This window comes from Lepisma saccharinum, chromosome 19 (genome assembly GCF_977018435.1).
Source record: "Lepisma saccharinum chromosome 19, izLepSacc3.1, whole genome shotgun sequence".
Taxonomy (NCBI): Eukaryota; Metazoa; Arthropoda; class Insecta; order Zygentoma; family Lepismatidae; genus Lepisma; species Lepisma saccharinum.
The window spans coordinates 30,650,163-31,226,878 of NC_139247.1; the positions used below are offsets into that span (position 1 = coordinate 30,650,163).

The 576,716-nt window shown below is 37.6% G+C and overlaps 1 protein-coding gene across 1 annotated transcript; it reads left to right on the forward strand.

Moving 5' to 3' along the window:
• The first annotated feature begins 26,381 nt into the window (after positions 1-26,381).
• On the forward strand, positions 26,382-320,945 carry sNPF-R (short neuropeptide F receptor). The gene is made up of 3 exons (XM_083140780.1): positions 26,382-28,142; positions 206,697-206,781; positions 320,203-320,945. Exon 1 carries the CDS (start codon positions 26,823-26,825, stop codon positions 28,116-28,118), a length of 1,296 nt encoding a protein of 431 aa, XP_082996906.1. The 5' UTR covers positions 26,382-26,822; the 3' UTR covers positions 28,119-28,142; positions 206,697-206,781; positions 320,203-320,945.
• Positions 320,946-576,716: the final 255,771 nt, after the last annotated feature.

Below are 576,716 nucleotides of genomic sequence, written 5' to 3' on the forward strand. Positions count from 1 at the left end.
CTTCTCCAACATCTGATTCGCTCATGTTTAACAAAGAGATAGTTGCAGAAATGTCTTCAACGTCGAATTCAACAAATGGGAATGACATAAAAAGCAGAAGTGGCCCTAGGTGATGAATAACTTGAAAACGTCTCTCCACTTCTTGACAAAGATTTTCCATTTCAGTACAAAATACATCGTATGTGGTGTTGTTGATGTTACCGTTTTCTGCAGCTTCCTGTAAACAAGGGAAGTTCATCAAATTTTGCTTTATATGTTGCAATTTTAGACGTTGTAGTTTTGATCTGAAAGCATTTTAGAGCTAATTAATTCAGTGATGCTTTTGTTTTTCCCCTGAAGTTCAAGGTCGAATGTATTGCAGTGATATGTTAAATCTATCAAAAAGGCTAACTTTGTTCACCATCATTTATCTTGCAGTTGAGGATAGTTTTCACCAAGTGACTCCAAGAACTGTATTATTTCAGGCAACAGAGAATGAAATCTTTCTAAGAATTGCCCACGACTGAGCCATCTGATATCAGTATACAACAGATCTTCGTACTCAGACTTATTTTCCTCAAGTTCAGTACGGAAATTCGTCTTGGTGAACTCCTTGTACGAACTGAGTTAAAAGCAATGTCCATAACCTCTTTCAGGTTTAAAACTTTGCACGTAGCGCATTCTGATGTATAACATAGTGAATGGTTGAAAAATCAGGAAAATCATCACTTTTTTTGCAAAGTGCGAGAAACCCATTATTCTTACCAACCATGGCTGGCGCCCAGTCAGTAGCCACGCACACGAGTTTCCAAAGAGGGAGGCCTGTTTTCCTAGCAAAACAAACAAAATGCTCGTAAATATCTTCACTTTTAGTAGATCCTTTCATGGTGATTATTGTAAAAAAACTCTTCTTTGCAACTCACATCGGTGAATGCCATCCTTACGAACATGATTAATTGGGAAGTGTCCACCATGGAAGTTGATTCATAGACCTGCAAGGAAAAATAAGGACAATTGTCGAAGTCCACTTTTAATTTGTGCTGCAGATCACCACCGATTACTTCCACGCGTCTAGTCACTGATTAACGCAAGAGGGGGATGTCTGTAATAGCTTGAATGATTTCAGCTTTATTCTTAAATGAATTGAATAAAAAAATCCCAGCTTCTACAAAGCTAGTAGAATCCATTGAAGTTGACGTCATATTTCATCGATTTTCTGTCATTTTTAAATATGATTAATGGGTTTTTATGTTAATTAATCAAGAGGAGAGTGTAAGGGGAGGGGAGGAAGATGAGTCATGGATGACTCATGCGCAATTGTGAGCTGGGATTTATTGATTTTCAATTAGTGTACAATAGATACTATTATGGAACCCGGTTTCACCCTAATCTAACCTAATTGTTGTACTTTATATATGCGTTACAGCCGGATATGAGACATGGATGATTTATGTCGTCGAGGGAGCTTGGGATTAATGGTTTTCCATTAATGTACAATATATACTATTATGGAGTCCGTATTCAGCCTTTTCTAACCCAATTGTTGTACTTTACATACGCGTTTTAGCCGAATATGATTCATGGATGATTAAGGCCGTCGAGGGAGCTTGGAATTAATGGGTTTTCATTAGTGTACAATATATACCATTATGGAACCCAGTTCCGGCGTATTCTAAGGCAGTTTATGCTTTTCCTATACGCGAGGATGAGTTACGGATGATTCAGGTAGTTGTGAGGACACGTGAGGACACGTTTCTGGCTCTTCTAGACCAATTTTTTGGCGTCATCCGTGGTTTGCAGTCGCAGATGACGTCATGAGCTGGTATTTTGGCGTCGGTGGAGAGTCATATTTGGTATAATTGAGGAGCTGGAATGGGCCGGGGATAGAGGCTCTTATTTATAAAGGTGAAGAAATTGAAAGATGTTACCTATATGAAAACGAAGTATACGAGCAGACGCCGTAAGATATTTGGCTTTACAAGTTGCATTCCAAGGTTCTTCATAAAGAGGAGGCGTTTCTCAGCATTTTCTGATTTTACAGAATAATTGAGAATGTAACTGTTCACTCCAGGAATGTCGAGGATGGCGTAGAAGAGGGCCATTGACCATCTTCGTGTACGTCGACTTACAGAATAATTTGCACATTTCAGATCTAAGCTATCAACTGCTCCTTTCGTGCAGTTGTAGAACTGTATTTTCTCTGGCTTATCAGTGTCTTGGTCTATTTTGGCAGTATGGTGCATACTGGAAAGCAAAAGTACACATTTGTTCTTTTTTGTAACGTCAGATAACAAAGTTAGCTCTTTAGTGTATCCGTACATTGAGAAATCAACAGGGCGTGTTTTACTTGCTTGAACTTGTTGACGAATTTATCTTTTGTTTTTCCTCAGTGTGCCTACGTAAGTGAGACCTTTGGTTTTCATAGCCTGAACCAACTCAACCGAAGTAAACCAGTTGTCTCCAGTAACATTGTGATTAGAGCGAAAAATGGATTAGCTAGTCGCAATACTGCCTGTGTTGGTTTAGAATTTCGCTGAATTTCAGCCGGAAGCCCTATTCCATCAGATTCTTTGCCAAGATAAACGTAGCTATTGTAAAAGTAGCCTGTTTTTGCATCTGCCAAAATCAGTACTTTTATCCAATGTTTGTTTGGTTTATTGGCCATGTATACACGGAATCGACAGTTTCCTCGAAAACCAACCAACCAACATTTCGTGAATAAAAAATTTGATATTTTTGAGGAATTCATGGGCTTTTATTAGAGGTGTGCGGGACGGGATCGGGACTGGAAAATTTTCAATTTCCCGACTAAGTCGGGAAATTTTCGGGACGGGAAATGTTCGAAATTTCCCGAAGCTCTGAAAATCTCGAATTCTACATGTCATTTTCACTTTATGTGATTTCTGTATTAAAAACTAACAATTTACGATACGTTCCAGATATTGACAACGCAGAAAACGTCGAGAAATAACGACATTTTGAAATTAGCATTCGGTATTTCCTGACTGCTCGGGATCCCGAAAAGTCCGGAAATCATTTCCCGAAGTCGGGACTGGGACGGGAAATTTTTCCCGATCCCAGTCTATACTTTTCGGGATCCCACACACCCCTAGCTTTTATGAGATTCCGAACACTAAGGCCAAAACTTAAAAAAGGGAGAGAGTGAGTCATTCATTAATTTATTTCAGTGATCAGAGCCTCCCCAATAATTTTGACAAGTCGGTGCCCCTGCTATCAGCAGATGAAGAAAGCGAACGCAAAGAGCCGGGCAGGTCTCTAGCGTACTCATAAAGTTCGAACGAATCAGCATGCGACACATCAGAAAATACAGGCAGTGATGAAGAAGAAGAAATTCCTAATACCATGTTTGAAACATAACTAGTACTGTGCGCGATTTCAGTGAATAATATTCTAGAAGAGTGCGCCCTACTCCCCGAGCCATGAAGCTACTTTACAAGATAAAGCACACAATGCACTACAAAGGTAAAAACGTGAATCTCTCCGCTTTAAATTACAAAGTACCATCAAGGTGGGAGGTAGATCTCTACACATCTCAATCTCGGCCATTGAGGAGGTGATAAAAAAAAGTCGCCTTTACCCATCTCCCCTTAGGGTTGTCACCACCCACCAGGTACCCAAAGATTAGAGGCTGGTTGAGCCCCAGAGGCACTTTATGCAGGGACATTTCGGAAAATTTCGCAGTGAATCCAACTCAGGATTCTCACATGGCAGATACTAGACTTTCACGGTGCACTGAGCTGCCAAGAATGAATGCACATTTCTTGCAATCTCTTTGCCAATGAAGTAAATTTCAATGACTTGCTCACGTATTATTGAGCCACGTGTTCTACAGTCCATCACTGGTACTTCTGTATAAATATCCATTGTCTTCCTGCATAAGGCTACAGCGGATTGCGCTACTTCTTCTTCAAGACAATCTACCTTTACAGATATAGAACTAAATTGAATTGAGGCCATCTTTGTCAAAGTGAAACGTGAATCGGTAATTGCAACTTTATTAGGATAAGGTTCCCCCTTTTCATTCTGTTTCTGAACTCTATTGTACTCATTTTCTAGCGATGAAGCGAATGGCTCCTCTGTACAATTCATTCTACCCAAATTCGACTCCATTGGATTGGCTTTCTGATAACTTGCCTAGGTATTGCCGAGAAAGCCAAATAAGTCCAAACCTTCTCCATGGAAACAACATACATTATGCAAAGCAGTGCACAATTCATGAGCCATTGGCGCCAGCTGTAAAATTAACTCCTTCATGGTTACATATACGTGCATACTCTTCAGGAAAAAGCATTATCACTGAATTTATAAATAATTTTTAATATTTGAAATATAAAGTACTATGTTCTTGACTTTCAATAAATAACTTAATCTAACTAGAAATAATACATTTTAATTTTTATTCGTCACACACCTCAAGGAAGCAAGAAAGAAGTAGTCTAACTCAGAACAGAAACATTTAAGAAATGAAGATAATCAAAAACTAATTATCGGCGTATGGGACGCACCCTATTTTTCAGGACTACTTTTACAAGGAAAAGGCGCGTCTTATACGCTGTCAAACCATGGTAATTACCATTATTAATATTTATTCTCTTGGTTGATTGATTCATTGATTGCTTTACGTTACTTCGCCTTTTGTGCCACTTTTGGCTAATTTGCAAAGATGGAGATGAGTTAAATGATGAAATTGATGAATGGACACTCACAAACATCCATTTCCAAGCCAGGATTCGAACCAGGGACCCCTGGCGTCGTAGTGCGATGTGATAACCACTCCGGGGTCGGCTTATATCTTGGAAATCAGAAATTCGGGGTTTCAATATCAGCTCATAATCCAATTTGAATTATTTAATTTTGACATAATAATCAATATAAGATATTGAATATTATGTATTGCTCAGTATAGCCTTAATCACCTGTAATTTAAACTAGGTATATAAAAAAATTGCTAAGGTTAGCTCTCATCTCACAACATTTAAGCATTATTTTTACGTTTACATACGAAATCACTCTCATTCATGAGAATGAAACACTTCAACGTTTTAAAAATACTGTATTAACAACATCCGTATAAGCTCTCTTTAAAAGAGATATGACATGGTTTCACTCTCGGATGTTGTTCACTTTACACCAGGGTTTCGGAGCGGAGCGGATCAACGCTCCGACTGTTGCCAACGCTCCGGAGCGAGGAGCGAGATTCTAAGAAATGGTTCGCTCCGCTCCGGAGCGGAGCGATGTCTTATCCCGCTCCGCTCCGGAGCGGAGCAGCGGGAATCGAAAAATGTCTCGCTCCGCTCCGGAGCGAGGAGCGAAATTTTAGAAAATGGTTCACTCCGCTCCGGAGCGGAGCGCTACCTTGACACGCTCCGCTCCGGATCGGAGCAGAGGAAGTTGGAAAATTTCTCGCTCCGCTCCGGAGCGAGGAGCGAAATTTTAGGAAAAGGTTCACTCCGCTCCGGAGCGGAGCGATACCTTGTGACGCTCCGCTCCGGAGCGAGGAGCGATATTCTAAGAACTTGCCCACTCCGCTCCGGAGCGACTCCGGAGCGCTCCGAGGTTGGATAATACGAGTGTATACAGAAAACTAACGATCAAAGGTTCCGAGTACGTTAGTAAATTTGTTTGTGGAATTTGTACAGCATTTGAAAATCGCCCGTTATTGTTGTTATAAAACTGATTATTACTAAAGCTAACGCCACGGAAACAGTCCGGAAAAGATTACGTCACTCACCTACAGTGTTGCCAATAAGCAAGGAATAATCCTTACACAATACACCAGGGAAGGCACAATCAACCGCATACGTACTGTCCGTGACTGTACAAGGCGCAATGTGTCAACTGTGAAGCGTAGAAGAAGTGTGACAAACCTGGAGGGCCAGGGGTGTGGAGGAGGCAAGGGGAAGCTTCGATCTTCACTGGACTGTTTTCGTGAAGAGAGCGATATTATTATTATTATTATTACATTTTCATTATCACTTTTACTACTCTACTACTACTTCTGGGGACAATATATTTCAATAGCAGGTGTGCCACCTGTGGTTTTATAAGTTGAGAGAATGGAACCACTCTCTCATTTCCTGCCACCAGGGATCGCGACTGAAACTCATTTCGGTTCAACTTCTGGTTCGGGCTAAGCACTTCGGCATATCGGCCCAACATTACAGTCCACGCCGCGGGAGAAGTGAGTTATTCCGGAATATTGGTTCGAGTAACACTGGCGAAATTACTGCAGAGAATCCATTCGACCTTCTAAAAGGCCAGAGGAAAGGCGAAGCAACTTGTACGGAGGAAGATAAAGGCAGACGGGTGTTCATACAAAACACTCGCTGGTGCATGATTGTCATATCTAACTTTCTTTTACGCTGGTTATGTATGATACTTTGAATGTAGCGAAAGGAAAAAGTTTAAAGTAATTGGAAATTCAGGTTGCTAATTTTAACTTTTCGATTTTTGAATGTATGAAGTTGAAAATCGGAATCATGCTTATTAATGTTACCGTCGGCCAATAAGGAAACGTTTTAATTTGAAATACAGAGTTTTCATATCTTTTTAAAAATTCTGACACTACAAAGTTGAAAACCGGCTTAACCAAAAATGTAAGTTGCCACATTTGATTTACTTTTATGAAGGTATAAAGTCGAAAATCGGAATGCTGTTTGTATACAGCCGAACAGGGGAATTTAAATAGTATGAAATACAGGGTTGTCATATCGATTATTTTTCCCAATTTTAAAGGCAGGAAGTTGAAATAGGTATTTAATGGTTACATACGTATACTACTGCAAATATTACAAAATGTCTGGTTGCCATATCTAACATTTCAAGTTTGTAAGCAGTAACCTGGAAATAGGCATGGTGGTTATAAGAAAATTGAAATTTTTTGGGATAAGACGACGAATGGAATGTTGCTATATTTAACTTTCTGAGTCTAGAAAGCTAGAAAACGTATACGTATAAAATTAATATTTTTTGTATTGAGTACGTTGTACACAGCAAACTGAAAGCAAGTTTTCAGTAATGAACAATGTGTAGTCAGCAGATAAGTCGAAACAAGATGTATAAACCTTAATAACCGTGATAAACACAAAATGTAATATTATCTACTTGGATAGGGTCATGTCCTGAATTTTATGGTTTCATTTTGAAAAACAGGGCTGCGAGCAATACGTGCCTTCCTCACTGATGGCATTTGATTTGATTTTTGTAACTTAGCTTTGAATTTTAGCTAATCGCGACGATGATAATGAGAGAATTGATAAATGTGTACTGAAAAAAAAAGTAGCGCCCTGTACCCCGATAACATAGTGGTAACAACGTCTCCTTGTAATGAAGGGGCACTGGGATCGATACCCGGTGGAGGGACATAGTGGCTCGAATCCCACTTTAGGTAGGATTTAAACTGTAGGTCTATTCTCGGTATCGTATTGTTGAGTCTTAAATCCACCAAAAGTCCATAACAAAAGGCATTGTTTCAACGTATGTTGAATGTATAATTGCAATGTATAGCCTATTGTGATAAATTAATCCTTAAGCAAATATACATTTGTAATTCTGTTTAACAATAAGAGATGTCACTTTCCTTTAAATCTATTCACAAAATCATAAAAATACAACTCGGAAATTCATTTCCAAATGAACAACCTCTTATGCATATCTTTTACGTATGTGTGTGTGTGTGTGTGTGTGTGTGTGTTTTCTGAAATCTGGCAAAGTTCTAATAATGTATTCACTTCATAAATGTCTATTACATAACAGAAAGCATCATTGGGTATCAATATCAGACGAATAATGAATTCCATGGGAATATTTCAGCGAGTTCCTGGATTTGAGTTCAGCTCTCAACGACAAATGGTGTTGGTTTGACCCGCGTTAATGTCATTGGTGTTTCCTTTGTGTTTGTTTCTCTATCACAGTATAATTCTTTTCCATAGTTTCGGGGTCCTATTTTTTTACCGACTTATCTAGGATTTGTTTAAAATTACGGATCATGAGAAATATACGATTAAAGGCAAGGCAAAGGTAATAGTCGGGAAAAGACAAATTGAAACTTACACTTAGTTGACAGGACAATTTGTCATTGTTGATTACAATTATAGAAATAACTTTATCGAAATACTTGGTTTTCTTTTACATACATATTTGTAATTCTTTTTGTGCACCAGTCCATTCCTACTTGAATATGTAGACTATAAATAAAAACTCGGCATGGTTTCCTTCAATTCATTATTACAGTATAGATCTTCCATGATTCTCTTGGCTTATGATGCATAGAATTAACAATTACGGATTTTTTTCGTTCTTTTATGTTGATTTAACAAATCTAGTCACCTTATTATTCTATTAAACGATACTGGTTGGAATGATTTCTCCATTCGCATGGACGTCCGGAAATGGAGGGGGCCACGCCACCCGGAAATTAAAGGTAATCAAGAAGTACATATTTCACGCATATAATTTCATTTCAGTCACAGTAATATATGTTAATTATTGCAAGGGCGTTGCAGGAACATGATAACTTCAAACTGTAGAATATTTTTAATGGGAGTAATACTATTTTGGGGAAATTCTGCCTCATTCTGCCCCCTCCCTTGGACAAATATCTTGCTTGTCCCTTCCTGGAAAAAATCCTGAAGACGTCCATGTATCAGCGGCGTTAACAATTTCATTAAATGTCCATACATCACCGTTGACAAGTACACATAATATCCATGTAATGATACAAGAGAACACAGCCTTTAAAGGCTTCTTTTTATGACAGTGAAGAGAAGAATAACACGCGCAAGTAATACTTTTAAAAGAGAACAATCTAGCCAGAATTGGTGTAGCATAATTCTAATACAACTGGCAACACTTGATCTGTCTGGCAAAGGCGATGTCTCTACCATGTACGGATAAGTCGAACGCAACGTACAGCGCAGCGAACGAAGTTCTCAACCCCGAAAGCACACACAAACAAGCTATGTACCAGTTTCACCCTCCTCCCCTCTTGAAACGGGCACAAGACCAATGAGCTAGCCGATTGCACCGAGTCACCTGCAAGGAACACGGAATACGGCACAAAACGAAGCTGTCTGTTGTATGGGGGAGGTGGGTCGGAAAAATCCGTAAAGCAGAAAAAAATGATTGCTCTAAATTATTCGTAACCCATTCAACACAACATTCAAACTTTTATATCTAAGAGTCACAATACAAAATTTGAAATACCCCACGGATCCCTGACGTCATAGGGTGCTGTGATGTAGAGCGACCACAAACAAAAAAGCTTCGGTCAAAAGTCCCCGCGCACCTCCTCCTTCACCCGTTCGACTAGGGCCATAAGGAAGCATGATTCACTCTGTCCCTTCCCTCCAAGCGGGGGCGATCATACAGACAAACAACTAGAGTACGTGGAAACAGGACTGCAGGCTCTTTTCCATGTGGTCCCATTATAACCACTCCGTCACGGAAGTCAGCTTTAACGCGCCCATTCCATTATTCATAGTTGCATTACAGCATTCGTGTAAAAAAAACTCCTAAACGGATCGGAGCGTGCTGTCAAAAGCACCACGCTCCGGAGCGGAGTGCTGTTGCCTCACGCTCCGCTCCGGATCGGAGCGTGCGTCTAAAAAATCCGAACCACTCCGCTCCGGAGCGGAGTACTGCTGTATCACGCTCCGCTCCGGATCGGAGCGTACGTCTCAAAAAGCTGAACCACTCCGCTCCGGAGCGGAGTGCTGTTGTATCACGCTCCGCTCCGGATCGGAGCGTGCGACTCAAAAAGTCGAACCACTCCGCTCCGGAGCGGAGCGTGTCTCACAAAAAGCTGAACCACTCCGCTCCGGAGCGGAGTGCTGTTGTATCACGCTCCGCTCCGGATCGGAGCGTGCGATTCAAAAAGTCGAACCACTCCGCTCCGGAGCGGAGCGTGTCTCTCAAGAAGTCGAACCACTCCGCTCCGGATCGGAGTGCTGTCGTACCACGCTCCGCTCCGGAGCGAGGAGCGGAGTAGAAATGACGCTTCGAAGTCGCTCCGGAGCGCTCCTTTAGTACGCTCCGCACTCCGCTCCGAAACCCTGCTTTACACTCGATAACTTCACCATTTCTCTAGTTCTATGTCTCGACGAAAGGAGAACATCAGCAATTAAATTATTTCTCGCAGTCAGCTGCGCTTGGGAAAGAAAACTTAGTTTTAAAATAGAGCATGAGGTGTATAGGCTCCAAACAGACCATACTCATCAAGATTCCATTCCTAGTGGATCATATGTTTAACTGTAGGATTTGTCAATCATTTTTAAACAACCTAAATATCTATACGTATACATAAAGAAAAATATTTGCACTTGTAAAGATATCACAAGGGCGTTTCAATATGCGGTCATAGATGCCGTTAGTGTTGTCCACGAGACGAGACTTTGGCCTGTCTCGTCTCGTGGAAATGCTGTGAAATGCTGTCTCGTCTCGAAAATATTAGTTTGTCTCGGGACACATGATCAATCTCGTCTCGTCTCGAATTTTTAAAAGCCTGTCCCGTCTCGTCCCGTGGGCAAAACTAGATGCCGTATTTAGGAAAGGAAAAGCACTTGAAGTGCCACAGAATTTCTCAATAGGGACAAAAATAGAGAAAACATATAATGCATATTTTGTTAATCTTTACCTCCCCTTGCAAATTTATTTAAAATCATCGCTACGACCATCTGTGGCAGTACGGAAACAATGTTTCCATTGTGCATGTTTATATTCTTGTTTCGCCATCGTACATAAAAATGCCCTTTTCCACATTTATATTTATTCTACATTTCACATTGAGTATTGTGTCGTTTGTTCCTGTACTTTATTGCAGAGCGCCCGACCCTGTGGCCGAGCGGTTAGCACATCGCGCTGCGACGCCAAGGGTCCCGGGTTCGAATCCTGGTCGGGCTTGGTTGTTTGTGAATGTCCATTCATCAATTTCATCCTTTCATCACTCATCCTCATCTTCGCAAATTAGCCAAGAGGCACAAAACGCGAAGTAAAATAAACTAAATCAATCAATCAATCAATTTATTGCAGAGCACTAGCAAATAACTAACTGATAATTGTGTAAATAAAATGTTTTTGCTCCATTTTTTAGTGGCACGGGATATTTTATAGATCTGAATAAGAGACCACTGTACAGTAGCGAAACTAACACGCTCTCCGCCTTCTCGCAACTTGCAGTTATGCGCCCCTACTCGGTTTTAAAAAAACTTTTCTTTCTAAAATATTAATTCACGCCTTCATGTATATTAAGTATATGCAAATATGCGAATGCATACATATAATTTGAATCAATGTAAAAACTGGTACGAAACATAAAGGCAAGAGACAAACTGGAAAAAAATATGTACGAAAATACACATACAATATTTATACGTAATTGATATTATTCAACAAACGCCGCTGCTAGTGGGCATGTAAGTTTAAAAAGGACAAGACATGTAAATCTGAAAATATGTGTAATAAAGGATGAAAAAGTGAAGGGCGGAATCGAATCAAGAGAGCTGAGTGGGACCCGGGCCTCCGAGATGCGTATACTTTGTGTATACCCCGGGCCGCAACCTGTGATGCTAAAAGGACTGATGAGGTCAAAATATTAGTCTTGAGTAAAGAAATACATGTATTTGAATGTGCGATTTGTACGATAAAGAGTTCCTGTAAATAAATTTATTTCAGAGTTATAGCAAATTAAACATAGTTGTATTCTGATCAGTTACAAGTAAATTTATGCGTTTGTATGTAGTAGAACATTTAATAAAGTTAGTAAGAAAGAAGGCTGTGTTCAACCAGTACGAAGTATACGACAATTAAGAATTTGTGAACATAGCTGAATGGTAATTATATGGATGCCGACCTTCTAACTATTATATTTCTTTATTTACCACGAAAAAATGTTGATTGTTATTTATATGTTCGTATTATTGCTCATATGTTGTCTGAAATTGTGCAGTTCAAAGTGCAAGATTCACGTCTTTAATACATTTACTTTCTATTCGCAGAGCATATTCACTTATTCTTCATGTTATGTTCCAGTTTACAAGAATTATGTGCTTAATGATATACATGACGTGAAACAAATAAATATAATGTACATCAATAGAATTTTACGACTTTGTTAAATTTTATTAGCATATACATTGTGGATAGTTCTGTGCCTTTGTACTCAGTAATGGATGTTATATTTTCCCTTTGTCGATTTTTTTCTGTCAAAAACAGGAAGACCTTATTGATTATTGCGATGTAGTTAGCGAACTAAATAAAAACGTGTACTTGTGTCACCAACATTTAAGGTATGTGGAAATGTAGAAAAGTTGTAGACAAGTTGCTAAAGTGAAAATTTACTATGGAAAGAATAACGATTAGTACTTCTGCATAGTCACTCATTGTGATTTTATGTAACACATTTGCTTTATTTACATTTATGCTCTGTGGAAAAGTAGGAGAGCGAGATATTAATTATCTCAACCTGTTATAAACATCACAAGTACAAGGGAAAAATATAATTTTAAAATTACATATTAGCGAAAATTGCATGACACGATTTCAGTACATGTCCATGTTCAGTTAGAAGTAAATTGTCGTTGTTAGGGATGAATGAAACACACACTGTAATATACAGGGTGGTCCATATGTCTTGTTACCCCCCCCCCCCCGAATCAATATCTTTTTATCTCTAATTCAGTGTTTCTTTTGCAGAGATGTCTGACACAAGCTCCTACAATGTAGAAGAGCGCCTTCTTCTTCTCCGATGAATGCGCAATATATCGAAGTGCACGTGCAAGGAATGTGTATTTCTGGTCCAAGGAAAATCCGCATTATTACGAAGAGCTGGAAAACAACCCCCTACATGTGATGCTCTGGGTCGCTATGTCCGCTAAACACTTGATAGGTCCCTATTTCTTCGATGGCTTAGTCAATCAACATTCCTATCTCGCCATGTTACGGGCATTTTTTGTTCCACAGCTCCAAAGAATGAATCTCATGGGACGTTCCTGGTTTCAACAGGATGGAGCACCGCCCACTATGCCATCGCTGTCAGGGAATATTTAAGTGAAGTGTTTCCCAATAGGTGGATAGGACGCGGATCGGTACATCATCCTGCGCCTCTGGATTGGCCTCTCATAAGCTTGAATTACTGTTAGATCACTTAAGATTGGTGTTCTTAGCATCTAGGTATTTCGAATAGGTTGGTCTACGTTTATTGCATTAGTACTTGTACGCATTCTCTCTTTGCTTGCCTGTATGATTTTAATGCGAAAAATTGGTTTAAAAAAATGTAACCTACAACCAAACCACGGAAACTTGTGCATCCAAATATTAACCAGATTTCTAGAAAATTAAACATTTGTTCAAATTAGACACGGGAATTTAGTTTCAAAAGTTTGAAAGCTTATTTACTACGAAATTCCAATCTTACAATATCTTTCCTCAACCTTCTGTACGTAAAAGTTTACAAAATTATTTGCATCGGACCGTAAGTTTTTATTCCACAGCAATTTAATAGCAATTATATACTAACGATGATAATTCTTTACGAACTTACAGTAAGTTCCAAGTATGATGAAATTTTAACTATATCGCCTTTTTTCCATTGGTAATTTGAAAAATAAAGGTACATTATGCAGGACTGTAAAGATTGAATTTTACTTTTATAGATATTATTTACGTATTTTCTAATGTGGACTGCTTAAAGTTACAGTGGTGTAAGTCACTTTGTAAAAACAGAGACTTAGACACAGAAACCAGATCGAGATAAGTCAATCTTTTAACAGAAAACGGGAAGTAAGTCATAGATATCGTAGATGCATTCAACTAGCAACAGATGACAGTTGAAGTTCTTGTAAACAGCTGTTGTGTTCATCAGCAAAGTGCTGTGAGTCATACTCTTTTCTTTTTTTTTTTAAAAAAAAAAAGTGACTTACACCACTGTAACTTTAACCCTTCCATGTCATCAAGGCCGGATTAAGACGAAATTGGGCCTGATGCTTGAAATCTTCGGTGAACAATGAACACAATGACGTTATAGTTACGTCACAGCGCAAATAATAATAGTATAGTATAATAATTGTATAAATAACGCTGTGTCTAGGTGTCTGAAATTGGGGCTCCGAATTTCATTCTAAGATTTGTTTTCAGGTTAATATAGCAAAAGAAAACTGTTCAGCTTTCGGAACATTCTCGTCTGTACTCATCTGGGTCTATTTCAGGAATGGACCTCATGCTGCAGCTTCAAAAGCACCCACCTTAATCCGTCACTGAATGTCATAAAACATTTGAAATGTTCTTCAGGTGAAAGCAACGTTCTGAACGAGTAAGAGAGAATATTCACTCAGAAAACTAAATATTATACTCTTACAATGCACTTCGTTAAATGTCTTAAATGGGCTATATTTGACTAATCCTGTGTTGTCACAGAAGCTGATGTAAGACCCGTATATATCAACCTGGAGAGTTGAGATATCACTTTTCATTAAAACTATACAGTAAACCTAAGAGACGTATGCCTTTTTTGTGCTACTTGTATTGTTTCTCAAATGAGAACTTATGGTTGAAAGTAATGTCTAACACTCTGTGAGAGAATATTACTTTGATGTTGTTACTCTAAATGGGGTAATAAAACTTTAACAGATTCTTCTTGAAAGAGATGGAATGTTGAGACTATCTTCTACACTCACAATTAACACGTGCATATTTGTTTTCTATTATACATATGTTTAATAATTAACAAGGACCACCTGAGTTCAAGAACGTTGTATCAATACGTTTAAATAGTTGTTGCTTCAGATTCGTTTTAGTTTGTTAGGAACATTGGTTTTCAAGTATTATCTTGTGTTTAAAAAATGAAACTGAGTTTGTAAAGGATTGTTCAAAGTGAAATAATACCTTAAGAAATAAAAACTTTGTCTTATTTTTAATTCTTGCAACGTGACTTATACAGGGTGTTTCCTAGCTGATGATACAAACTTTCAGGGATGATGATGGAGAAGGGCACATGTATCAATTTGAGATAAGGAACCCTGCTCCGGAAACGACTTACTCAAAAGTTATAAGCGAAAATCGGTGTATGAAAATGAAATACTTTTATTACCTGCACAAGTTTCACAAGCTGCTACATCCACAACAGTTGTTCAAAGTGCCGTCCCCTAGCTTCGCTGCAGGCATGACATCGTCGCACAAAGTTCTGACGTACCCGTTGGAACAACACCGGGGTCGATCAAACAATGTCACAGGCAGCGAGAATTCTTGCCAGGAGATCCTCTTCAGTGTACTACAGGTGTCTCGTACACAAGACTTTTCACATGACCCCACAAGAAGAAATCAAGTTAGGGCAGATCAGGTGACCGAGCTGGCCACGGAACAGCTTGTGAAACTTGTGCAGGTAATAAAAGTATAATATCTTCATACACCGATTTTCGCTTATAACTTTCGACTAAGTCGTTTCCGGACCAGGGTTCCATATCTCAAATTGATACATGTGCCCTTCTCCATCGTCCCTGAAAGTTTTTTTTGACAATCAGCCCGGAAATATCCAGTATAATACTAGCTGATTGCCTGGTGTTGCCCGGGTATTGATTTATCTCAATCTTCTATTAGACAGGAAAATAATTAATTCTAACTATAAACGAACTTGGAGTTGAAAGGCATGGGGAGTGTCACTATTCATCTTAGCGACCCCGAAAACTATGGATTCTACACTAATATCGGTCATTTTACATGTCACCCTCTTCCCACCCGCACCCCTAGGTTTGCCAGGGGTGTCTTAAAGTTGAGCGGCCTTGGGAGTACCACAATTCATCTTAACGACCCGGAAAACTATGGATTCCACACTAATATCGGTAATTTTACATGTCACCGCAATTTCACCCCCACCCGTAGGGGTGCCGGGGGTGTCTTGGAGTTCTATAGCATTTTGAGTGTCACTATTCAGTTTAGCGACTCCGAAAACTACGGATTCCACACTAATATCGGTCGTTTTTTATTATTTTTACATGTCACCCCTTTCCCCCCTCCTAGGTGTGCCAGGGGTGTCTTACCCCCACAGTATTTATTTTTAGATAGTAAGTGATATGTGTACCAAGTTTGGTTATCGTGAATGTCACCAATTAGCTTAGCGACTCCAAAAAGTATGGATTCGACACTAATCTAGGTCATTTTTGACATTTTAATTTTCATCCCCTCTCACACCCCATCCCGATAGGTGATGAACTTGGAGTTGAACGGCATTGGGAGTGTCACTCTTGATCTCAGCGACCCGGAAAACTATGGATTCCACACTAATATCGGACATTTTCTATTATTTTGCTTGTTAGCCCCTTCCCACCCCCACCCCTTGGGGTGACAAGGGTGTCTTTCCCTCATGGTATTTCTTTCAAGATTACAAGTGATATGTGTACCAAGTTTGGTTGAAATCGCTCCAGGTGTTCCAGCGTTGTGCCGGAAGAAACATACACAAACACACACACACACATACATCCATTTTTATATATTAGAAAGATTATGGGAAACCCAGTTCGCATATCGTATAAACTATACACTCAGTTGCTGTGTTTAACGTTTTAGTAAATAGATATACATTTCTGGAAGAGATGAGTATCACTGGAAGTGGAGATTTCTCTAAAAGTTTACGAAAACAAGGTAATTACTAGAGGGAGTTTTGGGTTGGTCTCGCAAGTTCACCTACAAATAATATAAATAGGAGAGATCCTATAACACTATCAAGTTCTACACAAGTTCGGTACGTTGTTGGTGATCGCTAAGGTAATCTATGAGGAAGGTTAAACATTTGCATTTGATGTTGAATCTATTTGTGAAACGGGACGGCTAATTACAGTCTCGAAAGCTTTGGCCAGGTCAAAGTATATCCAAGTATATCAGGTTTAATTGTGCATTTGAGAGCATGTGAAAGAATGAGAGGTAGGTTAGTAATTTATGATTTACCATGATAAAGAATTAAAGCACATTTCACTGGAAATTCATAAAAGTCTATACCTTCATGTACAGAATTTTAATAGAATAAATAATGATTTTATTCGACTATACAAACTATACAAATATCAGTAATGAACTAACAGAAATAAGTTCTCAAATAAAATCATACGAGTAGCTGTAAATGTGCGAGCTATTGGATCGTTTCAATCACCCTTTTGACTTTTACGAGCGTAAATTAAATCCAAGAGGGGAGAGTTTTAACAAGTTAAATATCTGAGTCTTGGTTTAGTTTACTGTCCTGTAACGTTTAATACAGAAATCTCCAACGTGAAGGCCGATAGTAGGGGAAGAAAGCGAGCAGCAAAATGTTTATCAACAAATGCATTCAGGCATTTATGGTTAAATGGGCAGCAAATTGGCTACAAATTAAATGGTTTCACTTCTGTTAAGGTGTCAGAACTTCGTTCTCTTACGCGTACCAGTTCGTTCATTAACATGTTTGTACCCATTAAAGGTTTTCGAAGGAAACCAATTATATATGTAGCCAGCAACACGATGTAGGATCGAATTTGAAAATATTCAAGTCGTGTTCTCAACCGGACTGCCATTCCTTCCAAACACATGCACACATTGATATTTGCACGTAATGAAACTTGAACCCAAAAGTTTAATTTGAATGAACATTTGCGTGGGGTGGTCAATTCTGTTAGCTGTAAACTGACATAAACTTTCCTCTAAGCCAAGAGATCATGAATGCCGGAGAAAAGTCCGTTAGTTTATATGTCGATAGTCTTAATTAATAAATGTTACTGGAGATATATGAAGCGAAAAAATAAAACTTGTGCAAGGAGAATATTCACATAAATAATAGAATCACGTGAGGGGGTAACAACAAAAGCTGAAGACAAGATGAATAGGATAATGACGTGAAGAATCAGATTTCTAAAGCATGAGTCACAAGTAATGAACATATCCTCAAGCAGTAATAGAATTCATCACCGAATAGCCATATATTAGAAGGTAATATTTTCTGTGTATACCAGCAAACAAAGTTTAAGTTCACCTTGTGGACATTTCTGCTGAATGATACTGGACATGCACTTTTAAAGTGGGATCCCCTACAAATATGTGCCTCTACCGGTGATCGAATCTCGAACTCCTTGATCACAACGACCCGCAATTATCATTACGGAATCGTGTAGGTAATCTACATATATTAGTAATGCCACGAAATGTGTAAGGAGTCCTTAAATTCTCATGCAATATTCTAATATCAGAGAAATCATTGATTAAGGTTAATGAGAGTCAGTGGCGTAGCAAGGGTAGGACGAAATGGGCGACCGTCCGGGGCATCGCGCCTGAATGGGGCTTGCGACTCATGGGGTTGATACAAAAAATGTATTAAATAGAAGTGAGGGGAAAAAAGATGGAAAAGACTAATTTTTGTAGGCAATAAAATTAAAACATTCTGTATTGTCTGGTTTTAAATTCTAGTTAAACGTTATAACACTTCAAATCAGGGGCATAACATACTGGCTCTAAGTCTAAGGAGACCAGGAAAAAGTAAAAACTCATATTTCTCAGGTGACACACTTACGCTAAAATTCACGGTAATTTGCGTGCACACATTTACACGTTTATTATTTTCTCGAATAAAAACAATTTGTCTTCTCTTTCCTTCTTTCTCTCGACCTAGCACTCCCGATTTTAATATGTTAACAATAAAGTACCTCCAACTGTCACGAATCAAGTGCGAGGCATTTAATGCTTGCGTTGTTTTCAACTCAAGAAGGCAATGAATAATATAAGCAGTTCTTACTTTTAAATATGATAATTTGCTGACGTATCCCTGAAGATTTTGTATCGAATCACATTGAGATTTCAATTTTAAAAACAGATGAAGGCCTCGCATTCTAATCTCACCCAGGCCCTCGCGATATGTTGTTAAGCCACTGATGAGAGTGCTTACGTAAAGTTACATTAAGTTACTTAGTTCAGGATGTCTAATCGCGTAAAATTCAGTAAAGTATTCAAGTAAGAAATGAAGTAAAATAGATGTATGGTAATGACAAGAAACGGGATGTTACATTCATTTCATATTGTTTAAGACTAACAAAAGATGCAAATAAAATAGTACTAGCATTAAATTGTTTTCCTTAAAAATGGCAAGATAGAATTACCACACAAAATTAATGGCATCAAAGGGAAGATATCTTTTTTCACTTCGCAAGCTTGTTTTAAATCCAATTTCTGCTTAGATAACTTAATCAGGACTGTCCCTACAGTGCAAAGTGCAATGTTAACCACGGTGCAATGTGTCTCCAATGAAAATCGAGCCTAGAATTATTTGATTAGAAGCTTGGGTAAGTCCAAGAATTATTTTATGTGTGTCTATGCTGTCTCGTTTTCTATTTAAACTAATTTAATTTTTGTCATGGTCTTTGAACATGCTGAAAAATCGCTTTCTCTAAGGGAATGTTTTGAAGAAAAATGTGTTTTTTTTCTTTTAAATTACAATGCTCAAACCGTAGCACTCGTTCCTCTTAATTTCCTAGAGTAGTGACTCGTAATAAGGGATACACAACACTTATGTCTCTAAATCATCATGTAAATATATTTGTACATTCATGCAATACTAATATATTTATTATTGGCTTTTTTAAATAAAATTGAAATAGTTAATATTATTATTATAATTATTATGTGTAATATAAATCTATGAGGTGGAGCTAGCACTGTCACAACTAAAAGTATCACCGCTTTTATCAAAGAAACTAATGGAAACACAACTAATAAACGCTACTGACGTTGGTAATATTATTTCTGTTAAAGCAGGCTTTACTGTTTCTTAGAAAATATAGTTTTAATGTGTCTCCCTTCGAGGAATATTATTAATAACCGTGCATGTCATTGACTTACAAATATAAACGTCCAGTTTGTGTAAGAAAATCGAATGTTGTATTCATTGCAATTATTTTTTCACTATGTCCTGATAATGAAGAAAATTTAATTCCAGTACGAATTTGTGTAAGGTATACAATGACTACAATAAGCTATAAATGTACAAGTAGCCTATATTTCTAATTACTAATATGATATGAAAACTCAATATGCTGATCAAGGCAGAAATTTATATTATTATAAAAAATATAAACTAAACGTTATATAAAATAAAATATAAACGTTTCAACCTTCTAGCAAGGTCTTCATCAGACTATGTACCAAGTACAAATGTAACAAGGTACAAGAACAGGACGATATATATACACAGAAATACTCCCCTCTAGACTATTAAGTTGTTCTGGAACATTCTAGCAGGTGGCTTTCCCTAGTCAAAATAGTCTGGAGGGGAGTATTTTTGTGTATATATATCGTCCTGTTCTTGTACCTTGTCACATTTGTACTTGGTACATAGTCTGATGAAGACCTTGCTAGAAGGTTGAATCCTTACGTTTAGTTTATATTTTTTATAGTAAAAAAAAATTCTGCCTTGGTCAGCATATTGAGTTTTTTCATATCATGGAAACAAGGCTTAATGGTGCTATACTAATATATTGCATAAAAAATTCCCTAATATTAATCATTGTTGATTTGCAGTACATTCATAGTTGCTTATAAGATCATAAAATTGTAGTGTACAACAAGAGTGTACGCAACTTCCAGTGTGCAAATTATTGACCGGAATATGTCTATATGTAATTATAATTTCGGTAATAATTTCCTGAGTCAACCAAAGTAGCGAAACAGCCTTTATGGGTCTGTGTGTATGTGGCGGGGGAAGGGGTTGTTTGCATAGGGGAAAGTGGGATAAGACCGGGTAGCTAACACTCGAAGGCTTGCTGGAGCTAAATTGACTTAGAGTTTGTCAGATTTAAGTAAAATATGCATTGTTTAATTGAGTACAGTATATATCATTCCTGGAAAGTCATACTTGCACTACTTTTTTACCAATGATTGTTTTCTGAAAAAAGTCAAATCACCCGGTCTTACTCCGCTAGTGGGGTAAGACCGGGTGCATATGTTAACAATTTAGGGGAAAACAGAAAAACAAGATTATTAGTGAATTATTATATTATACCTATGACAAGTTGGTTCATGCCTTAGCTGAACAATTCAAGAATATTAGTTACAGAAATCACAAGTAAAGTAGTTGTCTTCTTCCTCCGCTCCACTGCAGCTTTCGTGAGCCCAGCCAAGACACGTTCTACATTGGATCCACTTCTATCCTTGTTCTGAGTTAGAAAAAACAACATTACAAAAAAATGTAATTTAGTCTTAAATGATGGGGCAATGATAGTTAGTGCCCTGTCTTGCCCCGCTCGGCGTATCCGGTCTTAAGTAGTTTTCGTGTTCATACCATATGTTCTTGCTAAGATCATGATAAATATGGATTTGAAGGAAAATTCAAGCATGGGAAAACATAAAATTATAAAAAAGTACATGAATTATTACTTTTAGGTACAGGAAAGTGTAAAACGTACAGATCGTATATAAAAGTAAACATATATTTAGGGATGGTATCGAAACGAGACAACACGAGACTTATCTTTGTCGAATTGCAAAGATCTATCTCATGTTTGCGTCATTCTCGAATGGCAAATCGGTCTTTTCTCGCGTCTCAAGTCTCGAATGATATGTACGAGTAGTACTGTACAATATATATATATATATATATATATATATATATATATATATATATATATATATATATATATATACAGGGTGACTGGTAATTAGATGTATTCCCTGAAAGGGGTTAAAGTAGAGACAATTTGCAATACATTTGACCATATGATACCCCGTCCGAAAAATAGTAGTTTTCGAGATAATCGAATTTAAATTGTTTTCTTAAAAAATGACAATTTTCCACATAAAAAGATGAATGGAGAAAAAACTGCTCATTGTATGGAACTTATTTCAGCGTTTTCTGATAGCTAACAAATCTGTGTGCGTTGAAAAAAAAGTTTTTCCCAAATAACAATGACATGTAAGTAACGGGTGGGTCTAAACTTACAAGTGATGATAAAAGAATGCACTCTTAGTTTACTTGGCAACGTATTAATAAGAAGAATGGTATGACACGAAGCGTACAAATTACGTAATACTTCCTTGTGACATCTGCTATCCAACAAGATACAAATGTTGCTAACATTCACATATGTGTACAAGAAATAATACTTTGTTCATCTTCATGTGAATGGAATCAATGAACAATACAATTAAAGAACATTACACGTCTTGCTGAAAGTGGGCACCTCCGTTACGAATGCAGGCACGCAGGTTTTTACGGACATTTGGTCTCATAACTCGTGATGTGATGGTGTCCTTGATATGCTGACCAGCTGATAAGATCCTCTCCCTGAGCTCTTCTTGCGAGTTTACCGGTGTCTTGTCATGTGGCTCCAAATGTAAAAGTCGCAAGCCGTCAAATTGATCGGGGTATCGAGCCGGCCATGGAATCGGGCCGCCTCAACCAATCCATTTCTTTGGGTAATTTTCATCCAGACACTGTCGCACGCCCAGGCAGAAGTATGGATAGGCGTAATGAACAATTATTTGATTGAGCCATTTTTCCTGCCCCAAATCTTAAATGGCATCACTTATGAACATTTTTTGAGGAACGGGATGTCAATGTTGTTGAAGGATGTGCCTCTAGCTACAAGACGTGACATGATTTATCAGCATGATGACTGCCAAAGACCCACTCGATATGGCGCCTTGCAACTTCTACATTTGGAGCCACATGAAAGAATTAGTTTACAAGACACCGGTAAACTCGCAAGGAGAACTCAGGAGAGGATCTTAACAGCTGGTCAACACATCAAGGACACCATCACATAACGAGTTACGAGACTAAATGTCCGTAAAAACCTGCGTGCCTGCATGCGTAACGGAGGTGCCCACTTTGAGCAAGACGTGTAATGTTCTTTAATTGTATTGTTTATTGATTCCATTCACATGAAGATGAATTAATTATTATTTCTTGTACACAAATGTGAATGTTAGCAACATTTGTACCTTGTTGGATAGCAGATGACACAAGGAAGTAATTAAAGTAATTTGTACGCTTCGTGCCATACCAATTTTTGTTATTAATACGTTGCCAAGTAAACTAAGAGTGCATTTCTTTATCATCACTTGTAAGTTTAGACCCACCCGGTACTTACATGTGATTGTTATTTGGGAAAAACTTTTCTTTCGACGAACCACTTATTTGTTAGCTATCAGAAAATGCTGAAATAAGTTCCATACATTGAGCAGTTTTTTCTCCATTCATCTTTTTATGTGGAAAATTGTCATTTTTTAAAGAACCAAAAGATATTCGATTATCTCGAAAACTACTAATTTTCGGATGGGGTCAAATTTATTGCAAATTTTCTCTACTTTAACCCCTTGCTTGGAATACATCTAATTACCAGTCACCCTGTATATATATATATATATATATATAGAGAGAGAGAGAGAGAGAAAGAGAGAGAGAGAGACAGAGAGAGAGAGAGAGAGAAAGAGAGAGAGACGTCCTTAGAGCGAACAACATTTTATAATATAGTTTTTCTGCTTGACTTCTTTGCATCTATTTGAACGCTACGAACCCTCGGTGTGCAAGGGGTGATTCTTTCTCCAGACACCAAATATAAACCCGCCCTTCACGTAGTACATCCTCGACTGCATTTTGTAGACTAGTGAGGTTCTAGTGTCTTTACCCATGGCCAGCATAATCATCTATAGAACCTGTGTTGTGTGCTGTCTATATGTGTGATTGTGCCCTCATCCATTTCACGTCATCATCACCCATCTTCATCTTCTCAATTAGCCAAAAGTGGCACAAGCCATTCACTCATTCGCTACGAACACTAAATAGAAATGAATGTTTTCCCGAGTATGCGAGGCGCGCATAAGTAGCTGACAGTGTGAAATAATGGATTAACTTCAAATTACTACAAACAAAATACGTTCATGAATTATTAGGTAATTACGCTTCTTATCTCTCAACAAGGCGCAGAGTTAAGTGTTGGTTGAAGTATCATGTAATTTCAAATACCATATCCAAGTCTCGAAGTAGATCAAGTTATTCGGTAGTAAGGAAGATTTCAGACACAAACGACACCCGAAAGCTGTCAAGCGACACGTATTTCTCTGCAACTGACCCTAAGAAATAAATTCAACCTTTCGAACCAAAGCTACTTGTGTCACCTGTCGCTTGCGTGTCGCTCGGACAATGCAGTTTTCTCAATCCCGTGCATTGTTTCGCCTCCGTCTGTTGTTCGCACATGCGCGGTGAATGTTTTGGTTTATACTGAAGGGGCTAGTTTCGCTTGTCGCTTGTCGCTTGTCGCTTGTCGCTTGTCCATTTGGTCAGTCGAATGTCGATTTTACTAAAGTCTATCTCGTTCTAGATTTTCTTCTCGATACGTCGCCTCTCGTTCTCGGCCTAGCAATTCTACAGCAGCATCATTTCCTTCCGCGATCCTCTTTGCAAACATATCTATTCTAATTTCTTAAAAAATAAACTGTACTAATTGACGCAACATACCTCTAAGAGCCAGATCCCGCCAGTGCTGCTTTTTCATTGGGTGACGCGTGGTCATCACATCGAGTTCCATCGCCGCTGTTTTCTGGATTTCGAGACCGTAAGCCGCTACTTATCCTTTTCAAGTAGCTCCCAAATTCTCCTCACGACGCTGACTCAACATCTAATTCTTGGAGGCTCCCATCGGGAATCGAACCCGGGACAGCTCGCACCAAAGGTGAGAGCGCTAACCATTTTTTAAAAGGAAACCTTCTAAGCTGCAATTGTCCCCACTTCAACATCATATCAAATTAAGTCAGTTCTTTACACTTTCAGTCAGGACAGACAAACACACACATCCATATCTTATCCGTAATTCGAACCCGTGACCTATGGCGTCGTAGCACTCTGTGCGCAACCGAGGTCGACACCATTTGTCTACCCAGGAGCCCCACTTATTGTAATGTTAGTGTTTAATAATGACAGTACTTAAAAAATTATTCTTCATACTTTTTTGTTTCAATCGGAATTTTTTATTTAAAACGATTTTGTTTTATTTTTCCAAAAAAAACACGCTTAGAATTGCTTGTATGGTTGGTTTCGGGCACCATTCATATAGATATGTGTTGTTGTTTTTTAAAAAAAAAATAGAAAAGATGTTCTGGTAAACGGCTCTTTAAATATTTGAACAGTGTGATTCAAGCAAATAAAAAAATATCTGTAAATATCCATTTTACTGTTTCTGATAGTGTATATATGAACCTACTATGGAAATGTTTATTGCGTGTGTTAATAAAAATATAATAATTTCAGTAACTTTTCCTCCAGTGAAAATAAAACAATTTTGATGTGCTACATAATTGTAACTTAAAAAATTTGTTATAGTTTTTGCAGTAGAATTTTTGCAATTCTTTAAATGATAGTTTGCAAAATATCAGCTGCCATGTTTATTTATAGTTTAATGATAATGACACTATGTATGGTTTAACATGATTAGTATTTTGCATATTATTCTACACAAAAGTTTCCTATTTTTACCTACAAAATTATTTAATTTTAAATCAAGAAAATTTAAGTGTGTTTACAGGTTACATATTACATTTTATTTTTATGAGTTCACCCCATCAGTACATATATTTTGTTTCCTTTCTTAGCCTATTAAAGGTCATTCAATTATTATGAGATTATTATACTTTCACGAAAAGTGATTCTAATATCTACAAAATTCTTATGTACATTATTCTGTAAATTATTTGTTTAAAGTTATTAAAATCAGTGATTTTTTTCTTTAGATCTGATTATCCACCTTCATTCCGATAATTTCTTGCCGAAAGTATGTTTTCTCACATGAAACTCAAAATTTATTCACAAACATCTGAGAAAGAAGAACTCATTTGCGAGCAGCTTAAGTGGGGTCCTATGTTGGAATTCCATGCGAATCATTGATTTATTAATACGCCTGCAATTACGTCATCATGTAATCTCACCTTGCAATTTATCTTTATGAGATACTTGTAGAATATCAGCATCAAACAATCAAAATATGTAAACCCCAATGAACTATCAATTGACTTATACTTTTCCTTCACTGTTGGTTAAATCATATACACAAGAGTATAATGAAATTCTCCGCTCCTGGTTAAAATGGTAGACAATGAATCAACAGTTCGGAATAAATCATTTTCTCGCATCTGCCACTGCTGATTCAAACAGCTCTTATAGGAAAAGCGAAATCAAAGAACGAAAATAAACGAGTGCTTCGTTTTCATAAACAAAAGGTTTTTGTAATGTCTGATAAACGTTATCGTCCCTTTGAAATAGTTGCCGTATCGTCAAGGATAATATCACTCTCCACGCACATAACTTTTCCCTCGATCTTCTCGGCGCGTTACGTAAATTTCCTCGCCGAAAACTCATTGGTCGATATTCCGGCGCAGCGTCCAATGGGAGCGTGTCTCTCCGCGCCCTCGCAGATCATCCTCCGCTTCTCTCGTCTTTCGGTCTTTTTGTTAAAACTGTCCACGGAAGCGGCGCCCGCCAGACAGGCTGAAGTTAGTTTTGCGGCAACATCATAGCGCGGCCGTCGGAAAGCCTCGGGTACGTCGACGAGAAAACGCGGTTCGAATCCTCGCTCGACGAATTTCCGCTCGGGTAACCGACGATGCAACCGGACTGGAACGGGCCGAATCGACAGTGTCGGTGGCGACTTAGTGACTTCTGAGAACTTCCGTGCAACAAGTGTCATCCGTCACCCGTATGTCCTCTCGTAACCCTTTATTGACCGTTCCTCGTTCACCCTCTCCGTGACAGTGCTGTGTGTCCGTTGAAGCGATGGAAGTGTTGACAAGCCCATTGTAGTGCCTTATTGTTGTCGTACGAACCAGCAACAATGGGGACTGAATACCCGAACATGACGGATTCGAATATGACAAACATAAGTTTTTCATTTGGTAGAAATAACGGTATGGAGTACAATCTTACCGACGAGCCATTCTGCAGAGATGAGTACATCATCGGACACAAAGCCGTTCAGGCTCTTTTCTACATATTGTACTTGACAATATTCCTGCTCGGGATCTTCGGAAATGTCCTCGTGTGTTACGTGGTGGGTAACAACAAATCCATGCAAACCGTTACGAACTTCTTCATAACCAATCTTGCCCTTTCGGACATCTTACTGTGTGTGCTCGCAGTTCCTTTCACGCCTCTATATTCCTTCCTTTGCGAGTGGGTCTTTGGGAAAATGCTGTGCCATATGGTCTCCTACGCACAGGGTACCAGCGTGTACATTTCGACCTTGACTCTCACCTCAATCGCCATCGATCGCTTCTTCGTCATCATCTACCCTTTCAAACCGAGAATGAAGTTGAGGACATGCGTCTTGATCATTGTTAGCATCTGGGTGTTCTCTGTGTGTGCCACTCTGCCTTACGGGGTCTTTGTGAAGCATACCAAGCACTATACGAACGATAATGTCGCGGTCTATTTCTGCGAGGAAGCGTGGCCTAACGAAAGCATTCGTCAAATCTTTGGAGCCGTGACAGCCTCGTTGCAGTTCATCCTACCGTTCATAATCATGACGGTGTGCTACGTCAAAGTTTCCCTAAAACTTAACGACAGGGCCAGGGCAAAACCTGGCTCCAAGAATTCTAGAAAAGAGGAAGCCGATCGGGAGAGAAAAAGACGTACCAACAGGATGCTGATCGCCATGGTGACAATCTTCGGGATGTCGTGGCTGCCGCTCAACCTCGTCAATCTTCTCAACGACGTCTACATCACCATATCGGCCTGGAAGTATTATAACTTCTGCTTCTTCATGGCTCACGCCGTGGCCATGAGTTCCACCTGCTACAACCCTTTCCTGTACGCTTGGCTCAACGAGAACTTTAGGAAGGAGTTCAAACAGGTCCTGCCTTGCTTCGAGCCGTCACCCACCAACAACCGGTTTGGCAACTGGCGATCCGAAAGGACTTGCAACGGAAACGAGACCATGCAGGATTCGCTCCTCACCACCCACAGCTCCTTGCGAACCACCATCACCCACACTGCGACCTCCCCCACAGAGGAGAGGGTGCCGACCGCCACTTACTCTGCTAACCAAGATGCCGTGCAGCTGCACCTGGCGGATGGAAAGGTCAAGAAGGAGATGCCCGAAATTCCCGAAGTTCCCGGGGAATTAGTGTAGGATTCTTCTCCATGTGCTCTACTGGTAAGTGTATCCAAGTTGACTTCTTTTTTCACTAATGTTTTCCCGCTCTCGAATTACCGAAGTTTAACAATCTGCAACAATCCATAAAATAACAACTTTACTTAACTGTAAATGTTCTATGGTGGGATTTACACACTCACCAAACACTTTAGAAGTGTTAATACCGTATTTCACCGCATAACCATCGCACGCTGTTTTCTCAGTCCAAAAAATGGTTTACAGCCTCGCATCGAGCGTCAGATAACGAAACCAACGATAGCGGAGCAGGATCTTAAAAGAAGATTAAATTTTATAAGTCTGTAATTTTCAACACCGTACTAAATTTTCTCAAGTATAAGCTTTCAACTATAGTGCACAAATCAATAACAACTAATGTGTTAACTATTTTTCAGTCTGGAAAATATGTCACCAAGATATGATGTGCGTCGATTTGGTCTAACAAGTTTTAACGCACATCGTGCATCGTAATCTTTCACCAAAATCAAATTAGTGGTATATGTACCGATAATACAGACACAATTTTCTATTTTTTTAAAGGCTTCACACCCCACTTTTTGCAAATAAATTAGGCATAAATTCTTCAACAATTATGCCGTGAAATAAGGTATTTCACAAAGTTCACTTTGCTGAAGTATTTGAGGTCGCGTGGACTAAATACTCGTCATTGGTCATGCATCTGATCTATCGAACATTATTGTATTTTCCCATTATTTGCCAATGTTTATCTAGTTTTATAGCGAGAATATCCTCTTGTTAATATTCTGCTTCACTAAATAAAGATTTATAGACTCGTCACTCAATATATTACCTAGTTAATTACATTTCAATGTAATGAAACCAAACAAATAGACGTAGGGTATCTTAGAATCTTACTTATGTTATTCTCTTCCAAAAAAGAGATTCAAGATTCACAAACAGGTTTCTTGTGGTCTAGGTTCACCACACCTACCTCATACATTTATTGCAGATTTTAGAAGCATGTACAGTCACTGACAAAAAAATGGGACTCCTAGATCCTGAAATACTCGTTTCTCTGCAAGACATTATGTCTGTTGCCGAACACTACTGCCACCTCCCGTGGCAGAGTGGTTAGCACGTCGCGCTACGACGACAGGGCTCCTGGGCATCGATGTTTGTGAGCGTCAATTTAATCATATCATCACTCATCCCCATCTTCGCAAATTAGCCAAAAGTGGAACAAAAAGCGAAGTAAAATAAAGCAAATCAATCAATCAATCAATCAATCAATCAATCAATCCTAACTCTACTGCGGATATAGAAGTTGCCATTGAAAATTTGCTATTAATATCCACTTAGAATCGCTGTAGAATTAGGCAACACACATAACGCCTTATAGAAAAGAGAGTATTTGAGGATCTAGGTGTCCCATTTTTATCGCTGGTGGCTGTACTTGTGTAGACATGAAAATACCATGTGTCGCAAAATGTTCCCGTCAATGGTCGTGCGGATCACTATTGAGCTCCACTGGAATGTTGGTTGGTTGGTTGATCTAGTGTTTTAAGTCCACGTTATGCACAGTAAGGCTAATCGGGACTGGACCTACAGTTTAAAGTGGAATCCGAACCACTATGTGCCTCCACCGGGTATCGAATCCGGTACACCCTGTTTACGACCACTGCGCCATCGGGGAGGTCCCCTGAAATGTGAGCTCTGCAAGAAGTCAACAATGGATCTCTTACAAATAAATGCTGAACGATTTGATGATGACGTTTTAAGGCCACTTTGTACACAGATAGGTTAATCGGGACTGGAGCTAAAGTATAAATTTGATATCCGAACCACTGTGCAATGTGCCTCCAAAATGTATCGACCCCGGGTCCCCTTGATTACAAGGCGACGACTTTACCACTACGCCATCATTGAAGCCCTCTAAAAATGTTGAACGAAGATAGTTCCTCGACTGTTCCAGGAAGGCACACTGGGAGCAAAGGTCAACAGTGTTGCCAAACGCCAGTAGCATGGAAATATAAACGAGTGGATCACTATGGTGATCCCGCGAGTACCGCAGTGTAAAATATGGCGTTAACGAAAAATTCGTTGCATGTTTCGGAGCTTAGAATAGAGAAATAGATTCCACAGCTGTGGATAGCAGGAAACGTCAAATTTAATTACGTAACATTGATTTGCTCTGTTGAATTAATATATTCCGCAAGCATAAAAATCCTCATGTTAAGTGCTTATATTTAGGTCATTCATAAAAACGCGCTAAAAGATCACACAGGTAGGGATCCAAGGATATCAATTGTCGTCCTTGAGAGACATAGCGATATTAAAGTTTTGAACGTGTAGTAGGTACACTATTTACAATAAACGCACACCTTGTTCTGGCATTCCCGTGATTAGGAATTAGGGTGAGACAATATCATTAACACACGGAATATAATAGTGATGGTACCGAGATGAGGCGATGCGAGATTTCATATTGTCTCGTCTCACCTTGTGAATGAAGAAGTTTTCTTCCTTCTCGATCTACCCTCGGATTTAGAGATAATAGTGTAAATATTTAAAAAAAGCGTTTATTTAAACAAACCAAAAATATATAACTTTCCAGCATTAACCAACACAATTAATTCATTCATAAACAATCAGAAGTCACCTTTTGATTTAGCATCGAACGATAAACGAACCTCGGACATGGAGTCTCCGTAACATGTCGATTTGCATGTCTCTGTATCGTCTCCTGGTATTTCGAAGAATCTCCCCATCCCCATTCGGATTTTAAAACAAGTCTCGAATCTTGATACGAGAGAAGAGACCTGCGGGGTTCGTTAGACGAAAGTCGTCTGTCGAGTTTCTTAAAATTATTTTTCCGGCAAAGGTTTAACGTATTTTTCTCGATCAATAGTTCTTTACGAGAGCAACAAGTTTAAGCACGTATTCCGAATCACACGTTTTCCTCACTATTAAATAATTATTAGATGAGTGGGTTTATTTCTTTCACTGTCATCATTTCACTCAAATGGAACATTGAGACCTGGTCAATAAAAAACTAAAATGTATTATTATTATTATTATTGAAAATGAACCTTGTCGGGCACACCACTTATTTCGGCACGTTGAGCTATACTCGCCTATTCCAAAACTTACGTTAAGAAATTATGAAATCAAAACGAAACAGTTGTACAGTCTCGGACAATAATAATGGGACTGCTAGATCCTGTAATATTCGCTTGTCTGCAAGGCGTTATGTGTGTTGCTTAACTCCACGGCAGGGGTAGAAGTTGAACATCTGCTATTGAAATCCACTTGTTGCCTTAGAGTTAGGCAACGCACACAACGCCTTGCAGGGAAACGACTATTTCAGGATCTAGGTGTACCATTTTTATTGCGGGTGACCGTACCTTGCCAATGGTGTGAATGATTTTCAGTTTGTGATTACTGAAACTTTTTTAAAGTTTCTCAAATTAACTTATCAAATTGCGACCATTGTTAGAAATTATGCCCATATCAAAATTTTCATTTTGAATTGATATTCTCTCCCATGCTTGGAAAGGGAGAAGAAGTAGTGTAGTGGCGGTTGCTAATGTGTTTACGACAGGTTAGAAAATTTCAGGTCAAAATGTTCTTAATTTCTTTTTAAGTGAATATCCAGAGGAAGATGGATTTATTTTAGAGTGCGTTGACTGAAATTAGGCCTAGAAAAATATTTCCTTAATTTATATCTTTTCTTCTGATTAAACACGTTAAGGTCAAAGTTCCTCAAACATCTTAATGATCTCATAGTTGTGCCCAGGTTCTTCGTTTGGGATAATATACTAATAGTAAAGAAGGGCGCCCGCGGGCTACTTGCGCCCCTGAGATTTCTGGAAAGAGTAAATGTAATTCGAATGGTCAAATTGTAGTGATATTTTATAACAAAGAAAAGTTGTTTTCGGTGACTTACAGGCCGTACGTTAGAGCAACTATTATTATTATTATTATCGTTATTATTATTATTATTATTATAGAGTACCCTCCGGCATGTAAACACATGGAGAAGAGGTACCATGAAGGAGATTAGATTAAGTGGTCTGTGACTCTGATTGATATCTGTGCATTGTGAAATAGTACAACAAGAAAAATTACTCTTCGTTCATCAACGAAGTGATAGGGTAGGTAGATGCTTATTAAAAGGAAGGAAGGTGAATCCTGTTTCTATGTTAATAGTAGGCTTGAGTCTGAACTTGTATACAACGCCAAAGTATATTCAATCCAATTTGAATTTTATGATGTGTAAAGTGGTAGTAGTAGTAGTAACTAATAATAATAATAATAACAATGACTGACTGCCATGCGAGAGACCCGAGTTCGATTCCCGCCGGAGTAGAGCCGGATTTTTTTTCCACCCGTTCAAGCGGCTCCGGCGCCCACCCAGCATTGTATAAAGTGGGTACCTGGAGGAAACTCTGTGGGGTAAAGGCGGCCAGGAGTGTGGTGGTGATCACATCACCTCCACCTTCGGCTGTGATCAAGAAAGTGTGGGGCCATAACCCCACACCCGCTATACGCCTTCATGGCGTAGTGCATAGCACAGGGGAGCACGTTACATTTTTACAATAATAACAAAAATACAATAGCAACAACAATAATTAAAACAACAACAATAATAATAATATTAATAATAATAAACGTTTCTATGACTCTGCCCCCGCCTGAGAAAAAATCTGCGCGGTCTCTTGATACTAAGGAAAACAGTAGACGGACAGGCATTGGTCAATTTGGTGATAAAATTATGGCACGACCCTCACAATCAGCAACTGGCTCATTCTTTCAGACAAACATCTGGTGTAAGATATTGCAAAAATATGGCGTTTTTCATGCGACGACACAAATAAAAAAATAGCTATAAAAGTAACTCTTAATTTCGTTATTAGTTACTTGAATAATAGTAATTGAGGTACATTTACTAATATTAAAAAGTTACTAATTTTACAAGTAACTCGTTCCTTCCATAAATTTACAACAGCTAATAAAACTACAGTTCGTTTAAGAAAGTAGACATGTATACATCTTTATGTAATATGGGGGTTTACTATGGTTTTTTTGTACCTCTATAGTTTGTTTTTATATTAAAATATAATTTAATGAAAATTAATGTTATTTTTTTGCTTAGTAGTGACAAGAAAACCAGCTTTGCTGGTATGATGCATGTCATGGAAGTTATATCAATAACTGTAAAATTATCGGGAAGTTCAACTGAATTACGTTTCCAAATATTTTTTTTAAAAAAAATCATAATTGCGAGTGTAGCTGAATTACTTTCGCGAAGAAGAAAGTGTTACACAGTTACTTTTAATAAGCCCTGCTGAGCTTGCTATTCCCTCAAACCATTTCTCGATCTCCTTCTAACTTTGCCGAATAATATGGCGGAGTATTTTACACAGCGCACTACGACGCCAGCGGCACAGGGGGTGGAATCCCGATCTGGGCAACGGTGTTCTTTGTGAGCGTCCCTTCATCGATTTCGTCATCATCAGTCATCGCACATCGTCATCTTTGCAAGTAGACAGAAGTGACAGGAAAGCCATAAAATAAACCGAACCAATCAGTCAATATCCTCCGTACTTCAGAATTATTATTATTGTTGCATTGACTATTGCATGGGTATGTCACTTTGGCTAATCGCGACGAAAAGAATGATTGATGAAATGGTTAAATTGCTGAAGCGAGACTCGCAAAGAACACCCATGTTCAGGCCAGGATTCAAACCCGTGAACTCTGTCGTCGTAGCGCGTTGTGTTAACCCCTCAGCCACGTTGCTTGGCTCTGAAAACACCGGAACTAAGCGATTTGGATGTAATGTTTATGAGGAAAAGTTGTCTTCATGCCATCTACCACCCAAAGTTCATTCATTATCTTCATAATAAATAATAATAATAATAAATTTTCTTTATTCAGCGGGCGAGGTTCAGCCAAGGGCTGCTCTGCCACCTAACCCTTGTCAATATGAGAATACATATGTGATGATTATAAACTTATGGAGCAGTAAGCTAAACGTAAAATAATAATAATAATAATAAAAATAAAAAATGAAGAAAGAAAAAAAATACATAGGAATTAGTTGCAAAAAAAAAGTGTAACTAGAAATAAAAAAAGACAATAGTAATAATAATACAATAATACAATTTCTTATAGTGAGTGACTTGATACCTTCAGTATGTGCCCCGACTCTGCCATTGTTCCATTAACAGCAGATCTTTTATTTTACCTTTAAAATATAATGGGTTTTTTACACTAGCGATATTTGCAGGCAATGCATTCCATGCTTTGGGAGCCGAAAAGGAGAAAGAGGATTTGTAGGCCGTGGTAGAGTGATGGGGTAAATCGAAGTTGTTCCGCTTACGGGTAACATACTGATGGATTTCCCTACGGGAATGCATCTTCTCAAACAGGTACTGCGGTTTACCTTCTGTCAGTATGCGGCGTATAAAACAGAGATAGTGCAACTTCCTTCTGTTTGCCATGGTAAGAACCTGATTATTATTTAAGAATGGAAGAATATGATCGGATCTTTTTGCTTGAAAAATGTATCGGAAGCAGGCATTTTGCACCATTTGTATTTTTTTACTGAGCTTTTGCGAGAGTTGAGGACCGTAAACATTATCACAATAGTCGAACAATGGGTAGATTAATGCTTGGATGAGTCTTAGCTTGCATTCCGCAGGGAGGAAGTCACGGAAACGATTCAGATTCCTAAGTGTTCCATAAGCTTTCCTACATTGCGTCTTTACATGTTCTGTCCAATCAAAAATTTCGTCAAAAATCAGACCAAGATTTTTAGCAGTGTTATTCCTGGCAATGGGCAAGTTGTTTATTTTGAGCTCGAACTTAATATTTTTAATTAACGACCTTGAATAATTAGAACCAATGATTATGAAAGAGATTTTTCTGGATTTATTTTAAGACCGTTAGATACACACCAGTTACTGACCCTGTTCAAGTCAGAATTTAGTGACTGAAGCTTATGTTCCAACGAAGCGTAGTGATCTGAGAAATATAACTGGGTATCGTCTGCGTAAAAATGTGGAGTGAAGAATTTTATAACTTGCTGCAAATCTGCAGTGTAAAGGGTGAAGAGGAGGGGGCCTAATATCGATCCTTGCGGCACGCCTGCTTTCAGCGTTATAGGTTGAGACACGTGAGATGGTGAATTATGTAATACGACCTTTTGACGTCTGTTAAATAGATATGTTTGAAACCAGTTTAATGTTGAAGGAGAAAACTTGTAGTATTTAAGTTTGGCTAATAATAAGTCATGCTGCACAGTGTCAAAAGCCTTACTGAGATCCAGAAGTACTAAAATAGTGACTTGCTGTTTATCAATGGCATAGAGAATATCATCCACAACTTTAGCAAGAGCAGTGGCTGTGCTGTGTTTCTCACGGAATCCGGATTGCAGCGGGGGCAGTAAATTATTCGTGTTAACGTAGTTTAACGTCTGCGAGTGCACTATTTTCTCGAGTACTTTAGATAGCACAGGCAAAAGACTGATAGGCCTAAAGTCATTGTAAGAAGTGGCGATCTGCTTTTTCTGAAGTGGCAGGATTCGTGCTTCTTTCCACATTTCAGGAAAGACGCCACTGGAAAGAGATGAGTTAATGACGTGCGTTAGCGGAGATAAAACATAAGGCAAAGAAAGTTTGAGCATTTTAGTGCTGATACCATCTACTCCAAAACTATTTGAGCGTATGCTATAAATAGTTCTATGTACATCTTTTTCAGTTACCTCAGTAAAGTTAAAATACTGTTCAGCGGTGGAACAGGTTTTGTTCTCGAAATGCTTTATTTGCTGAGCCTTAAGTGGAGGAGGAATTTCAGATTCATTGCAAATTTTACCAAAATGGTCATTAACAGCATCTAAATCTTCAGTGGTACTTATGAGAGAGAATGTATTATCGTGAGACTTTTTATTGTTAACAATACCCAATTGTTTCAACTCATTCCATGTTTCTCTCCGGTTTAAATTTTTCCCGCCAAATTTGAAGGTAAGATAACATTTCTTTTCTTGTCTTATGACAGTTGTTGTAAAGTTCCGGAGTTCTTTATATTGTTGCCAGTCGCTTGGATTGTTCGAACGTTTGAACTTTCGTAGCGCGTTATCTCTGATTCTCATCAACAATTTAACATTACTGGTGATCCACGGTGCATTTTTCTTATTGTGCTTTACGATTTTTAGAGGTGCGTGCGTGTCAAACACATTTTGTATATTTGAGGTCAAAAACTCCACTTTATTATTAACATCATCAAGTGAGTAAAGCTTTGACCAATCTACATCAGTTATATCTTTTGCAAAAATTTCTTCGTTGAAGGTATTAAAATTTCTACAATAAACGTAACTCGCTTGAGGTTCCGGTTTCTGCAACAAGAAATCAGCGTACGCAACGCAGTGATCTGATTTACCGATTGGGACAGTAACGTCAGTTTTAAACAGTAATTCTGTATTGTCAACGGCTATGATGTCAAGGAGCGTTTTACTTTTTTCGGTGATGCGGGTTGGTTTATTAACTATTTGCGTTAGACCAAATGAATCAAAAATCGATCTTAAAAACCGTGTTTCTGGTTTATTCGGGGTGAGATAATCGCAGTTTACATCTCCTAACAGGAAGAGATTATCAACTAGTGGATAGATTTCGGACATTAATTCTTCGAACAATGTAAGTTTTGTGTACGGGACATTGGGCGGTCTGTATATGGAACATACGCCAAACTGTTTATTCATGTACTTCAGAATCAAAGTTAATGTTTCGATGCCTTCAGTATTTACTTTCGTCTCTATTGTTCGGACAGTTAAGTTAGATTTATGAAAAACTACAATTCCGCCACAGTTTTTCTTGGTTCTATTTTTTGTTAGCGTTTCATAACCCTGTATACTAATTAGAGATAGTGGTGTTCCGTCCTTTATCCAGCTTTCTGTAATGACAATCAAATCGAAGTCTCCCTCTTTTACAACAAGCCGCAGTTCGTCCATTTTCGGAACTAGCGATCTGACATTCGCGAGAGCGACACGGAAAAATGAGTCATTGCTTGGCCCTCCCCTTCCCCTTCCCAGCAGCTGGTCATTACCTCGGGGGTTAACGGGAACCGTCCTCACATTTGAGCCCTTGCAAGGAATGCAGTGAAAATCTTTGGATGTTTTCAGGCTTACCAACTATTGAATACTTGCTATTAAAGAGTAAAGGCTTACCTTGTCTCGTGGAACAAATGACAGGTCGGGCATCTCCACACTGTGTGAATATGTGGTGTGATTTTGCATGTGTGTGCACAAGATGTCACCGTGAACACTGACAAACACTCTCACGTCAGTTTGTAGAGAACATCAAAATTAACTTTTCTTTTCTTAGTAACGCTTGGTCTTTTCGACCCTACAAGACCTCGAAAAACTCCATTTTCGATCCTGTATGTATTCAGCCATTAGACACAAATTCAAGGTTGCCACTGTCATTTACATTTTCGAATAATATGCTAAAACACAACATCATTCCAGGAGAGAGACTGACAGGGTGAAATTGCTGTGATTAATTTTTCGGCAATTTAATTATACATGTATCACCTTTCAATCATTACGTTACCAATTTCATTTTAAACTTTTGCATTAGAAAAGGGTCTCGTATATGTTTGTAGACGTTTTCACACTCCATTGGCCATACATTCTGCCAGAAGTTTTTTATGTTATTCTGTCGTTTTCCGACAGGAAAAATACAAGTCAGTGGCAACCATTAATCTGTGATTATGCTGCACACATACAGATTACACAATATCGTTGTACGAGCGTTCGTAGCGTCGAATCGAAGTCTTAAGGAGCAAAACTTCTACACACTGTGAAAGTTTGCCATTGTTGTACGGTGACACCATGTATGAGGATCATTCGGAAAGTAAAGAACGTTTCGCCATACAAGGATATTTATTGATAATATTGCAAAAACGGAATGGAAATCAAGAGACAACCGAGTGGAGAATTCAGTGTTTCCTCTTCTCCACCACTCAGTCTCATGGTCTCAGTTAAACAAAGCGTAGAAATTTGTCCCTGAAAGTAAGGAAGATACTTTCATTGATCCGTCAATGCGATTAAACATGCAATATGGCTGCTTGACTTAATCAGTTCTAGATTCAAATCCCGGTAAGAATCTTCTGCAAGGTGCCAATTGCTACATGACTTAGGGGGCATACAAGAAAGGCGTCAGAGCTCAACTTTAGAAAGAACACCTTAAAGATACCTTACCACGCATTTCATGAATCCTAAGAGAGAAGGGAGAACAGAGAGGTGTCAGTCTAGATCAATGCATATTTTTAATTAGACACTGATTGGGAAGAGAGAGTTAGTAACTTCTCATCTAGTGCTTCTCCACACTGTTATCAGATGATTTTTTTAAAATTTCCTTGACATTTGAATGAGCGCAATGATAAAGCCAGAAAGCTTTAAAAATATTTGCCTCTCGGTGGCAGTTCGTATTGAACGCTGCCACTCAAAAACGACATGCCCTTCGGTTGTAACGGTGAGAGTGATCCCATCCACACTATCTGGAAGAATTTAAAGTTCAACCTGAGGTTAATGTAACCTTCAGTGTACTGCCTGACGCTAAAATAGAGTAACATTAAATTCCAAGTCATATTTATATATTATTAGAATTCATAAATGCCCTGTAAAGTATCGACTACTTCAAAGGACTTTTGGGTGCACACGATAGACATACCTTAAATATTTGTTTTTCATATGAAATATATTGACAAGCAAAAAAAAATAAAGAAAAGAGTCTTCTCCTCTTGAAATGCAAGTTCTCTTTGTCTAATTTTTATTTCATTTTGATTATTTTCGCCCAACATTTCTTCTTTTTCTTCTACTTCTTTTTCTTCAAGTTCTTCCATTTTATCTACTCTTTTCTTCCATCTGTGCATTTGTGGAAGTCATCTCAATAAATAAAGTCTGAAACATTTCCGGAAATTGCCTGAATTCTCATTCCAGTCATGTTGAATTTGACTCACCCTATTCGTCCAGGAACGATTTAAGAAAACATGATAAAATTCTATTTTGATATATTTTACATCATGTTCCTTTAGATGTGGAAAGCTTTGCAGTGGAACCATACATAATAATAAGTCTAATCATTAATTTGCAACCATAATTTATATTTAAGTAGGAGAAGATTAATGGAATAAGAGGTGGTTTAATTTCATGAAACCGAGCCTTGCTCGAGTGTAATGGGATCAAGCAAGGGTCAGTGATTCTTAATGAGACCAGCCTCTGTATTATTCGGGTAAATCTTAATTTTCCATCTGTGGCAGTTACTTAAAAATGTCCAAAAAATTAGACGAGAAACACACCAATACATTTGCAAATAATACTATATTTCTGAATCAATCTTGTTTAGCATTTGGCTTCACTTTATTTTCATTCTTCGACTCCCACTAATGTTTACTGTTAGCGAGGTTGTAACTTTTCGTAGTATAGCATATTCATTTTTATTTTATTTATGCTAGACTGGTGCACTCCTATCTTATTCAATAACGATTTGCGTTTCTTGTGTTTCATGTTCTCTTGGCGCCATCTGTTGCCATTATTGGTACTATTTTATTATTTTGTTAGTGCGTAACGTGGAAATTTATTTTTCTTTACTTGGGCAAAAACGAACGTTTTTCAACTTAATAATATATCTGGTAGTAAGTATTGCATTGTCTCAATCCCCTATACACAATAGTAGAATTTTCAAGCTGTCCACGATAATCAAGGCCAACCGTAGGATTTTGTTTTCTCAGAAGGTGCAAAAGTGCTCAAAATGAAGGGAACATGGGGATGTTATCCCGCAGATAGTCAATTTCTCATAGAGCAATCCTCACTAGGAAAATTTACATATGCACCCTGCATTTGCTCAATGTTGATACATGCAAGCATCTCCCACGTTCCTCCAATCATGACAAAGCACCCCCACGAAGTAGGAATTCACTACGATTACATTAGTTATAAAATTTGATATTTTACTTTTTATTATTATTATTATTATTATTATACAAATCAAAACATTGAAATTGAATTGAATATAGCTTGCCGTTGTTTACAAGTTCAGGTTTGAGTCCACATTTCAAATAGAAACTGCCAATGCATAAGCAAATTATACACACCTATCACTTCGTTGATGCAATTTTTTTGAGGATGAACAGAGACCACTTTCTCTGCTGCTATCTTCCCGTTCCATCGCTTCTCGAAAAGTGGGCGTGATTTGTACCGATCCATCGTTCCGGAAAACATTTTTTTTCCGGGTCAGTTATTCCCGATCCATCGTCCCAGAAACGTCACTTGTATACAGGCTTATGCAACGGGATAAGCTTATTGCTTCAGCAAGGATACAGGTTCAATATTAAGAAAACCAGGAAAAATGGTTCTGGCTATTGGCAATGTGCACCAGCTTGCCGTCTCTATCAGGCTTGAAGTCGAGCATATATAGAGTTCGTGCAACATCCCTAGGAGTTCCGTTGACAATGAATGCAGTGAGAGACATGAAGTTTCCTGGAAACATCTTGAAGACATCAGATGGAGAACAGTTTCTTCAGTTTGAAAGAAATGCCAAAATTATTGGGTTAGGTTAGGTTAGGTTAGGTTAGGTTAGCAAAAATAGCAAAAACATTTTTTACATTTATTGTGTACCTACTGTTCATTTCTTTATTTACTTGCTTATAATTTGCTTACTATCTGTTTATTATTTTCATTTATTATTGCGAAATGCTCAGTTGCTTATTTACTTCATTTCACATATGTATGTGTGCAACAACATTTGTTAGTTTTGTTTGTGCGTGTGATACAGATGTTTATATACATTCTGTGAGTGTTCCTTTCCTTATTTTCGGAAGCGATGGATCGGGAACACCTGACCCGGAAAAAAACACTTTCGTTATCAGGAGCGATTTATCGGGACAAACCACGCCCACTTTTCGAGAAGCGATGGATCGTGAAGCGATGGAATGGGAGTAAATCATTCTGCTGTCCTTCATGGCGCCCCTCATCCATGTTTTCATTCTACAATTTTACCATTTGAATTATGGTAAGGACGGGCCAAACGGACACTCTAAGCACAATTTTCAAAATAACTGTCAAACATTTTATTGAAGAATGAAAATAACTATTGGCATAAAAGGTGTGAACCTTCAGTTAACACATGATAGCACATAGTATGCAAGCAAATGAACATCTGTCTCAAAATAGTCTGATCAATCCCCGGATGCGGCGGCAGCGTCCGTTTACCCCGCACGTTCGGGGCAGATAGACACGTGATGATTTATGAACTATCATCACTCTCACAATAACAACACACATAATAAGGGTCATTTCCCTTTGCAACACAATTTACATGGAACGAGAGAGAACACTCTAAGCACTGCACCCAATTTTGACCGTGGTTGTACACATCTTTGCATTTACGGCACTCATCACTTGTCGTGAGTTTAAACTTCTTCGATTTTTTGCTTCAGCTTTCAGTTTTTTGTACTTGAGTCAAGCGATGAAGGAAGGATCCCTCAATACATGTGACTTTACATTCCGAAAAAGTCCACCAGATGACAACACAATGTGTATACATAAAGGAAATAGCCTACTGCCTTCACCACACTTCAAATCACAACTTCGGCGGGACCATAGTAACATATGCAATCCTTGTGTTCGCAACACATTTTTTTAGTATTCAAGGTTTTGCACGTACATTTTCTGCTTACCTGGTCAGGTTTTTTTGCTGGATTCGCGTTTCTTCTTTACGATTTCTTCCGATGCTCAACACAACTGCTCGCAAACGTTCAGGTTCGTACACAACTCCAACTGCTGCACTGTTGCTAACTTCAAACCGAAAATATTCGTACTTTTCTTAGGGGATGTCCGTTTGCCCCAGTGTCCGTTTGCCCCGTTCTTAACCTATACGAAGTTTCTCCTGATATCTAAGAAGGCAAGTACTCTCTCGCACTCCTCTCTCTCATACCTATCGTAACAATTCATTACTGCAACAACGAATTGATGTGTATAATAAACAAAATAATGTCCAAGATATGATATTATTGGAATCGGTTTTATGCATTGATCAGTGCTGAAATATTTACATACATGATAATAATATATCATTTTTAATTTTTTTATGTTATTTAAGTTGCTGTAGTATGTAGTATTTTGTCCCGGAGGTGTCGGTCTTCCGGAACACGTTTACCTGATCCAGGACGCGCCTGTAATCTATATACATAGTCTCTATACTGTTCTTGCATATCACTAAGATATACTGATGTGGAAAACATACCTAAAATGAAGGTGTACAACTTGTAGGTTTATGCTTTATGTCAACTCAATACATTGAGTTGCTCCGTACACTGAATATACAGTAAAACTTCTCAATAACGGACAGGCCTGGTGAAAATAAAAGTCCGTAATTAAGAAGTGTCCGCTATTCAGAAAAAGAATGTAGGATGTTACGCAATAGGATAAGCATATTACAGTACGTACTTTGCGACATTGTAGCAGAAGTGACACACATTTCTCAAAATAATTACAAAGAATACTGTCTATTGTCTGCAATTTTAAAAAGAAATACGTTCGATGTAACATAAAACAATGCGCGCTAGTTCGAAATACTAGCCATTGTTGTGCCGAATTCCAGGAATTGCGACCGTTTTCTTTCAAGCAGTCCTAGGGTGACCAGATATTTGTTGACCAAAAAGAGGTTGAAGGTGGGCAATCACAAATCAAAAAGAAAACGAAAATAAGGGTGGCTATTTGTTATTGCTTCCATTATAGCCCCTATAAAATACGCCTACACTCTACAGATTCAAATTACTTATGGGTCTAATGTGATTAAATTATGATTAAATCGTCCTCTATTGCCAGTCCAAACTCTTCACAGGTCATGTCCACACTGAATTTCACTTTCATTACTTGTTCCAGTGTTGACACCAGGAGTGTACTTTTTTCCTCTCGCCAATAAGTTTTAATAACACTGAAGAGTCTTTCACAATCAACATTTATAACAGACAGAGTAAACAAGATTTTTATAAGAGGCACAATCACTTTTAAATTTGACCCAGCCTGTAAAATAATGAATGAATTTAATAGCAAGGAAAAGAGTATATTTGGGGATTTTTGCAAATTGAAAAGAGTATAGAGTATATGAACTTCTAAAAGAGTATAATACTCTTAAAAAGAGTATGTCTGGTCACCCTAAGCAGTCCGTTATTAAGAAGTTTTATTTGCGTTGGGGAGGTAGTTTGCATGGTCCGAGTCCGTTATTAAGAATGTCCGTTATTAAGAAGTAATATTGCCATTAAACCACATGTATTTCTGCCGGTGAATTTAAAAATGTCCGTAATTTAGAGGCGTCCGCTATTAGGAGAAGTTTTAGTACTTTAGTTACAAACCCACTCTATTCTATGCAACATAGCACAGCCCAGCAACATGGAGATCAATGAACTGATGTCGTTTACCTTGACATACATTGTGTTGTACATGACATGGGATTTTCTGCCCTCTTCGTTTTTAATATTCATGACCTGATTGGTATCTGGGAGGATTTACCAGATGTATGTCGTTAATCACGTTGTTATCACTGACGTTGCATCTGCTGGTATAAATATAGATGTCTCAACAAATGCCAAAATTAGTTACTTTTAAAATTATGTTTGAATTTGTAAACAACAGTCCCTTTGTATTTGAATTTATGCTTTGGTTATTTAATATCACATTTCTGCCACTTTTGGCTATTTCAACGATTAGCATGATTGATGGAAAATTAATGAAAGGACACTCAGAAAGAACACCCATACAACGGTCCGTGATTTGAACCTGGAGCTTAGAAGGAAAGATCGAGAGACGACCAAGAGATAAAAAAGGTAAAGTGCTCCCCTGTGCTTAGCACTACGGCATGAAGGCGTATAGGGGGTGTGGGGGTAACACGACCACTATCTATTATCCAATTTGCAACGTCTGTCACCGTTCTGCGCTCGCCACAACGTCGTTAGCCGAGTAGAGAGTTTGCATCAGTGCAAAGCTTTCAGCACACTTGGATCCTCCCCAATGGCGTAGTGGTAACGTCATTGTCTTGAAATGAAGAAGTCCCGGGTTCGATACCCGGGGGAGGCACAAGTGGTTCGGCTCCTTTAAACTGTAGATCCGGTCCCGATTAGCCTTACTGTGCATCAAGTGGACTTAAAACCCAAAGTCAAACTTTAACCACACTTCACTCAGAAGCACTGTGAATCCAGAAAAATCTCAGGGATTGCTGAATATAAATGTATTAACAGAAAAGAAAGTTTGTTTAATAATAATCACTTATTTCACTTGATAATGTTAGTAAGATTATCTCAACCTGATACCTATAAGTTAACGACACACGGTTCTTCGACTCCTCACGCCGTCCCGTTCACTTTTATGATATCAATAATCCTTCTGATTACTTTGCATTGGGTTTTGTCAACACTCTCCTCTCGCTCTGTCTAGAAGACAGGAGGGCAGCGACCATTCATTAGTTCCTCGCAAATAGGTGCCTGCGGGATAAGGCGTGTGATTATTCAAATGGTGCTAAGGCCGTGAGGTTGGTACCCAGAAACTAACTTCGGTTCCCTGTTGCTGCTGATTAGACAACAAATCTATTTATACCTAGGTAGAATAACTACTATATCTCTCGTTTAGTCTTTCGGCGGGCGACCTTCATGCTGGCAAGGGGAGTTAGGAGCGTGGAATACGCAGCAGACCAGCCAGACAACAGCGGTGGCGCCGAGAGTTACGATGTCGCGGGAGGAGGTGCTGCGCGCACCTCGTTCTACAGGCTAATGCATCCTATCGTGCTGAATTGGTCGCTTCCCCACTCCCCACTTCCCTTGTCAGCATGTAGTCTGCTCGCCGTAAGACTGGAAAATATCTATAACAGAAAAAAATGAATTCAATCACTAAACAAATTATGAATTGGCGGCTTTTACTTTGTGAAATAGTTTTCTAATGTTGCTGTGACTTGCTTAATTGAAAGCCTCTTGAAAAGCTACTCTTAAGTGCGGTAACTCTATTAATGACTATGGTGTATAGTAAGGTAAGGTGTAATTTGAAAATGAATAATACCCCTCTGAATTTGATGTTTATAATAATAATCCGTCGCGCAACAGCCCATGAAGAGCCTAGGCGTACCTACCGACTGCCGGTCTCCCTCCCACGCTTTCCTTCGTCACCTCTAAGCGTGGAGATCTTCAACCAGTATTGGAATAGTCGGGGGGTCAGCCCGACGTATCCCCAGCCGTTATAGTAGGTTTCCGTGACCGGATTACGCTTACTCATTCGAAGCTCCCCAATTTCCTCACGATGGTGGGTTGCCACCGGCCCTATACGTAGACCGAATGAATTCCGACCAGAGCCGGATTCGAACCTACGCCGTCCCGCAGCGAACGATCTCAAGACGAGTGAACGCCTTAACCCGCTCGGCTACGGAGGAGGACGAATTTGATGTTTAGGGTTTCTCTTTTTCTTACATAGTCTTTGACAACAACTACAAAGTGGTATGTTTCTTTATGCAGTGTATGAAATAAGAAAAAAGGAAACAGAGCCTTCCCGGTGGCGGTTATAGTAACGCCTTTAATTTAATCATGTGGTCCCGGGTTCGAATTCCGGGTAATACTTATATGTTTGTGTTTGTCCTAAAGTCCTGTACGAATGAGTTGAAAAATTGAGTAAATTGATCTGATGTTGAGGTGGGAAAGCTGCCACTTAGGATTGATTGATTGATTGATTGATTTAGTTTATTTTACTTCGCGTTTTGTACCTCTTGGCTAATTTGCGAAGATGGGGATGAGTGATGAAACGATGAAATTGATGAGTAGACATTCACAAATAACCAAGTCCGAGCGGGATTCGAACTCTGGACTCTTGGCGTCGCAGCGCGATGTGCTAACCACTCGGTCCCTTAGGAGTTTTCCTTTTCTTTAAAAAAAAATGAAAGTTCACAGTGGTTAGGATCCCAGTAGTCCAGATTAGCCTTTCTACACAAAGTGTACTCAAAGAATCAAGCTAACTAAATAACTCTCTAGCCTTCTTAAACCCGAAGGTTTACGGCTGTAGCAAAACAAGCCTTCCGTCTGTTCCTATCCTAGGCAAGATCAATCCAATCTTTCCCGATAAAGAATCAACCTAAAAAAACAAATACTCAAAAGTGAAAGAAATGTGCTGATTTTTGGATCAGGAAGTGCAAGACAAATCATATTTTTCGCAAATTGCTGGCACGTTTCTGAAAAAGTCTCATGATTTTCTGGGCAAGAAGAGTTGCAACGAGGACCAGGAAAATATCGAATTTTGCCAGAGGCCCCTGGCGACCAGAGGCGATAATTATACTGAACGCTTGTTGCTCAAACCATACTGCAAAATATGTCAGCTGCTTTAATGGAATCGGAGATTCAAATTGGCTTGTTCCCTCTGTAAACAACACGAAACAAATCTGGAGCAATTGCAACTTAAAAATTTCAGTTTGGTAACAGCAAAGAACCAATGTTCATGGTCGACATCTTACGCGATACATGTATCTGACCATATGAAATAATACAATTTGCATAATATTTTTTTTTAAATTATATTATTTTCAGCTTTGTGTGGCAAAGCGCAGATGCATTTTCCAATATTATGTACACATATCATGCTTGTCTCAGGTTCTGTATATGTATGTATTTGATTGTTTTCGTTGAGAGAACATTTGCTTCCAATATGGATACCTCAGAAGCAAGCAAAATTTCATTTCTCTTCGCACTTACAATACTACTAAACATCAAATCGGCACCGTATCCATGTTCATCTCTTTTATCATAAAATTTTGCCTCTCCGATGGTGCAGTGTAAGCCTCGTTGTAAACAAGGGGTTCCAGGTTCAGTTCCCGGTGGAGGCACATAGTAGTTCGGATACCACTTGAAACTGTAGAGTCAGTCCCGATTAGCCTTACTGTGCATAAAGTGGACTTAAAATATCAAATCAAATTATCATACCACACTTCCTCCTTGTGGCACATAATCCTTATATAGGTCTGATAACAGTTGGGCTGAAAAGTTCGTAGGCTGACTCATAGATGGCGTTACTAGAATTAAATCCATGTGATTTTTACTTAGTACTAACCTTCAAAAGATACGTGTATAAATTTCACAGCTGCCGGATAATTAGTTCGTGAGATATAGCATTGTGAGTGAAGCAGCTTTTGTTATTGTAAAAAACTGGATAAAAAAGAATTTCGTGTGTTAATAAAGCATTGCTTTTTGGCGAAAAAAAATACTGTTGAAGCCAAGGCTTGGCTTGATAAACATTATTCGGACTCTGTACCAGGAAAATCAACCGTTGAGAAGTGGTTTGCTAAATTTAAACGAGGCGAAATGAGCATCTAAGACGATGCACGCAGTGGACGCCCCAAAGAGGCTGTTACCGACGAAAACATAAAAAAAGTCCACAAAATAATTTTAAATGATCGTAAAGTGAAGTTGATCGAGATAGCTGAGATTATTACATAGCGTTGTTGGAGCGTTTAAAGGAAGAAATCACGAAAAAACGGCCCCATTTGAAGAAGAAAAAAGTGCTGTTTCATCAAGACAATGCACCGTGTCACAAATCACTGAAAACGATGGCAAAATTATATGAATTAGACTACGAATTGCTTCCCCATCCACCATATTCTCCAGATCTGGCCCCCAGTGACTTTTTCCTGTTTGCAGACCTTAAAAGAATGCTCGCTGGAAAGAAATTTAGCACTGATGAAGAGGTAATCGCCGAAACTGAGGCCTATTTTGAGGCTAAAGAGAAATCGTACTATAAAAATGGCATCGAAAAATTGTATGACCGCTATAATCGTTGTATCGCCCTCAAAGGCAAATATATTGAATAATAAAATCGAATTTTGTCAAAAAAATATTTTTTACTATGTTAGCCTACGAACTCTTCAGCCCAACTGTTAGATAGATACGGACATTAAAAAATATTTGACATTGTCAAGGAATGGGAATAAAACTTCATCAAATATAGTTTCCAAGATATGAAACTGTCACGACAGCCGCATGTGACCTTCAAATTAAAGTGTTAGTTAAAAGCACAATGAATGTATAATTTTAGGTATATTTTCCAGAAAAGAACATGCTATGATTAAAACAGGAATTTAGACAAAAGTAATACAATTTTTGGAAAAAAATAACATAAAAAAATCAACCTTTGAATAGGTGTAACAAAGTTACCTTGCTTCATATTTGTAATAATGAATGCGACACCGAAACATGACAAAAGGTGGAAATAACTGGGATTACTAAAATCCATGATATCGTTTCATGTACACATAAAAAACAATTATGGTGTAAATCCCCAAGCCAAATCTTGCACACAGGCAGATGGTTTCAATTGATGAAAGGGCCCGAAGTCCAGATGGCAATGAGTATCAATCGCATACGGCCGAGTAAACAGTGCTTGCTTTCCGATAAAGGAAAACAGGCGACAGAAATTATTAACGCCCGAAGCAGCCTTCTGGAAAGGGATGCGTTGAAGTCGATATGAGTAAATTGGAACTCCCGTGCTGTGTTTGAGCAAACAAGGCAGTCGGGCTAAGTGCTTTTAGAATCGACAATTATTTATAAGCTATGGCGGATATTCATAAGTGGGATGTTGTGTAATCACACATAAACTTGGTATGGAACATGAATTTAACATTTGCTAAAATAAGCACTTATAATCTCTAATATGTATATATATATCATATGTTATAGTAGATAATATCATTTAATTACATACTGATTCGGCCCGCGTAGGAGTGATAGGGCTGAAACGTTGCTTTTTGGTGAAATCCCGTGCTCTATAATCTTGGCTTGCTATTTTTAGCCAGAAGTCGCTAGATATGAAGTATAGTAGCTAATACCAGATGGTGTGGAGTATTTGCATAATATCTCTCTAGATTTTTAATATATTAATTTGACCCGTCTAAGTCACACGTGGACCTGTTGAAGTTTATGAATACATTGCAGATTTGTTATAATCATGGTGACATCTTTCACACGAAGATGTATTTAACAATTAAAGCAATGCTATTCAAACATTGCACACTCTCTGGGTTAACACCAAACCTTTGTAGGGAAGCCGCCAGAACGTTCGAAAAAAATTTAATTTTTAGGAAAGTTTAAAATATATTAACAAAAATATCAATATCTTATTCTGTATTATTGGAATTAACGTTGGTTGTCCATCATCAATGTGGTCTCCCGTCTTCTTGAACCAAGACAGAAACTGCACTCGTACCTTGTGGAAGAAATTTATGCCAATTCTGAAAACCAAATTGATAGTGCCTTTCTCCAAAAGTTGAAATGCTTTTTGATATTTCACACACATTAAATTCTCTGAATGTATTGATTTCCTATTTACTTTAATAAACTGCGAAATTTCTTTTGAATGTCTCCCCAGTAGACAATGAAACATGGAGTACCTTAGCATTCAGATAACATCTTAAATTTTTGACTGTTTCATGACTTTTTCTTGACATTTTTTTTGTTTCTTTTAACCTTTATTTGTACGACCCCTACTTTGGTAAACTACAAACCGAAAACTATTAATAATAAAGGGTGGTGCAAAAGTCATCATCCCATTTGAACTGACCTTTATTTTGACATCTTGTTATTTATATCAGTGGTGTTTTGTCAGTTAAATAGAAGATACTCACAAATTTTATTGTGTGCGAAAATGAATAAGTATACACCACAAGAACGTAGCAAAATTGTGACAATTTTGCGTGACACTTTTCCAGGCAGAGTGATATCCCGTTTTGGTTATTTGCTATGGCCGGCCAGGTCCCCCGATTTAACCTCTCCAATTTTTTTTCCTTTGGGGATATTTAAAGTTATTGGTTTATGTGAATAAGCCAGAGACGTTACAGCAACTAAAGGACAATATTTAGCATGAAATTGAAAACATTTCCCCGCAGATTTCCAACACCATGGAAAACGCAACAAAAAGAGCCCAAATTTGCATCAATTCGAATGGCGGTCATTTAGAGGATGTTATCTTTAAAAATTGAGGACATAAAACTTACAAGTATCAATAAAAGTTTAACACAAAACCTACTTTGTTTAATTTAAAACCTGAGCTGTAGGCTAGGAAGATCAGGTGTTGACTTTTGCGCCACCTTGTATATAAGTATAGACTAGGTTAAACAACTTATTTCATACAATATATTTTGATAAAGGTACATATTTAATATAACATTCCAATAATGTTTTTGCAGAGAGGTGTATTAAGAAAATACAATTGATGCCTTAATATGCATAAAATATAATAATGCAGAAAGGTGCATCAAGAAATAGATACTTGTGATAAACGTGTCCTTTAACAGAGACACTTGTGGTATTTTAATAATTAGACCATTATTATTCCTCTTTCAAACCGTAAATATATTGAGGAGACCAGCGTGCAAAGTTATGGGATGGCAGGGTAGAAATAAGCTCGTCCGGGTGAACATTTTTATTATGAGCCACCTCTGAATAAGATAACCAAAAACATTCAAAATTGTTCACAAATGATGTATTTTCTAGCATCATATGATACACTTTCGTTTATTTTATACTTGGTTTTCCTTCACTTTTGGCTAATCGTGAAGATGAAAGAACAATCAGAGCGACACGAGCCTCACAGAGGATAAATGTTGGCTGTGTACTACGCCACAAGCCCCGGTGAAAACACATTTCACATTGGTTCGGATTCCCTGTCTAGGGAAACACCAAACCATCCATGCATCAAGAAGATCTATGACAAATTTTGACAAACTTTAGCATTTACATTGTTTCTATTATATGTAGAAGATATATTGTCCTGCTAATAGAACCCGAAATGAAATTTCTGAAAAATAGCATAAATCATCCAATTAGATTAAATTGATTACATAAATAAATCTAATGAAATACCACGATATACATAAAATCTGTAACAACTAAATTCCAATAGGGGAGACCTATAATTTCCCTTAATTTAATTGCATTCACCGCAAATTCGTGAATCTAAATGGTCAAATATTTTAATCAAAAACAGTTAAATATGTACTATTTGTTTCATCATACAATGAAATCATGAAGATAAAATATTTTCTTATATGAAACAATGTAAATTCATTCTAGCGTCAAAATTATAATAGAAGTAAACCCAAGTGAATAATGATAGATATGATTTAAAATTTGCTACTTTAATACGTAATATACTAGTATGATATAGAACACACCCAGTTTTGTAATCAAATATGATGCACGTCGTGTAAGTGATACAACGGAAATGTCGAGACACTAATTTAGAACCTTTAATTAGCCTCCCAGAATTTTTTACTTTTAACCTTCTGTTTGTTGATATTAGGTAAATATACGAAATCTATGAATGATTTGTTTATTAATTGAAATAATGTTTAAATTGTAATAATGCAGGATAACTGGGGAACTTCAGACAACGAAAATAATCTATTTTTTTTCAGATCTGTGAAAAGGTTTGGTTACAGGCCTCGCGTATATAGTATGCCCAATGCCCTTCACCCATGAAATGCTGCGAAGGCAAGACTGTACGTAGCATGTACATGCGGATTGATTCTAGTTAAAAAAAGCCAAATTGACGCTTCTTGTTACGTTTCTTGATAGGTTCGGATCGATAGAAATCGAACTGAAAAGATATGTTCTCACTGAAATGAAGCTTTCTATTTTGATAATTGGATTATTGCTAATCCAAGGCTTCCATTTCAAGCAAAAGTATTGTTCTCTGCATAATTACTGGGAGCGTCACTTGGATATCCGATCAGTTGAAGAACTTTCGACGTCGAAGAGATGGTGACAAATTTTCTGCGCTTCTTCTAAAGAAGGGTTTCTTCACGGGTCCTAATATCCAACCATTGAAGAACTGCTTAAGGGAGATTATGAAAATTCCAATAATCGATTGAAGCAAAATAACAACGTGGAAGGAAAGGAATTTGAAATTCCATTAGGGGCTGGAAAATTTCTGATATATCGATTTCGTACTCAGAGTGCAAAGTATATGCGTAGTTCTAACGTTGAAAGGCGAAAGTTTGGGACATGCATCAGCATCGAGATGATTTTCACAAAAATGATAATTTTTCGTCCTTCTTTTATTCCCTTACACATAAATTCTTTGCCGAGTGGTAGCATATCGCGCTACAATACCAGGCACCGGGTTCGAATTCTTTGTGAGACATCGGACTATGTTTGTCTCATCATGTTATGTTTCATCTTCGTTCATTAGCATAGAGAGTTACCGATACCTTCTAACTATCCGAAGACCAATTAAAGGTATAAAAATAACGATTTGTGAAATAGAGAGAAAGTTAGTAACTAATATAAACTATTCCAATTCCTCTCTCTGTTTTTCTCTAGGAATGTCAAGGGAAAGTGGATTGATAGATTGATTGATTGATTGATTCAGTTTATTTTACTTCGCGTTTTGTGCCTCTTGGCTAATTTGCGAAGATGGGTATGAGTGATGAAATGATGAAATTGATGAATGGACATTCACAAACAACCAAGCCCGACCGGGATTCGAACCCGGGACCCTTGGCGTCGCAGCGCGATGTGCTAACCACTCGGCCACAGGGTCGGGCGGAAAGTGGATAGAGAATTATATTATATGGATATTATAATTCCGATTATAACTGAAAGAAATTGACAATAATGGTAAACATTGGATTTATATTGCAACGAATAAGGCACATTGAAAGCGTGTATTGAAGCAACGATAATGATCCGGGTTTAGAACCGATGGTTAATTTTAAGTGAAAATAAGCACGTAATCTCTTGTAGCACAAAAACTCTATGCTAACTAATATGCTACCCATTCTCACTCAAATTTTAGGGGATGAAAGATAAAAACATAATTATAAAAGTATAAACTTTGCCATGGTCATTTGCTGCAAAGGTTGGAACCTCAAATTTGTCTTGTCTGTAATTTTATTTAAAGTGTTCGGCATATTCTCATCCATTGTGCAGAATTCTCTTCCCTGAGATAAACTTGAAATCTTCCCAACTGTTTTTCATTCATGTTTGGAGATTATGACAGAAAAGTTTTTACCTATTTTTGAGAAGAGCGGGCATCTCACACTGTTTATAGTGCCTTCTTATGTTTTAATGTAGTATTGCGTATGTCTTGTGCAAGCCCCATTAGAGCCTTGCACTCTTTACCCCCGTTTATAAACTTTAAGATAAGGTTTTTATGCTCCGTTCCGGGAATCTCTGGAGCAAGGCTGCGCATAATGTTAATCGGAGCGAAGCAGTACACTCTGCTGCAAAGGCTGGTAGCTGCAGTCGCTTTTCCCCTCCACGCAATCCCGCCCCCTCGCACTTGTTCATTGGTCTAGCACTTTCCAGTCACTACTTGCGTAGAGACATGGAGGATGAAGAATGGCTATATGTGCCTACGCACACAACATGTTTGACTCATTCATTCCTTCCATTCATGATAAACAGACATAACACCATACGCAGAATTTCTCCAATACGGCATTCTTTATATTGTTAGTGTCTGACGCTGGGCTAATCCTTGTTCTTCTCTAATCCTGAGACATATTCTTGCTGTAACCTTTCTAACAATATATTTCCGATACTTTTTGTAGGTGAGGCATTTTCGTTGTTACCAAGCTGAGAATCCGTTGCAAAAGAAATCTTCCATCATTTTCGTCCACCTACATGTGTATTTGTGCATGTTTGTGAGTATGTAAAGGTTTCTTCTTTCATGCCACGACCTAAAGGCGTCAGAAGAAAGGTTTTCTTGGGAGAAATATGACGCTGGCAAACGCGATAATGAAGGTGCTGCGAAAAGAAGCTTATATCTGTAAATAGAACCAACTATTCAAATAAACTCGGAAGAGAGGAGTTCCCTAGAAGCTTTAACGAGACTGTGTGAATGGAGCCTGCATCCAGCTGTAGCCGTGGTGGATTCACCAGTAATTCTAAAGTTATACCGTTAGATCCTGCCTTCACAAAGGACACACATGTGACAAAAAAATTCTCGGAATGAATGCATGAAAATGTTAGTAAGCCTTATACAAAGGTTTCATATACTAACTCAGTTATTTTCCTTTGCACCCAGGTGTTTCAGGAAAGTTCACTCTTATCTTTAAAGTGTACGAGGCGATACTTCAGGGGATCAGGGTGTGAATACCATCCGCTCCTTCCTGTAAGAAACGGAGCGTAATGAGAACAGCCAAAGTTGTTGCCATATATACAGGGTGTCACATCAGAACATTTACAAAATTTCACAGCGCGAGCACATCAAGGCGAACAAAAGTTTTTGGGGTCTAATTCAGACTCTATACTCTGTCCCGGCTATCTCAGAAGGAAGGCCGCGAATAGCGGCAGAGAAGGGGGGTGGGGAGGAGCAGGAGTCGATTCGGCAGGGCAAAGCAGTATACGCTGGTGCGAAGGCTGTTAACAGCAGTCGCTTTTCCCCTCCACGCAATCTCGTCTCTTCTCAAGTATTCATTAATTGAGCTTTGCGCAGAAACTTGTGCAGAAACTTGTTTTCGTTCGCTTGATCCAGAGATAGACCGAACAGTAGAGTATAGAATTATTTTTCGGGGAGGGGCTTGGAACCAAGTGTCTAACATGTAATAATAATAATAATAATAATAATAATAATAATAATAATAATAATAAAGCAGTAATAATAACAACGTTTATACCCCATAGTTTAATAAGGCTAAATTAATGCAAATATTAAAATAGAAAAAATAATAATTATTATTATTGTTATTATTGTATGAACAGATAAAAAAACACGTATTCGTTATGTGACTTATGTGTATTTACCGTCACTCACATTTGTATTAAAACAGTCTGTCCTACCAAAGAAATTCATGTCCACCAGTTTTTAAATGGATTATTTATTGAAGAGCATTATTAGTGAGAAACAAAGTCTCAGATCATGATATTTACATGTAGCCTAGAATAATGATTAGTGTATTCATAAATATTCACAGGCACTGTTAATACAAATAAATAAACATCAAATTACATAACAGCAACGAGTATTTTACCTATTTAATTTTGCACTTAGTTAGATTTTTGGAAGAGTGTTCTCCTCCCCTAACCCCTCAACGAAACAGAGAGAAAATGCGAGCGAAATGAATTGGAATCAGTGAAATCTCAGTATTCATGCTTCTCTTCTATCATTTCCTCCACTCGATTGAACTATCTCAGAGTTATATACCGTAGGATCAAGTGACGTAATGTCTTAACTTGTTTGCATCCTGTGACAGTGAGTATCTGGAACAGCAAACCAGAACATCTTAACCTTTAACAGTGATATTGGTGTCATTATGTGAGTGGCTGTGTTTTTATTTATCTACCTTACCTCGTATACGTGCTAATATTTTCAAAATAGAACAAAACGCAGAAACGTTTGTGAAAACTCCATTTCAAGTCGAATGATGGTATTTTGAAATTAATGGTTCAGTTGATTGAGTTGTTTAAATCCACTTTATGCACAGATAGGCTAATGAAGACTGAATCTACAGTTCAAAATGGGATCCGAACCACTGTGCAATGTTCCTCCAATAGGTATCGAACCAGGGACCTTCATTGCAAGGCGACGGATGATGTTACCACTAGGCCATCAGGAAGGACCCTTAAAAACCATGGTAACACTCTCCTAAGTTGGTACGGGTGCTTGGGATTGACATGTTGTTAGGTAGTAACAAAACCTTTACATTAATCAGATTTTGCTATTTTGTACTCACGAGAAATGTGGAGTGAAATGAATTTTTATCTCACAGTTTTCCTTCCTCCTTTTATAAGTCATATTACGCCTGAGAACATTAGGAATAATTCGACATCTAAACTCTGTCGTGCATCTCTCGCCGTTTTATTTTCGTCTGTTCTTTTCTTTTCTCCTTGCGCCGTCCCATGAAATTTCAAATCTTGATTGTGTCCAACGCTTCCTTTATTTCCCTTCACATTTTATTCAAGATTGCTTGACAACACTGCGAAGGATTGCATATATTATTGACGTGTTTTAAAGTAGAAAATATCTCTTGTCACTAAAAAACAATGATTTTTTCCACTTGATTGATTGAGTTGGTGTTTCAATTCCACTCTATGCACAGGAAAGCCAATTTGGACTGGACCTACAGTTTAAAGTGAGATCCGTACCTTCGTCGGATATCGAACCCGGGACACCTTCAATACAAGGCGACAACGGTACCACTTTTTACATTTATTTTTTAAGGAATACCCCTATTCAGTGGTATCCCCCGTCATTCACACTATTTCTCAACATTCGTACATATCAGTTTTTCTCTTAATTGTGGTTCTCTCATTTACGGACAAGAGAAACATCCATGTTCTAGCCGGGAATCGAACCCGGAAAACCTGGCTTCGTAACGCGCTGTGCTAAACACTCCGCCACCAAAGCAGACACGACTGCGCCATCGAGCAGGCCCTCTCTAAGAGCTGAGAACTTTAGCTTAATAGCTATAAATTGGTGGGGGGTATGGTAGTTACAAAATTGATGTCTCAACTCTCATAGACCCCTTCTACTCTTCAATTTCACTTACTTACTGCTATTTCAATTACGTTAACCCACTGAGAAAACTTATTTGAAAAGGATCACAACATGGAAAAATTTATATCTGAAATGTGGTTTAAATATAAAGATATAACTGACCATCTGTCATAACGTGGCGCAATATTTTGATTGACTGATTGGTTTTGAAATTTTGGCTGCATCACGACTTAGGCTATTTTGCATCCATCATATTATAAGGGTCTAGCCCCTTACCATAACTAAAATATAACTAATCATCTATATTTATATATATAAAAATGGATGTATGTGTGTGGGGGTAATGTGTATGGGTGTGTATATTTGTTTGTTCCGGCATAACTCTGGAACGCCTGGAGCAATTTGAACCAAATTTGGTACACGTATCACTTGCAATCTGGAAATAAATACGATAAGACACATCTGGCACCCATAGGGGTGGGGTGGTGGGAAGAGGTGACATGTAAAAATAATAGAGACCTACCGATATTAAATTAAAACAGACATCCGTGACTTTATGCAATCCGCAGCGCGATAGTGTTTCTCGGGTTGTCTAACAATCAGGCTGTGTTGCGAATGGAATCCATAGTTTTCTTGACACTTCCAAAGCTGTTCAACTCCAAGTTCATCAATTATCAGCATGGGAGGGTCAGAGGGGGTGAAAAATAAAATGCCACAAATAACCTAGATTAGTGTCGAATAAATAATTTTCGGAGTCGCTAAGCTAATTGGTGATATTGACGATCACATTAAAAATTAGTTACATTTTACACTATAGTTAGAATTCATTATTTTCCTGTCTAATACAAGATTGGGATAAATAAATATCCGGGCAACGCCGGGCAATCAGCTAGTATAACATAACTGTAATGTCGAGGGTCTAAAATATTCTTATTTGGGTTAAAAACTGAGACTGTGAAGTGGCACTCGGCACACGTAAGGACAAAACACAGGAAAATACACACAGAGCCTGGTTAGTCTGCAAAATGTAGTCCAAGTGTGCTACATGGAAGTGAGGTTAACAATTGGGTGTACTACGTGGAAGTGTCACCCCTTACACACCAGGTGACATAATACTTATATTATAACTGACATTGTACGAAGTCTCACAATGTTCTTAATCCCGGGACTGAATACATACTTATATACTATTCATTTTTTTAATCTAGATAAAAAAAAGTATTTTTTTCTGGTTTATTTGCTCAACACTCTTCACATGAAGGAATACATATGAATGTTGATAAGCTTAGAATTAGAAATGTCATTTAAATTTACAAACAAACAGGAAAGCGGGATTTAATTTGAAGGACAAAAGCCCCTAGCAATTGCAGGGCTTGCAGAATAACATAATGCAAAGTGGAAACTTTGGCGTGGTTCCCATTGTTATCCGTCAGTTGGGAATTTTCTATGGGTTGAATCAGATATGGTCGCTGAGAGACTGTGCCAAACTATGAAATTGCTTTTCATTCAACAGTTACAATGGATAAGCTCTATGTTTCAAATCAAACATCTCTTTTCGTCTGCAAACTTCAAGTAGAAAATAATAAGCATGGAATATATTAAAAGTATATCTCTTTAAATAAGAGGGGGATTGAAATTACACTCCTCGTAATTTTGAAGTAGGACGTAAGCTCATACATATATAATATAAATGTAAATGTATGTCGAGAAGAGAGGCAGATTGACAAATATGTTGAAAAATTCATAATTTGCATTTAAAAATAACGAATACAATGATTTAAACCTTTCCAAAATATAATTAAATTAGCTGATAACCCGGTGTTGCCCGGGTATTTATTTATCCCAATCTTGTATTAGACAGGAAAAGAATGAATTCTAACTATAGTGTAAAATGTAACTAATTTTATTTAGAGTTATTTAAAAGTATAAGTACTGTACAAATTCACACTATAATATTAATTTAACTCAAAACTTGATTAACTTGATTATTAGTTTCAGCTCAAGAAGCAAGAGTAAAAAAATTGAACGCCATTGGGAGTGTCACTATTCATCTAGCGACCCCGAAAGCTATGGATTCCACAATAATATCGGTCGTTTTCGATTATTTTTACATGTCACTCCTTTCAACCACCACTCTTAGGGGTTCTAGGGGTCTCTTACCCCCACAGTATTTCTTTCCAGATTGTAAATAATACGTGTACCAAGTTTGGTTGAAATCGCTCCAGACGTTTGAGAGTTATGCCGGAACAAACATACATACATCCCTTTTTATATATATAGATAGATTATCACTTTTCCAAATGTTTCCTTCCTCTTCATTTACCCTTTCGCATTGCTTTTGTCTTAATTACAGAAATAGAAAATATATATTGGTGTTTAATTTCTCAACTGTTGACTTTCGTTTCACCTAATTTCTTCTATGTATGACTGTTCTTTTCTCTCGATATTCAATCATGTAATCCACTATGACGCCATAGGTTCCCGATTCAAATCCTGGCCTGAGCATGGGTGTTCTTTGTGAGTGTTCCTTCATCAATTTCATAATATCATCACTCATCCTCATCTTCGCGATTAGCCGAAAGTGGCACAAAAACAATGGGAAATAAATCAAATCAATCAATCAGTCACTCGATCAATCTATGAGGTAATCACAAATGTGCACAGATCGGATTGGTTACTAAAGTGCGAACTTTTATGGGCTTCGAATGTATTCAAAATATGTTTAGCTTGTTATTTTATCTAATTATAAGCAATTTTGGGCAACAATCAGCATTTTTCTGGGATATCGCGATATCGAAAAATAAGTTTGTCCAGGTAATTTCAATTCATTTTATGCATAAAATGGAACACTCGACAACATTTATCTCATTTTCGAATTCAGCTATCTAGAATATGCATTAATTCTAGAAAAATTCATTCTAGACAAGTTCCGCTTAACCCTAGAAAGCTAAGGCTTCGTCAAATTGACGATTCGCAAACACAAAAAGGTATCCTCCCTCTTTTTTACCACATGATGCGCTTCTAACCCTCAGAACCTTCAACTGGCATTGAACTGTGGAGGTAGTAGAGTTGAATTGCTGTCCAGTTGACAAAATACTCGTATTTGATATGATTTTTTCTGCGTAGTCGTTCTGACGAAGCCTTAGCTTTAACGTAAGCAAACTTGCCACATCTACGTTTTGTTTAGAAAAGGAAAAAAAATCAATTGCGTTATGCAAAACAAAAATTTAGAAAGTGTGGTTTTGTTGCTTTAGACAACTCATGGCAAAGCATCCATCTATCAAATTTCCGAATAACCCGTGATAACCATGAATGGAAAGGAAGACGACAAGAATGTTTTGCAGCCATTGTTCCAAAGCATTGTGTCGGGAAAACAAAAAAATGCTGTTTTAAATGTAACTATGAACTTTAAATCACGTCAAAATCTTTATTTGTTACTAATACTGTAAGAAACCAATTTATGTTATTAGCCAATTTTTATTGCCAAAAAAAACACTTCCTATAAGGCAAAAGAGTAAGGTCTTCAAAATGACTAAGCCTTATAATTTGAGTTCCTGGTTTTCCACGTTAGCTCTCTATTCTGTTTCCAGCTTTAAAACGAAGTAGGTGTGGCCAATAAGTTACCGAAATTTGTATTAATGCGCGCGGTGCCCAGTTTCTATTCGCCAGCACTTGCCCCTCCCTCCACGCACGTGTTAGTTTCAGTTTCAGTATTTTCCACAACGTTTCGAGACTAGAGTGACTTTTAAAAATGTGCAAATATTAGTTTTAAAATGAACACTGTTGTAAATACGAGAGATGAAGAAAATATAATAAAATAGAGGTAAAAACTTACCAACGATGTCAGTTCTCGTCAGTGGTAATATACCATGTAAGAAGAATTCACACAGCTGTCCGTTGTAGCGGAGTGGTTATCACTGTGCGCTACGACGCCAGGAGTCCCGAGTTTGAATCTTGGCCTGGGCATGGATGTTCTTTGTGAGTGTTATTTCATAAATTTCACCATATCATCACACATCCTCGCGATTAACCAAGTGTGGCAGAAATGCGAAGTAAAATAAACCAAATGAATCATGCAATAATTTAACCAGCGTAGACAAACTCATATCCATGAAACAAAAACATCCACTTTCCTGCTAACGGCAGCAAGTCCAAAATAGGCTAAAATGTGCAATCCGCGTTTTTGTTCGGCTGAATTTCCTTGCGGACCGCATAAATGCTTGTTTTTAAGACACCTGTTCAGAAGTTAACGATTCAACACAATACTCTGGATCCACCGCAATTTTGGTATCGCCACTTGTTCAAAGTTTCAAATGTAGATGTTTTGTAACACTTGCTGTTGATACATCAACATTCAATGATATTTACAACCTATAAACACTACGCAAAATCTCGAGAACCACCACAGGGCAAGGGAGAGGAGGGCAGGTTTTGCAGGGTCGAGGGGAGGAAAGCTATAAATAGCCGTGTGTTTAAGGGTAACAGTGATTCGGAAGATTCTTGACCACGAGAAGTAGTGTCTCCAACTATGTTATTTTTTCCCTTACGAATTAGATACAAGAAATGTGAAGATCTTATTACGTACACCCGTGTTGGAAGATTAATAAAACTTTGTAGTTGCGAAATTGGCTATATAGCAATTAGATACGATAACATCTTTGGAATATTACGGAATTGTAACGATGTTTCTATAAAGGTCGGGTAGCAACACTGAATGGCACAGTTTGCCCATCTGTAACGCCAAAAGCTTGTGTCCCCGCCCTCTACAAATTCCTTCTTGGAAGCAGTTGCTAGTGTATTATTCTTTGACAAGCTGGAGGAATTCAGGTTCCTGAAATTTGAGCATGTTTTATGTGGGAAGTAAAGGAAAGGAAGCGTAGGTGGATCATTTAATAAATGCTAAAGTAACATTCCGTACGATTTTAAGCATCACTGGTTATATTTGCACCAAGCACTTTGGCTTTTCTCAAAGGTTTCCCTACAATATTTTGCAGTGTGTTGATTTTACCATTCTAGATAAAACGCATGAAGTTGAAAGTAGTGTGTGCGTGTTTGTGGTATATACATCAACACGTGTGTAATCTAGAGATTCCCATGTCAGTCACTGTCAGTGTAAATCATGTTTTCTGATTCTGTCTAGTCCGGTGTTACAAGATTATAGACTTTACTTAATATTGTGAATTTGCAACACTGCACAACACAGAGTGACGGACAAGTAGCGGGAATTTCGTTAATTTGAATGGGTGAATGTCACCGTAGGCGCTTTACTAAAGAATGATTATGAATTCATAAGCAAGGATAAGGCTAGTAAATGCTTTGCACAGCATACAATGCTATATTACTCTAGTTTCAAGACGGCATTGAATGGACTATCTATCAGGGTGCAAAAGGTCTGCGGAGGGACTACTGCCAGAATCCAGCAATAGGGCTGCACTGGCTTTCTCTGGAACACGTGCTTTTGTTTACATCCACTTCGTAGTGGAAAAAAATGGACTTTAGGGTTAACAAAATTTAGCGAGGGGTACGAGCCCGATGTGCTCATACCTGGTTACGCGATTGCCTATAAACGAATAGTTACTTGTAATATGTCTGTTTTAAAGATATGCGATTAATGCAATTACAGTCTTACATGACTATAGCTCTTTTCAGTTCTTACGGCGGGCGCTCTAGAATCTGGCAGGGGTAGCGGGGAGCGGGGATTATGCAACAGACCAATCAGACAACAGCAGTGGCGCCGAGAGACACGACGCGGCCGGAAAAAGTACTACGTGAAATTCGTTCTACTGGCCGGTACGTTTCGTATCGTGCTGGATTGGTCTCTTCCCCGCTCCCCACTTCCTCTTCCAGCTTCTAGAGCTCCCGCCGTAAGAACTGAAAAGAGCTATAATACGTATAGCTTGTACACGAGTATTTATTTATTCTGAACATGTAACTCGGTCTTTTTCTCTATTGCACTTAAACAGAAGCACACAGTTTTGCTCGAATTATTTTGTCCAAGGCAAGAGCTAGAATTGAAATAGAAGCAGAAATTTACATTAGAATATACGGCATGTTCAATACGAACGTGAAATTAGCGTACCTCATTTGAACCATTATTTGCGGGCTCTGTGCTTGAGCAAATAGGCGCACGCAGACGTCACTTCCGCTGTTGTAATTTGAATTTCCGGTTCAGCTAATTAGACAAGAGCCTGCCCCAACTGCGTCGAGCAGATGAGCCGAGGCACGAAACCCATAGTTCACCTGTAGGTCGCCGAATATATTACGTCTTGTCAGCGCTGTAGGAGAGTTTCTGATATAGTGGCTACAGTCTTCATTTCGAGAAATTTTGGAAGTGATGAGTTATTTGACACGTTACAAGTGTCAGTTACTTTTTTATTGAGTTACTCTGACTATAACTTGGTTACATTTTTCAGGTGTCGAGTATTGAAATTAGGAGTTATTTCTACAATTACTTCTCTGTACGTTTTCACCTCAGAGAAATTTTCTACGTTCATACTTTTTCAGGGAAAAGGGTTTGTAGTATTTCTCCTCAACTAATCTTAAATTTTTAGTCTTCATACATTAGAATTAAATTAGAAATAGAATTTAATGAAAAATAACATTAAATTAAGATGGTCACCAGTAAAGAAAGTAAACATCTGCTTGCAGTCAACGCACGAAAACATATAGTCTAACACAAGTTATATGTTACCCCACACTGGTGAATGTCAACATTCTGCAAAGATCCTAATTCCTATGACAGGGACTAATCCCTAGGGACTATTAATGTCAATTTGAAAAGTCAGAGGAAAAAAACATGTAAATCGACTCGTCAAACTACAAAGAAATGACATTTTAATTGCAAATTCTTACTGGACATGTAATGAAAAGATACAAAAACATATGCTTTTATGAATGGAAGTGTCTAATGTATGAGACAAGAGAAAGCGTGTTGTAAAGATCAGCACAGCATCAACGTGGCAGGAAATTACACCACTACTTCGCTTACTACACAAACCTAACTTGCCTGTCTCCCGCCCCCCGACCCTTTCATTTGTAGAATATATTATCAATTTCCGTATGACAATTACTAGGCCTACATATAACACGTTACAGCAACGTGACTAGCGTGCATTAGTATTTACGTTATTTTAACCTCTATTTTCTCTTCTTTTAGGTTATGTGAAAATACTGATGAATAATGAGTATCTAATTAATATTCATGACAATAGTGAAGTGGAGATGCATTGCGTGTATCACATTCGTTATCGTTAAAGCAGTATGTTTTAATGAGTTCCTGATCTAATAACGAACATTGAGTAAATAAATCTAGCTTAAGTTTGTGGCAGTACAAACGGTGTCTGATAGCCTATATTTTACATACAGAATACAAACACTTAGGAAGTTACGTGTAAAAGTTCTAAAGAATTTTCAGATTTATTCTAATCCATTGACCTTCCGGTAGAACACTATTCTTCTGGATTTTGTGGTGTGGGGTTCTTCATTTTGGGAGGGTCTTAATGATAGGCGATATTCGTAATTGAATCTAAGATTAAGAGGATTAGGGAAAGTAAGAAGTAGCATTAACGCAGGATCTATAAACTTGCATACACTTTTTCACGAAGCAAAGAAAAGAGTTAAGAAGATACAAGAACCGACAGAGAAGAAAAAAGAAACATTCCACTCAAAATAGTAATTTATTCAAAATCAATATATATATATATATATATATATATATATATATATATATATATATATATATATATATATATATATATATATATATATATATATATATATATATAAGTAGAGCAAAAGTTACTACCAATGGATGAAGAACAATATAGGTTTGACATAGGCTAAATACTAAGAACTAAATACTTACAAAATTTATTTTTAAGCCCACGTTGTGCTCAGATAGGTTAATCGTGACTGGTCGTGCAGTTTCAAGTGGATTCCTAACTGTTATCTGCCTCAACAGGAGATCGATTACACGTGATGAATGACCTTTCTTGTCCCAGATGTATATTGTCATAGATTTTACTAAGCAATGCGAAGTCAGTCACCTGTATTCTCTTCCTGAGTTTCACCTCTTTACATGTTTACGGCGCTGGTGACACAGTAAAGCTTAGGTAATGTCTGACACCACATTCCTTATTGTCGACTTCCTGTATGGAAAATGATGGCCAGTGTCTAGGATTTTGAGCTGTTTTAATATAATGTATTTTTAATATTTGAGGATTATTATGACTGCGCCAACGGAGGTGGGAAAAAAAAATTACGATGTGAAGAATTCTGAGTTAGTAAATGCACTGTTTTAGACTCATGGAAAAATAAATGAACCCAAACAATTTTACTGTAATTGTATTCTAGAACTATCATTTCTGACGGTGATATATGTTTGCAGACATAGCATTAACATAAATATGTCACATGTCCTAAGTCAGGACATGAAAATGATGTAGAAACTTAGATCGATTTCAACATGGTCATATTATTTAATTCCAAACTTTTCTGCGTCATCTATATTTAAGACTGTGTACAATATTTGAAAAGCGGACTCTCCATTAATTAATAATTTTCCCTTCGTAAGCACTTATCCCTTCCCTAACCGAAAAATAAATTAATAAATATTTAAAACAGCCGATTAATATCTGACAACCATGATTTGCTCATATCCTTTCTCTTCCACAGGAAATTTTAAAATCTGCTTTTAAAAATGGAAAAAATGCAGTGTGGTATTCGGAGATAATATTGTCAACATTGTTGCCTGAGGCAAATTTCATTTACATTGAACAGGAAATTAAAACAAGCCATGAATTAACTGAAAGATTAATTTTCCAATAATGCAATATGTAGCACGAGCGTTGAAAGCTTCGTTTCAAAGCAGGGGAAGGAGAAAGAACAGCACTTTGCTTTTTCAAGGTATTAAGGTGTCCTTTTTTGCAATTAGCCATTATGGACGATAATTGAGTCTGCAACACTGGAATAATGTGTGTGATTTATTTATTATTTCGGATATTCAGAGGGAGACATGCACTATTTTCAACGAACTACGTTGGTTTTGTTTAAGTTTTATGCGTTATTTGATTTGGTAAAGTTGATTATGTTCCCCTTTCGTGACAATCGTCACTGGTCACTGTGTGCAAATCCGTCCTTTTTATATTACAACCTCAGTTTTACAACACGAAACATATGTCGCGATGTATATTCTTTCGATTCCTTCAACTGCATGTTCTTGCTACCAAGAATTGTTATGTGATCTTGTTATCTAATGAATTACACTCTTTAGAGAATTTGAAGACAGGATATTCGCATGCTATCAAAATGTACAGGCTGAGCCATTGAGACTTGTGCTCGGGCTATAATAAAATTGGCATAAATATCTAATGGTCGACCCCAGTGACAGAGTGGTTAGCACAGCGCGCTGCGACTCCAGGGATCCCGGTTTGAATCACTTCTTGGGCATGGGCTCTCTGAGTATATCTTCATCAATTTCATCATATCAATTCTTATCTTCGCAATTAGTCGAAAGTGACAGAAAAGCTAAGTAAAATCAATAAAAATAATCAATAAAGCTAAGTAAAATCAATAAAAATCAATCAACAAAAGCTAAGTAAAATCAATAAAAATCAATCAATAAAGCTAAGTAAAATCACTAAAAATCAATCAATAAAGCTAAGTAAAATCAATAAAACCAATCAATAAAGCTAAGTAAAATCAATAAGAATCAATCAATATATATATAATGAGTAATATTTCGCCTCCATGTACTTCTCCCTTCATTCTCCTATTAGTAATCTAATTGACCTCTACTGCTATTAATAAGCATCCCCATCACCTGCCGACTACCGTAACGAAGAGGTTAACTCAGCTCGCTACAACGAAAGGGTCCAGGGTTCGAATCCCAGCCTGCGCATGGGTGTTCTTTGTGATTGTGTCCATCAATTTTATCATGCCATCACTCATCCTGATTCATTCTAATTCATCGCCGCGATTAACCGAAAGTGACAGGAAAGCAACGCTAAGTAACATCACTTATTCCAAAATTGTGATCTGAATATCTACCTCAAAATTCACATTGCGTTCTCCACGTGCACTAAACCCCATTACCAGTTTGTTAAATCTCAAGACAGATTATTTATCATTATCACAGTAAGTTTAGATATACAGTAAAACCTAGTTAATACGGAATAATGAGGGAGGATAAGTTGACCGGTTTAACGAAAATCCGGATTAACTGAAATAACCCAAAAGAACAGTAGAAAATGCATTAGAACTCTGTTTATAGCATCGAAACACGTTTATTATGGTGTATTTAAAGGGCATAGGCCAAAATACACTATACAGTACAATAAAATGTAAAGCAATACTGTCCATTCAATGCAGTACGTACATTAGGGTGTATCGAAAAAAACTTTTTTTCGAAATGTTAAGGTGGCTAGTGCGGAAAAGTGGCCATTTGTGACCAAAACCACGTCTGATTTTTTTCAGATTTTTTTGGAGGTCGTTTAGGTGGCCCGCATCGACCTTGAAGTTTTGATAGTGATTTGGTTATGCAATACGCACAACAATTTCACAAAAATGTCATTATTTGGCTATTTCATGTCTTTTCTCTGCATTATGGTCATTTATTGTTTCGTTTATGGCAAATATGTTACATTCGTGCCTTAGGGGTGGTTTCCTATGCTGTTTACGTATGCTTTTGGTCAAAAATTGTCAATTTGAGGCTAAAAATTCCATTTTTTCTATTGACAGTTTCCAATTGGTTTCGACTTTAGTGTTTTATTCGAAAGTTTTCCGATATAAAAGACTAAATAAAATATTTTGGCTTTCTAATTGCTAACAGTTCCTCAATTACTGTCCAGCGCTTTGCTTATTTTCATAGCTTATTATGCTTTGAAAATAACCCAGAGCTCACCACGAGGAGGTGGCTGGACTGCGAGCTCCACCCACCCACCCACCCAAATTATGTTGGCAAACATAATTTTACTAAGGGGCAGGCCAAGATTTTCTTCTAGTTTTCTCCTTGAACTTTATAGTCACTTTTCGTTCGAAATGTCGGCATATGTTCTCTCGGATTCCAATTTCGATTTGATGTAGCCATCACGTGCGCTGGCGCCGAAAACGGAAGAAGCAGCCTCTGTGATAATTTTCACAAGTCGCTCCACTCCTTGTGTGTGGCAGGGGAAGTCTTGAATTTCCGCTTTTTTTTTTTTTGTTTTTAATGTAGTCATCTACTTCTTCATTTGTAATATTATTGGTCAACGGAGGCTGTGGAGGGAGCATGAAGCCCAATCAACCATGTCGTAGTATTGGTCTGCATTAAAATTGATGGTTGGTAAAACAAAAGTGCGAATTCTTTTGCCTTTTTTCAATCTTCTTGCTTTCTTAATTCTTTGCCAACCAAGACTTCTTATTTCTGGGTTTTGGTCGGTTATTAAAGCCAGCAGGAGATTTTCAGGATAGGCGAAGAATGCGTTTTGTTGAATGACCCTATTAATCAGATCTCTCAAGTGGTGTGGGAGAAATCGCAACAAATGGATCAAATTCCAGAGGTGTCGGGCTCCGTCAGTTATCGATGGTTCCTTCTTGATCCCAAACCACACCGGTGCGTACACCTTCATTATGTAGTATGTGTCCAGCCACCTCCTCGTGCTGAGCTCTGGGTTATTTTCAAAGCATAATAAGCTATGAAAATAAGCGAAACGCTGGACAGTAATTGAGGAACTGTTAGCAATTAGAAAGCCAAAATATTTTATTTAGTCTTTTATATCGGAAAACTTTCGAATAAAACACAAAGTCGAAACCAACTGGAAACTGTCAATAGAAAAAATGGAGTTTTTAGCCTCAAATTGACAATTTTTGACCAAAAGCATACGTAAACAGCATAGGAAACCACCCCTAAGGCACGAATGAAACATATTTGCCATAAACAAAACAATAAATGACCATAATGCAGAGAAAAGACATGAAATAGCCAAATAATGACATTTTTGTGAAATTGTTGTGCGTGTTGCATAACCAAATCACTATCAAAACTTCAAGGTCGATGCGCGCCACCTAAACGACCTCCAAAAAATCAGAAAAAAATGAGACGTGTTTTTGGTCACAAATGGCCACTTTTCCGCACTAGCCACCTTAACATTTCGAAAAAAAGTTTTTTTCGATACACCCTAACGTACATGTTGCTGAATGTAGTTCGACTTCAAAAATTTGTAGTGTTGGCTTAAAGCAAGGGAAGTCTGTTCTGAGAGTGTGGCAGGCGGAAGGCAAATTGTAAGACTGTTTGAATTGGCATCTTGTTATGGAAAATTGTCGCGTTTGTACGGCCACGTATTATAGTGACCAGAGTTTTACAAGAATATGCCGAGGGCATTCCTGTGTCAATGCGGCTTCTTCCCAAAAGTCTGCGGGAAACAGAATTTCATCAGTGGTTGACTGCCTTTTCTTTGGGAAGTTCTCGCATGGAGGTTGGATGTACGTAATCTTAGCCGTTAAGGAGCAATATTACGAATACGGTTGTACACTGCGAGCCACATTTAAAACCTTGTATTCTGCTTTTCTTCTTGTTTTTCTTCTTTTTCTCTTTTGCCTTTTGCGTGTCCGGAGCAAGCGAAGTCCGGCCTATCGGGTCCGCATTAACGAGGTTTTGCTGTATTCTTAGACTACACGATTTTGCAAGGGTCGTTTAACGCTGACCGAAGCAATTGAGTATAAAGAAGTTACGAAAAGCTGGATAACGACAAAACTGCTGGAGTATGTAACTTCTTCCTTTTGGAGTATTGTGCATACCCCCATGTAATTGTGTCAGCAAAAAATTTAAACGAGCGTCAGAGAAAAGGACAGCAAATAGTGTGTCTGTATCTGTGGGGCAGTGGTGTATAATCAGATTCCTTTGTGAAGGAGAAAGTTAACCAACTGAAATTTGGAGAAGATTGCAAGCACATTATGGAGATCAAACGCTGTCACGGACAAGAATGTACGAATCCTGTCGACAGTTTGGCGAGGAAAAGTAGTGAGTGGCCGACGAATTAACAGCATGGAAGTTTGTCAGATTGGGACATACTAGGTGCAATTCATGTATATGTTTTAGATAAATGGTCAGAATTAATGGTCCGTGTTACTACACATTGATGAAAGGTGTTATACCAATGCCAATTGCAAGAAAAGAGCAAGAATGTTGTCTGAAAATGGCATTCTTCTTCATGACAATACCCGGACCCACACGCTCAATCTGGAAGCAACAACGCTCACCGAAATGCACTGGGAGATTAAGTTCCATTTTCTACAACTCTGGGCTTAGCCCTCAGTGATTATCAGATTTTGTTGAGCATAGGGGATGGATTAAATTGAAGAAATATGAAACACTGGCCAAAAAAAAATCTGCAGTAGCTACCATAGCAGTTAACTTCCTTATACGCCAAAGGATTAAGGGAACGGGCACAATGATGACAGCTGTGTCTGGATACTCAGGGGGAATAGTTTGAAACACTGGCCTCCTTTGGTGCTTGTGGGACTTTCCATGCTTTCCCTATAAATAAAAGGCCCTGTCAACCTTGAACCTTCGGCTTTTATGTCTAATAGTTTGTTTGTAATATATTTGATAGTTATGTAGATATACGTACATATCACGTTAATAAATTTACAGTTCTTTAAAATCATTTGTTAGGTCTTTAATTTTCAAAAAAATCGAAACTTTCCTCTTGCTAGTTTCAAAGATATCGACAGACCACTTTAGATGGTTTGTTGTGTTTCAAGGCTAGATGGACACCAGTCCACTAAAATTTTTCTTTACAGATGTACTGGGTTATATTGCGTATATACGGCGATTTTAACCTCTCACCTTCCATATACACACCCATACATTTTAAATATTTGACCCTAGGTTCAAACATGTACAGTGCCTGAAGTTCTGTGGAATATAACAGTAATAATTGGCAATCGACAGGTGTTTCCTCAAATCATGACACAACGCCTATTTCCCTTAAGATATATGGATGTTAATTCATTGGATTTTTTTACAGAAGAAGATGTAAATCTTGACCATTAATCAGAAAATCCCCATCTCAGTGTACCCTGCCCCCCCCCCCCCCCAAGAGAGTTTGTGTACTTGTGTAGCCACTGACTTTAACGAGTGGAAAAATAGCCCTTGAGTACCAAAACAGGTATGGGTGTGTGTAACTGGCTACCCACAAGAATAAACTATTGAAATATTGTGAAGATATCTCGTGTGTGTATTAGAAGGAAGAAAGTTAAGAACCTCGTCGGTTAAGATAGTAAAAGAAAGTTCTCCCATACGCTGCCCTCAAAGATGAAGCGCAGTACTCCGCCGAACACTGAGGCCTACTTATAAAACATTTTCGAGCAGGCCTCATCTCCAGGAAGATATCAACTGGGGGCAAGCCCGGGCACCTATCGACCTGTTGGGTGAGATGAGTCAAGGCAAGGACTTATAAAACATTTTCCTGCTCCCCCAAAAATTCTCCGTTCCTGTCCTATTTTTAGTTTTCGCTAATGACCAAACCCGTTAGAGGAAACTTTCGCTGGTCAGCCAAGAATTCAAAATAAGTCATTACAGAAATACACAGACATGTAATTTATAACATAAAAATGATCAAGTAATGATTTCATCATTACATAGCTGATATTTGAAACTGAAAGAATTATGTATAAGGCACTTTCCAGTTTTGATGATTACTACAGTGTCTACCAAAATTATTACCCTGCTTTCAAATGCTTGACAATTTGTATTGAATATAAATACAAAAAAAGATTTTAAGAGCATACATGATCATGAAGGTTCTTTTCTTTAATGCAATCTAGTTGCAGTCATTACTCTGGAAACTCAGCTCCAGTGGCACGCAAAATGTCCAATCGATATTCAATCTCCCGCCAGTCATTGTTCAACAATTGGATAGTGATATTTTGAATGGTTTGTGTGATGTGTGCACGGAATGTGTGAAGATCTGGCACAGATGTCACATACACCTTGGCAATATTCCCAAATGAAAAATCGAATAGGTCAATGTCAGGCGATCGTGTAGGCCATGTTCTAAAGCATCCAACGCTGTTTCACATATTCCGCAGCGACAGCGCTCTTAGCGGCGGATTGGAAACTTGATCTGATAGACACCATAACTTGAAGACATCATCAACATACTTACTGAGGAGAATAAAAAATCAGCTGCAACTGTAGCAATGGAAATCTGAAATAAGGAAATATATTATTTTCCTCCATTATCATCATTGATATATTATGATATACGTAATTGCAACATTTGAAGCCAAGGAATGAAGGTTCAATTGAAACAGAAAGGACCGAATTTATTCCTTGCTTCGGGTGGCAAAAAATGTATATGCTGCCCACCTACGTAGATTTCCATAAAGCTTTTGAAGTGATCACAGATGAGAAGCAGTTTTAAAGTTGAGAATAAAGTTGATATTTAATAGAGCCTTTACGTCCATAGTACGCTCTTCCAGGGCGGAGAAAAAGTTCACCATTTGCCCTAAAGGAGTCAATAAAGCAAGACAGAAAATTTTCCAACTTTTCGTTTGTCTTCCAGGCAGTTCTCTCTCTCTCTCTCTTTCTCTCTCTGTCACACACACACACACACACACGGACAGACACCCCAGCACACATATATTTAGGAATGTCTTTCGTTTTGACTTCCTGAACTCTGGTTCCGTATCGATCTGTTCTCAAGCACCAGCGATAGACTAAGTTCCGTTCCGAAGGTTCGTATAAAAAAGGCGCCACACATCTGGTACTTCGTGTGAAGGCGGGGATAACCGAAAGAAATCCAGCGTGGAACAGATGGGCTGGTAACATCATCAAGACATCTGCTGTGAAGATTATGGAGAAAAATACTCCACTAACAGGCCTGGCAAACTTCTAGAAAAGTTGTCACAATTTTTCGATTTCCGCAGAAACAAATATCGTAGAATTAATTTATGCGATTCACCGCAGGAGTGTATATCAAGTGTCTTTCAAACACACCTGATATGCATAGTGTATTAAATAAAATGTTTGGAAATAAGAAATAAATTTATCCTTTATGTGTATCGATCGCAGACGTAGCCAGAATTTTTGGTAGAAGAGATTAGAACATTGATATAAAATCCTAGTACAAAAACAATGATGAAATAACAATTATTACTATAAATTATAAATAATAGACTATTCTTTCTATTAGCAATTTATAATAATAATAACAATAGTAATTATTATTATTATTATTATTATTATATCTTTGTGGAAATTCATTCCCTCGCTACACCAGAAGAATGAATGACAACAAAACTGATTTTCTATATTTTTTCACATTTGATACTATTAATTTAGTAAAATGTATCAATTTTGCGGGTGTCGTTAGAAAATATTTGAAAATTAATGGAAACGTTTAGTCGTGTATTTTAGTTTCACATAAAAATGTCATTAATACAATACTTTTTCTTGGAATTAAGTAGCAGAATATGAAAATATTAATTTGTGATTTGGTTCCTGCAATTTACACCTAATATTTTTAAGTAACTTACATTTCCATTAGTTATTCTGCTGTAACAGCTTAGCAACTTTAGTTTTGTAACTGCCTATGGAAATTTAAAATTTTGTTTATTTTCTAATTTTCAATTAATGTTGATCACCTCCCCTACCACACCCCTGCAAGAAATTATTTGTTGTTATTAGCCAAAAGTGACAGAAAAGTTACTAACATAGCAGAAATACAGTACAAATATAGCAGCAAAATAACCCTGCCTCCATTGGGAGTTTAGATCGTAAAAAAGTTGCAATGTCCTCGTCTTGAACCTTGGGTACGACATGAATCTATCATTGCATTTGTTCAATGCAATGCATAATGTCGTCGAATATAACCCATGAGGTAGACAAGCAACATACAATAACCAAAAATGAAATATATGGGGGGAAAACATAAATTAGATGCGACCATGTTACTGCAGTAAGAATATAATATATACATGTATAAAATATATTTATTTTCCGCACAATGTGCGTCTCCCATTATTAACCATTGTAAATGTTTTTTTTTTGTTTTTTTTCACATTTCCTTGATAAACTACGTTGCACATGTGGCCTCAAGCGGACAGTCCGAGTGGACATGGATGTAGAATTAGTCGATCTTCTGACTCTATGGTGCGTGGTATGTTTACGTAATTTAGAAGGGGACATGATTGTCGGTGTCCAATGAAGGGTACACGTTTCCAGAAGATACAGGAGGCCTACAGGTGTGCGAGAGCGCCGGTAGTGGCAGAATGAGGAAGAACATTCCAGCAGCAAATGTCTCTCCAGTCGTATCGACTCTGCTTTCTCTCTCATCCAATGGAGTCGAATCTGGATAATAGCGCAGGTTTACAGGAGAGGCAAAATAATCCAGCGAACGTCCGATGCAGTACCAGTGTGATCGCTGGGGTACGCAGGATATTTTTTTCAGGGAGAACTGGAATTGAAACGGTGGATGCTACATAGCTGCCTCCTAGGGGCCGGCATACACAATAAATATTCCCTATATTAAGAACTTTCCACTAACAAAAATATTTGTCTGGGGTATTTTAAGCGGGTTTCTGTCTCACCAAATAACATAGTGTTACAAAATCCAAAGCAAAAAGAAACTAGACAAAAACTAAGTGTATCGACAATATACAAGAACCGACATATCTGAGGCTGCCAAATTAGCCACCGACCAGGGCATGAATCAGGTCTGTACCCATCGAAGTGGGGGCATGCCCCCCCCTTGAGCCATGATATATTTTTGTGCAAACCTACAAAAATTACATGGATATTTTTTAAGATTTTCCTTGTATAAATGAATGGGTTGTCTCTGGAGAGAGAAAGACTCCAGAAGTCAGCAGTTCATTATTCAATCACATTCAGACATGTTTTTCATTATGAGGATAATTCCATAGCGTGGGTGGTTACATTCAGTGTACGAATTCCCATGGCGGATTTTGTTCTATTAAAATTTTTCTCCCATTAAAATTTTCCGAGGGTAAGAGATTGTGTTATAACAACAAAGATACGCAATTAGTTTGGACTTCAAACATACTTTACTAAGAATAACATCATATACACATACAAAGAAGGAATAACAATGAATGATATCTGCCTGTGTGTGTGAATGTTGCATACATCTTTTATTCTCTCTCTCTCTCTCTCTTTCTCTTTCTTTCTTTAGGTCTGGTAACAGCATGGGGTAAAAACGTACTTCTGCCGTTATAGATAAGATCTTAAAATTATATCAAATTGGACTAGTAAGAAATAGAGCCGTAGCTGCGGAGGTGGTTGTCATTTTCACCTTAGGTCCCTGGAACATAGAAATTAGACCGACCTGTCATGTCTTCTCCATTTTTCACCTCCTTTCGTCGGGAATAACACATAGCACTTATATGTTAATTTAATAGGAAACTAATGTCTTCTTCAAGTTTCTCATCTCTTGCCCCTCCACATTGTTATCTTTAATTTGCAATCGATTTTGCATATGGGAACAATAACACACACTGCTTCAATGAAGATGGTGTGGGATGCACAATCGATTGTCCTTTTCTTAGCCACATTTCTTGAATGCTAAGTTTTCTTTTCATCGGATTCAACGGAAAAGAGTAAGTACATAAAATTTCTACAATGTCTAAGTATGCCAGGTACATCTAGGTAAGGGAGTGCAAATTCAGTGCAGTGGGTGCGAAAATCATTCTCGTCCTGGGCGCTGAAATCTCTAGCTACAGCTCTGATAAGGAAATATTTCCTTTCGAGAGACCATTAATACATTTACACCGTATCCTCCCGTTTCGCCTTATTGCGTTTTCACCTCCCCCAATACAAGGCGTTTTCACCTCCCATTTCGCCTTACACAAAAAAAATTCACACCAGGAAATATTATCGACATGAAGGGTCATTATTATTAATGTAATAAAACACCATGCTACAATCATATATATATATATATATATATATATATATATATATATATATATATATATATATATATATACTTTTTATTATGTAAGCAGATCTATATTAACTATATTAGTAATTTTGGTACTATTTATCCTGACATTTGTAAGAACAAATTTTAGGTTAGGTTTGTGTGTAAGGAAACAGGATAAGCCGAAATGGGATGTCCCGTTTCGCCTTAGAAAGTTAGTGTCACATAAATCACGCGAAATTGTACTGGGGGGTCAAAACGCAATAAGGCAAAACGGGATAAGTAATTATTATTTTTTATGAAGGTAATAATTAAATAATATATAACACTTATTAAAAAACATTACATCTATTTATCTTCTAATTTCTTGACATTTTGAACCAGTCGTTAAAGGAATTAATTTGCTAGTTTATATACGTAGCAAATGAATTTGTTTATATATGTTTATAAATATCAATATATGTATATATAAATAAATTAATCCATTAATAATATTAATTAATTATTTAATAATTTACATATATTTCATGACAATTATATATATATATATATATATATATATAACCAAGATTTCGTATTTGGCCCCCTTCTCAAAGAAATCCTGGGTACGGGCCTGGCTTGAGTTTATATCCTGGCTTCCAATGGGCGTGGGTGAAATTTAGAAAAGTTCTTTTCAACAACAATCTGCATTGTCGTGATTAGCCAAAAGTGGAAGAAAAGCGACGCTCAATAACACAAATCATGTATATTGTTAGATTAAGGACAGGAGGAACAGGTTGTGTTCAGGCAGACGCGAGGATCCTAAACTGCTCCTCCACCACAAACCTTTTCCCGTTGTGAGCTGTGTGCCGGAGGAGGAGAAAACTTAGCAGTACGCTGATGAAAGTATTATTTTACTTGTTTTCTTGGAAATACCGAACTTCTGATATTGTAGAAAACCATATGAACGAAAGAGGACACGTTGAAGATCCTGTATTGTCGTAGAAAAAATCGAACATTTCCATTTGATTAGCCTTAACATGAAGTTGAAGTTGTTCCCTTTTTCCTTCATAAGAAATGCATAGGAATCTGAAAATTTCTAATGTATCATATTTTCCAAACAGCGTGTCCAGCTTAATTATTAACTTGAAAAATCACTTGCACAGGCAACATGGGGAGGAACTCATACTCTCTTGGATAATCCAATTTCTTTTTGGCAGCAGTGCCCATTCCGACGATATTGAAATAAATGTACAACAGGTGGGAAACTGTAATTCCTCACCTTAAATGACACTGCTTCAAAGGGATAATCTGTAAGGTTTTCTTGTCGTGATTTCGAATCCAGAAACTTGGGCATCGATTGTTAAAAAAGTCATGAATATCCTGATGTGTTGTGTATTAAATTAGGCACCTGGAATGTTCTGAGCCTTTACCAGCCTGGGGCATTTCAGTGTACAGTTAATGAGATAGTTAAGTATAAATTAGATGTAGTAGCTGTCCAGGAAGTTAGGTGGCCAGGAGAAGGGAATTGTAAAACTAAAAATTATACTTTTTTCTATGGTGGTACTGAAAATCATAATTTTGGAACAGGCTTTTTCATAAATAATAGAATTATATCGGCTCTTAAAACAGTAGAATTTATTAATGATAGGATATCATATGCAGTTTTAAAGGATAGGTGGTGTAAAATTATTTTAATAAACATACATGCACCAACGGAAGATAAAGATGATAATACTAAAGATGATTTTTATACAGAGTTAGAACAGGTCTTTGATAAATTTTCTCAGGATGATATGAAAATTCTGTTAGGTGACTGTAATGCACAGATTGACAAAGAAGACATATTTAAACCCACGATTGGTAAAGAAAGTCTTCATGAATTAAGTAATGATAAGGGTATAAGATTGACTACTTTTGCAACCTCAAAGAATTTAATTGTGAAAAGTACCACTTTTAAAAATAAAGATATCCATAAATATACCTGGTCTTCTCCAGATGGTAAAACTCATAATCAGATAGATCATATTCTCATTGATAAGAGAAGGCATACTAGTATAATTGATGTTCGTACGCATAGAGGTGCTGACTGTGCCAGTGACCATTATTTAGTAATTGCTAAATTAAGAGAAAGACTCGCAGTGATAAATCATAAGCAACAAAATCTAAAAGTTAAAAAATTTGATACAGGAAAGTTTACTGATGAAAGAATTAAGAAAGATTACCAAATTAAACTGTCAAATAGATTTGATGTTTTGCAGGATTTAAATGATGATGAAAATATAAATGAAACAGACGTAAATAAGAATTGGGAGCACATACGTAATGCAATAGAATCAGCAGCTAAAGAAAGTATAGGATACCATAAACCAAGAAAAAGTAAGCCATGGTTTGATAATGAATGTCATAATCTAATAGAAATAAGAAATCAGGCTAGACTTAGGTGGTTAAATAACTCTGATGATACAAATCTAAATAATTATAATAGAATAAAGCGAGAAGTTAACCGCACGTTTAGAAGTAAAAAAAGAGATTACTTGAAAAGCAAAATTAACGAAATTGAAACAAACAGCAAAAATAAAAATATCAGAGATTTATATAAAGGTGTAAATGAGTTTAGAAAGGTGTGGCAACCTAAAGTAAACTTGATAAAAGATAAAGACGGTGATTTTCTAGCTGACCCAAGCGATATTCTAAATAGATGGAAGAACTACTTTAATGACCTTTTAAATGTCCATGTAAGAGATAAATCAGAAGTAAATGAAGTCCACACAGCAGAACCTTTAGTTCCAGAACCTAACTTGACTGAAGTTAAAGATGCTATTAAAAGGCTAAAGAATAACAAAGCACCTGGCATTGATTTAATACCAGCTGAGTTAATTAAATATGGTGGAAATTCATTAATATGTCAAATTCATAAATTAATTTATTTAATATGGAATAAGGAAGAAATCCCTCAAAGTGGAAAGGATCCATAATTCTTCCTGTGTTTAAAAAAGGTGATAAATTGAACTGCAATAATTACCGTGGAATTTCTCTACTCTCAACAACATATAAAATATTATATAACATTCTTTTAAGAAGACTAACCCCATATGCTAATGAAATTATAGGTGATTATCAATGTGGATTTAAACGTAACAGATCAACTACAGATCAAATTTTTCACATCAGTAGAGCCAGGAAGTTTGGCAAAAATTTCTCTTTTTATCTACAACATATATTGATAAAATTTTTCCGGATATACGTTTCTTATGTTGTTTCGAATGTTTTGGAAGCCTTTTCATTTTGCCTATTTGGGACCCCACTGCCTATTTTTAATTATAATGCCTTTTTTTGCCTTTTTCAATGAAATTTGACATTTTTTTTAAAAAAATGTGCATATAAATTATTTTTCTCCCAAAAAACGTTGTTGGCATTTATTTTTCTTCCGTTTATTATGTGAATATTTTTCGCCTTATTTAAGTAATATTGAACTCACGCATGTTTCAACATTGCTGAAGGAGAAAAGTGTGAGAAAAAAGTATTTCATGCCTTTTTTTTTTCATGTATTTATTGCCTTTCAGTTAACATTTCTTGTGCATGTTTGACTGCTGAAGTGGACAGGTTGATTTCGAACACAAAGAAAATATTTCTGAAATCTGCCTCTCGAACCCGAAAATTTCAGGAAGTTGCGATTGAGCTTAGTTTACCTCAGCAACCAGTCTTGACGAGATAGGGAACCTAGATATCAGCAGCTATATATTATGCTAACAACCTTCAAAAAATCAGTGAGGTGATCGATGCTCTTTCAGAAAATGAAGCGGCTTCAATTCTTGAAGTGAAAAAAATCCTGTGCTATTCAAGTTTACTTTTGCACATTATGGTGCATTGCCAGAGACAATTACAATTATAGCATCCATGAAAATCTTCGAGGAATCTATGCAGCAGATGATGGAAGTGCCAGGAGAAAAGGATTCTGCTGTTGCGGAAAAGTGCTAACGGGTAGTGAGTGCAAATGAGGACTTGAAACAATTGAAAACAATTTGTGATATTCTAAAAGGTGAAAATGCTGTTACCAAAATGAGTCCAGCTACATTAGCTTGTTATATGTACATATGCTCCAATAACTTCTGTCGAAGTAGAAAGATCATTTTCTATTATGAAAAACATTCTCTCTGACAGACGACTATCAATGAATGTTGAGAACTTAAAAAGCACCTTGTAGTTATGTGCAATCAAGACGGAGAAAATTGAAATGCTCTTCCCAATTTAGATTTATACATTTTGCCAGAAATTATAGATAAAAGTAAGCGACTTCTAAATGTGCCTTTTTTCGGTTTATTTTGCCTTTTTTTTCATTTTTAGTGCCTATTTACCACATTATAAATGCCTTTTTGCCTGCCTATTTTAACGAAAATAAATGCCTGAACTTCCGGGCTCCACACATCAGACAGACACTTGAAAAAAAGTGGGAATATAATCAAAATGTCCATCAGCTATTCATTGATTTCAAAAATGCATATGATTCGGTCAAAAGAGATAAATTATATAATATATTAGTAGAGTTTGGAATACCTAAGAAGCTTGTTAGTATGATAAAAATATGCACCAGTGAAACAGAAAGTAAAATTCGTGTGGGTATTAATATGTCTGACAAATTTACAATTCATGATGGGTTAAAACAAGGACATGCATTATCTTCATTGCCCTTTAATTTTGCCTTAGAATATGCTGTAAGGAAGGTAAAAGAAACTAAAGAAAGACTAAAATTAAATGGTGTGACTCAGTTGTTAGCATATGCAGATGATGTAGACTTACTGGGGGATGATGTGAATACAATTAAGAGTAATGCTAAAATATTTTTCAAAACTGCTAAAGAGATAGGTTTGGAAGTTAACGAAGAGAAAACTAAATATATGCTTACAGGCCGAAACCAAGTGTTAGGTAATAATCAAAATCTAATTATTGATAACAACTCGTTTGAACCAGTTTCCAAATTCAAATACTTAGGAGTAATATTAACAAATGAAAATTATATTAAAAGGAAATAAAAAGTAGGCTTAATTCAGTAAATGCATGTTACTTCTCTCTTCATAAACTTTTGTCTTCTCGTTTAATATCTAAGAAACTAAAAGTAAAAATATACAAAACAGTAATTTTGCCTGTAGTATTATATGGATGTGAAACTTGGTCCCTTACATTGAAAGAGGAACATAATTTGAGAGTATTTGAAAATAAGATCCTTAGGAAAATCTTTGGACCTAAAAGGGATGAGGAGACAGGTGAGTGGAGAAGGTTACATAATTTAGAACTACATAATTTGTATTCATGTCCAGATATTATTAGAATAATTAAATCAAGAAGACTTAGGTGGGCAGGCCATGTGGCACGAATGGGAGAGGAAAGAGGAGTTTACAGAATTCTTGTTGGGAAACCTGATGGTAAGAGACCTGTAGGAAGGCCAAGACGAAGATGGAGGGATAACGTTGAGATGGACCTAAGGGAAATTGGTAGGGATGGAAAAGAGTATATAGAACTTGCTCAAGATAGGGAAAGATGGAAGGCATGTGTTGCTGCAGCCATGAACCTTAGGGTTTAAGAAGGCTATGGAGTTAGTTAGTTAGTTAGTTAGTTGTGTATTCGATTTACAAATAAATAAATATAAATATAATTGTTCATTTACTTAGTTGTGAATTATCTAAAAAGGAATAAAAACAATGTATGCAACTACAAAACGTTATCAATCTGTGTAAAGCCCTCAGGAATGAATATTAATAAAGGGAAATACAATACTACAAACAGTATAACACCATTAAGCCTTGTTTCCATGATAACCAAAATCGTAATATGCTGACCAAAGTAGAATTTATTTTATTTTTAAAACATAAACTAAACGTTACGTTTCAACCATCTAGCAAGGTCTTCTTCAGACTCTGTACCAAATACAAATGAAATAAAGTACAACATTTATATATATGCAGAAAAATCACTCCCCTCCAGACACAAGATTATTCGAAAGTTGTTTATGTGAACATTCCTTTCCAAGTGTTCTAGCAGGTGGCCTTTTCCTGTCAACTCTTGTTTCACCTAAGAGACCATTTAATAATCTTGTGTCTGGAAGGTAGTGATTATTCAGTGTGTGTATGTATATATATATATATATATATATATATATATATATATTCCTGTTTTATACCTTATTTCATTCGTATTTGGTACAGAGTCTGAAGAAGACCTTCCTAGAAGGTTGAAACGTAGCGTTACAAACAGTAATATTTGCAGTTTGCATAATACTTCAATCAATTCTTACAAATTATAACATGAAAATTTCACAGGAGAAAACAAAATCAATTTCAATAAATGGTAAAAGAATTTTCTGGAGTGAAAATGGTGATAAACGATAAAATAATTGAACAGGTAATATACTTTGTGTATTTGAGAATTCATGTTTAACAGTTCAAACTCCAAAAACATGTAAAAAAAATATTAAGAAAATATAATAAATTTAATAGAATTAAAATTATTAAGCTACAGGTGAAAAAGAAAAATTAATTTGGAAGTCCATTTCGCCGAGCAAGAGAAAGAAGAAGAAGGAAGATCTGTATAAGTGATTACAGCTATAGCTCTTGCCTACTCTTACGGCGGGCGGCCTACATGCTGGCAAGGGAAGTAGGGAGCGGAGAATACGCCGCAGACCAACCAGATAACCGCGGTGGAGCAGAGAGTTACGACGTGGCGGGATGAGTACTACGAGCATCTCGTTCTACAGGCTGCTGCGTTTTTTATCGCGCTGCATTGGGCGATTGCCGTAAGACTGGACAAAGACTATAGTAATAAAGTTTTGAATCCTGAATGACAAATCATGTCTTGTGAAGATTAATGATGATAAGTGTAACATGGTAGTGGTACAGTGGTGGCGATTAGGTTCCAAAACTGAGAGGGTGGGGGAAAGGACAGTTTACTATCTCTTGGTAGATAAGGATAGTGCGAGGCAAAAATGGCAAAAAGTGACCCCCCCACGCCCCCACCTAATTGCCGCCACTGTAGTGTTATAATGAATAAAATATGCTATGGCTGCATCGTCTGAAAATCTCCAACCGAACTTGCGCAAGGAGATATCTTGAAAACAGAACATTTTATGAGATAAATGCTTTGAGATCCTCTCGTGGAATGCGACGTGACGGAGAAAAGGAGGAATTGTGTTGCTTCGGAAGAAGACAAAAGGATAAAGCTACCCATGTAGGAAGGATCCGCTGATTCGTAAAAATCCTTTGTTTTTGTAGATGTGTTGGTGCGCGTGTGTTCGGTCCGAAGAACATCCCCCTCCAGGTTTATGACATATATTCTCTCGAAAGCGCTCTTCTCACATTCAAACGAATTTCTTTGGCGGTCTCTCATTCTCCCTCTTTCAGTTTACATTTTGCCTCCATGATTCGTTCGCTTTATTCTATTGCTGGAAAGTTCCTCTGAGGGAGAGGACATTCAAGTATGAAACGAGAATTTAATTTCCCGTAATGCAGGAAGTAGTGAATGTAAAAAGACCTGCTGTTGCATGTCAGGACATGTTCCAACTTGTCATAGATTGTCGGGGCACGCTGCGTTGCACCATACGATTATGAAGAAAAAAAAGAAGAAAGAAACTGTGGCTTTGCACAAAGTCCGTGATTTTCTAGGAGCATATTGTATGCCATAAATAGAGTATGCCCAATAAGTATTTTTACTTCCAAGATTATAGTACATAATAGGGTGACCAGACGTCCTGATTTTTGCAGGACAGTTCCTTTTTTGAGGCTCATTTCCTGCGGTCTGCGATGCTACTTCAAAAAACCAAATATGTCTGTCCTTTATTCTTCAACAGCGTCCTGTGAAATGTCCTGCAAAACATTGTTTACCTTGTTTACCTTTGTAACATTGTTAATGACTTTTAAATTAGTAGTATTGTTAGTTTGCAAAGAAATACTTTTAGATCTAAAAAAAACAATTCCGCTCGCTTCGCACGCGAATTTCGTCTTACTGTAAAGCTTATTATTTATTATTTATAAGCAGATATAGCATGCGCTCGTTCATGATATGATATGCAAGATACCGAGTGATGACTAACAGTACAAGTATTTGCAGGGGCGGTTTAAAAATAGAAAATAGCCCAATTCTGGCTATTTGCATGTTAAATGCATTGACGAGATGATTACTACAGCTGCCGCAAGAGAAAAATATATTGTCAGTATTGATTAATATTTTTATTATTATTTCACAATGTATATGGATGTTTTATAGTAAGAATACCCAAAAAACAGTAAGAACTGGAGAGATAGGAATGTTAAGCTATAAAATTTTAAAATTAAGTGGAGGAACGAAAAAGAGAGGAGTGAAAAAGCGAAATATAAAAAGGGAAGACCTCCGTGGTGGAGAAGTTGAACACTAGGACGCCAGGGATCCTGGGGTCGAATCCCTGCCAGGGTATGGATGTTCTTTGTGAGTGTCCATTCATGAATTTGATATTATCACTCATATTCATTGTCGCAATTAGCCGAAAGTGACAGAAAGGCGACGTTAAATAACAAAAAACAAATTAAAAAGAAAACAGATTAAAGAGAATTGTATAATATATCAGGAGACACGTAAGCAACATGACTTTCTCTTTGCCAAAGGGAAAGGGGGGGGTGCACTTGACCCTGTGCTCTTTTAGTTATATCTGCAGTACGCATCCATGGATGTTATGCTTTTCGTTTCAGAAAATATGGTCAATCTAAAATAGTATCACTGTGCGTATTAAACTTCTTGCTTTGGGAGGATGCTGATTTGGCGTATCTGTAATTGCATTTTCAGGGGGTAGTTTTCGGTCTACAAATTTGTATATGTTAACTGTTAGTAAACTAAAGTATTGCCCTGCGGTTCTAAGTACTTTAGAACAGTGGTTCTAACCTAGGACATTAAATATTATGATAACATTTACACACAATTTAGAAAACTCATACACAAAATAGAGCTATCGAACTCATAAAACCAAAAACTTGACAAAATTTCTATTGCAGGTTCACTCAGAGAAGTAAATGCACCAGAATGCATCTTTTTTGTTTATGCACTTAAATGTTTCGTCTGAGCTACATAAACTCTGTAGCTCAGACCGAACGTTTAAGTGCATCACCAAAAAAGATGCAGGAAGGTGCATCAACTGATGCATTGAAGTGCATCTCGACTGAAATAAATCCTCACTTGAATCAAATGATGCACATTGGTGTTTCTTTCACGACATACAAAAATGCAGCTAAATGCATCAAATGTGAATCTAATTCTTTGAAGAAACCATATAACACACCTTAGTGCATCAATCGATGCCCTCTGGTGCATCAATCGATATGATGCACTTAGTTTTCTGTGTGTTCAAACTCAATGCCCATCTAAATTACCTACAAGTTTCTTGTGAACACTTTAATACATGTAAAACATAAGCACTATGCAATGAAAACGTAAGTGGAAAATAGCCTGCTGTTGTCTCGGCTTTGTAAGGTTTGTCAGTTTCAGAAAAGTGTCCTTTAATTGGCAAGTCTGCATACTTTTCGGCAGGGAAATCTCAGATAACTGGTCCATTAATGGATACGAATGATTTTTTTAATTTCGTTAAATCTGGTGTACCATTTCTGAACTACCTAGGTATAGTTAAATAAATGGTATATAAGGATTCAATCTGATCTTTCTTGAGGGGGATAAAAACATCACTGGCAGGGATAAAAATAATTTTATTTTACGAGGCATAATTTTTTATGTGGTCCGTGGAAATTCTCTGCATTTTCCCCACATAAACCCTTAACTGATGTGGTACGGGTCAAAACGCTGTCGAGCGTGAATTTCCGTTTCTATAGTTTATGAGTTTCCCGGTAGAGGGCTCTGGTTCTCAGTATCTGTTTACAGTTGCAGTGTCTATGGACAGCAGTTGCCATCTGACATGTGCAGTTGATTGTTTTCGTATTAAAGCAAGTTCTGGTCAATCTGACCCACACCACATCGTTTACGTTATCATATTTTGTGGGGTGTGTGCTATGGCGCGAGACGTGAACAAAAATTTGGCCAACGATTGTGATGCTATACGTAGTTTGAATGAAAATGAAGAGTCAGTTGATAATGTGGAAATTGATAGTAATAATTCTCAGCTTGTAAGAAGTGCAAACGGCCTGTGTGTGGCATATGCACTGTAAGATTTTGCATATATTCGTGATGCAGAAAAACAATAACTTTTCAATTCATGAACAATGTATGAATGTCAGTGTTTTTATTCATGTTTGTTTTCTTCATTCCATATACTGAACAATTATTTTCAACATAATTTTCAAGAAAAGTATCAGTCTCTGTGAACAAGAAAAGAACGGTAAATCATAGTTGATAATTTTTCGAATATTTTAGTGTGAAGAATTTTAAACAAAAATATGTTTTGTGTACTTAATTAATATTATTGTAATCAATAAAAATTCAATTTTATAATTATTTGATCATATACTCTCAAAATAAAGAAAAGAAACACTGGGTCATTTTGACCCGCACCACACTACTAGCGCGACTAAAGTCCACCACACCAGTCAAGGGTTAATTCGCACAATGCATAGTTTAGATACGTAGCTATTTATTTACATTATAACATACTTGAAAGTTATATATTACGTTACAGTATGTCCCATGCGTTGTCGTTCATGCACCCAACCACACGTCACTAGTCTTTCTTCAGCACTGGAACTATGTCTGCTCACATCAACCATGGCGCAACAACAGACATCATACGATTTCGAGCGAGTGTTCCGTGTGACCTTCAGAGCAGTTATGTTAACCACGAAAACGAAATTCGTCGCAAGCAAGCGAATACCGGCCAAGTCTCAACACAGTCGCAACAGGATACATGCAAGTAGGGGTACGGGGACTTCTAGGCACACTGTAGAATATTTTCTGATCCATTAGATGGCGCTTCTCCATGTCACATCACGTCAACCATTTCCTTGATTTGGATACGAGGAGGGTAGATACCTGGCCGCCACGCTCGCCAGATCTTGCCTCTTGATTTTTATCCACTGGCCTATGAGAAGCAACACGTGCACTTTATGAAGATCAGAAATGCGGAGCTACTGAAACAATGGATCTCCGAATCTGTTCCTTCTGGAACACCGGACATCATTGGGTGTGTCAGATCATGACAATAGCTGCAGTATGGTCTCAATGTCTGCAAAGCAAAGAATGGAGTTCATTGAGCTCCACTGGACAGTTCCTCTTCCTGTAGCTGAAACTTTTATGTTGTTTCTTTCATGATGCACCGCCCTCCGTGGCGGAGTCGTTAGTACATCTCGCTATAACGCCAGGGGTCCCAGGATCGAATCCCAGCCTGGACATGAGTATTTGTGAGTGTCCATTCATCCATTTCATCTTATTATCACTCATCTTTATCTTCGCGATTAGCCAAAAGTGGCAGAAAAGCGATATAAAATCAATCAATCAATCTTTCATGATTTGCCTCAGGTGTAGCAGCATGTAACCGACACTAGCACTTGTTGACACGCTGCAAGGAGATAGTTAAGAACATGCAAATATGTAGTAAGAGAACGTAAAATAAGAAACATTCTTGCAAAGGGCACGATCAATAAACACGTTCGATGGTAAGGAATAGCTTGGAGGAGGAAAAGCGACTGAAGCAGCGTGAACTCATTTGCTTCGCCCATTTGCTTTCTCCCCTTATCTACCGTTATGCGCGGCCTTGCTCCAGAGATTACCAGGACAGAGTACAGAACACAAATAGTTTTACAAATTCTGCAGATTTCCGAATATCTAACACAGCAAATGACAGAAAGTTAATGTTATCCCCTGGCCATAGCACCACGCAATGAAGGCACTTATGACTCTCGGATCTCGGTTATGTGGTCCAACTAATTATCTCGTATTTGAGATGAGCAAATAAGCAACTTGTTAGCCGTCTGTGTAATTGAGTGGTCGATTTTCCATCTCGCCACGGAAGATCTTGCGTTGGAGCCCTTCCCTGGTTATGGATGTTGTTTGTGAATGTCACTTCATTAATGACATCTAATCAGAACCCAACCGTATTAGCCAAAAGTGGCAGAAAAGCGACATAAGACAAGAAATATAGAAATGTTTAATTTGATGAGATGCTTGTATGAAATAAATTTTTATGGAACACATTTTGTTAACCAAGTTACAGAAATTTAGAGTACCACTGCTGAAGTTCTTACAATAAAATTATAAAATATTCTTACCACAGAAATTCCAGTTTAAAATGCTAATAACATTATTAATACTGAAAGTATTATTTTCCTATCGAATTCTTTGTATTCAGCGTGTTTCTCATTCAATTTTTTTAAAATTTTCACCCTGGCGAGGTGCATTTTGGCGCCACCTAATTTCTATCATGCTGCCACTCAATCTTTCTACCCTGGTTTTCCCACTATTCCTCATTCCTCCAATAAATAGAATGGCCATGTCATACATTTACTGCTTTAATGACTAAAAATAATTGCTTTCTTTTTTAAATACTTTAGGTATTACTGTTAAATAACACGTTTATTGTACGTACGTAGATATTATTTAATGACTGCCTAATAATATAAAAAAACAGTAAGTTCTTTTAGCTTAAATTGCTAAATGATCTTGCAATATGCTTAGTATGTTACGTAGTAGTAACTTCAATTAATTTTTGCCAACAGTAAATTCAACTCTTTCTTGAAACAAATAGACACACACACCCGGTTGAATCATGTAATGGTTCGGATCCAACTTTAAGCTCTGGGTCAACTCCCAATTTGCCTTTCTGTGTATAAACTGTACTGAAAAATAAAGCAAACAAACAAATAGCCTCGCTTATGTAATAGGAAATAAGATTTTGGCGCTAATCAATTTAGACGCCCTGTTTGGCGCCCCTCTCGTGGACGCGCCTCGTAAAGTAGCCCGGCACACAAGAATTTTGATTGATTATAAGATGGAGTATGTTGAGTTATCGGAATTTTCTACATTAAAAACCTCCTAAGTTGAGACATTTTAAAAAACTTTGTTACGCTCCCACATAATTTACCAATTCAGTGATTAATGAATATAAAACGAAATGCTTGTGTTATTCTATGATGTCATAACTTGTTTGACTTAAATTTGTAGTCTGTTACAATAGTTATGAACTCACCTTGAGATATTTGAGTGTTGGTATAATTTATTGATTCTGGTGGCTGATGTAAGTTAATTTTAAAATGAATGTTTTAATTAGTGTACTCGAGCAATAATTTTAAGATTAATACAGTATTAGTTATAACAAGAAGTTTAATTGGTAAATTTCTTATCTCCGGAAAATGGCTGAAAATTGCCAGTTCATTTAATTTCAATATTCGTACTTATGTATCCTGCATTGAGAAACATTGTTGAAGGTGACATTTAGCTTATTTCACGGAAGTAACCTACCTCTATTTACGACATATCAAGTAAGTTTTCTTCGTTTCTTTTTGCCTTCGGTAACACGCAAAATGCGGTCACAGTTTCACTATCGTACTCGGCATGCAGTGTTTCCAGCCCACTCCACTCAAAAATACCTACGTAGCCCCACAAACTATTTCCTGTAAGGTTAGGTTACGTTGGGTTACGTTTAGGTTAGAATAGTTAAAAATTGTATTCGAAAAAATATGCGTAGCCCCACACACCATTCTCGCATAGCCCCACGAACCATTGACACGTAGCCCCACGAACCATTGGCACATAGCCCCACGAACCATTGACACATAGCCCCACAAACCATTTGCGGAAACGTACCTTCTTCAGTTACAAAAACACGTGTTTGGAAACACTGACCGGCATTGACCGTGATTACTTCATCATACACAGGCAACATCCAGCTGGAAGGAAATGGATGTAACAGCTTTCGTGCATCGGTCACACATTTATATCGAAAAATAGATGATTTACCAGCACAATTCAATGAACGATGCAAGAAAACACGGCTCGGGTACCCTTTTCTACACCCTCGATTTTTCGCACATTTCAAATATTCTCGTTACAAAAATTAGTTCTTCATAATAAACGATGTTTCTAAATAGCGCGGAAAGTAATTTTTTAGATCTACGTGCTACGAAACTTACGTTTTTTATGAAATTAAAATTCCTTGCGTAACGTCAAAAAGGTTTTTCACAACTTTATGATGGCGAATGATGCATTCATGTCACAGGCGCAAGTCTGAAGATTTCGGATCATCGATTTATGTCACAGGCGCACGTCTGATTTTTTTCTTTTTCTTCTTATGATTGACTTGTGCAATAGCAACATTTGCGATTGCGATATATTCTCTGTGTGATATATTGGCAGATTGGATATTTCAGACATTCGATTTCATTTATGCGACTTCAGAAATTGGAAATAATAATATTTTTTTGGCAACTGCATGCCGTAAAGGGGAGGGTTGTTTTTTCTAAATGACTTGTGGGATGGGATAATTTGCGACTTCTAATTTTTATGATGGGAAGGTAGTGGAGGTTGGTATTCTGTGGAAAAGGACAACAAGGACTTTCAACGTAGGAGTTACTTCATTTTTGGACTTACAAATTGAACTTCGACCCACAATTCAATACCTGGCCTTGGTAAAAAGAGGTAAGTTACCTTATTTGGTTTAATTTAACCTTCAATTTTTGTATCTTCATGTGTCGATGCGGAAAACAGTGAGAAATAGTGTTGGGGGGAGGTGACTTCGGCCAATTTCTAACATGCCCTTAAAAGGGACTCTATAGATACAGGCGGGGCCGCGGTAGCGGTAGGGGGCGGTAAGTCAATTACCCCAGGGGAGGAGCCGGGAACCGGTGGGAAATTTTGACTCAACAATTGCAAACGACAAAATCGCCACTTTAAACGGCTGTACAGTCGTAAATACTTCTTTCCGCGCTCCAATGTTTTTTTTATTCACAAATAGGATCACATAACCTTCATAATGAAAGAAAAAAAAAATTCAAAATTCGAGGGTGTAGAATAGGGTACCCGACCCGAAAACACTTCCCCGAACTTCCACAACTATAAAGAAACTGCATGCGCTAAGTAATTTCTCCTGTAAATTTGAAGAAATCCGTTTTCCAGAGATAAGAAATTTACCGTTTAATTTCGAGTGCACGTGTGTGATATTAAGATCAGCTGAAAGTTTAAGGTACTCTGACTGTGCGACATTGAAGAGATTTTACATAAAAATCCCCGTAAGTTGAAGAGGCCTCATAGTAGGTCTATAAGTCTTGTGTTCTCCGAAATGGATTAATTGAACCGAGAATGTAACAACTTTTGATAAACAGTTTGTTGCATTCATGAAATTATAGAAATTAAATAATGGAGCAAGTTAGAATAAAGCATTGCCGTTTCAGGTTTTGACAGTACACTTGCAGTTGTATCACTTCAGAATCAACCAAAAGCTTGCTACAGTGTGCAAATTAACGAGTTGGATGCCGAGGGTCCCCCCTCACAAAATGTCAACCACATACAAAAGATTAATATTATAATCCCTGCCAGCAAGGACGCCAGCAGACTTTTTGTCAGGAGGGCCAGAGTCACAGAAACTTATATTACAATTTTTATTATTAATATTATTATTATTGCTAGTATTACTGTTATTATTGTTTGCATTTTGCTGATGTTGTTATTATCATCAATACTTTACTATAACTACTACTACTACTTACGTTTTTTTTAAAAATTACATACATTTGTAATTTTCATATTCTGTATATCTATATACAATTTTCATAACTGTGTACTTAACTAAATCATGTAGGACAAAAAGCTGTTTTTAGAGTTACATATTCAGTGTAAAGTAGACTGTAAGCTTAAATGTAACCCCTATTTCAAATAATAATAATAATAATAATAATAATAATAGTTGCTGTAGCTTACGGCCTGTAAGTCACAGAAAGCAAAACTTTTTGTTATAAAATACATCTACAATTTCACCATTCGAATTACATTAACTCTTTCCATAAATCTTAGGGGGGCCAGTGCCTCCCCTGCCTCTCCTCCCTCTGGGGGCGCCCATGCCTGCCAGGGATGATATTATAACCCTCAAAGAAAATTGAATTGAAAGCATAAGCACAATTGGAAAATCATTGATGCTCATTCATGGTCCTGTCATCAAATATTTCCTTGACGAAAAGTTTGCAGACATATGGATTTAAAGACACCATTCTGCAACTGAACAACGCGTCGAGTCGAGACAACATCAGGCTGTTTTCCACTTAAGTTTGCAAGGCATAATGCTGATATTTGACATGTATAAAGTGTTCTCCCAAGAAACTTGTTGGTAGGTTTAATTAACATTATATTTGAACTTGGCAACATGAATTTGGTCAAATTATGGGTGCTAGTATAGTTCAATAGCTCATTTTATTTTGTGTATGGGTTTTCATAGAATGTAAATACAATGTCCGCCCATAAAGAAACCGAACTGTCAAAAAAAAAAAAGGTACCGCATTCTGGCAACACTGTACAAAGCTATATCTAAACTTCCCGTCAGTGCATCTTTCAACCTGTTACAGGCAGTCGGTATCGGGGCAAGCGTGCGTCAGATGCAGATCGTGTGCAGGCGGCGTACAAAATACGCATACTAAGATGGAACAATGTTACAGCATAAAGTTTTGTTACAAATTTGATAAATCGTTTACAGAAACGTTACAGATGATACGGGCAGTGTATGGTGATGCAGCATTATCAAGAACCCAGGTGTATGACTGATGATAAAAAGACAGAGTACGCAGTGGAAAGAACAGTTCTCGCCCGTATAGAAAAAAAGCACGGATGTCGAAATCGAAGACAAAGGTGCTGCTGATTTTGTGTTTCCCAAGGACTGATCCACCATGAATTTGTCCTTGAAAACCAAACAACCAATCAGTGGTATTACAAGGAAGTGCTTGGTCAACTCAGAAACAGGACGAAGCGGGTTATGTAGGACCTCTGTGATTTTGGCCAATGGTTTCTGTTACATACCGCATTGTCTGTACAACAATTCAGTGACAGTGATCAATCACCCTCCATATTTTCCGGACTTATCGCCTGCTGATTTTTTCCTTTTTCCAAGCTTAAGATGGTTGTGAAAGGGTGAAGATTTGTAGACGTCGCGGACAAATTAAATGTTAACGTCAATTACTATCAACAGTGTTTCCAAGACCTGTACAAACTCTGGTGAAAGTGTATTTCCTCCTCTGGTGATTATTTTGAAGGTAAAAAGGTAAAGGTAAAGTGTTCCCCTGTGCTTAGCACCACGCCATGAAGGCGTATAGGGGGTGTGGGGGTAACGCCCCACACTTTCTTGATCCGGTCATAAGTGGGGGTGATGTGATCAGCATCACGCCCCTGACCGCCTTTACCCCTCAGGGTTTCCCCCAGGTACCCATGTCATTCGACGCTGGGTGGGCGCCGGGGCCGCTTCCAACGTTAGAAAAGTTCCCGGATTTGAACCGGCCGGGGATCGAACCCGGGACCTTGAGCATGGTAGTCAGACGCGTTACCGACTGAGCCACCGCGGCCACATTATTTTGAAGGTGATAAAGTCATTTGAAGGTAGTTTTCTATCCTAAAAAAAGTTCGTTTTTTTATGGGCGAAACTTGTATACTGTTTCTGAATTACGTGTAAATGTTATCATAAGATTTAATAACCTAGATTAGAACTAATGTTTTATGGTGCTTAGAACCGCGAGGCAATTGTTTGGAGTAATAACTGGCAACATACACAAATTTTCATATCCAAACAAGAATCTACCTATAGAATTGAAATCACAAATACGCCACTGAGTTTGCCCCCCACCCCCCATCTTCAAAGCAAAAACCTTTATTCATACAGTGACTTACTATATCGAGTATGTTGATTAAACAACGCATGTTAGTTTTAGATACTAAGACTGATGCCCGGTTCGCTTAACCATCGTTAAAACGTTCTTAACTAGCTGATAGTTAATGCATCACTAAAATCTTAGCAGCCTGTTAAACTTTTAATGTTCGCTCAAGCGATTTTATAGGCCCGTTAACTAATGACATGTTAGAGGCGTTTCGCTTTGATTCCTTGCTATTCTCATACTTTGATACGAGAAATGCAACGGTTTGATTGGTTGCATCATGGACAGTAGACTGTGCGTAAGCGAGTTCTTCCGAAAGATTTGTTATGGGCTTTTTGGTATGAAACCCCAGGAACAACAATAAATAAAGTAACGTGTAACACATAAATATATGTTTAAGAAATGAATGTTAGGTATTTACGTCCGCACACCGAAAATCTTATGTATTAGGATTAACAGTTACATTGTAATTTCGTAAGTTAGATTTAAATGAGTGCCTACCAACTGCCAATACAAGATCATAAAATATAAATAAAAACTACTGTTCTAGGTTAGGGTAATCTGTTTGAAGTTTGATAAATTTAATGGCATTTCAAAAGAGGCCTAAAGGTGGAAATGAATGTGTGTTTGCTATAACAATTTTCCTCAACAAAAGAGAACATTTCACGAAATGTACACCATGCATAACTTAACTTGCTGTGCCATGGCAATTAAATAATATGTAAATATTGCAAGTCACTTCTTTTGGTATTGATGTGAATGTGACACTGCAAACAAGAAATCCACTGTTTCCAAATAATCACTGACGAAAAAGAAGGCACGTATAATGTTTACCAGTATGCTTACCGTTCATGCATATGTACAAGGGACGTTTCTAAATGGTTGTGTGTTTTGTTTCGTACTCATATTTTTTATAGAAAAAATATATATACAATACGATATTTTATATTTGATTTATGGTAAAAAGAAGGACAAGTACACTGTTAGACAGTATCCTTACCACTTGTACGAACGTACCGTACAATGAATAATTTCCGAATGGGTGGTAGTGTTTTTTACAAACAAATATGCATACTTTTACAATGTCCATGCACGAAACTACAATACCTGAAACTGCTTAGGATTAAGCTTTTTTCTTCATGATACATACATGTGTAGTACGGTACTTTACATTATGTTTTTTATCATTATGTGATGAAATGGTAGTCATTCAGAAAATGTACCTTGTACATGGAACGGTTGATTAATATGATACTTTACATTTGATTTATCATAACTGGTAAAAAAAACAAGTTAGACTGTACTGTTAGACAGTACCATTACCACTTGTACGTATGTACAAGGAATAATTTCCGAGTGGAAAGTAGTGTGTTTGACAAACAAATATGTACACTCTTACAATGTCCATGCACGAAACGACAACACCAGAAACTGAACAGGACCTGAAGCTTTCTTCCTTAATGAAACATACATGTGTAGTATGGTTCTTTACATTATGTTTGGTTATTCATTATGTGATGAAATGGTAGTCATGTACATTGTGCATGGAACAGATGATTAATATGATATCTTTATATTATATTTGATTCTGTATATAATTTATCATAACTGGTTAAAAAAGAAAGTGCACTCTTAGACAATATCATTACCACTTGCACGTATGTACAAGGAATAATTTCCGAATGGATGGTAGTGTTTTATGTCACTGCACAATGTCAAAATGTTACAATGTTCATGCACGAAACTACAGATATACCTGAAACTGCTTAGGACTTCAAGCTTTTTTCTTAATGAAACAACATATGTAATCTATATTACGTGATGAGATCGTAAAAGTACCTTGTACATGTGGATGGGTTAAAGTTACAGTGGTGTAAGTCACATTTTTTAAAAACAAAATAGACTTAGACACAGAAACCAGATCTATATAAGTCAATCTGTTAACAGAAAACGTGGAGTAAGTCAGAGATTCATTCAAATGTCAACAGATGACAGTTTAAGGTCTAGTGATAAAGGAAACAGCTGTTGTGTTGATCAGCAAAGTGCTCTGAGTCAGACTGTTTTTTTTTTCTTTTTATGAAAGTGACTTACACCACTGTAACTTTAACCCGTCCATGTAACGGTTGAATATGATTTAATTACCATTTGGACCGTTATAAGTCAGCCCACTTTCAGTATGCTGCATAATAATTGTTTTCATTTTGTGATTATATTAAGACTCACGTTATATTAAATAACATGTTTTAATGTATGTACTTACGTACAGCTACGAGCTAAATAAGTAAATATGTTAGGCAGGTGTTCTTTATTTCTGTACTTCGTTAGATTAGGCAGGTCAGATTTGGTGCTTTTAGCATTTATTTCCAGGTGGAGATAAATGCTGTCGCTAGCCTCTCGTGGTTGCACACACTATGATTCAGAATATAGAATGAAGAAAATTTGTGTCGAGCATTCTCTTCACTGCAAAATCATTTTCTGTTCATTATGTTAATTGGAGTAGGTGGAAAATAATTTGAAAAGTTCGAAAGAACAATTCCCTACTACTTTGAAAGATTGCAGGCTACATTGTGTAATGTCACAGATTTATTTTACATTAAATGAGAGTACAGGACGTGTATTGCCTATTTCTAGGACAGTTGCTTCATTTTAATTTTATCTCTTACGTTTTCTGACATTTTTGAGTTTAAAAAACAACATAAAATTGGAATGGTAGTTATAAGCGGACATAAGCATAAACACAAAAAAACACGACTTTCTAAAGTTTCTATGTGATCCACTGGAAAACGAAGTGGACGACGACACCGAATATTTTGGTGAAAAACTTTACCTTACACAAATTGAAATATGTAAAAGGACGTTAAAAAGTCATGCAATTTTTGTGTTTATGGTTACAGTGCATTGAAGGTGGAATCCCAATATGCATTTTAAAAAAATCAAGTTCGTATAATTAACTATAAGCATATATTTTTGGCTCGACAGGAAAAATTAATAACATTTGAATAATGTGTGATGATCACGATGCCATTATTGACGAATCTTTAAAAAGTACATTGATACAATATTTCTTATTTAACTCTACATGTGATTTATGAATTGCAGTACGAATTTATAATATGAAATACGAAATGGGAAAATTATTTTTGCTGTAGAAAGAAATCGAACTAGTGTGTACGTTTTGCGATTGTATGCAAATAATGTGTTCAAATCGGTTTGGGATAACGTTTCAACCCAACAGCTGGCATACGCAATTTCGCCATCTTATTTCCGACACAACACAACGCGCTGTTAAGCACTTTAATGAAGCAAAAGAGTGCCTTTAGATTTAACGACGACGACATTAGAGGTCTGTTAGCCTTAACGAAGGTTGGAGAAATTCCTCGATGTGCTAGTGTAGCGTTAACTTGATTTAACGCTTCTTTAAAATTTAACAAGCGTTGAACGAACCGGGCATGAGAGACCTTTGCAATTTGTCCATGCTCACATTCACATGACTTTTTTCTCAGTTCGTTTAATTGCTTACACCAGGGATTCCCAAACATTTTCGTTTCACGCCTTCCTTATACAGGGTGTTTCCGGGCTGATGATACAAACTTTTAGGGATGATGGAGAAGGGCACATGTATCAATTTGAGATAAGGAACCCTGGTCCAGTAACGACTTAGTCGAAAGTTATAAGCGATAATCGGTGGATGAAGATGTAATACTTTTATTACCTGCACAAGTTTCACAAGCTGCTACGTTCACAACAGTTGTTCAAAGTGGCGTCCTCCGGCTCGTCGCAAAAGTTCTGGCGTACCCGTTGGAACAACCCCGGGGTCGTTCGAACAATGTCACAGAAAGCGAGACTGCATAGGATCTCCTCGCAAGAATTCCCGCTTCCTGGGTAACTTTGTGCGACGATGTCATGCCTGCAACAAAGCCGGAGGACACCACTTCGAACAACTGTTGTGGATGTAGCAGCTTGTGAAACCTGTGCAGGTAATAAAAGTATTACATCTTCATCCACCGATTTTCGCTTATAACTTTCGACTAAGTCGTTTCCGGACCAGGGTTCCTTATCTCAAATTGATTCATGTGTCCTTCTCCATCATCCCTGAAAGTTTGTATCATCAGCCCGGAAACACCCTGTATTTCAAGACTTTTCCACGGCTCCCAAGTCAGAATGTAGGCTTATCTAAAACTTGCAACGCTCAGTTTGTGTGGTTAGGTTGCTTGCCTTAAGTTAAAAAATTAACACATATTTCAAATTCAGAAACATGTTATGCCTAAAAAGTACTAAATAAGCACATATTTGGAACAATCATATCATTGATTGAAGTTACAATTGTGATTACTGGGATACATTTCGCATTTCGTGGCGCCCCTGTAAGCCACCCACGGCGCCCCGGGGCGCCTCGGCGCACACTTTGGGAACCACTGCCTTACACGTATTCGTCAGCACGTATACAGACAGTACTGGAGGTCATTGTCTGCACACAGCATTTCATCCGTTTTTTATCTCCACGTTATAGTCTTTCATTGTACCATATGACAGAACTTCATTGAGAATAGAACTGTTCACTTCTGTCTGAATTTCATGCCTGTCATACATTTAACAAAGAAGCAGTTTGAAATGGATTTCTCTCTCCTATTGAAAGAAGGGGTAGCTATTGTTTTAGCATTTCTGCGTTATGGTATCTGACAGTGCTCTGTTTATGATGATGATATAATTTTAGCTATGGAAATATATACTAGGACTGTTCTTTTAACTCATACACATTTATTTCGAGGTCTGACATACCACTATAGATACACTCTAGGATATTTCAGACAGGACATATTTTTGTTATTTTAATAGCTTTTGAACAAAGTTTATTGTCATTAATGTTAGTGCTATTCTCCTTAAATCTTTTGCATGCATTCTAATTATTTACTGAAGAAAGTTACCAGTGACCGATAGAGCTTTATAATTACAAATCGAATTGGTAATACAATGTCTTCATCTAGCTATTGTGTAGCTTGAACACGGCCCATTTAGCGGTTGGATGTACGCGGCTTGCCGATGAAATCGTATATATGTATCTCTTCAACTCAAGCATTTAGTTTAAATTGAAATATTTCACAATTATATATAAAGTAATAACATAATCTTGTCATAGAAGATTTTAGAAATGTCCTTGTTTTGCCATACATTTTTCACATCTTTTGAGAAATTTTCCAGAAATATCACATGGTCGCACTCCTACACGAGTTTGGTTTTTTACATAAAAATCACACATACTTTTTTTGTTATGTTGCTGCATTGCAACAACAGTACCAACACTTATCAACGATGTTGTAGTAGTAACGTCATTGCCTTGTAATCAAGGTGTCCTGCATCCGATAACCAGTGGAGTCACATTGCACAGTGGTTCGGATCACACTTTAAACTGTAGGCCCCGTCTCGATTAGCCTATCTGTATATTAAGTGACTTAAAACAACAATTCTTTTGAAGCACTTATCAACAATCAACACTTATTATTTTACCACTAATCACATTAGCAATCTACACCAAAAGCGAATGTAAACTTTTCTTTAACACGGCACATCCGCCCACATGAAAGCATATACTGATATTCACCGAAACCAAGCAAACAGAGGTGCCACGTTCTGACGTCATGGATCTGTTCGCGATAACATGTTACCTCATTTGCAGTGTTCCCCAGTGTTCTTTTCGAAGAACTTGAGGAAACGTCGGTTTGAAAATATACCTAATACGCCATGCACTTGAGTTGAAGGGATATGTGCATCCTATTTCGCGGTCAAGTGACGTGATTCCAACCGCTACACGGGACGCAGTAAAGGGGCACAATAACCAATTGAAGACAATGCACATAGTGTACAAGAGTGTACACTAGCTTAATGTCGACGGCAAGGAAATACATACATATATTTCCTTCTAGCATTCAAAATAAAATTTGGGTAATACATGTGGAGTTAAAGATTGTAAGAATCATTCATCCCATGAGCTTCTCCACAGAGTTAGCGAAGATACATTCTACGCTACCTTGGAAGTAAAGGGTGGGGCAAAAGTCATCATCCTATTTTAACAGACCTTTATTTTCACATCTTGTTGTTTATATCAGTAGTGTTCAGTCAGTTAAATAGAAAATACTCACGAAATTTATTGTGTGCGAAAATGAATAAGTATACCCCACAAGAACGTGAAAAAATTGTGACAATCTTGCATGACACCTTTCCTGGCAGAGTAATATCCCGTTTTGGTGATTTGCCATGGTCGGCCATGTCCCCCGATTTAACCGCTCCAGATTTTTTTATTTTGGGATATTTGAAGTAATTGTTTTTTGTGAATAAGCCAGAGGCGTTACAGCAACTAAAGGACAATATCCAGCAAGAAATTGAAAATATTTTCAACACCATGGGCAACGAAACAAAAATAGTTCAACTTTGGATCAGTTCGAATGGTGGTCATTTATTGGATGTTATCTTTAAAAAAAGAGGACATAAAACGTATAAGTATCAATAAAAGTTTAACATAAGAAACCTACTTTGTTTAATTAAAACCCAAGCTACGTATAGGCTAAGAAAATCAGGTGATGACTTTTGCGCACCTTCGACCACAGTGGCCTAGGTATTGCAAAATGACAAACCATTATGTCCAAATGTAAAATCTCTATAACTGAAATATTTTTGAAATATGAAATCGATGTTATCTTAATACCTTGTATTGGTCGTTTCATGTACTACCTCTTCAAGTTAACAATGTACACACATAAAACTGTTTCTTTGGATTCACAAAAAAGTGGCACTGGCGAATAATTACTTTGTTTCAATAGGCATCAACAAAATAATTGTTCACCAGCAGGAAAAGCTTTGGTGAAGTTCTATTTGTTTGTTGTAAACATTTTTTTCGTTACTAATACCAAAATATTATTTTGGCAAATCTAACAAAATCTGGCCCATTTGTTTAGGAAAACTAAATAATTTAGTCAAAATTAGCAAATTTGTCTTCTTATCAAATGTCAAATGATTTGTTTAGAGCAGGGTGGATTATTTAAATCAGGTTGATTGAAATGGCGATATAATTCAGGACAAATTTACAGAATAATGTACAAAGGGTTTTTGTAGATATCAGAATCACTTTTGGTGAACGTACATAGGTACCGGGTGGCCAGAATAGTTACCCAACTCAGAGCCCTCTGTAGCCTGTTTGAGGCATCGTAGAACTCTGAAATTTGGTGAATCCACTATGCAGACCATGGTAAAGAGGGTGGCGATAAAAATGTTCAATTTTCCGCCACCAGGTTGAAATGTAACGCCGTAATAATGATTGATTGATTGATAGATTTAGTGTTTTATGTCCACTTTATGCACAGTAAAGCAAATCGGGACTGGACCTACAGTTTATAGTAGGGAGGCAGCTGCTGTAATAATGAATATTGAAAAACATAAGCCAGGTGTACAAATCTTTATTGTTGGTTTTTGCCAGTACAGCAGTATTCAATATGCGTGCCAGCAATATTACTACCGTTCTGATAAAACAACTTCACCAGCAATGCACGTTCGTTGTTATTTAATGGCATGGTAATCACTTCCGAACTTTTGTTCAGCACTCACGTTGTGATTTAGCTGAGTTATTAATTAGAAAGACATTTGTTATTACAAGGTAAAGGCAAATCCATAACCAATTGGAGCAGTTTACGTCATTATTACAACACATCATGGAAGTACAGCGCCATATTTCAACCTGGTGGCGGAAAATGGAACTATTTTTTATCGCCATCCTCTTCCACATGGTCTGCATAGTGGATTCATCAAATTTCAGAGTTCCACTGTGCCTCAAACAGGCTACAGAGGGCTCTGAGTTGGGTAACTTTAATTATGGCCACCCGGTACATTAATCTCGAAATCATTTAATGGTGATTATTAGGTTCTAAGATAGGAAAATCAATAAAATAAAATATATCTACTGTGAAGCTCATAGGAAGGAAATGTAAACACAAGATTTCTCTTGATTTAAAATTCAATCTTTTAAGGGCAAAAATAGCAAACATTTTTGTAGAAAAATATACAAACTACTAATCATGTTAAACCGTAAATAGTTTCAATATCATTAAACTGTAAATAAACATGGCAGCTGATATTTTTAGAACTATCATTAAAAAAAATCCAAAATTCAGGTACAAAGACTATAAAAATATTTAAGTTAATATTTGAAGTCACAGTTATGGAGTACATCCACAATGTTTTAGTTTCACCGGAAGAAAAGTTACTGAAAATTTTATTAGTTTCATTAACAAACTCAAAAAACATTTCCATACTGGTTACAGTATCAGAAACAGAAAAATGTATATTCCTTATTTGCTTTAATCAAACTGTTCAAATATTTTACGGGGCCATTTACTAGAAAAAGCCTTTCTATAAGAGAACATATATCTATATGCATGGTGCAAAAAATCATGTAAGCAATTTTAAGCATGTTTTCTTTAAAAAAATCAAAGAAAATCGATTTATATTTAAAAAATCAACAAGAAATATTTTTTAAATAAAAATCATGATTTTCATCCACCCTGGTTTAGACTAACAAAATAATTTATTCAAAAGTAGCAAATCTGGTTAATTTTATCTTTCATGTTGTTTATCATTACCAATTTGCTAGACGAACAAAACAAAACACTTCTACTAACACCACGTGGCAACGAAGGGACTACATGTAGAGAAAAAATATATAATTATTCACTTACCTCGGAGAATCTCGGCAAGTTATACCAAGCCCCAATTTTCTAATCGCGTTCTCATAACCTCATCTTTGTTAACTGGAAAAACAAATATTTCTTCTGTTTCAACTAACTCTTGTTGTTCATGTTGTCAGTTCGACGACCAAGACCAGGAAGTTATGGCATAGCCTAGACAAAGACTGTCTTTGCAGATTTAATCACTCGCACTCATGCGTTGTGTTTGCGCTCAGAACAAGCAGCTATCTTGCTGAAAAACGGACACAACATTCACTGCAATTAAACCGTGCGATCGTTCAGATACACAGCGGTTTGTATTTCGAACGTGCGTACGCCATGACAAGTATACTTCTAGCGTGTGCATAATTACCAGCAGTCAACTGTTATCTGGTTATGGTAAATTTAACCAAACGTTTTGTTCCTTTTTACTCATATATGTATCATTTTGTTTACGAGTACTATTTTTGTGGCGTTCTTAAACAAAATGCTTTAGTAAATACAAGCAACGTTTGGTTAGTGGAAACAAAAAGCACAAACATCTCAACCACACTTTTTTGGTAATTCCAAAGAGACCTGCTTTTCTGTGTAGCCATTTATAATTGTTAGAACGCGGGAAACCCATTTAACTACAGTGGACTTAACCATTCAAGAATGGGGAAGTTTGCAGGTGGGCCTAATGTCAGTACTCATGTGTGTTAGTTGGTATAATGATGATCATATTGTAGTGTGTATGGTTTTTCAATGGCTATCATAGAACCAACAAACAAACCAGTGACGTATTCTGACAATTTGACGTGGCTTATCATTATTGTGTATATTTATATAGCTATTACGTATTATATAGTAATTAAATATAATAGAAATGAAACACTAACGCAGGCATGAAAGTAAAACAAAAACAGAAGTCCGATATCTTAGAATATTCCGGCAAGTTCTACATACATGAAAAAAGTTGGTTTACAACCGTGCACACTTCCGCCCATCGAAGGTAGCGACGAATCCAGACAAACCGTACCTGTTGTTAGGGTATTTGGTAAACCATACAAATGTATAATAAATATTTTCTAAACTCAACAAGTACTAATTATTTACGACATAAATTGTTCAGTCTGTTAAAATAATCAGTATTAATTTAACGAGTTTTGAGTTTCCATACATCGTGATTACTCGGTAAAAGCAGCTATATTTCTTTATATTTTGAGTTTTAATTTCATTTATACAATTAAAAAAGCTTGTGGAACAAGTGTTTATTGTTTTGTCTTGTTACTACAAAATAATATTTATGTTTCAAATTAAACTGCCAATAAAAATAATATTTAAATATTTCTCTAAAAACGTCATTGTTGTGTCTGCAGATTCAGACATTATCACAACATAGAGGGTGCAGGGTGGGGGGGGGGGGTGAAGTGCTTCTTGTCTGTTGTAAATCCCGCATCCTCTTACGCACACCATCGGCACCATAGATCACAGATCCTGACGCCGTTCATACTGGGCAATTATAGAAATGAATGCCAACGAGTATACATAGGTAAATTGTATTGTTTTTAATTACTTATAGAACGTGAGAAAAATATTCAGACTGTAAGAATCCACACGAAACAGCACCAGCTACATAGACCACAGTATCCCTAGCTAAATGTTCCTCACTCACAAATTAACATCATTTGGAATTTTAATGGAATTAATGCAATTTCATACTCCATAGGGCGTCTAACTGTCACTCGAGAGACCCGGGTTCGATACCTGGATGGGCAATCTATTCTATATCCCCGGTATCTGTGGAGCAAGGCTCGTATATCGGCAGAGGAAAAGGGGGAAATTCCCGTTCTCTCACTTGTTCATTGGTGGAGTCGTCTCGCGTCACTACTTGTTTTCATTCGCTTGCTAAAAGGATACCTGGGACATAGTATAAGGTCGGAATTTTTCCGGCCTTGTCCCTACATAAAAAACGGCTATTGGCTTCACCCAGCCTCAAATAAATGGGTACGTTGGACAGCAGGGTGCTGATCGCATCATATCCCTCCATATCCCTCGTGTGCCTTCATGACACGGTCCAATGTGCACAGGGAACTTTACCCTTTTTGATGCAATTTCATGGAAGTATTGTAAATGTGCAAAATTTACCAGCAGAAAGAACTCAAATTAGTAGACACAAAACTTTGTTATGTGGCTACACTAGTGCGGTAACGTACGTGCAGTTTAATGTGGGACCCGAACACTTGTCCAATGTTCCAGTGCAAATAAAATCCGGTGACGTAATACCATTAGAATCTACACAGTATGGAATTTCATCTTATTAATACGGGAATTGTAACCAAGTCTTGAATGATATTTATTCTTACCCTCCATCCCCCAAATCCCCACCACCACTTCGCTTGCAGCTTTTCCGCTGGGCAATACAAATTAACGTGGGAATGCCACGGATTTCCCTCCCACAAAAAAAATATCCATGGAAAAAGAAAAATGTTTTTATCCCTGCCAGGGATATTTTTATCCCCCTTAAAGAAAACTAGTTTGAAACTATATGGCATAGTACTTCTTAAGTATGTAACAAACACAATAGAAAAATCATTCGTGTCCATTAATATTAGAGACATCAAAAAATTTCCCTGTCCGAAAAGTATGCAGCCTTGTGGATTAAAGGACACATTCTAAAACTGACCTGTCTTACCGAACCGAGACATGAGCAGTCTGCTTTCTGCTAAAGCTTTCATTGCATAATGCTAACATTTTACATGTATTAAAGTGTTCACAAGAAACTTGTAGGTAGGTTTGATGGACATTGAGTTTGAACTTGGTAAAATAAATTTAGTCAAATTTTCGGTGTTGCCACAGATTAGGGTGTATATAAGCAGATCTTCATCTAAGGCAGGAAAACCGGTGCACGGACCTTCCACTGGGAATCGCCATTCGCAAGAAGTTTTGTAATAATCCGCTAAGAGGCGCTGAGAGCACCACGCACACTTTTGCTTCCACTTCTTCTACCATACAGAATAAGAGATGGCGCTGCTGAATTTCACCGCTGTCTAGGTTACAAACTGACATCACCAAACTCCCCCCTCCCCGAAGCAAATGTTATAATGACCTAGGCTAGAACCACAAGGCAATAGTTTAGTTTACTAACTGGTAACAAATATAAGGCTTTATACCCCCAAAAAAATCCGCCTCCCGAAATGAGATCTCAAATACACCACTGAGTGGGCTTCCCCCCCCCCTCCCAAAGGGAAAAGATTAATTAGCACACTGTCGCTAAGCATACTTTTGAATGACAAGAAAATCGATTATGGTAGGTCATGAGAAAGTTGCGTATGTTATGTATTCTCTGCTCCAATGTAGGTCAGAACATTCTACAACTAACGTAGCTCTCCGGAACTGGAGAATTTGGAGATTGTGCATCGGAGAACAATTCTAATGTTGAACGAGAAACATTTTAATATTCATGAACCTGAACCGCGTCGATGCCCTTTATTAGAATTTCATTCACTGTAGCTAATGCTATTGGAGGAATGTCAGTAGCTACCTTCGTAATAGACAAATGACAGTTCCATGAGTTAATTACAAAAAATTGGACCATAACTTGACAATACACAGGAAGGGGTGTATTTTAATTAAATTTTTAATGTACGGCAGAGGTGATGTATGTGTTAAATGATGAACTCTCCAATTCTGTCTCTTTAATTGATATGTTTGTCATTTTCAATTAAATTCACACTTTCTACACATATCGAGTTCTTATTGGAACTAAAGTTTACCCCTTCTCCCACAATCTTAACAAGTACTTACATTAAATAATGAAAATATTCTTGTCTTGTAAATGCAGGGTTATTCATTTCCGCCGAACTTTACGTACACTACTGCTTATAATAATATGCATAAAATATTTATCACGAACTTCATATTTCGTAAATTGAACCTAACATACTTTCTTTCCATTCAGTAAATATTCGTTTTTACAATTTTGACATTAATTTCCTTAGTTGTTTTTATAATGTCTTACATAACGAATATTTTGTGTTAAACCTTCATTCTTACACTGTCTTTTCACCTATTCATATAATTAAAATAATAACAATTTTGTTTAATTTACATATTTTAACAAGTATTATTATAAACAGACTTATAAATTACGTTAACGTATTAGTCACAAACATTTATGTAATCTTATTTTCTGTCTCTTCCAGAAACATATTTATAGATTCGTGCTTGAAAAACATCAAATGGCATTTAATGCAGGAAATTACCAATCAACATGATTGCATGGTTGGATCAAATATCTTGTACGTCTTGGTGTTTTCATTGTTATTTTAAATCAGCCATTCTCATAGTTCCATACTCCCTACCATTTAGTACGATGGTTATTTAGCTTTTTCTTGACAAATTCAAACACAAACCATAGTGCTTTTTATATATATACACGAAGTACAAGTGCAAAAGTCAAGAGAAGTTAAACAGACGGAAATGGTTACATATTATGTTCTATTATGTTTCTATATAACCTTCCTTCAAAATCGCCTTCCTGGGTGACCTTCGCTATAATTCATGTGGATAATTTGAGCAAAAAGAAACACACGTGATAGTTCCAGATGACGTCTAAATATGGGGACATATATGTTCGTAAAAACATGTTTTTCCCAAGACTGAAAGATAAGCACTTTTATGAGCGTCTGATAGACATGGGAAGGAATACATAAACGACAGGGTTATGGAAAAAGAACGTTTTATAAACTGTGCCTTAAAACAATGTTTGTCAGCTTATAGTCCCATTCCTCACATAAAATTCCTGTGTAAAATAACGTTAACATAAACCATCTGCTTGAATTTTTCTTGGTTTAAGAAAATAAACTGTCCTCTGAGAATGAAAAGCATTTACTACGAGCACATTCGTGAAGAAATACACACAGCCACACAAAATCCATTTTACACACTTGCAATTTTCTTTCATAATGTACTACAATACCATGGGTTCTATTATGTATATACGATCATTATAAACGCTGTTTTTTTTATGGAAAATATTCATGATCATTGGAGGGAAATGTTTATGTAATACTTATACACGAATTCCAGGTGATTCAAAAGTTGCTTGACATTGTTCTTATATCGCTAATGAATGTTTTTTAGGATAAAATAGCCGGCATCCGTGGCGGAGTGGTTAGCACAGCGCGCCACAACGCCAGGGGGACCCGAATCCCGGTATGCGCATGTCTGTTTCTGAGTGTCTCCTCATCAATATCATCACTAATCCTAATCTTCGCGATTAGCCAAAAGTGGCAGAAAAGCGAAGTAAAATAAACTAAATCAATAAGCAATCAACAATCAGGATGGGATAAATGATACTGTTATTTACCAGCAAGATGATGCACTACCGCATTTCACAAGGTGGCCCATGGGTACCGGTTATAGTTACGTAGAAAATGTTGCTTGTACTCAAGAAATCATATTTTTTCATGTTTGTTCATTTTTTTATAATTAGAGAAATTGTTGTCTTAAACTTTTGATTGGTGGCATGAATTATGCCCACTAAACAGTTACTAATTGTCTTTGAAATAAATAAAAGAAACACTTCCGAAAAAAAATAACACTGAAGTATTTAACATATAAACCCAACCTACTACTAACATTTAGTGATTCGTGAAAGTGTGCAAATTTAACATTATTATGTAATATTTAATAATAAAACGTATTTTAATGTGAAAGAAAGTGTAAATTCCAGAGGCGAGTGTAACCTGTTCCGAAGATGGGTAGCCATTGGCCCATCTTAGAAACTCGCCTCTAGACTACGTTTTCCAACAAAAATAGGTATCGTCCCTTTGACACAAGAAACATTATTACAATGTAACTATGTGATCAAAAGGCTAATTAAACGAGCTTTCAAAATATGTTTATAATATTAACTTTCGTTAATTTCAAGGACGTACACACACACACACACATTTCTTACCTTAAAACGACAACGACAACTAATCTGCTCGATCCCTGACACAATAACTTACATAAAATGGCTTCTGGCAACCCGAGACCGTTAGTTTTCTGCATAGTGCACCATAGAGCGACTGCGTACATTGATGTAGTGCCATTTTTTAACTTTGTTAAATAGTAATACGATTTTCCTTATACACAGAATGCAAAATGTGTCAATCGATACAAATATGTGCATATATATATATATATATATATATATATATATATATATATATATATATATATATATATAAATACTAAATCCAGTAACGTATTAAAATCTATAAACTGTTAATTATGTACTTTTGGTGCAACGAAATGTACAGAGGAATGCTTCAAAGGGGACTTTTAACACTTGTTTTGTTCCATGTAATGCACTAAAATGGATCAAAAAGTACCATTTTAATGAACAAAGATCAGATAAACTTCCATTTATATGTGTAGGTCCACTCTCAAAGAGCCTAAATGAACACAAAGTGAACCTATCACCAAACACACAAAACCATGGGATCAAAGGATGACATTAATGTAAACGAGATGCAATGGGTTTCTCTGTAGACTGATAATTGAATGACTTGGTAATTCCTCTGAACTATGGTTTAATTCTTTGGTGCCATTCACAATGTCAGAAAATTATATTCGCAAACTGTACTCTCCTATTGTAAGGCAGCTCAAAAACTCGGCCAGCTGAATGATATGAAATTGGTCCGTAATAGAATTTCTTCAAGCATCATCCAATCAGTTTCTCCTATTCAGCATGAAGGTGTGAAGATGAATCTTCACAACTTCTGTAATTAAAATGTGGTTGGGTTTGTGGGCTGCCCTTAAAAGTTCAACTCAAGCGCGTGCTCAAGATTCAACTAATATTCTTACTCCAGTTGATGATAAGTTATGGTCTGCCCTTAGCGGCATACCGTTGCTTGATCCAGAAATTAAACAGAACGAGCTGAAACCGAGAATTCCCTCAGGGCAAGTCGTGTGTGTGCAATGCGTTTAGATTTCCCAGAGAGAGAGGGAGAGAGAGAGAGAGGATTGGAAGTGCGTTTCATACCATTCTGAAAGAGATTAATTCACGAACAGACCTTCCTGAGACAGAACGCATTAATTTCAGGTACATTATTTCTTGTCTCCCGAATTTGCATTTTTTGAAGATTACACTTACATATGTTTAATGCTATTGCTTTACTTAAACCTACTGTTAACGAAATTACGATATCATATGATAATTTCAGACAGATAAACTTATGCTGTGATTGATTGATAAATTGAATTGTTGATTTAAGTCTACCTTATGCACAATTAATGATAATTATTATATAATACGAAAATCGTGATTAAAATTACAAGAAATGCAATTTTTTTTCCAAATACACAGTAGTGCCTTGAGTGCAGATTGTATTAAGGTACAAACTTAATTGAATTGTGTCACGATTAGAATCATAAAGATTCATTTTTTTTATTTTACTCCTTTCTTCTGCAACTTTCGGCTAATCGCGAAGACGATGATGAATGATAATATGATGAAATTGATGAAGGGACACTCACAAGTTCATTCATACCCAGACCGGAATTCGAATCCCTAGCGTCGAATCCCAAGCTGTGCTACCCAATCCGCCACGGAGGGCGGCGGAATGAAAAAAATATATATAGAAAATAAAACATAAACATAATGAACATTTGCAGTACTCATATCAGGTGGAGGGCCACCTCTCGTCACCCGGGTATTGTTCGTGTTTCTTGTCTATACAACATTATATTCCGGCTCGTAAGAGGAGTGCTTCAACTTGGAAATATTACGTTTCAAAAATTAACTGGACTAAAAGTATTATTTCAAGATTACTTGCTATCTTTATTGAATTTGAATTACTTATTTTGAAAATATTATCCTCCTGATGTGATAAGATATTCCAACCTTCAATCAAGTTTTCAAAGAAACCAATGAAAGTTATTATTTTATGGACTACGACACCCAAAACAGCATTGGTCAGTTCACTGCTTGATCTATAATGGCGTCACGAAGCTCTTTTTTAACATGCGTCCTCAGTAGAATCAGTTGTAGTACTACGATAAAGACTATTTGCGAACCACATGATTATAAACAATTCAAATTTTGTCAAACAAAACCTAATTGTCACGCGCTGCTGTAGCTAAACATTCATGCTGTATACCACAAACGAATTGAACTGAATAGTTCCATAACAGCGGAGATAATCTCACAACAGTCATTGTTTTCCATTGAACTGTATTTATAACCCGAACGCTTCCTGCAACGCTGTTGACAAGAATAACGTCTCACGGACTTATCTCTTTATGTACAACATTTATTTACACTTCTACTCTTCGCCTTATATACATCTTTTCATTACAAATCCAATATCAACTTCTCCCGGTTGCCTTTTGCCCCATAACACAAAGAATTGCACTTCACAGGACTTCACTCTACGAGCGTACTATTTACCATAGCGCTAAACTGTCTTAATCCATTGAGGGACGGCCAATTTCTGCAATCTGAGAGCCTGAAAATCTGAGACCGTAACAAGTGGGAACCGGTATTTATACCTGCTACAAACGACCCGCCTCCAAACCGCCGGGGCAAGATCCTATTGTTACCTTTCAAACGGCGACGCCGCTGAGGGAAACCAACCGTTGACTTCCCATGCTACTGGGCAAAAAGCAACCTAGGCGAGAGCATTTACAAAGAAATAAATCCGTACATATATACTTTCCAATCTCCAGCAGTGTGCGTAAAAACCACACAGTAACACTGATCAGTATTTTATAGGTTTTTAACCTATATTTTCGTTTGCAGGTAAATCGGAAATAACAAGTTACGTCAGCAGTTAATTAAAAACTTCAACTATTGCTGAAGTTTTATAGTGCCTAAAATAACCTAATTTGCTTGTTAGAACCTATTTTACGAGTAGGTTTGTACGCCTAAATCAAACCTTTCCTAGGTTTTTATATATTTTTTAAGGTTTTAGAGGGGTTTTATGTCACACAGAGGTATTTTCTCTGTCGATTTCCCTACCTCCAAGTCTATTGTGTTTTTTCAAAGCTCTAAACAAAGCAAACTGTCTGGCGCCACTGTTGCCCCCATGGTCCAAAGTGCAAACTTCTGATCCATGTGGTCTTGCTCAGTTTTGTGCCAGTATGGTGTTTTGTGGCATTCACGCCTTGTGAAGTAACGTTTCCCGGAATTCAATGAATTCCCTGTGAGTAGTCATCCTGGTATTGTGCAGCAAATTATACATACGTAATTCGTTCCTCATATCAACAAGTACCTTTTACTAACAGCACAAGTATAGTATTAAAATAATTTATGGATACTGCTGAAAATTATGTATGCAAATGAAAATTAGGCTAGAAAATTAATATTTGGTTGTTATATGTACCAATTAAAATTACTTAAAGTTCTTTTAAAATTTTGATTTTAATGATTGTAGCTAATCAGTATATTTCAGAAATTTTAAATTATTTTAAGTTTTTTGGAACCTACTTTAGGATTTTTGTTGCATAATTGAAGATGTCTAGAACTTTTTTTATAATTTTTGGAACATATTTTAGGATTTTTAGAGCCTATTTTAGAATTTTTAGAGCCTATTTTAGGAAACTAAAAGCACACTTTTCAGAACCTGATAGTCCGAGGTCTACTGATGAGCCACGAAAAGTGAAGCCACTTTTGCTCCTGTACAAGGGAAGAATATGCGGTTCTCCTATAGCTACCATGTATTGCCTTCTTGCATCCCTATAAAGCACAATCAAATAGGATAGAGTGTATTCCATATTAAAATTAGATATTTTCTTAACTATTTGTTAGCCAAATCAATATATATGTGTTTGATTGTATGTGTGTTTATTACTTTAACTTGCTTTACCGATTTTTGATAAATTTTTGTCTCACGCTTAGACGTTGTAGCAGCACCACTCAATTTTCTACCCCATTTCACCTCCAATTCTGGCACTCGTTTCTTCACAACCAAACTTCTGGCGGAGTTATTAGCATAGAAAACTACCACGCTAGGGGGCCCGGGTTAGAATCTCGGCTTGGGAATGGGTGTTCTTTGTGAGTGTCGCTTCAATAGTTTCATCATATTATGACTCATTCTCATCTTCGCCATTAACCAAATCAAATAAAATATTTCCTTTAGTTTTGCTTCATTTTTTTGCACATTTTTAATTGAGCATTTCGTCATAAATTTCCACGTAGAAAAATACTGATACGGCCGCCATGAACGTTGGGACATCCTACACAGTGGCGGAGATTGGGTGCCAAAATTTGGGGGCGGGGCAAGTACAGTTTACTTTCTCTTGGTAGACAAGGCTTAGCATTAAGAGGTCAAAGAACGGGGGCAAAAAAAAGGGAGAGGCAACTGCTCCCCCACACACCCCCTAATCGCCGCCACTGATCATGTATTATACAAATCCTCAGAGGCCTCTTCATAACTGATCGACTCAGAATCCTCCAAGGATAAATATGAAACTCTAGGCTTCGAATCACAGCATAAAATATTGACATGGCTCATTTTTAGTTAAAGGTGTATGTTCCATGGTAGTTCGAGCTACCCTCTCTGTTTATTGCGGTGGAGAGACCGTCGTTCCCCCTGATTTGTGGTTGGATTTGCTCACCCTCGTCCCAAGCGGGTACTTGGGGCAAGCTGCAAGGCTCTATTGGGTACAGTATCGACCACATCGCCTCTCTACTATGTACGGTTCCTCGTAAAAGAGAGCAGGAATTTGGCGTTTCAATTCCATTCCAAAACAAATTCTTATCGGAGCATGATATTTCCTGAAGCAGTATGAGACGTGTTCAATTACAAACGTCGACTTTGCTGCAAGTTCTGCCCAGGTACCTCTGTCATTCTGCAATTCGTTGCTTCCCCAACAGATGCAAGGTTATGGCCCGGTGGAAGGAAGATAAAACATAAAATTCATATCCCCCCGTCACCCCAGGAGCTGGAATACTTTAGAAATCATACCTGGCACAGTCGATACAGAGAGATACTGCACAGAATATATTTCAATTCTTATTTTCTCGCTGTATTTCAAGAAAAACAAGCAAAATATTCTTCTGTATATAAATATTCTCATGCATATGTGCAGAATGGATGTGTGTGTGTGTGTGTGTTTGTTCCGGCATAATTCTCGAACGACTAAAGCAATTTCAACCAAACTTGGTACACATATCACTTGCAACCTCCGAAGAAATAATGTGGGGGTAAGACACCCCTGGCATCCCTAAAGGTGGGGGTGGAAAGGGGACATAAAGTAGTATTCTGTTGCGTGGCATTTTTCGTGAGTCAGATCCTGCAAGTTATTCTTCCCGCTACACAGCAGGGCAAATTTGGTTGCCTACACAGAAGGTGCGACATTGCAATGTTAATGCCGTTCAATTCCAAGTTCATCACCTATCGACATGTGGGTTGAGAGAGGGTGAAAAATGACCTACATTATTGTCGAATCCATAGTTTTCGGAGTCGCTAAGCTAATTTTTTAAATATAATTACTTAAATTAACTGCTACAAAAATCAACTTCAAATGTATTGTACATAAGTTTTAAATAAAAAAAATTGAAAGTATAATAATCATTTAGTTCCGAAACGAATTTTCGCTAACTTTAACGACTGACTCGTTTCACATTTACGAAAAATTCAAACCGTATGTTTAATACCTAAAACAATTTTACACCTAATTTTAAACATTTTAAATAACTTTATTAATTTATGACAATATCTTGAGAATTTTTAAATCATAAATTTCCTTGACGTTGTTAAATTCTGTTTATTTTTTTTTTTGTATTTTGCGTTGATTTTTATAACTCTTTGCTACTCGCGACGATGAGGAGTGATGATATGATGAAAGTGATGAACGAACACTCACAAAGAACATCCATGCAAAGGGCGGGATTCCAATCGGCAACCCCTGGCGTCGAGGCAAGCTGTGTTAACCACTCCTCCATGAAAGTCGCGGACTTTTTAGTAGAGTCTGACTATTTATGCACTAAAAGTTCCACTTTTATGTACTAAATTATTTGTCTATTTTATGTTATTTTCTCTTCCTTATTATACGTCGATTTTCTGTCCCTCTAAGGTAATCGCGACATAATTAATGAAGAGACACATACATTAAGCACCTTTTTTTCTTGAAACCGTGACTAGAATCCAGAACCCTCGTTTGAGAAAATGTAAGTTGACCACTGAAGACGCTTGACCAGCCACGTGACTTACATATTTAAGGGCATGCGAGACAGTCTCCGCTCGGCTTTTCCCTCCGAGTAAGTGTTGCCAACTTAGCTCTCTTTTAGCCAGATCGGGCCCCTTAGTGCACTCGTTTGCCTGTGAACTGGGGTGCCCGCCCCCGTGCCTCACTATGATAACTTCACTGGTTCAGGCCCACATAGACCAACGTTTGACATGATTATACATTTTGCACGTCACGTGATATTGTTATATTGACTGCGTCGGCCCTTCTCCTCTTATACCTCCAGCTACTTTTTTTTTTTATAGCGACGTGTTGTCGTTAAATTGGCATAATATTGTTATCAGGGAATCCTTTATTTTCGATTTCGTAGGACCATGAGATGGGTGATGCCGAAAACTAAGAATAAATTGTCATCAATTTAGAGTTAACGGTAATAGCAGCACCCCACCCCTTTGACAACTAACATTACCCTAGGAAGCACTTCGTAAATCTAGCTCCTTGAAGGTCAGTTTTAACTCCATTTTAGGTGAAATTTAGTTCATTTATGCGTACCAGATTTGGCAACACTGCCAGAAGGCAAGGAGGAATGCATTGGGCATATGGGAGCAGTTTTTGATTTGATATCTTGGGAATATCAAACTTCCGTTGGAATAGAAAATAATATCAACGGGAAGAGGGCAGTTTGAAGAAGTGATTGCCCAGCAGAAAAGTCGTAACTTGATGGGAAGTTCATTCCCCATAAGGAATACATGGCATTCCGAAAATTCTTATTCGTTATATTTTTTACAGGTTGTATCTAGCTTAATAATCAACTTTGAACCCCCAAGATTTTCTTCAGTAGCATTGCTCATTCCGACGATATTCAAATAAATGCACACATGGTGCGTAACTTTATCTCCTCGCCTTAAGCTTTATTTTTCAAGACATGGAACAGACAAAGACAGTAGACTTCACAGTACTAGGTACTGCGAGCCATTTGTTATAACGAATTCTAATGAATTGTAGGGTCTCCTCGATGGCTCAGTGTTATCGACCTCGCCTTGTAATCAAGGGGTCCTTGGTTTGATATCCGGTGGAGGCACATAGTGGTTGGGATCCCACTTTAAACTGAAGGTGCAGTCCCGATTAGCCTCTCTGTCCATAAAGTGGACTTAAAACAACAACTGAAGAAACTCCAATGAATGTGATTGTATGTTTAAGAAATAATGACCAATAGCGTTCATTTTTAAAAAGATAAGAAAAAACGCATTTTTATGTTAATGGTGCCACGTAACATCCCTCTTAAGATACAGCACTGACGGTTTGCGCACCACGAATTACGAACGACTGTACTAAAGGATAGTTTCTCACTGCTCCGCCAAAATACTCACCACTAGAGGATGGTGTCTTCTTTAACCTTCAGACCGCCGAGCGGGTTTTCGAAAGTAATCTCTCTCTGGCCGCCTCCTTTACGCGAGATTTTTAAATTTTACACTTATTTCAGAAAAACGTTATATCTCGGAGACTATTTGAGCAATCTACTTCGGGTAACTTTTGTTTTGCAGCTAGAATATCAGGGTATGTAACCGTGTAAGAATCAAAACGCCAAAGCTAATAAGAGGGGTTAAGTGGGCCGCGGCCCCCAACTTTCGATGAAAAAGTCATACAAATGGGTAGTTTTTTCACATATTTGATAATGTAATGCACCCAGGAACATGAAATGACTTTAACTCGGTTAAAAAGGTCCATTTTTTGAACATAAGGCTAAAGTTTACCTCTCCTTCCTAAAATAGCGGGGAAAGAGGGGCACACTCCCCATTTATATGATTTTTTCATTGAAAGTTTTGGGGCTGCGGCTCACCCAACCTCTCTTTTTGGCTTTGGCGTTTTGACTCCTGCACGGTTGCATGCCCTGATGTTTTAGCTGCAACACAAAGTTTTCCCGAAGTAGGTTGGTCAAATAGTCTACGAGTTATAACATTTGTTGTCAAATAAGTGTACAAATTTAAAATTCGCGCCAGCTTCCATACGTAACTCTGGAGTTGGGGTGGGGGAGGGGTCCTGGGTGGGTGGGTTTTCTTCCACATAACATTTCAAAGTTTTATCTGAACATCTGTCAGCGTTTACATCATATACAAGTATGAAGGTGCTAAAAGCACATGAACTTTATAATCAGCACGAAGGGTCACTAGTGACCCATCGGCCGACTACGCCTATATTTCCGACCCATTGGCCGAGTAAAGGTTAAGTGCAGAGAACATAATATAACATACAACTTCTCTTTTCCGGAGATGGAACACGCTGAAATATGGTGGCTTTAATAAGTTGATGTACTGCAGAAAGCTCTAATCAGATCTCGGCACAACAGAGCCAAGGAAGGGAGGTCTTTACTTAGGAGAAAGTAAGAGCATAGAGGGAGTTAAATCACACCACAGTCCGTTGTAAGCGGATAACCTTGTTTGCAGTTGACGATACACCCAAAGGGATTATCAACTTCTCGAGAACCGCAAGGTGTATATATAGAACGGTGTGTGCAACAGTGTTGACGACAGCTTGTTTACAACCCTTTTTCACCAACCAGGATTTCACTTTTTTCGATCTGAAGGAGAGTTATTTTTTCATATCGCAATTCCACTTCTGACGCAAGTAACATGAATATTGTAAGTTTTCTGATACCGATATACAGGGTGATTCTTATAGAAGTGGCCAGACAAAATGAGTTGTAATATAAAATATACCTTACAGATATTAACCATAACTTATATATGCCATACCTTGGATAGTGTTCCGTTCATTGTGATCAGAGTATGTTGATAAAAAAAATAAACGCATACAGTACTGTTTAGTGTTTCAGGAATTCGTGTGCGCCCGACCCTGTGGCCGAGTGGTTAGCACATCGCGCTGCGACGCCAAGGGTCCCGGGTTCGAATCCCGGTCGGGCTTGGTTGTTTGTGAATGTCCATTCATCTATTTCATCATTTCATCACTCATCCCCATCTTCGCAAATTAGCCAAGAGGCACAAAACGCGAAGTAAAATAAACTAAATCAAATCAAATCAAAGGAATTCGTGTGCGAAAATCCCAACTTTTGGATATCTCTTTGTTTAGTGATGTTTTAAGTTTTGAACCCATTTTTTCCTTTACAGGTATGTAAGAAATACTAAGATATGTCAGCGTTTCAAAAAAATAAGGCAAAACAACTGATGAAGTTATATAGTGCCTATAAAAACCTATTTTGCTTGTTAGAACAACCTATTTTAGGTTTATGCGCCTAAATCAAACCTTTTTTTTAGGTTTTTATATATTTTTAAAGGTTTTACATGATTTTTATGTCACACACAGCCATTTGCTTTGTTTCGTCACGAAGCAATGTACCTATTTCTTTTCTTTCGTTCAACGTGAGCAGTGTGTGTGCAGAGATCTGTAATAAGCACTCATTACAACTTGAGTGCATGCGAACTGTTTGCTCAAAATGGTGCTCACCAAGCAACGAAAGGGTGTTGTAGAATATGCGAAAATGACGACTGTGATCGCAGTTCAACACAGTTTTCAGCGTCATTTTGGGTTTGATCCGCCTGATAAGAACTCCACTTTGTGCACAGTATGACTGGAACTACAGTTTTAATTGTAAACCCGAACCACCGGGTATCGAACCCGGTATCCCTTGATTACAAGGCGACGACGCAAAGACTGCGCCATCGGAGAGAAGCAGTCGCATGAATTGTGTTCTAAAAACTAGCCGTGAGCTGAAAATGCTCCTCTACGGTATGGGATGTGCTTCATAAGAGTTTGCAACTGAAGGTTTGCAAGGTGCAACTTCTGCAGGCACTCACTGATGCAGACAATGCACTTCGGTCAATCTTCAGGGTGAACAAGCCACGATGATCGGCTGCTCATACTGCATGATTCTGCTGCAAACAAATGTTTTTTTTTTAAATGTACGATCTTTTCTGGACACCCTGTATAACTTTATGTTCACTCAATATAAACTTTTATGTGAATTACTTCGGGTTTCCTCTGATTTTCCAGCATCGTTTTTATGCATATCATAATCATTAGTAGGTTAATGCTGATCCTTCTATGCTGATGATTTGATTGATCAAATGAGGCAACATTTTATAAAAGAGCTCAGGAATCACATTAACAGACCTCTCTGCTCGGTTTGCGGGAAAGCAAGGAAAAATCCAACCATTTGGAGATTACTCGTACGGACATCGAGAGAGATTATGCCCCCTCTTTGTCCTGGTTTCCCTTTAATTATCATCGTGGCCTCCCGGATTAAATTAAGAACACGGCGACTCGTGCGTTTGCGGCAGGATCTAAGCCTGTTTCCCTGTTTTCCGTCTTTGTGGATTTGAGGGGAAGAGTTTGAAATCGATAATGTTTGGCTTAGAAAGGAAGATGCAGGAATAGTGACTTCACTTCTGGGAGTCACATTTCACTCGTGATACGCATCTAGTTTATGTTCTGACTCACACACACACATAGGGTATCTCTAGACATCGAGGTAGCGACCGCGACTTAAACATCGACCTCGACCGCGAGGCATCTTCGGCATGTCTTTACCCTAAAACGTTTCTGAATTTGAAATATGTGTTTCTCGTTTAAAGCAATCTACCTAACTTCTGCCTTGGCCGCCGCGGAAAAATCTTGAAACACTAAGGACGCCGTGAAACAAAAAGGTTTGGGAACCTCTGCTTTATGCAGTCACGCTACACAGATTTACCGTTTCCATTGCGCGTTATGTTTCCTGTCCGAAAACGACAATTGTGCTTGTATGCTACGGATAGGTTGTGTAAAAAAAGCATGGCTCTGGAGTGTAAATAGAATATAACAGAGTCGTCTTTATTCAGCGGGCATGCTTCTTTGGCCGCTATGGAGTCTCCCTTATCGCACAACTCTTCTGCAACCTTGTGTTCTGACGTCAGACAAGGAATTCCTACATGTTGGATTAGGTCTGTTATGTTTGGTTCTATTTGCATAAATACACTGCATATTTATTATTTATGCTAAGAGAACTAAACCTACCTAAACTAACCTAACAACTTGGGCATTTAGCCTGAAGATAAAATCAGTCTCTAGTGACGTCAGAACGCAAGGTTGCAGAAGTGATGTGCGATAACGGAGACCCGGCCACTATGCCTAAAGAAAGAATTTCCATACAGTGTTCCTATATTTATGGAAATCGTATATTTAGTCTTCTGACGAAGGAGTTAATTTGCTTTCCGTAGGGGACAATTTCTATACAGGACAATTTTGTCAACATAAATATTTACATTCGTTAGTAATAGTGTAGAGAAACGACAGTGTCAAAAATGTTATATTTTTAATGCTTAACCAATCCTTTAACTCCCTGGAAATATGTTCTCTTATTTTGACATTATACAACTGTTTTCAAGATTTTGTAATTTGTAATTTAGGGTAGGATTGACATTTGTAAATGTAAATATTTGTTAATATTGTTAATAATTTGTAAATATTGCATATTCAACGCAACTTTATGAATCCATCTCTAATGCAGACATATATAATAACATACAACATTATCATGGATGCTGCTACATGCATGATTTTATGAGGAAGGGTTAAGCCCAGGAGGAGTGAGTCTCTGTTGGCAATATATGTTACCATAGGATATTATTACTTTCGACATATTATCTAACGGAAAAATAAATCTACTAACAAACTTTTATATAGCATTAAAGCATAGGAAACAAATATTTTCAAGGGGTCATAGAATCGAAATGAGGCCACAACGACCAAAGTTTTATAAAGGGAAATTATTCGTATTAATGTTCTTTATATGCTGTGAAAATCTGTTCTTATTATATGTTGAATTTCTGTATGTGTGTTGTGCTTCTATTCGATATTGTCCCTTCCCTACAAGTATGATATTGTGGCAACCTGCATACAGTATTGCCTTACCTAGGTATATATTACGTCAACACCTTAAACAGACATTATCTAATTAAACAAGGTTATGAAAAAATAATGGTTCAGCTTTCACACTTGTAGGCTTTGATCTTCTAATTGTCATCAAATTATGAATTAAAATTTACAAGATTGAAAATATAAATCTCCATAATGAGAGGAAAACAGTGGTGGAAACCTCAAAATTTTTTACTGAAAAATGAATGAAAAAGGCTCAAAATAGAGTGAACGATATTGATAACCAGACTTTCAAAGGTTTTTTTTAATTGGCTGTCATCATTAATTGTAGTCTTAATTAATGCTTTCTTTCATGAAATGTCAAGTATTTTTAACAATTTCATAAAATCAGACGTTCTTATAAATTTAAGTTTTCATTGTAAGATATCTGTGAAGATATTTTGATTATGTTCTGCACCTTCTTGTAAAATAAAAGTAATACTCAAAGAAACAAGTACAAATAGCAGTTACGTTTAATTCAAAGAAATTAGTGACGATAATATGAAGGAAAATATGAGAAGATATGTTTAATTAATTGGAATGATTTTGATAGTGATGTTGATAGATGAATGGTTTACACGATCTTGGCTAAACCGTTACCCTACTTTTTCCAAACCCCGAACCGTCTCTCACCTCAAGGTTGCAAATTACTTCTCATTTTTAGTAAATTCTAAGGAAAGCTACTGGCATTTCCGTGATACGAACATATTTACTTGACCCATAACGAATTAATTGATTTATTGTATTTCTAGAAATGTTGATTTCCTACGTCACATGTTTTTATGTTATGTTCATACACACTCAGCACCCACTTACACACACGTAGATTCAACACATGTAATAAATTACAAAAACATTAAACGCACCAACATAAATTAGACGATTTGAGAAGTTCTGTTTTGAATTTACGTGGTGTACCTCGGAGGGTGAAAGAGGGGGGAGGGTGTGTGGACAATTCTAAATAGTTTAGAGGATTGAGTGAGATCTTGTTTCATAGATCTTTGAATGCAACTCAACTTTTGTAGTAGATGGCAAATTGTCCCACCAGTTACACAAAGAAAAACTATTTATTTATCCTTTAACTGTTATGCTTCCCCTTCAACTCCGTTAGGATATTCAAAGGTGAATTGCTCCCTATCGATTTCTTTAAAAAAAATAATTCATTTTGTACCATTTGAAAATCCACAGAAATTAAAATAATTGTAGCTCTAAATACGTATGGGATAGTATTTTAAGGGTAGTTATGTTTAATCAACATTGTTAGTTTCATAATTCATTGCACAGAATTTGTAAGAAAGTCGTTGCTTAACTGTTAGTACGCGTAGAATAGATACTTTAATGTCAAAAATATAGTCTGTGCGTTCCATCCGTGAAAATGGAATGCCCCTTCTCATTAACAGGGAACTTCAAACAGATTTCATGCACCTGAAGGTGAGCTGCGTTCTGTGCCTTCAAGGTTCGAGAAAAAGTGTTTACCCATAAAAATCCTCTACATCATATTTTCCCTTCAAAACAAATGCAACTACTATCATCAGTTATGAATGAAATCCCCAAATATTCCCCAGGAAAGGATCCCTCGGAAGAAGTCAGTTGGAACCATACTGAGAACCGATGTGAAATCGACATCCAATGTTTATTTTGAATTTCGCCAGAACAAACCTTTGGAGTAGGATCTGCGAGCAAGAAATATTTATGGTGTTATTTTATTGACGCCTCAGAGACCAAGGTGCCAGCCAGTCTATCTGCCATAACCCAACGATAGCCATGACCTTTGGAGATGTTTATGCTCCACAAACAGAGTGAGAGTAGGCAAAGACCGTTTCAAGCTATCGACGTCCTCCGCACTAAATGGTCTGTGTGTTTTACCAGCTTCGTGTCCTGCTTGCTTCCCTCCAACGTCATCTTGCCCACAAAATTGTGTTTACACGATTCGAGTTCCGTTGTAAAAAGAAATGTTCACCGTGTTGGACACAACCGGTGTCCATGCTTTACATCTCACTCGCTCTCGTCTTCGCCGAAGGTTGAAGCACCGAGTCAATTTAATTACGGAGACAGTTCCTTAAAGCGATTAAGGAATGCATTTGACAGTCCGCGGGTCTAATGCATCTGAAACAAGTGACGAGTTATGAAAACATCATTTGATATTTCAGGAACTACAGTATGGTCGGATATAAAGTATACAGAAATGCAAAATATGTACTTTCCTTTTTTTTAAAAAAAAATACAGTAAAACCTCGTTAATCCGGACTAATGGGACTAAGTTGACCGGTTTAACGGAAGTCCGGATTAACTGAAATATGGTAAGAGAACAGTAGAAAGTGCATTAAATATCCGTTTATAGAACAGAACACGTTTATTATGATGTATTTTAATGGCATAGGCCTAAATACACTATACAGTACAGTAAAAAGTCTGCGGGAAACCGAATTTCATCAGTGGTTGACTGCCTTTTCTTTAGTAAGTTCCCTTGTTGAATTCTAGCCACATTTAAAATCTTGCATTCTGCTTTTTCTTAATGTATTGCCTTTTGCCGGTCGGATTTAGCTTATCGGGGTCCGGATTAACTAGGTTTTACTGTGTGTGTGTGTGTATATATATATATATATTATTTAAGTATTTGCATTATAATGCTGAAAAACAGCACACATGTCTAATACAGCAGTTTAATATACGTAGTAACATATAATTCTTCCTCCTGAGGTACCTTCCCCTCCTCTGTGGGGACCGCCTTGACCCAGCGAGGAGCCTTAATAGAAATGTCTTTATCATCTTTTAATTTCATTCATTTTCATAACTCATGTTTTCATCAACCCACCATGCCAAACCATCCGGGGTGTAAGGGGTGATCTTTCCTTCCACGTAGTACACCCAAATGTGAAGTTCACTTCCACATAGTACACCCTGGACCCTGTATATAGTGACGAATGCTCAATAGCCTAAGTGCTGACGCACCCATCATTTTCAATTCAGTCAATAAATCAACTTATAAGCCAAAATTACACAAATACAATAATATTACTACATGCTAAAATATACTAAGGACACAAATTACATTGGAATAATGAAACCAGTTATTGAATAAATCCATTATTTCGTCGCCTTGTAATTAAGGGGTCCCGGGTTCGATACGCGGTGGAGGCAAGTAGTGGATCGGATCCCACTTTAATCTGTAGGCCTAGTCGCGATTAGTCTTACTGTGCATAAAGTGGACATAAAACATAAACCCAATCACACAGACAAACTCATGTCTAAATCCATTAAAAATTAAAATACTACATCAGTTATATTGAGTCTCCTATTAAGTTTATCAAATTACGCATGTTACATTAATAATAAAATATCATTACCCCTCAAGAGAATTAGGCCTTGAGCCAGGCAAGTTGTCGGTACCACTCGGGGGGATGGGTTCTAATATGATTTTTTGGTAAGGTTGGGATGCCTAGAGATGGAAATTATGTGATAGCATGTAGCATAACTCTTTGCCTTCTGTGTATTATCACTCCACTCCCTAGATACCTTGATGTAAATGGAGATAATTTTTAATATTTTGACTTTTACTATTAGGAATGGCAATTACAGTAATTCTTATCTAAATAAATAATTATGATGGTGATAATTAAGATTGTAATAAATACACTAATTAAAATAGGTGAATATTTTAATAATTTAATTGACAAGTTAGATGGGATTTAACGCCATTACTGGATTCAATTGGCTATTTGCCCATCATTAATGCCGATATATCTGAATTAACAACTGAAGTGCGCAGCTGTCAGAATAACAATAGCAGTCCAAGGACAGTGTAAGAGTTCATTGAGGAACGTAGGGAAGTGGTAAAATGCCTCTAAAATACAATTTTCCTAAATCATTGGCGTTTAGAGCCATAGGAAGGATGGAAGACGGACAGACAGCGAGAGATATCTGTAGCCCTTTGGAGTGTCTCAAAGTGCCATTTATCGCCTGTAGATTCGGGTCAAACATGACGAAGGCAAGGTCAAGACCGTCCGCGAGCAACAACACCAAGAGACAACGGATACCTCTTGGTAACAACCAATTGTAACAGATGACAGAATGCAACGAAACTACAACATGTCATTCTCACACCAATAGGGCGCAGACTTTCTGCAATTATCTCAAACTGTCTGCAATCACCTTCTTGAAGATGGTCTCTATGCATATAGACTCATGGTGTGTGTACCATCACTGTACAGTTTTTAGTCGGTAGAAACGTGGCTGAGGAACATCGCAATTGGGGCCACAACAAATGGGGTTGATTGATTGATTGAGTTGGTGTTTTAAGTCCACTTTATGCACAGTAAGGCTAATCGGGACTGGACCTACAGCTTAAAGTGGGATCCGAACCACTATACGCCTCCACCGAGATTCGATGAATAGGGTTGAGCGGTGTTCTCTGATGAGTCGCGGTTCAGCCTCCAGCCTTACAGTAGACGTATCTAATCTGGAGAATATGTGGAACACGCCATAACCCTGCTTTTGTGCAAGAAACATCCTAAAATGGAGGTGGTGGACTGATGGTGTGGAATGGAATCAAAATTGTGCGACGTACGGACCTCCACGTCATCCAAAATGACAGTTTGACGGGACAATAGATGAGGGGACGAGAACCTCCGACCTCTTGTCATGTCGTGCGCAGATGCAGTAGGTGATCGTTTTCTTTTCATCGGTGATAATGCTCGTCCTCCCAGAGTTCTGTCAGTGCACAAAGTGCCAGAGGACGAGGGAATCGATAGTATTATGGGAATGGCCAGCGTGAATGCTGGACTTAAATTCCATATAGAAAATGTCTGGGATGCGCTTGGCAGACGCATTGTAAGTAGGATGGTACCTTACTCAACTCTTCCAGATATGAAATTGCCCAAAGTGAAGACAACTCTCTTCAATCACATCATCGAGTCCATGCTAGGGATGGCCAGATTCCGATTCTGGCGGATCCGAAATCCGGATCCGGTTGGTTCCGGATCCTAAAATTTTTCGGATCCGGATCCGGACCCAGAACTTTCGGATCCGGATCCGGTGCTTTTGGATCCGGATCCGGAATTTTCGGATCCGGATCCGTTTTGCCATCCCACATGCGATTCTTTGGAAAGTAAGAATGTGCTTATAACATATTGTTACCTACTAATATACATATATATATATAATATACATACTCATACATATATACGCGATTTGTAATTAATTAATACACTTACAAGGGAGGTCTAAATCTGCCCCCCCATTTCCATGAAACTTGGCAGGTGTACAGAGCCCCCCACCCCCCCTCAAATGTCAAGATGAGGAGAAATTGAAGTGTGGATCTGACCCCGAAACCTTGTAAATATGGCATAGGAAGAAACAGGGGGCATAGGGTCTCTCTATATACCTGTCAAATTTCATGGGAATCGGAGGGGGACACAGGGGTCAGATCCCCACTTCAATTTGTCCTCATCTTGACATTTGAGGGGAGGTTGCCCCCTAGAACAAATTTTTAGCCTAAACAAAAAACACGTATTTCTTCATTTGGGCTCGTTTATACACACACATCTTGACAATTGAGTGGGTTTTGCCCTGTAAAAGCGTATTTTTAGCTGAAACAAAAAAAAAAAACACGTATTTCTTCCTTTGGGCCCCACTATACACCTGCCAAGTTTCACGGAAATCGGAGGGATACAGGAGTCAGTCAGATCCTAACTTCAATTTGTCCTCATATTGACATTTGAGGGGGTTTTGCCCCCTAAAATAGTTTTTTAGCCGAAACAAAAAAACACGTATTTCTTCATTCGTGCCCGTTTATACACACACCTGCCAAGTATCATGGAAATAGGAGGGGGACACAGGGGTCAGATCCTCACTTCAATTTGTCCTCATCTTGACATTTGAGGGGTTTTGCCCCCTAAAACCGTTTTTTAGGTGAAACAAAAAAACACGTATTTCTTCCTTTGGGCCCCACTATACGCCTGCCAAGTGTCATGGAAATCGGAGGGGGACACTTAGATATCCTCCCTTGTTAGTCTTACACTTTGTAATTATGTAACACTGCATATATTATAATGTTTTATTATAATTTGAAAAACTGTAACTGTAGAACAATTGTATAATTTTTGTATAACATTTCTATCTTGTTATATGTGTTAAAGGTTTCATCCTGGAATCGAATGTCTCTCATTTATGTGTGTTTTCATTTCCAGTACATTCGGATGAATACATATTTTCGTTTCAATGGCATTTACAAAATCACCTCTGACATTTTATGTTAAACAAATAAGATTATTTTTGTGCACGAGTGTGTTAGCCGATGCGTAGCAAAGTATTTTAGGAACAACACTTGAAAAAAATTCTTGTTTGACTAACTAATGAAAAATTTCTTTGTAATCGAAGATCATAATACCTTTTAAGATGTGGTAATATTATAATGGGATTGAGATACGAAACTCTTGGATCCGGATCCAGATCCGGAACTTTCTGATCCGGAACTCTCGGATCCGGATCCAGATCCGGAACTTTCGGATCCGGAATTTTTGGATCCGGATCCAGATCCGGAACTTTTGGATCCGGATCCGAATGGATCCGGATTTTTCGGATCCGGATCCGTTTGGCCATCCCTAGTCCATCCCACACAGATGTGTAGCGCTGTTGGCCGTTCGAGATCACACACCATAATAGGGGTGAGTTAATGCTGTGACCCTGCCCGATTCTGAGCTGTTCTACTGATACGCACATCATGTGAGCATTGGTTCAAGCGACTATAGGGTTTTTCTGTTATCTGTACTTATCCATATTCTAGTGTATCTGTTCTCTGAATGTTTTTTCACTTGCATAAACATGGTTTTTGTCTAGTTCTTTCTGATCCTCTCTTGATCCAAGAAGAAGGCAATGGATAGTAATGGCAGATCAATTATCAGATAGGCACTATTTGGTCGAATTATTGTGACAGCACAGAATCGAAATATTGAAATGGGTTTCTCTTAGAATCATTATCATGGGCTTTAGAGACATACTTCAAGAATAATGTTACAACCCTGAGAAAATATCTGGAAATTCATTCACGGCGATTGATTGTATGGCTCATATTCAGAGAGTAAAAGAAGAGGAGTCAAACTTTGGTGAGGTCTATCTGTCTTGTCCATTGCTATCCAGAAGGAAATACTAGTCCAAAAATCGATGTCTGTTTGATACGTACAATGAGACGTCTATAAAAACGCCGAAAGGATAATCACATGGGAAGAACTCGGGCATCATTCACAAAGCATCTCATCTTCCCAGATTGTCAGAAAGTGAAGGAAATTCCTAAGTCACGTCATGAATAAAACAACTCTAATTGCATTTCTTCTTAAAGAATGTAGGAAACCAGAGTACTTTGAAAATCGTTTGATTACAGCACTTCGCGAACTGTCTACATAAATGATGCCAACATCACATCTGAAGGGAGCCCCAAAGTGCTCAGTCTCAACAGGAAACATGAAGAAGAGATGGTAATTTGTTGGTGAATACTGCCGCTGCTAATGAGGGTTTTGAAGCGGTAATGAGAGGCTCAGATGACACAGATGTGTGTATTATGTGTTTGAGATTCCTCCATACGCATTTGCAGGAAAAGAAAAAGTAAGTGCATTGAAAATCCTTCTTGCCAACAGATATACACAGGGAATATTTTTGCATCCTCGGAGATGAATGGGGTCTCAATGAAAAAGTAATGGGAAAATTGCAGTTCTCTTGCTGACTGTATGCTTCAAAAACTTCCGTAAATTATGTGAATGACATGGCATGTCGTCTATTCTGTGCAAAGAAGGTTGAGATAGACATTTATCAACTTACACCTTGGAGGAACTGTCTGAAGAAACATGCTAAACGTGCGATTATCAAGCCGCTATAAGCAAGAGATGCCTTCTAAATGTTCCATGTACGCCTAGTCCAAGTGGGAGAAGGTGGACATTGAAAAAACACGATGCAGCAAAACAGCTGATAATGGACTGGATGGAGTGGCAGCAGCCAGCACCTCAAACTGTGTTAGATCTACTAGTTTGCAACTCCATTAGAAACTGCCTCCCGATGGCGCAGTGGTAGCGTCATCGCCTTGTAATCAAGGGGTCATGGGTTCGATAACAGGTAGAGGCACATGGTGGTTCGGATCCAACTATAACTGTATGTCCAGTCCCAATTAGCCTTATTGTACATAAAGTGTACTTAAAACACCAAATCAATCAACCAACCAATCCATTAGAAACTACAAACTGCGTCTTCTGTCTAAATAACAGCACTTGCACTGACAAGTGCAGACTACTCCCTTGTGAAAATCAATGAGTGATTACACCTATTCAGAAGTTCATGATGATGATGAATGTAAACAATATTTTTTTTACGTTAAATTATAACATACATGCGTATTTAAGATTTATCCACCATTATTATTGAAAATTGTAAGTAAAACTTATGCATCTAATGTCAGTATATAAGCAATAAATAAAGTTTTATTATTATATAAGGATTACATTAATATTATTACACTTAATAATTATAATTATTATAAAGTAATATTGAATTTAATAAGTCTATTAAAATTTAATTTATTTTTTTAAATATTGTGATGAATTTATATGCTATTTAAAAAAATATGAAAAATCATTATTTTTCGGCTATGGGTACTAATTCAATAATATTATATAAAAAGCAAAATGTTGTGAAATGCTATCACACATTTTCCAGTTTCAGGCATACACGCATTGCAAAAAAAACAAAAAACTATGAGATCCCGTCCCCCCCGAGTGGTTCCGATCGCCTAAATTTGAGGACCTGGCTCATGGATTAAATGTGTTACTATTGTGATAATGGATATTTCTAAAGTGAGAAATGTCAGAAATCGGAGAGCATTTGGTTCTAGGTGCATTGTGATGTGCCTTTACAGTGATTTTGGATAATAAGTGTGTAATATCAAGTTGTGCATTAACTAATTTGCAAATAAAGTTGTAATCATCAAAACTTCTTGTATCCAAGAGGCTCCCAATATTATACCGAGTTTTGAAGTTCAAATATTGCGATATAGAAGAAGTGAGCAAAGAAAGCCTATGTTTCACGTTTTAATTTAGTATTCACATAGGTCTACTATTATGCTAGTTGATACATTGTAGTGAGAGAAGAATGAACCCACAATTAGTAGGAAAGGTAAAGTTAAACATGTGAGAGCATAAAGAGAGGGGTTATGTGTGGGGGGGGGAGAAGAAGGAAAAAAAATCTTCATTAATGTATGGAAATATATGTACAAATTTAATGTATACAAACACCATTATCATCAAGTGCATGTGGCGTAGGACTAAATTACACTACTCGAACAGATGTTCTCCGGTTACTAGCCAGGTTAAATCGCCGTTTGCTTCGAACATTTCGACCGCATACATTGCTCTTATCTTCAGGGAATGATTGATTCCCTGACGTTGAGAGCAATGTATGCGCTCGAAATGTTCGAAGCTAACGCCGATTTTACCTGGCTGGTAACCGGAGAACATCTGTTCAAATCACGTCACCAGGAAAGATACAATTCATATTTTGGATTACACTAGTTAGTTAAATGTATCGTCACACAAAGAGTACAATGGCAGAGAAAGAGAGAAAGGAAGTAGAATTGGAATATACCAAGAACTCATTAAATATCTGCAAACAGAGGAATTCATTGTTTGTACACTGCTTTACATTAGTTAGGGTTTTGACAATGCATTGTTTGTCATTTGCTGTGATCATATCAGGTTATAAACTAATCGAAATAGCCAAGGTGCTCACATTACAGCACGGCTTGCAAATTGAACCAATCGGAGGCTCTTGCTTACACAAAGCGATGAAATCAATCCGCTTTCAAAAAGGGAATAGGCAAATTATCGAAAGTAGAACAGGTTACTCGTATTCGTAAATCATAAGATTTCCTTTCGCAACTTAATTTGCCCGTCACTTGTTATTTGTGTCAATGCACGCAGTTGTTTTCCGTGTTTACGTACTTGCATTGATGGTAATCTATCAGAGGGGGATTTTTAATTACATTACAAAACGTGGCCGATGGTTTACAGAAATTTATTAACATCGTTGCCAACTCAGGGCTTTTGAAGCCTAATCTAATTCTTCCAAGTTACATCAATTTATGTATTTTGTTAGCTTGTAATTTAATTTTTACTACATGTGTGGTAATATAGTTATTGGATGACAAAAAAACAGCATTGCTTGGACATATGATGATCTGTTGAGATGTCAGAAAATTATAAAAAGAAATAACAATTCATTTGCCATTGTTTCAAATGGAGAAATAATATTTTTTTTAAAAATCGAGACCACATTTTTGGAGACTCTTAGAAAGGAGATCGATATCTAGTAATCGATCTTATCTTGTTCGAGGCTTTGATATATAAATGCCTCTTCAGACGTACTAAGCTAGTATTTACCTGATTATATATCTCGTACATATATTTTCTTTACAGAAATTAAATGCCATCCACAAGTTGTAATTGTGAGCCTCTGCTGTGTGGTTTCATACATTCAGGATACAATATCACTTTTAGAAGATTGCAGCGTCGAAACGATGCTTCACTGATGGACACAAAGCGAGAGCATTGAAATATTTCCCATGTTTGTGGCATTTTCAACCGAGAAAATTAATTTTCAAGCTCTCTGTATTAATTATTGAAATACAAAATACATTACGTAGAACTACATCTATTTCATAAAAAAATACTAATTCTCTCATCTTGTGATAAAGCAGTCCTTGGTTTGATTTTTGGTGAAGATTCGGATTTCACCTTGAAGGTCCAGTCGCGGATAGTTAGCCTGACCACATATTTGACCTAAAAAAGAGCTCTTGTAATTATCTTGATGTGAATAGTATATGTATACAACGTACACACACACACCCCATACACCCATATATACATACATACATATATATGTATGTATATATATATATATATATATATATATATATATATATAATTCTATTACATAAGAGAGAGAGAGAGAGAGAGAGAGAGAGAGAGAGAGGCTGTTTTAATATGTCGAGAAATATGTACATCATATTTCCACTATTTCCAGTGTTAGGCCTACATCTTATCATACAGCAGCGGTGGCGATTGGGGGGGGGGGCGTCTGGAGCAGTTTTGCCCCATTTCCTTCCACTTTTGTCCCCGCACTATGCACAACCTTATCTACCAAGGGAAAGTAAACTGTCCTTGCCCCGTCCCCAGTTTTGGAAGCCATTCGCCGCCACTGACACACAACATATTGTGTATCCCTCCCGGAAAAAAAAAACACCTGACTTTGATTCATCTACAGGCAGGTTAAGAACTCAGTACCGGTCACAGCGTGACTGGTTCGATTTGAGTGCAGTATTTCTGATCCTACTTACAACATAGAAACACTATGGACGTGACTCTATGTACATAAATTGGACTCAAACTCAGACGAATGTTACGCACTGAATTGAAGCACAAAGGCAAATTTGTCCAGGTTAAATATTCTGCGTTTACGATCGAATGAAAGAAAGGTTCGGCTTGTCCCCTGCGCTTGTCATCGAACGCATAAAGACAGAAATCGAGGACTCTCAAAAGGGAGGCGACGATGTTCCATATGCATGAGGCAGGCAACGACTGATTGGCAGGCAATTTCACGATAGGAGCGATCGCTGGGGAAACGTTACGCGGCTTCTAGCACGGGAAAGGATCCGACGGTAAACACGGCTACATAACTAATTCATGAATGCAAGGTTTTGAGAGAAAAACTGATCACAAAGCTTTGTTAATTCCAGAGGCCACTTGGGTTCTGGCTGGGAAACGTATCGCACGACAATCAACATCCGCATATGTTTTTTCTTTGGTGCGAGGCGTGAATGCAACGACATACATATATGGTAGTAAAGTTTAGAGATATCGAACGTTAAACAAATATTTGGGTTATTGTAACTTTTAAATTGGTACTGGAATATTTGTCAAGTATTTATATCGCACCCAAAATCATGCCATGCGTCCCTTCCAAATCATATCATTTGCGTCCTCAAACCATACGCTATCGTAATCCTCATAAAGTATTTAATTACGACAACGTGTCTACCGAAAATAACTTTTTCTTAGCTTTACTGAACACTATACTTGATCTGCCCCTCCGCACATCACTCAAGACTGGCCCTGAAATCGTTCATCATAAACCCCCCAAAATGGTTTGATGAATACTTAAAAATTGTTTAATTGATGTCTATTTGAATAAAATACAATGTTAAACTCTCCATATTTTCTAAAAGTTCGATTTTCAAAAAAACTTAAAGCCAGCACATTGATTGGTTAAATGTAATAAATTTAATTATGTAAATATGTATATAAACAGTGTTTGTGAGTGGGTTTATAAAACTCACAATGTGAGTATTTAACATAAATTGTTACACAAGTTAAGATAAATATAGAAAATTCAACTTTGGCAAACCAAATAACATGCTCCAGCCGTATGACTGATTCAATTATTGTTTCACGAGACATTACAGAATCCTAGCTAGAAATTCTTAAGTCAAGGGCGATAATATAATACGGTTCCTTTTTCAAAGAATTCACCCCAGACCCGTCCGTTTGTTGGAGTAAATATAATTATTTTAGTAACCCATAACAAGATTACTTGGATTTTATCTTCAGTGCAAATTTAACTTGCTCAAGGAAAAATTTTCTGTGACAAGTTACAAATTGCGGACTTGTTATATTTTTGTTCCAAATGATGCACCTGCTTTAAATTAAGCAGTATACCTACACTACGATTGGATTGATTTGTTGTTTTAACTCCACTTTATGCACAGTAAGGCTAATCAGGACTGGACCTACAGTTTAAAGTGGGATCCGAACCACGATGTGCCTCCACCGGGAATCGAACCCGGGACCCCTTTATTCCCTACACTACGCATTATATATTTAAGAAGTGATGTTATTAATGAATATCGAGAATATCGCGTATGTCTTGTAATGTAACTATAGCATAAAACTTCACATTCACCTGAGAAAAGCACCAAACACACATTCTCGCAAAACATCATTGCTACCGAAGCGAGCAAGAAAATTTTTACATCCATTTCTTTCCAGGCTTGCAAGAATATTAATTTAATGAGGGAGTTAATAATTTCTTAGGATACCGCGATATATAGTCTTTTCCAGCTTCTGTGGCACGTTCGGGGTCGAAAACGTGTGCATACCATATCGCTAAATACAGTCTCCAAAATGGTATGTTCGAACTCTCTCCCCACTACAGCAATTACTTGACAATCTAACATTTAACACTTTATCAAGAGCTTTCGAATCCCCCTTTCCATTTAATACTCAATTCTACCACCACAATTTCCATGCTAATATTAGACTTACTGTTGATATTGAGGAGTGGATATTGCCTCCTCCAAAAAATTAATTCTCGTTCTCAACACCAGAATGTCCACAACAGTCTATGACAATAGCAATACACAACAATTGGATACCCCCTCACTTCAATTCTCAATCCCCTCTAACTAAAATTATCTAAGACGTGGAGTTGGATACTGTCCCCCCCACCATCGTTTAATTCAGAACTCCCCCAGAACCCACGTGTCAATTAAGGCCTAATTTGTAAGAGTTGGATATTTCTCTCCCCCCCTTCGATAATACCCTTAAACACTTTATTTTCTTCAACTAATGAATTAAATATGGTGCATTTAAGGTAAAATTTTTACATATATTTTGGAAAAATATATAACTTGAATTTTATATTATTTAAAGGAAAAATTCCATCCAAAAATCTCGATGGCGCAGCCTGCGCCATAATCCACCTGTAGGCACCGCTGTATGTACAGTCACAGAAAAGAAGTACTTCCCCTATGGAGCCTTAATACCAGTAGTCTATTAAGGGAAGTACTTCTTTCCACGACTGTACAGGCTGTCCGAGAAGTCAGTATTCAGTTACTCATTCTTTATTTGCTGCACTCTTGCATCTGTCGCCTCATTGAATACACGCACTTCCTCCATTGACACTTCGAGCAAGACCAGTTGAGTATGACAGGTGCAAATAGTGGCGTAGCAAGGGTTGGACGCAGTGAGCAACGGCCCGCGGCCTCGCGCATGAAGCGGCCTCGAGTCCCACGGGGTTGATACGAAAAATGTAATACATGGAAGTGAGATCAATAGATGGAAAAAGCGAATTTTTGCGGGCAATAAAATTAAAACATTCTGTTTTTATCTGCTTTTAAATTCTAGTTTAACGTTATAATTTGTATGAATGCGTCAAATCAGAAGCGTAACATACAGGCTGTCGGGGCCCTAAGCGTAAGGGGACCCGAAAAAAGTATAACTGATTGTCTTGTTTCTCATGTGAAACATTTATGCAAAACATTTTGTGTGCGTCCTTTGATAATTTCTTCTTACAATTGAGGACTAAAAGTGGTAAACGTTGTAAGTGCCAAAAGCGAAAGTGTTGGGAAATCGCATCGTTCAGCACATCAGCCCATAAGAACGTTCACACTAGTGACCTCTTCATACGCCCTTTGAACTACTTAGAGGGCAACCAGCCACATTTCAAGTTTACCACATTATAAAGCATGGCACATTTCACAGTTTAACGTGGAAAACGGTGTTTGAATTCTTGTGGCACTTACAGCGTTTACCAATTTTAGTCTTCATTTTTAAATGAGGAATCAATGAAAAACTCATTGGAAACAAGATAGGCTATAATAAATGATTCGTAGTATATTTAAGGATAGTACAGTTATGTCTTAGTGACTGAAGAACATCTTTAAAAACGTACTATTTTACAACTACTTTGGTTATAGAAAATTCCATTAGTGTTTTACAAGAATATACCTCTGCCAAGTGTAAATTTGTCTGTGAGATATTATTAATAAATATCATTCTCGTTAGTAATTTATTATTATTATTGATATTTAAATAAGTAGTTGTATTTGTGGTATTATAAACCCGAGAAAGTATGAACCCCCCTCAAGCAGATTTGCCTACACTTAAAACTAGCTCAACATGAGCATATGAGCTTTTTGCTCAAGTGTGGAACTCTGTCTAATCCAAGATTTTTGTAAAAATGCCCTCGAGAATTTCCTGTGAAAGTATGACCCCCCTCAGATTGATTTGCCTACACTTATAAAAGGCACTTCTGTGAGATTGTTGTCCATAAATTTGTTAAAAATATGCTCTTCTTGATATTGTATGATATCTTAAGTATAGTAACTGCTATAGTGCCCTAGCATGTATAGATTTCAAAATATTAACAATTTTGTTAATATTGCACTTTTCAGAAAATTCTATTTATAAAAATTAGGCATTTACAGCTTAAATATTGCATATATCAGGAAAATTATAGAGACAAAAAATGTAGAGAATCATGCCTAGAATATGTCTACAAAGTCTTTTAAGTCTGTTTTAAGTCTCCAGTGCTGATAGTTTTTGAAAAATCTTAAATTCAAAAAATTATCGATTTTTTAACAAAACTTCTAAACAGCCTCTAGATTTCAAATATGCAACCCCCATGCACCTATCTTGAAAAATAGGCAAGTTATTCAAGATCTAGAGAACAACAAGAGATTTTTGAAAAATTATAGAGATCAAAAAGTTGCATCTTGCCATGCCCAGGCCAAAGCAACAAACCCCATGTCTCTAGGATTCATGGTTCCAGAGATAATCAAAATCCAAAAAATTATCGATTTTTTCACAAAACTTCTAAACTTCAAATATGCAACCCCCATGCTCCTATCTTGAAAAATAGGCAAGTTATTCAAGATCTAGAGAACAACAAGAGATTTTTGAAAAATTATAGAGATCAAAAAGTTGCATCTTGCCATGCCCAGTCCAAAGCAACAAACCCCATGTCTCTAGGATTCATGGTTCCAGAGATAATCAAAATTCAAAAAATTATCGATTTTTTCAAAATTTGAGTATGTTGCTCTGGGGGCCATGCAGAGTCACCCCCAGGAATATAATTGGCCTAGGATCAAAACTAGTGAAAATTGCAAAAATAAAATAATCGATTTTTTCAAAATTTCAGTATGTTGCTCTGGGGGCCATGCAGAGTCCCCCCCTTAAATATAATTATTCTAGGATCAAAATTAGTGACAGAATGCAGAAACAAAAATTATAATAGGGCTTGGATATAGCTACCAGCCACTATATTTTTATTTTGAACACAGCACTTAAAACTAAGCCAAGATGCACCCCCACCCACCCCCACCCACACCCACCCCCACCCACCCACACCCACCCCCACCCACACCTACCCACACCCACCTACACCCATACATATTTACTTCCCGGTACACTTCTATTGCATAATATTATGCAATAAATTATTAGGCATGTGTTGTTTTCTGATTAATTGGTTATGACATAATGTGATGATGTGGTGTTTTCTGATTGGTTTAAATAAGCAGGGTTTCTATTGGCTCTATAAATCTATATAAGCCAGGGCACAGTGCAGATTCTTCACCATTGCTGGATCGGCAGTGGAACCCACATCGCGGGGGATAGAACCTGAACAGGCTCCACCAAAGTATAGGAGACTTGAAGCATATAATTTGGCGGAATAACCCAAGTAAGGTCATAGAAACAATATACACTGATACAATAAAAGCCAATTTTTGGCAGGGGGGTCAAAGTGGTTCCTAAATACAAAATAATTAATATCTCAAGAACTAATTGACATAGAGCTATGCAGTTTTTTTGTCTGGTGGAATAACCCAAGCAAGATCATAGGAACAATATACACTGGTGCAGTAAAAGCCAATTTTTGGCAGGGGGGTCAAAGTGGTTCCTAAATACAAAATAATTAATATCTCAAGAACTAATTGACATAGCGCTATGCATTTATTTTGTCTGCACTGAACACAACTGATATTTTTTATTAAGCATATAATTTTGATTTGAATCCCAAGAAATTTTATATAAATACCAAAGCCAAAAATATTAACACTCATACATACATACACACACTAAATATAGAAAGCACATTGCTGAACCCAATTGATATTTTTTATTAAGCATAGAATTCTGATTTGAATCCCAAGAAATTGTATATAATAAACAACAACAAAAATGCCGAATCAAAAATATTGTAATCAATGCAATAAGAATATATCCAGCCCCAATTGGACTAAGCACCAAAAGATTTGTAATCCAGACAAATGCAGAACACCCATAAAAATATGCCCTAAATGCCATAGAAAATATAGCATGGAATATTTCACATATAAACATAAAGATACTTGTTCTGCAATATCAATATTGCCCCCACAACCATCCACATCTGGTCTGAAAAGGAAGCATGAAGCACCTGTTAATGCTGGACCTGCAAAGCAGCCACGCTATGAACCCATCCATAGCAGTTTTAATAGCCAATTAAGAGATTACCGGTTTGTATCAGAGCCAAGATGTGGTATTAAGAATTTTTTGAACAGTATAAATCCTGATCTGCAGGCAATTCTAAATGCACAAAATGGCTCTTATAAGCTGTTCCTCAAATTGTTTACACAATATAAGAAACCAAACGGCACAAAATTTACACAGCCCCACATAACAGAAACTGTACCGGTATATTCAAATGCAAATTCAGACAAAATAATAAGCAGTTTGATAGATCAATTGAATATTAAACACTCTGAATTTGCTGGAAAAGAGTCTGGATGGAGCCTATGCGGATCTCCACACAAGTTATATGTTAATATTTCTGAATTCAGCCCATTACAAGGATCTACATATCTGCCATTACCTGCCAATATTAAAAACAAAAGAGCCGTGGTTAATATTGAAAATAATGATGATAAATGCTTTTTGTGGTGTATTTTAGCTGCTTTGTTTCCAGTTTCAAGGCATCCTGAAAGAATAAGTTATTATAAACAGCATGAACATATTTTTAATGAAGCAATGGAGGGTTTAGAAATCCAATGTCTGTTCAGAATATTGATAAATTTGAAAAAAAGGCCCGGGATATTAATGGTAAACAATTATCTATTAATGTATTTACTTGTTCTACTGGCCGTGGCAATTGCTTGATAGCACCTTTCAGAATCAGTACATTTGATGATGATTCTGCTGTTCCAATTGATTTGCTCTTAATTGAAGGGGATGGCAAATATCATTACACTCTGATACATAATCTTGAAGCTTTAGTGAGAACACAACTAGACAAATTCAATACAATATTTAAGTTGTGCAGAAGATGTTTAACTGTTTTTGATGGTAGAAAAATGGTGAATGGGGTTCGGGAAGAGAATGCAGAAATTGCTAAAAACAAGTTAATTGAACATTTAAAATACTGTAAAAATCATAAACCTGTTCATATGCTCATGCCCAATCCAAGTGAAAATGCAAGATTCAAAAAGTTTGAAGCCTTGTTGGAACACCCAGCATATATAGTCTGTGATTTTGAATCAAATCTCAAACCTCTTGCATTCTGTAGCCCAGACCCTGAGGAATCTTCAATTACAGCATATCAATTACATGAACCTTCCAGCTTTTATTATGTGATTGTACAGGATGGTGTAGTTAGTAAAAAAGATTCATACATGGGAACAGATGCCATCAAAAAATTTGCACATAGAATAGAAAATGAGTGCTATGACATAGCATCTAATATCTTATTAAAATCAAAACCTATGTTGCCTTTAACAGAGAAACAGATTGAAGATTTCAACAATGCAGAAAAATGCCCGGTATGTGATTCTGAATTTTCAGATACAAAAATCAAGGTGAAACACCATTCTCATACAGATGGTAAATTCAAAATGGCCCTGTGTAATAGCTGTAATATTAAGATCCAGAGACCAAAATTTATCCCTATATTTTGCCATGGAGCATCAAATTATGATTTTCATCATCTGATCAGATATGAGGGGTTTGACAAGCAGAATTTAAATATTTTAGCTGAAAATGATGAGAAATATATAGCTATTAGCAAAATAATTAAAGTTAATGGTGTTCCTATTCACATAAGATTTCTTGATTCTTACAGAATTTTATCGGCTAGCCTGGCTACACTGGCCACTCAATTATCTGATGATCAATTCAAAATCACATGTACCATGTTTCCAAATCAGGACCTGAAATTAATTAGGCGGAAGGGTGTATATCCATATGACTATGTTACAGATTTTTCTAAATTTGATGAGTGTTCTTTGCCACCACAAGAAGAGTTTTACAGCAAAATCAGAGGATCTGGAATCACTGATGATGATTATCACCATGCCCAATTGATGTGGAACAATTTAAAATGCCAGACATTTGGTGATTATCACATGGCATATTTAAAACTTGATGTGACCCTCTTAGCTGATATACTGCAGGCATTCAGAAAATCTTCTATGCAAAATTATAGACTGGATCCAATATATTTTTACAGTGCCCCGGGCCTAGCATGGTCTTCAATGTTTTTGAACACTAAAATGCATTTGGATCTGATCCAAGATCAAGATATGTATCTGTTTATGGAGCAATGTATAAGAGGGGGGATGGTGCAATGTTCTCAGAGATATGCCAGAGCAAATAACAAATATATTCCTGATTATGATCCTGCACGGCCATCAAATTATATACTGTATGTAGATGCAATCAGCCTGTATGGTTATTCCATGATGAAAAAATTGCCACATGCAGGGCTTGAATGGGTTGAAGATTTCAATATTGAAGATCTTCAGGACTTTGATGACAGTGACTATGGCCTCTTCTTAGAGGTTGATCTGACAATTCCTGATGATTTACATAACAAATTTTCTGATCTGCCCCCAATTCCTGAGGTTCAGTGCTCACCTGGCTCTAAACAGAAGAAGCTCATGATGACACTGGAGCCAAAACAGGGTTATGTCTTATATTACAAAAACCTCCAGTTCCTGATGCATCATGGTGTCCAAGTGACCAAACTTGGAAAAGTTTTGAGGTTCAGGCACTCAAAATGGTTGAAGCCATATATTGTTACAAACACAGAGCTTCGAACATCTGCAAAAAGCCAATTTGATAAATCTTTGTTTAAATTGATGGTCAATTCTGTGTATGGCAAAACTATTGAAAATGTCAGAAAACATACCGATGTTAAAATAATTACTGACCCCAGCCTGAGCAAAAAATTGGTTGAAAAGCCTAATTTCAATTACAGAAGAATTTATGATGAAAATATGGCACTTTTCAACATGAAAAAAACAAAGATTAAGTTTGATAAACCTATTTATGTAGGGGCTGTGATATTGGAATTGGCCAAATTACATATGTTAAAGCTCTATTATGATGTGTTGAAACCTTTTTATGGTAATTGTGTAAAATTGATGTACATGGACACGGATAGTTTTGTTCTTGATATTCAAACAGAAGATGTTTATCAAGATATAGCACAGCCTGCATTGCTTGAATATTTTGATACCAGTGAACATACAAAGATTCAACCCCACAACAAAAAAGTGCCTGGCAAGTTAAAAGATGAGACACTTGGTGATGTTATTGCGGCATTTGCTGGGTTAAGGGCCAAGATGTACAGTTTTGAGACATGTAGTGGTGCTGTTGCCAAAAAGGCCAAGGGCATTGGCAGAGTAACTGTTGAAAAAGAGCTTGAATTTGAAGATTATGAAAATTGCCTCAAATCATGTAGCACAATCAAAACATCAGAATCCAGAATTCAGAGTGTGGATCACTTATTGACTAGCAATATTGTAAGAAAAGTGACTCTGGACCCACATGATGATAAGAGATGTATTTTATCATGTGGCATACATACTTTACCATGGGGTCATTGTTATTTGAAAAATGGCAATCAATGCCCAATTACGGAGCATGATTTGAAATAAATAAACATGCCTATGAACTTATTTGGGTTCAAAAAACGGGCTGTTATGGAGCTGCCAACACCACAACCCTCTCCTGATATAATATCTAAAGTCAGTGGTTTCTTAATTATTCATCTGAACAGCATACTTACAGATGTTGATGATGAAACAGGTAAAATATTGTACATATTTAACAATAATTTAAATCATTACCAATTACCTGTAGGTGGGCAATTGCAATTTATTACAACCCCTGAGGGTGATGTTAAAATTTCAGTAGGGAGAAATATTTACAGAATTAAGCACTCAAACATGATTTCTGGCACTGTTTATACTGTTTCTGCTGGTGACTGCTTATATATTGAGGTCCCGGGATCATATGACAAGCTTATACCTTTTTTTATAGAATTAAGAATCAGATATTCAATAATAAATAACCACTAAACAAAATGCCTAATGATATTTTTGGCCATACAAGGCATGAAGATCACAGTGATGAGATTTTGATGCTTGATGTCAGAGTCAAGAAATTAAGAAGTGATTTACAAGCTTTACAAACCACACTCAATGCCAGTCTTCAATTAGAAATTACAAATTTACAATCACAATGCATGGGCCCTCTTCTTAAAATTGATTCTGAACTCAAATTGCTGCTTCAGAAATATACTGATTTGGCCACATTGGATAATTTTCAAAGTTTAGAAGAGGCTGTAGCAGCTCTTCAAGCCAAATTTAAGACCCAGGCTAAACACTCTGAGCAATTGAAACAACAATTAGAAGAACAGATAAATAATGTCCAGACACAACTCCAAACAATTGTCAAAAGCATAAAACCACAAGAAGATTTTGATCTTGTGATTTCCACTCTAAAGGAACAGATTCAGTCACTGGAGATACCAAATCTGGATCCTCTGAACAATGCCATAGCCGAGGTTAAAGAAAAAATTGAGACACTTGAAAATTTTATGAACAATTTGCCATCTTCTGATGCTTTGAATGCAATAACTCGGAGTGTAGCAAATATTAAGCTGCAACTTGAAACATATGAAGAATTTGGAAAAATTCAAAGTTCCATAACCCATCTTGAAGGTACCATAGCAGCAGTGCAAAGTGATTTGACAAATGTACTAGAATCCCGATTGCCTGGGATTGTAGATACCCTTGTTAGTGTCCAGCACCAAATCACAAAGCTTGAAAACCTCAATACTGAATCTGAACTATCTCATTTTCATCACTTGATCGATGATATCCAAACAAAACTTGATATTTTACAACAATCAACACCCTCTCAGGCAGATATAGCCCTGCTCCAAAATGCTATGCAAAATGTGGCTGATGCTTCTGAATTAAACAATGTGAAATTGGCACTTGAATTTTTGCAAAATACAGTATCAAATTTGCCTACATCACAGGAACTTAAAAATATTAAGAGGGCAGTGAATCGCATATTGAAATCAGAAGATATCAAGAATATCCAGGCAGAGATCAAACATCTCACTCAGACAGTGGCCACTCTTCCAACCAATCAACATATTAATGAACTGCATGCCCTGTTTGAGGATATCAGAAGACAGGTCCATGAACTTACAGCTCAAAATTCAAAATTGGCAGTTGTTGAAAATTTGCAACAAATTGTAGCTAATATCAAGCAACAGCTAGGGACCATGGAATCCAATCAAGCAAATGCTCTGTCTGTTTTTGCCACCCAGCTTCAAGAAATTGTGCAACAATACAAGAAACTTGTTGTGGACATAAAAATCAAGCCAGGCCATGATGATGTTGTTAGGACCATCAATGAGCATCTTGAATCTGTAACAAGCAGATTGCTCACAGCAGAAAAAGAAATAACAGGCATAATCGAGAATCCAAGACATTCAGTAATTCTTGAATTGTACAGCATCCCCAACAAAGAATATGATTCTCCATTTACACCAGGTGGCAAAATATATATGCTGTCCCCTGCACAATTTTATTACCAATTTTTTGTTGGGGGCACATTGAGACCAATCAAGATCAAATATTGGCTTCAACCACAGGCACACCACTACCCCACCTTATCAATAACAAATGCTGACAACAAAGTGAAAATCACCAGTGTAGAATTAGAGGATTTTACAGATCCCAATACATTAGAAACAGCCTATGTTGAAGATGATGGCTCTTTGGAATTTAAAATACAAATAGGGGACAAATTATATTTAGAAAATCCTGCAGTATCAGCTGCTGAACACCCCATAGTTGCAATATTCTTGTTTACATATTATGTCTAGAAAAATTATTGTTGATGAATTACACAGACAAGCCAGACATAATTTTAAGAGACTGCCAGTAGTCACAAAGGGCATAGATGATTTATGGCAGAGCGACTTGATTGAAATGGCAAGTGGACAGCTGAAAAACTTAGACAAAATCAACAAGGGCTACAAGTATCTACTTACTGTAATAGACACATTTTCAAAATTTGCCTGGGCTGTGCCACTCAAATCCAAGACTGGAACATGTGTTACAGAAGCCATCAGAACAATCATCAATCAGAGTGGAAGATCACCGCGCTATTTGCAAACAGATAATGGCAAATAATTTTATAATTCAGTGTTTCAACAATTTATTAAAAGACAGGCAATACAACATTATTCGAGTTACAGTGATCTCAAGGCCTCAATTGTAGAGAGATTCAACAGAACCCTAAAAAATCTTATGTATAAACAATTCACACTTCAAGGTAATTATAAATGGATTAATTTTCTTCCAGAACTTCTACATAAATATAACAACTCGGTCCATTCCACAATCAACATGAAACCCTCTGAAGTAACTTCATCTGATGAGCAAAAATTGATCAGGACTGTTTATTATCCTAGATACCAGCCAACAACAAGAAAGGCCAAATACAGGGTGGGTGATCAAGTAAGAATCAGCAAATATAAGCACCTATTCAAAAGAGGCTTTACCAGAAACTGGAGCACTGAATTATTTACAGTGGTTCAAGTTAAACCCGGGACCCTTAACACATATATAATAAAGGATCACCGAGGAGAAATTCTCAAAGGCAGGTTCTATGAACAAGAGCTCAGCAAAACTAAACAGCCTGACACATATCTCATAGAAAAAATCATCCGCAGAAAAGGCAACAAGTTATTTGTCAAATGGCTAGGACTTCCAGAACACAGCTGGATCGATGCAAACAAAATAATAATATGAGCACCTGGGATGTTATAAAAAGGCTGCCAGAACCTGAACAGCAGAATAAGAGAAATGGAAAATTGCTGCCTGATAATATTAGGTGTCTTATTGTTGGGCCATCTGCTTGTGGTAAAACTACACTAATGGTTGATAATTTTTTATTGGCACCCAACTGGTTAGACTGGAAAAACAGGCACTTGTATATCTTCTCTAAGAGCTTGGAACAATTAAAATATCAGCAGCTGATGAAGCTATATGATGGATAGGATATTGCCACTTTTGAACCAGATGTTAAGCCACTTCATGACTGTCTCGATAATTCTGTTGTTGTGTTTGATGACATTATACTGGATAATCAAAACAAGGTTAGAAATTTTTTTACACAGGGCCGGCACAAAAGCATTGATTGCTTCTACCTGGCACAGACTTTTTCAAAAATACCCAAGCAGCTGATCCGAGACAACAGCAATTTTATATGTGTGTTTCATCAAGACCATACCAACCTCAAACACATACATGATGAATATGTAGGTGGGGACTTGAGCTACAATGATTTTTCTAAGTTTTGCAGCAAGTGCTGGAACCAGGACAGTTATGGGTTTGTCACAATTGATATGACAAGAACACCTAATAGTGGCAAATACAGAAATAAAATCAACAATTTTCTTGACATTGAAACATATATAAATAAACATGAAAAGGCCAATTATTGATGATCTTAAATTAAGAGATTATCTTGTAAAAAGATTTAAGGGATGGAAATCAGAGAACCGAGGAATTTATGAAAAACACAAACAAACAGAACAGCCTATAATTGATGCTATTGGTGAATTAGGTAAGAATATCAAAACTGTTACAGAGCAAAATCAAAATTTGATCACAGAGCTTGTACCTGTAGCTGCAAGAAACATATTAGATTATCCATTCACCCCACTTTCCAGTATTCATACACCTAGTCCTATTGCTCCTAGAAGAATTGAAGCTACTCAGGATCCTATTGAATTGGGTCTTCTTGCTCAAAAATATTTAACCACACCTAAAGACAATAAAGATGAGGTCTTTGGCTTATATGCTGACACAGAGCGTGATGGTAGCATCATACATAGAATTGGCAATTTCAGAGTAACATTTATGGGGGATGATCTGATTGTTTATTCAGAATCTCGTCTTGGAGAAAAAGGTGCTTTTGTTAAGTACCCCGGCACACCTGGATTGTGGGAACTGATGGCTAGGAAAAGTCCTGGCAGCTATACAGATCAAGATTATGAATATTACAAAGAAATATTAATAAAATCAGATGCTCTATACCAGAACAATGATCCCACACAAAAAAAGAGTCAAGTCTAGCAGTGGGGCAAAATACAATAATTAATCAAGCCCATATGGTCACAAATTAAGACTGGCAGTGGAATCAAACAATACAACACCCTGCCCAAAGAATTTGTGTGGGTTGATGATGTCAGGAAACTTGTAGATAGGTTATTGGTGATATCTGGGGAGGAAAATGCTGGGAACCACAATTTTTACAATGAAAAAGTTGGAATTATGGACATGATAAGCACAAAATTGTCTAATTTTATAGTGAATGACACTAAGGGGATTGGATATCTCATAAAAATTATTAATACTCTACCACCTAAATTTTGGAATATTTCTGAGGGTCGCGGCTTGGTTAATGACATTATAAACAAGCTGCCATTTGAACTACACATTCCAGGCTATCAGTATTGTGGTCCAGGCACAAAATTGGACCATAGATTAAACAGAGGTGATCCTGGTGTTAATCCCCTAGATGCTGCTTGTAGAGACCATGACATAGCATACAACACACATTCTGATCTTGACAAGAGACATGTTGCAGACAAGAAATTAGAAGAGGCTGCATTTGGTAGATTTGTAAGCAAAGATGCTTCTTTGAGTGAAAAAATAGCAGCATTGGGGACCACCATAGCTATGAACACTAAACAAAAACTGGGGTGGGGGTTGTGAATATGTATATAATAAACCTACAATGAAGGCCAAGGGTGTTATGTATCAAATACCTTATGCAGGTCTTAAATCTCTTGGGCCTATTGATAACCTTTTGACCAAAAAGCAGCGCAAGAAAAAAAGCTCTTGTATTTCCAAAGGAACATGGTATGAAATTGTTGCTTAGTACCCCCCAATTAAAAAAAATACAGCAATCAAGAAAAAAATCACATGTGGGAGGATTCATATTTACCATCCCTGCCATCTTAGCTGCTCTCGGGGCTGTTGGGAGCTTGGCTGGGGGATCAGCCGCTATAGCAAAAACAGTAATAGATGCCAAGAAGAATAGGGCAGAATTAGATGAGCAGAGGCGCCATAACCTGGTCATGGAGAAACAAGGCAAAGGTGTTAAGAGAGCCATGAATAAGTTTAAAAAAAACAAGAGCCGCTTACAAACCAAGATATTGAAGCTTTAATCAAGCCACTGGACATCAAACATTTTAGAGGTGTGTACATGTCTGATTCTTTACCAGAACAACCACTGAACAAAGAGTGTGGCATTGTTAATTTGGATAAGTACAAAAATCAGGGCACTCACTGGATCTGTTATCTTAAATATTTAAAAGATGAGGCATTTGTGTTTGATTCATTTGGAGGTGTTCCACCTGAAAATTTAATAAAATATCTAAATTCAGCTAATCTTTATTACAATAATGACCGTGTTCAAAACTTCAAAGATGTTAATTGCGGACATTTGTGTTTATCTGTTCTTAGATATATGTCTCAAATAAATAAACCATCAATTGAAGATTTTCAAAAAGCCTTGTGGTATTTAAAACATCATGGGGGTATTCCATCTCACCAGCCAAAATTCAATATTGAAACTCAAATTGCATGATGACAAAGTGTATCCCAAAACAATAGCTCTCAGAGCATTTTATGGCATGTACTTGATCCCTAATATTACACACCACAACAACACAATTGCAGTAGTGGATGAAAAAATTGTCATCACTCCAGGGCAATATAATCTGTCCACTTTAAATGCTCAATTACCCAGAGGTGTAGTGTTAAGTCAAAATTCTGTCACTCACAGAGTAGAGATTGTATCTGCTACAGAAACAGTGGATCTGGGTACTATAGGAGAGCTGTTGGGCTTTGAGAACAACACAAAACTTGAAGCAGGCATCAAACACACTGCTATTAATATACCTAAATTCTTAGCCATAGAGACTCTGAATATTCACTGTAATGTGGCAGAGGGTATGATCACCAAATCAAATGGCATAGGCACTCACAAACAAACTGGCAATATTGCAACATTTAAACCTAATTCTGAATTCATGGAGCCCATCATCTACAATCCATCCCCAGCATTATATTTTCCTGTGTGCCATAATAGAATAGATTATATTGAATTGATGGTCACTAATGAAAAAGAAGAATTAGTTGATTTTGCTGGAGCCACAACAACTGCAATCATAGAGATTAACATTTAAATATAAATACATACAAGAAAAAAAATGGAAAATATTGAGAGTTTTGAGCTACAATCATTCCCCCCAAACAGGAGGACATTTGCAAATTTAAATCAACCCAACACAGAGGTTGAGGTTGATCTTGATGTAGGGGATGGATTTATACACCCCAACAGAGCGGATCTATACATCAAATTTGATGTTGTAAAGCTCGATGGTACAGATTATCCAGCAAATTCAAATATAAGACTTGTAGACAATTTTGTGCCGCATCTATTCTCTGAAATTGAGATCAGAAAGCATGGTGTTGTTATAAACAGAATAGATTATCCCGGCATTACCTCCACAGCTTTGGCCACACTAAAATTATCCAAAACCGAGGCTTCTTACTACAAAATAGGTGGATTTGAGGCTGGTGATAAAATATTATCTAAAAACCACACAGTGCTGTTCCCCATGTGCCTGTTGCCAGGATTCTTCTCAGATTACAAAGATATTATGTGGAAGGGTGGTTTAAGAATCACATTTAGAAGAGCTGAAAATGATAATAATGCTTTGATGAGGTACAGTACATTAAACTCCACTGGGGAAGCTCTGCCTAATACCCTACCTGATGAGGGCAAGTGCATTATTCAGACTATGGAGCTAAGAATTCCAGTAGTTGAATATGAAGCCAGTTATGCTCTTAAATACAAAGCAGACATCCTAAACAATCCACAGGTGCCTTTACAATTTTATACATATCAATGTGTGCAGAAGCCTGCCACTGGTAGCTATTATGAGTTTGATGCTACAAATTCATTCTCCAGTATACAATATGACATGCCAGATTTTGTGGTGGTACTGTTTCAGACTGGAAGACACAATAATCAGGAAAAAAATTCAAGTAAATTTGATAACTGCAACATCAAGAACATATATCTTAAAAATGGCAGAAATGAGGTGTTTCCTAGAGAAAATTATAATTTAGACATGTCCAAGAATGATTTCCTTAAATTATATGAGGCATTTACAGCATACAAAAGGGTCACTACTGGCAATACTGACATGTATTACACACCAGATGAATTCAAAGCACAGAGACCCATGTTTGTCATCAACACCTCAAAAAGGAAACACGTTGTGGTTAATGACAGGACAAACATTAAAATTATTTGTGAATTCCATGATGCACTCTCTGATGACACCATATGCAGTGTTATTCTTATAGGTGAAAAATCATATGTTTATGATGTAAGAAATGAGAGGGTCACAGAGCAATTCTAGAGGGGCTCTGCATATTACATTGTTTTAATATTAGATAAACAAATTGAACCTGGTATCCAATTGAACTTAAACCGGAAGTGGACCGGAAGTTAATATGTATGGGTGGGTGTAGGTGTGTATGTGGGTGTGGGTGTGTGTATCTTGGCCTAGTTTTAAGTGTGGCCAAAAAAAATATCAAGAAGAGCATATTTTTAACAAATTTATGGACAACAATCTCACAGAAGTGGCTTTTATAAGTGTAGGCAAATCAATCTGAGGGGGTCATACTTTCACAGGAAATTCTCGAGGGCATTTTTACAAAAATCTTGGATTAGACAGAGTTCCACACTTGAGCAAAAAGCTCATATGCTCATGTTGAGCTAGTTTTAAGTGTAGGCAAATCTGCTTGAGGGGGGTTCATACTTTCTCGGTTTTATAATACCACAAATACAACTACTTAAATATGATAATTTGCTGACGTATCCTTGAAGATTTTCTATCGATTAAAATTGAGATTTCAAATTTAAGGAACGGATGGAGGCCTCGCATTCTAATCTCGCCCAGGACCTCGCGATATGTTGCCACGCCACTGGGTGCAAATACTTAAACACTTGATGGGTCATAGGATTGGATGGGCTGTATGGAGCCGTGAGATGTCAGGCTGCAATTTGTGTAAATGAAGAGCGAAAAGTCGAAATCTCAAACTTGAAATAGTTCAGGTGCTAGCCCCATTTTCTCAGGAACCACTTTTTTTTTCATCAAATACGGCTAAGAAAGTCATGAATCTGGTTCAAATAAAGCTACACATTATGTAATGTGATCTTAAAATATTTAATTTATTTATTAATACAATACTGGATTAAATGTAATTAATTTTTCCTATACTCTATCCCCGGTATCTGCGGAGCAACGCCGCACATAGTGGCCGAGAAGGAAAGGGGTGGGGAACCTAGGGAGCAGAGCGAAGCAGTACACGCTGCTCCGAGAGCTCCACGCAATCCAGTTCCCTCTCACGTTTTCATTGGTGGAGCCATATTGCGTCACTACTTGCGCAGAGACTTGTTTTCGCTCGCTCAAGATATACCCGGGATATAGTGTAAAGAAGGCTCAACTGATAACAGCGTGAATAAGTAATCAATACATTCTATGGCTGACTCTACCATATCGCTGAAAGATTTTTAAATATGGCTAGCAACAGGGCAAAAATGTATAATGGCATGTTTATTATTTTGATTTACGTAAATAGACACGTGATACAAAAAGCACACAAATATTATTAAAAAACATAGGAAATGGAAATTTCCGTAAAGGAACTCGAAATATTAAAAATAGTCGAACTGAATTTCGAAATTATAATTTGCTATTTCAACAATAGTAAACAGAATCTCCTTGGTATTAATGCCAAAAGACATATTGGTATCATTTTGGTCTTCATGATCGTGCTCTATATTATTTTGTATTCAGTTAGGTGTGAGCGCTTTCGGTGTATGTTTGTAACAAAGGGATGGTGAATGAAACCTTTTAGAGACCGACACAAATCGAAACCAAAGCAGAATAGCAAATCAGAGTTGCAGACATGCAATTGGCTTATCCAAAGCTCGGTTTTCTGAACTCCAATTTCCCCTAGCAAATGTTTAATTACAGCGTTTTTCCCCAATTTCCTGTCCCTGCAAAATTTGTTCGCTCAGAAGCTCCTCAAAGCTGTTTCGGTTTGTCCGTTTTGTATCTTCCTCCTGGAACAGTATCATTGTTTTCAAACTTTAGGGGGTGGGGGAACGTGAGCGTATATCTTACAGGAATGTACTGCATTTGCGTAATTCGTTTCCTAGTTAGTCTATATTTATTATTTTTTTTAGATCCAGACACGAAGAAATGTGGTTATACGTTAGATATAGTTGAAGTCCTGTTTCGAACGCCAGTTCGGCGTCTTTGACATAGCTCGAGAGGAAGTCGACCGAACGCATATCTGGTTTGGAGCCAGCACCTGTTTTTCTGAGAAGCGCTATATCCACTTTTACCTGCAGTGTTTAGACATCCATACATTCACTGCGACGTTATACGAGTGTTGCTGGAAACGTTTCTGCAAACTACCACCAACAGTGGCGCTAGTGTTCCGCAATTATAAAAATCGGAAGAATAGAACATTTTTATGTTTAAATTATGTTTGATTGTTTGTTTAAGCCTATTCGTTTATTTTTCACAACAGTTTGAAGAAGTAGTTTCGTGTGAGAAATGGAAATTTCTCGTGAACACTTTCGGGCAATGATTTTTTATGATTTCAAATGTAGTTTAGCACCGAAACAATGCATCGATCGACTTCTTTTTCGCTTTTGGGGATGAAGCATCATTCAATAGGACTGTGTACAATTGGTTTTCCTAATTCCAGCGTGGTCGCACATTTTTCAGTGATGTGAAGGTCGTCCATCCACGTCGGTTGTTGCTATACGGCGTACACTTTTAGAAGGAACATGAGTTCAGCCAATACCCAGCCAGTGCTACTGCGCTGTTGCCAAACTAACTGCTAGCGCAAGTGAAGGACAGAAGATTCGCGTTGTGTCCATTATTTTGATAATGCATGCACAGTATATATGAGTACAGTGAAATAATATAGTGAATATTTCCACACAGGATCAAAATATCATATCAGTGTAGCATAAACGAGAAACCCATACCTGAAAGAAGCTTGAAGGTATTTATTGTAGAGGAACTACCAGGTCATCATCACCGCTCTCGTCGTCTTCCTCGGTCTCCGTGTCACTGATTTCACTCATTTCCGAATCACTCTCCTGGAGGTTAATGATTAGATTTTGCACCCTTGGTGCCTGTACTACTGGTGCTAGGTTTCGAGAGTGACATTATTTAAAATAAAAAGAACACACGGAACACACTTTATTGCACGAAAGGGCTGTATTTAATCTTTTCACAAACTGTTCTTTGTGGCGCACGAGTGAACGATAAGCGAATAATTTTATACCAGCCTTGCTACGAAAACACCGAACTCAAATTGACCCAGACTTTCAATGTTCGAGAACGCCCAGAACAATGAAGGGTCATTGTTTATATCGAGATGAAGTTAACACCCACACACAGTTTCCCCTAGACACAACAACTCAGCTGAGTCAACACGGTGGCAACGAAAAAAACAGGCGGAAGGAAATGAAAGGTGTTTCCCTTGTTTCTTCAGGGAACGATATCTCCGGCTGTAGGCGACGGAAATTCATGGGACTTGGACAGACAGGTTCAAAATGTCTTTCCCCATCTTATGATGAACCTTAAAGTGGCGAGTTTTATGAAAACTTCTTGCGCGCAAGAAAAATACAGAACGCGCCATAGTCTTCTAACTGTACAACGTTGCACTCCTGCCATTGGTTGATCGCCACGCACACCCTCTGCGCGGCCCCGCCCGATATCGCTTCTAAAAGCGTGCGTCGTGTAGTAATGTTGATGCTGTGCGTGAAATGATTGAGAGAGATCGACATGTGACATACCTTGAGTTTCAGGCATCCTTGAACTTTGGCATGAAAGCAATACCTACTGTAGATGGCTAGGGATGCGGGTGCAGAACATTTGCTTCCTGCTGTACTTCACGTCCGGTTTCATCCGTCTCCTGGAATGCTCCGACTTGCAGAGGAGAATTCCACAGGAAACGGAGGTTGCAAATTAAGCGAAGGGTGTATTGGTTGGCCAGCGAAAAGAATAGACTGTTGGGTATATGAGAACAGCGTTGCCGCTTGCCGCAGGGGCGAGTAACGGACTTGCTGGCAGTGAAAGTACAAGACCAAACAAACGTGCGTGGCGCTTGAATCTCGGGTACGTACAAATTGAAGAAATAAGTTAACGGTGAGCTATTATTAAAAACAAGAAACAAATTCACAAAATTACATAAACTGAAAGAATAATTCTTAATGAACTTACTTTTCTCTCACATGTCACTCCAGGGGGTTAATTCCTTCCATTGCAGAATCATCACCAGAATCATTTTCTTCTGTCAGATCATCATTCTCGCTGGAATCTTCACCCAAGTGGATTATTATCTGATCAACGTCATCCTGCAATTCATCTGCATTCCACATTTCCTTCTCTATGTCCATGACATGTTTTACGTAATTTTGCCAGTTTTCAACTGTTACTGTCTTAAATGATTCAGTGATTAAATTTTCAATGTCTTTAGTTTTGAATGTAGTGTTGTTACACCGCACATAATGCTTAACCTGTGATCACACAAGTTCAATCGGGTTCAGTTCGCAATGATATGGGGGCAAACGAAGCACCGTATGCCCCATCTGTTTTGCCATCTCATCGATCATATACTTATCGTACTTAATTTTAGGAATATTTGTAAGTTCCAGAAGATCTCTCCGTAACATGTCGTCATCATAACGAATGCCATGAGATTTCAACCATTCTCTTAAATAATTCTTCTTCCACGAGGTTGTCGGCATTGGCTCTTGCTTGCGGCTATGATAAGAGGCATTGTCAACAACAATAACAGATCCCGGAGGGAGATTGCCGAGCAACTGTTCCCGAAAATACATCTCATACGTTTCTCCATCCATTTCATCATGGGCATCTGCTGTATTCTTTTTGGACTGAAACACAAGTTGGGAGTTCTGCAGAAAACGGTGTTCGTTACCCGTATGCAATAAAGCGTATCGCGCTCCGCGAGATGTTGGATTTTTTAAACCAGTGGAAAGACTTGCCAGAAACGCTTGTTTTGCAGTTGTAATTGTCTTGTCTTTCCATTCATAATTGACTGAGGTTCCGGTGTTCACCCAGGATTCGTCAGTGTAAACAATATTTCTATTTTCACGCCTAAGCTTCCTAATCTCTCTTAAATATTTATGGCGAAGAGAAATTAAATCTTCTCTTTCCATTAACATGGATTTTTGCCCCTTTTCTCATACGAAAGCCAAGTTCTTTGAGAAAGACATGAAACGTTGATCTTTTAAAATTCGGTAATGTGGAGTCAGAATTAACAGCAGCAAGAACAGAATTAAGTGTTGGGGGTTGGTTTTTAAAAAATAATTCGTGAACTTTATGTCGCACAGCACTTCTGACAAAATCATTATATTTTACATTTCTACTTGTAATTGGCGATCTTTTCCTGGGTCGTTTCTTACCTGGTGTTTCAAGAGTACCTTGAGAAACCTCGCCCCGAATTTTATACACAGTAGCCCGAGAAACTCCAATTGCTTTCGCCGTCTCGCTGGCTAACCAACTTACACTGCGATCCGGATTTTTCTGTTTTAAATAAACAAAAATATTCATTACTATTTGCCTTTCTTTACTTTAGAGAACCTCACCACGCCTTCTCTTCTTTACACTACTTTCGCTCATATTTCAGTATTAAAACCAACGGTTTTTTACAGCACAACACAACACAACACAACGCACAGATCCGCCACAGTCATTCCTCGTCGAAACCAACGGTCAGTCACCCTCTCCTTCCGAGAAATTTTGTCTACCGCAGTACTGGCTGAGGGGGTGTGGTGGAAAGCAGTCGACAACGCTGAGCTTGCCGTTCCCCTCCGTTCACGTGCCCCTGCACAAACAAAATTAAAAACACGCGCTGCTGGAAGGAAATTTTGCTGGTCTGAAAGCTTAACCAGATCCAGAATAGCGTTTTACATTCGAAAGAAAAGCAAGTGTGTTCACCTTTGCGCTCGGTAGTAAAAACAATATTTAAAAAGAGGTAGGATGTAGGGAAAGTAAAAGCCCATTTGAAGCAACAGTCTATTCTCTCCGCTGGACAATCTATAGCAGTAGCTGCGATAGTAGCAGCCAGTGCCGCCGCCAGGAAGCAGAGGTAAGTGCTAGCGCATCCCTCAGCCACCTACCCTTCTCACCCTCCTCTTACTTGTTTAACTCAGTCAACAGTAAAACAACATCTGACGTCTTCTCATTCTCCAGAAATAAGTGCTCTATCAATATGGTAAAGTAGACGATTTAAGATACGATTTTACATGGTCATCTGAACGTATGGAAACTTCAAGCCGTTTGATCCCACAGAACTTGTGTGAAGCTCAAAAACAGGCTCGTGTAATTTGTTGTAAAGAAATGTTCAAAAAATTCAACCGAGGCAAGTCCAATTTGGTGTACTACATCGTTACAGAGGACGGAACTTGAATCTATTCATACTAACCCTTAACGAAACAGCAATCCACTGTTTGGGTGTTTCGAAGTGAGCCGAAACCAACAAAGTTGTTCGTTCGAGGAGTGCTGCAAAGCAAATGATTGCTTGTTTCTTCGGTTATACCGGACATGTGGCAACAATAGCTTTAGAAGATGGAAGGACTGTAAATTCGGAGTGGTATACAATAATTTGATTGCCAGAGGTCATCATTGATTTGGGTAAATCAAAACCAAATCGTAGCATTATTCTTCACCACGACAACGCCAGTTCCCACTTAGCACACGAATCTGTTGATTTTTTGTCCAATAAAAATGTCGAATTAATGACTCATTGTCCGTACTCGTCTGATTTATCACCTAATGAGTTCTTTTTGTTCCCACACATGAAAAATAAGATCCGTGGTGAGCGATTTGTGTCCTCTGAAGCAGCTGTTGACGCATTCCGAACAGCGGTTTCTAAGGTATCAGCTTCCGAGTGGAAAAATTATTTCAAAATTGGTTTGAGCGTATGTAAAAGTGTATCGATTTTAGGGGTGAATACTTTGAAAAACAATGAAGACATTCCCAGAATGTCACATGTCTTTTTTCATATTGATTGCAGAAACGTTTCCAGCAGCCCTCGTACTCCCAAGGTCTCTACATCTTCTTCTTCTATATATATATAAAAATGGATGTATGTGTGTATTTGTGTGTTTGTTCCGGCATAACTCTCGAACGCCTGGAGCGATTTCAACCAAACTTGGTACACGTCTCACCTGCAATCTCGAAAGAAATACTGTGGGGTAAGACACCCCTGGCACCCCAAGGGATTGGGGTGGGAAGGGGGTGAGATGTAAAAATAATCGAATACGATCGATATTAGTGTGAAGTCCATAGTTTTCGGGGTCGCTAAGATGAATAGTGGCTCTCCCAATGTTCTTGAACTCCAAGACACCCTTGGTACTCCTAGGGGTGGGGATGGGAAGGGAGTGACATGTAAAAATAATAGAAAACGACCGATATTTGTGTGGAATCCATAGTTTTCGGGACCGCTGAGATGAATAGTGACACACCCAATGCCGTTCAACTCCAAGTTCATTTTACACTATAGTTAGAATTCATTATATTTCTGTCTAATAGAAGATTGGGATAAATAAATACACGGGCAACGCCGGGCAATTAACTAGTTGTATAATAAAATAGCACAATACAATAACACAACCTAGCAAAGATAGTCGCAACCTCATGTTATAAAATCTATAAGGAAAGTAAATTGGAAACATCCCGTCTACTCTACGTGGAGTTGACAAAGGGGAAGATAATACTGGGCTCCACGTAGACTTGACATATGGTTGTCAGGGGATACCTGATCTTTCTGAACTTTATTTGAAGTAAAGTGGTGTTCGAATCAGGACTACAACTTTACCAGATATATGGAAAGGTGAACTGAATATGTATCAACCACAAAATGCTAATAGTTAGACAACAAGTTAACACATTGCACGAACACAAAACACGTCTCTACAGCATTGTTTTTCATCTGTTAATCTTAGGATATTCACAAGAGGCTTATTCTTATTTATTGTTCTCTGTTTTATATCATAACATAAACATGATAAATATAATCAATATTATGACATTTCATGCTTCATTATTTAAATTTACAACAAATCGAAAAAGGCAACTTAATTGCAAATGTATGGGACACATAACTAAAGGGGTTACTAAAACAAAATTAAATCCAACAGGGGAACGCAATCTAATTACACACAAAACTCAATGAACAAAACTAAAGTTACATTTACATCTAAACAGGTCCATGATGGAATTGTTTCTAGCAACTGCGTAAAATATCTTACATATTTTCCTACTGGTTTCCACTTCTGCCGCACCAGGGGTCCGGGTTAGAATCCCAACTAGGAATAAGTGTTCTCTGTGACTGTCCCTTCATGCATTTCATCATATTGCCACTCATCATCATCCTCGCGGTGGAAGAAAAGTGAATAAATAAACTAAAGTAACCAGTCAATCGATTCCTTTTGCCATCTTGATTATTGCAAAAAGGAGAAGGCTGAGTTTGGGACGCGTAGTGGTAGGGAACCCTATAGGTAATGATATGTCAAGTTACTAACGCGCACTAGCTTGCCATTTCCGAGAAAAAGTGTCCCTTCAAATTTTCGAACTTTCCTTAGGCGAAGATATTGCCGAACTTACAAGTTTTCCGTAGTCCTGTGGTAGCGTATAAGATCCACGCACTAAGGTTTTGGGTTAGATTCCCGTTACATTGACCTTACCTTTTCTCTATTATCCGGAGCAGCTACGTATTTCATTTTATTTAATATTTTTTTATATTAAAAATGAAATAAAATTTTCTTACATTTTACAATTTTCTTCATGAACATTTTTCACGATATTTTTTTTCATTTTTCTCATAAGTTGAATTGAATTTAATTGTTGTTTTAAGTCCACTTTATGCACAGAAAGGCTAATCGGAACTGGACCTACAGTTTAGAGCGGGATACAAACCACTATGTGCCTCCATCGGTATCGAACCCGGGACCCCTTGATTGCAAGGCGACGACGCTACCACTGTGCGTCTCATAAGTGTACAAACATTTACATTTTTAATTATCCACGTATTATATTGGACAAAATAATATATATATTTACAAATAGGGTGTTTCTGTGACCGTGTTACCGACTTAAAGGGATGATGGAAGGGAACAAGCGCAACTAAATGAGATAGGGAACTCTGGTCCGAAAATGCCCTAGTCAAAAGTTACAAGCCAAAACCTTCGAAGGACAGGCAACCACGCACAACGCGGAGGAGAACCATAAAATATGTCTGGGAAAGTAGAAAACAAAGACAGAAGAATCACTGTAGTGTTTACAGAAGTTGTTCAAAGTTACGCCCCCTGCATCGATAAAGGCATGACAGCGTCGCAATAAGTTCTGTCGCATCCGCTCTAATATCCTAGGGGTTGTTCGGACCAGATCACAGGCTGCAAGGATTCTTGTCAAGAGTTCCTCTAAATTACTCACAGGTGTCTCTTAGACAACACTTTTAACATGACCCCACTAAGAAATAAGTGGGGACAGATCAGGTGATCGAGCAGGCCAATCAACAGGTCCGCCTCTTCCTATCCACCGCTGTGGGAAGGTCTGCGTCAGAATATCACAAGCAACAGCTAGGAAGTGGTCCGCGGCTCTATCATGCTGAAACCACATGCGTTGACGAACGAGAAGTGGAACATGTTCCAATTACTCAGGGAGGATGTCTCTCAGAAACACAGTTAATCGTGGCGGTAAAAGATACGGACCTATTAAATGTTCCAGGGCATGCGCGATGCATTCTTTCCCCTTTCATTTATGGTTCCCCTTTGCGTTGTGCGTGGTTTTTGACTGGGGCATCGCCGGACTAGGGTTCCCTATCTAATTTTATTTTTTTATTTTATTTTATCTAACGTTTCAGATACAGTACTGAATGGCCATTTTACACTGAAACAGTAACAGCAGGAAAACAACAATAACAACAACAACAAAATAGCAAATTAGAGTACAAGATGGCACTGAAAACAAATCAAAATTATACATATATCTTTAACAATTTTCTAAAACTTTCTTCTGGCAAGAATATGTCCACATTTGGAGGCAGGTTATTATATGAGTGAGGAAGCCTGTAGAAAAGAGACTGCTGTAGAAGGGAGAGCCTTGTGGTGGGATTGTTGGCCGTGTGGGAACACGTAGATGAAATTTGTTGAGCAGAAATTCGGATTTAATTTTACCATTCATGATTTTGTGCAAGAATTTCATGTCTGCTAATTCGCGACGAGTGTGTGGTGGTTGGATATTGAAGACAGACATAATATCTGTTTTCTGAAGGTACCCCAGAGAAGGTATTCTGTGGCGAGCAATGGGGAGGGAAAAGTTGAGAACAGAATCAATCCGGGAAAGATTTGTTTTTGAAGCCATGGTCCAGATAGGAGAGCAGTATTCAAGAATGGGGAAGATAAGGGATTTGTAAAATATGCTGATTGATGATTGGTTTTGTATTTCAGTGAACCTGTACAGAAGACCGAGAAGACGCATTGCTCTTTTAGTTGTGTTCGTAATGTGCTCATTAAAGTTTAGTTTTTCGTGGATGATAACTCCGAGATCTTTTTGAGAGAAAACTTTTTTGATGGGATTGTTTTCAAGATAGTAAGCAGAATCGAGTTTATTCCTTCTTAGGGAAATGGTGAGGCAGGAACATTTTTTAGGAGTCAATTTAAGTTTCCACTGGCGACACCATACAAGTAGTTCTGTAAGAGCTTGCTGTAATATTAAAGCATCGTGTTCTGTTGAGATTTCTGTGAAGAGTTTACAGTCATCGGCAAACAGAAGTATATTTATAGGGAGAGAGGACAGTCTCTCGGGGAGATCATCCACGTTTGTTCCCTTTCATCATCCCTCCAAGGCTGTAACACGGTTACAGAAACAATCTGTATGTATAATCCTATATTTAAGAGAAGATGAGAAATATCTATTTTACCAATTATTATTTACAACTTTACCCAAACGACAAAGGTATGCTGTATAAATGTATAGTACGGCAATAGAAGTGTCTCTTACTGTATATGCTTTTAACTTCCATAACTTACCAGGAAATTTAAGCATCAGCAAGTTTACTATTAGGCTATCGCCCATCGACGCTTGACTAATATGTTACAATACTAACAAGGAAAATGAACCCATCAGAGGTTCATAATGAAACCGAATTACAAGAATAGGTTTCAACACCTAAAATGTAACAAACTATTCCAATAATCAATAATCGACCCTAGATATAGCCCCGTTTTGTACACCCAACGCCAAAAGAACCAGTAGGCGAATTGTTCATCACCATTTACATTCGGTCGGTATTGCACAATATGATGATAATGAATCGAAATAAAGACATCAATAAGCAGAAGGCAATCAATGCCTGTTTCTCGCCAACGTAATTTCATTCCTTAAAACATCACCAACTAACAAACTCTCTAGCCTTCTTGAACCCGAAGGTTCATGGCTGCAGCAACACAGGCCTTCCATCTGTCCCTATCCTGAGCAAGATCTATATATTCTTCTCAATCCCTACCAATTTCCTTTAGGTCCATCTCAACATTATTTCTCCATCTTCGTCTTTGTCTTCCTACTGGTCTCTTACCATCAGGTTTCCCAACAAGAATCCTGTAAACTCTTCTTTCCTCTCCCATTCGTACCACATGGCCTGCCAACCTAAGTTTTCTTGATTTAATTATTCTAATAATATCTGGACATGAATACAAATTATGTATTTCTAAATTATGTAAACTTCTACACTCACCTCTCTTCTCATCCCTTTTAGGTACAAATATTTTCCTAAGGATTCTATTTTCAAATGCTCTCAATTTATGTTCCTCTTTCAATGTAAGGGACCAAGTTTCACATCCATATAATATTACAGGCAAATTACTGTAGGCATTACAGGATGTAGAATAAAAAGTAATGAAAATAACGATGGACAATTTACCTACCATTATCTTACCGTTGACTGTACGCATGAATACAAAGTTTGTAAAACAGTGAAAGAGAATGTACACACTTCTTCAGGGATCTATGGAGCAAACGAACGAATCAAGTCCCCTGGGCAAGTAGTAACTCGACCTGTGAACTCGTTTTTGAGTTGAGTTGATGTTTTAAGTCCACTTTGTGTACAGTAAGGCTAATCGGGACTGGACCTTAAGTTTAAAGTGGAATCCGAACCTTTATGTACCTCCACCGGGTATCGAACCCGGGACCCCTTTGATTACAAGGCGACGACGCTACCACTGCGCCATCGGGAAGGCCCAGAGAGAGCTCGTGAGAGGGCAGCTGCGTGTAGCTACCAGTCGTTTGCAGCAGCGCGCACTCCTCTGGTCAGTCACTTGCTTTCTCTCGTTTTCTATAGTTATGCTGCTTTGCTCTACAAACTCCTGGGTCGGAGTATACTTTTTCAGTTCACTTTCCACTGCCACAAACATCTGTTTCCAATCCAGCATACCTTTCATTTGCCGCAATCAGTACATTTACAACAATGAAACAAGTTCATCAAACATTTCAGAGCAAACCATGCACGTATCTTTCATCACCTGAGCAGCTGGTAAAGTGGAAATAATTATCCAGTATTATCCTTTGATTTGGACTGATTTGCGCAAAAAGTTTTACAGATCTACCACTGCATTAAACTTCTAGCTTTCTCTGCACAGCGGTGCTTTGTAAGAACTTCAGGTTAATATTTCCCTTCGCTGTGCTCTCCTTTTTCTGGATGTTCTCTCCTCTTGTTCCTGGCATTTACCACAATGTACAATGGAGCTGCTGCACCCAAAAATTCTTCTTCGATGCGCTCAAAGTATGTGAGAACTATTCTTGTTTTAATTAATTTAAAATATGTATTTTTTGTATAGTACTTTGGTTAGTACAGCTCATTCAGCAACTTACTATACGTATCTAAAAGGCTAACATTTCATTTCACAAATATTTTTTTTCAAAGGCACCGCGTCGCCCCCTATCTCTTCGCCGAAACGCAAGGCTAGGGCGAGTGTAGTGCCTGTGCGCCCACATGTGAACACACTCTGGCAGTCACGTACCTAAATATTTTGGCGCCCTAGGCAGGATTGTGGTTTGGCGCCGACCCGCACACTCTCGGAAAAAAATGCAGGTTATATTTATAGATTCGTAGCTTGTGTTTCTTGATTTATTATCCCTGCTGTAGTGTTCAAATTTTGCTTACGTTTGTAGTGTTTGGGTCAATATGACCCGAGTGACATATTTCTTATCTTATTTCTATAAAGAAATATCGCAACATTTGCTATTCATAGCCTTTTTTTTGTTTCATGTTTTTTTGTTTCGTAATTTTATTAGTAATAATAATACATTTATATATAGTATACACACATAAAATATAGTCTCGGGTCAATATGACCGCTTACACAACAGCAGGAAAACAGTTTAGGATATTTAACAATATTTCTGTTGTGTCTTAGTGTCTGAAGAACATCTTTAAAAATATACTTTTATTACTTTGAGAAACAGAAAATTCCAGCAGTGGTTACCAGAATGCAAGCCTACGTGAAAAAGAAGGAAAAACAAGTTCGACTAACACCTTGTGTTTTCTTCGATACCCGGTTGGGGCACATAGTAGTTCGGATCCCTCTTTAAACTGTAGGTCCAGTCCCGATTAGGCTTAATGTGCATAAAATGGACTTAAAACAGCAACGCAACAAATCAATTAATGAAACCTAGAGTTTTCCATCTTCTCCTACCTCTGCCAAATGAAAATTGCTCCGCATTATATTGACTTTTTTATCATTTAGTATAAGAGCTTTTCCTAGCGCCCTAGGCTTAAGCATCCCTAGTCCCTTTGCTACGGGCCTGCTTTCTGTCTACTTGTAACTATGACGCATGTTGCTTTTTACATTAGTAAATAATTTAAAAGATATGATCCATAGCAGACGCATTTACATAACATATTTTAATCTGTCTCGAACACCTTATGAAATATATGGAAAACATCTTGGTTTAAAATGATTAGGGTGTGTGTAACTGTGAGTAAAGTACACAACGAGCAGTTGAAGGAGAAGTATAGGAAGTTCTGACCGTGAGAGAAAATGCAGATATGTGCAAGAGAAACAAGAGTAGATTTCAAGACGGATATTGGGAAGGAAAAAGGACTTACAATAGAAAATATATCGTGGAAAATGTCAACTTCCAATATTTATATTCTATTTCGAAAAAGAGCAGGACTCGTATAGCTTCCTTCTTTCCTGAAAAAAATAACATAAATATTGCAAATTGATTTTCCCATGATATCTTGCTCTTCTGAGAAAATTTGTTTAAAATATCTGAAGACTGGAACACGCGTGAATGCGGAGTGGGGTAACACAATCTGGAAAAATGATAGTTAGAAATAAATTGGAGTACGTTGCATACTCTGTCTCGTGAATCTGTGGAGGATGGCCGCGCATAACGGTAGAGAAGGGGAAAAAACGAGTGGTAGAGCAAAGCAGCGCGCGCTGTTCCAAATTATTGGCAGCTGCAGATGTTTTTTTCTCCTTAATGCGCTCGCTTCTACTCTCACGCGTTCATTGGTCGAACCATCCCGACTAACCACTTGCGCAGAGACTTCTTTTCGTTCGCTTGCTCCAGAGATTCCCGGAAGAGAGTGTACTTTACAACTTTTCACCCATCTTGATACATCTCCTGCAAGTGGAGGCGATTAGGGGGGGCAGTTGCCTCCCTGCTTTTTGCCACTTTTGACCCCACACTATTCTAAACCTTATCTACTAGGGAGAGAAAACTGTCTTTGCCCCCCCCCCCTCAGTTTTGGCTCCTTTCCCCCCTGGTTTTGGAACCTAATCGCCACCACTGTGTTCTGCGCACCCGGTATTTTTTTTTCTGGTGGTGTAGGGACAGAATGTATATGTACAAAAAATGAAGAGTGATAAAATAAATAAGGGGGAACACCAGCCTCCACCCGCACACATTCAGAGGTATGCGCTTGATATCCTGGTATCTGAAATTTACACCAGGACGTCATATCCGTTGAAATTCGGTTGCCTCGTCTTACTATTCTTATTTATTATTTCCAAATGAATATCGTTGTTCTGAGTTCAAGAAAATAATTCTGGTTACATAAACAATATAATTGATATAATTAACACTATACATTGATTTCAAAAAAGCATATGATTTGGTCAAAAGAGATAAATTATATAATATATTAGTAGAGTTTGGAATACCTAAGAAGCTTGTTAGTATGATAAAAATATGCACCAGTGAAACAGAAAGTAAAATTCGTGTGGGTATTAATATGTCTGACAAATTTACAATTCATGATGGGTTAAAACAAGGAGATGCATTATCTCCATTGCTCTTTAATTTTGCCTTAGAATATGCTGTTAGGAAGGTTAAGGAAACTAAAGTAGGACTAAAATTAAATGGTGTGACTTAGTTGTTAGCATATGCAGATGATGTAGACTTACTGGGGGATGATGTGAATACAATTAAGAATAATGTTAAAATATTTTTCAAAACTGTTAAAAAGAGATAGGTTTGGAAGTTAACAAAGAGAAAACTAAATATATGCTTACAGGCCGAAACCAAGTGTTAGGTAATAATCAAAATCTAATTATTGATAACAACTCGTTTGAACCAGTTTCCAAATTCAAATACTTAGGAGTAATATTAACAAATGAAAATTATATTAAAGAGGAAATAAAAAGTAGGCTTAATTCAGGAAATGCATGTTACTTCTCTCTTCATAAATTTTTGTCTTCTCGTGTAATATCTAAGAAACTAAAAGTTAAAATATACAAAACCGTAATTTTGCCTGTTGTATTATATGGATGTGAAACTTGGTCCCTTACATTGAAAGAGGAACATAAATTGAGAGTATTTGAAAATAAGATCCTTAGGAAAATCTTTGGACCTAAAAGGGATGAGGAGACAGGTGAGTGGAGAAGGTTACATAATTTAGAACTACATAATTTGTATTCATGTCCAGATATTATTAGAACGATTAAATCAAGAAGACTTAGGTGGGCAGGCCATGTGGCACGAATGGGAGAGAAAAGAGGAGTTTACAGGATTCTTGTTGGGAAACCTGATGGTAAGAGACCTGTAGGAAGACCAAGACGAAGATGGAGGGACAATGTTGAGATGGACATAAAGGAAATCGGTAGGGATGGAAAAGAGTATATAGATCTTGCTCAAGATAGGGAAAGATGGAAGGCCTGTGTTGCTGCAGCCATGAACCTTCGGGTTTAAGAAGGCTAGGTAGTTAGTTAGTTAGTTAGTTAACACTATTAGGTATCTAGCAGTTTTCGTTGATAATGAAACATATTGGAAATGATATTTACATATTCCATCTTTATTTATTCAAATATATTAATTAGTGGTTATTGTGTGAAAACGAGTGAAAGTAAGAGTTAGTTTTGATAATGTTTAGTAGTAATTAGGATAAAGTAACATAAATTATATTGTATATAAACGTGGTTATAGGTGATAATAGGTCAATAACTGTGAAATACTGTAGCATAATTCTATATTACTTCGTTGCACAGACAATATAAATTAATAACAAAATGAATTAATTTTAATGTTTATGTGGTCAACATGCTTAGAATAAGTAAAGATTATGTTTCTATGTTGATGAGTGAAGATATAAAAACTATCATGCGGGTGCAGCGATGCTCACAAATAACTCCTATGCACAGGTCAGACTTGAACACAAGAAATTTCGTGGTAAGATAGAAAATGGACCACTAATACCGATCGGCCACAGAGCCGGCCTTGGACGATATTTGGTTACTTTACCTTAAAATTACGTTATTATACAACACTTCGAGATCAGTATGTGTAGATATGTATACGAGAGCCATTTTTTTTGTAGTAGCAACATGTACGAGAAAGAGACACGAAAGAAGATACACACCTGGAATCATTTACAATGCTTCAATCTAATCTCCTGCTGCTGCGTGAAACAAGTTTCCAAACATTTGGCAGTCGCTGGATTCCATTGATATCTCCTGTTCGGGCCAGTGCGCGCAGAGACCGCTTCAATTCTGGCTCATAGGATCTCGCCTACGTCCCGTCAGTGGCAATAATGCGAGCAAGGAATGCGTCACCTTCCAATCGCCAACGTGCAAGGTGCATGCGTGCACATTCAAATCTGTGCCATTGCTGCACTTCCATCATGATATGCGACACGCATTTTGTCGATATCTTACGCAGGCCGAGGTGCTGGTATACAGAGGGTGGTTAAATCTTCAGTTCATTTGCTAATTCACTACATTTCCTCGCTGCTGATTCACGACCACTTTCAAATGCCTCTTGGTCCATCTGGCAACGGTACGATACGGTAAAGCGTGGTCCCCACATGCCTCGCGTAAGCCCATGTGAATTTGCCGTGCATTCCTTCCACGTGCACCTGAAACTTAATGAACATTGCTCAGGGCGGTATTACACACACTTCAGTCAACGTTTTCTAACTACAACACAACAATACTATTCAGCACCAAACACCTACACACGATCCGTAGTACAAGACTAAACAAGAACCGATCGTCTTTTGTCTCAGCGACAAATGACAAGCGTACACAAACAGTGTTGCCACTACAAGAAAAATAACCCTCGTACATATTGTGTGCTAAGATTCCAACACGAGGTGTCAACAAATACGCATTTTCCTTTTGAAAATATGCCGCATTAAACTCACCTGGTAGTGAAAAATACTCGTAATTTTACAAACCGTCGTGTTTACACCATCATAACAATACTCCTACGCGTCAAAACAAATCGGACTGAAATTGATGACGGCGTATCCTTTGTAAATGAACTTGTGAAGAGCTTAATGAGCAGTATGCTTCGAAGAGCAACAGTAGTTAACTGTAATGAACGCCTTCAAAGCAGATCGATAATGCTGAAAGTCGTATGGTTCCATTAACACGATAATTACAACTGTTGACAGATGGTGCTAAAATTGCAGATGGAAAGGTAAAGACACTGGCGAATACCACACAGCATAAATGGGGGAGGGGCTCAGTTTTAATATGTGAAAACTGCTTCATTGACTTTGATCAATAATTCCTAAGGGAAGTTTGCACTATGACAAAAAAAAGGTGCTACTAATGTATTGTTAATGTGTCATTTTGTGAGTGTGAATAGAACCAGATTTAATTTTAGGCTATTCCATTGTAACGGGTGAGACGCATAGACTACATGTTTGACATGTAAGCAACATTTTTCTCACAGATTCTGTGCAATGAATTGAGAAACAAAACACTGTTGTTTAAACTTAACTACTCCCAGATTTATATAGGTAAACAATTTTGTTGAAGGGTGGGACAGATAAAACACATACTCTTTACCCACTGGCGTACACAAAGGAGGGGGTTCTAGCCCCTTGAACCCCCTCCAAAATTTTGAGAAAATTATCATTTTCTAATAAAAGCAGTTATGAGTTCGGGAAAAAACACATTGGTAAATGCAACACCCCCCCCCCTCTTAAAATGACCCTCGATTGTAATTTTTTAGAATAGAAAGTTCTAAATATTTAGAATTCTTATTGTATACACTGCCTCTCTAGAAATTATTTATGTACTGTTCCACCTTTACAATTCCCGAAAAGAAAATCCTGCTTACGTCAATGTATTTAATTAATAATAAATTCTTCTTAATTTATGAAATTTTTTTAACAGAGACAGAGAGGAAGTAATGGACCTTAGAATGTTCTAATGGAATTGAAGAGGAAATGTAAAATTTAAAGAATAAATTAATTGCACAATACAAAACAAAAGTCATTCAAAAAGGTAAAATAAACGAACAATATGGAAATTACTTTCTAATATGAAATAAATTATGTATAATTGCTATACAAATTACAAATTTAGATTGCGGACGGGGCGCTTTGGGGAAGGCAAGAAGGTTGAGGTTAGGGCTGAATCACGTACGTATCTAGAAATATGTTTCGGGGGGGGGGGGTCCGAACAAAGTGCTTCAAAATAATAATAAATATAATAATAATGTTTAAACTAAAATAATTATAATTATGTTAAATTAATTAAAATAATATTCATTACAATATTCAAATTAATTAAAATATTTTTATTACATGAATAGGTAAAAGGACTGTACAAGAATAGTGATATAACAGCACGCATTCATTACCTAGCTTACGTGTAGTTAAGGTCGGCATAATTTGCATGAAAAAGCTGCCCTAGCAAGGAAATTAATGTGAAATAGATAAAGAGTTGAATATTTATTGAATATAAAAAGAAAGATGTTAGAAACAAGTAGACGAAAAGTAAATTTCCTGGTGATATTATATGAATGTTACGTCGCAAGTAGTGATAATTCTTGCATAAATCTTCTAATGCCATTCATAGTCGTATGATCATAATATAATCCTTTCCTTCCAATAAGTTTGGAGGAAATAAATAACCCTCGTTTAAACAACAAGTATATTTTCATTATTTAATTTTAGAAATTTCATTATTCCATTATTTTCATTATTTGATTTTTGTACTTAGTAAAATCTTTCGGAGGTGGGTCCGGACCCCCTAGCCACCCCTAAATACGTTCTTGGGCTGAACCGTTACTGATGCTGATGTATCGGTATCGGTCGATATCGGAAAGTATCGGTTAGAATTTTTTTATTGATACTAGTCGTTATTTTCCCGATATTTTGGTCTTTCACGAGGTTCTAAAATATTAGACACTATCCTATCTAATTATCCTGAAAAGTATGCAAAATTCGAACTTTCTTTATATTTTGCACAAATTTTGTGTGAAGAATGGGATTTTGTGGTTACATATTTCTTTTAAAAAAATCTGTTGTTATTCTTACATATTTTAGAGCAACATTCTTTGTAAAATGATGTATATAATTGGAGCAGAATACTTCCACACTATAGCTCTTGTCCAGTCTTACGGCGGGCGACCTACTTGCTGTCAAGGGAAGTGGAGAACCGGGAAGCGACCAATCCAGCCCTATGAGAAACGCAGCAGCTTGTACAAAGACGTGCGTGCAGCACCTCCTCCCGCGACGTCTTAAAGCCTGGTCGACACGTAATATGTTATGCATGATAAGGCAAATTTGACAGAAAAAACTGGAGAAAAACACGTGGCTACAATATTCATGATATCTCTCAGACGTTTCTTCAGTTTTTCCAAAAACACCACAGATGAAGCATTCTTGACAAGTATTATTTCAGTGTGTAAGGTGAAAATGAAAAAAAATAAAAGCGCATCCCTCACTGTGGTCTCGAGATAGGTTAATTAAGAGGGAAATATTCTCATTTTTCAATTTCTTCCTTGAATTACGGTAGGAACATGAGGATAAGCATAATTAATTACGTATGGACGTGAACATTTACTGCAAATTAACGCCAGTAACAACAGAAATTGAACAACAAGACATTGCTCGTCCAACATCAACGAGACCCGGCGCCAAATTATGCGAAGTTCGACCGTTTTGTTTGAAAACAAATCTCCAGCCCATTCGTCTTTCGAGCGGCCGTCAAACCTCATTCACATCATGTGCTACTGGCTACGTAGCGCTGCACTTGCCACCAAATACGTGGGAACACTGGTGCAACTTACCTTAGTAGCTCAGTAGAACATGATGAACATCTGTGAAGTCCGTTGAGGTCCATGTGTTTGTTCACCGGCGATTCTGGTAGTCCTACTCGCATTTCAAATTTTAAATGAAAAACCGGGATATATTCTGATTATAATTTATTGGAATTGCGCACGCGCGTATATAGCTTAGGACATAATTGAATAAGACACGGTTTCGACCTGTTACATCGAGAGATGTGAAAGCCTCATTTTCTGTAACGCGAAGCATATCTTTCTCCCGAACGTCTTACAGAAAAACTCCCAACGGCTGTCAGGAAACCCTAACTTCTTTTCCCTCACTCAGTGGTACCAGACAGTTGATACAAATGATGTCTATAAAGGGTGTTCCGTATAGAACATGGAGGTAAGAAAGCACTGCGCGCTGTTTCTGAAGCCAGACGTCAGACCAAAACATTCCAAGACGCCGTAAGAAAGCATGTCATTTTGTGTACTTTTGAATAAGATTTAGGAAGCAATTGTGCCTGCTCAACACACTGCTGTACTAACTATTCCTTCAGGAAACCTAAAGGAATAATATTCCATAAGCAAATAAAGCTAGTTATAGTTTGTTTTGTAGTATTTAAGTGTAAAGTAAACCTCGAGTTTGGGTTTGTAGTTGGAGCCTACTTCCATGCTCCTTCCAGTCCGCGTGCGCTTGTAGCAGCCGATGCGATGTTCATCTGTTTGTGAAGTCATTGGTTGAAGTAGATGCGGCCATCTTACGCCGACAAACTAAGCTCCGCTCACTGGCTTCAAAACGAAAGCAAGGAGTGATACGAGACTTCAGGCACCTGGTATAGAACGCCGAATTTGAATAGAGTGCTATGGTTTTGTTTCGAGGTTGGCAGACCTATTCTTACCAATGTTGGTATCTGCTACTGTCATGCCGATTAAGGTAGTCTCAATTGTTTTGACTCGTTTGTTGTGGTTACGATATGGAACAGTTTACGATTGAGCAACGTGTTCTCATTGTGAAGACATTTTATCAAAGTGGTGAAAGTGCAACGCAGACAGTGTGTGATCTCACACCCTGTGATTTCTTCTTATGGGGGTTTGTGAAATCACAGGTGTACGCCAACAAACCACGAACCCTTTCGGAACTGAAGGCGGAAATCTAACGGGTGATTGGAGGCATCGGGACAGACATCTGCGAGAGGGTTATCAATAATTTTGTGGAGCGTATAAATGCATGCAGACTTAGTAGGGGTGGACATTTGCCTGACATTGTCTTTCATACGTAAATGGGAGATGTTACTGCTTATATATATATGTGAAATATAACTATTTTCATGATATTTTCCCTATTTTTATATAATTTTCTAATTCGGCGTCCTATACGGAACACCCTATATTTGAACAGTAACATAATGAAAAGTACATTCATGTCGCACAGTGAATTTTGATAAGTGATGGCAACAATGCAACACGGCAACGACTAATCTTCTCACTCCACAAAAATTTAAACAAGTAAAAAATGGCTTTCGAAATAACGAGAGGAAAGAATGGTGGTCTACCAAAAACAAATAACTAAGAAATTTAACTTAAAAATTAATAACTTCTGCTTCACTAAACTGATTGAAATCAATCTTACGCCATTCTTTACAACGTTTAAAGGCGAATCAAACTATTGGTGTTGTATATTATAAAAAATTGGTTAAACTTGCCACTATTTATACTTCTAGAAATATATATAATATAGGATATGTAAATATTACGATGATAAAGAGAAATTTAGCTGAATAAATTAACCCTTGATCGACACACCTAAAGAAAGTTAGGCTTAAGTCACACCTGGGTTCTTTTGACCCACCTTTATACGTATTTTATTTTTTATGTACATAAAAAGTTGGAATTTCACAATATTTGTTCATGCTGCCTTGAAATGTGTTCATTGGTAGTTGTAAAAACAGCATGTTCATATGATAATAAAATATATTCACACTGTAACAAAGATATATATTTTAATAAATATATTTATATCATGACAAAATAAGCATATATTGAAATGAGTGTGTACTAGTCATTCTCTCCAATCTTCATATATTAGATGCTCTAATGTGCCAGTAATTAAATACTAATTATATCAATTATAGAAAATAGATATAACAAAAATAACACAACTATAGTTTGACCAAAGCCTCACAGCGAGAATATTGACGTAGTACCTTTCTCTAGGTGATTTTTCTCACTTTTCAAAACAATTTAGGCAACGTATGCAGGCTTCTACCATTAAAGAAATTAGATTTGCCAGTCTTACTGCCATATTCAGCTTCTCCTACATCTTATTTTCCATTGGCAGATTCACCTTCATTACCATCTTCCTCTACGCTTTGCCCTGTATCTCATTCATGTTCACTAACCTCATATTCACTTTATAAGCACCACTATTATTCGTCAATATCTGTTAAGGGATCATTCAAGATTGCAAGGATGTGTTTTTCGTTCACAATCCTCGATTTAGCTTGGTCGATGTAAAAATCAAATTAACACAAAAAGTAACACTAACGACATACCTGGGTCCTGGGGACCCAATGTTAGTTGGTTTTGCCACATTTAGTAGCTACCCTCACAACGTTAACCACTCCACTGGCTCGAAGAGAACAAAGCGTTAAGAGACTACTGAGCCAGTCACATCATTGCTGCCAATCATTTCGTAATGAAATGCAACACAAATTCCTGTCGGGTCCCTAGGACCCAGGTGTGTCAGCTAAGGGTTAATATAATATTTATGAACTTATATAGTCCGTCACAAAAATATAGCACCACTATGTTTGTGCTCTGCTACAAACTATGTGATCTTCCGGCAACTGGACGATATAGAAAACAATTTATTTTGTGCTGAGCCTGTGAACAGGACCAGAGCAAGGGTGGAGCCATGGTAGCATACAGGGTACATAAAAATCATGATTATTATTAATCGTCCTCCTCCGTGGCCGTCCGACTGCGGGACGGCATGGGTTCTAGTCTGCCTGGGTTAAGTATGTAGGTTTTCGTCCTGTGTATAGGACCGGTGGCAAACCACCATCGTGAGGAAAATGGGGAACTACGAGAGAGTAGCGTAACCTGGTCTCGGATATATCCTATAACGGCTGAGGGTTCGACGTGCTGACCTCACGGCATCCCATTACCGGTTGAAGATCTCCACACCTTTCGGTAGGATTGTGGGAGGGAGACTGGCAGTGCCCGTACGACGGCTGTCGAACATGGGTTATTAAATCACGCTAAACATGCAATTTTTAAGAGTGGAGCTATTTTTTGTGGCGAACTGTATATGAATTATTAGCTGTAAAATAAGTAAAAATATAATAAACTACAATAAACATGAGATAATGTACAAGCTATTATATACTAATATTCGTTAAATAATACTATAACAGAACGCAGTAATGGCCAACCCTAGGTCATTAATACACTTCGGATTTTAGGTTTTTAACCTATTTTGTCCTTTACAGGTATCTAACTAACTAACTAACTAACTAACTCTCTAGCCTTCTTAAACCCGAAGGTTCATGGCTGCAGCAACACAGGCCTTCCATCTGTCCCTATCTTGAGCAAGATCTATATACTCTTTTTCATCGCTACCGATTTCCTTTAGGTCCCTCCATCCTCGTCTTGGTCTTCCTACAGGTCTCTTACCATCAGGTTTCCCAACAAGAATCCTGTAAACTCCTCTTTCCTCTCCCATTCGTGTCACATGGCCTGTCCACCTAAGTCTTCTTGATTTAATCATTCTAATAATACAAGGATACCTTTACAGGTACCTAAGATATATAAGTTATGTCAGCGTTTTGTTAAAAAACGCAGCAACTGATTTATAGTGCCTAAAAAACCTATTTTGCTTGTTTGAATAACCTATTCTAGATTTATGCGCCTAAATCAAGCCTTTTTTCTAGGTTTTTATATATTTTTAAAGGTTTTACCGGATTTTTATATCACGCAGAGGCATTTGCTTTCTTTGGTCACGAAAAATTTCAATGACGAACGTGTTTGAAATGTACTCTCTGTCGATTTCCCTTCTTCAAAGTCCATGGTGATTTTTCAAAGCTCTAAACAAAGCAAAATGTATGCTCCCACTGTTACCTGTACAATCCAAAATGGTGTGATCTGTGTGGTCTTGCTCACTTTCGCGTCACTTCGGTGCTTTGCGGCATTCACGCCTTGCAAACTAACATTTCAACATTGAAGTTTGCACCACTGACTATGTTTTTGTTGAAATTTTATTTTCAGCATATAAGATTAACCTCACAGACAAAATTGCGAAGTTTGACTGTGGATATCATGAAAAAATATTTTTACTAACTATACGACGAAGAGTGGATTTTAATAGCAAGTCTCAATGGTAAGTTCTGCCTTCGCCCTAGGGTTAGGCAACACACATAACCTTATGCGAGGTAGTGCGTATTTCAGGATATAGGTGTCCCATTTTCATTACCGGTGACTATACCTAATCAGCATTTTTCAGGAATTTTGAATCATTTAAAGTTTCTTGGAACATACTTCATGATTTTTCGAACCTAACTTAAAATTTTTAGGACCTATTTTAGGATTTTTTAACCAATTTTAGGGCTTTTCTAACCTATTTTAGGATTTTAGAGCCTATTTTAGGAACCTAAAAGCACACTTTTTAGAAACTAAAAATCCGAGGTCTAGTCATTACACATGAATGACGTCAAACTTGCCTTCCACACGTAATGTTTTTGTTTGATCAGTCTGGCACAATCATGCAAGACTGGAGATAAAATATTACGTGTGAGCCAGGCTTAACTCTCGGCGCCACCGCTGTTGTCTGGTTGGTCTGCGGTGTATTACCGGCTACCCGCTTCCCTTGCCAGCATGCAGGCCACCCACCGTGAGAATAGACAAGAGTATAGGCTAGTATTGATCAATATTTTGACCAACTTATAATTATAACAGTTTCAAGTTCCGGTATTGATGGGAATCGGTAAGCTACAACAGATACTAAGGTTCTAATGCAGATTTATCATACTTTTTAAATCTGGACGTGTTTGTGTAAACAGGTCTGTATCTCCTCTGTATCCCAAGATGAAAATAAAACGTTCAAAATTGTCTTATCATAGATAGGTTTTCTTACGTATAGTACGGAAATACACATAATATTCCCAAATGCATGAGAAAAGTGGTGAAATAAAAGTTAATCAAACTAGAATAGTCCAAACAGTACAAGCAAATATTTCTCCCTCTGTGAATAATGAATGCATATGAAGGGAGCAAATGAGAGTTGGAGAGAATTACTGTATCAAGACTATTCAATTGCTGAAAGAACTGAACAATTTTCGGCAGAAAAAAGTTAATGTCCCATTTGTTGCTGCAGTGGACATGTAATGAACGGACCAATGAAATGTGTCTTTGGTTTGAAAATTGATTTTGGAACAGCTCCAGAAGATACAAGACAAACGGGAGTTGACTAAAAGAATGTTATTTCTTCCTCTTCAAGTAAATTGTCTCATAAAAATGTAAAAGGCCGGCCGACTTCACTAGACATTGCAAACTAAATTGTATGATACCAAATCTATACAATTGTTTCTTCAAATATGAGGTAATTTTGTAGGATTTGTAATGCCATGATATGGTTTTGGCGAAGGTAGTTTAGGAAAGATCATATCAATCCTCACAATCGCCACATGGAAAACCTGGTCAAAATTCATGTTTTGGTCTATGACCTCAGAATGCAGATTTTTTCACATATTCTATCATTTTAGGGAAGGAAAACAATATTGGACAGTATTATGATATTTTAATGCCAATTGCACTCAGAATACAGTAAACCACGACTTATGCGTTGTTCAACGTATTTACAATTTCCATCTCGATCGGTTGCAACATCTGCCAGTGACTGGAAGGAACGTTTAAAGATGTCTAATACATAGTTTTGAAGTGTCTATCTCAGACTGCTCTGTGGAGATGACTGAATTTAATAATTCGAAGGATTGCATGCATCATCCCCCCGCGAGAATTGGTCTGAGTATGGCGTTACGGTTCTTTATATGCTTGTTTCCGGCATCTTGAGCAGCCAAAACAATCGCTGAACCATGGACAAGTAATGGGAGCAGTATCGCCTTCCTACCGGGTTCACTGCCGTGACGATCGACATGGAACTCCCTTCGAAACCATCGTTGGGTTTAGACAACGGACTCATCATTTTTTTTAAATATGATTCTATCACAACAGCACGGTGTCGCCCAGTCTACTGCTCCATCTTAACTGAAGTGGCGTTGAACGACGAAGCCAATGAGCACTCCCCCACTCCACCGTTGAAAGACCTCACACAACAATCCTATTGTGTCAAAGGTAAACACCATTTTTGAACTTTTGAACCATTTGAACAACAATTGGTGATCTCAAGTTAGGTATTCGCAACGAACTAGCGGCAATTCCGAGGAAAAGTGCTCGTGAGGGCAACGTCAAACTTAAAGCAAGACTACATGAATGTGTAAGGAATGGAGGTCATTTATAGGACACAATTTTCAAAACAAAGAAAAATTAATGTAAGCACTAAAAATGGCAATTATATTTGTAGCAATTTTGATTATTAAATCTTGCATTACAGTAATTGATTTATTTATATACATATTTCAAAACCGTCAGCTTTTTCTGACTGTCCCTGTAGTTTCGCAATTTCAATTTTGGGAATTTGGATTTGCGATCACTTGGATCACTGTGTGCATCGTGAGGAAATTGGCGAGCTACTAGTGAGCAGCGTAACCCGGCCACGGATAACTCCTATAACGGGCGTTCGATACACGGTGGAGGCACAAGTGGTTCGGATCCCACTTTAAACTGTAGGCCCAGTCCCGATTAGCCTCGCTGTGCATAAAGTGAACTTAAAACACCAACTCAACCAACTCAATCCTATAACGGGTGGGGGTTTCGACGTGCTGATTCCAAGTCACCCAATTGCTGATTGAAGATCTCCACACCTCAAAGTAGGATTGTGGGAGGGAGACTGGCAGTCGGAAGATAGGCCAAGATCCTTACGGGCTGTAAAGCTACAGGTTGTTATTATCATGGTAGATGAGGTAGAGTTGCAGACTCGGACTCCCATCTGCAAAGAGTCTTCTACTGGATGCTTACCTAATATGGTAAAAAATATAAGCGTATAACTAACAAGGTGAAATAGCTTGGCCTAAAAGTTCTAACTGAAACTGATATGCCCTTGAACCCACATACGTGAAACCGAGCCTTCTGTTTTCACCGCGGTTGTTAAAGATCCAGGATCCAATAAATTCTAATAGGTTCCGTTGGGTTCCGCTACAGGCCGGGAATCTTTTTTCTCGCCCAATTCAAAGTCGGTCCAACTTGCGTATTGTTTCATTTCAATAAGGAACTTGAACCCTATTTAAACTGATCCCGAAAAAAGGTTCCTGGACCGTATTTAAATTGATCAGGCAAAAATGTTCCTGGACCCTATTTAAATTCATCCGGAAAAAGGTTGCTGGACCGAATTGAAATACTTTGCAGATAAAAAGGTTCTTTGCGCTCCAAAACCCATTTACGCTTGCTGATTTTCTCTCCTATACCGAAATTGAATTTATTTAAAATTCTTGGACCTTTAACAAGCCTGGTTTTCACCGATCCATTTTCGGTTCTGCTTTTCAATAAGGCCTTCAACAACCACCACATTGTCTGAACGTGCAGCCTCCTTTAAATCCGTAAACTATCAAGGCTGGGAGAGGGGAGGAGCGAACTTATCACGTGTTGTGACTTGACTGTGGCATTCCACGCCATGTCCCTGAATCTCTGCTTTTCAAATTAAACGCAAGTCCGTAATTTTATTCCATCTTGTGTGTCAACAGTCTAGAATTGTCGGTTGGATAGAAATTCAAGCAAGTAAAGGTAAAGCTACCCGTGCATATAGCACCGTGCCATGAATGTACATTTAGGGGAAGTAGAGGTAGGGCCCCACACATTCTCGATGTCGAACATTTTGGAGGTAATGTCATCAGCACCACACTCCAACCGCCTTAACCTCCAGGGTTGACACCAAGCAAAATTGATTTGAGGCTGGGTGAGCCCCGGAGCCGCTTTATGCGGGGACAAGGCCGGAAAAATTCCGATCTTAGATGGAAATTCAAGAATTATACATAATTTAGTTAATAGTAGAAAGTATTTTACATGTTGCTTGTTTATTTTTACTTAATGATTTATGTTTTCTATTGTGTTCCACCCGTGACACCAAAAAACAATTAATTTCTCCTTTAACTGCTATACTTCGCCTTCAACTCCAATGCAATATTCCAATGTCAATTAACTTCTCTCTTTGTCTTAAATAATTTATTTTTAATCATTTGACAATTAACAATCAACTGTAGAAATGGAGTGTAGAAAAGATAGTAGGAAAATAAATAAGAGGGAGAGTTAAAAATGAAAGGATAAGTGAAGAACTGGCGCAAACATCAATTGAAAACCATCTCATGAAAATACAGATGAAATGGTTTGGCTATGCAACCAGTATGGAAGAGGAAAGGAAACCCAAACATTTCTTTGAAGCAAGACCAGAAGGATGAAGACCTAGGGGCACACCAAGGATAAGGTGGAGGAACTAGGAAGGATAAGAGAGAAGACACTCCATGAAATATATAACTGTGGGTTGAGGCATACCCGACTTTGTATTTGCATAATGGGTAAAGAAAGAAGAAGAAGACAATTCACAGAAATTAAAATAAAATTATTTTTAGGTGAAGTAGAATATGTTTGTCCCACCAATGACAAAAAAATGTTCACCTCTATCTATAAATATGGGAAAGTATTCTAAGGGTTAATGGGCCTCCCCGATGGCGCAGTGGTAGCGTCGTCGCCTTGTAATCAAGGGGTTCCGGGTTCGATACCCGGTGGAGGCACAAGTGGTTCGGATCCCACTTTAAACCGTAGGTCCAGTCCCGATTAGCCTTACTGTGCATAAAGTGGACTTAAAACAATAAATCAATCAATCAATCTAAGGGTAAACATTGTTTAGTTTCTTAATTCATTGGACAGAAACTGTAAGGAAATTGTTGATTAACTATTAATAGAATAGTTACTTTAATGTCAAAAATGTAGTCTGTGCGTCCCACCCGTGACAATGGAATGGTCCCACTTCAAATTTTCTCTTTCTCAATTAATTCTTTAAATTATGGTCTTGTTCCCTTGGATTGTATCTCAGTAGATGCACATTGCACTGTTTCACTTTGCTCCTATTAACCTTTGACTGTACGAATTACACTATATTCTGTATCTCCGGAGCAAGACAACGAAAACAAGTCGTGACGCGAGCCGGCTCCACCATTAAACACGTGTGAGGGAATGGGATTGCGTGGAGGGGAAAGCGACTGCAGTTAGCAGCCTTCGCAGCAGAGTGTACTGCTTCTCTGCCCACTTGATCCTCCTCCCCCTACCTCCTATGCGCGACCTTGCTCCGGAGAAATGGGACAGTATAACAAAACTGATGTTAGAACTGTTCATCAATTTTATCTTTAGTGAATTTCTAGACATTTTGTTCTTTTGCAATTCCACAAAATCCCCTGCATGGCATTAGGTAGTTGTAAATGTACTCTGGGTACGCAACCAGTGATTGCACTGAATAATCCGAAAATCCATCGGTCTCTTTTGCGGGACTCTGATAACAGGTGCCATTAAAAAATCAATTGTCGCAGTATTCCCAGAAGAGCTATCGACCAAGGTGACAGCTTCAATACAGAAGTACCCTACGATTGTTGCCCACGTACAATGGAAAGCCGGAGAGATACAATGTAGCTACTCCACACACGTGCTCACTTGTGTATTGTAGCTGTTGAAGTCCAGTGGCCGACGACGTGGCTATGCGAGGACATTTTGACGTATACGATCTCATTGACTCCGCGTCAAACTTGTTGACAGATCATTTTGAACAAGTATTCGAGTCACCCTCTCTTCGTGAGGTCATTTTCCACCTGGTTGGCTCCAGTCTATTACTGCCATTCCGTACCCACTGGCGTTTGCAAACTTCCAAGTAAATATTAAATTCAAATTGATAGGCGTAAAAGTGGCGAAAATGCAATTTTCAAGGAAGTGAAATTAAATTATTTTGTTTTCCATTATTTTGTTAACGTTTAGTATGATTGATTGGCATAAAAAAATTGGGTGCTTCAGAATTTAAATTATTTGCACCCGTCACATTATACGAGGACCAGCCCCTTACGGTCACCAAAATCAACACGTGCATCTAAGGACTAAATCCCGTTTACCTAGAGTAAAATCTGAGGTTGTAAAGGGGCACTCAGCACATATAAGGTCAAAACACAACAACACAACCCTACAATGAATTATACTGGCTGTAGCCGTACGCCTGACGCCCTCGTTGGCCGCCTGCAACATTGCAGTTATCGGGATGCAAGTGGAAGTGATATTGACTTTTGGTGAATACTCAGGAGTTCTCCCCTTGCACCCCGTATGAAGGTTTGAAATGTGTGAAGGTACATTATGTGAGCAATGCAGAGTGTCTCATAAGTAATAGAGCAAACTGACACAGGTGAAAGTACACGATAATAGAAGCAAAAAAGTCTCAGTACGGTCTGCCAACGAGCCGTTTTCGGGATAATCGCGAATGTGTGCTTACAAGCCGCCACTGACTACATTGTTCGTAAATGTCGTCCTAGTTGGTAAAATGCTAATAATGCTTAAGTTTATATCCTTGAAAGTTTTGTGTCGATGGGGATCGTTTGGAGGTTTCGAATGTGCAACACTGTATCAAGATTACGCTGCAGATGAAACCGTTAAAAGTCAATGGTTTTCGTGAGCTTCCTTGCAATCCGAAATCTCCGAGCTCGAGTTGTTTGTTCCTTCGCGACTAGATGAAGACATAGCTGTGAATATAGTGGCGAGCAGATGTAAACAAAGAGCATGTTAATTTCGTACTGTGCGCAAGAGAGATATTCTTGGTTACTTGCCGTTACTTGTTTGTGTTATTGCAGTGTGTATGCGTGTTGTGTCAGTGAGACGATTGGAATGACAGCCGCAAGGTTCACGTTACAACAGAGAATTGTTATGTATGACACTTACGTGAAAACAGACTCTTGTCGAGACGTGTGTAGGCAATTTGTACAGAAATTCCCAGGCGTTTCACCTCCACATAGAGATACGGTTAGACATCTTGTCCTTAAATTACGAGAAACTGGATCATTAAATTTTAAAACACCTAAGCAAAAACGACGGATTCTAACCGAAGCAAAACTCGATGAAATTGGTGCAGCGTTAGAACGTTCTCCAAACAAACCTCTACGCCGTGTTTCAAAGGAGATGGGCGTGTCAAAATCATCAGCACATACAGCCACTAAGCTACTAAAATTAAAACCGTACTCTTATAACACAGGTTAGTGCTCTTTTTGAAATATTTATATAAATATCTGCATATGTCCATAAAAATAAAAATAAGCGGGCATTACAGGCCGCAAATGTCGGCATCTCCGCCAGCGCCGCCCGCCACGCTTCTCCCGATCTTTCGGCTGAAGATCGAAATGAACGCACGGTATATATATATACACATATACATATATATATGTATATACATACAGTGGCAGCTATCACCATTCGTCGATACTGGTCACAAGTATTCGAATAGTCCTGAGTTCCGCAAATTGAAAATGTTTTCAAATTTCCTTTATTTTCTTATACCAGAACCATTGAACAACCACGATAATTCTATGTTTAGAAAATAATATATTATTTATAAATTAAATTATAAGCAATATCAATGACTAGATATATTACAATAAATAATTCTAAATGTGAGTTAACCCGCTACGACCCTTTGCAGCGGGCTGGGTTATCCAAAGTGAAAGAGAGAGAGAGAGATTTTCACCTGGTAGCCTTTTTGTACTTTTTTACATATAATGTATTCATCTGTAATACTATTCATACTTTTTGTTGAAAAGGTGTATATTAAAGATTCAACTATGCCTCTATTTACGCGTACATGCAACATATTCACATTTATAGTATTTGAAATTTTGTTTTAAAACTCTCGTACAGATCAGCTCGAAAGCTTATTCTCAATAGGAAACTTTCCTAAATGTGTTCTCCTCGGCTTCCTCCTAATCACTGAAAAAGTTATTTGTGCGGGTCGTAAAGCTAATACCTGTTTACAGTCGTACATTTGTCAAGCTTTTAAAGCTATGCTTCTACTACTTTTGAATATAAATATGTTCAAAGCTTGACATAGAGTACCCAAGCACCCCTCCTGTTCCTGGAATAGAGAGATTGTGAGGATCGTCTGACCATGATCGACAACATATCGAGGAGAAAGTCGAACGCTTGACTTCGACAAAACGGAAGCATCTGCACCTAATGGCTGGATGTACACAACACATGCCTCCCTCCGTGGGTGATTTGCATTCTAATTCGGCCGGTTACATCATCGTCCGAGGGAACGCGTCACCTGGTGGATTCGGAAATGAAGGGTGCAGCGCGCGCCCCGTAAAGAGCTCACGTGTCGTAAACCAGAAAGGAGCTAGTGTTTGGACTCCACTGGCGGTGGCGATTTAAACAAATTTGCTCATGCGAATGTGAACAAGTGACTGCAGCGATGTTCCTGGCAACGCAAACAATGCTTTCGCTCTGTGTGCTTGTCCTATCGCCGCCTCTGATGAGCAGAAATATTCTGGTGATAAACAGTGTATATTGCTGCAATGGTACCATAAAGTTTATATCTTTGGACGAAATAAAAAAAATCGCGTCTAGCTGACTATAGTTCATATCGTCCTGCTACCTCCCTACACACAATGTTTTAGTGTGGTTTTACTTCTAGTTATCATCAAGAGTGCTCACTCAATCTCCCTAAAGCAAATGTTGCCCCCCCCCTGGATTATGTAAAATCCCCATAAAGTATTTAATTACGACAACATGTCTACTACTCTGCAATTACTGAACACTTTATTTTATCTGTCCCCTTAAGTTCTTCATTTTCTTCATCTAACAGATTAAGCTACTTTCGTATTAATAATTATGGATACTAGAGTTTGGACTCCAATTAAAAATTGTACATAAAAATTTAACTTATTCAATTCTGCGTTGATCTACGCTAACGACTTTTTTCCTTTGAGTATGCCTTCGATTTTTATCGTCGTGTGAACTTGCAAACTTGAAATTCTATAAATAAAAAATCGTGTGGTCCAATCGTCATGAAATTTTAATATAGTGTAGGCAGAAATATTTTAAACACAATTCTTAATTTTCAGATTTTAAAAATTGGTAAAAAAAAAGTTCTTATCAATTTAATTTTGTGAAATAATTTTTTCTTAATATTGGGTAGTGTTTTTTGTGGCATATAATCTTAATTAGCAACACTAGCAATTCAGGATCTTGTAAACAGATGCATGTAATATAATGTACACATTATTCCATGAAAAATCGCAAACCATAATTGCACCCTCAAAGCTACTTCTGAAAAGGATTCTTAGTTTCGTCTGATTAAATTCGTTAGACTTTGCCACACTGCATTTCCATCGACAAGTATCGCGGGGAGACGGTTTGCTCAGTGCCATAATTATAAAATTATAAAAATTATGGTTTATAATTTTTCATGCAATTGATTGATCAGTACTTGAGCATATGTTACCTGTACCTGTCGACAAAATTCTGGATTGCTAGTGTTGCTAATTATTATTATAAGCCACTAAAATACTATTTTGACTTGTCCCATAAAATTTCTATTTCTGAATCCATCATGTGTTGAATAGTAAAACCATAGATTTGTGTGGTACCAATAAACACTTTTCGAATGACTCTGACTCCCTGTTCCTTCCCAGAAAATGTCATTTATTAATTCCCAAAATTTTCTGAACGGAATAAAGTGAAAAAGGAAAGTATTTGAAACATATTTATGGACGAGGTTTTATATTGCAGAAACTCCCAGTCTGATTATATCTCGCAGTTCACATGTTATACGCTCTCAAACGTCAGGTTTCCACTACTTTTAAAAGCACTCTGCAACGTTCCTTATATGTACTTCGTTCTATACAGTATTTGTTCTTTTCCAAAAAGCCTCGAATTCCCGCTCTGAAAATACAGTGTGTCCCACAAAGGGGTTTACACTATTTGAGTGTTAATAACAGAGAAAGTATTACAGATAACCTGATGGAACTTTCTGTATCTGGATCTGTCATGATTAGTGCTTGTTGCCATTCATTTTTTTTTAAAATTTCAGTTCAGTTGCCTGTAGTGACAAGTAATTGACAAGATGGCTGAAAACCTTTCCGTTGAGCAACGGAAGTGGATTTTAAAGTGTTTTTGGAAATGTGAGAACATGAAAGAAGTGCAGAGACGATGGCGGGCAGAATTTGATGTATGGACTTCTTGGGGGATCTTGTGAAAGTTTATACCACTGCTTCCATCCCTCTTTCGTCCGATACTGATTTCTTCCTGCCACACCGTCCCGGATCACACACAGTTCCTTCCCTCCCAAACTTGTCGCGTAATTTCGTAAGTTACACGTGACGGTGGCGCAGTATCAAATTCTGCCCGCCATCGTCTCTGCACTTCTTTCATGTTCTCACATTTCCAAAAACACTTTAAAATCAACTTCCTTTGCTCAACGGAAAAGTTCCCAGCCATCTTGTCTATTACTTGTCACTACTGGCAACTGAACTGAAATTAAAGAAAAACAAATGAATGGCAACAAGCACTAATAATGACAGATCCAGATACAGAAAGTTCCATCAGGTTATCTGTAATACTTTCTCTGTTATTAACACTCAAATAGTGTAAACCCCTTTGTGGGACACTCTGTATAGTAACTTTAGTCAATATGGTACAAGAACAGAACTGCTCCAAAAAAAACATAATCACAGTGTAGAAGTCGTCATTGTTGAGAAACACAGTTTGATGTTTATTAGGCATGTAGCCTATTGTTACCAATTGTTAATATCGTGTATTGTCCTTGCTTTAACGGAATTACCTAACTTGGAATACTGTTTTTTCTTTAGTCCTTACACCATGTAGTAGAGGTTACCGTTAAATATCAAACTTCGCTAAATCTCCCGGGACAAAAAAAAGTAGATTTTAACACAGAGGCCTTCCGTACACCGAGAAAATTATATTTTACACCCAACAACTCGATATGGAATCACGATTACACTCAGAACAAGATTTTTTACTCAATTGATCATGAAAACATTCTGTGAATAGAGATTTCTCATATTGCCATGTCCTCACGTACGTGTAAATTATTCGCCATGGAAATTCTATTTTGAAAAGCAACATTTGTTCTACGTTGATGTCGATTGTGAGGTTGGAATTCACATATCCAGCTTTAATCGGGAGAATTCCATTCTTCACCTTAAATTGTGCATTGCCGACCATTATAGCAGGCATTCGGTAGTTGAAATGGAACGTAACGCGTACCATGCGCATTAATAATGGTTAGTGATTCGCTGAAATTCTTCACCATCATGAATTCCATCTCTCCCTCACACCAGGACTACGTTTCCGCACTGACCACTCCAACAAAATCTCTTCCTTCTTTCTTCTTTTCCATACTCATCCTAGTTTTGGTAGTCATCACGACGTGTATTGGAACCAATAAATAATAATAATAGCAATCCAGCTCATTGTGCTTAAATAAAAATTGACAGCCTTTGGAAAGAATAAAATTAATTAGAGATCAGTGAGTGCTACCAGTGGCGGCTGGTGGTTTAGCTCTATGGGTGTGCACTTCAGCCTCTTCCTCTCAATTACTCACACACGTTTTTGCGTACATAATGATACTAAATGTATTTGGTACCTAAGTTATAACCTTTCGCTGATAATGATACTATGGCAGGGTTGAAATATTTAAAAAATATATTTTTTTCCACAAATTTAAAATAGCTACCTTAGTGATTATTTTGTCGATCACGAGAAGACAGATATTACTGGCTATAGATAATCCAGCGCTCAATAACCTGCAATATCACTCAAGACAAAGAAATGTTCATAATAAAATATTTAGTAAAACTTTCTTCCCTCGCTCCACTGCTAGTATAATTGAAATATTCTTAAATATGCTAAAGAAGAAAGTATCGAAATACACACACAAAATTGTATTGTCTGTCTGTGCTTGTTGTTGTTGTTGTTGGTGGTGGTGGTGGCACCAAACCACAAACCTGCTTAGCTACAGAGATGAGGCGATTTGGCTTTATTCCCAATAGGTAGCAGCACTTCATTACCTCCCTCTGATTGATCTCTACTAGGAATACCCAAACATGTTACTTGATACGAAATCTCTCACTTGTGTTGTAACACCAGTGCACTTTGTGTTCTTGTGGAAGAGTTCCTGCCATACCGGTAATATGTAAAGACATTGCACAACTCGATTGGTAAATGGAACTACAGTATATGAAAAGCGAGAACTAGCGAGGACATATCGACATATATACTGGTAATTAATAGCAAATGAATTAATTAATAGCAAAATCAAATTAATTTGAATAGAAATTAGGTGAAAATGGAAGAACATGTGGCTACACATATTCTCTTTTTTGTCCATGGTAGCTGTGATACGATTAGCAAGACGTCTCTGCTCAATAACCACTTCCCCTTCTATTTTTATAATTGGATACAATTACTTTCTGGTGAGTCTGGGTGAGCTCTTAGCGCAGGTTGTTTTTAAAGTAAAGTTTCGACCTGAAATCCTTCATCCCGAATTTCCCGAGATACACTGAAGGCATACTATCTATTTCCTTATTCCAAATACAGGAAAACTGACAAAAAGTTGAAAATCAACCCAACACGTCGTTTAAAAGAAATTGCTATTTCGTTACTTTTGCTTCCATATAACTCTCCTACACCAATAAAGTGAATCTTTGAATTATAGAGTAGGAGTTACAATTCCGCACAACCAAGTGAAATTGTGCAGAAATGTAAACATAAAAGGCATTACCGCACAAATTATGGTGCGGCGTTGCCACGTCTATTATAGTACACATGTGCAAATATTCTTGGGAAATGTGCGTATTTCAACAGAGGGAAATAATAATTCTGTGCAAAATGCAATATACAGTACAGTACATAGTCTGCTGGAAACAGAATTTCATCAGTGGTTGACTGCCTTTTCTTTGGGAAGTTCTCTTGTTGACTTCTAGCCACATTTAAAACCTTGCATTCTGCTCTCTTTCTTTTTTTTTCTTTGGCTTTTGCCTGTCAGGATTAAGCGAAGTCTGGCTTATCGGAGTCCGGATTAACGATATTTTACTGTACTGTATTATCAAAATATAGATAAAAAAAGACAGCATCAGGGGGTCACGGGTACGCTTCTTTATGGAGACACGATGCAAGCTGCTTTGAATCGTACTTTGAACTATAGGTCCACTCCCAGATAGCCAGATCAAAGTGGACTTAAAACACTAGCAACAAAAGCAAGATAGTAATATTACACCTTTGACGTGTCTATTGCCAGAAGTGGATCGCTTTATTGCAATATGTGCTATGGTAAACTTGCTTGCATATATAGCAATTTATTATTTTTGTAATTATTATTATTAGTGAGGTGAAAATTGGTGATCCTAATATAAATACAATGGGCTCGCACCAATCCCCTCGCAAACTGCTGTGGCCGCTTATGGTTTCTACCCAACCATTGATAACACACGTAATACGACCGTCTCATCTTTTTATTGGTTTATACCTGTTGCGAGCGTACCCGCTGAACTGTGACACATTCATTCCCATTGAAAGGGAACGTCACACAGTCCGATGTACAGTTCTGGTTAACAGCGAGATTATATTTAAACATTCTCTTTTTTTTATTTCCTCTGCGCATGATGGAATGGTATGTTGGTGTACCCTTTTGAAATTAAAACACTTCCATTCAATCCTCCAATTTGTGGAAGGTTATACATGTGCCCCCTATCATCTATGGAGAGCCAGATATTTCCAATCTATTCTTGATTCTCTTCAGACATTTACGTGAGCTTAGAAGTTTACTATGAGAATATTCATATATACGCGTATCTCTAGGTGTATACGTCGTGTATACATAGAGACTCAGATAATTGTTTTTTGGTTTTTGTAAGGTTGCACTCACTGGTATAGGTGAAGTATGTCTCCACATTGTAAGAAGATTGTTGAGTTGGTGTTTTAAGTCCACTTTATGCACAGTAAGGCTAATCGGGACTGGACCTACAGTTTAAAGTGGGATCCGAACCACTTGTGCCTCCGTCGGGTATCGAACCCATTGTAAGAAGAAGAAAGACAATAAGTGTAGTATGTCTCCACATTTGAATAGGTACGAAGTTCTTATTTTTTGTATGTTTTCTTTATTTTACTTTCATGTAGGTTTTTAGGTTAGGTTAGGTTAGGAGTGTTCAGTGAACACTGCAAATCAGAGAACTGACATGACTTAGAAAAGTTATCACCAGTGAATACTCCTAACCTAACCTAACCTACGTGGAAGTACAATAAACATACAAAGGATCAGTACTTCCGATTTTCTTATGTCGAGAATGAGGATACATATTGCCGTGAATATATGTGGAGGCATACTACACCTATACCGCACTTACACTTTCATATTTAGTTTTGCATCTTTTTTAACTTTTCAGAGCAACTTGCCGTACACATATTTGTGTAATGTTATTTAATGTTGCTTTTCTGCCACTTCTGGCTAACCACGACGAAGAGATCGAGTGATAATTGATTGATTATTTGATTTTATTTATTTTACTTCCTTTTCTGCAGCTTCAGGCTAGTAGTGAAGATGAGGATGAGTGATGATATGATAATATTGATCAAACAACTACCTAGTCCGGGATTCGAACCCTGGAACCCTGACAGATCGATAGATGACATTGACAAATGGGCACCCAAAAAGAAGACACACAAGCAACGCCTAGGCAGAGACTGAACCTGCGAATTTTGGTGACGAGATAGAAAGTTGAACACTTAATGTGCTTGTTCACTGACCTAGCTATTTTTTGAAAGTGGATAACTAAAATTACATTTATTATCGTATTACCCGTTAGTATTTTAACAACGGTCAGTGAAAATTGAGGATCTTCCAATCTACTTTTTATAGTATAGAATGACATTGCACCTTTAGAATCTTAACAAGGAAGAAAATAAAGAAACTATTCATATTCTTGCTATTCCTATGAGTAACGTCTTATACAACTTGTTAAACATTACATGCTGTGTTATCACCTGGAAAATTCGGATTGAAGGGTCATTTCCCCATGCTCCTTCCGCACCAGTGTTTATTCCAAATTTTTGATGTACTATGATAATGACGACTGGCAGCCGGAAGAATATCAGTTTCTAAGTTATGAGTGATGTCATGGATTTTCAGATGGGCAATTCCATTGTGACGAGTGCGATATTCAGACTTATTAATATTCATTTTAAAAGAAATTCTTAGCACCTTCAAATATGTAGATCTACTAATTCATGTAATTTTATATTCCTTCACCACATCTCAATTTTCAGCCACAGAATTTTTTTTTGTAATTGTGACGGGTGTGACACTTCAGAGACTTGACTTTAGGACCTTTCTTAGTCTTTCAGAAAACTTTTTCAAATATATAAGTTAACTGAAACAATTTACTTTAATTTCACAAAGCAAATTTACTCAACATTTAGATGCTTTTTTTTCTAAAAATGTTACTACATGCGTTCTTTATAAACATTTTTTGCCTATGACGGGTGTGATCAATTTTGTGACGGGTGTGAAATCGTCCATATGTATGATTATGGAACAATGCAAAGGCTATGAAAATTGTCATAAATATAATCTTGAAACTAAGTTTATTTCAGAAATGAAGTAGGATTCTTCAGAGCTTGAGAAATACGTAGAAACGATAAATGAGACAAATAGAACGAAATCAGAATTAATTTAGATTTCTTATGCTATAATACTGTATCATAACGAAACTAATTTAAGTAGAATTACCACACACAAAATCCCAGTTCTACTATGAAAAGTAAAAGGTTTGAAAGAATATGTTAGAAGCCAAGAAACTAATGTTTGTATTAACAATTCTAAATTCTGCATAGTTTTCCCTTTAAATTCATATAGAGTAAGTGATGCTTTCAATAAAGATAAATTCATCTTGTTTGTCCACTTTCACATGGAATGTGTCAGATCTAGTTTTGCACAGGCCATCAACTGTGTGAACTTTGTAATGATACAGAAGTAGTTAAAGACTGAAATGTCTAAGTCGCATCTATCGAATATCAGAGAGAAGATTCTGACATTTACAGGACCTGATGTTAGAAGGAAGATTGGACGACCGTCGATAACATGGACAGATTATGTTGAAGAAGACCTAAGAGTGTTCAAGGTTCTAGTTGGAGAAGAAAAATTTTCTGACTGGAAATGTGTTGGGGATCTTTTTCCGACGCCAAGGCTTACAGCGTGGACGACTTTATAGCCACTAAGGGGAAGAAGAAACAAATGACATTGAAAACCTATAGACATAACAATGAACTACATTGTGAAACACAAATTTGATATGTTCTATATTGTGCTTGGTACTGCAACGAACACCTTGCAATTACAGTAAAAAAATAAAACCTTATAAACAATTTACCTGAGAATAGTGACTTTAAAAGAAGTGTAAACTTCATTTGACAATTAGTACGATTTCAAAGATGATGAACTTAAAAGGCAATTTCAAACATCAAAGGAACATTCCAGTGGGATATTCACATATCAAATATAAGATTCTGGACATGCGGTTGGATAAAATATTTAAAAATAAACTGATTTAATGGAATTGTGAAGTACATTGAGGTGTCTCCTAACAAACGAAAGAAACTTGAATATGACGACATAGCCTGAACGCATGAAAAGAATGCGTTACGTGCGTGACGCTTTAAAAATGTAGCAAAGTTTGACTTCATTTGTCTGCGAAGCATATGGACCACAAATGACAATATTTTTTGTTGGTGAAATATGCAAATTATATGCATTCACAAACTTCAACTATAATGAATAAAAAATCCAGGTTGATTCATTTATTATTTACATGGAGGAGGACCATTTTCCGTACATTGTTCCCAAAATTTTAAAGTTGGATTCGAACGGCGCCATCGAGATACTAAAGGCCTCACATCAGCTTCCATGACGTCACAGGTCTGGTCGTGTGTAATCAATTCACAACATATTGACACAACATACTACACAAGTATATTATTTCATTTCCTATCTGAACCATTTTTAGTTATTTACTCAGAATGTTGCCTTTGCTTCCAAGAAAATTTCGAATGTTATACAACATTAAGAAGAGTACGTAAATAATATTGATCAGTGTAAAACTCAATTTTTAGCGATCTGGTATAATACATCTTAATTTTTCAAATCATCAAGTGAAAAAGTGGCATAGATAAAACTTTACTACACGTTTGGAACTTTCTGTAAATAACTTTTAAAAATCTGGTCCTACGTATTCATTTATTTAATACGAGTAAAATATTGTACTTACAATGATATAATTGAATTTTCGAACGTCTAGCCCATTGAAATCGATGTATTTCCTTTAAAAATTGAACTAATCTTTTGACGTCGTTAGTCTTTTTAGCATTGTAGATTGAGTATCTAGAAAACCCTGATCAGTGATCAGAATCACTCTGCAGTATGCATCCAACGGGCATCGAACCTGAAACACTTTGATTACAGACGGCATGGTCACCACGAGACCATTGGAAAGGTCCCTTAATCGGAGAGAGGAGAATTTGGGCACAAAGCTCAGATTTAGATACAGGACGGCTTAACATGCGAGAACATGCAATTAGTAGTTAGTTCGGTCTCCTTCTGTGCGATTTATGTTCGCTCGTGTAAAAGATAAAACCTTCTGAGGCAACAGCCTGGTGCTGGATTAGAGATGCGATTTGAGCGGTCGAGGTAATCTGCAAGATTTATGAGACAACCTGATGGAAAATCAATGTGCTGGTGAATCTTTCCGGAATTCATCTTTGTTCCTCCGTGAAGATGCTATCGGCACCATGTGTCCGCTCCAATGTTTAAAAGCTCACTAGCCTTTCATGAAATGGCTATAATTTGGTTTGTGATATATGTGAGAAATATATATATATATATATATATATATATATAATAAGTGGCCGCGGTGGCTCAGTCGGTAACGCGTCTGACTACCATGCTCAATGTCCCGGGTTCGATCCCCGGCCGGTTCAAATCCGGGAACTTTTCTAACGATGGAAGCGGCTCCGGCGCCCACCCAGCGTCGAATAACATGGGTACCTGGGGGAAACCCGGGGGGGTAAAGGCGGTTAGGGGCGTGATGCTGATCACATCACCCCCTCTCATGACCGGATCAAGAAAGTGTGGGGCGTTGCCCCCACACCCCCTACACGCCTTCATGGCGTGGTGCTAAGCACAGGGGAACACTTTACCTTTACCTTTACCTTTATATATATATATATATATAAATAATTCTATCTCTTGCTGAAAACAGAGTTGTACTTTCAACAAGCATGCGAAACCAAACAGAAAAAGTCAAATATTTTTCAGATTAATTCCCAGGAGTTTTCTTGAGCAGAGGTGGTCATTTTCGTTCAACCTCCCTCACGGTTTTCCATCGCTCTCGCCCTCACTCTCACACACCCTCACCCTCACAAGGGTTAGGAGGTTCAGGGTGAGGGTGAACCTGCTCACGAAGGTCGCCCTCCGAAGGGTGACTGCCTCTGGTCTTCAGGCAGTTGAAACATAGGTCTATTAGTTTAGGTCTGCTATTAATAATACTTCTTTGGTCAATTTCCGAAAAATTGCAACGAATTCATTCCGCACTTACGTCAGAAGGCGAAGGGCGGGACTTGGCGAAAAAAGTTGTTTGAGAAGGGTGCGATCAGTTATAACTAGACCCAGGATTTTTATGTAATATAAAAGATCAAAATATGTACATAAATATGTTGGATCAAAGAATACGTAATATTAATAATAATCGAGTATCCAAGCAATTTCAAGAATCCTGCTAGATATTTATTTTATTTGAACACATTCAACATAAGTTGTTCAAAATAAAATTTGTATAAAATTTATAAACTCAAAAAAGGACAGCAACGTGTACATAGTTAAGAAAGCAATTATGTAAACTATTAATTACTTTTCACATCGCAAATTATCAGTGGCGGTGATTAGGGCTGCGAGGTGTTGCAGTTGCCCCCCCATAACTTTTGCACCCGCACTATGCTAAATCTTCTATGCAAAGGAAAATATACTGTCTTTGCACCCCCCAGTTTTGCCATCTTGATCCCCCGGTTTTGGTACCCAATCGCCACTGCAAATTATTGTAGAATATGTAAATATGTAAGAGAGCTCTTTGTAATCTTCGAAACAAATTGTCATAGAAGCGTCTACAGAAAGAATAATCGAATACTTTTGTATAGATACTTTTGTACTTTTTGTACAAGGGAACAAACATGTTGCGGAACTCGCTATGTACAGGAAAGCAGTTTTCTTGTCTACCGATGCCAAGTTTCTAGGTGTTTTGCCTCAACCTGAAAGTGAAACGAAAATATGTAACCACAAAGGGGAAGGGGCTGGGGTTGGAAACTCCAGCATCTTTCGATAAATAACAGTTTCCGGTTCTTTCCCTTCAGCTTCTCTTCCGACTTGGCGTTCAATTTTAGGTGACCGTAAGCACTAACCATCTCATTGATTACAAAATATGACATCACACGAGCAAATATGTAAAATATGTAATATCCTGGCAAATATGTGAAAATATGTAACATAATACAAACATATACAAAATCATGTCAGTTATAATTTATTGACATTTTTCAAGCTATGTATCTACAAAGGAATAGAATAGTAATTCCATACAAATCCGTGCTTAAGTTATAACCTTACAAGCGCATAAGATTTTACTTTTAATTTTAAGTAAAATTCGTTACCATGGGAACAGCTTAAACTTGTATGGTAATAATAGCGATCAAACTATATGTAAATTAATATTGCACAAAACAAACACGGAAAAATATAGGTAGTACTAATTTATAGCAAACTATTGCGTACAACGATGCAACAGATCCCGAATTCGAATCCAGATATGGCAATGGGTGTGTTTTGTAAGTGTATCTTCGTGAATTGTATCATGTCATCACTTATCGTCACAATTACCCAAAAATGACAGAAAAACGAAGATAAATAACAAAAAATACAAATACAAACAATTACAAGGTAGCAAGGAATCGATTAGCTTCCATGCATTTAAATGTTTGTCACACCGTAATATGAATATTTTGTTGAAGAACAAATGGAACAATACAACATACGTATATTCTGTCCTATTTTTCTTTCATCCTTTCTTTTTATTTCGGTTATTTTGTATTTTTTTGTACTTTTTGGGTTTGTTGCGATGCTCAACATCTTCTTCTTCTTCTTCTTTTCCATACCCTTCTGCAATTAAAGGTTGCGTTCCATTAACCACTCCCTGTACACTTTTCGGTCCAAGGGGCTAGTTTTCGGACTTCTGGCATTGATTTCCCTTTCTTCTTTTCTATCTTTTCCACATACTCTTCGCATTGAACGCTTGATCGTCCTCTTCCCCTCTTGGCTTCTGGTCTGGCCTCCAGCACCTGCATAGGCTTGCGATCTTCCTCCATTCTTGTCACGCGTACAAACCATTGCAGTGCCTTTCTCTGTATTGTTTCCAATAGTGGTTTTCGCTGTAACTGGTCTCTAATGGTGGTATTTCTAATTCTATCTTTTCTAGTATTTCCTTCTGCTTCTTGTAGGTATCTCATCTCCGCTGCTTGAAATCTGTTTTTCTGTTTGGTAATAATGTCAAGCTCTCTGTTCCACACAGCAATATGGGTATGTAGATTGTCTTGTGAATCATCATCTTCGTTTGTACACTTATTTACTTTTTACCAATTAATGTGTTGTTGAGTTGATAGTACACATTCATCCATTCTTCCCTCGGACGTTATGACTGTTCCTAGGTACAGTATGTGTACCTGTTTACTTGTTCCAGCTGCTTCTCTTTCCACTGTAATGTCTCTTTCTTTTGTCACCACCATCACTTTACTCTTATCCACGTTCATGCTCATTCCTTTGTCTTCTATTGTACTCGCCCATTTAATTACCGCCTTCTGTAATTCCTCTCTATTCCTAGACACCAGGGTAATGTCGTCAGCATATACAAATGACTGTACTTGTACTGGTCTCATCTTTCAGTTTCCTAGTTCCAAGTTTCTCCCAGTTCATAATTTACATTGTTTGAGATCCTCAACATGATTGATAAAATCATGAATTGGATAGTGTGTTAAGTACGTACAACCATACTGTGATGCATTAAGCAGGATAGAATACACATATACCTATGCATTCTAACTCGAGAACTTAAGAGGCGAGATAGATAGTTGATCATCTAGCCTGCTTAGCAATAATATTTTATAAATAATGTTTACATTATGAACAAAGCAAAAATGGTGTCCATATTGTCAGTATAGCTTTGTTAAAATCTTTGATATCTTTGCTGATTCTGGCATCTATTATCTCAATTACCCTCCTAGCAAGGTAGTAAAACGTAAACAAATTCAAACAGAACAACTCAATTCGTAAAACAAGGCAAGATTCAGTATTGTAATGGTTTTATAATAATTATGAAATATTCATAATCCAATCTCCATATCCTAATGTCACGGAAAAATAGTGTAAGAAGTATAAGACACATGAATATTTGGAAATCTAAATATTTTAATGTGATGTTAAATTACGCAGTAACGAATACATGTATTAAATATTTAGACTTGCCCAAGATTCTATATGGCAATAACAAGATTGTTTCACATGCGGTTGTGTATATACTTATTCAAAACCAAGGTTTCCACTTCTTGATGCAATGTTTTACAGCACGCAAAAATCTACCACCAAGTAGATTTTCACAGTCCCCATGCTTCTGCATTAGCCTACACATTAACTAGAAGTCCCATCATTCCATGAAGAATCAAATTTTATTATTTCGGTTGGAAACATTCAATTATGACAGCAATTTTAAGGAATCCAAAGAGTACAGGACTTAATCATTAATTAAAGTTAATTATATTCCCGGACACTTCAATCAGACAATTGCATTATAGATGAATTTGTCGACCGTGTAGCTGCTTAATTGGCTGAAACAGATTACCTGGTTGACCGAGGGAATTCCAGAATCGTTAATCATGCAGGACCAGCTGCTGTGCAATTGGAGTGGTCCTGTTATGGGGGACTGCATTGATCGCATTTCTTTCCCGGGAGCTATTTGTAGTGTGTACGTGCAAGCTGGGGGGCTTAATTACAAATTAAATTAAACGGTCGTTTTCTTGTAACATATTTATTTCCGCTCCACATGCTGAGGAATGAATGTAGTAATTAAACCCCGGGGAAGCTTTTGGAACTAGTAACCTCAGCAAAAATATAAAACTGCCTCATGCATTGAGCATTCAGGAAAATGTATTGCTTAACATTGTTATATTTTCTGCAATCTCGAATTATAATTTCCTCGAAGTTTTAACTGTCCCAACGATTTGTTATTCATTTTTGGAGATGATGACAGTGCTTTAATCAATGGTTTTAGCATTTTGACAAGAGTGGGCCATTCACACAGTTTTTGAGTAAGGTTTTAGACTGTACTTACGTTTTTAATTTTTGTCCTGTGCAGGTCTCTTTACAATTTGCACTTTTAACTTTTCTCAACGGGCTTTTTACACCTCTCTTTAAACTTTAAGTAAAGTGTTTTATGTAAGGGGATCTTTTCTCGTATACCTACTTGGAAGGGTGCAAATTGGTCATGTTGATTTAACTCAATCAATTCTTTTCTTTTTTTCTTTTAAGTAGCAAGTGCTAAAATCCTCCATATCCTGGCCTATACACCTCTTTTTCAAATTACGAAATTTTGTACCAGCTACTGAAATTCATGTGTGTCTGAATTCAGTCGTCTATACCTACGTAAATTTATGATACAGGTATTTGGCACTTATTTCTAGCGTTCCCATGATTTTATCTACAAAGTAGTTTCCTTGGGGAGTTATTCTCTGTATAATTGTCTTAGATATTCTACAAGAGATCGTTTTTTAATGCACAAATGCTTCATGTATGGTTTACATGTTTATATCTATATACAACTTCATTGCTAGGTTAAGGCGGCCCCCGTGGCAGAGTGGTTAGCACATGTCGCTACGACGCCAGGGGTCCCGGGTTCGGATCTCGGCCTGGGCATAGATGTTTATGAGTGTCCATTCATCAATTTCATCAAGTCATCACTCCTCCCAATCTTGGCAAATTAGCCAAAAGTGGCACAAGAACATCAATTCTCAATTGTTAGGCTATTGAATAACAGTTTCTATCATGTTCTAAAATGTAGTTTTGTTCAAGTTATTGTCTTGAATTGCAAGATGAACATGGATTATGAACATCAGCCATTGAATGTAATGCAAAATGATGAGAATTTGTATTTGTTAAGTTTTAAAACTTTTTTCGTAATATCAGAAAATATACTCTTAACACACTCGATTTTATACAAATTTTTATTTAGAGGAGTAGAGATGTACTCTGAACGTGGCAACACAGCAAGCAGCGACTCGTAGTGGAAGCCCGAAAGTTTCCACGGTTTAACGGATATCGCTGTGTGCCATGTTGCCACATCCCGCGCTTATCTTTACTCCGCTGAATAAAAATCTATAAAAAATCGGTTTCTCAATGTGAATTAACAATAATAATGGATTTTAAAAACAGATGCGAAGAGCTTCAAAACTAGAACATTTTTTTTATTTATAGGACTACCCAATACTAAGAAAAAGTTGTTTTGCAAAATTGATGATGACGCTTTTTTGACAAATTTTCAAAATCTGAAAATTAAGATTTATGTTTAAAACATTTCTTCTTTCACCACACTAAAATTTCATCCCGATCGGTCAACCCGTTTTTGAATCATAGAATTTCAGAAAGAGTGATCGTTTGCAAAGCTGAAGAAACTACCTTTTTTTTGTTCTCACGACATTAAAAAATATAAGGCATACTCTAAAAAGAAATAGGTTAGTATAGATTAACACAGAATTGAATAAGCTAATTTTTTATGTAACTCGTATTTTTGTATGTCTGCGGGTTAAATTTTAATTGCAGTCTAAACTCGAGTATCTATAATTTTTAATACGATAGTAGGTATTGAATAAATTAATATGTTGTATGGAAGGCTTATGTTTGTGTAACATTTAAAGTGTTGACACGCACCTTCTGCCTTTAGGGCTTTATGTTAGTCTGGTTACAACACTTTTATCGGACTTCTCAAAGGCTTCTAAGGGTTAGTAGGACCAAGCCCTTTCGAGGTCTGTGGTGCAGGATTTATTTTTAATTATCACCTATGTAGGTTTGAAATGAAAGATCATTAAGATCTTTTACTCGAAGATTTATTTATACTTCCGATGATATACAAACACTTTTCAAACAGACAACCCAGTATTTAAAAATGGAAGTAAAAACATGGTTCAAAATTACAGACCAATTTCATTACTACCTGTGCTAAGCAAAATTCTAGAAAACTTACTAAAACGCCGCCTTCTACAGTTCCTTAATAAACACAACATACTATCAAAAGAACAACATGGATTTATTGAAAATAAAAGCACAGCAAGTGCAACACATACATTAATCGAAAACATCTTGCAAGGTATAAACGATAAAAAATTAGTTCTCGGAATATTTTACGACTTGACAAAAGCCTTTGATTTAGTAAACCACAAAATATTAATTTCTAAAATGGAACACTATGGGATAAAGGGTAACGCGCTTGAAATTATGAAATCATACTTATCAAACAGAATGCAATGTGTTGAAATTAGCCACGAAAGAGAAGGAAACGTAAGAAAATACAAATCCACTCTAAAGACATTAAAATATGGAGTTCCCCAAGGATCAATATTAGGTCCACTACTTTTTCTTTTGTACATAAATGATTTACCATTTAATATACAGAATACAAAGATTTTGTTGTACGCAGACGATACTAGCGCAATAATAAAGGGAAATGATGTGAACGAGTTAGAAGCCAACATTGAAAAAACAATGGAAGAAATGAAATCTTGGTTTGACAGTAATAAATTACTATTGAATGAACAGAAAACAAATTACGTGCTATTTCACACAAAACAAAACAATAAAATTAAAGATGTAGTAAAGAATAGCCATCTTCCAGTAATATTAGTTAGAGAAACACAACTTTTAGGAGTTACTATAAATTAAAAATCTAAATTGGTCAAACCACGTAAAAATACTTGTTAAAAAACTAAATTCCAAAATATTTGCACTGCGGTTATTAAAACAAACACTTCAAACAAATTCACTAATTCAGGTATATTATGCAATGTTTCATTCACTAATAAATTATGCAATAAAATTTTGGGGGAACTCACCGGCAAGTTTAGAAGCATTTAGAAAACAAAAGCAAGCCATTAGGATTATAGCAGGTATAAAGCCTAGGGAATCGTGCAAATCGTTGTTTAAGAAATTTAAAATATTAACCCTCCCTTCTCTGTACATATATGAAATGTCATTATATGCCAGAAAAAATATTGCGCTGCGAAGTTCAATAGAACACACATATGACACCCGAAATAAACAGCTCTTAAAGCCATACTTCACCAGGCTAACATTAGTTCAAGAAGGACCCCAACAGATGGCAATTAAAATATTCAACCATTTACCAATTGATATAAAAGCAGAAAGTATGACAAGTTTCAAAAATAAATTAAAGAAACTATTAGTTAATAAGGAATATTATAGTGTTAGTGAATATCTAGATTGTAAATTATAGAAAATTTGTAATTATATATTTTTCTTTTATATGAACTGTACTGAACCCTCCAAATACCAATGTATATGGTTTATATGGAGTAATAAAATTGAAAAAATTGAATTGAATTCACCCGATACAACTTGCAGGCCTAAACCTATTAGTTGTACCGAAGTTTATAGCCCTGGTCTTTTTGATGATGCAGGAGAACGCCTTATTCAGAGTTGGGTTTGTGGAATATCTGCCAAATGGAGTACAAGTACACCAGCCAATCCGAAGATTGAAGCAAGATATTACCCAACGTCCCCTGAACCATCAGCCTTTTGCAACCAGGAGAATGTCCCGTAGGCTTACAAAAGTCTAGTTCTTTTATATCATAATTTTGTTTACAATTTACCATGGTTACTACATAGTTGTTTTATATTTCCATAGTTTCAACATTTTTTCCAGATTTAAGTTAAACAATTCATTACCTATTGTAACATTAACAATAACACATTTTTAAAGAAAAGATTGCAACATAGGTTAATATAGCACAGATTGAACAGTTTTGTGCTTGAAAAAGCATGTGTTGACAGGGGCGACACAGTGTCTTAGCCAGAACAAATTTAATATCTAAGGTATAAATGTAATAATATGGTAGTATATGAAAGCATTATAAGATGAACTAATGCTACGACTGTTGTAGTGAAGAATAAATTAATTTGTATGTGTTCCCAACCAAATGTAAATACATACTCGCAAACGTGTATATATGTTTATGTGTGTATTGCGTATTTATGTGAGTAAATTGAGTATCATGATCTCACTCACCACTGAATATTCTAGTTCCGTCCAGGTTCGAATCCATCCCCGGGATCGGTTGATCTTTTACGAGCATTTCTACATCAATTTCATGGGATCGTAGTATATCCTCATGGTCATGATCGATTTTGTTATTTACGTCTCTTTTCTGACACTTTCGACTAATCGCGGTGATGAGGATGAGTCATGATCTGATGAATTTGATAAAGTGACACTCCCAAAGAGAACGTGAAGCGAATAAGACAAATTCGAACACATTGGGCTTGCGTGTGTGTTGTATGTGATTTACCTGTCCCTACAAAATTATCTTCTTTCTCTCCTTGCAATCATGGTGTCCCGGGTTCGATACCCGGTGGAGACACGTAGTAGTTCGGATACCACTTTAAATTGTAGGTTCAGTTCCGATTAGCTTTACTGTGCATGAAGTAGTCTTAAACACCAACTCAATCAATCAATCAATCAAATCCCACTTTAAACTGTGGGTCCAGTCCTGAACAGCCTATCTGTTCATCTGAACTTTTAATAAAACATCAAACTCTCTCGTCCCACTTCCACACGCTTCTGTCCAGTGATTTATCCACACATACAAAACACCCTCCCAGAATTTCCTCAACAGCCACTAACACCAATGGCGTACTCTGTATGTTACCGACTTTACCGCGGGTAAGAAACTTTCACATATTTTTTAAAGGTGTATATTTACTTTTAGTATATTGGAAATCGCTCATTATATAATATGCAGACTATTAAAAGAAGCTTCTAAACTCTAATTTAAGTAAAATATATAAAGAACTTAAAGACTGGTTCATGCACGCCACTGATCAATCTCCATCGCATTCTTCTCACGAGGGTCGAGGGAGCCGAAGAAACAGGGGATTTAAGAACGCATGTCCTGCATATTCAGATCGGCCGCTGGAAAAAGCGTTGGCGGGAGAAAACAGCTTCCTCTTTTATGTTTCTGTGCCGCGCTTGGCAGATACAGGGCTGTTACAGGAACTGAGGTTTTCCTTGGTGAAGGGAACTCCAGGTCCAATTTTCAGTGAAAAGAGATTTTTTTAAATTTTAAAATTTAAAAAATTTGAAATTGTGGGACTTCTTTATTTGTTTACCTTATATGCCTGCATTGGTGTTTTTCTATTAGATCTAATTCATCTAGGTAGGTGGGTGAATAATGAATATGTACGTATAGTAAGTTGTTGCGATAAATCAGCCAAAATGACCATAAATAAATAACACCCATCCACAGAACAACCTCTAGTACTAGGTGCGCGCAGTACCTCCTCCCGCGATGTCGTAACTCTCGGCTCCACCGCTGTTGTCTGGTTGGTCTGAGGCGTATTTCTGGCTCCTCACTTCCCTTGCCAGCAAGTAGGCGCCTTCCATAAGAATAGACAAGACCTATAACATTCACCCAAAATTTCCTAAACAGCTTAAATTTCATTATTTTTTTAAAAAAAGTGTCCAATTTATGGTCATTTTGGATTTAAATTTATCCCAACTTAGACCCGACTTGATGGAAAATTCTGGCTACTCCCATCCGTCAAGTTTCGCTTCCACCGCCCTTGTTCACCCTACTGATCAATGCATGGGCCACGAACATGTCTGCAATATATCCTTTCTTTCAACTTTCCTCATCATCAAGCTTGGAAACAATTGAGCAGTGCATTGCGAAAAAATTAACTTCGATTTCGTTCCGTCGGAGTAGCGGAGAATCTAAAAGACTGGAAGACAAGTGCGACAACCAATCTAATTTCTGGTTCATGGAAAACCGTAGAGCCATAAAAGAGCACAGGTGGGGGAGGGGGAGAAGAAATTCCGTTTCCATGACGACGCTTGTGTATTGTCACATTGTTGTCGTGCTTGGGTATCTGGTACAAAAGCGCTTGTCTGGTAGATTTTGACCTCGAAGCTCTACTCTCCGGAGGGGAGATAGGAAAAAAGGGTCGGTAACGAAGTTACAGTAATTACTTTAAAGGGTGACGTCTTGTATTCGGCAGCCGAACGTGAAAGCAGAAAGTGGATTCTGTCTCCACAGGGTGTTTTTAATAACTCGAACCTTTTGTTTGTGAAGTTTCACAACACGCTCATAAATGTCTACAGAACGGGGCGCTTAAAGTTGCTGAACGCTCAGCCACAAGAATGATTGAAGGTGGAACAAGATTTGATCAGTACGGACTGCTCACTTGCTGCTCACTAGCTGCTCATTTTGAGCTATTCACTTGCTGCCACTTGCTGCTCACTTGCTGCCACTTGCTGCTCACTTGCTTCTCACTTGCTGCTCACTCGCTACAAAGCAATTGACGACAAGCACAGAGAGATGTGTACTATACGAAATGTGACCTAAAATACGTCTATATTTTTCAGTTTAATTGTTCTTATTGAACGTCCCTCTTCAGCCACTTTTGACGATGAGGATGGCTAATGCTATGATGAAGTTGATAAAAGGTCACTTGCCTTCGAACTCCTGGCGTCGTAGAGCATTGTGCCACGGAAGTCGGCTATATATATTACACGCACATACACACACAAGATCCTCGCAGTATAATACACTAGTATACGGTAATATCACGTTCAATATGGGCGTCACAACTGTCGTATACATATACCCAAATATTTTCGGAATAGTAGAGACGATGTTATATACAGGGTGTATCAGAAGTGAAAGGGCAAACAGAAACGGTGATACACGATAGTAGAAGGAAAAAGGTCGCAGTAAATATGGGGTTGCAAAAGGTCCGGCTGCGAGATAATTGCGCATGTATGGTCACGATCCTCCACTGACTTCGACACTCCATGCGGAGGCGTCTACAGTATTGAATGGAGTGAGCAGCAAGTGAGCAGTAAGTGAGCAGCAAGTGAGCAGTAAGTGAGTAGCAAATGAGCAGTCCGTACTGATCAAATCTTGTTTCACTTTCAATCATTCTTGTGGCTGAGCGTTCAGCAACTTTAAGCGCCCCCTGCCATAGACATTTATGAGCGTGTTGTGAAACTTCACAAACAAAAGGTTCGAGTTATTAAAAACACCCTGTGGAGACAGAATCCAATTTCTGTTTTCTCGTTCTGCTGCAGAATACAAGACGTCACCCTTTAAAGTAATTACTGTAACTTCGTTACCGACCCCTTTCTTTTTCTATCTCCCCTCCGGAGAGCAGTGCAGAGTTTTGGGGGTAAGGCACTTTCTGCCCCCCCAATTCACATAGAAGGACACATTTTATGTATATTTACATATATGAAGAATTGTTTATGCCGACCTTTCCCCAAAAAATTTACCTTCTCCCCCAAAAAAAGAATTATCTTAAGGTGGAGCCTCTGGTCTTGCGTCCAGATGCAAGGGCAACATTTTTAGCACCAGCTCTAGTAGGTACGAATGTGATTGTAAATGTAACGTGTAACATCCTGTCCAGTACAATAGGCATTGGTAATAAAAGCAACAGTATTGTCTAGCGAAATTAACCTTTTAATTCTCTCATTTGTTACTAAGTAAGACCACGGCACCTCACACGTGATAAGCATGCGATGCGTATAAACAATCAAGTCAGTGGGGGATCGTAACCATACATTCGCAACTATCTCGCAAACAGTTAGTTTGCGACCCCAGGTTTACTGAGACTTTTTTGCTTTTACTATTGCATACTTCCTACCGTTTAAATTTGGGCTATCATTTCTGGTACACCCTGTATATTACGTAATGCAACAAGTGCTGATTAACGTGTGATTATTTAAGTTAAAACATACCAAAAATACAAGTGCATACAAGAACTTTGTTAATTTGACCTGTGTGTAAGGGTTTGGAGATCGTAAGTAGCTTTTACACCGAACCGAGAAGCAACACATGCTGCTTTATAACAATCCAGACTTAATGCCAGGGAACTAGCTGTATTCGCTGGAGCGTGCTGGATTGTATAAGGTCTTGATGTAATTCGAGTTTATATTACCTTCCATAGCAGTTTTTAATAGCTTATCTCGTAATATTACAAATACATATGTAATATGTAGCATAAGATGTTTATACGTACCGAAAAAAAAACTGAAACGCAGATTTCCCCTCTCCTCTCCAGGCAATTATACAACCGAAAGTTTCGTTTTACATGGTTTCAAGAAAACAAAAGCCCACGCGCTTGCTCCCCTGAAGTTGTTTAAGCACAACAGCTGGCTCTCGAATCTTCAGAAATATTTTTGTTGTAGTTTCGTTACCTTTACGTAACTTCCATTAACGTAACAATTACAAGCAACATGGACAGCCTTTCTTGCCTGTGACGAAAATAGTGTAACATTCTTTCCTTCACATGAACATTTAAATAGTGCCGGATAATTTCGTGAAATGTCCAACAATGATTTGTTACGTAGTAGAAACTCAAGATTGAAAAGTAACATTCTCATCAACACAGAGTGAAAATTAAACTAAAGGTAGTGACACCGAACAGGAGAATGTTTACATTGGCTTAGGGGCAATGCCACTTTAAAACAGCCATGTATTTATACATCATATTCGTTTTTTTTGCCGGCCCCCGTGGCGGGGTGGTTAGCACATCGCTTTACGACGCCAGGGATTATGGGTTCGAATCTCGGCCTGGGCATGGATGTTTGTTACTGTCCATTCATCAATTTAATCATGTCATCATTATCCCCATCTTCGCAAATTAGCAAAAAGTAGCACAAAAGACTAAGTAAAATAAAGCAAACCAACCAACCAAACAACCAACCAACCAACCAACCAAGCAAACAACCAACCAAGCAAGCAATCAACCAATCATTCAACCAACCAATCAACTAACCAGACAATCAACCAATCAACCGATAAATCAATCAACCAATCAATCTATATATCTATTCGTTTATATTATCTGACCACAGACTGAATAACAGGAACAGTAATAATAATAATGTCGAAACAAGATGCTTCTTACATTATAACCCAACGGCAGCCCAGTAGCTACATATTTTGGTGGCCTAAGAAGTATTGTTGTTTGAGCTTTCCCCGCACTACCAAGCACCAACATTTTATATGTGTCCTTTGATATGCGCTATAAGTGTGGTATTTGCATACTATAAATGTTTAAACAAGGAAACATAAAAACGAAATAAGAATAATATAGGTTATATTTTACGATTCGTAGTTTGTATTTCTGATTAAAAAAGTTTATCATATTCAAGAATATTTCAGTTTTGTGTTTGTGTCTGAGGAATACGTTTAATAACATAATATTGCTACTACTTTGAAAGAAAAAACTTAGAGCTTCCCCTATGGCGTAGTGGCAATGTCGTTGCCTTGTAGTCAAGCTGTCCCCGGTTCGATATCCGGTGCAGACACATGACACAATGGTTCGGATCCCACTTTAAACTGTAGAACCTGTCCCGATTAGTTTTTCAGTGCATAAAGTGGAGTTAATACAATAATTCAATTCCAAGTGTAAATTTCTCCATCGCATATTCTGACTTCTTTTTAACAAAAGCTTTGAAAGGCTCCCTATGCTTCAGCTTCCTAACCAACCCCTCACTACGGACCTGCCCAAATACGTTAATGCGAATTGTCGAGTTTCCTTGCAGACATAAATTACAAACCAGCTTTCGAAATTACAACCAAGGACATTTGTACGCCACTGTATTTCTATAGATGTCTATCTTCAGATTTGATCAAACTGCTAGTCCATAACTAAATCAGTATTTCCTTGAAATTGGTATCTTTTACAGAATTGGCATCTTTCGACCATATTTTCCTTGCATGTTGATTGCGGGTTTGTTATTTCTTCTACTTGGTGCCGCCGCAAACATACATTCTTTTCCTCAATAGCGTCACTATCATGTTCGAGTGTTTTTTGTTTGCTCATTTTTTAGTTTTTGTTTTAAGTTCGCCTTATGCACAGATAGGATAATAGGGACTGGACATACAATTTATGGTGGGACCACAACCACTATATGCCTCCACCGGGTATCGAACTAACCTGAACCCCTTGATTACTAGGCAACGACGTTACCACTACGCCATCGGGAAGGCACTATTATGTTCAAGTGCTGGGCTAAGGTCATGGTGTCGCCGGAAAAAAATATTTGTTATTTATAGCGTGGAATTGTAATTGAATAATGAAGAAATTAGAATGACAGTACACATTTTTTTTTCGCTCGGTTTGTCTTGCAATTTAAGTATTTACGCATTTGCTACCTCTGGTATATCAATGAGTGAAATGCACTAAAGCATCCATGGAAATGATGAATTATCTCAACAAACGAAAACCTAACTCTGTGTACAGTCACGGACACTTCTGGGTTGTAACAATCGCATTGACTTTCAATGGAATCGTTTCAACTCAGAAGTGTCCATGACTGTACAATGCTGGGATTCCCTTTGCACCACATTGCAATTTGTGGAACGTCAGATAGCCTCCCCGGTGGCGCAGTGGTAGCGTTGTCACCTAGTAATCAAGGGGTCCTGGTTCGATACCCGGTGGAGGCACGTAGTAGTTCAGATTCTACTTTAAATTATAGGTCCAGTTTCGATTAGCCTTACTGTGCACAAAATGGACTTAAGACACGAACTCAATCAAATCAGTTGCTCCATCCAAGCTGTGGATACAATGCGCGACACGAAGTGACGCATCTATAGAATGTATAGCGTATACTCAGGAGACGCGTCCAGAAGTGATCTCCGAAGGCGTCAATCAGTGATCCTGTTTGATATAGACATAAAGGTTGACGGTACCCGTTAAAAATTAATTACATATTTGGTTTCGCTCGTTCAATAAATGTGCCTTCACCGGGTATCGATTCCAAGACCCCTTGATCACAAGGTGACGAAAAACGTATTTCTCGATTTTTTTTTCGCTACAAACAACTTCACTACTAACGGGTATTATTATACAAACTTCACTAGGAGTTACAGAATTTGTATTACTAGAACCTTAGTATATAGTTTCTGTGTATTTTATCTGTATTTTAGCGTATTTTATCTCTGTGCTAGATCTAAATTTTGATATTGATATACATTTAAAATATTCCTGACTTTAATATGAAAAAAAAAGTTTTCTTCGATACCGGAAAAGACCTTTAGACAAATTAATATTTTCCCTTATTTCCGTAAGTAGTATAATGAAAGACACAGACCAAACAGCATATTATTAAAATATAACAATATTACTTTCTTTCTTTCAGAAATTTGTATATATATCTTCGGCTTCCTGTCGGGACAAACTTTTCATATCCATCAACACGAATCTCCAACGCAGTGAACTCTGATGTAAGTACATATAAGATCTTTAACTTCTTAACCGTTTTCTCACAGGTCAGAATGGTATAATATGAAAACATAAATTAGTTCTTAATTTTGCACTCATTTTTTTTTTCATCTAACACACTATTTTTTACTTTGGATAATCTGCTAGAATACAAACTAACTGAAATTCATTTGATATTTTACGAGTAAGTATGAGCTCTCTGCTTCTTGTAACTTGAAATGAACGAGGCCAATTTGCAGAGAGGGTAGACGAACCTATTCAACCCCCATTTCGTCTTAGCTGGGTGCTGGTGGAAAGGCAAAGCGGTCTTGGCTGTTGGACTGTGCCAATGGCTGTCACCACTGTCATAGTCTGTTCTAACATTCCCTTTCCAGAACCTCTCCACTTATATTGCTTGACAGGTGAAGGCTAAACACAGTAGCACACAGTGGAGGCTTTGCAGACTACGAAATCAGTAGATAGAACACCCGTCGAACTTAAATCGTATCTCTACCTCAAGTAAGAACCAGGCCAAGTTCCTCGAGTTAGGTATATCTTCTACCTCGCTTCAAGATATGAGAGCCTGAGCAAGGTTATTAAAGAATTTAGAAATACTTAAAGCAAAAACATTCAGTTACTTTGTTAGCCAATCAGAATATCCGTTGACCCAGAATGCCACTTGTTTCAATCGCAGATCATTATATGGACGTTGAGATACCAGTAATTGCCAGCCTTTAACATCATTAAAAAAGAGGACATGCATATGACTGCCGTTTGTGTACTAATTGATGAGATGCATACTGATTTACGAAAAATTAGGTGTTTTGTCTGTATCAAATTATCTGTAACATTGCACGAATTGCAAATACCTTTATGAATTAAATTTACATGTATTGCCAGAATGTGCATATTATGTAAATTCTAAACTTCTTGGAGATTAATTCAAACAACACAAACCCACACACAAATTAATACTAACAAAAAATATATTTTAAAAATGGTCACATTGTAACATCACACGCTTCAAGATATCCTTCCCAATACTCTAAATTGCTCAATCGATAAGACTCTTGTACTGTGTGCCATCACAAGGTGGCCACTTGAGAGATACAATTTGTCTTTACTATCAATTTTTGTGTGTGTTTGTCTCGTTTGAATTAATCTCCAAGAAGTGTGCAGATCATTTTTTCTGTTGTTCTTTTTTTATTTATTTTTTTCAAAAAATAATTTCAAAGAATCATAGAATTTATTCAATTTACATTATTCTCTAGTGAACGTGTTCGTTTTGTTTCTGCTGCTTTAAAACTGTCAGCTAATTATGATCATCCCTGAAGTTATTCTACTGCAAATAAAGATAAAATAAACAATTATCACCTTTCTTGTAGAACAGTGCCACAAATACTAGAATATAATGTTATGTGGGCGTTCATATTTGGTGAGGGAAGGCGAGATAATGGATTTATAAAGTTGAGAAAAAATACGGTCCATTGGTTGTTGCTGATAATTGAACAATGTTTTTTTTTAGTTGTGTCGTAGAACAAAAGACAAGACCTATGTCGCAATTTGATATCTATGGACCATAGGTGGCGAAAGGAGGGAAGTAAGTGCACGCAGGAGGAGCACGGATGTGATGTGTTTTCCACGAATAGGAGTCCTTACCCTATCCCTCTTCCTGCAGAAACCACAGCGCGTGTCACGATTGACAGTCGAATGCGTTGCAATATACTTTCATTCCTCTCATTTGTCAGGGGTGCCTCGACTATCTGAGCGATCCCCGTTGAGCAAAATTTTCGCTCGTTGAGCAGACAGGTCATTTACTTGACGGTGTGTTCTCAGCTCATGGATCAAAGTATCGGTATCTTTGAGTAGCCTGTGATGAATAGGGCTGCTTCCAAGTTGGCAAGATTTCAGCGGTTTCGAAAATATGGAAATGGTTGTCATTTAGACAAAACTGTCTAAATGTTATTTATCACCCACTTGCACAACTATCCAAATCTACGATGTATGTTTAGAATCATTACAAAAAGTGGAAAATTATATTACCTTCTGTTACTTGAGCTTCTGAGGTTTACCTCAGAAGAGTCTTAGGAAAAGTCAGACGAGAAGGAATCAGGAACACTAAAATCAGGGAACAGCTACAAGTAGAATCAATTGAAGAGATAATAGAGAGAAGAACACTGGGCTGGTATGGCCATGTCATGAGAATGGGAGAAGAAAGAAAACCGAAATAAGCAATGGAAGCGAGACCAGAAGAAAGGAGAGGAAGAGGAAGACCTTGGATAGAATGCAATACCTGTCAGAAATGGTTACTGAAAGAGGAAAGACCCTAATGGAAGTTAAAAGAATGGCACAAGATAGGAAGAGTTTTAGGAGATGGTTGAAGGACCCCGACACCTAACAGCACGAAGGGGAAGAAGAAGTAAGTAAGTAAGTTATTTCAACTGCCTCTGTTATTAGGCTATATCGTAAATCACATATACTTCATTTATAGCCACCATCGTCACACAATTTTCTTTATCTAACTCTTTGCCTAACGAGATTGGCAAGAAGAAACGATATATTCTGTGGCGAGCAAGGTTTAAGTTCGCTCAGCCAGCAAGTGAGCAGCGCTCGTCGAGCAACGCTTAGTAATCGTCAAGTAGCTGAGCAATTACGTTGCTCGATGAGGGCACAATTACTCAACGCGTCACAGTAGCCAGCCTTCCTTTGGGTATGTTCAGTGCATCACCCAGCAGCAGGGGGAGGAATGTCGATACGAATGTTAAAAAAGTGTACGGACTCTTTCGCAACACTCGAAAAAAAAAACGTTCATGAGGAAAAGGAAGAACGTCCATCTTCGACACTCTCTCTGTCTTTTTTAAGAGTAGAAAAATGGCAACATGCTAAGCAACTCCGAAGTAGGTTTCCTTTGTCGGTGTGTACTACACTGCAAGATACATGGAGGAGGATTCAAAAGGTCGAGGGCCATATGGGGAAGAGAAAACGAGTTACCGAATCGTTTCTTTTAGTTATGTATTTGGCACGAGCTTCTCATGTGCATCAAACACAGTGAAACACTTTGCGTTCCTTAAGTTGTTAAGGGATTTCTTCGCAGGAAAACAGCTTTTGGAAGGTGTTGTTGTTGAAGAGTTTATAAGACTTTTGCTAGATGATTGATTGATTTCCATGTATTGATTTTGTGTTTAAAGTCCACTTTATGCACAATAAGGCTAATCGGGACTGGACCCACAGTTTAAAGTGGGATCCGAACCACTATGTGCCTCCACCAGGCATCGAACCCGGGACCCCATGATTACAAGGCGACGACGCTACCACTGCGCTATCGGAGAGGCCCTTGATAGATGAAGAAGTCACTGATGTAAAGGCAATTGTTAGTGATTTTGGCTATGATCCAGCGTTACAAGTAGTAAAGGCGTCACTTCCAGAACGAAGTCAAGAAAGATGTATATCTTCGTATCCTCCATGACAACCAAAAGAGGATGGAACAAAATTGCATGATAAATACCTGGACGCTGCATATAAAATCTTGAGAAACATTTGTGTATCTGTCTAAAACAGTCCGCCTATGTGGCCTGATACATATGAAGGTTGAATTCCTTTCTGCGCACTATCCAAATGTAGAGAGCAGGTAGGGAAGACAGGGAGAGAGAGAGAGAGAGAGAGAGAGAGAGAGAGAGAGAGAGAGAGAGAGAAGGGGGTAAGGTAAACGTAGAGAGCAAGAGACAGGAGAGAAAGATAGGAGGGACCGAGAAAGATCGAATTTATTTTGAGTTCTTAAGTTAATTTTACACAGATAGAATAATCGAGATTTCACCTGCAGTTTATATTGGGATCCAAACTACTGAAAGCCTCGAACTCAGTACCAATTGATTACAAGGCACGAAAGAGAAAGGGAAAGATGAAATGAGATAGGAATGAAAGAAAGAAACAACAGGTGGTCCATATCGGATGAAATTTTTGATACGGTGCAGGTATCGGGTGTTATACACAATTCTTAATTTTCAGAGTTTTTAAATTGACCAAGAAACAGTTCTTATCGATTTTGTGAAACAACTTTTTTGATAGTATTGGGTATAAAAACACAATATTGGTCTGTTTTGAAGCTCCTTGCATTTGTTTTTAAAATTCATTATCATTGTCAATTCGCATTGCTAAACCGATTTTATGCAGATATTTATTCAATGGAGTAAAGATGTACGTGGAGTGTGGCGACACCGCAAGCGCCGGCTTGACGTGATAGCCTGCAGTTTCCTTGTATTACACAACTATTTCCTTAAAATTAGCGATCTTAGAAGCATGCGGAGGGTGGGGTGTGGATATAGGTTTCCACATATACACGATTGATTGATTGATTTGGTTTATTTCACTTCGCTTTTAGACACTTTTAGCTGAACGCGAAGATGCGGAAAAGTAACGACTTGATTAAATTGATGAAGGCACACTCACAAAAAACAACCATGCCCAGGCCGGGATTCGAACCCTGGCGTCGTAGCATGCTGTGCTAACCACTCCGCCACGGACGTAAGCCCGCATATACTTGATCTCGAGAGGGTGTGGTGATCAACACCACAGTCCTGCTATATTTACCCTCCAGAGTACCTGTTTATTATAGCCTGGATGAACCCCAGAGCCCATACATGGACATCTCTTGAAAAATTCCTATCTGAAATCACCCACCCAAACACGTTACAACATACTTGGCTATATTCCCAACTCATAAATTTTTAACTTTCCCTAACAGCTAGAGTACAGGCCAGCATTTACTTATTGTAAACATACGGTAGAAAGCGTCTGTATATAGCAAGGATCCTTCTAGGAGAAGAAATCGTCTGACGGGTTGGCTGAGTAAACCACTGCTTGAGATCTTTCTTAATGCCCTACCGTCCCCTGGGAGGCCCTTGTTAAGGACAGAGTGGGATATGCATGTAGACAAAAGCAGAACATTTTACCTCAACTCCTTTAATGCCTGAGAGGCTAATAAAGGAAAAGGAGCATAAATAACCGATGATGCATGATAAATTAAACCTCCAGGGGATAGAAGTAAGTGGCTCCAAAGAGCGTGGGAGCAAACACATTTTATGCGATGCTTGACTTGCCGCTGTTTCAACAGAAAATGGAGACTCGTGTGTATTATGAACGAGCATAAAAGGATCCGTGGTGTTCGACTTGAGTGTTCTCAGGCTTGTTGACTATCAACTGGTTTTCTGTTCTCTACCATCATACTTATTTGCACATTAATACGTAAAAAAATTGTTGTTTTCGGAAATAATGCATGTTGATTTTACAGTTTGTCACCCGCGTAGCCAGATGACTAGCGCTCTCGCCTTTGGTGTGAGTGGTCCTGGGTTCCATTCCTGATCGGCGTTGACCAAGCTTCAAGCGGAAAAACAGGAGTATTGGATTCCAATCTCGAAAGCCAGAAAACAGCGGCGATGGGACTCGATGTGCTAATAAAAAAAAGCTGTTGATTGACCAAAGAATCTTCAAACTTGTATATTTGAAGCAGCGGTACCTCAGTCGTTGCCGGCCTCCGTGGCGACAAGGATAGCTCAGTGCGCTACGACGCTAGGGATCTCGGGTTCGAATCCTGGTTAGGACATGTTTGTGTTTGTCGGGGGATACTTCTGCATAGGGGTAATCCTTTTAAAAAAAGTCTTTACGGCATCTGACAACCATGCGAGAAACCCGGGTTCGATTCCCGGCTTTGGAGAACTGGTACTTTTTCAACCTGTTGAAGCGGCGCCCACCCAGCGTCGTATAAAGTGAGTACCTGGAGGAAACTCTGGGGGTAAAGCGGCCAAGAGCGTGGTGCTGATCACATCACCCCCAGCTGGTCCGAGATCAAGAAAGTGTGGGTCCACTTTACTTTACTTTTACTAATATATTTTATAATAAATATACTCTAGTAGTAGTCACGGCAGAACAAAAAATAGTAGGCAGGCAAAGGGTAGGAACATATTATGGGGGAGCAGTCACATTCAGCATGCACTTTTAATGCTACACAAAATTGCAGTTTTGAGATAAAACAGTATTTTTGCATCTAGCTATTCTTGCTCGTTAGGATGACGAACTGGTGGAGTAAGTGTAATGTTATTTTACATCCAGAACGCATCTCCCTTACAGCATACTGGTAATGTCGCCGTCATGAAATAAAAAAGCCTCCGGATCGATTCCAGTTGGAGGAGCATGGTGATCGGATCCAACTTTAAACAGTAGTTCCAGTCTCTTTAGCCTGTATGTGCATAAAATGGGGTTAAAACGCAAGAGTAATACTGGTCTCTTTACTATTATTTCATAAAAAGCTGTAATTGAACTGACCCTTGCTATCTATTTTATAATAGAACTATCTGATTACCCGGCGTTGCCCGGGTATTTATTTATCCCAGTCTTGTATTAGACAGGAAAATATTGAATTCTAACTATAGCGTAAAATGTAACTAATTTTAAATGTGATCGTGAATGTCACCAATTAACGTAGCGACTCCGAAAACTATGGATTCGACACTAACATCGGTCGGTTTTGCAAAACAGCCTGAATGTTAGACAACCAGAAAAACACTATCGTTGTGCGGATTACATAGAGTCACGGATGACTGTGCTGAATTTAACATAGGTTGTTTTCGATTATTTTTACATTTCACTCCTCCCTACCTCAATCTTAGTTGTGCCAGGGATGTCTTACTCCCAAGTATTATTTCCAGATTGCAAGTGATACGTGTACCAAGTTTGGTTGAAATCGCTCCAGGCGTTCGAGAGTTATGCCGGAACAAACAAACATACACATACATCCATTTTTATATACTTATATAAAGAGAAGAGATTCCATCCATAAGAGCGTCTCTACCCAATAGTCGGTTCCAAGGCAAATGAGACATTGACTGTATGCATACCTAGGTATACACAACATTCTAACTCGTTTAAATTTTTCCAAACTTCTCTCTTGCCAGCCATTAAAATGGCAATGTATATAAAGAATTACAATTAACGACTATAATTACATGAAAGTAATAAAGCCAGACATAAAAATAATGAAAAGAGAAATAAGCATATACTAAAATTTTATTAGCGTGACCGCAGGGGCGCACTTAAGCACAAAATTAAAACGAAATGAGGAAGAAAGGGAATCCGACCGTGTTGTAAACACTGAAATTAAGTTGTTACAGTATTACGGGAGAGCCAAGGATGACTTGATACAGGAAACGACTTGAAATTAAAGCGCAATGTGTGGCTTTTGGGGAGCAGCAAAGCGCAACTTGAGCATGTAACTCGTTGTCGGAAATTGAATGGCAATTAGCGAGATCTTCCTAGAGTCCGCTTTTTGCTGCATGTGGCATTTCCGGACGTGCAAATTGGCTGCCATCATTCGTCTGGTGCGTTACTCTAATCCGGTACCTGTAGCTGGAAAATTAACATTTTCCACTTCGCAGGGCAGGGCAAACACCGCAACCCTCGCGTTAGAGAACAGATTCACTGACAAGAGGGGGATTTACCGCTAGGTCCAAAGTCCAGGGGTCGCACAAAAATTAGACGCCGAAGGGTAAAAGGTGACAAAGACTACCGACTGTTAAAATGCTTTAATATAGTGATAATAGCAAAATAAGACATGTCAAGGGCATGATGTATGAAATATCTAGAAAGAATGAGGTCAACGGCGCCCGCAGGATTTTTTCCCAGAGGGGCAGCGTCATTGAAACTTTTATTATTATTATTATTATTATTATTATTATTATTATTTTATTATTATTACTTTTATTGTTGCTATTATTTTTGTACTACTCCAACTACTAATGTTTTTTTTTTTAAATTACATAGATTTGTAATTTCCATATTCTGTATATCTATATACAATTTGCATAACTGTATACCGACAAGAAGCTGTTTTTTTTAGTTAGATAGTGAGTGTAAAATAGACTGTAAGCTTAAATATAACCCTACTTCAAATAATAATAGTAGTAATAATAGTAATAAATAGTAATAGTTGCTGTAACTTACAGAAGTCACAACATTTTCTGTTATGAAATATCGCTAATTTCAACATTCGAGTTACATTAACTCTTTCCAGAAATCTCAGGAAGGGCGGTATGAGGTGTTTGTTTCTCTGTTTAAAGTGATTTGATGAAAGAAAGATGGAGACGATGCTATGTCTTCCTACTTCTACATACGGAAAAGTAAGTAAATGAGTGAGTTGAAAGAAAGAAATCCATAAAGGTACATTAGCTCAGACGAAATGTTCAAGTACATCACTCACGAAGATGAAGGAAGGTGCATCAAAAATCCATCAATTGTTGCATTAAAGTACAGATCGACAAAATAAGGAATATTCACTTGCATCATATGATGAGCTTATGCTTTACCTTCACAATAATATATAAAAATGCACCCAACTGTAATGTTGGTTTTGGGGCAAAGGGGAAACCGTAACGCCATGTTAATACTGCGTTGGGATCGAACTAGATACCTTTAGATTTTATTGGTGATGTAGTTATTCAACATTCATCTTTCAGATGGTTATCACTCGCTTGGGATAAATGTGATATACGCGAGAGGTTACATTCAAAGGAATGGCAAAAGATTTGAAGACTAAAATTGGTAAACGCTGTAAGTGCCAGAATAATTAAAACACCGTTTTCCACGTTAAACTGTGCAATGTGCCATGCTTTATAATGTTGTAAACGTGAAAAATGGCTGGTAGCCCTCTAAGTAGTTCAAAGGGGGTTTAAAGAGGTCATTAGTGTGAACGTCCTTACGGGTTGATGTGCGGAACGATGTGATTTCCCAACACTTTCGCTTTTGGCACTTACAGCGTTTACTAGTCCTCAATTCACATGCACAATAATTTGATTTCTGTACTCTCTATGACTGAACCGATATGGATTTGTCTGGAAAAAGCTATTACTTGCCTCACAATTAGATGAGTTTTATTTCAATACTCGTCTTCTCAATTGTAACATGTCTGACATCCCTGTCAGAATTCAGTCTGTTCACGCAAAATTGCCCAATAATCGTCCCCCACTTCCATTCTCTCATCATCCAACGCTCCTTCCATACCAGTCTCTCAAGTCAATAACCTAACGTTTGCCTAATTACTTCTTCCGTATTCCTTGCAATATTTCCTGCTATGCTAAGAATGACATAAGACTTGTCACTTCTACCCAATACCTTCTACCAATACGAAAGGGGAAACAACACTTTAGATCATTAATCGATGTGTCCTAATGCATAGAATAGCTTTGGTGACTTTGTTTTCTGTGCTGTAATAATCTTGCCTTTTGATTAGGGAGGTGACAAAGGCACGAGTTAAACAAGGGCAACCAATTTTATACATGAACTTAGCATGTACCCTTGTATAAAATATTGATAAATATTTAGTTATATAAGTGTGGTAAGCATCTGTGTAATTTCGACCGCGATCGGAAAAAGAAGCTTACAACTAATTTAAGGCCGAATCACACGGACCTGGATATCCAGTTAGTTGGCGCTGAACTGGCTACCTGCCCGGGTATATTGGCTGCCTGACTGACTGCTTGACTGGTTTGGAGGAATAGGACATGTTCTAATTGCTACTGGCATTCCTCGACTGGATTCTGTGGAACAGCCAATCAGAGAAAAGTTTGGCCATGTGAAGATAATCTGTGAGTTTGCAAAGGGGAGTTTTGTGTCTGTGGTTTCCGAGTGTTGACTGTTTTTGTTAGTTTCTCGATAAAAGACGTGCAGTGCATTCGTGTTCAATTCATTAATATTTATATATTTATACAAAGCGATGAGATGTGTACGTGACAAATATGATTAGCTGAAAATGAAAATCCTTATTATTACAAGTGTATTAATAAATGTTTGACTTCTTTTTGTGTGAATGAATCCTGAGAATCTCATGTATGAGTAGCATACCCGAGTTCATAGAAAAAGCTTGTTCGGGGTACGCATTGATTACCATATTTTCTTCGAGCCAATCTCTAGTCCATACTCTTATATTTTAATTTTAATAAAAGCACAAAGCAGTAATTCCTCTACAACATTCTTCAAATTGTTCATCCATCTTTACAGATTGTCTGCTCAGCGCAATGTCTTATGGGAACAAAAGTCTATCAACAAGTACGGTGACAAGTATCATGTGAGGCGAAAAGTAGCAAATGGGTAGCCAGTTCATCGCCAACTAGAGCATACCTACTGGAAATCCAGTTTCGTGTGATGCGGGCTTTAGTTCGATAATTCCAGCTAACAAACTCTCTAACCTTCTTAAACCCGAAGCCTTCCATCTGGTTCTATCCTGAACAAGATCAAACCAATCGCATCCCTCCTTACCGATTTCCTCTAGGTGCATCTCAACGTTATCCCTCCATCTTCGTCTTGGCCATCCTACAGGTCTCATACCATCAGGTTTCCCTACAATAATCCTGTAAACTCCACATGGGCCTGCCCACCTAAGTCTTAATGCCAGCTGTGTATAGTAATTCATTAATTATTCCAGAAATAATTTTAGATAAGAGAAAGGAATTTACGAGGAAAATTCTTGAGATCGACATTCCAAAAAATATTTACCAGACCACGGTCTCACGAAGTTTGAGGAACACCGCTCTGGTGTTTACGATTTTGCTGTATCCAATCTGGAAAGGAATGCGAAAAGTCAAGCGTACACAGTTTGAATCTCCCGATATCAGGAAAAACCAGCAGATAAACAAGTCGCTTGCAGCTTGTCACTTCTGTATAAAATTCTCGTGTCGCGTGTCGCCCGTCGCTTGTTGCCTGTCGCATGTCGCTTTGGTGTGAAACGTCCCTAACCGATGACGCTTTCAAATCCACGTAACAGAAAAGATGAAATATCGGAAACAAACCGGTATAAAGAAAGGGGAGGAGGGGGGACAGGGAGCTTGTGGGTAATTAAAATAAAATTAATTCAATACAGTTGCGTATATACGGATTTGGGAAAAGGAACTAAAGATGGAAACACTGAAGGTTCTAATAACTTCGTTGAAAACTAATTTTTGGTATTTCTAGATGCGATATTTATATTATGTAAATTGTGTTGCATTTTTATATCTTTGTTTGTGCGTCTTTCGGTTTGTAAATATTTATAATGGATGAGCAAATCCTTGTTTGTAACGGATGCGTATTGTAATGGATACACTGAACGAAATCTCCATTCCAGAAAATTCCAAAACAATAGCAAAATGATTTCCTTAACGGTTTTGAAAGATTCAGCCAAAGGCAACAGGTCTTTGCTAATTTTAGTGAGCTGAAGCTGTTTGGTTTTGTTAGGTAATATATTTATACAAGAAGAAAATGCAAAATAACATGATTTTCTTTTTCAACTTCATGTGGAGAGACGAGGAAAGTTTAGCAGCACTAACGAAACTCTCTGCTGCACAAAACAACACTAGCATACTATAGCACTCTGCATGGGTAAAGTTTAACGACTTTTCTGCAAAATATCTAAAGGCGTGAAGTCATCCCATCCTATTTTGGAACCGGCTTGTTCCAAAAGTATAGCAGATGAGAGAGAAAGAAAACAGTGCTTAATGAAATGTACCCATAAGAAAAATTACATCGTAAGTCTTAATTTCAATTGTTTTAAATGGTATCACCTTCATTGATTAATCTAATTTTATTTATTTTAAATTGCAATCACAATTGATAAAAACGAGAAAAAAAATAACATGTTGAAATACAATATTGAAACGTTTGTATTCACCGCGTTGGGTGAAGTTTCCCCATGCACTACTTCTACGGCACTGCAAACGGCAAAACCAAGTAACTAATAGTTGACTCAAGGTCACAACACTCGGAAGGGTTCACTGGATAGATACTGAGAAGGGTGCTCTCAGACACTTATTGGAAGTGGTCAAAAAGTATACTTCAAAATCGGCTGGATATTTTTTACCAATATGCGCGTCCTTACGGGCCAGGAAGAAAATTTGATGGCATAACGTAATTGAAGTAAGACTTGAAGCTTTCATGGTGACGAATGATGAATAGATTCTATCGGGCTATAGACCAGGTGAGTTGTGGAAAATATTCCAAGCTTTCGAGAGCTGACGTCACTTCAACCCTGAAGATGAGAGTGACGTTAGCTCTGGAAAGTTTGGAATATTTTCCACAACTCACCTGGTCGATAGCATGAGAGAATGAATTATTATATGTATTAGCCCCGTTACTTACTTACTTACTTAATTTGCTTGGAGAGCTTTAATCTTTTTGTCAGACTGATTGGCATCTGCAGGTAATTTTCCTGCGACAACTTTCAAAGTGTCGAGTTTGGTTTTCTTGCTTTCATTTTCTTTATTTAACTTGGAGATTGGAGGAAGCCCGTCACTGATGAAAGGTGTCTCTCGTTGTTATTGTTGAAAGCGGAAGAATTTCTGTAAAAATTCTGGCCACGAAATTGGATGTTAGTATCGGGTCGGCTTATACCATTGTCAAAGATGTTCTCAGGTACTGCAATTTGTGTTCACAGTGGATACGAAGGCCTTCTTCTCCTTCATGATAACGCACGCTCTCACACATCCTCCGCTCTTGACACTATTCCGAGTTCGAGATGTCAGGTCTTACAGCACCCTCCATACAACCCTGATCTTGCTCCTTCCTGAGAGAACAAAAATTTTGGAGTGATGACAAGGTCAAAGAATTGGATTGGTTTAGTCGGTTTACATTACTACGCTTTTATGCCACTTTGGGATAATGATGAGAGATGATATGATGAAATTGATGAACGGACACTCAAAAAGTACACCAATGCACAGACCAGGATTCGAACCTGGGATCCTTGGCGAGATGGTAAAAAAATCGATGCAGTCCTGGCTGAAGATACAAAAAAAAAACATTATTTTCTGATGGAATTAAGTAAAAATATTTTCTTGTTTGATGGAGTAAAGTAAAGACCATTTCTTTTCTTATGGTATAATGTAAAAACCTTTTATTTCTGATGGAATAAAGTATAAACCTTTTCCTTTTTGATGGTATAAAATAAATGCCTTTTCCTTTCTGATGATGTCAAGTAAAAACCTTCGCTTTTCTGATAAAATAAAGCAAAAACATTTTATTTTTGGATGGAATGAAGTAACTTTTTTTTTGATAAAATGAAGTAAAAAACTTCTATGCATATTGACTAATGTTAAAACGTTTTCTTTTATAATGGAATAAAGTAAGGACCTTTTATTTTCTGATGGAATAAAGTAAAATTAATTTCTTTTCTGATGGAATGCAGGAAGAACATTTTTTTCTGATGGAATAAAGCAGTATTGAAAAGAGGGTGATTATGTAGAAAAATGACGTATCATTCGTAGCTATTATATCTCTAAGTATTCAATTTCCTGTTACTTTTGAAACACACTCATATTCTTAGTTCCACTTAACTCTAGAAAAACATGACAAAAATATCAAACAAGTTGGATCATCCTCTGAGATGAAAGGGATACACAGAAGACGTCTGACAACGAAGAAAGATCAATTTCCAGAGAAATCCGATGAACGCTTGTAGTTTGTCTGCTGCTTTTGACACCAAGAAAGCACTGTTTGAATTTTCCACACTCTCGCTCAGCCATTGTGCCGCTGGAAGGATAGGAAACGATTAAGAGGAGAAATCTTTTGTGCTCGGGACGCGAATTCACATCCTCCTGTAGCGCGCGTCTCAAAGGAACTTCCGTTCGAACCATTTCCGAGACTATTTCCTTTTTCCCCGCAAGTTTCCTTTCCACAGCAGAAAAGTCTTGCGACCTCTGGATCCCGGATGAGAGCAGACTTCTTTTCTCGCCTCGTGGCTGCTACGGAAACGTGGATAATGGAAACCGCGTCCACAGCGGTGAGCGTGGCCTTGTCGAGGAGACGACCAAAATTCAGAAGTACCTGTTGATAACCTGTTGATATTATGTAAATATAGAAGTTAATTTATTATAAATACGTAATACAAATAATATCAACAATGGGATAAACATATGTATTCACCCACGCGTGTAATGTGTAATGTGTGGTGAATGCGTTGGAATAAGTCGAGTGCATGGGTTCCAGTGATATAAAGTAATACAAACCAACGGTACGAATTACGTATATCATGATGGAAATATTGTGACGAAATGCTTCAAATGAAAAATGACGGTGAACGTCTATTGCCTAGGAATTAAAAACATCGCTCATAATATTCGATCTTGTTTGTAGTAATGTCTTTCAGACTTCAGAATTTTTCACGCTTTTTCTCTTTAATAATAACATTTTACACATTTGCTCATTTTCTCATTTTTCAATACTTATTTCGTGCATATGTTTCTTCGATTTGGAGATTTTGTCTCATTCGCAATTCTGACTTTGAATATGTTTTTGTTTTTAGCAAGGATTTCTTTGTGATTTTCATGAACTGTACCATGAACTACAGTTTTTCATTAATGAATTCGCACTGGAATATCCTTGCCTTCTGTAGTGGTTAGACATTCCGACAACCTACTTTGTTATGTTTAGTACACTCTTGAATTCGAATCAAATAACTTAATCAACAGCTTTTAGGTAACACTTCGCTAACGTCATTTAACCAAAAAGTTTATACCGAAACAAGGATGATATCGCAATTGCATTGCCTCCACGGTGGCGTAGCAGTACTTCATCGCCTTGAAATCAAGAGAGATCCAGGATTATATATCCGATGAAAGCACAGTGTGATTCGGATTCTACTTTAAACTATAGGTCCGTTCCCGATTAGCTTATATGTTCATCAGTGGATTTAAAACTTAAAGCAGAGTTGTACTTCACATTCTATTTAAGAGCAAGTCATCCCATTGAAGTGTCTTATTATCCTTCCTTTTCATGAGGTATTATCTTTGTAGAGAGATGAATCTCGTAGAATAAACATTTGAAATACTCATCCTACCAGATTGTTTCGCAGGTGCGGAATCTATCGACCATCTGGTGGAAGGATACAAGGAGATAAAATTTGAAGCTAATGATGACATCCTGCAGGAAGTTATTTCCCCATCCGCTCACAAGATATTGAAGAAAATTTTGCGACACCTTCTATCACGATAGAATCTTTGTTGCCGTTAAAATTCTGCCATTTACTGAGATGGAGCAATAAGTTATTCCGTTGACTGGAGAAATTACGTCATAAGACCGTCAATTTCCGCTGCCATCCTACTACCGTAAAAATGATTACGATCTTTTTAAAGCATAGTTTTCATAGTTAACCAAAATTATTGTGATTTTAATTATTCATTTTTAAAAATATATTTATGGTGTGAACAACTGAAATTTATAATCATTATACTCTGTGTATATTTATTCACGGATAATAAAGTATTGAAATTTTAATTTGAAGTTTTTCTTTTCTGTCTCAATGCTATATAATACTGATATAGTGTTTAATATTCCTATGTGGTTACAAAGCCGTGTTTACTTCCCGATTTTTGTAAATTAACATGCAGACTGTTACATTTTAATTTTAGAATATTGACAATTTTTTTAACATATTTTCTGTGAGTGAATGTAAAATTAAGGAGGGAGGCTACGCGTTCCAATGGTTGGTGTTATCTTTTTTTTATGTTGAAGCAATAGACAGACGAATGATATTTTTAGAATTTAACTTTTGTTTTTCTAATGTGGACTTCATTTATATGTCTGTGTCTCTACTGGCAAGTCATACCCTTTAGTAACGAATATAAAATATAAAATATAAGAATTAACATTTCACAGGAAAAATGAAACGGAATTTATTAATAATTATTACATTCTCAGTTACTTGAAGTTATGAGTTGAAATATAATTGTATTAATTTACATTTACCTTCAAGTAATTAATAGGTACTATAACTATTAATATGTTATAAAACACACAACTGTGTTCAGAGATACTTTGGTAAAAATGTCAAGGTTTATATCATTCAACGTCGTACGTTACGCCAAATATTAATGCGTTTCCCTATTTTGTTTCCAAAAGTAATATGTTACCAGTTTCTTATATAGAAAGAAAGTGTTACTTTCTGTCACACAGTGAATGCATTTACTTTCTTACAACAGTATCATATCGATTGTATGTAAAAGAAAAAAGAATTTTCCAACATTACGAGCACATAAATTGAAACCATTCCTAAGTTTAACTAAGTAGCAAGTAATCGAAGGGGGAGGGGGCTTCCTACTTAGCTCCTAGCAAACGACCCGTGTCGTGAAGGAGTGTGATCTTTTTCTTAATTTACATGTTTCGTAATTTATCATTGGCATTGGCACTCACGTAAATGATGAGTTCATATGAATGCGGCTACGAAGGCATATACCTAGTACGCCCATGATTGATACAACACTCATTTACTGATCTAGACATGACTATTACAGGAATTTCCGTATTTGAATGTTTCGATTTCTCTAAAAACATCAATTTCTCTTAGCATTACATGGCGTAGTTTTATAGTGCAATGATAGACTGCTCATAAACAACAGTTTCTTTGAAAAGTACATGGCGAAAATGCCAAAATAAATCGACAACTTATTGCATTAATTTCTTATGGAAGCTAGAGAAATTAAATAACAAAGATGTAATTATTTAAATTAATTCTCACGATTTTTGTTAATACAGTTCCAGAAGGTTGCTTTTATGTCAGAAGCTACTTGCTAGCAAATGCCCAATATGTTCATTTTTCGTTTAAATTGTTGTTTAAGTCTACTTCATGCACAGGTAGTCTAATCGGGACTGGACCTACAGTTTAAAGTTGAATCCGTACCACTGTGCAATTTGCTTCAACAGGGTATCGAACCAATGACCCATTGATTGAAAGGCTACAACGTTACCACTACACCATCGGCGAGGCCCCAGCACTTTTAGGAGTATTGCACCTTATGAAAATGTTCCAATTAATGGGAAACACATAAAATATTTGTACAACCACACGCAAATCTTACCTTCATATATTTCATAAGGTTTGAAAATGAATGTCTTACGTAGACAACGTGCATTTTAATATTTATTTCACCACTGTCACATTTATTTAGTAAGCCGAATTTTTCCAAAGGAAAGAAAAGCGAGAACTTCGCTTTGGAACACATACTCACACGGCACCCAGAACAATAACTACCGATCCCCGTTTCAGAGTGGTTAGTAGAGCTCGCTACAACGTCAGGAGTCCTGGGTTCAAATTCCTACCAGGCGTGGCAGAAAAGCAAAAGAATCAATCAAATCAATCAATAAAACCGAACATTAACTGAATACTTGTATTGAAAATGTACCTTTTACTAATCTACGTGTATAACCATATGTTTTCCACAAGGCGACAAAGAAAAGGTGTTGGTCTTGTCTATTCGGTTGAAAGACCAGGTGCCTTTCCTTGCTTGACTTGACAGGTTTATCCAAGAGAAGAACCAGATATCTTACTCACACGTTATAAACTTTGTCAGTATATACTCTACAAATATGTGTAAGAACCAAGTTAATCTAAACAAACTCACGTATCTTTTGAGAAACAGTTCATTAGTTCTTTTGTTGTTTTGCTCATAGATGTGTTAGTCGTAGCTGAACTGCTTATAACCGGAGTTTCGATAACATCAATATAGAAGCTACTACATTGAGCGTTATGGCTTGAATTAGTGCAATATATTCCTGCGTGAAATATCCCTGCGCATCAGCCAATCGAACAACCAACACCATTTCTAAAAAGCCACGTATATTTGTTTAGAACAGCCTCGCTTAGTTCACTGAACATTTGGCTCTTTTTTTACACTCTCTGGAATCTGAAGATCAAGCCCACGCTTGCGAGAAAGCAAGTTGATGTAGCAAGGCAGTGCGCGCTGGTCCAAACGGTAAGTAGCTGTACTAAGTTCATCTGTCAGAAGTTCACCTCTAGAGCCACTACTTGCGCAGAGACTGGTTTTCGTGTGCTCGCTCCAGAGATTCCCTGTACAGAGTGTAGTTGGTTACATACTGCAACACCCCATTGATTTAGTGTCATTGTGTGTGCACTACGTTCTGGAGCGTACGGTGTACAGTGTGGTGTAATGTCACGTGGCACCTGCTAACCAATCGAATGAACTTAAAACTCAATACCTCAAACTGATATTCATTTCCTTTCACTTATGAAAGCAATATGTAATGCTGTGCATAGATAAAAATCAACAAAATGAAGGAAATATAGCAATGAATATGTAAAGCTTGATATGGAAAACTATTGCATGCAAACTTCTGTTTAAATATTTATACGATGCATAGCTTCCATACACAACTAATTTATTTGGTGATATTAAGGAATAACAAGCTAGATTTTGATTTGTTTCTCCGTCTCCTTTCTCATGTGTAATTTGTTGTGGAAAATGTAAGTCAAATCTATCATGCTGATTCACTTCGATGCATCTACTTTGAAACTACGTCATAACTTCTGACACTTGTCTAAAACACAGATATGATTTATATATAAGAGTAATTTGTACATATTCATTCTAAAAATAGGAACAATACAATAAAAAGTTTAGGAAAGAAGGTCTAGTTAAAGTGTTCAGATTAAAGATTAATATATTACATCGTAGGGCTGATCTGATACCAATGACAATGTATGGTATCCGAAAATATCGGTTGGAATTTATTTACCGATACCAGCGGATACCTTTCCGGCACTTTTGTCTTTCACGAGGTCCACAAAAATGCCACTCGACATTTTCCCTGAGTCTCGATATCTCCGAAATTATGCAAAGTTCAGAGTTTCTTTTTATTTTCCACTAGTTTAGTTTAAAAAAAACAACTAAATTTTGTGATAACATAACATATAATGTAATATTCTTACGTAATTCTTGAATATTTTAAAGTAATAATCATGGTAAATTGATGCATATAATAAGAATGGAATACTTATGCAGTAATAGTGATCAATATTTTGAACAGTTTGTAATTACAGTAAAACCTCGTTAATCCGGACCCCGATAAGCCGGACAGATAATAGGAAAAAATAGCAGAATGCAAGGTTTTAAATGTGGCTAGAAGTAAACAACCACTGATGAAATTATGTTTCCCGCAGACTTTGTACAGTACAGTATAGTGTATGTAGGCCTATGCCCTTTTATAAACGTGTTTTGTTGCTGTAAATGGAGTTTTAATGCACTTTCTTCTGTTCTTTTAGGTTATTTCAGTTAATCTGGGCTTGCGTTTAACCGGTCAACTTATCTCTTCCATTAGTCCGGACTAACGAGGTTTTACTGTATATACTATTTTCAAATATAGGTATCGGTTGGAATTTGTGAGAATATCGGCATCGGTCCAAAGTGGTATCGGCTCAGCCATAAAAACTATTTATACTATTCTTTGATATTAATATTAACAATTTTAAAATAAATAAAAATTAACCATCAATTAACAATTATTATTGCTATATTACTAATTTTACTTTTAATTTCTAGATGTCATATCTTTAAAATAATGTATAATAAATTAACTATGATAAATAAAATCACAAAAAGAGAGATCGGGTAAAATTAAGATCCGAATTATGGTTTGTAAAATTGCATTCCTATTTGTTTCGCTTCGACAAAACCATGTACGCGTACTGTATAAATATGAAATACACTGCCTAAAAATAATGAAAAAGTACGTTGCTATATTGATTTAAGCTATTCATTCTATGTCCTGGTACTTCCCATTACTATCCTCAAGGGTTATATTGTATTTTTCAAAAAATGTTCAATCAATTTTTTTCTTTTACATTTGTTATGTTTACCATTTGAGCATTCCAATATCGGTTTCGGTTTTTGTTGTGTCGAGTTCCAGTGAAGTTGACTTGGCCTCGTTATTTCTTGCAAATTTCTTTGCTTTGTCTGTTTTGTCACGAATTTGGTTATGTCTTGTAGGAACTGTCGCTTGAGAGCGTAAGTCTGATGGTGATTCATTGATTTGGTTTGCTAATTGAGAAGAGTTTATACGTAACTCGTTCAAGGAAAAAGTTTCCCTTTTTTGGAGAAAGTACGATCCCGATAAATCAAATGAAACTAGCAATGTGTTATTTCGTCTTTCCTCTACATTTACACACAATGCAATGTTCGTGCGGGCTACCGCGCAAGGTAACTTAATATATAAGGTAGCGCCATCCGAAAATTGCCGATCATGCACGAGCGCGTGACGTCATGTGGGAGGATCGGTTATGCTCATATGCTCAGTGCCCCTTCGGTTATGTTCGTTCGGGGCTTGACCGAAGCAAACGGCCGCTATCATTTCTATGCGAGTTTCAGAGAGGAGAAGTGTTTCATTACTTTGAGGGGCAAATATTAATTATCATACTTCGGGATGGTATTGAGGTATTCCTTTAAAACATGCTACTTTTAAAAGAGGGAAAATTGCGCATGCAAAAGTATTGTAAAAATTCATGTTTCTGAAACCTGATCGATATATTACAAAGAAGGTTGTCCGTGTTCTCATTAGCATTTCAGATTTCATAATTTCATAAATCGCATTATGATTTTAATAAAAAAAACCTTGCATGCAAAAGAAGAATTGCATAGTGAAAGAGTTACAAAGAAAGAATTGATTGACAGATTTGGTTTATTTTGGTTTTCTGTCTTTTTTTAAATATGAAAGGAAAACCCATAAGAGGAACTTCCCCCCCCCCCCCCCCGGTCGTTCTTTCTCTTTCTTTCCACAAGCCAGCCTCCTTGGCGTAGTGGTTAGCACATGGCGCTTCAACGCCAGGGGTCCGGGTTCGAATCCTGGCCTGGGCATGGATGTTTGTGAGTGTTCATTCATCAATTGCATAATTTCATCACTCAACCCTATCTTCGCAAATTAGCCAGAAGTGGCACAAGAAGGGAAGTAAAGTAAAGCAAATCAATCAATCAATCTTTGTTTCCACATATACTATTACATTTACTAAATTCTCAATTTTCTCATTAAGGAAAAATCAATGTCTTACCCGATTGGATTCGAACCCGGGACCCCTGGCGTCGTACTGCGCTGTTTTATCAACTCCCCCACGGAGATCGTCAGAGGCCTCCGAGGTACTACGGACCTCACAGAACGTCACAGGAGTACTATCGGATTATAAAGTATGGATATTAGAGTTTGGATAATATATAAATAAATTATATAATATATAATCTATAAATAAAAAACCGTTCTTTATTTATAGAATTTCAATGAGAGCGATAGTTTGCCAAACTAAAAAAAATCCTATTTTGTTCTCACGACGATAAAAATAGAAGGCATAATAAAAAAAAATTGGTAACTATAGATTGACACAGAATTGAATAAGCTGAATTTTGATGTAACTAGTTTTTATGTGGTTCTACTGGTTAACTTTTAATTGAGTCCAAACTTGAATATCCCTAATTTTTAATCCGATAGTAGTCCGGTATAATCAATTTACAACATTTAACACAATGCAGTACAAAAGCCTAATATTTAGTTTTCTGACTGAATCGTTCCTTCTTATTCATTCAGAACGTTGCAATCATTTCCAAGAACATTTCAAATTTTACATATCAGAAAGTATTAACATTATACTGATATACTTAAAATCCAATCTTTACCGTTCTCCATAACGTAACTGTATTTTTCAAATTATCAAGTGAAAGATGCAATATACAATCTAGATAAAATTTTACTTTGCATTTGAATCTTACTCTAAATTCGAAAGAATCCCCAACCTTCTTCATATATTTATTTACTGTACGATAATTTACGGATCAAAGTTCCACATGCAAATTTTTTTTGGAAAGTTTCATGTGGAGGAAGAATGACGAAATAGTTTGTAAGATAGTAGTTTCAGACTGAAAACGCAATTCCAGTTTGTAATTTGCAGATATTTTAAATTTCTCTGGTTCAAATTTGGCTGCAAGTTATCGTTGTCATAGTTCTGAAAAGTATTGTTTCGTATTAAGAACTTTACATACAAACGCGTGCAGAAGACGAGCCAAAGTGTACAAGTACTAATTTAACTAACTTAACCTACTAGAAATACTTGATGAGTGCTAGGAACATCAAACTTAAATGTCTTAACCTACTAAATTCAAGCCTATAGAAATAGATTTATGATCACACGGTAAATGAAACGCTTTGAGAATATCGATGAAAATATCTTAGTTCTTAGTTTAATTAAACAATAAAGGAGAAAAGTTACATGAACTCACAATGATTGACTGTGCAAGTGTACGAATTATTATTCGTTAAAGGACTCTGTACGCAGATTTTTCATTTCCATTTCCATGTGTGTCTGAGTTGTATAACCGGAAAATATACTCCAAGGCTGATATGCGACACACATTTGTACATTAACGAAGTAACTTGCATTACACTAATCTTAGATCTTGCTCTTTTTGACAGAAATGTACTACAAAGAAATAATTTAACATCCAATGGTTTATATTGAGTACAAGGGTACAAAATTATTTACAGTGTATTTGTGAAATACCAAAATTGAACAAAGTTGCAAAAATTTCAATGATGGGTGTAATATTCACTCATGCAATATTTACCATCGTGCATACAACTCTATGTAACTCGAATTGAAGATGCACTAAGTGAATTTAATTTCCAATAGAGTGGAAGTTAGTATTCGATCTTCGAAATGCACATTTTCGACAACGTTTTTCACAATAATGTGAACATAAAAATCACAATCAACATCGGTTTGTGTTAAATAAATGAATTTGTTAGCAATTATAAATCCGACTTACATAAAATGTACATAACAAATCAGTTAGGCTCACTACGTACTTCGCACTAGTTGAACACATTTTCAAGATATTGATGACTTTTCTTGTGGTACTGTCGGTTAGGTTACGTTTTAGATTTTGAACTTCTTTATTTAGTTAAAGCAGGTTGATAGAGGTTGTTTGTAATCTTTAATTTATTTGCTTCTGAATGCAGACGTGTGTTTCTCCTTTGTAAACGATCGAATATGTTTTCTAACTACGAAACATTGCTTGCAGTTTGTGTATATATCTTCGTCTATATATTTTTCTCTTTTCTAGCAGCATAGTCTTTAGCTTGTTTAGGGCACGCCTTCCTCGATTTTTTGGTACTAAAGTAGGTAAATTTCTTAAATTGGGTGTAATTTTAGCGATGGCACTGCAGTTGGCATCAGCACGTTCTTTGGTGGAAAATACAGAAATTCTGCTTTTAGATCTCGCACATAGTCTTCTTCACAATAATTAGCACTGCACACTTGCATTTTTTACATTTCGTCTACAAGCATGAATCCACTGTTTACTTACGCAATTATCGACTGGAAATCTATGATATTTTATGTCAGTTCCTTTAGTTTTCTGGTTATAGTTTTCATAGCTTGCTACAGCACAACTAGACATGATTGCAGTCTACAAATACAAAAATACAATAAAAATAAATCGAACGCTAATAAATCAACAACCTGCTTGTTCAGATTTTTGCGACGTGTTAGTAGCTAAATGTACCCCGCACCAAACTTACTGCACATAGCAACGAGGACCGTCAAACCCGATCCTCCCAGATGACGTAATGCATACGTACTTCACATAGCAACGAGCACCCCCTGGCTACCGCGCATGCGCGGCACGTCATTAGCGTGAGTCATGCAGTGAGAAACGTGATCTGGCCATAAGGAGTAGCGAGTCATAGCTGAACAACGTGTTTTGGTGGTGTGGAGTAAAGAAGACATTCGTTCTGTGATCCGGTATGAGTGGGCAAATGGTCTTGCTCCTATCGACATCCACAGGAAGCTGATTGTTGTATATGGAGACTCTGTAATGTCAGTGCGAAGGTGGTGCAAATCATTTTCTGAAGGAGGAACAAGCATATTCGATGAAGATCGGCCCGGTGGCTCGTCTGTAGTCAGTGACGCAACATTGGTTGACAAAGTGAATGCACTGGTTTTGGCCAACCGTCGAATCAAGGTTCGTGAAGCAGCCGCGGATTTGAAAATTTCCGTCGGGACTGTACACAAAACCATCCACGAAAAATTTGGATACGTGAAGGTTTCATCGCGTTGGGTCCCACGACAACACACTGCAGAACATCTCACGACGCGTATGACATGTTGCCTGGATTCTCTGACCCGGTACCACAATGAAGGGAACAACTTTCTCTGCCGTATTGTGACTCAGGATGAGAGCTTCGTTCATCACCACACTCCAGAATTCAAACGAGCGTCGATGGAATGGAAACAGCCGTGAAAAGTGTTCTTCGTTCCCTGGACCCCGAATTTTTTGCAGATGGCTTTCAAAAACTTGTGCAACGATGAGACAAATGCTTGTGCCAACTTGGAAATTATGTTGAAAAGTGAGAAAGGACCATGCTACTTTTTGCAACTTGATTTTTGTCTGTAACTTAAGAAATATTTTTTTTTGCAACATTGGGAAACTTTTTCCTTGAACGACCCTCGTACAAGATAGACTTGCAACGTTAATAGTGAATCTTCTGGAGTTTGGTTCAATTAACTGTATGACAATTTCGATTTACTGTAGAATTGGTAGCTTACAAGTTATTCTTGCTGGTATCCCCAGAACTGGTTCTTCGCTTTTTCGAAAGCAAAACTTTAGTGCCTTTGCTTGATTTCCACATATTACTTACTTGAGCAAGTAGCTTTCAATTACGTCCGCGCTCTCAGATACTGGCTTTTTCAATGATCCTCACTACTTGTCTTGCAGAGAAAGAATCCTGCCACAACTGTCTATCCGCTTTCTTATACTCGTAATATCTGATTTTGTGGAGACGTAAGTAGCTTTTCTATTTTCCTCAACAATTCAGATCTTGTATTGTTCTTATTTTCATTTGCGAAGAGATATTAATGTGCATTTCGTCTCTGGGAAAGAACAAGAGCTAAGAAGCTTTTAAAGTGGTTCCACTATGTAGGTCAAAGTTGTGATGATTAAAGCAGAACGCAAAGGACTAAGGAGCTTAAAATCTCAAGACTGATTCGCCCTTGCATCAGTGACGTAAACAATGACCCGTTCACTAACTTGTGAAAATGAATGTATCAATCTACGTGAAGCATGCTGGAACTGGGACTGCTAAGAGGGCCGTGGCGCCGAGTACAACAATGCAAGTGAGAAAAAACTTGTTGATTAGAAATTCATAGCAAAATAATTTCGATTTCTCTCACGTGAAAGAAAATAATATTGCGAGAACTTATCAAAATGAGTATTTAACATTATTTTGTTATCCACACTCTTGGACAATTTGCAGTGTATTATCTGTGTACAGAAAGAAAACAAGATTGTAGATAGAATGTCACGGTGAAGTTTCTTCAGTGTATGAAATATGGCCATTTTGGAAACTCACCCCACAAAACATATGAAAAAAAAAAGATTGATGGGTTTTATTTTATTTCGCTTTTCTGTCACTTTTGGCTAATCGCGAAGATGGGGATGACATGTGATAAGATGAAATGGTTGAAAGGACAGCACAGTGCCAAGGACAGGACACAACGTGAATCTCAAAGAGGATTATACTTGCTTTGATTTCAGATTCCAGAGCCTCGCTAGTCTGCAAAATAAAGTCCAGGGGGTAATACGTGGAAGAGAGGTTGATGAATGGCTACCTTCCGAAGAGGTCACACTCTATAACGATAAACAAGAGAGTGGTGTACACGTACAAGAAATGGGTATACAGGATGAGATTGAGCTTGTTCGTATCCACTCTATATCCTTTTGTAGAATATTTCACTCCTTATCATGTTTTTATTGTTGAAACTACTACTGTTAACAATTTACGAATTATGAACCCAAGAAACTTTTCAATTAAGACACTCCACTGATTCAGAATATGAAATAAACGTACTGTATAAATTCCAAGACGTTAAAAAGAATGAAAGAAGATAAAGTTTTTCACCTATTCCTGATGTTCAATAAATACGAGTCGTTTACTGAAAAAAGTTGGTAGTTCAAATTACTTTAACGAACTACCAATTAGGTTCGTTTCTTTCAGTAACATGTTATAACGTAATAAAACTAAAATGCATTTAACAATGTAACTAGCGATTCGTATATAGAAAAATAAAAGAGCATGAATGTTACAAAAGTTGTCCCTAGGAAAAAGTCGCGGTAGTGATTAAAAAGGAAGGATTGTTCTAACTAAATCTGACGTTACATAAAATGTACATGAAACAATAGAATTTGTAATTCAGCAATTGTTAATCATACATTTAATGCTATCTTTGTATGTTTTGTTTTGATGAATATACTGACTCAATCGTCAGATATTAACAGATACTAAGAATGATCGGAAGTGATTAAAAAGGAAGGATTGTTCTAACTTAATCTGACCTTTCATAAAATGTACATGAAACAATAGAATTTGTAATTCAGCATGGGTTTATCAGACATTTAATGCTTTCTCTCTCTATCTATCTATTTTTTGTTTTGGTAAATATACTGACTGAATCGTCAGATATTAACAGATACTAATAATGAACGTTATGCCTAAGAAGATGAGAAAACCATGTGAATAACATAGAATTCCCCAAGTAGGATAAGAAAATACATTTTCTTTCTAAGTTTCAGTTGCTTCATTCAACTAGTATCAACTTCTTTGCACTTGTGAACCTATCAGGCAACGCTTTGACATTTCGATAGCACCAATTCCATTGGAAGTCCTGGCTTTCTTCTCTATCACAGACAAACTCCTACAGTTTCTTCCCGAGAGCTCTTTTCGGAGAGCTTATCCCAGAACATTGAAATGGAGTTGGTTGCAACTACATTCACGGATTCATCACAAGCCACGCCAAAACTGTTCTGTTTGAAATATTTATCCCTACCTTATAACATCCTCTTTGCTATTCCGCCCGTTAAAACATTTTGTGTCAGTTTTGTGTCGCATTCTCTAATGGCAGCGATGTTCCTCAAATCGATATTAGATACGAATACGTTCTTCCATATATATTTCCATAATGTTTGCAAAATGTCCATACTTATGCTGGTGACGGATAGCGTCATTACCACAAGAAATGCATGGACGTTTTCTTGAACTACGTATTTCCTACAGAAGAAGGACAATATGTGTTCCTTCTGCCATGCATGGGATTTTCTCTATCGCAATAATATTAAATAATTATTTGCCGCTAGACGACCGATAATAATGATGGTGGTGTTGATAGGGGAACAGCGGCCGTATGGCCCTCTTAACGAAAATATCATATTAAATCTATAAAAAAACTAAGAGAATCATATAAAAATGTGCGATACAATTTTTTGAAGCGTTGGTTTTACATACATACTAAAAAATAATTTTTATGTGTGAAATAAAAGATTAGTGACAATTTTAGTTTATATCTGCATTTATGATAAACTTCTCAGTGTCGGGTGGTATGGCCCACAGAGGAATTAAGTGAAACGAAACATATTTTTGAGCACAAAATTGTTTATTGTAATCACTTAATAGTTTACATAGTTGATAATACACTGTTTTAACTTTTAATTATTACTTATTATAGCCTACTGCCCGCATTAGACTAGTGGACTCATTTTTTATAGGCTAGTTCAGGATGCCTCTTCATGAACGCTAAATAAAAACCTTTACCAACAGTTTTCTTTTCTTTATTGAAATAATATGGCAGTTTCAAACTTTCTGCTAAATCAAAGGAGAGTGTTAAGAATTCATTTCTCGACAATGGCATTAATGGAACATCTAAGTTTTTCATATGCGTGACCAGCTTGTTCTTGTACATTTCATTGAAAGTTGATTTAAAACCACCCAATTGAGGTTTCATTTCTACCTGTGGTCTAGTTATAACACTATGAAGTTTTCTGCGTAAAGTAGTTCTTTGTACATTATGCCGTTCTACCGAGGTCCGGACCGACATTTTGCCTTCCGTTCCCATACTAATAATAAACACAACAACGAAGGTAACCTTGTCAGTTTCTTGTATGAAAATTGTGGAATGTTCAACAATTATATAGGAAATAATAAAAAAAATAGGGAAGTTAATCTACTCTATAAGCTTGTTTAGGATATCATTTCATCAGCATTTCATAGAACTTCTGGTGGATTAAACTTTGGATTGCACTTGGCTACTATTTTCTCGGGAAGTTGGGTCAACAGTGAACAAGATTTCATAATGATGGACAAACACAATGTAACAAGCAAGGAATAATGCATTCCAAAAATTGGAATTTGTTAACATTGGCAAACTTATCTGTGTCCCCTGATACCAGTGCGGCATAGAAGAATCCTGACTTATCAGCACATTTCTTTTTCTTTCTAATCTACTATAGCAGTTGGCTGGTCTTACGGCGGGCGGCCTGCATGCTGAAAAGGGAAGTGTGGAGCGGGGAATACGCCGCAGACCAACCAGAAAATGGCGTTGGTGCCGAGAGTTATGACGTCGCGGGAGGAGGTGGTGTGTGCATCTCGTTCTACAAGCTGCTGTGTTTCTCATCATGCTGGATTGGTTGCTTTCCCGCTCCCCACTTCCTTTGCCAGCATGTTCGCCGTGAGACTGGGTAAGAGCTGTAATTGTAAATCTCAAAAGAATCATTTACATCATAATCTTCTGTTTGGTAAGCCATTAGAGATTGTTATCGTACTAATGTGGAAAATATGGGTGCTTCAGAAAGGATTTGAAGAGAAAAGGTTTCGGGTACAACACAGTCAGGCGTCATGTCTAGCGTCATAATTCCGCACACCACTGCTCTCTAAACCCTGTCCCAGCTAACTGTAGAGCAGGGCGAGGGGGAAAATCTAGTGATGAAAGCGCAGCGTTGCCAATCGTACGGGCCTGACCGTACATGTACGGTCCAGACCTTAAGTCCGTACGCTAAATGCATGGCTTGTCAAAATTTGCTCTTGCAGTTTTATCCCTAATATCTCCCTAAGACATTCTTAAACCAAGCGTACGGACATGGAGACAAGAATACGGTCCGCTTGCCATGTGCGATCGATATTATCCTTTCCAAAAGTTCGCAACGCTGCATAGCGAAGGAGGAAATCCGGAAAACTATCGTCACCCATTACGCAATCCAGCTTCTCTCACTGTTCGTTGGTGGGGGCCGTCTCGCGTCACTACTTGCGCAGAGACTTGTTCTCGTTCGCCTGGTCTACAGTTAGCTGGTACGGAGTTTAGTTAGAAACTATACTCTCAGCACTTTTAGGACATTATTCGAACTGTAGGTTTGAAATTTAGTGTCCGTAGTATAGTGCGTCCTATAAAAGCGGGGGGAAGTGAGTCGAAATGGGAGCAATATTGCGACCACAATGTCTGGTGCGTTATTTAGAGGTTTAAGCAAAATTCATATGTCAACTTGATCCACTGGCAAACCGTTGTTTCTATCAATGGCTTTGATTCTAATCAACACAACACATCGATAATCTAAAATGTATTAATGGCTGTCCAATGCATATACACTGCGAACAAGAAACCACCAAACACCATATCTATTCACACCACATCAAACAGCATGTCTATGCTTTGAGAACAAGATTAGTCAAATTACTTCCATCTGGTAACCTTATCTCCCAGATGTACCTGTCGCACAGTTTGCAATTAGTACAGGTGGAACTGCCAATTACATTTGCAATCCGTTACAGAGAACCGCTACAAATGTGTAGTGTTCTTGCATGGCGACAGAGCGAACGTTCAGGAATTTTCTGGAGAGCCACTTCGGCTTGTTGGACATTCTCTGGCGTACGTACTGTCGTCTGGTAGTCCTCACGCTTCCTATCAATGACAGAACCTGTTTGACCCCACTGTACACCCAACTTGGATATCGTTCCTCCGTTTGGAATTGGGCAATGGCAATCCTTTCCACAACTCACGCTATACACGGCCACAACGCTCATCTCACGAACGTTTAAATTGATCCGGAAAAGACGATCATGGACCGTAATTAAATTGATCCGGATAAAAGTTCACCGGACCGAATTCAAGTACTTTACAGATAAAAAGGTTTCAGAACACATTTACCCTTGCTGATTTTCTCTTCTGAACCGGAATTGAATTTATTTACACTTACTGAACCTTTAACAACCCTGATTATAAAGTGTACCAAGAAAGTATTCTAAAAACTTTTCGGCAAAGCATGTTGATCAGTTTCATAGGATTTCCGAGCTCAGAAAAAAATGCTCCATTTCAATAAGAGACATTCGAGACGAGAAGAATCTTTCCCGTGACACAAATGCAGATATGTTGGAGTGAAGCGACAGAAGAGCTACTCCTGTGGGAGAGTGCTTCCTGCTTTTGTTCTTTTATCCTTGCACGAAACCCAGAGCAGGAATCCATTTGTCTCCAAGGACCGTAAAGTGTAGGCAGGGAAGCTGTATTCACGCTGCCAGATAGAGATAACTCGGGGGAAATGAAGAAGGACAAAGGGTGTGTTACGGGCAGTGAGTGCGAGGAATACACTCAGGGAGGCGAGGAGGTGGCGAAGAGAAATATGAGAATGGAATCCATAAGAACGGAATCTCGGATCTAGAGAATAATATGAAGGACAAAAAGGGAAGGATCTATTCTGCCTGAATTATAGCTCCTGTCTAGTCTTACGGCGGCCGTCTACATGCTGCAAGGGAAGTGAGAAGCAGGGAATACGCCGCAGACCAACCAGACAACAGCCTTGAAGCTGAGAGTTATGACGTGTACGAAGGAAGTACTACGCACGTCTACAGGCTGGTGCGTTACTTATCGCGCCAGATTGGTTGCTTCTCCGCTCCCCACTTCCCTTGCCAGCACGTAGAGAGCCCGCCGTAAGACTGGACAAGAGCTATAGTGTCGTATTTTCTATTATTATTATATACTGGGTGTCCGGGCTAGAGGTATACAAGAAAAACTACTTATAATGCGAAAACTACTACTTATATTGTCTCGTAAGGGGCCCCGGGTTCGATTCTCGGTGGAGTGGTTCGGATCGCACTTTAAACTGTAGGTCCAGCGCCGATTAGCCTTAGTGTGCATAAAGTGGACTTAAAACACCAAATCAATCAATCAAACAAGTAAAGCTCAGTCGATAGACCATCGAACCCAGATTTCAGTGGTCCACTTGTACGATCAATAGTGCTGTTGAGTTCACGTTTCTGAATGAAACGTTTCCTGAACGTTGGATCGGAAGGGGTGGGGGGACTATCTGGCCACCGAGATCTCCAGATTTGTAACCATTAAACTCTTTTTTTGCACAGGAATTTATTAAATATGTTGTGTACAAGAGGAAAGTTCACTATTGGGCGATTTGAGGCAGTGTATCGTTGATGCGGTGCGCTAAATACTCCTCAAATGGTTGTCAACACTTGGCAAGAGCCTGAGTATCGTTTGGAAATCTGTCGAGATACAAATGGTACACACATTGAGGTGTATCAACGTACATAAAAACTTTCTGAGTTTGTACAAAACTGGTACAAGAAAGTTAATAAATTTTACAGATACTAAATAATATATGTGTATTTTTGCAAACCATTTTTAAACGGACATCCAATATATCAATTCATTGAGATGTTTCATATTACATGACAGTGAATTCTATTGAATTCCGAAACGTTTCTTAACAATCCAATTCAATTACTCCATAAGTCAAAATTAACATAATCTATCCTATGAAGGCCGACCTTCGTGGTGTAGTGGGTAGCACAGGTCCCGGGATGGAATCCCGACCTTGGCGTGCGTGTTGCTTGTGAGTTTCCCTTCATCAATTTCATCATTTCATAACTCTTCATCGTTGCGATTAGCCGAAAGTGGAAGAAATGCTACGTTAATTAGCCTAATGTAATCAATAAATCGAATAAAGGTCGACCTCAGTGGCGGAGTGGTTATCACAGAGCGCTACTAAGTCGGGGGTCCCGAGTTCGAATCTCGCGTAAGACTTTGATGTTTGTGTTTGTCTTTCCTGAAGTCTTGAATGAAAAGTAGAAAAGATTGAGTTAAATTGATAAGATGTTGAGGTGGAGGAAATTACCGCTTGATAGTTTATCCTTTAAAAAGAAAACAAACTTGTTATCATATCGCACTATGACGACAGGGGCTTCGGGTTCGAATTCCGGTCTGTGCATGGGTGTTATTTGTAAGTGTCCCTTTGTCAATTCCTTCATATGATTACTTATACTCATCGATGCGTTTAGCCAAATGCAATGCTAAATTACAAGAAACAAATCAAACCAAAGTTGCCATAATTTGCAAAGTGGAGTTAAGTTTAATATAATTAAGAATTGTTTCCATATTAAAAGTGACTAAGTTGGTGACCATAGCAGTTTATTAAGATATGAAAACACTTAACATGTAACGTTTCAATCCTGTATCAGGGTCTTCCTCAGACGAAGAACTAAACTAAAATGATCAATGAGACAGACCCTGGTACAGGGTTGAAACGTTACATGTTAAGTGTATTTATATCTTAATAAACTTCCTTGGTCAGCAACTTAGTGTTTTTTAGTGGAGTTAAGTACAAAGGATTAGACACCCAAGTGACAAGCGACAAACGTTTTGTTGTCTGGCATCACACCGACAAGTAGTTTGATTCACAACGGAGTGAAACGAGGCGCGCCACATGCCATTTTACACTGGGTCGTCACTTATACGGATCCTTTTTCTACAGAGTGATTGTCCGTTTGTTGCGTGTATACACCGTAGGGGAAAAGTGGCTACTCAGATGGTTGCAGTATGTGTGAAGTATCAGTTTTGTCACTTGCCTTGCAACTTCGGTATGAAACCCCTTATTGCATGTCACTTCCACTTCTTTCATGTTAAATCGAAGTGTGATAACATAATCCTTTTTTGGACATATAGTATAGAATTCTAATCTTCTTCGCTATATATAGAGATGGATGTATGTGTGTATGTATGTCTGTACCGGCATTGCTCTCGAACGCCTGGAGCAATTTCAACCAATCTTGGAACACATATCGCTTTCAATCTGGAATGAAATACTGTGCGGGTGAGACACCCCTGGCCCCCTTAGGGGAGGGGTCGGAAGGGGGTGACATTTAAAAATAATCGAAAACGCACGATATTAGTGTGGAAACCATAGTTGAATAGTGACACTCCCAATGCAGTTCATCTCCAAGTTGAACACCTATCGGGATGGATGGTGAGAGGGGGTGAAAACTAAAATGTCAAAAATGACCTAGATTAGTGTCGAATCCATAGTTTTCAGAGTCTCTAAGCTAATTGTTGACATTAACGATGACCCAACTTGGTACACATATGACTTACAATCAGGAAAGAGATACCTTGGGAGTAATTCGACCCTGGTACCTCTAGGGGTGGGTGTGGGAAGTAGGTGGCATGAAAAAATAATCGAAAACGAACTATATTAGTGTAGAATTCATAGTTGTCGGTGTCGCTAAGATTAATAGCAACACTCCCAATGCCGTTCAATTCCAAGTCCCCCTTGGCATCCATCCCTAGGAGTGGGGTTGGGAAGGGGGTGACATGTAAAAATAATAAAAAAACGACCGATATTAGTGTGGAATCCATAGTTTTCGGGGTCGCTAAGATGAATAGTGACACTCCCAATGCCGTTCAACTCCACGTTCATTTTACACTATAGTTAGAATTCATTATTTTTCCTGTCCAATAGAAGATTGGGATAAATAAATACCCGGGCAACGCAGAGCAATCAGCTAGTTTATATATATAACAGTGGATGTATGTATGTATATATGTACGTGTGTATGGGTTTCGTTCCGGCATAACTCTCCACCTTTTTCACCTTAGTCTTGACGTTCTCAATCAGTGGCACAGGAACGTTTTTCATTTGGGGGGGTCAAAAATTCAACCTTATATGTATATATATACGCTGCCTTTTTCAAACATTTTTGCCTTTTTTCCCTTTTTTGTCATTCCGACAAGGCATTTTTTAAATTATATTTCTCTTCTTCTATTTGATTTTCTTTTTCAATAACCCTTGTTATTCAAATTATTATTTGGAAATACATTTTTAAAGATTTAAGAAGAATTTAAGTCCTTCTCCTCAATTTATAATCCCTCTTCTTCAATTTTCACTGCCTCTTTCTGAAACTTGACTGCCTTTTCTTTCGACATACACTGCCTTTTTTTCAATTTTCCGTTGCCTTTTTGCCTGCCATTTTTAATACTTTTCAGTGCCTGAACATCCGGGCTCTACTTATGATGCTCTTCGAACACTGAAAGTACTATCATTGCATGTGCTAAACCGAAATCCTTCATATCTCAGAGCAAGCAAAGTTAGAGGGAAACCATACGCTCGAAATATGATTTTTCAATCGTTGCTGGACAGTGTGAAGAGCCGGTTTGAAGAGTTAGGTTTCTTTTCGGGTGTAGTCGTATTAAATGCAGATAGATACGTGTGTTTTTTGGTGACATCTTAATCCCTCGTTTATATAAAAAAGTGAACTTTAATGTAAGCGAAAGCATGTACGCGTCACCAGTCGAAGATTTTCGCATCTACAAAGAAAATTCAATACACATTCCCACCTCACTCAAAGACCTGTTGAATCCTTTCCAAATTTTATCAATATCTACAGCTGAGTGTGAAAGCGGGTTCAGTGCCATGAACTTTACCGTAACTGATTAGAGAAATAATTTAGAAGTTTTAAACCTGATTTTTCTTTCAATAGACTCCAAGTGCATTGTTTGAATGCAGAAAAATTTGCAACAAAATGGATCAAGTCATAAGTATTACAGTGTCCTTCACAAGCCAACTGGCAAATCATCGAACCTGCAGAGTCTCATTAATTTCGTGCATTCAACTGAATAATGTAATTTTCTTAAAATTTGACTTTATAATTTAACTTGGTGGTGTTGTGTTTGTGTTGCATTCGATAAAAATTAGAATATAAGCAATTTATGTCCAATTCTAAGCATATCTAATTCATAGGTAAATCCTACCCTTCTGATAAATCACAAATCGCACCGTGTTTTAATATCTGGGAAATATCGCTGATCCATTTCAACTAGAAATTTTATCGAGATGAGACAAATGTGTCACAACTCAAACTTTCACAAAGTATAGGGACATTAAAGCAAAAACGTTTCTTAGTATCGTTTTTCTGTTTTGCATTTTGTTCGACTCTGCGAGACCATTTTATCCTGCATTGATTAAACCGGGCAGCACAGGCTCGCAATTGTCACTAATAGATTAACTTTTCAATTACAATAAACAAAATAAACGACTTATTTGAAATATGAACAAGCTATACGCTTGATATATCTGAATAAGACACAGTAATTTAATTTTTTTAAAGTAAATTCTTCAAATGTGATAAAAAAGTTTCGAACGGGTATTGTCTCGTTTTGATTTTGCAGAGATTTATTTCAGTCTAGTTTCCAAATTTGAGACTTTTCTTGTCTCTTACCATCTCTATTTTCAAAAATATCTTAATATATAGGTTTAAGTACGGCTTTTCGAACACCCTCTGACAAAGTTATAAAAATAATCGGTGAGATACATTGTACTCCCTAAAATTGGTCTGTCGTGTCGCATCTCGAAGACGAGTCAGGGATTGTGGAAGTATTTCGTTTCGGAAAATTTCATTTAAAAAATTCAAAATGAAAGAAGGTCAGTTATATACTCTTCTGATGCAGTTTTATATCTTTGAATCGACGGGATCACTTGTTTATAAAACATGTACCCTCCTTACAAGAAGGGGTATTTTATCTGCAGCGTGATTTTCTGAAAGTAAACTTTAGCTCATTCCATCTTTTCACACACATTTTAAATAATTTTCATCTCCTTAAAAATATTTCCAAACAGACAGATCAATGAACTAACTACTAGCAAGCACAATATAGTACATGTACTTATAGAATAAATTTATAACGATTTGAATTCCTGTGGTAAGGAAAATATTTCTTACAATTTACACTTTTTGTATTGAGCGATTAGAAAATAGTAGCATCTTGTATGTGAAGGGGGGTACAAGGGGTACAACTAGACTCTTCGATTTAGGGGATACAATACCCCCTTCAAAAATTTGGGGGGATATAATGTACCCTCTACCCAACCCCGTTCCTACGCCACTGTTCTCAATAATTTCATTTGCTTGTATGTACTGTAGCTTCATTTGTATTCACAAGAGAAACTGATACACATTTCTTGCAAGTTTCTTGAGAAATATTCTCTGGGAAAATACGATTTTTTGTGGTATGCTTTTTATTTATCAAGTTTCTTGCCCAGGAAATAAACACTCCTTCGGTTCGTGCAAATTTACTGAATAAATTACGTGATGTGCGGTAGCTTGAAGCCTGTACTGTCTAACTTGTAAAATATGATTCAGTAATATTCAAACCAGTTTAGGATAATTTTATTTGAGATTGCACCTATATATTTGAAAGGCTTGATTAACATAGAGGATGAAAAGAATCGATGATACCAATACATCTACTAGAAATTAAAACATTGATATTTTAAATGTTATCAGAATTCAACACTTCTAATTTTTGTAATGTACGAGAACAGTCAATCTACGGCGAAATATGATAAACAAATAAAAGCTTTTTCACAAGGAAAAAGCAAGGCAAAATTTAACTGCTTGGCAAGGTGTCACCTGCTTAGATTTTACACATATACATCAACCATAGAGCAATTATGTAACTTTCCGCTGGTTTGTGTAAATTACAATATGCACTAATCTACTACTTTGTGTTTTGTAGCGTATAGTAAAGTGTGCATATTAATTAGTGTACTCGTGAGGTTAGAAGTAGTGCTATCTTCTGGCCAAAATTCTAAATGTAAACGTCAGCTTGTTGGATAAGCTTGAGCTTCAGTGTCCTCCGTATCTTCGGAATTGGTCGAGTTGGACAAAATCAATAGAGTTAATTAAGCCTACGGCATGGATTGATTCTGTTCAGCCTCTGAGGAGGATTGAAGTCTGCTCTTAACTCCTGAAAGACTCGATTCGTCAAACGAATTGCCACGATGTGCAAATGAGGAACGGGCATTTTTCCGAACACTGATATGAAGAACTAGTTGTTGGAATACGGATAAGTTGCGGAATCTGTCTCCAAAAGAGGAAGTTTCTAACACATATTCGCCTCGTATGTGAGGTCAGACTATGGGAGACCGGTGCCCTTTGAATTAGTTCCAATGATCGGGCATCACCGCTGATCTGTACACTTAGGAGTTGGAGAAAATGTACCAAGTTTTGAATCAAACGTACCCGGCCTGACGGCGATCAACAGAAAAGGATTACAATTGAGAACTATGCGCGGATTTACACATCTTGCTGAAAACAGGTCAAATCGGGAGAACGGGAGTGAATCGAACTATTAATCACCCTACATACTCACCAGACCTGGCACAATTGTTGAGCTTTCTCCGTGACGGGGGCTTTTAAAGACGTAACGATGTTGAGGAAAGAGCTTGGTAGTCCCTCTTAGCCTTAAAGCCGAAGACTAATACCGCCATTGAATCCACAATCATGTCATAAGGAACAAAGTACGTACATAACGGATTATATTCAGAAGACCAAAGTTTTCTCGCTTATATTTATACCAGTATTTATTTTTTTTAAAAAAATGATATTACTTACGTAATTTTGTTTCATTGTGTTAAGGAAAATACACAACACCATAAAGAAAGCAACGTGATAGACTAAGAAGTGGAAATATTACACAGGTATTCATTTCCATCCTTCTTTTTTGTTTCTGAGATATAACTAACTTCTTTTGCGTTGAATATACTCCATTTCGACAATATTTATGACCCCAGGTAATTTATATCCTAATATATCAACATCGTTTTAGGATAACTTGGACTAATATTGCGATATTCTTCACCTCCTTCATATCTTTTATCATTTTATATCTGTTTACTTCAAGAGATGTCGAGTTAAGGACAGATACATACAACCATTAATTTTTCTCTATCCTTGACTCTTCCTTAAAAAGACTATTCTATCGTGACACTATAAATACTACACGTAACTGGAACCTTACACATAGCAACCGCCAAGTCCCAGGATGAAAGATGCATCCTGCATTCTGGGTCTTGGCGGTTGCTACGTGTGAGATTTAAGTCACTTCCATGGAGAGTGGAGTGGGCTCTTAGATTGTGCTTCCATCTATCCGTGAAACTGAGAAGGAGAAAGGCTTGAGAAAGACTGTACAAGAAGTTCCAAGAGCTTTGAGTTGGTCCTGGAACTTTGCTTATATAATGGAAAGGAGACCTAAATGTACAACGTTTTTGCAAATAACAAAGGCTCCAAGGTTTCTCAAGGTGGCTACGTACTCCAGAGTAATTTACCCTATCTTTAAAATTTAAATTTAACACTGTTTTGAGAAGAATAGAGTATATTCACCTTCAAAAGGTTTGAAGATCGGAACCCTTATTCTTAAAAGGATTTTACATTGTCTCGAGAATTATTAAAATGAAGTTCATTTGTATTTTTTAAAAATATTTTCTTGTTCACATTTGTATTATTTTATGACTACTATTACGACAATGAGTACATATTCAATTGTAGGCATTATGTGAAATTCTTTATTTCTTTTTAGTTTGAATCAATCTTTCTATCTGGATTCATGTATTTTTACATGATATATACTAATATTTTTTCTTATGTAGCTCATGTCAAGGGTTAGGTGGTAGAGGAGCCAACAACTTAACTTCGCCTGCTAAATAAATGAATTATTATAATTATTATTATTATTAGTCCATCTTTCCTGCTTTGCTTTACCATCAAGTTAGGAAACTTCCACAATAGACTCCCACCTACACGTACGCAGATACCATAGAAATTTTGAATATTCGATCAGTGCCTGGATTTCGCCAATATAATATTTGGATTTACATTTACTGTGTAAGAATCTCTCCGTATTTCCATTTACCCTTATTTACAATTAGAATAAAATTAATTTTCCCAGAATATGCATTGAATGCTTCCAACAAATATGGAACCCAAGAAATAGACTCAGAAAACTAGCTAATAAATAAAATATTATAAAATCTTAACATGTAGCTTTGCTCACTGTACTCCAAATTATGAAACACAATTACTTCTGTGGTCTACTCAGCAACATGACAAAGTGACTGAATGGCCTAGAGAAAAGAATTCACTCCAGGGCAATGTAATGTAAAATTTCATCCTCTAGTTGATCCTCAAGATGTATTTCTTCCTCTTTTGCACATTACATTGGGATTTATGAAGAACTTTGGGAAATTGTGGAGAAATTGGGCAAAGGTTTCAAATATATACGAACAACTTTCCCTGGTTTGAGTGAATCTAAATTAACAGAAGGAATATTCATTGAACATCAGATTAGAAAAGTGATAAATGACTGGTGTTTTAAGAAACATTAACTCCAAACGAACTTTCAGTATGGGAAACATTTAAAGGTGTTGTGAATAGATCCCTTTGTCACAAGAAAGATGAAAATAATGTAGAACTAGAACGTAACTTTCTTCAAAGTTACAAAAAAATTACAAAATATTGGGATACAGAATGTCTCTCAAAATTCACTTCCTGCATTCCCATTTTCATTTTTCCCTGAAAATCTGGGTGAAGTGAGTGGTGAACAAGGAAAACACTTTCATAAGACATTTTGCAGATGAAACATCGTTATATGGAGAACTGAGATCCATGCATGATGAGCGATTTCTGCTGGTTCCTTCGAAGAGGGTCGGCATAAAAAAAAATAAAGTGTTTGAAAGCGATTCTTGTCCCCTACTTCTTCTACTACATAAATGGTAATTGCCATTTAAATCATATGATATAAATAATACTTAATCTTCAGTAAAATGTATTATTTAACGCTGTTGTTCAACATTTTTGCATTAAATATTAACTTTGTAAAAATATTTAATTTGTATTAAATAAATAATAGTAATAACTGCAAATCTGAGGGTGGTCTTGAAAAATTGGTTATATTTTTGGATTCAGCATGGCAGATTTATAAAGAATCACAATGTTTCATCTCTGTACCATTTTCAAAGTTGAAATTTGTTGACATGTGTTATAGTTGTGGTATAATGTAACGTACAAGTAGTGCTTACGCATCCAAAGTTTTCACATCATTCATTCATTCATTCCAATGGATTTTCGTTATATTGGTGTAATCGTGGAATTCAAGTAAACGAATAACAAACAAAATACATTGATATATAATTCTGTAAAAAGCCATGTTGAGCTGAATAACAACACTGAGCAAGTATAAGTGCATTCCTTCAGCAACCAGTTGCAAACGTTCCCACAATGCATTTCTTTTACTTCTTTCACTGGTAGTTTTATTTCGTGAAATATATATATCTTACCCCATTCAACAATCTTCGATGCAATCGAGGACCTGCCTTAGCCAAATGCATAAATCATGTTCAATATCCTCGGACGTACCTTTGGCATCTTCTTCGAAACATTTATAATGCAGAACAAGATTCACGTCTTGAAGGATTCTGCTTAAGAAGTTTGGAAGTTAGAAGTGCTCCAAGCTTGCATCCGCGGAGCGTGGAAGACTTATGCGTGTTTTCTCAACTGCAATAGTCTCCGAACACTTCATGAACATTTCAGACGAAAACTGCAAATTCTGTAAACTTTCCGTAAGTCGAAAATACCGTATTTTCGCATACCTTTTTCTACCTTTTCTTCAAGCAACAACATCAGCACTTTTACTATCTTCCTTTCTTAGAAAATTGCAAGTTGGACTTGGACATTCTAGTCTGATTGTCAACTGTTTTAATTTGTAATACATCTTTAACTGAGATAAGTATCTGGTTTATCGTCTAAGGTACAACAGACGAAAAACGAAAGAGAAAGTTTGTAGTCTCTACAGCGGCCTCCCCTGTTCCCGGCGAAGGAACATAGTGGTTCGGATCCCACTTTAAACTGTAGGTCCAGTCCCGATTAGCCATACTGTGCATAAAGTGTACTTAAGACACCAAATCAATCAATTGTAGTCTCTATAGGAAAGGTTGGACTAAAAAGCAACATTTTGCAACCAATGGAAAATGTACCTCTGTCATGTGATCAAATGTGGTTTATTTTAGTCTTTCTACAGTATGGTCATATGGTACTCCGTTCCAGGCATCTGTGGAGCAAGAGAACGAAAATAGTTCCGCTGAGCAAGTAGTGACTCCAGAGGGATCAACCAATGAACGTGTGAGTGGGAAAGGGATCTCATGGGGGAGAAAAACACGGCCGCAGCTATCAGCCATTTGCACTGCTTAGTTAGGCCCATTCGCTTTCTCGCCTTCTCTACCGCTATGCGCAACGGTACTCCACAAATCCCTGTGAAAGAGAATAGTATAATATGATAGATTCCATATCAAATCAAGCTTCACTACTTCCATTTCGACCAGTTTGCATGATCGAGTGTAGATCCTATTTGAAAGAAACTCCTTACAATGATGCTTGAATAAAAATTGTAATTTGTATGAATTTTATGGATTTGGAAAAATTTATATTTTTGACAACACGGTTTTTCAAACGCATATTTTGCGGGAAAGAATCAAGCTACGAATATGAGACCCATCTTACTTTGTAGATAATCGATCGTGTCGAAAGGGTGTTTTAAACACATTTTGATCAAGTGTTCAACCTGCTGAAAGTTCAAAGTGGAATAGCAAAAATACTCTGTGTGTGCGGTAATGTTGTTCGAGAACAAATGTGTGTCTGTCCCTGTTGGACTGAAATGTGAGTTAGTGTGTAAGTTTACATGATGCATGATGCACTCACTTACTGCTTGTCGCGTTGTAACACAAACCTCCGTCTCTGGAGTTGAGGACCATATAGTTGAATTCCATAGGTTTGATTCACTACGGATGTTTAATGGAATGACAGACACTCACTGCTATGAAAAGATAATATATTAAAACCACAAACACTACATGGTTATACGAACTTTGCTGTCTTGCAAAGCGACGAACGGAATGAAGCACTGCATATGCTTCGCCATATTGTCTCGCGCACTGATCGAGTTAGTGTTCTGGGTTCGAAACTATGAGCAGTAGAAATGCGAAACTACATTGCCTGACATATATTGATTAAAATAACAAACACATCAGTTATGATCTCGGACATACTCTCTTACCGATTTTGCTCGTTTTTGGACATTTTGATCTTCCATGTGTATTCTGTAAATTAAGTCTGTGTAATTATGTAAATGTGTAAATAGATATTACCTTCCTAGGAATAGGGGGAAGTTATTCCACTGTACAAATCGATTGCAATTATGTAGAAATTCATGAGCATATAAATATTTAAGTTTTCTTTAAGTATTTGTTTTCAAATCACTTTATAAGATAGGCTAATCGGAACTAGATCTACAGTTTAAACTGAAATCAGAATCGAAATATACCACGACTGGGGATCGAACCCGTGACTTCTTGATGACGAGACAACGTCATAGAAACCTGTATTCGTGTAAACCTTAAACGTATCATGTTGTTGCTGTTATGTTCTAAATTAGCAACATGCACACAATATATAAATTCTTGCAAGAAATAAAACTACAGAAACCGAATTACGAGTCCGTGTATTGCACTATATATCCCGTAACACATTTTCAAAACAGTAATAGCTATAATGAATTCTACTTCTTCTTATCGAAGATTTTTATCGTGACAATAAAATTGTGAATGTTATAAAGAATACTGGTCACAATGTTCTGTATCATATCTTAGGTAATATAGAAATATATACGTGAAAAATAAGGAAGACTTACTATGAGCACAAAACTGGTGATAGAGTTTTATGTTATTTTCTATTTCATTTTTACCTCATATGTAATCTTATCCGACAATATATCGTATTCTTGTTCAACATACTTTCTACATAATTTTCATCTTGCCAACAACAGTTAAATTAATTCTGGACTTTGTTTGTTTTTAAATACTCGGTATATAAAACAGCATCACGGAGAAAAACTATGGAGATGCAAGAAATAACACATTTTTAAAATTGACATATTACTTTTGATACAATGCAATGCGAAGAGAGTTCCCTAGTCTTACTATAACCAAGTCGTATTCTAAATCCTGGTTTAGCATACACACAAACTTGAACACATATCTGCAAAGAGCAAGATCGTTGAAAAACAAGATTTGCAGTCCACGTTTTCTATTATCCTCCTCTGCTTGTGTTCTCCATCACAAAAAGCGAAACGAAAATCTGATGCCTTTACCAAGCTTTATTTACGGACGAGTATCTTTCTGCATAAAGATAGGAAAAGACAAACGATACTGCATCTAATGTTGCAAACTTTTCTCATTAAAATTCGCTCTGAATACAGATCAGATAGTCGCTGGGAATGCAGAAAACCGCGTTTTTCGTTCTCCATTTTGAAATTCAGGTCACTCACACACATATGCACATATATACGCCGTTAGTCTTTGACATATACGCCCCAATAGCAATGAGACTGTGCGATTTGTGACCCTCTACAGGATTTATACGAACTTTCAAATGGTTCATGCGTTTTAGATGGCTATAAATCATGCATGAAGATGAAAAAAGTTTTCATGTCTCTTAATTCCTGCTCTCTTGGTATTTGTATTAAACTACTGGTATTATCGAAGCTTACTTTTTCAATACAGAATCTGATTTTGTAGTTTATATACAAGGGATGTTGGAAATGGTTTACCTTTGAGAAAAAGGTAAATGGAAATGACAAGTCTATAAATTAAATTATGAAGTGACAGTCCATGCACTTGTACTGTTGCATAAAGTTTTGAAAGTTATCGACAAGTAAATTAGCCCCTTGTGTATTTGGAACTCATGGTTGTACACCGTTCAAGGAAGCCAGTATTTCAGGATCAATGTGGTTCACTTTTATGAAGATGACTTACACTCATATATTTCACTTTTGTTATTTTACGTCGCTACTCTGTCACTTTTGTCTAATCAGGACGATGAGGATGAGTAACAGTATGATGAAGTGACATTCGAAAAGAGTACCCATGCCTAGATGGGAACTCGAAGGTGGGAAATTCGATGGCGAAATCGAAAGTCGACCGCTTAACACCCTCGAGTATGGTACTGTACAGTCACGTTGAGATAAAGTAGCCCACTCAAAGGAGTTAAAGAATTATAACTTACAAGCAAAGGTGGATTGATTTAAATCTCAAATTAAATCAAGATTTTAATCAGGTGATTTTTCTGAAAAAAAATCACTGATTTTAATCACTTAAAATAAATAATTTATAGAATAATGTACGTACATAAGGATTTTGTACTTATCAGAATCACGTTTGGCTAAATTACATTAATCTCGTAATCATTTAATAGTGTTTATTAGGCTCTAATAAAGGACATTAAATACATGTACTGATGGTGTTAAGGTCATCCGGTAGGAAATGTAAACACACATTTCTCTTGATTTAAAATTCAATAATTTGTATATGGAAAAATAACAAACATTTTGTATGGAAAAATAGAAAATATTAATCATGTTAAATCAAGTTAATTCATAAATAGTGTCATTATCATTAAACTGTAAATAAACATGGCAGGTGATATTTTTCAAACTATACTATTAAAAAATGTTCTAACATTCAGCTACAAAGACAATAAAAATATTTAAAATTACAATTTTAGAATACATCCAGAATCTTTTAATTTTACTGGAAGAAACGTACCTGAAATCATTATAGTTTCATTATCACACTCAACAAATATTTCCATAGTAGGTACAGGGAAAGAAACAGAAAAATGTATATTTACATATATTTTTTATTTGCTTTAATCAAACTGTTAAAATATTTTACATGGCTGTTTACTAGAAAAAGCCATTTTACAAAAAATATATGTATGGTAGTACCAAAAAAAATAGAAGCAATTTTAAGCGTGTTTTTGAAAAAGCTCATAGAAAATAAAATATAAACACATATTTTCCTTGATTTAAAATTCAATATTTCATAGGGAAAAATAGCATATAAAAATCGATTTAAATAAAAAAATCAACAAAAATGTTGTTTTAAATAAAAATCATGATTTTTATCCAACCTGCTTCCAAGTGATACATTACCTCACTCATGCTCCTAAAATACGACATAGTGACCAATCAGCCTCGAACAGATATGTTCCTGATTTAACTTGACTTACATTTCGGAATTTCAGATGAGTATGAAGGAGAAACGCCTGAGGATATCAAATTATCTTCTCTATTTTCATTGTAGGAGGGATTGAGTCAATATGGCTTGAGTGATGTCAATTGCCTTCTTTGAATACTGTCTTCGTCTTAATTGATAGTACTTCGGATTTAGTTCATTAATCTTTCAGAGTGACTTGTCTTCTCTGCACTACCGCTTGATGGAGTAATCATAAATTCTGTTGATTTTGTCACCTTTTTTATTGTCTACTAGCAGATTACCCGACGTTGCACGGATATTTATTTATCCCAACCTGCTATTAGACAGGAAAATAATGAATTTCAACTATAGTGTAAAATGAAGTTAGAGTTGAACGGCATTGGGACTGTCACTATTCATCTTAGCGAACCCGAGAACTATGGATTCCACTATAATATCCCTTGTTTTCGATCATTTTTACATGTCACCCCCTTTCTCACCTCCACCCCTAGGAGTGCCAGGGATGTCTCACCCCCACAGTATTTATTTCCAGATTGTAAGTCATATGTGTACCAAGTTTGGTTGATATCACTCCAGGATAGCAATATCGCACCTTCTGAGTAGGCAACCAACTTCGCGGTGCTGTGTAGTGGAAAGTATAACTTGCAGGATATGACATGAAAATACTAAGCAACAGAAAGTTATTTTTTGTCCCTTTCCCACCCCACCCCTAGGGGTGCCAGTGGTATGTTACCCCCACAGTATTTCCTTCCAGATTGCAAGTTATACGTGTACCAAGTTAGGTTGATATCGCTCCAGGTGTTCGAGAGTTATGCCCGAACAAACACACACATGTATATACACACACGTCCATTTTTATATATAGAGAGAAGATATTAAAGCATCTGGAGTACTACTTGGAAAACTAAAATTTCGTTTTTTCCTAGATGCGTTTCGAATCCCCGTCCAGGCATGGCTGTTCTTTGAGAGTGTCCCTTCTTCAGTTGCATCATATCATCACTCATCCTAATTTTCGCGTTCAGCCAAAGTCGTAGAAGAGCGAAATAAAATAAACAAAATCAATCAATCAGTCAATCTGAAACTCTATGGAAAACAATTTGGTTTCCATGAATTTTCTATCAATATAAAGTTTCTGGTTAAGCGGTGCTCCAACACCGGACTGTGTAATGAATAGCAGAGCATGCTGGGAAATAGAAACTTATGGATTAGATTCCCGTAAGAGTCATGTAATTTTCATTATGGTAGAATTTCATTAACGGATCTTTCATCCGGTATCCCCGATTAACTGATAGAGCTGCAAAAGCAACTTCAAATACAAAAAAAGTCCAAACCACAGATAACATTCGTTTTTCTGTGGTACAGAGTGCACCAAACGTTATAGTACAACAACATTAAATACTAGGCAACATGTAAATGGTGACGTTCTTTATTGGAAGACGGTGAAAAGTAGGAGAACCAGGGTAGAATGATTTTTCAGTGGTAGGGGCGGAGGGTTCTGGGTGGAAAAAAGGGGAACTAAAACTCATGTCGTCCAGGGGAATATTTTATCTTGAGCCGCCCATTGTGCGTAATTTTTAGGAGTGTATTATAAAAGAAGAGACCGTTATTTCCAAATATAAGCTGTAAAAGGATTATGATAACTTGAAGGTTCTATAGCATCATTTAAGTAGCATATTGCATGTATTTAATAATTAAGGAACCAGAAGGATCTCAATTCAATAACCTGTTTAATTTTGTAGAATTGCAAATTCTTTAGAAAATGAATACTAGCATTTACAACATTAATAAGCACAACATCGATAGTAATATTCCGGAAATTTTATCTTACGTTCATAAAAATACAATAATCGACTAGTGGATTTGTGACCTACCCACTTTGTCAAGGTTTTCTCGGATTTATTGTGTATGATTGACTCTTGCACATTTCTTAAATGAGCTCAAATCATTGATTTGAATACATGTCATGCTGAGATTACTAACTTCATCTAATTGTTACACCATAAAATATATTTACATTAGAAACTAAAGGTGTTATGCTTCAGGCTATTTTATGTTACCTTATGCAGAAATGAAGATAAAATGGAAGAGCTCACGAAACATGTTGATATTTGTTTTACGCTCTCTGTATTAATCTCATAAGACATACGACTGAGAAGCATAGTAATGGCAAAGTTACATTAGTAGATGTAGCAACAGAAGTGGCAACGATTCAGATTACCTTGATGTGTAAATCATTTTAATTTAGTTCTTAGTATCCGATAACAAATCAGTTTGCACTATGAATTCCACACACGAACTTACTTCACATTCCAAATCATTTCCCTCTGTTCTACGTGTGGCTAATTATTTTTTCTCAAGCTTCTTTGTATCTTCTTCCAAATATATTAATTTAATTTTCGTTCGTTTCTAGTTTGTAAAATCCCAGTAAACACATTTTTGTTTAGTAATTTATACTTCTAATTTGTAACGTAACTACAAGTTTCTCTCTTCACATAGTAATGATAGTAGTAATAGGAATTTACAGGGTGTCGCAACCATGTCATGCGCATCTCTTATTCGACAAGTCCATTGTTGATCTTGGAGTCCATTGTCCTCACAACTTTTATCCATTTTTCCCGATGTCACCAAATGGATGCGGGGGATCGTTACCTTAAATTAACGCCGTGGCTGTTTTCATCAAAAAGAAAATGATCTAATTAAGATCATTGTTGCAACTTTGAAGAATGTATTGTGCTCACATCGCGTTCTACAAAACGTAAACTATATTTGTTACCTTCATAACCTTATATGATCCTATTGAACTATGCGAGAGAGACCAAGACTTACTTCAATTGTTAAAGAATGTTTAGTACTTAGTTTGTTGTTTTGTCAAAATGTTTGTCTTTCAGTCGAGGATAACGTTATGCAGAATGGACAAAGATTTTTTGGCCAAACTAGAATTGCGCACAAAACCTGGCCAAAGACGAATGTTGATAATGGTTCACTAATCTCCGAGCACGAATTGCGCACAGAGCGGCACATGATAGGAGCAGGCCCAGGTGCGCTGGCAGGTGAAATAGAAGTGAAGACCATTCGTGATGATAACTTTTTGTTGAGGACGCATTCTGCGATATAATTGGAATATAACCACCGGATGAAAAATTGACTGGTTTTGCAGACTCTCTTGTAGAAAATTATATTTGACCAAGACGAGCAGGCTACATTTCCCACCACGCATTTGAGCAGCCGATTCAGCAGCTTTGTGGAGGACGACAAATGCATGCGAGAGCTCTCACTCCAGATTCAATGCTTCGTGCAATTCTCCGCACCCGAACATAATAACCTCTTGAGGAGCTTGAAGTCAACCCAGATAGACACTTACGTCCGTGTTAATAGTGTGCGAGAAGGAAATGTTGCACAGACTGACAAGAAGCAAAACAAAAGTAGGCATTCATTGAAAATAAATTAGTACAGCTTAGAAATAATAACAATGATCGTTTGAGTTTTGTGAATCTTGTTAATTAGAAGTGAGTGATTTAATCATAATAAATTTGTTAATGTCTATATTAAAATGTAATTGTTAAGAACATGTGACTCGTTTGGATCTCTATATTAAAATGTAATTTGGTATATGATTACTGACAATTTTGCCCAAATCTAAAATAAAATTCTTATTCTTATTCTTAATTTCATTAATTGTTACATCCTTTGAATTTGTTCCATTTCTGTCCATTTGTTCCATATCTGTATGTATTTCCAGCAGTTCGTGCTCGGTGGAAGGGGACGAACGTCGGTCCGGTGCGACACCTGAACCAATGTAGATGCGCAATTCGTGCGAGCCCGAGCCAGCCGCACACCGGATACGACATGACACGACGCCATGGCGAACGCAGAGAGGGGTCTGTTGGGGCTACATCCCGCCATTAATATTGAGGAAATCAATATTTGCAAATAAAAACATTGAATAATTCGGGAAAGAAACAGAGTAGTAAATGCAATTCCCCGTTAAAGTGACCGCCGATTGCCATTTTTCAGAATAAAAAATGTAGTATATACCGTCCGCCTAGAAACAATTATGTATTATAAACTTTTACAATTCCAGCCCCTTCCGAAAAGAAAATATTCTGCACAGTGGCGGCGAGGGGGGCAGTTGCAAACCCACCACTTTTCGCCACTTTTGACTCCGCACTATGCTCAATCTTATCTACACAGGGACATATACTGTCTTTGCCCCCCCAGTTATGGCACCTTGCCCCCCCGGTTTTGGAACCCAATCGCCGCCACTGAATTCCTGCATATGCCATTGCAGGACGCGAGTAGTATTTTTTGTTGCAAAACGTCTCAGGGAAGGTTTAACACGAGGATATTATGGCAGCCGCACACCTAACAAAACACTTGACTCGAGTTACGTTGCAAATATTTGCGACAAAACAACAAAGGACTCTGGAATTTGATCTCGCGAGGAGAGATATGCAACAAACGATCTTCACACATGCGAAACCATTGTCTTTAGCACACCGCCAGCGTGTGATTCAACACTATCGTTTGACAGCATCAATTGTATATAGTTTCTTGCTTGAAGCAGACTCTACTTGTAGTTTGTGCTTTGTATCTTCTCTAACAAACCCCTACTAAAACTCCGTCAACTTGGAGTGCAGCAATCACGAAAATTCAATTTTACAATACCAAACGTTTGTACAAGTTTCGTACAATTTTGTACACCCCGTAAAAAGTTTTGTAACATCCTGGTTCAAGAGAAATTCAAACTTCAAAAGTTGTATTCCAAGTTGACGCTGGATTGCAACAATCCCGAAAACTCAATTTCACAATACCAAAGTTCTGTACAGTTTTGTGCACCCCGTAAAATGTTTTGTAACACCTCGGTTCATAAGAAATTAAAACTTCAAAAGTTGCGCTCCAGCGTCAACTTGGAGTTCAACATTGGTCAATCTGTTTGAAAATGGGCTTAAAATAATGTACAGGTTTTGTACAATTTTGTACACCTCGAAAAAAGTCTTGCGCCTCAGTTCGAAAGAAATTCAAACTTCAAAAGTCACACTCCAGTGTCAACTTGGAGTGCCATTGCCCAATCTGAATCTGTTCAAAAATGGGCTTAATATAATGTACAGGTTTTGTACACTTTTGTACACTTAGAAAAAAGTTCTGTAGCGCCTCGGTTGAAGAGAAATTCAAACTTCAAATTCACGATGAAGGTAGATTGTATGTTAGATGTTAACACAAAGTTTAGACACAGGTAGCAGACACGACACGATTGGACCTAGAAATTTAAGCACAATTTAACACATCATGTCTTTCATCTTTAAGCTAAAGTTAGAGTTTGCTTGTTTTAAGCCTACTTTATGCACAGACAGGTTAATCGGAACTGGATCTGCAGTTTGTGTGGAATCAGAACCACTGCTGAGTATGCCAAAGGGGGCTGAACTGTTGGTTACAAGGTGACTGCGTTGTCCTTCCCAAAGGAAAGTACATTATATTATAAACCCCTATACGTTGCAAATAAATTCAGAATTAGGCAAGTGTCGTATTCAATTATGCTTAGTTTTAATACATATTCTTAGAAGTGGTATATATACATAAAACAATAATTTCCGATACTGGCAGCACAGATTTCCACTGAAGAATCTCAAAAAGCCTGTTTCAGATGGAGATTGTCTTTGAGTGTCCTCTTCGCAGTTCCTGATTTTGGACTCCCGATGGTGAATGTTTTCCTTGTCTTGCCGAGCATCTTGTTGTTGGCACCATTGTTCATTCCTGACGATCGTCCAACAATAAAGCGCTACAACTCAGTGTAGTTATTTGAAGATACGTCGAACTCTTGTTATTTTTATTGTCAATGAAAGAAATAAAGTTTATCTAATTAGTATTCAAACAAATAAGCAAAGTAAAAACTGTATAAAATCGAAAAATGTAATTAAAAAACAGTATTATATTGTATTCTGCTACTTAATACAAAAACTAAATGATTCCACGTTATTGTTTCATGTAAGAGGTCACACAATATCATTTTTATGAGTAAAATTTCTTTCACGAGGTGTGTAAAAGTTAATAAAAAAATGGAATTCAGTACACTAACTGTATTGATGTGTGAAAAAATAGTTGAAAACAGTTCTGCTGAATATTCACTCACCTGTTGGATCGAGTATCAAAGTCTTCCCACTTATATAATAGTAATAATAGTTTATTTATTTAAAGTACTGAGAACAGTTACAAAAACATCGTACAGCACTATGTCACAAAGAGTAATATAAAAGGATTAACTCATAATGGTTTCTACATAAAATCACATGCTGTACCTAAATATAATATTTTAAGGGAAGTCATAATCGAAATCATCGATTAATATTTTTATAAATTCATCACCATTTTTCAATTTTACTGATTATAATGCATTTTTTCTTGTTTTATATTTTGGAACGATATAAACAATTACATTTCTAAAGTATTCACTATCAGTCCTATTTGACAAGATGTTTTGTATAAATACTTTGATTTTATCTTTCCTTTCTAAGCTCAAGGTTGTTAAATTAAAAATTTCTAACCACTCCATATATTTTAGTGACATGTAACTTTTCTTCATTTTCATACAAAGTACGAGTAACCTAATAAATAATATCTGAATTGATTCAATTTTCTCGGTGTGACTATTTGCTGCTATGTTCCATAATTCACTTCCATATTTCAATAATGGACGAACTAAAACTATAAATAGAAATCTTAAAGTTTCCATTTTATTAAAAGAAGTCCAATTACAAAAATATAAAACCTAGAATGTTTTTAGCTTTTTTACAAACTTCAATTATATGTTCCTCAAATGACAGTTTGGAATCTATAATTATACCAAGATCCTTATGACTAGAGCAAATAGAAATCTTATTAGATTTAATAACATATTTAGAGACAATACAGTTTGTTTTTCTTGAACATCTCAATAGTTTGCATTTAGCTAAATTAATTTGCATTCCATTTATGTTACACCATTGTATTACTCTATTAAGATAATCCTGTAATTTAAAAACATCCGATCCATTTTTTTCCCTGAATATTTTTAGATCATCTGCATATAAAGAAAATAAAATATAATAATAATAATTATTATTATTAATAATAATAATAGTAAATTTGAAATAAAATTGGTTTATCTTTAATATTGCACAATAATGATTATTGTAAAATAACAAAATAATGATGATAAAAATTATTATTATTCTACTAATTAAGTGTTATCAATGGTGCATTCCGCCCCGCCCCACAAAAATTTCTGGCGACGCCCTTGCATCCTTGTTAAATACTGGAGTGTTTGAACGCTGGAAACAAATATGAAATTAAGGAAGCAATGAAACCAGTCCATTTTAAGCGATATGCACGTGACCAATGCAAATCGCCTCTGAATATGCATGAATGGCGGTGAAATGTCTGGTCTTCCTGTCACGGCCATCCTTCCTTGCAACGCTCCGTCGGGCACGAATCCAATTTTTGCTGCACGTGATAGCTTCGGTTCAATTGCGCAATATGTTTGGCATCTGAGAGTGCATATGCAAATATATATATTCCCGATGAAGCAATGAGTTTTGGGCGTGACAGTGAAATATGTGAGGTTGACAATTGCTACGTAATAGGTTTTCCGGAAGGAGTGTCTCCGACAGAAGTTTGTGTAAATATTTCGCTTCCTAATGCTTCTTTTTTCATTATTATATTCCTCCATCAATGTCACTGATATCTCATCTGTTACAATAAACAGCTTTGCGTTTTCCACTATATGCAATTATCTATCAACGATTCATTTATCAGTATAAGTTAGAAATATCACAAATCATCTTGGACGGATGAAAAAGTTAGTAAATACCAGGGCCGAGCCGATACCGCTTTGACTCGATACCGATACCGATGATTGAAAATTGTAACAATTAAAAGTTTTTTTCTCGCAGAATTTAAATTCGGTCCAAGTTAGCGTATTGTTTCATTGAAAAAAGGTTTCTGGGCTGTATATAAAATTGATCCGAAAAAAAGGTTCTTGGACCGTATTTAAATTCAGCCAGAAAAAAGATTCCTGAACCGTATTTAAATTAATCCGGAGAAAAGGTTCCTGGACCGTATTAAAATTCACCCGGTCGTTGCTTGTAATATATCCACACGATAGACCAGTTCCATCCTTGTACGCTTCAGAGAAGATCAGTGTTGGAGGCACTCAGTGATACACTGTTTTAAGCTTTCGCTGCATTTGTGTTACAGATTCTAACTCCGCAAGCCACAAGACACAAATAGCTTTTCCTGCGGAGACGCCATTTTTGTTTATTGAGCCCACCAGCGCCACCACAGGCCGGAGACCCTAACTAGCACAGCTTTGGCAAACTTTCACAGTTGCTAGTTAGTTTTCCTCACAGAGAAGACAGATGTGATTTATTTTTCATTCTGCAGGGGAAGGGATTTATATACATTACTTGTAGATAGCCGGTAGTATTATAATGCATTACTATGCTTATATTTTCTCAAGAATGTAATTTAAAATACCATCTGTTCTCTACCATGAGTTTATTCAGATTTTTCCATCTGCGGGAGGGGTGTAAGGTTGTTTTCAGGATGTTTAAAGTATATTCTGCTCCAAATTTCGAACAAATTTGACTTTTGTGAAAACATTTTAACAGACTGTTTGGAAAATATTGCGAGGATGTTAAGGGGTGTGTGGAAAATCACTGCTAATATCTCGATTTTGTCTGCTGGTCTTTATACAGTCAATAATATGCCTAAATTATATCAGCATAAATACAAAATATCGAGATGTGAACAGGATATATAGCTGCTTTATTTTTGCAACATCTCGGTTCATAATTTACTTGAACATTTTTAACTAGTCTAGTCTAACTGTGCAATATTTCTATCAGTTGCTATATTAGCTGCAAGTGTATGTACAGGGCTTTGATGGAGGTTAGAAGACTATACGAAACTCTAGTTTATACTCCTCATTATACTTAGATATGACTTTTTAAGTTCCCATGCAATGAAAAAGTAGTACGAACGTCTTTCCATTATCTCGGAAAGAACGAAGGCTTGGATGGATAAGTAAACATACTAAATACTGTTAAGTCCACAACACGAGAAATGTAATGCACTTTCAGCCTATTTTGGTTTGGTTTGAGTTGTTTAAGTCCACTTTATGCACAGTAAGGCTAATCGGGACTGGACCTACAGTTTAGAGTGGGATCTGAACCTCTATGTGCCTACACCGGTTATCGAACCCGGGTCCCTTCAATTACAAGGCGACGACGCTACCACTGCGCCGTCGGGGAGGCCCTAGAAGTCTACTTTGTTTCATAGAATTAACGGGTTGAACACTAGAAGAACGGTTCCGTCATTTTTGACGGGTGACTATTATTATTATTATTATAATTTTGACAATGTTAAATTTTCTCCACGGCTTCCATGTTTTGTGACTTAATATTTATTCGACCTGTACACTTTGAGAAAAATTCGAACTTAAATGTCATTCCTGAAGTATACTACAATGGACTACTACTTTTAAGTACAATCACCCGTCATTTTGAAGGCTGCGTTTTTCATGCACAGCCGTCTTTAAACAATAGCGGGATCACAGCGCACGTGAACATTGTTTCATTTTAGTATTGTTGTTTGTCGAATAGACGTACTTTCAAGTTGAACGTTAGTTCAGTGAGTCGTTGGTAATTTATATCAATTTCTTGTATTTGGCTTAGTTGCGTGTGCAGTATGTCGTAGGAGAAAGGTTTACAGGATCGTGATACAGCTCATTACCTCCTTGAACTATCAGATGTCGAATCAGAGGTTGAGGACAATATTTATGAAGATAATTGCTGAGGGAAGATAATATCAGTGCAGGAATAAGTACTGATTACCTACCACCTACGAACTTGTCAACAGATTCTTCTTCGGATGAAGATGTGCAATATGACATCAACGTAAGACAATGTCGGCAGACTGATGATTCATCCGTTCCATGTGAGTTTTCTTATAATTCTAATTTTTTATGATGAACAAGAAAATTATTTTTTTCAAAAATTCCCGCCAAAGAAAAGTGTATATAATATAAATGGTTAGAAAATGGTTTTACAAATACAATATATCTAACCAAATGCATAAATGGAATATATACAATATAGTTTTCGTGATCTGAACGTAACAAAATATTCCTTTATTTACTTCGTGTCATATCACACTTTCTGAATCCTTTCTTTACAAAGACAATATGTACCCCTCCATCGGAAGTCCAAAATGCGATGTAGTGTACTAAATATATTGTATATATATAATATAATGTAATTATAATAAAATAATTACAATATATTCACATGAACACTTCATTTTTCACATGTAATATTCAAAATTATATTCTTTCATTTCCTAGACCCGTCATGTGGGCGAGGGAGAGGACGGGGTTGAAGCCTTGGTCGTTCGCAGATTCGCTTCCCATTACCAGTCTTACCTCTGGTGGGCACAACAGAAAAATCTCCTGATGGGACTACGTGTTCTATCATTTCACCTGAAGATGGTCCTGATAGGAGAGGTTCACAAAACATCCTGCGAAATAATTCTGGACCTACAGTGTATGCCAAGAGACACGTAGTGAAAGGATGTTATGTGAGTTTGTGGAGGATTCTTATAGATCAAAACATGTTACACAATATAAAGACATGTACCGAACGTAGGGTATGTGAAGATCTTCAGACTGTCGACTGGATTTTAGAAAAAGAAGCCTTGGAAGTAGTGATTGCGCTCATGTAGTACGTGCGAGGTGTTTATGGTGCAAAAAACTTTCATGTGAAAACATTGTTGTCAAAGACATGGGGACCACAATTGGTTTTCCAATACAAAGACCAGGGATATTTTTATTGAAATTTTGAAGTTTCTTCGTTTTGACGATAGAAGTACCCGTCAACAGAGACTCGTAACAGATCGCTTTGCTGCAGCTTCTCCAATTTGGAATCTATTCGTCGCAAATTCAATTGAATGTTAGGATCCTAGTGAAAATGTCATAATAGATGAGCAGCTTTTCCGTTGCAATATATGAGCAACAAGCCCGACAAGTTTGTAATAAAATTTTGGCTTGCCGCAGACGCTAAATCCAAGTACATGGTAAATGGTTTCCCTTACTTGGGCAAGGAGTATGATCGACCATCGAACAAATCTTTGGCAGAACATGTAGTCACGAAGCTGGTACAACCCTTCATGATTAAAGGGATAAATATTACTACGGACAATTTCTTCACTTAGAAGAACTTGGGTGAGGACTTGAAGAAGAAGGGCACCAGCATCGTTGGAACTTTGAAGAAAATTCGAAAGGAAGTTCCTGGATCTACAAAACTTACTGCGGCCCCTTTGTACAACAAAGTTCTCTACAAATCAGGGGACATCACTTTGACATCCTATCAAGGGAATGTGAAAAAAATGTTGTGTTACTTAGTACAATGCATCAAAATGTAACGATTGACAAGAGTTCAAAGAAACTACCAGAAAGAGTGATATTTTATAATGCTACAAAATATGGAGTCGACATTCTTGATCAAATACCGCGACTCTATACAGTGGAGTTTGGTTGCAGAAGATGGCCTATGCACGTTTTCTTCAACGTTTTGGATCTAGCAGCCATCAACGCATGGAACTTATACAAAGAAGTGACGGCAGAGATTATATTTTAAAATTATCACAAGAATTGGCTGGACCGTATGTGGCTAAAAGAAAACAGATTCCTTCCCGGCCAATCAGTTCACCACTAAGTAGTGACATCCGCAAGACTTACCAGATAGGAGGTTCTAAAGGCAAGAATAAGTTCAAAAACCTCTGCGTGAACTGTCAGAAGTATGTATGTGGATCTTGTTCAGGACAGGCATACTATACTTGTGTTCGATGACTTGATGCATCTGGTGGTTTTGACTAACAACAATCCAGCTTTTGTATTGAGTAAGTTAACTACTAACCTTAGTTTTTGTTAATTAAGTACCCAATATTATCCAATATAGGAGGAGAAATTTGTAAGAAAATGTTATTTTGATGCAATAATAAAACAAGTTTTGAAACAAGGAAGTTCGTTATATTGTTGATTTATTGATTTATTTTATTTTACTTCGCGTGTTGTGCCTCTTGGCTAATATTCGAAGATGGGGATGAGTGATGAAATGATGAAATTGATGAATGGGCATTCACAAAAAAATCATGCCCGAGCGGTATTCGAATGACGGGTTCGTCCTAATTTGTAGGTAAAGAACATCCGTCCTTCTAGTGCCTACCATATTACATTTTACTACTAATATAATACATTAATAGCATAGCAAAATTACTATGGACAAGGAAACTTAAATTACGGTACAATTTCTGGTAGTGATCCTACTTCAGAGTATCACTAACACTAGGCAATTCGAGAAATCTGGCAACACTTTGGGTGTTACTAAGAGAGGGAGATAAGCCTAAATTGTCTTTCCCCTCCATGAATAGAAAATAGACTGGATAATTAAAAAGCTAATAGCTATGTACCTACTTATTTACTAACCCCATGTGTATTCAAAAATAAATCGTCGTATGCACAATATTTTAAGACTTTTTACTTTCATAATAAAAATACTTTTAATGCACTTTAGCAAAATTTTAAATGCTCTCAAATATGTTTTGCGCGAGCGAGACATTCAAAATATTGCGCAAAAATAGAAAAAGGTGTAATGTCTGCTAGTTTTGTCCTGAGTGACATCAACATGTTCTGAGCTAATGAATCCTGTATACGCTTTGTTGTAGCAATATAGTGCCATCTGCTAGAATAGAGTTAAATATAAAGCTTGAGAATATGAAGTCTAAAATAACTTCACGTATGCGAGTCATAAAATAACATACCACACCAAACCCATACTGTACTTTTTTCTTTAACACGTATCAATTAGCACATGTGCTTCTCCTCATAAGTGTTCTCATGAAAAAGATGATCGACCTCTGCTTGTATTACACGCATGAACTTCTTCATCTAATGGGGGAGAATAGAAGGTCCCGTGTTGAAGTGGTGTTCTCATTTCTCGTATGGAAATGACAGAGCTATTCTCCTTCCAAATTGAACTTCCCTAAAATACAAAACCGACTGGATATCACCATGTAAAGAGGACATGAACGTATCCAAGTGCTAGGTCGTTACGTGTAATGTCCCTTTTACATTTCATGTCCGTAAGGTTTCAATCTTATGAGTATTCTCACCCAGGGAGGAGAGCGCATATGGAGCAAAAACGCTTATATGACTTGCATTTAAAACTACAATATCCTCTTCTTTTTCAGATTTTAATACATTTTATTCGATTTAGGACATTTTTCTTTGTTTTTCTTCCATTGGTTTCAAAAGTCGTTCTTAAGCTTCGACCTAAAAAAAAAGCGAGCTTGCTTTGCTATTTTAAAATATGATTATCAAAATATCAATTCTCTGAATGTCAATGACAATGGTTATTTATTAGCATGCGTTGTTAATTGGACGTTATCCATTATCTGGTGCAGTGATTCACAACGGAGGTGCTGTAGCACCTTAGGTTGCTACGAGATATTTTAGACCTAGAGCTTAACGTTAAATCTGAACGAAAATCTAAAAGTAAGTAAATAAATAAATAAAGTGCTCCCCTGTGCTTTGAACCACGCCATGAAGGCGTATAGGGAGTGTGACGTTAGAGCCCCAGACTTTCTTGATCACGGCCGAAGATGGGGGTGATATGATGAGCAACACGCCCTTGGCGGCCTTTACCTCCAAAGTTTCCTCCAGGTACCCACTATATACGACGCTGGGTGGGCGCCTGAGCCGCTTGAACAGATGGAAAAAATTCCGGTTCTCCCCCGCCGAGGATCAAACCCGTGTCTCTCGCATGGTAGTCAGACGCCCGAACGAATTTTTTTTTTCCTTTTTTAATTTTCTTTATTTTATGCAGTAGTGACTACTTACATGATCCTATGATAACATTACACATATATCAGATCTAGATTACATAATTAGGTGTACTTACAAGAAAAGGGCCTGCAAGAAATTTGCATAGAGTGTTTTGCGGTTTGCTTGGTCCATCTGGTAATAATTCTCACTGTATTGATATTGCAGCGAAATTTGCATTGACACTGAATTATGTCCTAAAATATAATAAATATATTGAGCTACTAAAAACTGGACCGCTCTTACTTTAGTAAGAGGGAAGAACACAAAATCTGGTAACAATAAATGATCTACAGTAAATGTATCGGGCGATGTTCTACATATAGTACCAAGGCATTTACACAAATACTTCAATTGATCTACCGTTGCGGGACATGTCGTAAAGTGTCTTCAGCTTGATGATAATTGGAACATACAGCCCTGTCAGTCATTTGGTATCACCACTTTCGAGCACCGGTCGCAATTGCATCGTGAACTACAAGGTACCATAGAGATCGAACGCGGTTAGAAACATGAGATGGTTCGGAGAAGCACAATTCGTAGCTGGTGATTTAACCTGCAAGTCAAATGGTTATATAAAAATTTCACTGTCATGCCATCGACATCCATGTGAGGTGAACCGATTAGGAAATAGCAAAACTCGACAAGAGTTGTCCTCAAATAGTTGTAGTGGGAAGGGATCTTCCCTGGATAAATGGGTGTTCGCAGTTCCACTTCATCTATCAGAGTATGTAGTAATCTTGCTGTTAAACTATCAGGGTAGTGCAGGAGCAACTCAATGTTCCGTTGTAGAAACAAGGCTGAGGCTTGTCTCTCCACTTGGCGCAAGTTGAGTCCTCCTTTACTTGCTGGGAGGCATATATCATCTTTCGTACTTGCGCCGCGTCTTTCGCAGTAACAGGCAAAACTTGCGCAGCATACCACAACTTCGATAATGCAAACATGTTCACATACTGTATTCTAGAGCGTAAGGATAATTGTCTATAACGATTCATGTTCAACACTGCCTGGATTTTTGGGAGAATAGTTGTAAAAGTTCTGGAGACAGTCTCTGTGATGGTCGTAGTGAAGTTTATTTCCAAAATTATCACTTTATATACAATAGGTATAGTTACAGGTTCAGTCCACAGTGGGGTTACGACTTAGGGGTAAGATTTTAGATTTCTTCTGGTTCAAACTAAGTGCCGTCTGCTTTCGTAACGTTTCAAGTACTGTCTCCATACTAGTAAAGTCTAGCCGATGTTTCACGATTACGGTCACATCATCTGCGTACGCACATATTTTGTTGTCTCTCACAAGAAGCCTGAGTTCCTGAAGTTTTTCATGTATAATTCGTAAAAATGGAGCCAGAGCTGCGCAGAATGCAAATAAGGAAAATGGACATCCTTGACGGACAGAACACTGAATAGAAAAGGCTTGCAACAGAAAACCATCGATAGATAACTGAACTCGAGCTTCTCTGTATTAGCTCTGTATAGATTGTACAAAGAAATCTCCACATCCCACTTTTCTAAAGTATTGGAAAAGATAGTCATGTCTGAAGGAGCCAAAGGCACTTTTAAAATAACCCACTAAAGCAGCTTGAGATCCTTCAATATCTTCCATAGAAGTGATGATGTCACGTACACTAGTTAGAATGTGAAATATTTTACCACTTGTAACATATACATATTGATACGGCCCTAATAAAGTGTTCGCAAAATGTTGCAACCTTGGCGTGATCAAATTTGCAAGGATTTTATAATCAGCACATAGTAATGTGATTAGTCTGAAGTGTTCTGGATTTCTGGGCTGAGATATTTTGGGAATCAAAACCACAACACCCGTGAGACTCGTTCTTCCAAGGCGTTTCTTCGTAAACACAGCATTGAGTAAGCGTGTGAACAGTGGACCCACCATTGTCCAAAAGGTTTGGAACAATTCTATCGGGTCACCATCGATTCCCGGAGCTTTTCCTCTTTTTCCACTGTGAACAGACTCGTACCCTTCTTTCTTTGAGAGTAAAAAAGGTAAAGTGCTCCCCTGTGCATAGCACTACGCCATGAAGGCGTATAGGGGGTGTGGGGGTAACCCACACTCTCTTAATCCGGTCGTGAGTGGGGGTGATGTGATGAGCATCACGCCCCTGACCGCCTTTACCCCCCAGGGTTTCCCCCAGGTACCCATGTTATTCGACGCTGGGTGGGCGCCGTGGCCGCTTCCATCGTTAGAGAAGTTCCCGGATTTGAACCGGCCGGGGATCGAACCCGGGACCTTTAGCATGGTAGTCAGACGCGTTACCGACTGAGCCACCGCGGCCTTTGAGAATGGCTGTTCTAAATAGCGACGGTCATCTTCCGTTAACATGGGAAGGTTCATGCCTTGCAGTGGAGGGCGATGGGAGTGTTGATCTTCCTTCTCTTTAAACTGATCTGCATAAAAGTCCCGTAAGTATATTCGTATTAACTTGGGTTCGGGTATTCTCCCCGTGGTTGTATCGAGACACGTTATCCCCTTTCCATTGTGCACCGTGCCTCTCTGCTAACACCTGCACTAGCGAGGCTTCTGCTTGTGTGTCAAACATAGGAAGACGACTCCTAACATTGTAACCTTGCATACGCTCTCTGTGCATGCTCAGCATCACTGTTTGCACTCGTTTCACTTCTTGAAACACTAGCTTCCCTCGTATTAGCTGTGTTGTTAGTTCGTGAAGAACTCGGTAGTAAAAGTTATGTTTCTTATTGAAATCTGAGTATTTTTCACGACTATATGCTAAACAGAAATATTTAATGGAAGGTTTTAGAAAAGTGTCCCACCAAATAATAATGTCAGTTTGACGAACGCTCATTTCTTCCCACTTATTCCATTTTTGTTTAAATTCGGTACGAAATTATTCATCTTCCAATAATCGTACATTGAACTTCCAAAATCACCGCCCTCGTCCAACTGAAGGTACATCTAAACTCATGCCGAGTTGGAAACTTAAATGATCACTAAAGCACGTTGGGAAAATTCTAATCGCAGATATTTTGCTAATCATGTGTGCACTCACGTAGAAACGATCAAGCCGACTCGCTGTGTCGGCACGTATGTATGTGTAGCCGTCTATATTCGGACCTTTAGCCACCCAAGCATCGTGTAGGTTAAACCCTTCAACCAGCGCCTGCAAGCTAATTAATGTATGGAATCCTGGATAGTGGTCCTGTCTTCTTAGAGTACAATTAAAAATCACCCACTAGCACACTGTTTTGACGGGAGCCACATAATGCCTTCGCCACTTCTGTAGCGTAAAATATGTTCCGAGTATTTCTAGCGTTGGTACATGATGGTACATAAACATTACAAAACCATATGTTGCCTATTTGGATACATGTGATACGACCAGACGGGTGATGGTAAACTTCCGATATATGTAGGCCTTCTTTCACAACTATGGCGGTTCCTAGAGAATTGTGAGTTAAATTGATGTACACGGTATATTCACTGCCCAGACAGAAATCAACGGTCCCGACTTCTCGCAGGAAAATTACATCCAGGTGACTTTGCTTAATATAATCGAACAATGCATGATGCTTGACACTAGACTTCATCTTGTTAATGTTTATTGTTGCAAAATGATATATGGGTGTCGTCATGTGGGATTCTGTTATATTGTACCCGGTGAGAATGTTATGTGCAGTTACTGATGTTAAACTAGTTACCTTTTTAAATTCACTAAGACATACGACAACCATAACCATAATAACATTGTGAAGAGGACAACACACTTCATAACTATGATATGTTACACATATATAACACATTTACTTCAAGCGACCAATCAGAGCCGCCGCCAGATTTCTCACTTTGTTCTCTTGTCGCACTCATTGTTCTACGCGGTCGCCGAGACACTGGAGACACCGAACGATGAAGGCCATCTTGCCACCGCGTCGACGCCGTATCGTTCTTAGAGAGACTTCGTTTCTTCTTCTTTTTTGGTTCCTTCGTTGTTTTCGACAGAGCTCCTGATGCGGGGGACGCCATCTCGGAGTTCCCACCTTCAACTGCATGATCATCATCTGCGTGCTGCATCGGACTATGGTGCACCTCTAGAGTAACATCCATTGTTTCTTCCCCATTCTTCTCTGCTACGTGGGCTGCTTGGTTGACATTCACTTGGTCCACACTGACAGGGATGGGAACGTCTGCTGTTGTCTTGTTTTCCACTATGGTGGTAAAGTGGAAACTGGTACGGTAGTTTTAGGTACATCCTGTAGTAAAGCTTGTACGTTGCCCTCATTATCCTGGTCTCCGGAGCGTTTCAGGTGCACAGGTAGTATAGTGGGTATCGGGGTCAGCATTTTCTCAGCAGCCGGCACATTCCTCGGGACAGGACCTGGCGCCCTGGTATAGGACGTATCGTCGGGTTTCTCAATTAGGTGACTTTGGGACGGACAGGTCACGTAAAAATGGTCACTAAAGTCACAGTAACTTCAAGTACGGTCTTGACCGCCAGATGTCAGCCAGTATCGTCCGCACTGATTGTGACGTACGACGGAATCGCACGAGTTAGATTCATTTTGGCGATTTTTCGGCCAGTTCTCACTGGATAAATATGATCACTGGAATACCGTTCATCGTCCAGGGATATTATCTGACCGTATTTACTCAGCACCGGTCGAATAGCATCATCGGACAGTTTACTCGGTACAACGTGCACTCTAACGATCACGTAATTTGCATCCGCCCACGTAACAAGTACTGGACATTCTCCGTCTTTGTCACTATATTTATGCTTTCCGTTTGACTGCAGCAACAACTGTTCACACACTACTTTCGATAGTAGTTTCAGAAAGATACAACGTCTATAATTGTCTGCTTCAATACTTACTACTTGTTCCGGGTTCAATTTCAACGTCTTCCTAATCCAATTGTGTATTTCCGTCGAAGTCGGTTTCTTTCGCACTTGACTGAAGTTCAGTTTTAGTGTATTCAATCTCTTGATTACCATGTTGGCAGCGTCGTCGTGTTTCACTTCAACCGGACTCGTGAGTAATACGCGCTACGTGACATCGAGCTATTAGAGAGACGCGCAACAACAACCATCCCGGACTACTGCTTGAGCCAGACTGTCGACTGAGCTACCGCGGCTATCTGGAATCGAAAATAGGATTCCTTGATTACAAGGCAATTTGACTTTAAGCAAGACTGAAGGACATGTAAATGCTACATATACATATCGATGGTTCTGACTTTTGATTGCGTATTAATTATGCCACGTCAATGTGTTAGAAACTAGTACAACTAGAAATAAATGGTCGTAGAACAGATAGAACCGATTTTGGTATCTTCAATCAAAGAAGCAAAGTTTTCATTTAAGTCCATTTATGCTCAGACAGGCTAATATGTACTAACTCTATAGTTTAAAGTTAGGTCTTACCTCAGAAATATATTGCAATGAGGCACCGTTAATCACTATTCTATCAGGAAAGCCCGAAATTCAGTCAAACGGTATAAATTAATTATGAAAATCATGACATATTTCTAATAGTTTTCTTCATTTAACTATGAGAGGATCTAAAAATATTTGATTTGCGGTAAGACATAAAAGTGCTTTTGAAAGTTGTACCAACGAAGGAACGCTAAAAACGCAATTTTACATCCATACTACCCACGCTTCTCACATGACTGTCATCCAGAAAACAGTTTCAGGGGTCAAAATCCTCTTGAAATCTAAAATGTTCCCGAGATTTCATTTCAAACTTTACAGTTGACGTTTAAGCTTTCTAAGCGACAGAAGCAATTACAAGAGACGAAGAAACGAACTCGTTGAGAAAATTAAAAGAGACATCTTAAGACAGAGAAAATGAGGTATTAAGGTTGTGAGATTGTCCCCGCGTTTGTAAACATGTTTAAATTTACTCGGAATTACAGCTACGAGGAGCTCGCCTACTCATTCAAGACTTGCCGCCTGGTTTTCAAAAATCCCCCTTTCGTCTAAACGTTGATTTAATTTCCAAGAATAATTGTTCCTGAATCTCGGAGTGTAATTTGTAACTGGGTATCTATGATATAAGATACTGTCGTAGTCGTCGAGAACCTTGCGTCCTAATTTGATATTTTTTCCTCAAAGTTGTGTCTGCAATTCTGCATTTACGGTAGGCATAATCGGGATTTATCCAAATATTAGTTAACCTTGTTAATTTTCACAAACGCAATCACTCCTATATATCTTTCTATCTAATATCCCTTCTCTCTCTCTCTCTCTCTCTCTCTCTCTCTCTCTTTCTCTGTACATATACACTAGCTGATTACCATGTGTTGCCCGGGTATTTATTTATCTCAATCTTCTATTAGACAGGAAAATAATGAATTCTAACTATAGTGTAAATCGTAACTATTTTTTTTGTTACAAGTATTTAAAGGTATAAGTACAGCATACAAATTATAAAGTAAAATCTTTTACAAATTCACTATATATTATTAATTGAACTGAAAACTTGATTATAAACAACATTTTTAGTTTCACCTCCAGGAGCAAGAATAAATAACAAAAACGGCATTGGGAGTGTCAATATTCATCTTAGGGACCCGAAAGCTATAGATTCCACACTAATATCGGACGTTTTCGATTATTTTTACACTTCACCCCTTCCATCCGTGCATCTGTGGAGTGTCTTACACCCACAGTATTTCTTTCCAGCTTGTAGGTCATATGTGTACCAAGTTTGGTTGAAATTGCTCTGTGTTCGAGAGTTATGCCTGAACAAACACACACACATATACATCCATTTATATAGATATATAGATATACACATAGAGAGAGAGAGAGAGAGAGAGAGAGAGAGAGAGAGAGAGAGAGATAGATAGACGTGTGAATAATTTCGCCAATTGAATTAAAATATTTTTAAAGATGATGGCTTTTTCTGATTATGTAACACTGCGTAATTATAATATGCTGCGTTTTATGTAGTTTTCTTCCTGTCTTCTATATATTTTTTTCCACCAGAGTGTAAGTAAAGTGCAATGTTATTTGGTTATTTGGAAGGACAATATCATGTAGAGCGATTAATAAATATATAATTAAGGATACTTTGTCACAAATATTTTTTCACCAACAAAGAAGTGTAATAACATACTGTTATTCCATGCCAAAATGAAGATCAATGGAGTTTAACGTAAATAATAAGTTTTATGGGTAGTAAACCACTTTTCAAAATATTACAGCTTCTAGAAAGTTTCTTAGTAACCGCTGCCACGGACCCCACGAAATTTTTTCGACACAAATGTATTGGTTGATTTCTTCTATATTACTTCGCTTTTCTGCCACTTTTGGCTAATCGCTAATATGAGGATGAAAGGTGATAAAATGAGAGATATGAAGTGAAATTCACAAACATGACCACACGAGACCCTCATAGGATTACACTATCTTTGAATCCAGACGCCAGAGCCTCGTCAATATGCCAAATGCAGTCCAGGGTGTAGTACGTGGTAGGAAGGTTGATATTTGGTTGTCTTCAGATAGAGTCACCCATGGATGAAGGTTATTCTAATGGAAGAATATCTACATGCTTTGAACCTATAACTCTTTTAATTTTAAAATGCAGTGGATTAGCAAGGAGTGGGCGAAGTGGCTGGCTTTAAATTCTAGTTAAACTTTATAATACGTCAAATCAGGGGCGTAACATACGGACGGGCGGGCTGTAAGCCTAAGGAGCCCCGAAAAATTTAAAGATTATTGTCATATTTCTCATGTGAAACATTTACGCAAACATTCACGGTAATTTGTGTAGAATGTTTACCCATTTAATATTTTCATGAATAAAAAGCAATTTGTCTTGTCTTTTCTTCTTTCTCTCGACCTTGCACTCTCGATTTTAACATGTTAACAATAAAGCACCTCCAACTGCCACGAAGCAAGTGCCAGGCATTTAAATGCTTGGGTCGTTTGCAACTCAAGAATCCAATGGATAATATAAGCAGTTCTTACTTCCTTCCTACAGATTCATATTTCAGCTCCCGGAAAACAAATAAAGACATTTTTAGGGTGTGAAATTATTAAATATAATTTTCTTTAGTAATTTATTATTATTTAAATATGATAATCTGCTGACGTATCCCTGAAGATTTTGTGTCGATTCAAATGGAGTTTTCAAATTTAAAAAAGGATGGGGGCCTCGCATTCTAATCTCGCCCACGGTCTCACGATAAGTTGCTATGCCACTACAGGAACCTATCTAGCATTCCATTTAAATGCAATAATAACTTGCAGAGCAGCAAAAATGTAATAATGAATCATATCGGATAGCGTATGGTATATATCTGTCATGTCGCCATCTTTATATTACACATGGTTTTGAATTACAATAGTTTAGATTCAAAATTAAACTGTAGTCACTGACACGGTAATGCCAAATTAGGGTATTAAACCATTAATTAATAAGAATCTGCGAGGTCGTGTTTTGTTGATCATATATGTTTGTGTTGTCCCTTGATCCATCTCATCCTATCATCATTCATCCTCACCTTCGCGATTAGCCAAACGTGGCAGAAAAGCGAAGTAGAATAAATCAAATCACTCATTTAATCTTCATAGCCTGATTAACACGAAGAAGTGGAGGGGTGACGTAAATTAACTATAATGCAATACGACAACAAATTGCCGTTTAGTAAATATTCCACTTGTTACCGCACGTTAAGCAATGTAATGACTGAACGGTCTTTCGTTCTTAAACAAAAGGATGATCTAGTGCAATGGTCATGAGATCCTATCTCTAATAGGAAAACCTGATGCGTGTGACGTCAGAGCTACCAAATGGTAACAGAGCCTTTCGAACATTTTTCTCTCTGGGAACACATCCGAAGCCATAAAAATTCTAAACACACAAAGCACAAAGGCTTTTGGTGTGCTCAGCTATTTTAAGAAAACTTAAAACGGTCAATGCAATTCAGAACTGTTCCTCTTGCAACTGTTCCAACGGTTAAATCCGCCGAAGGAAGCTTATAAATAGTTTATACGTCTGTTGTTCCCGATTGCCAACCTTCGGATCTCCTTCGATATTTTCTTGCCAATTATTTCTCGTCCTCATACTCAGTGTCAAATTAGATGCACCATAAAACGAAGATTCTCATGCTGGAGATTGAGCGGGTGCCAACTGAGTTCCGTTGAAGGATATGTGTTGGCGAACGAGGCAACAAGCATATTTTATTTCGTTGGAATTTCTTCTCCACATAGGTGGCAAGTATGTTGGAAAACAGAATTGGAAGGCTTCTTGGAAAACCATGTTGACACTTTGGTGGTTATTAACTCGTCGTAAAGGGAAAAGGCAGGGTCGTGAAAAACTGACGAAAGAGTTCATAACTTCTAAAATAAAATTTCACGCTCTTCATCCAAGCTTTCCCCTCTTCTCAGCACTTAATTTCGCTATTTTGACCAGTTCGATCACTAATAACATTATGTTCAGTCATATTCTTTCTGAGTATTCATAAATATTAATATTATTTTTTCTCTGCGATTAATGTTGCACTTTTATCCCTTTTGGCTGGACAACACTTACAAAATGTGGACTCAGAAGAGTATTAGTCTTTTACACACACACACACACAGAAACTAGTTTAGAAAGATACTGAATGCCCATATATATATTTCATACTGACTGGTTCCTGTGCTGATTAAATGAAATGGTATGTGCAATGATTCATCTAACTGATTCAATAATTTTAGAAGAGTTTGTGTCTTTGTGGTATGGATTACTATGTCGCTAGAACTTGCAAATTTCCTTATGCGGTAGAGTTATGACAAGACCTCGGATTTAAGGTTTTTAACCTTTTTTCCCATTACCGTAATATAAAAAATAACAACTGATGATGTTTTACAGTGCCTAAAATAACCTATTTTGCTTGCTGGAACCTAATTTAGGTTTATATGCCTAGACCAAACTTTCTTTAGGTCTTTATATATTTTTTAAGGTTTTGCAGAATTTTTATTTCACGCAGAGGTATTTGCTCTCTTTGGTGACGAAAAATTCAATTTCTAACGTGTTTGAAACATACTCTCTGTAGATTTCTCTCCCACCAAGTCCATCATAATTTTTCAAAGCTCTAAACAAAGCAAATTGTCTCTCGCCACTCTTACCTGCACAGTTCAACGTGCAAAATTCTGATCCGTATGGTCGCGTCAGTTCGGTGCTATGTGTCCTTGCGAAGAAATATTTCAGCATTCAAATTTATACCGCTGAATTTGTTTCTGTTTAAAGGTAGGGTTCAAATATAGATACTTTTGAATATAATGTATGCCAATGAAAATTTGGTTAGAAAATTAATATTTGATTGTTATATATACCTGCTAAATTTTCGTATGGTTCTTTTGAACTATGTTTTAACCATTGTACAGTCTTGGACAATGCTGGGTTGTAACTACCCTATTGAAGAAGCACTGAAGCAAGCCCTCGGTGTCTGACCACCAAGCGCCTTGTGAGTAGACAACCCAAACAGCATTGCAATTCTGCGGCTTGTATACCAGTCACGGGTATACATCACTGTAAATTGAGTAGTGATGCCTAAGAGAAATACGACATGAAGATTGTTGGAAGTAATGTCTCGTGTTCTCGACATGGAATAATTCTCGGTCCAAGTTACGTTCCTTTATTTAATGTTGTTTGGTAACGAACCTGACGGACTGGGTTTATATTTTCACCCCTTGCAATACACTAAGTTCTATATTTTACAGTTATATTAATGCTTTGAACGAAAATAATACCTAGAACAACATCCAACACACGTTCACACCACTCTTGTCACACACATGCACGTGAAAACGTACACACAAAGCTAAGTTTTAACTTCCAAGTGAATGTCCAAATGACAGTAAACGGAGAAGCATGATGTGCGAAGCATGTGATATTTCACAGAATGAATGCGTCTATTTTTGACACACGTGGTTTCTATTAATAGAGAATGAGACAATTATCAGAAATTAAGATGCATTTACTTTTTCATGTGCTGAGGAAGGAAACAGACTGACTGGAAAAAAGAAAATGTAGTGCTATTGATAGTGTGTTGGTTAGCGTGCAGGGCTTTCATCAGCGAGGCCTGGGTTCGATCCCCACCATGGGCAAATTTTTTTATTATTTTCTTGCAGTGAACAAGTTTATTATTTTGTTTTCTAGGCATTTTAACGAAAGGATACACATCAAATTTAATATTTTAATCTGTCCTTTCATTCTTCTAATACGTTCTCTATCACAAGGGATATAGAGATTCTCTACCTTGGCCAAGGATATTTTCTCAATAGTTCCGTAGCTACGATTCTCCAGTCCCTTCCACCCATTTATTTATTTACTTTCTTCATATCTACTCACGAAATACTATGAATGTAGCGAAAACACACAGATATAGTTAGAACAAGAAACACACCTTGCATCGAAGGTTCCAGGTTTGAGTTCTGGATTTATTGCGAGGGTGGATTATAACTGTGTGTATATTTTTCATCTTCGTCTAAAAAACATTCCTCACTATTCCCGTGATTAACTTAGGGAGAGACCAAAGCTACTCAAATAGCAAAAGTACAGAAAACGCATGCCACACCTGGCTACGCATGTTATACCTTGGGAATTAGCAATCTGAAAATAAACTTTCGTTTTGGTGGACTACTTGCAAAATCGTTTCGTTTGGAGTGTTGGCTAGCGTGTTGGCTAGCCTGTCGGGCTAGCGTGCTGGCAACCTGAATTCGAGCCCACCAGAAGGTAACTTTTTTTGTCTAATTTCAGCCAACCTTATTTATAAAAATTGAGTTTTCTTCAAAACCTTTTGAATTACATGCCACTTCGTATGTTAGTAATCTGCAAGCAGAAAAATGAACATTTCTTGTTCCGAAGCGACTATGTATTTGTGTATACGTTGAAAAAAACATATTTATTTATTAGCGGAAAGCATGCAGCCACGTTATAATTGAGATCCCCACCTAGTTGTCAGTGCTAATATGGCAGTAGCTACATTCTGTCAACACACCGACTTTAACGCTCCCCGTAACGTTACCTTTCCACGTTTCAAAATCGTGAGTGCTGTCTAAAGTAAATACTTTGATACTTGCATTTGCATGTTCGAATCCAAAGTAATACGATTTTCTTTCCCAGCAAATGACATTGAAACTATTAATAACTGTTTTTGCAATGTGATATTGATATCATATATTGAAAGATTAAAAATTGAGAATTTCTCATAAACCAACTTATAAATACCACTGATGTGAAGCGTGAGATGCACGATCAGAAAGCCTGAATGTTGCATTGAAAACTGCAGAGAACAATGACTGACTTATGAACAGCGAAAAGGGATTTTAGATATTACTATAAATAAACAAGGGAGAAGAACACAGGTTGATTTGATGAACTAATTTGTAAACTAAAAGTTTTAATTAAAGAAATAAAATACGTTCACGATTTAATATGTCATTCAATTTCAGGCACATTACACCAACTGAAAGAGTATTTTCAAAATTAATAATATTTGGATAACCGACAAATCCGAACTTGACGTTGAGCCCGTAACGCAGTTGATAATTACAGAAATATACGTAATTTTTCTTGAGCATGCCCTTAATTTTTTGTCTTGATTGTGGAAATAATGTGTTGCAACGAGCACTAGTATGTTTTAGAGAGTGTTTATAATCTCTTGTGTACTGCATAAGAATATTGAAGTCATTCTTAGTTTCCTAATCAAATAAAAATTATTTATTGTTATCTTTAAAAAGGAAAGCTTTTGTTTCTTTGCAGCTGTTAATGATAGAAATTCAATTGCAAACAAGTTGCCAAATTAACAAATATTTATCTTACATATTTGTGCTATGTGCCCGTATGCTTGATACAGGATGAGGAAGGAAGCAGATTGTTGTTGGGTAACCTGTCCTGCTTTTGTCAGAAAACCTGATCAGCATACTGAACCAAGCCGTCACACGAGATACGACTTCAATAATAAGATCAGTTTCTATGGCCAACTTACTCCAAAAAGGGTACTAAAATTGTCAGTTTGAGGAGACTGAGAAATAATTGCCTCCCATATTACATTATACTCTGTATGCCTAGTGTGGTTTGCCTGTCCCTAAAGAATAAGCTGAAGACAAACCTCTGTCGATTGTAACGCGTGTAAAGTCTGTTCCAGCTTACAAATCACATGCAATACCTTCGCTCGCTTCAGTGTGCTGCACAAGGTCATGTTCTACTGATAAGCAGACACCACGTGACTCCGCGGCCAACCGACAGCACCCCAGAGAACCTTCTTTAACTTTGCGAGGTTCCTTCGCATCCCTGATGAAGCGCATGCGTGTAGTCCAGGCACATTTTGCATAATTGGGTAACTAGCAGTGAGTTTGGATTCTGGATATTTTTTGAACTCGGAGAAAAGTAATGATGTGCAGAAAAAAACATTTTTTCTGTATATTTCGATTGTGTGATCAAAGTTGCAGTAAACATATCTCCGTGACACACAACAACAATTACATTAGCCAGTCACTCCCGAGAAAAAAGCGCTTCAATGTTTAGAAACTTAGCAAGCGTTACTCACGAGACGAATATATTGTCCGTCTGTCAGAAGGCCCGGTGGTGTGGTGGTAGCGTGTTAGTTTGACACGCAGAAGGTACTTGGTTCGATCCCCTTTGATTCCCTCCAATTTTTTTCTCAACTCAAGCAACTAATTATTTCATTTTATTTATTGCATACATTCTTATTTTATTTGCTGTGCGAATAGTTGAATTTCGAATTGAATTTTGTTTTTCAAACTTTTACGATAATTACTTGCGAATAGAATTATATTTATTCCTGGTTAATTTTCTCGAAAGAAATGTATACTTTTCACCAGGTATAACATTTTTTGAATAAAACACGTGGACAATTTAATATGTAAATGTTTGTAAAATGATGAGAAAAGTGGAAAACTATCTTAAAAAAATATTTCCATAAATAAAATTGAAAACGTTAAAAATAGAGATTTCCACCCAAAAATAAAGTAAAAATATATTTCACCTTTATTTCAATAAATTATTAAATAAAATGCAAACATTTGTTGCTCGAGTTATTAAAATAAAATTGGGCAGTAGAACGGGAATCGAACCCATAACCTTCGGGACGTGATACTTATTCGCTACTATGGGGCTACCTGGTCACTTTAAAATCATACAATAGCATCTCCTCATCAAGGCACTTGGAAATTATCGAAACCTTCAAGCGCTTTTCCTCGGATTTTTTCTTCCTTTAAGTCCACTTTATGCACAGTAAGAAAGCTTATACCGGACTGGACCTACAGTTTAAAGTGGGATCCCAACCACTCGCGTATAAACCGGGTATCAAAATTTTCCTCGGAAATTGCTGGCTAACGTGCGTTATTATCAATACTCTTTTCGGGCATGGATGTTTGTGTGTGTCCCAATGAGAATAAAGAGAACATAGAGAAAATTGACATGTTTGACAACTGAGAAAAATATGAAGAACTGGGGATACTGACAAGTAGGTGTATTCCTTTAATTCAATAATAAAAAAAAATAACTGCAGAGTACCGTACCACTATAGAAAGTCCCGTCCCAAACCGTAGAATCTCCTTCTTAGATGAAATCAACAGATATTCGCAGTGTGTGACTTTTGTGCTTTTTCCTGAGAAACTTAGATATTTTTTTTTAGTTTACAATTTTAGTTCATCATTAGTTCTTCTCTCTTGTTTATTTATATTAATAACTAAATTCCTATTATAGTACGAAAATAAATTTCACTATTGATAAGTCATGCATTGTAAACTGTTAAAAAATAATGCATTGTTCTCTGCAGTTTTGTGTAGTAAGTGCAGTTTATGTAATTACATTAAACGTGACAGATCAACTACAGATCAATTTTTTACATCGGATAGACACTTGAGAAAAATTGGGAATATAATCAAAATGTCCATCAGCTATTCATTGATTTCAAAAAAGCATATGATTCGGTCAAAAGAGATAAATTATAAATAATATATTAGTCGAGTTTGGAATACCTAAGAAGCTTGTTAATATGATAAAAGTATGCACCAGTGAAACAGAAATTAAAATTCGTGTGGGTATAATGTGTCTGACAAATTTACAATTCATGATGGATTAAAACAAAGAGATTCATTATCTCCATTGCTCTTTAATTTTGCCTAAAAATATGCTGTTAGGAAGGTAAAAGAAACTAACGAAGGAATAAATTAAATGGTGTGAATCAGTTGTTATCATATGCAGATGATTTAAACTTATTAGGGGATGATATAAATAGATTTAAGAATAATGCTAAAATATTTTTCAAAACTGCTAAAGAGATAGGTTTGGAAGTTAACAAAGAGAAAACTAAATATATGCTTACAGGCCGAAACCAAGTGTTAGGTAATAATCAAAATCTAATTATTGATAACAACTCGTTTGAACTAGTTTCCAAATTCAAATACTTAGGAGTAATATTAACAAATGAAAATGATATTAAAGAGGAAATAAAAAGTATGCTTAATTCAGGAAATGCATGTTACTTTTCTCTTCATAAACTTTTGTCTTCTCGTTTAATATCTAAGAAACTAAAAGTTAAAATATACAAAACAGTAATTTTGCCTGTAGTATTATATGGATGTGGAACTTGGTCCCTTACATTGAAAGAGGAACATAAATTGCGAGTATTTGAAAATAAGATCCTTAGGAAAATAATTGGACCTAAAAGGGATGAGGAGACAGGTGTGTGGAGAAGGTTACATAATTTGTATTCATGTCCAGATATTATTATAATAATTAAATCAAGAAGACTTAGGTGGGCAGGCCATGTGGCGCGAATGGGAGAGGAAAGAGGAGTTTACAGGATTCTTGTTGGGACACCTGATGGTAAGCTGTAGGAAGGCCAAGACGAAGATGGAGGGACTCCGTTGAGTTGGACCTAAAGGAAATCCGTATGGATGGAAAAGAGTATATAGATCTTGCTCAGGATAGGGACAGGTGGAAGGCCTGTGTTGCTGCAGCCTTGAACCTTCTGGTTTAAGAAGGCTAGTGAGTAAGCTAGTTAGTTAGTTCTCCGCAGTTTTGAATGTAACATTCAGTCATCTGATCGTGCATCTTACATCAGCATATGATCATTTATAAGTTGATCTAAGCGAAATTCTTCATTTTTAGTATTTCAATATATGATATCAATATCACATTGCAAAAACCGTTATTAATGGTTTCATTGTCATTTTCTGGGAATAATTAGAAAATCGTATTACTTTTCATCTTTTCTGCTTTTGAGATTGCCAACGTACGAAGTGGCATGTAATTCAAAAGGTTTTAAAGAAACCTGAGTTTTATAAATAAGGTTGGCTGAAATTAGATAAAGAAAAGTTACCTTCTGGTGGAACGAACACAGGTTGCCCACACGCTAGTCCGACACGCTAGCCAACACTCCAAACGAAACAATTTTGCAAGTAGTCCACCAAAACGAAAGTTTATTTTCAGATTGCTAATTCCCAAGGTATAACATGCGTAGCCAGGTGTGGCATGCGTTTTCTGTACTTTTGCTATTTGAGTAGCTTTGGTCTCTCCCTAAGTTAATCACGGGAATAGTGAGGAATGTTTTTTAGACGAAGATGAAAAATATACACACAGTTATAATCCACCCTCGCAATAAATCCAGAACTCAAACCTGGAACCTTCGATGCGAGGTGTGTTTCTTGTTCTAACTATATCTGTGTGTTTTCGCTACATTCATAGTATTTCGTGAGTAGATATGAAGAAAGTAAATAAATAAATGGGTGGAAGGGACTGGAGAATCGTAGCTACGGAACTATTGAGAAAATATCCTTGGCCAAGATAGAGAATCTCTATATCCCTTGTGATAGAGAACGTATTAGAAGAATGAAAGGACAGATTAAAATATTAAATTTGATGTGTATCCTTTCGTTAAAATGCCTAGAAAACAAAATAATAAACTTGTTCACTGCAAGAAAATAATAAAAAAAATTGCCGATGGTGGGGATCGAACCCAGGCCTCGCTGATGAAAGCCCTGCACGCTAACCAACACACTATCAATAGCACTACATTTTCTTTTTTCCAGTCAGTCTGTTTCCTTCCTCAGCACATGAAAAAGTAAATGCATCTTAATTTCTGATAATTGTCTCATTCTCTATTAATAGAAACCACGTGTGTCAAAAATAGACGCATTCATTCTGTGAAATATCACATGCTTCGCACATCATGCTTCTCCGTTTACTGTCATTTGGACATTCACTTGGAAGTTAAAACTTAGCTTTGTGTGTGCGTTTTCACGTGCATGTGTGTGACAAGAGTGGTGTGAACGTGTGTTGGATGTTGTTCTAGGTATTATTTTCGTTCAAAGCATTAATATAACTGTAAAATATAGAACTTAGTGTATTGCAAGGGGTGAAAATATAAACCCAGTCCGTCAGGTTCGTTACCAAACAACATTAAATAAAGGAACGTAACTTGGACCGAGAATTATTCCATGTCGAGAACACGAGACATTACTTCCAACAATCTTCATGTCGTATTTCTCTTAGGCATCACCACTCAATTTACAGTGATGTATACCCGTGACTGGTATACAAGCCGCAGAATTGCAATGCTGTTTGGGTTGTCTACTCACAAGGCGCTTGGTGGTCAGACACCGAGGGCTTGCTTCAGTGCTTCTTCAATAGGGTAGTTACAACCCAGCATTGTCCAAGACTGTACGTACCTATCAGTATTTTTCAAAAATTTTGTGATCCATTTTAGGTTTTTGGAACCTACTTCAGGGTTTTTCGAGCATAATGTAAGATTTTTTAAACCTATTTCAGGATTTTTAGAATCTATTTTAGGATTTTAGAGCCTATTTTAGGAACCTAAAAGCAGACTTTAGAACCTAAAAATCCGAAGTCTAATTATGACCCTTTCGTAAAAATAGCTGCACGTGCCATCTCGAACCCAGGACCCCTTGATTACGCCGTCGGGGAGGCCTGTCTGTGCATATGTGTGTGTTTATTCTGAATTGTACACCTGTTCAATCGCCAATCGACTTAATCTAGTTGATAACATCTGGTTCTTTCTAATAGAGGCCATCCTTCGAAGTCACTACGTCCTTCGCAAAGCTTCTGGAATCCCAAAATAGACTGAAGTCTGGTGCAGATGCACTATATCTTAGTAATCCAATTGTCTATCTGATGAAGACTTTTTACTTTGACGCGTTTTTGGTTCCATGGCGGATAATTTGCCGAGAAGTATAGGACACTTGAATACCCGACAAAACATCGACAAAACGTACCAGCGACAAAACGTACCTAATAGTTAGGCGGCTACCTGCGAAGGGTCTTCTAATGAGTCTTAAAATATTTGTGATTCGACAAAACGTACCACTCGATGGGACGGCATCAAAAATCATCTACGATTTTCTCTAGTTTTGCTGATTTCCATCGCACTTTATCCAGGTTTAGGACAGTTCTACACTGTTATTGGATTTTCCGCGTTTTGCAACCAACTATTCACAAGGTAATAAAAGAAACGAGTTATCTTAGCTGATTCTGGGGCTTGAGAGTGTATTTCCAGCCATCCATCATAAACTTCCTCCGTTTTTAAGAAGGCCAGAGCGGCACACATGCGTATATGCAAACCGATTTCCTCTTTCTCTTGATACTCGACCGAACCCAACTTAACCTAACCTAAGAGATTAAAGTCGTAATGACTAATAAGGTAAAACGAATAACCTATGTGGGTGCTGGATAGCGCACCGTGTTGTAATGTCTGACATGTCAAGGGCAAGTTCAAGGGTTATCCTTGAAGTAGTACGTTTTGTCTTGGAGTAAATGTTTCGAAATTATTAGTGGATCCTTCGCAGGGAGCTGTTTATCTGAGTGGTACGTTTCGTCGCGAAAACCCAAGTGGTACGTTTTTTCGCTGGTACATTTTGTCGGGACACCAGGACACTTATGTGCAACTTTTGCAAAGTTGGGGGAGGGAAAATTTTTATAATTCACAGTTCCACGGACATTTGCGTGCAGTAAGAACTGATAAAAAAGAGGAAAGATATGCTAAATACTTCACGTTCGAACGTGTGCTGCCACTCGACATAGTTCATGATGGATGTTCATTCAAGAAGTTGCTCCTGACAATGAAAAACTTGAAATGTTTTGGTAATATGTTGTTGATCAGTGGAACTGCTACGGCAAGCATCATATAGGACCAACAATATTGTAGATGGCTGTAAGAGAATAGAAGACTAAATATTTATGTCAATAGAGCACATCCAAACGTATATACTCTCATTTATAGGTGCAACTTGGCGGGGACAAGGGTGTGCACTTGCCTCCTCAAAATGTGCTGGTTTATTAAAATTTACGAGTTGATGTTCTTTGTATTGATTAACTCGGACCTGACAAGCAAATATTGAGTTATTTTTATGATTTCCAAAATTTACAGTTATTTTAGTTTTTTTATGGGATAGAAAACTTTTTAATTCTGCCCCCCCCCAAATTTAAGCCCCAAGTTCGATTCTGTTACTGAAAGTTAGATCCCAAATTACGAATTTGGGATGGTAGTAAACTTGTACAAAATCAAAAGAAATGAAACAACTAAAGAAAAAGTATGAGATACGATAAAGAGATCACCTCCCCATGGTGTTCCATAGCCGACTAACAGTTTCTTGCAAAATGAAAGCGAGCGAAAGGTCGCCCTGCACGCAAGTGTCCGTGAGGAAAAGCCTAACGTGGAAGGGGAGAGGGAAAACCTTCACTCCCACCCATTCATACATTCGTATTTTCAACTTGCGTGAAAATATCCAGCACGGAACTGTGCCGAACAATTTTCAGACCCACAGTTATTGATCTTTGCTCTTTCATATATTTTTGTGAAATATATCATGTTAATAAACTGATATAAAAAATACAGTGATAAAATATTAATATGAAAATAACTTGAAAAACTGTAAATTGCTGTATCTCGTAAACTGACAGTCTAATTTCGACGACCGACGTCATGAAAAAATGAAATATAACAAGATGTAACCTCTTTTAGTATGAGAATACGAGACGTGTAAAAGGAAGCATGTCTCATTCTTGGCAGTCGTTTCGAGTTACAATTCTTCTCATACATATTAAAATCATCCCTCGGTGTTCTCCTGAACTCCAAGATAAAGTTTCGATTTCGTCTCTAGTCTGGACATAGTTGTCACAAGAACATTAAAGTGTTCATGTACTAGACTTTTAGGTAGTAATCATTAAAGAAAAAAAAACATTAATGAAGCGGTTGTGTCCGTCTGCCCGTCCGTGTCAACTAACAGCATCTGAGAAACTATCACATCTATAAACACAAATTTCGGTGAACTACCTACAAAATAGAATGAGCTTTACATAATATTAATCAAATTGATTTGCCAGTCCGTTTGGCAGTGAGGTAATCGAATTGTGAGAATTTTAATGTTGAAGATCTACGTACAAAACGCTGCATATTCTATAGATTCGTTCGCCTGTATGTCTATGTCAAGAAAGATATTCCATAATCCAATGTTAACAATACATTAAATATTTGTTCGAAACTATTAAAACTTCAAATAAGAAATTTGGAGAGTTGAAAGAGCCGTGAAATAGAGGGTATCCCAAAAAATGTATACACACTTTAACAGCTGCTACTCACATAATTTTCTCGACGTTTCAGTTTTAATGAATTTCAAATAATGGGTGAAGCCAGACTAAGCTTTGAACAAAGGATATATATCCTAAATTGCTACTTGAAGAGACAAGTTTTGGAGAGAATTTCAAACACCTACGCAACGCAACTGAAGACCACTCAAATTGAAACCGATGGAAAGACTTTGAATGTCAACTAGCAATGTTGCGGAAGACAGCGGGCAATTATGGGTCCCACAGAGCAAGAAATGGTTATGGACATTTATTGACAGAGTTCAAGAAAATCTGTGCTGTAAGCGGGTCTTGAGGTACGAATTCCCATATCAAACGTCCATCGAAGAAACACTGACATTGGAAGAGTTACGTTCCAACAACAGTCCATGATCTCAGTGCAGATTACTGTACAAAACTGGCAAAAGTCGACGAATTGAAGGCAGTCATTGAACGAGAATGCACACAAATACCGAACGAAGTGATTCTTCATGTTTGAGATTCCATTGCTTGGCCTTTCCAAGAATGTGTCGACCAGAACGGTCTTCAGTTTGAAAACAGGCGTTCGACAAAACAATAATTCATGTCTGAAGAATCTATTAAATTTTGAAAATGAGCTGTATCAAACACTGAGTTTGTTATCATTCAAAGCATGGTATACATTATTTTGGGACACCCTGCATTAGCGTGATACGATATGCATCTTCCCGACTAACCCCATCAGATATGATAGTTTCACATGTATACACATGTTAATTTTCATCGATTGATGTCAATATTCAGCTTGACAGATTGATTCAGTTTATTTACAGATGTTGCATTGAGAATATTAGCAGGTTTTTTTTATCGCTCTGGTCTCATCTGACACAGGTGGACGAACAGATGGACACAACGGAAAATTATTTCTTTTTCTTTTCTTCATGATTTGCCGATTATTGCACTAAGCTAAGAAAGCCCTGGATTTAATTTCCAACCAACATATCTAGAATGACATTGCAACTTAGCGATTGAAAAAAAGAAATACAATAACATTTTCTTCCCAGGCCCTAACACAAACGACGAAATGAAAACTTGCCTGTCGCAGGACGGAAAACCATTTTCATTGGAAAAGGCTAATATAAAAGTTGAACTGAAATTGATTGGTGACTGTCCGGTGTCTGGGGGAACAACAAGATATTGTATGAGGAAATCTTTTTTCGATTTGGAAGAAGAGCTATCACTTTTTTTTACTGAAACTGGAGGAAAAATATTTTTAAAAAACCACACACAATAGTTTTGTGAAGGTGCAGTGAAGTTTGAATTGAAATCATTTATTTTATTTTATATTTTTAAAATTATGATGTAAAATGTTATTTTGTTGGATGTGTATTTGTTACTCATGGGTTTATAATAGTGTCTGAAATATCAGAAAATTGGAATGGCAACAGAACAGGATATCAACTGATATCCGTTCACATGAAATGAAAAAGTGAATTCCTGTTTCAACTAATGGTTATTCAACGAAGATCACGTGATTTTTGTCATGAGTACCAAAATACTACATTATATCGACAAAATGGGAAATATTTCTAATTGGGAAAATTTGCATTACATATTATCTTCAGTGACACACAGCGCAGTCAGTCATTGAAGTTATTTTATAAATGTCAATATATTTTACAATAATATTTAACAAATATTAATTATGAAGTATTCTATTACAATAAATGGAATATCTTAATGTGATATTTGAATTTATATGCAGTTCTTGTTCTGGAATTTCTTACGAAATATTATGAAAATCACATAGAAAATCCGCAGGGAATAATGTCATTACAATGATTAAAGAATGTAATTCGCATAAAGGACAGGAAAAGTTTGGATATGGGCAACTCCATTGTGACGGGTGTGGCATTCAGACAAATTTACATTATTTTTTTAATTACGTTCTTAGCACCTTGAAATAAGTAATTCATGTAATTTCATTTTCCTTGATGAAAGTTACTTAATTTCAGAATATTTCGGCCCCCCTCAATTTTCAACTGCAGAAAATACATCTTTTGAAATTGTGACGGGTGTGACACTTCTGAGACCTTCCTCAGTCTTTTAGAAAGCTCTGTGAAACATATGTGTTTACTGAAACAAATTCATTATATTTTTACAAAGCAAACTTTACTGGACATTTAGATGCTTTTAGTTTCTAAAAACATAACTACATACTTTTTTATAAACATTTTTTGCCTGCGAATGGTGCGAAAAATTTTGTGACGGGTGTGACACAATGCATATTATTTACTTTTACAGTTATGGAACAATGCAGAGGCTATGATAATTATCATTGATAGATTCTTCAAACTAACGTTTGTTTCAGAAATGAAGTAGGATACTTCAGAGCTTAAGATGTAGAAACAATAAATGAGGTAATTATAACAAAATTAAAATTATTTAGTTTCGTATGGTATGTTACTATGTCATAATGATACTAAATTAAGTGCAGACACCACACACAGAACCCCACTTCTACTATAAATAGTAATAGGTTTAAAACAACATGCTATTTAAAAGCCATAAAACTCATATTTGTATTAATAACTCCAAATTCTGAATAGTTTTCCTTTTAATTTTATTTCATTAGTTATAGTAATTTGAATAAAAATAAAATTAACATTGTTTATCCACTTTTACATGGAATGGCTCTTAAAACTAAAATTTCTGTTTACATTACCTTTGCTGGTCTGTTGTGCAACATCGGGAAGAGAGAATAAGGATGAAATATTTATTTTTCGATCAAAGCATATAACATCTTTTACTGTTTCACTCCACAATTCTCTCTCTTTGAATTATTTCATTTAGGCAAAACGGTAAGTCACAAAGTAGAAGGATAAAATCCGTAACGTGAACTTTGCTACTACGTGTCATTCTACCGTGAAATACATATTTACATTCTGTTATCAGAACATGATTTATAAATGTTACCAACGGGAACTATTCTAGAGCTCACGAATTGGTGAATTTTATTTGCATAGAACTTTTGGGAGATTACGTCATAGCAATTTTGTCTGTGATCTAGACAAATAAAATATTAAATGCTGTCCTAAATATAAAATAAACTAAAAACATTTAACAGAGCAAGTTACATGTGTTAGACGAACACTCAGTTGAAGTTATGTTTTCTGTGTAACCGATATGTTCCGTGGGCATGGGGGTATTTAAGGAGGGGCGTTCAACGGGTCCAACCACCCCCCCCCATTTTTGGTTCAGTAAAATTACTACATTACCTGCTCTATCTGCTATGCGCAGAGACTTGTTCGTAAAAAAAATCAGACTAATTTTGTTTTCATAAATTACAAGGGTATTGAACGGGATACGGATGGGAAATAAATTAATTCCACACACCAGATGGGACTGCAAAGGAAATATTTACAATTTACTGATAGTTTCGAAATTTCTCTGGATAATACTCAGAAAATTCCTGACATTTCACAAATTCTATAATGCCACATGCAATTTCTGCCCGAAGCAGCTGCTTGTGAACTTATAGCGCAAATATTATAATTTCATTAGAAGTTCCCGATATCGTTGGTTACCATTCAATATTTAAGTATTCCTCAGGTTCTAATTTTTTGATAATTTGAAATTTCCCAACTGTTTGATAATCCCGAAAGTCGATAAACCATTTTCCAAACTCTAGATCGGAATGGGAAAATTGTCCCTATTGGAGATTGTTACTGTATCATGGTTAGCTTCAGCTATTAGTACTTCTACTCTCTCTGGGTTGAGTGGGTGTGGATTTAGGAAAAAAATAGTTGATGAAGAATATGATGGTGCTGATGTAATGGGTGGAAGAATTAAGGGGGTGAGACAGATAGATATTTTCAGAGAAGTGTCCAAAAGCAATTTTTTGTACATTGTTCAGCACATATTTTAGCCATGGCTATTGCCCATTTCTGTGAAATTTCTGCGATATTTTTCCCCTCGAGTCTTCTCAAAGGAGCAGGCCCCCTGGTTAGCATATCGTGGGTCCCGGGTTCGAAACCCGGAATGGGCATGGGCGTTTGTGGGTGTCCATTCATCAATATCATCATGGCATCACTCATCCCGATCTTCGGAAATTAGCCGAAAGTGGCACAAAAAGCGAAGTAAAATAATGCAAATAAATCAATCAATCTTCTGAAAGTAATTTGGTTGTAAAAAATGCAGTGCAAGATAGCTAGGGAAGTACTGTAACGTTCTCAAGTTGTTTGACACAAGATTGACAGAAAAGCATCAATTCTCAGTATTGTGACTTGTGAAATCGTATACACTAATAGTTAAAACTTTACTGTTGTCCATTTTCATACCATTTTGTAGTAGAAATGAACCCAAGTTTCTCTGAACACAGTCAACACATTAAAAATTGCAAAAACGTATTCCAATATTTTTATGATATGTTGTTTTAAGTCCACTTTATGCACAGTAAGGCTAATCGGGACTGGACTTACAGTTTAAAGTGGGATCTGAACCACTTGTGCCTCCACCGGGTATCGAACCCGGGACCCCTTGATTACAAGGCGACGACGCTACCACTGCGCCATCGGCAATATGAAATGCCTGTTTCTCATTCATTGGAACTTACTTACTTACTTAATTCTTCTTCTCCTTCGTGCTGTTAGGTGTCGGGGTACTTCAGTCATCTGCTATAACTCTTCCTATCTTGTGTCATTCTCTTAACTTAGTGTCTTCCCTCTTTTAGAAAGCATCTCTGACAGTTATTGTTCAAATTCCATCCAAGGTCTTCCTCTTCCTCTCCTTCCTTATGGTCTCGCTTCCATTACTTGTTTCGGTTTTCTTTCTTGTCCCATTTTCATGACATGGCCATACCAGCCCATTGTTCTTCTCTCCATTACCTCTTCAATTGATTCTACTTGTAGCTGTTCACTGATTTATTGTTCCTGATTCTATCTCGTCTGGTTTTTCCTATGACTCTTCTGAGGTATTTCATCTCTGTTGCTGTTAATCTACTTTTATGCTTAGTTTGGAGCGTTAAGCTTTCTATACCATAGAGCATTGTTGGTGTAATTATGGTTTTATAAATCTTTAATTTAGTATTTTGTTGTACCTCCATTTTTCCTACTATTGTATATTTAGTAATATATTTTATTTGTTATTGGCCTCCCTGATAGCGCAATGTCGTTACCTTGTAACAAGGGGGTCCCGGGTTCGATACCCGGTGGAGGCACATGGTGGTTCGAATCCCACTTTAAACTGTAGGTCCAGTCCCGATTAGCCTTACCGTGCACAAATTGGACTTAAAACGCCAAATCAATCAATCAATCAAAATTTTATTTGTTTTTTGAACCCTGCTACTTATTTCTTCTTCTACTTTTCCATTGCCTGTTATTATTGTTCCCAAATATTCATATCTATTCACTTGTTCTAGCTGTTCTCCTTGTCATTTTATTTCCAATCTCTTCATTCCCATGCTTTGATATATTCATTACTTTACTCTTCTTTGGGTTCACTATCATTTATCTATCTTGTATTGAGCTGGCGCATTCTATTACTGTATTTTGTAATTTAGTTGATGTTATTAATGAATATCATCAGCATACAGAAGTGACTGTACATAAACTGGTTTCAGTTTCCTATTTCCAACCTTACACTTTCTAGTTCTTCTTCTACATTGTTTATGTATTTGATCCATTAGTATTATAAATAGTAAGGGACTGAGGCTATCTCCTTGTTTAACTCCTTTGTTTATGTTAAATTCTTTTGATTTCTCGCCTCCTATTCTCACTATTCCTTTAACTGTCCTGTGGACACTTTGTATTCTTCTTACTAGTTTTTCTGAGGCTCCTATTTTCTGTAACGCTGACCATAGTTGTTGTCGTGGTACTGTATCAAAAGCTGCCTTTAAGTCCAAAAAGGCTACAAGTAGTTATTTTTCTTTGCTAAGAGATATATCTATGACTTGTCGTAGCGTGAAAATGTGATTTTGCGATTTGTCTTCATCTTCTGAAAGCTGCTTGTTCTTCTTCTAACTCGTCCTCTACTTCGTGTCTTAGCCTTCTTTCTAAAATTATTGTGTATATTTTAAGAGATATTGAACATAGACAGATTGCTCTATAATTTTCACATTTTACAGTGCTACCCTTTTTGTGGATTGGTATGATCATATTTCTTTCCCAATCTTTGGGTATTTTAATCTCTTCCATGCTTCATTACAAATCTTCCACAACCATTTACAACTTTCTTTCCTCCCATCTTTATTAGTTCTGGGTATACTCCGTCTGCTCCTGCTGCTTTTCCTAATTTCACTCTGTTTATTGCATCCTCCACTTCTTGCATTTTTATTTCATCTCTTCCATCCTCTTCTACATTTGCACTCTCTATTGAATCTTCTTCATTCATCTTCCCATTTTCATCATCATTCATTGGAACAGTGTGTCAAAATGTTGGATGGCCTGGTTGATATTTTTTACATTTTCAAATCTGAATGAAAAAATGTGGGAAACAGTAATTGAAAAGACATGTCCAGGGTCTGTATTGTAGGCAGTAGAAAATTGTAACAAGCTCTTGTAATCAAATACGCACAAATTGTTGGTGGGAAATGACTAATTCTAACATTGTAATTCTTTTTTAAAGATAAGCTGCGATTAGCTTTTTAAAAAGCATTCTCAGCTCATTTTATGTAGATTGAATTGGTGTGTTAAGTTCACTTTATGCACAGAAAGGCTAATCGGGACTGGACCTACAGTTTAAAGTGGGATCATTTTATGTAGAAAACTTAGAAGTTTGTAGTTAGACTTAATTTAATAATTGTGTGACCTTTCAAGTGGTGGCAGAGTGGAGTTTGATAGCCAGATCATACCTAGGGAGGCTATACGTACTGGATTTTCAGGGACAATCTCGGGATGGTATAATTTGTCCCGGTGTTCCGAATTATTTCTTCGGGATTCACAAATGTCCTGGAATCGGGTGGGAAAAAATAAATGATTAAGGCTGTACTTTCCTGAACTTTTCATATTTAAATGCGTGGACGTAATCTTAAAATGCTCATTTTACAAAACAATCTAACTCTATATTGATCTACTCCCTCTTCATAATAGAAGAGTTAACGAGATACAAACGGTACTGCAAACATCCTTGACTTCACGATGCGCCGCCGTCTCCTAGCAGTGCGGAATTTCAGTTACGATTCTCTTCCCTTGTATAGAAACCTGCTTACTATTAGAGTCAGTGCTCGGGTGCCTATTTATTCAGTCTGCAGTTTTCCAATAAAGTTCACACACAATGTGGGATGTAAATGTCAATTATGTTGTACATGCATACAACTTTTTCAGGTCCTGCTCCCTATCAAGCAACTGTCAGTAGTGTCACGGATTTTTACTTATGAAATACAGGAACAGTTACTGAACCAAAAGTTGAACTTAACCCCCTTACGTGAGCTATATATATATATATATATATATACGCCCATGTCCGTAGGTACTAACTTGAACATTCCAAATTTGAATTTCTGACTGTTAAATTATGAAGTGAATATATATATATATATATATATATATATATATATATATACACACACACACACACACACACACACACAGGGTGTCGCAAAACTCTTTCAACAACGCTTGGGTGGTGGTAGATATAAGAACAAGTAACTTATCCTTATAAAGTTTGCCTCGAAAGCGCTTAATTTCTGCGCTATAAGCGCTTAAAATCTATCCTGTACGTATAGAACCCAACACAGCAAACGCTTGTTCTGACATAACTACCAGGGGAGCGTGGCAGGGTTGCCACTAGCGTTCCTCGTCAAGACATTAATGATACTTACGATGTTGTAAGAAGCATTGACAGTATTTACAAACTGACCAAGACAAATAATGGGCAGACTGAAATTCAAGATTACTCATTCTAAAATATTTCCATAAATGATTGATTGATTGATTTGGTTTATTTTAATTCGCTTTTCTGACATCTTTGGCTAATCGCGAAGATGAGGATGATATGATGAAATAACAAATGACACCAATGTCTAGGCCAGGATTTAAACCCGAGATACCTGGCGCCGTAGCGAGCTGTGCTAACCACATCACCACGGAGTGTTTCGTATATCATGCAATATCAACAATTGCAAGGGACACGTGAGAAGGGGGAAATCCAACGTCATCCACAATACGAAGAGACCTTCGCGGTTGGTGTCTACAGCGCCCACGTAAGAAACACAAACCAAAGCGTTATGAGGCCAAGGTCACAAGTAGCCAACATACAATACTTATTTTAGAAAAAAGTGGAAACCTATAAATTTTAGCGACAACTTATATGCATGTAAGAAAATTTATGTGTTTTAAAAGTGGGTTTCAAGAGAATTCTATTTGCAATACTAGGAACATGCTGCGAATTAAAAACTCTGTCTCTCTCTTTCTTTACACTCAAACTGGTTCATCTTGTATGCTCTATTAAACAAGTTCTAGGAAGAAATTAATATTTCATTGAAATAAATTACATTGAGTTCGGTGCATACTGTCTGTACTAGTTTGTTCCGCACTTCACGATATCGCTTGATATTGGTACATATATATCAAGAGAAATCCTCGTAATTTACACTCTTTTCATGTATGGGAACTAGTTTTCTCATTTTGTGTTTTTGTTTCTCATTCTTATCATCGAACGTGGAAAAAAAATAATCAAAAGGAAACCATTCAGTACACGTCATAAATTGTACATATTCATCATTCATTGTAGCAACTTGATATCAACATTGAAATGTAAGAGTAACATTTTTGGAAGGCACCAAAATGTCAACTTTTAGTTCACCCTGGAAACAACGTTTTGTAGGAAACGTGCGAGATTCTGACAACTAAAATGGATTTCTGGGATAATTCTTTTGAGTTTCTATTCTTCTCATTGTACGTCATTTTGCAGCACATTCAGGAAAATAGTAAATAAGAGGACGAATGATCCAGTGACACCTTTGTCCAGGTAGGAACTCGTGTCCGGAACATTCGGTAGAGAGATCATGTGTTGAAAACTAAACGTACTCAGTCACCGAAGTGGCTCAAGAATATTCATCTGCCGGAGATTTTTGTTTCTTTTCAGTATAGAGGTTTGCCTGCTTTTTATAACGAACTCGATTCGCAATACCGCTAGTTCACAATTTGCTACTAAAAAATTGTAATAACATTACAGTCTGCGTGTTCGAAACGAGGCAGCAAACACATCATATTTACATTTGTTCGTTCGTGGATTTCGCCTATCTCACGTGTCCCTTTCAGTTGTTGATATTCCATGATACACGAAACACTCCGTGGTGATGTGGTTAGCACAGATCGCTACGGCGCCAGCTGTCTCGGGTTTAAATCCTGGCCTAGACATTGGTGTCATTTGTTAATTCATCATATCATCCATATCTTCGCGATTAGCCAAAGATGGAAGAAAAGCGAATTAAAATAAACCAAATCAATCAATCAATCAATCATTAATGGAGATATTTTAGAATGAGTAATCATGAATTTCAGTCTGCCCATTATTTGTCTTGGTCAGTTTGTAAATACTGTCAATGCTTCTTACAACATCGTAATATTATTAATGTTTTGGATATTGCTCAGGTAAGACTCCCAAGTTGTTGTTTTGAAGTCGTATCTCTTAATGAGGAATGCTAGTGGCAACCCTGCCACGCACTCCTGGTATTATTTGTCATTTCTACATTTTTAAACGTAATCTTAAAATAATTGTTTTCCGTCATTTCGTACACTTGCCGACGTAGTTCGCTTATTTGGAAAGTTTTCAAAGTAACTTTTTGCGTGTAGGGGCTCTAATATGGTACAAAAATATAAAATATTCATAATTGTCTATTTTCTTAATAATGAAGTGAGAAAGCAATAACCGTTTGAAGATAGTTAGTTAGATTTCTTGTATAAACGAATTCAATAGCGACATTAAATTGAAAATGCAATACTTACGTGTTTTGTCATTTTCACATTGTAAATGTAATTGAAAAATTATTGTTTTCCGTCATTCCCAGCTAATTCCTACCTCTCCTCTGTAATAAATTCTGGTGCTTATATTTTGAAAATCGAAAAGTCTAGTATAAGTTTTCGGGTGTAAATAACCTTTCTTTAAATTCCCTAGCAACGTGCGTTTCCATTGACAAAAACAAGCACGGCAAGCTCTAAAGAATTGTTTGTTATTATACCCCTAAATATTTAGTTAAAACAAGCAGGATGTAGATATTTTCGCATTGAGTATAACAATGTATACGTAATTTTATCTGGACTGAATCTTCTTCTTATGTAGATGTCACCCTTGTTTGAGGCACCTTTTCAAAACCAGGAGCTCATTCGTCTGTGTGTGATCTGTGAGAAATATAATATAGCTAGACAATTAAGAATTGAAGGAAACAATGTGTGCTGCAAAAAATGCCTATGGAAACGGTTGCTAAGGACATTTTCACCCTTAAAAAAGGGCAAAGTGTGGGATTGTTTTATTTTCTCGGCCTTTTTGGGACAATTTCATGGGGGGTCGTAATCGGGCATTTTTTGCCTCCTTCATGGAGAACATTTATGTAGTCAGTAAGTGAGTGAGTGAGTGAGTTAGTGAATGAGTGAGTGAGTGGGGCTTTATATATATTGGATATGATAGAAATTGTGTTAATAATACACACATATTAAAAAAAAAGTAATAACATTATATCCTTCACACACTCACTTCCTCTCTCGTGCGTTCATTGGCATTGTCTTTTCGAGTCTTACTTGCGCAGAGGATTTGTGTTCGTTCTCTTGCTCCAGAGATTACCGGGACAAAGTGTAGGAAATCATTTAGCTTTCCTCAAATCCTTTGACACTGTTTGCTGACAGTGAGCGAAGAGCTACATTGGATTTTTGATTGCCAAGACGTTGGATGACTTAAACTCCCCACAAGAATCATAAACACCTACGGGACTCACCTTTGAATGGCATCATTGTAAAAGGAAATTGCGCTCCAGATTAGTGTTTCCTTAATAAATGTTTGCGAGCTTTCGCGCCGTTAGAGAGGGAACGGAACGGAGGTATGGAATTGAAAAGGGGAACCGGGAACGTGGAACGTAAGCACCTATTAGAATCGTTGTAAAAGTTCCGTCGAGATGGCGCCGTAAAAATTGGTCGAAATGCGAGTCTACTTTGAGGTCCGCGCTCTTTCAATAGCCGAGGTTATGGAATTTAGTGTTGGGAAGGTTTTAACGTCCGTCGGCTGTTTTCTCCTAATTGCATTGAATAGGCGTCCCGCTGTGCTTTGCCGACACACGCTATTAAGTGCTTGAATTTTCCACCTGCGCTCATTACCGAGTTAACCTCGTCAATTTAACGATAGGGAAATCATTAAGGGTTTCACGCACGTGCGTAATTTGCGTAAAATAAGCATTGTTCGGGATGTTCAATTAGGATCAATTGGTAAGGTCATTTGCTCCAGCTGTGCGTAGGGATGTTAGTGCAGGATGTTGGCCGAATCTTAAAACCTTGTATCACAATGATTTGTTCGTTTAATCTAAATATTTAAGTTCGTACTACAAGAAAACATGGGAGGAATGGACAATGATGTGGAGTACAAGAAGCTTCAAAATATACTGCTATACTGATTACATAATCTGTCTGAGCAGATACCAAAATTGAAAATAATTTGGCAATTCTTGTTTCACACAGAACAGTGTAAAGCTATTGGAACGGTTTTAAAACAGCAATCTTCAAAATGTCATTGCTCCGAAACATGGTGAAATGGGTCACAATAATTTTAATCTGCCTATAACGGTCAAATCTTGGTAAAAGGTAATTGTTCTAATTGTTCCAATTGTTCTAATTGATGACGAAACGACAGTAAGAGGTGAATTTATCCACGAAACGAATTCCAAATCTATGCGCTAGTGTTGTACTATGCAGATAGGAAACCATACCAGAAACTGAACACACGAAATGGAGTACAGAATGATCATTTCCTGATGTAAGATGTTTTCTTCGTTATAAGCAATAAACGGTCCTTCGAAATACTACAGACCTGAATCTGCGATGCTGAAAAGGCTGGTGAAAAAGAGTGATCCTATGTTTTGGGGATTTGAATGAGCAAGTAATTCCAAAAACAGGTCGTGTAAATTTATTTATTTCATAGTAAGATTAATAATTATAATCGCAAATTAAAAATGATTATTCCTGATCAATTACAAGTAAATTTGTGCGTTGTATGTAATACAAATCTCAGTTACATGTTAGTGCAAAAATGTTTAAGTTCAACCAGTGCTAAGTACGAACCTAGCTGATTGAACATGTTGATTACATGCATGGATGTCGACTATATTACTATTAATATTCCTTTATTTAACACGAGAGAAAAATACTGGGATTTTTATGCCCATATTTTTGTGCACACGTTGTCGGAAATTGTGTAGTTAGATGTGTGTAGGACACGTATTTGTTTTCTAGCCATACAGGATATTCAGTTCCTCCTTCAATAACATAGGCCTATTATGTTCCACCAATTTTTTGGTATTGTGTATTCCATATTGTTTACTGTGAGGAATTTAATTTTTTTCATAATCTTGTGTAGTAGTAGTTGTGCGTTTGTGTTTTTCTTGTGTAGTAGTTGTTATGTGTTTGTGTGTCTTTTGCAGTAGTTGTGCTGTGTAGTGTGTTTGGGTTTGTCTTGTGTAGTAGTTGTGGTGTCTAGTGTGTTTGTGTTTGTCTTGTGTAGTAGTTGTTAGTAGTTGTGGTGTGCTTGTATGTGGGTTTGTCTTGTGTAGTAGTTGTGCTGTCTAGTGTGGTTGGGATTGTCTTGTGTAGTAGTTGTGCTGTCTAGTGTGTTTGTGTTTATCTTGTGTAGTAGTTATGCTGTCTGATGTGTTTTTGTTTGTCTTGTGTAGTATCGGTGGTGTGTATGTATGTGTCTTGTGTTGTAGTTGTGCTGTCTAGTATGTTTGTGTAGTAGTTGTGCTGTCTAATATGTTTGTTTTGTCTTGCGTAGTAGTTGTGCTGTGTAATTTGTTTGTGTTTGACTTGTGTAGTAGTTGTGGTGTGTAGTTTGTTTGTGTTTATATTGTGTATTAGTTGTGATGTGTTTGTGTTTATATTGTGTTATAGTTGTGATGTGTTTGTGTGTGTCTTGTGTAGTAATTGTGCTGTCTAATGTGCTTGTGTTTGTCTTGTGTAGTAGTTCCTCCATTCATATTGGAGGTTAGGCGTAGAGCTGAAAACTCTGCACTGTAAAAAGACATGTCAAGAAACAGCAATATAAGGCCATGGATGTTCCCAAGGTAAAATATTCCTGAGGTAAAATAGTCCTCCGTTCGGATCTCCGGGTGGGGACTACTTTGGGAGGTCCCTGGACTAAGGATAAGATCTACATTAGGAATAAGGATATTAAATTAGGTACCTGGAATGTTCTGAGCCTTTACCGGCCTGGGGCATTTCAGTGTACAGTTAATGAGATAGTTAAGTATAAATTAGATGTAGTAGCTGTCCAGGAAGTTAGGTGGCCAGGAGAAGGGAATTGTAAAACTAAAAATTATACTTTTTTCTATGGTGGTACTGAAAATCATAATTTTGGAACAGGCTTTTTCATAAATAATAGAATTATCTCGGCTCTTAAAACAGTAGAATTTATTAATGATAGGATATCATATGCAGTTTTACAGGGTAGGTGGTGCAAAATTATTTTAATAAACATACATGCACCAACAGAAGATAAAGATGATAATACCAAAGATAAATTTTCTCAGTATGATATGAAAATTCTGTTAGGTGACTGTAATGCACAGATTGGCAAAGAAGAGACATTTAAACCCGCGATTGGTAAATAAAGTCTTCATGAATTAAGTAATGATAATGGTATAAGATTGATTACTTTTGCAACCTCAAAGAATTTAATTGTGAAAAGTAACACTTTTAATCATAAAGATATCCATAAATATGCCTGGTCTTCTCCACACGGTAAAACTCATAATCAGATAGATCATATTCTCATTGATAAGAGAAGGCACACTAGTATAATTGACGTTCGTACACATAGAGGTGCTGACTGTGCCAGTGACCATTATTTAGTAATTGCTAAATTAAGAGAAAGACTCTCAGTGATAAATCATAAGCAACAAAATCTAAAAGTTCTATAATTTGATACAGGAAAGTTTACTGATGAAAGAATTAAGAAAGATTACCAAATTAAACTGTCAAATAGATTTGATGTTTTGAAGGATTTAAATGGTGATGAAAATATAAATGAAACAGACTTAAATAAGAATTGGGAACACATACGTAATGCAATAGAATCAGCAGCTAAAAAAGTATAGGATACCATAAACCGAGAAAAAGAAAGCCATGGTTTGATAATGAATGTCATAATCTAATAGAAATAAGAAATCAGGCTATACTTAGGTGGTTAAATAACTCTGATGATACAAATCTAAACAATTATAATAGAATAAAGAGAGAAGTTAACCGCACGTTTAGAAGTAAAAAAAGAGATTACTTGAAAAGCAAAATTAACGAAATTGAAACAAACAGCAAAAATAAAAATATCAGAGATTTATATAAAGGTGTAAATGAGTTTAGAAATGGGTGGCAACCTAAAGTAAACTTGATAAAAGATAAAGACGGTGATTTTCTAGCTGACCCAAGCGATATTCTAAATAGATTGAAGAACTACTTTAATGACCTTTTAAATGTCCATGTAGGAGATAAATCAGAAGTAAATGAATTCCCCCACGCAGAACCTTTAGTTCCAGAACCTAACTTGAGTGAAGTTGAAGATGCTATTAAAACGCTAAAGAATAACAAAGCACCTGGCATTGATTTAATACCAGATGAGTTAATTAAATATGGTGGAAATTCATTAATATGTCAAATTCATAAATTAATTTGTTTAATATGGAATAAAGAAGAAATCGCTGAACAGTGGAAAGAATCCATAATTGTTCCTTTGTTTAAAAAAGGTGATAAAATGAACTGCAATAATTACCGTGGAATTTCTCTACTCTCAACAACATATACAATATTATCTAACATTCTTTTAACAAGACTAACGCCATATGCTAATGAAATTATAGGTGATTATCAATGTGGATTTAAACGTAACAGATCAAATTTTTCACATCAGACAGACACTTGAAAAAAAGTTGGAATATAATCAAAATATCCATCAGCTATTCATTGATTTCAAAAACGCATATGATTCGGTGAAAAAAATAAATTATTTAATATATTAGTCGAGTTTGGAATACCTAAGAAGCTTGTTAGTATGATAAAAAACTTGGTCCCTTACATTGAAAGAGGAACATAAATTGAGAGTATTTGAAAGTAAGATGTTAGGAAAATATTTATACCTAAAAGGGATGAGGAGACAGGTGAGTGACATAATTTAGAACTACATAATTTGTATTCATGTCCAGATATTATTAGAATAATTAAATCAAGAAGACTTAGGTGGGCAGGCCATGTGGTACGAACGGGAGAGGAAAGAGGGGTTTACAGGATTCTTGTTGGGAAACCTCTGTAGGAAGGCCAAGATGAAGATGGAGGGACAACGTTGAGATGGACCTAAGGGAAATCGGTAGGGATGGAAAATAGTATATAGATCTTGCTCAAGATAGGTACAGATGGAAGGCCTGTGTTGCTGCAGCCATGATCTTTCGGGTTGAAGAAGGCTAGAGAGTTAGTTAGTTAGTTAGTTCTAATTGCCTGTTATTAAGAATTAATTACAATAGGTAATATTAAAATCCGTCGCGAATAAAGATGTCTAGCAAATGCTTTACCCAAAGCGTGCTTGCTCAACCACTGTTTTTCGCCCGAATCCTGAATTTACATGCATTCATATGGAGAATAACAGGAAAAGGGGAACTTCTAAACTACTGGACCGAATTAGATGAGATTTTAACCAGCGGAAGACCATATCATGAAAGTACAGATTCCAGAATTTCAGCATAATCAGAACCGAACTACGGGAGTAATAAATTATTAAAAATCCAACACTGTATACAATGCAATAGGCATCCCGTTGAGAGGGGCCTCGCTGGACGTGCGAGCCACAATAGCGGAGGAGTTAGCCTAATCTCTGCACGAGGGGCTGCTAGCAGAGGTCAAGGAACGGCATTAGCACAGATCAGGATAGGAGTACAACGGTCAAAGCACCAAAAACAATAAATAGACACCTAAACACAGAGGCTAGAGCGTCACCACGTTCAAATCTAGCATAAAAAGGGATGTTTGAAGATAGCCAGAACACAGTTTTGCCAAGAATCGACACCGGAGTGTGAGTTACGCGCAACCTAGCTCCGAATCGCGATCAGACCCGTGATCTGAACTTGTCTTTTTAAAACGAGTGATTGTTTAAACCCATGGAGTAGAGCAACGTAGACCTAGGGGGTCGTTTCCCCTCGCCGTCAACGCATCCGTGTACATACGTGTGGTTATGCGAGAATAACACCAGACACGTCCACCTGTGTCAATCGTCCGGGACAACGCCCTAAGTTAGTAGAAGTTAATAACAATTGATAGCAAAGTTAATACCGAAGTGTATAACAGTCAATACCAAAGTTAATAACATTTAATATCCACGTGTGTCCATCTGAAACCGCGAACGTCTCATTACGTATGTTTGTCTCAACGCCTAAGCCATGTATCTCTACGTACGAGTGACAGCGAATGACTGACCTACAACTGCGCTAGTTTTCGTATAGAATCGAAAGTGTACGAGTACCGTCATGAACGTGCCAACGAAGTGAACTTGTGAGCCAGTATCCGATGATGCCATATGGAACTGCCGAGTGATCCACTTTCGCCGACCAGGATAACCGCGAAATACAACATCAAAGTGTGGACAACCTTCTAAAACTGTAGGACCACTTTCACCCTACCCAGGTCAGAGGGAATGCAGCGAAGGTAAGATCCAACCATGTGTGTGTGTGAGAGAGAGGTCACCAACCTACCGTGAATCTGCGTAAATCGTTGCATAACTTAACTCAGTGCTATAGCATAACTAGACATCCTTATTCCGGCGGACAAAATCAACGATATAGAACAAAGTAAGTTATATTTTAACAGCCAAACAATAGTTAATTGAAATATATTGTACCTCCAGAAACGATAAAAGGGTTCGCACAAAGCACAATTAATCGCATTACACTTAAAACCCTAAACAGCAAATTGTAAAGGGCAATGTAGCCAAGAAATCACACGAGTATCGTCAAAGTATTAATTAATTTAACATTTGTAATTGCAATATTGTCCCAATATGCCATGGAATGCGTGTATGAATGAAAGATAGAGTGAAAGAGGGCATATCTGTGTTTTAATATATGTGTATATTCTGAATCACCGTAGTACTATGTCACGTCATTTCAGGTGCTTGAAAACAAATCCTCCTAGGTTTATTCTTAGTAGCTCCGACTGTAGGCACTTATCCTGACCGTTTTATAATTCAGGTAATTCAGGTAATTAGAGTGATATGTGTGTCACGGTGACCGATTCTGTGTTGTTTTGTTGTTTAATTTTGCATCGAAAATAGTCGTCTCACATGCCTCAGCACACTCTTCCAGAAGTTGACCTTAGTTGTCTTGGAGCTGGACAAACAACTTGTCCAGAAGTTTTGATTTTCCAGGCCACATTGTCCCGTTCTCAAATGCACACAATAGCATTTTCCCTATACGTAAGTGCTGGAAACTGGTGTTCTGCCTAAACGATTGTGTCCGAAGTCAGGACGTCCCATTTCAGGAACCATGACTCAAGTTTCAAATTTAGGAACTAATATTTTCACGTGGAATGTTTGAAGTGGAACGCTCCTAACTCCGGACCGGTTGTTCAGAGGTTCCTATTGTGGATGCACGATACCCTGAATTACTATGTACATATGTGTGTATCCATTTTTAGAAAAAGTACAGAGCTTTATGGGAAGTTTCTTCTTTCCTCTAATATATTTTGAGTATGTTGCAGATCTATTGCTAGTAGGTTAGGTTATACAGATAAGAGTATATATACACCCTTGTCTGTGGTAATGCCAACAGTTTGAGACGCCAATTCATTCTCCCCAAGGCAATTAGTAGGTCTCCCTTAGTTGGAAGACATTTAACTGAAATATCCAACGGGTATGGACAAGTTCCAGAAATGGACTGTTTTAATCGGAATTTCCATAGTTCTTTAGTTAGGAAGCCCTGAATTGGACACAGATTATAAAAGATAATCTACTATCTTCACTTCCACACTTAACCACATTTTGGAAACAAAGCTACTATTTTAAACATTCACTGCACGACTATTACTTTTCAGAAGAGAAGAGGCTTATTTATTCAAGAGAGGGAGAGGGGGTGGGGTGGGAGTATTATCACATTTATACACGATTTTTTATTAAAGAAGAGAGCGAAGTAAAATAAACCAAATCAATCATTCAAACCAAACTTTTATCTCTCTGCTGAATGACACATCACTGAGGTGTCATTTCTGGCTACCAATCTTCTTTCATTTGTGATAAATTTCGTTCATTTGAATTTTATTTTCTGTCACTTGTAGTTATTCGTGAAGGAGAGGATAACTTGTTATGAGACAAAGTGCATGAAAAAGTTACTTGTATGTAGATCACAATCGGTTCCATCATAAGGGATATACAATTCATTGTTTCTACTATATGTAGCCTATTAGGGTGTTTCATTTTTCCAAAGGTGTGATTTTTATATGACTTTGCTTACGCCCCGAGTCTGAGTGATGTAAAAGATATATATGCCAAATTTCAAGAAGATTGGATAATATTTAGGGGTTGCACACTTTGATCACTTTTATCTCAAACGAGTGAAATTTCTAATATTGAAGTGCTTTGTACTAATGGAACTTTAAAATGGGAACCAAAAGAGGAATTTGGCTGCTAGAAAAGGTGCTTAGTGGTGAGTTTTTAGGAGCTCGACTTCCTTCAGAGGAACAAGTACTTTTAGTTTATATTTACCATCACAAGGAAATGAAAGAAACACTTTCGGATGCTGATAAATCTACCAGTACTAAACTACAGCAAATATCCCTGTTAAGACGGAGGAGAATATCCGTGCCGGTATACAGAAGCTGTACAAAGAATACCAAAATCTGGGTAAAGAGAAATCGAGAAACACGGATAAAGCAAATGTGAAACGGCACATTTGGAAAGGTGATCTCGTCGAGTTATTTAACACTTACCGGCAAAATGTGATGGACATGACTAGCGTATCACAAAAAGATAAAGAATTTCTTAGGTCACAAAGAGAAGATCGTATGAGTTCGTCAATGAGTGGAGTAGACAAGGTTTTCGCCTCGAAAATAAGAACTAAGTGTACAAAAGAAGACAAAAATGATTCAGATAAGAATACACATTACAAAGCTATCGCTGAAATCAATAAGACAGTTATACTGGAAGATTCATCTCCATGATCATTAGCACCTAGTGACGAAGAGGCTGAGTTTTCGCCTCCAGCAACGAAACAATTACGTTCAAGTCCTAGATTAAAACCTCTTGATCAGACACTCACGTCTACTTGGGATCGAGAACAGCTCTCTATTCGACAAGCAAGTACTTCATTTATAGCAACTGCAAAGAGCCTTGGCCACGATGTTTCAAAAATTTCCGTAATTCCAGCTACCGTTTACCGAGCTCGGGCGATCAATAGAAGTAAAATGGAAAAGAAAATCGAAGAGTCACTCTTTGAAAATCCTCCCCATTTATTCTTGCATTGGGATAGTAAACTGTTGCCCTCAGTTGCCCATGGGAGTGTCAAAACTTTGGGAGATAGAGTTGCAGTTCTAGTGACTGGCAAAGATTTTGAGCATTTTCTTGGCGTACCTGTTGCCCTGAAAAGGACCGGTGAGCTGATGGCTGAAGTAGTTATTCGGGAAGTGGGCCGATTTGGGCTACGTGACAATATCATCGGTATGTGTTTCGATACTACAGCATCTAATACAGGACTGATCCAAGGAGCATGCACCAGAATTGAAAGGGAATTCGGACGAACATTGTTGTGGTTGGCTTGCCGTCATCACACCCATGAACTAATATTGAAAGGAGTGTTCGAGGAGTGTTGTGGCGTACCATCAAGTGGTCCTGACATCCAGATTTTTCGGAAGTTCCAAAGTTTGTGGGCTTCACTTGATAAGAAGTCACATACGACAATGTTGGATGAAGAAAGTTCCGTTCAAGGCTTTCTAGAAGAACAACGAGTGAAAATGGTTAACTACATCCAAAATGTCCTAAAAGACGGAAGTTATCCAAGAGTAGACTACAAAGAGTTATTTCAACTCTCACTCCTGTACCTAGGAGGTTGGTCTCAAGACGACTTCAGTTTCAGGATCGCAGGAGCTCTGCATCAAGCAAGGTATGTCAAAGATAATATATGCACTTAAAATTGTCCTCTTCACTAAACAGTTGAATATTCCTCAACAAGAATTAAAAGGAATGAAACGGGTTGCACATTTTGTCAGCCTCATATATGTTGGCTTTTGGCACGAGGCAATTGTAAGTCGATGGGCTCCAAAGAATGATTTGGATATGCTACAGCTTCTGAGCACTTACCCAGATGCAGACGTCAAAAAAGTGCTCTCACAGTTGCTAAGAGACACCTTTGGTATCTGTCAGAAACAAACGTAGGATTGGCTTTTTTGGACAAACGCATTACTCAGGCTGATAAGGAAAATATGACTAAAAATTTAGAAACCAAACCTGCAAAGAAAAAGGAAATGAAACGATTAGAGGGTAAAAACCTAGTTTTTGAAGGAAAATACCTGAGCCATTTCGTTACTAATAAAACAAAGACTTTTTTGAATTGTTTGGGGTCCACGACGTGACAGAATACGGTAGTGATTCTCTAAGAAGCCATGTGAACGCTCTTAAGGTGGTCAATGACACCGCAGAAAGAGGAATTTCTCTGATAAAAAAGTTTAACGAATCGGTCAGGGACGAACAAGAATAACAATTCTTGTTGAGGGTAGTCGAGCATCGCAGAAACGTCGTCACCAAGCGAACAAAAGAAGGGATTGCATCGTTCAAAGTTGATTAATATAACACATATTTTGCCTCTCATACTAGCTATTAATCTTAGTGTCTAGTTTTATTATTATTTTAAGTTTGTAATTTCTAGTTTTCCCAATAAAAATTATTAACATTGAAAAATCGTATTTTTTGCCTTCTTGTACAAAAGTGATCAAAGTGTGCAACCTCTAAATATTATCCAATCTTCTTGAAATTTGGAATATATATCTTTTACATCATTGAGACTCGGGGCGTAAGCAAAGTCTGCAAAAATTTCACATTTTATTTTTTGCCTTACAAAATGAAACACCCTATAGCCTATATATCACCTATATTAGGGATGAGTTGATAACAAATTGAACCGATACTCATACAGATGCCGATTCTCACTGATTTCGATACCGATGCTTGAAAATTGTAATATTAGTGTGTATAAACTATTTGTAATTTAAGTATCAATTTATTATAGCCTTACTTCAAAATTTTCAAGAATTACACTAGAATATTAAAAATACATCTAATCTATTCACAATATACAGGGTTTCCACGAAACATTGTGTAAAATTAATGGAAACATGGAATTTTGCATAACATACAGACCGACAATTACACCCTTACCGGTCAAGGAGGCTTTGGCGTCTGGACTCACAGCTTCGGGAGTTTGCGATTGTATTTTCATTGTGTAAAATTAATGGAAACTTGGATTTTTGAATAATTTACGGAATAAGTAGACTGTAAGAATGCCACGCGACATTTTTGCGCAGACCCACAAAAGATCAAATCACCGGAAAAGTATCGATTCATCTGTATTGATATAATAATTAAACACACACAAAAATTTGGGCTTCCTGGCGGCCCACGTGGCAGAGTGGTTAGCACATCGCGCTACGACGATAGGGGTTCCGGGTTCGAATGCTGGTCTGGGCATGGATGTTTCTGAGTGTCCATTCATCAATTTCATCATATCATCACTCATCCTCATCTTCGCTAATTAGCCAAAATTTGCACAAGAAGCGAAGTAAAATAAAGCAATTCAATCAATCAATCAAATTTTGGCTTCTCCAAAAATTGAAAATTTAATTCAAGTGAAATGCATTTATTTAAGTGTTGTGAGCAGATTTACGTCTTAATACAACACCATGTATTTAACATGCATGCATAAAATAATTTTACAGAGTAAGTTAGATCATAAGATAGGATTACAATACATCACTCTACATACATTCCTGCCTAATATTAGTATGAGATAAGGTGCAATATACAATGATTGATTGCGAATATAGGTTAGTTGAGATTACGGATATGCAGACAGATATAATGTGATTTCTCACCGTTAGCAATGGACCGACATTTTTCCTAACAAACACAATATGCTTTACCTCTGAAATTTCAGTACATGCTTTCTGTGAAAGTGCATGGTTAAGAAATACCTGAGAATTTGCGTCAAGAATTTCAAAGATAAATACCTTGATAAAAAGAGCTGTGGTAAGAAAGCGAGAAAAAAGCAGCAGAGATCAAATTTATTTGCTGTAGGGCCGACAACATTGTGGATCTGAGGACACGGGTTGAATTTCCCTTGTATCCGGCCAGAGTAAACATCGTTTCTCTTCCTGACAGAATTTAAATCTGGAGCCTCCAGGACTTGTCTCTGTCTGAAGAGGAAAACAGATGGTTGTGGTTTCCCATCCACAGAGGAGAAGAGATGCGACAAAACAGCGGACAGGAGCTTTAGATAGCAGGGATTCTATTGGAAATGAACACGTGTCTTGCTGAATCGTGTTTCTCAAGAACACATCTTTGGGTTTTGTCGTCTCAGGTGTCTACAGTGATGGAATATGCGGTTTTGTTTTGTTTTAGTAGGGATGGATGTTATTTTTATACCCTTGCAAGCAGTTTTCCGTGGTGGCATTTACAACATATTTATCTTAAATCTGTGGTGTAGTCTTGACAGGATGCCTCCTCGGTACTTTTATATGTAACCAGTGTGTTCCCTGTCTCACAAAATAACAGTAAATAATCAATTTTTTTGTCTGTCAGGCCGAATGTTGCATTTTCTTGTAGAAGGTTAGAGCAATTTTGCCGGTCCCCGTGGGGGTGGTTAGCACATCGCGCTACTGCGCCGGGGGTTCCGGGTTCGAATCCTGGCGAATGTGTATGAGTGTTCATTCATCAATTTCATCATATCATCACTCATCCCTATCTTCGCAAATTAGACAAAAGTGGCACAAGAAGCGAAGTAAAATGAGACAAATCAATCAATCAAAGCCTTAGCTATTTTGATATCTATGGTGTGGCCTGTATATAATTTTTCTTTAAATTTCTTATTCCAAAAGCTGTGTGTTTACCAATTATACACACTCTGCAGTACCCAAGTAAATTTTTTTGGTAATATTTATTCTGAAACTTAAAATATACTATTACAGTACAAGTTTTAAAACTTAAATCTACAAAGTAAAGAAGTTATATAGAAAAAGTTGCTTTCAAAACTTGATTTCCATGCCATCTGTGAGGCAACTCAGAAACTAAGACTGCACGGTTTTTACCAGGAGGGCAGGGAAACTCGTAAACATGTTTGTGTTAAATGATGTTGTGTATGAGAACTATAAGTGTATAAGTTGTGTATCAATCTGAAACCAATTACATGCGAAGTGTATCAATTTAAGGCATGTCAGTTAAAGTGATAACATGAATATGTTATATGTCTATCTACACAGAACTTAACATAGCACAATGATTTATTTATCGTATAACAGCAAATAATAATTATTTTATTAAGAAACACCTGAGGCGGAACTATGTTACCACACTGCCTTCGGCTTGTCAATTTTGAGCAGGAAATAATAAAGTAGTATTTCAGTTAGGAAAGAGTCGTCTTTTTTTCATAGATAATTTGCTTTTGGTAGTCCCCAATATGTTAGTTCCCCCTTTATACTTGAGGGATGCCCTCAGGTAAGGCCCTCATGTATTAGAGGACAGGTGAACACGAGAACTGTTTTATGCAGGGACAAGGCAAGAAATCACCCCACACACCACACCAGCCATCTCACATCACACAAACCAAGAATCGAACTTGGTTCTCCTGCGTGTCAGTTGGACACCCGAGCGACTAAGCAGTCAACTGTTGGTATCTCAGAAAGTGAGATACAATGTTCAAATGAGGTGGAGTGAGCATTTCCCGTACCAGTTCAAAACAGCGCAGCATACTCTTTGGAAGTGAAATAAAACAATATATCTCAAGTAAACTGATTATATACTTGGAAATGACAAATGTGAACATCCAGAATCATCAAAATTTCAATTGTAAGGTATCTGTAAAGGCATCTGCGCCAACAATTATTTATCATTTGAAACTTTTCAACATGAAATTTGGCGAGTTGAATAATGAAGTTGCATCTTTATATAGGTAATATGCATGAGGTACTTTTTGAATGTTCATCCATGATCCATTATATGTTCTAGTTAACAATCAGGTCGAATGAATAATTCAAAACTATTAGAAATAATAAAAACAAAATTTAGTTAACTGAAAAATGCTCTGAAGTATTATTCTAACGAGACGTGAGTAATCTCGGCGGCTACATCCGTCGTTCTATGGTAATAAAACAATAGAATGTCAACCATGAATATATATATATAATTAATGTTTGATAGCCCCCTCCCCCGTACAAAAAAGTAAAAACACGAAAATGCAATTTAGCAGAACGGAAGACCTGCAAAATATCAAATCAAATCGCTCGTAAATATTTTGGTCGACCTTGTCCATTTATAAATTCGCATCAACATTCTAACGAGTCGATACACATGAATTATTCTGGAATTATTCATGAGCGACACACAAACAAATTGTTCTATACCGACAAATCAATCGTAGCAATGAAATAACCTATTGGTACTTTCTGATTATTATTGATTGTATACTAGTAAGCAAAATAATTTCCTTCTTCTTCTGTGTAATAAAATCCTGCACAATAATAATCTAATTCTTGATTTCGGGTTTTACACAAATTCACATAACTTCACTATATGTAATCTAAAAGGTAAGGAAAATTAAAAATAGTGTTTTCTTCTGAAAAATGTAGAGGAATGATAATTGAAGGGCTCGGATGTAAAACATGGTAAGTGACATTTTGGCCATTTCTGAGTTCATTAAGAAATTGTGTATGAATAGTATGTGCATTTTTTTCTTTAGGCATTTTACGTCTTATTGCTATCATTGTTGGCTAATTGCTACGGTGAGAATGAACGACGGTTATATGAAATTGGAAAGAAAACAAATGCCCAGGTCGAGACTCGAACTCGAGAACTTCGGTTGAGAGTTCAACAGAAGACCACTTTACACCCTAGTCTACCGACCTGGTTTGTATGTGTCGAGAGAGTAACTTTACAATGTTACTAATTACATATGAATTCATTTTTAAAAAAAATATTAATGGCGTTCAAAACATTGTGTTTTCTCAACCCTATTCTAACAAAAAAATAAGTTTAAAAATTACCGTCAAACTGGGTAACTTCTTCTTTGAGGGTAATTTCGTCATGAGACCGATAGATGTGAGGCATGTGAAGATGATGACTGATTGTATTGTCTATGTTTTGTACCGAAACACCTTGCTCTTTGTTTCCTTATGATACATGTGTTGAACTTGTTTTGTTTTGAAACACGTTGTAAGATTTCAATGTTGAAAAACCAATAACAAATTAAAATAAAATAAGAATAAAAGACACACATACGTCACTACTTTGACAAGAGGATACATTTTGCAATTCATACCATTTTGCGTGACGATCTTACCTCTTCATGGGGGCAATTTTTACCTGCTAGGAACGTAAGAAGAGATAACGAAGTTACACCTTTTTCTGGAGTAATATCGTTACGAAAATGCTGACGTATTCCCCCACCTAATATTTTGGAATTTCTTTGGTATTCCTTCAATACATTTTTAAAGGACAAAGTATTCCTCGCGTATAATTTGTGTATTGTCACTCGCCACGGATTTTGCAGGGCACGTTAGAATATGCCAAAATCTGTACGAAGTTACCCCGTTTGATGGTACACTCTCCTCGATCCTCGTCTTGACGTGAAGACGTAAGGATAGTTGATTCTCCTTTATAACGATTGCATTACAAAATGATCAGTTTTCGTTATTATCTTCTCATGTGCAATGTCATGATAAGCCTTGGACTTACCAGTTGAGTTTCTGTGATCTACCAGTTCCTCATTTCTAACCTTTGAAATATCGTGTACATATCAATTTCCCTCCACTGTGTATCAACCCGTATTAACTTCATTGCAAGGCAACGACGTTACCACTATGCCATCGTGAGGGCTGTTATTACATTACTGTTATTAATATTGAAGCCAGTAAGAGAATGTATCTCAAAACAAGCTGTGTATAATGAAAATTAAATAACGTAAAAAACTATACTAATTTAAATATGATATCAACATACAAGACATAGAAATAAGTACATTGAAACTGAAAAATCATACCACAAAAATAACATAACTAAAGTAAACTAACTAACTAACTCTCTAGCCTTCTTGAACCCGAAGTTTCATGGCTGTAGCAAGATTTATATACTCTTTTCCGTCCCTACCAATTTTCTTTAGGTCCATCTCAGCATTATCCCTCCATCTTAACTAGACTAAACGAAACAAATTTACACATTTAGCGCAACAACATATTGCGAAAGAAGGTAAAAGGGGCATTTCACGAAGTCCTTTGTAACGAACACGTACCAAAAACAAAGCACGTAAGCCTTTGGAGAGAACAGCGTATAAAGAAAATTGCTCCCGAAGTCAATAATATTCGCCTGGCGCTCCGACGTGAGTGGATGTGACTTTCGGCCGCAAGAAAACTCCCTGGGGAGTCAGGGCCGTTTTGCTGGAACCAGATCAGAGAATTCCCTTGAAGAAAGGAAGTATTCACGTGTTTGTGGAGAACTTCCATTACGTTGACGACAGATCTGCCTTTCCACACACAAACTTGACATGCGCGTTTTTTTATTATTTTGCTGTCTCTAGTGCTTAATTTGTATCTGCGTTTTTGAAGTATTTGCGATGCATCACATGTTAAAAATGAAAAATAGCATTTCCTATCACTAATGTTACCTATGTTAAATAGGATCGCCGACCTGCGTGGTGGAGTGGGTAGCACAACGCGTTACGATGGTAGGGTCCCGGATTTCGAACCCCGGCCTGGGTTTGGATGTTCTTTGTGAGTGTCCTTTCATCAATTTCATCATATCATCCTTCATCCGTAGCCAAAAGTGGCAGAAAAGTGACGTAAAATAAACCAAATCAAATAATCATTGAAATAGGATCAAAGTAGAGCTAGCATTAAGTCTTCGAGGATTATATTTCTACCCATTTTATGTATATCTATTTGTACTTGTGTATTTGCGATGTGGTGTGCGTGTGTTTATATATAAACGTTTTTACGAGTACATACAAAGACACGCGCCAGCCCATACACACACATTGTGACAATACAATTTTGAGTTCGTAATTTTATCTAACTTATTTATATTAAACCACACTCAAACACGCTAGCGTATATACACACACATGCATACACGCCTTCTGCCGGGTGAAAGTTACACTTCTCGCCAAAGAATTGGAGATTCTAATCTCCAAACCCGTTGCGTCTAGTGCATTATTTTCCTGGGGGATCATGTTCCGCAAATAGACTTTTTTCCGCCAAACAGGGCGTGGATGCAACATTCTGATATTATTTCAACTCAGAGTTCGTTGTATATTTCACTCAGTATGATCCCATTAATATCGCCATCCTTAGCGAAGAAAAAAATACTAATATCAACGATAGACTGGACATTTGTCATTTTGTCTGAGGAGAGATGCTCTGTACTGTGCTCGTTGAAAAGACGAAGTGGCCATGAACTCGTAGGAATCCCTTTCTTTGTAGGTTTCTTGCACCATTTAACATAAAACAAGGCTAAATTAACCACAATTGTAAATAACAAGCAAGGTACCTGAACCCAATATGGCCTATTGGTTGCTTTCAAGCAGTTAAATGGTTAATTCAACGTATAACGTTAGTATGTCATTTAGACCAGTGGTTCTCAAACTGTTTTCTCATTGTACATTTTCGTCTTAACTAAAGTCTAATATACCCCATAGTAGGTTTTCTGCGAATAGTGAGTTTTGGGGAATTTATTTTGCCTGCATGATTTATGGGGCGTGTATCTGTGCAATAGAGCAAAATGATATTCGGATTGTACGTGGAATTATGGTAAACAAGCAAACATTAGAATCCTACGTTTATTATTTTATTTTGGTGTTAATACGTTTATGATTACAGTTACAAGAATAAAAATGTGAAAGACATGCATGCTAAGAAGTATATAAACAACTCTAATTTTAATTTATTTTTCCAGAGTTGTTGACATTGTAAACAAGAAAAATAAGTTTGCAAACAAACCAAGCACAATTTTGGAGATCATATTGTAAATTCTCAAAGTTTCTAGTGAAAAGGATATACCTGGATAGCCTGACACAGTTTGTTGATGTCTTGTTGTGCACTTGAAACTTTCAAGCGGAGATTCGGCTCCAAATTTAGCGTATTATAGATTTCGAATGAGTTTTTTTTTTTTGCTCTACACGTCTGTAGAAAAAATGTTCTCCACATTTCTCTTCGTAGCTGATCGCGTACCCCCTTCAAGTCGTGCATGTACTCCTGGGGGTACGCGCACCACAGTTTGAGAATCACTGATTTAGACAGTCTTTATTGAACCTGTTGGCTGCACCTATAGTGTAGTAACTTGAGGACGAAGAAGCGAAATACCTGAATCTTGTGATTGTGTTCTACGTGATTTAATATTGCATATGTAAGTTATTATTTATTTACTACATCTTTTTAAGTGACAGCTGTTTACATCTCGGATACATATTATGATGGCTCATAATTTATGATTTACAACAATGTACTTAGGTTGGACTTTAATCTAAAGTCCTGTTTATAACGAAGGATAAAATAACACTATGTAGGGTAGACTCAATATTGCCTACATAGGAATATATCGTGAAGAACGCAAATGTGACATTTGTTACTCTTATGTTTACGTAGATTGTGCGGGACTCACCAAGGATGATAAAGGACCTTCATTTGCCAATTCTGTGATGTGTAATCCATAGTCTTCTTGTAATAAATTGTGACACGTCACTCCACTGTTTATTGGTTTGTAAACAATGATATTAGTTTATGCAAATCTCATGTCATTATGTAAATAAAATGTAAGTGGATCAATATATTTACGTACCTATAAAAACAACATTGTGGTACTTTCTTTAAAATTTCTATTGCATTTTTTATGTGAAAGAACAAAATATATTACTAGACCATATAGGGTACATGTGTACTCAATATGGCCTAAACATTATTTTTTAATAAAATCTTCCCAGCACCCATGTTATGTTTGTGGAACGGACTCCAATTTTCAGTAAAAGTCCAGAAATGTTCCTTCTTTTGAATATTAACACTAGTTTTACCTTTTTGACTTTGTTCATCATTAGAAACAATTGTAAACCTTAGGTAGGCCATATTGGGTTCAGGTAACTTAGGTATTTAACTATTGAGGTAGAAAAGTAATATAACTTTCATTCTGGACGGGTGTTTAAAAAACTAAAAAGACGCGTCAACTGAGATTTCACAAATGATAACGTTCAGGCAGCACTTGATATCAACGAATAACAAATAGCGCATTCTTGGAAAAATTCCTTGAATTACAGCACGTGGAGCATCTTTCCTGATGGGGTATCTTACCTCGAATGGCCATATGTTTGTGGGACAAACATATGAAATTTGAATTTCGAAAAATTCGTCACATTACTTGAATTATTCTTGTTTTAAATCATTCTGCAAAGTATCAAGGCTCTGTGCGGACTTTGTTATTAATCTTGCTGTATTTCGCAAATAATCCCTGCCGATTCTGAGGATAATGAATGCAGATCAACAGTTTAGGCATTTCGTAGAAATACATGAACCCAAGAAATTGTTCAGTAGTGAAAGAAGATATGACCTAATACATAATATACATACATACATACATACATACATAATATACATATTTATACATATATTGCCTGTTTCGAGCTTTGATCATCACTTGTGATGGAAAATATGTCCTGAGCTCGTAACCAGAACGTATTATAGAGGTAAGTACTTCGATCCATTTGACCATGACCGCAACCTTTGTGGCAATCACGAACGAATGACTCTTGCATCTGCGTCCAGAATTAATGATCTAGTTTCTTGGCGGCCATCTCCTAGGCAATAAAGCAGAAGTTGTGGTTGGGTTTGAAAGCCCGATTACATAGATGGCGATGCCAAAAGGTTGCATCAGGTGGAGAAAGGCGTGAAATGTGTGTCCGTGTTGCAGATTGGTTGTGATTTTTTATATGAAGTGGATCAGTTTTCGATTTCATGTAGAAATAAATGTCTTCAGCAATCACTACATAAGAGTGGTCAAGGGCTTTATTGCAACCTGAAACTACGTGTCCCAGTTTCGAACCATGGATAAAGTTTCTAACATTTATTTGACTTTTCACTTTTTCGTCCCTTCTTACATTCACTGTCATGGATAACATAGTACAGTGGAGGAGAGCCATAAATAAGTAACGTACGAAATCAATTTTCTGAATGACCTTCCACTTTCCGTATCTGTTAACTAGTCTAAGGGAGATTTCAGGCCGAAGCGACAAGCAATACGTCACACGTCCTCCTTTGGAACGAGTTAATCAGCAACAAAGTTGTAGGGCACATCCAGCAGCTAACACTTCGCGATAAACGGTTCCTCAAAAAAGCTGAAAGCACCAAACTTAACACTGGTAACCAACTTGCATGCATTATTTGCAGTTAGAATTCTAATAATGCATACGTTGATAGGTTAGGAGGCCAGGATTAGAGGCGTTAGCAACACATTTGTTAGCAGCAGGGTGTGCTCCACTCCCGGCACAAACTGAATCTTCCATGGAAAAGCTGCTTCAACAAGCTCTGTGCGTCCACTGCCTGCTTCGTCACGCGCTCGTACACGATCGGCACTCTTCAGAAGTCCGAGGCCGGCCTCGCTCTTTACATTACAGCGAATGCGCCCCTGAAATTATGTTTTCCCGAACGAGTCACATGGGTTTTTATGGGACCAGCTGAAGCACTCTCTGCGAGCCTTGCTGAATGCGCAGATTGAGTTCTAGGCTGAGTTGGAAACTTGCGGTAATTATCGGAAGACCTACAATTTCAGTTTTCTTTCATTAAGCGTCGTTTAATGAAATTATATGTAATAAAATAATCCGTATTAGACATGTACATTAAGGTAGACCTGGCTTCCGGCTCTCTTAGGACGCTTCGCCACTGAACTTACTCCAACTGAAGTCAAAACATTCAAGTCATGTGAATGATATCCTGCATTTTAGCGCATTCCGCAGTCTACTTTTCCTCTCATCCTGCATCAATCTAATTAACGACAGAAAACTAGTGTGTGTATAAATTAAGGCAAACGAGTGAGAAAGAAATTCCTTCCCAAATAACTGCAGCGTGCCTATAATTCACCACGTTGGAACTGATATTTTATATCTAACTTGACAAAAAATATGGTGTGCGGGGGAAGAGAAATATGGTGCTATAGAACCGGGCAGAAACCATTTAAATCTCCAGACGAGAATTTACAGATAATTCTTTAAAAATTTCATAGAGCGAAAAGCTATAAACGAACAATAAATTTCGGAGAAAAGAAGAATTACTGTGTAAGAAGTTGGAATCTGTCGCACATAAATAATCAACTAAAAGCTTGGAGAACTACCTTGCCGAAAGTTCACGAGTGGTCGTCGGCGATTTTTCCATATTTCAAAACTACTGCAAACAAGTCGGATCTACATTAGTGATAAATTGTCAAATCCTTATTTCATTAGTAACAGATTCTTAAACTAGTTCCACCATGAATGTGGTAGAGATCTCGTCAAGAAAACAGTCCACTCAAGGTCACGCCACCCACCTACAGTGTTGCAAATAAGCAAGAATGCCAACTGACAAATTCAACAGCATACGAAGTGTTCGTTGAGCAGCTTAGAAGTGAGGCAACCCTGGAGTGCCAGGGACGTGGAGGAGGTAAGGGGAAGCTCCGACCTTGACGAGACAGTTTTCGTGGCGAGAGCTATAGTACTTATTAGCCTTCCAGTGTAAAAAAATAAAATCTCTTCGATAGACTATGTTGTGGATTCTCATTAAAGCTTTTTGTCGATTTGTTTGGTTATTGAAACCAGGACGGCACCAGACTTCCTGGTACGGGTTACCCCTGGGTGACTATCAAAGATCGGGTATGTGGCATCTTCAAAGGATGATGTATTTTCATATTCACATTGATTGTACAGTCACAGGCAATAACAATGGGGCACCTAGAACATGTAATATTCTCTTCCCTGCAAGGCACTATATATGTTCCCTAACTCTAAGTGGATTTTAATATCCAATTTGAATGACAACTTCTACAACCGCCGTAGAGTTAGGCAACACACACAACGCCTTGCAGGGAAGCTGCTATTTCAGGATCTCTTGGTGTCTAATTTTTACTGCTGGTGACTGTACTTGATCGAAACAAGGAGTGATTAACGAATATGAAGTTTAAATATTGCAGTAAAAATAAATTATACAAATTCAATTTTTGAAAATATTTTTAATACGAAGTTTGATTATATGTCAACCTACAGTAAAAATTAAAATGTATAAGCTAATTAACAGTGTAATTTGCTGATGGAAAATATACAGAAATCGCTAAACCAGTGCTTCTCAGAAAAAAAACAAATGATTCTATTTTAGTGCTCAGAATCAAACTTCTCCACCGCAACATACAGCTCAAATACTTTCGCAGCCTCCATTTTGAGCTAACAGGGCAAAATCTTCCAGATCCTCATTAGCCACGATGCTTCAGAAAGTAAAGAGGTTGATGGACTAACATGAAAAGAGAACGAACACAAGGACGAGGCACTTAGTCCGGATCAACAAAGCAGAATGCTGATAAATTGCTTCTTATTTGTTGCTCGTGCAGATAGAATGCACATTTTATTCTTATATTGTAGCTCACTTCCTGGTATTCTCAAATAATAAGTTTTGTGCTTCAACAACACAACTACAGCAGACTATACTCTGTCCCAATATCTCTGGAGCAAGGTCGCGCATAACGTCAGAGAAGTGGCGGAAATCTAGTTGGGCTGAGCGAAGCAGTACACGCTGCTGGGAACTGCAGTCGCTTTCTCAATCCCCACACAATCCCGTCCCTCTATTGTGTTCATTCTTTAAAACAAAAATTGTTTTTTTTTATATTATTATTTAGTAACAGTAACGAATCCAACCACATTCCTCCGGAGGGAGGGGTGCACCAAACTTAACTTGGGAATGTCATAGGCATCAAATTAGTATATGAATGAAACAGTAGAATCTTATATGCAATTTAATTAAGAATAATTAGGTATAATTAACTATCATTTTAGGAATGAGATTATGAGAATCAATAAAATAATAATATAGAATGCAATAATTTGCATTTCCAGCAAACTAAGGCGTCTAAGGTTTCTACAGCATATCTGTGGATGACGTCATCAATTAAACTTTCTGGGGTTCCTCGTCCCCCTCCAGTTGACACCTTTGCACAAGCTCGAAGCGTATTCTGATCCATCAAGTTTCTTAATTTAGCAGTTAACAAAACGGACGAAAATAAAAATGCGTTTATTACTTTCGCCTTTGATTGTAAAGAAGATTGAATGGGTGCTTATTACAACGAAAGCCACAAGAAGTACGTTTTAAGTTAAATTGAAACGAATGAAAAAGAGCCAAAGTAAATTTGGTTGCATCATTTCTTAGCTATTGTCCAAATGCTCTGCCAGATTTCTGAAATTTTCGGGAGGTACTTCTTTAATTTCCTGGCGAATTTAACCCTCAAGACATAACCCTGAATTCATCACTGTTTAGTAATTATCAGATAATAATGCTTATAATGTATTCACTAAGAATATAAAAATGTATTTGTTAAATCATTTCATGTAATAAAAAAACATGTGCCTAACAATTTATGTAATGATTGTATTATTTTAAATTCTATTATGTAACATAGTACATTAATTTTATTTAAAACTATGTATTAATTCTGTTTTTTTTCTTGTTACAGGACTACATCCCTACTCCATTGAAGACATCCTATGAAGAACTGAAGAACAATTAGAATGTGATCCTTGAGGGAATACCAAGCTCAATGTATTGATTGTTTATGTGTTACAAATCTGTTAAAGATAAGAACTAACGCTTTACAAATCAGGAAGCAGACCTGTTTAGTGGTGTTTCTGACGGATTACCCAGTGTCTACTCCGTGCAACAATGGTGTACGTTACAGTGGCTCTAAGTGTATTGTTGTACATTACTCCTAATCTATTTTTTGGTATAAACATTTAAGAAAATACAAGCAGTCAATAAACAATGAATTTTCAACCGAATGGAATCTGGTGTGTGCCTGTCCAGATACGAGTGATTGTGTTTCAATGCACTGTTAAAACGTATTTATTTGTCAATTTGTGTTTTTCCAAATGTGAAACGCTCCATGCTTTGTATAAAAGAAGGAACCAAACCTTACTTGTGTTGTGAAACGGCAATGATAGCGGATATGAGCCCCTTAAGCTGTGATCATCCATGGCTTAACAAAGCTTCATTTGCCGTTTCATAAGTTTTGCACACAGTTTTGTTTTTCGCTATGTTATTCTCATTTGGTGAATAATGGCTTTCTACAACCATGCTTTGCTTTGTTTACAACTTTGTTTTGTTGTTGGGTTTTGTTTCACAAGAAACACTATAAGCATGCACTTCAAACAGCAGTGAAATATCCGTGCCAACGCAAATCGTATGTATATTGGAATAAAGGTGAACCCATGTTTTAAATTTGTACGTATTTATTAAAAACCACATACATACGTGTGATGAAACAATAAACTTCACGAAAAAGGAAAAACAAAAGGCCATAATACATAAATATAAAACAATCAATCAAAATTAAAACAGCTTATTGAAAACAATTTCAATTTATATGATGATACATACTTATACTTTTTTACTTTGCTGACTCGTACAAAACTTAACACACCGATAGACCTGTAATATTGTAATATACACATACACGATTGAATGGGCTAATTAAGAATATTTATGTAGGATGAATTTGATTTGAACTGAGTTTACAGAATTGTTGATCTCACATTCCATTTGTATAGTCTCAATTTTTTCTGAGATATGGAAAGCGACTTTCTGAAACGTCTTGGTAACCAGTAGCGGCGATTAGGGGCCGTGAGGGCAGTTGCCCCTCCCTCTCGTTTTGCTATTTTTTTTCAAGCACTCTGCACTTATCTACCAAGGGAAAGCAAATTGTCCTTGCCCTACCCCCCTTGAGTTTTGGCCCCTTGCATGTTCACTTTTGGAACCCATCGCCACCACTATTTGTAACCTTATATTGCTGTTGTAGCTACCAGACAAGGATTTTTGTCTACTGAACTTAATCTTGGCATTTACAGTAGTAGTGTGATTTGACTGATTGGTCAAATTTGTCAAGTTAGTTCGATTACGCAACTTTATAACTATTCAAAGCTGAGGTAGCAATAGAGGTAATTGAATTATAAAAGTAACTATACAAACTCAACTAAAGCTCTTTCAATGCGTCAGCACTCTTTCAATCATTTGCACCATATATCATTTGAAAAAAATACTTAATCCTATTTTTACTTGTCGTTGTTTGATTTCAAAACAGTAGGAAGAAGTCTGAATTCAATATGTTTATTCTGCATAAATTCAGGTTTAAATGAAGCTAATGCAATCATAACACATAATCGTACACAGAACAACGGTAAGAGCATTTGCTAACTTCCAAAACTACAGGTCACAAAGTTCCGCAGAGCTTACTTGCGATGTCATTCATCACACAAAACACATCTAAACCACATTTAATTATTTTGAACTGATACGCCATAACAGTTGCAAGTCTTATTTTCAGTGTTCGAAGTATCCCATGGAGAATCATTGAAGTCAACATGCTGGAACATCACAGATGAATTTATTGATGGAGACCTAACATGACCTTGACGTCTGTATCATCACGTGAACATTATTTTGTAATTATTCTTTCCTTACTTTTAGAATTCTAGTTCTAATAAGTTTCCAAGGAGGGTTATACTGATTCAGGACTTCCTTTCTCCATTAGCCAGTTCTCTCTCCTTCTCTATTATTTTGTCGTTTTAAGGTTGGCCTTGCTTGAAATTTCAAAAAGTTTTTTCTCTCGCTCTCTCTTTCGCCTAGCGTATTTGTGGAGTCTCGTGTATTTTGCTCTCAAGAATCAATTCATGGAAGGCGTTAGACATCAGCAAAACTGCTTTTAAGATGATGATTTCGAAATTAGGTGTGGAGTGTTCTCCAAAGATCCTTTTCTTTCTTCTCAGGCCATTGAGAGGACTCTCGTTACATTTCAAGGATGCCATCCATCTCCTTTAATAAGAAGTTCTTTAAAAAAATTACAGTTGTGACCTCCTCCGTATCTGTGTTGTATTGTCGTTCACCTACATCATCTTATGTTATATTTAAATGCTAAGTTACTCTGATATATATGTAATAATTCCGTAACTTTCCGTGACGTATATTGTTCAAATCTCCTACCAGTACAACAGGGCCAATACAATAAAATACCGAAATAAAACAGCAAGAAAAAGATAAGAGTATAATCAATAATAATATGCCAAAGGATTAATTTTATATTTTTACATATAGCTAAATGTATGAAATTGTTTAACTTCTACGAAAAAATTCTATTCGTGGCAGAATACTAATGGTGATATACATAAAATTGGCATAAAAAAGAAATATTACAATTGGGAAGACAATCATAACATAAAACAATTGAAACGCATAATTCCATGATTACCGTTAAACGCAAAGGATGCAATAGTATTTTATGGGCAACAGTACAGCATGTTATTGCATTTCATTTTCTTATTGCTTTTGAGAATTTCCATTTTGTGCACTGTTAATGACTTCAATAATACTGCTAACAATGCTAAAAATAAAAATTTGGAAAATAATACTTTTAAGATGTACATTGAACAATAAAACTTTTCTGATGGAATTTATTTCTACCTGTCTTTCGAAAATACTCCAAAGTGCCACTTTGATAAACTACACTTGTCACTAGAACGTGTTCAACAAACTCTTGAATTATCATAATTTGCATCTTGATGGTTTTGGAGTCATATCATCACATATTTCTGAGACATAAACTGATCAACTGGTGAACCTATAAGCTCACTGATATAATGGTCAAATTACATAAATAAGTATACATGAAACTAAAGTAAATGTTATATACAGGGTGGGCGAAAAGTCCCTTTACATGTTAATGGCATAGTACAGTTAAACATGAAGATAAACATTGTTATGAATACAAAACAGTATATTTTTTTAAAAATTTCAACATTTATTTTGAATAAACAATGTCTGGTTAACATTAACATTTGTTGTGAATAACATATTAACATTGTTACAAAGGTTCAAGGTTCATTGATCAACAACGTCAGTGTGCACTCTTCCATGTTCGATTCAAAGGTTGATGCGTCGTCATGTTTTAGTGTGCATCCCCTGCAGCATATCACGGATAATCCTTTCAAATGCCATGCGAACTCCGTCCTTCAGTTGATCGTCGTCCACGAATCGTCGTTTACGAACGTCTTCTTTTATTATACCCCATAGTGCATTGTCCGGTGTGGTGAGGTCTGGGCTCCGTGGAGGTCATGGCAACGGTGCTGGAAGGTCTCGTGATTCACGTCCGATCCAGCGGTTTGGAAACAGTTCATTTAGCCGTTTGCGGACACTCACAGCAAAATGTGTTAGAGCGCCGTCTTGTTGAAGTGTAACGATGTCAGCTATTCCTCTTGCCGTTAATTCTGGAAGCAACCACGTGTTAATCATGTGAAGATAGCTTTTTCTGGTTCACAGGACTATCAAATACATATGGTCCAAGCAGATGGTCTGCCGTTATCCCTGCGGATTGCACTCGATTTCCTCATAAAAGTGCGGATTGTCTTTTGTCCAAAAAAAGACGTTACGATTTCGTGAGCTACGATAAATCGCACACTCGTCAGAGAACATAACGTGTTTTTTTTATCATTTTCATGCGGGAAGCGTGCGAGCAGCATTTCACATGCATGCACACGTTGCTCCAAGTCACGATCACTCAACTCATTCACTGAGGATGGCCGAAAGCATGAAACTCTCAAGTCTTTCCGCATGTGGTCTCGATAGTCGATCGCGGGATGCCTAATTCTGCAGACCGCTTACGGGTTGACTTCATCGGCGATCGTTTAATTGAATCCGCCACAGCAGCACAAGTTTCGATGCGAGTCGTAGGCCTTCCGCTACGTGGTGCATCGAGAGAACTTCCCGTCGCAAAGGTTTTCTTCTCCCATGCGAATAACGTTGGTCGTGATGGCGGCGGTTTTCCAAACCGCACAGCGAAGTCCCTCAAAATGTCTGTCATTGTCTTCTTTGTGTTCTGACGTTCGTGAACCCACACAGAACCTACCAAACGCTCCTCGACAGTGAAAGCACTTGTATCTGCCATGGATTAACTCTCTCGACTGAATCCAGTTGACCGCGTTCTTCTGCCACGTGCTTCCCACACTAACCGAAGTAAAAGTGACATGCGCAGGACTCAGCTTATGACGGAAATTCGTATCTCGGCAATCTGTAACAGAACAACAACAATAATGTTAATAATAAATAATAATAAAGAGTCAATCTGCTCAACAATAGTAAAAATATACTGTTTTTTTTTATTATTTTGTATTGTTTTTGTATTCATAACAATGTTTATCTACATGTCTAACTGTACTATGCTATTAACATGTAAAGGGACTTTTCGCCCACCCTGTATGTATCGTAGCAGATGGTATAAAATAGCAGGGCGAAACACAATTGTAAGAAAAAAAGAAGGGTATAGTGTAAATAACACTGGTCTACGTCCATTTTGCTGACTGGAGGCTGATGGTTGTTCTTTAGTAATTCGAGGGTGGTAAATCCAAAAACGAAATCCGTTTTTTTCTATCACGTCAGGTTTCGGAGGAAAAAAGAAAATTATCTAATATTAGGGATGTATATTTAGAGCAATGAAACAATGTAGTCCGTAAAGAGGTCACAAGATGGCAGCACATGGAATATTATAATGAATATTATTTCAATCACTTATTCGAACATTGTTAACCCCAAAACAAAGGACAAATATTACTGACTTTGTAAGGAAAGCATATAGTGCATATTTCGGAATTAAATTGGGTCACCAAGATAAATCCTGGGCACCTCATAAAGTATGCAGGACCTGTGAAGACTAAAGGAAAGAAATATGTTAGCGTCTGGAACAACCTTCATGAATCGGGACAGAGAGAGGCATCTATTAAGATATTTTCAAAGGGACGAAGAACTTGTCTATTGTACAGATGTGAAGGAACTAATTGTAGCTATGGGATGTACGTATAATGCAGAAGAATGGAGGCTTTTTATTGATAGCTCGAAGAGGAGTTTGAAGTGTGTGTTGCTGCATAATGGTAATAAGTGAGCACCCATTCCTGTTGGCCACTCCGTACATTTGAAGGAAAGCTACGAAACAATGAAAGAACTGCTTCGAAGGATAAAGTATGCAAATGACAGTTAGCTTGTGTGCGGAGATCTCAAGGTCATTTCACTGTTACTTGGTCAACAAGCAGGTTTCACGAAGTATCCATGCTTTTTGTGTTTATGGGACAGTCGAGCAAGGAACGAACATTGGGTACGAAGACTGTGGCCTGCCAGGAAAAGCTTTGAAGTCAGGGCGAAAAACATCCAGAACAAGCCGCTTGTTGATCCTAAGAAAGTGTTACTTCCTCCACTGCACATTAAGTTGGGATTAATGAAGCAGAAGTAGAGGCTCTGGATAAGAATGGGGCTTGCTTTAAATATATTTGCTCAAAATTTCCTGCATTGACGCATGAGAAAGTAAAAGCAGGTATTTTTGATGGTCCTCAGATAAGGATGCTAATGAGAGATGAAGAATTCTTACAAACAATGAACCGCACAGAGAAAGATGCATGGTGTGGCTTTTCTCATGGCATTTCAAACTTTCTTGGAAACGTCAGGGTGCACAACTACGAGGTTCTAGTTGAAAATTTGTTGGTGACGTTTCAAAAATTAGGAGTAAATATGAGTGTCAAGCTTCACTTCCTGCACGGCCACTTAGATGTATTTCCGTCCAATCTTGGTGCCGTAAGTGAAGAACAGGGCGAACGCTTCCACCAAGACATAAAAACCATGGAGCACCGATATCAGGGGAGATGGAATGAAAACATGATATCCGACTATTGCTGGTGCTTGCAGCGTGACGTTCCTGAGGCCACCTACTCCAGAAAATCAAAGATACTAAAATTTTTGCCTAAGTAGGTATGCATGTTGTGCTATTCTGTGGTGTATGTTAAGTTTAGCATAAGTACAGACATCAGGTGTTGACTGTATGCGCTCGTGAAACAAATTGATCAATTTGCCGGAATTGCCTAAACATTCTGTCCATTAAGAACTCCCTATTGAGAAAATAGAAACGTATGTTTGTTAAACAACGTGATGTGATACTCTACATGGACATCTGACTACGTCGCATTCTCCTTGCAAGTGCTGTTGGAATGTAGCCGGGTATAATTTTCTGAAAATTTTGAATATGACTTGTGAAACAATGTAACTTAATACCTGTTATCAGCTATGCCACCTATGTATAGTCCTATAATTTCATTATGTGCAGATATCTATATGGAAAATTGTTGGAGTATAGCCCAGTTTTATAATATTGTGATAATTTTCAAATGTGATTTGTGAAAAATTGTGAAGTGATACAGTTTTTCTGACTACATATTTGGAATCAGCGATCTCAAATTATATAGAATCAGTTAAAATATCTAAGTCAGCAGAAAAAAAATTCATATGTAGACCAGTGTAATCAATTCTAATGTACCAAAGGTTTACTTTTGTAGTTCCTACATCTAGCTACAACGGAGCTTACAACACCACTAGCTTCATTAGTGACGCTGTAAAATTGTAGTGAAACCATACGAAACACAAAACACGAAGCTATTCAATCACCAATAAATTCACATTACTACTTCCTAAGGACACCATGGTGTAATATATTTGTCCGATGCATTCAGATTTTGTGGTATGTTCACAATTCATGAACCGGTCCCTATCGTCTGTTTTCAGATGTTAACCTCAACAGACACATGAAGTTTATAACATGATACTCTTTCTAATATGCATAGTGCACTCAGCAGATAAACTTTACATAGATAAACCTTACCGTTTCACTCCCAAGGACAAAATATTCTAATTTGTCTATCATGGTATAAGTATAATGGAATTGCAAGGTCACACACACGTATTTATAGGCGGGGGAAGATTCAAGTAATTACTCTTGGACCATTGGAAATTACATACATTAATATACAGGGTGGTGCAAAAGTAAGTTGACAGTTTCTATTTTGTATTTTTTTGGTATTTATATTGAGTTTTAGCATTTAGTGGCCCCCCCACGATCCTCAGGCATTACGTCCATGAATTTGCATAATGTCACTGCCGTCATTAATGGCAACGTTAAACTGTGAACTGTCAACGTACTTTTGCAACACTCTGTATATAGGTTCCAATAATTAGAAACTAAATTTGAGAACTTCCCTTAACCTCCCTTAAAGTCTCCAAACGCTAGATTTTTTAAGAAACACAAATCAAAAATCAGACTATGAAAAAATTAAGATTTTGACTTACGTGAATCTTGGATAAACGAAACGAACGAGGCTGTTCCTAATCAATTGTTTCCCTTTGGTCTGTCAAGCAGAGTATGATGATCAGTTTTGTTGAAAATCTTTCTTCAGAGAGAAATGCACTACAGCCAAAATTATTGGCAAACTAAGAAGTAAATTAAGAATGAATAATAATGTATCGGAGTGTATGTCAATTTCACTTCCACTGGACTACATTTTGAAAGCTAATGATGTTCTGGCACTTAGACTTACAGACAGTCAGTCAGTATAATCCTCTGCTGGGACTTGAGTTATGTCTTGGTTTGTAATTGCTGTTTCATCAATTTCATTTTATCACCATCCATCCTCATCTTCGCGATTAGCGAAAGGTGACAGACATCGAAGTAAAATAAAGCATTCTATCAATGTACCACAATAACAAGGTATTAGCGTTGCCAACGTTTAATGAGCAGCCTTCTGTCTTAAAACAATGTTTAACGATATCATTTGCACATTTTATGTAGCTACAAGGATGAAAAATCAACTTAGCTGGAATTCTAGAAGTATGTTTAATGAAATAATGTGGTTTACATAACCAGAGTCTTGTAGATGAAGGGTTGCACGGTTCAAGACCTATATCCCCCACCACCTTCAAGCCTGTTCAATAAATGTTCAAATTAATGAATGTATTTTAGATCTAACACAGTTCGTAGTCCGCCAACTACCTCATTATTTTATTGTTCAATGTAATGGTATATCTTTGCAACAATTCCAAAACCACAAATGGGCTATTTTTCACTTTTGGCCTAGTGTAGATTCTGGAAGTCTTTGCTTGTTAGATTCCTATTCTAACTTATATGGCCTAATAAATAGGCAAACGTACGTACATATTTTATGGATATCAACATTTATCCATGCGTAAAACCTGTCTTTATTTCCCTAGGATCTTCAAAATGAAAATGCTTTTATCTCATAAGTAAGGTTTAGCACATTGATGGTTTTGGCATTGGTTTGGCAATGCGCGAGAGAAACATTATGAACAATTGACAGTTCGAAATTAGGCATAAAATATTCATTTAGGTACATGTCTTCAATTAACCTTTAACTAGGCGCATGGGGGTAAATTTGACCCCAGGTAGGAATTTCTTAACGCTCAGACACTTGTTCGTTGCCCCCGGTGCTAGCTTATCCAATACCTTCGTAAAACAGTGTGATTCAACTATCGAGGTCATTTTCTTCATTGTATGTGTAATTGCTGCAAGGTGATGATGTTCCAAAGTTGATGGGGGTCAAATTTACCCCCATGCGCCTAGTTACGTATGTGATTTTTTTGTTGTTCATTTTTTAGAATTTTTGCTTACTGTGCTTCGTGAGTAAAATATTTTAACAGTTTTTACTTGACCTGTGTTGTGAGATTGTGTTTTAAAGTGAATGTTTAATTTTTCTAAGAAATTGTTCAAAAGCTCGTAGTATGAAAGACAGCAGGGCCGTATACGGTGGCTGTTGGAGGACATTTCGAACTTAGTTCATCTGAAGTGCTTCAAGATGAATAATTGAATCCAAATCAGATAATGATATAGAATATCATGTTACTGAGTGAGAACATTATACTAATTCTAAGACAAATTATGATGATGAGAATGATATCCCGGATGAAGATGAAACTTATTTCCTGGGAAAATACAAAATAACTCGATGGAAAGAAGCTCCCTCCTCCTGTAGGAATGTTCGCAAAAGAAATATAAACATTGTTTTACGTCTTACTGGATCACTTGCAACTGCAAAAAATGCCAAATCTGCTATCGATGATTTTCACTTTTCATACATGACACTACTGTGATAATCATTATGGAAAATACCAATGCGTACGTAGAAATTATACAGGGTGGGAAATAACCTTTTGCTAGGGGTCTGCAGGAAAAAGTAACAACAATTAAGAAATTATGGTAATGCCAAATGTTTACTACGACAATCGTGGTTACAAAAACAAAATTTAAAGTTAGTATGTCCACCGTTTGCTTCTCTCACAGGCAAAATCTACCCAAGACCTTCTTTCGCGAAGTGGCATTAACTACTTCAGCAGTTCTGAATGGCCGGGTGCATCACCGGACCTGAATGCAGCGGAGCACTTTGGGGCTATTCTGAAGGACGCAGTTGAGTCCTTGATGATAGTGGAACGCGGACCGGACCGCTATTCCCGGCCAACACTCCTTGCACATCTGGAACAAGTCCTGCGTGACATGGAATGGAATACGGACTGTTTGCGAATCTTCTGAGCTCCTACCCTGATCGTCTTCGTGCTGTGAGAGAAGCAAACGGCGGACATACTAACTTTTAATTTTGTTTTTGTAACCACAATTGGCGTAGTAAACATTTGGTATTACCACAATTTCTTAATTGTTGTTACTTTTTACTGTGGACCCCTAGCAAAAAGTTATTTCGCACCCTGTACGGGGATATTCTGTAAGGGAAAGAAATGCCAAATTTGCCGATGAAGATGAAGTTTTAAAACAAGACAAGTTTATTTGCCATAATATATGATCAAAAAATAATACAATGGTCCCGTTTAGTTAGTTGTATAAAACAATTGAGATTTTGAAAATTTATGTGTATTGGAACTTCAATTTTTTTCAAGGGAAAACATACTAAAAATTTATATTTGTATTTTTCAAAAAATGGATATTGCTAAATTTACACATATTTGAAGTGTATACTCTACAAAAAATATTTTGTAGTATTCCTTATTCCACACCTTCCTCATTATTATCAATTGATTTAACTATTGCAAGAAAGACTTTTGAAATGTTGAAAATGCAATGCCTGTCCATATTATTTTATAAAAAGTAATTGCACCTACTTTCTATATTCAAAAGTTCTTGAAAATAGTCAATTTAATCGTATAAAATAATTTTTGGTGCATATTTATCTTCCTTGATTACAAATAATATTTTATATTTGGGGGTCAAATTTACCCCCACGCGCCTACTGAAGATGGTGAAAGAAATGCGTCTGGTGAAGGGTTACGCAACTTGTAAAACAAAAGAAACGAGGGACCTCTCCGATGGCACAGTGGTAGATTAATTAATGGTTCCCGGGTTCGATACCCTGCGGAACACGTGATGGTTCGGATCGCACTTTAAACTGTATTTCCAGTCCCGATTAGCCTTACTGTGCATAAAGTGGGCTTAAACCATCTAATCAATCAACCAAAAGAAACGAGGTCGACTTTCACTGACTACATAACAATGGATTACAAAAATAACTATTTATATTTTTCTCACTTTATGTCGCTTTTATTCCATGTTTAGCTAATAACGACAAGTATTTATACTTCGATGAAATTGATGAAAGGGGGATCACAAAGGGTCCAGTACTTCGAAGGGTGGAGAAAGTAAGTTGATTTAACAGGGACGCCTACTGAGGCGGCAATAGAACAGTAGCTATGAAAATATGTGTTTTGAATAAATTTATGCAGATAAACACATTTAAATATTAGAATATTTTACACACTTTTTTCATTATGTTAAATAAACAATAAAAAGTTATTCAAAATTTCTGTGATATGGTACATTTAACCTCCTCTCCTCTCCAACTTCCTTGACAGACATGTTGGCATTCTAATTCATTCTTATTCATCTTAATATTTCAAATCCCTGACTACTGTCATGAATATGTGTGTGTGTGTTTTGTTGTATGCGTGTGAGTACAGGTCAGACTTTTATTCCCGTATGTATTTTTCCACATTTTTGTAATTTTTCTTTGTAATTTTATATTTTTCTTTCTTTGTTTTCAATATTTTCTTTTTTATGGAATGGTTAATATGTTGTTTTCTAATTTTCATGCTATAATTTCGATGTAAGCATGATTAAGAGGTAAAGAAGGGCACGAAGCATTAACTTCGCCATGATAAAGAAGACGTAATAAATAAATAAATAAATAAATAAAAATAATGTACAGAGTGTCCCACAAAGAGGTTTACACTATTTGAATGTCAATAACAGAGAAAGTATTACAGATAACCTGATGGAACTTGTTGTATCTGTATCTGTCATGATTAGTGCTTGTTGCCGTTCATTTGTTTTTCTTTAATTTCAGTTCAGTTGCCAGTAGTGACAAGTAATTGACAAGATGGCTGGGAACCTTTCCGTTGAGCAACAGAAGTGGATTTTAAAGTGTTTTTAGAAATGTGAGAACATGGAAGATGTGCAGAGACGATGGCGGGCAGAATTTGATACTACGCCACCGTCACGTGTAACAATTACGAAATTACGCGACAAGTTTGAGAGGGAAGGAACTGTGTGTGATCTGTAACGATGTGGCAGGAAGAAATCAGTATCGGACGAAAGAGGGATGGAAGCAGTGGTACAAACTTTCACAAGATCCGCCATCATCTCAGCACTTCTTTCATGTTCTCACATTCCCAAAAACACTTTAAAATCCACTTCCATTGCTCAACGGAAAGGTTCCCAGCCATCTTGTCAATTACTTGTCACTACTGGCAACTGAACTGAAATTAAAGAAAAACAAATGAATGGCAACAAGCACTAATCATGACAGATCCCGATACTACAAGTTCCATCAGGTTATCTGTAATACTTTATCTTAACATTCAAATAGTGTAAACCCCTTTGTGGGACACTAGGTATAATAACTTGAGGATGCTAAGAAAACATGGTGTGTTACTAAATTTCGCCAATACATATGAGGCGTTGTGCCTAACAACTTGAAATGCATTTCGATCACAATGTACGTTTGTTGAGTTCGCCCTTCGTATCCGCAACGCCTCATATGTCACAAGGAGAAAATACATGTACGTACACACTAACGGCGATTGGGTTTCAAAATTGGGGAGGGGGGCAAGGTTCCAAAACTGGGGGTCAAGAACAATGTATTTTCCCTTGGTACATAAGGTTTAGCATAATTCGGGGGCAAGAGTGGCAAAAGGTCGGGGGGGGGGGGGGGGATCCCTAATCGCCCCCACTGCATGTACAGTATACGAAGGCATTTTCTGTGTCCGAACTCGATATGTAATGGACTTTCGATCTCACCACCGAAGTCTTCATGTTTAGCTCTTGTTCTGGACATAATGTTCTATATGACTGTCCATTTATCAATTAATCTAATCAACACCTACTAAAATACAAGTAAATACTCTGTCCTCACCAACAAGCCTCCTTAGAAGGGAGAACTTGGTTTACCTTCTGGAGTTTAATGGATTGACCATGTAAACAAGAAGGATGTACTGGCATCTCGCGATAGGAATTCATGGTAAGTACTACCAGTTTTTCTACAATTTCATTCATGTTTCCCATCTTAATATCTAATATTAAGCAAATGTTGAGCACATGTTATTCTGAAAGTTATCCAAATCTATCTCCGTATGTATACAATAACAGAGAAACTGAACGATGAAGATGGATCAAATTTTTCACAGTTACGCGAGTCAATTTCAATCGTTTATGTTGACTTGTTTACATTGTAACGTTCAATACTGCTCAGTCTGTAGCTATAGATTCTACATGAACTCAATACCTGTAGCTATTGCAAAAGTTTCCCCACCATGGTAGCTTTCTCTCGTCGGTAGCACTGGAACATTGGAAAAATCTCAATTCTTGCTGGATATAAACTTTTTAACTCAACAATGTCTTTCAATACCTTCAAATATACACTACACTCATATAAATGTTCTTCTTAATTTTGCTTAGCTCAGTCGTTAGGGCGTCTGACTACCATGCGAGAGACCAGGGTTCGATCCCCGGCGGGGGAGAACCGGGATTTTTTCCACCTGTTCAAGCTGCTTCGGCGCCCACCCAGTGTCGTATAAAGTGGGTACTTCGAGGAAACTCTGGGGGGGCGGTAAAGGCGGCCAGGGGCGTGGTGCTGATAACATCACCCCCACCTTCAGCCGTGATCAAGAAAGTGTGGAGCCCTAACTACACACCCTCTGTACGCCTTCATGGCGTGGTGCAAAGCACAGGAGAGCACTTTACTATTTTTTTTTACTTTTTACCTTAGTTTTTCTCGATGTTTTTTTTTGTGAAAAGGTTTTGTAATATGTTTAATTTTGTGAGTCACTATACATGCCAATATTACTTAAGATATTCATGTTTACACACATACAAGTGATTCATCACTTCATGGGTGTTAATAACACATACTTAGATCTTGGCGTGTATTCTTCTAAAATACGATCGCCAATTACTCAAGGCATAATCTAATTAAATATAAATGGAAGCTGAGCGTTTAATTATCTCAATTGTTTTAACATAATGAATCTTAAATCTCCACGGAGAACTCAGGAAATAGCAACAATAGAACAACATACACTTTTTATAATACAGGGTGATTCATATAAAACTAACACATTTTTTTGCGTTTTATTGAAACAAGAATACCTCGTAATTCTCCAAGTTAGTTTCGCATGACGCAGGTTATCTGGGAGATTCATACATCCTCAAGAGAGTACGCAGCTGTGCAGAATTTGGTAGCTTTCGTCGCTAAAACTGGCTCAGTCATTGCTACGATACAGTACGTGCTACATATTTGCATGGTGTTTGTTGAGCAACTAAATGACACAGAGCTGCGTAAAGCTATTTTCAGCAGGTACACAGCTTGTGCCATACATCAAATGAGTCTGAGATGCAGATCAGGCCCGGATAATATTCTGGAATTTATGCCCACCGAGAGTAACCCGATTTGACATATGAGACTTCTTTCTGTGGTGGTACCTGAATGGAAAACTGTACGCTACACGCCCTTGGACAATGGATGAATTGGTGGCCAGTAATGACAACAACATACTCCAATGAATGGCCAGGAACATAAAACGACATGTACAGAGGAGGTGGGGGGGGGGGGGCAGTTTCAGCGTGTAGTGTAAAGGTTATTAAACTTCCATATCTATGCTACACTTCAGATGTAATAACTTGTTGCTAGCTTTATTCTTGTTCACCTGCTTTGGTAATGAAATATGTCAGTTTTGTATTGGATTAGATTGATTTTGTGCTTTAAGTGCACAGTATGGCTAATCGGGACTGGACCAACAGTTTAAAGTGGGATCCAAACCACTATGTGCCTCCATCGGGTATAGAACCCGTGACCCCTTGATTACAAGGCGAGGTCTGTGTCAGTTTTTTGTGAATCACCCTGTACTTTCTTATTAATGTTATTAAGCTATCCCATAGTCATTGCAACATTGCGTGAAGGCATATGGGAATATGAAGGCAGGGGTCTACATATTCCCAATCTCCTCCATTTGTGGGGGTGATGTGATCAGTACCACGGTCCTAGCACCTTTACCCCTGGCGTTGTTTCGAGTTACCAATATCGTAGGGTCTGGGTACCTCAGAGCGGCTCCATGTAAAAACATGCTAAAAGTTCCCACATGAATCGAATGCACCCTGGGAATCGAATGCGGGAGTCTTGCGTGTCTGTCAGACGCCGTACCGACTGGGCCACTGCGTTCCCTACTCTAATACATACAGGACTGAGTTAAAAGTGAAAAACGAATCACATATTTACTTCAAAGTTATTAATTATGTGTTGTGTGTAGGGGGCGTGTGTGTGTGGGGGGGGGAGGGGTCCGGTGGTCTCCACTCTTTGCCACTTTCATTCCCGGACTACCAAGAGAAAGTCAACTGTCCTTTCCCCCAAGTTTTAGCACCTCCCATCCCCCTTCCCCAGATTTGGAACCCAATCGCCGAAAACAATTATGAGGAGAGACTGTGCAAGGTATGAACGAAAAGGATAAAAATATTTTATTCCCACTCTTAGTGGCAATCTTGTTGCTCGAATCTGTACCGTGGGCGCTAGTGTATAAAAATGGCGCATTTGGAGAGATTTGTGTTTGCGCCAGCTCTGCCAAAAATTTCCATCAGTTCTTGCCTACTTGTTCATAAAACAGCGTTTTGTTTTAACCATCATTAAGGGAAGTACTGACTCGAGTTTGGCAAGAACTTGATTTTACTCCTGGACACATGCCAAGTTAGAGTATTACTACTATATGTCAAAAAAAAAAAAATGCTCCATTGATGGTGGCGTTGCAAGCAAGATTGCTAATCTGAAAAATGTTAAGGTCAAATGCGTGACTAAACACACCGTTCCCACTTCAATTTTTTTGAAACTAAGATATTCTCTTTCATGGAGTTGAGTCCTTATAATGTATTCCATAAAGATTTCCATGGGTGGCAGAAGGGTTAAAAATGTAGCGGTCTGGAAAAACAACTACATCTGAAAGAAAATAAGCGAGAAGAAATACGCGTCGCCAGCGGTGAAGAAATTAAAAAAAAAATAGATGATAAGTAAATAAACACCTGCGAATATAAGCTGTAGGTGAGTGGTTAGTGTTACGGCTCCCAGTTCTGAAGGATGCGTGTTCGAGCGTTCGAGTATTGAGGGCGAGAGCAACTTTAAGTTGGCAGAATCAATATAGCGTCGACAGAGGTAGGAGAGCTGGTCGGACCGTTAATGAAAGCAAAGAACCTTGTTCCTTGTTTACGACTTCAGTCTGACAAGGTCAACTGCCTTAATGCAACAATTCCCCCCTTTACTCTTCGTCAAATGTCAAAGGTCGTTTGTTGAAGGAGATTTCTTGCAACAGAACCAGAACCACAGTAAACTTCAATTTGGGGGGGGGGGATGTGTGTGTGTAATGTATGTCTTCAACAATTAGAGGGAGGCGGAAGTTCGTCGTTAAAGCCAGTGCCTGTGAACAAAACTTCATCCTTCGGGTATAATTTGTGAATTTCGATCCCCCCACTAAAATTATAAATCATTCAAATTGATTGATGGTAATGATTTTTTTGTGCGTCACCACGTAGGCTATTTTCAACCCGTCACAGTATGTAGCATTTAGCTCTTTACCATAACTATAATAAACTCATGTCTCTAAGGAATAAAATATCCTTACTGAATTAAAAGCTCAGGCTGTAAAGTGGCACTCAGCACACAAAAGGACAGCAGAGCCTCATGGAGAATTGTACTGGCCGTAAGACCAGACGCCAGAGCCTCGTTGGCATGCAAATACAGTTACCGAGGTGTACTACGTGGAAGTGAGGTTGATTTTTGGCTCTCTTACCAGAAGGTCGTACCATATACCCCATGAAATTATAAGTACTGACTTGCAAGCAAACGTATTACGATGCTGTCGACAATACTAGCAAGTTATGAGACATCTGAAACTATTACATCCAAGTCCTTGTATTTCGTTCTCCTTAACCTTTGCTTGTCATATTTTGAAAGAGAAAAAAAGTTCCTTAGTAATAACTCAAAACCGAGCTGTCATAATTACAGAAATTAATCCAATTACAATAAACGATTAGCGATTATAAGCTCTAAGCTAACTAACCAACTCCCTGGCATACTTTGATGCCCCTCTGAGACGCCTCTTGTCAATGGGTACCTGGGGAGGAATGGAACATTACGGGTATCGAACCAGGATCTCCCTTGGCAGTCAGATCCTCATCAGCATTGATATTTCACATTGGCGACTTTTATTGCACCGATTTCATGTAAAGCTTTTTCAGTAAAAGAGAATATTATTGAAAAGTACATTTTGTTGGGATGACTTAATAACATTTTTTTTGCTCACACAGTAAAGATCCAGATTTATTGAAGCACCTGATGTTTCTTAATGTAGACCATTTTCTCCATCTACAACTAAAGCTTAACGGGCATGACTAAAGTGTATGTGAACGTAGGATCCGAGAACTTCGAGGTGTGTCGGTTTCGGGACTTCTTAGGTCAGTTGTCAGCATAGTGCCAATCAGTGTTCCTTCTTGCTAAGGTCGTTCCTGCCTGTAAGTGTTGCCACCTATTAATCGGAACTTAGTCAGCATTATCAGCCTGAGTGGAAACAGACATGTTGTATGGAGGAAAGTTCCAAAGGAAAATTACCATTTTAAATACGATGAAAACGGTAAAACATCCACAGATGTTTATTCGGCGTGGTCCCTCTTATAAAACATCAATATTCTCGAAATTATTCGAACGGACTGAGTAAGGTATTATAATACTCCAAAAACTGAACCTGCTCTGAAGCACAACAAAAATGCCTCATTAAGCAAGCAATGTGCCTTTGTTAAGTTGTTAAGTTCAGCATGACACAATATTTTCAATAATGCTGATGGAATAAATCAATAAAGCTTGTTAAATGACAATAATATAATTATTCTTTAGATGCTTAAAAGTATGTGCAACCACAAATATATGTCTTTCCAGTGATTTATTGCAAGGATTGACTCAATAAAGTAAACTTATTGAGTGAGGCAGAAAAGAGTATATAGATCTTGCTCAAGATAGGGAAAGATGGAAGGCCTGTGTTGCTGCAGCCAAGAACCTTCGGGTTTAAGAAGGCTAGGGAGTTAGTTAGTTAGTTAGTTAGCGAGGCAGATTCATATGAACCAAAAATGACCCCAAAAATTAATTTACCTCAAAATGACAAAAATGCATTTACCTGTATAAGTTATCGATTCCTCGAAACGTTTGTTAAGGAGGATTCTCAAACTCGGTGTTCAGGAAATCGAGAAAAATAATATGTGTGATTCACGGCGGCGACTGTAGCTCAGTAGACGCACCGGTAGAGCATGATTGATAAGCGAAAAGTCTCCAGAATTGAAAAAAAAATGACACGCTCGTCTACCTCACCAAGTCGCCAGCCAATGCCCACGAGCTCTGCACCACGAGAGGATGATGCATTGGAAAAAAGCACAACGTCGACTTTATACATATATTATATACACACGAAAATACTATACAGACGCTAACACACTTATGATAATATATATATACACACACATAAGGCAACCTACTATCACACACACACAGCTACCATCTACGTTAGCCAACGTACCCCAACATATTCCCCCCTGGGCCAAAAATAGTGTTGCACGCTATGACTCACGAAATCACTGTTGTGGGGTTGGTGGGCACCATCCTACCTTTGTCCGGCCGATGTATGTATGCCGTCCTCCGTCCAGCGCTGGTCCGTGTGCAGGGTCACAGGATCACGGTGGGTTCCTCGGGTCGAGTCCCGACAACATGGAGAAGGAAGCCCGGGTACTGACACTGCCACTACTGGCAGTGCGCAGGGTTACACGGCCGTACGGTATCACAGTTTATGGACACTCGAACACATACGTAACAGTTCCAAGCTAATTCGGAAACGTAATTCTTTATATCACCAAAGTTTTACGACCTATTCCTGCATATCTCCGCAGTACTACACCAATTGTCCAGAAACTAACTTCTGTATCTCACCGCAGTTCTAAGCCAACTGTCGGCTCCCCCTCATATCATCGTCCTCATACGGTCACCTTTGATTCCCGGGGTTGCCATATCTCTTGGCGTCGTCCCCTCCTTTCGGATGACCACCGAATCTAAAGGGGGGCCAATAGACACTCTTGGATCCGTGGTATTGCTGAAAGCGGCCCTGGGGCTGTTGCTCGCCGGGACCCCAAAGATTTATTTACTGTCCTCTGCTGCTGTCTAGGGATTCCTCCACGCAAACACGCACACACACCGATGAACAAAATCTTCCATCTCCTCTAATTCATTTCCATATTTTGTGCAGTTATATTAATTAAATATCACCCCCAAAATGCAGTGTTTCACTGAACATAAATGTTCCTCCTTTTCAATAAAATAACACACAAATCTTCCATACAATATCAAAGTCCCCCCTTTAATAACAAATACATGGTTCCCATTAACAAGCTGAACACAATATTAATATTCTTATACACTGAACTTATGCCGATTGTGATTGAAGGAACGTTTTCAATATGGAATATGAAGTATAATTTAGCTATGTGAACGGTGAATTTCTAAGGGGGTTTGAGATCGCTGCTGTGGGCAAGCGAAACGTGGTTGGCATGGATCCTTTCGGCAAAAACCAGACCCCTCCTTGGACGCAAGTGCGGAAAGCAATGAATCAATGCTTCCCTATACATTTCTGGACAGGAGAAGCGGCAAAACGATGCCCACCGGCGCTTAGGTTCGAGGAGAGATCAGGCGTCGGTCCTACGTTGCGACATGTCGTCAGTAACGAAGGACTTTGCCTACTTTTTTAATACAAAAAACAGAATTTGGTTGAAGACCGGGAGAGGCTAGCGCTTGATTGGGGTGGAATAACGGTGCATGCCGATATTTAGAAAGAAAAAAAAACACCGCGAAAGTGGATGAACTGATCCGGGGGAACAGAAGAATCAAGGTTCGTGAGGTGGCCAACACGTTGAACATTTCCCTTGAAACCGCTCACATGATGCGGAACTCCAGGTCGCAGTAAGACGAGTGTTGCAAGGCCTTAGCCCGGATTTTTTTTTTTTTTTTTTTTTTTTTTTTTTTTTTTTTTTTTTTCACAGGGCTTCGATAAGCTGGTGCAGCGTTGGGACAAATGCCTCAATGTGCAAGGCGATTATGTTGAAAATTAGCACGTGTGTGTACTTACCTAGACATGTAGAGTTTGCATATATTACCAAATAATACACTTATATTTTGAATGACCTCGAACATAATTTATTTATATTTAAATTATTTATATCTTTTCACCCTATATTTTACACAAATATTTTAAGACTATTTACAACCAAAATAAAATTATTTTCCTTTACAAATACATGTTACATTTTCTTAAGAATGTTAACAAACTCTATCTCACTCGAACAACTGCATTGGCTACCAGTTTTATTAAGTTTATTGGAATTTGAACTTCTAAATTATGAAAGTTTTTGAAACTTTCCCTGTCATATTTTGGACATTCCAGTGTTATACTTTTTATGAATATCTGCATTTTCCCAGCCACATTCACATCTCTTTATTATTCGTTACTCCAATTCTAAGTAGCAGTGTTATCCAAACAATTCACTGTTTCCATCTTAATTAATACAACACTGGAACAAGAACAAATAATGTTGGAAAAATGTCCACAACAAAGATTTGCGTTTCCTAGGAACCAACTGCAGTTATTCAGAACTTATAACCAGGTAAGGATTACACATATTTCTTAAAGCTAATGCACTAACACCCGTGGGCGATATAGAAAAGTGTGTGTTGATAACAGATAGCGACGGACCGACAGATCTTCACCAAAATGGAATTTCCTAGCTGAACACTTCAGCCGAGCGAGGAGAGTGAAAGATATTCATTGATAACTCAAGAGTTTCAGGAGGACGTGCTGTGGCTCGTAACCTCGTAGCAACAACTTTGCTATCTGCGTGGCTGGATTCTTCAGGTCCAGCAGCACACAAATGTACTGTCGTCTGACGATTGTATTCGTAGGCCGCGCAATGTTGTTCAGTTGCTCCAATGGCGTAACCCCTCAAACCACTGTGACTTCCAGATTAGGATCCGCTTCTGGAGGCGCGACTAAGGTACAAGGAAGAGTAGCGAGTGTGAGTCATGAGGATGAACCACGACAGGTAGCAGGCAGTCTATGCACGGAAGTATTGCTCTCGTGGCCATAGGGATTAGCTAATTCCGCCTCTACAAGCGCTGAACTTGAAATGTTTCCGTCGACTTCGAAACCTGAGTACTCCACGGCTGAGATCACCTGCTTGTCGACTACCTCCAGAAAATGACCTTCGTTTTGCAGTAAAGAAGACAAAACAAAATAAAGAACTCTTGAGCGTCTGTGAATATCTGTCCACTGCAGATATTCCAACCTATTATCTGACAGATTCTCGTATTTAAAGAGGTATTAAGGAACTAATGTAAGAGACAAGTTTTATTTATGTATTCAATGAACGCCGAAAAGGAGGGCATGAACGAAAATTTGTCACATGCTCACCCCTGAGTTTGATTTACTGAAATTCTCTTTTGCTTTTCTCCTCACATTTTTTTCCCTCTTGAACTCCCATTCTCCTTCTCTTCTCTTGTGAGGCCTCCCCGATGGTTCAGTGGTATCCTCTTAGCTTTGTAATCAACAGGTCCCGGCTTCGATATCCGGTGGAGGCATAAGTGGTTCGGATCCCGCTTTAAACTGTAGGTCCAGTCCCGATTAGCCTTCCTGTGCATAAAGTGGACTTAAATCACCAAATCAATCACCAATCAATTATCTTCTCTTGTACTTCTATTCACTTATCTTGTCTTCTTTTCTCTACTGTTTTCACATCTTGTTCTTGTTCTTCTATGTCCGTTCTAAATAAAAACAATCGATAATATATATTGATCTTTATTATTGTACGAAAATAATTATTAGCTAATTAGTCTACTGGCTAATTAGTGCTAGCGTTGGCGTAGAGTATAAATTTACGCCTACTGTGTTGCCACAAGTTTACATTTCATTTGTAGAGAGTGTAAACTAAATTAAATATGGCGTGGTGGAAACGCTGTCCATTTTAGTCAAAGGCCTCCTGCTTCTTTCATAAGTGAAGGCACATTGTACAGTTGCTCGGATTCCAATTTGACATGTAATCCCATTAGTATTAGCCTATGTGAGCATTAAAGGAGACTTCGAAGAAAGTCATAAATTATGTTCGAAACTCTGAAGTGGTTGTTTCATTTTTTAAGAACTGATAGCAAATTTCTCAAATTCTATCGTTCACCAATGACCTATGTATGAAGAACTTAATACAGGAATAGGCGGGATAATACGCTTCGTATAGAATCTGTGATTTATCCGGAGTTCCAAAAGTATCTTAAAGTTTCAACCACACCTAATTAATTTATGTTCATATTGGTGCTATATTTATATTTTAACCCTTTTAATCCATGCCCAGACTATTCAAAACTAACAGTTTAGGTAAATCACTATGGTGCTTTACAGGGCCTCCATGATGGCGCAGTGGTAGCGTCGTCGCCTTGTAATCAAGGAATCCCGGGTTCAATACCAGGTAGAGGCACATAGTGGTTCGGATTCCACTTTAAACTGTAGGTCCGGTTCCGATTAGCCTTACTGTGCACAAAGTGGACTTAAGACACCAACTCAAACCAAACCAAACTATGGCGCTTTACGCTAACAGGGATATCCTAACTGTATGGTTAGATGAGTGTCAAAGTGGTATAATACATTGTGGAAAATATAATTTACCTGTAAGAAATAAACTAATAGTTAACGAACGTGGTTAAACCTATGTCACATATTGATGATGCAGTACAGTGATGATCATGAAGGGATGATTGATGTGTGTAGATTTCTAGGAGTTCGGGTCTGCCTTCTTTGCCCTTTGAGATTTTTAGCCATCACGAGGGAAGTGATGGAGTCATCCATAAAATTTCTAAAAGTGTGCGTTGTTTAAGTTTGCACTTCTATTTAATTTTGTTTGCGTACATCCTGCTGTCTTACCGATCTAGATTTCTCTATCTGCTATTTCCTCTTGTTGCTTTATAAATTCTTCTTATACCATTTGCCGACCTATGTGGCCGAGTGGTTGATATGATCCATATTTTTATGTGACGTCACCAGTAGATAATATGTCACTAATATATTTATTTTTGTGAAAGAGAGCGCAATTTCCTTGTTATTATATGTAATAATGCACCTTGTTTGTAATGTATATCTTTTGTTTATTGTTTATTGTATTTTATGCTCTATTATGAGTAGTTTAATGTATCTTCATGTTTGCGAGAGGGCACTATACGAATTTGTATTTCTAAACATGTATAGATGTCAGTTTTGTTGGTAGCATATTTTTGTAAATAGTGAGTGATTCATCTGTACTTGAATCTGTGTTCTCGAAATAGTATAAAAGCGAGGATGTAGCGTAAGAAATAACACACTTTCGCCAATGATCGACGAAGCTTTTAAACTTAAAAAGAACTCCTCGGTGTTGAGCATACATCTTGGTATGGTAGTTCGGGGCGCAAGCTAGGCCTATGTGATCATAAGTACGCCGATAGCCATGCATTGATGCTATGCACAATACTGCAACCATTCTACGTTACATAATAAAGCTAGCCTAAGGATTAATTTGGAAATAAAGGCTAAACAGCAAATATTGGTTCAGTTATTATTGCGTATCTCTTGGTGTGGTAGTTCGGGGCGCAAGCTAGGCCTATGTGATCATAGGCTTGCCAATAGCCACGCATTGAGTTTATGCGTTTTAGTTGAATCAATTCATCGATATAGCGAAATCCTCGCCTTCGTCTCAAGTATATTCGCATTATAATTGCAATAAATAAAGAATAAAAACTTTCAGTTTATACATACTGCAGTAATGTGGTTTTATTTTTCTGTGCTGTGAATATTGTCTTTGCCTAACACTATCTCTGTACCTGAGAGGAGTGTGTGTACTTCACCAAGTCTCATCGTTCGCCGCTGATTATTATTAAGTTATTAATAAATATAATAATACGTTTAATAGTACAATAATACAGGCTTGAACGTATCATGGTTATCACGCTACCACACTAGTAGTCCTTGGTTAGAATCGCGGTCCTGGCATCGATGATCTTGGTGAGTGTTCCTTCATCAGTTTCATCATATCATCCCGCATATTCATCTTTACGATTATCCAAGAAGTTGCAGAGACACGAGGTAAAATGAACCAACCTTCCATTTTATCTTCCTTCATATCCAGAAAACATTCCGTCATCTTCGTTTGCAATACAGTTCTATTTCTGCTAAAAGATTTTGTTCTTTCATCAATGGCTTGCTATCATTTTAATTGTGTTCATTTTGTTGAATCTCGCGACTCACTTTTTCTTGGAGGTGACGCCAAATGCTTCTGGTCTTTCTAACGGTCTTCTCTCATCTTTCCCAATAATCGTTCATATCTCCTTTCACTATCTTTCTTTAGCATAGGTTGTTAAGGAAGTTCTAAAGGTTCCTTACTTCTTTCTTCCATAGAGCAAAGGCAAATGTATCCTTTATTTTGTTTTCTCTCAGCTAATCATTTTTCTTTCTCTTTTTGTATTTGTTAGTGTAGAGCTACACCTCTCTGATTTTGTCGTTCGATCAGATCGACAGCCATTTTCCCGGGTTTGCCTTTCTCCTTTTCTTCTTGCTTTCTCTTTTATTTTATTTCTATTTTATTCTTCACTTTCATATTTTTCGCCCTTGTTTTTCATTTCATATTTTCCTATTTGGCATTTCCTTTTTATAAGCGTGCTTTCGTATGGTTTAGACATCCATACTATGTGGTTATCACAATAGGCTTTTCCATACCAAAAGAACTACTGCGGTCATAGAAGCTGCTCTGAACAGCTTTGTAGCTGGACATGAATTAATGTTATCCTTCCACATATGCCTCACTAATACTCTCTTTACACTAATTAGTTATCGGATTTGTCCTCCCTCTAGAGTTGGCTTTGGACGTCCATCACGGTCACACATAATGGAGTAGCGAATATAGAAATGTACTAATAGAACCCATGAGTTATGAGACGGAACCTCCCCGTAGTGAATATCCGAGATCGATTTTAAAATGATTCTCGTGTAACATAAAGCACGTTTTAAAAATATTTTTCGCAATCAAGTTGAATATTATCATGATCGGAAAGTTCTTGAAATTAGGTATAACGATCTCGATTTTATGAAATTAATATTTTAAAAAGACTTTCACATTTAAATGAACCTTTTGGCTTCTGTTAGTTCGTATGAACTTTCCATCCTGATCATTACCAGTGCGTAGTTAGAGATCGGTTAGTTCACTGAACTCTCCAGCCTAATTATTGCCTATTTTTGTGGGAGCAGGAAAAGGTTTATTATCCATTTTGCCTTGACTCATGTCACGCAACAGGTCGCTAGGTGCCGTGGCTTGCCTCGAGTTAATAGCTTCCTGGAGATGTGGCCTTGCTCGAAAAGGTTTATTATCCAAACGGTGCAGACACCAAATCCACGAGGTAGACAGCTCGGTGTTGCACTTTGTATGAGCATGAGTTTTGTTTTAAGTACACAGGAGGATTTATGCACAGGAAGGCTAAGTTGGAATGGACCTACAGTTCAAAGTGAGACCAAAACCACTATGTACCTCCACCGGGTATCAAACCCGGGACTCCTTGATTACAAGGCAACCACGTTACCACTACGCCATCGTATGTGTTGCATACAGAGTGCAAGCAGAATACAAAAGTGCAGTGAACGACACGGGGCTTATGATTCTAATGGTGTACAACAGCGCATTAAAAAATAATTATTTCCTTCAAAATGAAGAACACCAACCTCTGTTTTTATCTTCAGAGGAAAATAAAAGACGGAAGTGCCTAACCAGAAGAATACAGTTGAGCTTAGCCCAGTTAAAGATTTGCAAATAACTATCATGTGCAATATGGTATTATACCAAGTGCTTTATGAACTGGCGGCTGAATAACGACCAACCAGCAATTGGTGGTTAAAAGTGGTCGAATGTCATCTTTAACTTCCACTGTCGTACGCAGAGGAGGGGCTGAAGGGGCTAGAGCCCCCTCCGAAATTTTGAGAAAATCAACATTTTCAAATAAAAGCAGTGAAGAACTCGAGGAAGAAATATAGTGGCAAATGCCATTTTGAGAAAGGAAAATTCTAAAGATGCGAAATATCGTATTGTGTATGCAACCCCCCACCACCACCGTGACAATTCCAGCCCCTCCAGAAAAAATTCCTGCGTACGCCAATGTTCACTTCCATGCTTGGTAATGTTGATACATAGAAACCACTCGATGTTGGCTGTATAGTTGCTACTTCGTAACTGAGATTGCCACCTGTTCCAGGGTACACACACTTGAAAACTATTGTCAGATGAAAGCTCAGACATTTTTTTTCGTCCCACCTGTACGGTAAAATTAAGTCTCATAAATATATAGGTTCCTTGTTCAGAATCCTGTACGTACAGTGAATACAATGCATACAATGTTCTCCTTTTAACATTTAACAAATTAAGTTACTTTAAGTAGTGGGAAATATGTTCTCCTTTTTTACATTAATCACAAATTTTGTGCAACTGTTTTATTGTTTGTAATTTGGAGTACTTTTAATATTTATAAATGTGGGGGACACGTAATCAAGTTTTGGCATTACAAGTCTAAGCTGTCGGCAGAACTTTCACAGGTCACGAAATCTTCATTATTTATATTTCTCTCGAGATGTTTTAAACGTGATGGTGAAAATGAGATACTGATGATATTTAAGAAATGACTGGACAAAATATTCACTCATTGTCTACTATCAAAATAAAGAAGAAAATCTGATTAGCTGTCCTTGATACATATCTAAGTGTAGGGTTGTCTATCTAGGGTTGACAAATCAATATCTCCTTAACCATTGGTATCGCGTAATACACAGGCGTAACTTGGCTGGGGCAAAATGAGTGTTTCCCCCCTACATTTTCAGATTTATGAATATTTACAAGTTAATTGTACTTCTGCTAACCTCCTGGAACTTGAGGATGAAATTAATGAGTAAACTTCATTTTGCAAATGTAACACTTATTTATCAATATTGTCCTGGATGATATTTTTATGGGCTTGAAAGGTGTTGAATTTGCCTCCCCCCCCAAGTTAAACTCGAAGCTCGATTCTGCCCCCTCCTTTCTAAGTTATTTGTGTATGTGTATTAGATTCCAACTTCATTTGACATATTGTCAAGTTACGTTCTTCTTTCCTGTTAGAGTTAAAAATAAATAAATAAAATAATATTGGACAAGTTCTAATTTAACCGATCGCGTGCCAGTCTATCAGGATGAGTCATATTCTGCCAGTGGACTACCCTATTCAAGATTAAAATTACCACCTGAGCGCTAGCGTCGCTTAAAATATGGCCGCTCTACGTAGGATAGATCTTTGTTTACATTCAGTATTAGTACGTAATAGCAGCGTTTCATGGCTGGTATGGAAGAAACGTTTAAATTACGCGTTATATTTAAATATTACGACTGCGATGTGAATTTCAGGAACTATAACGAAGGTGAAGCTGTGCTGAGAGCGAAGCATTTAATTATGATAATAAAAATAACAATGAAAATGCAAACGAAACTAATGTATACGCACTGGTTCTTTAAAGCAGTGCTGTTTCATCTGCACTGAACCTCGGTTGTAACTGCCTAACTCGGGCTCTCAGAAATGAATTGAAAATAAAGCAATTCACCTGTATTGCAAAGCTTGGGCAGGAAATAAATGTAAACATGCCGTTGCAGTTTTTTCTCCAAAGAGGCAGGCTAGTTTAATAACAACACTGTATAATAATAATAACAATAACAACAGATAATTGAGGCTATCTTCAGTCTTCACTGAAAATTAACTGACTGAATGAAACAGCAACATTAGCATGTCAATTATGTTTTTCTGACTTACCTTTATGATTTCGGACATTAATTAATTCTCATACTATTTTCATCATCGCACTTAATTGACTTGCATCTGTTCCAAATTTTATGCATAATACATTGTTTTCGAAAAAAATGTTTTATTCATAAAGAACAATTTAAAATTTACTTTCATGGCAATAAAATCAACTATCCGAAAGATTATTTCGGAAAATAAAGTGAACAGACTCGTGCATTCTTCGTAATATCCTTGCCGCATTTCTGTTATGCCAATCTTGTCAATCAGTTCTGTTTTCCCTGATTTATTTAAACATTTCATTTTGTTGGTGTCCTACGTGGAGTGGTTCCTCAAAATCTCACCAGATGGCATATCGGATAATTTTAATCGCGAATATCTTAATAATGATTAAAAAGTGTTCTCATGGAGTGGTTTCAAACCTAGGCAATATACACATTTTGGGTCACTGCAAGAACACTTCAAGTGAAAATTAAGATGAAACTTGCTATTCAAATATGAGTAAATGCATTTCAACCCATGGAAATGCTAGCAGCGTGATAAAGTAGCCTATTATCAAACGGAAAGTAGAATGTTCTTTACAGTTTTCAGACTATGGTGACTGATGGTATTGTAGCTAATTTTCTGTAACGCGCTGAATTTCAAGAGATTCAGACACATGGTGATTGTATGATGTAAAGTTTTGTCTGGAAAGAGATTAAGCCGAACGCTACCACCAGGTTGTGCCCAGTTTGCCGTTTGTATGCAAATATTATCGAACTAATGTTTTCTGGGATTGTGTTTTACTCTTCTGTTCCCGCCAAGTTGACATTGTTTGTTTCAAGCTCCACTGGCATGCTATTTCAATTGTGCAGTTCTCATGCATATTCAAACTCATGATTAATTGGTTGACTTGACATATTTTATTTCGCTTTTCTGGCACTTTTGACTAGGGATGATATGTTGAAATTGATGAAGGGGCACTCACAAACAACAGTTATGTGCAGTCTGGGATTCAAACCTGGGACCCCTAGCTTGCAGTTCGCTGTGCTAACCACTTCACCAACGAGGCCGACATTCAAATACACATATGTAGTTCGGAATATAGCATGTACTGAAAAATTGTAGACGCTATATGTTGTATTTATGGCCCAGATGGCCATATTTCCTACATATGGTCAAACAGTGGTTGCTTTTCATAAAATGATTCCATGAAAGAATTTTCATGTTTAATGATCTGTTTTGATTTAATTTATTTAACTTCAACATTTGGCTAATCGCTAATTCATATTTATTGAAACCAGCTTAACGTTCATTACATTTAGGTGGACAGAAACAGACAAGCTGAATTAAAAATATAGATTTTGAACTGACAAAAGATATAAAATTATGTTGTTTTCTTTCCTTTACAACACTAATTTACGTATTTTTACAGACAAAAGAAGAATTTATTATTGGTCAATTTTCACAACAAAGTAACAACTATTGGAGGAAATGTTTGTTGGCCACATAAGACACCACACGTTGATTATAGGGTAAACCTGAATAATATCGGAGACTTCTTGAAATCACCATAATTAATCCACAAAAATGAACAGAAATGTGTATTTTTTGGTAATATGAACTATTGGTACCTTACCTTTTGCCTTGTGATGTGTTTTTTCTCCCTTATTGTTCAATTCCTTGTTGCACAATACAAAATGAAAAACAATGCAAATTTGAGGAATGAAAGAAAAGCCGTCCTAATATCGGATATAGGGTATGCCTAATTTCGGATAGGAATTTAACATTATATAATATATACGAGGTGTGTCCCATAAGTAGCGAGTCTAACCTAGAAGGGAAAAGGATGGGACCACAATAGCAACCTATTTTTCTACGTAGTCTCCTTGCAGGTCCATACACTATTGCCAACGCTTTGTAATGCTTTTATCCAGGTCTCATAAAAGCTTTCTTCAAGGCTTGCAAAATAATCACCCACAGCACTGATGACGTCATCATCACACTGATAATGCACACCGCCCAAAGCTTTTTTCAGGTTAGGGAAGAGATAAAAGTCTGATGGAGCAAGGTCAGGTGAATAAGGGTAATGTTCCAACAATTCAAACCCACAATCACGGATGGTTGCCATCGCAACAAGCTGTGTGTAAACACGTGCATTGTCCTGATGCAGAATCACCCCTTTAGAGAGCTTTCCCCGTCGCTTGCCTCACTAGGGAAGCATAATCCTCTCCGTGCATGGTGTTTCCCTTTCGGAGATGATAAACCAACAGAACACCCTTAGAGTCCCAGAAGACTGTCATCACCAATTTCCCAGAAGGGGGATGGGACTTTGCCTTCTTTGGGGAAGGGGGAGCCGGTGTGTTTCCACTGTTTTGATGCCTACCCATATTTTCACTGTGGCAGAGGATGGAGCATCCTCTCCCAGTGTTGTCACCATATCCTCATGGATATCCTTGGAACCTCTTTTTCAACAGATACTTGATCACTGCTCGTATCTCTTCTCTCTTCATTTTTCTGACGATACGCACTTAGCACACTTCTAGCTCCTGTAAAGACGACTAGGATGGTTGGAAGTGGACACCACTTTGCATATACACTTACAAATAATCGCTATTTCAAATCCCCAAATTATTTTCAGATTTAACCCTATCAGACTTACTACTTATGGGACACCCTTCGTATATTAACATTATATTTGAAATAAAATTTCATCTCATGATAGAAGCAACCTATTATTTATTTTCAAACTAGTGTCAGATTCCTCTGAGTCAGATTGATCTTGACATGTTTTGTGCCGCAATTTGTGATTGGGGAATGTCAATTTAACCAATTTGATATCTGATATTTGGCAGGCCTCCCTATTCGATATTAGACCGAACGCGACCTCGTGGGAAATATAACCTTAATATCAAACAAAGACATTTACCGGAATAGGACTAGCATATCAACATACTCTATTATTCCATCTTTCTATGAAATATAAGTAAGCTATAGTTTCTCCTTACCTTCAATGTGAAAACCTTTGATGATGAAATGCTTCCAAAAACTCAGAAACTCAAAGTTTCTGTTTTCGTCGTTCATGGAGGCGCAGTGTGCTCAACAGCGTTCCCACTCACAATGGAGCAATGAAGGCAATCGACGGACGTAGTTCACTGAATTGCTGCAGATGGCAGTATCCACGATCCGAAGAATCAAAGGTATCCGATATTGGGCGGGTATCCGATATTATGCAGGTTTACCTTATAACCAAAATATATTTGTTTATTGGAATTTGTCAGCCAGGTTCATTTTTCCCCAATTACAATGATAACAAAGCATAATATAGCAAATTGTGTTATTCAGACTTTTCCAAATAGCTTGAGGAAAATTCACCAATGCTTAAAATGGCCACAATACCATAAGGGATCTAATTTTCTAACTAACAAAGCTCTTTAAGAAATTGGTAATATACCTAAAGATCCCATTAATGCCTATACAGAGTTGTTGTTTGTTATTTCTTTTCATTTTGCTCTAGGATAATATTTCTTTTCCAATACCACTTCTCTCTTTCCAACAGAATTTTCACACTGAGTCGATTGTGATGAGATGCGATTGATTGATTCAACACGTGCACACTCACACTTTAATTAATTTACAACTGTTTACGTAACATCCTGTATAGCCCAAAAGGGACAAGCATTTTCAGAACTGCGCAACAACAACTCAATTTATCACGAGCTTGATTCCAACTCCCGCTTTGCATGATGTTTACATGCAACCTGAATAGGAAAGGCAATATCTTTTTACGGCAGGGGATTCTGTATGTTCTCCTTCCCTGGGAACAACTTACTAAATCGAAATATAGAACGCATTAATCAAGACCCCTCCAACAAAACCGCCCCTCCTCGTTCCATGACAAATGGCTACAAACCCCATGATATATGAGATAGGCTCATTGCCCTTTCGAGATATCTGCGTTTTCATAGTTGGAATTGAGGCGCTTTACCGCTCTCCGAAGTTTATGGTCAATAATTTGATAACTCATTTTATTGATTTATTTCCATACTGTCCCGACTTCCAAGATTTACAGAATTTCAGTATTTGGTGGCTATATATTTCCATATTTTGCAGTTCAAATACATGTAGTTTAATTTATATCGTACTTCCCACATACATAACAAAACTTTAGGTAAGCAAATCTTTCGCTTGATCAGATTTATCTTATTTGAAACGTCATATCTTCTTCCACCCTTTCCGTTCTGAGGTGTCGCAAATGAAAGCTGTTGTACTATGTACTACATATCGCCGGAAAGTTTCTAGAAGTGCTTAGTCTCACATAATTAGTAGATGCCGGTTTTTTATGTAATATCAAAGTACAAAATATGTACATACATATGTAACAATAATTGATATAATATATACCTAAATATGTATTATCAAAAAGATATGTAGCTCAATAAGTAGTATCCAAAATATATGTAATATTAATATCGAGTATCCAAGCAATATCAAGAATTCTGATAGATTTTTTTTGGATTTGAATATATTCAACATAATTTTAAGCACATAAGTTGTTCAAGTTAAAATTTGTATCAATTTTATGGACTCAAGTAACCGCAGCATCGTGTACATATTTAAGAAAGTACCCACTGTATTGAGTTAAAGAGAGCTCTTTGTAACTTTCGAAAAAAATTGTAAAAATAGCGTCTCCAGAAAGAACAATTGAATGACAATACATAGCTACTGTTGTAGTTTTTGTACAAGAGAATATATGATGTACCTCTGCGTACAGGAAACCAACTGTGTTGTCCACCGATGCTAAGTTTCTAGTTGCTTTGCCTAAACCACGGGTTCCCAAACTTTCCCGCTCCATGGCGCCCTTAGTGTTTTAAGATTTTTTGCGCCGCCCAAGTCAGAATATGGGCCTATCTAACACTTGGTTAGGTTACTTGACTTAAGTTAAAAAATAAACGCATATTTCAAATTAAGAAACATTTCATGTATAAAAAGTACTAAATAAGCACATATTAGTTTTCTTTCAGTGAAAATATTGGAACATTTCGCAGCGCCCTGAAAGCCATCCACGGCGCCGCGGTGCATACTGGCCTTAACCTAAAATCGAAACGAAAACATGTAACCAGATGGAAGGGGGGGGGGGGAGAATTTCAGCATCTTTCGATAAATTACAGTTCTCGCACATTTGTTGGTATTCAGCCTGTCTTCGCAGTCCATTTTAGGTGACCGTAATCATTATGCATCTTATTGATTAGAAAATATAGCATCAGATGAGTTACAAATTTTCTAAATCATGTTTCAGAGATGAAAAATATAGGAAAAAGGACCAAAAGGAAAAAAAAAATACGGAAATATGTTGATTTATGTAAAGTAAATTAGCAAATATGTAAAATATGTTGTAATATCATGGCAAATATGTAAAAATATGTAGCATAAAACTTATGCAAAATCATGTCAGTTACATAATTCGTTGACATTTCTCTGTTCAAGGTGTATATCTAGAAAAAAATGGAATATGATATTACATACAAATCCGAGCTGTAATACTCTCTTTCGTGAAATTAACAATTACTCAACGTGGCAATAAATATGACTTTATTATCTGTTTAGATTTATGACTCTTTATTGTCCATTGGCATGTGGGAAAACTCAAAAGATATTCTGAAACCTAGGTATTGAATATAAGTGAGGATAAAATCCCGCAAGCGAGTAAAACATTGGCTGGTTCATTGTCAATCAACTTCACAGAATTTTAAAATTCCAAAGACCTCTAAGATGAAGGAAAGTAAAATAGCAACGCTAAATTTCATAGATTTGTGAGATTATGACACATTTCCTCTGTATTGGGCAGGTAGTCGAACGTTTAGAACATGTTGACTACGATTTGGCACAAAGTTTGTCTGAATTATACACGAATCTCATATCGTGGATATTTAGCATACATTACACAGGGTCAACCAAGTTAGTAATAAGATTTGTTCTATACAGCGTATATTGATATACTTGGAGATTGGGTTGAATCATCTGCAAATATGCTGTACAAAGAAACAAACTGCCGGAGTACTGAGTGAGGTGAGTGTACAATCATGGGTATTTATGGCTCTTAATATTACAGTTACAATTCAGAAGTATACTTAATTATACGTGCACATGTTTGAGGTCTACATCCGAAATAATAATCCTCCATTCGAACATTTATTATGAATATATAGTAGCAGATGTTTTCGGATTAGATGACTTAGCTATCTAGGTGAGTGTTTGACGAGGAATCACATTGGAGGGCTGATGAATAGTATACCATTCTTTCACCTGAAAGTAGTTTCAACTGGTTCGATACATTCATCGTTCTCTGTTTAAGCTGACCAAGAAAGTTTCCTACTTTCAGAGAATAACTTTCTGTTATTAGGAAGTTCTACTTGCGGATTTCATAGTGTGTTTGTTTTCAAACACGTGGGATTGTAGCACTTAGAAAAACTTTAAGTTCTGTAGTGTTAAATGATAATATATTTATTAAATTTAAATCTGTGGGAATTCATTATTTTAATTTTTTCTGGAATCATTTAGTTACGCTTTTTTCATGCAAAAGCTATTAATATTAACTTTTACTTGGTTTCATTTATAATAATATACTTTTCAGTGCAGTTACTTCTGTAGATTTTTATACCCATCCGTAGATAATGCTGCATTTCTCTTCACGGCATAATTACTCATACCAATATGTGCTCGACGAGTTTGGGATTAACAACTGTTAATCCATTTACATTACTTACACAATATATATTTTTAATTCCTTTTCATTTTAAATTAGAAAAAGCAATACAACTATTTTCATTTTAATACTTTCTGTGCATCAGTCCAGTCAGCAACTAACTCCAAGTCGGATGACACATTTCTCGAAAATCATGATTCCGTCGACCTACAGCTCATTAATTTTGAACATATTAACATTCTTTTACCCAAGAAAGATTCTTTGAATGAATTTCAATAAACTGAATCTCGGATCTTACAGATCATTAAATTGGATATTTTTTCTTTTTGTGTGTATTCTTTGGTCAAGAGTTGAGAAACTCAACATAAATATCTTGAACTTCTTCTGAATAAAAAATGCTAATACAGATATAAGGTACTGAGCTACATTTACAGTGTTACCGCAATGTGCTCAATCGGTACTATAGGTCTTGTCTAGTCTTACTGCGGGCTGCCTACGTGCTGGCAAGGGTAGTGGGGAGCAGGGAAGCGACCAATCCCGCGCGATAAGAAAGACAGCATCCTGTAGAACGAGGTGCAGCGTAACGTAACGTCGTAACTCTCATCGCAACCACTGTTGTCTGGTTGGTTTGCTGCGTATTCCTAGCTCACCATTTCCCTTACCAGCACGTAGGCAGCCCGCAGTAAGACTGGACAAGACTTATAATCAAAACCTGGCATATAATAATTTCCATATTCTGAAGAATAAGATAATTATAATTTTTATGAGGCTATTAAGTTCTCAAGTAGTCTATGGGTAAATTACATTGAATTATCATTGTAGAGTATGGCATTTAAGGATTATTATTTTGTGCAAATTTGTGATAGCCTCTATAATACAGGGGTCTACCCGAAGGCTCAGTTGTAGCGTCGTGACCTTGTAATCAAGGGGCCCGGGTTCGATACCCGGTGAGACACAAGTGGTTAGGATCCTACTTTAAACTGTAGGTCCAGTCCTGATTAGCCTTACTGTGCATAATGTGCACTCAAAACACCAAATCAATCAACCAATCTAAAATACAGTACACAAAAAATATCTTACAGAAATGCTTTGTTCAGCCACATGAAATCCCCGTCAAGACTTCAGTTTGAATAAATCGATTCAGAGTTTATGCCTTTCAAATGCAGGAAATTATTCTTATAAATGTATAAAGTGCATTTAAAACAATGTTAACATAGCTATCCTATGAATTACACAAAAGTATTTAGGACATCTGTTGCAAACGTTGATCAAAATCACTGTTCATTGTGAACTGTAGTATCAGTAGATCAAGAAGAAAAGAGATAACTAAAAAGCTGCCAAACGCCAATTGCACAAATACATAAATGGAAGTACTAAAGAGTGTTTTGAAAATGTACACGTGCATAAGTTATTCTCCTTCAAAGCCTATTACTGATACTTCCGTATTTCATCTTTCTGAAATATGATCTGCATTTAAAAAGTCTCGTCATTAGTGGTAAATCGGCTTGGAAGGTAGCAAAAAAGTCTCCCTCCTTCTCATTCAGAGAGTTTTTCCTCATATTTGCCTTTGAGAGCAACTATTTCTCTTCAGATAAAAGGCTATCTGCAAGAATATGTTGCAACGATCAAAAGGAATTCTCGAAATACCTTTTTAATATTCTTCTCAGTCGCAACTCATACATGTTTCTTTGTTCCATATAAATAGCACGCAATTACTTCTCTTTGTATTATGCATATTTTTAAATCTCCATGTGAATATATAAATAGAACTGATTATTTTTAACGGAAACACGCGTGCGCATATATCTATCTATCTATTTATCTATCTATCTATGTATATATATATATATATATATATACACACACACACACACAATAGAATTGCAGAGTGTGAAATCAATATTTACTGACAAACAAAATGACATACTCTTGCTTGATAGAAATATTTTCATAGTGAATAACACATTCAAAGCAATGTTTGTACAACAATTTATTAATGTCATGCCCTCGGGATATCTGAAAGAGGGCAATGAATACCTAAGGTAGATAATTACACTATAGTAATTGTAAACATATATGAACTGTAACGATCTGTGAACTTTTGTTTCTACATTACATCTTATTCTTCTCTACAGTTATCATCATGTCATTTTCAAATACTGAACAATACTGTAAATGCTTCTGAGTCATTCCATTCGGTCCATTCTAGAGGGGCAAACGTTGGTATCTCGAAAGTTATGAAAGGTACAAAGATAATTTTTAATGAGGTTATATTCATACAAGATTAACACGACATAAAATATGTCAGTGTGTCGGTGTATTCCAGGCAGTTAAAAGCCACAATTTCGTGACTTGCGAATATTTCAGAAGTGCTACAGGATTTCAACAGTCATTCAACCTCGCTTACATCATTGAAACCTTAGCATTCCCTCCCTCCCCCACTATTTCTCTCTCTCTCTCTCTCGCTCTCTCTCTCACTCACACACACATACATAACACATGTGTGTCCCCGATGGCGTAATGGTAACTTCGTCGCTTTGTAATTAAAGAATCCCAATCTCGATACCCGATAAAGGTACATAGTGGTTTGGATTCTACTTTAAACTATAGGTCCAGTCCCAATTAACCTATCTTTGCACAAACGTGGACTTCAAACACACATATTGTATGTATTTTTACTTGTGTTTTTACCAATCTTCACTATTACTTACCCTTCGTTGTTTTGAGTTTAATTTTTTCCGCAAAACTCAATAATTTCAACTTAACGAGGAAAATCCCAAATGCAACAGAAATACAGAAACATTCCTACCGCAATGCACTTTGAAAACTTATATGATGACGCCAACCGAGGCTTCCTTCGTAACTAAATTTTAGAGAAATATTAGACACCACACAATTATAACACCATTGTTATTTTTCAAGCATTGCTTGTGTTTTTAGTTCACTGTTTACACTATAGATTCATAACTTTGATTAAAATGTGTTCCCTTAAAAGTGGACTCCTTCTACCTACTTTTATTCATTGAAACCACTGCCAGGTGATTTGAAGCGGTGTTTGTTTTACGCTCTTGAGAGTACTATGTAGCTGTGCGATTCTTTTACAGATAGTTCATATATTTTCTTGTGACAATTCTAAATTTACAAAATACCGTTTTATAAATGTCACAACCGTAGCTGCTCGAATTTCATGGCAATGTATTAAAATATGCTGTAAAATTTGGTAAATCTTTTATTATTTATCCTATCATTTTTTTAATAGGGAGGCCCCAGGAGCTGTGGTCGTTAGTTAGGTCAATGTATTACAATATATCAATGGTTTTAATGTTATGAGTGATCACGGCAGTGTTGATTAGAATACTGCTGTAAATGCTATAATACTGTTATATATATATATATATGTATATATATATATATATATATATATATATCATAAAATATACTTTTACAGTAAACCTCGTTAATACAAACCCCGATAAGCCGGACTTCGCTTAATTCGGACATACAAAAGGCAAATAAAGCAGAATGCAAGGTTTTAAATGTGGCTAGAAGTCAAGAAGAAAACATCCCAAACAAAAGGCAGTCAACCACTGATCAAATTCTGTTTGCCGCAGACTTTGTACTGTACTGTGTTTTGTATTTAGACCTATGGCATTGTAAACACACCATAATAAACGTGTTTTGCTGCTATAAACAGCGTTTTAATGCACTTTCTGCTGTTCTATTAGGTTATTTCAGTTAATCCGGACTTTCGTTAAACCGGTTAACTTATCCCCCTATTAGTCCGGATTAACGAGGTTTTACTGTATCTATCTGTCTTTAACGTAATCATCTTCGTAATGATAAATGCAATTGGAAATTCAACAAAGAAATTATACTGTGAACTGAAAACCCATAAAAATTTCACTGCACCATCTTTATTCTGTAGGTCACCTCAGCATCCGAAGTGGAAAAATAGTGTGATGATGTTGGGTTGAGTCCTGAAGTTTGCTGAGGGGTTGCTCTTTTAGTTTATCATGGTGACATTGATACAGCTGATAAGGGTGCTTGGTGAAAATATTGCTAGCTGGGCAGAGATATCTTCCCACAATCTTCCTTACTTTGCACAGTGCGTCCTTAAAAATCATGAGAAAAGTGTGATTTACTTCGTATCAATATATTAAAACTTACTGAAGTTACACGAAAAACAATATGCTTTGTTGACAAATTAAAATTCCGCCTTGTATTCAAGGGTTCGCGGGTTCAATACCTGGTGGAGGCACATAGTGGTTCGGATACCACTTTAAACTGTAGGTCCAGTCCCGATTAGCCTTAGTGTGCATAAAGTGGACGTAAAACACCAAGTCGATCGATCGATCGACAAATTAAAATTTTATCGCACACACACAAATTTACACAATTGTTTTACGATAAACCGAATTTTATCATGCAATTTTGCGTGTTTTAAGGATAACAATAATGAAAGAATCACAAGTTATCGATTTTCAGCATTGAAATCCAACTGTACTGATTGCCCTTCCATAAATATTAATATACTACATGGAAATAGTGCATTACAATACCAGTTTGTATTTCAAACTTTTGATTATTCCAACACTGATATGAAGCTGTTTTATCCTTAGGCTTTAGAATTGATTTCTTGTGGATGAAAATTAATCCAATATATGTGATGGAACAGATATCAAGGTTCTGTTTCTAATAATTTTAGAAATGTAAAATTTTGTATTTAAAAATGTAAAACGGTATTTTCTATTCATAAACTATTCGTAATGCAGTACGAACATAAAATTTGGCAACGAATTTATTGACAAATAAAAATAATGTAATTCTTGTTCCCGAGTTCGATATCTGGTGGAGGCACGTAGTTATTCGGATCTCACTTTGTGACTGTCTTCTACATTCACAAATAACTAATATTTACTTGATTTCTATTGCGTACAAGTTTATAAAATTAACAGGGAACTATTGAGATTAAAGAACGCTGTATCAATGTCGATATTTGTTTTAAGTTGTTGATTTCAATTCGTTTTTGTTATATGTAAGAAGATTGACTTAAAATGTCTTGCGTCAGAAATCGAAAATGAGTTTATATCAAATGTAATAAAGTGAAATAATATTTTGGAAGTTGAGTTGTGTTGTTTAATTCTTGCAATGTAAGTATAATAACATTATGAAAACCAGTTGAGCGCTGAGTACTTGCAATTTAATTTTTAAATTGTGTTAAAGTCTTCTCATCCTTCACGTACAATATATATTCAGTGTGAAGTATCGTTGCAAGAAATTGTTGGCCAGTGTGCGGGGATTTGGTTACACTGAAGAATTATAATTTGTAGACTTATTATTGTTAATTCCTTTGTGTACTTTATATTTTCGTTCTGTTGTCTTGAATACAAATTAGTGCAATGACAACGAAGAATGTTCCTATCGTGCATTACCTACGGGTACTTCAGATTTTAATGCTCAATCATTGGTCATGTTGCGGGAATTGAAGGAATCGAATGACAGCGTAAGGCAAAAGTTGTCAGAGCTTGAAAAATCTCAGAAAGAGCAGTTGTCAGAGCTTGAGAAATCTCAGAGAGAGCAGTTGTCAGAGCTTGAAAAATCTCAGAAAGAGCAGTTGTCAGAGCTTGAGAAATCTCAGAGAGAGCAGTTGTCGGAGCTTGAAAAATCTCAGAAAGAGCAGTTGTTAGAGCATGAGAAATCTCAGAAAGAGCAGTTTGCAGAACTTGAATACAGAACGGTGAAGTGTATGAAAAATATGAAAAACACTGTGTTACGTTCCCCGGTTTATTCTCAATGGATCAACTTACTTTTATTCCTCGACGGCGAGCATGAGACTTAACAGGCTACTTTGAAGCCCTCAGGTAGTGGGAAATCAGATAAGGATATGTTTACGTAAACCTTAGTAACTCTTACACACCAAACAAAAATATAGTTAGATGTCAGTTAATGTTAATATATTACACTTGCATTCGCAATTAAACTTCTTATTATAAACAAAATTGTATTAAGATAATAATAGTTCTTGACTACACATATTAACACATTCACATTTCCATAATCACTTCCATTATCCAGCAACATTCATAATATCTCACACCTCACAACCCCACAATCAAATGTTTTAAGGTTAGTGCATAACCATAACAGACTACCCAATTGAACAAAACAAATTACGTCATCATAGACAATTAACATATTAAACATATTAAACACTTAAAATGATACAATAAGTGGGTTTGTATCAACTGTTAAGGAATTGGGCAACTCACTCCGGATGGTTGCTGAAGCTTTAAAAAACAGCAAATGATCAAATAAAGGGACAAGTTAAAGAGTTGGATGAAAATTTACAACAGTTGAATATATCTGGTGAAGCTAATACCAACAGCATTCGCAAGTTAGAAGATAGTGTTGCTGGATTGGGTTTGCAGGTAAACGAGCAGTGAAATGTTATCAGCCAGATTGGGGAAAGTCATAATGAATGTTTAATTCAACGTGTTTAGATCTGTGAAGCACGATTAAGTGATGTAACAGCTAAACTGCTGATGACTAATACTTCAACAATCCATAAAGCTACAGGGAACAATGGCAACATTACTGAAATTTCACGTAATCCAAAGCATCCTTTATCTTTATCCTTGTCATCTTCCAGTGTTTCAGAAGAAGAATCTTTTCCATTAGATATGTCAAGAAAACGCAAATCTACAGGAAATCCTAAATCTAATTTGTCAGCTCCTACTTCACCAGTTAAAGTGCGAAATTCTCGATTAAAGAAGCCTCATAAAACGTCACATGTTAGTTATGTTGATCCAGCAAATAATGCTTCACAATCTAGCAATTGATCAGACTCTGATATGTCTGAAGTAAGCAAAACTAGATATAATTCGAAAGCAACTTCTGGCAAACGATTTAAACCTAATTACAACACGAAGCACCTTAGGCACGCTACTATCATTGATTCTGATACAAATAAACCATCTACTTCTAAGGAACAACCGGGGTGTAAGGGGTGACCTTCCACGTAGTACACCCAAATGTCAACCTCACTTCCACGTTAGTGCACCCTGGACTGAAGACTAACGAGGCTCTGGCGACTGGTCCCATGGCCAGTATAATTTTGTTCGTGTTGTCCTGTTCTTTTGTCCTTATGTGTGCTGAGTGCCCCTTTACAGCCTCAGCTTTTAACAGAAGTCAGAACATTTTAAATTTTTTAGTTATGCAACGTTAGAGTTGTTATATGTCATGGTAAGGGGCTGGCCCCCGTATCATGTGACGGGAGCAAAATAGCCTAAGTGCTGACGCTCCTAAAATTTTAATTTCAAATTTCAAATTCTAAGGAACAACCACGAAAGTATCTACGGTTGAATGAGTTGAATATGTTGCCTAAATTTTCTGAAAATCCAGAGAAATCTAGCCCAAGGAAGTTTATTAAAACCTTAACTTCACATTTGGATTTGCTTCAGATTCCAAACGTTCAGAGATTGGAATGTATTCGGAAGTGTTTTCAAGGGCCAGCCGAAGGAAGGTACAATACGCACGTGGATTCCTTTATGACATATAAACATTTTGTACATGAGTTTCTGAACCAGTACACTTGATACTCATTGACGCAGGCTCAGTTGTCAGAATTGAGGAACAGAAAGTATGATCAAAATAGCGGTATGAGCATGGAGGCGTTTGCCACTCGTACTTATTCAACATATTATAATTTGGTAGAGCGTCCTAAAGATTCAGAAGTCATAGACATTTTGATTAATCAGTTTCCATCGATTACGGCACAGACGATATTAGGTGCAGGCCTAACGAAGGTTGACGACGACGTTATTAATTTACTGAAGAGACTGGATTTGGTAAAGACCAGATATGATAAGAAGTTTGATTTGCCTTGTGATTTTGAAGTGAGAACATCCAGGTTTACTAAGGATTGAAATGCGTCAGATTTCAGAGATGAACAAACGTACAAAGTTCAGACAGTTAACACGCAACCAAGGAACAGTGAGCAAAAGCCAAATCAAAGGAAGAATGAACAGTTTGCTCAAAACAATAGAGATTCTAATTCTGGTTCTATATCCGTTGGTAACTCTTATAATAGAGGACAAAATGTGAGTGACAACTCTGGTCGGGGTCAGGACTTTACATTCAGAATAAGGAATCAAAATATTTATAGAAATCAACAGTTCTTTAGAAGAAACTTAAATGCAAATAACAGAAATTATAACAATACCCAATTTCGACGAGACAGTGCGACACCTCAGAATGATAGTAGTTCAAATACAAGACAAGATTATCTACAAACGAGGTCCAATTGAGATCCTAATGTGGCTTGTTTTCCTAATTCACAGAACAATAGTACAGTTTTCGACAGTAATGTAAATTTATGTTCTAATTGTCGTCAGCCCTGTGAACGACCATTCGTTTTCCCAAACAGTAATGTCACTTTAAGTAATGGACTGAATGAAAATGCAGTGTCGTTTGATCCAAGGGAGAGACAATTAAATCAAAGTATGTTGTCAGGAATGGAAGCATAATTAAAAACTGCTGTGAATCATCTCAATTAAATGTATAAGTTACTATGTAATGTTTTGCATATGGCATTATGCAAATTATGAATTTTTCCAGTTAAGTGTTAATAAAATTTTGCCCTTGTACACAAAAGGTGATATATTACAGAATGTTTAATGTTTTAACTGTTACGAGGGAAAGAAATGATAGTTATTGACAGCGTTTGAAATATAAATAATTGATGTTAATAATGTTATTGTAGAAATGAAATGTGGAATAATTTCACTGTGATCTGTAGACTGATGTGTGAAGTCAGTTATTATAGTTATGAAATGTGTTACTTTCAGGAGTAATAGTAGGAGTAAGCTTGTCGTATGTATATCTAAATGTTATGCAGGGATCAGGTTTGTTCAGGTAAATAATATTAATGAAGTTATAAATAGGGATCAAATGATGATAATTGGAGGCAAGTTGTTTAATGAATGTGTAATAATTCAATAATGAATGTACTGAAGAGTTTTGTAATGACTCAGCATTTTGTACATTGACCCATAATTTTTATGTCTTGAGAAAACTCCTTGTGATCTGCACATTTTAGATAACATACAGGGTGATCATAAAATGTTTGATCCCTCGAGTAGTTTTCTATAGAAAATGGGGTGACTATGTGACTGTCTTCTACATTCACAAATAACTAATATTTACTTGATTTCTATTGCGTACAAGTTTCTAAAATTAACTGGGAACTATTGAGATTAAGAACGCTGTATCAATGTCGATATTTGTTTTAAGTTGTTGATTTCTATTCGTTTTTGTTATATGTAAGAAGATTGACTTAAAATGTCTTGCGTCAGAAATCGAAAATGAGTTTATATCAAATGTTATGAAGTGAAATAATATTTTGGAAGTTAAGTTGGAAAGTGTGGGGCGTTACCCCCACACCCCCTATACGCCATCATGGCGTGGTGCTATGCACAGGGGAGTACTTTAATTTTTTTTACTTTTACTTTAAGTTGCGTTGTTTAGTTCTTGCAATGTAAGTGTAATAACATTATGAAAACCAGTTGAGCGCTGAGCACTTGCAATTTAGTTTTAAAATTGTGTTAGAGTCTTCTCATCTTTCGCGTACAATATATATTCAGTGTGAAGTATCGTTGCAACTTTAAATTAGAGGTTCAGAACCGATTAGACTACCTGAGCAAAAAGTGGGCTTAAAAGAAAACTCAACTCAACTCAACTAAACTCAGCTCGATCAATTCAACTCAACTGAATTCAACTCAGCCCAATTCAACTCAATTCAAATCAACTCAACTCTAATTCGTGGATCTTGCAGTACAGTACATATTGTACGAATATTGATTGATTGATTGATTTGGTGCTTTAAGTCTACTTTATGCACAGTAAGGCCAATCGGGATGGACATTCGATCCGAACCACCATGTGCCTCCACCGGGTATCAAATCCAGGACCCTTCAATTACAAGGCGACAAAGCTCTCACTGAGCAATCGTGGAGGCCCGTTGGATGTACGAATACTACATTGGCAGGTCGGAAGTGGCCACTTTCAAGAATGGTGTGATTTTAGATAAGAATGTAATAAGTATTCCTCCACATTTAACGACATTGTAATTTTGATAGCGTCTCTTTCGAAAATAAAATCTCTAAATTACCCCTAGCTGTGTGCCAATTATTATTTCCTATCCGGAATTGTAGTACACAATATATTGACTAAATATTGAATAGCTGTAGTGGAGGGAACGTGTTGCTCTGACAACAAGATCCAAGGATTAGAGAAAGCGCTTGAGCAGTTCGTGTAAGACCCTTCCAATAGGTATTCTTGCACGTTCATCACTTTTGAGACTAAACCCAATCAACTATCTTGTACCACGTCTTTTATTGTTAGACGCATTCAGGTTTAACAGATTAGGCTCGATTTCTGGGTCAGATTAGAAGTTTTGATTGCTTTTAAGTTGTATAGGCTAAACTGGATAAGTGGGAAAATTATTCGAACAAAGAAGAGGATGAAAATGTTCTCGCATCCACCAGGATGAAAACATCAGCATTCTAGTCCCAAATAAAACTGTGAGTTTTCCAGGATAACTTTCTCAATTTTCAAACTTTTAACGTTAAATTATTTCTTCACTTTACTCCTATTAATATTTTTCTCTAAAATTTAATTTTAAATAAACACCTGTCAAATTCCTTGGAAACGTAATTTGAACAAAACTATTTAGTAGCACATTACAGTCATTTCATCTGATATGTGTAGAAAGTTGGAGGAGATAGTTTTATTGTTAGATTAATGTATCAGAAATGGTAATCAGTATAAACTCTTACATGAAATGTCATACTATTAGTTTTATACATCAATGTCATATTCTTTACTAGATTGGTACAAACTGGTGAAAATTATTCATTAAGGTAGGTGACCATAGTTAAGCTTCTAGGGCAATTTACAAATGTTCAATAATAGATAAATTTATGAAAGTATGCAATAACTCTCATAACTAATTAACAACATGTACCATATACATATTTTGTAATATTGCTTGCAACTTTTTTTGAAAAGGATTACATAACCGTTACATCCGTTCACAAGGTGCCCACTGCTTATAGTTTCGTAGAAAACATATTTATTCATGTTGATTCATTTTTAAATAATTTATTAGATAAATTGTTAGTCTCAAACTTTTGATTGGTGACATGCTTTACGTACAGTAACGACGCATAACAGGCATCCGTGGCGGAGTGGTTACTTATTGACCAACCCTTGTATGTAGAATGATTTCCCCAAAGCTTCCATCTCTTGGCATTTTCTATTTGAGGTGTCTTAACCTTGGGGAACATTCGTGGAAAAATATTTTCTGTGGTACGTATATAATTCCGGGTTGAAACAAAATTTCAGCTAATTCGACCCTACTAATGGATAGGTCACCTTAGAAACTCGCTTCTGGACTTCGTTTTTTAACAAAAATAGGTATTGTTGCTTTGACACAATAAACATTTTTACAGTGAAACTATGTGATCAAAAATATAATTAAACAAGCTTTCAAAATATGTATAAAATATTAACATTAGTTAATTTCAAGGACGTACACACACACACACACAAACACACACACACATTTCTTACGTACCTTAAAATAACAATCACAACTAATCTGTTCAACCCTGACACAATAACTTACATGAAATGGTTGCTGGCAGCTCAAGGCAGTTCGTTTTCTGCATAGTGCACTAGAGGAAGACTGGGTACATTAATGTAGTGCAATTCTTAACTTTGTTAAATACTAATATGATTTTCGTAAAGTGGGCCATCTTGAGAACTATGGCCACCTTTGACTAACCTACCTTATAATTTGTCAAATTTTCTCTCAAAGATAAACTGATTGATGTAAAAGCTTTAGTTACGACTAATTAGCCAGTTCTTTAAGGTATACGACTCGTTCATCTCAAGTGTTTTTACAGGTAAGAAGGATAGCAATGTGAACTCGTGTTCTTCATCAGCAATGAATATTCCCTCTATATTTTTGGAACATTTTGTCAACCGTAGTTTGTCAACCGTCTGCTTTCAGGGGCCTATCACGTAACAAAATGAGCATGGAAGCTGCCTGGACCTCTGTGACGGTGTTTGTGTCCGTGGAAAAACCTTCATATTAGGAGTTGACGAGATATTTCAATAGTATGGCATTTTGTGCGCCAGCCTGTATGTTAAGTTGTTGAGAATTTATTGAGAAAGAAAAATTCAACGCTAATGCACAATATATTTTAAAAAATCTATAAATGCCAGGTTAACCAGCAGTTACTAAAATAAGAAATATGCAAAGATTAAGCTAATTATAAAGTCTGTGAAATAAATCACAAATCGGAATAGTTAATAAAGAATAAAACTTAAACACTTACTGGTAAATTATATTTAAAAAAAATGAACGACACAATTCAATCTAGGCTACTCTGATATTTCCGTGTGTTATTTATTCTATGACACTTCATGCTCATAATGTTACTGTATAATATTTTATTCGCTTGTAATTGTAATACCTATATTCATGTAAAGCATGATCTTATGGATTTTTGGGTATTTGTGATAATTTTATTGTGTAACCTTAATGTATTTATTGAATTCATAATTCTACTCGTATATTAAGACTTATTCAGGTGTTCTGAGCATTTAAAAGTAAACGTCTTTCAGTTGTATAGACTAAACTGGATAAATGGGAGAATTATTCCTGAAAGGAAGAGGGCACAAATATTCTATTATTCCCCAGGACTTTTTATGTTACCTGCGTTACTTGGACGTATGTAGAATAAAGGATAGCATTACTTTATACGAGTTACAATTCACAAATAAGGGAAGTTACAAGCTCTAGAAATAATAATAACCGTGTCTCAACAGCCCGTGAGAGCCAGGTGCTACCTACCTACCTCACTCCCACCTGAAAGAGTTACGGGGTGACGTGTGGTCAGCACGACGAACCTCCAGTCGTTGTTGTAGGTTTCCAATACCAGTTACGGTACTATTTCGTGGTGTGGCCACCGGTCCCATACACAGGCCTATATCTCAGGAGAAAAGTTGTTATCCTTCACACAGGAGACTCGAACCTGCGCTCGTCCCGCTGCCGGATCCCAAATCATCACGCCAAACCACAGTGCGGGACTACGAGAATTTATATTGGTAATATTTTACCCTAACTAAAACTTCAGAGATCTGGTTTATTCTTAACAATATCCATACTTGAAACATTTTGTCAATAAAATAAAGTTGCAAATTGCAAAATGCGGTCAAGACATATAAAGAGATATGGAGGTTACCTCCCTCCCGCACACACACATACACACACAATGTCGGTCATATGAGAAGGTGACTTGAACAACACCTTGATTCGCCAACTTTTGTACCATCCTTTCCCGGGTTATCCTTATTGATTGATTGATTGATTTGCTTTATTTTACTTTGTTTCTTGTGCCACTTTTGGCTAATTTGGGAGGATGGGGGTTAGTGATGATATGATGAAATTGATGAATGGACACTCACAAACAGCCTGCCCAGACCAGGATTCGAACCCGGTACCCCTGGCATCGTAGCTCAATGTGCTAACCACTCCGCCACGGGGTTTGGGTGAACCCCAGAACCGCTCCATGTAGGAAGATTGTTTAGAAGATTCCCACTTGAGATAACCAATCCAGGGAATTGAACCCATGTCTCCCTCATTGTTAATGGAGTGGTATCGGTACTCAAAGTATTGGAATTTATTTACCGATACTAGCAGGTACTTTTCCGGCATCTTGATCTTATACACTGTCCGCATAAATGCAGAGGAACAGTTTCGCGAAATCTAATTATCCTGGAAATTATGCAACATTTGTGTTTCCTTTTATTTTACAGCAGTTTTGCATGAAAAAAAATATTTTTGTGATAACATAATACATAATTTAATATTCTGGCGTAATTCTTGATATTTTAAAGCAAAACTCTTGCTAAATTGATTCATACAATTCAAATTGAATACTTAGACACAAATTCTAATCAATACTTTAAATAACTTTTAATGAATGCAATTTTTAACAGTGGCGTAGCAAGGGGTGGGCGAAGTGAGCGACCGCCCGGAGCCTCGCGCGTGAAGGAGTTATTTATTTATTTATTTAATTGAAACACAACAGGCGCATACCCAATTACAGTGTTCAATATTGGATGCCACCAATACATTACCAAGATCATAATAAAGATAGTTCACAAGAAATATGAATGACGTAATATACAATTTGTATTAAATAACAATTGTGGACATAATTAAATTATTGGATTATAGAGACAAAAATACACAGAGGTAATACAATAATAATGAAAGTGAATTGTGGGATATGACCTTACAAGCGAATTGAAAACTGAAATTCTGTGAACAGCACAAAATATATAAAAATTCAAAGATTAGATCTAACGTTACAATTACATTAAAATGAGTCTATGCTTGGGTTATTCTTAGAAAATGAGTTAAATAACTTGCGCATTCTCCTCATGAGTACAGCTTCTGTCATTTTAGTTCTTCCTAGAGGAATATGAAAGAGGACAGTTCTGGGTCTTAACGTACAGTTTGGTGATACAAAAAATTTTAAAAAAATAGAAGTGAGAAAAGACATGGAAAAAGGCTACTTCCTCTGTTTTTGTCTGTAAATTTTAGTTAAACGTTTTAATTTGAATGAATACGTCAAATCAGGCACTTAACATACAGAATAAGGGGCCGAAAAAAAGTAAAAATTGTACTATTTCTGTTGCTTGGACAATTTTACGCATTCATTTTATCTTGAATAAAAGCACTCCAGATTTAAATATGTTAATAATAATTTTCCATTGAACTGTCCCGATACAAATGTGTGGTATTTAAATGCTTGCAAATAAGCAATATTATTTAATTTTGCTTTCAAAATCTGTAAAAAAAAAGTAAATTGCAATATAATAAAAGTAATGCATCATCTAATAATACTTAGGGAAAGAACTGACATGTGCAGTGTCGGCAATTAGGGGAAGACGAGTGTTGCCCCCCCCCCCCACGTTTTGCTACTCTTACCCCCACTATGCTAAACCATTTGTATAAAGTGAAAGTAAACTGTTTTTGGCCCTCCCCCCGATTTGGAACCCAAATCGCCACCACTGGGCAAGCATATCATATTTGAATTGTTTGTGAAACCTCTGGACTGACGAATACCCACCCCCCGTTACCAAGAAAACGTGTCAAATGTATGTTACCAAGCAAGAAATAAAGATCGAATGGGGGCCTCGAATTCTAATCTCGCCCAGGGCCTCGCGATATGTTGCTAAGCCCCTCATTTTCAAGTGTCCGTATCGGTGTGAATATCGGCGTAGATGTCGGTATTGGTTCAAAGTGGTATCGGCTTGGCTCTAGAAATAATACATTCAGAAATCATGTCGAGTTTCTAATCCAGGACCCGACCCTCTCCTTCCCCTTCCCGATATTTCGTTCAAAACAACAATGGTAACGAAAAGGTACAAGTCCCAGAAAAAATCGCTAGAAGGATAATATATGGAAACAAATCTCCGCTTCGTTAAAGCATCCACAACGCACCGCTGATTGGGATGCTATCAAGGTGGAAGTGATGCAAGAAAAGCAACGCTGAAAGAGAGCTTTCTGAAGCTGCATCACGTGTTATCCATCAAGAGCCTCTGTAACTCAATTTACCTGCTTCTCCAGTGACGTCGTCATCTTCTCTTTTGTATTTTCGTAGAATATTTGAGCACTGACTTCGAGAAAGATAAATTGGTTCCATGTTGAACTGTATTTTTATTTCAGGAAGATCTATTCAGAGTTGCTTCAAGTAGGTGAAGGTTGTAATATTAGTACACAACGTGGAAGCAGGGATTGCGACTGAAACTGAACCGAAATTAAAAAAACTGATTCCGACGTACTTTCAGCCTTCCTGAACCTGAACTAAAACTACAGAGGAATGTTTCAGTCTCGCGTGAATGAGCACGGAGTTTAGGTTCAATTTCGGTCCAGATTGGAATTAATTTTTACATAATATCAGTTTCGGTACCCCGAACTGGTTTACTGCGTTGGAAGCTTCTAAAATTGGCACAACATTAGACAATTAGGATCGTTTCTGATGATGTAATTCTGGAACATGTATCCGTGTTTTACAATATTATAGATACTTGCTTACCCCATATTGTAAGTGCAAGGGAAAATGAATTGCCCCAGTCCAAACATGGACTATGGTTTGAGAGTTATATCTGCTGACGTTTGTTGCGACTTGCAACATTAAACATATATTTATCTATTTCGCCTTATTTTCCACGGCGAAGTTAAGACTGTGGGGTCCTTCTCTACCACTTAACTATGGTCACATCTCTATTTTCATTGATATAAGCATATACAAAGAATAAAACTAACAAGGAATAGGAAAATAAAAATAAATACAAAAACAGAAAAATACACACACACACAAAACAAAACCTAGACAAAGACGCACATGAACACACACACACACACACACACACACATACACGCGTGTCTCATTTAGAATATATTCGGGTAATTGCATTTTACAGTGTTCACGGATATCAGTGTACTTTTCTGCAGTTGATATGCATATTAGATTTCAGTTGATGGTTGCTTGATCGAAAATATCTAATTTGACTCTTATAATATTTGTCATTCCTTGTGAGAATATTTTACTCTGCAGAAAAGACGCTTTTTATAAATTACAATCATGAATTGATTTTAGGGTACACAACCACCAAAAGCTGGTAACAGCTATATCCTTCTCAGAGACCTGCACAAGACCCGGAGAAAACCCGTCTGCGTGGAGGCGCGCCTACAATAATATGCAACACGCACGTCAAGCCCAGGTGTTCGTCATCGCGCAAGCGAGCTTCACGTCACAGTTGTGCACAGGCATCGATGCCTGCCAGGTTTTTCAATTACCCGGGTCTTAAGAAGACCCGTGACACTCGATGCAGTTCTTGCAAGTAGAAGAGAGCACTCCTGTCAGTGTTGCCAACGCCCATTATATTTCACTGCGCATGGAAATATTTGAATTTCTGCTAGGCGCAGCGCAGGTGCCTTGAGGTTGTATATCCATTGGCGTTGCAAGGGGTGGGTGAAGTGGGTGACCACCCTGGGCCTTGCGCATGTAGGGGCCTCCCGTCCCATGAGGTTGATACGAAAAACGTAATGAATGGAAGCGAGAAAAGTAGAAAAGGCTAATTTTTGTGGGCAATAAAATTTAGAAATTTTTATCTGGTTTTATATTCTAGTTTAACGTTATAATTTGAATGAATACGTCAAATCAAAGGCGGGCGGAAGCTCTAAGCCTAAGGGGCACCGAAAAAGTCAGAATAATTCTCATTTCTCATGTGAAACATCAACGCAAAAATTGCTTGGACATTTTCATCCATTTTTCTTCTGTGTCGTGACCTTGCATAGCCTACCCGATTTTAATATGTTAACGATAAAGCACCTCAAACTGCCACGGAGCAAAGTATGGGGCATTTAAATGCTTCTGGTGTTTTAAACTGAAGAAGGGTATGGATAATATTAGCAGTTCTTCCTTCGTTCCTACAACTTCAGACGCAGCTATTGCCCTCTGTAACGGGCACGAAGATGATTTATCTTCCGAATTTCCTGATCAAGATCTAAGTTTCAGGAATGTGCTTAAATCTGAAATCAAGTGCTTTAGGAAAGTTTCTTCTCCTTGATAGCTCTACACTAGCTTCCAGTGTTCTCTGTATCCTGTACCGCCTTCTGTTTGGGGGAAGGGATAAGTAAGTATTTGTATTTTCTTCTTTTGAATACATAAATGTCAAAGAAAGATATGTTGTAATATGTGAAAATTCAGAGTTAGAGCATCGATTTGTATAGTTTTTAATGTAAGTGCAGCCACAACCAGCCATTCTAAGTAATTACGTAAATTTCCTGGAAGAAGCTGACTGTACTTGAGGGACCCAAGTTTATTTCTTGCGGACGCGTACTTTACGATTTTGTTACGCCACTGCGTCAAATATTTAATATTACAAGAACATTAAGACGTAACAACAAAATGAGATTCACAGTTATTATTATCATCTAAGTCCTAAAATTCAAAGTTAACTGGTACAATTTATGTGCAACAAAGTCAAAATTGCTAATTAAAAAAAGGCAAAATTGCTAATTTAAAAAAAAGTCAAATTAGCTGTATCAGTTGATTACACCAAACATTTCACACTTATTGTGCAAATGACTATCGTTTTAAGATTTGCTGATGTTGAAACCGATTGTGTAGAAGAGCTTGTAGGTAGATAATTGGGCCCCTAGACAGGATTGTGGTTTAGCGTACCCCCTTCCCCCCGCTCTATCAAGCACTGACATTTTATGTGCGTCCTTCCATATTTTCTACTTAAGCCATGGTTTGTGACATTTACATCCTACAAACTTCGAAATGAGGAAACAAAGAACAACTCATTAAATAATACATAGGTTATATTTCAAGATTCTTACTTTGTATTTCTGATTTTTTTAAAAAAAAGTTTAGCACATTTAAGGATATTCCAGTTATCTTACTGCCTAAAGAACATCTTTAAAAAACGTACTATAACTTTGGTTACTGAAAATTCCAGCAGCGTGTTACAGTAACTCTGCCAAGTGTAAATTTCTCTGTCGCGTACTATTAAATATAATTTTCGTCAGAAATTAATTATTATTGTAGGCTATTATATAACTATGATAATTTGCTGACGTTTCCTTGATGACTGTGTATCGATTTACATTTATATTTCAAACTTAAAGAACGGATGGGGCCTTGCATTCAAATCTCGCCCAGGACCTCGCGATATGTTGCTACGCCACTGCACCTAAGATTTTGTAACTTCTCAAATTAGTGTCATTATTATGTCAAACCAACTACCACATATTTTCTAAATTTGTTTCGATGGTCTTGAAATAGGTTTGTGTGTCTTGTTCATTTTATGTCACCTTTCTGGTCTTGAAATCGTAAATCTTCTCTCGGTTTCATTTTTAAGTTGTTTGTTTGTTGAAATGTCTAAATAGCATTGCCTGCTATTTGCACCCGTATGAAAATACAAGCTAACAATTATATTTTGTATCGTATTACTATCAATGCGGTCTGAGAACAAGATAACTAGCAACAACATGAGCGAACGACGATTTCTTGAAAGAGATGACAATATTCAAAAACCTTTTATAATGCAAATTCTGATTTCATGTTCCATTTTATGGACCATCGTGCCTTAGTGTTCAGGGGGGGGGGGGGGAGAATCTTGAGCAACTAATTCGGATATTGAATTAGCAAAATTACACCAGAGAGAAAATCTGTTTGATTGATTGATTCATTTATTTGGTCAATTTATGAACAATAAGGCTAATCGGGACTGGACCTATAGTTTAAAGTGGGATCCGAACCATCATGTGCTTCCACCGGGTATCGAACCTGGTACCCCTAGATTACAAGGCGACGCCACTACCACTGCGCCATATTGGAGCACCCCCCAAAAAGTATAATGTAGTACAACCACCAGTCACACAAAGTTCCAAAGTATTTACGATGGCCCTTCTTGCGAAACTTGGTTCGTACTCCTGTACAGGTGTCAGCAGTGGCAGCAATCGGGGGCGAGGCCGAGAGAGTGCAGTTACCCCCCCCCCCCCCACATTTGCACTTTGGCCCTCTAGTTTTGGAACCCAATCGCCGCCACTGGGTGTGAGCGATACAAATGTTTTCTAGCAAGGAATAAATTTCTGCAATTTCAAATTGATAAAAGTGATGAACATTTTAAGTGCTCCTTGGCCATTTTAGTATCTAAAAGTTGGCAACTGTGACTGCGTGAATCATGTATCTGGGGACGGTGCAAAACCGGAATGAGCGTTCGCTGAAGATAAGCGAGCTTCGTCTTGCAAGGCCTTCCAGTTACCCGTGGGCTTTCGATGCTTGACGGGTCAAAACCCAGGTATATAATTTTACTCGCCCGCCCGACCAGCCAGGCGGGCCTAGTAAGCGATTCTGGCCGTTGTGCAGCCCTCTGGTCTGTATAACTGATCCATGTCAAGTATCGGTATTGGCTTATGGCCGATTCGCCTTTTTCCATTTCAACTTATGCCTTATCAGCACATAGAAACCGATTGGTCTCCACGGTCAGTTTAAGGCGAAATAGGAAGTCCCCTTTTGCCTTTCCCGTTTCGCCTTAAAACCGAAGAGAGGGAAATAATACACGAGAGGGATATTCCAGAGATGACTTTTGCCGATTAATTAAATTATTAGTAGAAACGAATATCAATATAAAGGTAAAGGTAAAGTGCTCCCCTGTGCTTAGCACCACGCCATGAAGGCGTATAGGGGGTGTAGGGGTAACGCCCCATATTTTTTTGATCCCGTCGTGAGTGGATGTGATGTGATCAGCATCACGCCCCTGACCGCCTTTACCCACCAGGGTTTTCCCCATGTACCCATGTCATTCGACGCTGGGTGGGCACCGGAGCCGTATCCAACGCTAGAAAAGTGAAAAACGGAAACGTGTCGAAGGTCTTGAACACCATCCCGAAGGAAGACTTTTCTAAAAGTTTCCAGGACATGTACAGCCGTTCTCAACGGTGCATGGCCATGGGAGAGGACTACTTCGAAGGACAGTAAGATAGGTTTCATTAAGAATTCGTCTACTTTCGATATTCAGTATCATTCACCGAACTTTATTGTCAGAGGTTGTATGTATGTAGCTATGTTTGTTCCAGCATAACTCTCGAACGCCTGGAGCAATTTTAACCAAACTTGGTACACATATGAATTCCAATATGGAAATAAATACTGTGGGGTAAAACACCTCTGGCACCCACACGGGTGGGGGTGAGAATGGGGTGACATCTAGAAATAATAAAAACGACCGATATTAGTGTGGAATCCATAGCTTTCGGGGTCGCTAAGATGAATAATCACACTCCCAATTCCGTTCAATTTATTTATTCTTGCTCCTGGAGGTGAAACTACAAATGTTAACTCAAGTTTTGAGTTAAATTAATAATATATAGTGAATTTGTAAAATTTATATACTGTAATTATACTTATAAAAACTTGTAAATAAAATTAGTTACATTTTACATTTTAGTTAAGATTCATTATTTTTGTCTATAAGAGGATATTGGGCAACGCCGGCTAATCAGTTAGTTTTAAATAAGAAAAATGACGGTTTGTGCACAATTCAGTTACATTTTGATCTACTGATTTACCTTGAAGGTTATGTTAGCTTATCCTCGCATTGACCAGACGAATTATAAGGGTGGTAAACAAAGCGTTTATCAGATGGAGCCTCTCCGACTGAGGCCAATTTCAAACGACGTCCACCGACCATTCGCAGGTTGCTTGACGTCACTTCCCTCTCGGGGCAACCAAGGTGAGTAAACACAGCATCGGAATTCCCCAAGGCCCCGGTGTTTGCCCAAGCATAGTCACCCCTTCACTACCGGATGTTTTCGCGGAATGCATATCCCGAACGTCCTCTGAGAGTTAGTAAATGTGGACCAAAATGGAAGAATGCAAGAGTTTGGGGGCGTCGGCTTGTTTGCTGAAATTCAAAAGATGTGACAGTTCGTGGAAGAAGTTGTTTGTAGTGTGGCACTAAAAGGTGTTTGCCAGCGAAGCAGAAAACACAAGTTTCGCTCTCTTCCTTTAGCTCTCCTTCTGGTATTTTTTGCTCATCCAAGAATATTTCTGAGGCCATGTCCAGCTTTTCAGCAATTTCTAGCCCTCGACTGGGTCCCGGGAGCGCCCTGCTCCTAAACTGGTAGGAGAGATAAATTTCGTTTCAGATTTTATACCCTCGTCTGATTATTGTGAAACACCATTTCTATCATTTTAAGTGTTCGTTATTGTTATTTATTTATATATACAGGGTGTCCGTGTTGGAATGCCTAAATTTGAAAATGTTATACTGAACGTATGAGAGCATTTTGTTTCGTATGACAGGTAGTATAGATGGTAGCATAACTCAAAATTTGAAATAGTTACAAAAAATTAAGGTGACTTTTTTTGTATCCCAGGTGTTGAAAATGGCAACCAATGCTGAAAAAGCGCATGTAGAACTGTACTAAATGTACCAAAAATGTACTAAATATGCTAATTACTACTTTGCTCACAGAAACTTTACTATATAAATTAATTTATGTGTAATTCATTTAGATACATCAATACATATTGAGTTACAGACAGTTGCCATTAGAGCATTTCATTTAGAATACCGCGTATATTATAAAATATAATAAGTACACAGGATGAAAAAATCTACACTACTGCAGATTTTATTGTTTCTGTACCACTCTCATATTCATCTACTCCACAGAAGGACCGGGTTGATGAAATGTTTAGGATGTTCCTGTGTAAATATTCTACCAAAAATTAACTTAATATTGGTTTCGTAAAAGCAATTAAACTTACTACAAAACACAGTAATATACACCAAAAATGGAAATTAAATGGAGTAAAGGGGACTGTATTGAGACTTGATAAATATATTTGATGGTGCAAATTAATATCTTGATTGTTTTTATATTACCGCAAACCAAACCAACCAGTTAGTGTTAGTGATAATTATAACAATAAATAAATATTTATTTATTTATTTAAGTGATGAGCACGATTTGACAACCAGGTACATCACTATGTCAAAATAGGTGACACAATTACAGAATTGAATATCTATATATGTAAAAATAGATGCATTTGTGTATATGTGTGTGTTCGTTCCGGCATAACTGTCGAACGCCTGGAGAGATTTCAACCAAATTTGGTACACGTATCACTTGCAGTCTCGAAAGAAATACTGTGGGGTTAAGACATCCCTGGCACCCCTAGGGATGGAACTGGGAAAGGGTGACATGTAAAAATAATCGAAAAGGGCCTTTATTAGTGTGTAATAAATAGTTCTCAGGGTCGCTAAGATGAATAGTGACACTCCCAATGCCATTCAACTCTAAGACACCTCTGGCACTCATAGCGGTGGGGATAGGGAAGGGGTAACATATAAAATGACTGATATTCGTTTGGAATCCATAGTATTCAGGGTCGCTAAGATGAATAGTGACACTCCCAATTCAGTTCAACTCCAAGACACCTCTAGCATCCCTAAGGTAGGGGGTGGGAAGGGGTTGACATTTAGAAATAATCAAAACAATCTATATTAGTGTGGAATCCATAGTTTTCGGGGTCGCTAAGATGAAAAGTGACACTGCCAATGTCGTTCAACTCCAAAACACCCCTGGCATCCCTAGGAGTAGGTGTGGGAAGGGGTGGCATGTAAAACGGCCGATATTAGTGTGGAATCCATAGTTTTCGGGGTCGCAAAGATGAATAATGACGCTCCCAATGATGTTCAACTCCAAAACACCTCTGGCACCCCTAGGGGTGGGTTGGCATGTAAAACGACCGATATTAGTGTGGAATAAATAGCTTTCGGGGTCACTAAGATAAATAGCGACCTTCCCAATGCCGTTCAATTTATTTGTTCTTGAACTAAAAATGTTGTTCATAATCAAGTCTTGACTTAAATTTATATTATAGTGAATTTGTAAAATATATTACTTTTTAATTTGTATACTGTACTTATACTTTTAAATACCTGTAAATAAAATTAATTACATTTTACGCTACAGTTAGAATTCATTAGAAACCCGGGTAACGCGGGTAAAATTTAAGGAAGCGTGCATTTCTGTTTCTCATCTGTAACATATCCACAACACCTTCACAGAAAATATTTTTTAGAGTGCCTTTGAAAGAAAGCCCTTACATATTAACCGTAGAGTACTAAAGGGCGTTCTTTTAATGTAATAGCCGTCCTCCATGGCTGAGTGACGAGGCGAGGTAGAGAGCAGACGTGTCTAGCGAGCGCTCCCGAACATTCGTCAAGTAGAGTAGAATCAACACGCGGAATTAGTTTCTACAGACAGGTGAATATTATCGTAACAGCAGAGCGAGCAGCTCAGTATCAGTGACGTTAAGTGTACGTATGTAATTTCTGAGTCATGCCGGTCAAAAGGTTAAATACTTTGCAATTTTCCTTCGCCCGTGTGCAGCAAAGACCGACCACGCTCGGCATCCATGAATGGATGAGGGATGTAGTGAAATTGCGCGTTGCGGACGTTTTGAGTATCGAAGTAGAGTTTGTAAAACACCAAGTGTTTGTTAAATTAAGCACCGAACAATTTTGCACGGAAATAATAGCACGTAGTAAAGGAACCTTTGTATTCACAGACGATACGGGAGAATACGATATACCAGTACATAAAGCAGACAAACCTGTCACAATCGTTCGTATTCATCTAGTGCCCATGGAATTACCAGACAGTGCCATAACAACCGAAATGTCCAAATACGGAATAGTACAAGCAGTACGAGATGAAGTTTATTCCACCACCCTCCCCTACCCAGTCAGAACGGGCAGGAAAATAGTACGCATCATCCTACAAAAACCGGTGCCATCTTACATAAAGTTAAATGAAGAGCGTTACTGGACCACATACGAAGGGCAACCTAAACTCTGTTTTAGATACAACGCGCAGGACCACTTACATCATCAGTGCCAGAATAGGGTGGCAAGGCCGACACGCACTGCTGGCTACGCTGCAGCGGTGGTAAATACACTCCCCAGTTCTTCACACCCTCCTAGGGAATCAACTGCTCACGACCAGGATACCCGAACCATTTTACCAGTACCGGCATACCGACAGGCTACACCAGAGGACCACAAGGAACAACACGAGCAGATGGCAGTCACTGAAGACAACGAGACCAAGGCAAGTACTAAGATCCCCAAACCCCCACAGTTAAATCCGCAAGAAAATAATGCAAGTGATGGGAACAAGGAAAGTGTGCTTGAAAGTGCAAGTGAAAGTGTAAGTTGGAACGAATCTATAGTTCCAATCACCCTATTCGACTTCCCGAATCAAGACCCCCAAATTCCAATAAGTTCGATGTTCACAGCAGCAGAATTTCCAGCACCTACCCCCAAAAAATCCCGCTCACGATCCGCCAGGGATGCGAGGAAAAATGCTACAGACCATATGACCTTACGTCCGAAGAAACAAACAAAGGATGACGTGGTAAGTACAGCAGTAGAAGTAAAGCTTACTCCCAAGAGAGAAAACCCTATTCAACCAAACCCTTTTTAGGAAAAGAGGAAAAAAGCTTAGAACTAATAGGGGCAGGGTCTCATAACCCAAGTGCTACAGAAATGCCTACAGTTCATGTCTCAGGTAGTGAAGAAGAGATATGAGTGAGTCTGGCCAGCGTCAAAAGTGGAACAATTGCAGAGCATAAAGTACAAAAAAATAATTAATGCATTGCTTAAATAAGATCTTGCCAACCCTAATGTACACATTCACATTAGCAACGATCAACCTTAACAAATTACAAAGTCAGAATAAACTAATGGCGTTAAATGATTTTCTGTCACAGTCGGATATTGATATCGCCTTCCTACAAGAAGTAGGCATTGACAATTTTTCATCCCTGGCAAGGTACAAGGTTCATACATAATGTCACCTTCCACCCATCAGGAAGATTAATAAGTGCGGAATTAGGTCCTTTGTTTCTATGCAATGTATACGCGCCTTCAGGAAGTCATAATAAGCAAGAACGAGAACATTTCTTTTCAACAATCTTAAGTCCAGAATTAACATCGCATACATTAAATGCGTTAGTGGCTGGCAAGATCAAGATCTAGACAGGCAAGATCAACAACCAGGCTATAATTTCTCCCGGGCACTATATGAACTAACAAAGGGCCTAAAGTTACAAGATGCATGGGTTTGTAACCATAGAGGTCAACCAGGATTTACACATTTTACAACTCAAGTTCCTCACGCATCGACCGATTTTATATAGCGAAGGATTATAAAGAAAATGTACAAAGTGTAAGGGTGTTTCCTGTTTGTTTCAGTGATCATAGTGCCTTAATATTAAAAATAAAATTGGAACAAAACAAATCATGTATGGGAAGAGGATACTGGATGCTAAACTGTTCAGTATTGGCGGACACAAATTATGAACTGCTAATAAAAGACACTTGGCTAGAACTAGTTCAGCGTAGATCACCCAGTAAGACACTAACAGACTGATGGGAATTCATTGTAAAATCAAAATTTCGGTATATTAGTAAAATGTATAGTATAGAAAAAAGTAGAGATTTTAACAACATGTATAATTTCTATTACGCCGTGTTACACGATTTACAAAGTCTAGCATTACAAGGTAATGTAAATAAGCCTTACATTAACGAGGTGAAATCCAAATTACTTTCACTACACCGGAAAAAGAGAAACATTGTAAAAATTAAAAGCAAAAAGTTACCCTTGGATAATGATGAACAGGCAAATTTATACCATATTTTACAAGAGCATAGACAAGTTAAAAGTCACCTAATAACAGAGATAACAGATGACACAGGCGAGATTACAACTAATCCTATAGTAATTCTGAATACATTTTTAAAATATTATTTAAATTTAATGGGTCAAGCTCACAATCCCGAAGACTCCAATTGGGACTTTACGAACCAAGTAACAGAAAGATTAACTCAAGAAGAGCGAACGGAAATTAGCAAACCATTTACCAACACTGAAGTAAGAAATGCAGTTTTCAAATCAGCCAGAAATAAATCAACGGCAGAAGATGACCTGCCCTCAGACTTTTATCAAACCTTTTGGAATCTAATTGGGGATGTTTTTACGCAATGGGTCAATGACGTATTACAGAGTGGGAAATTAGGGTCTTCAAGTAGAACAGGAATTGTGGTTTTCGTTAAAAAAAAACGAAACCCAAAGTGGTTACTGACTACCGCCCGATTACAATTCTAGTAGTGATATCAAGATTATCAGTAGATGCATAAACACTCGCCTAAGTCCTTACATGCATAAACTAGTAGGGGACACACAATATGCATGTAACTCACAAAGAACAATTCATCAGTTATTACAAACTATACGTGATGTAATTATTACAACACAAAACCAGCAAGTCAACAAAGCAATTTTAACAGTGGATTTCTCACAGGCTTATGATAGAGTTAGTCATAAGTATATGTACAGTGTTTTAAGGGCTTTTGGTTTCGGAGATACCTTTATAAAATGGATACAAATTTTGTACGGAAACATTAAGTTAAAACTAAAACTTAATGGGTGTCTTACGAAAACATTTCAAATGAAACGAGGTGTTTTACTAGGAAGTCCTCTCAGCAGTGCATTATATGTATTAACACTAGTTCCCTTACTTAAAATATTACAAGAAATAAATGAGGGTATTTCTGTCATGTCTAAAACGATTCAAGTTAGTAGTTTTATGGATGACATTACGCTTTTGTTAAATAGCGAAAGGGATTTGGAAAATGCACAAAAGTACGTGAAATACTTCGAAAATGTCTCGGGTGCAAAGCTAAATTTAAACAAAACGTTTTTGCTACCTTTGGGAGTCAACAATTTGTTTAGCAATAACACTAGTGTACGTGTGGCACAGCAAGTGAAAATACTAGGTATTCTTTTTTATACAAATATCCGAGATACCATCGAACATAATAGTAGGATAGTGACCGAAAAAGTTATATATACTTTGCGTGCAAATCAACTCAGGTTTCTTTGTTTGAAATCGCGAGTGAGATACGTAAACATCTACGCCTTATCGAAGTTTTGGTACCTATCCAAGACATTGACCTTGTCAGCGAAGCAAATAGCTAGGGTAAAGCAACAGGTTGGTAAATTCCTCTGGCATGACTCGGTGTTCCGCGTGGCCATGAGCGAGCTATATCTCCCGGAAAGGAGGGGAGGAATGAACTTAAAGAGTGTGGCGATACAATCAAGAGCATTATTTATACAAAGCAGTCTTTCAGCGGTATATTCCCCAATTGACTCAACAACACAACAAATAATACTTACAGTGTTAAAAGATGTACCATTAATTGCACCAATGGACATACAAAGCATTACCAGTGAATTAAAGTTTTATACCGAGATCGCTCTTAATACATTTTATAGAACTGTGCAACATACTTATGACAGTCCTTCTGTCAGACAGATTTACAGAGAACAACTTAACGCAAACATAATAACAGTTCGAATCGAAAGAGAAAATCCTCAATACAATTGGAAACAAATATGGAACAATGAAACGGCTGCACATCTAACGAACAAAGCATTATCTATATGGTATAAAGTGATTCAACAAGTAATTGTCACGGCAGACAGATGTCATAAGTATGGTTTCAGCAATTCTCCAAATTGCTATAAGTGTCATGTTCCAGATTCGATTATACATAAGATAACAGAATGTAAGAGAGCAGTAACAGCTTGGTCAAAATTAAGATCAATGCTCAGCAGAATTTGTCGTACTTCACCAAACCAAGTATCAGCAAAAGACATTACCTTACCAGAGTTTCATTTGTTTCCAAGTGCAAAGCAAAAATCAGTTCAGTGGTTAATAGCACAATACCTAATGTTTTTATTCCCCGTGGGAAAACATTATAATTACTTGGATTTTGGACTAACTCTAATACAAGAATATGAACAAATGTATTTAGATTATAGAAAATCACTTTATGCCAACTTTTTAAATGTAATACTTGAATAACATACCTGTAAGAGTTGTAAAGATTACTGTATTTGTGTGAATAATTGGAAATAAAAAAAAGAGTGGTTAGCACATCGTCCTATGATGCTAGGGGTCCCGGGTTCGAATCCCGGCCTGGGCATGGATGTTTGTGAGTGTCCATTCATCAATTTCACCATGTCATCACTCATTCCCATCATTGCAAATTAGCCAAAAGTGGCACAAAATGCTAAGTAAAATAAAGCAACTCAATCGATCAATCATTTTAATGTAATATGAACAATGAAACGGGACATGACATATAAATTTTGTAGTAGTGTCTTAACACTGAATCTAGACAAAATCAGATAAAGCAATTGTTTTTATCTTTTGAGCGTAAAAATGTTTAAACGTTCAACAATGCACTACAGTAGCTATGGAACCACAATGAATTCAGGACTGAAAGCAATGGACTTGAAAGTATTCCATTTTGTATTCAGGTAAAGTATCCACAATTGATTTTTCAAGGCCAGTGACATCTCTTGAAGAACGACGAACATGTAAGTCGTATGACCAAGCACAGACAGGTATAGGTGTAGGATAAGATTGTGTTTGTATTGTTAGTGGCAGTCTATTCTATTTATTCTTTAACAAGCCTTCTTAGATGTCGGCTAAATTACACCCTAGCCCCTAAAGATTTGTACACTAGGAAGATTGTGCAATTCCCAATCTGTCAGTGTGGTGCAACTGAAGGAACACCTGATCATATTATATTTGAATGTCGACTTAATGTAACTACGCGTGATTATTTCTTAAGAGATCTAAAAGAAGCAGGATATAATGGCGCATACGCCTTGTCAACACTTTTGAGGAACCCAACTAAGAAAATAATATCTGTACTTACCAACTATATTGTGACAGAAAATATTGTATTATAAAATTATGAAATTGTAAAATTACGAAATGAAAATGGTGCATAGCTGAAAAGCTACAACCAAATATACATTTATATATATAAATATATATTCTATTTGCAACACAAGAACCAGATATGCATGTGCAAATTAAGGGTTTTGAGGTAAAGAAAGAAAGTTTAATGCTATCTGATTATAATGTAAGTTTGCGATAATTCACAACCCAAACCCCACTCCTTTAAAGTTCTTACTTTTATGTCGATTCTCTGTCTATTTAAGCTAAACGTGCCGATGAAATATGACTTGACTTGTTGTTCTGAGTCCACTTTATGCACAGTAAGGCTAATCGGGACTGGACCTACAGTTTAAAGTGGGATCCGAACCACTTGTGCCTCCATCGGGTATCGAACCCGGGACCCCTTGATTACAAGGCGACGACGCTACCACTGCGCCATGGGGGAGGCTCCCCGATGAAATATGAAATTGATAAAGTGAAGGAAAGGAGCATCAGGACTCGAACCTACAGATTATTAGTCCAATAGTCAACATGCTCGACCACCATGCCGCCTACAACTGCAGTTTTTTTTTAAAATACATGAAAGTAGCATGAAATGTTATTCTAATTCTTATATCACAATTCTATGTTTTTATTAATTTCAGTTTGAACTTTTCGATTAATATTTGAGTGATTCCAGGTTTAGCTTCCAAGTTGAGGACTAGGTGTTAACTTCGCTATTGGTGTGTATGAATCATCGCACGTAAATCAAACACCTTCTCTGTCAAGCGCCGTATTTCATCTTGTGACGCAAGCGCGGAAAGCTTTCGTGGTTACAGCTCTTGTCTAGTCTAATGACGGGCGGCCTACATGCTGGCAAATGAAGTGGGGAGAGGGGATAAAGCAGCAGACCAACCAGACTAAATGGGTGAGCACCGAGAGTTACGATGTCGCGGGAGGATGTGCTCCGAGCACCGCGATCTACAGGCTGCTGCGTTTCTCATCGCACTGGATTGGTTACTTCCCGTTCCCCAATTTCCTTGGCAGCATGTATGGCGTCCGCTGTAAGACTCGAGATGAGCAATAGGTTAGGCTTGTTACGGTGCTTGACCGAAAAGGTGTTTGACTTAAGTGCGATAAGTGAGACTTGGCTGCTGGCATTGTAGAGTTCAGTTCGTTAGTTTGATACCAGGTTGCCAAGGTATAATTCCAATGGATTGAAGAGCAAGAGAGCATTGTAGGATCGCTTCTAAAAGTACGTGTGCGTAAAAGTGGACAAATTTGGCCAATCATTTGCAAGCCACAAAACTTTCACTTTCTGAATAATCTCCATTATTGCACTACGCTAGAGAAACGTTTTGTTCTGACGTCATATGTGTAATGTCTACTTTGTTAGGTTAGGTCTGTTAGGATTGATTCCCTTAGTATAAATAATACACAGCAAATATATTATTTATGCTAAAAGAACTAAAACTAACAACTTAGGTGTTTAGCGTAACAATTAAAGCATTCTGCGTTGACGTCAGAACACAGGGTTGCTCTAGAGTTGTGCGATAAGGGAGACCTCTTCATGAAACCAGGAGCTCTCTAATTCCCAGTCTAAAAGGGGAGAGGGAGGAACGCTGTTCGAGTAACACCTACCTTTCACGTTTACGCGGAGAGCTAGTCGACTATAGGTTCACTCCTCATTAGCAAACTGTCACCCCCCTCCCCTCCATGGTGTGACAGTTTGTTAATGAGGAGTGAACCTATAGTTTAAAGTGAGATCTGAACCAGTAGTTTCCATACATGCCGAAACAGATTTTTTAAATATTTTTTTGAAGGCAGAACGTCTTTTCTTCTTTTTAAGAAAATTTACTTCCACGTTACCACGTGCTTTTCTTTGCCCTCTTCTACAGTCCATGCCAGTGTTACTACTAAGAAGTGATCCATGAGCATTTCAACTGCAGTGATGATACCTTTAACGAAGACTATTGTCCCCTTCTTCACATCCTTTATACTCGCATCTTCTGAATGGAATTCAACAACGATAACCATCCTCACTATCAGTCTGTTTGTAGACAATAATATAAGTTGTTGACGTCGTATTATTATAATCTTAATGTAAATATTTTTCATGTGTTGACCCTTTTTTTTCAGTTACTATGATCCATGCCGTTTTGAGGAAGGTGCCCCCCCTTCAAATATTTGGAAAAACTACATATAATTCAAATTTTGGGAATTGTAGAGTGAAAAAAGGACGTGAGGTGCTTGAAAGAGCAGATTGAGTGCCTATGCAAATTATCCTAGTGCTGGGAATGCTTTATGAGAATTTTCTTAACGTTTCCCCCCTTTAAGCAGTGCTGCCCCCACCCCCCTCAGGAAACATCATGCGGGCGGCCTTGGTTTTGAGCCTTTTTTATTGTTAGTATCCAATTGGAAGTAGCTTATATTCTATCAGCCTTTTATATTATGTTCTCCTTAGGTTCAATTTTGCCTTATCAAAATTCTATTTTATATTCCACACCAAACGCTCACAGACACAGTTTCAGGGCAATTAGAAACCAGTATATATGGTGTGTACATATATGCACTACATAGATCCAGTAGTGTGCCCCCCTAAAAACGAAAGTTTTATTCGTACTCTGTTGCATTGTTGAAAGCTACAATATTACCATGTCCAACAATACGTAACGGTATCTATGGAACTACCATGAACAGCACATCGCTATAAGATGAAATAATTCCAATTTTCTTCCAGCTGAAGTTTGGACAACATGTAAGTGGTGGTACGGTAATAGCATTAGAAACTTTTTGACATATATCGTATATTCTACCCTTTTGTTTGTTATTGATATCCTAGTCTTGTTAGATAAACAACCGAAATGTTTTGTTGGTATGCGATTGGGATGTTTTGTGTTGACTTACATTATTCAAACTCCACCATAACTGGTAGTTTTCTTAACTTTACATTGCTTTTCTGCCTCTTTATTAACTATGAGAATGTGATGATGCGGTGAAATTCAAAGGAGCACCTATGCTTATACCATTACTCGAGCGTTGAACCGTCGATGACGAGATCGCGAATCCAATACATTCGGTCATCGGGTTACATACCCCAACAACGTACACAATATATTGATATAATAGCACAAATGTCTTCCAATTTGTTATCTCATAATATTATTTGCCAGGTTAAATTTCAGTTTGTATTTTTCGTTTACTCTATTTGAGGATATAATAATTTATCGGGTTTATCTTCTAAGTTGAGGAGTAGGCATTAAGTTGACTAATACTGCTGTTGTCTTGTAGACTTGAATGAGAGATAGTAATTACTGTGGTTTGAATAGCAAGAAAACACTGTAGGATCGCTTCCTAGCTGCATATATGCTTAAAAATAGACAAATTTGGCCAATCATTTGTGGGCCATGTAACTTCTACTCCCTGAATCCACGAGCTCTATAATTTCCAGTCCAAATGGAAAAGGTGCTGTTTGAGCAACCAACACCTTCCTTATTGTTAGTCGAAACTCCACCGCAATCCCTTCCATGGTGCGATAGTACACGAGTTTTCGGCGTCTCAGTGGGCGATAGCCTTTAAGATAACCTGCAGACGGCACGGAAATTCCAGCTTCGGTTCTCTGTAGTGGGCGTTACACCATTTGATTTCAATAAGAGCAGACAACAGAAGTTCTGTTGCTTTGTGTTGCCTCGTTTCTCCGTGTCTGATTGGGCGTAAAGCTGGTAAAATTAATGAGCTGAGCTCTCTAATACTACCCTCTGCAAGGACAGAACATTAAGAAGGCTAGTTATAGCTGACATGTGCTGCGATTACACCGTATAACAAGTGCTTGTTTCTTATTTTATACTTCGTAATTGAAATTTAGGTTCCTGTTTATTTTTACCAACAAACTATACTAATCAGGACTCAACCTACGTTTAAAGTTAGATCAGTTGTAAATTAGATGTTTTTACGTTACTTGTGTCGCGCGTAAAGGGATCAAAGTTAAATATGGAAATAAATTCCCACTTTCAATTCGTAACTTGACAAGTTGTAACACGCCGGCTGAACATCCTATTTGAGATCTTTTTCATACAGCTTTTCATGCGAATTCAGAGATTAGACATTTAACGAAAAACATTGTCCCTTTTTTTGCATTAATTGTGAGTTTATTATTCATTTCGTCTTGACGAGAACAAAAATCTCTACCGTTCGGTTTGATGTTGTGTAGTGTACAGGTATAACCCTCTATGAAAGTGTGCCATTTTCTGAATCCATATACGTAATTAGATGTATATTCATACCCTAGAATTAATTTAATATGTTTAGTTTTTAGTTTCAGCACTGCATGTTAAATTGTGTTTAGCGGTTAAATATAAAACCTATGATATAGAAGTTCTAGAGTTCAATACCCACGCATGTCAGTAAATTCGTGTGATTCGAATGGATAGTAAAACTGTAGGACTACTTCCGAAAACCATATATGCATAAAATTTAACCAATTTTGGCCAATTGTTTGTAGGCCATGTAACGTCCACTCCCTGAAGCCAAGAGCTCTCTAATTCCCAGTCCAAAGGGAGAGGAAAAGGTACTGTTCGAGTAGCCAACACCTTCCTGTTTGCGCGGGGCCCTCGTGGTAAGTTCCACCACCCTCCTGTCCTTGGTGTGATAGTACCAGAGCTGTCCGCAGGCTGGTAGAATTAGTGAGGTCTCCTATACTACCCTTCGCGAAGGTTACACTATCAATGAACAATGCCACTGTTAAGCAAGTTCTTCGTAATACAAATATTTTGTTTGCTTTGATGCTCAAATATGCTAATCGGAACTAGACCTACAGCTCGAGTTTTAAGGTGTATTTTATGCACAGATAGGTTAATCGGTACTGCGTGCCTCCACAAGACAACAATGTCACCACTATTCCATCGTGGATGCTCAGACGTACAGTGGAATTCATGAGTAATACCGTGCAAATTGTCCAGGACAATTTTCAGTAATTTTTCTCCTGCATCGTGTGTGTTTTGAAGAGATGGATTTTTATGTAATCTGGTGCAGAAGTTGTCAACAGCTTGTTTTGAGTTGTCTTTTAATTCTTGAAGCTCTTTTTGGGTCAAATAAAGTGCACGAGCATGGTGATGGACATTTTGCACGGTATTACTCATGGATCCCATTGTACAGTTAGAGTGAGACTTGAAACACTTGTTACCCCAGTAGTCGAACTAGCTACATTTGATTTCGGTGTTATTCAGAACATTATTGTGAATGGAACTAAATATACGGTTCCAAATTCCATGTACAGCTACACAAACAACCTCTGTAAACGAGTAAACTGAAGTGGACAGTTACTGTTTCTCCTCTTGCTCCCTCTTTGTTTGTCCCGAGTGCCATCATGTTGTCATTTCTATCTCTCCTCCCTTGCTTGCTTGTTAAAAAGTTCAACAAGATTAAATATTGTGTCTATTTTGTCTGAGTACAGTCTTTCACTTCATAATAATGCAACACTTGACGCTGAGCATATGTAACGATGACGTCGTAAAGATTCCCGCACATTTTGGAAACGCTGAGGCAGGATATCATAGTAAACAGCTGATTGCATTACCCACGCTCCCTTCGCTTGCTTGAGGTTGAAAATACGACGACAGCGTCACATACGACGTTTCCTCTTCATGGCAGAGATGTAATTATGTAACACATGTCACGAGTAAAATATCAAAGTTAAATAATTCCAAGAAGGTAATATTTTCGATCTTTATTTTATGCTGGTACCGTAATCGGAGCTTCAGCCAGACATCCTAATTAAAAACATACAACGTTTCCATCGAATTCAACAATTAGACCATTAACAAAGAACATTGTCCCCCTTCTTTTTTCAATTCGTTGTGCGTTTATTATTCATGCTGCAACTTGACGAGTGCACACCTATCAAGGTAACAACCCACCTCAAGCCGTTTGATTTGCTGTGATGTAGCTAAATGCTACTATTATAATGTGTCTGTTTTCCTCAACCAACATGAATGAGCTGTATGTCGTTTCTTTTCCATTTTTCATGTTCGGGAGATTTCTTACTTGCCTAGTTGTTAGTTTCAAGTTTACACGTTAACCTGCTCGTTAAAATTAGTTTTGTACACAGAAGATCCCAACTTTAATTATCAAGAATGGGAAGGAGAGGAAGACGTTTCTATTGTTTACATAGAAAGTGAAGCTGTAGGACGAAAACATGTGTGAACCAATTTAGGCCAATCATTTATGGGTCATATAAGATCCACACCCTGAAGCCACGAGCTCTCTAATTCCCAGTCCAAATGAGGAGAGAAGAGGGTGCTGATCGAGTAGCCAACCCCTTTCTGTTTGCGAAGGGTCCTCGTGGGAAGTTCCACCACCCTCCCCTCCAGAGAGGCTGTCCACAGGCTGGTAGAATTAGTGGGCTCTACCATTCTACCCTTCGCGAAGGTGCTACTTGAAGTAAACAATGCCAAACGATGGCTTTGTACTTCGTTAATCGAAAGTTGCATTTTGTTTATTTTATGCACATGCATGCTTATGGAAACTAGTTTAAGGTGAGATCTAAAGCAGTAGTTTCCACACAAGTTGTAAGGACTTTTCTCAAGGAAGGCGAACGTCTTTTATACATATTGAACAATATAATTTTTGTAAGTCAACATGTCTTCCTCTGCTCCTCTCGTCTAGCCTCTTGAGACCTGATGCTTTATTTACATTACCAGAACTAAATGTTTCATCTCCTGTAATTGCTTGGGGTCAATTGAACACAACAATTTGCAATTTGAAAATATTTTTATTTTTAAATACGAAAAAGGTGGTACACATATGTGGTGCACCTTAGGTTTTATTTACTTGAAAATATTTTTTTTTAATTTTCTTACATAAAATGTTAGATGTTAGATTTTTTCATATATTTCTTTACTAAAATATTTCATTTTGTTTAATGTTTTGACCAACGCAAAGTTTAAAAGTTACAATTATTTGCACTATATATTTTTATTATGTTTATATGTTATCATATGTTTTTAAACTTTTAGACATATGCAAACATTATTTGAAAGTTATGCTTAGCAATGTTTTACTTAGTATGATATTTTACAAAGCAGTTATTCGTCGTTACACAGAGATACATTTCGCATTTTGTGCACATCACCCGTGATCTTGACTTACGTACATCCAGGAAATCTGCATTTGGAAGCAAATGCAGAAAGGTAGAATTGATGAAAATGTCCAAACTGGTCGTATCAAATTTGAGGTATCGGTTGTTTTATAACTTTCCTCTGCTTCCTTGCAATTACACTTTCGGACTCATCTGAGTCGGAAGAAGAAGAATCAAGTAGACCCTTTGAGATTACACGTGATTTGATCAAAGCATTTGCCAAATGCAGTCTGTATCGAATTAGGGGTAATTTGTCCTCCTTTTGTATTCCAGTCTACTGACAGCGTCTTCTGTACATCATTGAAACACGGATCTTTTTGTCTTCCACTTGAATGTGTGTAGTCTCTTTCCCTGTTGTAAGATGTTCTTCAGATGGAGTCATGTTGGTCTCCTCATTTTCCACATGCACCAACATCTGTGGAAAAATGGTCCAGCCCATCACCGTCTGTTACGTCACTCACATCGCTCTGGTTGAGAATTTGGCTAATTTCATTATCATTAATAAAACCTAGAATGGAAAAGAATGCAATATGTATTATATTGTAAAACACAAAAATCAAAACAAAATTTCATATATTTCATCGTCATCATCCATCATCATCGTCACGATTAGCACAAGAAGCAGAAAGCGAATAAAAATAAAAATATTATCTCACTCCACCCAACCTCCTCTCACACATAGACGCACTTTTATAAAATTAATATTCTTCCTATTTAGGAATGCATGTTTATTTATTTCTATTATTTTACACGGACAAGTGAACTTCTCAGTTCATGTGCATTGAATACCAAGGTACACATACATGCACATTAAATTCAAATAAAATTTTAACAGTTATTTTATGCTTACTTTCATACGATAACAATGCACAACAATGACGGGAGCATCGATAATATACAGGGTAGCTCAATAAGTCACTTAACACCCCCAGTACAAGGCCACTGCGGGATGGAACGTGAAAATGGCTATGACCAATCGTTGCCTGGCCAAGGGGGAACCACACTGACGTCACCTGCATGGTCGGCAGCCATTTTGATGTCCGCCATCTTGAAATCAACTTCAGAAATTTAAAGGAGAAGGGGGTCCTGCAACATATCAAAATGGGCTACAATTTCACCATGAAAACAGCTGTGACATTTGTTTTTACCTAACTTTAATTTGTTGCAGAGTTAACAATAACATAAAGTTATGGCTCAATAAGTCACTTAACACCCCCAGTACAAGGCCACTGCGGGATGGAACGTAAAAATGACTATGACCAATAGTTGCCTGGCCAAGGGGGAACCACATTGACGTCACCCGCATGGTCGGCAGCCATCTTGATGTCCGCCATTTTGAAATCAACTTCAGAAATTTAAATGGGAAAGGGGTTGTGCGACATATCAAAATGGGATAGAATTTCACCAGGAAAACAACTGTAACATTTGTTTTCACCTAACTTTAATTGTTGCAGAGTGAACAATACCACAAAGTTATAACACATGCTCAATATGACGTCCCTCTTGCGCAACACACACGTGTAATCGTCTCTCCCATTACCTTACCACATTCTGAAGAACCTCGGGAGTTATTGCAGTACAGGCATCCACAATGCGTGTGCGCAAATGGGCCAGATCCCTGATTTTCGTAGCATACACCATGGCTTTCAGGTGTCCCAAGAGCCAAAAGTCCAATGGTATTAGGTCAGGTGAGCGTGAAAGCCATTCCACAGTCCCTCGGCGACCAATCCAGTGGTGAGGGAATTGTTGATCCAGGTACTGTCGGACTATCATCCCATAGTGCGGTGGAGCACCATCTTGCTGGAACCATTCAGGATAGCTCCCATCCTCGGACAGTAAGGATGGTAAGATCTGCTCCCATAGCAGAAGCAAGTATCCCTCTGCATTTAAGTTGCTCTCAATGAAAAATGGACCAACAAGTCGGGAACCCCAAGTACCACACCACACCATTAGCTTCCCGCCTCCTGTCACCTTGCTGGGATCTGTCCAATGTGGATTTTCGGGTGACCAGTACCGCAGATTTTGCTTATTCACCTCTCCCGACACATAAAAATTAGCCTCAACACTGAACAGAATCTTGCTACCGACGGCAGGGTCACGTTGCAGTTGTGCTATAGCCCACTCACAAAACTGCAAACGCCTGTCTGGATCGTCCTCACTAAGGTGCTGCTGCAGCTGTATCTTATAGGGATGCCAGTGGTGGTCACGTACAATCCTTTGAATCGAACCCCTGCTGACACCGCCTTCCAGCGCCAGTCTCCGTGTGCTACGGGTTGGGGACTTTGCAAATGATGCCAACACCGCTACAGCAGTACCCTCATCCGTGGCTGTTTTCGGACGTTCATGTCGCGGCTTGTCGTCCACAGATCCAGTATCTTGAAACTTTGCCAGCAACTGGCTGACGGCCACGTGTGACACCGGTTGTCTTGCAGGATTGCGGTTATTGAAGTCTGCGGCAATGTCACGCGTACTTCTCTCCCCTGACATCAATATGATGGCAATCCGTTTCTCACGTGTTACTGGCATTTTCGTTCAGATCAGTAAAAAAGGAAATGTGCTACTCTTGACACGATCAATTCACATAATCACTCTTTTAAACTTTTATGTAAAGACAAAACACAATCGTAATTCCCATGTCAACCAATACTACAAGATATGTACATACCGGTAAGTCAATATCCGGACATTTTCAGTGATTGGTCTAAACAATAAATACCACCGTATCACATACTAACGATGATTTGAACAATAAACATTTAAGCAAAAAGGAAAGGACGTGTCACTCTCCCATGCGGGAATCGCCCTTAAATGTCAAGTTAGGTGAAAACAAATGTCCGAGTTGTTTCCCTGGTTAAATTCTAGCCCATTTTGATATGTCGCACGACCCCCTTCCCATTTAAATTTCTGAAGTTGGATGGCGGACATCAAGATGGCTGCCGACCATGCGGGTGACGTCAATGTGGTTCCCCCTTGACCAGGCAACGATTGGTCATCGCCATTTTCACGTTCCATGCCGCAGTGGCCTTGCACTGGGGGTGTTAAGTGACTTATTGAGCCACCCTGTATTCCACAAGAACCACGAAAATAAGTCTGTACAACACACAAAAACACTCCTTACCTTCACAATGTGTGCTAAAGTACGCCATGTTGCAGGAATGTTAACATTCAACACAACAAATGAAAATCAAAATGGAACTTTTAACGCAAAACACTGTAGCTACGCGTGGGCTGGATTTACGCAAAGATGCAACTCAGTTCTCAGCTCCGTGAAACAGTTAGATTCGAAAATGCACAGTTCAGAACGAAGGTGCACACATTGTGGACTGAAGATGCTCTAGACATCAGTCCCAGTGTAGCTACTAGAACTTTTTTAATTTAAGGTCTACAAATTAGTTAAAATTAGTATTGAGAGTTGCGAACTGTTTTTTTATATATACTACCTAATTTCTAGTGTGTTTGTATTCGAAATTCGTAGGTTTAATTTCCGCAGGTTCAAATGTTCATCCTTTTCTTCAAGTTACTATCATCTTCTTAGCTATGTGTCACTCTTGAATGTCTTAAATTTCTCAGTATCTAAATTCTTTTTGCCTTCCACATCAAATGTTGTTTAAAACAATAAGAGAAGGGTGCACATGAGAAGGTGAATAATGTATCTGCCACAAATAACTCCAAGAATCCATTAATCCACTAACCAACATGACCACACTCACAACAGAACAATAGTTCAATGATCGAATCCGTTTTTGTGTGCACCTATTTATTAGTTGTAGGCTATGCACTGCTCCTTAGTTGTAAGCGTACAATTCTTCATTTTTGGTCTGTCAGTTAAGTTAGCTTGTAGGTTAGGTTAAGTGATATTGCAATGTTCTTGTTGGCTTAGAATTGTATATTTGAAGACCCAAAGTGAAGTGAATCTACATTTATATAGTAGAATATATTTCAATCGATATATCAAGTCGATTGCTGTTGGTTCTCCTGCGCAAGGCTGTAAGGTAAAAATGGCCTTGCGTCCCTCTTCCAACTGAAAACAAGAGGCCCTCACAGATGGTAGAGACGTTGACGGCGTTGTGAGGCTTTAAACTAACATCTACCTGTACCAAGTAACCCTAAATAACTGCAAGCGAAACTCTTCTTTTTGCCCTAAAAGCCTACCTCGATGGAACGTTTGGGTGCAAGGACAACCTTATGACTTTCTTTGATGCGAAGCAGAAGTGGAGAACAACCGTGTTGCCTGCCAACTACGACTACGCCAACGTGCTAGTTGTCGACTATTGGTAAGTGCAACATTTCTCTATATCTACGATCCACACCAACAAAAAGAAATCCAACTGCAGAATCGAATAAAAAAGCAAACTGTATTTGACCAATATTGCGTCTCCATTATAGACTTTAAAATACCACTGATTATTTTCACATTAAAACAAAATATAATCCTGTCTTGAAATAAGTTTTAAGAAATTTCGCATTCAAACTCAAAGTAGTTTTCTAGGTAACGGTGAAAAACAGGGGAAAGATGTCTCTTCAGCTCCATGTTACGAAAGAGACGAAACAGTATAGTTCTCCAAACTTCCGAAGGTAACTAACTAACTAACTAATTCTCTAGACTTCTTAAACCGTAAGGTTTATGGCTGCAGCAACACAAGCCTTCCACCTGTCACTAGTCTAGGCAAGATCAATCCAATCTTTTCCATCCTTTACTGATTTGCTTTAGGCCCATCTCAACGTTATCCCTCCATTTTCGTCTTGGCTTTTCTACAGGTCTCTTACAATCAGGTTTCCCAAAAATAATGCTGTAAACTCTTCTCTCCTCTCCCATTCGTCCCACATGGCCTGCCCATCTAAGTCTTCTTCATTTAATTTTTCTAATAACATCTGGATAACATAAGATTTTGGAAACCGCATGGAAAGCTTATTGAGCGTTCATTTTGAAAGCAGGATATATTTGAAATTCATTGGTTATACATTAGTATTCATTAGATCCATTGCCTACTGCCTTCATCACTTTTACCTATTCTAACATTGCCTCTCCCCAAATTTTAGGTTTCTTAAAATTATCAAATTAAGGTATTTTTTGATGTTGTTGACCCCCAGGGACCTGAGAAGCAAAGCAATAAAGATTTATGATTTTTGCAAATAGAAGGGATGGACAACGTTTCGATTCCGCCCTCTTCCCAAAATTAAGCCCCAGTTTGATTCTGCTCTCCGTCGTCACCTTATAGGGGCTATCAACCGGATGGAAGAGTCTTAACTCGTACGCCATATTTGTAGCACAACAACTTCCGGTTCGTAGGCTCACAACGTGCCACTAAAGGGAGTTACATTGTGTCATACAGGAAAGGAACGAAGGATGTGTAGCAGTTGGATGTAAACTACGATCAGGGCTAAATAATGTTTCAAAGATCTCTCTTTATCCATTTCCTCGAGATCTAGAGCGCCAAAATTATTGTATTCAAGCTGTCAGGGTTGAAAATTGGAAACCCATTAGCAGCGGTAGACTCCACAGTAATCACAACGGATGTGCAGGATCGCAAGAAGTCGGGACTATCCTGACTTCAGGAAAATCTCAATAATAGTTTAAAATTGGTTTATTACTTACATTATTTTAATTTGCACTATAAGTATCCGACGTTTATTGAAATTAGCCGTTTTATGACAGAAATGCAAAATCATTCATTTCTTGACTATGTTTTTTTATGTTTTTTACATTTATATTATATTTATTTTTTATTATAAATTGTTTGAATTTATTTTGCTGGGTGAGATTATTTTATTAATTTTAGACGAACAGTACACAGTGGTTCTGATACTACTTTAAACTAAAGGTCTAATCCCAATTAGCCTATGTGTGCATACATTTGACTTAAAACACCAATTCTAATATTCTCGTAATTCATTATTATATCGTTTTATTGCAGAAATGCAAATTCATTCATCACCTGAGGTGAAATTGTGTGCATAATTACAATTTTTCAGTGTCGGGTAATTTTGAATATTTACCGCCACGAAAATCTCCCTATTTTGTAAATAACATTTTTCCCCCCTCTCAAAGGTCATGATTTACAAAATTTTCCGTCATGTTCCCGTCCCGGCCAAATTTTTTGCGTCCCTCACCCTGCATTTCATTAAAAGTAAAAATGAAATCATTAAAATTTGGATTCTCCTTTTCTGTATGAGCAAAAATATTACTTTTCATCTGAAGAGATGCTCGGTCATAGTCAGTTAGGTTACACGGCACGTTCTTGAAGAACACATGAACTGTATTAAATGTTTGCGTAACCAGAAAAAAATATTTTAGTGTAACAGGAAGAAATATTTTTGTGTAACTAGAAAACTAAATGGGGATATAATTATTAAATTTTGTCTTTATCATGTTGTAAGAGAAGGGGTCCTAGGTTTAAACACTGGTCAGGCAATGGTGTATCATTGTGTTTGTCACATAATTAATTTTTCCAGTTTATTATTCACCTTCGTCGTCATGATTAACACGAATAGTAGAAAATTGACTTAAAATAACAATGAGCGGTTTGTATTTCTGCGTTCAATTGGGAACGAAACAAGCATGTGCACATTACCGCATCCTGCTGACTTGCCCTGACTGAAGAAAGAAGGAAAAATAACTTAATTTCCCACTTTTTGTATGTCCGTACAACTTTTCCAATTAAAACGTAAATGAAGGCATACAAATATTCATATGCCTTAAGCGCTAACCTGTGTATGGAAAATTACTTTATATTAAATATGTAGTAGTTTGGAAATATCGCCAAATGTAAGGACTGTCAGCAAACGGATCTTTTTCAGCCTGGAATAATCCCCCATTACTTCCCAGTTGCTTGAAACCTACACATTTGTATCAACATAAAACTAGATTCCAATATTAATATTTCTTGTATTTATAACTTAGATATGGTACATAACTTTTTACAAACTGTTTACTATATTCGATAGTCATTTGTTTCATTTTGAACACGTACGTTCATAAATTCACATTACAAACTCATCATAACTCAACACAAAACAACATTGTAACTATTGTGCTTGTCACAATATAATCCCTTCTTTTAGGAAACATTTTCTGCGTGAGACAATTATTCAATATACATTAAATTGTCGAACAAGAAGAAAATTTACAATGAAAGGGGCACGATTACAAAGTGCTTTCTACAAACACTAACGCAATACAAATATTTGCGTTCAAGCATGCCATTCATACATAATTTAGGCAATTTTCTTTGTCATATTATCTTTATACAAAGAAGCAAAATTTATGACTTTCATAAATATAAACAAATACTTAATTGAGAACACAGAAAATAAACACAGCATTAAACACAAAAATCATTTGGGTTACACATTGTTTGCTTTCAATAGCTCTCTTCTCTTTTCTTCTGTACAATTGAAAAGTTTTGAAGCTTTACCTTAGTTTGCCTAGGTTTGGCAGAAAACAATACTCTGAAACTTAACAATAACTTCACAAATATATCATACATTTCATCAGTAGCAATCAACAAACTATTACCAGCTAATGAAGCTTTAAGATTGTTTTCTGATGCTAAGTAGTTTTCATCCTCTTCTTCCTCAGAATTCTCATAAAATGTTACAAAGTTACTTTGAAGAGAACATGAAGGGAATATGTCAGTCGTTTCTAAAACATAATTAGATTGAACTCCCTTATCACTTGATAATGTGATATTTTGCTTCTTGAAATCAATTATTGCTCCGAAGCGCCAAAGAAATGGCAATCCTAATATTACATCAGCATGTAACTGTTTAATAACATATAACTCTATATGAAAGTGCTCTGAAGCTATTATTAAACTAATTTTATTAGAACCAATAACTCTAAATCTTTTGTCACCAGCAAAAGAAAATAATTTAACATTATCAACTGAATCTAATCTAGCAGCAGGAATAATAGTTTTCAATTTTAACCAAGTTGCATAATCCATTAAATTTGCTTGACTCCCACAATCAATAATACAGTTAATGGTTAAGTCACAAATTTGACATGGCAACACAATAACTCTTCTGTTTGAAACAAGAACACCGTCATCGTCCATTACCCATTCTGGTTCAGCTTCATACCAATCGAGTACAAAGTTTATAGTAAGAACTTCCGTTTCCGAATGGTTGGGAACAATAGATGTGTTGCTATGAAAATTGACATTATCTTCAATGGATGTTGGAGTATAGTGATGAATATGCTCCTTGTAGTTAACTGGACAGAGGAACCGGAGCTCATTACTCTGCCTTACATGTTTAAGGATGAGTGTTCACTTGTATTAGCAGTCGTTCCTGTTAAATTGCACACTCCACTACTCGAAGGTACTTGACTTTGGGTCACGTTACTGCTAGTCCCGGGTTGTGGTAACAAATTGGAATTATTACCATACCATAAAGAGTTATTCGCTGGATATATACTTGGCTGAGTTACTGTAGTACTGCAAGAAGTAAATGGTGTAGTCCAGGGAGAGAATATCCACGGTTGAGTAGGATATTGCACCATGTAATTTAAATTATTTGCATTCCACTGAGGTAAAGGTACAGATGGATTCACCTGCATACTCTGCGAAGGCCTTAACCACGGTTCAGCTAAAGAAGGTTGAGATTGTTGTTTAGATTGTTCAGTGTTGCTTCTTACTGTGTTCCAATTACTTTTACCCCGTTGGTTCCTTACTGGACGTTTATTATACGAGTAACCACTTTGTGTATTTGGTTGAACACTATTCGGAGATGAAAAACCTTCATCCGTTCTTGAAGTATTTTGGATCTGTTGATTTGAGCATGGATTTGATTGCTGAACGTTTCTCGAAATTCTGCTTGCACCACCAATTGTTGTAGGTTCGGTATTATGGGAATATGCAAAATTTCTGGTCTTACGAAAATCTGGCGTTTTGACAGAAACTTCTCCAACATTGAATGATTGTTTGGATTTGTTGTTCAGAAATTTGGTTGTCTTATTTCTTCTCATAAATTCTTCCTGGTCCTCTGGAACTCTAAAAATTTGTTTTTTCCGGAATGAACCAAATCAATTCTGTCTAAAATAGATATCAGTCTGTCCATACTTGGTATGTCATGACATGACACATATTCTGACACATTTCTCGGTATTTGTCGCAACACTAACTGAATCATATCAGATTCAGATGGGTCTTCTTCCAAATTCGAATAGGCAGAATAGAGTTTCATTGCAAAAGTAGCTAAGTTTTCATCAACATTGGGATCATATTTTCTTGTTCGTAGAGCTGCCAATTGTGCTTGTACTACTTGTTCAGAAGCATAGTGATGCAAAAACTTTCCTACGAAATCCTGAAAACATGAAAATCTCTTCTTATGAGAATTATACCATAGCAAAGCCTTGCCCTAAAAACACTTATATATACTATTCAGCCTGCATTCCTCCGGAACTTCCATTAGATTGAATGTTGAAACTAACTGATCAACATAGTCTCTAGGACTTTGTTTCTCTAAATTTCCCCCGAACTTTGGGAGTAGGTTCAAGTCACTCACTTTTAATATGCGTTGCATAGTCTCATTACAGCCAGTTACTATTGCTTGTGGAGGACGGTTATTCAACGAAGTCATCGAATTCTGAAGACGAGGTGTCATTGGTTCAAACGATACTGTAGTTACTACTGTGCTATCCTGATTATTCGGACTTATGAAGTGTACATTACTTCTGGCAGTACCAAAACCTCTGCCGCGATTATATGTAGCATTAATTCGTTCAGAATTATTGTCTGACACACAACTATTTCTGCAAACTGTTAATGGGCAGGAATTGGTATGAATGCTACAGTTAATAGAATCCGTAGTCGTAGCATTTGTTGAACAGTCAGGGAAACAAGCATGGACATTGCTAGTGCAATTGTCAGGCGAGTTGTGAACAGAACCGGTGTTAAATTGCCCTTGTAACGAATTATCACAACCACATAAATCTCGTGTGACATATGAATTAGTGAAAGAAGTACTTGAACACTTTTTAGAATTAACATTATTGATGGCCTGATAACGCTCCCTAACTAATCTGCTTCTCTTCGTTCTCTTGCCCTTGAACATTTGCTTTACATGCGTAGTATTCGAATCTTCACTCCCAAAATCTGTTACATCTGTATCGGATAAAGTTGCGTTTGTATTTTTGCCTTTAAAAGAAACAAATTTCTTCTTTCTCTTAACATGGTTTCTAGTTAAAGCTGTTATTGGAGTAATTTGTGCAGTTTGAGAATTGACATCGACTTGATTGGCTTCAGACACGTCAGATATTTTATCAACGGTTGGTGCATTATCATTCTCAGGAGCTAACACTTTTGTACTACTAATGTGCCATATTTTAGTTTTAATTACACCAATCTCATCTTCTAAGAGAGAAATAGATACTTTTTGTTCATTTAGAGTAATTTTAACAGCACTTATATTGCAGGCTTGTTCTTCCGCTTGTGACGTTAGTTCGACGAGATGTTCCTGATGAGAAGAAGTCTTTGCAATAAGTGATTCTATATTAGACTGCACACCACTTAATTCCTCTTTAACCTCATTTTTAAGGGCGTTAGTATTTATTTTGCAAGCATCAGCCACCTGTTTTATTTCTTCTCGGAGTTCAGCGCGAAAAGTAACAAGAGACTGATTGAAACTTTCTGAAAGAGTTGCTGTTAATAACTCCTGACTTTCAGAAAACTCTTTCATTTGATCAGTGAGTTGCTGTTTCATATGCTCTTGGATGTCTGTAAGCTGTTGTTTCATCTGCTCTTGGGTGTCTGTAAGCTGCTGTTTCATCTGCGCTTGGCTGTCTGTAAGCTGCTGTTTCATCTGCGCTTGGCTGTCTGTAAGCTGTTTCATCTGTGCTTGGCTGTCTGTAACCTGCTGTTTCATCTGCGCTTGGCTGTCTGTAAGCTGTTTCATCTGTGATTGGCTGTCTGTAAGCTGCTGTTTAATCTGCGCTTGGCTGTCTGTAAGCTGTCGTTTCATCTGCTCTTGGGTGCCTGTAAGCTGCTGTTTCATCTGCTCTTGACTTTCTGTAAACTGCAATCGAACGTCATCCATTTTATGAATTATTGTCTCCAATAATGCATTGAAATTAGTATCTTTATTGTGTTCAGTACCATGCTGGCTAAACATCGGATCGCATACTTTGCACAAGTACTGATCAAATGTATCAGAATTACTGGAATGTAACGCTGCTAACTGTAGACATTTATGGTGATATAACTTTCCACATTTGCGACAAGTTATACACTTAGCATTCTTATCTGGATCCTTACAACAACCCAAATTTTCAACATTGATTTCCGCATTGTCCGAAATCAAGCTTTCATCAATAGTTTGTCCTTTTCGTGTTGATCTTTTCAATTTATCTGTCATTATTTAACTATATTATTAAGAAAAACGTATAGCTAAACACTTACTAATTCGAATCCTGGAAACTGGGTCGCCAAATTATTGAAACCTACACATTTGTATCAACATAAAACTAGATTCCAATATTAATATTTCTTGTATTTATAACTTAGATATGGTACATAACTTTTTACAAATTGTTTACTATATTCGATAGTCATTTGTTTCATTTTGAACACGTACGTTCATAAATTCACATTACAAACTCATCATAACTCAACACAAATCAACATTGTTGAAAATTACTTTATATTAAATATGTAGTAGTTTGGAAATATCGCCAAATGTAAGGACTGTCAGCAAACGGATCTTTTTCAGCCTGGAATAATCCCCTATTACTTCCCAGTTGCTCATCCAATGGACTTGGAAAACCCTATGCTTGGTCCAGATATCACACCTCCTTGTCGTTAAATGAAGACTAAAATTGGTATACCCTGTAAGTCCCACAATAATTCAAACACCGTTTACCACGTTAAACTGTGAAATGTGCCATGCTTTATAATGTGGTAGACGTGAAATATGGCTCGTAGCCCTCTAAGTAATTCAATGGACGTGTAAAGAGGACACTAGTGTGCACGTTCTTACGGGCTGAAGTGCGGATCGACGCGATTTCCCAACATTTTCCCTTTTGGCACTTACAACGTTTACCACTTTTAGTCCTCAAATGTTTTAATTGATCCATTTTATCTGATGCAGAAACAGAGAAGAAAGGCCGGAAGCACGCGCCGCAAGTACGTGCTTGGGTTACCCAGCGTCAGTGAACCGGAAGTTGTGCTACAGTTCCACAATCGATTGTTTACTCGTGGATAGCCCCTATAACCAAGGGGTCCCCGATTCGATACCGGTGGAGACACACAGTTGTTCGGATCCCCCGTTAAAATGTAGATCCAGTCATATGAGCCTATCTGTGCATAAAGGAGACTTAAGGACATGAGACTGCTCCTCTACCAGAGACCTTTCTTCACGGCGAGCTGGGAACGAGAGGTATGTGCGATGGATGGTTCTAGGAGGGGGGAGAAAGCTTAGCATTACGCTTATGGGAGTATTGTTTAATTTGTTCTCTTGGGAATATCAAACTTCCTACGGTGTAGGAAAACACATCACCGGAAACAGAGCAGGTTTTAGGAAAAGTCGAAACTCGCATTTGATTAGCCGAAACTTTAAGTTGAAGTTGTTTGTCCATAAGGAATGCATGGGAGTCTATAGTAATTTTTACATATTGTATGTAACTTAACTCGTAAGCGGCCGCATGGGTTATCATGACCCGCATTACATTTCTTTCCTTATTATATTACTATTGAAAAATCTGTCGTTTTTTTTTCCTAAAGATATACTTATTATTTCAGATACTTCGCAGAAATGATGTATTTATTCAACATATAGTTAAAAATATTACAAAGAACACAAATATATTAGTAAATATAAATATGTACATTTATTTATTTGCCTAATGATGTAAAATAAATAACAGAAGGACAAAACAAAAAAAAATCTTTAAATATTGGAAAGAAGGAATTTTAAATTTGCGGGTCACAGTGACCCACTGGAACGCGACTATTATTTTACTTCCGTGAGCAGGAGTGTGTTGAACTTTTTGCAACATATGCAAACTAGCTGTTTTCACAAGTTTAATTTATTTTGTATTTCTTGACTATGTTTTTTTATGTTTTTACATTTATATTATATTTAATTTTTTATTATACATTTGATTGAATTTATTTTGCTAGGTGAGATTATTTTATTAATTTTAGAAGCACAGTACACAGCGGTTCTGATCCCACTTTAAACTAAAGGTCTAGTCCCAATTAGCCTATGTGTGCATAAATTTGACTTAAAACACCAATTCTAATATTCTCGTATTTTATTATTATATCGGCGACAAGGTTTTTTTCAAGAATATAATAGAATTTACCATCCACACACTGTAAGCAAATGTTTTGTTTATGGACATGCTGCTTCTTGAGAATGTTACGATCAATATTTTCTGCACTCAGGACACTTTTCCTTTCATCTAAATCACTAATTGCGCCTACATCGTTCTCCTCGTCTGAAGGCTCTTGAAGAAATCGTTCTATTTCACTTGTATCTAATCTATGTGACATGTTGAATAAACAAAATCGCTCGCAAAAGGTACGACAACCAAAAATAAAATACTACGCGAGAAGACACGTGTTGTAAAAAGTAAAAAGTACAACATTCACTGACATTCGAAACCTTATTTGCCACTAACAAATCTTTAGGGGAATTACTTGAACTTATGCAAAGCAAAGAATAGACACGGGCGCCACGTTGCAATGATAACAAATGCCTTTGTTATTAACAAAACAACAAAGATGTTCAAGGGTTAAATTGTGAAGAAACCGCGACCTCTTCCGGGTTTAAAATCAACTTAAAAAACCGCTTCATCTTGCAAAATTGGAAGAAATTCATACCCTCATGTCCTAATTATGTTTTTCTTTTTTCAGTAGCAGTGCCATTTCTACGATATTGAAATAAATGAAATAAGTGTACAACTGGTGTGAAACTATCACTCTTTGCCTTGGCGCAAAAAAATTAAACATAAAGTGGACTTATTTCACCAATAAGGGCGTTAGTAGATGAAAGCGAAGCTCCTCTTCTTTCTTAAAAGCAATTCGTGAATATTTGGGTACAATTCCACCGCAGGAGACAACGTTGGCGGCAGAAAATTGCTTGTTCTTTTCGGTTGCTGTGCCCTGCTTGTAAGAGGCAGTGTTGCTACATGAAGGGAAATTTTCTTTGGTGAAGGGAAATGCAGGTCCATTTTTTCGTTAAAAGGGAAATAGAGTAAAACTTCTCAATGACGGACAGACCTGGGGGGAAATAAATGTCCGTTATTAAGAAGTGTCCACTATTCAGATAAAAAGTTTAGCATGTTACACAATAGGATAAGCACATTACAGTACGTACTCTACGAACATAATGTTTTTATTTTTCTACATTCAAGGAACAAAATACTGTACTACATACGGTGAATATAAATTTACTAAAGTATCCCTACATAGAGTACACCTACCTAGTGGCGGCTCGTGGTCTGGGTCTATGGGTGTGCACTTCAGTCTATCGTCCAGAAGTGCTATACCACCCCTGTGAAATACTCACACCCGTTTGAGCGTACATAATGAAGCTTAATATATTGGCAATCCAAATTTTGATCACCTTTCACTGAGAATGGGGCTATGAAAGAGTTATACCTATTTCATGATTTTTTTAACAAGGATATTTTTACAAATTTCAAATATTTCGGATATTATCCAGCCAATCACGAGAAGAGCGATATTATTGTGCAGTATGTAATTCAGCATTCGATAACCTGAAAAAATCACTCAAAACATAGAAATACCGATCTACAATATCAATACTATTGTAGATTTGCAAAATATTTCGTAAAAACTTTCTCCCTCGCTTAGCTGATATTAATGAACAAGGAGAATAATGACAATGGCGCATACCAAAGAAGCCGATCCAACTACCACGTGGAGGAAATCAGTTGTAATCTATCTAGCTCTTGTTTATTTCTAATGACAGACTGATCAAACCAAGCAAATCAAGCGAAATCAAGATAATAATAAATGTTAAAGCAAATATCAGTACTCAGTAAGTTCACACTGCCCTGCTTCGTAATCGTACTTCAGAATTTTCCTTCTCTTCCGCCGTATCCACATATTACTGCAGTTGCTACAGGCTTTAAAGCTAACTTCCCTCCAAAAATTCAATAACGTTAAGTCTGCTTTCGCTATGTCCAGTTTCCCTATTCATCATAAAATCAAACACTTTGCACTGAAACAGGAACGACCTTTTGAAAACGTTAAATAATTTTGAAACGCAGTAACAGCCACACAATGCAAAACAGCTGACTATTTGATGCACGCTCCCTACCCGCGGGTTGATAATTCGGCTATTGCGTCACAGAGGCCGTTTATTTTGACCAAGATGCACGAAGCAAAGGCATGCTTAAAACACCAGTTTTGGTTTCAGTTGCCCTCCTCCCTCTCTTCCTTTTCTTCCCCTGTTATGCTCGGGACAGTTGTTATTATTCTTGTTATATATGTATGTGTGTGTATTTGTCCATCTTATTATTTTGTTTATTTCTTCTCCGGTTGATATCCTGATGTAAAATGGATTTTTCCTGTATTCATTACTTTTCAAATAAATAAATAAATAAATAAATATACCATCGAAATTTCCCTTTCATAAAATGTAAAATCCCTCTATTTGCAATGAAGTATAGGTTGCATCGACTCCGTCACAAGATCTCCAATGGAATGGGTTTGCAACACTACATTTGCTCGCACACAGATCGCTGCGTTCACGGCCTTGCTAAATGATGCAACCTCCCCTCACACGGCGCTCAAGCCAAAACATCCAATCAGCGTCCTCTACGCGACTGCTGCAACGGCGTCATAGGGAGCAAAATTACCATTGTGTTCCAGCCCCGATCGCGGCCTGGTCTACGCGGGTTGATATCACTCATCGCAGGCTTCTCCACCATCTCTCTTGGTGGAGCGGCGTGGGATCACTTGATGTTTCGAAGGAGATAGAGTTCAATAAATTAGTATAATAATAATGATTTGCATTATAGACTTATTTGGGTGTGCTCGTGCGAATGTGCGAATAGGCAGAAGCCGCTACTACACGTACCGTAATAACATACTAAAAGTCCCCGGCAATCACCCGTACGCTAAGTCCGCCATATTGAAATATGGAATGAGCATTTACCAGAAAGATTTTTATTTCCAGTCCACAATTTAATGATGTCACTTTTGTTTCTTAAAATGTCCCTGATCTGTGTTTTTCCAACAGCAAAACACACGGCCATGTCTCGAACACTACGTTTCTCTTTCTTGTAAACGTTGATGACTTCAACTTTTTCCTTTAAAGTCAGTCGTTTGCGATTCTCCGAAATCGTAGCAGAAGTGACACACACTTCTCAAAACAACCACAAAAATACTGTCTACTGTCTGCACTTTTTTAAAAAAATAGGTTCGGTGTAACATGAAACAATGCGCGCTAGTTCGAAATATTGGCCATTGTTGTGTCCAATTCCAGGAATAACAACCGTTTTCCTTCAGGCTGTCCGTTATTAAGAATGTCCGTTATTGAGAATTAATAATACCAATAAACCCCATGTATTTGTGCCGGGAAATTTAAAACTTTCCGTAATTTAGAGGTGTCCGCTATTCAGAGCTGTTAGTTAGGAGACGTTTTACTGTATTACAAAAGAAATATCGAAATTAAAGTTGTCGAGCTCCTGTTTATGTTGTATTTGCATGCCTGAGTTGCTGTTGTATTTCAATTAAGCGCACATCTAATTCATCTAGATAGGGCGGAGAGTGTACAATGACTTCGTCTAATACCTTGCACTTCATTACACTAGGTGTAATGCAGCGCAGGTGTATCCTGGTGTCAGGCTGGTGCATTGAAATGACGTTCAACCAGGTAGACGAATTGCGGGGTGCAAGTTCTGAAAATTCAACAAATACATTTCTACTGCTTCGATTAATTGATTGGTTGATTGAGTTGGTGTTTTAAGTTCACTTGATGCACAGTAAGGCCACTACTTTGATTAGTTAGCACGAACCACGTGATCATACACCACACACCACGCCGCTCCAGTACGTAGTGCAAACGGTGCAGACACCAAATGCACTTGTGTACACCAAATCAACGGCGATGACAAGTCGGTGTTGCACCGTGTAACCAACTAGACTTGTTAGTTAAGAGAGGGTCAAAAGGGGAAGCGAACTAGACTGGCCTAATAAATACATATAATCAATGGCGGGGATTGGGGGGTGCCGTGGGGCAGTTTCCACCATTTTTTGCCACTTTTGCCTCCGCGCATTACTAAACCTTATCTACGAAGACAAAGCAAACTCTCCTTGCCCCCAGTTTTGTCACCTTAACCCCCCTAGTTCTGGAACGCAATTGCCGCCACTCCATATAATAAATGAGAATTGTTGCTGTAAACCATGTCAAATTTTCAGGATACGCATCTCATTCTATTTATAGGTGCAAGTCACCACCGTGTTTCATAAAGAATTTTCCTCATGATCTGTGAATGGAAGATTACGATATACACCCTCAAGTTCTGCAGCTAGAAACTGGTAAAAAACAAACCAGAGAAAGCTCTCGCTTTGAAGGTAATTCTGAAAATACACTCCGCTTTAGATTGTCAAGCGAAGCTGTTACCAACATGTCACATCATTATGCCTAGCATATCAGCTTGCCTGCAATTTAGCCATTCGTTCTTCGATTTTTCTTTTCCGGAAGCGGGACTAGAGGAATTCAGATCGCGGTTTGAAAGTTGATTGCAGCCTTATGGAACTGACGAATGATGTCAGGCACCATCAGGAGGTTCGCGTGTCAAGGGCTGATCCAATTACATTTCTGAGAAGCCTCGCATAGCAAGCAAGTCTGGCTTTTCAGCACAAGCCCTTCGGTTCCGACGAGCAAGTCCTTAGCGGCAGTCAAGGAATTCGACTTCAACTCATTAGACTCCGTGAGAAGCTTTGATCAATGAAGCATCGTCGTGGGGCGTTCGCTTCAGCTCACGGAATATTTTCACATTTCCACACTTTATCCCTTATTAATGTATGCAACAGAGTCAGTTACCGTAGGTTTCATTAGTGTAAACCATTATACTTTGCAATAGACAACTTTCTTTCCCTGAAGGTGTGTTAATTCTCATCTTGATTGATTGATAGAGTTGGTGTTTAAGTCCACTTTATTCACAGTAAGGCTAATCGGTACTAGACCTACAGTTTAAAGTGCGATCCGAACCAATATATGCATCCAGATTCTCATCTTGAATAAGTTTTTTATGATGGTTAGGCTACTTCTTTTGCATTTAGTTCTAGTGATTCCACGATTACGTAGCGAATCAGAAACTCGTAGAAAATGGTTATCATAATCAATGTTCCAACCAATCAAATGTACTTTGACAGGCATCCCCCTCTGCCATAAAACAGTTCATTCAATCACTAAGAAACCATTAATGAATTTTTGATGTAAAATCTATGTCTCTTCGTCTGAGTAATCTATATACAGGATGATTATAAAGTTTCGATCCATTTTTGTGAAAATTACTGATTTCTTCTTTCTCTTTTACGTGCTGTGAAAGATGCTGACTACTGAAGAGAGAATAGCTCTGGGTCCACACAACGTTCGAAAAGATATTCCACAAAACTGCTCCAACCATGGCTAATATAAGGCTGCTGATTCAAAAACTCAAGCGAACAGGTTCTGTGAAGAGTTCACAAAGGCCAAGCGTAGCAGGTGAAACCGTGCAACGGGTAGAAGATGCCATCACCAGAATCCCAAAAGCATCAACGAGAAGGCTAAATCGGGAGCTGTTCTTACCACACAGTGGGGTTTTTACGCCCTAAAAAAACTGTCAAACCACCTTCAGGTGGTGCACAAGTTAGACAGGGATGACTATGCTGGTTGTGAAACAATGTGTGCAGAGTTGTTACAGGTAGTGGAGGAGGAAAATTTGATCACCCCTCTTCAACACCTACGTCAACGCATCCAGCAAGTTGTGTTCAACATAATACCGGCAATGATTTCAAAGGTGTTTGGTGAAACAGCGAGTCGTTGGGATCACGTGCAGACATGCAGAGTGTTGATATGGAAATACGCTCAGGTGACACTTTCATGGATTTTCTTGTGTACACCATATATCATGTCAGATATTTTTTCTTTCAATCTTGAAAATGTGTTACCAAGTACTAAGGAGTTCATTCAATACATTTAATCTCGAGCTTCTTGTTATCAAAAATGGATCGAAACTTTATAATCAGCCTGTATATAAAAATGGATATGTGTGTGTGTGTGTGTGTGTGTGTGTTTTTGTTCCGGCATAACTCTCGAACGCCTGGAACAATTTCAACCAAACTTGGTACACATAGCACTTGCAATCTGGAAAGAAATACTGTGAGGGTACGATACTCCTGGCACTCCTAGGAGTGGGGGTGGGAAGGGAGTGTCATGTAAAAATAATCGAAAACGACCGATATTAGTGTGAAATCCATAGTTTTCGCGGTTGCTATGATGAATAGTGACACTAAGAATGCCGTTCAACAGCAAGTTCATGAAGTTCATCACTTATCGGCATGGGGAAGGAGGGGGTGAAAAATAAAATGTCAAAAATGACCTACATTAGTGTCGAATCTATAGTTTTCGGAATCCCAAAATTCTTTGGTGAGCCCAAACTTCAACAAGCAAAACTATAGTTATAATTCATTATTTTCCTATCTAATAGAAGATTGGGATAAATAAATACCCTGGCAATGCCGGGCAATCAGCCAGTGAACTATAAAATGTCTAATTTGGCAAGAGGGGTATTTGATATGATAATATTTGTTTTCCAATTTCAGGTTTGATATGAATTTCGAAACACTACCTCAAATATTTCACCAGGAGTTGAAATGGGAACACCTTAATTACACAATGATATCGACCAGAAAGAACTAATCGATTTGCTTTTGCATATTTGGTTAAGAGTTTGTAAGGTTGCTATGATTCATGATTAACAAGTATAATTTGCAAGTGCTTATATAAAGTGTTACTTCTAAAGTTGTATCAAATACAGGGTGCGGCACTTAAGATATCATTAGATGAACAATTTGAATGATTAAGTGAAATTAAAACAAAATCAAACAAAAGCAATACACCAAATGAAATGTAATGTTGTGTGTTAAGATTTCTCACCTTCACAATAGATGCTGAAAGTGTTCTCCACCCACTTCAACACACGTCTGAGCACGTTTCAGGAGATTCATGTACACCTTTGTTAATTCTTGAGTGGTGATGCTGTTCATGATATTCTGGTTGGAGGTCTTGAGTTCTTCAATTGTGTGTGGATTTGTTTCGAATACTTTCCCCTTTAACATTCCCCACAAGTAAAAGTCACAAGTTTACAAGTCGGGTGACCGAGGAGGCCAGAGGCATTTGCTAATTGTCCTCTCTGGAGTAAACATTTCATGCACACGGGATAGTGAAGCATTTGATGTGTGGCTTGTTGATCCGTCATGCTGAAAGTAACAGAACTGACGCTCCTCTTCTGTCAATTGTTCATAAAACACTTCCAGAATTCCCAAATACACGTTACTGTCTACTGTGGTTTCAAAAAATATGGGCCCCATAACGCGTTGTGCGGAAATGGCACATCAAACACCAATCTTTTCGTCATGCAATGGCTGCTCGTGGATTACGTGTGGATTCTGTGACGACCAATAGCGATTGTTTTGGGAATTTACGTATCCCGACAGGTGAAACCACGCCTCGTCACTCATGATGAGCATCAATGGATCCAAAACACTACTGGCAACATTCGTCAATAGCCATGAACAAAAATCCACCCTCTTCCCCGGGTCAAGCTCCCTCAGTTGTTGTACTACACTTATCCGGTAAGGTTTTAACTTCAGCGCCCTTAACATACGTCTACAACTTCGCTCACTAGCTGGAACCTGTTGACTTAATTTCCTCGTTGATTTACGAGGACTTCTCGCCATTATGTTCTGCACCTGCCTCCGTAATTCAGGTGTGAAGACAGATGGTCGTCTGTCCCTGGGAGCATTTGCAACAGATCCTGTACGCCTCCATTTCCCAATCAAATCCTGCATTGTGCATTTTGCTGGGACAGGACGTCCTGGAAATTTCTCCTGAAACAACTTCCTTGTTTGCACAAAGGATCCGGTGCGCACAAAAACTTCAACAATTGCAACACGCTCAGGAATCAAATACGGCATTATCACGTCTACACCCAACAAGGTCTGATTCTCAACTGCTTTCACTCGACCACGGGTTCACAAGCCACCTGCTGGTGAGAAACAGAATTAGTAACTCATGCAACGCCATCTTCTGTTGACATGTTCATTTAGATGTTTTACATGTTAATTAGCAAAGCAATTACATCGGGATTACAGCGGGCTGGTTTTACGTGCCGCACCCTGTATAATGAAATCAAACTGAATTAGATGATGATTTGTGTAGTCGCAAAAGTGAGAAAAGGGGATATCACATCGTCGACCTCATCACAAAGTGTCTCAATTTTTGAAAATTTTTCAGGAGAGCGATTTAAAGGTTTTCACACATTTTAAAACTATTATTACAGAAATAATATTTCACTTCTGAACCTAATATTTCGGATGCGTGTTTACCGAAGATTAAAGTTTCTTTTCACGCAATATTCTCAAAAATTGTGTTATATCTACTGGTATGAAAATAAACGAGATACGACCATTCGTTACGAGTGTGGTATGTCCGAACGCTTGAGATACGACACCTTTTGTCAAGTGGTTTACAATTTGATTGAGCCACTGCTTCCATTATGATTTAGCGAATTGACTTCTTGGTACTATTATTGAAATTCTATATCATTTTGTTAGTTTATCACTTTATTTTTCCTTGATTTGCCATGAAAATATGAAAAAAAATTGTTACAAAATACTTGTAGAAAATGGTTATAATTTTTCGATTCAAACAAAGTATTCAACTATAAGAATAGAACTTTGATACTGTGCTTCAACACACATTTCTCTACTTTTATATGATTTAGGCGAGGAAGGTTAAATATAGATCCTAGTGTTAGCGAAACACAGTGATTGATTCATAATCATTTCTGTCAAACTTTGACGAGGTGATGATGCCTTAATACCTTTGGTAGCAATAACAGCCTTTAGTACTTACATACCGTGAAACTGTAGTTAGAAAATCGTCGATTATAACAGTGCAGTTTCCTGGCATTTAGACACGTAAATAACTTGTTGTAAATCACATTCAACGCCAGGGCCGGATTAAGACGAAATTGGGCCTCATGCTTGAAATCTTCGGCGAACAATAAACACAACGACGTTTTAGTTACGTCACAGCGCAAAGAATAATAGTAACTGTATAATAAGTAACGCTGTGTCTAGGCGTCGGAAATTGGGGCTCCAAATTTCATTCTAACATTTATTTTCAGGTTAATATAGCAAACAAAACTGTTCAGCTTTCGTAGAATTCTCGTCTGTTTTCATCTGGGCCTATTTCAGGAATGGGCCTAATGCTGCAGCATCAATAGCACCAACCTTAATCCGACCCTGTTCAACGCATCTCACATTGGTACTTGGCAAGGAAAGCATTCTCATATTCTCTATTATCAATTGCATTGTGACGATCTATTAATTTTCCATGTAGGTTAGATTTAGTTTTAATTTTCAATCATGAACGGTTCAGCAGAGAGTGCTAAGTAATTTTTGGTGTGATATAAAGTCAAATCCACACTGTTAAATTATTTGTCGTGTTTTGTGAAGCTACACCGGTGAAGGAATATTGCACAGTCATTGATTGATATCTCACTTCAAACTGTAGGTCCAGTCCCGATTAGCCTTTCTTGCACAAAGTGGACTTAAAACAAAACTCGTGTTGTGAAATTTGTGCCTTGTGACTTGGGGGTGTCTTGGAGATAACTGTCATAGATTTTAATCAAAGTCAAATCTGGATTCCATTGTTATTCGAAGACTGGCTACTTGCTACTTCCACTCGTAGAAACCTCATTAAATAAACAACAGTATTTTTTTTGTAATCTCATCTCTATTTTGAAGGCTTTTGTAAACCTCTCTCTCTCTTCTCTATTTCCAAAACGCTGTATTCCTTCATTTTTCAAAGTCTAGTTCTAACAACTTTTCCTGATATTTTTAAAGTATTTAGGAAAATAGCATTCCATACTACGAGTTTTTCAAAGTAGAGGAAGGGAGAGAATATTGATAGTTTTCTAACAACGAGCCACTTCTTTGATTGTGTTCAATTTTGTGTCGAACAGAGACAAACCTAGCAATAAAATATATTTTAAACTTATGATCAGAGTCTTCATACGAGTAATATAAAATATTTGCTCTTCTTCACCAGAACTTAGTCTAAACATTTTTCCAATTCTTTACATTCAAGTTCATTATATCGTTATCTCAGACGGTGCTGAGGAAGAAACTTCTTCGTTCAAAGATTCCAACCTTAACTTCTTAGTCTATCAGCATCTTTATATTTGATAATTTTGTAGACCTAACTTGTTCTGACTCTTAACATAAAAATATTCAGGATTCGTTGGCTGATCCCCAAAAGAGGTAGTTGTTTTCTTAAACATCGTAATTGGTTTATGATTATTTTTTCATCTAATATTGTTTTGAAATGCCAGCACACTAAATTCATACACTTGTCACAGATCCAACTTTCTTCTTACATGAAGGTCCTCACATGACATCTGCATGCAAGCACATATGAATTTAGGTCCAATTTCTCAAAAGCGGGTTTGTTCGTTTTATGTTGAATCTGCGACAAAGGAACTTCACTGCCACATGAGGAATCCGTTGTTTATTGTCAATAGCAATAATGACGATTCCTGTATACTACTTTTGTTCTGGCGTCCAGTGATTTGAACTGGATAACTTGTTTTAAAGTATTTTCATTAGAAAAAAAAATCAAGTGTTTAAGCCCCGCGACAGGTTACGTTTGCAGCAACTTTTCGCATATAATAGAACCAAACGTGCACACATGTAGTCATTCCTGCTGCAATACTGTCGATTTTCTCACTGTCTGTGATATAAACAGCTCGGCAGTTGAGGCAAGACTTGCATGGGAGATGCTGAGCGCCATTCTCGAGTGGTTTAATACATAAAATCTGCTGCATACTTAACCTGTCGCGGGGCTTAGTGAACACAACATTCTTGACACGTACCGTCCATCTTGTTTCTTTTTCTAGTAACAAATTACTTGTACTAGAGCTACGCAAATGTAGATATATATGTTTCATAAATATACTGTAAACAATGTACATAAGTGCCATTGTTAATGACTGTAACAAAGTCAAAACACAAAAACCGACAAAGTTAAAACACTTTATTGGCATAAATAAGTCCAACAATTCGGTCAATGTCAAAAATATTAACTTTCCATCGAGAAAAATGTTTTTTACAAACAAGTAACCAGGTGGGCGTATCTCAGTATGTTCTGGAAAATTTTCGTCACAAAGAGACGTAACTCAAGATAAGACAGTTTGTGACAATAGCTTTGTCGTTAAATGTTGAGATACGACACTTTAACAAATCCTAAAAAACTGAATATCTTGAAAACGGATGATAGTTCAGGGACGTCGATTTTCCAGATTGGGGGGTGGGGGGGGCACCATTTACTACACGTAGGTGAAATATCTCAAATTTCGCTTTTTCTGAGATACGACACTTTGTGAGGGATTCGACGATATTATGCATTCTCAATGGATCAGTAAGCTTCCTTATTAAGCATTACCTCGTCAACTACACAACTAAGTGTATATAGTATTTAATTTACTTCTTGAAAGCTATATATTGTTAGTGGAAAGCATTAAGGAAAAATCTATGCTGCAAGAGCTCTCTCTCTCTATCTCATTTACTTATTTCAATGTGCACGAAAGGTTGGCAGATATTATCAGAGTAACTTTAATTCAAAATGAGATACGTGATATTTTTCAAAACATCTTCAAGGGAAAAGGAACTATGTTCTCTTTTTTTTCAAAATTTAAGTTTCACATAGTCAAAATCCATAGTTAAATAATAAGATTAACACATGTAGTTGTTGTACTGAAGAATAGCAGAAGTAAACAACATTCCAACTTGCTTCTCAACCCTTCAGTTTATTCTTTTCAGTATTCGTTCTTCTCTGATCTGAGGATTCAAAAATTATTGTTAAGCCGCATAGTACAATTTCATGAACATGAGTGGGCAATTCTCATATCTCTGAAAAGGAGTCACAGAAAAAATACGGGTTGTGAACGGTCACTCGGGGAGTAATTTCAGCTCCACATCTCGTGCGAATACGCTTGTTCTCTGTTTTCAAATTACCACTAACTTCCTTACGCACTATTGTTTTGTTCTCGTTGTGCGTGAGAGGCATGCATTAAAACAACATTCTCCCGCACGAAGAGGCGAGAATCCAACATGCCGGAAACATATCTAGCTCGAAACCCACACTCGAGAGCAACCGGAGCATGTGAAATAACGCATGTACTCCTAAGCTTTGTTTTCACTTTAACGGCGGCGTAGGCTGCCCTGTCAGAGAAAGTTGGTTTAGTTTGGACGTCCAGATTACACCAGTTGTACTTCTTATTTTGCTTTAGTTACTTTGAAATATCCTGGTAACCCTGGTGTTCACATAGCCAAGACAAACGGCTCTTCAGGTCAACTTTAATTACTCTACTTGTTTTACGTCACTTCTACACGTCTAAAACAATTTAGTTGAAGGGAAACCTCATTAAAGTACTAAGAACTATTTTGGTTTCAGACTAAGGAGACTTTTATTTGCAGCTACTACAGAAATTTTAATGGCGGTACTAATTTAAAGTCGTTTTACATTTCAATACAAGGATTTGGTATTTCTACTCAAATTTTAGAATTAACAAGAGTGAAGATATTCTTTTGAAATCCACGTCTCGTTTGATAATCCTTTACAAGTATTCTGTAGCATCTGAATCCTACGTTCAGTGCTCTCTCATTATGTTATTATTTTTATTTTTCTACATAACAGAAAAAGTTGAAAGTCCTTACGATCAATTGAAGATTGATATATAAAGTGCCAATGTTGTCTAAGCGAGGATAAATATTCTGTAATGAGGGGTTGTGATTTTTTCTTATGTATTTGTTTGTGTGTATGTGTTCCTAAGAGCATGCCGAGTATAGTATATCTAAAATAGAATGTTTCCGTCATGAGGTAAATAATTTTCTTTTGGCAGAGTAGAGACTGTGTTCAAATACTATGATGTAACTTGTATGTTTATGTTATGTATTTTGTCTACATCCTTTTTTTTAAACTTTTTTATGTTCCTGTCATTTCACAATTTTTGTATCATTTTATTCATCGAACATTTATTACAATTTCTTGATCAATAGATTCTGTAACTAAATCGTGCATTTTATTGTATACTGTATTAATACTGTAACCACATATGTATAAGAAATGTAATATTAAATGTAATCCATGACACCGGTTATGTAGCAAAACAGCCTCAGGCTGAACCTCGCCCACGCAAATGAAGAATTTGAATTTGAATTTGAATTTGAAATTTCATTTCACAAATGATGCGACTTGCAGCATTTGAGTTAAATATATGTAAGGAACGTATTATTTTTAATGATAGGCTATATTACAGAATATGATTGATCTTTCCGATCCGATGATGCACAAGTAACGCTGTGAAATGTGACCTCGATTCGATCCTAGATAGATGTACATTGCATAGTGATTCGAATTACACTTGAAATTGTAGGTCGAGTAACGATTAGGACTATGCGAACATAAAATGAACTTAAAACAGACATCCTCTTTTTACTTTTATATAAAAAAAATATCTAAACAGAGAGAGTGCATATGTTGATTTAACACTAACCATTTTAATTTTAATTATCCATTTTCACTTGTATAATTACCTCAGTTTCTTCACAGGAATTGTTTTGTGCGAACACAAAGATTTACTACTGATTATATAATACATAATAATCAATTTAAATAACATTTTTATAGTTTATTTACCATTCCTATGAATCTTCAAACATAAATTGTGGAATGGTCGATTTTTACCTTTATTATTTAACACCATTTTATACTTTTGTGGTGATCTTGACGATAAAGATGAGTTGGCGATCAATAAAATGATGAAGGTATTCACACAAACATATATATTTGGAAGTTATGTGGTTCATGAGGAACTTGTTCCATAAAACATTGTTATCTACAGAATTATATCCTGAAAATGTTAAAACTTATTTTATTTATACAGCTTATGTACTTTTCTAATTACTCCTTGTCTTGCTTTGAACAGCCAGAAAGAGAATTTAACACTAAAATATCTCTGGTGTTGTTTAACCTTACAGTATTTGTAGGAAATGCCAAATAAATTTTGTTGCAAAAGAGAGCGTTTCTGTGTATACGCATGTAAATGGTACTTATCAATATTTTTCTACACTTTTTTTAAAGCAATGCACTTGGTAAGAATTTTTATATTTCACACATTTCATTGCATGCGGTAAAATGACTCACCTATACACAAGAGGCTTCTAAAATATGCCTGAATATTAAAAAGGTATATTAAACGTACTAAATTATTGTATTTGGTGGTTAGTCTGTGGAACAGGTAACGCTGGATGAGGCATGTCTTGGCTTCTGACAAGCGAAAATTGAGTGCTTCGAGTGATGTGAGCCTGCACTCGACAGTGAATATCCTGAATTGATTTATTTTATTTAGCGTCGGTTTTCTTCCACTTTAACTTATCGCGACGATGGGAATGAGTGATGATATGGTGAAATTGATAAAGGAACACTCACACAGAACACCCATGACCAGGCCGGGATTTGAAGCGTATATTGTCTAGAAGACTATCACTTCTGATGTTGCCACTTGCTACTTTAGGCAGTTTGTGTCTCGTGAGGAGAGTGGATATTTAACACTTTCACAAGAATATTTTTTCGCAGGTATCTTGTACGTAGATGGAATTCAGTGACGAACAATGGCCAGAAAAAAGTTAAAATGCAATTATTCAAAATCTTAAGTGCATGCCATGGGCTAGTTCAGAGAGCAGAAAGATAAAGTTATGGTAGTACATTTTTTTAGGATTCTTTTAGATAAGTGCCATGTAACTGAAATTTCAGATTTTACTAGATACTTTGGATACATAAAGAAATGAAAGACGAAGTCTACATGAGTCGAAGAGAAGAGAACAGGTCCTTAAGGTACACCAGAAGATACAGCTTGATAAGAACAAGATTCCGGAAAGTAGAACTTTGTGTTGTCTTTTCCAGAGATACTTTTTGAGCAGGGACAGACATTATCCATAAATACTGAATCAGTTAGATAATTTATGTAGTAGATAATTGTGATTTATACAGAAAGGTCAAAAGCTTTCGAAATATCAATGTATATTATAACCAGTGGGAAGTTTTCAGATTTAGATTCATAGCGTCATATAATAAAATGCTCACGTTGGTTAATCAGAAGCTGCCTGGTTGGTAAGATGCCGTTCTGTCCTGTATTTGTGAATGTAAAGTTAAATTTGTAGAGGTGGTTCTTCATTATTTTTTCACTGGCAATGGATGGAAATGGGTCTATAAGAAGCACCAGCACCCTTGTCTCCAGATTTATATAACAGAATCACATTAGCCTTTATCCATGAATTCGGAAATTTGATCATATTTGAAACTGTGGTTTTCAAGAAAAGGTTAAAAAAAACTCAGCTTTGTCCGTGACAATGCCAAATAATATGCAATATATTCATTACGCCGTTACTGCTTCAAGTAACCAATTTAACGAAAAAATTAGAATATAAGCTTCAAAAATATATTTTTCCTTAAAGGAGTTATTTTGAAAATGTACAGAATTTCGTACAATGTGCAGTATAGAATCGTAGCATCCAGACGCTTGAATTGGATAAAATTTATAGAATAAATAGTTTTCTGTGTTTAAACTATAACAATATTATAAGAAATATATATATATATATTTGTTATCCTCAAAAGTTGGCAAATTGTTCTAGACAATAGATTCAGATGAAAATTATAAATTATAAATATTTTCATCACTTTTTTTTCGTGAGGAAAAAAATGTGTGGAGTTTTCATACTATTACCGCTAAGTTTTCCGGCGATTCATTAAAATAGGTTTCATAAAAGCACTCAACGTTAAAAGGGTTCACATAAGAACGAGACATGAAACTCCATCAAAAGTCATATTGTAACTTTCATTCTGAATCTTGGAGGAAATCCAATAGATGCATTAAACAGCAAACATGAGGATCTGCCCGGATCAGTCCTTAGAACTCTTGATCAAGATTCCACTCACGGTAACCACTCCCCACAAAACGCCGAGGATTAACTCCGAAAATTATTTTTCATTTACGTCAGACTGCAGGCGGGGAACTCCGGTTGGTCGGTTTCGCATGGATGAGCGCGGACCTGGAAGAGAGCGGTTCTTACGTCAAATGCGGGCTCTTCCTCCGTGAAGCAAATTCTGAGGTGGGGCCATTAAGTGAAGCAGGCGAAGAAATACGTCCGCTCATGTTTATAAACGAGTTGCCCTAGTGACAACCTGGGATATTAGCGTCTGAAACATCTGCGAAATAAGACCGGCTGCAATGAAATATTCCGGCGAAGAATTTCTTTAAGATGCATTCACGGAAAGAACGATGAGAGTGTTCATTATTTAGCCCCCATACTCAGCGTTTCAGGTGATTTTTCAGAATATTTCAAGAGTCAGGAGTCAACTAACGAGGAGAAATGTAAATTATTCTGGCAGTCCTAAACCAGGAGATTTATTTCCGCAGGGAGACAAGTTTTTCATTATTTCATTCTTCACAACTTTTCAGGCCCATCTCATCCCAATATCCTTCTACCTTCACCTTGACCTTCCGAAAGGTCTCCTACCTTCAAGTAGTTCGAGTCAGATTCTGCCAATATTTCGATCTTTTCCCACGAGGGTCATATAGTACGCCTAATGAATCTTCTTGCTACAATTATTCTAACAATATGAGGGGAAGAATGTAGATTTTGCAGTTTCACATGTATGAGCGTGGACTTGGGAAAGAACTGTTCTTATGTCAAAATGTTATCTTTTCCATTCAACTGCTTACTTGTCTTAATTAAGCCCAAGTAGTTTTATAATCATTTCATATGATTTCGGTTCCAAAAATTCTCAATTTATTGTACTCTTTTAGTGAATTATAAATATTATCAAAGATAATCACGTAATACTACAGAAAAAAATACTTCTTCGCATATCTTTCGATTCTTTTACTTTTAGACGAAAGGACGTTAATAAAAATGTAACATGCTCTATGTAAATCAACTCTGTTTTAATTTGCATTTTAATATATTATTTTCTTTTCTTATATTACTCCTAAATACTCATTCAAATTAGTTGTTATCAATTTCCAAATTCTTATTACTGCCTAACACTTGTTTCGCTCTGTATTTATTCAATTATGTTTTATTTTTTAAAATTTATTTTTCGCTAACTTTAAAATCTATCTCCTTTGCTTGTTTTACAAAAATGTACATGTTACTCGTAATTGCGTTTACATAGTTCTCTAGTATAATCTCCAAGAAATATTAAACGGAGTTATAGTTTAAGTTTTGTTATTTGTTAGTTCTCTTTAAGATTATGACAGCATAGCTAAGGCAAAATTGAAAAGAAGTAAATATCTACTTTTTTTAATTACTGATAATAATTTCTGAGAATTTATTTTCATTTCTTTTTAGACATGCTATTACCATCTCACTTCATTACATGCATTAATATCTCACACTATTAAACATTTTCAACAAAAATCAAAATCAACTAAAAATGAAAATATGTAAGACACCAATAAAACCAGCGGTACTACAGTGCATTCGTTTTGGCTCTGGGCCGAGATAGCTCGTGAACAACTTTGATCAACTCTCATAACACAGGTAAGTACTCCTTATGCAATATAAATATAATTGTCTACATACTAAAGATATGTGCGTGAATAAGCGAGACCTTACGGGACGAAAATGCCGGCATCTACGCCATGTCACGCGCTATCTCGGCCTAGAACCAAAACGAACGCACTACAGATGGCTCAGATACAACCTTGGTGACAATGAAGTTCGACCAGAAAGGAATACGTCATTAAATGCACAGAGGCATAGGCGGTGGAATGGGTGACCCGCAGAAGTGACGCATGTATGTAAGAGGAGGCGTGTGAGCAGGCAAGAATCGTGATCCCAGCATGTTGCACCCAATGTCACGTAAAGAACGAAAACGGGGAACTATACGCGTGACATTGAACTTCGACCAGGCACCAGACCCATACGGGAAATTCCAGATAGTGGCGCATTCGACGGAAGCATGACGTCACGGACACGATAAGGGACTCCGCCGTATATAAGCGCGTGCTGTACACCGAGGAACCGCAGTGCATCATCACCATGGCCAGGGGCAAACCTATTGACAACACCGTGAGGAGAAGAGTGCTGGAGTTGCAACGGGATGGACTCAGTGAACGAGATATAGGGCGCCAACTGAACGTACCCAAGTCAACCGTCCACTGCATCATCAAACACCACCAAAATACGGGTACTACAGAGCCAGGTAAGGCCCCCGGTCGAAAACGCCTGCTGAGCGTGCGTGACCTACGGATATTTAGGCGCTATATCCAGACCAACAATCATGTTAATGTGCCGAATTACGACTGTGGACTCGAGAACGCTTTCACATTGAAGTGTCAATCAGAACCATTCGCCGTTACCTACAGCGATGCGGTTACAGAGTGTACAAGGCGAAACGTAAACACTTCCTTTCCATGTTGAACAAAGGCAATCGACTACGGTGGGCGCGAATGTACCGGGGATGGACATTTCGGAAGTGGAACAGGGTTTTGTGAACGGACGAATCCATTTTCAATGTTGTGTACGGGAAAATACGGAAAACAGTCATTTGTCGGAAGGAGGAACAGAATGAAGCAAAATGTTATGCACGTCGGGTACAGAAACCTGCGTCAGTGATGGTATGGGGATGCATGACGGCATCTGGGGTTAGCCCACTACACGTCTGTGAGGGCATTGTGAATGCACACGCCTATACACGCATACTGGAGCGGAATCTTCCCACAGTGCGAAGGCACCTGTTCCACAGGCGGAGTCTCATCTTTCAACACGACAATGCCAGGCCTCATACAGCGCGGCTGACAAGAGAATGGTTTACTCGCCATCACGTGCGAACTCTGCCATGGCCACCATCGAGTCCCGACCTCTCGCCCATTGAGAATGTGTGGCGTGTTCTTAAGCAACGTGTGCAACAGAGGAGACCCACGACAGTGGCTGCTCTTATCGCCTGCCTGAAGGAGGAATGGCACCGCATCGATGTGGAATACCTTGAACGACTCGTCCGCAGCATGCCTCGACGCATTGCCACAGTTATTCGCCGACGGGGCGGCGTCACACCATGGTAAACAGGATCCCCTCTAACAGTGGTCGAACTTCAATGTCACGTGTAGATGGACGAAAATGTTTTATTTTGTGTGGACACCATACATTGCTGCGTTGCAGCGGAAATTTATGTTTCCCTTTGTTCCATGTAGCCTGCTGAATAAAATATGTTCAGCATATGCATGTGTTCTCCTTCTTTCACAACGCACTCCTATATTTGTTACCGGTCGAACTTCATTGTCACTAAGGTTGTAGTTGGAATATTACTACGGAAGAATGCTTAAATACATACTTTATAATGCATACAGTACACGTATGGGAGAAAACTTTTAACTGAGTGTGCATTTCGTTCTGTGCATATTACATAATGTTTTCTGCAAACTTCCAAATTGCATATGCATGCATATGCATGTTACACGAAATGTAAAGTAATGCCTGCTAAGATAAACTGCTAGAAAATATTTTTGGAAACATTTACGTATCATAAATAATAGCTCAATCTAACACAGTTGAAAGTACACGATAATAGAAGCACAATTGTCTCAGTAAACGAGCCGTTTTCCAGATAATTGCGAATGTGGCTTTGTAATCAAACAGGATGGATACAAACAGTACAGAGAATTGTACATGCTTGTGACCAATTCCGACATGAACCGGGGATGTTCGAAAGAATTCGAAACTCAATGCGGAACCGTGTATAGTATTGCATCCAGATGGAAAGACGACACTTTGAACATCTCCTTTAACAGGTACGAGTGTACAGTAATTGTAACATGTAACATACTAACGTTTGTTAAAGTAAATAGAATGTTCAATAAAAGCAATGTGACCTCCAATGACTTTTCTTACTGTATTATTATCCTTTCGTCGTGATCTAGCTGACATGAATTTTTTATGCAAGATAATAAATGGCAAAATCAGAACAGATCTAATCAGTCAATTCACACTTAGGGTACCCCAAAAGCAAACGCGCAACCTACAACTCTTTCACAACCCAACGACTAGGCTATCCCTTTTACAACGCTCCTTGTTTTATATGCTCCCAGAAATCTACAACAAACGTCCCCTGAATGTAGATATTTTCCTTCCAGAACGTAATTTTTGTATATTACTGACCAAGAACACGTAAATCTATCCCATCTTGTTATAGTTTTTATCTTTTGTTATTGTTTGTTTCTACTTTATGTTGTTTCAGTGTAAAATGACCAAATAAGACTGTATCTGAAACTCTGAGTAAATAAATCAATAAATAAATTTTACCAACTAGGACGACGTTTACAAACAATGAAGTCAGAGGCGGCTTGTAGCCACACATTCGCAATTATCTCGAAAACGGCTCGTTTGCAGGCCCATGTTTACTAGACTTTTTTGCTTCTATTATCGTGTACTATCAACTGTGTTAGTTTGCGGTACTGCTTATGATACGCCCTGTATATGCTTCAAAATATTAAGGGGAAATGATTCCGTCTAAGGTGGTCCTAAAGCTAATTCAATGTGCACCTACCAAGTAATTTTTGCACGTGGCAATATGAATCACACTGTCACACCCATCAACTTTGAACGAACGAAGTTAACCTTTCATATTCCCCTCGGTGGTGCACTGGTTCACCCTACACATCCCATGCGAGTCATATCATCGGTTTGGTGTCCCCATTCGGGAAATTAAGCATGAAATGGACAGTTTCCCTTATTGCCTTTCCATAATTTCCTCTGCATTGCTTGGCCCGGGCGGGTTGTTTGAGGAGGATACCCTTTCGATATCGATCGAACGAACCTGAAACATCCGAGAGATTACCTCTTCTCACGATTCAGTTTACAAATGTCCCCGGTGCTTTCTACAAAATTGAAACTTTGGGTTAGCGCTCACTTCCCTGTTAATTTGTCACTCATTCCGAACAAACTTGAATCTCTTGAACTGGGTTTTGCCCCTTCAAATGAACTTGACTCAGATAATCTTCAACCTGCTCAACTTCCACTCAGGCATTCACGCACGCATTCCAATTTACAGGGGGTTATGTAACTTTTGAGAAGCAAACTTGGAGTGGAATCAACCCTCTTGAATCCAATAAACAAGTCCACGTAGGTGAAGGGCCGGAAATGCAAATTAACCAGTTCTTGGAAAATGTGAGCGCTTTCAAAGCATAATTGAATTACATTTACTTCGTGGAAATGCAGCTTGCCAATTTCAAAACTAACTCCGAATATAGTTATTTAAAAGTGTGTAACATACTTTTGAAGTAAATTTCCAACTATTTCCACGTTATCAACATTCCAGTGACACGAAAGTGGCCTATTGACCTTTCATTGTTACTGTCAAGGGCAGAGGTGGCTCGAGGGGGTCGCCAAGGGGTACTTGCGTGCCCCTTAATATTCTTCCTCACTCCCTTCAGCACCCCATTCCCAAAACCTATAATCTACCGAAAAAATTACTTCTTACAGTGTCATATTATGTCATGTAGTTGTCATATTGAGGGTCAAATGTTAGGTACTGCAGTGAGACTATACTGTTATTAGTTACAACAGGTAAGCAATGATTCTACTCTCAAAAAGATTCCATATTTGTTTTCCTCCACTGTTAGTAGTCTATAAAGATCAGCGGCAATTGTCTTTATTTCTTCAGAATGTGTGTTAAGAATTTTTTATTCTTGTGTTTCAGGTAGTCTGTCTGTGTTCTTCGATAAATGTATATAGCTCAGTGTCAGTTGTATGTTTTCCTTTGCCATGTTGATGCATGGTTTTGTTGTTGTTGTTGTCGTTCTTCGTCTTTTCAAGTCGAGTTGGAACAAAAATTTCAGTTCCTTTCAAGTATCATCAGATCGTTTTCTGGAAATGATTTAACTCGAGTTGTATCGTGATGGTAATTTCCTTGTTAATTCGTTCTATTTGTTCTAGTAAAAGTACCATTTCAGACTTTTTCAAAGACTGTTACGAAGAGGCCAAAAATCGCGAAGAAATATTACAGTTCGTTGTTGGGGACAGTGCGGCCAAGGAATTTTAACTAAGAAGTTGCCGCGTACTTCGCGTTTTCTCCTGACACCGCAGTAACTCGGAAGACGGAAGGTAGGCTACATATTATGTAAAACGAACGCATGTGAAAAGAGGGGTAACAAAGCAACGGAACATTTTCAGAAAAGGGAAGCAGTTAAAAAAAAGTAAATTGATAATATACGAGATATTCGTTTAAGTACCTTTGTTTGCAAAGGTATACTATGAGCTGGCAACTGTGGCCAGGCAATAGTCTGTTTTTTTCCTACTGCAAGATTCTGTGACATACGTAGGGGCAGGTACTGCTAATTAGTTCTTCATGCATGTATTGCTTTCTTTGTAACCTTGTTTGTTCTACTGCATGGAATTCTCGTTAATTCTTTAATAAATAATTCAACAATGGTTACGGGCCCAGCTGCCTGAAGCGAACTGTACGAAAGAAGTGAAGATAGACTTGTGACGATTTAGGATGTCGTGCGATAAGTCTACTACCATATGCAAATTAAGTGGAACTAATTATGCATCATGGAGCTACCAAATTAAGATAGTGTTAATGGAAAACGATTTATGGACAATCGTGTATCCAGAAGGAAAATGATGCAGAAGAAGAATGTAAGTTACAAACGCGACAAGGTAAGGCATTGCAAAAATTGCGCTTGCGATTTGTGATGAACAGCAAATGATTATAAGGCACTTATGTAATGCGGAAGAAGTGTGGGAAGAACTAAAAAGGTTGTATACACCACGTGATAGCAAGTTTCGAAACGTGCAATCGCGAAGAAATTTACACTCACAAAGGTTGTGTGACTGTGAAAATGTGGAAATTTATTTGGGAAAAATAAATGAAACTGTGACAGAACTGTGCAGTGTTGGTGATAAAATTGAAGATGGAGATTTGGCTATGACAATTTTGTGTGGTTTGTCCGACGACTGGGACGCAGTGGTCTCCGCCCTATGTAATCTACCCGAAGGTGAATTTACATGTGCAACGGTGAAGAGACGTCTGATCGCGGAATCTGCAAGACGGCTGGAAAATGAAGTTAAAAGACAATCCGCTATGTTCGTGGAAAAAAATACAGTAACACCGTTTTCGAAAACTAAGAAACAGATGGATGTGTCACCTCCCCAGCACCAACGTGCGATAATTTGCTATAAATGTAAAGAGAGTGGACATTTTGCTAGGGACTGTACGTACATAAAAAACAATGCAAAAATGGACGGTGCAAGGAAAACTCCTAACATCAAAATCATGAATGTTTCATGTGGGACTATTATTGCAAATGAAAATGTATGGATAATAGACTCTGGTGCAACGAATCACATGACTCCAAATTAAAATTATTTTTCAATAATTGACAAGAAATCATGTTCTGAAATAATTACCACAGCTGATGGTATAACAACACAACAACACAAACAACTGGAAAGGGTGTGGTTGAAGCAAAAATCAAAAATAATAAGGGTGTACTTAGTGAATTTGAAGCTAAAAATACTTTTTTGGTTCCTGCTTTGAAACATGTCATTTTGTCAGTAAAACAGTTAACAGAAAACAATTCCGATCTCATGGGACCTTTGGATGTGAAAAGTTTAGTGGCGCTCGATATGTATTAAGCATAATAGATGATGCAAGTACAGGGTGCGGCACGTAAAACCAGCCCGCTGTAATCCCGATGTAATTGCTTTGCTAATGAACATGTAAAACATCTAAATGAACATGTCAACAGAAGATAGCGTTGCATGAGTTACTAATTCTGTTTCTCACCAACAGGTGGCTTGTGAACCTGTGGTCGAGTGAAAGCAGTTGAGAATCAGGCCTTGTTGGGTGAAGCCGTGATAATGCCGTATTGGATTCCTGAGCGTGTTGCAATTGTTGAAGCTTTTGTGCGCACCGGATCATTTGTGCAAACAAGGAAGTTGTTTCAGGAGAAATTTCCAGGACGTCCTGTCCCAGCAAAACGCACAATACAGGATTTGATTGGGAAATGGTGGCGTACAGGATCTGTTGCAAATGCTCCCAGGGACAGACGACCATCTGTCTTCACACCTGAATTACGGAGGCAGGTGCAGAACATAATGGCGAGAAGTCCTCGTAAATCAACGAGGAAATTAAGTCAACAGGTTCCAGCTAGTGAGCGAAGTTGTAGACGTGTGTTAAGGGCGCTGAAGTTAAAACCTTACCGGATAAGTGTAGTGCAACAACTGAGGGAGCTTGACCCTTGGAAGAGGGTGGATTTTTGTTCATGGCTATTGACGAATGTTGCCAGTGGTGTTTTGGATCCATTGATGCTCATCATGAGTGACGAGGCGTGGTTTCACCTGTCGGGATACGTAAATTCCCAAAACAATCGCTATTGGTCGTCACAGAATCCACACGTAATCCACGAGCAGCCATTGCATGACGAAAAGATTGGTGTTTGGTGTGCCATTTATTCACAACGCGTTATGGGGCCCATATTTTTTGAAACCACAGTAGACAGTAACGTGTATTTGGGAATTCTGGAAGAGTTTTATGAACAATTGACAGAAGAGGAGCGTCAGTTCTGTTACTTTCAGCAGGACGGATCAACAAGCCACACATCAAATGCTTCACTATCCCGTGTGCATGAAATGTTTACTCCAGAGAGGACAATTAGCAAAGGCCTGTGGCCTCCTCGGTCACCCGACTTGACAAACTTGTAACTTTTACTTGTGGGGAATGTCAAAGGGGAAAGTATTCGAAACAAATCCACACACAATTGAAGAACTCAAGACCTCCATCCAGAATATCATGAACAGCATCACCAAGAATTAACAAAGGTGTACATGAATCTCCTGAAACGTGCTCAGACGTGTGTTGAAGTGGGTGGAGGACACTTTCAGCATCTATTGTGAAGGTGAGAAATCTTAACACACAACATTACATTTCATTTGGTGTATTGCTTTTGTTTGATTTTGTTTTAATTTCACTTAATCATTCAAATTGTTCATCTAATGATATCATATGAAAGGACGGGCTGGTTTTAAGTGCCGCACCCTGTAGATAAACATATATTTACTTTTTGAAATCCAAAGATGATGTGTTTTAGGACATTTAGGGACTGGAAAGTGGAATTTGAAAACAAACTGGAAAAAGTTTGAAAAGAATACGAGCTGATAATGGGGTGCAATTCTGTTCTAAGAAATGGGTTGTGTTTTGTAGGGATCATGGAATAATACATGAAAAACAATGGTATACACACCAGGACAAAATGGAGTGGCCGAAGGTATGAATCGAACACTTATGAATTATGTGAGAAGTGTTTTCAGTGATAGTAGCATACCAAAGACACTTTGTACTGAACTAACGTACACAGCAGCATACATTAGAAATCGTACAACAAATAGTCATAATGAAACGAAGACCCTATATGAACTGTGGACTTTGATAAACACCAATGGCGTAGTGATAGCGTCATCACCTTGTAGTCAAGAGGTCCCGGGTTCGATATGCGGAGGAGGCACATAGTGGTTCGGATCCCAGTTTAAACTGTTGGTCCAGTCCCGATTAGCCTTTCTGTGCATAAAGTGAACTTAAAACAACAATTAAATTAAATTCACATTTCGGAACTACAAAACATTCAGGAAACTTATGAATTGTCCTGTACAAACAAAATGATGTTATCAAAGTCTAAGGTAATACATCTGCCACATGGAATTATATAGAATGAGTTAATAGAGCAGGGGTGTTATTTCCTCTGTAAATTATGTGCATATGAAAATTTTGAACTTTGATAGAATATTTTGGAGCCTGCAACACTGATTGAAATCATTGCGCAGAATTGTGATTTTAGCAATGTCCAAAGAAACTGAAGAATTCCTCAGCTTTCCAATATACAGGGTGAGCAAAATTCCGGTACCACGCGTTTAATTTATAAACGACTTGACGGAGGGCGATGAAATTTAGGATATGGGAATTTGGGGTGGGACACACCAGATTGGGCTAATTTGTATATTGGCGCCCATCTTGAAAGCCACCATCTTCGAATTACATCCACATTTCTAAATGGGAAAGGGGTAATTTAGCATATTATTATACATGTGAGTTTTCTCAGAAATAAGAATGTGCGGTTATTTTTCTATTAACTTTATTTGGTGAGGATATTTTCACAGTTGACGTTCACATTTGGAGTGATGTAATGGGTTGGTATTTATTTGTTGCAGGTGATCTAACATGCTCTAACCCTCCAAGAACGGATCGAAATTGTTGTTATAAGTGGGGAGTGTAGTGCCAAGGTCATTGCAGAAGATATCAATGCCCGGCATCCAGAGAGAGACGACATCTCACATACCAGTGTTGAGTGTAATGCGGAAGTTTCAGAAGAAGGGATCCGTGTGCGACAGAGAACATAGTGGACGACTGAGAACAGCTACCGACGATGAAACAGCAACGGCAATTGTGGCAGTACCCGGCGTTTGACTTCCGTGTCAGGAGTCATTCAGAGAGTATGTGTTGCATACTATGAAGTGGCATCCCTATAACATTCAAATTTAGCAGTACTTAACTGAGTATGACCAAGACAGGCGGTTACAGTTTGCACACTGGGCTTGGCATGTTGCAACGAGGATCCGCAGTTCCCGAAAAGTGTTCTGTTTAGCGATGAGGCCATATGCTTCGTGAAGGGCGAGGTAAATAAGCAGAACCATCGTTATTGGTCAGATACCAACCCATCGTGGGCAAATCCTCGTAAGGAAGTCTCTGCGGCGAAGGTAATGGTGTGGTGCGGGATATGGAACACCCGAATTTTGGGACCTGTCTTCATCCAGGGCAACCTGAGTGGGGAGAGATATCTTAATATTCTCCAGGAAGATGTGTTCCCCTCACTGACGAACCCAGACGGCGAATTACCAACCTAATTTCAGCAGGACGGCGCGCCTCCGCACTACGCGTTATGTGTCAGGCAGTAGTTGGATGAACAGCTCCCGGGTCACTGGATTTGTCGAAGAGAGCCCACTGAGTGGCAACCCGGTTCCCCGGACCTTACGCCATTTGACTTTTACCTTTGGGGTCATCTTAATCCATAATTTATCAAGAGAAAATCACTGATCTCCGACATCTCCAGCACCGGATACAACAAGCATGTGACTCTATCGATCCTGCAGTGTTATTGCGTGTACATGAGGACTGGCTGAAACGTCTTACGTTGTGTGTAGCACAAAACGGGCAACACATAGAGCACATCTTGTAGGATGCCAAATGAGAACTTCAACTGTGAAAATGTACTCACCAAATAAAGTTAGGGGAAAAATAACTGCATATTATTATTTCTGAAAAAACGCAGATGTAAAATGATATGCAAAGGAAAACGCAATCTTTATGTTCATATGTATAGAAAAAGCAAACGTTTTACAGAGTGAACAACTCACTTAAAGAATTCGCAGATGGATTGCTCTCTTATATGGGCTATAAATGTACTCTTAAAATGTTCTCTGCAAAATACAACTTTTCTTTATCGCCAAGTCAAGAATAAGGTTGAAAAGGACTCTGAAGATGAGAAACTTACAGTCTGGACTATTGTTTCTTATTCTTCAATCTTTGCTCATTCTCTGCTAGTGAGCTGAAGCCGTCTTTTTAATTAATATGTGTGTAAAGTATGTATTATGCATGCAAATACATTAGAGATCCTATCGCTTGGGTCTGTTTTCATTCGATCGACAGGTTTCTAAATTTTCTGGAGTCATCAAGCTGATACCATCTAGCAGAATGTTTCTTCCTCTTCACATTTGAGATGAAATTGTACTGCAGGGTGAACGTAAGTGGATCAGAAGTGATCATAAGTCGTTGAACGATTACCTCAATTGTGTCCAGTCTTGGTTGCCCATTTCTTCCAATATATGTTCTGGACTCTTCGACTTCTTCAGATATGTGTTCCATTGGGAGCATCTCTAAGGTAATGGACAAATATATGACCACAAATATACAGACCCATAAATAATGTGGTAGATGCAGCGGCATATACTTCAAATGCATAGACATTTACTTGAATTCTAAAGGGTGAGGCAAAAGTCCAGCACCAACCATTTTATTTGAAAACGGCTTGACGGAGGACGACGAAACTTGGGATATGGGTAATGGGGTTGGGGGTACCCCAGATGGGGCTAGTATGCATCCTGGCGGCCATCTTGAAAACCGCCATCTTGGAATCACCTCCAGATTTTTAAACGGAAAGGGTCATGTGGCACATCATATAAGATATGTGTTTCATCAGAAATAAGAATATGCAGTTATTTTCATCTAAATTTATTACACTCTGTCTCTGGAGCAGGCAAACGGAAACAAGTCTCTGTGCAAGTAGTGACGCGAGACGGCTCCACCAATGAACACGGGATTTCGTGGAAAGGAAGTAAAGCAACTGCAATTACCAGCCTTCCGATCATCACGTACTGTTTAGCTTTGCTCACTCGATCCCCCCTCTTTTTACTTCCGGTATGTGCCTTACTCCAGAGATATTTGGGACAGGGAATAAGAAGCAAATATTGTTTTCAAACCAACATTCGGAGCCAGTAATTCCATGATCTTTTCTTCTAATGCACAAGGAAAGTAAATTGTTTGATAAACAAATTTTGTATTATCGTTCTAAAGAATGCGTTGATAGTGATTGTTGATCACACACATCATTGTCGTACTTGTAATGCAACTTCATTATTAACGTTACTTTGGTTGTGATTGAATTTTAACAATTGGCAAGATGTGAGTCTGCGGTAATGGACAGCTCGTTAGACCATGGCATGAAAGTTGTGTTCCGCTTGTGCTATACCTATGTTTAAAAAGGAATAAATATCTATTATTAACTGTACTCTGTAATCAGTGTTTCTTTCAGGCACCTTTCCTCTGCAGCCCCCACGGACAAAATTGTACAACAAAAAAAAAAGTATAAAACTTTTCTGCTACAGTTGTTTTCCTCGCATCGGACCACATTACTATGTGTGGCGAATATTTTTGCTTTATATTTCCCTCTGCAAATAACAACAACGCCCACACTTGTCCAATCTTACAGAAGAAACAGAATAAAACTGGCAACCGCACTAGACTTATCTCCCCTCTCCAATCTAGAATGTTCAGTAGTGTTTTCCACACCGAAAGCACCGACTCGTTGTCATCAAAGCCGACGCGGTATTTCTTTGTAATTGATACACAACAGTATATTTGTCTGTGGTATACGTATTTGTAAACGATAAGAAAATCGATTGTTGAGCCAAAGGTGGACTGACTGAAAAGTATTGAGTACAGCGCCTTGAATAACGTAGTATGGAAAACGGCACTGTTCTGGCATCTCTGGTTGGTTCCACTCGAATATGATACCGCTAGAGGCGCTGGTGTCGGTACACGTGCATGGCATTCGTCTGTTTATAATGGAAGTAAATGGAGTTTTCGCTCAACGTCTGATTTTCTTAAATGAAGCATTTCTATGAATGTGCTACTTACTATGATATTTGGTACAGTGGTTGCGAAGATATTAACGAATATTCTAGATAGTCGACAATGTCCCGTTATCGTCATACTTTCGTTAATAATACGGGGGAAAAATGCGCGTGGAATGCTCTTGGCAACTAAATTTTTGTGTATGAATTAGGTTCATTATTATTATTATCATCATCATTTCTTTTAAAGATATACACACTGAAGCATTTGTATTTTTGATATTTACTGTCTTTTTTCTTCCGCTTTATACTAATCGCGGCGATGATGATAATGATGATTGCATGAAACGACAAAAGAAACCCCACAAAACTTTCTTAGTGCCATCGACATGAGTGCAAGGAAACTTTCAAACCAAAGGGACAAGCGACACGGGATGTTCACACTGTCGCACTAGTAACACACACTTCCAGACTGTAAAATAGCATTCATTGCACATGAGGGTCAAACAGCAAACGATACGTACATATGGCGTATTCGCGTTCTACTTGTTACTTCGGTCGGAAAGCTCCTTAAAGGAGAGGTGCTCAGACCGAAGCGACGTGCTACAGGATTTCACCAAAAGAACGCTGGCCTGTGCTTCCCGTCATGCCGCTACGATGTGAAATGTTGCTCTTGATTGGCTCCTTTCCAAGCAACATGTGTAGCTTCGGTATGAAAGTTGCCATGTACCAAAGGACCCGTGTCGCTTTGGTGTGAAATCCTCGTATCGTTTGTCGCGTTGGTGTAAAATCTCCTTGAGGAAACGGTGCCGCCAGAGCTTGTGACCCTACGGTTCGAAAGGCTGCATTGATTACGGACTGCTCGCTTTCAAGCGACACTTGTGGTTTGTTGCCTCGGTATGAAATATATCTCAGGATTATATTTATATTCTAATAATATAGAAAAATAAAACTCTAGTACACAATCCAACACTTGACGCCCGGAATCACTTTGCGATGTTTCTTCTTGTGTTACTCATGCTATTTATTTATTAATTTTATTTTACTTTTCTTTCCAAATTAACGCCCTTTCGTGACTGCAAATCACTCCACAAGTGTAACTGTTTTCATCAATTCACGTACCGCATTTGATGACAAACAAATCTACACAATATATTCTAAAAACTAACTAAGCCACATTACTTTCATAAGAAAATTAGCACTCGTACTGATCGCACTGCCATCTATGTTTTCATCCGTCTGGGGAACTAGTTTCTTGGGTCGTTTTCCACACTACGTTATTCAAGGCTATGTAGTATTGAGTTAAAGAAAAATCTTGATGTGATTGTTAGAATCTAGCCACCGCATTGCTTTTTTGTACCTTAGAGAATGTAAATGTTACAGACATGTGGTGGTCTACAAAAGACAAGACGCATTTGAGCTGCATTGCAGTATGTCATGAAGAAAGCTAGCAGGATAAGATTGCTGTAAATTCTTCACGCCATCTTGCGCTTTGCATGATGTGTTCTATTGAGTTTAATAATTGTAATATTTGTTCATGGTTCACCATTGTGGAATTTGTTATGGATGATAAAATAATGTAAAAGTAGGTGATGTTTTGTAATTTACTATTGTACTGCTAATTGCACAAGATAATATTTGTAAATGTTAGACAACAGACTAATAATAAGAAACGGAGAAAAATAAAAAGAAAAATTTATGTCTTTCCACATTGAATTACTAAGTATTCTTAGGTCACTGCATCCTACGTTATTTATCTTACTGTACGTCATTTCTCACCTGCAACGCTCAGCGTCAAGTTCATTGACGAACTACGAACGACCACTGCGCACAAAGTATTCACAGAAGGTTTTTAAGCGAAAATTGATCGACAAACAATTCACGGAAGATTAGGTTAGGCAAACATAGAAAATTAAATTGGAAAAAAAATCATAATGCAACCTTCACGCTTCATCTTGTAAAACTACTAACAGGTGGATACATAATCGAACGCACGGAACATTTGATTCACGTAGTCGACGGTAATGGTGGCAAGAGCTATCGTGCATCGGAGATACATTAATGTCGAAAAATACATTATTTACCGGCCGAATAAGTTGAACGAATGGAGAAAACATTTCCATGAGCTTCCAAAAGTCTACAGAAATTCAGTTCCGTAAGTAGTTTCTCCTGTAAATTTAAAGAAATGTGTTTTCACTATACCATACTGTTACCCTAGTGTGATACGGTACTTTTAATCGCTACGAACCATGCGGTAATTACAAAATGGCCGTCGCCCCCATTTCAGAAAAAAAAATTGTGTGCACACATAAAATGAACTATTCGCTTTCGAGAAACGTATGCTTGGATGGGGATTGATGATGGGATATTCATGTGACATAAGAGTGTGGGCTACCGCGCCAGGGGTGTACCGTTAAAGTTTACCATCCATCGAATTTAGCCCAGCCCCTGGATGCTGCACCACCACAATGCCCCATCTCACACGACAGTCTTCGTCAATGAATTTTTGGTTTAAAAAAACATTTCAGTGGTTCTTCGCCCGATCGTATTCCCCGTGACTTCCTTTTATTCCGCTGGCTCAAAAACCAGTAGAAAGGGTGAAATTTTGATTCTTTGGATAATATCCAGAAGAGCGTAATCGACAAGCTGAAGGGTATTCCAGCAGAAGCCTTCCAGCAGTGCTACGAACAATGGAAGCAACACCTCCATCGCTGTGTAGCTGCCGAAGGGAACTATTTTGAAGGGGGATAACCTTGATTTGTAAAAAGAATAATATTCATGGTTAAAATAAAATCACTCTCGTTACTTTTCTGCCACACCTCGTACAACCCGCAATATATTAACAAGCGAATTATGTGTAAAAAATATGTAAGGCATGAATCGTTCTGTCACTGAGGGTTAGGTGTTTGAGTAATGACGTGGTATAGTGTTCCTTTGTGACCGGCGTTCATCATTTCTATCCAATCTTCATACATTCTTATCGATGATGTTAACCTAAGATTTATAGAAACTATGTAGAATTAGAAATGTACGGAATTATTCAACATTTGGAAACATTTAAAATCTAGATACAAGTCCCTGGAGCAAGAGAACGAAACAAGTCTCTGCGCAAGTGGTCATTTGAGGACCCGACCAGTGAACGCGTGAGAGCGAATGGGAATGCGTGCAGGGCGAGAAGCTACTACAGCTATCAGTTGCTTGCAGCAACGTGTATTTCATTCCTCCCACTCGCTTTCTCCCCTTCTCTACCATTTGGCGTGATCTTGCTCCAGAGATTCCCGGAATAGAGTATACATGGCCAGAGACTTGTTTTCTTTCGCTAGCTCCAAAGTCCCGGGAAGGATCATAACCATAAATGTTGATCAAACTACACACACACGCACACATGGTATGTATGTATGTATACGGTAACATCTAAACACTTCTAGAGAGTAACATGCGTTGTTTTTACTTAACTTGTTGATAGATGGAAAGTATTCAGATTACATTTTTGACGATGTGGAAAGAACCTAAATAATTTTTCTCTCTAAAAGCCTTAATCTTTGCAAAAATGAGTTTTCTCTACCGAAATATCACGTGGCAATTTTCTTCCGGCGATGGGGATAATTATAACCCGCCACGGCTGTTGTTTTTCTTGAAAGTTCCTTTTTCGCCAAGAAGTGGCTTCAAGGTAGAATCAAGGACAGGGGAAAAATTGCTGACAATTTAATCAAGAGCCGAGGAAGGACTTAATCAAAACCTTGGCAGAGGAAAATCGATGTCCTGTGGTGAGGAGCTTGTTTTGGCAACTGGTCTCTGGAATTTTTAACTCGGGAAGTCAATATTTGTCAAGGCTGGAAGCTCTTGGAAAGAAACTGAAAGGAAGAGGCAAAACGACTTGTGATTTTGCCAAATATCCAGACGAGAATTAAACATACCATCCCCGTGAATGCCTTATTTAAAGGATATTGCAATAAAGAAGAATCCTCATAAAAATCCCCAGCCCTGACGTTATATTTTCAAGTTCACCTAACCACATTAAAGGTCTCTTTTAAAGGAGCATTCATTCTACGATTCTTCGTGGACCTTGATGAAGCGTCTCAGGCAGTAAAGACGCAGCAGCTTTCAAAAACATTTCGTATTCATTCTCGTAGCTTAATATGTATGCGGTTCTATTACACGCATAATACTGAGCTATGATTACTCAAAATTTCTATTTTATATCAGAAATCATACTTGAGCCACCTATATTTTTACCTGAACATCTTAAAATCAATATTTTGTTACCTGGATTGTACCTTTTCGTATCAATGCATTGATTGGATAACTATGTCCTGTCCCAGCTGCCTGAGTAGCAGGGCCGAACATAGCGGAAGAGAAGGAGGAGAGAAATCAGTGGGAACAGTCAAAGCGAAACATGGAAAGCAGATAACTCCAGGCGCGCCCCCCCCCCGCCTCCTCCATTACGCAATCCCATTCCTATCAATCTGTCACAATATGACATATCTACTTGGTTACATTTACGGTATTCTAAATCCGTCTTGGACTCATCTATTATTCAAAACAGCACAAAACTTTGTAATGACCAGGGTAAGGATTTTGATGTTCTAAAAATATCTGAAAAATGATCTGTAAAATAACCTTCAATTAAATGTAAAATGACTTTAAAATTTTGTCTTTATTTCAATATATTACAGTTAGTATACATCACAGTTCTTACTTCTGTAACGTTAGAACTGGAATTACAAGGTGTACATGAATTTTAGGTATCAAAATCTGTAATAATCTTACCTTATTCTGAATTTTTGCAGTAGATAATGTCGAGCGGCATGTTGCATTGTTCCCACAATCGCATGGCAATAGAATTCTTGTTTTCATTGTTACAGACATCAAGGCGATACATTTTAGTTTCTGACTAAAAATGAGTGAGTGAAACGGAATGCAATTAGTTACATTACGTTTTTTGTTTTGCGATTAGGCATAAAAAAAACAGAAAAAGACGTAAAACGCAAAAAATTACCAAAATATAACAACACTTGCAAAAATTAACTCAAATTTAAAAAGTAGAAAATTTGACGAAAAAATGCACAATAAAATTCACATTTTTATAACCAAAGGTTCGTATTCAGGATTTTAACACTTAAGAACAAGGCATACTACATAAGGAAAAATAGATGGCATGTCATCAAAATCCGGGACCTGGTAATAACACCCCAATATAATAGTTAATATTTAAATGCGGCAACACAGTCAGTCCAAGGGCGCCGACTTTCCAAAATTTCTGTGGGTGCATATCAATGGCGGATAGATCTGTAATTATCAAGTATTGTATACTTTAAACAACTTACATGCACAATGATTGCAAGAGGCAATGATATTATCAACACGTTACTAAAAGAAAATACCACATTCATACAAATTAAAATGAAGAAATCTTCATAAATGCAAATAATTTTAATTGTAATGCAGAAAGAACTATGCAAGGATTTTGTTGTGAACAGAAACTACAAAATGACAAACTTTATGTACCAAATAATAATAATAATAATAATAATAATAATAATCATGACATGTTAACTTTCAATATAAAACACATTCCTTCTTACGTCATTTGCACTTACGAATTTGTTTGCAATTTTGGTAATGTCAATATTTTTAGTCATTTCTTTATGAACATGCAAAATTGCCAAATCATTCAATATTATGTGGGTCATAGTTGACCGCAAAAATCGTTTTCAATCGTCTAAGTGCTGAAAATGACCGCTCAGAGGTACAAGAAGTAACAGGTATAGTTAAAATCACCCGTACAAACTTCACAAATTCTGTGATCATTTCACGCATGCGACCACTGTTTTCTCTACTTGAAATATTTGTAATGTCTGACAAGTTGGCCACTTTTTCTTTGTTCGTTCTGCACACATCTAGAAACATGTCCCTATCCAATGTTAGCTTGTCTTTATCAAAGTCTGTCCTATCTCAATGTTTTAATTGCTTATTATTTTTTGATAATGGCAAGTGAGAAATATTTATTTTATTTTGTTTTTATCAAACTAAAAATCTTGTGGGTGCGGCGCACCCACAAGATTATTTATGTGGGTGCTCGAGCCCCGGAGCACCCACGTAGTCGGCGCGCATGAGTCAGTCAGTCCATGGTAAGCTTAATGGTTACTTTCTACCAGGTGATTGACAGAGAACTGGACTGGAGGCGACTAATTTCACTTGTTCGTCATTCATAATTTAATTTTTAATTTAGGGACCAAAATTAATCAAAAACTTGCTTCTCTCAGACGGGTCTGTGTTGAAACATTTCCAGGGAATAATGCGATATTACTAGGCTTACCCTCAGTGCAGAAAAAGAAAACAAAAAGTAAATAAATGTTTTAACAATGGCCGCAACGATAATCAAGGTGTCAAGGTATTCATATGATAAGCAAAATATGAGAAGCATCTATAACTCCATCGATTACAATGAGGTATAGCATTTCAAACAAAGAACCAATTCACTGATATCATTCTCCACCGAGGTAATGGGGCACTGGAATGGAAACAAAATGATTCACTAGATATCTAGCTAAGGTTGTGCTATTGTCATAACTGCGTGGACTTTGTACAGGACTTATTTGTTTGCGGAGCGGCCGTACACAGGTAGTCCAGGTTGCATCATTGCGTATTGGACAGGATACATTTGCAACAGTTCATTCATTCGCTACTTGGTGAGCAGTGTAAGAAGTATTATAGTGCATAGGATCAAGACTTCGTTATGATTAACTTGAAACGTAAGTCTCAGAAAACGTTACATATATTTATATTTCTTCCTTCGCTTCTTACTTGCCATTGTCCTTAACTCATCGTCTCGTCTTTTATCTTCTCCAATTCTATGCATCATTGTACCAAGAATTTTGCTCTATAATATTCAATAATTAAATCAGAATATTAAAATAGATACTATGTAATCATAAAATACAGTTTTTTGTGCAATATTTGTGCAAAATACAAATAAAATTTGAATTTTGCATAAATTTCAGGATAATTAGACTTCAAGAACATGTTACGCGGCATTTTTGCGGACCCCTTGAAAAACCAATATGCCGGATAAGTATCAGCTGGTATCAATACATCGGCATCTGTATCGGCTTAGCCTAGTGGCGGCGAATAGGGGGGCCGTTGCCCCTCACTTTTCGCCACTTTGCCCCCGCACTATGCTAAATCTTATCTACAAAGGGAAATATACTCCATATGTCCCACCCTCCGGTTTTAGAACCCCATCGCCGCCACTAACTTTAGCCCTAGTAGATATAAACATGACAAGACATAAACAAAGGAACAAACAAAAGATCTACAGATTGTTTGTCTCTTCTATTCTCTCTATTTGCACTCAGCAACTTATCTGTCTTTTTCATTCTCTCCTACATGGGCGTAGTTTGGTATGCGCTAGGGAGGGCTAAGCCACTCTATAACCAACCAGGTACTTGATATGATCCATATTTTTATGTGACGTCATCAGTAGAAAATATGTCACTAATGTATTTATTTTTGTAAAAGAAAGAGTAATTTCTTTGTTATTATAGTTATTATATGTAATAACGCACCTGGTTTGTAATGTATACCTTTTGTTTAATGTTTATTGTATTTTATGCTTTGTTATAAGTAGTTTAATGTATCTTCATGTTTGCAAGAGTGCACTATACGAATTTGTATTTCTAAAGATGTAAAGATGTCAGTTTTGTTGATGGTATCCTTTTGTAGATAGTGAATGATTCATCTGTACTTTAATCTGTGTTCTCGAAAATAGTATAAAAGCGAGGATATCGCGTAAGAATCATCACACTTTCGCCACGGATCGTCGAAGCTTTTAAACTTAAAAGAACTTCTTGGTGTTGTGCATACATCCTGGTATGGTAGTTCGGGGCGCAAGCTAGGCCTATGTGAACATAGGTACGCCGATAGCCATGCATTGATGATATGCACAATACTGCAACCATTCTACGTAAAATAATAAAGTTAGCCTAAAGATTAATTTGGAAATAAAAGGCTAAAGAGCAAATATTGGCTCGGTTATCATTGCATATCTCTTGGTGTGGTAGTTCGGGGCGCAAGCTAGGTCTATGTGATCATAGGCTTGCCGATAGCCACGCATTGAGTTTTATGCGTTTTAATTGAGTCAATTCATCGACCAAGCGAAATCCTCGCTTTCATCTCAAGTATATTTGCATTATAATTGCAATGAATAAAGAATAAAACCTTTCAGTTTATATATACTGCAATAAGGTGATTTTATTTCTCTGTGCTGTGAATATTGTCTTTGCCTAACACTACCCCTGTACCTGAGAGGAGTCTGTGTACTTCACCGAGTCTCGTCGTTCACCGCTGAGTATTATTAAGTTAATATTAATAGTATAATAATACGACGCATCTAAATAATTGTGCATAGAACGTATCAAGTGGCAGCTCAACGTGTTGGCTCGATTTTGTAGTGTACAAGGGCAAGACAATTGTTTAAAGTTGAGATTAATTGTGCAAGAGCACTGAACTTTCATATTTATTGAAAAGCACAGAGTTATTTTGTTTCGATATGGACAAGAAGCATTTGCGTAGCGCAAATAAAAATCTCACTTCGAGTTCAGGACTTAATGTTCCCGATTGTTGTCGGGACATTGATAAAGATAAAACCACATTTGTGTGCAAGAAATGTACAAAGCTTCTACATTTTGAATGTTGTGGCTTAGATATTCGAACTGAAAGCCACGATGCTACCGATTTGGTTTGTAAAGATTGTGAATCATTGTCTACGGATAGTTCATCTGATCCATTAAATATGTTTAAAGCATTAAAAGCCATGATTGAAGGAATTAGCAAGCAACAAGTCGAAAGTATGGAAAAATTACAGACTGATATTAAACAGCAAGCTGATTCCATTAATAACTTGAAGGCCGATATTAGCAATGATATTAGTAAACAGTCTGAAGCACTGAAAGCTGATATTAAACAGCAAGCTGATTCCATTACCAGCTTGAAGGCCGATATCTGCAAACAGTCTGAAACATTGCAGGCTGATATGTGTAAACAGTCTGAAGCACTGAAGGCTGATATCTGTAGACAATCTGACATATTAAAGGAAGATATCCTCAGACAATGTGCGTTGCTAAAGGATGATATCGGTAAGCAGCACGATGAATCTATAAAAGTATTAAGAGCTGAAATAGGAGAGATGGCCTGTGAGATTCAACAACTGAAGTCTGAGAACGAGGAAACTAGGGCTCGATTCTCTGAAGAAATCCGGCAGGCTAGAGAGATAGACTTTGATGACTTCCGGCGCAGTTTGGCAGCCGATGTAAATATAGCCACGGAAAATGTTCGCACAGATGTGGAGGATATTAACTCGAGATTCACTGGAGAGTGCAATAGGATTATCGAAAAACAGCTGACAATAGAACAGATGTTGGCCGAGGCCGAGACTGACAAAATACAGTTCCGGGCTGAGGTCCAAGAAAATATTAGTCAGATTTCAGTAGTTGTGTCTCAAAGAAGCAAGGACGTTGAGGAAATAAAAACTCAAGTAGAACAACTTACGAATCAGTTAGAGACCATGCACGTTACCCGCCAAACGGAAACAGAAACTGGATCTCGAACAGCTGGTTATCCGTCTGCAGTTGCTGAGAGTGCAGCGTTGCCAACCATGAACATTGAACTAAATGAAGCGATGGACAGAGCCGGTGGAGAGAGAACTAGAGAAGACAAACAAGTCTGTCGCCCACGAGTTACTGCTGATTCAAGAGCTAATGAAGTGGCGTCTGCTGTTCCACCTACCTTTAGTCTTTCGGGCGATGACAGAGGTTACAGAGATCGTGAATCTCGCAGGGCCCGGCACAGTCTTTATGAAGAAAGGACAAAGAGGAAACGTCTAGAAAGGAAGAAAGATCGCAGTTCCTCCTCTTCCAGCACCACCTCTAACTCTCAGTATCAAGCAAAAATCAGGAAGCGAACACGAAGGCATGGAAATTCAAGGAGCGGGCCAGATGAGTCGCCGCCAAGAACTCAGCGATCAGCAATGACTGGAACTCCAAGGATGCCAGACCTTAATTCCTTGTCGAAGTTCAAGGGAGACCTGGAAGCCCAGAATGCTGAGCAATACTTAAAAGAACTTAATATCAATTTTGATTTAATGCAGATTCCATACGAATACCGATTGGAAATTATTCCTCGGCTTTTCAAGGGCCAGGCTGAGCATTGGTTTCGAGCAAACCAGTTAGAGTTCAAGTCCTATTCTGATTTCTGCCGTCGTTTTCGCAAACAATATGCTTCAGAAGAGGCCAAAGAGAGGCAGCTGACAGCAGTGAGATCTCGCCGATACTTAAAGCAGTCCGGTATGAGCATGGAGGAATATGCCTGGTCTATTTACTCAGCCTACCGCAATCTGTCTGCCCATTACATAGAACCTGAGATTGTGAATTTAATCATCTCCCAGCTTCCATATAGAGCTCGCAGTCTGAGTCTAGCTAATTCTCCTCAAACTGTACGGCAGCTAGCCGACTTTCTGAAAAGGTAAGAGGTGCTTGAGGAACAGGACAGTTGGAAGCCTGTGTGGAATAGGGAAGGTGCAGCCCAGGGAAATGCTCCCAGACAAAATAGAATTGGAAACCAACAACCCAGAGTCAGACAAGTTATGCAGAACCAGAGGAATGGATATTCCAATTACAACAGGCGGCGTAATCCTCCGAGAAGGGATGGCAGGAACAACTACGCACGTGGGCCGCGTCGTTCCAGATCTGATCCAGAAGAACATTCCCGTGACTCTTCACGTAACGCCTCTGAACCCAGTAACTTCAGAGCGACGGCGCCTCCGTTTGAACCTTCTGCTTCACGTTTGACGAACGAGCAACGTCAAAGCGTCGACATGACAAGAGACTTTTGTTGGGCACCATCGACTAGTGCTAATCCGAGTGGTATGCAGTCGGATTTAGCCAGTCGCCCAACGTGAATTCTTCGTTCCCGATCACGGTTGGGCTAAAATCTTGGACTTCTCTGGGAACCGATGACAGCGATATAAATAGTGAAGATAATCATCTTTTTGTTGTGCTGACTCTCAATGAAGGAGAACAGAGTTTTGATAGAGCACTACAACAGGCAGTTGGAAAGGAAAAACTACCCAGGGCTCCGTTAATTAAAGCAATTGTAACAGGCGTCGATTTTATTTGTGTTCTGGACACTGGCAGCGAATGTAATCTCATGAACTACGCCATTTGGAAGAAGATTAAAGAGAAGCTGTCGTCATTGCAGTTACAAGCATGTCCAGATGTTAGGCTGACTGATTTCACTGGGAGAAACAAAACTAGAGTTGTGGGATGTAGACAAGTATATCTAGAGATTGCTGGAAGAAATTTATTGGAGGACATGTTTGTCTTGAAAGGTCTCGAAGCTGACTTTATTTTGGGCTACCCATTCCTCAGGAAATATGAAGCAGGAATTGACCTACAGCGCGAGAAGTTATCCCTCACCGTAGACGGAGTTCCGGTAGAGCAGGACCTCGTGAATAATGGATCTTCGAAAGGGACGTATGTAAGAAAGGTCCGTGAAGATTCCCATGTCGATCAGTGGACGGCTAGTCCTGACGACATTCTGCAGAAGGTCAATGCGAATGAGATTTTATGCGAAAGGGGTAAAAACCAATTGAAAGAAGTCTTATTGAAGCATAGAGATGTATTTTCCGACAGACCAGGTACTATTAAAAACTTCCAGTGTGAGATTGAACTCACCACCACAGAACCTGTGTATCGATCTCCATATCCCATACCGATAGCCTAAAGAAAGCTCCTGAAAGAAGAACTGAAAAAAAAGTGGAGACGATGAGATATTACTGTGCCTTGATATTCATCTTGAATGAGCACCTTAATTGTTGGTAAGCCTGATGGTAAAATACGCCTGCAGTCATCTTGTTAATTAATTATTCCATTTCTGAGACTACTGGATATTCACCTGCTGAACTATTCTTCAACCATCCCATACCCAGAGAGATCCTAACCCATTTCAATTGGCCCGAACGGGAAGAAGCCCAACCTGATTGGAAGTCCAAATTGTTCTTAGCCGAAGTCAGGGAGAAGAAGAAGCTGTCCAAGGATTTAAAACAGAAGGGAAACGCCAAGACAGTGACAGTTGGAGACTTCGTGATGGTTAAAAACCATTCCTTAAGCTCCTCACTAGATAGGACCATTCAAAAGTTATTTATGTTGTGGATTGGACCTTATATAGTGGACAAAGTGGAAAATAATGTTGTGACATTGCTCATTCCAAGGACTAAAGAATTATATGATAAGGTTAACTTGGATAACCTAAAACTAGTACGTTTTTCGGAGGATAAAAAGAAAGACTTTGTACTTTAAAACTAAGTTTCCTCCAGGTAGATAACTTCCTTCCTGAAACTTAGTTTTCGAAAGGAAGGGGCAGATGATATGATCCATATTTTTATGTGACGTCATCAGTAGAAAATATGTCACTAATGTATTTATTTTTGTAAAAGAAAGAGTAATTTCTTTGTTATTATAGTTATTATATGTAATAACGCACCTGGTTTGTAATGTATACCTTTTGTTTAATGTTTATTGTATTTTATGCTTTGTTATAAGTAGTTTAATGTATCTTCATGTTTGCAAGAGTGCACTATACGAATTTGTATTTCTAAAGATGTATAGATGTCAGTTTTGTTGATAGTATCCTTTTGTAGATAGTGAATGATTCATCTGTACTTTAATCTGTGTTCTCGAAAATAGTATAAAAGCGAGGATATCGCGTAAGAATCATCACACTTTCGCCACGGATCGTCGAAGCTTTTAAACTTAAAAAGAACTTCTTGGTGTTGTGCATACATCCTGGTATGGTAGTTCGGGGCGCAAGCTAGGCCTATGTGAACATAGGTACGCCGATAGCCATGCATTGATGATATGCACAATACTGCAACCATTCTACGTAAAATAATAAAGTTAGCCTAAAGATTAATTTGGAAATAAAAGGCTAAAGAGCAAATATTGGCTCGGTTATCATTGCATATCTCTTGGTGTGGTAGTTCGGGGCGCAAGCTAGGTCTATGTGATCATAGGCTTGCCGATAGCCACGCATTGAGTTTTATGCATTTTAATTGAGTCAATTCATCGACCAAGCGAAATCCTCGCTTTCATCTCAAGTATATTTGCATTATAATTGCAATGAATAAAGAATAAAACCTTTCAGTTTATATATACTGCAATAAGGTGATTTATTTCTCTGTGCTGTGAATATTGTCTTTGCCTAACACTACCCCTGTACCTGAGAGGAGTCTGTGTACTTCACCGAGTCTCGTCGTTCACCGCTGAGTATTATTAAGTTAATATTAATAGTATAATAATACGACGCATCTAAATAATTGTGCATAGAACGTGTCATACTAACCCCCCTCAAACGCATGAGACATATGCACAAAGGAATTAGTGCAAGAGAAAGTGAAGAAGAAAAATAGGAAATTTACCATGTGTTACTGGAGTGATCACAATTAAGGATAGAAGTTCAAATTGTTTCGATACAGTACACAACACAAGGTGTGACCACTCTCTGGTTATAACTGACATGTCCCAATCATAGCTACGTATTTACCACCAAGCGAGTATAAAACTAAAGAAAAGTAAAGTGCTCCCCTGTGCTTTGCACCACGCCATGAAGGCTTATAGGGAGGGTGACCATACTTCACGTTTTGACGGGACAGTCCCGTATCAGAGGCATGTCCTGGTCGTTCCGACGATATTATTAAATACCACTATCTGTCCCGTTTTATACAAGTCTAGAAGTTAGCTTGAAAATCAAATCTAAATTTGAGAGGTATTTCATGTTACACGTAAAAAGATGTTGATGGAATTTTTAAACTAGCGTCGTGGCCACACCGTTGCTAAACAGTTCTACCGTTTCAGGCACTTCATAAAAATCAAAATGTTCCGTTGCCGTTTATAATGTTCGGGGCAGACAGTTTGCGTGTGTTCCGATATTTGTAATTCACGGAATAGGCATGACCAAGAAGCGTACGTGTAGTTTCAATACAAACCTGCAATGAGACGTAACACAACTCCCATGCTGCGTTTGGGATCGAACCTAGAACCTCTAGATTTAATTGGGTGATGTAGTTATTTGTTATTCATCTCTCAGATGGTTATCACTCGCTTGGCCTAAATGTGATAAATGCAAGAGGTTACCTTTTAAAGGAATGGCGATAGAAATTAGCTTAGATTGGATATGGGTTTTATACTCTCCATGACTGAACCGATATGGATTGGTTGAGGAAAGGATATTACTTGCCTTACAAATATATGGAGATTGTTCCTAGCTTGTCCTCTCAACTATCACTTGTCTCTTGTCACACACCATCGTCCAATAGTCGTTCCCCACTTTGCTCCTCTCTCACAATCCGCAGACCTTACTCTCTCTCCTATCCTCGCCAACTGATCACACCTCCTGACAATTCCAACACTCATGTCACATACGACTTCCAAGTCAATCACCCGACCTTTGCCTGATTACTTATTCAGCATTCCTTTCTCTGTTATCTGCTATGCTAAGACTTTATACTTCTTGCCCAATACCTTGGGTACGATACGCTCCTCTACCTCCTAAAGAAAATCCTTTGATTTTCACCTAAAGATGAAAGATTTAAAGTTGTATTCCATATCGATCCATTCTATGGAGAGATTTTTTTTTATTATAAAATATAGTATACTAAAAATATTGTAATAACATACCATTACCCAGAATATATGTAAATGGAATAATATAGGTCCTGAAAATATAGATATATCACAAGTCCCGATAGAAAAAAAAAGAGAAGAAAAAAATACATGTCTGCGTAAAGCATATAAAAGGTAAACACTGGCACGTGAGTTTGTTATGCTAACTTGACAATCTGCTCGTGCGCGTATTCATTGAGAGGCTTACGCAACACATCTGAGTTCCAATACTACATGATGACGTAACGAAGTCCGTGCATAAGAATGCAACACTCTGACACCACGTGAGAAAATTATAAAAGCATTGTTCCACAAGAATGGATCTTGTCAAAATTTATGTCTCAATGACACACTAGCGAAGTAGTGTAATCGATCCTGCAAGCACTGACACTGTACAACACTGTTATGTATTTGGAAGTTAATATTTACAAAATCAGCAACGTTTGTGATACTCATCCGAGTTACACTTGCACACATATGTCATTATCGATGTAAATTTCACCGTCTTTTACTTTATTGTATCATTTAAATATCGCTGCCGTTTTTATTTATAATATATGTCAACTATCACAATAAATATTTAATTAGAAAATTTGAAGTTAATCAAAATATATACACTGTATCAATAACTGTCCTTGAGTAATAATATATGTACATGAATTTATGTATTTGAAAATAAGAATATAATAGTGTTCGATAGATAAAATCACAGCACTAACATTTGTCCATAAAATTAATGCTTGAGTTATCCTGATTCTCACAAAGAGTTCAAGTAAAATACCATAATTTTACTCTTGGTATCATCACTTAATAGTCTTTGCTCATAGCAATGAAGTTTCTTCTTGAACCAAACCACGTATATATGTATATATTAGTTCCTTGTGGCCGTGAAAAATGTTTTTCACTTTGATGCATGAACTTTGCAGCTACAATTATTGTCATTGATGAAAAACGTACAGTAGAAAACTGCATATCGTCGAATTGTGAATGTGAAGTATTTAGTTGTATGTAAATATTCCTTCAAAACAATGTATGTGTTATCAGCGTTGAATGTCAGGTCTCACTACTACTTGACTTCAGTAGGAGTTAATTAAAATAGAATGAAGGAGATCCGTGTTAAACGATTTGGTGCTTATCGACTGATTTCGCTGAACTACGTAATTAAAATTGATGAAAGGTCTAATTGTAATTCCTGTTTCCACGTGTCGAAAAAATAAAATAAAAATCTCAGAAATAAAAATCTTGAGAAATTCTCAAAAAAAAACGTAACGCAACTCCCATGCTGCGTTTGGGATCGAACCAAGAACCTCTAGATTTAATTGGGTGATGTAGCTATTCCTCATTCATCCCTCAGGTAGTTATCACTCGCTTGGCCTAAATGTGATAAATGCAAGAGGTTACCTTTTAAAGGAATGGCGATAGAAATTAGCTTAGATTAAATATGGGTTTTATACTCTCCATGACTGAACCGATATGGATTGGTTAAGGAAAGGATATTACTTGCCTTACAAATATATGGAGATTGTTCCTAGCTTGTCCTCTCAAGAAATCATTTCCTAATATAGTAACTTGATTAAAATCCTTAACGATTCTAAATGGATGAACAAATGTTTGGTTATGTATAGAAAATGGTAGTAACACAATTTCCTTAACCGTCAGTTGACTATTAGTGACCCCTCTAATCGCAGTATTTATATTAAATCGCTTGGCGTTGACTGGTATGTTCTTATCTCCCGTTACCGAAATTTGACTTCCACTATCCAGGATGAACTGTCGAATTTCCCCATCTACTTTCACATTGATGTAAATCAGATCTTCAGAAGGAAAAGTAGAGACCGTTAGACTTTTCCCCGAAGGTCCTACACCTAGGTCCCCTTCATATGTAGGTCTTACTCGTTTAAAATTGCTTCTGTTATTACGAAAAGTAGAGGAATTTGCATTAAGAACCTGATTAGTATGGTTATTTGGATCTTCGCGTCCCTGTTGTTGCTCCAAAAATGTTCGCGGCGATGAAGATGAAAAATGCGAACGCTGAAATCGAGGGTTACCGCCATTGCGCCATCGCCCCCTAGGCGAACGTTGCGACTGTGTGTCGAGATTATTATTGTGGTTGTTTTGCCAAGTATTTCTATTCTGAGCTCTATGATTACTATTATGATAATAGGTTCTTCTATTGTTTCTATCTCTATGTTCATATTCTCTAACTGTATATGAGAATGATGACTCAGTGAATGAACGTTTTTTCCGATGTTCTGCAAGTGCATTTACTTTAGCCTCAAGATTCTGAAATTGCAAAACTAAATCTGACTCATGAGACTGGAGTCCCGCGTTCGACTGTATTTGATCAAGGTCTTGTTGTAGTGCATTTAATCTTTCCTCGATCTCCCGATTAGCCTGAGAATAAATTATGTCAACATGATCATTGACCGTGCGCTGCAACGGGATAGCTTGCTGAGTCGGCATGTAGGCTCGACTCGATTCAGAACACGACAGAGCTTTCATTGCCTCACATTCAGTTTCTATAATTTGCCGTTTTTGCACAAGATATTTGAATTGTTCAACATTTTTCAGGTCTCGTAACATTTCATGCACTGAATCATATTCCCTGTTATAAACTTCCTTCATAAAGTTAGGTTGTAACCCCCCGCTTATTTGCTTAATTTGCTCACTAATTTCCATGGCAGGATCTAATTTTAATAACAATAACTGTTTTTCTCTCACATATTTTGAAACAGGTTCATTTTCCTGATGGAAGCGTAATCTGATTTGTTCTTCTAATTGAAAAGTGTCACCAGGTTCCGTAAATTCTTCCACAATTTTAGTTTTTAAAGTTACAAAATCTATATCCTGTGCTTCCTGAGTTCGACTCCAAGTATTGAACCATTCCAATGCTGAATCAGCCAAAAATGCCGGTAGCAATTGCCTTTTCTTTAAGTCATTCCACTCATTAAGAATAGCTAAACTTTCAAATTTGTCAATGAATTTTAATACATCCTCGTGAATGTTACCTTGAAACTGGATAGTTTCGAGAATGTTGGGGTGAATAAATCTAGATTGCGCCATGATTTTATGATTAGCCTATGCGCAGGAAAAATGCTTGATTGGCTTAAAATTAGCACTAAGTTGCTTGTTTTCTTTTCTCATCCCCCCGTGGCTTTGACAGGACATTATCAGCAATTCAATTGTTTACTCTCCCGGAAATTTGATAAGTTAGGTTCAACAATCGCGTAACAGAGTGACGACAGTACCGAACACATCTTTAAAATATTTAACCAACCTTTATGCAACATCCTAATGTTAATTCTCATCTTTTCACAAGCCAATCGCCGAATAACCTAGTTAAAACTCTACTCTTATTTATTTGCGCCTTACCGCGTAGCATATTGCTAGGCCTACCTTTTGCTTTCTTTTCTTGATATTTGGTAATAATTGATTATTAACACAACGTGAAGCGCTAACAAGTGAAAATTCCGGCGCCATATCGCACGTACATAATTATAAAAGCTAGAAGGCTCTATTATTTTCATCATATTTCGGAATGAAATAGATGAAAATCGCAGTATTTCACGTACTGCAGTGTTTTCTCATCACATTTGCAAAAACATTGATGAGAAGCCCTAAGCAGACTCCACCACGTAACACAACTCCCATGCTGCGTTTGGGATCGAACCTAGAACCTCTAGATTTAATTGGGTGATGTAGTTATTTGTTATTCATCTCTCAGATGGTTATCACTCGCTTGGCCTAAATGTGATAAATGCAAGAGGTTACCTTTTAAAGGAATGGCGATAGAAATTAGCTTAGATTGGATATGGGTTTTATACTCTCCATGACTGAACCGATATGGATTGGTTGAGGAAAGGATATTACTTGCCTTACAAATATATGGAGATTGTTCCTAGCTTGTCCTCTCAACTATCACTTGTCTCTTGTCACACACCATCGTCCAATAGTCGTTCCCCACTTTGCTCCTCTCTCACAATCCGCAGACCTTACTCTCTCTCCTATCCTCGCCAACTGATCACACCTCCTGACAATTCCAACACTCATGTCACATACGACTTCCAAGTCAATCACCCGACCTTTGCCTGATTACTTATTCAGCATTCCTTTCTCTGTTATCTGCTATGCTAAGACTTTATACTTCTTGCCCAATACCTTGGGTACGATACGGAGAATTTAAATTCCTGCATCTTTACACAAGCTGAAAATACAAGTCAGATATATGGTGGGGAGTTTTATGAACTGATAGTGAACAATAAATTTGTTCTTATGAAGATTCGTTCTTGTGATAAACACTTCTGGCATTCCTCAACTTCATCGTCGGGCTAACATCAAAGGTTGATCTAAGAGACCAGAAACATTATTATATGTAAGTCACACCGAGATTATAATAATTAATACTTTTTGACATATTTCTTTCATTGTTTATGATTAGTAACAATAATTTTATAATTATCCCTAATCGATTTTTCAGAAGGAAAAACTGACCTTCTTGGGTTATTTTGGGTGAAAATATTATGGTCACCCTACTATAAGGGGTGTGGAGTCATGGCCCCACACTTTCTTGATCATAGCCGAAGGTGAGGATAATGTGGTCAGCACCACGCCCGTGGCCTCCTTTGCCCCCCGGAGTTTCCTCCAGGTACCCACTTGATACGACGCTGGGTGGGCTCCGGAGCCGCTTCAACAAATGGAAATAATACCGGTTCTCCCTCTACATAGCTATATTATTAAATATGTCATTCTATCACCTATGTGAATTATAGTAATATGTTTTGCGATTACTTAACAGCGTTTATTGTTCTGACAAAGAAAATATATCAAAAGTATTTCTCTGGATATATTCCAACCTGATAAACGACATAGTTACATTCAAACAATGGCCGATTGACATCGTGGGTTAGATTACATGAAGCTTTTCAACAATGAGTTCATATCATTGCGTTTATCTGAACATTAAAGAGACTATCTGAACATTCTAGAGACTTGAATATAATACTAGAATAGCAGTTTTGACGGGGAAATGCCTCAGAACCAAAAGTGATTCCTGTAGATCTTTATTGAGTAAGGGACATTTAAGATATGATTATTGCCCGTTTAGCCTTATTGCGTTTTCACTCCCACCCCCAATACAATTTCGCGATTAATGTGACATTAACTTTCTAAGACTATACGGACATCCCATTTCGCATTACACACAAAGCATTTCCCACCAGCCAATATTATCGACATGAAGGGTCATTATCATTAATGTAATAAAAAACCGTGCTACATTGATATAACATGAATTTATCGCGTGTTTCTTGGACTCATACTAAGAAACTAACCTAACCTAACCTAACCGACAGGACAATGGGAGCCAAGGTAGGCAGCATCACAAGCTCTGCGCTCCCATTATGAATTACCCTTCAAGTCGATAATATTCCGAGGTGGGAAATTTTTGTGTGTAAGGCGAAGCAAGATAAGGCGAAATGGGATGTCCCGTTTCGACTTAGAAAGTTCGTGTCACATAAATCATTTGAAATTGTATTGGGAGAGGTGAAAACGCAATAAGGCGAAATGGGATAAGGCGAAAGGGGAGAACATGTAAGAATGTTTCGTGAATGTAAATGTGTCGCGATCGTGTCGAAGGGATTCCATCGTGTGCAATGGCTTGATTGAATGGTTATGGCTACAGTTCATAGGTGTACATTTCCAAGATTTTGTGTCTGTTGCACCGCGTCACGATGTATGCAGACGTGCGGAACGTATTCGAATTTTCGATTGCGAGGACGGTACAGTAGAAAGTTGCTTTTTACTCTCCCGGTGAGGAGGGATCACTTATGAGGATGCTGCTCTAGGAATCTCAGGTTTCTCTTGGAGTTCCAGGATAGATAAATCCTTCTGGAGGTAAAAAGCGTATTTGTATTTTCATGTAATCAACAGGAAAATTATTGTGGAAGAAAAAGTGCTTATGTTGGAAATCGTAATTGTCTTTTGGAAATTGGAAGTTTTTGGATAATCTGTCTTTGATGTTGTGCTCATACTGTCTGTGTGTCCTCCACGATGGCGCGGTTGTAGCGCCGTCCCCAAGTAGTCAAGGGGTCCCTGGAGTCACATAGCGGTTCGGATCAAATTCTATACTGTAGGTCCAGTCCCGATTAGACTTACTGTGCATAAAGTGGACTTAAAACACCAAAACAAAGCATACTGTTTGTGAAATTAAGTCACACGTGGTAGAATGATTTGAATAAAGATTTTGTTAATCGTAAATGTCAGGCGACAAATAAACAGATTTATACTATTGAACTTATGAAAGAAAATAAAGAATACGTAGGCAAGATGATTATATAAATTTGATTTGAATGTGTCACACTTGGTGTCTTTTTGGCGTCACTTGGCCGAACTTAAATTAAAGTTTTTGGTCGAGGAACCTCACTTAAAAGTCTAGTCTCACATAAGTTTCAGCTCTCTGTATACTTCACGCCATCATTTATTAGTGCATGTACACAATAAGTATGTTCTTTATAATGTTGTTTAATTCAGACCTTCTTTTCAGCCACGTATGGTAATTATTTTAATAAAATGTTGAATTTATCCTTAAACCTAAATAGAGATCAAGAATAGTACACCTCTTTTGAGTAACGCAATAACATAGAAGGTTCCGAATTTTTGATACTTCGGAATTTTTCGTTCCTTAATAAATTTTTTCAATACACATTTTCTGAAGATCAGATAGCGTCATGATATTTATAGAGTTCCAGTTCAGCTCAGTTATTTTTATGAGATCCCTACCTGTATATGAAAATAAACAATATATCGTTAAGCATTTTTTTAAAAGATACAACGCTGCTCATTAAATGTTGACAATACAACATGTTGCTGTTCATTACTCTGTTTCTGATTTGCTGATAGGTGGCACTGGACTACAATCTGAATCAACGAAACCTAGAATGGTGGTGGTTAATGTTCCAATTATAATCATACATACATGTAGTATATAAGTAAAAAGAGAAAGGTATGCATTAAATTAAGGGAAGTCTATTAGCTGTTGGCAAACATGTATAAGATTATTAAGATATTAAACCAACTCAGTTCATCCCTCTCTCACAAGTCACACATTTTTGAGTTGGTCACACTTCTAGATAACTGCATTTAACAACATTCTCTAACCTACAAGAAAATGTTGAACATTGGACAGTGTTTGCCATTGTCTTCGGAAAGTTCTTTTTCTGCAATGACTGGACAAGACAGGTTTTTACCTTAGCGCTGTTGAACACAGAAAGGAAATTTTAGAGGACAGAAATAGAAATCTTCAGGAATTTACACAGAAGAGCAAAGAAAAATAGCACTTCTATTCAAGTTTTAGATAAGATAATTAGAGTATTGTTGTAATCATGTTTTAATAGATAAGAGACACTCCTCAACAATTATAGATGTAATAAGCCAAAGAGGACCAAACTGTGATTCAGACCATTTTCTGGTAAAAATTAAACTAAGAGCAAGATTAAGCAATAACCCAATCAAACAGAACATACGAAGAACAAAATGGAATTATACAAAACTTGACTACCAAGAAAACAAGGTGAATTACCAAATAGCAATTAAAAATAAGTTACAACAAAATACTCAAGAAGAAACAATAGAAGGGAAGTGGAAAAGAATTAAAAAAGTGTAAAACAGAAGCTACAGAAGAAGTAATAGGCAAAGAGAAGAAAGAGTGGTTTGATGGAGAATGTCAGCAAATAATTAACCAAAAAAATGTTGCAAGAATGAAGATGCTGCAAAGAGAAACAAGAAGCAGTTGTAACAAATACAAAGAACTAAGGCAACAGGCAAACAATTTATGTAAGAAAAAGAAAAAAGAATGGATACGAAAGAATATCCAAGAAATAGAACAACTTAGTCAACAGTCAGAGATTAGAAAGTACTATGCAGCAATAAAGAGAATAAATAAAGGATATCAACCCAAAGAGATAGGATGTAAAAGGAGAGACGGGGAAATAATAGGAGAAAAAAAAATGTACTAGAAAGATGGACAGAACACTTCCAAGAACAATTATACAATGAAATATATAGAGAAGAACAAATAGAAAATAACGATGAACAAAACACAGAAGGAACGCCAACAAGAGAAGTTGAGAAGATAATAAAAGATTTAAAAAACAATAAATCACCAGGAGAAGATGTAATAACAACAGAAATATTAAAATATTCTGGACCAAATATGATAGAAGAAATATACAAAATGATAAAACAAATCTGGCAAGAAGAATACATACCAGTAGCATGAAATACTGGAATATTGTGCCCAATACACAAGAAAGGTGACAAAACAGAATGTAGTAATTATAGAGGCATCATGTTACTTCATACAACTTACAAAATATTGACCAGCATCATACATACAACATTAACAGCAATAACAGAAATATAATAGGAGAATACCAATTAGGCTTTAGACAAGGAAGAAGCGCAATAGATCAATTATTCACTGTAACGGTCCGCCCTGGAGCGTACTTGGTTCGATGGGTCTATTGAGCCTCGGCTTCACACTCAGTATCGCTTCGGGGCTTGAGTCTCCTCGGCTCAAGGTTCGGGTTATTCCGGCTTCTTCAATCCTCGATGTAAGGTCCCTCGTAATTCTAGGTCAAAGGTTCTCAATGTACTTATAGATCTTGACCAAGATTCTATAAGCAATCAACAATCCTTTTTCCCACTAGGTTCTGTCGATATTCAGTTAAGTATCCAACTTCCTTTTCTCTTTTCAGCCTCTGACCAGAGAACTGAAAATTAATCTGTGACCACAGAATAAGAAAAGGTGTTCCCTGACCAGGGACACAAACGTTGACTACTAACAGTCTATCGACCGATCCCGAATTCTGGTATATCCTACGACAATCACAATTATCTCAATTATATCTCCTGACCAGGAGCATAGAACCGAGAGAACATAAGCCTTCTGACCAGAAGAGCTAAGTAATTGTCCCAAGGTAATCCAGAATAAACTAATTTCTAGTAGCGACGTGGAAGTAAACGCAGAAATTCGGGTGTGAAAAGAAAAGACGGTTATACGAGTTCCGTATTTATCTGGAGTTCGAATACAAAGGCCCCGGGCCACCGAGCTTTGTTGCTTATATAGGATTTCTCGGTGCCGTGAAGGATTTACCAACTTTTTTCTTAACATCTATTTTACATTACAATAAAATACATATTAATAAAATATCAATGAGGAACATAATTAGCTACATGCAGAAATTACTATTTTTAACCTTTTGTGAATATTAAATATGCAATATAATTTTAATTGTTACACTCAGCATTTAATTTGACTAGGGAGTATGGCTTCTTCCAACTCCCCTCTCTCCCTGCAACGGCCACGAGAAAAGACAACAAAGAAAAGAAAGAAAGTTTACAACGTTAAAATGTTAAGCAAAATTTCTTTAAATACAGGTTTTGTCTTGCGCGGGCATAACTTTCGTTTACCTTAACATAACTAAATTCTGATTGCACCGTCTTGTAGTAAAAGAATCAGAGATTAATATGATATTAGTTAAATTATTGTCCGCCAAGAGACACGACTGATATAGCGTGGGGAAGACAGTCTAATCTTTCGTCTTTTCCCCGGTTTCAACGTTTACATAAAGTTGAGTCTGCCTGGCTTCTACACAATAGCGATTGCTTTCTCGCATTGTTGTCCCCGATAATGAAATTCCAGCTCAGCTTGCTGGCAGAAAGAAACAAACTCTTTGAACTTATATTTAACATCTGGATGTATACTCTATATACGAGGTGGGTTCCACTTTTCTTGGTAATTAACCAATAACACCCAAAAATTATAAATACCAAACAAAGGAAAATATTAAGTTTATATACATCCTTGTAACGTGAACACTGCTACACGTTACAATTGCCCCGCCTCCTACGAGAAAATTTGAACAATTTTCTCTTTCACAGAAAAATTGTGAAAATTTTCAAAACTTCACTTAATGTTCAGAAACAATTCACTGACAACTCTTGACGTTCCACACTAGTCACAAGAAATCTGGCTTTCTCCGAGTATTTCTCTCCGTCGTTCCTGGGCACAGGTGAACTTCTTTAGGTTCTGGTAGTTAACCCGATCAACAGGGTCCTTTTCTAAAGCTTCGCGCTAAGCCACTGGGATCGGATATGGATTCCTAAACACTAGCTCAAAATCCTTCAACCATATCTCACAATGAACATTTTTATCATAGGCAGGTCTTTGTGAAAATACGTGGTGATGTTTCATAAGCAAATGGAACAAACTATCCTGTTCACTCTTGGACAAGAATTGACTTTCTTCAACCTTTTCTATAATTTTATCTTCACTGGCACTCCACTTATCCAACACAGCGATGTTTAATCTGGCTTCCTTGCTTAAGCGGAATGGAACTTAAGCAAGATTCCCATTTAAACCTTGGTTAGTGGAAACTACTGGAGCACTCCAATAGTACTGACGAGTCTGCTCAAGCGCTTGTTGTTGTTCAAAGGTCCTCGGGAACTCTGATTTATGTGTCTGAGACCCCGAAGTTGTGAATTGCCCGTTAGGAAAATCATAGGTTCTTCTTGGAGGAGGAGATGCTGAGTTTCTTCTTCTCTCGATGTAACCTCCTTCTGGTGCTCTCGTTTCGGGATCAGATCTGAGCTCTGGTGTATTAGGCCGACTCCTATACCACGTCCTTTCTCTAAATTCCCTAGTTTGACAGTAACCATTATTAGCTGTCATTGGTTCCTCGTGGTTACGGACGTCGTTATTAAAGTTTCTCCCCGCAGGGCCGTGGTTTTCTCGGACGACTTGTCTTACTGCTGTATTTCTCTGCAGTGGTTGCTGGTTTCTAAACCTTCCATTATTACTGTTCCCAGCTTCATTTCTCTTGAACCAATCTGCTCTCCAGCTTTCGGACTCTTCATTCACTTCATATCTTTTCAGAAACGCTGCTAACTCTTCCATTGTCTTCGGTGGGTTAACGAGGCAAAGCTGTCTGACTTTATAAGACATCTGTCTAATTATCATATTCACGACTTCACTTTCTATGAGTACTGGAGAAAGATTCTTAAAACCAGCATAGATTCCCCACGCATACTCTTCCATGGTTTGACCCTGGCCTTTATAGTACTTTCTATTTCTCAAGACGTCCAGTTGTCTTTGTTTTGCTTCCTCTGAAGCAAACGTAGCAGTAAACGTTTTACAAAACCCATTGTAGTCCCTAAACTCTTCGTAATGGGCCTGGAACCAATGCTCGGCTTGTCCGGTAAACAATCTGGATAGTAACTGGAGACGATATTTCTGTGGAACTTGCATAAGCTCAAAGTTAACATTTAGTTCCTTCAAATACTTCTGTGCACTCTGAGCTTCAATGTTACCACTGAACTTAGGGAGTTGATTTAAGTCAGATATCCGAGGTAATTTTCCATATCGTCCTTCGATCCTTTTATCAAATTCCGAATCTGAAGATGGAGTTGAGTACCTTCCGCGTCTTCGCCTCTTATGACGAATCCTTCCCGGTGGTCTTTCGTCCTCGGGGGAGGAATCACAAGAAGTTCTCTTCCGATTTTTTTCTGTCTTCGAGGTTTTTCCAAACCTACCAGCATCAGAGTTTCCAATGGAGTTCAGAGCTTTACTGTGATTAATTCTTTCTTCCATACTTCGAACAATTAGATCTTCCACTGTGGGCCTAACATTATTCTTCCTCGAGATCTTTCTCTTACTCGGAGGTCCGCGTGCACCCTCACACCCGACGTAATCTGACGTCTCTCCAGCTGACTGATGGTTATCAAAGCCATAAGGTGACTTAACAGCGGTTTCCTGTTGAGTTGAATCTACGCGAAGTCCTTGAAGTCTGTCTCTCAAGGAGCTTATGTTTTGTTGCATGTTTAATTTCAGCTGACGTAACTCGGTGGCCACACAAGTGTTATTCTTTGCAATGTTATCCACTTCTTCACGAACGCTGGTTATATTGTGGGTTACTTCTTCACGGAAGCTGGAAATACTAGTATTTATCTCTTCACAGAAAGAGGAAACCTTACTCTCTCCTTGACGTAGTTCTTCACCAAAATTCTCTAACCTCTCAAAGCACTCAGCAACCTTAGAACTTACTTCCTCATTTTTGCCTAGATAAGCAGTCATCTGTTCCTTAATCTCGGTTACACTCACTCCCAGAGTGTCCATGGAACGAGTAATTCCTTCTATTTCACGCTCTCGCTCAACTGTAAGCGTTGTGTGGAGTACCTCCCACTTCTCATTATTTTGGGACTGTTCCTTGCTTAGAGTTTCATGAAGCTGTTTCCACCGTTCTTCATTTTCAGATCTATCAGCTTGTCGTTTTCTTTCTTCTTCTGCTTTCTTTTCTTGTCGCTTTCTTTCTTCTTCTGCTTTCTCTTCTTGTCGCTTTCTTTCTTCTTCGGCTTTCTCTTCTTGTCGCTTTCTTTCTTCTTCGACTTTCTCTTCTTGCCGCTTTCTTTCTTCTTCGGCTTTCTCTTCTTGCCGCTTTCTTTCTTCATCTGCTTTCTCTTTTCTTAATATACTCCAGAACTGTTGACACCTGTTCTCTTCAGCGATTTTTTTAGCTTTCTCTTCAGCCTTTTCTATTTGACGTTTTCTTTCTTCTTCTACTTTCTCTTCATGTCGCTTTCTTTCTTCTTCTGCTTTCTCTTCACGTCGCTTTCTTTCTTCTTCTGCTTTCTCTTCACGTCGCTTTCTTTCTTCTTCTGCTTTCTCTCCACGTCGCTTTCTTTCTTCTTCTGCTTTTTCTTTTTTTCTTTTCCTCTCTTCCATTTCGGACCAAACTGTCAACCACGGAAGAAGTTCAATAGCAGGTTCCTTATTCTCATCTTCATCGCCCTGGCAACCTTTACACCGGACGGCATCTAAATTATGCCCTTCCACGGATTCAGCTTCAAATTCACAAACAAAATGCTTCCACTGGCTGCAGGAAATGCACCTAAATGCCCCCTTATCTTCATCTTGATCGGAGCAACAATCAAAGTGCAAAATTCCGTCTTCCTCTACAATCGTCGGCAATGAATTGCGTTTAGACTTTCTTGTTGCCATGTCGATGTTTCGTAATTTCAGAAGAACCACCGGATATATACTTCGAGCTCCAAACGTTGCAGCGCCACTTGTAACGGTCCGCCCTGGAGCGTACTTGGTTCGATGGGTCTATTGAGCCTCGGCTTCACACTCAGTATCGCTTCGGGGCTTGAGTCTCCTCGGCTCAAGGTTCGGGTTATTCCGGCTTCTTCAATCCTCGATGTAAGGTCCCTCGTAATTCTAGGTCAAAGGTTCTCAATGTACTTATAGATCTTGACCAAGATTCTATAAGCAATCAACAATCCTTTTTCCCACTAGGTTCTGTCGATATTCAGTTAAGTATCCAACTTCCTTTTCTCTTTTCAGCCTCTGACCAGAGAACTGAAAATTAATCTGTGACCACAGAATAAGAAAAGGTGTTCCCTGACCAGGGACACAAACGTTGACTACTAACAGTCTATCGACCGATCCCGAATTCTGGTATATCCTACGACAATCACAATTATCTCAATTATATCTCCTGACCAGGAGCATAGAACCGAGAGAACATAAGCCTTCTGACCAGAAGAGCTAAGTAATTGTCCCAAGGTAATCCAGAATAAACTAATTTCTAGTAGCGACGTGGAAGTAAACGCAGAAATTCGGGTGTGAAAAGAAAAGACGGTTATACGAGTTCCGTATTTATCTGGAGTTCGAATACAAAGGCCCCGGGCCACCGAGCTTTGTTGCTTATATAGGATTTCTCGGTGCCGTGAAGGATTTACCAACTTTTTTCTTAACATCTATTTTACATTACAATAAAATACATATTAATAAAATATCAATGAGGAACATAATTAGCTACATGCAGAAATTACTATTTTTAACCTTTTGTGAATATTAAATATGCAATATAATTTTAATTGTTACACTCAGCATTTAATTTGACTAGGGAGTATGGCTTCTTCCAACTCCCCTCTCTCCCTGCAACGGCCACGAGAAAAGACAACAAAGAAAAGAAAGAAAGTTTACAACGTTAAAATGCTAAGCAAAATTTCTTTAAATACAGGTTTTGTCTTGCGCGGGCATAACTTTCGTTTACCTTAACATAACTAAATTCTGATTGCACCGTCTTGTAGTAAAAGAATCAGAGATTAATATGATATTAGTTAAATTATTGTCCGCCAAGAGACACGACTGATATAGCGTGGGGAAGACAGTCTAATCTTTCGTCTTTTCCCCGGTTTCAACGTTTACATAAAGTTGAGTCTGCCTGGCTTCTACACAATAGCGATTGCTTTCTCGCATTGTTGTCCCCGATAATGAAATTCCAGCTCAGCTTGCTGGCAGAAAGAAACAAACTCTTTGAACTTATATTTAACATCTGGATGTATACTCTATATACGAGGTGGGTTCCACTTTTCTTGGTAATTAACCAATAACACCCAAAAATTATAAATACCAAACAAAGGAAAATATTAAGTTTATATACATCCTTGTAACGTGAACACTGCTACACGTTACATCACAATAAGACAAATAATGGGAAAACATTATGAACATAATATAAATCTCTACATGTTATTCATAGATTTTCGTAGTGCTTTTGACAGTATTAAAATACATAAATTAATACAAATTATGGCAGAATTACAAATACCTAATAAATTGATTAGATTAACAAACATGACACTACAACGCACATATTTTAAAGTCAAAATATGGAGCGATATGGGTGAACTAACAGAATATAACACAGGTGCAAAACAAGGAAATGGACTATCTGCATACTTATTTAACATAGCACTACATGCAATAATAAGCAAAATAGACAAAAGAGGAACAATATTTACAAAACTCAGCCAAATTAACGCATATGCCGACGACGTAGTTATAATATCCAGAACAGAAGAATAATTAAAGAGAACATACAGGATATTAGAGGAAGAAGCAAATAAAATTGGGCTACAGACAAACATGAATAAAACCAAATTCCTACTGCTGACTCCAAAGCAAGATGGAAAACGTTACCACCAATTTACAATAGATGACAAGAAATTTGAAGCGGTAACAAACTTCAAGTATCTTGGAATGACTATAAATGACCAAAATAACATGCACGATGCAATTAGAGAAATAATAAATGCAGGGAACAAAGCATATTATGCCAACATACAATTACTAAAAAGCAAGTTAATTAGCAGATATGCCAAACTATTGATTTGTAAAACACTTATTAGACCAGTAATAACTTACAGTGCTGAGGTATGGACAATGAGTGTAGAAGATGAACAGCAATTAAGGAAAACTGAAAGAAGAATAATCAGAAAAATATATGGACCAATCAAGGATGGAGATTTCTGGAGAAGTCGAAACAATGAAGAGATAAATTCCATCTTAAACCAAAAGGATATAGTAAGATTTATTAAAGCCAGAAGATTTAGTTGGATGGGTCATATAGAACGTATGAATAAGGATAGAATGCCGCGAAGAATCATGTATGAGAGAATGTACTCCACAAGAAGAAGAGGCAGACACAAACTAAGATGGCGGGATAGTGTCGTACAAGATCTACAAAGAATGGGAGTCCATGGATGGAGGGAGAATATATTGGACCGAAATGCTTGGAGGCCGATAGTGCAGGAGGCCAAAGCTCACCCAGAGCTGTAGAGCCAATTGGTAAGGTAAGGTAAGGTAAGGTAACTATTGGTGTAATATCTTAAATATTTTTACGAATCTGATAGCAAGTGGTTCACAGTTGGGAATTAGGAAAATGCTGAATTTCGTGTTGAGAAATTAAGGGAATTTAAATTTTCACTAATCCATTATCCACGAAGATATTGGTTTTATTTGTCCAGCAGCATTATAATTTGATTCTTACCATGAATACAGGATTACATATTTATATTATAGCATGTTAATTTATATACCTTCTATATTCTAAAGAATAAATATGTTCTTTAATAAATTGTTAACCATCTATAACAATATATTTATACCTCTTATAAAAGTGACACTCCATGTCAAGACAATTCCATTTCTTACGATACGATGATGGGGAGATCACCTAGTTTCCAAAGAGAACGCCCATAATAATCTAGGCAGTGGATAAAGCACGAGTAATGTTAGCTCCCTTTAGCTCCTTCCTCCCCCTCCCCCGTCCCATTTAGAGAGATGACTCTTTGGCCCTTGCTTTCATTTATTCCTTTCATTCCTTTGTGTTAATATCTTATCTTCTTCTCTCTTCCTACATTTTCTCAATTTCATTTCTCTTCCTTTATATCACACGTATTCTCGTCGCTTCTCTCACTCTTCTCACTACTTCCCCTACTTTCGTCTCTCTGTTTCCATTCTACCTTTTCTTTTCTATAGTTTTCTTTCCTTATACTCACTTGTCTCCTCTTTGTTTCTGTACATGATCCATCACTAACTTAACTCATTTTCCTACATCGTCTTTCGAGCCCTCTTTTCATTTAATTTTGTCCCAATCCAATTTTCCTTTTCTCCAGTGCTACTTTCTTACGATCTTATCCGTTCTCTGCACTTCTACTGTATTCACTGTTCTCGAGCTGAGCTCTAGAGCTCAGAGTGGTTATATCTACGCTCTAAGACGTAAGGGATCACAGTTTCGAATGGGTGTTCTTTGCGATTGGCCCTTCATCAATTTCATCATATCAACACTCATCAACATCTTCGCGATTAGTGACAAATGGTAGAGAAGAGAAGTAAAATAAACCAATTCAATCAATCACTTCACTTACTATTTTAGGATCCAGAAAAGTCGACAACTTTCAATCTTTGTTTAAATGAATTTTCATAATTCACTCAGCAGAAAAGTATAACTTCATTCCGAGATACTGAGGTCAAATTGAAGCTTCTATTTGAACACTAAATAACCATTTTTTTACCACAAACAACAAGAATTGAATCTCACCACGTGTCGCCTACCCGGCGTTTGTTTACCTTAAAATCCCCACTAGCACGACCAGTCACTCCCATTATTGGCCGTCCAAGTCAAGAGTGACAGAAAAGCTACGATAAATATCAATAATTAATTAAACCATTTATTGACTTTTGTGTTTTAGATTGTTTACATAATGTGAGGTTCAATTTACGTCCCACATCAGTCACAGAATTGCTTCAATGTGTGTCATTCATAATGTTAAACCATCAGTTCTTCTAAAATTGTAAAAATAACTTTCGTGATCAAGGAAAAATTGAGTTTTGGTCTTTATGTCCAACTTTATGCACATAAACGCCATTCTGGACTGGACATACAGTTGGATCCTAACCACTGTGTGCTTCCAGCGGGAATCGAACCTTGGGACCCTTGATTACAATTGATTGATTGAGTGTTTTAAGTCCACTTTATGCAGTAAGGCTAATCGGAATTGGACCTACAGTTTAAAGTGAAATCCGAACCACTATGTGCCTCCACCGGGTATCGAACCCAGGACCCCTTGAAGGCGACCAGGCTACCACTGCGCTATCGGGGAGACCTCCCTTGATTACAAGGCGACGACGTTACCACTATGCAATCGGCCTGATAATACAATATACACCAACGGTATATCGGTGTATTGCTTGGCACTGTTAGCAATAATGGGTGAGAGTGTACAACGCGCAAACTAAAACTTCCTTCATGTGTCAATAACTTTGATGAACTTCTCTGTTACTTTCCAGGACTGTTGGTCAGTGCCATGGCCGTCATGGAAACAATACTTAATGGCATGAAGAAGTCGATTTCCAAGTCGGCTACTGCCATGAATGATTTCGTGGAACTACTCCACGAGTACACAGCGAAAGCCCTGTTGCTGTTCAGTGTCATCCACGTTGGAATTCAGGCATACGGTCGACCAGCGGAATGCATGTTGAAACCAGTAGATGCCGGAGCGACTTCGGTGGTGGAGGAGTACTGTTGGTTCTCCCAGTATCACAGGTTACCACCAAACTCCAGCATCTACATGGGAAGAGAGCGCGAGACTCACCACCTGTGGATACCCGTCTTTCTCCTCTTCCAAAGTTGCCTCTTCTTTGTGACCTTCGGCTTGTGTAGAGTTGGCTGGCAGGTCTCATCTTGGATGAGACGCGGCGCACGGGATGCACTAGAGAGAAGCAGAGCTACTCTGGAATCGCGAATCGTATACTCCATTTGCCACGCAATGCTCAAGGAGAATGTATTGATGAATTTTCAATTCGTCGATTGTTTCTTCTCGAAAACCTTCACTAAATACTGTTTTCGGGCCATGCGGATTCCTTTCCTGGAAAAAACAACGGGGAGAGACATCATGCAGAAAGTTCTTCCGCGCACCCTGCTGTGTTCAGTTGACCACTACGGTCTGGTAGAAAAGAAGGTTTTGTGCACCTTAACTATCAATGTGCTGAGCGAGAATTTGCTTTTCAGTCTCTGGTACTGGTATTACATCCTTGAATTCATCGTACTCAAGGTCATATACATCGACGTCGCCCTAATATTTATGCTCTATATGAACCATCATCAAATTTTAGTCCAATAGACCGTCGTAAGCCACAATGTTCAACCAGAAGAGGTGATAAAGAATAATGATATTATACTCATTTTACACTTCATGTGCGCTTGCCCAAAAAACTAGCAGCTGTAAATCATAATGCTAATTATTACGAGGAAGAAATGGGAAGTGGAGACGATCTCCTACTCTCTGCGGGAGATGACTTATCTTAAAAATGCGAACCTCTAAATTCTAACTTTGGACGTAGTGTAGTAATCGTTGTTTCCAAAGGATTATTTGAAGACAAAGACAAAATTTGTTGTTTCATTCTCAATGTGTTTTTCACCGGAAAGGAATGTGATCCATTTCTTAATGAAAGGGAACCCAATTCATTTTTATTGGACACAATATAATAATTGAAGACTAAAATTGGTAAACGCTGTAAGTGCCACAAGAATTCAAACCCCGTTTTCCACGTTAAACTGTGAAATGTGCCATGCTTTATAATGTGGTAAACGTGAAATGAGGCTGGTAGCTCTCTAAGTTGTTCAAAGGGCATGTAAAGAGGGCACTAGTGTGCACGTTCTTATGGGCTGATGTGCGGAACGATGCGATTTCCCAACACTTTTGCTTTCGGCACTTACAACGTTTATCACATTTAGTCCTCAATTCTTGATAACAAAACACTTCTCACATTCTCCTGCATTGAATATCAAAATTATTCCTCGTTCCATGCAACTTATCAAGATCAAAGATTCACAGTGTATTATTTATCTTAATTACATGTTCTATACACTTCTAGTCAGCAGTTATAAAATCAGTTAAGCGCTGTAATCAAATTAATGTACGTCTGAAACAGCATTCTTTGTCAATCATATGTAATTCCAAAATTGTTTCATTTACCTGAAAAGATGTATATACTGATTTATTTCAATAAATTATCCATGTATAAGACGTTGCAACATTCAAATCAAAATCCTCTCCTCTAGATACTTAAACTTAACATTATTATTGTTAAAAAGACAATGCTCTAGTACAAAATACTGTAACATAAGTGGCCACCTTTTTTCGCTTAGATCTAAAAAACGTATGAAATTATAATCTATCATTGTATTTATCCTGATATGAAGTTCTAGAGCAGCAAGTGCAAATGTTATTGACCACAACAAAATGGGATTAAAATGGATAGCTGATTTTTGATAATACACTATTTCCTTTCTTCTTTTATGAGCCAGGAACCGTGTGTTTTAAATAGCCAAACAAAGTTAATTTTCTGCAATTTGGTATCATATCTTGTGATTAGAAACTCTTAATATGCAAGCAAACTAAACCACAATCCATATGCAGTAACTCCAACAACTCTGATAATTTCCATTTTCACTTGTATTTCGGTATGTTTCTCGATCACATAACCAGCAAACGCAAAAAACTGATTTTATAGCAGAAAATATATTTTAAAGTTATCTTGCTGATTTTGTGTTTAGCATGATTAATACAGGGAAAGTCAGAAAGAATGAAACAACTTTACACCTTTAATATGGGGTAACTGCTTACGAAACTCCGAAAGTTTCATTCTCACTTGAAGCTCATTTCACTTTTTCACTAGTATCGCTAGCGTGCCTAAAAGGTGAGCATTCTTTTTGGGAGTTAGCAAAGACTCATTCTATAACAATGCTGCTCGATTGATTGATAGCAGTAGCGGCGATTAGGGGGGGTGAGGGGTGCAGTTGCTCCCCCCTTTTCGCCACTTTTGCCCCCACACGATATTAAATCTTATCTACAAAGAGAAATATACTGTGTTTGCCCCCCTAGTTTTGCCACCTTGCCCTCCCCCACCGGTTTTGGGACCCTATCGCCGCCACTGATTAATAAGGTTTATTTAACTTAGCTTCTCTGCCACTTTCCCGATATTTATGAATATTCCGAAATTTATGAATCGACCTCACAAACACCCACGCCCAGCTCGTGATTCGGACACGAGACCTCTGGTGCCGTCGTGTGATGTGCTAATCATTCCGCCACGGAGGAAGTGGGAATAACGATGGAGCAAAGACATTTCTGAACGCGTTTCGGTCGTAATCCACCATACAAGGGACCGCCCAGTGCCCTTCCCTTTACACACAGAAGCTCTTCAACTTTTTTGGTACAGTCACGGACACTTCTGGGTTGTTGCAATTCCATTGATTCTCAATGGGTTAGTTACAACCCAGATAGTTTGATAGTTGCTCACTATCAAAATGGTCTTGTTCCATTTTCTATCGTAAACAGTTACGTCATAATAATTGTGTAAGGTTGTTTCATTCTTTTTGACTTACCTTGTAAGAAATTTATATACGTACATATCATCAATAAACTGACACATTTGTAGTATTAAATGTTGGCGGGAGCGCTGCATGTAGCATCATCTCTCTTTCTTATTTGTGGGTTCGATGTGACGTTAGTGAGCCTCAGTCAACCATGTTTGTGAGCATTCGACCTGCTCCTCGTCTGCTCTGCATGTACGAGCCCGTGCTTCCATCAAGTCAGATGTTATTACATTGGAAATACTTGCAAAGAGTAAACGTTACAATTCGTTGTGTTTGGAGATATGTTTTAATGCTGCATAATCTACCATTGAAACACAAATGTAATCCTTTCTTTTTCCATTTTAGAATGTTTTTCCCCCTGCAAGTACCACTGAACACCTATTGTATACGGTGTCGTGTCCTTCTTATCGGATCATTTCCGCCGTGCAAGACCTTCCTTGGCTGGCTTTACCACAATCCAGAGTGTCATCACCGCCGTGTGTTTATGGGCACATCGTGCATAGTGCATAAAGTGGACTTAAAACATAAAATCAAACGTGTGTTTATGACGTTCCACATCTGTGTTTACACTGAAATGTTAAACCTATCCAGAGAGTCAAATATGATTTTTCTTTACTTATTTCAAAAGACGTTACACAGGATTACTTGTATCACTTTTATTCCACAACAGAATATACATAAATCAGCATCAGTCTATTAACTAATTATCATTTATCGTTAATCGTCAAAAAAAAACATTGTAAATACAGTATTGTTAAAACATTGTTAGCATTCTACAAGTACTACGTAAATGTACACTTTGGAAGCAACATAAATGTGCCAATCTATTACACTTAATTACTATACACTACATAAAATAGTCAAAAACATTATAAATACACTGTTATTTTTTGCAAACATTATATAAGTAATACGTATATACACTATATACCAAAAGTAATTGGGCACCTATGATGGTGGTTTATCTAATTTGAATCATTTAGTATCATTTAGTGGGACCACTGGTGGTTGTTCGTGGCACAATGAACTTACAGGCATACTGTACAATACTAGACAATGAAATGCTCCCAACCTTGTGGCGTTTTTACGGAATGGACGCCTGTTACTTCCAGGATGACTATGTTAGGTGGCTTGTTTCGGAGGCTACTATGCAGTGGTATGCCGACAACAAAGTTCACCGATTGGTCTGGCTTGCACAGAGTCCTCATCTCAATCCCATAGAACACCTTTGGGAGGCATTGGACTGGGGGGTGAGGTCTCGGGAGATGCGGCCAAATTCCATTGTCCAACTGAGTGAGATCTTGCAAGAGGAATGGCGACACATTCCAATGGACGTCCTCCACAAACTAGTCAAGAGCATGCCTGACAGACTGGCTGCTGTTATAGCAGCAAGAGGTGTCTCCACGAGGTTCTAACAGGGTTCGCACCACCAGACAACCATTTTGTACACGTGCCCAATTACTTTTTGGAAGATAGTGTATAAACACAATATTTCGATACACTTGCACAACAACAATACAAACGTTATTTGAATTCTTGTTGGTATGCAAATGCTCGAGGCATCCTCGAAGATCGCCCGACGTTCTGTACTTCGAAAGAACACATTCAACACGTTTGTCCATTTCGATGTATTGATATTTTCATATTCTCAGCCATCTTGTAGTCTCTCTCAAGTCTCAGTTTTACATAAATACTAATTTCCCAATGTAGTTCCCTCATATATACTTTCATCTTACATTAATTTACCATTCACCTTCCTTTTCAATCGAAGATAAACACAGCTGCAACTGGGCAACGTCATAAACATACGTGCGCGCGGTGGTAATGACACTCCGGATTGTGGGAAAACCTACGAAGGAAGGTCTTGAGATATGTCGCGGCGGAAATGAACCAATAAGAACCCTCGGCGCAAGCGACACGGACCCTTATGTACAACCTCTTTCTCGAAGCGATAAAAGAAACTGTGAATCTAGAGGGCTATTTTTTTTCAACCTCCGATAAGGCATGAAATCATAACCATAGTGAATAGCAAAATGGGTTGGTTTATTGACAAAAGTTACGTACACGTATAATCTACTTTTCAACGTAATCACCAAGAAGATTAAGATATTTATCGTACCTATGAACCAGCTTTCCAATGCCCTCTGCTTAAAAATGTGCCGCCTGTCTGTGAGCCAGGTCTGCACGGTGTCCCGAAGCTCCTCATTGATGTGGAAGCGCCGTACTCCAAATCACTTCTTCGTCACCGGGAAAAGGTGGAAGTCAGTCGGGAGGGATTGTAGGGAGGGTGATCAAACACTTCCCAGTGAAATCGTTGAAGATGGTCTTGGGTTGACGCAGCAACATGCGGTCGGACATTATCATGAAGCAAGACAATGCATCAAGACAGCATGCCTCTCCACTACACAGCTCCTTCGACGGTGAATTTCCGCTGCATTGTGCCCCTCTGCCTGTAGAAATCGTATCACACTACTCAACTCGCACTTGGTGGGAGAGTCGATTGTAGCAGACTTCTCTACGTGCCCGTCACTCAGCTTCAACTGAAGCGTTGGCGTTGGCAGTGGTGGTGGTAGTGGCAGGGAGAACGCCAATCACGCTGCGTGACGCCCCGCTTCCTACCACTTCACGGGCCACCTGGCGGCACCATCGGAGGTTGAAAAAAAATAGCCCTCGTATTTGACGTGACTCTGTCAAAGCGTAAATGCGTATGAACTGCGAGAATCGAATCTAATAAGGACTAAAATCTATGGTTAGGAATTAAAATGCTAGTTATTTATTTTTAATTGTTCATTACGCTTTCTTTATAACAAGAAAATGAATGTATCAAATTAACTGCTAGTTGACAACTATTAGTTGTAATCCATGTAAGGATATTTTGACTTTTTGATTAAGAGTTTTTACAATGCTTGTAATTAATGTTTCTTTCCTCACTGTACCCAAGATAGAAACTGTTGTTTCATGGGCGAAAATAACCTTATAATCGTTTACACAAATGAGAGAAATATAAACAAATATGTACAAGTGTACGATCATGTCTCTGAATATACCGACCATCTTATATTTCATCACATATCACCATAGAAAACCGACTTTCGAAATTACCTGTCATTTTTGTCAGAACTAAAACACTCTCTCCAACTATAATGAAAAACTACACACTGTACCAGCAATCTCTTGAGCAGGCGAACGAAAACAAGTCTCTGCGCAAGTAGTGACGGGAGACTGTTTCACCAATGAACAATTGAGAGAAACGGGATTGCGAGGAAGGGGAGAAAGCGACTGCAACTAGCAGCCTTCCCAGCAGCGTGTGCTGCATCGCTCTGCAAACTCGTTTTTCCCCCTTCTCTGAAACCATGCGAGGTCTTGCTCCAGAGATAGTTGGGATAGGATATAATGCGATATACATACACCCGATATAGAGATATATTTGTAACTTCAGTGTAATTTTAGATGTACGGACTCATGCCGAGAAATTTATAAATGTCAATTCTTGTACATCACGTTTTCCTAATTGAGGACTAAAAGTGGTAAACGTTGTAAGTGCCAAAAGCAAAAGTGTTGGGAAATTGAATCGTTCCGCACGTCAGCCCGTAAAAACGTCCACACTAGTGACCCCTTTTCACGCCCTTTGAACTACTTAGAGGGCTACCAGCAACTTTTCACGTTTACCACATTATAAAGCATGGCACGTTTCACAGTTTAACGTGGAAAACGGTGTTTGAATTCTTCTGGCACTTACAGCGTTTACCAATTCTAGTTTTCAATATACTTTGCAAAGAAGGTGAACAATCTGGGACAAATTGTCCAGCATGGCCAATCACTTGTAAGGGTGGGTTACGTGGGTGAAAGCAACCTATTGGTTGTTGTCTTCCAGCTTGTTGATACAATGTCAGAAGGTAAAATGTGAGACTCATATCAGCCATACAATTACTTGACTTTGTGTCATTCATAATGTCACCCATAACTTCCATAAGCTTTCTAAGAAAGAACTGAGATAAATAGTTGTCTTGCATAATTTACACCAAGGGTATGTGGTTATACACTGATAATAATAATGTGTGAGAATTATTGCAACGCTTATAATAAAGTTGCCTTTATGTTTCAATACGTTTGATTGTCTTATCCGTTACTTTCCAGGTCTATTGATCAGCGCCATTGCCCTCATGGTAAAAATGCTTCAGTACATGGATAACTTCTTGAAGGTGACGATTTCCGAGCCGACTACTGTCATCGATGATTTCGTGGAGCTACTCCATCAGTACACATTTAAAGCTCTGTTCGTCTTCTTAAACATGCACTTAGCAATTCAGACAATCGGTCGACCAGCGGAGTGCTTGTTGAGGCCTGAAGATGACGCAGCGACGTCGGTAGTGGAGGAGTATTGCTGGTTCTCCCAGTATCACAGGTTACCACCAGACTCCAGCTTCGACATGGGAAAAGAGAGAGAAGCCTACTACCTGTGGATACCCTTGTTTCTCTTTTGTCAATGTTGCCTCTTCCTTCTGACTTTCGTCTTGTGCAGAGTTAGCATGCTGGTCTCAATTTGGATGAGAAGCGGGGCAAGGAATGACTTTGAGAGACTCAGAGCTACTCTGGACACCCGCATCGTTTTCCTCATCTGCCACACGTTGCTCTCGAAGAATGCATTGGTGAATTTTCGCTTCGTCGATTGTTTTTTCTCGGATACCTTCACTAAATCCTTTTTTCGGGTTCTGCAGCTCCCCTTTCTGGAACATTCAACGGGGAGTTATGCTATCCAGAAAGTTCTTCCGCACAGCCTGTTGTGCAACGTAGAACACTACGATCTGGTAGCCAAGAATGTTTGGTGCATCTTACGGATTAACGAGCTCAGCGAGAATTTACTTGTCAGCCTCTGGTTCTGCTTCCACATCCTCACATTCATGATGGACCTGGTCGTACACATCGACATCTTTGTGATCTTTATCCTCTTCGTAAACCAGCATTAATATCTCTTACAATAGACTGCCGTGAGACTCAAGCGAAATGCAGAAGAGTTGATAAAGAAATGATGATATAGAATATTATGTTCACTTTAAACTTCAAGATAGCTTGCTCAACAAACCAAATAGATTTTCAAGTTATTAATGTCGAAGGAAGAGTGTGAAGTGGGGAAGACATTCTTACCATAAGATGCTGAACAGTTAATAATTTGCTTCAACTGTAGTAATTGTTCCTTCGAAATGATTATTCGAAGACAATGACAACGATTTCCACGTCATTCTTATTGTACTTTTCATTGGAAAGAATGTGAAATTTTTTCTTAATCAAACCAAATTTATTAATTATTATTGGACACAATACTAAACTTCATAACAACAATACACTCGATATATTCTCGAATTAACATTAACATTATTTTTCGCTCTATATAAGTTACCAAAATCTAGTTACAGAGTAGAATATTTCTATCAATTGCATTAAATGTTCAATTTATTTCTGGCCAGCAGTTTTAAATTTTTTTAAGCACTGTAACCAAATTAAAACAAATATAAATTTTGAACATCAGTTTTGTCAAATATGTAACTAATTAACTAACTCTCTAGCCTTCTTAAACCCGAAGGTTCATGGCTGCAGCAACACAGGCCTTCCATCTTTCCCTATCTTGAGCAAGATCTATATACTCTTTTCCATCCCTACCGATTTCCCTTAGGTCCATCTCAACGTTGTCCCTCCATCTTCGTCTTGGCCTTCCTACAGGTCTCTTACCATCAGGTTTCCCAACAAGAATCCGGTAAACTCCTCTTTCCTCTCCCATTCGTGCCACATGGCCTGCCCAACTAAGTCTTCTTGATTTCATTATTCTAATAATATCTGGACATGAATACAAATTATATAGTTCTAAATTATGTAACCTACTCCACTCACCTGTTTCCTCATCCCTTTTAGGTCCAAATATTTTCCTAAGGATCTTATTTTCAAATACTCTCAATTTATGTTCCTCGTTCAATGTAAGGGACCAAGTTTCACATCCATATAATACTACAGGCAAAATTACTGTTTTGTATATTTTAACTTTTAGTTTCTTAGATATTAAACTAGAAGACAAAAGTTTATGAAGAGAGAAGTAACATGCATTTCCTGAATTAAGCCTACTTTTTATTTCCTCTTTAATATAATTTTCATTTGTTAATATTACTCCTAAGTATTTGAATTTGGAAACTGGTTCAAACGAGTTGTTATCAATAATTAGATTTTGATTATTACCTAACACTTGGTTTCGGCCTGTAAGCATATATTTAGTTTTCTCTTTGTTAACTTCCAAACCTATCTCTTTAGCAGTTTTGAAAAATATTTTAGCATTATTCTTAATTGTATTCACATCATCCCCCAGTAAGTCTACATCATCTGCATATGCTAACAACTGAGTCACACCATTTAATTTTAGTCCTTCGTTAGTTTCTTTTACCTTCCTCACAGCATATTCTAAGGCAAAATTAAAGAGCAATGTAGATAATGCATCTCCTTGTTTTAACCCATCATGAATTGTAAATTTGTCAGACATATTAATACCCACACGAATTTTACTTTCTGTTTCACTGGTGCATATTTTTATCATACTAACAAGCTTTTTAGGTATTCCAAACTCTACTAATATATTATATAATTTATATCTTTTGACCGAATCATATGCTTTTTTGAAATCAATGAATAGCTGATGGACATTTTGATTATATTCCCACTTTTTTTCAAGTGTCTGTCTGATGTGAAAAATTTGATCTGTAGTTGATCTGTTACGTTTAAATCCACATTGATAATCACCTATAATTTCATTAGCATATGGTGTTAGTCTTGTTAAAAGAATGTTAGATAATATTTTGTATGTTGTTGAGAGTAGAGAAATTCCACGGTAATTATTGCAGTTCATTTTATCACCTTTTTTTAACACAGGAACAATTATGGATTCTTTCCACTGTTGAGGGATTTCTTCTTTATTCCATATTAAACAAATTAATTTATGAATTTGACATATTAATGAATTTTCACCATATTTAATTAACTCAGCTGGTATTAAATCAATGCCAGGTACTTTGTTATTCTTTAGCCTTTTAATAGCATCTTTAACTACAGTCAAGTTAGGTTCTGGAACTAAAGGTTTTGCTGTGTGTACTTCATTGACTTCTGATTTATCTCCTACATGGACATTTAAAAGGTCATTAAAGTAGTTCTTCCATCTATTTAGAATATCGCTTGGGTCAGCTAGAAAATCACGGTCTTTATCTTTTATCAAGTTTACTTTAGGTTCCCACCCCTTTCTAAACTCATTTACGCCTTTATATAAATCTCTGATATTTTTATTTTTGCTGTTTGTTTCAATTTCGTTAATTTTACTTTTCAAGTAATCTCTTTTTTTACTTCTAAACGTGCGGTTAACTTCTCGCTTTATTCTATTATAATTGTTTAGATTTGTATCATCAGAGTCATTTAACCACCTAAGTCTAGCCTGATTTCTTATTACTATTAGATTATGACATTCATTATCAAACCATGGCTTACTTTTTCTCGGTTTATGGTATCCTATACTTTCTTTAGCTTCTGATTCTATTGCATTACGTATGTGCTCTTAATTCTTATTTACGTCTGTTTCATTTATATTTTCATCATCATTTAAATCCTGCAAAACATCAAATCTATTTGACAGTTTAATTTGGTAATCTTTCTTAATTCTTTCATCAGTGAACTTTCCTGTATCAAATTTTATAACTTTTAGATTTTGTTGCTTATGATTTATCACTGAGAGTCTTTCTCTTAATTTAGCAATTACTAAATAATGGTCACTGGCACAGTCAGCACCTCTATGTGTACGAACGTCAATTACACTAGTATGCCTTCTCTTATCAATGAGAATATGATCTATCTGATTATGAGTTTTACCATCTGGAGAAGACCAGGTATATTTATGGATATCTTGATGTTTAAAAGTGGTACTTTTCACAATTAAATTCTTTGAGGTTGCAAAAGTAATCAATCTTATACCATTATCATTACTTAATTCATGAAGACTTTCTTTACCAATCGTGGGTTTAAATGTCTCTTCTTTGCCAATCTGTGCATTACAGTCACCTAACAGAATTTTCATATCATACTGAGAAAATTTATCAAAGACCTGTTCTAACTCTGTATAAAAATCATCTTTAGTATTATCATCTTTATCTTCCGTTGGTGCATGTATGTTTATTAAAATACTTTTACACCACCTACCCTGTAAAACTGCATATGATATCCTATCATTAATAAATTCTACTCTTTTAAGAGCCGAGATAATTCTATTATTTATGAAAAAGCCTGTTCCAAAATTATGATTTTCAGTACCACCATAGAAAAAAGTATAATTTTTAGTTTTACAATTCCCTTCTCCTCGCCACCTAACTTCCTGGGCAGCTACTACATCTAATTTATACTTAACTATCTCATTAACTGTACACTGAAATGCCCCAGGCCGGTAAAGGCTCAGAACATTCCAGGTGCCTAATTTAATATCCTTATTCCTAATGTAGATCTTATCCTTAGTCCAGGGACCTCCCAAAGTAGTCCCAACCCGGAGATCCGAACGGGGGACTATTTTACCTCCGGAATATTTTACCTTGGGAACATCCATGGCCTTATATTGCTGTTTCTTGACATTATTTTTTACAGTGCAGAGTTGTCAGCTCTACGCTGGTGTTGCTCACGGGACGGGACAAACCTTTTGAAATTCGAGACTTGACGAGACGGAATGCCTGTCTCGTCTCGTTTTCGAGACGAGACACGAGACGGGACGGGACGGCTTTTGAAAAGTCTCGTCTCGTCTCGAATGTCTCGAAAAAATAAAAGCAAAATATTTAATCAGTTGCAAATACTTGTTTGCTTGGAATAAAGTATTTCAATTAGAAACGTTGATAAGCGTGAATTAAGTCCAAAGAAGACTATTTTAGAGAGAGTAATGAATGAATTGAACACCTAAACTTATTTTCAACACTCTTTCGAAACACAACGTTACTACGCATTTTTTTTTTCAATTTATTCCAGGTTAATAATTTTATGTTACGATGGCACTCCAGCTACTAAAACAATTCTGAATAACATCAAGTAAAAGGGCAGGTAGAGAAGGTGGAAGGAGGGGCCAAAAGATCGTGGAGTGTCTGCGTCCGAGGTTTATCTTGTAAAAATAGTCTCAGCTCTATAGGTTGGAAAGATAAACGGGCCGACGGATATGGTTTATTTTTATTATTTAATTTTTACATCAAAGGGTGTACAGAAGTGATTGTTATTAGGAAGTAGGAAAAGCATTGTGGGAAACATGGCAGTACAAATTGATAAGGAGTTGTTGGGAAAGTTATTAAGGAGTCCAAGATATTAGCAAGACTAAGAGAAGGAGATAATTAGGAACAAATAATCTTGCATTATCCCACTCCGAACAGCTGAGAGCTAAAGAGGAGGAGAAAATACGGGAAATATGGAAAGAAGTAATTTGGTGATTTTAGTGTTTACAGGGAACCATGACAAGATTTTACCACATGATTATTTGCACGGGTTGCGAAATTATTAGAATGTTATGGAAATTTCGGATATGTCTTTGTTGAGAAAATTCTTGTTGTTTCCCTCAGGCATTCTACAGGTGGTTGGATTCGATTTTTTTATGTCCGTTTGAAGATTATTTCCAATGTTTTTTTTTATTTATGTATTTCTTATTTAAGAAGAATACTATTCCTTGGATTGTAATAACTAAATACTGAGCCTGATATAGAATATATTTCAAATGAAGGAAGTGCACTAAGTTATGTATAATCGTCGTAGAAGGAAACGTTGTTCTATGGGGACTCCCCGATGGTACAGTAGTAGCGTCGTCGCCTTGTAATCAAGGGGTGCCGGGTTCGATACCCAGTGAAGGAACATAGTGATTTGAATCGCACTTTAAACTGTGGGTCCAGTCCCGATTAGCCTCTCTGTAAACCAGATGAAGGAATGTTGTAGCTGTTCGTTTTATTCTGTAAATTTAGCTTTCAAGTTTATGAGCAAAATACATGTAGTATCTACTATCTACATTTTCACTCGTTACTAAACACATTTCACAAAGTAGTTTTATCGAACTTCAGAGGAAAGCTGACAGCAATGTCAGGGTGGCGGGAGCTTGTTTACGACCAGGGTGTATTCCGAGACTATTTTTCGCGGTTCCCCAAAGACAGAGGTTTCGCTTTGAACAATGGACACCGTTGCTTCAGGGGGCAAACACCAAACATAGGGCGAGGTTGACCTGCAGAGCGGGTACGTGCCATAAATCCGGGCCTAAAGTAGGAATGGAAGTTGATGCAAGGGAGGGGCAATAAAAATTCTGTAATTTGGTTTGCTTGCTGACAGGAAGTTTTGCAGGGAAAGCTGAAAAGGAAAACGGCAGACTTTGAATGAAAGAGGGACAGTGAACACAAGTTCTTTGTATTATTCTCCAACACACAAGCTTCCATTTCGAAGGTGAGGCTATCGGCAGGGTTGGAAGCAGTGACGACGCCAGAGGAGGCAGGGGGACGCCCCATGTCAGACACTTTGCACCCCCCCCCCCGGGCCCTCAAACTGAAGTTAATTAAATATCGAATAATAAGAGAGTTCATTTATAAGTGTATGACGATTTTCACCTTTTCAAAGTGGTGTATTCTGCATGATATCACTTTCCTGCTTATAATACCAACTTGATTAACAAATATTAATTTGTTTAGTATATATATAGAGCTATGTGTATGTGACTTTCGTTCAAGATTCGAGCGCCGACTCAGGCATAGGTGATTTCTCATTCATTTATGTCCTGTAATAGCCGAGATTAACCTACGTTTTACCCAGTCTTAAGAACTGGGGAAAAGTGTGAATGTGGATGGTTTTAAAACATCACGAATATTTTCAGGACCACAAGACATCATCTGTAGTACGGGCAAATTATTCTAATCGTGGTAGTTAGTGACAACGCTAATTATTAAAAGACATTGAAAGTTGATTCAAGATTTGGTTGGTTGGTTGATTTGGTGTTTTAAGTCCACTTTATGCACAGAAAAGCCAATCGGGATTGGACTAATAGTTTAAAGTGCCTCCACTGGGTATCGAACCCAGGACCAAAGGTGATCGAAGAAAACCCGTCACTACATGTCAGTTGTTGTGGATTCATCGCGGTTTCTTACTATTCAGGGACTTGAATTTCGAGATGATGAGTCTGAGGAAACCTTAACAAAGTGAATTTCTTCGATACTCTTGAAGTTAATGAGGGGATATTATTTGGAAATGTATTGAACGTGAACCTTAAAATGCAAATTACACTTAAAAATCGATTCAAAACATATCGCGGGCAGGTAAAAGAACGCTTATTAGGATTTGCCACTCTTCAATCATTGGATGCAGGTTCGCTCTTTCTCGTACATATCAAAATCGAAGAACAACTTCCCACGAACTCCATAGGCGCCTGTAATTGTGTAGCACAGACATACGTTGGAGTGATAGAGTAAGAGTAAGTAATGCCAGGGTCAGAATATTTCTTAAATTATGAGATAACTGTAACCTTTGTCTGATTTTTTTATCCTGTGATAACATTTCCCTGAAAGGTGAAACACAAATTTTGCCCAAAACTCTTCAGCATTACGAAGAAAGGCTTGCTCGAAACAGGATGCTGGATGCAAACTGCCTCATTTGGCTGTTCTTGCCATTGAGAAGAAATGTCAAGTCCTGGACGTACCAAAGGTGGGCAATGTGTTCTCCAAAGCACATAGAGCAGAATTCTCCTACAGGAGAAGTGCCTCACATTGTTTCTAATACTCAAGAAGATTCATTTCTTCCAACGTCACGTTTATTTTGCAAGAAAATTAAACTCTTCGAAGCATTTTTTCGTCATTTGTATTGTTATCTTATAACTTAAATATTTATATCAGTAGTTTCATCTCAAGAAAGACGATGAATTATAAACTTATGATTGTCTTCCAATACTGAAATAGGCCACTAGAGACAACGCAACTTACCAATAAAAAAGAATTAATGTCTTTATTAAAACGAATAATGTGGAGATAAACTCGTAATCAAGAAGTAAATTAAGGCAGTAAACGTCCACTCTAAATAAAAGACAAACACAAAACACCATACATTAATATAATAATAATAATAATTATTATTATTATTATTACTATTATATATATATATATATATATATATAGTATATATATATATAGTGTTTTCGGGCGTTTTAATATGACTGCCCCCTTACAATATTTTGTTGCCCCCCTTCCGCCCCCCCCGTCAAATTTCCCTGGCACCGTCACTGGTTGTAAGTAAATTTATTAGGATGAGGAAAGTAACATGAGCTGTTGACAGTGTTGCACCAAATGACGTGATATGTGCTACTGTTTGTATAAATTATAGGAAATTTAAGCAAAAAATTATACTTGTTGAGACTTGAGAGTTGTTTCCTTCATTTGATCGTAGGAAGAAGTTTTCTGAGGCAGAATGGAATTATCTTACACATACATGAGAAAGAGTGGTTGTTTAAAGATAGAGACGTATTTTGCACATTTTTAAAAAGTTCAGATAAAACGAGAAATTAGCCTTACTGTTATGAAAAGAAATAACGCAGTACAGGGAAAGAATAATTTCACATTTCTCGCACCTGGTAGGATGCAACACAAGAGTATTGCAGGAAGTGTATGAACGAGGATGAAAAGGGATATGTGAAATTTGACTTAGCTGCGGGTGAATTAGTGGATTCTAATATTCTTAAGGTTGATATTGGGTTTTAAGTCCACTTGATTCACAAATAGGATAAATCGCGAACCGACCTACAGTTTAAAGTGCGATCCGATCCACTTTGTGCCTCCATTGGGTATCGAACGCGGGGACACTTGATAACAAGACCTCGACGTCATTACTACGCCATCGGGGAGGCACCCAATTTACACAAATATGTTGATTCCAATAACACGTTATATGTATAATCGGATAATGATGCACTTTTGGTGCATCTAAACATATTTTTTTCAACTATAGCATGTCTAAAAGAATTATTGAAGTTGGGATTTTTATAACTTCAAGAGGCACGGCTCTGTAAATGTGCGATATAAAATATATGCAGGTTTGCCTTCCATACGTGGTGGTTTTGTCACGTTTCTTCGCTTCGTACAACATACACTTTTGCAGGAACGGCTTCTTGCATCCTCCTGGGGCCTTGCTCTAGCTAAACAAAAATATATTTCTTTAGCATAATCGAGGGTTCCTTTTTCCTGCCGAACAAGGATTTTATTGCGATCATACGGCTTTGAACGACAGTATCAATGAATATTTATGTACACTACTACTTATAATAATGAGCATAAAATATTAATCAGGAACTTTATTTATCGTCAACTGGATGTAACATCCTTTTTTTGTTATTCAGCAAATATTCAATTCATCACCTTTTTTGACATTAAACTTCTTGCCAGGACAGCTGTTTTTATGCAAATTTTGGCAATCTTAACTACACGTAAGCTAGATATTAGCTAATATTCGTGCTGTTATATTACTATTCTTCTACAATCTTCGTAACATTTCAAGTAATAATAATAATAGAATTGATTAATTTACATATTCAGATGAATAGACCTATGAATTACATTAATGTATTAATTTACACATTTGCTTAATTGTTGTCGTTAATGTTATTATTATCATTTTTTCTGAAACACTTGGCTCGGACACCCTCCCCCGACATATATTTCTAGATGCGTGTCTGACGAAGGATAAATTAGATCAAGCGGTGATGGTACCGGACTTAGAGGCTAAAGAGAAAACAAAGAAGTATGTGCGTCATAAGCTGAGCATAAGAAACAGCACAATATCACAAAGAAACACTTTTTGAAACTTATGTCATAGAAGATGTTTAACAATGTTAAGAACAATAAATGTAATATACTAAGTATTGAAATTTCAAATAGTCTTTTGTGTTCGTACTACACATTTAAAAACTTTTTTGTTGCTCCCGAGTGCCAAGCTTAGAATTTAAAGAAGAAATGTACATTTTCATAGTGGACGGAAGTTCGACATTCAGAAAGAAAGAAGGTCTAGTGGAAAACATTTCAAAACTTCCAAAAGGTATAGCAGTAATGAAAAGAGCACTCTTGTATGGAAGCCAGAAAAACCACAAGGTAGATTTTATAAGATACCTAGCAATCAGTAACCAACAAACTGCATTTTTAATATTAATGTCCTCATTATTAACTAACCTTATTTATTCTGCAATGGGTAAAATATTTGAAGCTTTATCCCACTTTCCGGAAAAATATTTCGTGTTTCTGCTTCTTTTGACTTTTGTTGGCATGATATCCCGGATCACTTTTTCGAGACGAGACGAGACAAAACGAGACGGGACAAGACGAGACGAGACAGAACCCTTCGAGACGGGACACGAGACGGGACAAACGAATATTTTCGAGACGAGACACGAGACGAGACAGCATTTTCACGAGACGGGACGGGACAGACCAAAGTCTCGTCTCGTCTCGTCGCGTGGGCAACACTACTCTACGCCTAACTCCCAATATGAATGGAGGAACTACTACACAAGACACACACAAACACATCACAACTATAACACAATATAAACACAAACACACCACAACTACTACACAATATAAACACAAACACACCACAACTACTACACAAGACAAACACAAAGAAATTAGACAGCACAACTACTACGCAAGACAAAACAAACATACTAGACTACACAACTACTACACAAACATATTAGACAGCACAACTAAAACACAAGACACATACATACACACCACCGATACTACACAAGACAAACAGAAACACATTAGACAGCGTAACTACTACATAAGATGAACACAAACACACCAGACAGCACAACTACTACACAAGACAATCCCAACCACACTAGACAGCACAACTACTACACAAGACAAACCCACATACAAGCACACCACCACTGCTACACAAGACAAACACAAACACACTAGACCACTAGACACCACAACTACTACACAAGACAGACCCAAACACACTACACAGCACAATGTAATGTCTAGCTGCTGCAATGATTGAGAGAATCTTCAACATAGCTTGCAACTGTGAATCATCCACGAGGCGGCTCTATCAGAATTTTTATCAAGTTAGATGGAATGCTGGTCATTCGTGTGATCATATTTTTAACTACATCTTGTGCATTGGGAAACTGTAGTCTGGAAAATTTTCATGGGAAACTGTAGTCAGGGAAATTTTCATAACTTGCTACAGTGGGATCAGCAATGCAAAGTGTATAAAGCAGGGAAATGTAAAATTGGGGTTGCACTGTAATTTACCACTATCACCACCAACAGGTATACCATTATGTCTCATTACTATTATTACTGCGGTAATAAAACTTCCGTGCACAAGCTATTCAGATCAATTTGTTTAAATGTTTAATTCCACTTTGGAAAGAGTTGTCAAACTGCAAATTCTTCTAGATTTTGCATTTCATATTCTTAGCCAACAACTTCTGGAAGACTCTGTTAGCAGACACCATCAATATCCAAGAGTTTTTGTGCTGGTACAGATTCAGACTGCCACACAGGAGATTCCAATTAAAATTCTGAGGTTGTGAATATGTGCAACTTTTATTTTTACCTGGACTGCCCCCATGGTGCTTTTAAGGTAAGACAGTTCCCCCGTGCTTATTGGACATTGCAATCCAAGCACATAATCTCTGCAGTTTTCTTATTTGAGGTGATGTGATCAGCACCATGCTTGTCTAATATGTACAATTTAAAAATTATTTTATTCACATAAGAACATATATGTAAACTTATTTTCATCAATAAACTGTGCATGGATAAGATGTTTTACATTTTAAATGATTTTTTTTATTATTTTAGTTTGAGGAACAATTGAGAATATAGAAGAGTCCTGTTTTTTCAACATACAAAATTCTGTATTAATAGTTCAAATCCTTTCGTAGATTTCATATCATTAAATATGTGCCTATCATTGACTTTCAATTCTTTGACTCCCATAGACACATGGACGTGCACATTTTTTATGTATTTTTATTACTGTACTAGGTCTTAATTTTCTCGTATATAAAGAATGCAAATTTATCTGTTTCTAGTAGACCTAGTGCCCCGGTTCTGCAACCTCATTTGGGGCTCGAATCATCATGTGGGGCTCGTCGTAGCCTTTTATGATGTATATTTTGAGGGCAGAGTTGGCAACACTGTGGGCCCTTACTGTAGCCTTTTATGAGGGGGGTCCATTGCCCTCTGTTTACATCTAGCAACACTGCCGTAGATTCTTTGACAGTGTTGTCAACCTACTGGGTTTTTCACTGTAAATTTTCATTAAAGGACCTGAGGGGCCCATGTACCTTTTATGTTTGGCAACACTGTTGGGGGCACAGAGTTGGCAACACTGTGGGCCCTTACTGTAGCCTTTTATGAGGGGGACCTATCGTCCCCTTTTTACATCTGGCAACACTGCCGTAGATTCTTTGACAGTGTTGTTAACCTACTGGGTTTTTCACTGTAAACTTTTATCAAAGGGCCTGAGGGGTCCATGTACCTTTTATGTCTGGCAACACTGTTGGGGGCCTAGTGTTGGCAACACTGTGGGCCCTTACTGTAGCCTTTTATGAGGGGGACCCATTGTCCCCTTTTTATATTTGGCAACTCTATTGGATGTTCCTTTTTTGAGGCTTGGGTTTTGCCAACCCATCCGAAGAAAATTCCACCTACAAATAGGAATTGGCAACACTGACGAGGCTCGAATTATTATTTGAGGCTCAAAATCATTATTTGATGCTCGTCGGTGTTGCCTACCCACTCTACAAAAATTCTACTATATGATCTTTCACAGGCTAAACTAACCTACAAATAGGAGTTGGCAGCACTGACTTATAAACCCACTGGGTCCTCTTGGCATCTTTTTTCATGATGTGTTGCTAGGCTATTCAGCATCTTGGCGTATACAATGTATATATTTTGAGAGGGGGGGGGTTATAGCTTTTTATGCTGTACGAATACTGGAAGCTTGACAGTGACAACCAACAGAGTAGGTAAACCTACATCCAGGAACTGGCAACACTAGTTTCTGACAGTGAATTTGAAATAAAATATTAAACAAAATACATGAGTAAGCACTGTGAGTACAAATAGTACCAGTGTTATGCCCCCAACTCCAACTGGGCAACTGGGGGAAATAATTGTACAACAATTTGTACCTAATTGTACAATACTTGTACCTAATTGTACAACATACATATACACAGACATAAAAGAAAAAGCCTTCCCGTAACTTACTTCATGTACAATTTATATGATTTTACAACTGTGAAAAGAAAGCATATGTGTTCTGTATGCACATATTTATTCTTATTTTTCGAAGTTGAATGAAAGCACATGTTTTTACGTTCTCGTAATACTAACCTTGCTCCACTGATTTTAAATTGCTTCCATCCGCTTTTTTTTTCTGTGTTATTTCCGTATGCACGCAACATTCGCTTTCAATAGTATAATGAAACACAGAAGGAGTGTTAGTATAGCAGGCTTCGAGTTTACAATTTATTAAATTAAACAATAATTTATGTAAGAATATACTTGTACTTACCGAACATAAAATAATAAAAGCACATGTGAATGTTTGCGTGTGTTCATGTTATATGACGACTGAGTAAAAAAATAATGTTGACTCCCCGAAAGATAAAGTTCCTAGTTCGACATCAGATGCATGCAAATTTTATGTTTTGCTCTCCAAAATCTTGATTTTATGTTTGTGCTATTTGTCATACAGCAGAGGAGGAGGCGAAAGAGGGGGAGAGGAGAAGAGGGGAGAGAGAGAGAGGAGGTACTATCAGCGCCATCTATTAGCAAACAATAGAAATAAAAAGTAGGTCAAACTTTTTCAACACCCAAACATTTTAAACGTCCTCGCGTAGTAATACGATCTAGCTGAAGACGTTTAAAAGAGTACTCTTAGTCGACTAAGCTAATTGCTAGGGCCCTTATATTACTAAAATATTCTTTAATTTGCATATTTCTCATACCGCCATATGTTGTTCTAGTTGACTTCTTCCAAAAAAATGCTAATTAGCGAGAGTTAATTAAGCAAGGCAAGTAAAAGAAGCAAAATAGAACAACATATGTGCCGGCGTGAGAATATGTAAAAATTCGATTCAGAGGTGGATCGAATTAAAATTGGGGGATATTTTGCATTTTTTCCCTATAATATACAAAACATTTACCGTACATAATCTTTTCCATTTACAATAGTATAAAATAAGAGGAATGTGTGACAATATCCATATTAACCCATCCGCATACCATTTAAATGACAATTTTTTTGCCATGAAATACCATTTAAATTTGGCTATCTCCCGTGAAGGTTGCACAGCAAGACAAGATGTCAAATATTGTGAAACTATTCAAGCAATTTTATATATTGAAGTGGAAGTACAGTAATAAGTTTGCACATATGAAGTTTACTTGAAAGATAATTAGAAACTCACCTAATAAATTTGATCACACACACTTTTGCATTCTATTTCCATTCCTCAACCTTTTATATTTTTCCTGCCACAGCCACCTTTTCCTCACTTTCACTACATTCTTCAGTTTCACTAACACAAAATGAACCCCCGTGTTCACCTCCACTTTCAAAATCCACATTTTCCTCTTCATCGCTATCGAAAAGCAACTTTTCAATCGCAGAATCTTCTACAACATTCTTATGCAACATGTTTGCAAGACGTAACAAATGAAGGTTTGTTTACATGAGAAATTACTGAACAAAACACACTTGAAATGGTATGAAAAACTTAGCAGCCCAAACATACACGTCATAGATTTGAAAGCTCATACAACCTCTGCCATCTATTGAATGAAAAAGAAACTACGTGATGAAAATCGGGAACCCGTCAATTCAACGACTAGGTAAGCAGATAAGTTAATTAAGAAAGTATGTTGTATGCTAGGTTAGCTAATTGTGTCTTCTACAGCTTCACTGTATAGAGAGAAAATAGAAACAGAGAGCTCTACGGAAACTGACGCTCTTAAAAATATTGTACGCCCGTGAAAATTATATATAAATAAAACTTAAGCGTATTATCTGCTTTCATGTCAGATTTTACCAACCTGTGAGCTGTAGTGTTTAGGTGACAAGCGACCTGCTCAAATATGATACTGTTGACAATATTGTACGCCCGTGAAAATTATATATAAATAAGACTTAAGCGTATTATCTGCTTTCATGTCACATTTTACCAACCTGTGAGCTGTAGTGTTTAGGTGACAAGCGACCTGCTCAAATATGATACTGTTGACAATATTGTACGCCCGTGAAAATTAAATGTAAATAAGACTTAAGCGTATTATCTGCTTTCATGTCAGATTTTAACAACCTGTGAGCTGTAGTGTTTAGGTGACAAGCGACCTGCTCAAATATGATACTGTTGACAATATTGTACGCCCGTGAAAATTATATATAAATAAGACTTAAGCGTATTATCTGCTTTCATGTCAGATTTTGCCAACCTGTGAGCTGTAGTGTTTAGGTGACAAGCGACCTGCTCAAATATGATACTGTTGACAATATTGTACGCCCGTGAAAATTATATATAAATAAGACTTAAGCGTATTATCTGCTTTCATGTCAGATTTTGCCAACCTGTGAGCTGTAGTGTTTAGGTGACAAGCGACCTGCTCAAATATGATACTGTTGACAATATTGTACGCCCGTGAAAATTATATATAAATAAGACTTAAGCGTATTATCTGCTTTCATGTCAGATTTTACCAACCTGTAAGCTGTAGTGTTTAGGTGACAAGCAACCTGCTCAAATATGATACTGTTGACAATATTGTACGCCCGTGAAAATTATATATAAATAAGACTTAAGCGTATTATCTGCTTTCATGTGAAATTTTGCCAACCTGTGAGCTGTAGTGTTTAGGTGACAAGCGACCTGCTCAAATATGATACTGTTGACAATATTGTACGCCCGTGAAAATTATATATAAATAAGACTTAAGCGTATTATCTGCTTTCATGTCAGATTTTACCAACCTGTAAGCTGTAGTGTTTAGGTGACAAGCAACCTGCCCAAATATGATACTGTTGACAATATTGTACGCCGTGAAAATTATATATAAATAAGACTTAAGAGTATTATCTGCTTTCATGTCAGATTTTGCCAACCTGTGAGCTGTAGTGTTTAGGTGACAAGCGACCTGCTCAAATATGATACTGTTGACAATATTGTACGCCCGTGAAAATTATATATAAATAAGACTTAAGCGTATTATCTGCTTTCATGTCAGATTTTACCAACCTGTGAGCTGTAGTGTTTAGGTGACAAGCGACCTGCTCAAATATGATACTGTTGACAATATTGTACGCCCGTGAAAATTATATATATATAAGACTTAAGCGTATTATCTGCTTTCATGTCAGATTTTGCCAACCTGTGAGCTGTAGTGTTTAGGTGACAAGCGACCTGCTCAAATATGATACTGTTGACAATATTGTACGCCCGTAAAAATTATATATAAATAAGACTTAAGCGTATTATCTGCTTTCATGTCAGATTTTGCCAACCTGTGAGCTGTAGTGTTTAGGTGACAAGCGACCTGCTCAAATATGATACTGTTGACAATATTGTACGCCCGTGAAAATTATATATAAATAAGACTTAAGCGTATTATCTGCTTTCATGTCAGATTTTGCCAACCTGTGAGCTGTAGTGTTTAGGTGACAAGCGACCTGCTCAAATATGATACTGTTGACAATATTGTACGTATATTGTATTGTATAGGAGACTAGAAGCATATAATTTGGCGAAAAAAAAAACGAAGTAAGGTCATAGAGAATAGTTAAAAAAAAGTGAACAATTATATTTTGCATTGCACAGCATTGGATATTAAATAACATACCCCCAAAAAATCTCTGCATTATGCGTTCTGTAAAAAATTGCCCTACGTGCCAAACTGCTGTGTCAAGTAAACATTTTCAAAGGCACTGTGTGTACTTGTGTGCCGGGAAAACAAATATGTGCGACCAAACTGTGCTCTAAGTGTGGAAAAAATATTTCTATTGCCAACTTCAAGCGACACCAGCTTACTTGCAAGAGCACTGGAACAACTCTACCGCAACCTTCCAAGCGAAAGGTAGAAGTAACCTCCCTCGATGCATCGCCACCTGCCAAACGCGTCAAGCTGGCGAAGAAAGCAGACCGATTTGCGTTTGAGCATTTATTAGAAGACTTTAACATAACATCAGACAGCTTCTGCGATGTGCGTAGTTTTCTGGAGAGCGAGCGAGCTAAGATAATATCCATCCTCAACGATGCATTGGCTACACACTCCACTAAATTCTATGCTGTGCTATGCTGCAAGTATAAGAAACCGTCTGATGAAATATATAAATTCTTCCATGCCACAAAAGCAAAAACACTGCATCAGGCAGATGTCACTGACCTCGACAGCATCTACGACAAGTTTGTCGAGGAGTTTGTGGCAAAGCACGAGGAGCATCAGGCTGAAGGCTCGGGCGGTTCGCTGTGTGGCGACCCCCACAAACTTCGTCTGAAACTTAACAAATTCCTGCCACTGGCAGGGTCTAGCTATATTGCCCTGCCACCCGAGGTTGAAGCAAGGAAAGCTGTTCTCAATATTCAGAACAAAGACACCAAATGCTTCCTCTTGTCGGTGCTGGCAGCATTGCACCCTATACCTCGGGAAAACAGTCCACACCGTGTTGCACACTACACGCAGTATGAGTCGGAACTGGAGGATGCAATGGCCGGGATTGCCTACCCTGTAGAAGTCTCGCATATTCGCAAGTTTGAGGTTCGTGCTCGTGACTTGTTGGGCCTGCAATTAGCCATCAATGTTTACGGTCTCACCGAGAACAAAAATGAGGTCCACCCCATCCGGGTGAGCAACGTGAGCAACAACAACGAGGTACGAGAAATCAACCTCCTCCTCATCAAGGACGAGACACAACACCACTACACCCTCATTCGCTCGCTCTCTCGGCTTGTTTCGACCCAACGGAGCAGTGATAGTCACCACGTCGAGGTGTGTCGCAGGTGCTTGTCTACATTTCATAATCGAGAACAGCAGGATTACCGGTGCATCAGAGGACCCAACATTGATGCTGAGAAGCTAGCTCGCCACATGCTCTACTGTGGTACCAACAAGCCTGCACGAACTATCCTGCCCGAACCTGGTGCAGTAGAGTGCTTTCGCATGCACAGTGCTATGGTGAAGCATCCTGCCTATATTGTAGCAGACTTCGACGCCTTTCTTCAACCTCTGTCTAACTGCCATCCCAACCCCGAAACATCCTCTACCATTCCTTTCCAAATCCACGAGGCCTCGAGTTACTCCTATGTTGTAGTGTGGCGAGACCAACATATTGCCTCCGAGCGCTATGTGTATCGCGGTCCCGACCCGGTCAAACACTTCCTGAAGAGAATGCAACAGGAAGCCATCAAGATAGGGAAGGTGCTGTTGGCCCCCAAGCCCATGCTGCCTCTGTCTCCGGAAGACAAGCATCAGCACGAAATAGCTCTAAATTGTCCTGTTTGCAACTCAGTCTTCAATGACGATAACAAAAAGGTCCACCACCATGACCATTATGGGACCGGAAGCTACATTGGCCCGTGGTGCAACAGGTGTAACTTGAGAGCCAGGGACCCGCGCTTCATACCGGTCTTTTTTCACAATGGCTCGGGATATGATTTCCATCACTTGGTCACACATCTAGGGTACGACAATGCAAGAATCAATGTCCTGGCACAAAACGAGGAGCGTTATATTAGCGTCAGCAAGTGGGTGCCGATCCCCGACTCAAGCAGCAGCATCGAGCTTCGGTTCCTCGACTCTCTGAGGTTCCTCCAGGCAAGCCTCGATGCTCTTGCTGGGAAGCTCAGAGACGACCAACTAGCCATTACCACATCAAGTTTCCCGAACTTAGATGTCACACTCATCAGACGTAAAGGGGTCTACCCCTACGAATACGTCACAGACCCTTCCAAGTTCGAAGAAGAGTTGCTGCCTCCCCAGGATAAGTTCTACAGCCAGCTGAGAGGTTCAGGTATTACCGACGAGGAGTACAAGCATGCTCAGTCTATGTGGGTCGAGTTGGGTTGCCGAACTTTCGGTGATTACCACGATGCATACCTGAAGCTTGATGTGACGCTTCTTGCCGATGTGTTCCAGGCGTTTCGGGCGACTGCGATAAACATTTACAACCTGGACCCTGTATATTTTTACAGCCTTCCTGGACTGGCATGGTCGGCCATGCTCCTGCTGACTAAAATTAAACTTTCACTTATCTCCGATATTGATATCATGCTTTTCATCGAGAGAGCTATCCGGGGCGGCATGGTCCAAGTGTCGCAACGCTTCGCACACGCCAACAATCACCACATGGCCACTGGTTACGACCCCTCCCAACCATCAAGCTACATCATGTACACTGATGTGAATAATCTTTACGGGCACTCCATGATGCAGCCACTCCCAACAGGACAGTTTAAGTGGGTTGATCCTTTATACCACGACATCGAAAAAGAGTGCGACGAGTTTGGGTTTTTTGCCGAGGTGGACCTTGACTTCCCCGAGAAGCTGCAGGATACATTCTGTGACCTTTCGCCTGCTCCGGAATTCAAGTGTCCACCTGGCTCGGATCAACCGAAGCTCGTCATGGACTTGGAGCCCAAAAAGCGTTATGTGCTACACTACCGGAACCTCCAGTGGTTAATGCAGCAAGGGGTCTCGGTCAAAGCAGTTTACCACGTGCTCTTGTTCAGGCAGTCTCCATGCTTGAAGCCGTACATCGAACTGAACACCAAACATCGCACTGATGCCACTTCGGAACTTAATCGCGATTTTTTTCAAATTAATGAACAATGCGGTATTTGGGAAGACCATGGAGAATGTGCGAAATCGCGTTGATGTGAGGTTGGTAACGAAGAAAACACAGTGTCGTCGACTTGTTGCAAGCCCGCTGTTCAGGTCTCGAACAATTTACAACGAACAGATGTCTCTGATTCACATGAACCGGGGTGAGGTGCTACTCAACAAGCCCATCTATGTGGGAGCTGCAGTTTTGGATCTGAGCAAGTTATGCATGTTCGAGACATATTACGACATACTACGTGCACACTACAACCACAATATCTCGCTCCTCTACACAGACACAGACAGCTTGGTGTACCATGTTCGCACCGCCGATGCGTATGGTGATATAGCCAAAGTTCCAGCTTTTGAAGAGCTCTTCGACACATCGGGCTATCCCCAGCTAAACCGGTATGGAATTCTGCCCCGGAAGAAAAAAATACCCGGCAAACTCAAGGACGAGAAAAACGGGGATGTGATTGTGGAGTTTGCTGGACTTCGTGCCAAAGCCTATGCGATCCGGGCTGAGGGTTCTGTAACAAAAAAGGCAAAGGGTGTAAGCAGGCAAGTGGTTCGGGAGCACCTCAAGTTTGAGGATTACCTCGAGTGCCTCAGAACAAAATCGCCCATTCTACAAAAAGAGCATCGTATCCAAAGCGTTGATCATGTGCTTACAACTAATATTGTTAGGAAAGTTGCTCTGGATGCACACGACGACAAGAGGTGTATTCTTGAATGTGGGGTCCACACACTTCCGTGGGGCCACTATCGCCTCCAAACTAGTAAGGCCTGCCCAGAGTGCAACAAAAAATAATAGGCAATGCAAAATGAAAAAAAAAAATCAATTTTAATTTACTTCAACTTCCTCGATTACATGCATGGCACAGCAAAATTAAACTTCTGGGAAACTGCTTATTGTAGTTTGTACTTGTGTATATAAAATTCCACATTTCTTATTCTGTGCTATTTTTTTAATTTTTTTTTTTTTGTATCTAAAACTGTTCAGTTACTCTTTCATTCTTGACGTCATACACAAATGTTTTCTCTGCAATAAGAATGACGCTGCACAGAGTATCTGCAGGCAAGGCGTCGTGGAACTCGCATACGATCTTTATGTTGGTACGATCGTTGACAACCACCTGCTTCCTCTTAGATGTGTTGATGACGAACATGGGTCTGCGAGCTATGAACTCGTTGGGGTTGTAGTACACGTCCACATTGCTGGAGGTCACTCTCTTGTAAGCTGTGTACGCCTCGTAAAGTTTCAGGTAATCGTTGTTCGTAATGTTTAGATTGTAGTTCTCGCGTGGGAAAACTTCATTCCTGCCATTTTTGAGGTAAACATTCTTAATTTTGCAATTATCGAACTGGCTAGAATCTTTCTCTTGGTTATTATCTTTCCCTGTCTGGAAGAGCACAACGGTAAACTCTGGCATATCGTACCGGATGCTGTTGAACTGCGTAGTAACATCAAATTCAAAATGGCTGCCGGAAGCAGGTTTCTGCACGCACTGGTAGCCGTAAAATTGGATGGGTACTTGGGGGTTCTTCAAGATGTCGGCTTTGTACTTGAGACCGTAATTAGATTCGTATTCTACCACAGGCATGCGCAGCTCCATGGACTGGATGACGCACTTGGCAGCGTCGGGTAGTGTATTGGCAAGTGCTGCACCGTCTGCACCCAAGGTGCTGTAACGCATCAGCACATCGTTGTCGTTGGCGCTTCTGCGAAAAGTGACGCGTAAACCACCCTTCCACATAATCTCCGTGTAGTCGGAGAAAAAGCCTGGAAGCAAGCGCATGGGAGACAGTACTGTGTGGCTTTGAGTTTTGATTTTTGTATCTGCTTCGAATCCCCCTGCCTGGTAGTATGCTGCATCGGTCTTGGAGAGCTTCAGTGTTCCCACAGCTGTAGAAGTAATCCCGGGGTAGTCAACCCTATCGATGACGGTGCCATGCTTTCTAACTTCCACTTGCGAGAACAGATGCGGTACAAAATTGTCCACAAGTCTTAAATTTGCATTGGCGTTAAATGCTTCCCCGTTGTCTCTCTTCACCACATCAAACTTGATATACAAATCAGCTCTGTGAGGGTGAATAAACCCATCCCCGACGTCCACATCGTATTCGATCTCCCTGTTCGGTTCGTTCAAATTGGCGAACGTGCGACGATTGGGTGGGAAGGACTGCAACTCGTAACTTTCGATTTGCTCCATGATTGTTATTTATTATACGTTAATCTCCACGACGGCGGTGGTAGTAGCTCCGGCAAAATTCACCACCTCCCCCTTCTCGTTTGTCACTGCCAATTCTATGTTGTCTATGCGATTACGAGATATGGGGAAGTATATCGGTGGTGAGGGTGTGTATATAATCGGTTCCATGAATTCAGAGTTTGGTTTGAACGTAGCGATGATACCTGTCTGCTTGAGGCTGCCTGGAATGCCATCCGAGGATTTGGTGATCATGCCTTCTGCCACGTTGCAATGTATGTTCAGAGTCTCGATGGCTAGAAATTTAGGAATGTTGGCACCGATGTGCTTGATGCCAGGTTCGAGCTTTGTGTTGTTCTCGAATCCCAGAAGCTCTCCAACAGTGCCTAGGTCTACTGTTTCCGTAGCAGACACAATTTCAACTCTGTGAGTTACAGAATTTTGAGATAGCAGTATATTTCTTGGCAATTGGGCTTGCAAGGTAGACAGATTGTACTGTCCTGGCATGATAACTATTTTTTCATTTCCAACAGTAATTTTGTTATTGTGCTCCGTGACATTGGGTATCAGGTACATGCTGTAGAATGCACGAAGAGCAATAGATTTAGGATAGATGATGTCGTCATGCAACGCGAGTTTCAAGACCGAAGTCTCGCTGGTGAGATGGAACACTCCCATGGTGTTTTAGGTACCACAATGCTTTCTGAAAATGCTCCACTGAGGGGTTATTTATTTTAGACATGTATGCGAGAACGGAAAGGCATAGGTGGCCGCAGTTAACATCGGTGAAACCCTGGATGCGTTCGTCATTGTAGTAGAGGTTGGCAACACTGAGATACTTCACCAACCTGGCAGGCGGTGTGCCACCGAACGAATCGAAAACAAATGCTTTGTCATCGTCAATTTTGAGGTAGCATATCCAATGTGTACCAGGATTTTTGTAACTGTCCAGGTTGACCACGCCATACTCCTTTTTCTTCACAGCAGAGGGTAGAGAATCGGACATGAAAACACCCCTAAAGTTCCTTATTCCCAACAGTTCGATCAGAGATTCAATATCGAAGTTGGACAGGGCTTCTTCTTTTTTTTATATTTCTTCAAAGCATCGAGGTTGTTTTTTCGCTTTTTGGTCACACCTTTCCCCTTCTTTTCCATAGCCAGGTTGTGACGTTTCTGTTCTTCCAGCTCGGCCTTGTTCTTTTTTGCATCGATGACGGTTTTGGCAATGGCAGCACTGCCTCCTGCCAAGCTGCCCACTGCACCCAAAGCTGCCAAGATGGCCGGAATGCTGAATATGAAACCTCCAATCTTCTGCTGCTTCCGCGAATGCTGCAACTTTTTCAATTGTGGAGTGCTGAGCAGCAATTTCATTCCGTGTCCTTTAGACAAGCATGAACGTTTTTTCTCGCGTTGTTTCTTGGTGAGTAACCCATCGAGGGCACCCAGCGTTTTCAGATTCGAATATGGTATCTGGTACACGACGCCCTTGGGCTTCATGATGTATTTTTTTTTTACGGTATGTTATTTTATATATGTTCCGAGATTTTTTTGTTTTCCCTCTCGTATAATTTTTTTACGGTATGTTATTTATATATACTACGCAACCGTTAAACAAATTCTATTATGTGCTTTGTTTTCTTACCAAGAAGTTCTTTTGTCCCCTTGTACACGATTCGAGTTGTGTTCTCGATTAAAATGGATAGCTTCTCGTCGGATAACATGCTAGCGTATCGATCTGGTAAAAATAGACTGTATTGTCCGTTGAGCAACAGACGTACTTTGGGACCATACTGGGTTGCAACAATTGAACCAGAAGTTATTGCATAAGGTTTGTCCACTTCCAATTCCTGAATTTTTATATATTCGACTGACAAATTTAGCATTTGTTTTAATGCCTGGACGTCACTAATTTTTTCACTCATATCGAAGAAATATTTTTTTTGGTCTCGTAGATTTTTTACAGTGTGTTATTTATAGAAAAAAAATTTCGGCATTGCCTAATGCGATCAAGTGATCGATGATCCTGCTGGTTTCAGCATTTGAAGCATACCAGTCGTCTGTATATCGTCTCCTACCCTGTCTCCACTCGTGAAGTTCGTCCATCTTATCAGCCAATTTTTCATCAGCAGCCCGAAAAAAAAGCATAGGGAGAAGAAGAAGATTTCACACTTCTTATTTTTCTCAGATGATCCAGAAGTAGCATTTCACAGGGCAAGCGAAATTGTGGTGTTATTTTAACTAAATCAATAAGCTTTTTAACATCCTCGTGACTATCGTCGAAAGTAAATGTAAATATTTTGCATAACACTTCTGTTGGTAAGTCTGTTATATGCGTAGACATTTTTTTACTGTATGTTATTTAATTACAGCCCCCACCCCAATTTTCGTTTTGTATTCATGGCAATGGTCGTGCCCAATGCTGCAACCCGTTCACCCAGCGAGGCGTCTCTGCTGACGAGTCTCCCGAACGCGGCATGCTCCAATTTTCTATCAGCATCGTGACGCGCATCTAAATTCGTATATGTGTTGTAAGCAATGTCGTGATCCTTGCATGCAGCATCCAGCAGATTTACCCCCTTGTCTCCTCTCTCCAGTCGCCGTTCGAGTTTGGTACCCGGTCCGCAGTACTGGTAACCTGGCAGGTGCATCTCGAAGGGTAGCTTGTTGATGATGTCGTTCACGAGACCTCGACCCTCGGCCACATTCCAGAATTTGGGAGGCAGGGTGTTGATGATTTTGATAAGGTAACCTATACCTTTGTTGTCGTTGACAATGAAGTTGCTAAGCTTGGTGCTAATCATGTCCATGATGCCCACCTTCTCGTTGTGAAAGTTGCGATTACCTGCATTCTCTTCACCTGCGATAACCAGCAATCGATCTACAAGCTTTCTTACGTCGTCTACCCAAACAAACTCTTTAGGTAGGGTATTGTAGAGTTTGACACCGCTGCCAGTTTTAATTTGGTTCCATATTGGCTTGATGAGGTTCCTGTATTTTTCTCCACTGCTTGATTTTACGCGATTCTGTGTTGCATCGTTGTTTTGGTACAGGGCATCCGTCATGATTAAAATTTCTGTGTAACTTTGGTAATCCTCGTCTGTATAATCTTTAGGTTGCTTTTTGGTGATAAGTTCCCACAGGCCCACAGTGCCAGGATACCTAGTCCAGCTGTTCTTCTCGCCCAAATTAATTTTCACGTCGTCACCTTCGAACGTGACTTTCGATTTCCCAATTTTCCAAACCACACCCTCGTTAGGTTCCACAGAGGGGTACAATCCAAACACCTCGTCCTTTTCAAATTTCCCGGTGCTCAGGTAATCTCTCGCCAACGGACCTAATTCAACTACCTTGTCCGAAGAGGTACTGCCTAGAACCTGACGTCTCGGAGGTGCAGCTCCAAGTTCGAACGGGGTAGAGTGAATACTGGATATCGGTGTAGGCACAGCATAATTTCGAGCAGCAAGTGGCACGAGCTCGTTGATTAAATCTTTGTTTTGCTCGGTAACATCTTTGATGTCTTTACCTAGTCCACTTATAGCATCGATGATATGTTGGTCCTGTCGCTTTTTCTCTTCGTAAATTCCGCGATTCTCTGATTTCCAACCCCTGAAGCGTTTGGCCAGGTAGTCGCGCAGCTTCAAGTTGTCGTCTGCGAGTTTGCGATTCATTATTTGTTATTTATAATACGTCAAGACGTTTCTTGTAACGTCGCAACGTTTAGAAAGTTGTTTATTTTGTTTCTGTATTTTCCGTCATTGGGTTTCCTCGTCATGTCTATCGTGGCGAATCCGAAATCATCTTGATTCCAGCATGAAGAGCAAAATTTGGAAAACTGATTGTAGTTCATGTCCCCGCCTACATAATCATCGTAAGCATGTTTTAAATTGGTGTGGTCTTGACGAAACAAGCAAATAAAATTAGCGTTGTCTCGGAGAAGCTGCTTGGGAATTTTAGAAAAAGTCTGAGCAAGGTAGAAGCAGTCCATGCCTCTGTGCCGCCCCTGTGTAAAAAAATTGCGAATTTCGTTATGGTTCTCCAGGATGACATCGTCGAAGACCACCACCGAATTTTCATGGCAGCAGTCTAGTGGCATTACTTCGGAGGCAAAAGTAGCTATGCTCAGCCCTTCGTACAGTTTTGTCAGCTGTTGATATTTTGCTTGCTCCAAACTTTTGGAAAAAACATGCAAGTGCCTGTTCTTCCAATCTAACCAGTCGGGAGCAAGAAGAAAATTATCAATAAGTAAAGTTGTTTTCCCACACCCTGAAGGTCCGACAATAAGGCAGCGAATGTTGTCCGGCAACAGTTCGCCGTTTTTCCTAGCCTGACGCTCCGGGGGAAAATCTGGCAGTCGCCTCACCACATCCCAAGCACCCGTTACACAATCACCTCGTTTGCGTCGATCCAACTTTTTTCCTCGAGTCCCAACCATTTCACCAACAGTTTGTCACCTTTTCTACGTAATACTTTTTCGATAAGATACGTATTGGGGTATTTTGTTTTAGAGAGTTCCTCCTCGTAGAATCGCCCTTTCAAAATTTCGTCGCGATTATCTTTTATTATATACGTGTGACGGTTACCGGGTAACAATCGAGCAACAGTGAAAAGTTCCGTACTCCAGTTTTTGGTAAAGCCTTTTTCAAACATGCGCTTAAATTTACTAATTCTTACTTGGTCTCCAATTTTGAATTTCGGTTTTTTGTTAGTGGGCCGGTACTTGGGGCAATAAACAGTAGAGATCAATTGTGCCTCATCAGACTTGCTGACATCGGCAGGCTTCATGCGTATCGTGCTATGCAAACTGTGATTATAGTCGTTTACGAGTTCCGGAAGCACATTGACCCACTTGTGGTTACCTTGAAGCGTGAATCGTTTCCACATGCGTGTTTTGAGAGTACGGTTAAAACGTTCCACTATGCTGGCTTTGATGTGACTGAAAGTCGAGTAATGTTGAATATTTTGCTTCTGAACAAACTGTTGAAATATCGAGTTGTAAAATTCCTTTCCGTTATCCGTTTGAAGAAATCGAGGTCGCCTGCCACTTTCATTGAAAATAGTTTTGAATGCTTCCATTACGCACACACCTGTTTTAGCCTTGAGGGGCAAAGCCCACGCAAATTTTGAAAATGTATCTATAACAGTAAGAAGATACTTGTATCCTTTGTTGATTTTATGTAAATTTTTTAGGTTGCCGCTACTCATTTCCACAAGGTCAGCCTGCCAAAGGTCATCCACGCCTTTGGTCACCACCGCCAGTCGTTTGTAGTTTCGTCGTGCAGGTTTATGCAGCTCGTTCACGATACCCTGCCTAGACATGGCGCGAAAATAAGAATATAGCCTGGATGGGATTTCTGGCTGCAGACAATGCTGGGTTTTCTATATACAGCTTGTCACCTATTTCTATGTCGATAATTTGAGTGGCATCTTCGGCATAGGCAGTCTCGCGACTTTCGGGGTGTGTGAAATCGACCAGCTCAACTCCTCTTATTTTAGGCTCATCGCCAATGTTCGTCACGGTCATGATTGGGTAGTGGGTTGCGTGAGGCAAAGACCAGTAGGAAACCTTGACGAACTGAAGTGTGCCAGCGAGGAAAAATTGATGATAGGCTTTTGCAGGAGTCAACATGTAGAGTTTGAAACCTGGATTGAAAGGGGAGGAGAACTCTCTGTTTGGTATGCTGTACAGTTCGATGACAATCGTAGACTTGAGATTGTCGATGCTGGCATTTAGAGTGTTTACGTTGGTTCGAACCTCAGTCTCCACATCCTCCAATCTGCCATTCACCGATTCCAGGTGTTCCTCGATAGCATGAACAACAGTGTCGTAGTTTGGTTTGATCTTTACATCGACAATAAGGCTCTTGAATTTTTCATTTAAGTCATGTAGTTGGGTGCTGAAATTAGCTATAGTCGATTCCTGACTTGCCTCGATACTCCCAATTTGCTCTTTCACGCTGGCAATAATCTGCTGCAGGCTTTCTACAAGCGTCAACTTGGAGCTCTGTATTACAAGGTCGTGGACCTGGGTTCTAATTGCCGCAAACAATTCATGCAGCTCGGTGATGTTCTGGTTGGTAGGTAAAGTCGCGACAGACCCCCGTATCGATTCAATTTCGGATTGGATTTTTTTGATGTCGTCGGATTTGAGTATTCGGTTGAGAGTTCTCTTCACGCTTGTCAGTTCCTGAGAGGTAGGCAGGGTGGCCACCGTGTTTTGGAGCGATTCCAAAGCTTTTTTCACCGCGTCCAACTCGGAGGCATCGGCAGCAGCACGTATGCCTTCTTGCAGTTGTGTTATGTCATCCTGGGTGGGGGTAGATTGCTGCAGGGTTTCCAACTTAGTCTGTATGTCGTCGATCAAGTGATGGAAATGAGACAACTCGGATTCTGCATTCAGATTTTCCAGTTTGGCGATTTGCTGTTGGACGTTGGCCAGTGTATCCCTGATGCCCGGCAGTTTGGTTTCCAGCTCATCGTGAACGTTCGCCAGATCATTTCTAATGACAGCAAGAGCGTCCTCAATATGGGTTATGGTGCCTTGCAGCTTCCCGAAATCCTCGTAGGTCTCAAGTTGGAGTTTGATGTTGGCCACGCTACGGGCAATGGCGTTCAGTTCGCTGGACGACGGTAGATTGTTGATAAAATCCTCCAGCGTTTGGAGTTTAGTTTTTACTTCGTTGATGGACGCATGCAAAGCATCCGTTTGAAGCTCAGCCTTGATACTTTCCAACGTAGGGATTTCGAAAGATTGAAACTGTTCGCGCAATTTAGCAATACTAGCGTTCACGCGATCGTAGTCGTCTTGTGTTTTAATGCTTTGGATGATAGTTTGCAGTTCGGTCTGGATGTTGCTTGTTTGATCCTGCAAGCGTTGTTTCAGCTGTTCAACGTCTGAGGTTTGCGTTTGTTGCAGCTTCAGAAGTTTGTTCTGCAGATTGCCCACACTCAGTGCCAGCTTGTCGAGATTGTCTATCGACGCGAGGTCGGTGTATTTTTGCAGCAGCGATTTTAGCTCTGCATCAATCTTGAGTACAGGGTCCAAGCACTGAGACTGCAAGCTGGCTATCTCGGACTGGAGGCTGGAGTTGAGCGTGGACTGGAGGGCCTGCAGATCGCTTCGCAGCTTCTTGACCCTGACGTCGAGCATGAGAAGCTCGTCGCCATGGTCGTCGCGTTTCGTATGGCCAAAAATATCGTTAGGCATTATTGTTATTTATTATAGGATAGCTAATTTTCATTTCTATGAAAAGAGGGATGAGTTTGTCGTAGTCGTCCAAGAGCTTTATGTACAGGCGATCGCCAGCAGATACATCGTACGTGGTGGTACTGTTCATCCTATCGTGTTTGATGCGATAGATGTTCTTGCCGGAGGAAATTTTGGCCTCTCCTTTATTCTCGGGATTCATGTCAAACTGCAGTTTGCCGGAGATGGGGAATTGGTAATAATTCAAGTTGTTGTTGAATATGTAGAAAGTCTTGCCCACATCCTCGTCGTACTGGGTCAGGATGCTATTCAAGTGTATAATCAACAAACCGTTGAGTTTAGATAATAGGGAGGGTAACAGATCCCAGCTTGCAGGTGGCGACGGTGCGCTTTGGGCGGATACTTCCATAGCCTGCTTCCTGAAGCCAAACAGGTTCATAGGCATTGTTATTTTATTTTATATTTAGCGATTCGTTTCGAGCAAGCCAATTTCAGCAAGTTTAGTGTTTTGTAGAGCGAGTTGGCAATACTGCCAGTGAGGTTAACATACATTATCAAAAACACATCGTGAAAGGCTACGTTTTGTTCGGGCACACGTACACTCACACACACAAAAAGCTAAAAAAATTATATACCGTGAAAAGCTACGACGAGTTGGAAACACTGCTGGTGGGGTTAACATACACCATTAAAGGCTACGCCTCGCCCCGAGTTGGCAACACTGCTTGTGAGGTTAACATACACCGTGAAAAGCTTCAAATAATGATTTCGAGCCTCAAATAATAATTCGAGCCTCGTCGGTGTTGCCAATTCCTATTTGTAGGTGGAATTTTCTTCGGATGGGTTGGCAAAACCCAAGCCTCAAAAAAGGAACATCCAATAGAGTTGCCAAATATAAAAAGGGGACAATGGGTCCCACTCATAAAAGGCTACAGTAAGGGCCCACAGTGTTGCCAACACTAGGCCCCCCAACAGTGTTGCCAGACATAAAAGGTACATGGACCCCTCAGGCCCTTTGATAAAAGTTTACAGTAAAAAACCCAGTAGGTTAACAACACTGTCAAAGAATCTACGGCAGTGTTGCCAGATGTAAAAAGGGGACGATAGGTCCCCCTCATAAAAGGCTACAGTAAGGGCCCACAGTGTTGCCAACTCTGTGCCCCCAACAGTGTTGCCAAACATAAAAGGTACATGGGCCCCTCAGGTCCTTTAATGAAAATTTACAGTGAAAAACCCAGTAGGTTGACAACACTGTCAAAGAATCTACTTCAGTGTTGCCAGATGTAAACAGAGGGCAATGGACCCCCCTCATAAAAGGCTACAGTAAGGGCCCACAGTGTTGCCAACTCTGCCCTCAAAATATACATCATAAAAGGCTACGACGAGCCCCACATGATGATTCGAGCCCCAAATGAGGTTGCAGAACCGGGGCACTAGGTCTACTGTTTCTGCATTTTTTATAAATACAATATTGATATAATTTGGACACTGTAATGATTGTATGAGATAATTAGTAATAAAGTAAGAGAAATGAAAAAAAAATTAGCTACTTCCGTAGACTTCTTCCTAAAGGTTCCAGCAGAGTGCATGTTAGGAGGAACAATCTACCCTCCCATCTTACGGAAATGATGCCAAAATGCTTATACGAATAGTTAGAATATGAAATATATAGGCTTATATATTATGGTACTATACCGCTTATATACACATTATTTTTAAATTTGACTTTTCGAATTCGCTATTTTTTCTACCATTTTTGTCTATTCGCTCCGGTGAGGATGAGTGATGATATGATGAAAGTGATGAAAGGATGTTCACAATCATAGTACCCTGGTCGGGATTTGAATCCGTGACCCTTGTCTTCGTATTACGCTGTGCTAACCACTCTGCCACGGTGATCGGCAGTAATAATAATAATGATGGTTCGAAATAGAATTTTTTGCGTAACGGAACACTTTACCTTCATTAACATGGTGTTGTTTTCTATTTTATATCTCTGTCTGCTAGCGAAGAGATTAACGACTAGGTATGTGCAGTAGCATACTATAATAAATAATTGTTATTTTAAAAATATTTACGTAAACATCACATAACATAAAATACATTGAACACGAGTCTTCTGAAATTATCTTCCCTTTAATTTAAAAATTTAATCATCTCGTCCAACCTGAATTTCTTTTTTTCAAAATTCAATGTTCATATCTTCAATACTTTGTCTTAATTATGTTTATTAAAATAATTAATTTGCTCAAATGTAGGATATTTCCATATGGTCATTTTGTGTATGTTCAAGGATTGGATTTATTATTCAGAACGTAAACCACATATCTGCTCAGCTTAGTATCAGAAATAGGGAAAGAATGTCGAAAGAACGATTTGATTGGAGTTATGATTTTGTATGCCCAGCCCACTTTATAGCATTAGGTTAAGCACAGAAAATACAAAACACAAAAGTATGATGCAACAATTAGTGAAAAACAGAACCTAAATTTGTGCAAACATCTTGTACAGGACAATCGAATCCACAGGGCATAAAAGATAAAGGCAGCATAAACGCCATCTGTTAAGTCCCCTTGCAGCAACAACATACCTCCACAAAGAGAGAAAGCTTATATAAATGCTATAATACGCACTATTAAGAGTACTAACAATTTAGTTCACACTACAGCGCCAAGAATAACGTAGTGTGGAAAACGACCCAAGAAACTAGTTCCCCAGACGGATGACAAACGTAGATGGCAGTGCGATCAGTACGAATGCTAATTTTCTTATGAAAGTAATGTGGCTTAGTTAGATTTTGGAATATATTGTGTAGATTTGTTTGTCTTGAAATGCGGTACGTGAATTGATGGAGACAGTTATATTTGTGGAGATATTTGCAGTCACGAAAGGGCATTAATTTGAAAAGAAAAGTAAAATAAAGTTATTAAATAAATAGCATGCCTAACACAAGAAGAAACATCGCAAAGTGATTCCGGACGTCAGGTGTTGGATTGTGTACTAGAGTTTTATTTTTCTATGTTATTAGAATATAAATAGTATCCTGAGAGATATTTCATACCGAAGTTACAAACCACAAGTGTCGCTTGAAAGCGAGCAGTCCGTAATCAATGCAGCCTTTCGAACCCTAGGGTCACAAGCTCTGGCGGCACAGTTTCCTCAAGGAGATTTTACACCAAAGCGACATGCGACAAACGATACGAGGATTTCACACCAAAGCGACACGGGTCCTTTGGTACAAGTCAACTTTCATACCGAAGCTACACATGTTGCTTGGAAACGAACCAATCAAGAGCAACATTTCACATCGTAGCGGCATGACGGGAAGCACAGGCCAGCGTTCGGTTGGTGAAATCCTCAAGCGATAAGTGTCGCGTGCCGCTTGTCGCTTTGGTGCGCAATCTCCCTAAAGCAATACACTCATTGCATCGCGCATGCGCGAACAACAAACCACGGCAACATGTTGCAAGCTATTGAGGAAATGGTCCAATTTGAGCGACGCACAAGCGACAAAGCTACACGTGTGGCTTATCGTGTCGCCTAGATCTGTTGTTGTAGTGTGCGGTTTTTCGTGTCGCCAATCTGTTATTCGCACAATTAGCAGCGAACGCTTGCTAATAGACTGAAGGCACCATGTTGCTTGTCACTTAGTTGGGAACTCCCCCTGTAGCGAGTCGCTTCGGTCTGACCACCCTTCCCTTAAGGAGCTTTCCGACCGAAGTAAAACTAGCACGCGAATAAGCCATATGAACGTATCGTTTGCTGTTTGGACCCTCATGTGCAATGAATGCTATTTTACAGTCTGGAAGTGTGTGTCACTAGAGGGACAGTGTGGTCATCCCGTGTCGCTTGTCCCATTGGTTTGAAAGTTTCCTTACACTCATGTCGATGTCACTAAATAAGTTTGTGGGGTTCCCCTTGTCGTTTCATCATTATCATCATCGCCGCGATTAGTTTAAAGCGGAAGAAAAGTGATACTAAATATCAAAAATACAAATGATTCAGTGTGTATATCTTTAAAAGAAATTATGATGATGATGATGATAATAATAATAAACCTAATTCATACACAAAAATTTAGTTGCCAAGAACATTCCACGCCTATTTTTTCTCCCGTATTATTAACGAAAGTATGACGATAACAGGACATGGTCCACTGTCTATAATGTTCGTTAATATCTTCGCGACCACTGTACCAAATATCATAGCAAGTATCACATTCATAGAAATGCTTCATGTAAAAGAATCAGACGTTGCAGCGAAAACTCCATTTACTTCCATTATAAGCAGACGAATACCAAGCACCTGTACCAACACCAGCGCCTCTAGGGGTATCCTTTCTGAGTGGATCCTCCCAGAGAGGCCAAAACCGTCCGTTTTCCACACTACATTATTCAAGACACTGTAGTTCACACTGGAAAGAAAAATGTAGTGAAATATTTACAAAAAGAAACGAACAAGAACGATTGATTGGAATATCTGACGAGACGGATCGGGAAGGTTCTAGATATTCACGAACCGAAGCACCGTTCCGGTCCATTTCGAGCCCTGATAATAATAATTCAAAGTTAAAACATTCATTTGAGCTCGTATTAACCCTAACTTTCCCGTGCCGTACCAGAAACTTACTTACCTGATTACTCACAGGGCCACTCTTTTTCTGTATATTAAAATTGAAGAATTTTGTTATTGAATCACTGATTCCTTTGTTGATTACTAGGGACATTGAATTTTCGCAATGCGCGAAATCGCGAAATGTGGAAAAAATATACAATTTTGAACATTCTGCACGTAACTTACCCCCAATGATGAAATATCCATGAGTTTTATTCGCGAAGTAATGCGAATGTGTGCTCTTCCACGAAATGAACGGTTTTCGCGAAATAACCGTCAAATATCATGAAATTAAGTAGAAAACACGCAAGAACCGGCAATCGAGGTTTTGCGCGTAAACTGCCGATTTGTAACGAAACGTTTGCCTAAAGTTTCCTACCACTTGCAGCTGAAGAACGTTTTATCTTCGACCACATCAGGAAGACGCTGTTGGATATCCCATGCACATAATCTCAGTTCGAAAACTTCGCTCCCTGTCAAGCTGCATTCCTTTCTTCCCTCTAATGTCTACCCAACTTCCAGTTTCATTGAACTTGCTAGCTGTAGCAGCGATAAGATTAGTCTGTTCCCTCACCTCAAGGGAAACAATGGGGTCATTTGTGTTCAGTCATGAATGATTTTTTTTTTCATCATGTGATTTTCAACATGTGTTTGTGTATGTGCAGTAGTGATTATTTTATTCGTTGGACAGCAAAGATATCCTTTAAATACATACAATGAATAAATCACTTGAGATGTGCAATTTAGAAATGAAGTGATTTTGTGATGATGTTTTCTTTTTGGTTGGACAGCTAAGTACTTGTGCATGTGTACAGTATATAAAAATGAAGTAGTTTATCAATTTATAGCTCTTTTGTATGTTGTTTCCTCTCATAATGAAAAAGTGTGTGCCAATTTTTTTTTCCACCGCTGGTATATACCGCTGATCTAGCATTTTATTTACCGCTCTCCTCAGATTTTATTTACCATAAATTTGTCTCCCTATATAACCAATTGTAAACTTTAACTGGCATGATTGTCTCGATTGACACGCATTGAAAGATGGGGAGTGAACAAGTGTAATACAGAAATATTGAGAACAATGTAATTTAATTTCAATTTTTTTTTACAAAAATTCACATATGAAAAGTCTAGAAAATAGAGATGATGGGCCTGACAGCCCCCTCCCCCTCTAGGGTTAAACCTAACCTTTTATGTTAAAACAGCATTGTACAATTTTTATTAATCCTTAGTGCTTTATAATCGCTTAGTGTTGCATTTCTACTGTACGTTGTGTCTTTATAAAGGAAATTGCTTTGAACTCTTTACCTGTAAAGGGAATTCATATTTCGAAATTTGAATACCGATCGGACGTTCCCGCATGAATTTTTCAACCCTGGGTAAAAGTTGCTAGGTAACGGAGATGGAGGGGGGGAAAAGGAGGAGAGACTTCCCCACTTTGTTATCAATCTCGCACCGATTTGAAAGTTAATTTCGGCGCCGCGTTTCAAGATGTTCTCGTCTCCTCGTAGGCGAAAGGTCACCGCAAACTTTCGCACAAACAACATTAAGGAAACGCCAAGATCAAAGACGGCGCCTTACCTTTGCTAACCTATTCTAATCACTTTAGGGAACAAGGCGCAAAGTTGTTCGACCAGAAACATATTAGGCTTCGAGTTTCATCTCGTGATAGCCAAAAGCAATGCGTTTCTTCTTCGGAGGAGCCTCGATAGACCAGGAGGTGTTTCACAAAGGAGGAAGGGTTTCCTAACCACGTTTCATTCAGAGCGAAACTTAGTTTGATAATGGATAATTTTGCAACTTGTGCCAATACACACACAGAACCCAAATCGTGTCAATTGACACATATATTTTGATTTCAATAACATGTTAACGTGCATAAACTGCAAATGATGCACTTTTTAGTGTGTCAAAATACACATAGGAATGCATTAAAGGATATTGTTATGAGATGAAGTTCAGTGTGATGCACTGAAATGCATCAATTTGGAAGATCAGATAAGATAATTTCAAAGATAACAAAATTACACATTTAGCTGTGTCAATTGATGCATTAAAAGTGAAAGTTTGTTATCTACGAAATTATCTTGTCTGATCTTCCAAATTGATGCATTTTAGTGCATCACACTGAACTTCATCTCATAAAAATACTATTTAATACATTCCTATGTGTATTTTGACACATTGAAAGGTGCATCATTTGCAGTTCATGCACGTTAACATGTTATTGAAATCAAAATATGTGTCAATTCACACGTTTTCGTTCTGTGTGCAGTTGAAATTAGGGCCGTACTCGCAAGAGGGTATTTACCAGGCGTCACCTCATGATAATATTTTGAGATCCCTTAAATTTGACATGATTCAAAAGAAGAGAACAGGGGTTGTAAAATTGAGTAGCAAGTTCAGCATGTAACTTTGGCACATTATTACTAACATTTTAAAAAAAATACCATTACAGTCTTATCATTACTTCCAATGGTTTAGCAGTGGTGCAGTGGTAACGCTGTCCTATTGTAATCCATTGGTCTTTGGTTCGTTTACTGCTGGAGAATATAGTGGTCCGTATTCCTCTTTAAAAACTGTAGGTACAGTTCCAATTTGCCTATCTGAGCATAATGTGGATGTGAATTTTCGAAGAAACGAAGAACAGTATTGTAATTTAATCGGCAGGTTTAAGAAGGAAATAAGTCAAAAAAAAAATTTGTGGGAAATCAAAAAGAACTGTATAAGTTGTAGGGATTCATTTCCTTCTTACACCTTACGTTGATTTCAGGGTTATTTTCCTTCATCTAGGGACTGCTTTCTATATCTTTCTTCATACTCACGCGTAGAGCGACGCTTTCCGATGATGTCGAGTACAAAAGATCATTTTGCTATTTTTTGGTCTACATTCCCTTCTTAAACCTGTCGATTCAATTATAAATTAATGGCAGATTAGCATACATAACACAGCATGAAATTTATAAGAAGATTTCACACCGAAGCAGCAAGCGACACGTGCTAGATAAGCTTTTTACCCAGGGAAGAATATTTTAGTCCTCAGACAGTATGATTTTAATTTAGTGACTTGTGTAAAGTAGCCTAAGTGCTGACGCACCCAGAATTTTCAATTCAATCAAGCTCTGATGTATTATCATCAACTTGTATAATTCCAAGTAGAGATGGGTAAGTGGAAGAAAAGGTTTGTGCCCTAACTTCGCCATCCAAAGCAAGGAATAAATAAGTAAACAAATAACATTTATAAAAACAACCAACTGAGTTACAGACATTCTGTTGAAAATCAGTGTAATACATGTCTACATTTGAATATTGTTACATAACATCGAATGATGGCCTTTGTTATCAAAATTCAGGCGGTACCCTTTTGTTGAATCTCAACGAATCGATACCCTGCAATATCTAATTATGAGAGGCTGTAACGAAGTAATTAAACAGTCTCTATTGAGAAGCGATCTTCATCTACGTCACTCCTTTCTTGCAACACGGGTCTGAATGAAACGGTTAAACGAAAGGTTAATGAGTATCAAGAACGACAGCAATTTACAATAATTAAAGGAAATATTTTTCTCTTTTAAAAAGATTCAAGTAAGAATTGCTTTGGTAAACTCATCTTTGTAGGATCAAAGTTATTTAATACGGTACGTAAAAGTTAACAATGATTTCAGTTTGGTATGAAGTAGTGACGAGTAGTAACTTGGTCACTAGTTGTACTTGCGGGGTGGTATTCGATTGAGGAAGGGGGGCGGGATTCCTCTATCTGGATTCTTGTATCAGGTGAAATTGAAACCTGTATGGAAAGTTATTTGAGCGAATAATACAATGTCTATAAATTTATATAGTGGCAGTTTAGTTACTGTCTTTACACCACATCAATTGCAGATGCAATCGGCTCAAGCGCTACTCTGTCAGTAGAATTGGGCTTGTCCGACAAACCTAATTGTAGGTGGGAGAACCATAGTTGAGTCCCTGCGCTTCATACAGGAAACTGTCCTCCCATTTAAATATATGGAGAATTTGAAGCTGGACGTGCACTTAGTATATTAAATTGCACATTAAATATGATTTTAACACGAAAAGCTATGTCGGAACACATTTGTCGATTTATCAGTTGCTTAAATCAAGGATTATAAAAAATATGATCGTCGACAACAGAAAAGACACCGCAACTCAACGAAAGATAACATTTCCATAGGTATTGGTTTATGTCAATTACAATTTTCAAAATTTAGGTGCCTTTTTTGTAATTTGTGCGTTAAAGAACAATACATGATAATTCCGTACGACTGTGCTTTGATTTTCATACTTTTCGACATGGTTAGTAAAAGTTATCCTCTGTTGTAGATATGTATATATTTATCGAGAAGAAAAGTTAGCTTTTAAATATATTGATGTTTGTCTTGCGTCTGACAACCTCTAGGACGTTCGTATTGACAGGAATAATAATTTTGAAAGTGTTGTAAAAAAGGAAGAAAGTAAAAGAGCAAATGTCTTATTTGGAGACCACAAAGTACATGATAAACAAATGTCATGTGTACGAGATACTCAATAGATTTCTCTGGATTATTGGTAAATTTCTCCATTCCCGATACCGGCCACTGAATACTGTAGCAAATACTTAGAATTAGAAAATAACATAAAATTTAATGAAGAATCTAAATGCTTGAAATGTCAATTTACAGCAACTGGAAAACAGTCAAATGACACCACGTTAAGTGTTCTTTGTGCATAAACACGCTGTTAGCCATTTTCAGCTAGCTTGCCTTTGCGCTCTTCACATAAATGCCATTTTGGGAAACGTGACTTGCTACATTATCTATAAAGTTTACGAAACAGGTATTTAATATAGATTAAGACGAGAAACTCTTCACTTTGGTGAAAATGGCGTTGTACACTGCATCATGCTCCAATGTAAAGCTTGGGGCAATCAAATGAAGAACAACATTCTCTACTAGCGCCGCCACTGGAAATGTTTGACCTGAACAAGTAGCGGAGGTCAAGAACCACTTCCCTGTTTCTCTGCCTAGAATTTTGAAAGTAAACTCTATCACAGGGAAAGCTTCAAAACATTTATCACGTAACGCTACCCTGTTGATATGCAAGGAATATTCTTACATACTAATTTAAACGTGATAATACATGCAATTTGTGTTACAAGCCTTGAGTTTTCTTAGTAATTTCCCTTGCGAATCTAGCATATAATTTCAATAACTCGAGTGTTTCGTAATTATTGGAAGGTTAACAATGTATCGATTCTTGTCATTAGAGTGTGTCGATGGACCAATCGAGATAATCCATGCCGCCATACAACAGTATTTACAATGACTTAAAGCGAAATTTTATCTCTGTAGCTTCAAGTTTCTAATATCCAACATGTCATCTGAGATTCATTGTTATCCGCCACAGTCAGAAGTTCCGCGTGCGGTAATGTACGATTTGTTTAGCTAGTGCGGAAGGTTTATTAATATACCAATACATAAAAGTGTTTAGACAATATTTTTCAACCGTAATCGTTTGTTTTTGCTTTTTGGTAATCATTTATTATATACACTGTACTTAGTTGCCTATTTCTCATGTTTAGTGTCATTACCTATAATGTTTTTACAACTCAGAACACATAATTCAAATTTTAATCAATGTGTCTAAAATTAGTTTTATCGAAAGTGGTGTCTGTGACATTCGAACATTAATTAGAAGCGTAATTAGTTTGAAACTTGATTTAAATTTCTTCACGGAAATTTGGAAGATTAAAAGTATTGTTTTATTTTTACCATTAGTCCTTAACGAGATAACTTTAAGAAACTATTGGTGCTAATCAGTTTCTACTTTTAAGTTTCCTGCCATGATCATGATCTAAGTCAAGGATACGACGTTACGCTACATCTTTCTCTAGTAACTAAAAGTACCGAAATCTTTCAAATGAAAACGAAAGAAACTAAAATGGAGTAAGATGGTGAATTCTGTGGGGGGGGGGGGGGCACAATTAAAGTTGTCTTTAAAGCACTCTAGTAGGAGAATTTAGAGAATTCACCGGAATCATCATACTACGAGCCCGAATTTCATCTTGTACTGAGCTTTCTTTCACAAAATTTACTCGCGTTATAAAACCTAAAATAATATATTTTCTCGTAATTTTTCATTAAATGGTTTAAAAATAATTTTTATTCAGTAAACCATATTCAGAGTTTGTTTGTAAGACACTCGTATCTCCTTATACGAAGAAGATACTGTTATTTGAATTATTTTCAATATTTTGAATGAAAAAGCTAATATGCCTCGAAGGATGTCCCGCTCCGCACTACCCCTTGTTATAAGAATTAACGTCTCACGTAGTTTGTCTTTATGTACGACATTTATTTACACTTCTACCCTTCGCCGTATATAAATCTTTCTATAACAAATCCATTATCAGCAGCTCCCTGTTGCCTTTTGTCCCATAACACAGAGAATTGTACTTATCAAGACATTACTCTACAAGCGCACTAACCGCCCCCGCAGTTTATCACGCAGAGGTCCCTAAACTAAGGCTCTCGCTCTGTGTGTATTTCTATGCATCCATAAAAACTGCCTCACTCCGTCGGGTCTTGTATCGAAGTATCTGCGAGCCTGGGATTCTGAGATATGAGAGAACATATGGATAATAAACCTTTTCGAGCAAGGCATCATCTCCAGGAAGCTATCAACTCGCGGCAAGCCACGGCACCTAGCGACCTGTTGAGTGAGATGAGTCAAGGCAAAATGGATAATAAACCTTTTCCTGCTCCCACAAAAATAGGCAATCATTAGGCTGGAGGGTTCAATGAACTAACTGATCACTTATGAGAGAACGTAACAAGTCGGAACCGGTATTTATGCCTCCGACAAACGACCCCCCCCCCCCACCCACCGAGGTCAGGTCCTATACGCTGGTAAAGTAAACGTCACTTCTGGCGCTGTCGCCATAGCAACGGAAGACCTGGCTTAATACAACGCGCTCCCTGTACTTTCGCCGTGCAGTTAGCAGGGAAACAGATCGCGAGGGATACATTTTGTTGTGACAGCGTTTGTCAAAGAAAATGGTATGTATCTTACACAATTGTAAAGATTAAGTTCAGAAGAATACGTAGATAAAATACAGGTTGCTCACAGGTGACAAGTTAAAGAAGAAATGGAGAAACAAGATAGCAGGCAGGCATTTCCAAGAAAGTGACAGACAAACAATTGGCCGGAACTTACGATTTCTTCGGTTTAGCTACTATAGACTTAAACGTGGTCACATGGTTCTTTGCGGTCAGATATGTACCGTGCGTCCATTTCGATCTTCAGCCGAGAGATCGGGAGAAGCGTGGCGGGCGGCGCTGGCGTAGATGCCGACATTTGCGGCCTGTAATGCCCGCTTATTTTTATGGACATATGCAGACATTTATATAAATATTGCAAAACGAGCACTAACCTGTGTTATAAGAGTTGTTCAAACTGATATCCGCCAAGTGTGTAGACTTTCTGGGAGAATACGTTGAATAGCCTGAAACTTTCATGCCTGTAGCTAAAGTCCTTCTGGGTCGGGCCGAGAATTTATCAGCCCCCTCGTAACGTGAACCTTGCGGCTGGCATTCCAATCCTCTCACTGACACAACACATATACACACTGCAATAACACAAACAAGTAACGGCAAGTAACCAATAATAACACTCTTGCTCACAGTACGAATTTAACACGCTCTTGGTTTACATCTGCTCGCCACTATATTCATTCACAGCTCTGTCGCGAAGGAACAAAAAAACTCGAGCTCGGAGATTTCGGATTGCAAGGAAGCTCACGAACACCATTGACTTTTAACGGTTTCGTCTACAGCGTAATCTTGATACAGTGTTGCACATTCGAAACCTCCAAACGATCCCCATCGGCACAAAACTCTTACAAGGATATAAACTTAAGCAGGACGCCACTGGTCAAAACTATGATTAAAATGTTTTATTATCTGTGGCTCTTAACATCGTTTCTAAAGCGTATTTTTTGTGTATATAAGGGCAGAACTTGGATGAATTACAGATGATAAATTATAACACAGGTTAGTGCTCGTTTTGCAATATTTATATAAATGTCTGCATATGTCCATAAAAATAAGCGGGCATTACAGGCCGCAAATGTCGGCATCTCCGTCAACGCCACCCGCCACGCTTCTCCCGATCTCTCGGCTGAAGATCGAAATGGACGCACTGTACTATTGCTTTGTGTGTGATTGCAAAGATTAGGCACATTTTCTTCCTTTGCACTACTGCAATAAAATAAAGTATAATGCATTTTCTCGCTCAGAAGAGTGTGTGGGGTTCTATTAATCCATAGTCAATGGATATCCTCAGTAATGTTTGTAGGGTTGGTCAGGCCATTGACTAACTAGTACTACTACTACTACTAGTAGTAGTAGTACTAGTAGTAGCACAGACAAATAACATATACTTCTTTGTCTGTGGTAGTAATGTAGTATTAGCCGTGCTTAAAGTGGTATCATTCAACAACCTGAACGCGAACCACAATGAATAGACACGACTACTGCCACTACTACTAATAATAACAACAATAATACATTCATATTAAGGTAACAACGGTATTAATATTAGCATTAGTACTCCATCCAAAGTAAATATACAGGGTGGCTCAATAAGTCGCTTAACACCCCCAGTACAAGGCCACTGCAGCGCGCAACATAGAAATGGTGATGACCAATCGTTATCAGGACAAGGGGGAACCACATTGACGCCACCCATACGGTCGGCGGCTATCTTGATGTCCGCCATCTTGAATTCAACTTCAGAATTTTAAATGGGAAGGGGATCGTGCGACATATCAAAATGGGCTAGAATTTCACGAGAAATGCAATGGTGAAGATTTTTTCGACGTATCATTAACAAGTAAAAAGTTATGACTGAATTCTTGTACCAATTTGCTCCTTTTCGAGGTGTTAGAAAAATGCCTTAAAATTTGTTTAGCGCTTCGGTAATGCATTGAGATCAAAGTGACGTCTAGGGAGAGAAGTTCGCATGCCATTGCACATTATTTTAATCGGATACATCCATGAAGAGCTGTGCATTATGAATGTTTGTCGCGAACAATTTACAGTGTGACGCTTCCATTGAATTAAAAGTCCTTCACAGTGACAAGGCTAATGTTTATGTTCATAAGGAAGTTTATAAACAGAATATGTGACCCTTGTCATCTGATAACTAACTTTGGACAAAAACTGGTTCATAACGTTCCCTTAAGTGTTCTGGTGTTCTTCCCTATTGAAAAAACTCTGTAAAAAGTACCTTCTTCCATAAGCAAGGATGAAAAAACTGTTTATTTAACAAATCCAAGTAGCCCTAATCATTTAAGGTTCCTTTGATGGAAAATTGACTAACCAATCGTGTTCCACGTAGCACGCCACACCATTAACTTACCAACACTAACCATTCAGCTTTGAATATTCTGTTTATGAACTTCCTTATGAACATAAACATTAGCCTTGTCACTGTGAAGGACTTTTAATTCAATGGAAGCGTCACACTGTAAATTGTTCGCGACAACCATTCATAATGCACAGCTCTTCATGGATGTATCCGATTAAAATAATGTGCAATGGCATGCGAACGTCTCTCCATAGACGTCACTTTGATCTCGATGCATTACCGAAGCGCTAAACAAATTTTAAGGCATTTTTCTAACACCTCGAAAAGGAGCAAATTGGTACAAGAATTCAGTCATAACTTTTTACTGGTTAAAGATACGTCAAAAAAACATTCACCATTGCATTTCTCGTGAAATTCTAGCCCATTTTGATATGTCGCACGACACCCTTCCCATTTAAAATTCTGAAGTTGAATTCAAGATGGCGGACAACAAGATGGCCGCCGACCGTGTGGGTGGCGTCAATGTGGTTCCCCCTTGGCCAGATAACGATTGGTCATCGCCAATTTCAAATTCCATGCAGCAATGGCGTTGTACTGAGGGTGTTAAGTGACTTATTGAGCCACCCTGTATATATACACGAACTGTGTCACGTCTGTCGTTTCAGGAAATTTCGTTCCCATTTACATGTTAAAGGAATAGCACTTACCAAAATATAATATTTTCCTAAATTTCCGGAAATACTGAATAATCGTAACTCGTAAATAAGCGAATATTAACCGGAAATATTTACTTGTATTTATTATCAAGGATTGACATAAAATAATGTAATTGTTTCTAAGTGATTTTATTTATCACAGTACACAACTGACAGTGGCAAACTGACAGCAATAGGAAATAATTCTCCTCAAGAAGCTTATTTTCTCCCTTCTGGGAAATTCTCCCCTCTTCCAAGGTCTGCATATCGCTTTGGGCATTTCAGGACTATCCACCGAAAAATTAAACATGTGATAAACCTGTTACCCTGGAATGCCTGGCGCCAGGAACCTACTGACTGCTCACCGACAGGAGATAAATTTAATACACGAACTGTTTCTGTTCCTCTTCATCTATTGTTTACAATAACAATTCACGTCATAAAGGATTGACTTTTGTACAGTTATTAAAAAAAACATGTCCAATGCCGCAGCAGGAACTGATTTACCGGAACGGAGTTCCGATGCATTCCGGTGCCCCGGGTATTAGTAATAATTGTTATTATTACGGTTATGATTGTTGTTATACAATGACTATTATAAACTCATTAATATGAGCCAATTTTATTCAATAATAATAATTATTATTATTATTATTACTATTATTATTATATCCTTCGGAAGATTCTTCTATTCGATCTACCAGATAAGTGAATAACTAGTGTAACTGTTTTTCATTTTTTTCACGTTTCATGTAGTTGGTGAACTGAAATGCAAACTTAATCTAAATTGTTACAAAAATTTACCCATAAAAGTTTTTGCTAAATTTTAGTCCTAAATTTGCGTGACGTCTCATGTAAAACTCTAATTTTTGAAAACTGTGAAATCATTTATTCCATTCTGTATTTTTCCAACACAATGCAGTTTTTACTTTGGTTATTCTTCTATCTATTTCTCTTAATAACAATAACCTTTCTACTTTATTTTTCTTACTTGAAATGAATTATGTCAATTTCCATGGGTTTCCAAGATCCGATTCGACTCCCCTTCCCGACGGCCATAATTCATGCTAATATCATTCTTTTTAGTCTAGCAATTTTGTTCACTGTATTTATTTATCTATTTATTTACCAGAGAATTCCAAATACAGCGTTGACCATTTTACATTGGAATGTAAAAAGCAGCAAAAACAACCATGGAAGTAACAATAAAGAATAATAACATAAACTAAAATATAAATATATGTATATTAAAGTAAATTATATATTGTGAATACTAAATTAAAGTTATCAGTACTGCTGATATTTTTATTTAGGGGATTCCAATATTTTCTCTCCCTTCCTACAATCTCATGAAAAATCAATTGCAAAACTCGCCCACATGTTAGTTAATTCGGATCGACCTAAAGATGTTTCTAGCTTGGCAGACCATTATTAATTACAACAAATTGTTTACATTCGAATGTTTATTGCATAAAAGAGCGTGATAAATTGAAATAACAACGACATAATATTACGAATAGAGGAAACGGCACATATTGTGTTCAACCCTTTTGTCCTCGTGATTACATCGTAAGAAAGGAATACAGACTACATTGGTTAAATAATATTTAATCTGGCTCCCGTAAACATATCTTCGCTCACACATATAGTTATTATTAAGAAAACTGCTGTAGACATTTCGAAAAAGTGCTAGTCGCAACATGTGCGACATCATCAGAGAAGCACTTTGCTTAATATCATATTATTTTTCTTTCATGCTTCGTTGCACCCTTCTTACGTATCTAAAGCTCTGCAAGTGGATTTCCTTATGTGCTATTTCTCCTTTTCATTGTTTTCAGCTCATCTTTCCAAACTGCACCAACGCGGAATAGCGTTTCCCTATGCTGGCGGCTTACCAAACACCCTAGCAACCGGTTGTATACAGCCAACATGGCCACACCCATACGCGGGACTTGCAGACGACTTTACCAGCGTATTGTTGCCTTTCAAAACGGGAAGCCGTGGAGAAAATCCAACCGTTGGCTTCCCGGACTACGGAGCAAAAGGCAACCTAGGCAGAGCATGTACACCGAAATACATTTTTACATAAATATTTCCCTTTTTGCAGCTGTGTACGTAAAAGCTCTTCATTCACCTATGACGAAACCTTAGTTTTCAGAGAAACGTCTAAGTATATTACGAATAAGGCATTGCAGTGCTTTTCGAAGGAGTTCCTGGTTTGAACCTCCGCCTGAGCATGGGTGTTGCTTGTAAGCTTCCCTACATCAATTTCATTATACCATCACTCATCCTCATCTTCGTCATTAGCCAAAAGTGGCAGAAAAACGAACTAAAAAAATCAAATCAATCAGTCACTCAATATTTCGAAGTAAATAAACCATAGATCATTAATCAGACTATACTTTCATCATAGCAGACGAAATAATACATAGAGTTTCTGTTCCAAGAGTAAGTGATCAAGCGAGACTCCTCCCCTATTCTCGAAAGTGACAAAGTCACTGATAAGCCAGAAAATAAGCATGTAATTAGCACAGTTTGTACGTATAAACTGGTGTGTGGGGTGTAAGGGGTGACCTATTGAGTGGAGATGTAAATTTCACTTTCACGCAGCACACACCGGTAACTGCAATGTTCCAGCCAACGATGCTTTGGCGTCTGGACTGACATCCAGTATAAGCCACTGTGGGATTTGTGTTGTGTGTTGTGGTTCTCCTTTTATCAGTTCGTCTTACCATACATCCTCATCTTCTTGATTAGCTGAAATGCGCAGAAAAACGAATGAGTGAGTGGTTACAACGCTTCGTCTGGATGCAAGACTGAGGTTCACACTCATAGACTCAGACTACCAACGCCTATACCCTGTCCCAACAATCTCTGGAGCTAAACCGCTCATAGCGTCAGAGAAGGGGAGGAAATAGAGTGGGAAAAACGAAGCAGTACACGCTGCTACGAAGGTAACGGCAGTCTCTTTCCCCCCTCCACGCAATCCCGTTTCCTCTCATGCGTTCATTGGTGGAGCCATCTCGCCTCAATACATGCGCAGAGAATTGTTTTCGTTCGCTTGCTCCAGAGAGAACGGAAACAGGTTATACTAACGCACATGAAAACTATTCTCCACTTGACGAATACTATGAATTATATGAATGACTACAAAAGTTCCTCTGTGTTTGTTGTAGTAGCTCTATATAACATTATACAGTTTTAAAGTGTTAGAGTAATTTGCAATCAGAATTTCTGCACACTGCAAACTACTGACTGACTTGATTTTCGACTTAACATATGTTTCCTTGTAGAGTGATCACTCTTTTCTTCCTTCGTTTAACTTTAAAGTGTTGTAATTTTAGTATTGTCATAGTTCTACAAAGTCTCTTCTCAACAGTACCCCATAACTTTATGAAGCTCTCTAAAAGTTGTAAAAACACTTGATTTTGTACAGTAGTAATAAATTTATCTTTAATGTACATTATGTAACTTCAATTTTGTCGCTCTAAAGTTTTCTTAACATTCCATTGTTCGGTTGTCAACATATTTTAAAGTCCTATTTGCAGAAGCTCAGTGCCGCGGTGCCTCAGTCGGTAACGCGTCTGACTACCATGCTAAAGGTCCCGGGTTCGATCCCCGGCCGGTTCAAATCCGGGAACTTTTCTAACGGTGGAAGCGGCCCCGGCGCCCACCCAGCGTCGAATAACATGGGTACCTGGGGGAAACCCTGGGGGGTAAAGGCGGTCAGGGGCGTGATGCTGATCACATCACCCCATTCACGACCGGATCAAGAAAGTGTGGGGCGTTACACCCACACCCCCTATACGCCTTCATGGCGTGGTGCTATGCACAGGTGAGCACTTTACCTTTTACCTTTTTTACCTTATTTGCAGAAGCTAGACCTCCACGCTATAACAGGTGACGGAGGAACAGTGTGGGAGGGAGACCAGCAGTCGGTAGGTAAGCCAAGGCCCTCCAAGGGCTGTAGCGCTGTGGGTTATGTTATTTGCAGAAGCTAATGAAGTGCCATCTATCCGCGAAAGCTTGAACGATTGTTAATGTTAAGGTGCATTGTTTAAGATGCTTGCTTGCTGTTGTCTCGGTATTACACCAATTTTGAGAAAGATTTCTTAGGACTGGAAACGGAATCTTTGCATTTATGCTTTGATATAGTGAAAAGAAAAGTTTTCGGATGTTAGTTTCAAAAAGGAACTGTTGTATAACACGGGAATTGAAATACCAAAATGGTCCCACAATGTTTTCCATGTGGAAATTCCATGCGTCACTTTAACAATAACATTTAAGAGCTTTATTGCCAGTTGTCCTGGGTAGCTCAGTTGGTTAGAGCAGGTGGACTTGAGGTAAGTTGGTTCTGCGAGTTCAGTCCACCGCAGGAGAACGATAACTTTTCTCTTTAGAAATTACATTTTTAATTTTTTTATCTAGTTTTTAAAGAAATATATTTTATGTTTTTAGCAAAACGTATTTCATTTTTGATAGATAAATTTAGAATGTTCATGTATGCAAATCTAGAAATGACGTTATATCTCATTACTGATTGACTGTTTTTCTTGGTGATTTTTTCTTTGAGTGGCGTTTCATTGCATGGACGTTTTTAAGGGGTCAAGGGAGGGCCACGGTCTCCACCTGGAAAATGAATGTCTACCTAAAGAGTATATAGCCTATTTCACACATAATTTCATTTCAGCCAACGTAATTTATGTTAATTATTATAAGGGCTTTGAAGAGACCTGATAATTTCATAGTAAAGCAGTATTTTGTTTAGGACGTATCGCTATTAAGGGAGAAAATATGCCTCTTTTGCTCCCCTCTGGAAAAAAATCACCTTGCTTGCCCCTCCCTGGAAAAAATCCTGCGGACGTCTATTGCTTCATTGACTCCTATTTCATTTCCTCTTTTCCTTGGCATGGCGAGTTGCTGATCGGAGTTTCTTTTCAGTTCTGCTACTGTCGCTTGAAGTTTACATATCCCTTTTGTTTGGTGTGCTCGCTGCTGTCGGTGTGTCAGGTGAGTAACCCGTGGGATTACAGCTATGGCTATATGCTTCTGGGTGCGGTGTTATACTCGCTTTAGATGGGAGCATTTTCTTTAACATTTTTGCTAGCATAAATGGCTATGTAAATGCTCCCAAAAATTTGCTGCAGACAGTACTTTACATGGGAACATTTCATGTTACATTCCGGTTAACTTTTGCAATTTTGATGTATGATATAGGCTATACAGCACGAAAGGCACACCGAGTTAAACCATCTACGGTTAAGTGCACGGCGTTTACGACTGAAGCAACTAACGTATTATTCCACATGTGTACTGTATAACATACGTTATAATGTATGTATTTAAGCAGTGCCATTGATTTGTACCCAATACTCTTTTTATATGAAAAAACGTTATTCCTGTCGGTTGAATAGTTATCGGCTTTTAAAAATGTGAAGTGAGACGATGTTTACATCTCAATCGGCCGCCATTACAGCTCGCTTCTGATTGGTTATGCTACGGAAATAGGCCCGATTCTATCCTTGAGAAATGCCATTAAATATTCCATGGTATCTGAAATGCCCTAATATGTTTCAATTTACACGGTAGCATTTTGGTCATGGCACAAATGTTGAGAAAAATGTTAAGAAAAATGCTTTCGTCTGAAGCGGGCCTTAGTGTGTGTTCAGTCTGAGTGCAAATAGAGTCAAAAAGTGCAGCAAACTAAACGGGGATAATGTTCATGTAAGAAAGCGGAACATTTTCCAGAAATTCTGTGCCGATATTTTTAAAGAGAAGCACTACTGTTTATTAACAGTCATATTTAAAAAGAAAAGAGTGATGTATTAATTTCGGTTAGAGGTAATTGGTATGTTTGACTTGATGTAATTAATGTTGTTTGCTTGTAGAGCATCGCCATCTCGTAGTCGAAGTCCGAATCCGCAATAACAGATAATCCTCTGTCAGTATCGCTCCATCAAAATTACGTCTAATCACATTTTCACCTGATGGTGAAAATTTGAACTATTTTTTCATTAGCATTCGCTTCCCCATAGTCTCCGTAGCCTCTATAACAAGTTTCACCGTAATCTCTTGCTTCAAACGGGCTGCAAACGGCTTTGCGTATGGGGTTTAATTATAAACGCCACATTTCCATCTGGTGGTGAAATTTTAAACTATTTTGTCACCAGTATTTGCTTTGCCATGGTCTCATAGTCTCTATGCCAAGTTCCACAGTAATCTCCTGCATCAAACGGGCTGCAAACGACTCTGAATAGGTGGATTAATTCTAAACGCAACATTTCCATCTGGTGGAATTGGATTTTAAATTAATTTGTAAGCTCGTCAGTTTTAACTATTTAAAAAATGGCCTGAAATGTTTGTGTGCGGGCATTGCATCTGATATACTTTGACACGAGCTACGATAAAGCAGAGAGTGACAATAGCTTCGAGAACCTTAACATCTTGACCTACACGTTATTGGGATGAATCTCGGAATAGCGACACATTGTTCTTCTCCTATATGTTATCTTATATTTCTGAGAGACTTCAAATTTCGATTCAACGAAGTGATGCAGTAATTATTTTTTCTCGCACATATACGTCATATTCTCAATAAACAGCCATTGTTAGAAATTCTTGATCACGTACAAACAACGGCAAAGGTAATAGTAGACCTCACGGCGAAGTGGGTTAGAAAATAGAAACCCTGCGTGCTTCAGGGCAGCTTTGATGAGGCACCTGAATTGTATCGATCTGTATCAGGAAGTGGGTGATCTTTAATTCTCAAGGCCATTCTGCAATGCCAGAAGAGGTTTGTGTGTGGATTTGCTGGGTAATGATAAGTGGATGTTTTCTGTTTTCGTTATTTTACGTTGCTTTACTACCTCTGGAATTTGAATGACGAAGAGTGGATTTGATGACCTGAAAAGCCAACCCCGTGGCAAATTGGTTAGCGTAACGTGCTTCGAAGTCGAATAGCTGGGTTTAGAACCTGGTCTTCATCCCACCTCCACCTGTCACATCGTTAATCTTTATTATCGAAATTAAGGGAGACTGGTAGAACAATGGCGTGAAATAACAAAAATCTGACCTTCGGTGTCTGCTTCTGAACGTGAAGCATTGTTGTTTCGTCAATCAATAGCAACGATAGCCCGTGAGAGTGATATGAAATAATTCTTATTTTCTAATGAATAGTAACAAGAAAAGAACTATCCAGTCTGTGGTGATAATGAACTCTATTTAGTGTCCTAAATATGTTTAAAATGAATTTATGTTAATATTTTTTCTTCTCCTGTTGTATTTTAGTGAGGAGATTGTCTAAGGATCCTAGAGATTTTAGATCAGAATAAGGTACTTGGTATACACTACCTTTAGGTTTCATCATAATTGGTACTTAGATATATATATATTTAGGATTATAGTCCCCACCCAAATTTTGGTTTTGTATTCATGACAATGGTTGTACCTAATGCTGCTATTTTTTCACCTAATGAAGCATCTCTACTGATCAGTTTTCCAAATGCTGCTTGCTCCAATTTTTGATTAGCCTCATGACGGGCACCAAGATCAGTGTGAGTATTGTAAGCAATGTCATGGTCCTTACAAGCTGTATCAAAAGGATTAATTCCTCTGTCTCCTTTCTCCAGTCGCTGTGCTAGTTTGGTCCCTGGACCACAGTATTGGTAACCAGGTAAGTTCATTTCGAAAGGAAGTTTGTTAATAATGTCATTAACTAAACCCTGACCCTTCCAGAATTTCAGAGGTCGATTATTAATAATTTTAAATAAGTATCCTATGCTATTACTGTCATTTACAGTAAAATTGGCTACTTTAGTACTAATCATATCTACAATGCCTATTTTTGCATTATAGAAATTATTTTTGTCAGCATTTTCTTCTTCTGCTATGGCCAACAATCTATCTACGAGTTTTCTCACATCATCCACCCACACAAACTCTTTGGGTAGAGTATTGTAGTGTTTAATGCCACTACCAGTTTTAAGTTGGTTCCATATAGGTTTACTCACGTTTTGTATTTATCCTCACTGCTAGATTTAACTCTATTCTGACTAGCATCATTGTTTTGGTATAGTGCATCAGAGAGTATTATATTTTCTGAGTCACCCTGATAATCTTCATCTGTATAATTTCTAGGATGTTTCGTGGTGATGAGTTCCCACAGTCCCACAGTGCCAGGATATCTAGACCAGCTATTTGCTCCACCCAAATTGACTTTTACGTCATCCCCTTGAAATGTAACTCTAGACTTTCCAATTTTCCAAACTACTCTCTCATTAGTCTCCATGGTTGGATATAAGCCAAACACTTCATCTTTGTCAAATTTCCCAGTACTCAGGTAATCTCTTGCCAAGGAACCTAACTCAATTTTTTCTGAATCTCCTATGGCCTTAGTAGGTGGTTGCTGGAGTACTAGAGGAGTGTGAATACTAGATAGTGGTGTAGGAGGAAAATCTGCATAATTTCTAGCAGCAAGATGCACTTGCTCATTTATGAGATTTTTATTTAGTTCTGGGACACCCTTAATTTCTATACCACGACCACTGATAGCATCAATAATTGGTTGATCTTGACGTTTGTGTTGTCCACGGTATCCTCTATTCTCAGATTTCCAGCCTTTAAATCTTTTAGCCAGATAGTCACGTACATTCAAATTGTCTTCAATTTTACGTTTTGTCATTTTTGTTTATAGGTTATTTATAACGTCACAACGTATCTTATAATGACTCAACATTTATAAAATTGTTAATTTTGTTTCTATATTTTCCATTGTTTGGCTTTTGAGTCATATCAATTGTGGCAAATCCAAAATCGTCTTTGTTCCAGCAGGAAGAGCAGAATTTTGAAATTGAGTGTAGTTTAAATCTCCTCCTACGTAGTCATTATATACATGTTTAAGATTAGTGTGGTCCTGATGAAACAGACAAACTAGATTTGTATTATCACGAAGTAACTGTTTGTGGATCTTAGAATAAATCTGAGCCAGATAAAAACAGTCTATTCCCCTGTGACGAACCTGAGTAAAAATATTATGGATTTCATTTTGATTCTCTAATATTACATCATCATAAACTACAACTGAGTTTTCAAGACAATTGTCAAGTGGCTTTATTTCTGATTTAAAGGTAGCTATGCCCAGTCTCTCATACAGTTTCATAAGCTGCTGGTATTTGGGTTGTTCCAAACTTTTTGAGAAAACATACAAGTGCCTGTTCTTCCAGTCTAACCAATTGGGGGCAAGCAGAAATTATCTACAAGTAGTGTAGTTTCTCCACAACCAGATGGACCTACAATGAGACACCTAATATTGTTAGGTAGCAACTCACCATTTTTCATTCAATTTTCAGGCAAACGTCTTACCACATTCCACGTTGTCATAGAATTATTTGGTTTGTGGTAATCCAACTTTTTTCTGGAAGTCCCAGCTATTTTACTAATAACTTTTTGTTTTTTCTACGTAATGATTTCTCAATAAGATATGTAACTGGATATTCAGTTTTGCTAAGTTCTTCATAAAATCTTCCTTTTAATATTTTATTGCAATTGTCTTTTATTATATATGTATGCCTGTTCCCTGATAAGACTTCAACCACAGTGAACAACTCTGTACTCCAATTTTTAGTAAGACCCTTTTCAAAATGGTGTTTCAATTTGCTAACTCTTACTTGATCTCATACTTTGTACTTGGGTTTCTTGGTTGTGTGTTGATATTTAGGACAGTAAACAGTGGAAATCAATTGTAATTCGTCAGATTTAGTTACTTTAGCAGGCTTCATATGTATGGTTCTATGTATAGAGTTATTGTAATTATGAACAAGATCAGATAAAATTTTTACCCACCTGTAGTTACCCTGCAAACTAAACTGTTTCCACATATAATTTTTAGTGTCCTGTTGAATCTCTCAACTATGGTAGCATTCAAGTTACTGTATGTAGAATAATGTCTAATATCATGCTGTCTATTACAGTAAGCAAATACTTAAAACCATGATTTATCTTATTCAGATTTTTCAAATTTCCTCTGTTTATTTCAATTAAATCAGCCTGCCACAAATCATCAATTCCTTTTGTTACCACAGATAGTCGTTTGCTGGACCATTCATTTGGTGAATGTGGAATTGTAAAATTATTTTCCTCTGTCTGTCTGTAGGTGACGAGGTATTCTGTCTTGTTCAAAAATAGACTTAAAAGCCTCAGTGACACAAGCTCCTGTTTTAGATTTTAGAGGAACAGCCCAAGCATATTTACTAAAAGTGTCTATTACAGTAAGCAAATACTTAAAACCATGATTTATCTTATTCAGATTTTTCAAATTTCCTCTGTTTATTTCAATTAAATCAGCCTGCCACAAATCATCAATTCCTTTTGTTACCACAGATAGTCGTTTGTAGTTACGACGAGCTGGTCTGTGTAGTTCATTAACTATATTATTAGCATTACTTTAATAACTTAAAAATATGACACAAAGCATACAAGTCATAATAACTGTGACAGAAAGAAACAATAAATACTACATTGTATTTAATTTTTTTGTGCAGCACTTTCCAGCAGTTCTAAGGAACTTTTAGTTGCTTTTCTAGTACTAGTAATTGTTACTAAGTTAATTTTTAAAATATGTAACTGTAACTCAGTTACTTTTTGAACCTAGTAACTGAAACTGTAATTGAAACTTCCATAATAATGGTTACTTATATTCCGGCAAATACAAAACATCATCACATGAAGAACAGATATCATATATGTAAATTACTTCTGACTTCAATATGATATCTTGATACATAAGTAGGGTATCATCCCAGGAAGTATTTTGATATAAGTTACTTTGTATATCCCAAACCTTCTCCAAACAATTTTAATGATATGTTACGGTTTGGACAACCTTTCTATTATGTAGAATACAATTAGAAAGTACATGCTTGTCTTAGATTATCAAACGTAATAAGATGTCAGAATTGTTAGAGAATTGTTGTTTTCTACATGTACTATTTGCTTAAGACTTATACTGCTGGGGTCCCAGTTAAAAGTAACCCGGCTGAAAGCCATTTGTCTATGAGCTAAATGACAGCTATATTGGAATAATACATCGTAACGTGAACCGTGGTAGGTATTCAAGGTCATCAGTACATAATCAGACACTGGAGCCGCAAACTCGTGACAAGAGTTTGCAGTCATTCAGTGGAGCAGTGTTGGTTGAGGTGGAGGCATGGTGTATTCATTGCAAGAAAGAATTGTCATTATGGAGGCATTCGTGAGTATCAGTTTATTCAAGGAAACACGTGACATCTTCAGCAACACGTTTCCTGGCAGAAGTGTTCCATCAAAACGATGTAAAGCATATTTTGTTCCCAGTTTTAATTCGTAAACCATATGTTTTCCCGTTTCACTAGCGTTTGTTCCTAGTTTCAACTCGTAAAGCATGCAGGTCCGTACGAAGCTGTTTGGGTTTCTCACGTTTGGCCTGATGCCACTGTAGCCTCTATAGAATTATAGTGACCACAACCAGCAGCTACAGGAGGAAATTCTCACTAACACGTGGCCTTCTACATTTCTGATTCACCTCGGAACGAAAGATGTAGGGAGCACTTGCAAATCTGACAGAACGTTATTGGATACATAATAGTTGAATGGTGGCGGAAAATTGTTGAATCTTAAACAGTTCTTTGTCCTGTCACATTCCAGGGCTTATTGGCTATACATTTATTAACAAAACGAAGCCTGCTTGCTACCAATCACTTATTACAGTTGGTAGTAAATATTAGTACGCTTAGCAGACACTGATACGTACTAGTTCACTGAAATCGTGCTCAACCCTTTACACCGCACTGTTCACTTTATGGCGCCACTATTCCTTCTGATTGCTATGAACTATTCACTGGGTGACGCCAGCACTCTTCTCAATCTCGTGTCGAAGAAGGGACAAGGGTCATTCATTTCAAGGGAGGCCAATCGCTTGTTTACTCGTGATGACGACATGGTGGTAAGAGGTGAATTTAAACATTGAAGTGAATTCCAAATCTATGCGCTAGTGTTGCAATATGCAGATAGGAAAAAATGTCTGAAAGTGAAAACACGAAATCGAGTACACAAATATGCATTTCCTGGTGTAATATTCTTTCACCTGCATAAGCAAAAAGCCCATGTACAGTTCATGGCTTAGATAAATTGAATATATAGCTACTTATTATACATAACGTGCAATATAAATTATTATTCAATGCTTAAAACGAGCAATAAGATTTTTTCTGTTTCAATATGTTACAATACAAACAAAAAGGCAACACAAATAATATAATGTAATTTGATGAAATTTAGAAAATCACTCTACGAGTTTCTTGAGCCGCGCTTTGTGGTTATGTAAGCTCAAGTTACTGTGCAAGGTTTTGACGGAGCTAGTTGCTTCCGCGTCAATTGTAGAAGGTCCAGACCTCCTGGAACACCCTCTAAGTGCATCCTTGATCCTAAGTTATCCGTTTGACACACAATAAGTGTTAATTTTCCATTTAAGCATGGCACACGAATTGACAATGCGAAGAAAATAAGAATTGATGAGAATTGAACTGAATAATTCTATTGATTGCTTTTCACTCTGTAATACTGTGCAGTCGTGTTAAAAAGGGTTTCCCCTACAAGACTTCAATGATAGGAAATAATGGAGGAGAGTAGGCAAAAGCATGCAGTGCACAAAAAACGCGGGAAGTTCACGTGACTTGTAAGATGGAGTGTTCATCCGAACATCGCCTGTTCTCGACTGAAGTAGCAGAACTAGCAAGAGTTGCACTAAATATTAGAAAATGATTCGCCGAAAACACGTTGAACGAAACACTAAAATAATTATTTCCTTAATTAATAGTCTACTACGCGTCGCGATTTAGTTGGAAAGAATTTTCTAATCTCTATACAGTGGAACCGTGATAACTCGAACTTGAGGGGAAAAAGAAAACAATCGAGGTATAAAGGATTTCGACTTACCAAGGTTCGAGTTATTGAGGGCCAAAATCGCCGACTTCGAGTTATAAAGTTTCGACACGATTGTTGATCACCTGACATCGCATCCAACACTTCGACTCATAGAGGTTTATCATAGTGAACCTTCGAATTATTGAGCTCGAACGACATTCCATAAACTGTCAAAACTTCGTCTCATCAAGGTTTTATTCAAGTTGTTAATTTGAAATTAGTATTGAGTGTTATGGACAATTCAAGGAGATTACAAAACATTCGACTTATCAAGGAATTCGAGACGTTAAGGTTCGAGTTATCGAGTTTCCACTGTATCTACTGTTTCCCAAGTGCTGTAGGAATGGGAATATGTCCCGACCCTTTTTTTTCGCACCCATTGAGGATCCTTATTTTTCTTTATTAGAACCATGACTGAACACACAAACAAACACAAAGATTATATATATATATAAGTACATACACACCCAACACAACAAGAGAGAGAACCCGAAGCTTTATGTGCCGTTTAAGAATACAACAATGTTCTATCTCGGATCATTTTAGAACTCAGAATCTAATAACGAAGTTTTGAAACTTTCTTCATCTTTGTTATGAGGAATGAAAAGTAAGTTCGTTTCTCTGTGAATTAACGCTCTTGTCTACAGGAGGGAAAGTTTTGCTGGGAGGAAGTTCCCCGCAATCAGACCATGTGATTACGAGACTCTCCTTTGGAGACGTGTTTGAAATATCAACCACACTATGATACGGTGATTAGCTTACGCTTCACAACCATACAAGTTGGTTTGAAAAAATGCCGATTGTGTATTTCCTCGTGTTGATTTTAGAAAAAAACTTTGGTTAATTAAATCTTGAAGCTAATAAATGGAATAGTGAATTCATTTAAAGGTCTGTTGAGGAAATTAACTCTATCGACCATGGATTTTTTCCGTAGTATTTCTAAATGTTATCTATGGAAGGTTAAAAATACAGTGTATACAGGGTGGACCCAATGTCACAATACATAGGAAAATAAAATTTTGTTCTTAAGTTTCCATATTTATTTATTTATTTATGTATTTATTAACGTATTATTTTCTAAGGCGTGTTCATCAAGAGTTGGAGAAATGTATTGCAAACTAATGGTATCCACGTGGAGCATATTATATGAATATATTATTTCTTATCACAACATATTCATTTTTCCTATGTATTGCTACTTTTGGCCACCCTGTGTGTGTGTGTGTGTGTGTGTGTGTTTCTTATATAGACATATTAAATGTCGTGTCTATTGATTCTTTCGCACCATTCTAACATAGAGTGGTTGTAACTATGATTGCCCATACCCACAAAATATATGACGTATTCCGCCCCACGAAATGTAGCATTTTTGTATTCGTTTCTTTAAAAAAAATATATTGGGCACATGGAAATTATGAGGAAACTATCATTAATGTTTTTGTATATATTCAAATTAAACTACGTCCTAAGGTCCCGAAATAAATTATTCTCTGAAATATAAGAAGCGTTGGAATAGACAAGTTCCCTAATAATGGGCGACAGGGGTTTTCTTCATTATTTGTTCTACTTAAATCTAATACAGTTTCATTTAATTACAATCATAACAGTGCCTCTTGGTGTCCCCACCTTCACAAATTTGGAGTGAGCCACTGCATTGTAAGGGAATTACATACGAACATAGCTACAGTTTAAGATTTCTCTAGGGATGGCCAAATTTGGATAAAATCCCAACTGGATATTGGATAATTTTCTATCCGGTTTTCAAATATTCCGATATTGGATATTCTGATACCCCATAGCCTATTCTAATTAACCTGATATTAGGATTGTCCAAATAATCCCGATTACCTGGATATTAGGATTATCCGAAATGACCGAATATCTGAATGTGTCCATTATCTGGACACTTTTATCATTTATTCCGTTTTACGCGCATCCACATATGGTTAATTTTGTTATTTCACTGTACGGATGTTCTACAAATTCTTCATCAAATCTGTACTATTTGGATATTCGGATTATACGGATATATACACTATCCGAATATCCGAATTATATAAATTTTCAGAAATTCGGATTTCCGAATTATCCGTTGTGTCCGAAACGGATATAGGATAAAACGGGTATCCGCTATCTGTATTTTGCTGGCACCTCTAATTTATCTACTAGTCGCGGGGAGATGTTCTGTCACGCCCAGCCTACCTAGGGGAGGGTGAGAACGGAATCCAAACCGGCCATGTGCTTTTACCGTCGAATTACTAATTGGCAGAAGGTAGGCTAAAACATATTTAGCGATGTTATATACTTCCAAGAATCGACATTGTTTCGTTTCAATGTTTGCCATAATATAAAATTGATTTACAAGTACCCAAGAACTTTTATTAAATCGCCGTCATATACGAGGGCTGCTGGAAAAGTTTCTGCAATCAATATGAAAAAAATACATGTGAAATTCTGGGAATGGCTTTATTGTTTTTCAGAGTATTCACCATCAAGATCGATACACTCTTGCATATGCTCCAATCAAATTTGAAAGCATTTTTCCACTTTGAAGCTGATACCTCAGAAACCGCTGTTCGGAATGCGTCAACAGCTGCTTCAGACGACGCAAATCGTTCACCACGCATCTTATTTTTCATGTGTGGGAACAAAAGGAAGTCATTAGATGATAAATGATATGAGTACGGACAATGATTCATTAATTCGACATCTTTACTGGACAAAAAATCAACAGTTTCGTGTGCTGAGTGGGAACTGCCGTTGTCGTGATGAAGAATAATGCGACGATTTGGGTTTGTTTTACGCAATTCATTAATGACCTTTGGCAAACAAATTGTTGTATACCACTCTCCATTTACATTCTTTAGATCTTCTAGAGCTAGTGTTGCCACATGCCCGGTATGACAGAAGAAACAAGCAATCATTCTATTGGCAGCACTTCTCGGACGAACAACTTTTGTTGGTTTCGGCTCATTTTGAAACACCCAAACAGTGGATTGCTGTTTAGTTTCGGGTTCGTACGAATGAATCAAAGTTTTGTCCTCTATAACGATATAGTACACCAAATTGGACTTGCTTCGGTTGAATCTTTTAAGCATTTCTTTACACCAATTTACACGAGCCTGTTTTTGAGCTTCGGTCAAGTTCTGTGGGATCCAACTACTTGAAAATGTCCGTACGTTCAGAGGACCATGCAAAATCGTATGTATTGCTTTCATGTCAATGTTCAAGGATGCCTGAATCTCACGGCATGTCACATGTCGATCTCCCTCAATCATTTCACGCACAGCATCAACATTACTGGCAACAACATACGTGGATGGACGAGCTTCACGCAATTCATCGCTGAGAAATGTGCGCTCACTCTGGAATTCGGAAAACCAATTGTACGCAGTCCTATTGGATGGTTCTTCATCCCCAAAAGCCAAATGAAGTCGCTCGATGCATTGTTTCGGTGTTAACTACATTTGAAATCATAAAAAATCATTGCCCGAAAGTGTTCACGAGAAATTTCCATTTCTCACACGAAACTACTTCTTCAAATTGCTGTGAAAATAAACGAATAGGCTTAAACAACATAAAAAAGGTCCATTCTTCCGATTTTTATAATAGCGGAACACTAGCGCCACTGTTGATGGTAGTTTGCAGAAATGTTTTCAGCAACCCTCGTATTAACATTGCAAATATGATGCATTTACCTTAAGTACAACACCAAGACAAACTATTATTTTTCGGCTGACATATTTAACAAAGACAAAGGATATGTTTGTCTGCAGTGGCGTAGCAACATTACGCGAAACCCTGTGCAAGATTAGAATGCGAGGCACCCATCCGTTCTTTAAACTTGAAATTTCAATGTGAATCGATGCAATATCTTCAGAGATACGTCAGGTAATTATCATATTTAAATATTAATATTAAATTACTGACGAAAACATCTAATAATTTCATTTACCCTGAAAATGTATTTCACTGTTTTCCGGAAGCTGAAATCTGAAATTTTAGGAAGAAAGGAAGAACTGCTAACATTAACCATGTCCTCCTTTGATTGAAAACAACGCAAGCAAATGTCTCACACTTGATTCCTTGCAGTTGGAGGTGCTTGATTGTTAAAATATTAAAATCGGGAATGCAAGGTCAAGAGAAAGATGAAAAGCCAAGACAAAGTGCTTATTATTCAAGAAAAGAATAACTTGGTAAAAATGCCCAAGCGTGATTTTTTGTGTAAATGTTTCGCATGAGAAATACAATAATTTTTACTTTTTTCGAGCCCCTTTAAATTTAGGGCCTGCCTGCCTGTTCGTTACACCAGAAAAAAAATAGAATGTTGTAATTTTTTTTTCCACAAAAATTAGCATTTTCCATTTTTTTCTCACTTCTATTTATTACATTTTTCCTATCAACTCCATGGGACGTGAGGTCCTTTCAGTCTCGAGATCCGGGGTAGTCGCTCACTTAACCCACCTTTTGCTACGCCATTGATTGTCTTGTGAAGCTGTAGCTCCGATCTTCAAAATCACTTCGCCAAAACGCCAAACACACATATTCCCGATTTTGGACGTATTTTCAACAAAAAATATACCCAGTTGTTGCTGCAAAAAATAGGTTTTGTCATTTTCGTACATGTAAATGTAAGATTCAATAATAGATATACCGGGTGGTTCATTTATAATGATAGTATGGAATATCGCATGCAGAATGCATCCAATCGAAAAATTGCACGAAAAGAAGTTTGATACTATTGAGGGGTAAGTCAATGACGCAAAAAATTCGTCGCCGCCACCCACCTCTTAGTAAATGTGAAATTTCAAGTGGAATACTCCCAATCGTTTTACATATTTCGATTCCGTGTTGAAAAAGATGTATTTTTTGTTCGAAAAACTTTGTGAAAAATTTGCAACCTTCGAACATTTATAAACATTAGGTAGTTTCAGTTTCATTTTGTTCCCTTTATGTAATAACAATTTTGGTTTCCGTTGAGAACATTGCAAAAACTAATTTTATTCAAAAAATGTGTGCAAAGAATTCGGCAAAAGAAACTTGTTTGCAATTTATGTTTTTGTGTAACAATAAATAATATTAATTTGTTCCAACTCTTTGGTTTCAAGGAACAATTTCGTATGAACAACAAAATAAAGTATGTAATTAGTTATCATTTGAGGTACACAAATATATGTATAAAGGGGCAAATGTTCAAAATGATGACCGTTCTCTTCAATGCATTCAAAGTTGATATCATTCTGCTTTTCGGTGAAGCACATCAAAATGTTGAAGCTACAAGAACTTTGTACAGCAATCGATTCGAGGATCGAGATACTCCAAGCATTCGAACCTTCTACCGCATAGTAAAAAAATTCACGGAAACTGGCACTATTCATCCAAAATCTAAGACCAGGAGGAAAACTGTTACAAATGAAGAGGCTCCAATTAATGTTTTAAGTGCTTACTATCCCCACATCAGCACAAGGCAAATATCCCTAGGTTCCAGAATTTCTAAAACCAGTACTCTGCGAATTCTGAGAAGTTTCAAATTCCATCCGTACCGTATATCTTTGCACCAGGAACTTCATGGCGAAGACTTTCAAAATCGTTTAAATTTGTGCAATTGGGGGCTGCAACAGATGCAAATGAATGAACAATTTTTTTTCATAGGTGTTATTCTCTGACGAATCGTCATTCGCCAACCATGTTCATATCAACAGACACAATATGCATTATTGGTCTGTTGAAAATCCGCATTGGATTCAAGAAGTTGAACACCAAAGACCTTGGAGTGTAAATGTTTGGTGCGAAATAATAGAATCCGATTGATTGGACCATATTTCATTGAAGGCACATTAAATGGACAAAAGTACACATAGTTTTTGGTAAATATTCTGCCAGGGCTGTTAGAAGAATTGCCACTGCACCAGCGCTGCAACATGTGGCATCAACATGATGTTTGTCAGCTCACTACTCCATTCAGGCTCGAGCCATGTTGGACACAAAGTTTCCTGGTCGATGGATAAGACGTGGAGGACCCGTTTCTTGGCCAGCTCGTTCACCCGATCTCACGTCGCCTGATGTCTGCCTTTGGGGACTACTTAAAGAAAAATGCTACCACGAAGTTCCAACAACGCCAGAAAACATTCGGCAACGAATTATTGATGCTTGTGCCTCTATCACTCCTGACATTTTGGGACGAACAGTGTGTATCTTCAGACACCGTGTTTTGAAATACATTGAAGAGAACGGTCATCATTTTGAACATTTTCTTCTTTAAACATTTATTTGTGTACCTCAAATGATAACTAATTTGTAGTAACATACTTAATTTTGTTGTTCATATGAAATTGTTCGTTGAAACCAAAGAATTGGAACAAATTAATATTATTTATTGTTACACATAAACATAAATTGCAAACAATTTTCTTTTGCCGAATTCTTTGCACACATTTTTTGAATAAAATTCGTTTTTGCAATGTTCTCAACAGAAACCAAAACTGTTATTACATAAAGGGAACAGAATGAAACTGAAACTACCAAATGTTTATAAATGTTCGTAGGTTGCAATTTTTCATAAAATTTTGGAACAAAAAATACTTCTTTTTCAACACGGAATCCAAATATGTAAAACGAATGGGAGTGTTCCACTTGAAATTTCACATTTACCCCCCACCCGTCCTAAGGGTTGGGTGGCGGCGACGAATTTTTTGCGTCATTGACTTTCCCCCTCAATAGTATCAAACTTTTTTTCTGTGCAATTTTTCGATTGGATGCATTCTGCATGCGATATTCCCTACTATCATTATAAATGGACCACCCGGTATATAAAAATGGATGTATGTGTGTATATATGTATGTATGTTTGTTCCGGCATAACTCTCGAAAGCCCGGAGCAATTTCAACGAAACTTGGTACACATATGACTTATAATCTCAAAAGAAATACTGAGGGGTTAAGACATCCCTTGCACCCCTAGGGTGGGGTTGGGAATGGGTGACATGTAAAAATAGTCGAAAACGACCGATATTAGTGTGAAATCCATAGTTTTCGGGGTCACTAAGATGAATAGTGACACACCAAATCCCGTTCAACTCCAAGTTCATCACATTAGGAGGGTGGGAGTTGGTGAAAAGTAAAATGTCAAAAGTGACCTAACCCTTGAACGCCTGGAGCAATTTCAACCAAACTTGGTACACACATGACTTTCAATCTGGAAAGAAATACTGTGAGGGTAAGACACCCTTGCACCCCTAGGAGTGGGGTGGGAATAGGTGACATGTAAAAATAATGGAAAACGACCGATGTTAGTGTGGAATTCATAGTTTCGGGGTCGCTAAGATGAATGGTAAGACTCTTAATGCCGTTCAATTTATTTTTTCTTGCTCATGGAGGTGAAACTAAATATGTTGTTTATAATCAAGTTTTGAGTTAAATTAATATTATAGTGAATTTGTAAAATATTTTACTTTATAACATGTATACTGTACTTATACTTTTAAATGCCTGTAAATAAAATTAGTTACATTTTACACTTTTCTTAGAATTCATTATTTGGTGTCTAATAGAAGATTGGGATAAATCAATACCCGGACAACGCCGGCTAATCAGATAGTAACAGATAAATATTACGTCACAAACACTGAAGAGTATATGTATCATGTTTCATGCATGATCTGTTCTTTTCAGAAAAACGATGATGAAAATATATATTCAATGCTTTACTTATTTCATGGACGTTTAGAAGAAACATGTCATCAAACATCAATTACATATCATGATAAAGAAAAGGGTTAGAGGTGCTTACACTGTGTAACCGTGTCATGTTCCGTGTATTCATCAGAACCTGGCGTAACAACATTCTGTAGGCAATGATTTTAATTGTGGGGTTCATTGCTCAAATATGCATGCAGAATATTTCGAAATTCCCATCGTTCGGGAGTATTTTTACATATCAGAAAATTATAATATATACTCTCATTTAAATAGACCTACATTACCAAATCGAACATTCGATGACAAATATTTAAACTATTTTGTAATTTTATTAGAAGTGGCAAGTTTAGAAATGTAACTACTAGAAGCAAACAAGTACTCTCCGGATGTAAATCAAATGAATTGGCATTTAATTTCAGTGTTTCTAAGTTATACTGTAATTCACCGAATAAACGTTGAACCCTGATATTTTATTCCAAAAATTGGTATATAAGCTTTCATCGCGTAATCGTCGCATTGGGGCGTCAAGTAAAGAAATCAATGATAACTGCGCTGAATTTTCTGACACTGAAGATTAAATTTTGAAGTTTATACTTCTCAACAATGTAGCAAATTTTCTCAAGTGTAATATTTCGACTAAAATGCTCAAATCAATAATAACTAATGTGCTCATTTTATTTTATGATGGGAAAAATGTTTGCTGAACTGTCACGAAGGAATCCTCTGCGTCAATTTGGTCCATTCAGTTTTAACGTACATTTAAGAATATTACTTGAATCCTAATCTTGCACCAAAGACAGTTTAGATAGTAATAAGTAATTTTTAAAACCGGATCACCGGTGCATTTATTTTTTAAAAAAATCTATACAAAATGGTCGCACCGCAACGACTTTTAAAAAAATTGAAAAAAACATTTGCGATGATTATAGGCTACGGCGAAATTCAGTACATTGCTCGTATTGAATGTAAACGCCAATTTCAACAGACTGATCTCCCGGAAACACCTGTTTGCATCACGTTGCCAGGAAAACTTCTATTTCTACTTAACTTTTACTTTCAAATAACCTCTCCCTTCACTTCATTAATTCCGTCAACACCAAGGAACGCAGAAAGAACGCTTAATTGCTACAAGAAAAAATAACTTTCTATCTAGAAAAGTGTGGCTAACTGGTCCCTGGAGGTCATACAACCGAAGAAGTTTATTTTTACACCAGTGTAAAAAATGGGCGAGAAAAAATTTAGCTCAGCTCGTCGAACGCAGGAAAAATCAATTTCCTGCCGCAAGGAAGATGGTGACGTAGGCCGCATATCAATGTGGATTTTCCACGAACTTGCCTGTTCCCCTCCCATCTTTCTGGATACTTCTTTCACGCTCTCTTCTTCCACTGTCAATCCTGCTTTTCGTCACGGAAACTTCTTTGGGAAGCATCCGCTGATTATTCCTGAAACGTTGTGTGTCAACATCTGCTCCTCCAAAACATGTGAGAAGGGAAAGAAGTTGCCTGGTTTTTCAACGCACGGAATGTCATCTCCTACGCATCTACAGACACCACTCCTACACTCTCTTAATACCCTACTCTCTAGGAAACAGAGGTGGCTCTAAACTTAGGTTAAGTGTTAATAGCACTTCTTCTAGCAACTTAACTCCCATAGTTCTTGTAAAGGGTGTCCCAACAAGAACGTCGAATTTAATTACGTGAAAAATCATTTATTTTCATGAAATATATAATTCCACATCATTAACAAAGGGTTAACGAATTCATAGCTCTGATTAATCTTACACAGACGTGTTCCTCGATTTGGCAGATGACAGGACGAATTTGCCCCTTGAGTTCTGGTAGGGTTCGGGGATTGTTTTTAAAAACATTTCTATTTCACATGCCCTCGAAAGAAGATGTCGTAGGGTGTTAGGTCACATGACCTGTCTGACCAGTTCTGCACTGAGAAAAAGGATTAGTTGCAGATGCAATATATATTCGGTTGCAGAAACTTTCTTGCGGTTAAACAAACTTTCGTTACTCCTACTGTTTACATAAACCATTCGGTTGAGTTCCCTAAAGAATATTATTTGTTTGGTGGTATTATTTACACTCAAACATAACATTTTGTTGCTTGACCGTTTTTGGTCATCAGAAACACCTTTTTTCGTCATAATTTGTTGCTTGATCTGGCAAGCGTGACCAACGCCAAGATGGCCACCCAAACAGATCTCTTCCTTGTCTATGCTACAGTTCTGCTACTTCTACACACTTCATGGGGATTTCAAAGCTTCATGCCTACATTTGGTGGTAAGTGCAACATTATTGATGTTAAATATTGTTAAATATGTTAAATTGGAATAAATGCAATCGTAGACGTTCAATGCATACATTTGAGGCGGTTTTGTATCGCATCTTAATTAGTAATTAGTATGCAAGTAAGTAATAGCTGATTATGCTGAATATACAGTATAATACATTACGAGTGGTACCAGTAAGTTTTACGTTTACACAGCCGCGATACCTCAGCCGGTATAGCATGTTGACTTCCACACGGACAACCTGGGTTGGAACCTTGGGGCAGATGATCTGGGTCAGGAATTTTCCCAGCAGTTAATGTAATTTTTATAACACTTTACCTTTCGATTTTGTGTCACGTATACAAACTGTCACGTACACAAACTGCATTGTTGTTGTTGTTTGAGGTAGAGGATAATAGACGGCAGCATGCAAAAAGAAGGACGCTTATATTTGATGATGCATATAGCAGTTTAGAAAGTGGGCTAGAGATGGTAGCACTCAAGAAAAAGGCTACCATTGTAAAAAGGAAAAAGGGAAAGCGCTGATGTGGTGAAATAATGATTGTAGATAATTATACTAATTATAATGAAAGAAATAAATGAACTTAGCACAATAACAGCATATAAATAAGGTGAAAAAGGTAATTAATATTCAGTAATAGCATAATTGTTCATTATATAAAAGTAAAGGAGTTGGATTGTAATTACGATTCTGGGTCTATTACGGTTCCCACGAACTGAGAGTTTCGTGCGGCTTTTTGGTTGTTTTCCCAGGTGTAGCGCCATTTCACGGCAGGCACCCAAGCACTTTTGGTAGGCGCATCTATTGCAGCTCCAAGTTAAGGTTAATACCGGCCAGGCGGCTATCTTTAAATAACTCCTTTTTCCTATGTCTATCTGGGAGATAGATTTTCTTAATATTTCCGTCAATTTGTATAAGGTGATGCCAAAGAAACGAGGAAAGAGAGGAGGCAGGAAAACGAAAGAATATATTTTGGCAAGACGAAAAAGAAAAGGATGAGAAATCATACAACCTCCAATCATCAAATATGATCCACTGGGTCTATTGCACGACGTTTCCAAACAAGAACGTGCATATAAGCTGTAGACCCTAGATATACATACCGTTCCAGGAAGTATATACAAAGATACCAAGGGAAGCGTATCTAATGATCCACGTACAAGATAAAATCAATCCAGCCAGGATCTAAAAGGCTCATTAGCAAGACCAATGAACGAAACAAAATATGTAAATAAAGAATAAGGAAAGGACGATGATACATAGATGAAGAAACTCAAGTAGCATCAGGAATTTATAAATAAGGATGTTAATATACAGTATGTAATTATAAGAAGAAGAAGCTTTAGTACTTACAAGAAGAAGAAGCCCCAGTAATTATAAGAAGAAGATATTTTAGTAATTATAAAAAGAAGAAGCCTTAGTAATAATTACAAGAAGAAGAAGCCTTAGAAATTATAAGAAGATGATTCCTTAGTAATTATAAGAAGAAGACGCCTTAGTAATTATAAGAAGAAGATGCTTTAGTAATTATAAGAAGTGGAAGCCTTAGTAATTGTAAGAAGAAGAATCCTTAGTAATTACAAGAAGAAGAAGCCCGAAGAAGAAGATTGGCTGCAATTAATAAGAAATAGAAGAAAAATACTGTATGAGAAGATTTCCAAAGTTATCTAGTATTTGTACATGTTATTCAAGAATATATTACGAATTATACCCTCCGAAGTGTGTTAAATCTATTGTTTCTTTCCACATATTCGTAGTGTTAGTCACCCTGATCTGTACTGAGAGGTACCTCATTGTTTCTACCCTGTGCTAAACTGGCAGATGGCACGTGAGAGGACATGGCACTGATTAATGGCGACCAACGTGTGGGGATCGATACAGACCAGAGGTTGAATTAACGCGAAGAATAAGAATTTGGAAAGATAAGTAAAGCAAGAATGGAAGAAGGAAAATATATATGTTGTGGCGAAGAAGGAAATAAGGAAGAAATAATACAGTGTAAGGTATGTGAAGAAATGAAACACTGGTTATGTGAAGGAATCCGGAAAGAAAAATATGAGGAGATATGTAAAAGTGGAGAAGGATACGAATGCAAGGAATGTAGGAAAGCAAAGTTAAAGGAAAAGGAAGGAAAGAAAGAAGAACAAAACACAATGGAGAAGTTGATGAAATTGTTGATGGAAATAAAAGAAAGTCAATATCACAACAGCAGAAAGTTGGAAGAGAAAATAGAAGAAATGAGCAAAGAAGTTAAAGAAAGGTTGGAAGAGAAAATAAAACAGATGGCAGAAGTATGTGAAGAAAACAGGAAAGCATTTGAGAGAAAGATAGGAGAAATGATAAGGGTGGCAGATGAAAGACATGAAGAAACTAATAGAAAGATCGAAAATGATGCTTTAAGAGTGAGTGAAGAATGCCAGCAGAGGAGTACAAGTTTAGAAAACAAAATTTTCGCAAACAAGAAGCAGATAGATATTAACATCTTCAAAATAGATGAAGTAGAAAACAGAGTAGAAGAAATGAAGATTGTGATAGAAACAATAATAAAAGAAATTTTGAAATTCAGAGAAATGATAATGAGAGAGCGACAAGATGTCAGGGAAGAATTAGAGGAGATAATAAGAAGATGCAAACCCTTGAAAGTAAGATCGACAAAGGAAAGAAAGAGAATAAAGTACAATGAAGGGGAATAATCCCTAAAATAGAGGATATGAGAATACAAGATGAGCCAATGGGTTTCAATCGAGAAGGAAATGATGGAAATGAAGAGTATGAAAAGAGGAGAATAAAAAAGTAGTAGCGACGAATCGACTACACAGGAGGAAATAAAGCATAAAAGGAATCATCAGAGGAAGAAAAGGAAATTTAAAAGTATTGAAGAAGGGAGCAACAATGGAAGATATAAGACACTAATCCCTAAGCCTAATGAATTACAACACTTGCCCAAGTTTAATGGAAATATATCTGTCAAGTGTCCACGAACTAACGTGAAGCTAATGAGGATACCAGGAAATATGATATGGGACCTTATCGAAGGATGTTTTGTAAAGTCTGCGGCAGGTAGTCTGCGTTATCAGTTAAATCAGTTTGAAACATTCGAAGAGTTTAGTAAAAGATTTTTGGAATATTATTGTAGTGAGGAAATTAAGGAAAGGCAAGTGGAGACATTGAAAAAAATATATAGATCGGTCCAAGGTTGAGAGTTTGGAATCACACACATGGGAAACATTAAGGAGCTTCCGAAATTTGAATGAAAAATGGAATGAGGAAGAGTTGGTTAGACAAGTGATACAAAGTCCACCAATATTTACACAAAGAGCAGTGGCTGTAGTAAAGATAAGAAAGGTGGAAGACTTGATAGACTACCTCAGAAGAGATGACATGCTGAGAACGACTCAAAGGTCATGGGATAAGGAAAAGGAAGGCAGATATTATCCTAAGAGGCATCATCATGAAGAGGAACAACGTCCAGAGCAGAAATTCCGGAAACAAGAATTCTGGATTAGGAACACAGAAGTCAGAAATACATATAGAGGAAGAGGAACAGGATTCTTAGAAGATATCGGAAATGGCATAAGGCGAAATTATGTTCAGGAAGAGCAAAGGAATCATGATACAAGGAATATAGGACCGTGGAGAGGAAACCGCGGAATATAGAGGAAGAAATGATTATTGGGAAAATGTGAATCGAAGAAACTCATAAAGGCAACATAGAGGAAACAATTACAACGAGAGAGTAACAAGAACTGAGATAAATGAAGAGCAAAGAGAAGCAGTGGAATTAGTAAGAAACCAGGTGCAGAATGAAGTAGGAAATGAAGGGTGGCAGCAGATAAATGAGGAGTCGAGGAACGTGGAATCGGTCGAGAGGCTAAATTTGTAGGGCTCTCGCAGCAACTCCTAGGTGTGAGGCCAAAGGAAAATGATGAATATATGAAGGGAGAACATACGATAAATGAAGAAGGAATTCTAAAGTTATTTTTAAATGGAGAGCCGAGTTTTGAAAACTTAAAACCTGGAAGCAGAAATAATAGAAATTAAGGTTAAATGATTCATCGATTGTGGGAGTGTTGTCGAAGTAATGAGCTATAAATGTTGGAAAAGAATTAGAGAGAAATACGCACAAGCAAAATTAGACGCTTCTGAAAAGGACAAAGTCAGATTAGTTATGACTGCGGGAAATGAAGAATACATAATTCGGGGCACGGTAAGCATCATGATGAGCATCAGAGGAGCTAATTTCGAAGTAAAATTTCTGGTGATAAAGGATTTGAGGTGTGATATAATCCTAGGAGTACCTTTCTTAGAAAATTACAATGGGCACATACACATAAAAGAAAAACGGCTAAATCTAGAATCAAAGGAGAACATGAACATTCCCTAGGGAGGAAGAGATAAAAGGTTCCGAGAGCGAACTAGGTATTAGGAAGCAAAGTCTTGTATATCAGAAACATGATGCAGTGTATAAGAAGAAAGACTACGATGATATAATTGAAAATGAAAATGTAAAAGGTGAATATGAAAAAGAGGTCGAAATAGAAGACCATAAATACAAGGCATCGAAAGAAGAAATACAGGCCAAAGTGGATGAGTGTCATTGGATCTCGCAAATGAAAAGGCTCTGTGGCTACTTCTCAACGTAGTTCCCATAGTTGTTGAGCCACTTGTCGTAGTGGTAGATGAGCTTTTGTAGACCCTCATCAAAGATATCTGCCGCCAGGTCAGACAGCAACGGTCTGTTTTATTATCGGCGCTGTTGAATCGCTTCCCAGCGAGGAAAGTCTTCAAGTGGAGGAATGTGTGATAATCGCTAGGGGGCGAGATCCATACTGTACGGAGGGTGGTCCAACCGCTCCCACTCAAATGAGTCAATGAACGACTGTGTGGCGGCTCCAGTGTGTGGCCGTGCAGCACCATGATACCGGAAGACAGCATTCCTCGTCGTTTAATCTGTATTGCTTGGCGAAATTTCTTGAGAGTTTTTCAATACACGGCTGCATTAACTGTTTGTCCATTCGACAGAAACTCAATCAGAAGCACCCAGAACCTGTCCCAGAAGACGGTGAGCATGGGTTTCTTGTTATAACACCATTAAGCCTTGTTTCCATGATATAAAAAATCAATATGCTGACCAAGGCAGAAATTTATTTTATTATAAAACATAAACTAAACGTAACGTTTCAACCTTCTAGCAAGGTCTTCTTCAGACTCTGTACCAAGTACAAATGTAACCAAGTACACAGCAGGACGATATATATACACGAAAATACTCCCCTCCAGACTATTAGAAAGTAGTTCTGGAACAATATAGCAGGTGGCTTTCCCTTGTCAACTGTACTTTCACCTGAAAGAGAATGTCGCTGGACTCTTAATCTCACGCTCTATTTCCTTCATTCTTCTTCCTTCTTCTCTCCTCTTTCTCTCTTGTCCTTTCCAGTCTTTCTAACACCTTCTTCCATTCCTTGTTTAACTTCAGTCCCCAATCCCAGTTCATTGTGTCTTCTTCACTCCTTCCTCCTTTCACATTTTTCGCAGTTTAAAACCTGATCACTGATTGTATCTCACAGTCGGCGGGATTTTCAATCACTTGAACCCTTCCATTGTCCACCACACCAAGCGTTTCACAACGTGCAAATGGCGTCTGTTTACGTGCAAGGCATGTCGGTAACTAACGCACATGCGCAAGACGCCATGAACACAGTGTTGCCAACGTGAGAGCAAAACGACCCCTAATTTAAAAATAAACCTCGTATATACATACACACACACACACATATACATTCATTCTATATTTTACACATATGTTAGGTATTTATAAAGTAGCAACTAATTCGTTTACCAACTGGATCCTTGTATCACAAAATTGTTGGGGGCGGGGAATTCTCCCCTGTTCCGCAGAGGTTTTCATGCTTTTTATTATTTTTTATAATAATAATTCCAACAAACGATCCTTTACTTCCAAAAAAATTGATTTGGTTGATGGTACCAAACACCTTGTTCAGAGAACTACACCCAATTAGATACAACATACAGAAGATTTGGTTGGATGAACAAAATTAAGCCAACCAAAAAAAATTGTACTGAGAACATTCACGTTTTGCTCGCGTATAACAAACAAGGGATTTGGTTGCAGTAACTAGTATTTGTTGCAGCCAACCAAACTTTTTTTCTCAGTATGGTCACCCGGAAATTTGTTGTGCCGCAAGGCAATCGTCTCGTGGAAGGTGTGGCAGATAACGTCGTCCTGCTGGAACCATAGGTATTCAATATCCAGACCTTTCAAATAAGACCACAATCATTTCGTAAACATATTGTGGTGATGTTCTCCATTCACTGTGCCATTTCCATCCTCAACAAACAAGAAGACAATGGCGCAATTCAAATCCGGCGTTCTTGTTGGGACACCCTTTATAAGCAAACTAACGAGGCTCTGGCGTATCGATCCGTGGCCAGTATAATCCTCTTTGGTACTTTGTTGTGTGTTGTCCGTATGTGTGTGCGAATATCCTTTCATCTAATTTATTTTATCACCATTGATTCTCATCTCCACGATTAGCCAAAATTGGTAGAAATGCAAAAATAAAATAAACTAAATCAATTGATCAATAAATCTTACTTATAATATTATATCGATCCTTTAAGGCCGCAAAGATGTTGGCGATGTCGTCGTGAAACGCCTACTTCTTAATTAGCTTAAGAGACAGTTCCTTCGGAATTGCAACATTCGCTAACGAAGAAATCCTCTCTTGTGAAATTGCATTCCTGAGGTATGTTTTTATCCCTTAGAGGCATGGAAAGCTTCTTTTCATGGACTTTTAAAATTCACATCGTAGCACTTAACCGGATTTCATTTTCCTTACTAGCACTGATTGTTAGTGATTCGGAAGGACGCCCACAATGTCAAGTTGGTTAAAATAACATTTATTTATCTACTTTTTGTTGGAAGAGGAAGTGAAGAAGAAGGTAAACTTTAAGATGTTAAAAAATTACCTTTTAAAATATTTTTTAAGAATTCAGGCAAACCACTTTCATTAACGAAATATCAAACATAACCCTTCTTACGCCATCTAATGAGGATCAAAACTAACAAAGATTTTCTGCTTGTGATGATTAGTTACGGAGATCTAAGTCAGGGACTAAGACTCTGCGAATCTGAGGTTTGGGGTGGCCGGGAACATTTATCACTTTACATATTTAGTTGTGGTTCCGCAGCGTGGCCGTTCGGTTAAAGGCGTCAGGGTTTTGGCTCCGGCTACGAGACGTGCGCATATTTGAGTCTCCTGGGAGAAGCTAACGACTTTCTTCTAAGATTTTCGGTCTGTTTATGGCCTACCATCGTGTATAAATTGGGAAGCTACGAGTGAGCAGCGTAACCCGCTCATGAAAAACCTACAACAACGACTGGCGGTTCGTCGTGCTGACCACACGTCACCCTGTAACTTGTTACATGATCTCCCACATGAGTAGGTGGGAGTGAGACCGTCAGTCGGTAGGTAGGCCCTGGCACTCGCAAGATATTGCGCCAAGGGAAAGAAAAATAAACATCTATTTTTGGTCTAACAATTGACCAAATTCAGCTTTTGCGAAATTATTCCCGACATATGACACTTGTTTCATTTAATTTAATTTGAAATTAAAATTTTGGGTGCATCAGCACTTAGGCTTTTTTTGCACCCGTTACGGTGTACGGGGTCCGGCCCCTTACCATAACAAATAACATAACTGTAATGTCGCATAATTAAAATCTTAAAAAATTCTGACTAAAAGCTGATGCTGTAGAGCAGTGTTCCGCAACCTTTTTTTGCTCACGGCACACCCCAGACGGGCCTAGACTCAACACGGCACACCAAAATGTCTGTCCCCTCAAAATCATATGAATCTTAATATAATTACGAAATACGTACGTGTATTACGTCGTTTTGTAATCAATTATTATTATTATCATTGTTGTTATTATCATTATTATAAAACATGAACAGACTTATAATTTATTAAAAATGTATTAACTTTAATTCACTGTAGAAAATACACATTTCTAATACGAATTTTAAAGTAAATAACTCTACTCATACCTTCAATGTCATACTTGAGCCTGCTTAGCTGCACACAAATGGCTGATTCGTGGCGGAATCGTTGACAAAGCAAGCCTCATTTCTTCACCGATGGATTTGAGTCTCTCTGTCTTTGATGTTTTAATTGCAGTCAACTTCGAGAAGCCCAGTTCACACAAATAAGTAGTTGAAAATGTTAATAACACATTAACTGCCATCTCGGAGATAGCCGGGTATTCACTGCTTATTGACAACCAATATGTATTCAAAGGCACATCAAAAAATTTTAATTTCAATGTTCTGTTCTTTCAAATCGGCCAGTTCCTCTTGTAAGCGTAAATTTTTCGGAAGATATTTCGAATCCATACTGAATGGATCACGAACCCAGTCAAAATCTTCAACGCTCTCTCCAAAATATTTTTTTGAAAGTCTGCTGCAAGAGTACTAAATGTTCTTCAATTAAGTCCATCAACACCTTGTTATCGTCAGCAAGGGGCCATACAGTTTGGAACATCTCACACGATCCATTTTCAATTGTCTGTATCCACAAGTTCAACTTATTAATAAATCCTTGAATCTTATCCTTACTAGTCAGAATATTTTCGTTTCTACCTTGCATTTTTCTGTTTAGTCCATTCAAGTGTACGAAAATATCGGAAAGATATGCCAACTTAGATACCATACCCATTCATCATCTGCAAATAAATCCGCATACTCATGCCCCTCAATAGTCAAAAATAAAAGTACCTCCTCTTTAAGTTCAAACATTCGCGTTAACACTTTACCTCGAGATAACCATCGTACTTCTGTATGTAGTAGAAGTGTAAGCCAAGCGTCAGGTTAACCTTGCAGCAGGTTTTCACATATGTAGATCCAAACGTGCGCGCAAGAATATAGTTCCACTGAGACGGGTTCTATTCCGACACAACTGCATACTTGCAAGAAAACAGTTATTTAATTTGTAAAATACAGACAAAATAATACATCCATTAGCAGGTGTGGACTTGATCGGTTGCAATCACTGTGCAGACGAACTTGGATCCGCAGATTCACCAACTGGAGTTTGTATTGAGCTGAGGAATCCCTGAAGCACAAGTGCGAGTCGAGCAAGACTGAATACGTTGCAGAGCGCGTGGAATCCGTGATACCAGTGTTGCACATCCCACTATTTTAACCCTATGTTTATTGTGATTAATAATCGTGCTATACAGCGGCGAGAATGGCTGAATCAAGCAAGGTCTCCTGTTCAGCGAGTGTTATTGTGGGCTTCATCCGAAGGGAAAAGCTCTTCAAATCAAGCAAGTTGTTTAAAATGCATAATCCTCCTTACGGAAACAAGATCAAAGTAAAATAGGGCGTGAGGTGATTTGCCGTCAATGGGCGCACGAACTGTATCCCGGGTGTTGAATGATTTGCGGTTTGAGTTTAGGAAGAGGAAACGATTGTTTGTTGTTTGACTACAAAAGAATGTCCCCGGTATTAAAAGATATCCCCGTGAGAAGAAACATGTTTATTATTTGGAGCAGACGTGCTTTAACTCTGGGAGGGGCGTGGGCGTTATATTGATTTTTTTTAATGTATATATATCACCATGCAAAACCACCGCCAGGGCTGAAGAAACCGACGAGAAAGGGAGAGGGGAAGGGGGAGGCTTATTGTTTCACCCACTGACGGCAATGACGTCTTTGTTGAAGGCGCATATATTTACTGTTCCGTACAAGGAAAGGGATGGATGATTAACAAGAAATGGACAGACCAAGATTTGAATCCTGGTTTAGTGAAGTGATTCATAAATTGTAACCAGAATAATAGCAGCAGACAATGCACCTGATTGTATATATCCACAATAACAAATCATACTTGTTTTTTTTGCTGGTATAACTTGAAGTGCGTGTGTCTTACAGTAACAAAGGTTTTCATAAACGTATTTTTTTATAAACCAAAAACAATAATTTGTCATTAAATTCAAGAGGGCCTGTCGTTGTTTACTTATATCTTTGTTTATTTTTATTTTTGCGTGCTCGAAATATACACACATGCTCATGGGCGTCCGGAAGGGGGCAAGGGGGCCGTTCCCTCCCTGGAAAATGAAAGTCAACCAAAAATTATGTATTTCACACATATAATTTCATTTTAGCCACAATAATATGTGTTAATTATTGCATTAACACAATAAATTCAAATTTAAGCAATGTTATTAGGGAACTACACTCTTTTGGGGGAAATGTGACTTGTTTGCCCCCTGGGAAAAATACTCTCATGTTTCGAAGATATTTCGCATTTATATTAAGTAATGACACATTTTTTAAAATAATTTATGCGCCGAAGTACTTCTAAAATGTTATGTTTCAGGAGACAAAAAGAAACACAAATATATTCCGCTTGACATGCATGCGGGTTTTGATGTGTTGTGCGGTTAGCAATACTGTGGATTTTCTCACTGTCTGCGATGTAAACAGCTCAGCGGTTGAGGCAAGACTGGCACGGAAGATTCTGTGCTCAGTCCCCGCGCGGATTGATACATTAAACCTGCTGCAAACTTAGCCTGACGCGCGGCTTAGTCAGAACATTTTCGTTTCTACCTTGCATTTTTCTGTTTAGTCCATTCAAGTGTACGAAAATATCGGAAAGATATGCCAACTTAGATACCATACCCATTCATCATCTGCAAATAAATCCGCATACTCATGCCCCTCAATAGTCAAAAATAAAAGTACCTCCTCTTTAAGTTCAAACATTCGCGTTAACACTTTACCTCGAGATAACCATCGTACTTCTGTATGTAGCAGAAGTGTAGTGTGCTCTGATCCCATTTCTTGACACAAAACGTTAAAAAGCCGCATATTTAGGAGCCGCGATTTGATGAAGTTCACTACTTTTACTACTTCGTCCATCACAATTTTCAGAGGAGATGGCAAAGACTTAGCAACAATGGCTACGCGGTGAATGAGACAATGGTCGGTTCGTAAGTTAGGATTTACTTTACCCACGAATCCTTTCACTCGGCCTGTCATAGAAGCGGCTCCGTCTGTACAAACACTAACGCAGTCCTCCCATGTTAATTCATTACGGACCACATATTCATTAGTCGTACCAAATATTTCTTCACCGGTTGCTCGCTCGGGTAGTTCTTTGCAAAAAAAGAAATTACTTGCAATTACATCCCCATCAACATACCTTATGTAGGAAAGAAGTTGTGCGTGACCGCCAATATCGGTGGACTCGTCGATCTGAAGTGAGAACTTTGGACTGCTCTTTATTTTCTCCTTCATAATGTCTTCGATGTCACTGGACATGTCACTAACTCGGCGGCTGATTGTGTCAGCAGAGAGGGGAATTTTTGAAATTTCAGTAGCAGCTTCTGAACCCAGGACTATTTTTACCATTTCTGCTATTGTGTGTGATTTTTTGCCTTTACGATAAGTTCGGCTACCTTATAGCTAGCTTTCTGTACTTTTTGCGAAACACGTACCGACGTAGTCATGAGCGTCACTTGTTTTTTATTTTGTTCCAACAACCGACGAAAATAATTCACATTTTTACTTAACAGAGAGGAATGTTTTGTTGACAAATGTCGTTTTAATTTACTGGGAACCATAGCAGCATTACTGAGTTTTTCACCACACACAACACACTCAGGGATTGGGCATGTTTTGTCACCCCACCAAAAAAAACCGTAAGATAAATAGTTATCACTATATTGCCGGTGAACTACCTTCTGTTTATTTTTTTCGGGCTCGATGGTTTCACTACTTGCACTCGAGGACGGACCACTCCGTACAAGGAACTTATCCATATCTTAAAAAGGAAATAGTAAGACTGGTGTAGCAATCCAATATTCGCACTACTGCAGAGCACAGCTGTGATAGAACTGAACTGAAATACTGTAATTGTTGTCTGACAATGTGTGGGTCCTTCGGCGAAGGAAAAGAGCAATAAAGTTTAAGAAGCGCCGACAAACAGGCACAAAACAGCCAGCCCTACACAAAAGATGTAGTGTTACAAACATAGAACTCGCTTGAATAGCTATTGTATGATTGGTGCGGGCCGCTAAAAGGCTTGCTAAAAGTCTAACGCGCTTTCTTTGCGGTGAACACAAAGCTTGCCGCCTGTAACCCATCAAACCGGCCCAATATTACAGGCGAGAATACATATAAGATGAGCAATATTGAGTAAATAAATTACATTTAATTTCTATGAAAATATAACAGTTATCAGCAAGAATAAACAAGCACCTTCTTACTTAAAATCGACACTTATTTCTTACAATATTACAATAGTAGGTAAAAGTTCGCGTCACACCTTTCACCTTGTGACGGCACACTAGTGTGCCGCGGCACACCGGTTGCGGAACACTGCTGTAGAGGGTCACTCAGCACACGTAAGGACAAAAAATATGACAACACAAAGAATTATACTGGCCACAGTAAAAGTCGCCAGAGCCTCGTTAGTCTGCAAAAAACAGTCCCGGGTTTACGACGTGGAAGTGAGGTTGACAATTGGGTGTACTACGTAGAAGTGTCACCCCGTACACCTATTCATTTCATTGACTGGGCTAGATAGACTTCACTGAACAATTGAGCAAATGCCAGTTTCTATGTAACTTTAGACAAATCTAATTCAGGCAAAAGTACAATACTATTCACACATTTAATTAATGTTTTAATTAAAGAATTAGAAGTATTAATATGCACACGTAATGTAAAAGATGTACTCTTTCCACGGTAGACACCTCCGTAGAAACTATTGAAATTTAAAAAACAAAACAAACATGTAGAATAGCATGTAAAAAGGAATGAAAATATGATATTGCATTTTTTCAAGTAAGAAAGTGTTGGTTAAATTTATCCTTGTTTCTGCTTCTAGGTGGCTTTCATGAATTTGAAAATGAAAGCTGCTGAATTTCCGGCAGAATACGCTCTGCATATTTAATTCAGAAGGAAAGCGTTACAGGAAAATAAAGGAGACTTCTAAAGTTGCCGCACACAAAGTATCTCGAATGGTACACAATTATCCATTCTATTTGGTTTGGCTTAAAAATATATTTTCGATGGATTTTCTGAACGATCAGTTTAAGCCCATGCAAAAATGGAATAAAAATGTACTTGTTGATTTTGGACAGGTAACCAGTCCGTTCATTTAAAATTGAAGGTAAAAAGAAATACGCATTCGTCAAGTTAGAAAAAACTGCATTAAATTGACAAGAATATATCGTGGCCAGTTAATTTCAAAATTAATTCATGTTTCCTTTCCTGTTTAAATTCTGAATTCGAATTTACAAGCACTAACCTTACAAAATGTGTAACTAATGAATTTTCAAATAGATAAAATGATATTATTTACACGTAAACTAGACTGTGTCCAGAACAGATAATACCATTTTCAAAACATTTATTCTCAGCCGCATGATGTATGAACATGCATTCTGCAACAAATGGAAACTAATCTCTCCAAGTTGTGTTAACGTAACTTACTAGTTTACCAGTTTACTTTCATCCGACCTCCATGACGGAATGGTTATTGCTGCATGTTTACCCTGAAGACCTTGCGAAGTGCTATGTCTGATTCAGTGAGTGTCTGCACAAGTTGCACCGCGTAAGAGTTCAGTGGAAAACTCTTATGAAGCGCAATCCCATACCGTACAGTGGAGCATTTCCAACTCACGGCTTACATCTTGGACCGAGTTCCTGGGACTGTTCTGGAAGGCTTTCCGAAGTCACTCCACTGCCTCCGTCAAACATGATGGGCGACCATTTGCCTTCGCAGAGGCAAACTTTCTCCAGGATTTTCAAATACCAACCCCTGCGAACTTATCAGGTGGAACAAACATAAACTGACGCAGAAAACAACGTTCTGTGATCACAGACGTCGTTTTCGCACATTCTACAACCAAAAGCCCTTTTTTTCTTCTTTGGTCTTCAGCATTTTTCACAATGCACACAGTGGATATTTCTAGTGACACTTCTGCAGTCTGGTTGCAATCAGTGCTTCTACACGTCCATTCTCACACTGGTTACCTAGAACGAAAGAGAAGAAATACGCACAGTCTTTTCTGGGCACCCTGTATTTTCTGAAGCCTATATTTGATTTCACTTCTGAAATGTTTGTGGGTGTATCAGTGGACTTGTGAAATAGAATTGAAAGGCCTGCAGTTAGTAAACGTGTTTAGAACTAAAGCGGAATTTCCCTCAAATATGCGGAGGCACATAGTGGTTCGGATCCCACTTTAAACTGTAGGTCCAGTCCCGATTAGCCTTAGTGTGCATGAAGTGGACTTAAAACACCAAATCAATCAATCATTCAAATATCAAATCACAGGTGCTGATTAACCAAGCAATTGCTAAGGACTACAAGTGATACAGTATAATAAACCAGGAAACGTACCTAACTGAAAGGGAGTTGCGACAGAATGCCATAAAATGCTGCTTTTCAGCGAGAAGCCAGACATGAAATTTCAGCCTGTATGTCAATACCCACTCGCAGATCGGTGACTCCTGTCACATTGTTCCCTTGACACTTGCTACATGTTACGCTCTTGTTTGACATGCAAAGTTGTGTAGCATGAAATGTTCATTTACGCCTGTGGTTGCGACACGTACCGCATTACTAAGCAACTGAGGATTATTTACCCGTTCGGAAAACAATTGCCGCTTATTGGAGGCAGAGTAAACAGTACTGAGTCTAGTGTGTCCGTAGATCCCGAGATATTATGTGAAACGTCTGCATTACTGCAGGTAGCTTAAACTATCCTTGCTAAATTCACTTGATAGTAATTTAATATCTCATTTTACTCTTCCCATGAATTATTTAAGTTAGAGGTTTATATAAGACACAATAACAAGATGAAACGCTCATATTTCTTCATTTAATTTGATAAATTGTCCTAATTTTTAATTCAAATCAGAAACTTTTTTTGGATCGTTTAATTCCAACTTAAATTTTATGATTTAAATTTTAATTTTTTAAGATGTATATATATAGTATATCACAGTATCATTTTAGGATCAATAGAGATATATTTTACCTGATGAATTGAACCAATCGGATGAAGCAAAATAATATTATAGTATTCATAATTCATAAATGAAATACAATTACGTCTGTGCAAGACAGAAATAGATAACAGGGCAATATAATTATACAAGCGTAATTGTGTCTACAACAAATATAAACGTTACCATGAGATTGGGGTGTGGATTGAGGGGCAGGAATCATCAGTACTCGTGACAAAGTTATGGCCTCCCCGATGGCGTAGTGGTAGCGTAGTCGCTTTCTAATCAAGAGGTCCCGGATTCGATACCCGGTGGCGACACATAGTGATTCGGATCCCACTTTAAACTGTAGCCTATTTGTGCATATTGTTTACTTAAACAAACAATTGAAGCAATCAATCAACCATGACAAAGTTAAGGCGCTGAGAGAGGCAACTCTACCACATAACTATGGCTATATTTACAGTTCCATTGAAGTAAGTATAGAAAATTATACATAACTACAAGGTGATTCCATACAAGATAGTACAATTTCATAAATGAGTAAAGAAAATTAAAACCTAAACACTACTTTTTTGTAGACAAAACCTAGACAAACACAAATACCCTATATACATACATTCACGCACGTCTGATTTAGGAAATATTCGGGTAATATTACAGTTTATATTGTCATGTAAAGCAGCTGACGGATTTCAGTGTCCCTTTCTGCAATTGGTATGTATTAGATTTATATTGATGGGTCATTACTTGATCGGAAATACCTTAGTTGGCTTTTAATAATACATGTTGAGTATGGATTTTGGACTTTGAGGGGAAGCTTGTTCCACAGACGAGCAGTGGACGCAGTTAAGAATTTTGCGTAGACGCTTGAGTTGTGAAGGGGAATGGACAGTAGGGTGTATCGAAAAAACTTTTTTTCGAAATGTTAAGGTGGCTAGTGCGGAAAAGTGGCCATTTGTGACCAAAAACATGTCTGATTTTTTCAGATTTTTTGGAGGTCGTTTAGGTGGCGCGCATCGACCTTGAAGTTTTGATAGTGATTTGGTTATGCAACACGCACAACAATTACACAAAAATGTCATTATTTGGCTAATCATGTCTTTTTTATGCATTATGGTCATTTATTGTTTTGTTTATGGCAAATATGTTACATTCGTGCCTCAGGGGTGGTTTCCTATGCTGTTTACGTATGCTTTTGGTCAAAAATTGTCAATTTGAGGCTAAAAATTCATTTTTTTCTATTGATGGTTTCCAATTGGTTTCGACTTTGTGTTTTATTCGAAAGTTTTCCGATTTAAAAGACTAAATAAAATATTTTGGCTTTTTAATTGCTAACAGATCCTCAATTACTGTTCAGCGGTTCGCTTATTTTCATAGCTTATTATGCTTTGAAAATAACCCAGAGCTCACCACGAGGAGGTGGCTGGACTGCGAGCTCCACTCACACAAATGATGTTGGCAAACATAATTTTACTAAGGGGCAGGCCAAGATTTTCTTCTAGTTTTCTCCTTGAACTTTATAGTCACTTTTTGTTCGAAATGTCGGCATATGTTCTCTAGATTCCAATTTCGCTTTGATGTAGCCATCACGTGCGCTGGCGCCGAAAACGGAAGAAGCAGCCTCTGTGATGATTTTCACAAGTCGCTCCACTCCTTGTGTGTGGCAGGGGAAGTCTTGAATTTCCGCTATATTTTTGTTTTTATTGTAGTCATCTACTTCTTCTTTTGTAATATTATTGGCCAACATAGGCTCGTGGAGGGAGCATGAAGCGCAATGAAGCATGTCATAGTATTGGTCTGCATTAAAATTGATGGTTGGTAAAACAAAAGTGCGAATTATTTTGCCTTTTTTCAATCCTCTTGCTTTCTTAATTCTTGCCAACCAAGACTTCTTATTTCTGGGTTTTGGTCGGTTATTAAAGCCAGCAGGAGATTTTCAGGATGAGCGAAGAATGCGTTTTGTTGAATGACCCTAATAATCAGATCTCTCAAGTGGTGTTTGAGAAATCGGTCCGTCAGTTATCGATGGTTCCTTATTGATCCCAAACCACACCGGTGCGTACACCTTCATTATGTAGTATGTGTGGTTTGGGAAGGAACCATCGATAACTGATGGACCCGACACCTCTGGAATTTGATCCACTTGTCCCGATTTCTCCCACACAAAGTCGAAACCAATTGGAAACCATCAATAGAAAAAAATTGAATTTTTAGCCTCAAATTGACAATTTTTGACCACAAACATACGTAAACAGCATAGGAAACCACCCCTGAGGCACGAATGTAACATATTTGCCATAAACAAAACAATAAATGACCATAATGCATAAAAAAGACATGAAATAGCCAAATAATGACATGTTTGTGTAATTGTTGTGCGTGTTGCATAACCAAATCACTATCAAAACTTCAAGGTCGATGCGCGCCACCTAAACGACCTCCAAAAAATCTGAAAAAAATCAGACATGTTTTTGGTCACAAATGGCCACTTTTCCGCACTAGCCACCTTAACATTTCGAAAAAAAAAATTTTCGATACACCCTAACGGACAGCTATAGCTCTTGTCTACTCTTACGATGGGCGGTCTACATGCTGGCAAGGGAAGTGGGGAGCGAGGAATACGCCACAGACCAACCAGGCAAAAGCAGTGGCGCCGAGAGTTACGACGTCGCGGGAGGAAGTGCTGCGCGCACCTCGTTCTACAAGCTACTGCGTTTCTTATCGCGCTGGATTGATTGCTTTCCCGCTCTCCACTTCCCTTGCCAGCATGTAGAGCGCCCGCCGTAAGACTGGGCATGATATCTTATTATTTTATCAAATATTCAATTACAATTTTTTTAATGAAAATGAAAATAAATTACAATGTTTCCTAGGGGGTTCCAATATTTCAGTATTACTTTTGTTCACAAAAACATAAATGAAATGTAAGTAGGAATGCGTGTTATGCTAGACACTCATGCCAGTGAGAGTGTACAATTGGTTGGTGATGATGGTAATATTGATATTTATTATAATTAATGAACTACTACACTTCTATAAACAAAAAGCATTAATAAAAAATCATCATGTTTTTGTGAGTTTTAGTGAATAGTAAAATATGTGTGTGACACTGATGCAATAATTCGTTATTATTCCTCATTAATGATGATAATTCTTGAAATAATTATAATTAATAAATAACTGCATATATGTAATCGACAAACGAAGGAAGCAGTGATTCGATAACAACATAGTTTCTTGAATTTTAATGATAAAAGAAGTATGAGCCTGTGGGTCTTTCCCCTCAGGTAAGTACGTTTCTCGTACGGCGCAGGTAAGCTAGGGTGAAGACTATGAGAGTCAGAAAGGAATGAGAATCTGTTTGAGAGATAAGCTGGTTGTCGTTAAGGTCATTGTTTCACTTCCTTTGGTTTGGAATTATACTAGTGTGAAAGAAGTTGGCAAGATATTCTTTCAGTTGGTACCTAAAAAAAGCGATTGTATCACAGTTTGCTATTTCGGACGTTGTTTCCATTAGAAGGTAGATAAATTAATTACTCACTTTCATAATACATCTCTTGTAGGTATTATACACCCTTCGCGGAATTCTAATTACTGGTAAGAGTAGCTATGTAAACATATGTTCATCAAGAAACCATCAGTTCGATTACCTCATATGCGGCTCTACGAATTGTTCAAAGCGCGAGAAGAAATATCCACCTCAAGTGTGTGAGGCTATTTCAACATAGCTCTTTCCAGCGGGTACCCTACGCAAATGGGCTGCTCATCAACTCTGGCGAAGTGGAGTAGGCCATCTCGGCTTGTGTCTACAATCGATGCAATTTCCTTTCGCAATGTCCCGGATAGCCCAACATCCGTCGCAACAGGAAGCTATCATGAGCTACAATCAATGTTGATAAGGAGTTGCCAACGTGCATTATGAAGAGGTCCATGTAACAATATTTCCCTTACTCGCTACCTCTTTACAAATAGAACAACACGTTACAAAATGTTTCCTCTTGATATGAGTGGGGAGGGTGGTGTACGTATGTATGTGTATGTATGTACAATATATATATATATATATATATATATATATATATATATATATATATATATATATGTACACAGGGTGTCCCAATAAAATGTATATACTCTTTGAAAGCTCATAACTACCACACTTTTTGATATTTCTTCAGGTGTGGCCGCTTAAAATAAAGGCTAAAGTCAGACTAAGTTTTGAGGAAAGGAAATGTATTCTAAAGTGTTACTGGGGGACTGAGAACATAAGTGAAGTGCAAAAGCAGTTTAGAAGGGAGTTTGAAGGAGATGCACCAACACGACTCACAATTGCTCGTTTGCGAGATAAGTTTGAATCGATGGAACTGTTCACAATGTCCATAAGAAGCATTCCGGAAGACCACGGACATCCACCAGCCACAAAAGAGAAAGAGAAGTCATCGAAAGGTTTGTGCAATCTCCTATAAAATATTTTCGGCAAGCGGCTCGTGAGACAGGACTTCCAAAATCGAGCGTCCATCGCATTTTGCAGCATTCCCAATGGAAATGTTTTATTCCTAGATTAATACACGCTATCAACGAAGATGATCATGACCAGAGAATTTAATTTTGTGAATGCTACCGAGTAAAATGTGCAGAGGACAATCAATTCCCATACAATATTGTTTGGAGTGACGAGGCCACATTTAAAATAAATGGCTCAATTAATCGTCAGATTTGCAGTTACTGAGCAACTGATAATCCTCATGTGACAATGCAACACCACGTGAACGTACCAGGAGTTACAGTGTGGTGTGCCTTGTCTGCATTTGGTTTAACTGGAACTTTCTTTTTTTACCATACCGTGCCTGGTGCAAATTTCCTCAACTTCCTACAGGAACCCATCATGCCACGCATTCAAGAGATGTTTAGGCACGAAGAATAGTACTTCCAGAAGGATGGAGCATCTCCCCGCTACCATCGCGACGTGATGGCTTATCTTGACGAAAATCTGGTGAACAGATGGATAGGACGAAGAGGTACCATCGAGTACCCCCACTCTCACCGGATTTGACCCCGATGGACTTCTTTTTGTGGGGACACCTCAAACACAATATTTACAGCTCAAAACCAGCTACAATCAATGAGTTGAAAGCAACAATTGAAAGAGAATGTACTTACATAACAGTTGAAATTATTAGGAACGTTCTTGATTCCATTGATGAGCGTTCTCAGCTGTGCCTGGACCATAACAGCCAACAATTTGAACAATTCCGATAAATGGCTGACTTATAAATTTGTCTACTTTATTTTGAATTACCAAACTTTTCTGTATTATAATAATTGTTCGTGTAATAGTCATTTAAAGTGTGTACACATTTTTTGAGACACCCTTTATATATATATATATATATATATATATATATATATATTAGTTAATTTTGAGTGAAGTGAACACCACCATCACCCTCCAACACACATACACACATACACACACACACACACACACACACACACACACACATATATATATATATATGTGTGTGTGTGTGTGTATGTGTGTTGGAGGGTGATGGTGTGTGTTCACTTCACTCAAAATTAACTAATATATATATATATATATATATATATATATATATATATATATATATATAAAGGGTGTCTCAAAAAATGTGTACACACTTTAAATGACTATTACACGAACAATTATTATAATACAGAAAAGTATATATATATATATATATATATATATATATCACCTTCACTCAAAAATTAATTACTATGATGGAAAATTAGCTAAGTCGAAAAGTTTCTCATTGGTGTGACATATTGGAAGCACACTGTTCGTGTAAATGTATCCGTATTAAAAAATTATAATTTTCAATACAAGTTTTAAACGATTGTTCTTCAATATGTGTTATTTTCATTATTATTTATATTATACTTCTTCCTTTTACTTATTTTCAGATTATGCTTTATTGCAATATTTGTATGCAGTGTCAGTTGTGCAATAGCCATTTGAGGATAAGTGTCATCCTTGCTCAGGGAAATGAGTCTCATGACAGCTAAGAATAAACTATTAGAACTTTCCAAGTAGATTTATTCTCAAAATTTTTATTCTTCACATTACATACTCACCCATCCTTATGTAGCACATTCAAAAATAACTTCTTGAGTTTGTCTTACATTGTCGATATTTATTTCTATTATTTTTTCTTATATTGTTTGTTGTCAATGCAATGACATTCATAGGAGGCATGTGTGACGTGTTGTGTTATGTTGAGTTATGATGACATTATAATATGAATTGATGAAAAAGAAACAACTGACTTTCGAATACAGTAAACAGTTTGTAAAAAGTAATACGCGATGTATAAGTATAAGTGCTGAATACAGAAATATTATTATTGGAATGGAGTTTTATGTTGATAAATTTGTAGTCAATAACTTGGAAACCCAGCTAGGATGTAACTTTTCAGATAGTTACACATAATGGCTAGACAGAGTGTACAATATACACTACAACAAATGTTTTGGTACATGCTGCCTCTCAACGTCAGCTCTGCAGACTGTAATACACTTTCATGAACAGTCTGGAAGCTTGGGAGAACCATTTTCGAAACTTTGTATTGTCCACGCATGACTGCAATAATATTACACACACACACACACGTTCTTGACTGCCAAGGCTGTTCACGCATTCTAATCTGCTTGGTAACATTTTCGCCCAGTTTAACACATTTGTTGGGACAAACATTTGTCCCGGAACAGTGCTTTAAGCGTGGCTAAAACTTTAAATGGGTTAAGAGTTTATATGGTATGCATATGTACTCGTATTTCATAGTAAGTTGCAACACCTGTATCACAATTACCAAGTCGCTAACATATACATACTTGGACTGTCACATTTTATTCTAAAAAAGTTTTTTGGGGGGTTGCATAATCTGAGGATGACCCTTTTAAAACTGGGATGGAACTTTTAGCATCAATCCTGACAAACCTACACCCACTTCATTTAAATACACTGTTTACTTTCCTTCCTATTTGCGGTCCACAACCTTTGGAGCGAGTTTACTGCTGATGAGTTTCGGAATAATGGCTCCTCCATTATTCCCCTAATGGGAAGGAACGGTTATATTAAAATAACAGCTGCGAACCTTTTTGCGTGGGTCTTCAATCCATTAAAACATGGTCGGCTGCATTCATGCAATACTACTTCGCAGTAATCACACTTAATTACGTGTCTGGGGGTGATTTATTGACGGTTCCTACCTGTGGAACGCAGACAATGAACGAATTTGCAATGCTGTTTTCCTTCAGACATTTTGATCAGGTGAAGCAATTCGTTCCACCTTAGCTGTTAGTGGTGCTCTTCAAAAGCAATAACTGAGGCATTCAGGAAAGATGAATCGTGTGCAATTTCAAAGAACACTCTATGAGACGTTAAGTGGATCTTTTGTCCTGTCACACTGATGGAAAATCCAATGTGTGAACTTGCGTGAAGGATAAACATGTCCAGATTTTATACTTGCAATGTTTATGCCGGTGGTCCCTGTTCGTGTGTTTACTCTTGCCTAAGAAATTGAATATTTTTCATCATTCATCAAATTACTCACAATTCCACACCATGACAATATATATGGGGAGGGTTTAACGGGTTTAGATTGCTTCCATTGGCATAATAAACATTTTGCATTAGTTTATTAATAGCATAAACATTTAAAATCATTTTGAAAACATAGGTTTGCAGGTGGGCCACAGACATAATGAATGTTCTTTTATTTTTCATGTACAATAATAATTTCATTTCATTCATAGTTTCAGAATAATTGTATCACAATTCATTCTATTACAAAAAAAACTGTAAAAATAACAATAAGTCCATAAATTATCAATAAAAATAAGAAAAACAAGAAAAGCAATTAGACATATTTGATAAGAAAAACGTACAAATATACTTTAATATATTTAGACAAATCCGAAAATAAAAATATACTTAATGAAAAGTAATACTGAATTTGTTAAATAAAATCAATGCACGTTAATATGTACAGGAAGATACACAGAAAATAAAATTTCATTAATTTGAAACTGCCTAAAGACCATATTCGTATATTAACTAGTTTACCATCATCCAATAACATCAATATTAATATTGCAATTATATTTTACTATCCTTGAACTATTGGAAGTTGAACCTCTTTCATGATTCCCCTATAAATCTATAAATGCGGCCGAGGTTCACACAATCTCATGGTTATCTAATACTGTGCTGGTCACATCAATTGTATATGTTCAATAATATGTAAAGAACAATCGCACGTTGATATAAACTGCAGTAGACTCACAATTAAAATTATGTCCTCTGATTTGATAATTTCCAGAGATTCTAAACTACGATCACTCAGAGTATTTTAACGAAAATTAACTTTATGTTACCTTGACACCACACTTCTCATTCTAACTTGCAAAATTATGTTTGGGATTGACAATCTTTCAATAGGAGAATAGGAAACTCGGTTATAAGAAATAGTTCTAAATTATTATAATAAAAGCAGTTCTAACGGAAGATAAGGTACACGCTGGAAAGATATGTTCTAGATATCCCACTGTAAGAAGAGGGAGAAAAATGAGCTGCAGTATCGTTCTCTGTGTAGCCACTGTATAATTCACGGTACTAACCAGGAACTTTGCAGATGAACAATTTATTGGATATGCATTGTTGAATGAACTGAACAATAATTATAGCTTGGTACATTTCAGGCCCCTTGACATTAGGTAAAACTACGGTGGCCTAAAAGAATTTAAGAGAAAAACGTTTGATTTATTTATTAGTTGGCAAAGTTATAACATTATATGAAAGGGTGAAAATTGCCATTAAATGTGGAAAATAATATCTGACAAATGCCCTCCACGACGAATTTGACAATCGAATCCTTTTGACAAAATTCTGAATCACTTTTTCGCATAACTGTGGCTCAATTCCATCGATAGCTCATTGAATTACTGCTTTCGATTCAGGAATAGTTCTTATCTTCGCAGCATAAACTTTGGACTTAATGAATCCCCAGAGCAGAAAAATCGCACGGTGTGAGGTCGCACAGTTGCTTCATTTGGGTCACTTATCGTATCGAAAATGTCAGGTAATTATCCCACAGTTTTCGTACTTGCCACTAATTTTAACGATCGTCACTCGCTCCTTCGTCGTGTAGCGCTCCAAATTGACTAATCGCAATGTTTTTACTACAACATATGACCTCGCAGAACGCTGCCATCCCTGCGAGGGAAAAATGGAGCACAATTAAAATCCTGCGTTTCTTTTGGGACATCCTTATTTTGTATAATTTCTTTGCAATGAAGTGTGAAAATGCAGACAGATATTATATTGTTCTCAACTTGATGAAGGATAAACTCACGGAACATGAACAGCTGACATCCGTTCATCTTGCTTACGAGCGGAAGTCTAAATAGCGGTAAGTATTTAGAAGATTCTCTAGCCTTGGGGAGCTTCATTATCTGTACCTTATCTGCCCCTGTTGTGGCCTCACGTTTAGACAGAAATCTGTGACTTTGACGTAATCATCTACATTCCTTCCATACCTGCGTCAAAGGTCAACAGCTCCCAAGTTTTGGAAACGAAGGAGAGTTTTATTGCTTCGGCCGAGAGTAAATGTAAGGATGACACTATGATTGAATATTATGCATTTTTCTTCAGAATATTAAAAGTGATAAACGTTGTAAGTGCCAAAAGCGAAAGTGTTGAGAAATCTCATCGTTCTGCACATCAGCCCGTAATAACATTCACACTAGTGACCTCTTTACACGCCCTTTGAATTACTTAGAGGGCTACCAGCCACTTTTAACGTTTACCACATTGTAAAGCATGGCACATTTCACTGTTTAACGTGGAAAATGGTGTTTGAATTATTTTGGCACTTACAGCGTTTGCCAATTTTAGTCTTAAAATATCTGTGTCATCAAAAGTAGTATGAAGTGTGTAATAAGGGATGATATCAGTAGCAGTAAATTAATACTTCAAGAGATATTTTGCTAAGTTACAGAAAAAATGCATTATTTGTAAATTTTATATTGTATATAAACGTATTGATCCCCCCCCAAACATATATAATTTACCTTAATTTAAAGCACTTAAACTTTTGAAAAATGGACTTGGTTTACAAAGCTACTCCGATCATTTGTGAGCCCCTCTCCCTTCATAAAGATCAATAACGGGCCTGGTACAATTGTTTCCAAATCTTTTTTCAAGGTTTGCTGTCCTCCGCACATTCCAAAGGATTAGAATACACCCATTAACACGTATTGTTTTTAGTAATAAGTACTAAATATCTACGCATAAAACTATTTGTTCATCTATTCTGAAGATATATTTCGATAAAATTATATCTCTATCTCGATGCCTGTGGACGAGATAGATATAGCGTCAGTCTATGAGAAATGATCCAATGATTAATTAATCGGTAGCTGGACCAATTACAAAAATTTAATTTTTGTGTGTAATTCGATTACCGTCTGTGTAATATAACTATAAATCATTCATTAACCCTCTGTTGGTAAACGTGTTTCAGAGTAACGCGGTCGGTATGCATTTGAGCGTGACGCTCACATATGAAGTTCATGTTTTTGGCATTTTTTGGAATATTGATTTACATTTATCACATTAAATATATATTGCCTAACATATATCATATCACTTACATGTTAAAATTTATCTTATTTATTACATAATAACAAAATGATATTTTTTATTGCAATATTTCTGATTACATAATGTGAAAGACAATTTATCACGGACAGCACAACAATTTTTATAATTTTATTTGGAAATTACTTTTGATGTTAACTAATTTGCACCACATTAGTAACAAATTCAATAATTGATTACGTGTTGACGAGAGAGATGTACATTCCACTTCGTAGTTTCATCCAATATATTGAAGGAAAAAGATACGTAAAAATAGGCTCATCTTCACAAGGAGTTTGATCCGCGTTTTTATCATTTTCGCTTTTCAATAACTCCTCAACAACAATATGATCTGTGCCCTGAGAATCAAACACCCTGTCCAGATGCTCGGAACTGCCGTTATTCATTAGTAACTAAAATCAGGTTTCAAAGTTCATTTAGCCAGAAATAATCACAGTAATACTAACTAATTAAGTCAAATAAGATAATTACCGACGAAGAATCAAAAAGAAAACAGTGATACAACACGAATCCAGTGCACACAGAAATAAAATATGCGTGAAAAAAATGGATACGTGGTTGGTATACGTGTGAGCCCGTCGCTCACAAAACACGGACTGTCATCAGAATGACGTGTCTGCCCTGACTGAGAACAATGCCACAACCTAAACCTGGCATCATCATCTGGTCATAGACAATCCAAAATTAAGCTACAGAAGACCAGAAATTGATATCATTATGTGGGTCTGAAAACTTACAATTATATCCCAGGTTGAGCGTACGACAACGGTTAACATATGAAATCAATTAATTTCGATGCAATTATTGTGATTTTGCGCAATTTGGGTTGCATAGTATAAAATGTCCTTCTTGAAACGTTTGTTTAATGCAGCACTCAGCAAGGTTACTGAAGTAAAGTCCTTGTCTTCCTAGAACATGTTTGCACATTGGTACTTACGTAGAAATACTTCAACATGTTTTATTTTTCTCTCATTTTATATTTCAATCTTACTCCATTGCACGATATGTATTTCATTTCTCAAAGCTTTCTCTTTGTTGTTCATCCATTCTGTTACCATTGTTTTAGAGTATTTTTTGGCGTTTTATTTTAATTCTCATCAGTATCACCACACGATTATTTATCATTAATTATTGCTGGGCATACGGCAATGCCGGTAGGGTTCCTCCTATTGGCGGACACAACCGAAACAAGCACCTATCACAACACGCATAAGACTTAGGTCGGATCAGAGTGAAATATTCCATGCTTAACATAGGGATCGTTTTCTACCCATATTCGGTATACTCATTTATGGCAATTAAGGTATATTCCACTTACTGCTAGTTTTTTCCGCGTTCTTTCACCAAACAGAGTTGTGTCGTGGAAAGAAAAAAAATCAATGGCTTTATATTCGTAGATATGGTGTTCTGTTTGTATGTAGAAAGTGGTTAAATTCAAGCGAGTTATGGAAAATAATGCATTCTGACCTGGTGTCAAGCTAGCATTGTCGAAGGTTTAAAAAATACGCTTACTCAGGTATTAGGTGTCTCTCACAAGATTGGATTTAATTTCACTTAAGTACTTCGGATGACATGACAGCAGACAACAAGAAAGTTCAGAGATAGTTCATGAAAAAGGCTCACACAAACGCAAGGGATGGGTGGGAACAAGCCTCAAAAGTTCATCAACATTCATAACATTTTAGTTAAAACAAAACTAGTTAGCAATGTAATGAAATTGCTCGGAATTTTTAGAAACCACAAATAAAATGTATTATAAATGAAACCATTTCGTTGCAAAAAAAAAGTTTGAGGATTTTATCAGCTTTACAAAAAAGAAAAAAGACGTAAGTTGAAAACAATATAGTGGCAGAAGAGGAACAGATTAATTTTGACAAAATGTTGTTGTTGAATGAAACTAACGAATCGCATTAAAAGTTTCACCATAACAATTGAATTTTAAAACCTAGACCAGATATTTGTAGAAAGTTTATTTTTTTTCAGCAAGCAGTTTGTACCATTGAAAGATTTAATGTCATAGAATATTATCAGACTTGTCTTCTATTTTTTTTTTTTTTTTTTTTTCATATTTTACTTTCCAATCTATTCTTAGAACCAATCTGGAGTAAATAAAGTATGCTGCGTGACAGTTGATTTAAGGTATACGTGATGTTTTCAAAAAAACATGAAATCAATAAGGACCCTGTCATATAGATTAATAGACACGAATTCAAAACACTAAAGATGAGAAAAACATGTAGGTTTGCTTCAGCTGTAGAAGCAATTTTTCGACTCGTAAATATGTTTTTTTGGGAGGTGATGGGAGTTAACTTGACAAGTAAACAACCTTGGATACCTATTTCATTATTGTTTTCTGTCATTAATACTGTGCATTTTTAATAATACTGACAGTGGTTATTCATCATTAACATTGATCTTAATTGGACTGTCCATCTTCTTACTTACTATCTACGGTTCTAGATCGAGTGATTATTTTTTTATACTATGCGTACATCAGCACAAAAGCTATTAAGGGATAAGCTCCTTTACTAAAATAAAATTTAGGACAGGTCCCCAATAAGATAAAAAAATATATGTTATAAACATTCTTACTCAATTTTTAATTGAAATTCATTATTTCATTACTTAGAAAACACTTAAACCATACTGTTTGAGTACTACAACCTCCTCATTTAGGATAAAAGCTGAGGCTGTAAAAATGATCTCAGTACATAAGAACAGGACAACATACAGAGCATGTAGAGGATTATCCTGGCCGTTAATTCAGGCAACTGGGCCTCTTTGGCCTCTAACTTTGCAGTTACCTTCTTGTACTACGTTGAAGTGAATTTGACTTTTGGGTGTTTAACCAGAAGGTAACCCCTACGTTTCGATAAAGCACCTTTTCTCTAATAGAGAACCCCGATGGTCAATTCGATAGTGTCTGTACGCCACAGTGAAGACTTGGGTTCGATTCACGGCATAGGTGATTTCAGGAGGGAATTCTTACAGAAATATCTCTGCATGGAGTTGATCTGGTTCTCACCCAGCGAATGGATACCTCGCTGCAACTTTGGGGGCAAAGGCGGCTGCAGCGCGGTAATGATCACATCACCTCCACAAATGGCCAAGATCGGGATTCGTTATGCCACCAGAAAAGCCAACAGATGTAAACATAATATTTCGCACCAATGGAGGTTATAACATTGACAGTAACGTTGGGCAGAAACAATCTACTCCAATGAAGCCTATCTCTAATATGCACATATAGAAATATTATAATATGTAGAGTGAAATGCTGATAAAATAATAATTTACAAAATATTACTTGTATCAATTTGACTGTTTAGAAAATCACGAGAACTTGAAATACAAAATTTTCTACAATGAAATCGTATTGAATCATTAATTTCATACAATATGATATATCAATATCATACATGAATTGGTTAAGATATTTTCCATATGGATCAAAATATGTAAATATGAGAGGTTAAAGGATATAAATTCCACATTATTTCATTAAAATAATATGTTCAGAATTCTTATAAATTTCCGATGAACTTTCTGCATGAAAATACAAGTAAGTTAATCGTTTCGTTAAACGTCATGAAAAGTTATTACGTCAATGATGGCTTGTGAGGGGGCAGGTGACAATGCCCTTCGATCAACCAGCCCCCTCAGGAAATTAGAAAACAAATATAATTTTGTTTGTACTGTATTTAGGTGTATGCTAAATGTGTTTGCATCTTATAAATTTCACCGCCCCTCTATACCATCTAATCATTTATAATGACACCTTAACAGTAGCAAGTCTTCATTATAAGCATGCTATTGCTATTTATCTGAACGCACTTTTTTGCGTTTTGAAATATTTTACACAAAATGACAATTCAAGAGTGGCACGTTTACATTGAGTCTTTGCAAGTTTACGAATTATAAATTAATGGAGTAATTAAAATTATAGTCGTCTGCTATTCAGTAAATAGGTATGGCAACTTTCCGATTAATGCCCAAGGAGCATTTCACCGTTAGACAGAAAATGTAGCATTAACATGTATAACAATTAAACATTCTTCTCTATTCCGACAATGTTAAAGCATATGATGTTAACTTGCTACCAAAAAAAAGCTATTATTATTATTATTACTATTACTAGTAATAATAATATTATTATTATTAATGTGTTACATCTATGTAAAACAATTGTTCGTCCAATTCCTCTATATGGTAATGCATTAAGGTTTTTGACAGCCAAGAACCATCTTGAGAAAGCTGAATCCATTCAGAAACTTTTTTATCAGGTTACTACAGTATATATAAAGTTTGAAAAAATTAATATATACTATTATACTATGCAGTAAAAGGTTATAGCAACCTTAATATAATTCAATGTTTACTACAGTTCAATTTTTCCACCTTATAGAAAGGAATAAAATTGAAAAGGAATTATTTCCAAATAGATAGAGAATATATTTTTAGTAAAACATCTCACATAGAATATGAGAAATAACTACATTGTAATGCTCCTCAATAAGATCTGAAGAATAGTAGCAGAAGTAGTGGAAAATTACAATGTGAAATATGATGAAATATGCTAAACTATATGCATAAAATTACACATGGAGAGGAAAAACCTATTTCTCTATGTTGTACGACTACTTTTTTGGCACGTTCCTGAGATATTTTCCTCGCACATAGGATACTCATCAGATTTGCATTTGAGTGAAACTGATCGATATCCTTCAATACCGGAATTTTAAATGTACTGCAACGATTCTTTGTAAAATTCTCTTGGTAAAATTTATAAGCGGAAAATATATTTGTTCACAACATTTTAGTTAATGAATGTACTATTTGTGGTTACTTTAATATTGGCTCAGCGTTTCCAACATTAACAAAGGTGCAAGTTATTGAAATTGTCTATCACCATATTTGGCTCTTTCAGATAAATATTTCTCCATCTTATGAATTCTTAAATATGAAAACTCTATAAAGCCTTGTTTCCATGTTTAATAAACCACTTAAAATTCTGACCAAGACAGAGCATATTGTCAAATAAACACACCATGAACGTGACGTTTCAACTCTATAGCAAGGTCTTCTTCAGATTTTGAACCGAAACCAAATTACTTTTTGAATTTTGAATTTTGAAGTGTGTTTATTTGATAATGTACTCTGCCTTGGTCAACATTTTGAGTGCTCCTTAAATATGAATTTTTTGAGAAATATGTAAGGCAAGTGAGCCAAAGGTGGCCATAGTTAAGCTTGTAGGGCAATTTACAAATATCCAATGAGAGATAAATTTATGAAGTTTTAAGAAATATAACTCCTATAGCTGATTAACAACATGTAGCATATAAATATTTTGTAAAATGGACATTTCCACTTTGACATGAAAAACGTTTCAAATCCATTCATTTTACGGATAGTGACACAAACATGAGATGTGCAAAATATATCGGTGATATTTGTTTTGGTTCTCGAGAAACACGTCCTTCAAACACCGCTGAAATTCACCTCCTACGTCAGCGATTTGAAACCGTCCTCTGCACAGACACAGATGTCCTCTGACGTCATCACTTAGATACGCATGCAGACAGGTCTTCTGCTCGTCCCGTCAACTTAGCATGAGCCGTGAAAGCGACAGCAAAGTCACTTGTTACTGTGTAGAACAAGTATCTCATAACTTCCAGTGCAAAAATGTGTGCTTCATTTCTTGGAGATGAAAGTAGTGTAATTGGAGCGGTTCAACGCAACACTTTGTAGGTATGCATTTGTAGCCTCTGTTTTTTACCAATCGAATATCAGTTTTTGACATATTTTGACAATTTTTTGTCGACGTTTTAGCGCTTAGCGATGTTTTAGTAAAATTTCCCTTTTTTCCCACTCACACTTGGTAGGTATTCATTTGTAGCCTCTGTTTTTTATCAATTGAATATCACTTTTTGACATATTTTGACAATTTTTTGTCGATGTAAAATTTCCCTTTTTTCCCACTCATACTTGGTACGAGTTCTTTTTTATCCTCTTTTTTTATCAATTGAATATCACTTTTTGACATATTTTGACAATTTTTTGTCGATGTTTTAGCGTTTAGCGATGTTTTAGTAAAATTTCCCTTTTTTTCCCACTCGCATTTGTAGGTATACCACGATCTTACGTGATATAACTTAACCTATTTATTTTTTTTCCGTGCTAAACTACACGAGAGAGCCTCTACGTGCTTTGACATACTTTAGAGTAGACCCAAATGGACAGTTCACCAACCGAAAGTGGGGCTCGGCGGGGCTCGAAAAAACTTCAAAAACTCACATTCTCTCCACGTTCCGCGCCTCATTTATTGTGCTAACGATGTTTCGCAGCGAAGAAAACAGCACCAAAACATCAAAAACTCACTTTACTTATTTGGGGATCACCAAAACCTCAAAAACTCACTTTTTATAAATTGAGGTTCACCAAAACCTCAAAAACTCACTTTCTCTCCACGTTCCGCGCCTTCATTCGTTGCGCTGACACAGCGTGATGAGTAAATAATGCACTTTCTCATTCTTGAAGGACGAATGCATCTTATCGTAAATTTCCAAGTCCCGGTCGAATGTTTATATATCGTGACATTTGTAAACCTCTCTCGGAACGATGTGCCACACACACACGCGCGCGCGTGCCTGTATTGTGACGCAAGCAAACAAACAAATAATAATAATTGTTTTTTTTTTTAGGATTCCTGGTCCCTATAACCCCGCCAGGGTGCGTGCAAATTCTGATTGTCTCGTGCAGTGCAAAAACTGATGAAAAAAAAAGATATTGTAACTGATAACTGATGAAATTGACATTGTAACTGATCTGAACTAGTGAAATTCGTATTGTGAAATTGTAACTGATTGTGCTAGTACAAATATTCCTTATTGTAACTGATTGTGCAAGAAAAGATGTTAAACCTGTTAAAACTGCTCTGTGACCCTCTCGTTCTTCACGTCGTACGCGAAAGACTTCTCTGCGACCAGGATGACGCTGCATAGAGTATCGGCAGGCAGCACGTTGTGGAACTCGCAGACGATTTTGATGTTAGTTCGATCGTTCGAACACATTTCCTCTGAAAAATTTACATCGTAAAAAGCTACGCTCTTGTTTTAGGCACTTGCCTTAGGGGTGAGTTGTTGTAATATTTTCTTCCCCTCTTCTCTTGTGAAAGGCTATGCTGTTGTTTTAGGCACTTGCCTTAGGGTGAGTTGTTGTACTTTATTGCCCGAAATATAGCTCGGTGACCCCCAAACAGATTTTTCCTAAGTCTTACCGTTTCCAAGATAACCCCACTTCCGGTCGCTATTTTCGATTTCCGAACATAGGTTCTATTCATACTTTTTCTCACGTATAGGTGTACATGATGAATCCGCAAACAGATTTTTCCTAAGTCTTACCGTTTACAAGATAACCCCAATTCCGGTCGCCATTTTGGATTTCCGATCATAGCTTCTATTCATACTTTTTCTCACATATAGGTGTACATGATGAATCACCAAACAGATTTTTCCTAAGTCTTACCGTTTCCAAGATAATCCCACTTCCGGTCGCCATTTTGGATTTCCGAACATAGGTTCTATTCACATTTTACTCACGTGTAGGCGTACGCGATGAATCAGCAAACAGATTTTTCCTAAGTCTTACCATTTCCAAGATAACCCCACTTCCGGTCGCCATTTTGGATTTCCGAGCATAGGTTCTATTCATGCTTTTTCTCACATATAGGCGTACGTGATGAATCCGCAAACAGATTTTTCCTAAGTCTTACCGTTTCCAAGATAACCCCACTTCCGGTCGCTATTTTGGATTTCCGATCATAGCTTCTATTCATACTTTTTCTCACATATAGGTGTACATGATGAATCACCAAACAGATTTTTCCTAAGTCTTACCGTTTCCAAGATAACCCCACTTCCGGTCGCCATTTTGAATTTCCGAACATAGGTTCTATTCATATTTTACTTACATATAGGCGTACGTGATGAATCAGCAAACAGATTTTTCCTAAGTCTTACCGTTTCCAAGATAATCCCACTTCCGGTCGCCATTTTGGATTTCCGAACATAGGTTCTATTCACATTTTACTCACGTATAGGCGTACGCGATGAATCAGCAAACAGATTTTTCCTAAGTCATGAATTGGAGGGTTCTATGGCAACCTATATTAATTCTATTAAGAGAACAGAAAACACACAAAAAAAAACAAAAAACAATATTGTGGTCACTACTACAAATAGTCTTCTTCAACCCCTATCCAACAAACCAAAAAAATCATCATCCTAACTAGAATCATGTAACTAACATTGTGATGACTCATATCAAGCACCCCTTAATTGTATTACTTATAAGGGTATACTATTGCACAATGTTTTTGCAACAAGTTATTACGTAACATTGTGATGACTCATATCTAATGCCCTTTGTTGTATTAACTATAAGGGAGTAAACTATTACACAACATCTTGCAACAAGTTATGACGTAATGTGATGAGTCATATCTAACGTGGCGTCTTCTGATTGGTTAATTATTACAGGTGTTTTCAATACGGTCCGCGCTTTTATTATATATAGACGGCATACACTGCAGATCAGTCAGTCTCGTGAGAGCAGCCGAAGAGTACGGACGTCCTGTCGCAGCGCTCCTCGTTTTTGTAAAAAAAGAATAGGTATTTAACTTTCTTTGAAGCTACATACCATCTATTATTTCAAGTTCAAAGGTGTTTCACGTGGTTTTTCATAGTAATTTCGACCAGATTGAGTTTTGACGTGATCGTGCATTTTCTATTTCACCTCAAGAAATTCTATATAAATAACATACCTGAAAATTGTATCGCTACATACTAGACTTTTTGATTTCTGTGATTTTCGAAAAAGCAATGGCATCCACCACCAGTTTCAATCGTAAAAATGATAAAACTGAATGTGTTACTTGTGGGAAGCTAATCTCAAGGAACAATTTATCGGTACACAGGGCAAGATGTATCGAAACAGGTTCGAGAATTAATCGTTCGTTACCTTCTAAGCCTTGTGCTCGATGCGGAAAGATGATCAGCATTGCACATTTAAGTAAACACCTCAAAATTTGTAAACCATCGACCGGACAAGCATCGAAAAGGAAAATCGATAATGCAGAAACGGAAGCTTCCACTTCCAAGCAAATTAAAATATCTAATGAACGCAAACCAATTAGATCTGCATTCAACGACCAACTCCAGGATTTTTCAATTAAGTCAGAACCAGGTCGTGACATTCTAATTTTCTTGGACGAAACGAAAACATCTGTACTAAATATTTTGAAAGATAAACTTGAAAACAACTCTATAAAAGTATACGTTGTTCTGTTTTCTGAATACGAGAAAGTTGATGGCACAACGAGTATTTTTTATCATCGTACAAAAAACCAGACTCTTTATTTTGCTGACGTCGAAAATTTAGACAACTTCTTTTATAAACTTACCAACGAGCTGGTTAAGAAACACGACGATTTCGAGGCTAAAGGGTCGGGATGGTCTCTGTGTGGAAGTCCTCACTCGTTAACCGTTTACGTGAACCAATTCTCGCCTCTTCGCGCTTCCAGCTACGTTCCTCTTCCACCGAACATTCAACACAAGAGGGCCGTGTTAAATATACAGAACAGCGATAACAAGTGTTTCCTTTGGTGTGTGTTGGCTGCACTGCATCCTGTTCATTGGTCAAATCATCCAGAACAGGTTTCTAATTACAAACAATACTAGAGCAACTTTCAAAGTGTAATGTCTGACATTGAATACCCGGTGACATTGTCGGATATAACAAAGTTCGAAAATCGTGCAGGAAAACGCATCGCTATTAATGTATATTCCTTCACGTCAGATAAATATCTCGTGCATCCCGTCAGGATAAGCGATATCGACGATGACGATGCTTGTGTAATAAATCTTCTTCTCATTTCCAACGAGGATGTCTATCATTACACGCTAATTCGTTCTCGATCACGTTTGGTCAGAAGTCAAACTACCAAGTATGAACATTACATCGAAGTGTGCCCGAGATGCCTAAACACGTTCGACGATCGTGACCGACGTGATCATCAAAATGTTCATAGCTGGATCTAATTTATAAATATTCGTTGCCGTTTTCCTGAACGCTTGAAAAACATCCGCGAGTATCGTCACGTCTAATTTTAAGTATGCGTCGTGGTAGTCTCCGAGTGTCCTACATTCTAATTTCTCCCACATGAGTTGCGCGTGTTGGTATTCTTCGTCCGTGATTCCTTTCTCTCTGAGTCTGCTGTAAAATTCTCTTGGAAGTGGAAGAGCGTCGTCGTTAAATTTAGAACCATCACTAACATATTCGTAAGGATAAATCCCTTTACGTCTAACGAGTTCTATGTCTACGTTGAGAAAACTAGCTCTAGTTATTTTAAATTGATCGTCGGTGAGTTTGTTCGCTAAAGCATCCAGACTTGCAGAGA

Coding starts and splice junctions, on each gene's coding strand:
- sNPF-R (XM_083140780.1), top strand. CDS start 26,823: ATGGGGACTGAATACCCGAACATGACGGATTCGAATATGACAAACATA.